Genomic DNA, 576,716 nt, shown 5'->3' with positions numbered 1-576,716 from the left:
TTTTAATGGTGATATTGAAATATGAAAAAGTGTTTTCACCGTTTCGAGAACGTATTGTGTGAGAATGAAAAACATGGAGGATGCTTCTGGAACACAGGAAGCAGATAAACGAGGATTAATGAATCATATCGGACCTTAAAGGAACATTAACACACCTCAAACCAGGCAACCCCCAAACGTTCAGGACTTACTCCATAAAGGGGCCTTGCAGACAGCGCAGCTTACTTACGCCCGCGTGCGGGGTGGCCAACCAGCCAATGGAAAGCGTAACCCCCCCTTTGTCCCCGCACCGTTCCAACCAACCAGTTGTAACTGCCCCTGGAGTCTGGTGAGAGCCACATGTCCCTCCCCTCTGGGCGCCCCACGTAATAAGGCGCCCCAAAAGATGAGTCAATTTAGCCTGTCCAACCTATGACCTTACCGCACAGGCCTGCATAGTAGACCGACTATCAGGCCCCCCCCAAACCCAAGATCATACTTACCAGTGAAATCCCTCTAGCCAGGCTAAAATGTTGCTCAGGAATAACTCATTACCCAAGCGTGACAGGTGCACCCCGTCTTGCACATAGCACATGTCCCCCCTAATGCACCCATGAGCAATTACTTGCAATCTGGGGGTCCTAAATAGCTTGTCTATCTTGTTATTGATCCTCTGGGCAGAGTGATTGAGAGCCTTCACCGATACCCCCCCCCGCCACTGAAGTCTTGGTATCATGTGTGACCACACGATAACCGTCTCAGGGCAGTGCTTGGCCAGCCATGCCGACTCTGACAGCACCGTTTCTAGCAGGACCCTCCTATTGAGATGTACCAAGTCGTTGCCCCCCAGATGCAAAATTATAGCGTCGGGAGCGGTATCCAAAGAAGTGAGCATGTGACCTACCCGTTCTCTGAACCTGTCAAAACGCAGGCCCCGATGGCCAAAATAGGAAACCCTGACACCTAACCGCTTTGCGCGCACTGTCCCATCGCCTGCCCTGAAAAAACTGCCTAACCGGGTGTTCTGCTCGATTTTCCTGGCCTTCTTGTGTTAACAAGTGATTGAATGTGACTTCAGTCTCTTACCATTCAAGCCTAAGGGTTAGAGTAGTGGATGGAGCCTATTTACTAGGCACTTCGACATGATTCTGTGCTCTTCCCCATAGATCAGGGCTTGCACATATAGCCTAGGGGATAGATTCGTTAGTATTAGGGATAACCTGTCCTGTAGTGAGGGTATTTCATGGAGCCGTGCTGAATGCAGGCCTGGAAGCCTCAAACGGGAGAGACTCCATCTTTCTTTCTGCTCCGGCAGCTTGGGATTCTTCTAGGTCAAACGTAATGTTTTAGTTATGAGGTGTTATTCGCTTGGAGAGAACCGGTTCAGGCCGGCCCTTATCGAAGGATTGTATTTTTCTTCATGCCGAAGACACTACATCAGGCCGGCCGGCTAGGAACGTGTCCTTGGTACGGGGAGGTACAAGAATTTGGTGGGCGGCAGGTTACGGGCCGGAATTTTCCATGAGGAAATGCACCTCTATATTAGTGAAAGTCTGAGGCAGTTACAAGAGCAGTCCGTAGGCGGCATCTAGCCGTTAGCAGTAAAGCTACTACTTATTCCAGGGAAGACAGACGCCATCTTGAGGGCGGAGAAGAACTGAGAGACAGATGCTTTCCTAACACTATAACCAGAGAGGAGAGAGTAGCCGATAAGGAAGAGGTCCCAGTGACTCGGAGAAGGGTGATTCCAGGCGAGCCGAGGCACAGACGAGAAGGGAGCCTAGATGACCACTGAGTGCAGGCTACATACTACTAAGGTGATGTCGACCCTTTCTTATTAGAGTGTACAACTTAATCTTTCACTTTTCTTTGCAGGTTATGTGTTATATCGTAATGTTATGTGATTGTATGTGCAATGAGTAATAAAGTATCCAGTTTGTAGTGAACCAACATATGCTGTGTGTTCTTGTATAAGAGGGTAGCCTATTCTTCTAGTCAGCTGCGGCTACATGAACAGATGTTAACCCTGATCAGGTAAGTGGTAACTGGATAGGGGAAAGAGGAGCCCCTCAAACCTGAGAACAGGCTATGCCCGAACTGGCAATCCTTGTGTGATCTGATGAATAGTGAGACTGATTCCCTTTTTGTATGTTATGGTGATCATAGGATGAACTGTCGTATGAGACTGCCGTCTAGGTAGAGAGGTCTGGATTCGTAGGGGATCGCGAGGCCGCCAACTGTGCTGAGACTGCCGTCTGGGTAGAGAGGTCTGGGTTCGTATGGGACCGCGAGGCCGCCACTTGTGATACTGTCGTATGGGCAGAGAGGTCTGGGTTCGTATGGGACCGCGAGGCCGCCACTTGTGATACTGTCATATGGGCAGAGAGGTCTGGATCCGTATGGGATCGCGAGGCCGCCGATTGTGCTGAGACTGCCGTCTGGGTAGAGAGGTCTGGGTTCGTATGGGACCGCGAGGCCGCCACTTGTGATACTGTCGTATGGGCAGAGAGGTCTGGGTTCGTATGGGACCGCGAGGCCGCCACTTGTGATACTGTCGTATGGGCAGAGAGGTCTGGGTTCGTATGGGACCGCGAGGCCGCCACTTGTGATACTGTCGTATGGGCTGAGACTGCCGTCTGGGTAGAGAGGTCTGGGTTCGTATGGGACCGCGAGGCCGCCACTTGTGATACTGTCGTATGGGCAGAGAGGTCTGGGTTCGTATGGGACCGCGAGGCCGCCACTTGTGATACTGTCGTATGGGCAGAGAGGTCTGGATCCGTATGGGATCGCGAGGCCGCCGATTGTGCTGAGACTGCCGTCTGGGTAGAGAGGTCTGGGTTCGTATGGGACCGCGAGGCCGCCACTTGTGATACTGTCATATGGGCAGAGAGGTCTGGGTTCGTATGGGACCGCGAGGCCACCACTTATGAGATCTTGGTATACATAGTAGGAATCCCCTGTCCTTAGGTGATAGATATATGTGGTTGTAGGATTGTAAATAGGTTCTAGGGAGGGGGTAACGTTCTGGCTGGGTTAGTGAGGCTCTGATGAGCGGGTTCTATCTGATCCGAAAACCCAAGCAGAACACCGGGACACATAAGAATGACCAAAAACACATGCATGACATTCCCGCTGTGCCTTCGGGGAAATCCTCGTTGTCTTGACTGTGCCACGCTCTTGGTGGGGTGTCGCCGTCTCTCTTCCTGCGTGACAGGCCGAGGGAACTGGTAGTAGAACAAGAAAAGCGTGCCATCAGTACCGTTAACATATGGAGTCACAACATATCAACACGCACGTAACGCCTGAAGCAATTGGAGGCCCACCGCCCAATCCTACGCACATCCTCCTCCCCAAGACCCCGCGTAACCGCCTCGGTGGCGGCACCAATCCTGAAGGAATGTGTCCCAAAATTACCGGGGTCCAGTCCCGCCCTGCCTATTGCCTTATCTAAAACCCGTTTAAATTGGAACTTTGTCAGTGGATCCCCCCCGTGTGCATTAGTAATGTCCCCCCCTACCACTCGGTCTGTATGGCAGGAAAGCCTCCACATGAAAAACCGGGCAGCAGGGATTGCCCGGTGCCCGTCTGAGAAACACTACCTGACCTCTTCCATGCTGATCTGTCTTTGAACGCCGGATTGTAACCTGCAATGCCCCGTTATGGAAGTGAATGTCACCCAGCTGTAAGCCACCCCCCAGGTCCCTTTTGTTCTTAGCCACCAATTCCCCTATTCGAAAGGCCCCATAGAAAGCCAAAGTAAAGGCTGCCCTGAATAACAAGCATTCCGAGACATTGTCGCACGTCTGGTCTAGCGCCGCCATGACTGATGTCAAGGTAGTCAAACCTATCGGGCGTCTAGTATCCGGTGCAGACCCCTGTAACCGCTGCCAACCCTTCAATGCCTTGCGCACTATAAATGACTGCGTAGGGTCCCGCCTGCCGCCCATCTGTGCAAAAAATGAAATGGCTGCTATGTGTCTCCTAGCCACCCCTACCGACTTCCCCTCGTCCCGCAGGGCTTGCAAGTAACAGCACACCCCGGCCGAATCAGCCCAATGTGTCCCACCCTGATCTGTCAAGAAATTACAATATGCCCCAAACGCCCCTTCATATGCCTTTCTTATTCCTGGCGCTAGGCTCGCTGCCACCAAGTCTGGTAAGTGTGGGCACCAATCTGCCAGAGCTGTTCGGGAAAAGGCGTTGGGCATGGCGCTGCTCCCGGGAGATGAGCTCTGAAAACCTGCATCTTGAAACGAGATAGAGCGTCAGCAGCATGGTTCAACCCCCCCGGGACATGTTTCGCCCTAAACTGCAGATTCAACTGGAGGCATCTCAATACTATCGCCTTAATCAAACGCAAGATCATTGTACATTTTGCTGCCTGGTTGTTTATACACTCCACCACTGACATGTTATCAGACCAGAACACCACTGCTTTGTTGCGTAGCTGCTCCGGCCTGACCCACAATGCCACCCAAATGGGGAATAGTTCCAAAAAACCAATGTTAGCGGTGAGTCCATTGTCCACCCACCATGCTTGCCAACGCTGTGCCACCCACTGAATGCCCAGAATGGCGCCAAACCCCTCACTGCCCGCGGAGTCTGTCATTAAACCCAACTCCGCGCAAGAAGTGACCGGGCCGGGCCACAGGACAGAGCCATTGAAGTCCCGCAGGAATGCCAACCAAATCCGCATGTCCTGCTTGACCTCACTGCTCAATCTGGTGTGGTGGTGTTTCTGTTTGAGGCCTGACATCGCCTGTGCAATGGACCTTGAAAAGGGGCGTGCCATTGGTACAATGCGTAATGCAAAATTTAACTGCCCCACCAGCTGTTGTAGCTGATGCAACGTCACCCTTTTAGCTTCCAGACATTGCCTCAGCGTCTCCCCAAACCTAGTCACCTTGTCAGCGGGAAGCCGTGAGCACCTCGCGACTGAGTCCAGTTCGATCCCTAAGAACTCTATAACCGGGGAAGGGCCCACGGTCTTTCCCTGCGCTAGGGGTACCCCAAAGCTCTCCATCAATGTACAGAACCGTTCCAGCGCCTGCCCGCACCCCGCGCCCCCCGGTGGCCCCAGGAAGAGAAAGTCATCTAGGTAATGCAGCACATGCCTATGCCCTGTCACTTGTCTGAAAACCCACTTTAAGAACGTACTAAACATTTCAAAGTAGGCGCACAACACCGAACACCCCATTGGCATGCACATGTCCATGAAAAACTTGCCCTCAAATTGGAAGCCCAGGAGGTGAAAATCGCTCGGGTGGACGGGTAGGAGCCTGAAGGCAGATTCTATGTCTGATTTTGCCATCATTGCCCCCGGCCCCAGACCCCTCACCATTTCAATAGCATGATCAATAGATGCATAACGCACAGAGCAGCAATCATCATCAATGGAGTCATTCACCGACTGCCCCCTTGGTGCCGATAAATTGTGAATCAGCCTAAACTCTCCTGGTTCCTTTTTTGGGACTACCTCCAGGGGGGAACAAACAAAGTTATGCACAGGTATTTTGGCAAAGGGCCCCGCCACTCTACCCAACCTACATTCTTTTCCAATCTTGGCTGCTGCCACCCCAGCATTCTGGGTGAGCGATACTTGATTCCTGCAGAACGAGGGACCCACAAAATTCTCCACGGGAATTCTAAACTCGTCTCTGAAACCCCCTATTAGGGTTTTTGCTGAGGTCGCGCACTTATATCTGTTTAACCAGGGCATCATGGCGTGGAGGAGGATGGGTGACCTAGCTCTGGTGGAAACCCCTTCCTTCTGGTTTCTTCCCCCACTATCCTTCTGTTTTTTAAGGCACTGGTATGAGCAATGACTTTGAAATATGAGCAGTACATGTGAATTATCTACATAGATATGTTCACACAGTCACCCTGAAATGTTGCAATTAAAAAAAGTTACATCCTAGAAACATCTATGTTAAGTCAATACCTTTTACATCACTGACAACGATGGCCACCAAAGCAATGTTTGTTTTTTGTTTATTATTTTACACGAAATCATCATCGTATGACATTGTTCAGCATTAAATTGCAAATCAGGGAAAAATTAATTATATTTCATGCAATGAATGACACTATAGCACATGGCATCTCCACGCAAAGCCCGTTTTGCACATGTGTAGTTTTAGGCGTTTGACAGAGATATTTTTCGGTGTAGGAGTGAGTTTTGCATTTATTAGTATTTTAAGACCTTTTCTTTTCTACAACTCTCTACCTATCTCCATTCCTATTTCTGTAACTCTTGGTACAAGTATTTTTTTTTCCTTGTTTTTGGAAACATTGCCTTTTTTGTTTTAAATTCTATTTTTTTTTTTACTTTTACGGACTCAGGGGTCATGTCTAGTGAGAGAGGTCATCTTGAGGGTCACCATCCATCATGCACCCTTCGCAGCATATTTGGTTATGATGAGTTGTGTATATGCTATGCTACATACTGTGTAGGTAGGAGCTTGTCTCAGTTGGTGGCTGCTGGAGGCTGTGTGGGGCAGGGCACCCCCTTCAGGAAATAAGGATTCTTGGGGGCTGGGTGACTGGGCAGATGTGCCAATTCCATGTCATTGAACCGATGGTTCGGCAGATCCTCCATGGTGGTGTCTGGGAGGTCGGCGGAAGTTTGTGTAAGTTTATGAGATACGTGAGTCAATGCCGCGTAAGGCTTAGTATGTGCGCATGAACAGTTTCAAGAACGCGTGTTCGTGGATTGGGAGCCAATGGAGCTGCTTGAGGTGCGTTTGATGGGAGTGCCGGAGGATGAATGTGAGCCTGGCTGCTGAGGTTTGTATGATATGGAGTCTTCTGGTTAATGTGAGCATTGATTCCGGCATGGAGTGTGGTGCCATTGTCCAGTTTGTTGGTGATAAGGGCTTCGGTGACAGTTCTGCGAGTATTGATGGGGAGCCATTTCAAGATCTTCTTGACCATCTTAAGTGTGCGCAAGCAGGAGATGGAGACGGTCACTTGACCGGTCATGATGAGTTGGTTATCAATTGCTAATGTGAGGTACTTTGCGTGGGTTGCTGGAAATGGCGTGGGTCCGAGCTCAGCAGGCTAGCAGGAGGAGTCTCAGAGTGAGGGGTCTTTGCTGAAGATTACCGGTCCCGTCTTCGTGGTGTTCCTCTTGAGGCAGTTGGTTTTAATCCATCTGGTGACTTCGGTTGTAGGAGAGTAGGATCTGCTTCAAATGGTTACCCCCACTTTTTGCTGATGTTTCACTGGTTTTCGACTTTAGTTATGTTATGTTATGTTATGTTAGTGCTATTTGTATTGCGCACGGCTGCTCCAGCGAAGGAGCGTCCCGGCGCACCGACAAGGTGGCGAACACAACACAGCTGGGGGACAGAAATAATTATTAAGAAATTGGGGAGTGAAGGATTTAACCAAGCTCAGAAAATAAATGAGTTTTAGCGGCCTTGCGAAAGGAGAGCAGGTCACCAAAGGTCCGGAGTTTCAAAGGGAGAGCGTTCCAGAGTGCGGCTGCCCGCACCTTAAAAGAGCGACCCCCCACCCGACTGAGTTTGAACCGAGGGGCTACCGCTAATTCTTGGTCTAGCGAGCGCAGAGTGCGGCCCGGGATGTAAGGGCGCAAGAGTTGGTGCAGTAAGGGAGGTGATAGGCCCTTCAGAATTTTGAAGGAAAGGCACAAAACTTTAAAGTGGATCCGCTGCCTAACGGGTAACCAATGCAAGGCTCGCAAAGATTGACCGGCCGAGCAAAACCTAGGAAGACCTATGATCGCTCTGGCCGCAGCGTTCTGCACTCTTTGAAGTCGGGTTAACTCAGCCTGGTTTAATCCTATAAAAAGGGAGCTGGCATAGTCCAACCGTGCCAAAACCGTTGCTTGCACCACCAATTGACGAGTTGCGGCATCGAAGTATTTAAGGGCAGGGCGCAGATTGCGCAGGATGCCGAAGCAGCAAGCCGCCGTCCTTTTGGTGTGGCCAACGAAGTTGAGGGAAGGGTCCAGCCAAACACCAAGGTTTTTGATCTCCGCAGCCGGAGTGGGGGTCGGCCCCAGCTCAGAGGGCCACCAAGTATCTCCCCATAGGTCCGTCCGCTTCCCAAAGATCATCACCTCCGTTTTTTTGGCGTTTAGTTGGAGACAGTTGGACGTCATCCAACCAGCCACCGCCCTGAGTCCTTCTCTGAATCTTGGGGCATCCACCCCAGAGTCCCCACTGATCGTGACCGCTAGCTGGGTGTCATCTGCGTACGACACCATGGTCATACCACAGAGCTTCACAACCTCAGCCAGCGGCCTCACGTAGATGTTAAACAACGTGGGGCTCAGTGAGGAACCCTGTGGGACCCCAAGAGACAGAGGATGACATTTGGACTGGTAGGGCGGGGACGCCACACAGAAGGAACGATCCCTGAGAAACGAACGGAACCACTGGTGTGCAGTGCCGATCACCCCTATCTCCTCAAGACGTTGCAGGAGAATGTCATGGGAGACCGTGTCAAAGGCGGCGCTTAGGTCTAACAAAACAAGCGCCGCCGTTTGACCTGCATCCAGAACTACCCGAAGGTGCTCGACCATAGATAACAATGCTGTCTCCGTACTGTGGCCAGCCCGAAAACCATTCTGGGTGTCGTCCAGAATGTTGGCACGCAACAGATGACCAGAGAGGGCGGTGTTGACATGCACCTCCGCGAGTTTGGCTGGCCACGGGAGAAGTGAAATCGGGCGGTAGTTCTCCGATTTTGTAGGGTCGAGAGATGGTTTTTTCAAAATGGGCATTACTACCGCATGCTTCCATTTCAAAGGCACTTGACCTGATGATAGCGACGTGTTGATTAAGTCGCAAACCGGGCGAGCAAAAACCTGGTCTCTGAACATAGGTGGCTTGAGCGGGTCGTCCGGCGACCCCGACTTAACTCGGAGAGCCAAGGCCGTGTAAGACTCCAAAGAGAGAGAGGGGAAAGAGTCTAGCGCCACCTGATCCAACCGGATGGGAGGCCCCATACTGGTTTGTGCAGTGGAGGGGGGGAAGGCCCTATATATGGTCTGGACCTTCTCCAGGAAGAAAGCCGCCAGCGCTTCACAATGAGTATTGGAGCTGATGGAGTTACCGGCCGGCTTCCTTACCACAAGGTCTTTAAGGGCCTTAAAGATGGTTTTAACAGGATTCCCACTATTGCGAAACTCCAGAGCGTAGTATTCAGCCCGGGTTCTACAAACCGCGCGGTGATAAGACTTGACCGCAGCCATATACAGGGTTTTTTTGCTGCTGTCATACCTCTTCCTCCAGTCTCTCTCTGCACGTCTGCAGACACTTTTCAGAGCCCTCAGATTGCCATCATACCAGGGACTGGGGGCGCGGGAGCCACACTTACTGGAAACCATCGGGATAAGGGAGTCGAGGGCCCTGGTTACCCATCCGCAGAAATGGTCATAACCAGACTCCACGTTCTCCACTGCACCCAGAGGGTCGTCAGTGAGAAGGCGGTGGAGATCTTCCGCCTTTAATTTGCTCCAGCGCCGTCTGGGCATGGCTCGCAGTGGCACCTTAAGTGGGGCTTCATCGAGACTACAGTGAATGGTCACGAGTGAGTGGTCTGACCAGGTCAGGGGGAGGGGGGGGGCCACTGTAACCCCTTCTAAGTTAGAAAAAAAGGGGTCCAGAGTGTGGCCACCACTATGAGTGGGGTCCGAGACCAGCTGGAACAATTGAAGGGCCTCAAGGTCCGCCACCATCCCTCCCACAGAAGAAAGACACAAAGTGTCAAAATGGAGATTCAAATCACCAATGATAGAGAAATTGGCAGACCCTACTGCTAGTGAACTAACCGCCTCAGGGAGAGCCTCTCGAAAAGCCACTGAGCTACCAGGTGGACGGTAAATCAGCAATCCTGACAAGGTAAAATGCGGAGTAACCGCAACCTTGAACAGGGCGCTTTCGCAGCCCGTGATGTTCTGCACACTCCAGGCGCAAGAATAGCACGATTTAACAGCAAGAGCGACGCCACCCCCTCTCGAAGAGCGGTTGAGCGTGTAGATGGAATACTCAACGGGGAACGCCAGATTCAATACCGTAGAATCGGTGTCTTGCAGCCATGTCTCTGTCAGACAAAAGATGTCAGGGGGGTCATTATCCACAAGATCAGCAATATCCTGATAATGCTTGACCACCGATCTGACGTTTAAATTCCAGATGGTGAGATGTCGCGAAGAGACCTTACTGCTTATGGCAGGCTGCACTATACAAGACCCCAAACAGGAAGGGGCTTCGAGTAGCCAGCCGCCACAAGCACAGCGATGGGGGCCACACAAAGGGTCAACGCGGACTTCGGCGCAGGGAGGCAGACAGGTATTAAATGCCAGGAGACTATCCCTGGTGTACATAAGCATGGTTAGAGATGCACCTGATGTAAATATCACCGCGAAGCCAGCGCAACCGAGCGCGGACGGACGCAGACGGGCAGGACTCTGGCACGACTCCGGCCACGCGAGGACGCGCCCGCTGCGCGATCCCGCTGCGCTAGGGGAGGAGCCTTAAATAGGTGTTCCCAGGCGTCACATGTGCATTCAAGCGCTGTCAGGTGGAAAAGCCTCACTCCACTCACCCCACTCCAAGATGTCCGCCAAAAACGAACCAGGCACCCACCCCAGGACCAGACCCGCCAAAACGGCGGTGAAGGGGCACAATTTATGGTGCAGGTAAGGGGCAATTTAAAAAAGGGTCAAAAAAGACCAAAACAAACAGAAGAATATATAACGTTTTTAAAACAGCAGTATTACTGCAAAAACGCGCAAGCGCTCTCGCAGCAGCAGCTGCCTAGTCTGGCTGGGAGCCTGCTATCCAGGACCCAGCCTAGCTCCTTCCTCTCTAAATTGATTACATGTACTTTAGGTACACCACAGAATGGATTCTGGGGTACCCTTATAAGTCCCTAGTATATGGTATACTATGTACCTAGGGCATAGGTACCCCAGAGGCCTCTCAAGGGCTGCAGTATGTATTATGCCACCCCTGAGAGACCATTTAAAATGATGCAACAGGTTTGCTACAGCAGCCTGTGTAAGGTGGGGTATGCACCCCTTACTTAGATATAGGTTCCCTATATCTATCCATATCACTGCAAATATAAACCTATCAGTCACCCCTATGGCAGGCCTTATCAATCCTGAAGGCAGGGTGCTGGGTTTCATGTGAGGGGGTGCCCATGCATGAGCAGAGCCCCTCTGCAGCCTTTGGAACCTTTATTCTGGGGTTGTTTGTGATGCAGCCAAACCATATACTCTTAAGTGCATTATAACCTCGCTGTAAATGCTAACTTTGGAATGGCTGCATGGAAGCATGTTGTGTTTGGTGTCAAACACCTTGGAATCATACCTCCACACCAGTAACTGGTGTGGGAGGTATGATTCGACCCTACTAGAGGGAGAAACGTGACTTCACCAGTACACCCGGTACCAGCTTCACAGACCCTAGCATCACAAAATGGATGCTGCCAGCCACAGACACGAGTCTGCCCTCCTGCTGCTGGAGGAAACTCCGGCAGGGGAGGCTGGACAATAGGTTTCCTGCCACAGGGAGGTGTAACCACCTCCCAGACAGGCTTTAGTGTACTGGGGCTGGGTGGGTGCACTCTGAGAGTGCTTTGATGTCTGCACTGGGGGACATTTGGTGTCCCTGTGCATAGCCCCTGCTCTGGTGCGAAACTGGACAAAGGACATGGGTGTAGCCACCCCTCTGTCCTGACCCTCCCATAGGTGGGTCCCCAGAGTTTGTCCCACCCCTTCCTTGGGTATAAAGTAGGAACCCCTGGCTACAGGACTTTAGATTTACCTGGACGAAACTCTGCTACAGAATCCCAGAACCTCTACTATCTACACGATGTTGGATGACCGAAGAATCTCCCTTGCAGTAAAGGAGTTTCTCCCCTGCAAGGCAGGCACCAAAGACGCATCTGTCCGGTTTGCAACTACGCAGCTCCTGAAGGACTCCGAAGACTTTGCAACACAGAAGGTGGGTTTCCAAACTTCCCCGAGGCCGATCCGTGTACTCAGCAATCGTGAGATCCAAAGCCCTCGTGGGGACCATGCAACCCGAACCCCTGGACACCGTGCACATTTGCAGCAGCATATGCTTCTTGGCAATCCCTGAGGCTGTGCTTTGAGCTACTTGCAGTCTAGACCCCGAGCAGTGATTCCAGTGAAGATTACTGGCCTGCACACCTCGAGTGTCCCGTGGGCTGGTATTTAGTGATTCCTCTTGAGGTCCCTTTGCGATCCCTTGTCTGTCGACTTGTGGGTCCCTGAGAAGGGTACTTTGACTTTCAATAGGCTTACCTGGTTGCTCCAGATGTGCCCTGACTCTCCATCGTTTGGGGAGTGCCCAGGACCTTGCTGGTTCACACTGAAGCCATTTAACTCTCACTGCTTGTTGGTCTCCAATCCGGACACCGACCCCCCCAGCACTCGACATCCTTTGTGGGACAGCTTGCCTGCAGACTGTGGTTGTCGTCGACGCCTCCTGGTCCCCGTGGCAGTGGAGTCAAGCTTCACTTCATCGCACCTGAAACCCCGACATCGGTGGGCATTCGTCTATCATGCCCCTGGTCACTGGCAAGTGACCCAGACTCTGTCCCCTCTGCTTTCAGGTTCTTCTGATCTTTGATCCAGGCTTGGATCACACTGGACACTTTTCCTTTCCACGGCAGCAGCACTTTGCAGCAACTCTCCAATGAAGACAGCGAAGATTCCCAACACCATTTGACACCTATGCACCCGGCTTCCCTGGATTAGGTAACACGAGTACTCCAGTGCTCACGTGGGTGCTGGCCTTAGAACCTTCTAAGTCTAAAAGGGTTTGCTCTAAGTCCTCTCCTAAGTGTCCTTAATCTTTAAAATTCCAACCGCGACTTTCCCATAGAATTGTACGGAGCTCGCGGCTGTGTTCTCACACTGCACGCGTCCCCCGTGGGTCCCCTGTGTCACTACCTTGGGTGGTTCCTTGGTGTCCCAGCGATTCTACGTGCTCTAGGCACTGTGTCTAGTCAAGTCATGGTTCTTATACCACTTTCTTAATATATGGTTTGGTCTCCCCCTGGGGACCATTGTATATTGTGCTATTTACTGTCGTTTTAAAACTGTAATATTATGTGCCTTGCTCTCTAATCTCATAAAGTGGTTAGTAGAGTGTGTTTAGTAATAAATGCATATATTTGTTATATATACTTTGTGTGGTTCTCCTTTCATTTAGTAATTCAAGAGGTTATAATCTGGTAAACCAAGCTGCTTTACATTCCTTCAAGACTTAGCCTGAAGGCTGCTCTCCATAGCTACCACTGTTGATTAAATGGACGTAGATGATGCTGGCGAGTGCAGTCATGTAGATGTTGAGCAGGGTGGGGTTGAGTGAGGATCCGTGTGGAACTTTACACGTGAGATAGATGTTGTCTAAAGTGAAAGCCGCGGCTGACTGGCTGAGTGCAGCCTCTCAGGAAGGAACAAATCCAGTGAAGTGCAGATCTTTGTGCAGTTGTTGGATAAGGATGAGGTACGGGACAGTATCAAAGGCAGCGGAAAGGTCCTTCAGGATGAGTGCTGCGGGGTCACCTCAGTCCATGATCATCCAGATGTCATCCATCATGGTGATGACGGTGGTATCTCTTTGGGTCTGATGTTGGATTGAGTGTTATGGAGAAGGTAGTTGTCTTCGAGGTGGCTGGCTAGGAATTTGTTTGTCATCTTTTCAATTACTTTTGTCAGGTAGGGTAGCAGGGAGATAGGCCAGAAGTTGGCTAATGTCTTCAAGTCTGCTGGGGGTTTCTTGAGAAGAAGTAGTAGTGTGGTGTATTTCCAAGTGTCCATGTAGGTGGCTGTAATGATTGAGTCCTTCAGGATCGTGTTGAGGGCAACGCAGATGGAAAGCAGTATTTTGATAAAGACATGGCCAGGTCAGGGATCCGAGGATGCTCCAGAATGTATCGACTGCATGAACGTTGCAGTTTCTTCAGTGGTGATGGTGGGCCAGGTGGTCAGGGTGGTCCTCTGGGTGTTGGATGAGCTGTGCAGGCGGGCTGGGAGGGTGGAAGGTTCCTGCTGGGACTTGAAGTTGTTGAAGATAGAAGTGATTGTGTTGCTGAAGAATAGGGACAGCTGGGTGCAGAGGTCGTTCGAGGCGGCTAGGCTGGTGGAGTTTGCTGCCAGAGAGGTGAAATGTTCCACTATGGCGAAGATTGACCTGGTGCTGTTGGTGTTGCTTTCAATGCAGTCAGTGAGCATGGAGCATTTGGCGGCTCTGATTTCTGAATGGTAGCATCTGAGTGCAAATTTGTGGGTTTTGTCGGTGTTGTTCAGATTTTGTATCCATCTGTGTTCAAGATTCTTGCAGGGCATTTGGTGAGCTTGGTCTCCCCTGTATCGCTGCTCGCTTGCAATCTGGTCCTCGAGGCTTTGTTAGGTTGGAGAGGAGCCAGAGTGGCTAATATCTTCTTGTAACTTCATGATTATATCATGCTTGTATCACTCTGTGCCCCTGGCACCCAGCTGACCCAATGCCACTCTTCATCCATAATTCTAAAGATGTGACCTTTAGCACAGCTGCCTCTAAGCTTAGAGACTAGTGTCATTAAACAATTAAATCAACAACCAGCACAGGTACAATAGTTACGGCAGACACCTTGCTTGCTTTTATATGAGATATTATGGTTCATGTGCAAGAGGTATTCCCAGGGGTGTGGCTTCAGGGGTGGGTGTATGAGGAGTGACACCCCCATACAAACGCATCCTCCATTTGGTGGTTGGGTTTGGCGGTTTGAGGTGGGCCAGCATGTCTGTTTTACTCCTGAGATGATAAAAGAGGCTTTTCCTATTGAAACGTGTGTTTGCATCCTCAGTTCAGTAAGAAGAGATAATAGGGTCATGGCACTGTTTTTCCTTTTCATGCAAGATAAACCGAACACAGTATTTTGCCTTAAAAGCAGCAACACCCTTCAAATGGAAAAGTGAAGACCGTGTGTTTCTTCACCTCTTATGATGTAAACACGGAAACAAGCCTGCAGTTGGTGCCATGCACGGGTTGTGCCTTGCACGGGTTGTGCCATGCACGGGTTGTGCCAACATCTTTTGCTCAACTCCCTCGTACTCAACAGGTGCCACGTCATTTGTTCTGTTCATTTTTTGAAGCGGCAACTTGCAGGTTTGTAGTGGGCAATTTACAAAGAAAATGTGACAACTGCACCCGTAGCGTGCTCCTACGAGCGGGTGAAGATTTACCACTCTTTAGAGTCCACAAACACTGGCAGCAGCACCAGGCTCGGAAAGCTGCACCCGTCGCATGTGTCCAGGCCCTCTCCTGGCACTGTCCGGTTCATTTTGCTGACGCAGTATTTTTGGACGTCACTAATTCCAAAATGCAGATGGAACACACAGCCCATCCCCTCACTGGGAAAGACCGCTTCAGACTTACAAGGGCATATTATCAAGCATGGCGTTACAATTTTCGCTGCTTTAGCGTCAGAAAACTGCAGCTAAAGCGGCGATAATGGGCTTGATAATATGCCGCAGAGAATTCCCATAGAAGCCCAGGTTCACTCTAGAACATGGACTTCTATTGGAATTCTCCAGGGCGTATTATCAAGCCCATTATCACCGCTTTAGCGGCCGTTTTCTACCGCTAAAGCGGCGATAATTGTAACGCCGTTTCTTGATAATATGCCCCTTAGTTTTCTCCATTGAGAAAACTTAGGGGCATATTAACAAGGGCTGGCGATGAATATTGCAAAGCGCGCTTAGCGCTTGCATATTTATCGCCGGCTACCTCTGGAATTTATCGCCCGGTTAGCGCGTTATCAACAACGCGCATCGCCGAGGCGATAAAAATTCCAGAGATAGTGTGGATATCGCCGTTTTCCACCAGGAAAACGGCGATATCCTAGATGATAGGGCCTGTGGTCTTAGCCACAGAATCCACCACCCATGTTAAGTATGCCTTAGTCAGGAATTTAACAGACGTTCAATTCCTGCGTTAAGGCATACTAAACGCGATTTTAAAAAATCGCTACCCTTCCTTGTTAATATCGCGAAGCTGTCTTTGCGATATTTTCTATGGTTGGTTTCACAGCCACGCCTACTTTGCATCTCATTAGCGATGCAAAGTCAGGCGTGCTGGAAACGGACACCAAGTCAGCAAAACGCGCGATAGCGTGTCTTTGCTGATAAGGTGATAAAATTATCGCCGCTTTTCAGCCGAGAACGGCCGCAAAAGCGGCGATAATTTTACAGCGCCGCCTTGTTCATATGCCCCGTACTCCTGCCCTGTCAGGAGTAAATCTGAGTCTGTTTTGAAGAAGTGAGACGTATTGTTAATCAGTCAGAAGTTTCTGAGCACTCCCTCACCAGCCCTTACAGGTGCCCTCCCCCACGAATGCCCTCACTCTCTCCTCTGTGTGTGATATTCCACCCCGGCCGTGTTCTCTGTGAATTGAGACTAAGGGGCATATTAACAAGCCAGGCGACAAAATTATCGCCGCTTAACTGCCGCTAAAACGGCGATAATGGGCTTGATAATATGCTCTATGGAATTCCAATTGAAGCCCATGTTAGACGTCCTTCACATCTAACCTGGGCTTCAATTGGAATTCCATAGAGCATATTATCAAGCCCATTATCGCCGTTTTAGCGGCAGTTTTCTGCCGCTAAAGCGGCGATAATTTTATCACCTGGCTTGTTAATATGCCCCCAAGATTCGTCGCCCCAAATGTTTATTTTTCCTCCTAAAATGAAGCTGGCATCGCTTCTTGTGCCAGGACAGGGCCTAGACTGCAGGAGGTGGGGGGAGGAAACGTGACCAGGGTTTACACTCACTTGTTGGAGAGGGTGCAGTGTGCGCCTTATAAACGTCACACCCCTTTACTCTCGGACCCATGGGACTGAGGTGGGTGTCCAGGCACCGGGGTGCGTCCACGGTACATCAGTGGAGGGGTGGGGCGGGGTCCCCGTCTCGGATACCCAGCTTCCAAGGGGTTAAAAGCACAGTTCACTTGATAGTCCATTACTACACAAAGCACCCCCGGGGGCGCTTTTAAACCATTAGGGAAGGAGAGGCACAAAGGCCGGGGTGTGTTGTGTGTGTTTAGGGCCCATTTGTGATGTTAATGAGGCGCTTTGTGTGACAAGGCGCACTGGGGGCGGACAATGGTTTCACACGGAGTGAAGAGTGGCGGGGTGGGACTGGCCCCGGCAGTGATGGACTGCCGGGGTCTGCAGCCCCCGGCGCAGGGAGGGGTGCCCGAGGTCCCGCCCTGGGTGACAGCTTGCAGCCGGACCGGGTCCCTGCGGGCGGCTGAAGGGCTCGGGCAGCGCCCGCCGCCCGCTTCCAAGCTGCTGTGGACGGCAGCAGCGAGGCAGGAGGTGGGGGAGAGGGCCGGAGCGGGAGGGAAAGGAAGAAGGGCAGAGAGATGGAGAGATCAAAGAATAGAGTGAGGAGGGATATAGAGAGGAGAGGAGGCGAGAGGGGGTAGGGAGAAAGAGGAACAGAGAGACGGAGAGAGAAAATAATAGTGAGGTGAGGGGATCCGGGTACAGAGAGGAGAGAGGTGGGACCTGTAGAGGCATGGTTGGGTCGAGGCAGATAGGGTGGGGAGGAAGAGGAGGCGGGTAGGGGAAGGGAGGAAGAAGGACAGAGAGATGGAGAGGTAAAATAATGGGGTGAGGTGAGGGGCATCGGGGTACAGAGAAGCGAGGGGGGAGACAGGCCTGGTTGGATGTAGGCAGGTAGAGTGAGGAGGGACAGGAGGCGGAAAGGGGTAGGGGGAAGAGGGACAGAGAGGAACAGAGAGATGGAGAGATACAATAATAGTCTTAGAAGGGGTATAGAGAGGAGAGCAGAAAAGAGAGAGGCTCGGCTCATTAGATCATGGTAGAAGGGGGGACGTAGTGAGGAGGGAGAGAAGGTGGGAGAGGGAAGGGAGAAAGAGGGACAGAGACATGGAGGGATCAAGTGTTAGAGTGAAGAGAGGGGCAGATAAAGTTGAGAAGGGGGAGACTCCTGCAGGCATAGGGTGGAGGGGGGACTCGGAATGAGGAGGGAGAGGAAAGAGATGAAAGAAAGAGTGAGAGATGGAGAGATAAAACAGAGGAAGGACAGAGGTAAAGGTTACAGAAGGAAGGGGACAGAGTAAGGAGAGCGGGGAGGGAGAGGATGAGGAGAAGAGATGGAGAAGTGGGGGTTAAGGGGTAGAGACGAGCGAGATAAAGGGTAGACAGGGGTAGAGAGATAAAGGATAGACAGGGGTAGGGAGTTAAAGGGTAGACAGGGGTAGGGAGTTAAAGGGATAAAGGGTAGACAGGGGTAGGGAGTTAAAGGATAGGCAAGAGTAGAGAGATAAAGAGTAGACAGGGGTAGAGAGTTAAATGGTAGACAGGGGTAGGGAGTTAAAGGGTAGACAGGGGTAGAGAGATAAAGGGTAGACAGAGGTAGGGAGTTAAAGGGTAGACAGGGGTAGAGAGATAAAGGGTAGACATGGGTAGGGAGTTAAAGGGTAGGCAGGGATAGAGAGATAAAGGGAAGACAGGGGTAGGGAGTTGAAGGGTAGACAGAGGGAAGGAGATAAAGGGTAGACATGGGTAGGGAGTTAAATGGTAGACAGGGGTAGAGAGATAAAGGGTAGACAGGGGTAGGGAGTTAAAGGGTAGGCAGGGATAGAGAGATAAAGGGAAGACAGGGGTAGGGAGTTGAAGGGTAGACAGGGGTAGAGAGATAAAGGGTAGACATGGGTAGGGAGTTAAATGGTAGACAGGGGTAGAGAGATAAAGGGTAGACAGGGGTAGGGAGTTAAAGGGTAGACAGGGGTAGAGAGATAAAGGGTAGACATGGGTAGGGAGTTAAAGGGTAGGCAGGGATAGAGAGATAAAGGGTAGACAGGGGTAGGGAGTTAAATGGTAGACAGGGGTAGAGAGATAAAGGGTAGACAGAGGTAGGGAGTTAAAGGGTAGACAGGGGTAGAGAGATAAAGGGTAGACATGGGTAGGGAGTTAAAGGGTAGGCAGGGATAGAGAGATAAAGGGAAGACAGGGGTAGGGAGTTGAAGGGTAGACAGAGGTAGGGCGATAAAGGGTAGACAGGGGTAGGGAGTTAAAGGATAGGCAAGGGTAGAGAGATAAAGTGTAGACAGGGGTAGGGAGTTAAATGGTAGACAGGGGTAGGGAGTTAAAGGGTAGACAGGGGTAGAGAGATAAAGGGTAGACGGGGTAGGGAGTTAAAGGGTAGACAGGGGTAGAGAGATAAAGGGTAGACATGGGTAGGGAGTTAAAGGGTAGACAGGGGTAGAGAGATAAAGGGTAGACATGGGTAGGGAGTTAAAGGGTAGGCAGGGATAGAGAGATAAAGGGAAGACAGGGGTAGGGAGTTGAAGGGTAGACAGAGGTAGGGAGATAAAGGATAGACAGGGGTAGGGAGTTAAAGGGTAGACAGGGGTAGGGAGTTAAAGGGTAGAGAGGGGTAGGGAGTTAAAGGGTAGACATGGGTAGGGAGTTAAAGGGTAGGCAGGGGTAGAGAGATAAAGGGAAGACAGGGGTAGGGAGTTGAAGGGTAGACAGAGGTAGGGAGATAAAGGATAGACAGGGGTAGGGAGTTAAAGGGAAGACAGGGGTAGGGAGTTGAAGGGTAGACAGAGGTAGGGAGTTAAAGGGTAGAGAGATATGTGAAAGAATAGGCAGAACGAGGGGTGCACAGACAGAATAACTGGAGAAGGAGGAGTGCAGGGAACAGGAGGGGCTGGGAGGTGGAGGTGCAGAGAAAAATGATAGAGGAGAGGAACAGAGAAAAGGGATTCGGGGAAAGGAGAGCGTTGGGGCCCAAAGAGCAAAGTAACACAGAATTATGGATTGTGTGTGCATTGGTGTAACGACATCTTCTCTGTGTGTGTGTGTGTATATAGCTATAAGATATTGGCTTATCCTTTTATGATTCTTAATGTTTGACCTATGGGGATTTCCTTTTCTTTCTGAAATTTACTTGTAAATGAAATTGTTAAAGTATTGAAAATTTAAATTTTTTTAAAAACTGTTATGTATTTATATCTTTGATGATCTAAATGATCGAGAATAAAGATTATTGAATTGATATATATATATATATATGATAGTAATACGTGCACAGCCAATTTATATGCTAAGTTCAAAATATTTTATTCAGTGCCGCCTGGGCGTCACTTTCCAAACACGAGTGACATCATGAAGAAACTGGCTGCATTCCCAAAGACTTTGGGATATGTCCCCAGGGCGCTGGTGAATGCCTCAGCAGAGGTTAATAAATGTTGAATGTAAATGATCAAATAATACTCCACAACAAAACGTTGTTCCAAATTCGCTATATTGTTGGCTTCACAACATAACTTGTGTAGTCGAAACAACTACATTTCCCAGCATGCATATTGTTCAGTCATTTCATTGTCCTGATGCATTTCAGCCTATGGTGGCCTTCGTCAAGGGAATATCTATGAATAATATGAACATACGCTGTCTCAGTAATCAGGCATGAGATAGAACTGTGTGTACAGGTGAGTATTTAAATTATTAATGTGCCATGCAACTTTTAAAATGGTGCCAGTGACAGTTTGTAATCACATATTTTGAGTGGTTAAAAAATCAAGAAAACGTAGGAAGCTACGCAAGTGCCTAACTGATATAGTGAAGTTCAAACTACCGAAGCGCGAGCTAGGTTAATAGCGTGCCGTACATACTAACATAGTACGGATGAACCGGGTGCCTCAAAAGAATGTCCGTGAACGCACTTGTGCTATATAAAAGTAACTATCAATACAGTTGTTGTGCATGGTGGCGCGAATCTAATAACGAGTGGAAACCTATTTAATAACCAAAGTAGAGAGATTAAACAAAACATATTGAAACTTACTAGTGCATGCAGCGTAAATCGTTTACGAAATGGCATGTAATCCGATAATCAAATATCGCGGTGCAGTTCAACGCTAATGCGTCTTCATTACCGCTACGTTGGTGACGTATAGTGATAAACAAAGAAAATGGATTAAAGCGTAAAGTCCGGGTGTTTGGAGCCGAATTCAAAAGATGAAACCTTTATTGCCCAGAACAGTGATGCGTGGTGGTTATATAAATCTATGCGAGGACATAGAAAGTGTTATGTAAATAAAACATATAGTTCAAAAATTAATTAAGCGTAAGACATGTTAACCATGATGGAATAAAAACATTACTAAAATAATCCTACACATGCAACATTAACCCCTTCGCCGCGGCACGAATTTTGCCGCGGTGCTGGGGGGGTTCGGGGTGAGCGCGGCGCCGCCATGCTCGTGACGGAACCACTCCGTCATGAGTCACGGGCGCGCTGTGCTCATGACGGAGTAGTTCCGTCACGACTCCGCCCACTTTCATTGTTCCCCTGCACAGGCGGGGAATCAGCGCCGCGTGGGCGGAGCGGCCGCAACGGCCGCAGCATGACGGAACCACTCCGTCATGAGCACACGGCGCCCGTGGCTCATGACGGAGTGGTTCCGTCATGAGCAGGCAAGGGGTTAAAGGAAATACAGGGCATTTAACGCAGAATATGTAACATCAGTCACTGTAACTGTGGCAATGTTCATTATAGGTAACATTGGAACTCCATCCGATCATTCATGCCGTCAGGTTTTAAAGAGTTTAAGAGACGGATCCAATAATTTTCTCTCTGTCTGATGTAGTTATGATTATTCCTTCCTTCTCTTCTCTCAATGTTTTCAAGGACACAAAACTTGAGTTGGCTGATCTTGTGGCCAGCCTCGATAAAATGGGTCGCAACTGTAGAGTTCAATTGTCTAGTTCTTATATTACTTTTGTGTTCATTAACTCTCACTTTCAATTTTATTTCCGTTTGACCCACATATGCTTTACCACACGGGCATTTAAGTAGATAAACAATGTTCGAAGAGTCACATGTGGCATTGACGTTGAGCTTGATCGTAAACCCTCTCATGGGGTAGGTGAAGCTTGCTCCAGTGAGTGCATTATGGCAGTTGTTACAGTTCCAGCAGGGACTGGTCCCTTTGTAGATCTTGGGGACATTAACTGTCCTTGTTTGTTTGATAATTTCACCAAGGTCTCGTCCACGGGTATATGCAAACATAGGTTCGTGGTCGAATATGTTATTAAAGTCTTGTTCTAATTTCAAAATTGACCAGTGTCGTTTAATGATGTTTTTGTATGCTTTGCTCATTGTAGAATATTTGGACACTACAGTTGTGCGATTTTGACTAGTTATTGGTGTTGGCTTCAGAATGTCTTGTCGTGTTGTCAATTGGCAACGTTGTTGAGCTTGTACCAATATTTCATCTGGGTAGTTCCGTGCCTTGAAACCGTGCATCATGTAATGTGTCTGTTCTTCTTTCTTTTCAGGATCTGATAAGATGCGTTTCACTCTCAAAAATTGTGAGTATGGTAAGTGGCGTTTTAGTGATGGGTGATGAAAGCTGCCAAATTAAATGTATTGTTTCTGTCGGTTGGTTTCCTGAAAAGGTCAGTTTGAAATCCGGTGGCTCCTTTCGTGACTTTCACATCCAGAAATGTTATAGATTGTTCTTGAATACCGTGGGTGAATTGTATTCTCCCATGAATTTGATTGAGTTTGGTAAGTTCATTTTCTAATTGCAGAGCTGTTCCGTTCCATAATACAAAGATGTCATCAATGAATCTTACAAACATTTTCAAATGCTTTTTCCACATGGTAGATGAAAGTATATACGTTTCTTCAAAGACACTCAAAGATATTTGTGTATGATGGAGCTGCACAATTGCCCATAGATGTTCCTGTCTTTTGCAGGTACCATTCACCATTCCATTTGAAATAGCTGTGCATTAAGGTGTATTGTAACAATTCCATCAAGAAGTTTTTCATATCTTCCTCATAGTTACTGAATAGTAATGCTTATTCAATTGCCTCAATTCCAAGTTGGTGGGGAATAGACGTATATAGAGATTGCACATCAAAGGTGCATAATAGTATCGTGTCCGTGTCATTTATATTTACTTGACTGAGTTTATTCAGAAAGTCAGAGGTATCTTTGATGAAGGCACTCATTTCCAGTACTATTGGTTGTAGGTGTCGATCTAAGTATTTTCCAACTCCTTCATGTAGGCTTCCTCTGTGGACACGATGGGCCGGAATGGTGGTCTGGTAGGATTTTAATGTATTTTTGGTGTCATGTATAGACTAGGACTTCTAGGAGTAGTCGGAATCAAATATTTCCTGACTTTATCTGTGATGGTTCCTTGTTCAAGTGCTTTTTGAACTATGGTCTTAAGGACCTCCAAGAATTGATCAGTTGGGTTTGTATCAAGTTTCATGAATGTTTGTAGGTCAGACAAGTGAATTTCCACTATTGAAATGAATACTCTGCAGAAAGGGACATCGTTTGTCCCTACAGGTCACACCAATCTATTGGAACTAGAAATTAGCACATTTAAACTAGTCAGAAAACTAAACTACGACATTTTTTTGAAAATGTGGTTACTGATCGAGAACAAACAACTAGAGATCCCCACATGGGACTAAAGTATAAAAGCACTTATATGACACCTACCAGCCATAAAAGCACAGACATGTTTGAAACTCTTGTTAAACAAGATTTAAGCAAACTCAACTTCAAAAGAAAACAGCAAGAAAGTAATCTCACTCAAAAAGAGTATGGTATACGCAAGTCTATTGCGCAAAACCCTTTGATTGTATGCCAAAAAGCAGATAAAGGAGGAGCCCTAGTGATATTGAACTCTAGTTATTACAATGAACAAGTAGAAATTCACTTGTCTGACCTACAAACATTCATGAAACTTGATACAAACCCAACTGATCAATTCTTGGAGGTCCTTAAGACCATAGTTCAAAAAGCACTCGAACAATGTGTTGAGTAATATTCTTTTCCAGATTTGTGATCCCGACTACACACTAGTCCTCTACTACTGCACACACACCACCGCTCTTAGTTAAGATGAAATCAACTGCATATCTTGTTTGCTCGGAGTATATTCGCATACTTTCCAAATGGGTGGTGATGTCACGCAAAGCCGCTACTGTAGAGTTAGACAGTATATGCAGATTACATCCAAAATATTCCCTAGCCCTTTCACCCCTGGCCATAGCGGTACCACCAAACGCAATAATGGAGAAAAGTATATACCCAAAGGTGATACCATTAATATATTTATTGACCTCCAGGTCTGTCACTCCGTCGCAAAATTCCTTTGTTAACGTCCTTTTAACCCACCTTATATTTTGTCTACAAGGCACCCCAAGAGGAAGCACCATTCCCAAAGCCACGTCCTCGGTACATTATGAACATTGGAATAAGTACCATTAGACAAGAAGTAAAATCCTGGGTGTGCATGAAGTGGACCTTGGTAATCTACAGGAGAATATCTGGTATTCATCCCCATTGTACTCGGATCATCTTTCCTCACTAAAGACATTGTATTCTTGAACAATATCAGTCCAAAACAATTTATGTATAAGAAAGCGTCAGTACTATTTACTATCAGACAGTATGCGGGATAGTAACCTGCTTCTCGAGTGACTGTCAAACCTTGATGATGCCAACCTGTTAAAGTGATGATCTGTTCCTCCATATACAGATTGTCCCACTACACATTAATGTTACAGCCTGGATATCCCTTTCCTCGTGGCTTCCCTTAGTACAAACAGGGAACGGGATATCCCATCCAGAACTCACCCTTTACCTCTACAAATTGTGGTGGGCGAACAAATGTAGAATTAACCAGTGACAATGGGTAAGCAGTCCACAAACACGTAACAGATTCAGTAGGATAACAATCTGTACCTTCACCAAAGAATTTCCTGTGTGTATCTAGAAATACATTGCTTGCTATTGTTCTTTTGGCACGAACTGGAGAAACAATCTTGTATATAACACATGATGGGGCATTACAATAGCACTCCAAAACCCAGGACCCCCCCCCCCCCAAAATCAACAAAGCAACAATACAAACACAGCACAGAGCACTTTTTTTTAGCAGACCAAGAAGACCAACCAGACCCATTCTGCCCGAAACGCGGGGTTGCAAAAGGCTGGTCTTCCTCCATAATAGGGCGACCAAATAGGTAAATTTTTTAATCAAAGGAAAGGACATGCAATGGAGCCAACGATGATAAGGCAAGGAAAGGGGCAAGGTTCCCAGTGTCCGTCAGAGTCACACTGGTAGACTCCTATTGTTCATCTACGGTGGTGCTGTTGCATACGTTCGGTGGAGGTGTGCAATCGTTCGGGGTAGTGTACTCCCCTTCTTTCCGGGGGAGCACATCGAATTTACCCTGTCCAATGTCTGAACAAAGCACCAATCTCCCTTTCCCCAAACTACCGTTGGTACCATAGGCAAGGTACACCCTATTCTTTATCCTCGCAGTCCATCCCTACTAATCTGACTTCTCCTTTGGTGCACTGTTCTTCTGTTGGGGGCGCAGATTGTACCTAATTACTCCTGGCACAGAGGGGTCAGCAAAAAGGGGCTCAGACTCAGAGGGACCAATGGGCAGGGACTCAAACACAGATAAGCCAGCAGTCTGGGGCTCAAGCACAGATGGGCTAACAAGCTGGGGTTCCTGGATGGCCTTAGTCACAGGTGGCACTGCCTCATTCAATACTGCATTGCTCTCCTCCTCGGTGGGTGCCCACGTCAGTCATGCATCCAAGAAGGGAACGAAGCGTGGCACCGGCTCCATCTCTGAGTCGCTGATGCCATCGAGCACCCAGCAGTTGTAGGGCACTGGAAGGGGCAACCTCTGGCAGGGGGTAGAGTGAATACAATTCTTCCGGCTGTCTACCTTCACTGCCATCCGGGTGGCAAGGAGGACCTGGAGAGGCCCCTTCCAGCGTGACTTCAAACTGCCTTTCCTCTGATAGTTCCTCACCAGGATGTAATCAACGGGCCTGATATTGTGGCCTGGTCCCTCGGGAGTTGGCGGCAAAGCTTCATGAATCTGTTGGTGAATAGAGTGCACGTTTTTAGTCAACTCATATAAATAATCCATAAGCAATTCTATCTCAGAGAAACAACAAGGTCGTGGGATGCCCCAGACTTTTGCCGGGCGGCCAAACACGACCTCGTACGGTGACAATCCTGTTCTAGAGTGAGATGTAGCTCTTGTACACAACAAAGCTAATGGTAAAGCATCTGGCCATTGCAATCCTGTGCTCTCTTTGATCTTTGCCAGCTTCAGTTTGAGAGTGCCATTGTACATCTCAACCAGACCTGCCAACTGGGGATGGTTTGCAGCATGAATTCTCTGCTTGATGTGCAGACCGTCGTACACCAGCTGGATAACCTTTGAGTTGAAGTGACTTCCGTTGTCACTCCAAATCAAACGGGGCAAACCAAAACGCGGGAAGAACACTTTTAAGAATGCCTTCGCCGTCACTATGGCTGTGTTCTCTTTAGTGGGGTAAGCCTCAATCCATTTACTGAATGCACAAACAACTACTAACACATATTTCAGATTGCTGACTCAATCCATTTCGATGAAATCCATCTGGAGAACCTCGAAAGGGAAGGAAGGCAGTGCAAAATTACCAGGAGGTGTAGGGGTGCCTTTTCCAGGATTATACATCATGCATACCATACAGTACTTCACTAGGTGAGCAAAAACGTTGGGAATGTTGTCATTCTGCCATACAGGGTCTAACAGCTTACATATCCCCTTCGCACTAATGTGAGCTGGCCCGTGCGCCATAGTAACCACAGGAAGGACATATGCATCTGGTAGCATCCATCTCTGCTTCTCTGACTTATCAGTCCAGCACCCATCCTCATCCAAACGTGCCATACTCTCCTGCCATACTGCTAACTCCTCAATCGTTGCCTTGCTCTGGATCTCTTTGACATTGTCCACAGTGTCTTCAAACATAGTGGCCTCGGGTACCCACCTGGTAGGACCCGCTGCAAACATCTTTTTCATCTTTGTTCGAGCTGTCTCCTTAGCTATCAGATCTGCAAATGCATTTCCCCTCCCCACATCATTGGTGATTGCCTTGTGGGCACTGCCCTTCACTATAGCCAATTTCCTAGGCAGTGTCAGGGCAGACAAAAACCTTTGTATAAGGGGCCCATTCTGAATACGTGTCCCATGGGATGTGAGAAACCCTCTCTCTGCCCAGAGCCGCCCAAAATTATGAGCGACCTGAAGGCATACTGGCTGTCAGTGTAAATATTGACAGCCAGTCCCTCGCTCAACTCACAGTCTCCAATAAGAGCAACTAACTGAGCTGCTTGGGCGAACTGATAAGGAACTCGTGATGTCTCAACTACCGCTTGCAATGTAGTGAGCGCATATGCTGCAGTGGTGGTGCAATCTGGTAATTTGAAACAAGAGCCATCGATAGTTCCCCTTGGGGGTCAGATAAGGGAACATCAGTTAGGTCTACCCGTCCCTTCGTCTCCTCCTCCGTCCAAAAACAGACATCATGTTTGTCTATTTCCTCACTCTTAGAAGGGAGGGGTAGTAACGTGGCAAGGTTCAGAGTGGCACATCTTTTTATCGTAATATGCGGGGTGAAAAGAGTCAGATCATAACCGGTCAGACGTTCACTGGTAAGGTGCTGTGTCTTGGTCTTATGTGTCCACCGCATGCGGTACCATGACTGTGAGGTTAGTATCAAGTACGAGCCCAGCCGATTGCCTTATAGAGATGGTCACAGCCGCGACCGCTCTTAGACAGCTCAGGGGGCTCTGGTGATGGGGTCAAGCAAAGTGGAGAAATGAGCACACGGCCGTTGCTTACCTCCAAAGGCCTGTGTTAAGACAGAAAGCGCACAACCGGCTGACTCGTGTACATACAAAACGAACGGTACACGGGCATACCAAGCACAGGAGCAGAGCAAAGCACAATTTTTAGTTGCTCAAAAGACTGCTGGCATTCATGCATCCACAGCAGGGGCTCATGCACATCTTTAGTGGTTAGTGCTAGCAAACACTTTATTATTAATGAATAATTAGGGATCCAATGTCAACAGTAGGAAGAGATGCCAATGAAGGCGCGTACATCCCTTTGAGTTTTAGGGATGGACATTTTTACAATGGTGCTAATGCGCTATGGGGTCAACCTCCTACCCTCCTTCGACAGTAGGTGACCTAAATAGGTGACCTCCTGTTGACAATATTGAAATTTAGAAAGGGACACTTCGGTGCCGATTCCGATCCGTTAAAAAAATTTACCGGCCAACTCGTATCCGTATTTTTTTACGTACGAATCGTACAAGTACTCTACAAACTGCGAAGTACGATTCGTACGTGAAAAATACATACGAATTGCGTCGGGAAAATGGTCCGAGAGGGAGCCATAAATTATTACGTCCGAATAGCGTCGGGAAAAGTGTCCGATAGGGAGACGGACATTTTTACGTGCAAATCGTAAAACAGAAGTCCGAGCGCGCAAGAACGATCCGTACCGCCCGGGTAAACTTGCGCCTGGATACGAGTCGTACAGCCCCCCCTCACCCCGCACATGTCAGCACCGCAACCCCGTATGTCAGCACCGTACCCCCCCTCCGCACCGTACCCCAACACCATAGCACAGCCCCGCACCTGTACGCGCCGCACCCCAGGCCCGTCTCCCAGCCCCGCACCTGTACGCCCCATACCCCCACCCCCCCGTGTAGGTACGCGCCGTCCCCCCACCCCGTGTAGGTATGCGCCGTCCCCCCACCCCGTGTAGGTACGTGCCATACCCCCACCCCCGTAGGTACGCGCCGTACCCCCACCGCATGTAGGTACGCGCCGTACCCCCACCCCGTAGGTACACGCTGTCCCCCCTCCCCGTGTAGGTACTCGCCGTCCCCCCACCCCCGTAGGTACATGCCATCTCCCCACCCCGTGGAGGTATGCGCCGTCCCCCCACCCCTGTAGGTACGCACCGTACCCCCAGCGTACCTATGGGTTGGGGGGACGGCGCGTACCTATGGGGGGGTACGGTGCATACCTACGGGAGTGGGGGGGCAGCGCGTACCGGGACCCCTTTTCCTCGTGCATCACGGCGTACTTAGCTTTTCGGGCAGTTTTTGGCTCCTGTAAAAATATAGCCGTGCGGAGTGCTGTGGGTACGAATCGTACTTGCTGGTCCGTAAAATGCTGCCTGACTTCGTGCGGACGTCGCGTACGCGATGTCCAGGATCGGAATCGTATGTATTTTTTAGCCGCACTGTGTTTTTTACGATTCGTACGGAAATGGTATTTCTGTACGAATCGTACTTGCTGGTTTGTACGGTGGATTTCCCGGGTACGAGTCGTACGGAGAAAACGCTTCGTACGACCATTTGTACCCGGGTTTTACAGGATCGGAATCTGCACCCTCATGTCCACGGTGAGCCAAATGTAGCAACAACTTAATCATACTGTCCCTGCACCCCTGTTCAGTGTTGGAAGCAATTAGTATGTCATCCACATACTGAAGCAATACATTACATGAGGGGAGCATGAGGGAGCCCAATTGGGCTTTTATGGCTTGGCTATATATACTAGGGCTCTCAGTATAGCCCTGAGGAGAGCGACAGAATCTAAAGCTTCTGCCAGCTAGTGTAAAACCGAATAGGTGACGGCTATCAGGATGAATTGGGATACTGAAGAACGCATTTTTCAAATCAATGACAGAGAAGAATTGGGCAGAGTAAGGAATCGTTGTCAGAAGGGCAGTAATGTCAGGGACCACTGGGAATTGAGGAACAACTATTTTGTAACAGCGCGCAAATCAATCACAAAACAATAAACTTCTGTGCTGTCATCAAGGGAGTCGGGGATGTCTTTTTTGAAATAAGAAGAATAGGGCTATTACACACATGTGATGCTGTCTCCTCAACTACCCCAGACTTGATTAGATCCTGTATAATGCACAATAAAGCTCGCTCCCCTGCTTGTGGTATTTTGTACTGGGGAATACGTGGCAAAATGGAATTGTCCTTAATCTTGATAGAAACTGGGGAAATTTGTAAGAGTCCCACATCCGTATCACCTGTCGCCCATAAAGTGGGTGGCACATCTTTAAACTCAGCAGGAAGGGCCGCATCTTTGGACAAACACTGCTTGGAACTCATTAAATTTTCTTCCACTGTCAATAAACAACGTCTGGCGAACAAAAAATTGTCACATGCAGATTCTTAAGTTTTCTCCACAATTGGATATCAATAGAAAGGGCGAATCCACAGTAAAGGGACCAATAATCATGGCAAGTCGCTTGGAAATGGGGCTCACAACCGGTATACCTGAAAAGCCTAACGAAACATTATTTTGGCCAGACAGAGCTGCCCCGGGGACCAGCGAACGAGAAACAGAGCTATTCATTGCACCTGTGTCGACTAGGAATTTCTTAACTGAGCCTTGCAAATCGGCGGTGACATAAGGACCGCACTGATCTACAGGTATCTGAACGGGTCCCTCACCCTGTCTCTGGCTGTCCTAGCTGTGGGACATCCCTGTCACCAAGTCCAGATCATAATCATCGTGATAATACTGTCTCCCATGATACTCATCAAAATAGTTCTGATCAGAGTGACCCTGCGATGTCCCATCCTCCCGAGCCTTGTCCCGATCACTTACTCCATAACCTCATCCACGAGAACCCTGTCCTTGAGGGGCCGCAACTTTCTGCAATAACAACGGACACTCTGTACACCAGTGCCCCTCCTCTTTGCAATACGCGCACTGGTTCAGCCCTACAGGCACAGCATTCCTGCTAGTACAGGGAAGCTGCCGGGCCGGGCCAGTATCACAACCCCTTCCATTTACCCTAGACTCCTGCTGTAGCAACACCTTAATTTTCAACTCCTTATACTTCTTCTCCACCTTCCCCTTCTCCTCATTCTCCTGGTGTTCACAAAGCTGTGCCATACTCAAAATTGTAGAAGGGGAGGATGTTGTCCAAGTGCTCTCCGAAGCCTGCAACCGAGTCGCAATCTCTGGGAGCAGATTCGTAACAAATCTATTGACAAACAATCGGACACCCCCTTCTACTGACAAATCCTGTCCGGTGAAATCCAAAAACACACCCTCAAACCACGTGAAAAAAATCAGACACACTCTCATCTTTCTTCTGACGACATTCCATTAACTTGTCCCAATCTACTCTTCTTGAAGGAATAAGGGAGTGCATATAGGTAATAATTCGGCTGGGTAAAGCTAGTATCTCGGCCTTTGGCTTCTCTCCAGGCTTCCTTTCCTTATCCCATGCTTTAACCTGATCCCATGTACCACCCAATTCTACAGCGTGATTCTGCGGGTGCACCTGCCTCCAAATGTCGATGGGCACCAGTAACCCAAAAAGCATTTAAATATCCGCAGGTGTCATTACTGTTGACGAAGCATCTTCTGTCAATTCCTTATAATATGCAGTAGGATTTTTCCTAGGGTCAGGTAACTGAGTCTTAAGGGATAACACCTAACTCCTTTTCCATGGGGTATAGACCCACTGTTCCTGGAAGCTGGTCTCTACCTTTGGTCTCATGACAGCATCATGCTGATCTCAAAGCTCTGGCAACTCAGGGTGATATATGGGGTGGACTTTCCTCATTGGAAACTGGGATACTGTGTTCGGGCTCTTCTCAAACAGCCTACCACGGTAAGCTACCAATGTTGCAACATTTTAGAAAACCTCCTCAGGTGCCATACCAGCTACATATACATTATCTCTAATATCATAAATACTCTGGGGCACTATAGCATTGAAGCACTGTTCCCACAATCCAATCAGTGTAGCAGACATGTGCTTAAGAGCATGCTGCTGCACAAACGGCTCATAATCTCTCATTACACTCCACGCATCTTCATTACTATAGGTGGGATGACGGGTCCACTGAGTGACCTGATTCGCTACCGCCTTCTTTTCTTCCTTCCCCACATCAGACCATATCAAAATTCATTCCAACCGTTCCCTAGCTGTCGCCCAGCTCCCGTCCCCCAGTCTGCAAACAGCCATTCCACTACCTAGTGCTGCCGGGAAGTGATGGAAGAGGGGAGGGTAGTAACCGAGTGGGTAGGCACCAATGTCATCAATGACTGTGTTGTGGGTGTAAGGGCCGGCCAGAGAAAGAGAAGACATGGACGCGATAGGCATAGCAGAGACACTAGAAGTTATCACAGGCACAGAAGGCGAAGCCACAGAAGGGACAGGAGGCGCAGCTGTTACAGCAATTGAATTAATAATAGAAAAAACAGAAACAGGGGTAGAAGAGACAGACGACTGGGGCTGTGGCACAGCAGGATATATTCTCTGTGGGGCGTATGGAGGTAGAGGTCGGGTGTCTAACATTTCCTCCACAAATGTATTGCCTTCCTCTCGGGCAACATAGGATTTGTCACATTGCAACCGAAACTTTCTATCAGCACACTCTATACCTTTTTCTACTTTCTCTCTATCATACGCTACTGCTTTCTGCATCACTGTCTGCATTCTCCCTTTGCGGGCCTCCTTTTCTGCCTTCGTCTGCCTCTGCTTAGCTTCCTTCTGCCATACCTGAAGATAATCAAACATCAACTGCCTACTCCGTTTTGCAAACAATTTATCCTGCAGGAAATTCAGATTTTGTTCATCAAAGGTACCTGTTAACGGCCACTGTAACTCGGAATTGTCCCTCGTATATTTGTGCCATAATGTACTAAACATAATGGGGCCAAGGCCATGCTTGACGTACATGTCAAAGTTTGGGGTTCCCTTTGAAGGCGCAGGCTGCCTTTCCTCCAATCGAGCATCAGTAGAACAACAGCGACAATTCACACAACACAGTTGACTAAAACAAGGCATCTTGAGACAAAAACGTGTTCACTAACGATGCCAAGCAGATTGTTTCAAATATCTTACCAAAATTGGCCCACAGACCTTACCAAAACCGGATCAAAGCAACACCATGTTCACAAAGAATTTAAACAAATTCAAGCGCTTGTCCAAAAACGATCCTCAGACCGTACCAAACTCAAACAAAACAGTGCCATGGCCCAAAACAAACTTACCTGGTGCGCAAAAGTCAAACTAAGTTATTCTCCACTGCCGACTCTTCGGACAATATGGTCAGATCCAAGGTTTTTGCCGTTCAGGGCCCCAGCCGGGATGACCGCTGGCAGAGGCACTGCCCGGTCAGAAAGACGGAGCAGCTGCGAGTTTGAGAATCTATCGTACAGGGATCCCTGATCTGCCCGTCCGACCCAACGTGGCCCCGTCCTCCTCACCCGTCCGCGGGCAATGATGGGTCACTCACCCAATGGGGTCCTTGTTTGGGTGCCAACTGTGGGAAGTGACCCGATTAGGGCCACCCGGGTCACTGGTAACCACATCTCAGCCTTCCGTACAAATGAAGAGTCGGTCAGACAGTAGAGAATACAAACCAAAGTTATTTTACTAGTATTCGCTCGAGCGGAGTCCACTCTGACCAGCCTCCTTATATAACTGACTGACCCTCACCAACATTACATCAGATAGTATACATTTCCAACACCCAACAGGACCAGCCCAGAATGGAAATTTCCAGTTGGAGCAGGTTAACAAAGGAGGCACAGAAGGATGAGCTGCCATCCTGAGACCAGGAACACACTATCTTAGCTTCAAGGTTACTCAGCCCGTGCCCATCTCTCTGAGAGTGGGAGCAGGGCTACATACGAGGAAAGGTATGCAAACACAGAACAAGCTATTCATTAGTGCAAAAAAGTTCAACCTTGAATAAAAAAAAGAACAATCGAGGCTGTTTTATGCAGAATCAGGCGGTGTGAGACAGAAGCTTAATTTTGATCATGGCACAAAATGGCGGCTGAATACAAAATGGTGCCGCAAATTCTAACTTAAGTCACACAATGCTAGAAGAAGTCAGCTAGACATATTTTTCAGTCCAACAATCCCTGTAATGTAATAGGCATGCCGCCACAAGCCAAGGTTGTGCCCACAGAGGTCTGGTGGACACTCTGTGCGCTCTTTCGAAGGCAAAAAAATTGGATGGACCCTCTGGCACCACCTCTTTCATCAGCCATGTTACAAGAAAGGCCACAATGTCTGCAGCATCCATCTTTTCAGGCACCCCACATTCTGAATATTGTTTCTATGACAGGGTTCCTCCGCATCTTCAGCACATCTATCAAGAATCTCGGCCTTACACATGAGGTCCGTTATCCGACCCTGCATACCATTTTATGTTTCTGTTTCTCGCACTGCAGTGCGAGAAAGCAGTGGGGCGACACTCCTCCGCCCTAATGGAGGAGCCGCCCCTGATGTTTTAAATGCTACAACTTCAACAGCTTTGCAGTGTTTTCTCTAGAGCTGGGTGACGGTTGCAAGAAAAACACTTTGAGGCCAGCACTCATTGGCTGTCTTGCCCCAGCCAGAGTTGGCATCATGGGGCAGGACTACCAAAAACCGGTGGATTGGGGGAGTTTGCACTGAGTACTCTGCTTTGTAGGGGGTGAGAGTCAGGGCAGCCACTCCTCAGGGCCTGTACATCCCTCCCCCCGCAGTGCCTGCACCATGTCCTGGTACCGGCATCTCAGCAATCGCTCGGGCACGGAGTGCTCTGCCCTGTAGTGGGGTTTTATGTCTAGAACCTGTTATGGGATTGAAGCTGTCCCCGATCACTGAAATGGTGAATGCGTGGTGAATGAGGCTCGGAGGCAGCGTGCTGGGCTAGCATACACTCTGTTCCGGCAGAGGCTCTCTCTCTCTAGGCCTTTCCCAGCGGAACACAACATTTATTCTCAAACCCCAAATGGTGAGAGGGTCTACCAGCAACACCTACATTAACAGGGGTGCATTCTGCAACCACCTGTGTTCATATGTTACACATCCGTGCGCTTCAGTTACGTCACTGGATCGACACTACATTCCTCCCCAAAATACAAACATAATGTATTCAATAGGTGATCAGAGATGTCAACATACAGTCTGCAGTCAAATGCCAGCAAGATTAATGTAGATACACAGCACACAAAGTCCGCAGTTCACACAAATACCCACTGAGATAGCAACAAGTAACATACCTGGTGACAGAGGTTATCTGAGACATGAAAGTATCAACACCATCACACCACGTGATCCTTCAGCCGAGCTGAGCCGATTGCCCCCTGAGTTCATACCTGGTGCGAGTAGTGTGACTATTCTGCGGGTCATACAAACTGGCACATGAACTGTCTGGAAGTTCCACAGCAGAGCGAGGAGAACCATGTCCATTGTCAGTAGATCCCAGCAATCTAGGATCAGGGTCACCCAGTTCAGAGCAACTGCCCTGTTCTGCCATCACTGGGACAATCTAGAGGACAACTGCTACTTGGACGAAACCTATTGAACACTGAAATGTTCTGGGTGAATGTTTCTTCCCCGACAAGCAGTAACCTTGGTGTCACGCAGAGAGACAATAGTCCACGGGTTGCACTCAAAAGGCAACCTGAATTGAGTGCCAGGATATCGATCTTGAATCAGTACCAAGTCACCAACATCCAGATCTGATACTTTAGCATGACAGCGATAGCGTACTCCGGCATTGGACTTCAATCTTCTTTCATAGAGTTGTTGGTCATTCACAGGGTCAGGGACCCACCGGGGATGGTGAGGGATCGAATCCAGGACTACATGACCCATGGAGAGATGCCCCGGTGCTCACCCAGTAGTCGAGTGAGTGGTTTGGCATAATCTCGGAGGAATGAATAGAGAGCCAGCACTGGAGCTTGCTGGCTCTCAGAGGCGATTCGAATGACCTTGTTCAAAGTTCTCATAAACCTTTCGACTTCTCAATTCACTTGGGGCCAGTGAGGAGTATTATTTCTGTGATTGATGCCAAGGGATGTTACATATGAAGCCATTTCTTGTCCTTGGAAGGGCGGGTCATTGTCTGTCCTTAATTCTTTGATAAAACCGTGGGTAGCCATAATCTTCTCCAGCTTGGGCACTACCTCACTAGCACTCAGAGAGGATAAAATGTCCACTTCAGGGTATTTTTAGTAGTCATCAGGCATGACCATGATATGCCGTCCGTCAGGGAGACTCGCAAAGTCAAACTGGCACAGACCCAAGGCAGACTGGCATCACCTGAAACCTGACACCATGGGCACGACCTGACCAAAGCATCAACCTTCTCATCCATCAAGGGGAACCATTCATTGGTTCTCAAATGGTTCTTGGTCTTGACCATGCCCTAATGTCCTGCATGGGCAAGCTGTACTACCTGTTCAGTGGATTTGGTGGAGATGACTAGACAATGTCCTCGCAGAAGACAGCCACCTAGGTCGGCACTCAGCTCCTAGCGAGCATGGTATAGACTTTCCTTGATGCTTCTAGCCTCTGGGGGTGAGCAGGGCCCATTTGCTCTTGAATGTTTGCCACTGACTGTTCTTTACTGCTTCCAACGTCTTTTAGAGACAATTATCTTGGAACGTGATAGGGAAGGATATGATGACACGACACTGAAGGAGGGAGACGAGCTGAGGGCTGAAGCCTTGCCTAGTGGGTGCGGGTAGACTGCTAAAGAGGGAGATCACTGTCCTGCTCGGGTTCAAATACCAGATGGGGAGAGGCATTGTTTTCATATTTGGAATTGGGATGGAGTAAGTATCCTGGGCAGAGTGGAGTGGAGTGCCCCTATGCCAGGGTGGTGGTGGACTTAGTAGGTACCCTGCTAGCGGCAGACTGGGGTTGAGCAGTTAACCACTCTTCATGACGATACCATGCAATGTAATAGGTTGGACTTTATGATGAAATTCATGTGGCTGCATCAAAAGTTTGTAATGGGGGCGGGGGGAGGGCAGTTCTACTCATCGGTGTTGGGGTGCGATGAGGGGGGGTTTGTGAGGGAATTGCTGAAATATCGGATGAGATATGATGTATGCACTGATGTACCATGCAATAACTCAATAAAGGTTTTTCTACAAAAAAAAAAAAAAAATGTGGGGTTAAGACATGCCAACAGCTGCCGTATTTGAGGAACAGTAGACGGGACTTAACAATAAGACAAATTGTCAAGCTGAAATAAAAAGTTAAGATAAAAGGTTTAACTAACGAGCTGAAATACTAAAATGACAGGTTAATATGGTATAGCGTTACATAGAGTATAAAAAGATCTCCCTCTAAAAAAATAAAAAAATATCTTGGATAGTGGCTTAACGTATGGCATCCATAGAGAGCGGAATGGGACGAGACCGGTCAGCCACGTACTGCACGTATTCTTCTGTCTCATCTGCCTCTTATTCCTCATCAGGCTTGACAGTACGAGGGTGCCTGTACAGGTAATCCACTGGGTTGTGTAATCACGGGCGGTATTCCACTTGGCAATTATATTCCTGTAATTGGATCATCCACTTTTCAATCCGCGGAGGCGGTTTTGAAGCGGTACCTCTGAAAAGCAGAATTAACAGCTTGTGGTCAGTAGTGACAGTGAAAGATTTCCATATACATATATATGGAAGTTGTGACATCCCCAATGCATAGCGATTTTCTCCTCAATCCGAGAATATCGCTGCTCAGTCATGGTATGGGATAGGCTCGCAAATGCAACAGGGGCCCATTCTTCTTTGGTATGTTGTTGCATTAACACTGCTCCCAGACCTTTTGGGCCTGCATCTACTAAAAACGTGGTGTCCTTCCGGGTGTCAAAGTAAACCAACATTGTGTCAGAAGAAAAAGCATCTTTAGTGGCTTGAAAGACCTTCCTGCTCAGGGCCCCACGACCACAGGACTGACAACTTGGTAAGCTCTCTGAGAGGTTGCATGGGTGTTGGGAGGTCCTCGATGAAATGGCCAAAATAATTGATCATTCCTAAGAAACTATGAACCTCTGTTACAGAGACTGGTGGAGGTGCGTCCTTAATGTCCCTGACCTTGTCAGGATCAGGAGCCACGCCCTTCTGCGAGAAGACATATCCAAATACTTGAAGCTTTTGCTCTAGGAACTCGCACTTGCTGTGATGTAGAGCGAGGCCAGAGTTCTGAATTCTCTGTAATACTTTCCTTAGCCTCTCATTGTGTTCTGGCACAGTTTTAGCATATATCAAAATGTCATTGTTGACACTGACAACCTCTGGTAGAGCAACAAAAAGCTCTTGTTTAGCATTTTGAAAACCTGCGATGGCACTCGAGATGCCGAAACTCAGTCTCTTGTAGCGACTCAAACCCACATGTGTTGAGAAAGTTGTACTATAGCAGGACTCCTCAGCTAGGACTAGTTGATGATATCCTGAACGCAAATCCAGCTGGCTCCACTGAGTTCACCAATCAGGTCATCTATTGTAGGTGTTAGGTGGTGTTTACTTTTTATTGCAGCATTGGGCAGGCGCTTATCGATGCTTATTCACACCTCACCAGCCTCCTTGGGCTTCCTTGCTACCACGATTGAAGGTAGGCCCTGTCACTTTTTCAATGATGCCTACAGATTAAAGTGTATCTAGTTCCTTTTCCACGAGGGGTCTCAAATGAAACACAATGTGTCAGTGCCAGAGGGCCACAGGCTGCACTGACTGGTCTATGTGGAGGTGAATCTCATTGCCTCTCAGGCATCCAATGCCCTCAAAAACTTTTGGAAATTCTTCAAGGATGTGAGTTACTGTTTCTTGGTACACTCCAAATGCGAAAGTCACAATACCAAGAGCTTCCGCTGCTCAGCATCCCAGGAAGCAAAAGACACAAAATTGATGGACGGAACGCAGAACAAATCAAAACATTCACCCCCAGTCAAGAGATCTGGGTTGAATCCACCATTCTTTTGCCCACCATGCCACTCTAGGTTAAGACCTGGTCATATGCAAATGAGTCTTGACCCTGTGCCTCATGGGAACAGTCCAGCCCGAACTGCCAAGCCAGGTCCTCCCTGGACCGGAAACAAGCATCCGAGGACCGGTTTCGTGGTTTCACCCCTCATCAGCCAGGAGAGCTTGATTCCAGTGGCACAGTGAGCCCGGGAGCATGACATGGCTTTCTTCAGCTATGTAAATCTGAGAGTCAACAGACTGAGATCCGTATGTTATAGTTGTCTTGAACGTCCCTCTCATAACAAGGGATTTGTCTTGGCAATTGGCAAACACTTTACTCACAGCCTTGTATAAAGTTTGGGGTGGCTGCATGTCACGATACACTTTAGAGGACATTATGTTGATGGTTGCCCCGGTGTACACCACTTTAGTGTTGGATAATCTCCAACTCGTATCTGACATTGTGGCAGGCGAAGTGTGGTTTGAGAGGCCATGCCGATGGTAAACACAGAGTGGATAGTGGGTTCTTCGCTCTCATCATCGTCCATGTCACTGCTTCTTTCTTCTACTTCAGGTTCGGCATTCACGGTGGTGCACGGGCCGCACCCTTTTCCTGATGGGCAAACATTCATGAAGTGATTGTGCTTACCACACCCAGTGCACTTCTTAACTCTTGCTGGACACTCCAACAGGCGGTAGGCAGGTCCTCCGCAATAGACACAGGCTCGGAAATTAATGCCGCCCCTCCAGAATGGTCTCGGGTTGGGAGTCGGTGCAACAGTGTTGACTGATTCAGTCTTTACTGGCTTGTGTAAAGTTGCTTCCATGTGAGCAGCATGAATTTTAGAGAGTTCCTTGGTCTGGCTAAGGATTTACCTGACTCCTCCGGAATTCGCTCACAAAGCTTTGCTGACGCACACCCTTGAACTGTTTGGCCCCTTATCTCCTCATTCTCATTGACGAAACCACAGGTGCTGACCAACTCCTTTAAGCGTGCGTAGAACTGGTCAATAGATTTTTCGGCCTGCTGCCTCGCCTGTCGGAATACAAACCTCTCATAGTCTGGTTCACCATTGGTTCAAAAATAGCATTGAGAGCCGTAATGATAGTAAGGTGCGTCTTGGGTGCAGCTTCGATGATCGGCTTGGAAATGTTATGAATATCCTTGCCCCCAAAGTGTAAAATCAATTATATGGGAACGCCTTTGTACCTCCCATGTAACGCCTCCTGTGCGCTAACTAACGCAAAGCTTCAAGATCCTTTGCATTGCTTGTAGCGTACTTTCCAATGCAAAATTGGTTTTGCACTGGAAAGTAAATTGGTAAAAAAACATCTTGTGCTGGGTCACATCACATTTGTGATACTAACCCAGCGCAAATCTTTTGAAAATCTACCCCAAAGACTTTCATACATTCTACATGGGTACATGGTTCTCAGGAGATGCACCAATAGGGAACAAGCATTTCACTACAGAATACATTTAAAACATTCTCTCCTAGCGCACTACATTGAATTTGCAGACGTTCTCTTAGTTATTTCGGAAATCCAATTGATATATTGTAACAAGATAGCCTGGGACAAGTGGAACGCCCTTCCTGGAGCCGCATTGCTGGGATAGGTGAATGTGAGGACAGACGTCATCACAAGGGCATGAGATGAGCTCTCTGTGGTGCTGAACTTCCACAGGATGGCATTGAACACAGGCATTAATGTTACACGGTACACTTAGCATCGCTTCACACTGTCTACCTAGGCAATATATTGACATCTCCCGGGGCTCTGTAGGGATGTTTTTCACAGAACGTGCTTCTACTTGCACTACAGCAGCCCCTTCTGTGAACTTGTGGTTTTGGCCAGTCACCATATGGCGGGCATTATTTGTGCATCCCAGATATTAACTCGTACACGTTGAGATCATTCATGATTTTCCATGCCTGGGTCTGCGCCTGCAAACAAATGATGGATTTAGGCCCTGATCTCTGACTGGGGGGTGAATGTTTGACATTGTTCAGCAATATGTCCATCAATTGTTTTTTTTGCATCTCTTCTGAGTATGCCCAGACGTGGGTCTCGTGCTCGCCATATCACTGAAGTCAAGAAAGCCTGGCTGATGAGGGGTGACACCCCAATACCGGTCCTAGGATGCTTGTCTCCAGTCCAGGGAGGACCTTGCCTGGCAATTGGGACTGGACTGTTCCCATGGGGAGCAGGGCCAAGGCTGATTTCTATATGGCTAATTTTAAACTAGAATGCCATGGGGAGCTAAAAAATTATGGGTTTACGCTTGGATCTCTGTACTGCGGGTGAATGTTTGACATTGTTTAGTATTCCATCCGTTCATTGTTCTATAGGCGTGGGTCTGTGACACATGCAGGGACAAGCTGCATCAAAGGCTCATCCTAAATCGGACGGACTTCCGATGCAGGGAGGTCAGCGGTCCGGTGGCGGACAGACCACCGGGTGGTGGTTTACAACTGCAAGGCCTGCTGAGTCTTTGTATCACAAACATTTTTTCTCCCCTTTCTAAATGTGGCGGGGGAACCATGATGTTGGGGAATGGAACATTCACGATTCTATTTTATTTTATTTTATTTAGAAGTGTCAGATGAGGGACATCTGTTGTAACCCAGTAACTGCCCGGCTCCACCCACCGTGCAGTTACTGACAAGCTGACGGACGTGCTGAGTTGATGTTGGTGACCCAGCTGGCTCCACTGTCAGAGGTTCCTTGGCTTCCATCTAGACAGCACCGAGAGCCACACTCATTTATAAATGGCTGCCTTGACAACCAAAATGCCAGGGTGGCCAAGGCCCTTCCTCCACCCTCGTGGCTTATACAATAATATTAATAATAACCTTGAATTTGTAAAGCACACAGCTACCTCCGCAGTGGTTTCCCGGCGCTGGGGGCCCTCGGGAAGATTAAGCAAGCTATTGCCCAGAGTCACATGGTGCTGGATGACCTGCTGCCAGTGCCGGGGATCGAACCGTGAACCCCGTGGTCCGGAGTCAGGCACCCTGGCCGCTGTGCCACACTTCTTCCACTGCCACACCATGTGCTGCATCCAGGCACCCTCACCACCTTGGTGTGGATCTGTTTAACGCAAGGACTCCCACTGGCAAGGCATGAGCACTTGGGTATTCATGTCATGCCTCTCACTATGTAATGCCAGCAGGCTGGCTGTGTTTTTGATTCTCAGACCCAAACTCCCAAAGTGCGACCTTTTCTGAAAATTTTTCAATCAAACAATGACCCAGACAGCCTGAGAGTTTCGACCCAGCGACAGGGGTCATTGTTTATTTTTTCTGATTGCGACTGTCTTGTTTACATTGTGGTCACAAACATGAAAAAAATGTGCGGAAAGATTCACCCCAAGGATGATGGGTCTTGCGATGTGTTGGGAAGTCAGAGCTGGCTAAGACTCTGCTGTTGAAAACTGTTCAGTTCCCCAAACCTCTAAACGTGACTGGGGAACCGGGAGATTGGGAGAGCCCAACATCCCCTGGGTTATAGCGGAACTCATATGCAACTTGACTCAACCTCCTCCTACCTCAACAGATCCACCACATCTGGACTCCCCCCTTGACTCCACCCCTCACAACGCACTCCATTGAATTTGCCTCCCATGTAACCTCCGTAGCTCCTCGACTTCACCAGTCGCCTTCAGCACACATTGCGTTGAGTGCATGTGCGCCTATTCGAGCAGGTGGTCATTGTCGCACAAGCACTGGTCATTCAGTGGTCATTCAGGTGACTGTCCGTGGTCCAGTGGATCTCTTCTTCACTGGATCTTCTTCAGGCCCAGATTCAAGCCCACAACCCGATCATAGCTGAGAGCCCACCCTCGGTTGTAGCAGTAATGGAGAGCCATTGGCCGGTGTCTTCTGGTGCCTCTATCCTTCCTTCACCACTCCAGGTCCTCAGCTGACACACCAGAGTGCAGTCACAAGGCTTGTAGCTCCTCGCACTTCTGGGAGCCTGGGTTCTATAGTGGGAAAGTGGCAAAGCACACAGTCCTCTCTGTTGTGCACCCCGCCATCAAAAGTACTCCAGCTCCAGGACACGCTGTGGGATATGCGCGGATCACAGACCTCACCCTCTGGCTGAGTGATGTGCGTGTCCCCCCTGCTGTGGCTTCACTTCCAGTCACCTCGGTTCCTTTGCGCCCCTCCTCGTGTAGGCAGCGTCTTCCCTGTGTAAGGGCACCTCCAAAGTCCACCCTAAGCGGTCAGTCAGCTCCTTCCTTCAAGGCAGCCCCCAAGGCAGGGTCTCCTGGCAGTCTTGCAGTACTCCCCAGGGTTTCTGGTCCTGAACCTGGCAAAAGGGAGTTGGCACTCAATACCCCAAACCTAAGGAACAGAGGAGCATCTGGGTCACCCCTGGTGCAGGACCCTGGATTCTGGTAGAGCAATCTTAGCATCCTGGCTGGAAGTGTCCGTCCCATCTTCATATTAGGATTATTGACAGAGTTTGTGTATTTCAGGAGTCTGGGCAGGTGCGACCTTCCACTAAATCCTCCCAGACTCGTCGAGCCTCAGTCTCTGTCTTCATGTGTCAGCAGGAAGATGGGGTGGAGTTGAGTCTCCTGTCAAGAGAGAACAAAGCCGAAGGCACAAAAGAGGGGGAGGCTACCCCACTTAACCACTGGTCAACCTGGGAGGGGTTTAATTCCCATTGTACAACAGAGCAAGAAAGAGCCGAGGAATAACCCTGCACTTCAGAAGGACCTTCTGTCTCCAACCCATCAGGCTCCAGAGTCTGGCCCACTACAGAGGACCTCAGGAATGCTTCAAAGAGTCAGCTCAGGAATGCTTAGAAGAGTCTTGAAAGGCACATGGCTGTCATGGCCTCTCTCCAACCTCCATCCAATGTACAACTCTAGTGCAAGAAATCAAAACATACACCTGGGTGGAGACAGTCAGGTGTGACCGTTCATTCCATGCAGTGCCTTCCGCACACACAGATGCTTCACACATCCATGGGGCATCAATGTCTCAAAGGGATGGTGCACAATGCCTAGGACTGGCTGAAGAGGTCAGCAGGCGCCTCTCCCTGGCAGTCGACAAGTACACTCAGCACCTCGGGCTCCAACGCCTAGCACACAACCGGAATCCCAACTGGAGCCCCCTCCCCGAGTTTCACGTGATTGTTTGTACCTCCCCAGGAAATACTGTGATTTAACTTTTAAAAAAACACTATATTCTGTAACCTGTAGCCTGTGATCTGTAATCGAGTTGACTTTAAAAAGGCTCTATTTTCTAACCTATTTTATACAACACTGCCTTTGACAATGTTTAACAATCAAATGTTTGTAAAGCACTCTGTTACCCTCGGGTCTTACTAGCGCTATATAAAACTCTTTAAATAAAAATTAAATATTAAATAAAAATCAAACATGGCCAGCCACAATAAGCTACTGTTGCCGCCAGTGTCGACCATGGCCTCTGGTAGCCACACTCAGCGAAATGAGGGCTAACATGGTGTGGCCCTTCAAACCAGAGAGTCTCACATTGGGTTGAATTCCATGTTACAGGAAGCACTGAGTGAACACGCATGATCCTAGGGAATAGAGTCGTAAGCCTGCAGGGCTTGCTATGGTGGCCTTCAGGCAGGGGCGCGTACTCTCAAGAGCAATGCAGGGGACATTTTCCAACCCAACAGTGACCCTTGCTTGGTTCCATTCATTACAACCCCATCATGTGCTCTCTGCGGTGGGACAAGGACTGGTACTATTCGGCTTCAGAGGGCTTAAGTAGGGGGCTGGTAGGCAACACCCCAAGTTACTGACAGGACGTATTCCATGTCAGTGCCACCACCAGCCTTGTAAGGGCTGTGCAGCCTGCTGGGTGAGGCTAGCTCACCAAAGACAGCAAGCCTGGGGGTGTTCTGCCTAGAGGAAGCCTGTGTCTTCTGGGGCTCCAGAAATCACTAAACAGTACTTAGGTGTTTCCTATTGTACCTGAAAAACACCTCATCCAATACAGTTATTATCCAGTACAGTAGTGAGTTCTTCTCTAGTCAGTTATAATCCAGTACAGTAGTGAATTCTACTCTAGTCAGTTATTATCCACTACAGTAGTGAATTCTATTCCAGTCAGTTATTATCCAGTACAGTAGTGAATTCTATTCCAGTCAGTTATTATCCAGTACAGTAGTGAATTCTACTCTAGTCAGTTATTGTCCAGTACAGTAGTGAGTTCTTCTCTAGTCAGTTATAATCCAGTACAGTAGTGAATTCTACTCTAGTCAGTTATTATCCTGTACAGTAGTGAATTCTACTCTAGTCAGTTACTGTCCAGTACAGTAGTGAATTCTACTCTACACAGTTATTATCCAGTACAGTAGTGAGTTCTTCTCTAGTCAGTTATAATCCAGTACAGTAGTGAATTCTACTCTAGTCAGTTATTATCTAGTACAGTAGTGAATTCTACTCTAGTCAGTTATTGTCCAGTACAGTAGTGAATTATACTCTAGTCAGTTATTATCCAGTACAGTAGTGAATTCTACTCTAGTCAGTTATTATCCACTACAGTAGTGAATACAGTAGTGAATTCTACTCTAGTCAGTTATTATCCACTACAGTAGTGAATTATATTCTACTCTAGTCAGTTACTATCCAGTCAGTTATTATCCAGTACAGTAGTGAATTCTACTCTAGTCAGTTTTTAACCAGTACAGTAGTGAATTCTACTCTAGTCAGTTGTTATCCACTACAGTAGTGAATTCTACTCTAGTCAGTTATTATCCACTACAGTAGTGAATTCTATTCCAGTCAGTTATTATCCGGTACAGTAGTGAATTCTACTCTAGTCAGTTATTATCCACTACAGTAGTGAATTCTATTCCAGTCAGTTATTATCCAGTACAGTAGTGAATTCTACTCTAGTCAGTTTTAACCAGTACAGTAGTGAATTCTAATCTAGTCCGTTATTATCCACTCCAGTAGTGAATTCTACACTAGTCAGTTATTATCCAGTACAGTAGTGATTTCTAAAGAGTACTCTAGTCAGTTACTATCCAGTCAGTTATTATCCAGTACAGTAGTGAATTCTACTCTAGTCAGTTTTTAACCAGTACAGTAGTGAATTCTACTCTAGTCAGTTATTATCCACTACAGTACTGAATTCTACTCTAGTCAGTTATTATCCACTACAGTAGTGAATTCTATTCCAGTCAGTTATTATCCAGTACAGTAGTGAATTCTACTCTAGTCAGTTACTATCCAGTCAGTTATTATGCAGTACGGTAGTGAATTCTACTCTAGTCAGTTATTATCCACTACAGTAGTGAATTCTATTCCAGTCAGTTATTATCCAGTACAGTAGTGAATTCTACTCTAGTCAGTTATTATCCACTACAGTAGTGAATTCTATTCCAGTCAGTTATTATCCAGAACAGTAGTGAATTCTACTCTAGTCAGTTTTTAACCAGTACAGTAGTGAATTCTACTCTAGTCAGTTATTATCCACTCCAGTAGTGAATTCTACACTAGTCAGTTATTATCCAGTACAGTAGTGATTTCTACTCTAGTCAGTAACCGTCCAGTACAGTAGTGAATTCTACTCTAGTCAGTTATTATCCAGTACAGTAGTGAATTCTACTCTAGTCAGTAACCGTCCAGTACAGTAGTGAATTCTACTCTAGTCAGTTATTATCCAGTACAGTAGTGAATTCTACTCTATACAGTTATTATCCAGTACAGTAGTGAGTTCTTCTCTAGTCAGTTATAATCCAGTACAGTAGTGAATTCTACTCTAGTCAGTTATTATCCTGTACAGTAGTGAATTCTATACTAGTCAGTTATTATCCAGTACAGTAGTGAATTCTACTCTAGTCAGTAACCGTCCAGTACAGTAGTGAATTCTACTCTAGTCAGCTATTATCCAGTACAGTAGTGAATTCTACTCTAGTCAGTTATTATCTTGTACAGTAATGAATTCTACTCTAGTCAGTTATTATCCAGTACAGTAGTGAATTCTACTCTAGTCAGTAGCTGTCCAGTACAGTATTGAATTATACTCTAGTCAGTAATCTACTCTAGTCAGTTATTATCCAGTACAGTAGTGAATTCTACTCTAGTCAGTTATTATCCAGTACAGTAGTAAATTCTACTCTAGTCAGTTATTATCCAGTACAGTAGTGAATTCTACTCTAGTCAATTACTGTCCAGTACAGTGCTGAATTCTACTCTAGTCAGTTATTATCTAGTACAGTAGTGAATTTTACTCTAGTCAGTTATTGTCCAGTACAGTAGTGAATTCTACTCTAGTCAGTTATTATCCAGTACAGTAGTGAATTCTACTCTAGTCAGTTATTATCCAGTACAGTAGTGAATTCTACTCTAGTAAGTTATTATCCAGTGTAGTAGTTAGTTCTTCTCTAGTAAGTTTCTATCCAGTCCATTAGTGAGTTCTACTCCAGTCAGTTACTATCCAGTACAGTAGTGAGTTCTACTCTAGTCAGTTATTATCCAGTACAGTAGTGAATTCTACTCTAGTCAGTTATTATCCACTACAGTAGTGAATTCTATTCCAGTCAGTTATTATCCAGTACAGTAGTGAATTCTACTCTAGTCAGTTTTAACCAGTACAGTAGTGAATTCTAATCTAGTCCGTTATTATCCACTCCAGTAGTGAATTCTACACTAGTCAGTTATTATCCAGTACAGTAGTGATTTCTAAAGAGTACTCTAGTCAGTTACTATCCAGTCAGTTATTATCCAGTACAGTAGTGAATTCTACTCTAGTCAGTTTTTAACCAGTACAGTAGTGAATTCTACTCTAGTCAGTTATTATCCACTACAGTACTGAATTCTACTCTAGTCAGTTATTATCCACTACAGTAGTGAATTCTATTCCAGTCAGTTATTATCCAGTACAGTAGTGAATTCTACTCTAGTCAGTTACTATCCAGTCAGTTATTATGCAGTACGGTAGTGAATTCTACTCTAGTCAGTTATTATCCACTACAGTAGTGAATTCTATTCCAGTCAGTTATTATCCAGTACAGTAGTGAATTCTACTCTAGTCAGTTATTATCCACTACAGTAGTGAATTCTATTCCAGTCAGTTATTATCCAGAACAGTAGTGAATTCTACTCTAGTCAGTTTTTAACCAGTACAGTAGTGATTTCTACTCTAGTCAGTAACCGTCCAGTACAGTAGTGAATTCTACTCTAGTCAGTTATTATCCAGTACAGTAGTGAATTCTACTCTAGTCAGTAACCGTCCAGTACAGTAGTGAATTCTACTCTAGTCAGTTATTATCCAGTACAGTAGTGAATTCTACTCTAGTCAGTAACCATCCAGTACAGTAGTGAATTCTACTCTAGTCAGTTATTATCCAGTACACTAGTGAGTTCTACTCTAGTCAGTAACCGTCCAGTACAGTAGTGAATTCTACTCTAGTCAGTTATTATCCAGTACAGTAGTGAATTCTACTCTATACAGTTATTATCCAGTACAGTAGTGAGTTCTTCTCTAGTCAGTTATAATCCAGTACAGTAGTGAATTCTACTCTAGTCAGTTATTATCCTGTACAGTAGTGAATTCTATACTAGTCAGTTATTATCCAGTACAGTAGTGAATTCTACTCTAGTCAGTAACCGTCCAGTACAGTAGTGAATTCTACTCTAGTCAGCTATTATCCAGTACAGTAGTGAATTCTACTCTAGTCAGTTATTATCTTGTACAGTAATGAATTCTACTCTAGTCAGTTATTATCCAGTACAGTAGTGAATTCTACTCTAGTCAGTAGCTGTCCAGTACAGTATTGAATTATACTCTAGTCAGTAATCTACTCTAGTCAGTTATTATCCAGTACAGTAGTGAATTCTACTCTAGTCAGTTATTATCCAGTACAGTAGTAAATTCTACTCTAGTCAGTTATTATCCAGTACAGTAGTGAATTCTACTCTAGTCAATTACTGTCCAGTACAGTGCTGAATTCTACTCTAGTCAGTTATTATCTAGTACAGTAGTGAATTTTACTCTAGTCAGTTATTGTCCAGTACAGTAGTGAATTCTACTCTAGTCAGTTATTATCCAGTACAGTAGTGAATTCTACTCTAGTCAGTTATTATCCAGTACAGTAGTGAATTCTACTCTAGTACGTTATTATCCAGTGTAGTAGTTAGTTCTTCTCTAGTAAGTTTCTATCCAGTCCATTAGTGAGTTCTACTCCAGTCAGTTACTATCCAGTACAGTAGTGAGTTCTACTCTAGTCAGTTATTGTCCAGTACAGTAGTGAATTCTACTAGTCAGTTATTGTCCAGTACAGTAGTGAATTCTACTCTAGTCAGTTATTATCCAGTACAGTAGTGAGTTCTACTCTAGTCAGTTATTGTCCAGTACAGTAGTGAATTCTACTCTAGTCAGTTATTGTCCAGTACAGTAGTGAATTCTACTCTAGTCAGTTATTGTCCAGTACAGTAGTGAATTCTACTCTAGTCAGTTATTATCCAGTGTAGTAGTTAGTTCTTCTCTAGTAAGTTTCTATCCAGTCCATTAGTGAGTTCTACTCTTACTATCCAGTACAGTAGTGAGTTCTACTCTAGTAAGCTTCTATCTAGTATAGTGGTGAGTTCTTCTCTAGTAAGTTTCTATCCAGTATAGTAGTTAGTTCTTCTCTAGTAAGTTTATATCCAGACCATTAGTGAGTTCTACTCCAGTCAGTTACTGTCCAGTATAGTGGTGAGTTCTACTCCAATCAGTTATTATCCAGTACAGTCGTGAATTCTACTCTAGTCTGTTACTATCCAGTACAGTAGTTAATTCTACTCAAGTCAGTTATTATCCAGTACAGTAGTGACTTCTACTTTAATCAGTTATTATCCAGTGCAGTAGTGCATTCTACTCTAGTCAGTTACTATCCAGTACAGTAATGAATTCTACTCTAGTCAGTTACTATCCAGTACAGTAATGAATTCTACTCTAGTCAGTTACTATCCAGTACAGTAGTGAATTCTACTCTAGTCAGTTACTATCCAGTACAGTAGTGAATTCTACTCTAGTAAAGTTCTATCCAGTATAGTAGTGAGTTTTTCTCTTGTACGTTTCTATCCTTTATAGTAGCGAGTTCTTCTTTAGTAAGTTTCTATTCAGTATAGCAGTGAATTCCTCTCTAGTCAGTTACTATAGAGTACAGTAGTGAGTTCTACTCCAGTCAGTTACAGTCCAGTATAGTGGTAAGTTTTACTCTAATCAGTTACGGTCTAGTACAGTAGATTAGAAATCTACTCTAATCAGTTACTGTCCACTATAGTTGTGAGTTCTACTCTAGTAAGTTTCTATCCAGTCCATTAGTCAGTTCTACTCCAGTCAGTTATTATTCAGTATAGGGGTGAGTTCTTCTCGAGTCAGTAACTGTTCAGTATAGTAGTGTGTTCAACTCTATCAGTTACGGTCCAGTACAGTAGTGAGTTTAATCCAGAAAGTTACTATCCAGTCCAGGACTGCACGACTCCGGCTCGGTCGGAAAACACTCCGGATCCGGTTCGGTTGGAGTGCTTTCCGACCCGGATCGGAAGCAGCCCCATTGTAGTGAAATCTTCTGTAGTCAGTTACTTTCCAGTATCACAGTGAGTTTTACTCTAGTCAGAAATTATCCAGTTTAATAGTGAGTTCTACTCTAGTCAGTCACTAGCGAGTACAGTGGTGAGTTCTACTCTACTCAGTTACTATCCAGTATAGTAGTGAGTTCTAATCTAGTCAGTTACTATCCAGTCCAGTAGTGAGTTCTACTTTAGTCAGTTACTATCCAGTACAGTTGTGAGTTCTACTCTTGTCAGTTACTGTCCAGTATATTAGTGAGTTGTACTCTAGTCCGTTACTATACAGTAAAGTACTGAGTTCTACTCTAGTCAGTTAGTATCCAGTCCAGTAGTGAGTTCTACTCTAATCAGCTCCCATCCAGTATAGTAGTGAATTCTACTCTAGTCAGTTACTATACAGCACGGTAGTGAGCTCTACTCTAGTCAGTTACTATCCAGTCCAGTAGTGAGTTCTACTCTAGTCAGTTACTATCCAGTGTACTAGTGAGTTCTACTCTAATCAGTTACTATCCAGTATAGTAGTGAGTTCTTCTCCAGTCAGTTACTATCCAGTGTACTAGTGAGATCTACTCTAATAAGTTACTATCCAGTATAGTAGTGAGTTCTACTCTAGTCAGTTACTATCCAGTACGGTAGTGAGTTCTACTCTAGTCAGTTACTATCCAGTATATAGTAAGTTATACTCTAGTCAGTTACTAATCAGTACAGTTGTAGGTATTTAGAAAAAATATCAGAAAAAATATCTACATACCAAAATATTTTCTCTAAAAAAATTTGATTTAGAAATATCATGTCCAAAAATTTCGTTGGCAGGAATATCGGTTTTTAGGTGAGTAGTATTGATTTCGAAAATATTGGAATCATTAATCTCATTTACAAAAGTAAAGTTGTTTATAATATCGTTTTTCTAATTATTGGTATGTATTTTAGTATATATTTTCAATGTATGTGTTATAAATGATTTGTATAATTAATGTTTATGTTTATCATATAGTTGTTACATTTCTAGTAGTTATTATATTCATTTTCATAAAGGTTTGTGATTTTTAGTACCTTAGCATGCTGTGGATTTTATAGGGGTGCAAGGTACGAAGTCAATTAATTATAATTAATTAATAATTTCGTTTTGAATTAATAGCAATATTTATTTGATAATTAATTATGTTCATTGTGTAAGAAATTGTTTTTTTAAAGTTAATTTTCACGTGCGGTTGTGGGTTTTGTTGGGGTATTGGGTAGGAAGTTTATAAATTTTAATTACTTCATTACGTAATTTATAGTTAATTATGCTAATTGTGTAAGTACATTTTTTAATGTTAAGATTTAGGTGCGTTTTGTGGGTTTTGTAGGGTTATAGGGTGGGATGTATATTAATTATAATTAATTAATAATTAATGTTTTGTTAATATTAGTACGTTTATTAATAATTAAATATGTAAATTGGGTGATATTTTAATATTTGGTTGCTTCTTTAAGGAGTATGTTGTTTTTTATGGCTGAAGGGTGAGTAGGAAATTAATTACAATTATTACAAATATTATATTAATTTTAAATAATTGTTTATATGAATAATATTTATGATAAATGTCTAATTAAGATATTGTTTTAAGATATATATTAGGTGTGATTTGTTGCATTTGTAGGGGTAAAGAGAGGGATGTTAAATACATATAATTAATGTATTATTAGTTAATTATTAATATTATTTTTTAAATTGATTAAAAAATATGTAAAATAGGTAATTAATACTTTTTAAATGTATATATTAAGTGTGGGATGTTTGTTTTGTATGGATAACGGGTGGAAAGTAAATTAAATATACGTTTTTATTAGTTAAATATTAATAACATTGCAATAGATGTTTAATTATGTGAAATGTCATCATCTCTTAGCCCTACCATGTTCAATATTTACATGAGCTCCTTAGCTGAATTGGTGTATCCTTGGGGGATCCAGATTGTCACCTATGCGGATGACACACAGTTAGTGGTGTCTCTAAGCCAGAAGGGTAAAACAGAACCGGGTCTTATATCCTGCTTGGGAAAGATTTCGGATTGGATGGGCAAGTCATTTCTGAAGCTAAATGGCGCAAAAACAGAACTTATGCTTCTTGGGCATAATGTTCCCATTAATATTAATGCTTCTTGGCCCAGCTGTCTGGGTACGCCACCTGTACCAAAAACCAAGATTAAGAGCTTAGGAATTTGGCTCGACTGCCAGCTTGATTTAAAAGAACAGGCGTGTAAGGTGGCAGTTAACTGCTATGGACAGTTGAAAAGGAAGATTCTCCCCCTTCTTCCTTTTGACGCTAGACGGTTGTTAGTCCAGGCGCTTATACTCTCGCGACTGGACTATGCAAATGCAGTGTACCTATGTGCTCCCTTGGGCACTACCAATAGGTTACAAATTGTCCAGAACTGTGCTGCCCGCCTACTTATGAACATTCCCAAACATAGTTCAGCTAAACCAGCATTGGCCGCCCTGCACTGGCTCCCGGTTCAGGCCAGGATAGGTTTTAAGGCCCTGTGTATTGCTCACAAGGCCATCGCTCGGAAAGGATCTCCTTTGATTCAGTCGCTGGTCCAACTCTATCCCCAATAGGATACTGCGATCCAAGCATAAACATTTGCTCAGAGTGCCTATGATCAAGCGAGCTCGCTCAGGAGGTCGTCTGTTTTCATGCAACGTAGCTATGCTATGGAATCGCCTGCCTGAGCACATTCGCTCGGATTCTAATTACTTTAGTTTTAGGAAACAGCTGAAGACCTTCCTTTTTCCCTGAGTTGTGCCTGCTGAATGAGGTTTCATGAGTAAGTGCTGGGATGCCTATGGGTAGCCATGCGCTATACAAATGCGTATTCATTCATTCATTCAAATGTGTAAATATTATAAATTTGTATCTAATTGTTTAATCTATGTTGTGTAGTTTGACAAGAGATAGGTTGGAAAGGTATTTAAGTAATAACAAATTTAAAATTTGTTAAAAAAATCTTTTTTTAAATATGTAAATTATTATTGTATGTGATAATGGTGTTCTGCAGTTTAAATGTAAATAAGATTGGATTCATTTTGTGTTATTACCAGCCGTGGCTCCTGCAGGTAAGAGCAGTGGGGCGTGGCAGAACGTGGGGGGAGTCGACGGACGACAGAATAGGATTTATTTATTTTATTTCCCTATTCCGTCATCTGTCGACTTTCCCCACTCTTGCACCCCTCCCGACCCTGCCCCCCGCCACCAACCTTACTTGCAGGAGTGGTGGCTGGTTATTACAGTGAGAATATAGTTTGGTATTTTTAGTAAAATAATAATTGAATTATTTTATGATATGTATTAAACATTGTAAAAAATATGTAATTTGTTTATTTTAAAAATAAATAGGTTAAAAAAATATTTTTAGGTTTGAATGTATTTTATTTTGTTGAGGTGAATACCTTTTCTTCTAATTTTGCACAGAGTGCAGTGGGAGTACTAAATTGTTTCCCTTTCCCATCCAATATTTTCTTTACTCTTGTATTGACTGGAGTGGGAATAGTAAAGTTTACCCCTCCGTAATCCAGCACTTTTCCTGGTGTTTCACTGACTGCAGTGGGAATAGTACATTTAACCCATCTGTAATTCAGCACTTTACCTACAGTGGCATACACTACAGTGGGAATAATAAATATTACTCTTCTGCAATCCAATACTTTCTCTACTGTTGCACTGACTGTAACGGCAATTGCATATTTTACCCCTTCACAATTCAACTCTTTCCCTATTGTTGCAGTGAGTGGAGTGGAAATAGTAAATTTTACCCCTCCGCAGCCCAACCCTTTCCCTACTGTTGCATAGACTGGAGTGGGAATAGAGTTTACCCCTTTACAATTCTACACTTTCCCTACTGTTGCACTCTGTGTATGGGGTGCAAATAGTTAAATATACCCCTTATGAGTCCAACAATTTCCTTACTCTTGCACTGACTGGAGTGGGAATAGAAAAGTTTACCCATTGGCTACCCAACACCTTACCTAATGTTGCACTGATTCTAATGGGAATAAAAGATTTTACTCCTCCGCAATTAAACATTTTCCATACTGTTGCAGTGCGTGGAGTGGCAGCAGTAAATTATACCCCTCGTGAAACCAATATTTTTCATACGGTTCTATAAATTGGCGAGGGATTTTTGGTAGAATTGTATAGTTATGTTTCTTTATTTCAAATTCAATGATTGTTTTTTGTGTAATATTTAAATATGTATGATTAATAATATTTTTTATATTCAATACATTATTTACTAAATAGATAGTTTTTCATGCTGTTTACTTTTTTATTTGCAATAAAACTGTTATTTTTTTAATTGTATTATGTTACTGGAGATATAAATAAATATATATATATATATATGTGTATATATATATATATATCCAAACAACATTTTTCCGATTCCGGAGCCCCCGACCCTTCAGGGTGGCCTCTTGCAATGAGCTCGGAACAGCCCATCAAAGCACCTCAAGTACAAAAACGAAAAGAGGCCCAATACTGCAAATGTGGCTTTATTTCGAAATCCAGCAGCCCAGAGTGCTTCCTTCTCCTAACGTTTCGGCCTCAGTAGCCTTGATCACAGGTGGAAGTCAACCTCATTATTCGCTCGTGCGTGCTTTATTAGTACTTAATCACGTGACTGAGAGTACAAAAAATACAAGTTCCACAGTGCATTGCAATGTCCTTCAACATATGAAATCTGGAAGTCCTCATATATTTCACCATCTTTTGATTTACTTATTTGGCAATGACACTGTTAAAAGTAAAATATTCATGAAAGCAAACAGTCAGGTGAGTATATATATATATATATATATATATATATATATATATATATATATCCAAACCAAAGTCCTGTCCCTCTTATTGCAGCTAGAGGGAAACACCACAGGTACGGTCCACCAAGGTATTCCAAAAAATCCAAAGGCACGGGGTCACAGTTCCATAATTTATTTGATATTCACCCAAGTGAAACAGACAAGTGTCCGCCCCAGATGCGTTTCGATCGCCACAGCGATCTTGATCACCTGACGCGCTGGTGACGAGTCACTACATTTAAACTCAGTGCAGCCAATCACAGCAAGGGATTGGTAAATTAGTGGAAAATAAAAATAGAAAACATACTATTTTACGGAGCATGCAATTGGAAAAAAGCCTTTTTCTCAATTTGGTATTGCCTATAGTTCGCATACTTCAATATCAACAATAACAATGCATTGCTAACTTGAACTCTAGGTTAACTTTCAATATAAATAACCATTATTCACAGGTTGAAGGACACTCAATTCTCTATGTGTTATTTGGCATGAATAATAGAATCCATTTGGAAAACGAAGTCTAAGCACCCAATGGCTGGCTTCATGGCTAGTGCCCGCAATTGATATACCGCCAAAATGGTATCTCTATCAACCTACTCGAATAAAAAAAAAGAAATTATATAAAAAAGACTCTTCAATGTTTAAAAGATCTTTTAGACTATACCAGAGTTATTAGATGGAATAAAACTCAACAATCTCATATTGTTATACATACGAAGTCATAAATAAGCATCAACTAGATAAAACACGCTCCATAAAAATATATAAAAAGGTGCTAGTAGTGCTGACATTTAAAACAAGCATTTGCAATGTAATAGGTCTCGCATTAGGAAAGTTAGAGCTTTTTGTATTGTAAATTGACTAATTTTTTATTTATGTGTTGTTATTGAAAATATTGAAATTACTAGCTTTCTCATGTACAATGTCAATAGTTTTAACTGTTGCAAATGTGACACCTATAGCATTTGTAATGCAATATGTGTTGTATTTACGTGACTTAGATGTATTGATATTACAAATAACAATGGCTTTTATTTTTTGCAAATAATTAATACTTAAATAAAAGTTAATGTAAATTATTATGGCAATCGTTTAAACTTTTGTTAATAACTCGTGTGAAGATTATGTTTAGTGTATTTAATTGCGCCTAAAATGCAAGAACAGAAGTTAAATATTATCATTTTTTTTGTGCCATTTGTAATAAAGCCTAAATATTGAGAGAACATATTAGAGCCAGTTGTTGTTGAATGGTTGTACAGATTGATACTGTGGTGGCGGTGAGTGATGTTGTGGTGGTGTCGAGTGATGTTGTGGTGGTGTCAAGTGATGTTGTGGTGGTGTCAAGTGATGTTGTGGTGGTGTCAAGTGATGTTGTGGTGGTGTCGAGTGATGCTGTGGTAGCGCATAGTGATGTAGTGGTGCCCTTGAGTGATGCTGTGGTGGTGCTAAGTGATGCTGTGGTGATGCGATAGATAGATAGATAGATAGAGTGCACTAGTCCGATAGATAGATAGAGTGCAATAGTCCGATAGATAGATAGATAGATAGATAGATAGATAGATAGATAGATAGATAGATAGATAGATAGATAGATAGATAGATAGATAGATAGATAGATAGATAGATAGATAGATAGATAGATAGATAGATAGATAGATAGATAGATAGATAGATAGATAGATAGGGCGATAGATAGATAGAGTGTAATTATGTAGAATATAATTATGTGGCACTGAGGGGTTTTGTGTGGAGTGTATGTTGATTTTAGTGGCGTGTAATTATGTGGCATTGAGTGTTATTTTGAGTGTATCTTGCATTGTTTGCATTGTAATTAATTGGCACTGAGTGCCATCGTTCACAAAAGCACCATCCGCATCTCGACTGACTCCATCGACACATTCAACGCCGCCGAATACCTGCACTTCCAGATTCACACCGACCCCAAGACTACCCTCAGAGGCACCCTCATCTACAGACCCCCTGGACCGCACACACAGTTCTGCGAGGACATCACGGACTTCATCAGCCCTCACGCCCTCCCCTCCGCCGACTACATCCTCCTCGGGGACCTCAACTTCCACCTAGAGAACAACAACGACCGCAACACCACCGCCCTGCTGGACAACCTCGCCAACCTCGGACTCCAGCAACTGGTCAACACCCCCACCCACTACGCCGGCCACACGCTCGACCCCCTCTTCTCATCCAGCAAGCACGTCACCTTCAGCCACTCCACCGGACTTCACTGGACTGACCACAGCTGCGTCCACTTCAGCTTCAAAAAGAACACGATCCACCACCACCCGAAGCAGGTTCCCCACAGAAACTGGAGCAAGATCACCGTCGACCAGCTCACCACCTCCCTCAGCCAGAACCCACCAGTCAGGACAACGGACCCTAACACAGCTGCCCTCGACCTCACGCAGTGGCTGACCTCCTGTGCCGATGACCTCGCCCCAATGAAGAACCCACTCACCAGACCCAGAAGCAAGAAGGCCCCCTGGTTCACCGACGAACTCAAGGACTCCAAGAAGGCCTGCCGCACCCTCGAGAAGGCCTGGCTCCTCGACAAAACCACCATCAACATGACCGCCCTCAAACTCGCCACCCGCAGACACCACCAGCTCATCCGCACCACCAAGAAGAAATCTCTGAAGGAACGACTGGACAAGAACGCCCATGACAGCAAGGAGCTCTTCAATATCGTCAAGGAGTTCTCCAACCCCAGCACCGGCAACAACTACATCACTCCCTCGCAGGACCTCTGCGACTCCCTCGCCTCTTACTTCCACCGCAAGATCGCCGACATCCACAACAGCTTCGGCGTTTCACCCCCACACCCATCGGTCGAACCTACACACCCTGCCGCCACCCTCCAGACATGGACCGAGGTGACCCCCGAAGACACGACACGCATGATGAACACCATCCACTCCGGATCTCCGACCGACCCGTGCCCCCACCATGTCTTCAACAAGGCCGCCTCCACCATCACACCCCACCTCCGAGACATCATCAACACCTCCTTCGACACAGCCACCTTCCCGGAGAGCTGGAAGCACGCCGAGCTCAGCGCACTGCTGAAGAAACCAACAGCGGACCCGACCGACCTCAAGAACTTCCGCCCCATCTCGCTCCTTCCCTTCCCTGCCAAGGTCATCGAGAAGATCGTCAACAAGCAACTGCCCGCCTTCCTCGAGACGAACGGATCCCTCGACCCATCGCAGTCCGGATTCAGAGCCAACCACAGCACTGAGACCGCCCTCATCGCAGCCACCGACAACATCCGAGCCCTGCTCGACAACGGCGAAACAGCGGCACTCATCCTCCTAGACCTCTCCGCAGCATTTGACACTGTCTGCCACCGCACCCTAGTCCAACGCCTCAACGACACCGGCATCCAAGGGAAGGCCCTGGAATGGATCATCTCCTACCTCTCCGGCAGAACACAGAGAGTACGCCTCCCTCCGTTCCGCTCTGAGGCCACCGAAGTCATCTGCGGCGTCCCGCAAGGATCATCGCTCAGCCCCACTCTCTTCAACATCTACATGAAACCCCTCGCTGCCATCGCACGCCTACACAACCTCAACATCATCTCCTACGCCGATGACACCCAGCTGATTCTCTCCCTCACCAGAGACCCCGACACCGCCAAAGCCAGCCTACACGAAGGGATGAAAGACGTCGCCGAATGGATGAACATCAGCCGCCTGAAGTTGAACACGGACAAGACAGAAGTCCTCATCCTGGGACCGTCGCCCTCCGCATGGGACGACTCCTGGTGGCCCCTGGCACTAGGCACCGCACCCAAACCAACGGACCACGCATGCAACTTGGGCGTCATCCTAGACTCCTCCCTATCGATGACCAGACAAGTCAACGCCGTCTCCTCAGCTTGCTTCCACAACCTTCGCATGCTCCGCAAGATCTTCCGATGGATCCCGACCGACACCAGGAAGCCGGTCACCCAGGCCCTCGTCACCAGCAGACTAGACTACGGAAACACCCTCTACGCCGGTACAACAGCCAAGCTCCAGAAAAGACTTCAACGTATCCAGAACGCCTCCGCCCGACTCATCCTGGACGTCCCCCGACGCAGCCACATCTCGAGCCGCCTAAGAGACCTGCACTGGCTCCCTGTCAACAAAAGGATCACGTTCAGACTCCTCACCCACGCACACAAATCCCTCCACGACCTGGGCCCAAGATACCTCAACGACCGACTGACCTTCTACACGCCCACCCGCCAGCTACGATCCGCGAACCTCGCCCTCGCCGTCGTCCCTCGCATCCAGAGAACCACCGCCGGAGGAAGATCCTTCTCCTACCTGGCGGCGAAGACATGGAACTCCCTGCCCGTCCACCTGCGACTGACCCGAGACCACCTCGCCTTCAGGAGACAGCTCAAGACCTGGCTGTTCGAGCAGTAGCAGCCCCCCTCCCCCAAGCGCCTTGAGACCCTTCCGGGTGAGTAGTGCGCAATATAAATTTCATGATTGATTGATTGATTTGGAGTGCATGTGGCATTGAGTGTAGAGTAATTATGTGGTGTGTAATTATGTGGCGCTGAGTGGTATTTGAAGTGTATGTGGCATTGAGCGCTGTGTAATTATGTGGTGTGTAACTATGTGGCACTGATTGGTTTTTGGAGTGTCTTGTATTGAGTGCATTGTAGTTATGTGGCATGTAATTATGTGGCTCTGAGTGGCATTCGGAGTGTATGTTGCCTTTCCTTGTATTTCTATGGTTCCTTAAATTCTTAGAGGTAATTCTTTTATTTTAACAAAAAGGATGGTAGTTAAATGGTGTTTACGGCAGGATGGTCGTTAAATGGTGGCTACGGAAAAGCTGTGTGCTGAAAGGCAAAGAGAACACGGGCATGAAAGTGAAAGCGAGGATGAAAATGGAATGAGTGTGGCAGGATGTTAGTTAAATGGTGGTTACGGGGAAGCTGAGTGCTGAAAGGCAAAGAGAACACGGGCCAAAGCTGGAAGAAAACATGAGATGCGAGAGGCATGTGTGTGTGGCAAACACTGGTGGGGCTCAGAGCATTCTGTTGCTGCCTTGATGCCTGTGTGTGTGAGCAGTGGGGCTGTGTGTGTGACGTGCGTAAAGTTGCAAGAAAACATATGATTATTTAAATCCTTAGACGCAGAATTAATGGAGCTAATGTTATCGACCTTAGAAGGATGAAAAGGGAATGAGCGCGGCATATGTTAACTTTGTAAGCGCAGAAAGCGTGCAGGGCAAACTTATTATTTTGGTTGTTTGAGACTCAGATCTGGGCAAAGCTGCAAGAAAACACGGAGGGGGGAGGGCGGGGGAGAGATATGCGAGAGGCATGTGTGTGTGGCAAACACTGGTGGGGCTCAGAGCGTTCTGTTGCTGCCTTGCCTTGTAATTCTATGGTTCCTTAAACCCTTAGAGGCAATTCTTTTATTTTAACTAAAAGGATGGTAGTTAAATGGTGTTTACGGCAGGATGGTCGTTAAATGGTGGTTACGGGGAAGCTGAGTGCTGAAAGGCAAAGAGAACACGGGCCAAAGCTGGAAGAAAACATGAGATGCGAGAGGCATGTGTGTGTGGCAAACACTGGTGGGGCTCAGAGCATTCTGATGCTGCCTTGATGCCTGTGTGTGTGAGCAGTGGGGCTGTGTGTGTGAAGTGCCTAAAGTTGCAAGAAAACATATGGTTATTAGACGCAGAACTAATGGAGCTAATGTTATCGACCTTAGAAGGATGAAAAGGGAATGAGCGCAGCATATGTTAACTTTGTAAGCGCAGAAAGCATTCAGGGCAAACTTATTATTTTGGTTGTTTGAGACTCAGATCTGGGCAAAGATGCAAGAAAACACGGAGGGGGAGGGCGGGCTGTGTGCTGAAAGGCAAAGAGAACACGGGCATGAAAGTGAAATCGATGGATGGCAATGCGTCCATGAGACTAGTCCTGTGGTGGGGGAGGGACAGTTGTGAGAGGCGCCATGAGGAAACAATCTCTCGGCATGCTGTGGCGAGGGCGGGGGAGCGCATTCCAGGCGGGGTAGCAGACCCTTTGAAGTATGATGCCGAGACTGTGGCTACACGTGCACGTGCCAGTGGGCAGAAGCGCTTCCCCAAACGGATTGCATGGCGGCACGATGCACGTGATTGTACGCATGCTCGCCATGCAATCCACTTTTGGGAGCACTTTGAAAGGCCCCTCTTACTAGAGACTCGCATAGCGATTGCGTAAACGCAAAAGCTAGGCGAGACCTAAAAATCCCCTTATAAACACTGGTAAACATAAAGTAGTGGAGCTTTGCAAAAAGGCGCAAACAGTACTATAAAAGACAAAACCCACAGGTTTGTAGCTAAAGTGCTAGTGCTTAATCAGTAAAGTGTTGGTGCGAGAATTATACAGTACACATGATATCAGTTATATATGTGCAAAAAAACGCAATGTAGATTTATAATTACAGTATTCAGATGGCAGAAAAACAGGTAAACACTGGTATATAAAAATTGGACAACATGAACTTGGGTGGAAGAGACAGTCAGTTCATAGCCCAAATGTTAATTAATTGGCCCAGCTATTCCCTATAGAGGACCCTGCTGCTGTTATTACTATAAATAGTTATGCAGGTCCTCGCTTGTATTCAAACCATTGGGCATTCTTGTGTCGAGGGTTAAAATAAAGGATGACTCTAACTGTCGCAGCCTCCTCTCTCTGTTTCCCCCTCGAATAGAAGGAGGAACTGGCCCAATCACAGAGTATTTAAGATCACTGACTTTATTATCATGGATGGCTTTAAAATGTCGGGCAACTGGATACTTGGAGTCTGAGTTAACGTTTGCACGCAAGTGCTGTAATATCCAATTGAACACTGGCAATTTAGTACTGCCGATATACTTAAGATGACAAGTGCATTCAAGTAGGTACACAGCATATTGAGTACGGCATCTGTAGTGATCTTTTATTGGGACTGGAATGTCACTAAAAGCTGTTCGGTACTCGGACATATTGACACCAAACTTGCGTGCCCGGCAAGAAGAACATTTAAAAAGTCCAGACTTAGAAAGCCAAGTGGTTTTAGGTGTTAGTTCAGGGCTCGATTTGACCAAGGCATCCCTTAGAGAGGGTGCCCTCCTGAACGTGATGGCAGGGAGGGTTGGTAACAAAAATGTCAATGTTAAATCTGTCAGGATAATAGACCAGTGTCAGCTGGTGTAGATTCAACCAATGTTTCTGCATTACGTTCTTTTTTGGTTTCAAGACAGTGCTCACGTGGTAGGGAATTGGCCTTATCCAAGGCCAATTGTAAATCATAGAATTTGTACCCCCGGGCCAAGAAACGGTCAAAAGCCTTTATTTGACATTGTCTTAAATCAGACTCAAGACTGCATATACGACGTAAGCGAAGAAATTCACCATAGGGTATGCTATGTATTAGATGTGGAGGCTGGGCGCTGGTAGCGTGTAGTGTAGAGTTACCCGCAGTGGTTTTTCTGTGAAGTTTTGTTTGAATCTGATTGTCACAGATATATAACTCTACATCTAAAAATTCTACCCTCTGTGTGCTGAAGGTGGCAGTGAACTGAAGATTCATTAGATTGTCATTGATGGATGTTACAAATTGAACAGCAGCTTGTTCCGTGCCCTCCCATATAATAAATACATCATCGATGTACCTACAATAGTATTTTATATGGGTATCCCAAATCTCCTTATGAGTCACTCTGAGGACGATCTCCTCCCACCATCCCACCAATAAACAGGCGTAGGTAGATTCACAAATGACGCTGCACTTCGCGGTACCCTGCCTCCAGCGTCGGTGCCAGCCAGCGGCAGCAGCAGCCGCTCGAAATACGTAGGAGTCCTCGTGTTTTGCCTCAAATAGCAAAAAAACAAGATGCGGCACACCAGAAGCCAGCACAATAGTTTATTGTGCACCAAGTCAATGACTGGTGCACAGTCCAGTACAGTAGTGAGTTCTACTCTAGTCAGTTACTATCCACTATAGAAGTGAGTTTTAATCTAGTCAGTTACTGTCCAGTAGAGTGGTGATTTCGACTCTAGTAAGTTACTATAAAGTACAGTACTGAATTCTACACTAGTCAGTTACTATCTAGGATAGCACTGGGTTCTACCCTATATCAGTTAATCGCCAGTACAGGAGTGAGTTCTACAATAGTAAGTTACTATCCAGTATAGTAGTGAGTTCTACTCTAGTCAATCACTGTACAGTAAAGTAGTGAGTGCTACACTAGTCAGTTACTATCCAGCACAGTACTGAGTTCCACTCTAGTCAGTTACTATCATGTACAGTACTTAGTTCTACTCTAGTCAATTACTATCCAGAAAAGTAGTGAGTTCTACTCGGGTCAATTAATATCCACTATAGTAGTGAGCTCTACTCTAGCCAGTTACTGGCCAGTACAGTAGTGGATTCTACTTTAGTCAGTTACTGTCCGGTATAATAGTGAGTGCAACTCTAAACAGTTACTGTCTGGTGAGTTCTACCCTAGTCAGTTACTAGTCTGTACAGTAGTCAGTTCTACTCTAGTCAGCAACTGCCCAGTATAGTAGTGAGTTCTACTCTAGTCATTTACTATCCTGTATAGTAGTGAGTTCCACTCTAGTCAGTTACTATCCAGTGTAATAGTGAGTTCTGCTCTAGTCAGTTACTATCCAGTATAGTTCCGAGTTCTACTCTAATCAGTTTCTAACCAGTACAGTAGTGAGTTCTACCCTAGTCCAATACTATCCAGTATAGTAGTGATTTCTACTTTAATCCGTTACTGTCCAGTGAGTTCAACTATAGTCAGTTACTATCCAGTATAATAATGACTTCCACTCTACTCAGTTAATATCCAGTATAGTGGAGAGTTCTACTCTAGTCAGTTACTATCCCGTATAGTAGTGAGTTCTACTCTAGTTAGTTACTATCCAGTACATTAGAGAGTTTACTCCAGTCAATTACTATCCATTACAGTAGTGAGTTTACTGCAGTCAATTACTATCCACTACAGTTGTGAGTTCTACTCTAGTCAGTTACTGTCCAGTACAGTAGTGAGTTCTACTCTAGTCAGTTACTGTCCAGTACAATAGTGAGTGCAACTCTAAACAGTTACTGTCTGGTGAGTTCTACCCTAGTCAGTTACTAGTCTGTACAGTAGTCAGTTCTACTCTAGTCAGCAACTGCCCAGTATAGTAGTGAGTTCTACTCTAGTCATTTACTATCCTGTATAGTAGTGAGTTCCACTCTAGTCAGTTACTATCCAGTGTAATAGTGAGTTCTGCTCTAGTCAGTTACTATCCAGTATAGTTCCGAGTTCTACTCTAATCAGTTTCTAACCAGTACAGTAGTGAGTTCTACCCTAGTCCAATACTATCCAGTATAGTAGTGATTTCTACTTTAATCCGTTACTGTCCAGTGAGTTCAACTATAGTCAGTTACTATCCAGTATAATAATGACTTCCACTCTACTCAGTTAATATCCAGTATAGTGGAGAGTTCTACTCTAGTCAGTTACTATCCCGTATAGTAGTGAGTTCTACTCTAGTTAGTTACTATCCAGTACATTAGAGAGTTTACTCCAGTCAATTACTATCCATTACAGTAGTGAGTTTACTGCAGTCAATTACTATCCACTACAGTTGTGAGTTCTACTCTAGTCAGTTACTGTCCAGTACAGTAGTGAGTTCTACTCTAGTCAGTTACTGTCCAGTACAATAGTGAGTTCCACTCTAGTCAGTTACTATCCAGTGTAATAGTGAGTTCTGCTCTAGTCAGTTACTATCCAGTATAGTTCCGAGTTCTACTCTAATCAGTTTCTAACCAGTACAGTAGTGAGTTCTACCCTAGTCCAATACTATCCAGTATAGTAGTGATTTCTACTTTAATCCGTTACTGTCCAGTGAGTTCAACTATAGTCAGTTACTATCCAGTATAGTAGTGACTTCCACTCTACTCAGTTAATATCCAGTATAGTGGAGAGTTCTACTCTAGTCAGTTACTATCCCGTATAGTAGTGAGTTCTACTCTAGTTAGTTACTATCCAATACATTAGAGAGTTTACTCCAGTCAATTACTATCCATTACAGTAGTGAGTTTACTGCAGTCAATTACTATCCACTACAGTTGTGAGTTCTACTCTAGTCAGTTACTGTCCAGTACAGTTGTGAGTTCTACTCTAGTCAGTTACTGTCCAGTACAGTAGTGAGTTCCACTCTAGTCAGTTACTATCCAGTGTAATAGTGAGTTCTGCTCTAGTCAGTTACTATCCAGTATAGTTCCGAGTTCTACTCTAATCAGTTTCTAACCAGTACAGTAGTGAGTTCTACCCTAGTCCAATACTATCCAGTATAGTAGTGATTTTTACTTTAATCAGTTACTGTCCAGTGAGTTCAACTATAGTCAGTTACTATCCAGTATAATAGTGACTTCCACTCTACTCAGTTAATATCCAGTATAGTGGAGAGTTCTACTCTAGTCAGTTACTATCCCGTATAGTAGTGAGTTCTACTCTAGTTAGTTACTATCCAGTACATTAGAGAGTTTACTCCAGTCAATTACTATCCATTACAGTAGTGAGTTTACTGCAGTCAATTACTATCCACTACAGTTGTGAGTTCTACTCTAGTCAGTTACTGTCCAGTACAGTAGGGAGTTCTACTCTAATCAGTTACTTTCCAATACGGTAGTGAGTTCTACTCTGGTCAGTTACTATCCAATACAGAACTGAGTTCTACTGTAGGCAGTTACTGTCCATTATAGTAATGAGTTCAACTCTATTCTACTATCCAGTACAGAATTTGATGCACCTGTGCCCAGCGAGTGGTACAGAGACCTGAGAAGACTTTGGGCAGCATTTCCAGCACACCCAAAAAGAATGTGTTGCTTTCTACAGAAGAAGGACAACTATCTTGAAACACATGTTTAGAAATACACCGCACTGGCTGCACCAACAAGGGTGGAAAACTAAAGCCTGTTACTGAAGTAAGTGTTATCATGCACTGCATTTACTATGATGCATCGGGGCAAACAGAGTGCTGGGATGTTAGGCATTGGGCACCCACCCTGCTCCAGTTCTAGTCAGTTACTATCCAGTACAGCAGTGAGTTCTACTCTAGTCAGTTACTATCCAGTACACCAGTGAGTTCTACTCTAGTTAGTCCAGTACAGTAGTGGGGTCTACTCTAGTTAGTTACTGTTGAGTACAGCAGTGAGTTCTACTCTAGCCAGTTAAAGTTCGGTACAGCAGTGAGTTCTACTCTAGTCAGTTAAGGTCCGGAACAGTAGTGGAGTCTCCTCTAGTTAGTGACTGTTGAGTACAGCAGTGAGTTCTACTCTAGTCAGTTAAAGTCCGGTACAGTAGTGATTTCTACTCTAGTCAGTTACTGTCCATTTCAGTACCGAGTTCTACTCTAGTCAGTTACTGTCCAGTGAGTTCTACTCTAGTCAGTTACTGTCCATTTCAGTACAGAGTTCTACTCTAGTCAGTTACTGTGCAGTGAGTTCTACTCTAGTCAGTTACTATCCACTACAGTAGTGAGTTCTAATCTAGTCAGTTACTGTGCAGTGAATCTACCCTAGTCAGATAATATCCAGCAAAATAGGGTGTTTACTCTAGTCCGTAACTGTGCAGTGAGTTCTACTCTAGTCAGTTACTGTGCAGTGAGTTCTGCACATTATATAAAGACCCCAGGGCGCGCTTTCTAAAACCAATTTTAAACGAAAACTGTTTCCGCTCCCATAAAGAGGGTTTTAATTATTTACACTCCTTAGTAAATGCTTCCATTTGTAGCTCTGTGCTTAGTTTTATAAAAATTGTTTTGATAATAAGGAAATGACATGCAATGTAAAAGTATGCAACTAGGTGTTTAATTGTCTCTGAAGATATTTTCTGTGCTCTTTTGTTCATATTGTCGTTTTTTACGATTGTTTGTTTTCTTTGTGAACTTTTATGATTCATCTGGAATCGAATAAAGGTTTTTTGACTGACTGAGCACTACTCTAGTCAGTTATTATCAAGTACAGTAGGTGAGTTCCACTCTAGTCAGTTACTGTCCAGTAAGTTACACTCTAGTCAGTTACAATCCAGTACAGTAGGGAGTTCTACTCTAGTTAGTTACTGTCCAGTACAGTAGTGAATTCTACACTAGTCAGTTATTATCCAGTACAGTATTGAGTTGTTCTACTCTAGTCAGTTAGTGAGATCTACTCTAGTCAGTAACTGTCCAGCACAGCAGTGAGTTTTACTCTAGTCAGTTATTGTCCAGTATGGTAGTGAGTTCTAACCTAGTCAGTCTCTATCCAGTATAGCAGTGTGTTTTACTCTAGCCAGTTACTTATAGTATAGTAGTGAGTTCAACTCTAATTAGTTAGTAGCCAGTACAGTAGTGATTTCTACTCTAGTTAGTTACTATCCTGAATAGTATTGAGTTCCATTACAGTCAGTTACTGCCCAGTGAGTTCCACTTTAGTCAGTTACTATCCAGTATAGTAATGAGTTCTACTCTAGTCAGTAACTATCCAGTATAGTAGTGAGTTCTACTCTAGTCAATTGCTGTCCATTAGAGTAGTGAGTTTACTCTAGACAGTTACTGCCCAGAAGGTTCTACTCTAGCCAGTTACTGTCCAGTACAGTAGTGAGTTTCACTCTACTCAGTTACTGTTCAGTGAGATCTACTCTAGTCTGTTACAATCCAGTACAGTGGTGAATTCTACCCTAGTCATTCACTATCCAGTACAGTAGTGAATTCTACCCTAGTCAGTTATTATCCAGTACAGTAGTGAGTTCTACTCTAGTCAGTTAGTGAGATCTACTCTAGTCAGTAACTGTCCAGTACAGCAGGGTGTTCTACTCTAGTCAGGTACGATCCAGTCCAGTGGTGAGTTCTACTCTAGTCAGTTATTATCCAGTATGGTAGTGAGTTCTACTCTAGTCAGTTACTATCCAGTATGGTAGTGAGTTCTAACCTAGTCAGTCACTATCCAGTATAGCAGTGTGTTTTACTCTAGCCATTTACTAATAGTATAGTAGTGAGCTCAACTCTAATTAGTTATTAGCCAGTACTGTAGTGATCTCTACTCTAGTCAGTTACTATCCTGTATAGTATTGAGTTCCATTACAGTCAGTTACTGCCCAGTGAGTTCCACTTTAGTCAGTTACTATCCAGTATAGTAGTGACTTCTACTCTAGTCAGTTACTATCCAGTATAGTAGTGAGTTATACTCTAGTCAGTTGCCACCCAGTATAGTAGTGAGTTATACTCTAGTCAGTTACTATCCAGTATAGTAGTGAGTTCTACTCTAGTCAGTTACTGTCTAGTACAGTATTGAATTCTACTCTAGTCAGCTACTATCCAGTACAGTGATTATTTCCGCTCTAGTCAGTTACTATCCAGTATAGTAGTGAGTTCTACTCTAGTCAGTTACTATCCTGTACAGTAATGAGTTATAATCTAGTCAATTACTGTCCAGTATATAGTAAGTTATACTCTAGTTAGTTACTAGCCAGTGCAGTAGTGAGTTTACTCTAGTCAATTACTATCTACTACAGTTGTGAGTTCTACTCTAATCACTGTCCAGTAGAATAGTGAGTTTACTCTAGTCAGTTACTGCCCAGTAAGTTCTACTCTAGTCAGTTACTATCCAGTACAGAAGTATGTTCTACTCCGATCAGTTACTATCCAGTACAGTAGTGAGTTCTACTCTAGTCAGTTATTATATAGTACAGTAGTAAGTTTTCCTCTAGTCAGTTACTGTAAGAATAGTAGTGAATTCTACTCTAGTCAGTTACTATCCAGTACAGTAGTGAGTTCTACTCTAGTCAGTTACTCTCCCGTACAGTAGTGAGTTATCCTCTAGTCAGTTACTTTCCAGTATCGTAGTCACTTCTACTCTAGTCTATTACTATCCAGTTAGTTAGTGATTTCTCCTCTACTCAGTTACTATACAATCCAGTAGTGAGTTCTACTCCAATCAGTTACTATCCAGTATGGTAGTGAGTTCTAAACTAATCAGTCTCTATCCAGTATAGCAGTGTGTTCTACTCTAGTCAGTTACTAATCAGTACAGTAGTGATCTCCACGCTGGTCAGTTACTATTCTGTATAGTATTGAGTTCCACTCTAGTCAGTTACTGTCCATTGAGTTCCACTTCAGTCAGTTACTATCCAGAATAGTAGTGACTTCTACTCTAGTCAGTTACTAGCCAGTACAGTAGTGGGTTCTACTCTAGTCAGTTACTATTAAGTATAGTAGTTAGTTCTACTCTCGTCAGTTACTGTCTCGTATAGTACCAAGTTCTATTCTAGTCAGTTACTAGCCAGTACAGTAGTGAGTTCTACTCTAGTCAGTTCAATCAATCAATTAATTTAATCGGGTACCATGCATAACCATAAAAGTAAACATATGTACAATAAATGACCCAATTAAAATACAGACATAAAACACAATTAGGCATAAGTGATAAATGTTTTGAGCTCCCTAAAAACAAGATAAACCAATTTCTTAAAAACCTGAACAAAGTCTGATATAGAGAAGCTAATAAAAAGAAATGTTATTAAAGTGTGCTATATGCAGAAGTAGCAGACACACAAAAACCTCAAGGGTCCGCCATGTGGGTGACAATCACTCCGATTGACTTCTCCATTGATGACTGGAGATGCTTGATAACAAAGAACATCTTAAGAATTGTGATCCCTTAAAAAGTGTCACAAATGTACAAAAGTCAAAACAGCATCAGGAAATGAGTCAGCACATGCCTGCATCACATAATTACGCAAATGAGAGTGGGACCAGGGCAGCATAGTGAGTGTGCAAGAGAAGCATAAAGTGTGTTATGTACAAGAAACACGAATCTGCTGCACTTGCAAGAGGTGCAATGCACCATCTACCATGGAATTCCCACTTAACAGATGGGAGCACAATACCCTCGATCCAAGCCCTAAAGTACCGTAGAAGCATAAAGTGCCAGTTCATAGGCAACAAATATAGAGGCTGGAGTATAGAAAATAATTCAAACACCTTTCAAACTTTGTAGCAAGAGAATACAGGCAGTTGTGTGATCTATAGTAACTGCAGTATCCATAAAGGCCTATACCTTGAGTACTTTTCTTTGTCCTTAATACCATATGGCCGTCAAGAAATACAAATGGAAAAACAACTGGTCGTCTTGTGTCTGTTGTGCATATTCTAAGTGCAATAGTGTTACTGTCCAGTGCAGTAGTGAGTTCTACTCTAGTCAGTTACTATCCAGCATTACAGTGAGTTCTGCTGTAGTCAGTTACTAACCAGTGAGTTCTACGCTAGTCAGCTACTATCCAGTACAGTAGTGAGTTCTGCTCTAGTCAGTTACTATCCACTATAGTAGTGAGTTCTACTAAAGTCAGTTTCTATCCAGTACATTATTGAGTTCTCCTCCAGTCACTCTCCAGTACAGTAGTATGTTCTATTCTAGTCAGTTACTATCCAGTACAATACTGAGTTTTACTTTAGTTGGTACTATCCAGTATAGTAGTGAGATCTACTCTAATCTATTACTGTCCAGCAAGTTCTACTCTAGTTAATTACTATCCAGTATAGTAGTGAACTGTCCAGTATAGTAGTGAGTTCTATTCTAGTCAGTAACTGTCCAGTATAGTAGTGAGTTCTGTTCTAGTCAGTAACTGTCCAGTATAGTAGTGAGTTCTATTCTAGTCAGTAACTGTCCAGTACAATAGTGAGTTCTACTTTAGTCAGTTACTATCCAGTATTTTTGTGAGTTCTGCTGTAGTCAGTTACTATCCAGTGAGTTCTACGCTAGTCAGCTACTATCCAGTACAATAGTGAGTTCTACTCTAGTCAGTTACTATCCAGTATCGTAATGAGTTCTACTCTAGTCAGTTACTATCCGGAATAGTAGTGTGTTCTACTCTAGTTAGTTACTATCCAGTACAGTAGTGAGTACTACCCTAGTCAGTTACTAGTCTGCACAGTAGTCAGTTCTACTCTAGTCAGTTACTATCCAGTACATTAGTGAGTTCTACTCTAGTCAGTTACTATCCAGTATCGTAATGAGTTCTACTCTAGTCAGTTACTATCCGGTATAGTAGTGAGTTCTACTCTAGTCAGTTACTATCCAGAATAGTAGTGAGTTCTACGCTAGCAGGCTACTGTCCAATAAGATTTGTTGCTACTGGCGCAGGGCACTATTCAACATGATTTATCACACAGTAGTGAGTTCTAGTGCATCTGGGCACTATCAGATATGATTTCTCACTAAACAAAAGAGTAGTGAGTCCCATGCTAGCCGGACAATATCCAAAATGATTTCTCACACAGTAGTGAGCTCTACCATTGTAGGCCACAGTCCAATATAATTTATCACAAAGTGGTGAGCGCTTTGGTAGCCGGGCACTATTCTATATGATTCATCACATGGTAGTGAGTTCTACCACAGCTGGTCACTATCCAATATGATTCCTCTCTAAACAATCCAGTAGTGAGTTCTAATGAAGCCGGACACTTCCAATATGGTTCACCACTAAACCATACAGTAGTAAGTTCTAGTGTAGACGTGCACTATCCAGTATGGTTCACCACTAAACAATACAGTGGTAAGTTCTAGTGTAGACGTGCACTATCCAATATGGTTCACGACTAAACCATACAGTAGTAAGTTCTAGGGTAGACGTGCACTATCCAATATGGTTCACCACTAAACAATACAGTAGTAAGTTCTAGTGTAGACGTGCACTATCCAATATGGTTCACCACTAAGAAATACAGTAGTGAGTTATTCCCCCCAACAGCCCTCGCCAAAGGCAATCCTGCAGTGGCGTAACGAAACTTGAGGGGGCCCCCCTGCAAAGTACATGGAGGGGGCCCCCCATTCTCCTCGCCAGTCAAGAGCGCTCAGGCCAGCGACCCGCCATACTGCAGGGGCTAACCCCAGCCATAAAAAAAGGATTCTGGTTCCTCTATTGGTCACATCCGCCCTCTCATCGAGCGATTTACATACATCAGTAAATGCTGCTGCGCCCTCCAGCAAAGTTACATAACACTGCCTCCAGCCGGCCCACCAAACACATCCTCCTACTTGATGAGCCACCTTCAAGCGAAGCCCTCTCAGTTAACCACCTCCAAACGCAGATCACTTCCGTCGTGCCTGCTACTAACTCATCCATTACACTCTACCCTCACCCCTATGAAACCCGCAATTATGCTTTTCTGCCCGCCTTTAAAACCACCCCTCGGATGTCACTGCAAACCTGTGACCGCCGCCTACTGCTCCCCTGTCCATCACCCACAGAAAGACTGATGACCGGTCACCATCTAACCACTGCCTACCAGTAAAGACAGAGCCTTTCAGCTGCTGGCCTCCCCAATGCCACTATGGAAGTTTTAAAAATGTTGAACAATCTCTGCAACTGACCACCTCAAAACATTTCTTCCTGCTAGCCTATACGGCATCAAAGCCGTTCCTGCTACTTTTCATCCTCTGCATGATGCACACAATAATATCAAAAGTACAAAGGGTCAGATTTTTGTTTCCTCACGCCAACATTAATTTACACTATGTACCCCACTAAACCATACCTGCTGTCAAAGGCAAACCAGATCCCATATGTAGCACCAGTCAACAAGTACCCCAAGGACAAACACCAGAGAGAATGAGCGATTCATGAATTAAACCTACAATGACAACGTAGCATTTCCCCACCAACTGTCAGCCCAGCGAAGTCTGCAACCGCACAGTAGCCATCAATACCAGCAACGTCTAAAGCGCATTTCCACTTCCTTTCTTTGGCAGCTCCTGATACATATACGTATGCCTTCTGGGCGCCATCTACCACAGACCACAGCATTCTTTTTGTCCCCAAGACTAACCGAATGCTGTCGGTGAACGCTTCTCTTCCCTCTTCCTTACTAATAACTAATGGAGGATAACGAAAAAAAAATATAGAATTTTCTTATGCAAATAGCGTATCAAGCACTTGCTGCCCGCAGTCCTCGCCAGATCCACCCAAATCAATATTCTGCTATCGCACCATCCTGTCACCCCTATTATTATCTGAAGATATTTTTTTATCCCTTCCTTGAACTGGGAAAAGCAATACTTTGCACAAAAACAAGTCCCTTTAAAACCTTTGCTACTTACAGGCTCGCAAAGCACTTCCTTGTTTTACTAACTGTTGTAAAGCAAACGGATAACTCATTCTAGGATTGGGATTATTGTTTAGAGGTGTGGAAGTTAATACTGAGACATAGGATGATTTTTTGCATACACTCGTTCTTCCCTGCATGCGCACACAAAGCAACATTACAATTTAGCTAAACAAATTGTTCAGAAATGTACCGGAAGGTAAAGAAACAGCCCAAATAATTTTTACAAAGAAAAATAGACAATCGTCAACTTTATACCCCATGACATAAAAGCCTTAGCGTGCATAGCTTGCTCAAATCCACGCTACCTAATTCTACCAAACTCAGCACATTTGAACATCTCATAATTCCATGCCACACAATTCAACTATAAATAATTTAACCCTACATTCCATACCACATAATTACAATCCTAAAAATGAAAAAACATATATTTCTACTTCACTCCATACCACATAAGTCCACATCACATAATAACATTCCACACAACTTAATAGCACTCCAAACCACATAATTACACTCCACACAACAAAATTTAAGTATACATAATTCCACTTCAACCTATATAATTATACGTCACACAACATATTTACACTCAACTTTAAAACACAGAATTACCCTCCACAAAATACAACTCTGCAACATGCTACATAATTCCACTCCGCACAATTATACACCACACCATGCCACATAATTCCACACGTCTCACAATTCCACAATTCATCCACACACAATTCATCACACATAATTACTCCACATAATACCACTCAGCACCACATAATTAACCTCCACATAATTATGCTCTCATCCATATTGCATAAATACACTCCACATAAATCTAGTCTATGCCACGTAGCAACATTCCACATACACTCGTTCTTTCCTGCATACGCACAAAAAGAAACATCACAATTTAGCTTAACAAATTGTTCAGAAATGTACCGGAAGGTAAAGAAACAGCCCAAATTATTTTTACAAAGAAAAATAGACAATCGTCAACTTTATACCCCATGACATAAAAGCCTTAGCGTGCACAGCTTGCTCAAATCCACGCTACCTAATTCTACCAAACTCAGCACATTTGAACCTCTCATAATTCCATGCCACACTATTCAACTATAAATAATTTAACCCTACATTCCATACCACATAATTACAATCCTAAATATGAAAAAACATATATTTCTACTTCACTCCATACCTCATAATTCCACATCACATAATAACATTCCACACAACTTAATAGCACTCCAAACCACATAATTACACTCCACACTACACAATTCAAGTACACATAATTCCACTTCAACCTATATAATTATACGTCACACAACATATTTACACGCAACTCCAAAACACAGAATTACCCTCCACAAAATACAACTCTGCAAAATGCTACATAATTCCACTCCGCACAATTATACACCACACCATGCCACATAATTCCACACGTCACAATTCCACAATTCATCCCCACACAATTCATCACACATAATTACTCCACATAATACCACTCAGCACCACATAATTAACCTCCACATAATTATGCTCTCATCCATATTGCATAAATACACTCCACATAAATCCAGTCTGTTACGTAGCAACATTCCACATAACTACACTTCACACCATGCCTCATAATACCACTCAACATAATTTTCACCCAGCAGCGAACACTTCCACGTCACACATTTCAACTCTACACATTTCCATTCCACACCACATAATTCAACAACAAACTACATAATTCAAACCAACAACAGAATTACATAACACACCACATACATCCAATCTACACCACAAAATTCCACATCATGCTATAATATTTAACAGCACACCACATAAGTAAACTCCACTACATACTACTCCACAACGCAAAATACCATTCCAGATAATCTCATTCCAAGACACACAATCCCACTCCATGACACACAATCCCACTCCACATAATTCCAGTACACTCAATACCACACAATTACTATCCACATAATTACATTATTTCGCTACACAGATCCAATCCACACAATACAATTCCACAACTAACAATTCCAATCCAAACCACATATGTCCACTTGACACCACACACATTCACTCCACTCCAAGCAGAAAACACATAGGTAAAATACACTGTCCTTTACAATGTCAATAGCTCTAACTCTCACAAATCCGAGACCAATTGCATTGCAAATGCTTGTTTACCTTCCAATGCGACCGAGCAGATCCTGTTCATTTTTTTAATTTTTATTTATTTTATGGAGTTTTATATAGCTCGAACTTGACCCGTATCGGGTATCATAGCGCTTTACATGAGCACCAGTTGCGTTACATGAGGACACATTCATATTTGTTAGGCACAGGTAGATTAAGTGATTTGCCCAGAATCACAGGATGTTCAGCGTCATTGTTAAAACTCGAACCCAGTTCCCCAGATTCGAGGTCGACCGCCCTAGCCGTTAGGCCAACTCCTCTCCCAAGTATGAGTAAGAATAGGCATAAGAAGGGCTAAGGAGAAGAGCTGAAGTATTTAGATGTAAAAGTAGTGGAAGGTAGGTTCAAGTAGGAGTATGCAGGAGTAAGAGTGCAAGTAGGAGTAGGTAGGACTAAGTTAATGGTAATAAGGGCATTGGTAAATACGGTAGCAAAAGTAAGAATAGCAGTTAGAAGACGTAATAGGAGTAAGAGGAGAAATGAGTAAGAGCAGGAGGAAATAGGCGTAATAAATTGTAAGTGGAAGCAAGAGTATGTTGGAATAATAAAACGTAAGAGTGGGAACAAATATGAGGTGTAAGAGAAAGGTAAAATTAAGAGGTTACGTAGCACAGTAAGAGGAAGTATGAAACCTATGAGTAGAAACAAAAATCAGCAGTAGGCATAAGTAGGAAAAGTTAGTAAATTAAGTGCAAGATTAATGAAAGTAAGATTGAAAGAGACCAAGATGAGAAAAGAAAGACGAAGACAGCAAATCCTTCCATAGTCTTCTACGACTCCAGTGCTAACAAAGCGTGACATGCTTTTCATTTTATGTACACATCAGATGAAGAGCAAGGACCTTCCATTAAGCGCTATTGTAACACGCTTCAGTTGGTAACTTGCGTGCAGCTGAAATAGGTACAATTTATGTGTTTTATAGCGCTCACAAACAGCATAAGCGTGTTTCTTGGCACTATTTCAACAAAAGTTAACACTATGCCACTGGCAGAGGTGCAATTTGTTTTATTAATGGGTTGCACACAGACCGGTCTCTGTGACGTGCTGTTCGACGAAAAAGTGCAAGAAAAGACTTCTTAATACCACGTGAGCAGCACTTCACAACTGTTTGGATAAAGCTTAGCCGATGCCCGGGAGCCGAATAGTGATTTTTGTGTGTCTCTGGCGCCCAGTAGCAGTGCGTTTACCCCGAGGGCCACATTTGGCATGTTCTGATTTGAACTCACTATTATAGAGAGAATGTAATACTAGGTCATTTATTGTCACATGCAACAAGGGTTGTCAATCCCGGCCCCCTTTCTCTGTAGTCCCCGGCACCTGTTTAGAGGTGGACAGGAAGGAGCCCTCTCTCCTTCCAGCACAGCAAGCAATACCACAGAACAGCGCCAAGGCCAACACAAACGGCTCCGGGTAGCACAGCTCATGTGCCCCGGTAGATGTGAGGCTGTGAGCTGATGAGTAAGAGGTTTAGGAGCAGGGTGAGGAGCTGGCAGCCTACACCAGGGTGGAGCAACAGCACCGAGGCGTCTACAGCAACAGGGGACGGGTCTCCTCAGCTCCGAAGTGTGAGGCCAGCACGTGGGAGCCATGCAGCGGCAGCCAATGCTTGTGAAGCAAGTAATCAAGCATTGGCAAAGGTAAAATAAAACCAAGCTAGTGCCAACTAACACGAAGGGTGGGACGGGGAATGGTAAAATTGGGGGCAGGAGGCAGGCCCGGCTCCAGGAATTTTTATTTGGGTGGGCCAAGGGTACATTCGGGTGGGCCACTGCTGGCCCAATTTATCGCTTATATATCTAGCCAGGCCTGCTTCTGGGCCCTCCTTTATCTCTCCTTACTCTTACAAGGCACAGTAAAACGCACTCTTTTCAAAGTCTCTTTCTAAATGTTATCACTCTCAAAAAGTGCTTTTCTTCCATGCAATGTCCCTTTGATGGGAAGAGGAAGTTTCTAAGGTGGGAGTATCAAGCAAGTGACACTACCCGGGCTTCCTCTGTGCGAGCCTTCAGGGAGAAACCCTCTTCATTACTACCTCCACCTGACCTCTGACTCTGCAGCGCACTCTCTTACAGGCTTGATTATCCACTTTTCTACCACCCTTCTCCATCACACCTTATCTCACACCGGACCTTGGGCCCTAGCCCCATATCAGCCACCATTCAGTTCCACTTTCACTATTCCCAGTAAAAAACAATAGTAAAATCACCTTCAAACTTGAAACATTGAATATAGCAGTAAAAATAATTAGCACGCATGATAAAGTATGCTCCACAGTTGTCCTAATCACCTGACTGTTAATTAAATAAATGAAAACAGAAAGGCCATGACAGGGCCGGCTTTATTGCTGGTGCAAACGTCTTTTGGACCTCTTTTTTGACCTCTTTCTCTGTAGATAGCTTAACTACCACCCTCCAACAGTACCCTTCATCTCGCCATAGCCACTCCCCCTCATGGCCTCCTCCTCAGACTCCCTAACTACCACCCTCCACCAGTGTCCCCCATCTTTCTGTAGCTCCCCCACACCCCATGACCTCCTCCTCAGATTCCCTCACTGCCACCCTCCACCAGCGCCCCTCATAGCTTCGTATTTCCCCCCACTCCATGACCTCCTCCTCGGATTCCCTGCCACCCTCCACCAGTGCCCCTCATCTCTCTGTAGTTCCCCCCCCCATGACCCCCTCATCAGATTCCTTCACTGCCACCCTCCACTAGTGCCCCTCATCTCTCTATAGTTCCCCCACCCCATGACCTCCTCCTTGGCTTCCCTCACTGCCATCCTTCACTAGTGCCTCTCATTTCTCTGTAGCCCCCCCACCCCATGACCTCCTCCTCAGATTCCCTCACTGCTCCCTCAACCAGCACCCCTCATCTCTCTGTAATTCCCCCGAGCCCCATGACCTCCTCCTCGGATTACCTCACTGCCACCCTCCACCAGTGCCCCTCATCTCTCTGTAGTTCCCCCCCACCCCTGACCTCCTTCTCAGATTCCCTCACTGCCACCCTCCACCAGTGCCCCTCATTTCTCCATAATTCCCCCCACCCCCATAACCTCCTCCTCAGATTCCTTCACTGCCACCCTCCACCAGCGCCCCTCATCTCTCCGTAGATCCCCCCACCCGTGACCTCTTTGGATTCCCTCACTGCCACTCCCCACTAGTGCCCCTCAGCTCTCTGTAGTTCCCCCACCTCATGACCTCCTCCTCCGCTTCCCTCACTGCCAACCTCCACTAGTGCCCCTCATTTCTACATAGCCCCCCACCCCATGACCTCCTCCTCAGATTCCCACACTGCTCCCTCCACCAGCGCTCATCTCTCTGTAGTTCCCCCCCACCCCATGACCTCCTCCTCAGATTTCTTCACTGCCGCCCTCCACCAGTACCCCTCATCTCTCTGTAGTTCCCCTCCACCCTGTGACCTCCTCCTCGGATTCCCTCACTGCCACCCTCCACTAGTGCCCCTCATCTCTCTGCTGCTCCCCCCACCCCGTGACGACTTCCTCTGACTCCCTCACTGCCACCCTCCACCAGTGCTCCTCATCTCACTGTAGCTCCCCACCCCATTACCTCTTCCTCGTTTTCCCTCAATGCCACCCTCCACTAGTTCCCCTCATCTTTCCGCAGCTCCACCCCCACTCCAGGACCTCCTCCTCGGCTTCCCTCACTGCCACTCTCCACTAGTGCCCCTCATCTCTCTGTAGTTCCACCCACCCCGTTGACCTCCTCCTCTGACTCCCTCACTGCCACCCTCCACCAGCGCCCCTCATCTCTCCATAGCTACCCACCCCATGACCTCTTCCTCGGATTCCCTCACTGCCACCCTCCACTTGTGCCCCTCATCTCTCCATTGCCCCTCTCTCATATCCATTCCATTTGTTGTACAGCGCTACTCATAGCGTCACAGTACTTTACATAACAGCACGCATTATACAGAGACAATAAATCAGTCTATGGAGAATGTCACATAAGCCAATGAGGATTATAAAGTGTAGAAATCACGTCATCCATACTGGTGGGCAATATATTTTACGGGGGTTTGGACTGGAGAAGCACAAACTCAGGATTTAAAGAGTACTCCAGTGGTTGGGGGTCAGCTTTACTGATTAAAATGTATAACTGCCCAAACAAACTCTTTTTGGCAACATTAGAATAATGAAGGAATGGAGAAGTTCTAACTATATCACAATACAAAAAAGCGAAGTGTGTATGCAGCTCTTTAAAGACAGTTCATAGGTCACTGTCCTATGTTAGGATAGTAACTTCTGAACTGCAAGTAACACAAGGATATCTGTGACAGAGGTAGTAACCCACTGAGCTATTCCCATAAAATTCAGTTTATCAGCACTTAAAAACTACCAACAGACAAATGGTTACTCTGCAGCAGGATCGTAAATCACCAGTTATCTGCACAGTTTTTATTGTAGTTGTACATCGGTGGCAGTTTCACTGGGAGGGCCATGGCTCATGTTTGGGTGGGCCAGGCTCATGTTTGGGTGGGCCTGGCCCACCCGGCCCACCCCACCCTCTAGAACCGGGCCTGGCAGGAGGTAACATATCCTGCACTTGTTAGTGGTGTGAGACAAAGAAAAGGGTCAGCGACAGGAGGATATTTACAGCTGGGACTAATTAAAGACCCAGATAACCTATCTGTAGAAATGTAAATGCTGCATTTTAAAACATATCAGGCATTTGTTATCAACCCACAACATAGCACGTTTTTTGAAGGAGCTCACAATGAAAACTCACAATTAAAACTGCTAGACTTACTGACAACGCTGCAGAATGTTATCTGTCCTGCTCTTTACAAGTCTAACCTCTCTCCCTGAAAGCCCCGGTGTTTTTCCGGCCCGGCTCTGACTGAAGAGAAACAATGTAACTTGTTACTTTGTTTCTCTTCAGTCCTGCCCTGGGTCAGCGCGAGGAGCGAGGAGCAGGCTGCAGACTGCACCTGCTTTCTAGAGCAAGCATTTCTCTCGAAGAGCTGAGGGGGCCCCCTTCACCTAACCGAAGACTGGGGGCCCCGCACCGTGGGGGCTGCGGGGGCGTTTGTTACGCCCCTGCAATCCTGTTGCCCCACCAAAACCCTGTGCCTCAGCCTCTGGGATAGACCATTTTCAATGTCAACCCATCACTCTCACCTCACTCTCCTCCCGTCGTCTGTGGGACACTCTCCTCCCGCCCTCAGTGGGACACCCCCCTCGTGTTCTCAGTGGGACACTCTCCTCTTGCCCTCAGTGGGACACCCTCCTCCCGTCCTCAGTGGGACACTCTCCTCCCGCCCTCCTCTCCTCCAGCCCTCAGTAGGACACTCTCCTCGCCCTCTCAGTGGGACACTCTCCTCGCCCCCTCAGTAGGACACTCTCCCCCCGCCCTCAGTGGGACATTCTCCTCCCTCCCTCAGTGGGAGACTCTCCCCCCACCCTCAGTGGGACACTCTCCCCCCGACCTCATTGGGTCACTCTCCGCCCGCCCTCTATGGAAAGCGCGAAGCTTGAAGAGTGCGCCATTAGGGCCCGGCCTCCCGGACCCACGCCACGCCCCCATATTTTGGCCGGGTTAGCCCAATTGGCGACCGGCCTCAGCGATTATGTCCGGGTTACCCGTGACGTGTTTCCGGCGGGGGGCCCGGCGCAGGTAGGGTGGAGCCAATGGCCTATTTAGGCCTCTGGGCTACCACGTTCGATCTCTTTTTCCTGCGCTGGGCCCCCAGGACGGATTCTCTTCACGTCAATAGTATGCCTTCAAAGGTGGTATGGGTGTTGGGGCACTCTGTCGTGCGGCACGCCACGGTCCGGTTGCGGCCGCAGCGAGTCTTGAAACCACCGGGTCTGAAAGGGGTGTCGTTCCTATAGCGAGGCATTGGAGGCTTGTGAATCCGGCAGCTGCGGCGTCTGGTAGAAGAGACAAGTGCACACAAGGGACAACAGTCCCCGGATCTAATCATCTTGCATTTGGGCCGCAACGACATGGTAGACCAGGGACGCCTGGCGGTCAGAGAAGCCATATTGACCGAGTTCGCATGGCTGGGGCGTGCCCTCCCCCGGGCATGGATAGCCTGGTCTTGTATGATACCGCGTCGGACATGGGGCACTGGGGTAAGATCACGAGCTTTGAATGTGTCAGTGAGGCGACTCAATGGGGAATTGGCCAAGCTGTACTCAGGACCGGGCCGCTTGTGCCATCCACCACATCGGATGATCACAGGGGATTTGATGTTTCACCATGATGGCGTACATTTATAAGACATTGGAACGGACTATGGATCAAAGGAATCTGGTCATTTGCGCAGAACTTGTTCTGTGGTGGGGAGGGTGAAGGACCTGTGGGCCCTGGTCACCCTAGTGGCGGAAAAGAGGCCACAGAACATTGACTCGCAGGGTTAACGGGAGTCCTCCTTTGCATACTCCCTAGGCCAGCGCTGAGGGGAGAGACGGTAATCTCTCCGCAGGGAGAATGGGGTCAGCGGCTGGGGAGGCAAGGGTGCCAGGTCACGAACTAGGGCATGGGGCAGTGGCCCCTGGTTATTCCCTACGAGCCTCCTTGATAGCCTGGTGGTAGAGGGGTGGGCCCCATAAATGACGGTCAAGGACCAGAGGGCTGGGGCCCACCGCTCAAGGACGCAGGTGGGTTGCGCCTTGCGTGGTTCTCAGGAGATGCGAGCCAGAGGGCCCCTTGGTGCTGGAGCAAGTTAATATTTCATAACCGGTGTTTATGATATTTCATTATGAGTGTTGATATTAAAAGTGTAAATATTAATGCAATAGATGTGAAATATGTAATTGAATGTTTGTCATGTTTAGGATTGTTGATGTGATTAAACATGGCCGTTTTTATACCCACATTCTTGAAGTGGCAAGTATTGTTTGTGGGACTGAGTTAATGAGGGCGGGGCGGGGAACATTCTGGGAGGTCCGGGCTCCGTGGTAAACTGCTGAGATCCTTTGAGCTTCGATTGGGACACTTAGTTAAGTTTTCAGAACACCCACCCCCCCTCCCCCCCTCGCGCTACACACATGCTTCTAGCAGCACAAATACAGAAAGGACCTCACCGCCGTTCTTTGAAGGTCAGACCAGGATGTGAAAGGCAGACACCATGCAGGGCAGGTGGGGAGAACTGCGCAATGCAGGCAAGTCGATGCACGTCACACCTCAAGTGTCTGCCTCCTAGCGGCCATGGGCTGTAACAGCAGCGCTGCTCACTTTTCTCTGCTCACTACAGGCAGAAAGTTGGTTCATTCTTAAATAGCTCGGTTCTTCTGCGCACGCGCTAAGTTCCACTTACGAATGGTGCTTCCGGGAGCAGAAGAAGGCACAACCCTAGTTCAGTTAGGCCTGAACGCATTTGTATCACACCAGCACAATCTGGCATACATCACAATTGTTAGGTTTTGTTGATCTCACATAATTTATTTTCTCACTTTTATACTCTTAGTTCATTTTCGTGCGCGGGAGACCGGTTTGCACAGAGAATGTCTGGCAGGAACTGTAAAACTAGAGCCCAGATTTTGGAAGCCTTTGTTTTGTGTTTACATCGTGCAAGGTGACACAAGGACAACACTAGGGCCTCAGTAATGTTTACAAAGTCCCGCAAGGGGTGGATTTCACCACCTTGCGTCATGGGCGTCGATTCACCACAATGGTAGAGGTAGCGGGAGTAACATCACATACCCTTAGAACTTACTGGCATCACAGGAAGTGCCATCAGATGACCCTGGACTCTGATTTTTCCAAGAAGGCATGTCACATAACCCTAACATCACAACTATTGACATCGCTGAAGTTCCACAATCACTGCATGATCAGAATAACAACATAACACGGACACACGTCTATTTTAGATACCACCAATATCACAGGGCCCACTTGATCTTTGAAAGTTCAGGGGCTTATTACTTGACCTGAATTGCAGTGAACGAGTAGAGCAATGAAGCCAGGCCTCTTCTAGCGGGTTTCTTCCCTCCTTCCCAGAAAAATGTTAAAGCGTAGGGTGAAATAGTGCATTTTAAGGCACAATTTTACATACATTTGCTAAAACGCTATAGGCCCTCATTAAATATTCAAACCCTTTCATGGTGTGCCAAGCCAATGAAACCTGACAGTCCCCTGTAGTTGGCTCCATATTGTATTCAAAATGTGGTATCGTATCCGCATATGTCAAAAATGACCACCATTGTACCAAGGCCATCATTTTGTCACGGATGCCCCCATATTCCATCGAGCCCCCATACGTGAAGATGACATAAACTATGCCACTGCCAGAACTTCCCAATTTATGCCGTCCAAATATCATAGGTAACTCTTATGTCAAACGCTACCTCAGTATGTCAGGGCCAGCGTGTAGTCATGGGTGCCGCCCTCTCATCTGCCAGGTTGTTCACCTTTATGCCAAGAATTACCTCTAGACTCAGGTTATTGCTAATTATACCCCAAATTCGACCGTTCCTGAAATTTGTAAAAGCGCTACATATTTAGGTGTAAAACTAACGGCCAAAATCCAGGAAATTAATAATATAAACTACAAAGCATTAATCAAATCCACTACCTTACTCTTAAAAAAATGGCACAGACTACCCCTGAATTTAATAGGAAGAATTAATCTTATTAAGATGACGATATTGCCTAAATTTTTATATCTTTTTCGATCTATACCACTTAATTTAAATAATAAATTCTTTAAAGAGCTGGACGGTATATTCAGCAGATTTATTTGGAGCTATAAAAAGGCGAGAAGGTCGATAAAATTTCTTACAAATAATACGAATTTGGGAGGGCTGAATTTCCCTGATTTTAAGTTGTATTTTTGGTCTGCTTTTGTTTTACGTATTCGATCACTGCTCATTAAAGAAGGAACACTCCCCTTTCATACTCTTATGCTAAAACAAGATTCAAACATGTTTCTGCTTCGTGCTAATGATCCAAACTATTTCAAAAGAGTCAAATTTAAGACCGCCAAAGACATAATAAAGATATGGGGTAACATCTCAAACTACTGTAAAATTACTTATTTCCATCAAATGATGCCGCTATGGGGTAACCCGGGTTTACCGGGTATCTTTAACGACAACTCTACTTATAGCTGGTCTAGGAAGGGTATCAATGCATTAGGGGATCTATATGGTACTCATGGGTTTATAGAATTTAATACTCTTAAACTATTATTTGATCTCCCTGAAACTATGAGATTCAAACACTTGCAACTGCACGACTATCTGATTAATAAAAAACAAATCTTAGCGGTTACAGACAACGAAATTTGGTCCTGTCTATACTCTGGGAAAACTAAATCAACTATAAGAGATACTTATCACGTTCTATCTTGTTATAAATCAAACGACTGTTTTAAGTTAGCAGATAAATGGGGCAGGTTATTAGGTTTAAAAATTACAGCTAGAGAAATAGGGAGCTCCATGTCAAACATTAATAAACTTGTTCGCTCTTCAAGCTTAAGGCTTCAACAGTTTAGAACGAGCTGTATGTTATACTATACCCCCGAAATAATATCTAAATGGTCTTCTAATAATTCTTTCAGTGATCGAACTAAATGCCCAAAATGTTCAACTGAGGCCGCCGATTTGATACACATGTTGTTTTCGTGTCCTACCCTAAAGGATTATTGGGGGGACATTCAGAAGGTTCTAAAAATCAAACATATCCAAACACCCATATTCACCGCTGCCTCAGTTCTGCTTGATATATATCCTAATCCAATTCCACAAGCCGCGTTGACCTCAATACTTATGTCATGTGCTAAACTAACCGTGGCAAGAGCCTGGATATGCACTGATCCACCCACGGTTTGGGACTGGTGGGCGTTGGTTACCGAGATCTACACCATGGAGTCAGCTTTAGCTCGGCTAAGAGGGAGCCGTTCCTTAAATAAACACTAAAAAAACTGGGGAACCTTTATAGGATGAGATGGTCTTTATTATCTTTCTAATTCTCCCCTTTTTTTTTTTTTTTTTCTTCTTTCCCTCTTATTCTTTTTGTCCCTTCCCGTGTTTATAGTTTAGTTTTGCTATTTAGCGCTGAGAATATATTATAATTTTCTATATTATAATTTTCTCGATTATAGACGTTAACTGATGTAAGTATTCATATGTGGTTTTTTTTCCTGTCAGCCTGTTCAATAAAAAATATAAAAAAAAAAAAAAAAAAAGAATTACCTCTAGTGTGCTAGTGTTTTTTGAAGGGTGCCCTATATGCCATGAATTATATCTAATGTGCCAGCGGCAGTATTTTGCCATTGGTGACCTTTATGCCGAGAATTACCCAAAGTGTGCCGGTGCCAGTTTTTTGTCACCGGTGTCTGTCATGCTAAAAACTGCTGTAAGTGTGGCTCACTGGCATTTTGCTATAAGTATCTCGCTAAGACAATAATTGCCTTCAGTATGCCAGGGTCAATGACATACTCGTAAGCCTCACATCATGTTCGCATTCACACTCACTCACATTAATTCTCTCACTTACACTCACTCATTCATTCTCACTCACTCTCTTACACCCCCTTACACTCATTCTTATTCATTTCCACTGACTCACTTACATTCATTCTTAATCTCTCTCATTCATAGTCACTCCTACTTGTTGACATTCAGTCCCAGTTTACTAATGCTTTGCACTGGATTTGTACCACCTTTGTGATGCGGACCCAGAGCAAAGTGTTTGGGTGGGATTTACTAACTCGCCCAAATAATCAGCATTGTATATTATCCCAAAGTAACGCAATGTTGTGCTATGCACAGCTTCGAATTACTTGGCATCAGGGGGTGTTCCATGGTGGTGCATGGGCATTGCCATGGAACCCCTCAAGGGTTTTGGCCAGTTCCCTATCTAAAAACATAGGTAGACAGGAATTCGAGTAAAATTTGGCTCCTCCTTGAGGCAGTTGTAGCAAAGAGAAATGTTTTCATTTCACCTCATTTTTCCAACTTTGCATGTGTGCTGCGTTGTACAGTACACAACCAATGTGGGGAAAGCCTTAAAACATATTTTATCTACTGGAAGGGACCCCTTCCAATACAAAACCTTTGTTTCAGAGAACGCACACACCTTTGTAATATGGCGCAAGCATCTGTGTGTTGGCGCATGGATGCAAAGAGTGCACCAGCATCCCCCCCATGGATTTTGGCGCATTTTCAGATTTACTAAAGCTAGTAAACCTGGGACTGTGTAAAAATGCTACGCCTTTCCCAGTGACGAGAAGAAAGAACTTTATTTCTCCTCGATATTTCCGCTTTCCACATGTGCTGCTTTCATCAACACACATAGAAAGAGGAAGACATCCCTAAGGATTGTTTATGTACAGTACATTATGCCATCTGCACAAAAACAATCCTGCCCGTAATGCAGGTGCACTTGCATTCTAGTGCAAGGGGGCCTGCGTTGGCGCTGGGCCGCACACAGTGCACCAATGAGAGGGCAGAAAATGCACCATATATTTGTAAATATGGAGCATTTCTGCAACGCAGCGCAGCCGCTTTCCTTGCTGCCCTGCGTTGCATGGCAGATTAGTAAATATTACCCTAGGTGTGGGCCATGACCATATGTTAAACTCCAGCAACCTTTACCACTTGCAGGGTTCGGACTGGAAATCAAAACCCCGGCAAAAATGTTCAAACCAGCCCAACACTGCAACAGGGGGATTTGAGCGGGGTCGTGGGAGGGGGATGGGGTGGGCATCCCTGGGTCATCACAGCCCATCAAGCTCTGAAAGCAGCCAGACTGCCAGAAAGGCCAGTCCGGACCTGACCCCGTGACCAATCAGTTGAGCCGGTGTCTTGCATGCCTTTTGACCTCATGGGCACACCTCACATACAGTTGTTATGCAGTAAACTGTCCAAGCGAAATGTGTGTAAGGTCCATTATTCTTGCAAGAAATACATGCTTAGAAATATTTGCAACTGTGCATGTCCCTCAACTGAAAACAAAATAAAAGGTGAATTTTGTCCTGAGACAGTAATGTGCCAATGCCTACCCGCCCTAGCCAGTGGCAAGTAGGGCATCTGTGTGCCTGAAGAACAGGAGCCAGGTATACTTAATTATTGGTGGGGCTCGGACCATGTACAGCTTCTTCAAGGTGAGATGCTTAGCATGTCCCATGGGATCCCTTACCCACGTGAGTGACAGTCCATGCTGGAGTCCTAGGAGTGACCAGGGATAAGCTGCATAGTTATTAATTTTCTATAACACTAACGAATCATAGCGCTAATTGTGGAAGAGGTGTGGCGCAGCGGCCAGGGTGCCTGACTCCAGACAACGAGGTTCACAGTTCGATCCCCGGTGCCGGCGGCAGGTTAGTGCAGCACCATGGGACTGTGGGCAATAGCTCGCTTAATCTTCCCAACGGCCCGCAGAGCCGGGACACTTCTCCGGAGGTAGCTGTGCACTTTACAAATGCTGGTATTTATTTAACCAACCAGTGCCGGACGGCCACGCTGCCCTTCTTTGAACCAAGAAAGCGAGGAAACCGCTCAAAATATAATAGATGAGCGTGAGAAGTTGTGACAATGTCACTTCATCTCAGAAAGGCCTTTCACCACATTTGCAATATATATTATATGTGCATGCAACGTATTATTTACAATGTATATTACACATGCATGTAGCATATTTGCAATGTAAAATGTATATTATATATGCATGCAACATATTGTTTACAATGTATATTATACGTGCATGTAGCATATTTGCAATGTAAAATGTATATTATATGTGCATGCAACATATTATTTACAATGTATATTATACATGCATGTAGCATATTTGCAATGTAAAATGTATATTATATATGCATGCAACATATTGTTTACAATGTATATTATACGTGCATGTAGCATATTTGCAATGTAAAATGTATATTATATATGCATGCAACATATTGTTTACAATGTAGATTACATGTACATGCAACATATTGTTTACTATGTACATTATACATGCATGCAACATATTGTTTACAGTGTATATTATATGTGCATGCAACAACATGAGACTGAGAGTGCGGATGAACCCTCAGAGTGGATGTCCCCTTACCTGCACCCTTTCTCCTAGGCTCTCCATGACCTGGCATTTGTGCCCCCAGCTGTGTTTGTGACCCCCCCCCCCCTCCATTATTGTTGCATCTCCATATTGGCTGCGCTTCTTTCGCAGGATGCTCTTTCGGAAGATCCTATTTCTATCCCTGTTGCCTGATCACTTAAGGATCTCCTTGGGGGGGGGGGGGGGGGAGGTGGAGGGAAGTGACGCGGTGGGGGGGGGGCTGAGTATGGGTGTTTGATTGATCACTTATTATTCGATTACCTTTATATGCCTTCTTTGTCATTATGTACATGGATTTGGTGGTGTCAGCCTGTTCGCTCACGTGCCTATGGCTGGGATTGCTTTATGATTGCATCTATAGTTTGCATTGTTGACGTGTATCATTCTCAGCGCTTCAAGGCCCCTTTGTTTGAACTGGATATTACATGAGAGCAGTGCTGTGTGTTGGGCAACTGAACGGGCGGCTTTACTTCAACTCAATACAATCTGTTTTTAAAAAGTATACATATGTCCAAGCAACATATTATTTGAAGGCATATTATGTGTGCATGCAACATTTATTTGAATGCATATTATGTGTACATGCAACATATTATTTGACTGCATATTATGTGTGCATGCAACATTTATTTCAGTGCAAAGTATGTGCACATGCAACATTTATTTGAATACTTATTATGTGTGCATGCAACATTTATTTCAGTGCAAAGTATAAGCACATGCAACATTTATTTGAATGCATATTATGTGTGCATGCAACATTTATTTCAATGCATATTATGTGAGCATGCAACATTTATTTGCCATGTGTATTATGCGTGCATGCAACATATTATTTGAATGCATATTATGTGAGCATGCAACATTTATTTGAATGCATATTATGTGAGCATGCAACATTTATTTGAATGCATATTATGTGTGCATGCAACATATTATTTGAATGCATATTATGTGTGCATGCAACATTTATTTCAATCCATATTATGTGTGCATGCAACATTTATTCCAATGCATATTATGTGAGCATGCAACATTTATTTGCAATGTGTATTGTGTGTGCATGAAACATTTATTTGAATGTCTACTATGTGTGCATGCAACATATTATTTAAATGCATATTATGTGCACATGCAACATTTATTTGAATGCATATTATGAGCGCCTGCAACATATTATTTGAATGCATATTATGTGCGCATGCAACATTTATTGAAATGCATATTATGTGCGCATGCAACATTTATTTGAATGCATATTATGTGTGCATGCAACGTTTATTTCAATGCATATTATGTGTGCATGCAACATTCATTTGAATGCACATTCTGTGTGCATGCAACATTTATTTGAATACTTATTATGTCTGCATGCAACATATCATTTGAATGCATATTATGTGTGCATGCAACATTTATTTGAATGCATATTATGTGTGCATGCAACATTCATTTGAATACACATGTGTGCATGCGACATGTATTTGAATGCATATTATGTGTGCATGCAACATATTATTTGCAATGTGTATAATGTGTGCATGCAACATTCATTTGAAGGCATATTATGTGTGCATGCAACATATTATTTGCAATGTGTATTATGTGTGCATGCAACATTCATTTGAATTCATAATATGTGTGCATACAACATTTATTTGAATGCATATTATGTGTGCATGCAACATTCATTTGAATTCATATTATGTGTGCATACAACATTTATTTGAATGCATATTATGTGTGCATACAACATTTATTTGAATGCATATTATGTGTGCATGCAACATATTATTTGAATGCATATTATGTGTTCATGCATCATTTATGTCAATGCATATTATGTGAGCATGCATCATTTATTTGCAATGTGTATTATGTGTGCATGCAACATGTTATTTGAATGCATATTATGTTTGCATGCAACATGTTATTTGAATGTGTATTATGTGTGCATGCAACATATTATTTGAATACATATTATGTGTGCATGCAACATATTATTTGAATACATATTATGTGTGCATTGAACATTTATTTGAATACATATGTGTGCATGGAACATTTATTTCAATGCATATTATGTGTGCATGCAACATGTTATTTGAATGCGTATTATGTGTGCATGCAACATATTATTTGAATACATATTATGTGTGCATGCAACATATTATTTGAATGCATATTATGTGTGCATTGAACATTTATTTGAATACATATTATGTGTGCATGGAACATTTATTTCAATGCATATTATGTGAGCATGCAACATATTATTTGCAATGTGTATTATGTGTGCATGCAACATATTATTTGAATGCATATTATGTGAGCATGCATCATTTATTTGAATGCATATTATGTGAGCATGCAACATGTATTTGCAATGTGTATTATGTGTGCATGCAACATATTATGTGAATACATAGTATGTGTGCATGCAGCATATTATTTGAATGGATATTATGTGTGCATGCAACATATTATTTGCAATGTGTATAATGTGTGCATGCAACATTCATTTGAATGCATATTATGTGTGCATGCAACATATTATTTGCAATGTGTATTATGTGTGCATGCAACATTCATTTGAATTCATAATATGTGTGCATACAACATTTATTTGAATGCATATTATGTGTGCATGCAACATATTATTTGAATGCATATTATGTGAGCATGCAACATGTATTTGCAATGTGTATTATGTGTGCATGCAACATATTATGTGAATACATAGTATGTGTGCATGCAGCATATTATTTGAATGGATATTATGTGTGCATGCAACATATTATTTGCAATGTGTATAATGTGTGCATGCAACATTCATTTGAATGCATATTATGTGTGCATGCAACATATTATTTGCAATGTGTATTATGTGTGCATGCAACATTCATTTGAATTCATAATATGTGTGCATACAACATTTATTTGAATGCATATTATGTGTGCATGCAACATATTATTTGAATGCATATTATGTGTGCATACAACATTTATTTGAATGCATATTATGTGTGCATGCAACATATTATTTGAATGCATATTATGTGTTCATGCATCATTTATGTCAATGCATATTATGTGAGCATGCATCATTTATTTGCAATGTGTATTATGTGTGCATGCAACATGTTATTTGAATGCATATTATGCGTGCATGCAACACATTATTTGAATGTGTATTATGTGTGCATGCAACATGTTATTTGAATGCATATTATGTGTGCATGCAACATATTATTTGAATACATATGTGTGCATGCAACATATTATTTGAATGCATATGTGTGCATTGAACATTTCTTTGAATACATATGTGTGCATGGAACATTTATTTCAATGCATATTGTGTGAGCATGCAACATATTATTTGCAATGTGTATTATGTGTGCATGCAACATATTATTTGCAATGTGTATTATGTGTGCATGCTACATATTATTTGAATGCATATTATGTGAGCATGCAACATTTATTTGAATGCATATTGTGTGAGCATGCAACATTTATTTGCAATGTGTATTATGTGTGTATGCAACATATTATGTGAATGCATAGTATGTGTGCATGCAGGATATTATTTGAATGCATATTATGTGTGCATGCAACATATTATTTGCAATGTGTATAATGTGTGCATGCAACATTCATTTGAATGCATATTATGTGTGCATGCAACATATTATTTGCAATGTGTATTATGTGTGCTTGCAACATTCATTTGAATTCATAATATGTGTGCATACATTTATTTGAATGCATATTATATGTGCATGCAACATTCATTTGAATTCATATTATGTGTGCATACAACATTTATTTGAATGCATATTATGTGTGCATGCAACATATTATTTGAATGCAAATTATGTTTGCATACAACATTTATTTGAATGCATATTATGTGTGCATGCAACATATTATTTGAATGCATATTATGTGTGCATGCATCATTTATGTCAATGCATATTATGTGAGCATGCATCATATATTTGCAATGTGTATCATGTGTGCATGCAACATGTTATTCGAATGCATATTATGCGTGCATGCAACACATTATTTGAATGTGTATTATGTGTGCGTGCAACATATTATGTGAATGCATAGTATGTGTGCATGCAGCATATTATTTGAATGCATATTATGTGTGCATGCAACATATTATTTGAATGCATATTATGTGTGCATGCAACATTTATTTCAATGCATATTATGTGTGCATGCAACATTTATTTCAATGCATATTATGTGAGCATGCAACATTTATTTGCGATGTGTATTATGTGTGCATGCAACATTTATTTGAATGCCTACTATGTGTGCATGCAACATATTATTTAAATGCATATTATGTGCACATGCAACATTTATTTTAATGCATATTATGTGAGCATGCAACATTTATTTGAATGCATATTATGTGCGCATGCAACATATTATTTGAATGCATATTATGTGCGCATGCAACATTTATTTAAATGCATATTATGTGTGCATGCAACATTTATTTGAATGCATATTATATGTGCATGCAACATTTATTTCAATGCATATTATGTGTGCATGCAACATTCATTTGAATGCACATTCTGTGTGCATGCAACATTTATATCAATACTTATTATGTGTGCATGCAACATATCATTTGAATGCATATTATGTGTGCATGCAACATTTATTTTAATGCATATTATGTGTGCATGCAACATTCATTTGAATGCACATGTGTGCATGCAACATGTATTTGAATGCATATTATGTGTGCATGCAACATATTATTTGCAATGTGTATAATGTGTGCATGCAACATTCATTTGAATGCATATTATGTGTGCATGCAACTTATTATTTGCAATGTGTATTATGTGTGCATGCAACATTCATTTGAATTCATAATATGTGTGCATACAACATTTATTTGAATGCATATTATGTGTGCATGCAACATTCATTTGAATTCATATTATGTGTGCATGCAACATATTATTTGAATGCATATTATGTGTGCATGCATCATTTATGTCAATGCATATTATGTGAGCATGCATCATTTATTTGCAATGTGTATTATGTGTGCATGCAACATGTTATTTGAATGCATATTATGCGTGCATGCAACACATTATTTGGATGTGTATTATGTGTGCATGCAACATGTTATTTGAATGCATATTATGTGTGCATGCAACATATTATTTGAATACATATTGTGTGTGCATGCAACATATTATTTGAATGCATATTATGTGTGCATTGAACATTTATTTGAATACATATTATGTGTGCATGGAACATTTATTTCAATGCATAATGTGTGAGCATGCAACATTTATTTGAATGCATATTATGTGAGCATGCAACATTTATTTTAATGCATATTATGTGAGCATGCAACATTTATTTGCAATGTGTATTATGTGTGCATGCAACATATTATGTGAATGCATAGTATGTGTGCATGCAGCATATTATTTAAATGCATATTATGTGAGCATGCAACATATTATTTGCAATGTGTATTATGCACGTATGCAACATATCATTTGAATGCATATTATGTGTGCATGCAACATTTATTTGAATGCATATTATGTGAGCATGCAACATTTATTTGCAATGTGTATTATGTGTGCATGCAACATATTATTTGAATGCATATTATGCGTGCATGCAACACATTATTTGAATGCATATTATGTGTGCATGCAACACATTTTTGAATGCATATTATGTGTGCATGCAACATATTATTAGCTATGCGTATTTCGATATATAAGGTACGTGTAGGGACCTGAGGTTCGCGATCTTCTTGTGTTTTTGTTAGTGCCCTGAGCACTTTACAAAACAGCAATAACCTAGATATTAGCACAAAGGGTGAGATGAAAGGACATGTAAAGTGTACTTCACCCCCTGTGAATCAGATACATATTTTCCAAGCAGTTAAAAGTAGTTGCCCATGTAAATGTTTTGCACTGGAAAGAAAGTTAGGAAAAAAGCCTTGAGTTCTGGCTAGCCACACTTTTGTGAGGCTAACCCAGCGAAAAACGTTTTTAAATCCACCCCTTTGTCTTTCTAGTAAACAATGTGAAAGGTCACAGCCTAAACCTGGAGCTCTTCAAATATTAGTGAGGTCTTGACCCGGATGCCCTTATAACCTGGAGCGTTCCCTCGACCGCCCTAAGCCGCCCCGCCCATAAATAAGGCCTGACCAGGAAAGAAGCAAAGCAGAGGTGGGGGCTGCTGTCTTCCGGGGAGGGGGCACGGGGTGGCACTGGCTGCACTGCAGCCCCCGCCGCTGGCCACGGAACTTCTCACTGATCTGAAGTCTCCGTCAGGTGATGCGGCGAGGGGCGGCCGGGGTCAGAGCCCCGCAGATGAAGGCCCAGCATGCGCTGCGGCTCTGGTTATTAATTGGCTGCGGGGGAGTTTGTTTTCTGTGATAAATTCCTTCTGTCAGGCACAGCGAGCCCTCCCGGCGCAAGCTGCTCCCCTCGCACCTGCGCCGGGCTTGGCACATCTCAACCCCTGGATACAGTTGTGAAGAGAGCTGGCACCGAGGCGCTCTCTCTGACACAGTGGATGGGGGTGAGGTTGGGCTGGGGTGAATGGTACTGAAGGGGCACCTAGGTGCTCCCTGTAACACGTGGGGGGGAGGGGTTGCTGGTGGACGAAGGAGCACCTAGGTGCCCCCTGTAATATGTGGAGCGGGGGCAGTAGGCTTAAGTGGGCGCCTAGGTGACCCCTGTAACATAGGGGTCTGGGGTACTAGGGGGCCGGGGGCACCGGGATGACGCCTGTAACACAGGGGGCTGGGGTACAAGGGGTACAGTGGCCCAGGGGGCATTGGGGTGACCCCTGTAACACAGGGGTCTGGGGTGGGGCAGCTGAAGGGGGGAGGCGCGCTCGGATGAAGAGTGTCCTGTAACTGCCCTTTGAGGGGTGGCTGAGTGGCCACAGAAGTGTTCCCTTTAAGACGGGGCTGGGTGGGTGGGCTGTAGGGGGCACCGGGTGCCCTCTGCAACACAGGGGCTGGGTGGGTGGGTTGAAGGGGGCACCGGGTGCCCTCTGCAACACAGGGGCTGGGTGGGTGGGCTGAAGGGGGCACCGGGTGCCCTCTGTAACATAGGGGCTGGGTGGGTGGGCTGAGGGGGCACAGGGTGCCCTCTGTGACACAGGGGCTGGGTGGGTGTTATGAAGGGGGCACAGGGTGCCCTCTGCAACACAGGGGCTGGGTGGGAGGGCTGAAGGGGGCACAGGGTGCCCTCTGTAACACAGGGGCCGGGTGGGTGGGCTGAAGGGGGCACCGGGTGCCCTCTGTAACACAGGGGCTGGGTGGGTGTTATGAAGGGGGCACCGGGTGCCCTCTGTAACACAGGGGCTGGGTGGGAGGGCTGAAGGAGGCACAGGGTGCCCTCTGTAACACAGGGGCTGGGTGGGTGGGCTGAAGGGGGCACCGGGTGCCCGCTGCAACACAGGGGCAGGGTGGGTGTTATGAAGGGGGCACAGGGTGCCCTCTGTAACACAGGGGCTGGGTGGGTGGGCTGAGGGGTCAGATACGAGCAATACTTCCAAAGCTGCGAGTGTGCACACTAAACCAATTTATTGGTTTCAATAATATATCTTTGAATTCGTTGTAAAATAAATATGAAACTAACATTGATTGTGCGGCCGATGGCCGGAGCGCACTTCAAGAATCCGGGCAGCTGAGAGCGATGCGACGGCGGATTGGTTTCCTTTCTTACGCAAACAAATCTGCATTCTTGAAATTCCGTGTATTTCTCTCCTAGTATATTGGGTCCGTGCAAACACGAGCGCGCCGCGCGTGCCTGAAAACCGGTTCATATCGCAGCGCGGGAGGTATTTTTGCTCGTGCCCTGTATCCGGGTCCAACCTACTTACTATAGAAAGAGCCCCCCCCCCCCCCCCCCCCCCACACACACACACACACCTTTCCGTAACTATCCTGGGGGGTGAAAGGGGCAGGTGTGATGTGATAGGGGCAGGAGTGGTGGGGTGAAATGGTTGTCCCTGGGTGGGGTGGGTGGGATTCGAAGTGCTCACTGTTAACACGGAGGGCTGGAGGGGGCGGTGTGGGTGGGCTGGGGAAGCTGGTGGGTTACAGGGGCAGGAGTGGGCTCACTGAAGAGGGTAGGTGTTACGGGCTGAAGGGCAGGTGTATGAGGGCTGGAGGGAATGTATGTGAGGGCTGGAGAGCATGTATGAGTTGGCTGATGAGGACAGGTGCAGTGGAAAGAGGGGTCGGTGTTCTTGTGTTAAGGGGTGCAGGTGGGCTGGGGGCGGTGTTCTTGTACTGAGGGGTGCAGGTGGGCTGGGGTCGGTGTTCTTGTGTTAAGGGGTGCAGGTGGGTTGGGGGCGGTGTTCTTGTACTGAGGGGTGCAGGTGGGCTGGGGGTCGGTGTTCTTGTGTTGGGGGGTGCGGGTGGGCTGGGGTCGGTGCTCTTGTGCTGAGGGGTGCAGGTAAGTAGATATGACAGACACATGTGAGTGGGTTACAGGCGCCCTAGAGTTGTCCTTGAGAAGGTTTTGCATGGGAGACACTGGGACGCCCTCGCGCACATAAACAAGTGCACATTGACACACAAGTACACACATGCGCCCACACCTAGACACACGCAAGCACGTGCACGGGCGCGCACATACACCGAAAAATAAGTGCGTGCAAAACTCGTGTAGGCATTCACACCCTGGAAGGCACAGGCGCAGATGCATGTACGGAAACACGAACACACACACGCGTTCCAGTCACTTTTTCATTTACACATTTTCTTCCCCTGCCTATTCTACCCCCCACCCCCCACCACAGTTCCCGTCCCTCTCTACTCTTCCCCATACCCCGCCCCCTCCAGTGGCCTCTCCTCTCCTCCTCTCTGTCGCCCCTTCCCTTTCTCCTGCTCTGTCCTGGTCTTTCTCTCTTCCTCTTGATTTACCTCCGTTGTTTTCTCATTTCTCTCTCTTTGCTGTCTCCCATGTTCTTCGGCTTCTACGTCTCTCTCTCCATTGCCTCTTCTAATATCGGATCCCACCTATCCACCCCCGCTGGCCTTCTCCGTCTTTTGTTCTCTCGCTCTCTAACACTCTCTCCCTCAACTCTCCCTCGGTACTTGTTCCTCTCTTTCTCCCCTGTTTTTCACTCCCCACTCTCATTGCCCCGCGTTGCCCCTCTCCCAACATATCCCCCCTTCTTTTTATTGCCGTCCTGCCCGCAGCTCTCACAGCCCTCTCCTCCTATGCACCCCACTTTCTCTCTTTATACATTTCATCTCGCCTGAGCTCCTCTAGCACTCCTCCTTTCATCGCTCCCCCTTTTCTCTTACTCCCCTTCCATGTTTTTTGTCAAGGGGTGTCCTTGCCCAGGAGTGTTAGAGGGAACGGAAGAGTCCACTTCAAATCGAAGTAAACAACCCCAGATACGGAAAGACGACCCCTCAGAAAGAAGATATAACCCAAGTCACACCCCCCCCCCCCCCCACTCACCCTTCAAAGAGCGGCTCGGGCCCAGCTTCCGCCACAGGAAGTCACAGGCACCCCCGCGTGCTCTTCTGAAACAAGTCTGGCGTGTAGCACCACTTATGGCTTTAAAGATGTTCAGGGCGCTATCTCTCCCGTGAGTGTCGAGAGGACTGTGCCTTTCCACGAGCAGCTTCAACAGAAGCCGATAAAAAGCTCCTCAGCACTAGGTCACACTGCGAAAGGACTCGAGACACAGTTTAAATCGCTTTCCTACTTTAAAAAAAAAACCATGTCGGCACTGCAGTTTATAGACTGCATTGTTTCAGTAATGTATTATATATTTACTCAAAATATAAAAAGTGAAAGAGAGACGCCGGAAGCTCCGTCAAAGCATCTGCCCACGCGGCGTGTCTGACTCACTTTTAAGACCACGCAAAATGAAAAATACAAATACATTGAGTGGTTGGAAACGGCACATTTCACCGCCATTGAAGAGCGGCGGCAGGAAGGGCAAGTTTACACACCGTGGCGTTTCTATCGGATGTATAATCCCTCAGGTGTGGCTTGTAACTTCTCCTAATATGTGTAAACACACACTCACGTTTGTGGCACATCTCAGTAAAAATAAAAGTTGTCAAAAAAGTTCACTTCAAAGACGTGTGGTAACAACAAACCCTTTCACACATTTATAACGAGTACAGAGGTCCCCTTCCGGTTCACGGTGGACTGAGACCTCCCTGAGAAAGCACGGCTTAACGCCTCTCCGGGCACCGGGTACACTTTCTTTCCAGAGGGAAACACTCGGACCAGCTTCATAGGGTTTTATCGACCTATCGATTTAACCCCATGTTATCCCCTTGTCAGAGGCAACTGTCAGTAAAGCCCATACATGAGAAGCGCCTGGCCTGACCCTCGCGTGCAGGTGCACGAGAGCATTGTAGCGAAGGAGGGGCGTCGCCAGGCCCCGCCCCTGTGAGCCATGCCCCACCCACTCAACAAGGGCAGTACATAAAATATTACACTCTGCGTATCTGAACACCACACACTGGGGGGGCCTGAGACATGGACCATTTTGAGATCTGCACCTTGTGTTATCATAATGTCGTGTGCGACGTCACGAGCAGTACTTTGGAAATACTTCTGTCTGCGTATCTCACCGGAAGGGGTGAATTTAAAGTGCTTTGATATTGAAGCTCAGAACCACAGCACTTCTTCAACTGAATTTCTAGGATCGTGTGGTGCCATGTACCTATTATTTTGGGGTGTAAAGAGAGGATCGTATTTACACCTTAACACATGGGTTTTTTCAATGAAGAGAAAGCGATGTGTCAGGCCATATTAATTTCACCAGTAGCAAGTGGAGGCTCTGAAATCCTTAGGGTGCGCCACGCGCTGATGTATATTTCCAGAAGGAACACAGCGCGCCAGCTTCACCCCTGTCCTTTGTTTGTTTAACACCCACCTCGCAGGGGAAAGAAAACTGGAATAAAGCATGGCCTGCGGAGCCGTGTAGACAGCAGCTGTATAAACACTCATTTCAAGACAGATGTGCTTCTAAAATACGCATTTTTTTCATTTAATACCAAGAAATATATACATATATATATATATATATATATATATATATATATAGAGAGAGAGAGAGAGAGAGAGAGAGAATCAGAATTGTGGCCCTTTAGTGCCACCCCTACGTTTTCAATATTTACAAAGCACTGAGCCGGGCCTTGAGTCATTATAGTTAAGTCACTAGTAGCCCTGGAGAGTGAGTCAGTCAGTCAGTCTATCTATCTATCTATCTATCTATCTATCTATCTATCTATCTATCTATCTATCTATGCGATCGAGAGATAGATGGATAGATCATCCATCTATCCATCTATCTATCTATCTATCTATCTATCTATCTATCTATCCATCTATCTATCTGTCTATCTGTCTATCTATCTGTCTATCTATCTGTCTATCTATCTGTCTATCTATCTGTCTATCTATCCAGCTATCTATCTAGCTATCTAGCTACCTATCTAGCTATGTATCTAGCTATCGATCGATCTATCTATCTATCAATCCATGTACAATTCACTATGGATTCCTTGTTTGTACTGTGTGCCGAACGTTGTATGTTGCCATGTGTGGGCCTGTGTGTTTTTTGTTCCCACACCTGTGTGTGCTGTGTGAGCCCTGCTGGTTACAGGCTGATGTAGACATATTGCACCTGTTCATGTGGGTGCATTTTAATATACACTTCTGTACAGGTTTGTGTCTGTTTTAATTGTGCCCGTGTATCTCTTCTTGTATGCATATGGTTATATATAAATGTATATCTATCTGCAGATATGCCGAGTGTAATATGTTATTTATTACCGCTGCTGCGTGTGGAGGGAGGCTGTAATTAACAAGAGTCAAAGCTTGGAGGAGAGCAGGTTAGCCCCCCCCTCCCTTAACATTATAAACAAATATCATATTATACTCTGCGTAGCTGCATAAATATTGCATACCAAAGCCATTTTAATATGTATTTGTTTTTTAAAGGTATTTAGTTAAAACAAGGATGCAAGGGGTTACATTTGAAATTTGAGCCGCCGGGAAAGAACATTGAACATTCTTTTTAACGTGTTCCTGTCGTTGTAATTTACAAAGTGTGAGCGAGGAAAGAGTTTTTCTCCTGTAAGTTTCGCGCTGTGGCAATGAAGCAGAATTTGACGTGTGCACTGTATCAATACATGTCTAATAGTACGTTAATTCGTTCAGATCCTGTAAATAAAGTATTATTGTGCCTTATTTATTGTAATGTGTGTGTGCCTGAACATACATACATGTAAAGAGACAGATTAATATACGTATGTGCACGCAGCACACACCTTTACCTCTCATAGACGCACGCGCTCCTACTACATAATTGGTGCTTGAGGCGGCCGTTCAGGCCGACTCTGTACCCGACAGGAGAGGGGCCAGGGCGGCCCCCACCGGGGACAGAGAGAGGAAGTAGGGTTCAAGCGCCTCACCTGGCCCCCGCGGTAATAACTCCGTTAAGGCTCCCTCTAACTGAGCGGAGGCACCAGGCTGGGGGCGGTAACGAGGGGGCGGGGCGCGGTAATTAATTCACTCTCTTTTAATCGCTCATACGGGTCCTCTTCCAGACAGTGACGACGGCAGGCAAGAGAAAGGAGCCCGGCAGCCAATCAGAGCGCCTGACGAGCAGGCACGTGTCCCGGCGTCTTAAAAAGCAGAGCTAAAGTGCCCGAAGTTCAGTGTACGTGAGAAGAAGAGAGGGCGGTGTCACCTCGAGGGTTGGGAGCTGCGGGGCCTTCTAGGCGCACGAGGAGTGGGGGTACGCGCTGTTCAGGGTGCTGCTGAGACACAGAGGGTGCTGATACAAAGGGGGTGTACCCTGACAGCTCTTCAAGGTGCTGAGACAACGGAAGAACACCCCAAGGTGGGGATTACAAAGGGTGCTGAGCCGCAAAAAAAACTCTCCGGGGTGCCGACCACAGAGGGAGCTGTCCAGGGTGCTGACCACAGAGGGTGCTGAACCGCAAAGGAACTCTCCAGGGTGCTGACCACAGCGGGAGCTGTCCAGGGTTCTGATCACAGAGGGTGCTGAACCGCAAAGGAACTCTCCAGGGCACTGAGCCACAGAAGGATCTCTCCAGGTTGCTGATCACTAAAGGAGTTCTCCAGTTTGTGGACCACAGAGGGAGCTCTCCAGGGTGCTGATCACAAAAGGCGCTGAGCTGCATAGGAGCTCTGCATAGTGCTGAGCAGCAGAAGGAGTTCTCTAGGGTGCAAAGCCACGGAAGGAGCTCTCTAGGGCGCTGACCAGAGAGGGTGCTCTACGGGTGCTGACCAGCGATGGTTCTAAGCCACAGAAGGAACTCTCCAGGGTGCTGAACCACAGATGGAACTCCCCAGTGAGCTGAGCCACAGAAGGAGCTCTCCTGGGTGCTGAGCCACAGAAGGAGCTTTCCGTGGTTCTCAGGAACTAAAGGAGCTCACTACGGTACTGAGCCACACGAGGCTCTGATATACGGTGCTGTCCAGGACTTGGCCCTCACGAGGTACGGAGCAGGGTGCTGTGCAACAGGAAGTGTTGAGCCACAAAGGGTGCTGAGCCGGAGCAGACGCGGAAACAAGCCAGAAACCCCAGCTCTCGTCTGACCACTAGTCCAGGCCGGTTCTAGCGCACTGGCCACTTCTGATCCACCGGGCAGGGGTCCACTTTCAACGCACACGCAGCCCTGAATTCCCTTCAGGAAGCTGGCACCGCACGCTGGCGCTAAACTCATCTGAAGTTTATATCAGTTAGACCACTGACCCGGTTCTGACCTACCTTTTACTGCTGTGACAAAGCCATCTAGGAAAGCCCGGTGCCCTCTGCAAGCGGTTCTGGGACTCGTCTGATCTCAGGCACAGCCTGGGTGCGCCTCTCGCCACCCGGCTCTGACCTCTGGGCCGGTTCTAGCCGGGCGGGAGTTGCACCTGGTCGGTCCAATCTACATCGGCTAGTTCTAACCCAGTTCGCGTGGTTCTCACTCCTGGACAAGTTATACCCCAGTTCGCGTGGCGCTCACTTCTGGAGAAGTTCTGGCCCCTGGACGTGTTCCAGCTCAGCTCGCTTCTTCCTCTCTGGAAAGGTTCTGCATCACCTCGTCCAAGTTGCCTCTCAGTGGTATCACCGGCTCCAGGGAGGCGCCCAGGCCTCGCCCCTGCCTCTGTTGCTCGGGACAGGGACAGGCCCCAGGGGTTGGCTGTACGCCCCCAGCCCAGAGTCCTGACAGCAAAGCCACCCAAAGGGCTGTAAGGACACCACCCCCCTGTACCCCGTGGACGCCCGCCGTCCCTCGGGCCCCAGCACAACGTCTTTCTTGGTCCTGGAGTGACTGGGCCTTCAGCTTCGAGTGTGACTCTGCGGGAAGGTCCGCCCTGTGCCATGAAGGACACTGGCACGGATTCTTAGCCCTGCCACACACACCCTACAAGGTTTCGTGGGCCAAATGACCCCCTGACACGGCAGCAGCATGGAAGGGGGCACCGGCTTCGGCATTGACTCTATTCTGTCCCACAGGCCCGGGAGCCCAGCTGGGGGCAAGGGGGACACACTGATGGGGGAGTGCAGGTCCCCCCTGGAGCTGAGCCCCGACTCAGAAGGAACTAGTGGGTGTTCGCCCTCCTCCTCACCGGGAAGGGAGTGCATGGAGGCGGGGGGTCCCCGGCACGGCAGCGCTCTTGGCATGGACTGTCCAATGGCCCCCGGAGGGGCCCCCCTGTCTGCCCCCTCTCAGTCCAGGACAATTACCACCTCGTCTTTCCTCATCAGGGACATTCTGGCGGACTGCAAGCCCCTAGCTGCCTGCGCCCCCTACTCCAGCAACGGGCAGCCTGCCCAGGAGCCGGGCCGGTGCCTGGTCAGCAGGGGGGTCGAGGACTTCAGAGAGAAGCTGGAGAGAGGGGGGAGCAACGCATCGTCCGACTCCGAGTACAGAGGTGAGGAGGGTAGAGCTGGTGGCTGGGGGGCGAGGGCTCCTCGTCCTACCCGGAGTGAAGGGGGTACAGAGGAAGGGAAGGTGGGACTCCTTGTCCTACTCGGAGTAGAGAGGTGGAGAGGTACAGAGGGGAAGAGGTTCGCCCCCCTCAGAGTACAGAGGTGAGAGGTACCTAGAATACGGTAGAGGGCAGCGCCTTGTCCTACATGGAGTACGTAAGTGAGGTAGGTACAGAAGTGTGGAGGAGACGGGGCGCGTCCTGAGTTCAGGGGTAAGGGGTTGGAGGATGGGTGGGTCCGAGGTCAAGGGGTGCGGAGCTGGACTCTTCGTCTCAATAACAGCTTCCAGGTGAGAGGTATTGGGGTGGGGGAATGGGCTCCTTAGGGGTACATAGGGGAGTGTGTATAGAAGTGGGGGGCCCGAAATCAGAGCTACTCGGGGTGCAGCGATGAGGCGAGAGAATTGTCCAAGTTGTAGCCCGGAGGGAATCGTTCTACACAGCTCCACATCCGGTGACAGGAGGAAACAATTAAGTAAAATAAAGACACCAGCACCGCCGTCTCGATTAGTAAAGATTCCACGTTTACCAATACTACTACTGCTGTAATTATTAACAGTAATCTAGCGCTCATCACAAACTGGACAGCCTCTTGGCGCCTGCATACCTGATTTCAGTATTACCCAAATCCCGCCGGGTTGATGCGGCTGCACTGGGGCCCTTAAATTCCCGGCTCCTCTCCCTTTAGAGAATAGCGCGTTGTGATCCTGGCACGGAGGTGCCAGTGACCTCGACAAATGAACGGCCTCCTCGGTGTAGTTTTTTTTCTTTTTTACATTACAACAGGGTCCCCTGGATGCCGTATGGTTTGCAAAGCGGAAAAGGGGTGCCAGCGGCTAGAGGCTCAGTTCTTTGCAAAAGCGCTTTAATAGAACGCAAAGCCCGGAATATAAACCACAATGCTGAAAAATGCACAAGCAACGGTACAAAAACAAATATCAAGTTGTTTGATCTTTAAAACAATCTGAGGCTTGGTTTCTGACGCTAGCAGGCCCTCACACAGAAGCAGAGGGGCAGTGGCGCAGTTGTTCGGCATCTCGGCGCTGTCCCTGTCTGTGATAGTTAGCTTCCTGTCAGAGGTGGCTGTAGAAGACGGTTTAAGTGAACACTTCCCGCCATCTCGTAAACTAAGAAAGGAATGCAGGAAAAGTCTGGTTAAGAAGAGCCCCTGCAGCCGCGGGCCAGGAGGTCGCGTGCTCTCTGGGGTGAGCACTACAGTGAAAAGGTGCCTCGTGTCTTCATGCACGTGCACAGGGTGTAAAGATACAGGTGCTTAACATTATAATGTAGCACGCGAGGCGAGATCTCAGGATCTGCAGCCGCAGTGGGATGCGTTTCATAATTTGAATTACTTCCAGCAGTTTCCTTCGCTCCTGAGGCGGCACGGTGATGTATAGTCGGGATTCTCAGACCTACATAAGACGTCTCAGGGCGAGCGCCTATTCCCTGAATGTAGTCAAAGGTGAGCTATTTATAAAACCGGAAGACGGCTCGGGATTGGTCGGCTAGAAGCAGCCCCGAGTTCTGCTTCCGAGTGCACCTTGCAGTAAATAATGGTATTTTTAACAATTAAAGCCTGCCCGGGAACCATAAAACCCGGACAATGCCCGGCGGATCGGGTGACGCTTCCAAGACTCTGTTTCATTGACGATCTTTTTTTCTGCCTAAGAACAAAGTAGGCGTCGGACAGAGACACCTCCTGCCCCCCCCCCCCAAACGCCTCAGGCCCCCTCCTGGACTTTTGTTTAGAGTCCATCCCCTCTCGGCCTCTTATTCCAACACTCAGGACATAAAGGAAGAGCGGAAAAGAATAATTAATGCCTTAATGAATTATCCAAGCGCTGCTCTTTCCGACAAGAGCGGACAAAGTGCTTTCAGGAGGCCCTTCTCTTCCAGGCGCTCGGGCGTCGATGTGACCATAAAATCTATCCCGTGTGTGGGTCCTCGAGTACCCTGCGCTCGAGACCCCCACGGGTGAATACACCCCAAGACCCAGACATGTTGCTCCACGGCTCCCACTCTCGATTTCCTCAGTGCGGCTTCTTTGTGCATGTTCTTAAATATTGAATACGGCGCATCCCTGGCGCATCCTGCGACGGACAGGGTTATGTTTATTGGTTTACACTGGCAGCTTCTCAAGGGTGAAGTCTGTGACCCGGTGAGGTTCATGCTACGGGAGGAGGAGAGGTCATTTAATACCGGTGCGTCGGTTCTTATAGACTTACACGTCTTGCACATTTACAATTACAGGCGCTGGGAGAGAGAAAGGCAGTTCGCAGAACTACGGGTTTGGTGTCCTTCGTCGAAACCGGGAATAAGAGCAGCTAGTCTGAAAGCTAGAAAGCTCCCCCCCCCCCCCCGTTGTGTATGTCCTCGGCTTTATCATCCCGCACCCCCATTCTGTCACATCAGCGCTGATGTTTCTGTGGTCGCTATATGTGAAATTATGCACAGTAAAGACTGCATCATCTTTGGGTGCAATTGAGATGTATTTATTTTTTAAACTGGGAATCCCCATAGCACCCGTTAAAAAAAAGTGTGTGTGTGTGTGTGTGTGTGTGTGGATGGATAGATATGCGCACAGACACAATGTACTTTCAAACTGAGCCTGCCGCATCAATTATGCAAAAAAAAGTAGAGAACTCTGGCTAGTTTCCATGCTTCAAGCGGAGGGCAGCTCTGTAAAATGGAGCGCCCTACACCATTACCAACACCTACACTATAGATGTGAGCAGCCCTCAACCGGAAACCCAGGAAGTACCCAGGGCTCCCCACTACTCTTCTGCATAATTTATGCCACACTCTAAACCTGAAAGGACATTATGTTTGTGTCTGTGCGCGTGTGTGTGCTTGTGTGTGTATATATATATATATATGTGTGTGTACACACACACATATACGTTGTTATATATGTGTGTGTGTATATATATATATATAACAACAACTTATATGTGTGTGTTTGTATGCATGTGTGTATATATATATATATATATATATATATATCCAATATCTTACCCACCCAGGAAAAGTAAATGACGAAAAGTTACGACCACACCGAACCTTTTATTAAACGAAGTTCGGCTCGGCGTATTCCTTTATCATAAATATTTGGGATTTACTTAAATTCGTGTTCGTAACACTGTTTGCCTTCTGTAAGCCGGAGGGCTCGGCCCCTCCCGTGCGGGTCACAGAAATCAAGGAATGACGTCTTTAACTTTTCCACATTTTTTCGCTGATATTAAAGCGTCTCCGGGTGAGGACGGGGGGGAAACGCGGGGCTACAATCAGAATTACCAAGGAGGAGTAAAGTAAAAGGTATTTCAATGAGAAATGAAACGGTACTACAGAGTGCGCGCACGCGCGGAAACATGCACAGGCCTCATGGCGCTATACATGAAGATGAAGACAGTCGCAAACATTAGTGCTATAAGCGGCTATAAGGGCTTCGCGAACACTCTCATGTCTTAATGATAACAGCCCCGATAACAGAGCGATGAACAGTCAGATTCACTTAAAAAGAAAAACGGAATAAAAAGTGTAGGAAAGCCTGTCCCAGCCACATTCACTTTAAATTTATTCCAATTATAATTCTGAAAATGATAAGCAATATTCACAACTCCACCACAATAATATTAATAATAATAAATAAATGAGTTGGAAAAAGGATTCTTTGCTGTACTCAAATGATCATTCCTAACCTGGACATGACTTCAGCCATGGAACTTGGAAAATCTGTTCCTGGACTGCAAAGTTTCGGATGAAAAAGTGTCAGCAGGAAAACATGAGACACAAGAAGAGCTTTACAATGAGCGGAGCACGTGGCACCGCGGGAGGCGCCGCGGGACATAGCTCCTTGAAGACGTTCGTAAGGCGCCTTCTATGTAATAATAACCCTTTCCGATGGAGGGGAGAGGGGGGGTCTGGCTGGCCTAGAGAAATGTTATCAGAAACAGATTAGTTTTCAAAGGAGAACAAAAAAAAGTCATGGATGACAATTATTAAGGGGCACGGGTATAAGGGGCTTTAAAAACATGCTGCGGCTGGGCACCCCGGGCCCGCTCTCTGGTATCCCCAAGGTGCCCTCGGGGTGACTCTCGGCGCCCTCTGCGCCTGCACATGCAAGCGTGTCCCAAGGGCGGGGTTACACGAAACATGCGCCGTCCTCCGAGAGAAGAGCTTTATAGGGCGCCTGGGGAGGGGTGCAGAGATGAGTTCCTAAAGGGCTGCTGGCTCGGGCTGTTTTGGGGTCGGATGGCAGAATTCTACAAACACGTCAGTCAATATAAACTTCTACAATCTCTATTAAAACCGGTTCCATGAAGCGCTGTAAAATCTTGGATTCGGGCATTACGTCCCTGCAACCGCCCGCCCCCCTTTGCAATAATCACCTCGTAAAACTTCACTCAAGTGTGCCCAATACGAAGATCGGGAATAATGCGCCTTAAAGGCGCTCTGCTCATCGAAGCGCTATAAGGAGCTTGTGTTTGGGGAAAAGAAAGTGCCCTACTCGAGCGCCTGGTGAAATCGTAAAATCAAAGCATACTGATTGGGCGGGGGGCGATGCGTAGGGGGTGATGAGATCTGAGTAGAGGGAGTGGGGGGGGTGCTGGGCGGGGGTTTGGTCTCTAACTGGGCCGTAATTTTCTGGGCTTGAAGCTGGAGTGAGTTCCCCGGTGGCTCAATTAAGGGGATTATTGTCCCCCAAAGAGAGAAAGCAGACTCCCCCTCCCCCCCAAAGACAGTCGCCCCCACCTTTCCCACACCAGAGTTTGCCTGGGCTCAGCTGAATCCGCCATAAACCGCTATAAACCCCTTCAGAGGCCGGGTCTGCGGCAGTTACCGCTTATAGTCACAGAGTGTGTGATACAACTGTGCACACACACACGGGCACACACACAGTGCCACACACACCGACACTATAAACAGGCGCAGACACAAAGTAACCCCTTTATATTCAGGAGTGCGGTGTACAAAGAGTGCGTGAGACAACTCTGCTCGACGCACCGAGACAGACACACAAACGCACCTCACACATTGTTATACACACCGACACATACACATAGACGCGCACACAAACACACACACATACACTGAAACAGATTAACCGCTTTATAATCAGGAGTGTGGTGTACAGAGAGTGAGAGATACAGCGGTGCACACAAAGAGACAGGCACCCACACCGACACTACACAGACACATATACACCCACACAAACGAACCGAACCGCTTTATAATCAGGAGTGTGCGTTACAAAGGTGTGTGATACAACTATGCACGCACAGAAGCAGCCACACACGGACACGTATAAACACGCGCGCACAGGCGCACAAACACACGCATTCATATACCACCAGAGACACATATACCTACATAATATACCTACATAGCAGGGGCACGCGCATACACACAGGAAGTCTAGTGCAAACACATAAACACACAGCACACCTGCACACACAGGCGAGCACACACATCGAAGACAGAGGCGAACGAACACACGGAGACATACATAGACGCGCGTGTGCACGCACAAACACACACACGAATAAAGACACATAGAGAGACGCGCACACACATGCACACATATACGGACACAGAGACACATGCACACACCACACACACGCTTACATACGGAAATTCAAGTACAGGCACACACAGCCACACTGTTGATACATACAGACACCTACACACAGACATTCAGACACACACAAAGGCGCGCACACACAGACACTCACATATGGACAAACATAGACAACTGCAGACATACAGACACACAAAATCAACACAGAGACACAGACTTACGCATACAGAAATAGGCACCCACCTACTACACGCAGTCACAAACAGGCACATATACACATACTCAGAGAGAGAGGTGTGATTCCGCCACATACACACACAACTATACACACCCCTCTCCAGCGCGATACACACATCTAGTTACCCCACGGTGCACATTAGTTTCAACTCGGGTTTCTTGTGCCACTGAGTGACCCCACTAGCCGGGGCCTGGCACTTCCGGGTCACCACAGCGCCGAGGCCAGTCGGGTTTATGGAACTCTGCGTTTATTAAAGATTACTAGCCGTAATTCACAGGCTGACAATATTCGTTTGAAATCAATTGTCTGTGTGGTGACACTCCACGCGTGTATAGGCCGTGACTCACGCGTCTCTGTGCGTGACACACACGCCCTGAAAGAGAGTCATGGGTAGACGTGTGCACCATCGGAAGATACTGGGGCGCAGGGGGGTTCTTTGGGGCTTCAGCTGTCACATAAAAGATGTCATCTGTGTACATGGGAGGCAGGACGTGTATACCGGACGTGTCGTGTCACACAAGGACTGCAGCGCTGCGACACCGGACGCATCACATAAAACAGCTAGGGTGACCGAGGAGGTATGTACTTTAGACAATGTGGCAGCGTGTGATGGCCAGATAGCCAGACAAGAAGACGGGAGACTCAGCGTCTTACAAACAAACTCATTTACGAACCCTCGCGCCTGGTGGCGCAAAAAGTATTTCCGGTAGTTTTACACTCAGTGAGTGAGGGACAGACCCGCATCTCGGATTCAGTGAGTTTCACCCAGGGACGCAATGGTTTAAAACGTTCCTTTTCCGGCGGTGAGACGCCGATGCCTTAGCCTCCTCCTTTGGGCTCGGCGCCAAGAGGCCACTTTGGTGCTGATCGAGGCACTACTGTTAAGAATGACACCTGGCCTATGCGGACTCGGAGTCGCGAGCCCCACTGCGGGTGAATTCTCACCGGCAGCCACGCGTGCACGAACACTCGGACGCACCGTTTGCTGTCACACGATTCACGTTTTTTGTTTTCGTACTTCGTTCGTTTCATTTCTCTGATTACAGATGTCACATGGGATTCCTTTCTTCCTTCTAGCCGTGTCAATCTTTTTTTTGTCTGTATTTGTCATCTTTTTTTGTTCACTTTAATTTTTTTACTGCTTTTCAATATTGATTCCTATCCGTCTACTCTTCCCTTTCCGTGATTTATAATTATTTCCGTCAGTCTTTTTATCTTTCTGTTCCACTGTCTCCCTTCTCTTGTTCTTCCCCAGTTTACTTTCACTTTTCGTTGTTTAATACGTATTTCTTTCAGATCGTATTTCCTCTCCACGTTTAAATTGTTTATAGTCCGCCTTTCTTTGTCGTTGTTTTTATAACTATTTCCTTTGTATTTTTCTCGCGAGTTTTTCCTCTTTGTGTTTTCTAAGTATTTCTCGGAGTCTTCTGGTGTCTGGTAGTGTTTGTTTTCTCGTTGTGCTTTCTCTTTCCCATTATGTTCTTTCTCTTTCATCCTCCCCTCTCCTTACATTTCCCCTTTCTCTGCTTTCGTTTTTCTTCTCTTCATGTTTTTTATTTTCTACTACCTTTTAATATCTCTCGGTGTTTGTTTCCACCTTTCTTTTCCTTACTCCTGTTCCGCTCTCTTTCACCGTCCGTGTTCTCGCTTTATCTCTTCCGCTCTCTATCTTGCTTCTACTTTTCGATTTTCTTCATCTATTTTCCGAGTTTCTAACAATTATTTTTTGTGCTTACTTTCTTCTAATTTTTTTTCTTCATCTATTTTTCCAGTTTCCCACAATTTTTTTCGTGTTTATGCTCTTGTATTTTCCTTCTCTTCCTTTCGGCCTTTTTACTCCTTTCATCTTTTTTACGCTGCGCTTTCGTTTCCCTTTTTACTTCATTCCCTGTTCCCTTTGGATTCTTCTACATTCTTTGTTTTTAAATGTATCCCCACTTTATTTATTTTTTAGATTGTCTTTCCCATTCGTTTGTTTTAATTTTCTTTGATCAGTTTACCTCTATCCCATCTCCCCTGCCCCTCGACACGCTCTGACTTGCCGCCCCTTGTCTTTGCAGTGAAGGAGGAGGGGGACCGCGAGATCTCCAGCTCCAGGGACAGCCCCCCGGTGCGGCTGAAGAAGCCACGTAAGGCCCGCACCGCTTTCACCGACCATCAGCTGGCCCAGCTGGAGAGGAGCTTCGAGAGGCAGAAGTACCTGAGCGTGCAGGACAGGATGGAGCTGGCGGCATCCCTCAACCTGACGGACACACAGGTCAAGACCTGGTACCAGAACCGCAGGTGAGACCTAGAACCGCTGCCTAGAACCACAGGGAGGGGGCAGGGCTGAAACAGGGTGGCTAGGAGCATCTGTCAGCTTCACGGACACACAGGTCAAGACCCGGTACCAGAACCGCAGGTGAGGCCTAGAACCGCAGCCTAGAACCACAGGGAGGGGGCAGGGGGGAGACAGGACAGGATGGAGCTGGCGGCATCCCTCAACCTGACGGACACACAGGTCAAGACCTGGTACCAGAACCGCAGGTGAGACCTAGAACCGCAGGTGAGGCCTAGAACCGAAGCCTAGAACCACAGGGAGGGGGCAGGGTGGAAACAGGGTGGCTAGGAGCATCGATAAACAACAGTAGAGGGACCCTGACTATTTCACATGTGTGAGGAAGGTACAGGGAGAAAACCTATAAACTACAACAGAACTTCCTACACCTATCTATTAAGAAATTAGGCAATATGTCCATATAATAATATAGAACCCACAGTCAACAGTGTATTAAGATCATATCAATTCATTTATTTGTTTGTTTTTTTCCTCTTTTTTTATAGAAAACCTATACAAATATTTTTTTATATATATATTGATACATATAGTGCATATTATTTTTCAATCATAAAAAACCATTTACAGCCTGTCTAGAACAGCCCACACCATACTTATATTGAACAGACTGCCAATATGGCACAATTGACTACACATTTACAATTAACAAAAATAAAATAAGAAAAAACAATGTACATAACAATAGAACAACAGTAATTACACAAGACCAGCGCCAACGCGCGTTTCGGAGATCCTATATATCCAATACAGGCTCCTTCTTCAGGGCGTGTTCGATAGGTCTTTCAAATAACAACACATACAAAACATCGTTTCATATCCGACATCATGTGGTGAGGGCGCTTTGCGTATATTCAAATATTGACAACTGTTGGTATAGGAACCAGCGTTTTTAGTCAAAAGCCTCGAATCTAAGCTTGACTTCAAAAAGAGTACGAATATCTTTGTAAATCACGAATGCAAGAAACGTCGGTAAAGCAAATTAGTATCTGAGCCAAGACTTTTTAGAATAGGCGAGCGATGTGTCTGTATGAAATTGATCGGACCCGTAAGAATGTTGCTTGCTATACCAACCCGGTATCAGGCTAACAGAGTTGCTAATGACGGCCCCTCTAGCTGGATATCCAAGGAATAAGGAACTTCCTGGAGTTTATTTTCTAAGAGGTAGTGTAGTCTGTGTAGTTAAAACGGGGACCTCATAATATCGGGTGATTTTTCGAGAAAGTCTTCCGTGGTCCGTCTCCTTCCGCTCTTGGCTAGGAGCATCGGTCAGCTTCACGGACACATGGATCAAGACACGGTACCAGAACCGCTGGTGAGACCTAGAACCGCAGGTGAGGCCTAGAACCGCAGTCTAGAACCACAGGTCGGGTGCAGGGGTGAAACAGGATGGCTATGATCATCTGTCAGCTTCACGGACACTCAGATCAAGACCCGGTACCAGAACCGCAGGTGAGACCTAGAACCGCAGCCTAGAACCACAGGGAGGGGGCAGGGCTGGAACAGGATGGCTAGGAGCACCTGTCAGCTTCACGGACACACAGGTCAAGACCTGGTACCAGAACCGCATGTGAGACCTAGAACCGCAGCCTAGAACCACAGGGAGGGTGCAGGGGGGAAACAGGACAGGATGGCCCTAGGAGCATCTCTAAGTAAACGGACACATAGATCAAGACCCGGTACCAGAACCGCAGGTGAGACATAGAACCACAGCCTAGAACCATGAGGGGGGACGGGCGACACGAGTGAAACGGGACAGGATTGAGAAAGTCGCATCCCTTGCGCACAGATCAAGAGCTGGTACCAGAACCGCAGGTGAGACCTAGAACCGCAGGTGAGACCTAGAACCGCAGCCTAGAACCACAGGGAGGGGGCAGGAGTGAAACAGGACAGGATGGCCCTGGAGCATCTCTCAGCCTCAATGACACACAGGTCAAGACCTGGTACCAGAACCACAGATTAGACCTAGAACCACAGCCAGGCTTAGCAGGAACATGACCAGGGAGCTGGTGGCATCTTTCGACCTCTCTTACACCAAGCGAAGCAGTACTAGTGCAGCCCTACTTGAGACCTAGAACAGTAAGAACAAACTCAAGTCAAGAGCTCAGAACGACAGCCCAGAGCAGGAACGGGGCTGAGGGCAAGAAGGTAAGTGGACACGGTGAGCTGGCGGAAGCCCAAAGGGCCGGTGCAGCGCCACGAGCTGGTGCCAGTGCTGCGGGAGAGACCAAGCGCTATGGTCCAGCGCCAGAGCCGAATCTACATCAAAGAGCGAACACAAGGAGAGCACGAGGGGGTGAGGCTGAGTCCAGAACCTCGAACCTGGCACGCCCTGCTCGTGAACTGGGCCCAGAACGAAAGCTGGACTTAAAGCTCAGAACCAGAGATACGCAGAGAGCGCCAGAGAGGAAACTGGACCGGATGGAACCGGTGCCACGGGTGAGCGCTAGAACCACAGCTGATAACAGAGCTGATCCCTCTGGGGGTCTTTCTGTCCTTAGACCTCGTCATTAATATCCTTCAATGCCTCTTGCATTTCAGGGGAAGACCGAATAATGCCTCTAAAGGGATATTCTACTCATATGGGGCGGAGCTGGGACCTAGAACCTGAGTCTAGAACAGTTAGTGTGCAACAACGCGTCCTACCAAGGCACACAACCCAAAACCCAAAACAAGAGGCTAGAACACAGTGACTCCATCCCAGAAACCAGACCAGAGTCTGGAACAAGAGCCTGGAACCAGAGTCTACAAGAGTCAGTACAACCCGTCCTACCAAGGCACACAACCCCAAACATAAAACAAGAGACTAGAACACAGTGACTCCATCCCAGAAACCAGAGTCTGGAACCAGAGTCTGGAACCAGAGTCTGGAACCAGAGTCTGGAACCAGAGTCTGGAACCAGAGTCTGTGTGCAACAACCCGTCCTACCACGACACACAACCTAAAACACAGAACAAGAGACTAGAACACAGTGACTCCATCCCAGAAACCAGAGTCTGGAACCAGAGTCTAAAAGAGTTAGTGTGCAACAACCCGTCCTACCAAGGCACACAACCCCAAACATAGAACAAGAGACTAGAACACAGTGACTCCATCCCAGAAACCAGACCAGAGTCTGGAACAAGAGCCTGGAACCAGAGTCTAGAAGAGTCAGTACAACCCGTCCTACCAAGGCACACAACCCCAAACATAGAACAAGAGACTAGAACACAGTGACTCCATCCCAGAAACCAGACCAGAGTCTGGAACAAGAGCCTGGAACCAGAGTCAAGAAGAGTCAGTGTGCAACAACCCGTCCTACCAAGGCACACAACCCCAAACATAGAACAAGAGACTAGAACACAGTGACTCCATCCCAGAAACCAGACCAGAGTCTGGAACAAGATCCTGGAACCAGAGTCTAGAAGAGTCAGTGTGCAACAATCTGTCCTACCAAGGCACACAACCCCAAACACAGAACAAGAGACTAGAACACAGTGACTCCATCCCAGAAACCAGACCAGAGTCTGGAACAAGATCCTGGAACCAGAGTCTAGAAGAGTCAGTGTGCAACAACCCGTCCTACCAAGGCACACAACCCCAAACATAGAACAAGAGACTAGAACACAGTGACTCCATCCCAGAAACCAGACCAGAGTCTGGAACAAGATCCTGGAACCAGAGTCTAGAAGAGTCAGTGTGCAACAACCCGTCCTACCAAGGCACACAACCCCAAACATAGAACAAGAGACTAGAACACAGTGACTCCATCCCAGAAACCAGACCAGAGTCTGGAACAAGAGTCTGGAACCAGAGTCTAGTAGAGTCAGTGTGCAACAATCTGTCCTACCAAGGCACACAACCCAAAACACAGAACAAGAGACTACAACACAGTGCCTCCATCCCAGAGTCTGGAACCAGAGTCTAGAAGAGTCAGTGTGCAACAACGCGTCCTACCAAGGCACACAACCCCAAACATAGAACAAGAGACTAGAACACAGTGACTCCATCCCAGAAACCAGGAGTCTGGAACAAGATCCTGGAACCAGAGTCTAGAAAAGTCAGTGTGCATCAACCCGTCCTACCAAGGCACACAACCCAAACATAGAACAAGAGACTAGAACAGAGTGACTCCATCCCAGAAACCAGACGAGAGTCTGGAACAAGAGTCTGGAACCAGAGTCTAGAAGAGTCAGTGTGCAACAATCTGTCCTACCAAGGCACACAACCCAAAACACAGAACAAGAGACTAGAACACAGTGACTCCATCCCAGAATCCAGAGTCTAAAAGAATCAGTGTGCAACAACCCGTCCTACCAAGGCACACAACCCAAAACACAAAGCAAGAGACTGGAATACAGTGACTCCATCCCAGAAACCAGAGTCTGGAACCAGAGTCTAAAAGAGTTATTGTGCAACAACGCGTCCTACCAAGGCACACAACCCAAAACACAAAACAAGAGACTAGAACACAGTGACTCCATCCCAGAAACCAGATCAGAGTTTGGAAAATGAGCCTGGAACGAGAGTCTAGAAGAGTCAGTGTGCAACAACCCGTCCTACCAAGGCACACAACCCCAAACATAGAACAAGAGACTAGAACACAGTGACTCCATCCCAGAAACCAGACCAGAGTCTGGAACAAGATCCTGGAACCAGAGTCTAGAAGAGTCAGTGTGCAACAACCCGTCCTACCAAGGCACACAACCCCAAACATAGAACAAGAGACTAGAACACAGTGACTCCATCCCAGAAACCAGACCAGAGTCTGGAACAAGAGTCTGGAACCAGAGTCTAGTAGAGTCAGTGTGCAACAATCTGTCCTACCAAGGCACACAACCCAAAACACAGAACAAGAGACTACAACACAGTGACTCCATCCCAGAATCCAGAGTCTGGAACCAGAGTCTAGAAGAGTCAGTGTGCAACAACGCGTCCTACCAAGGCACACAACCCCAAACATAGAACAAGAGACTAGAACACAGTGACTCCATCCCAGAAACCAGACCAGAGTCTGGAACAAGATCCTGGAACCAGAGTCTAGAAGAGTCAGTGTGCAACAATCTGTCCTACCAAGGCACACAACCCAAAACACAGAACAAGAGACTAGAACACAGTGACTCCATCCCAGAATCCAGAGTCTGGAACCAGAGTCTAAAAGAGTTATTGTGCAACAACGCGTCCTACCAAGGCACACAACCCAAAACATAGAACAAGAGACTAGAACACAGTGACTCCATCCCAGAATCCAGAGTCTGGAACCAGAGTCTAAAAGAATCAGTGTGCAACAACCCGTCCTACCAAGGCACACAACCCAAAACACAAAGCAAGAGACTGGAATACAGTGACTCCATCCCAGAAACCAGAGTCTGGAACCAGAGTCTAGAAGAGTTACTGTGCAACAACGCGTCCTACCAAGGCACACAACCCCAAACATAGAACAAGAGACTAGAACACAGTGACTCCATCCCAGAAACCAGACCAGAGTCTGGAACAAGGTCCTGGAACCAGAGTCTAGAAGAGTCAGTGTGCAACAACCCGTCCTACCAAGGCACACAACCCCAAACATAGAACAAGAGACTAGAACACAGTGACTCCATCCCAGAAACCAGAACAGAGTCTGGAACAAGAGTCTGGAACCACAGTCTAGAAGAGTCAGTGTGCAACAATCTGTCCTACCAAGGCACACAACCCAAAACACAGAACAAGAGACTAGAACACAATGACTCCATCCCAGAATCCAGAGTCTGGAACCAGAGTCTAGAAGAGTCAGTGTGCAACAACCCGTCCTACCAAGGCACACAACCCCAAACATAGAACAAGAGACTAGAACACAGTGACTCCATCCCAGAAACCAGACGAGAGTCTGGAACAAGAGTCTGGAACCAGAGTCTAGAAGAGTCAGTGTGCAACAATCTGTCCTACCAAGGCACACAACCCAAAACACAGAACAAGAGACTAGAACACAGTGACTCCATCCCAAAATCCAGAGTCTGGAACCAGAGTCTAAAAGAGTCAGTGTGCAACAACGCGTCCTACCAAGGCACACAACCCCAAACATAGAACAAGAGACTAGAACACAGTGACTCCATCCCAGAAACCAGAGTCTGGAACCAGAGTCTAAAAGAGTTATTGTGCAACAACGGGTCCTACCAAGGCGCACAACCCAAAACACAGAACAAGAGACTAGAACACAGTGACTCCATCCCAGAAACCAGATCAGAGTTTGGAAAAAGAGCCTGGAACCAGCGTCTAAAAGAGTCAGTGTGCAACAACCCGTCCTACCAAGGCACACAACCCAAAACACAGAACAAGAGACTAGAACACAGTGACTCCATCCCAGAATCCAGAGTCTGGAACCAGAGTCTAGAAGAGTCAGCGTGCCACAACCCGTCCTACCACGGCACACAACCCAAAACACAAAACAAGAGACTAGAACACAGTGACTCCATCCCAGAAAACAGATCAGAGTTTGGAAAAAGAGCCTGGAACCAGAGTCTAAAAGAGTTAGTGTGCAACAACGCGTCCTACCAAGGCACACAACCCGAAACAAGAGACTAGAACACCGTGACTCCATCCAAGAAACCAGACCAGAGTCTGGAACAAGAGCCTGGAACCAGAGTCTAGAAGAGTCAGTGTGCAACAACCCGTCCTACCAAGGCACACAACCCCAAACAAAGAACAAGAGACTAGAACACAGTGACTCCATCCCAGAATCCAGAGTCTGGAACCAGAGTCTAGAAGACTCAGTGTGCAACAACGCGTCCTACCAAGGCACACAACCCCAAACATAGAACAAGAGACTAGAACACAGTGACTCCATCCCAGAAACCAGGAGTCTGGAACAAGATCCTGGAACCAGAGTCTAGAAAAGTCAGTGTGCATCAACCCGTCCTACCAAGGCACACAACCCAAACATAGAACAAGAGACTAGAACAGAGTGACTCCATCCCAGAAACCAGACCAGAGTCTGGAACAAGAGCCTGGAACCAGAGTCTAGAAGAGTTAGTGTGCAACAACCCGTCCTACCAAGGCACACAACCCCAAACATAGAACAAGAGACTAGAACACAGGGACTCCATCCCAGAAACCAGAGTCTGGAACCAGAGTCTAAAAGAGTCAGTGTGCAGCAACCCGTCCTACCAAGGCACACAACCCAAAATATAGAACAAGAGACTAGAACACAGTGACTCCAACCCAGAAACCAGATCAGAGTTTGGAAAAAGAGCCTGGAACCAGAGTCTAGAAGAGTTAGTGTGCAATAACCCGTCCTACAAAGGCACACTACCCAAAACACAGAACAAGAGACTAGAACACAGTGAGTCCATCCCAGAAACCAGAGACTAGAAGAGGTGGTGCGCAACACCCCGCCCCACCACGGCACACAACCTAAAACACAGAGGCCAGAGCAAGAGACTAGAACACAGTGACTCCATCCCAGAAACCAGATTAAGTCTGGAACCAGAGTCTTGAACCAGAGTCTAGAAGAGTTACTGTGCAACAACCCGTCCTATGAGGGCCCACAACACAGAGACCAGAACAGGAGACTAGAACACAGTGACTCCATCCCAGAAACCAGACCAGAGTCTGGAACCAGAGTCTAGATGAGTTACTGTGCAATAACTCGTCCTATGAGGGCCCACAACACAGAGACCAGAACAGGAGACTAGAACACAGTGACTCCATCCCAGAAACCAGACCAGAGTCTGGATCCAGCGTCTAGAAGAGTTACTGTGCAATAACCCGTCCTACCGGGGCCCACAACACAGAGACCAGAACAGGAGACTAGAACACAGTGAGTCCATCCCAGAAACCAGAGTCTAGAAGAGCTGGTGTGCAACAACCCGTCCTACCATGGCACACAACCCAAGACACAGAGACCAGAGCAAGAGACTAGAACACTGTGATTCCATCCCAGAAACCAGACCAGAGTCTGCAACCAGAGTCTAGAAGAGTTACTGTGCAACAACCCGTCCTATGAGGGCCCAAAACACAGAGACCAGAACAGGAGACTAGAACACATTGACTCCATCCCAGAAACCAGACCAGAGTCTGCAACCAGAGTCTGGAACCAGAGTCTAGAAGAGTTACTGTGCAATAACCCGTCCTACCAGGGCCCACAGCACAGAGACTAGAACAGGAGACTAGAACACAGTGAGCCCATCCCAGAAACCAGAGTCTAGAAGAGCTGGTGTGCAACAACCCGTCCTACCACGACACACAACCCAAAACACAGAGACCAGAGCAAGAGACTAGAACACAGTGACTCCATCCCAGAAACCAGACCAGAGTCTGGATCCAGAGTCTAGAAGAGTTACTGTGCAATAACCCGTCCTACCAGGACTCACAACACAGAGACCAGAACAAGAGACTAGAACACAGTGAGTCCATCCCAGAAACCAGAGTCTAGAAGAGTTGATATGCAACAACCCGTCCTACCAAGGCACACAACCCAAAACACAGAACAAGAGACTAGAACACAGTGACTCCATCCCAGAATCCAGAGTCTGGAACCAGAGTCTAGAAGAGTTAGTGTGCAACAGCCCGCCCCACCACGGCACACAACCCAAAACACAGAACAAGAGACTAGAACACAGTGACTCCATCCCAGAATCCAGAGTCTGGAACCAGAGTCTAGAAGAGTTACTGTGCAATAACCCGTCCTACCAGGGCCCACAGCACAGAGACTAGAACAGGAGACTAGAACACAGTGAGCCCATCCCAGAAACCAGAGTCTAGAAGAGCTGGTGTGCAACAACCCGTCCTACCACGACACACAACCCAAAACACAGAGACCAGAGCAAGAGACTAGAACACAGTGAGTCCATCCCAGAATCCAGAGTCTGGAACCAGAGTCTAGAAGAGTTACTGTGCAACAACCCGCCCCACCACGGCACACAACCCAAAACACAGAGTCCAGAGCAAGAGACTAGAACACAGTGACTCCAACCCAGAAACCAGATCAGAGTTTGGAAAAAGAGCCTGGAACCAGAGTCTAGAAGAGTTAGTGTGCTATAACCCGTCCTACAAAGGCACACTACCCAAAACACAGAACAAGAGACTAGAACACAGCGAGTCCATCCCAGAAACCAGAGTCTAGAAGAGCTGGTGTGCAACAACCCGTCCTACCAAGGCACACAACCCAAAACAAGAGGCCAGAGCAAGAGACTAGAACACAGTGACTCCATCCCAGAAACCAGACCAGAGTCTGGATCCAGCGTCTAGATGAGTTACTGTGCAATAACCCATCCTACCAGGACTCACAACACAGAGACCAGAACACAGCGAGTCCATCCCAGAATCCAGAATCTGGAACCAGAGTCTAGAAGTGCAACAATCCGTCCTACCAAGGCACACAACCCAAAACACAGAACAAGAGACTAGAACACAGTGACTCCATCCCAGAATCCAGAGTCTGGAACCAGAGTCTAGAAGAGTCAGTGTGCAACAACCCGTCCTACAAAGGCACAGTACCCAAAACACAGAACAAGAGATAGAACACAGTGAGCCCATCCCAAAAACCAGAGTCTAGAAGAGCTGGTGTGCAACAACCCGTCCTACCACGACACACAACCCAAAACACAGAGACCAGAGCAAGAGACTAGAACACAGTGACTCCATCCCAGAAACCAGACCAGAGTCTGGATCCAGCGTCTAGAAGAGTTACTGTGCAATAACCCGTCCTACCAGGACTCACAACACAGAGACCAGAACAAGAGACTAGAACACAGTGAGTCCATCCCAGAAACCAGAGTCTAGAAGAGCTGGTGTGCAACAACCCGTCCTACCATGGCACACAACCCAAGACACAGAGACCAGAGCAAGAGACTAGAACACTGTGATTCCATCCCAGAAACCAGACCAGAGTCTGCAACCAGAGTCTAGAAGAGTTACTGTGCAACAACCCGTCCTATGAGGGCCCAAAACACAGAGACCAGAACAGGAGACTAGAACACAGTGACTCCATCCCAGAAACCAGACCAGAGTCTGGAACCAGAGTCTAGATGAGTTACTGTGCAACAACCCGCCCCACCACGGCACACAACCCAAAACACAGAGTCCAGAGCAAGAGACTAGAACACAGTGAGTCCATCCCAGAAATCAGACCAGAGTCTGGAACCAGAGTCTAGAAGAGTTACTGTGCAATAACCCATCCTACCAGGACTCACAACACAGAGACTAGAACAAGAGACTCCATCCCAGAATCCAGAGTCTGGAACCAGAGTCTAGAAGAGTTACTGTGCAACAACCCGCCCCACCACGGCACACAACCCAAAACACAGAGTCCAGAGTAAGAGACTAGAACACAGTGACTCCATCCCAGAAATCAGAACCAGAGGAGTCTGGAACCAGAGTCCAGAACAGAGTGACCCAATCTGGAGGCCGGAGCATACAAACAAAGGCCATGAGAGCAGAACTCAGTGGGCAGAGTCCAGGGAATAGAGCAGACTCCCTAACCACAAGCCGGGGCCGCAGACCGAGGGGTCCAGAGCCTAGAGCTCAGAACAAAGGACCAGGAGGCGAAGAGCACGAGCCAGAGCTCAGAAGCAGAGGTGACCAGAAACCTGCTCTGGCGCCCAAAACCAGAACTTCGAAGGCAGAACCAGAACCAGACCACAGAACACGGAGAACAGGCCTAGGCCACAGAGTGGAGCCAGGAACCCAGAGACGTGTGTCGGAGCCCAGAGATCTGCGTCCGGACCTAGAACCCACGGCACGGAAGACGGAGCCAAAGGTCGGAGCCAGAGTCTGTAACGCGATGTAATAGGTAGAAGATGCTGTAGGAAACAAAGAAGGTGAAAGGTGGCGTCCCTGGCTGAAATCAGGTACCGGACACGTGAGCGGGTGATCGTAGGCTAGAGAGGGCTGAGGCGGGACAATGAGGCGAGGGGGGGCGGTAGGAAATGGGGCGGGGAAGGGCAAAGGTTAGGCTCTAGCGAGAGAGAGCGGAGTCCAGTGACAGGGAGAAGAACACAAAGAGAGGGGGAAACATATGAAGGGGCAAGAGATACAAAGTCAGGGAGTGGGAAATAAAAGGGGGAAATAAGAAAGAGATGAAAAGAAAAGAATATAAAGAGGAAGTCAGGAAGAAGGGGAAAAGGAGAAAAAAAATAGACTGGGAGAGAAAGAGAAGAGCAAAAGAAAGAGAAAGGCAGAATGAGGAAGAGGGAGTCTGGGAGGGATAGAGAAAACCAGACAAAGAAAGCAAGATAAAGACAGAAAGAGAAAGAAGAGAAAGACGTAGACAAAGAAAAACGTGAGAAAGAGAGAACCTGTGAAGGAAAGAGAAGAGAAGGAGAAAGCCAGAAATAGAAAGAAAGAGCCTGGGAAAGCAGAAGAGAAGGAGAAAGAAATATAAAAAGAACGTAAGAGAAAAGGAGAATGAGAGAGCCTGGAAGAGAAAACAGAAAGAAACAAAAGAGAAAGAGAGAGTCTGGAAGAGATGGAGAAAGCCAGGAGGGGGAACGAAAGAGAAAAAGAGAAAGAGATGCCCTAAGATAGAAAGAGGAGAGAAAAAGAAAGAGAAAGCCAGAAAGAGAGCTAAAGAGAAAAAGAGAGAGCCTGTGAATGACAGAGAAGAGAAAGTCAGATAGAGAATAAGAAAAAGCCTAGGAAAGGAGGCGAAGAGAAGGAGAAAGAACAATACAGAAAGAACGTAATAGAAAGAGGAAGAAAAAAGGAGAAAGAGAGAGAGCTTGGGAAAGAAAGAAAATGAAAAAGAACAACAGATATACTGGGAGAGAAAGAGAAGGGGAAGAGAAAGCCATAACGAAGAAGAGAAAGCCAGAAATAGAACGAAAGAGAAAAAGAGAGAGCGCTTGTGAGTGAGAGAGACGAGAAAGTCAGAAAAAAACGAAAGAGAAAGCGAAAGAGACAGCCTGGGAGAGAAAGCCAGAAAGAGAACAAAAGAGAAAGCGAGAGCCTGGGAGAGAAAGAGAAAGCCAGAATAAGAAGAGAATAAGAGAGCAAGAAATATTATGGGAGAGAAAGAAAAGAGAAGGGGAAAAACAAAGAGACAACCAGAAAGAGAAAGCCAGAAAGAGAACACCAGAAAGAAAATTAAAGAGAAATACGAAGGGAAAAAGAGAAAAAGAGCGCCTAGGAATGATGGAGAATAGAAGTAGAAAATGAAAAGGGAAGAGAACGTAAGAATAGAGGAAGAGAAGACGAGAACGGGGAGTGGGAGGGGAAGGAGACAGTGCTGAGGGTTTAAGAGACCGGAGCTCGGAGCTGTGCGCACAGTAGGGTTGGACTGAGAAAATTAATTGGCCCCGGGCACCCAAATAAAAGGGGCGCCCAGCCAGAGAGCTACCAAAGGCCCCCCATTTCCACACCAGGCCAGCTGTCATGGTGTAAAGAGGGCTGTACGGGTATTTTCAAGGTATGGGAGACTGCAGGCATTGCTGCTTACAGAAGGGGGCGGGGCCAGCTGCCAGGGCTGTTACCGAGGGGTCACCCCCCAATAAACCCCTCCCCCGGACTCGTCTATTTACAAAGAGAAAAGGAAATAGAGATATCTCTGCTAATAACGCCCGACCTGAAGATGAAACACTCCAGGCGCAGCGGAACGGAGATCACTCACCAATGATTCACGACTGATCACGTGACCGAGTGTGGCCCTGGAATAAGTGACCCCACGATATGTTTTACACATCTCAGTAACGTGTCAGGTGGAAAGACTTTGTGATGCCGGCCCTGGGGAGTAGCTGCTTGAGGAATGGTTGCCCCGCCCCCTGTCTGCGCGTCTGAGTCACCTGACCTCTGACCCCGGCTGGCCCTAGGGTCCATCTCATCACTGCGGGCCCTCTTGTAGACTTTCTAACACATACAAACGGCGGCGGAGGCCGAAAATGGTAGTTTAAGTAAACACACCAGCACAACACATTGGCGCATTAATATTGCATGCCAATTACTGCGTTGGCCATGAATAATTAACGGCAGTTACAGTAATTACACAATTATTATAGTTATAAATAAATTACAGCTGGAAATGGGGCTGCACGCCGCTGCCAGGGCTGGGAGCCGGGCTGCCAGGCTGACACATGAAACAGATTTATGACCGAATACTGCCTGACGTCTCCGCGCGCGCGCACAGGTGAAACTTACCTTTAATTCCCACTTCCGGCCTCTCCTCCTCAATTACCGTCACTCTCTTTACTTTTGGAACAGTCCCCGCCGTTTTCATCCTTGGGCCGTTTTTGGGGCGGGGTTCTTATGTTTCACCGCACTGTTTCCCTCACCGTCTGCCTCACAGATTAATTATTAAATTGATATTTTTTGACAGCTGACATCACACACATTTCATCAAGTTTCAAGAGCATATTTTGGGAGCAATAAATAGTGTACTCGAACAAATGACACCACAAACAAAGGGGGCGAGTTAAGAAGAACTGTCACAACGCTTCTAAAAACAAACACAATTTAATAAGAATAAAAACTAGAAGATGCGTAAAACACATGGAGGCTGCAGAGAAACCAACCCTCAGCGAATCACTAAAAATGAAACGTTTCAAAAGCAGGCGAGTCCCTTCACCGCGCCTTGGCAGGAAGTAGAAATACAATCCCATTAACATCACGAACCTTAAACATATTGTCGCTTGGCTGCTTTCTACATTCGAGGGTTTATTATGTCCTCGACAATATACACGCCCCCCCCCCCCCCCAAAAAAAAATAAAAAATAAAACAGCTGCGCACCACCTTCTGCAGGGCAGTTTCCAGGGTTCGGTGGAATGATGAGAACTCTCCTAGAAGCGTCCCCAAAATCCACTTCCGTGTTCTTTATCAGCAACCAGGAAGAGTGAGTTAAACCCTCGCCGCTGACATCTGATGTGATTTCTGCAAGGCCATCTCAGCCTTACAACCTTCAGAGGCCGTTAAACCGTGAAACATAGAATCTGGTACATGTAACTCCTGTCATTTACACCTCCTAGCGATGGCAATAGTGTGGTTTAAAGCGCCATATAGGAAAAGATAGTACTGTTGTTTGGGGACTGTGTTGTATGATACAAGACATGTATGTTAACGCACACAGACAAAGCCACACACACAGATATATTTATTTTTGTAGGATTTACATCCCTACTGTGAATTGCATATTTCATCGCCTCAGTGCCCTTCAAAATGACCCCCCGGTCTGATGTCAGTGTATGCAGTATTCACAAATCTCTTTTTATCATTTTAAACGAAGCTAGCAGAGAGCAGCTGCTGGGACCTTCCCGTTTACCAACAAATGCCCTTTTAGACATAAATAAGAGAATAGAGTGGGGAGATGGGGATGCAGAGGAAGGAACGGGGGAAGTGAGTAAAGCAAGAGGTGTATTTGAAGGTTCCTGTACGGTCCACGCTCTCATGCAATGAACGGTTCTGAAAAACAAAACAAAGCCCAAAGTAAATTAAAATCAGAAAGAGAGGTACTTAGCACTGGTCCGGGCCTACAGTACAGAAAAAGTGCCGTGTTGCGGAAAAACGTGTTACATTATTGTCTGATTTTGCGCTTGTGTTATACAACAAACAGGATAAAATGTATTTGCACTTTACTTTCTCTGCATATATAAAAACTGTTCTGCTTTTACATTTGAAATATGCGCACGTGTTTGAGGCAACATCATTCTCTTTTATTCTTATATAAGAAGTAAAGACAGTGAAACACGAGTTAACTATGTTTTAATTCTTAGTCATGGGTGAGAATTCGATGTGTTTTTGTGTCTTCAGCTCGTTTAAATGACTTGTAAAGGGAATGTTACCCCACGTGGGGGCACATTTACAAGGGAACTGTGGCAGCACGGCCTTAAGCAAGAAGGCTCATGCCACGCTCGACAGTTTCCAAACACTGGGATGTGCCACATTCACAAGAATACAGCGCACCCCTGCCTTTTCCTTAGCCCTTCACAAGAATACAGCGCACCCCTGCCTTTTCCTCAGCCCTTCACAAGAATACAGCGCACCCCTGCCTTTTCCTTAGCCCTTCACAAGAATACAGCGCACCCCTGCCGTTTCCTTAGCCCTTCACAAAAATACGGCGCACCCCACAAGAATACAGCGCACCCCTGCCTTTTCCTCAGCCCTTCACAAGAATACAGCGCACCCCTGCCTTTTCCTTAGCCCTTCACAAGAATACAGCGCACCCCTGCCTTTTCCTTAGCCCTTCACAAGAATACAGCGCACCCCTGCCTTTTCTTTAGCCCTTCACAAGAATACAGCGCACCCCTGCCTTTTCTTTAGCCCTTCACAAGAATACAGCACACCCCTGCCTTTTCCTTAGCCCTGACGCTAAATGTAGCTGCCTAGCGCCATTGCAGGAACTCTTGCATCATTGCGCAAGGGTGCCTGCGTTGCAGGGAAAGATTGTTTATGTGCAGGAAGGTGTCCCTCCTGCACATGGTGTTTTGCTGTTTTTACTTTTGCTGTTTCCGAGCGGGCTGCACAACCCAGCACAGGTAGAAACAGAAGAAACAAGAGAAATAAAAATGTCCCGTTGCCCACCCCTTTCAGGCTAAGTGTAGCATGAAAGGAGACCTTATTCACAGGGCAGCGTTAAGCCACATTAAGTAGCTTGAAGCTGCTTTGTAAATAAGGTGAACCCGGGATCGCCACAGGAAAGTCATAAAAAGTGATGTTGGTGTGGCGTAGGGGCTTGTAAATCTGCCTGCGGTATCTTGATTGTGCTCCGTCCATGTGCGCCCTGGTGCAACCCTATCTCTGTGATACAACTGAAGCAACACGTGCTAGGCCAGTGGTTCTAATGCAAGCATACCCCTCGGCCCCGGCCCCACTGCACCACTGAAAACAACGCTCGTGTGCACCCAACTATGTCTTGCACCAGCAGCACAAGAGGTCCGCATGGATCCGCCACTTCTTTGCCCCGGGTGTCAATCTTTGCAACCCCTTGTCGGATTCATGGCCTGGTACAGTACCACCCTCCCCCCAACACAGCGGTCACGTGCTCCCCCCTAAGGACACGTCACTGCGCAGGGGACACGTGGCTTGCGACTCTGTCTCCTCTGAAATATGTAAAGGGTTAATTAAAAATGTAAAAGTGAGCAGGTGTCTGCGGCGCGCGCGGCCTCAGCTGGGGTTGGAGAGAGAGGGGCCGCCGGGCCAGCGTCAAGGTGCAGAAATGTCTGCACAGGTCACGTTATCGGACGCTCACGGCGTGCACACGCACGCACGCTTCAGTGCACAAGTGCGCATCACACGCGGGCACCATAATATGTTTTACACAGCAACGGGGCACACGCACACCCTAATGAATGTCACAAAACACCAGGATTGTGTGCGCGCGCACACACGCACACACAGGTGTGCACCACACATCCATAGGAGAGGCTCCGCGCACCACACACCAGTGTCTATACACCAAAGTGCATCACTACGCAAGATTGTAAGGCTACACACGGGGTGTGTCACACACCGACACCACTACTGCGCATGCGCACCGAGAGGAACGGGGACACTGCAGGGAGTAACAACAACATTCATGTGCAAACGCTATACTACATACCCTCATTGATACATGTATGTAACACGCATGAACGCGATATTTCAATAAAGGTTGTAATTTACAATACAACTATACGTGCATTACAAGGCTAAATATATTAGAGATCGGCATTGATTGGACAATGACGCTCAACTCTCTAGCACCGAGGTCCACTTCCGAGTTTTCCATGTTTACAGCGGAATAAATGCATTTTTAAACATAGGTCTCACAAGAGAATATCAATTTTAAAAGATGTCATAAATGTTTAGGTAAATCATTCCACTTGGTTGAACCGCAAACAAAATGAATGAGTTTGTTTATCAAGATCACATAAATAATAAATTATATATATTTTTTCTGGATCCTATGATTTTCTAGGGGGGTATATTTATCTTACGGAAGAGAAATCTATCGAAATTTGAAATAGTCGTTGTAAAGCTCTGGTCTATAAAATATATAAGTGTTGTGTTAGAGCATTTAATATTAATAACAATAGCGCCTACACGTGTAAAATTAATAATAATAGCGCCTACACGTGTCTATGACGCCGCCTGCCCCTCAGGCCTGTAATTCGATATATTTGACAGAATCCTGGACATGCCGATGGACTCCGGAAACATAACATAATGTATGCTATGCTATGTTACTTCTGACACCCCTCAGACTAGGGACAGAAAGGGGCGCGCAGACGATGAATACAAATGAAGACGCCGAACAGCGCCAAGAATCCAATACTGACTCAGTGATGCGTAGTCGGCGAATTCGTGCCCACAGGTGACCGGAGCCGGGGTGGGCACCTTCAAAGTACCCCCGTGGCACTGGAGATAACCCGCTCTCAAGTGAGATTTAAAAAAAACATCTATTTTACTATCAGTACAACTAGTGCGAAGTAGAAAAGGCGGGAGCTTAATACTGGGGGTGAATGCGCGAGTGTTTGAGGGGAATAAAAAAGGTTGAGGTTCTAATCAATGAAACCTCATGTATACAGCGCCTGCTGGCCGTCCTACTGCGCGTTGGCGCTGTAGGAGAACGACAAGTTAAGGACACTTATGTTGTCACGCGGAAACGATGAGTTACCGAGTCGGAGCCGTCGGTGTTTGGTTCCAGCAGATCTTTGCAGCACAAGAATATCACGCGTGCCTAAAAATACAAAATAAATGCGTCCTCGGGGGAGTCCAAATCTGCAGATAAACGCGAGAAAACGTGCGGGACATTGTTCGAATGTCTTCGGAGAACGGGGGATATCACGTTAGAGCAGCCCCAAAATAATGGAATAAAGAGATCAAACAGCACTTGTTGCATCTACTTCTAACATCCATAAATGTGCAAAAACAGGTTTATTAGAGACATGAACGATCTGCTACCCCCACGCACATCTCTCCTCAGCTGCAGGTTTAAAGGCCGCCGTTTCCCCTACGCACACACATCTCTCCTCGGCTACAGGTTTCCAGATTTTGGTCACCCCACTTCTCCTCAGTGCCTGGTTTCAGGGCCCCCGCCTACCCCACGCATCCCCCCACACATCTCTCCTCGGCTCCACGTTTCCAGATTATGGTCTCCCCACACGCACTTCTCCTCAGCTCCAGATTTCAAGGCCCCTGTCTTCCTCACGCACACATCTACCCTCAGCTCCACATTTCAAGGCGCCCGTCTCCCTCACGCTTCCCCCCACACACATCTACCCTCAGCTGTACGTAGAACAGGAAACAATATGATGTACTCAAAAGGCCACTTGGACGCGTGGGTGTGCATGTCTCCTCAAACCTCCTCAAAGATTTGCACTTCATGGTTTAACTCATAAGTGAGGGCTTCAAAGTGCGCCAGGTCGTACATGTTGTCCAACCAGGTGTGGACGGTGGGAGTCGGTGCACTCTTCCGGTGTGGCGGGATCGCCCGTTTGGCCCCCAGCTGAGGCTGTGGAGAGCCATCTAATAACATGTTGGGGCATGGAGGGGGGGGGGGGGCGGAAGTGGTGTGCAGGAGCACCAGCCGGGCTGTCAGAGGTCTATCCATCCATGGCGCCTTCTTCAGATGGTCCCATACCTGAAACCGAAAGTCCCTCCGCCATAAGAGGTGGACTATATCACAGTCCGCCCCTACCACAACCCCAGCAGCGAGAATCCGCGCTGAGGCCGGCACCATGCGACCTCACTGGGGATCAGTGCACGTGGTGAAGAGTTAAAAAACACAAGCCGTACTTGAGGGGTACTTGAGGGGTGCCTCCGGTAGTCCCTTTCTGTAACTAGTCAGGAGGGTACCCCAATCACCATCCAAGAATTGCGTATTGAGACGTGTTTCCCCCCCAAGCGCGCACTGTCGTCGATGTTGGGGGGGGGGGGGGGGGGGCGGGGGAGAAGTAAGGGCCCAGCAATGCAGCACACAATCACGTCATAGTCCCTCAGAAGTTTTTCCAAGGGGGGGTGTATTGAGCAGTGGGAGAGCTGGGTAGGTCCATATGCGTTGTCCCCAAAACATATTTGAAGACGTGAGATAATTGATTATATCTGTATAGCTGGGAGCGTGGAATCGCAAACTCACTCCTCAAGTAGGGAAAGGGTCGTACGGAACTATTAGAACCAGGATCATCGAAGCGGCGACCACCGTGGCTGATCCAGACGGACCTGTGACTTTTTTCCAAGATACTGGCTGGAGAGCCTTCCACGTGCTAGGGACGAGGACCTTCTCATCCACAGCGTCCCTCGCCTGCCAAACACTATGAGAGAGCGCGTATGTGATTGGCCGCGTTTGTGGTTGGCCGCGTTTGTGGTTGGCCGCGTATGTGGTTGGCCGCGTATGTGGTTGGCCGAGGGGCGTCCAGGGACGGAGCCCGCCTGCGAAGGATGTATGAGGGCCGTGATGGCTTTTCAAGCGCGTTGTCTAAACCTTTACCAATATCTTAACATCCACATTAATCAAAGAAATCGGTTAGTCATCATCATGAAAACTTTATTGCGGCTATTACAGCCATAAAAGCACATTGAAAGTTTACATCAATTTGGAATCCATACTAGGTAAAAAGTAGAAGATCATAAAATACATTAGAGTATAAACCTATATGGATAAAAATGCCATTACGGTAAATAAAAAACAGAAAATCGTCATTAAAAAAATTTCATAGGTTAAAACATACAATTCATAAAAATCTAAAAAAAAAGCCCGGGGTCGGCTTTCAGCCTGCTAGTGAAAACTTCTGCCACTCTCTTAGGTTTACCTCCAGTAACATCCTACTGGCCATAAAAATCACAGAAAACACAAGGTTAGTCAAAGTGGCGGGTGCAAAAAGGGAGAAAGCTCAGAATTACTTGTGGTCTGATCTAGTTTTAGCAAATTCCTACGTATGGACCACATAGAAAAAAGGAATTTCGAAATTGCAACCACATGAACCGGGTCGGTGTCAGATTTTAGGATCCTGAAAACTTCACAATAGTTCCTAATGCCCAGGTTTCTACAGAGTTGGAGAATCCATTTCAGCCTAATCTGTTTGTACGCCACGCAGAAAAGCATCACATGGACTATTGTTTCTTTCTCCAAGTGGCAACCAGGGCAAAGGCAACGGGACACTCCCGCCCACTTATTTGTTATCGCATATAGCGGTAGTGTCCCATACCTAAATTGCAGGAACAGCTTCTTAGCTAATAACGGTTGTATAGAATCCAGCACCCGCTCAAACGGTTAGTAGTTAAAGCATTCTAGGAGATCTTTCCCCGGTGTCGGGTTCACGGAGCTTCTAGCCCCGAGGAACTCTGGAGAGAGAGGCCCGTTATCTAGTCCCTCTTGGTAAACCGAGGCAAGTATTGGGGCGGTCTGGGCTTTGGTGGCTCTCTATGATTCAGTCAGGCGGCCGTCCTACCGGGAGCCTTCCAGTGGGCATGGCGTTGATCGCTGGGGCGATGTCCTCTGCCGGGCTCCCTGCAGCTGTGCGGAGTCAGTGGGAGTCCGTTTCAGCAGCTGGGGGTGTCTGAGAAAGGAAGGTTCAGCATTCGGGGCAAGGGGTGCCCCCGCTCTGTAAAGGCTTTTGCAGTATTTCTGAAATGCCGGCACTACTGCTGTTGGATGGGTAACTCGGCGGCCCTCCAGACCGCAAATGGCAGGGATTGACCTAGAAGAGTCCTGCTGGCAGAGTGCGTGAGCCAGGAGTCGGCCTGCCCTTTCACCCTGCTCATAGTGTCTCTGTTGTTTCCGGAAAAGGCCTGTCTCCAACCTCCGAAGCACAGAGTGTGTGCAGTTGATACTCAACCGACAGGCGCTCCCGGATGAGGGGGGAGGAGTAGGCAGAGGTCAGGGACCCAATCTGAGCGTCCAGTTGAGGTCTAGAGTCAGCTTCTGTTTGGCCAACTCCGCATCCCTCCTTAATATGCCACATAGGATGGATTGTATGGCCCCCACAGAATCTGCACGGACACTGCAGAGCCTCTATTATCCCCCAGGTATCTCTCTATGGTACACATACACCCAACAAAATACGAATCTGCCCCTTTGCGACAAATGCAAAAATCGCTAATTAAGGAATCACAACATTTGCGATTACTTTACTTGCGATTGCATTTGAGGAATCGCACATTTCTTTGAAAAATGCACCAAAGTGCATTTTTCAAAGTCCCATGTTACACACACACATGCCCTTGGGGCATGTGTATGCGCAACGTGGCTAAATTGTAATTTCAGGGGTGCAACAAGGTGTCCTTTTGGCACCCTTGCACCCTTTAAGTTGCATGCGCAATTAGAGAGTACCTATTGGGTACTCGCAAAGTGCACATGCAATTCCCATTCATTCCAAAGGGAAACAATTCCATAATTGGGACTCGCAATTTGCGAGTCACAATTAAGGAATTTGTAGGAATCGCTAATTTACTAGTGATTCCTACATGCATTGCCAATAGCGAATCCCTAATTGCGATTCCTTAAAAATCGCAATTAAGGATTCGCTATTGGCTATTTTGATGCATGTGCAGCTTTGTATTCTGCACAATGTCGTTTCACCTCTGGATCATTTTAGTGGGAGTCACCAAGTGCCTTTTGGAGGCTGACGCAATCCCAGGACTAAGCGGAAATGTATACGTCGTGATCTGAGACCCCACAGTGGGCTCAATGCACATTTGCTAACTGCTGGATCACTAAGGGTGCAGGGGAAGTAGGCAATGCGAGTCTGGATATTGTGGGGACAGGAGGTGAAAGTATAGTCTCTGGCTTGGGGGTGCAAGAGTGTCCAGGGGTCACGGAGAGTGTGGCCCTGCATCAGGTCTCGCAAGGCATCATGATGTATGTTTCGTCTCCCCAATCTGTCCAGGAGAAGGTCCAGTGTCACGTCTCCTTCAATGATGACTCTAGAGCAGGGTCGTTTCTAGGTGCCCCCTCCCTTTTTTTTCCTAATTTGCTAAATTTTTTCAGTGTTTGATTTCAAATAAAAAAAGAAATCCCCCTTTTGCCACCCTAGGCGGACACCTAGTCTTGCCTAATGGTAGGAACAGCCCTGCTCTAGAGGCACCAAAGAATGCCATTAGCCTACTCATTGAGGAGAAAACCCCAGTCTTGGATGTCTGCGGGGCATACACAGAGCCCACTATAACCTGTGTCCCCTGTACTTAGAGATTGTAAACACGCAGCTGCTGTCGGTGCCCGTCCACGGAGTCTGTAGGGGAGATGTTTATGGAGAACTATAGCGACTTCACATTTTCTGAGTGGGCCACCTATCTCAGCCTGACCTCGCAATGTTAGTGAGATACTGGCATGGAGGAGGCGGCCCTACAACAGTCCGACTGAAGTTCGCTTCTTTCTCTAGGGTAGAGGTGGGTTTCCTGGAGGAGGGCAATATCGGGTTAGTGTTGGCCCAAAAAGGTGAGGATTATCTGCAGTTCGATGAGTGTCAAGCAATGTGCATTGATGGAATGTACTTTCAAAGGTCTTTGTGGTGGGGGATGGGATGTATGTCATTACATCGCATACCAATACCACGCACGCCATTACAACGCGGGTATTACTACGCAATGTCAATGACAACGCATGCCATTACATCGTAAACTATTACCACGCCTATGCCTTTACCACGCATGCCATTACAACGCGGGTATTACTACGCGATGTCAATGACAACGCATGCCATTACATCGCAACCTATTACCACGACTATGCCTTTACCACGCATGCCATTACAACGCAAAGGCATGCCTGGGAAAGCTATACTCGTGGTGAAAGTTTGCAAGGTAAAGGACTACCCTACCCCAACACAGCCCCCTCCCCCGACCCCAGTCCTCTCCCTACAATAACACTACCCTACCCTGCACGACCCCACGACACTACACTAAAACACTACACTACACACTACAACACTACCCTAAACCCTAATGCACTACAATACTCAAACACTACAACACTACCCTAAACCCTAAAACACTACACTACACAAACTCAACAACAGTACCCTAAACCCTGAAACACTACAACACTACCCTAAACCCTAAAACACTAAACTACACAAACACTACTACACTACCCTAAACCCTAATACACTACACTAAACAAACACTACAAAACTACACTACACTACAAAAAAACACACTAAAACGTTATTAAAATAAAACACACAACACAAACATTACAACACTACTTTTGCACTACCCTAAACCCTACAAAAGTAACCCACACCCCAATTGCAAACCCCCTTACCTCTCTCCTCCCCAGCGTCGCTGTCTCTGCTCCCGGTTCCTGCTTCCTCCTTCCTGCTTGGTGCACGTCGTTGTGAGGAAACAGCCTCAGTTTCCTCACAACGACTTGGATAGCCGCCGCCATTACACATTACATCGCATGCACTTATGCATTGTAAAAGCGCATGCGATGTAATGGTATGCGTGGTTTTTACCATGCGTTGTAACATCGCATGCGTTGTAACGCATGTGATGTAATGGCACCACGTGGTAAAAACTGCGTTGTAATGGCTGTTCCCCCTGGGGAAGCCTCATAATGCTGAAAGCTGCTGTGGGGTAGAAATGGTTAATCTTGGGGGGAGGTCAACTAGCAGCCAGGGGGCTCCGAAAGTAGGGGGTATGATGGGTGCGTGGATCAGTGAGGAGGCACAGGGCGGGTGCAGCAGATCAGATGAGTGTGTGGTTTGGAAGAGGGTCGCTACCAAGGTCACCCAATAGGAGTTGGGAGGCCAGCATCTGGAGTAGGGATAGGTCCCGGTGCAGTGAGCGGGCTTCTGATAGACCCAAGGACTGTACAGGTAAACGGGCATGAGAGGACGCGCCGATACCGAAGGGAGCTGGGCTGCCGACCATAAAGGGTCCCTGTTTAGTCCACAGGTTGAAAAGCAAGATGCTGAAGGGAGAAATAGTAGGCTAGAGAGTCAGCCCAGGAGAGTTAGAGTGGAAATAGACTGCGGGAGGGGCGTGCCACACTAGGGCCCAGAGGGTCTGCAAGAAAATTTGCAACATCACGACTATTACCCCAATCCTCCTGCCCCAGAGCACAACAACAATGAACAAGGAACACTATACCAGGTGGATCTCAACCACACCCCACAGAGCCATATAATCAAGACATGGGGGCAAAGGGAGTGCACATTGATATAATGAGCTTGAGTATATTTTACGGAGCAAACACCGCCTGGTGGGGTTGGAAATGATGGCACCATCAGGTCTTAAGAGCTGATCTTGATTTATCTCTCGAATGGGAAGTCTTTCTGAAGCATGGTCAAGCAATTTGGGACCACTTCTGCTTGCCTGAGTCCCAGTGTTTAAGGTTCTCCAATGAAGTTCAGTCCACCTGGGTCATGCCCTGTTGAGTTATAGGAGGGGAGTCAGAAGGGGCCGTAGATGGAGCAGCATTCATGTTGATGTCGTCTAAGGCATCCAGAAATAAATCCAGGTCTTCTGGCTCATGGTATTTGGATGTTCTGCCTTGAAATGAGATGAGCATGGAGGTGGGTACCAGAAGGCTGTTTTTAATATCCTTCTTGAGTCGAGGGCAGAGAACCAGAAACTGCTTCCTTATGGCGCTAGTAAGTGCACAGAAGTCTGCTAAAAACTGACCAGCGCGAACCTCGGTGAGCACGCCCTTAGGGCCTGGCCCCCCAGGCCCCAAGCCACACCCCCCTTAGTCCGGTCCAGTAGCCCGATGGGCTGCTGGCCGGAGGAAGTACTTCCGGGTCAGGCCGTGACGTATGTCCGGCGGGTGCCTGGCCCGGAAGGGGTGGAGCTAAGGTGGGGGCTATTTAGGCCCTGGGCTCACCTTAGAGCCTTCTCTTTCACCTTTAACCCGGGATCACGGACGTCTTTTATCTGCAGCGACGTCGTAAATCTTTTCTACGGCCAGAATTCGTGGGCGGTCGGTGGTCGTTGGATCTTGTGGGCACGAGGGCAGCGGTTTCCATCGGCAGAGTATCGTGGTCGGTCAGGAGTCGGGTATCCGGATCCGGAGGTGAGGTGTCGGGGGCGTTGGGGAGTGCTTGGTGGTTGCCGGTAGCCAGGGGGGAGAGAAGTTGTGATTTGTAGAGACCTTTCTCCCCACTGGATGCCGGTGGTTGCCTGCAGTCTCCCCGTAATCGCGAGCACACCATCGGTGGGCTCTTTGTTTTTGACGCCTCCCTCGGGGATCCGGGCCCATAAGCGGGGTAGTAGAGTGTGCGCGAGTCCTAGCCGGGCTTCGGGCAGAGCGTAACAGCGCCATTAGCGAGGGTCGGCTCATCGGGCGCTTCCGGTGTTCGGCATAAGTGCGCGAAGCGTAGGGGGAGAGCGAGTGATTGCGGGGTTGGCCTCGTGTTATCCTGCAGCTAGGGAGTGGCACATATATAAACTTTTGCCCGGCCAGAAGAATTCACGGGGGTCTTGTTAAGCATGGTGTGTCCTCAGCTGGGTGGTGGCGCGTAATTTAAAGGCTCGTTCGGGCAGGAGTCCCTGTACAAACAGAATTAGAATGGTATCGTATCAGTAGGAGTCATGATTTTGTCTTCCTGAAGAATTTGTCTAGCATGCTGATGTCTCACACAACACGCCAAGATATGTTGCAGGCAACAGTCGTCAGGCTCTAGATTGGAGCAGACCCAACGGGCCCTGTAGAATTCAAGGGTGGGGGTAAAGCTGAGATTCATACGAGTGGGGATCAGTGCGCCCAGGAAGTGGAACATATCGTCTTTATCAGCGCGCTCTAGGAGACCAATAACCCTTATGTTGTCTCGGCAGCTGCTGTCTTCTAAGTCGATGACCCTCTGCTGGAGAGCAGATATCTCACCCCCTGTCTGGAAGTGCATCCAGTTATGATTCCTTGCCCGTCTGCCGTCCCTCGACTGTAGTTAGCCTGGTCTGAAAATGGTTGATGTCAGTTTGTAGGGATTGTACTTCAAAATTTGTCACGGTACCCGCAGAGGACATCTATGCAATAGAGCCTTTGATATCAGCCAGCTCGTTCAGGAGTGTTGTAAGGGCCAACTCAAGAAGAGCAGGCTGAGGGCAAATCAATGATCCGCTCCTTGAGCTAGGCTGTATTTGCCATCGCATCTGGGAATGCGAGTTGACAAGCAGGCTTGGGTTTCGGCGTGAAAGGATGCAGGTAGGCAGTCAAAGAAGCCTCAAAAAGTGATCCAGTGCAGTATAGTCGAGTCTGTCAGGATCGCACATGGGTCTTCAGCACTGGAAGCCGTGGGAATGGCAATCATCCGTGTCCCTTGGTGGGCAAACCATTAAGCAGGGCTCGAATCTGCCACTGCTAAGTTTTATAGCAGGCACCTAGAGAAGCACAGGTAAAGGGACCGTATAGAACGCGAGGTCACAGATAAGGCAGGGCAAGAGCAGCGCTCTCACAAAGGATGGGTGAGCCTCCCCATATAGGGAGCGCGAGGTTGATGGAGCCACTCTCGTAGGTATCCCAGATGCAGGGGGGTCACAGCCCTGGAGGATCCCACTCTGCACCACCGTGGGGAACCCGCAAGTGGGAGAGAGAAATTGCAGCAGTTAGTTTATTCAGGGTTGTGATCTGTACATCTAATAACTTCCCCTGGGCTTCAGCCGGCTGACGACATGGAAGAGTGTTCCAAGTAATTCAGGCCCCACCAAGGTGCACGTGTGCACAAGGAAAAGCGCGAGCCTGGGTGAGCGCGCCATTAGGGCCCGGCCCCCCAGGCCCCAAGCCACCCCCCCCCCCCATTTCTGTGTGAGTCAGGGATTGGCCAGTAGCCCGGTGGGCTGCTGGCCGAACTAAGTCCTTCCGGGTCAGGCCGTGACGTATTTCCGGTCGAAGGCCTGGCCCGGAAGGGGGGGAGTCAGGGTGGGGGCTATTTAGCCCCTGGTCCTACCTGGCTCGCCCTCTCTTCACCTGTAGCCGCCTCCTGGACGAGGACAGTGTCCAGCCTGGATGTAGAGGGGTGGGCCCCGGAAAGGACGGACAAGGATCGAGGGCTAGGGGCTCACCGCTCAAGGACGCAGGTGGGTTGCGCCTTGCGTGGTTCTCAGTAAGAGGGGCAAGCCTGAGGGCCCCTTGGTGCTGGAGGAAGTAGATAAATTCATAACCGGTGGTTATGATCAAAGGTAACGCCTGTAAATATGTAAAAATGTATTGTTGATTTGATGAAGTGATTTTAAAGAATATTTTGTCATGTTTATGAAGTAGTTTTATATGTTGGTTATTAAACATGGCCATTCTTCAACCACATTCATGGTCTGGCAAGTTTGATTGTGGGAGTGCTGAGGTTGGGGCTGGGGACTACTTGGGGGCTCTAGGGGCGCAGGGCTCACTTGTGAAAGCAGCACAGTGCGGGTGGTGTAGCGGAGCCCCTAGGCGACAGTGTCTCTTTGGAGTAAGGCGCAGCCCCGTTGGGCCTGCCTTATGCCTTGGCTTGTCTGGGGAAGATGAAGCGTCCAACAAGATGGCCGCCTTGGACGGGGCGAGCGTTCTTCCTCAGAGCCTGCTGCGATTCCTGTCCCGGTGGTGGGTCGTTCACCCGCCGCTGTCCGGCATGGATGGTGCGGCCTGGTTCAGAGCCAGCTGAGGGTTGGAGGGATGCGTCCCTCTCCATGCAACGGCCTCCTACAGCCTCCCACATCGGGGTGATACAAGCGTGCCCGTTATCCCCCGTGTGGGGAGGCACAGCAGATCCCCTTATACAGGCATCAGATCCGAGCCCAAGCAGTTCTCAAACTCTCCTGAGTGTTCAGTACACTCGTCTCATCGATGTGGTGCAGTTCGGACTCTGCACGCCATGGAAAACCAGCGAGCGCCCTCTCGCTCCCGGGAGAGCTAAGGGTGAGCCGGCATTTTTGTTGGGACCTGGCTCCCTCCCCCCCAAACAATAGTTTAAGGATGCAATATGCTGCAGGTGGACGTGGGTTTGGTGGCGTTACACAACGGATGCTTCATGGAAGCACTTTGCCTCAGTTCTTCTTGAGTGAGAAAGAACTTGGGGAGCAGTGGCGGATCACAAATATTGGTGGAACCACAAGGGTCTAAATCCTTGGTTTGAGGAAGGATTACTCTGCGGTGGGAGAGGCTGACCAAGGAATATGCTCCTGGTTTCACGGTGCCCAAGTCCTTTAAACACTAATGGTGAACCGGTGGGTGTAAGGGGCAGACCAAACAAAAGGATGCATTTTAGGAACTTCAGCATGTAAAGGCCTTGACACACGGGCGAGGAAACTGTGAGCCGGTGTACTAACAGGGCACTTGTGAGTATAAGAAGCTGAGCAGGCAATATGTGTGTTGAATCAGAGGGGATAAGTCCTTGATGTACTAACAGGGATGTGTGGGTACAAGAGGCTGGACAAACAATGTATTAGTGAAACCAGAGGGTCTAAGTACTTGATGTACTAACAGTGAACCTGTGGGTGCAATGGGCGGAACAAGAAGTGTCTTTACTGAATTACAGGATGTAAACTCTTGAGGTACTAACAGTGCACCTATGTGTACACAAGGCTGAGGAAGCAATGCGTGAAACTGTGGGCCCCCACAGGGTGTACGTCATTAATGTACCAGCAGTGAACCTGTGGGTACAGGAGGAAGAAAGACCAACACGTGCCTGTGTGGGGTCTTTAATGTAGCACTGAAACCCTGTGGCCACGAGATTCTGGTGAAACCGTGTGTTTGGACTCCGAATGGGGAAGCCTGCGCCATAGTGCAGGTGCACAAGGCGCTAGGAGGGAGTTTTGTTTTAACAGTTGTCGGTGGGATCCCATTGTCACTCCACTCCACATGTTTGGGGTGATCTGAGGAGCTCAGACTGGCAGGACACCCTAAGAATATGATTGGCTCTCTTGAGACACGCATGGATGTGCGCACTGACCATGTCTCTCTCTCTCTCTCTCTGTTTCCTCTCCATGTAGAACAAAATGGAAACGACAGACTGCCGTGGGCCTGGAGCTGCTGGCGGAGGCCGGGAATTACTCTGCCCTCCAGAGGATGTTCCCTTCCCCCTACTTTTACCCGCAGAGCTTAGTCTCCAACCTGGACCCCGGAGCGGCCCTGTATCTGTACCGGGGCCCCAGCGCGCCCCCGCCCGCCCTGCAGAGACCCCTGGTGCCCAGAATCCTCATCCACGGACTGCAAGGAGGCAGCGAGCCGCCCCCGGCTCTGCCCCCGCTGGGAGGGGTGCTCCCCAGGGCAGCTCAGCCTCGGTGAGGGCGGCCTCTCAGGACTTCCAGAAGTGTGACTGGTGCCCCGTGGGACCCTGAGGGCGGGGTGGAAGCGTTGACTTCAGGCTCAGAACTTCTTTAGAAAAAAACCTACGCCCTCAGCCATGAAGAAAAGACCCCCCCCCCCCCCTTTCAAAGGTGGAGAATGTGTGACTGATGTAAATTACACTTTTAAAACTATTTAAAGCTTGAAGAGCCAAGAACACAGAAGAGGGGATGTTGTCTCCAACAACGGAAAATATGGGGTGCTCTATTCAAGAACACAGAAGAGGGGGTGGCGCCTGCAGGATCACAGCAGAGGGTGCTGTCTCCAAGAACACAGCAGAGGGTGCTGTCTCCAAGATCACAGCAGAGGGTGCTGTCTCCAAGATCACAGCAGAGGGTGCTGTCTCCAAGATCACAGCAGAGGGTGCTGTCTCCAAGATCACAGCAGAGGGTGCTGTCTCCAAGATCACAGCAGAGGGTGCTGTCTCCAAGAACACAGCAGAGGGTGCTGTCTCCAAGATCACAGCAGAGGGTGCTGTCTCCAAGATCACAGCAGAGGGTGCTGTCTCCAAGATCACAGCAGAGGGTGCTGTCTCCAAGATCACAGCAGAGGGTGCTGTCTCCAAGATCACAGCAGAGGGTGCTGTCTCCAAGATCACAGCAGAGGGTGCTGTCTCCAAGATCACAGCAGAGGGTGCTGTCTCCAAGAACACAGCAGAGGGTGCTGTCTCCAAGATCACAGCAGAGGGTGCTGTCTCCAAGATCACAGCAGAGGGTGCTGTCTCCAAGATCACAGCAGAGGGTGCTGTCTCCAAGATCACAGCAGAGGGTGCTGTCTCCAAGATCACAGCAGAGGGTGCTGTCTCCAAGATCACAGCAGAGGGTGCTGTCTCCAAGATCACAGCAGAGGGTGCTGTCTCTAAGGAGACAGTCGGGGCGCACCCCATCCTATAAACTGCATAAAGATTCTGGGGGCTAGCACCAGCAGAGGACAGAGCAAAGCGTGTGTGTGAGTGGGGTGAGGGTCAGCAGGAGGGGGGGGGGTGACCGTTGAGGAGTTAGCCGTTCTCAATGACTCCACACCAAAGATATCCCACTGCAGGCATGTCTCTGAGGTGGGCTGCTGTGGGGCAGGAGTAAAGGGTTTGGTTGCTGAAGAGTTTGGGGTGGGGCGGGGGCATTGCCCGTTACCTTTAGAAACTGCAGGAGGCAGCAAACGCTCGGACAACCCCAGCCCTTGGTCGGCGAGCAGCCCTTGTGTGTCATAGAGTCACCTCAACCCCAGGGGAGCTACAGGTTACAAAATGATAAAACACACAGATGTGCACACGATCACACATCAGGGCGTCTGAGATCAGCGGAAGTTACAAAAACCTCCTCCTCCGCCCACGGGATCTGCAAGAAATCTTGGGGTGTCATTGATGGCCGGCTTCCTTTTAAAGGCCCGTGTCCACTTTAGTAAAAGTGTGTTTTGGGCTAATGAAGGCCTTGATGAAATTCCTGCCTCTCCTACCCTGGGACGCCCAGAGCAGTGTTGTACATGCATCCCTCTTACCCAGATTAGACTCCACAAAGGCCTTGTACTCAGACCTTCCTGCGCTCTTGATTCAGCGTCTGCAAGTCGTGCGCAACACGGCAGCGCGCCTCTTATTCAATCCTTCTAACGCCCCTCGACATCCTCATGTCTAAAACTGCTACACGCGCTACCAGTGAGCAAAAGAATCACCTTCAAAGCCCGACTTCTTGCTGACCGTGCCCTGCACAGAGTAGGCCCGAAACACCTAAAAAAAGAGAACCCGTCTGGGTTCTCCTCGCAGGACGCTCGGCTTAGGAAAAGCTCAACTGATTGCGGTCCCCCGTTTTAAAGGAATTAGGCAAAGGGGCCTCTAAGGTCATCACCTCCTCTGTAGGCACAGTAGTGTCGGGACACTCCTGAGTAGCCGTGCGCTGTATAAATCCCTTCACTCAACCCCAACTGCCCCAATGCCGAGGTCCTATTGAGAGGCCTAGAACGCTGACCACTCTTTACTAAGCCCCACCACCTTCCTTTCCACCACAACAATCCTATGTCCAACTCTGACCTACTTTGGGACGTTTGGACGGATAGTGGTGGGGGCCCTGTCGTAGATTTTTGGCTCCCGACGTCTCAAAGACTGCGGAGCCAACAAGCACTGATTGTATAAAGGCTGTGTTTGCTCTGCTGGGCACCATTTCTCAAAAAATGTGGTTCCCCTTTAACCTATGATTATATAAACACATACACACGCAAACACACACACACTCTGTCTCTCTCTCTATCCCCCACCCCCACCCCTTTAATGAAAATGTAATCTGGGTCGGCAGCACATGAGGTAGAACAAAGGAACTAAGCACCATGTGTTCATTTCATTTATTATTATATAAGGTATTATATTGCTGGTATGACACTCCTGTCAAATATGGATATCTTCCGCCTGACTGTCTTCCCTAGAGTTCCCTAGTATCTACGTATGACAGTGCATCCGTGTGATGACGCTCAAAGCCGCTCTCCAGACTCCAGCATCGCCTTGGTTTACTCAGCATCCTTGTCCCGAAGGGTGAACAGATCTGAGATACTAATTGCAGTCGGAGTTCATTTCTAGCTCCACCTGCGGACGGCAGCTTCAAAACCCCTCACTTCTGGAGAGGAAGCTTCATTAGTACAAGCGCGTTAATCTCTTCTTGTTACTACAGACAACGAACGAGTACAAGCCAGTATTTCACTTACGGTTTTAGGAAAAAAGCGCTCTATTCATGCTGCCCGCTCCAAAGTGAACACGGGGCCTTGTTTATGAGAGTCTTGTGTCACCTTTGAACCACGTAAACTGGTACATGCATGACGCAGGGTCTCATTTCGATTTATGAAACACGCAAAGCCGCCCTGCGTGGCTTTGAGCGGCCTCATAAATCATGAGTAAGTCAACGCAGTGCAAATAGCTGTGTCGCCTTACTCTGCACCCGGGAGGCGTTCCATGGGTGTAGCGGTGAGTTTTCCCTTGCACAACGTATGGAATTTGACGCTGCCCCATACTTACAAAGTGATGCAAGCGCAAATCAGTACGCCTCTCGAGGTGAGGAGTACCAAGGAGAAATATGTTTTTTCTCCTTGTGTTTTTTCCTCTTTCTGTGTGTGCTGCGTTCGTCAGCACACACAGAAAGAGGAAAACACATCTCAGGATTATTTGTGCGGGAAGGTGTCCCTCCCTGCACATAAACAGTCCTGCTGGCCAATGGTGCCTAAGCTGGCTCTGGGCTTCCGAGACGGCACCAGCGCAGGGAGAATGGACAGGATTGCACCAGTGTGCTTAAATACAGCGCATTCCTGCCCGTTCACTTTGGCGTAGGGCAGCGCATCAAGGTGCTTTGCTGCGCCGCCCTATGCCTAAATCCCATAGATAAGCCCTGCGTTGTAAAAATGTGGAGTAGGTAACGAACATTAGGGCTGAACCAAGCATCTCTGGGTTATGGAAATATTTGCAGACTCCTCCCCTTTGTGCATTGTGATTGTGTCACCACTGACATTACTGAACTCTAACACACAATTACACGTAATGTATTCAATACGAAGTACATACTCTGTGTTTTATTGCAAGACAGCAGGGGATTAAAAGTCCATGGTTCACAGGGATGATGTCATGCCCAGAAATATTTTGAATGTTCTGTGGTTATATAATTTAGGGAAATATAGGCTTGTGCAGTGAGCGACCGGATCTCAGTATGTTTTTCTTGTTACAAACGAATTAGCCTTCAGGGATGAGAGTGTATTTAAACAATGGCAGCCGCGAACCACACGTAAAAGCTTTAGTGTTGCCCTTTTTATCTCTTCCTGAAAAGTTCTTGAACCTGCTAATGCCTTCAGCGCCCACTGTCAGGCGCAACCTGCAGGCAGCGCTTTGAAATCCTTGATACCTTGAGAGGAAACATGTTTTCCCACAAAGTAAAGCTTTTTTTTTTTCATAAAACCCTAGGGGGCATATTTATTTACGAGATGCATGCACAATGGAGCGCGAGAGCAACACGACTCTTAGATTAGATTCAGCAATCCGCGCAAGGCCACCTTGCATGGCCTTGTATGGCTTGAGAAATCTTGAGTAGCGCAGCGCAAATTGCCCCAGGGAGGCGTTCCATGGATGAAGCGTTGGGTTTCCGACGCATCAACCCTTGGATTTTGGCGCATTCCCAGATTTACCATCACTGGTAGGGCTGGGAATGCGTCAAAATGATGAGGAAAATATCTGTATTTCTCCTTGTTACTTCCTCTTTCTATGTGTGATGCACTCTGCAGCACACCTGGAAAGAGGAAACGCCTCTCAGGATTCCTGCTTACAACGCAGGCACCCTGGCACCATGGCACGAGGGTGCCTGCGTTGGGGCTAGGCAGCATATTGTACATCAGTGCAACGAAAAGACAGGAATGGGCCGTATAATGTTAAGTATGGTGCATTCCTCCCATTTCCCTATCACTCAAAACCGCAAGGTGATTTGCTGCACTGTGTGTTTTCCCCCAAAAAAATATGCCCCTACATTCGTAACCACATATTTAAGCAATTTTCTTGTTTGGTTTACTACATAAAACCAAGCAGTGCATTCCAATATTTCATTTACTGTTCTCATAAACACGTCCCTGTTTGCAGAAAACGCATTTTTCATGCTTACCGTCCTAAGATAAACATGTAATTTAGCATTACACAATGGGACAGGTTGCGTTTGATCCTATAATGCAATCTTGGACGTCTCATTACGTTTGCAAATCACTGGGCTTTCACACTCGTTGTTCGTGGTCTCATAAGAACTTATTAACTGTAGTATAGCACCGCCATGTATATCAGGGCTCGAGTCGAGGGTAGATGCAGGTCGGCGCTGTCTACCCACTACTTTCAGAGGGTAGATGCTGTCTACCTGTTGCAAAGCTGGCCCCTTTCAGCGGAGAGCCACATATGCTGGACTGGTTCCGGTGTCATTTTCTGACACCGGGACACTTTCAGCTGCGCCTTTAGATTGAACCTGCAGGCAGGGATGGGGCTAATCAGAGTGCAGCTGGGCTCATAACAAAAGCCGGAGTTAAGGGGCCATTAGCCCTCTTTCAGTTGGAGTATCCTGGCTCGGAGCTATTGGGAGCTGCACACCTATAAGCCCTTATCACTGTGCAGGTACTTAAAAGAGAAATGCTTTCAACTGTGTTCAGTCCCTGCATGTAAGAGATATGCATACAGTGCAAGAATGTCGGATGTGCTAATTGCCCCAGAATAGACACAAAGAACTATTTAAATACCACTACTTTGTTTTATTTCTTATATAGCGCTTCAGCCCTAGAGTAGGGCTAAAGCGCTATAAAAAGAAACAAAACAATATAGTGGTATTTAAATTGCCACTACTCGCCCCAACGCAAGGCGTCTGAGCGCTTTACATCACGCGTACAGATTATACATTGACAATACATCATGTGTGTATACATCGACATAAAGATGCGTTACATAAGGCCGTGAGGGTTACAAGGTGTGGGGGTCACATGTCCTCCACAGCTCACTGTGCTATAGTAGAAGGATTACAGTTTATGAACTGCAGGTAGCAAAAGGATGGATCTGAGTCTTAAAAGCAGTAAACAACCCACCCATTTACATAAAATAAAAATCTGTCATCTGCGTGTTACGTGATGTACTTTGCAGGAAACATATTAACCCTCTATGGTACTTTGACTCAAATTCAGGACTCAGCCCAGCACAGATCTCTCCAGCACACGCCTCATCCTCCAGTCCAGAGGTGTCTCGCCATTGGTATTATTCCCTGAGCTTCAGCTCTTAACCTCATAAGATATTTTAAAACACAGACTTTGCAACCAATTAGGCAGAATAGGTTTAATGCCACGTTTCTCCGTGTTGCCAATTTCTTTGTGGCAGGGTTTAAAAAAAATAATCAGTTGAGGCCCAGGTTTTGCGTAAGAGTTGCGTCAATATTTTGACACAACGCTAATGCACAATCTAATATTGTAATGGGCTCAAATGACTCATGACAAACCTGCTAAACATACGTGGAGTTTTAAAATATGATGTCACTTCCTGTGAGGTCATGGGTTGTAAGGCCACATGCAATGTCGTGCTGTGATGCCACACCCAATCTGCCCCACTTCTTTACTTAGGACTTCTGCCCTGATGTATATGATGCCCCCGTGTGCTTGGCATTGGTGCTCTGTTAAACATGTACATTAAATGAGAAAGTGACCCCGCCCACCCCACCGGAGAGAGCTAGAGACCCACGCCCCCTCGGCCCCCAAGCCTGTAAGGTAAAACATGTAAATAAGTTGTGTAAAGTGTATTATACTGTGTATATTCTGTTATTTATTGTGCTGCCTCCTGTCCAGTTACGGTGCTGCGTGTCTTGTGAACGTCCTGACGCCTCCTGTCTCGGCAGGAGGAGGGGTGAAAGAGCAGGTTTTTTTTATTTTTATTTAAACAGATCAAAAATCTTTCTTTTCAGTTCGCATTTTTTAAATGTCAAAATAAAAGTTCTTACAAAGTTTATCTACCGTGTGTGTGGTTTGTCGGGGTTTCGTTTCTTTTGAAAACTCTGAAAACGGGGGGCTGTGTTCCCTTCACCCCGTTTCGGGTGGGAGGGGAGGGTGGGGTGGGGGGGGGGGGTGGTACTGGTAAAGTCTTGGTATGTTCCGCGCAGAGAGAATGACGTCGTACCCTCCTAAACTCCACCCCATTCGGTGTAATGGGGCGGGTCACGCAGTGCTGGTTGGGAGGGTTGCCAGGCCAGATAATAAAGCCATCGTGGGACGACAGGCGCCTCCAATCTTAGCGGGACCTCTAATTGTCCTAAGTGCCCTAAACGCCCCCCCCGCGGGAGGGGGCCATCCATGCCCCCCGCCGCCCGCGCGGAGGTGTCGCTGCCCTGTCTGAGACCAGCTGGTGTCCGAGAACAGCCTGGAAGCGGACCCAGGGCCCACGAGGTGACAGATGGGGGGCGAGGAAAGCTCCCCCCAACCGCAGGACCCGCGTCCAGGGACACCGCCCCCCCCCCCCCACACACACACCCGTGCAGACACTCACTCAGGCCTCAGTGATGAGGGGTTCAGAACGGCTAGTTACCACAGCCCCCCATCACCAGCTCTGATGGGGTGGGGGTCATTTCTAGATCATTGTTTCAATAAACGGTCGAGCAGCGTTAATGACCCCAACATAACACATACCAGAGTGGGGGTTCCGCCTAAACTACTAGCCATGATTACACCTCCATCTATCCATGAACACATGTTTTTGTTGTTGCAGATTTATATAGCGTGAACTCGACCCGGAGGTATCGGAGCGCTTTACATAAGCACCAGCTACCTTACACAAGGACACATTCATGTTTGTTAAGCACGGAAAGATTAAGTGATTTGCCCAGAATCTCAGGATGTTGAGCCCACGCCGATTCTCGAACCTGGTTCCCCAGCTCCAAAGTCGACAGCTCTGGACGTTAGGCCACATCCTCTCCCCACATTGCTCTGAGTTCGATGCTGTTCAATCTGCCCCCGCCAACCGTCCAGGAGGCTGCGTCCAATGCACCCGGACTCAGATCTGTGTTGCACATTTCCGCCCCCGCGCACCCCCTTCCCCTCCCCATCCATGACCCACCAGCTCCTCCTCACACCCTCTCACGCCCCAGCGCTGCCAACAGAAGTCACCTCAGCGCCCCCAAAATATTCTATTAGCACCCCCACCCTATCTCACAACTCCGCGTCGATCCCTCTTATACCAGATAATGAGAGACCCCCTCTAATACTGAGAGGCTCGGGACCCCACAGACCACCCTGAAGTAATGAACATGCCACCCCCATCCACGTCACAGGGCTCTGTGCGCATTATCCAATCAATAACCACCGCTCGACCACGAGCCCATGCTGATTGCCCCCCTCTGTTCATCTTTACCTTGTAATTGTGCGGCCATCGTGACCAAGCAGACCCCCGACGTTAGTAGGAGAGAAGAACCTAAGAATACGGTCCCACCCGACCCCTACCAAGGCCCAGCGCGCCCCAAGATCACCCCTATATATCAATGCATCCCTAGAATCAATTCAGCAGGCTTCATAAATTGCCCCCACCGCCAATACTCAATCCCCCTCTTCTTGGCCAGGAGTCTTCGCAAATAATCTCCTCTCCTGCCAATAATCAATACCCCTCCTTTCCCTTGGCTCGGGAGTGTTGCAGATAATATCCAATCAATAATCAATCACCCCTCCTTTCCTACGGCCCAGGAGTCTTCTGAAGATAATGTCCAATCAATAATCAATCACTCCTCCTTTCCTATGGCCCAGGAGTCTTCTGAAGATAATGTCCAATCAATAATCAATCCCCCTCCTTTCCTGTGGCCCTGGAGTCTTCTGAAAATAATGTCCAATCAATAATCAATCACCCCTCCATTACCACGGCTCAGGAGTCTTCTGAAGATAATGTCCAATCAATAATCAATCCCCCTCCTTTCCTACGGCTCAGGAGTCTTCAGAAGATAATGTCTAATCAATAATCAACCCCCCTCCTTTCCTACGGCTCAGGAGTCTTCAAAAGATAATGTCTAATCAATAATCAATCCCCCTCCTTTCCTACGGCTCAGGAGTCTTCAGAAGATAATGTCCAATCAATAACCAATCCCCCTCCTTTCCTACGGCCCAGGAGTCTTCTGAAGATAATATCCAATCAATAATCAATCACACCTCCTTTCCTATGGCCCAGGAGTCTTCTGAAGATAATATCCAATCAATAATCGATCACTCCTCCATTCCCACGGCCCAGGAGTCTTCTGAAGATAATGTCCAATCAATAATCAATCACACCTCCATTTCCCAGGCCCAGGAGTCTTCTGAAGATAATATCCAATCAATAATCAATCCCCTCCTTTCCTACGGCTCAGGAGTCTTCAGAAGATAATGTCCAATCAATAATCAATCACACCCCCTTTCCTACGGCTCAGGAGTCTTCAGAAGATAATGTCCAATCAATAATCAATCCCCCTCCTTTCCTACGGCTCAGGAGTCTTCAAAAGATAATGTCCAATCAATAATCAATCACCCTCCTTTCCTACGGCTCAGGAGTCTTCTGAAGATAATGTCCAATCAATAATCAATCACACCTCCTTTCCTATGGCCCAGGAGTCATCTGAAGATAATGTCCAATCAATAATCAATCCCCCTCCTTTCCTGCGGCTCAGGAGGCTTCAGAAGATAATGTCCAATCAATAATCAATCACCCTCCTTTCCTACGGCTCAGGAGTCTTCTGAAGATAATGTCCAATCAATAATCAATCCCCCTCCTTTCCTGCAGCCCAGGAGTCTTACCAGATAATCGTTTAATAACCAATCATCCCTCCATTTCCCCGACTCAGCAGTCTTTTCAGATAATCTCCACCCAAGAATCAATCACCCCTTTGTTCCCACGGCTCAGGAGTCTTCTGAAGATAATGTCCAATCAATAATCAATTCCCAGCCTTTCCTACGGCTCAGGAGTCTTCAGAAGATAATGTCCAATCAATAATCCATCCCCCTCCTTTCCTACAGCTCAGGAGTCTTCTGAAGATAATGTCCAATCAATAATCAATCCCCCGCCTTTCCTACGGCTCAGGAGTCTTCAGAAGATAATGTCCAATCAATAATCAATCCCCCTCCTTTCCTGCAGCCCAGGAGTCTTACCAGATAATCGTTTAATAACCAATCATCCCTCCATTTCCCCGACTCAGCAGTCTTTTCAGATAATCTCCACCCAAGAATCAATCACCCCTTTGTTCCCACGGCTCAGGAGTCTTCTGAAGATAATGTCCAATCAATAATCAATTCCCAGCCTTTCCTACGGCTCAGGAGTCTTCAGAAGATAATGTCCAATCAATAATCCATCCCCCTCCTTTCCTACAGCTCAGGAGTCTTCTGAAGATAATGTCCAATCAATAATCAATCCCCCGCCTTTCCTACGGCTCAGGAGTCTTCAGAAGATAATGTCCAATCAATAATCAATCCCCCTCCTTTCCTGCGGCCCAGGAGTCTTATCAGATAATCATTTAATAACCAATCATCCCTCCATTTCCCCGGCTCAGGAGTCTTTTCAGATAATCTTCACCCAAGAATCAATCACCCCTTTGTTTCCACGGCCCAGGAGTCTTCTGAAGATAATGTCCAATCAATAATCAATCACACCTCCATTCCCACGGCCCAGGAGTTTTAGCAGGATAATCTCCACCCAAGAATCAATCACACCTCCATTCCCACGGCCCAGGAGTCTTAGCAGGATAATCTCCACCCAAGAATCAATCACACCTTTGTTTCCATGGCCTATGAGTCTTTGCAGGTAATCTCCACTTAATAATCAATCACTTCTCTTTTCCCAGGGCTCAGGAGTCTTTGCAGATAAAATCCTTCCAATAATCAATCCCGCCCTCCTTTACCATGGCATACTGGTCTTTACACATAATCTCCATCTAATAATCAATCACCCTTCCTTTCCCATGGCACATGGGTGATTGCAGATAATCTTCATCTAATAATCAATCAACCCTCCTTTCCCACGACTCAGGAGTCTGCAGATATTCTCAGTCTAATAATCATTCACCCCTCCTTTCCTACGACCTTTTCAGATAATCATCTAATAATCAATCACCCTTCCTTTCCCATGGCACATGAGTGTTTGCAGATAATCTTCATCTAATAATCAATCAACCCTCCTTTCCCACGGCTCAGGAGTCTGCAGATATTCTCAGTCTAATAATCAATCACCCCTCCTTTCCTATGGCTCAGGAGGGTTTGCAGATCATATCCATCTAATAATCAATGAGTCGCAGCTCCTGCAGGTAAGCGCGGCGGGATCTCGACAGACGACGCTATATAGTACATTAAATAAATAAATAAATCCATCCTATTGTGTCATCTGTCGACATGAAACCGCCCGCCCCACCGCGCTTACCTGCAGGAGCCGCAACTGTAATCAATCACCCCATCTTTCCCACGGCTCACAGGGGTCTTTGCAGAGAATCATCTAATCAACCCCCCTCCTTTCCCAGGACTGAGGAGTGTTTGCTGATAATCTTCATCTAATAATCAATCACTCATCCTTTCCCACGGCTCAGGTGTCTTTGCAGATAGTCTCCATCTAATAATAAATTTATTTTATTTATCAAATTTTGTATAGCGCGAACTTGGCCCAAAGGTTTCAGAGCGCTTTACAGTGTTAGCACAGCAGCAATTACACGAGTTACAAATGGAGTAATTAAAAAATACATAGTCACAGTTTATAAAAGAAGAATACGTTCGACAGTAGGAAACGTGGGTGATATAGTTCTGAGGTTGTTAGTAGGGTTTTGCGGAGATGGGGAGCGTAGAAGCACAGTTTTTACCCCGAGGTAGTGAAGCAGTTGGAGAGGAATAGTTTGCAGTTTAGTGCAGTGAGGTTGTTGATTCAGATATCTACGGGAAAGGACTTTTGTTCACGGCTGGATGTAGAACAGTTCGGTTCTATTGGGGTTGAGGTGAAGGTAGTAGTTGGTCAGCCAGGATTCTACCATGGAGAGAGTGCTGTTTAGGTGCTGCATGTCTTTGACTGACAACATTTTAATGTAGAGTTGGGTGTCATCTGCATTGAGATGATGGGCAATTCTGGCTTGTTTCAGGATCACTGCACGGGGTCCCCTATAGAGGTTGAATAGGGCAAGAGACCGGATTGATCCCTTGGGAGACTCCTTGTTCGACACGGGCTGCTTATGAGGCGCAGTTGCTTAGTTTGATCAGCTGTGAGCGTTGGTTCCGGAAAAGAAACAAACCATTGAAGGACGGTTCCATTGATGCCTGCACGCTGTGAGAGGGTGTTTAGGATGATGACATTATCAAAGGCCACTGAGAGGTCAAAGAGGACTAGGAGGCAGGCCTGGCCATCAAATCATCCAGCGATCCGTGTAGGCCGTTGGTGGTGTGCTGTATTGCAGTCTCTGTGCTGCAGCTTTTCTTGAACCCAGATTGGAAAGTGTCGTCAGATTGTATTTTTCAATGTGGTTATTGAGTTGTGCGACCACACATTTTGCGATAGTTTTGCCAAGGAGAGGGAGGTTAGTTATAGGTCTGTAATTGTTATGTTCATTCTGGGTGGCGGCTGGCTTTTTGATGAGGGGGTGACTTGGCTGGGTTTGAGGGAGGTCGGCATGGAGCCATTCACTAAGGAGGAGTTAATGAATTTGGTCCATGTAGGAGAGATGTTGTTAATGAAATTTTTGACAAGCGCGGCAGGAAGGTGGTCGGGGAAGTGCGAAGTAAGCTTCATGCAAGCAAGTCATTTGAGGACTTCTTCTTCAGGGATATAGACAAATTCAGTCCAAGCTGCATCCGTTTTTCGTTACAAGGGGTTGAGGTTAGTGTTCTGGATTGCGGAGGGAGAGCTTGGTAGGACCTTGGGTAGACCTTTGCTAGAGGGGGCACCTTTGGTGCAGGGTGGGGAGGTGGAGGAGTCAAGTGAGATTTCGATGTTAGTTTTTTTTTTCAGAGAAGAATGTTGCGAACTCTTCACAGCACTTAGTAGAATCATTAATTGAATGTTGAGGAAAAGAGGAGATTTGCTCTTTGATGATGCTGAAGAGGTATTTAGGTCTGTTCCTAGGATGGTCAAGTTGGGCTTGGAAGAAGGAAGGTTTTTCTCTGATGATGTGTTTTTTCATTTTAGGCTTTCATCTCAGAGGAGCGAGAGATGAGTTAGCAGGGGTTGTTGCCTCCCGTTTCTTTCAGCCAATGGAAGTTGTCGCCTCGCTTTGTTACGATCTTTAGTAAACCCGGATCTGGAAGTAAAACTTCTTGATTTCTTGAGTTTCAGAGGGCAACTGTGTCAAGGAGTTCTGTTTTTGTGTTGTAGTGTGAGGTTAGGTTGTGTGGAGGTAGAATTTGGGAACTGACTAATGCTTTTAACTCCCCCTGGGGGATTTGATGTGTGTTCCTCGCCCAGTGCTTGGGAGGGATAGTATGGGGGTGGACCTTCGGTTGGATGACATTGAGATCGAAAAGAATTAGGTGGTGGTCAGTCCAGTAGGTGATAGGTTGGAGTGGAGGGATAAGGTGTTATGATTAGAGATGATTGCGTCATGGTAGAGCCCTTATTGTGGGTTTGTTTATTGCAGTGTTGGGTGAGCTCATTTGCTTCATGGAGGGTGGATGAGGCTTGTACTATTGCATCTTCCGCATTATTCAGGTGTAGATTTAAGTCCCCTAGTATGAGGTCTGTGCTACCTTTTAGGGAGTTGTGCATTATTAGGTCTCTTAAATTTTCAAAGAATTTAAGTTTTTCACCTTGAGGGTGATAGATAACATGAAAGATGATGGGGTTGGGGCCTTTGGAGGAGAGACGAAGACCTAAATATACAAAGGTAGGGTATTTGATAGTGTGAGAGAGAGTTAGGAAAAGATCGTTTTTCTGTATGATGGCTAATCCACCACCAATGCAATACGTTTTTGTGTATGATGGCTAATCCACCACCAATGCAATACTTGCGGCCGCAATAAATGATTGAGAAGCCCGGTGGGGTGAGGATATCGATGAAAGGGGATGAGTGTTCTTTCAGCCAGGTTTCGGTTAGAAAGCAGGTATCAATTTCATGTTGTAGGATGCTTTCTGCTGTTTCAGCGGCATGCCTGACTGCTGACCGACAGTTTCATAGCATGCAACATATAGGTAATGATCTCGAACCACGCTAACTGGGTTGGATGTTTTCTAGTTGGGCAGGCATCCTGGGAGAGCGAGTAGTGTCCAGGATCCTACAAGTGCCAAGAATGACAGGGATCCTGCGGTGGCAAGGTTGCTTAAAGCATAGTCGTATGTGTTGCTCAGCATTTCAGCTTCCCGCTGCAGCATTCCAGTTGTGGTGCATGTATGTTTGATGTGGTGATGAATGTAGGGGAAGTTTGCCTAGGGGTAAGGGATGGGGGATCATAGTGCATGTCTGTGGCAGGTTCAGTGTTCACCACAGAAGTGTCAGGGTGGGGCGGGATGTGGTGAATCTTTGAGTCATTAAGTAGTGACAAGATTGCACCCAGAATAGTGTTGATTTTGCGTTCCCGATGGGCTATTATAGGGATCCGTTGGGTCTGTGGTAGGGAGTGGAGTATGATGGAGCTCGCCGGAGGCTGGTTGTTGGTTGAGGTAGTATCAAGCCTGCTGTGGTGGAAGGACTGAGAGAATTTGGATGTGGCAGATGAACTGAACTGGGCCGTGTAGATGGGTCATGGAGAGGGGGAAAGTAGTTCTGGTGGCGAAACCGAAGCTTCAGGGCATCTGGGAATGGACGAGACTGTAGGGCGGTTGGAGGTGGACATAGTACAAGGGATTGGGAGTAGAAGGTATAACTAGTGGAGAAGGGAGTTTGTGGGGGACTTCACTGAGAAAGGGTGGATGGAACTCCTTTCCTATGGCTCAGGAGTCTTTGCAGCTGATCACCCAAAAATCTGTCATCCCTTCGTTCTCATGCCTCGCGAAGCTTTGCAGATAACCTTATTCCAATAATTAATCGTCTCTCCTATCCCACGGCTTTAGACAGTTTGCTGCTAATATCCATCTACTAATCAATTACTCCTCCTTACCCATGACTGAGGGGTCTTTGTAGATAATCTTCTAATGATCAGTCTGCATTCCTTTCTCGTGGCCCAGGAGTCTTCGAAAGATAAAATCTATCTAATAATCAATCCCCCCTCCTTGCCTACAGCTCAGGAGTCTTTGCAGATAATTATCTAATGATCATTCACTCCTCCTGTCCCAAGGTTTAGGGGTGTTTGCAAATAATAGTCATCTAATACTCAATTACCCCTCCTTTCTCATGGTCCAAGAATCTTATGGAAATAATCTCCAATCAATAATCAATCGGCTCTCCTTTCCCTTGCCTCAGGAGTCTGTGCAGATAATATCCCTCTAATAATCAATCATCCCTCCTTTCCCGCAGCTCAGGAGTCTCAGATAATCTTTTAATAATCTATCATCCCTTCTTTCAGGAGACTTTGCAGCGAATCATTCAAAAATCAATCAGCCCTTCGTTCCCATGGCTTGGGAGTCTTTGCAGGTAACCTCATTCCAGTAATCAATCATTCGTCCTTTCCCATGGTTTATGAAGGTTTGCAGGTAATATACATGTACTAGTCAACCATCCCACGGCTCAGGAATCTTTACATATAATCTCCATCCAATAGTCAATCACCCCGTCCTTCTCATGGCTAAGGAGTCTTTACAGATTAGCCCCTTCCATAACCCCACACATTCACAGAGCTCATGTGTAGGGTTTACAGATTACCTTTCTTCCAGTTATCAATCCACACTTTCCCATTCCAGTATTGTATTGTATTTCAGCATTTATATAGCATTTACTACCCCTATGTGGGATGCTGAAGTGCTTGCTTACATGAGTAGCACACTACAGTGTGCGGGGTGTGTGGTTGGAAGGGTGCTGTCTTTGATTTGATCCTATATGGGAAGTGTTTCCGTGTCATACATGATGACCACCGAGGTGCGGTTATCATGTTATGGGATGCGGCGGGTAGCAGTGTCTTGAAAGATGAAGAGCAAGAGACAGGCACGTATTTTATGGTTTTCAGTATGCTGTTAGTTTTGAGCAGCGCTGCAGGTCGTTTTATTGTATTTCATATGATATAGTCTGCTTAGCTGTTTACTGCTCTGGGTGAAGGACTTAGCCATAAAATAAATCAGCAATTGAAACACGTTGGATTTTGCATTGCACTTCATCACAGCTGCCATTTTCCCACATCCATGCGTGACTAGTTAAGCTAGTTATGTTTTTTCCCTAGATTTCGGTGACTTGCAGTCTTATTTACGCCAATATAAAAACAGGACCGCAAGTCCCAGAATTCCAAGAAGAAACAAAAACAGGATTGGACTAACTAGTCACATATGGACCTAGAAAATCTGGCAGATGTAGGGGTATATATTCACTAAGTCTCTTCCTATCCCATGGTATCCTGGGAGTGGTAGTGAAAAATATACCATAATTATGTAATTGTATAGTTTACAATAAATCATATTTGCAAAAAAGAAAGATCATGAAAACATTTTTTTTGTATGGATTCCAAATTGTAGGTGGCGCGTGTTGTCTTGATATTTCCCTCGAGTGGGGGTGCAGTTTTGTTCCTTTTCATATTTACGACACATTTACGAAGCAGAATTAGGTCCCTTAGTTTACAATGACTATGCCATATATTCTGAGATCTGCCATGTTTTGTGCATTCTGCAATAATTCCCTATTGTGGGGGATTTATTGTACTTTTCTCTAAGAATACGCATCATCCCTTCTCATTAGGACACACTCCTGTTGCCTTGTGCCGTATGTTCATGCCATGCATTATGAACATTTAAATGCTTTTTTGCAAATAGTTTTTAAAATACCTGTAATCCTATTCAACATTACATTTATTCTGAGAGATGTGACCGCCAGTGTATTCATAAAGCAAAGTTATCATACTTTGGTCTGTTGCTCAGGAGGTCTAGCCTTTCATTTGGACTCCTTTAATTCCTGATTTACTAAAAATTCGTCATCACTATTGAGACCGCTGGGTCTCATGGCTCCGAGAGTGATAATCTATTTTGACTTGAATTGACGCAGTGCCCTTCCTCTATCACACCCTTCAATGTTTCTAATCTGCATAATATCACATCAGTTTCCAATCATTGTTATGTTATAGTTCTATATGTTTTGTAGTTCTATAGCTCCTGTCTTTTTTAGTCACAGCACATATATATTCTAATATTCTCTTCTTCAATTCACACGTCCTACTGTCCAAATATTTCATGTAACGTCGGCAGCTGAGAACATAGATCACAAATGTACTTTTACGAGTGATTCGCCTACAGATTTTCTTCTTTCAACTTGTCCGTATTGTATTTTCTGTAGTGTTTTTTCTAATCTTACATGTCTTCAATGAATCGCACTTCCAGAAACCTATTTTTTTTACCATATTTCCTATGTATTCATAGTTTCTTTAATGTGACTATGCACAGGTCTATTTTTAATGCTCCTTGCTCTTCTGAATGTTACGGTCGCATTGCTGCCAACGCACTTATCAATGTTACTGGGCCCTCTTCCTTTTACTTTTAGAGGTTTGTATTTCCTCTATCCTTCGGGTCATGACAAACCATTTTGAGCTAATTTGAGACCTCTTTGAATCACTTTTTCAGGAAATGTTCTTGCCGAGATCTCCTGCTTCTTTCTTTCTTCCTTATTCCTTTAAAATTCTACTTCAGTGGAGCAATTGCATTTCAATCTCAAAAATTCCATGTAAGGAATACTCCATTTTAGATTGTGTTGGTGGCACCGTCTGCGTATAAGATACTATTAGTCGCCCTTGGTTTTCTCTGAAGAGAAGCTCAAGTTGTTTCATTGCTAAAACCTCCATCTCTAAGAAAATGATCAACGACGCACTTAAATCATTTGTATATATGAGATTCTGTTTGTTGTTCAATATCGGGTAATATTTCACATATTCCCTTGTTGTTTTATCCCAGATTAAACAAGCACAGGCCAAGCCGATAGACTCGGCAATCCGAGAGCTATAGGCATTGTCAATGTTAACACATTGGTATACGGCGCTGGGTTGGCTTTATTGACATACGGTTCTCAGCAGAACAACAGTCCCGTAGCTAGTATTGGCCATAATGTCACCTATGAGCACTGGGGGAGCGAAGTTTTGCGCATTAGAATTGAGCTCCTGTACCTCCTTCCTCAACCGGGTAAGTTCATACCTGCCAACTTGAATAAAAATCTCGCCATGTGAGGAGGGGGCGGCCTTCATACCAAGAAGCACCCACAAGGCCCGTTTGCTCCCACCCTGCCCCCAAGCTCCCTCCTCTAAAAACAAAACAATCTTGCTGAGGGTGGTGCGGATGTCCTGGGGTGTTTTCGCACCACTTAATGGACGTTGGCAGTTGAAAGTATCCGAAAAAGAACTGGAAATCCGCTATTTACAGTGGTTTTCAGCTTGTTCTCCCTGCCACCGTGTGATATCGGCTCCTCACCAGTTGACCCCGTGATGAGAGCCGATATCATGTTACACGCAGGGGCACCGGGTGAGTTGGCAGGTCTGAAAGTTATTAATAATTGGCCACTTGCGTGTAGTTCCTTGGGTGAAATATGTAATAATAGTAAAGAGTAAATATCAACGTAACAGCAACTCTGTGCCTGTCATGATATATCTTGGGGTAATCAACCAAGAGGATATCGAATGTGAGACTTACTTCTTACCATGTTATTAAATATCCGATCGATCGCTTCTGCTTCTCTTCAGACTTTTAGATAACTTTAACTTGAGAAGGCGTGGGGTCGTAACCAAGAAGTTGGGTTGAAACTGATTGGCAACCTAAGCAACGGAATTAGGAAGAGCTCAACTGGATCCCTTTGCAATCGGGTAAACAAAAAAACATGTCCCTCCCTGAAAAACACACCCCTATCTATCCACATATCCCATCCCACTGTTTTTCATCAGCACCTACTTCTACAACTAGTTGCAACAAACCGATTGTAAATAAACATCCATTGTACTGGAGCATAAGAAAGTGGCGGCTTGAAATGCAGCTTTTGAAGGAGGCAATGGCGTCAGTGTTGTTCGTATAAAGGTCAGCACTCTAGTTCTTTTCACAGGTCTACCTTGAAGTCTTTCTTCCATGTGCATGGCCTGGCTATTTCACTACACAGTTCCGGTCTTTGGTAAACGTATTGTTTTAACGTGTTCACCCTTTCAGATTAATCTTGGAGATTTAATATTGAATGACCATTTGTGCTACAAGTCGTCATTGTATTTATGATATGATGTTCTCATGTGGGATTTTTCCATGGAAATATATCCTTCTTTACCTCTAGAAAAGTTCTGGAAAGGTTTCTATGGTGTTTATATCCATGGTAGACATGGAGAGGTTCACTCTTGCATTGCAGGAATAGCTCTACTGCACCTGCTGCTCTCGTGCACCCACTGCAGGTCATCCCTAGCACCGGAAGAGTTTGTCCCAAGGTCCAGAAGTAGATGCGTGGTTGGCAGCAGCGAAGAGTAAAATATGTTTGCCGAAGTGTATTGCTTCAGGGACTCTCACCACGCAGCAGGTAAGAGTGTAGTAATTACTCCTTTCATAAGCCTCAGGTAAAGAGTAATAAAACCGCTCCTTCATTCCAGGGTCATAAAACAATAAGCAGCGCTAGCTCTTTTGAAAAACAAAGAAAAATGCAGGAGACGCTCGAGTCAGAGTCGGTCTCTGAACTACTTTATAGCCATCAGGTTTTCAAATGGCTTATATGTGTAATTTCTGCAAGAGTGCTCATGCACAAAGCAAGCAGTGATGAGAGAGGGGTTGGGGGTATGGGTCAAGCAGTGATGAGGGAGAGGTTTGGGCGACGGGTAAGCAACTCTAGCACGCACAGCAAACGTGATGAGATAACAACAGGATTTACAGGCCTGTTCACAGAAATGGTCAGAGCAAATGAAAACACGTACGCTCATGTGAAGAGCTCTTCAAGGAAGAAGACAAGAGTTCCAGAAGCATTTCCTAAAATGACTGCAGTGGATGGATAGTAGTAATTGGTCCATGCTCTCGGGGAGGACTAAACACAGGAAGAGGCATGACGTATGCATGCTCTGGGCAAATGGGGAGAAAGAATAGGATAGCAATAATGGACCCAGCCTATGGGCAGGCTGAAGCCCACAAACTATATACAACATGTCTCTTCGAGTCAGCTCTGCTGACTAGAGCTGAGACCTAAAAATAGGTCATCTATGAAGTGTAGCCACATAGTATGTTTTTTCTAAAAGGATAGCTTTCTCCTTTCCCCATGCTATTTCCTATTCCCGCCATCCCATTGTGAGGCTGGCGTAGTTTAATGAGAAGGAAATTCCTATGGTAGTTCCAAATGTGTTATCGAAGATTTAACCAATAAACAAAAGGAGGTTATGTGTCAGGCATCGTTCGACCATTTCAAAACTCTTTTTATTATGATCAGGATAGTTGACTTCTCACTTATTGAGAAAATATTGGCAAGTCTGTAATCCTGTTGTATGTTCAACTGTGGTGTATCCATCCATGGTTATACATTTGTAAGAGTAACTACAAGGTATACTCTGTAAATATGTTAGCAAATCACTTATATCACATGGGATTGAGGATAAGTCCTTTACAATCTGTGTCATAAAATAGTCGCTATATGAAGATGTGCTCTGTAGGAGGAATCCTTTTGATAATATTATGGTGAATTTTACTAATATTTTGGATTTAGGTAATGACGTATATTGACAGAGAAACTGGATTTTTTGTATCCAGATATTTGCATTCATCAGTGTCAATAAGACCCGTCAACTCCTACATTGCTAGTTTTTCTTCACACATTGATTGCAGTTGTTTCATAAGATTTGTTGTCATTGAGTTGTCTACGGGATTCCAAAATACAGTCCTTTTTGTTCAGCAGTATGATGTTTCTGCCGAATATATGTTGTTACTACGCATTCCGTTGCAACGCATGCCTTTACCACGCATGCGTTACAACGGAATGAATTTTCTACGCATATCCTTTACCTCGATTATTCCTTTACCACACATTTTTTTTGGGGGGGGGGGGGGGGGAGACCCCCTCCCCCCCCCCCAAGCCCCCTTTTTTCTTTTTTTTGCCTTTTTCTCACATCTTCGCCGACACTAAAAAAGGACTGAATCGGATGAGGAAGAAGACGTTCTGTGAAGACGTTGTTTGCGTGGTAAAGACAGTCGTGGAAGCAATACGCGTTGTAAGTGTACCGTTGTAAACGTAACGCGTAGAAAAGCCTTCGTGGTAAAGGCTGTTTCCCGTTTCTGCCCTTGACAGCTGGTGTAATTTCTACTGTGGGGTTCCTTTGTAGTGCTTCAAGGGCCTCTTTCCTCCTTTGTAATACTGTCCTTCACATACATTTTTTTTCTTCAAATTCAGATCAGAAACTACCAATTTATGAAAGAGGACAGTTTTATTTCCTGGGGGAGCACAGGGCAAAGTCGTGATTTTGCTCTAAGGCTGCTGTAACCCACTCCTCTTTGAAAGATGTTAAGATTTCCCCAATGTATATCACGAAAGGGGAGTGATAAGCGGGACAACAAAGATGCTCTCAGCTTCCCAAACAATACAAATCCTATCAAAATGAGAGGGTTATCCAGTCTTTTTTGTCCCTTGAAAACAAAAGCAGTTGGTGGACAGTGGGATCCCGGCGTCTCTTTGATTATTTAAAAAGGATCCTCACGCACAGGTACCTGTGCACCAGCGGGGTCGCCGGATGGGAAATCAGAAGATGAGAAGCCAGGCATTCTCTTGCTGTGCACCTAGGATCTGTAGCGCTATCACAGTCCAGAACGGTCAGGGGCCATCCCTTCACCCGTTCCACAAGGAGCAGGCACCCATCTCTTCAAGGAACATCTTGCAAAGTAACTGAACCAACCCTTAAGAGTTTCCACTCCCTCCTTAACCGCTCTCCAGTACACAGTACTACCACTCCTCTCTCTGCCCAAACCTGCCTGCTAGCCTCCGCCAGGCACACTTCCTGCTCCCTCTCTCACTTCTGCTGCAGTATCCACTGTGAATCCCCATTATGAACACCTCCTCTTTGATTTGTAGTTACATCTGTACTTTAAGTCACATAAATATATGCGGATAGGCATGCATAAATAATGATATCCTGTGACTGTGCTAGTGAGAACACTTACTACACCAACGGTGTGTAAATGCTTAACAGGAAGGTTTTATTTGCACAGATCCATGAGCCATAGGCTGCTGGTTGCAAGGGGTTACTTTAACCTATGGGGCATTACATATGTTGACCCCCACACCCCCAAAAAAGGAGTGCTGGAAAATTTGAGGGCAATAAGGCATAATTGTTGCTAGACATTTAGATGACACACACAATTCAATCGATTTACGTACATTTTTTGGCATCAACAGGATCCCGCAATGAAGACGTAGACGGCACAAACTGAATAAATTGAGGAAGTTGGAATCAAGGATGATTATTGAACTGGGAACCAAATACCGTAATGGTTTGAACATTGATGAGGAACTAGCGGTTCTTCTAGACTGGCTATTTACTGGGGAGCCAGAACAGTGTGGACACAGAAAAGGTGGGCAGTATATCTTGTAGGAAGCGGTCCTTGCGATGGGATGGACAGGTGACACATATGAAGAGGGTAATGTTGCACCTTTCTACAGGGATGCCTTAGATATTTATTGAACAATACTGTTATTGATTTGAAATAATTTCTGAGATACTGGTACTTGTTAGGAATAGATTGCCCATGGGGACAGCTATACCATTGTTCACTAACAATGGCTAATTATGGGCCCACTGGGGCGACATACCTAGGGGTTATGGATGCGGATATCTCAGATAGTGTTTATTGAATTCATTTTGGTAAATGCTGTAAAGCACCAGAGAGAATGACGTGCACATATATTGTATTAATACCAATTTCACAGCATGCTGGGGGACACTTGTACATAGGTGGGGCAAACCTTGGGCCATGGGGGTTGGAAGACATTGACCAGATATAGATTTGACAATACATGCTACCCACATGGAGGTCTTATAAAATCCTGTCATACATGACATGCATTCCCTCTTACGATCTCTCAAACTGTACATGTCTGGCTATCCAGTGCACCTCACCTTTATGGTTCAAGGAACACAAACATCATTCATGACCATATTTCAAGGAGGACCAATGGGATACATTAAAATAATCATTAAACTATGGAACGCATCATACCGTAAGAAATGATTAAGGCAAGACTACAGGAAATACCTATAAAAGGAGAAATTAGACTCTGTTTCTTTCTTCTATATCTATTAGACAATATCATACTTATTTTGAAATGAATACAAGTATATTAATTTATATTATTAGTATTATAATGAGGTGGTAATCTGACCTGACTAGGGCGGTATTGGAAGAATATCGGCATGTGAAGTATATCCATCATTTCCTTTCTTGCCCAATATTTGAGTTTGGAGCACTATTGCACAGTGCAGGGTTTGACAAAGGCACTGTATGCCGAAACGCATCACCAGTAAAGGACAGTAAGCACCAAGACACTGGAGGGTGGGCTTCAGTCTTCCTGGAAGTTTGTTTTGGAGATATATATCAAAGTGGTAGTCACCACTGTGTAGTTATAGTTAGGTCAGAGTTTCCACAGAAAGAGCAATTTTTGTTTTGCTAGTAACTTTGGTGTCACTAGTAGAATCTCCCAAAAAGTTCATCCACCTCTGCTCCTTCATGGAAATGTTCTGACTAATCTTTCAAGTGGGAGCCAAAAAAAGGGGAAGCAAAGGGTGGCCTGAAAGTGTGATTTCCCATGTTAATTCCCAAGGGAAACTTTGTTCTCCAATACAGAAAAATGGTTGAATGGAATAACACAAAATTTGACAAAAGGATAGGACTTTACTTAGAAAGTGTGCGGTTTGTAATCTGGTGTCAATCCGGTTGACCATTTTGAAGAAATTAGCATTTAGAGAGGCCCTCAGTGGGTATAAAGGGATTAAATTGCTAGGTATGTCTGGATTGTTGGTGTCCACACATGCTGAATGATTTCCAGAAAATGAACTAAAAACAAATATAAGGGGGCAGTGGCATGTCAGGGTGCCCCACCAATTAATATTTTGCGGAGAGGGTTCTTTTGGTCTTACAAATGCTTACACACCGTTTGACAGGGTTACCAAAGGCAGAAACATGTTGACCAAGTTTATGGGTTGAATTATACTCTACCTGCCTTTTAGTTCCTATCCACTGGGGACAATAATACATTATTTGGAATCCACCAGGCGGTGGTTTTAACTTTCTACTCCCTCTGCACCTTTCTACATACAACGCCCACACCGAATACCTTTTAGGATCCCCATTTGTGATCGACCTCAAGAGCTTCCTTCAGCCGAGGGCCGTAGCCCACACCGCTAACCCTGATGATAACGGTGTTAGGAGGGCCCTTATGAGGAAGCATACCACCCTAGGGTGGGTGAGGGCTTTGGTTCTTGACAGTATGAGAATGGCAATTGGAACACAGTTAATGCTAGGCCTGTGTTTTTCCCTTCTCCCCGAGTTCGAGGGATCCCTGACAATCAGCCCCTGATGAGATTTACTCCAGTCAAGGGCAGGAGAAAGTACAAAACTGTCCATACTGTGAGTATCCTCCAGGGCTTCCTGGGGCTGAGGTATTCTCCCCGGATTCCTTCCACAACTGAAAGATAATTATTTTCATAACCGGCGCAACCACCCCCATGTACGCAATGCAAAGTATAATGGACGAAAAAACATAATCAGCCCCTAGAGGCCAATCAGATTCAGAGCTTGATGTATATTCCGAACTCTGCAAACTGCTGCAGGACTTCTCTGCCCAGATATTCTTAAAATTGTAATCTTCATTTCCAGGGAAAGTCACAAAAACCGTACAATGGAATTGCATCAAACCACAAAAAAACACAAATAAGGCAGTTGCCTCGGTCTCCGTAGCACCTTTAGTATTGTCCGTCCGGCACTCAATTCAGGAGCCCTGGCTAACACGCGCAGTGGGCATCTGACCTGTACAAGTAATGGCCTGTATCAAGCAAAATGCCTGCTCTCCAATCTAGAGGTGATTACTGTAAGTAAGCACAAAGAAGGTAAGTGGAAAATAAGTATTTATTCCAAATGTCAGCGGGACAGGAGAACCCAACAATGACCTTCCATGAACTGGTCTTCCAGCCAACTTATGTGGCCAGGCAGGCACGTGGCAGGATTGTTCCTTCCCCCAGTACCATCCTGGTGCCCAAGGAATACCCGTCACCCACACGGACCATCATGTGATCCGATTCTGCCTTTCCACTTCATTGGCACTGAAAACTAGTAGCCAGACAGACCACCTAAGATGTATGAGAGAAGCTTGACGAGCCCTCCCTTACCTCGTCTAGCTACTTCATTTGCACCAGCACAACAACACTTGAACTGTTCTACCTCGGATGGAGAACTGCCCTCGACAACAGTGCCACTCTCAAGACCCTTCCAATCACTAAGCCGTTCAGCAAAGACAACAGGGTGAATCACTCAAATCAAACAAAAGGAGCCTGGAAAGACTCTGGAAGAAACCTCTCAACTATAATCAACTTGCACTCATCGCCAATCCAGAATCTACAAAGCCAAAAGGCCAGAAGATTGCCTGAGCCACTTGCCCATCCAGGGCATTGCACAAAATTATTAATAAATTCCTGGCCCCTCAAATGCATCGATTCAAAAGTGACTTCCCAGGAACTGCGTGTTTTTTTGGTTATCAATTTATTGAAGAAGCCAAAGAGCTGGGAAATATCTTGAGGAGAAATGGAGGATGAACTTCATGGGGAGAGCACCCCAAACTGCGCGGCACAGCCTGGTCCTTGGGTCTGAGCCCAGACTCAGACGCTTTAGAAGGGCAAAGTGGGCGCTGGCCCAGGGCCCCAGCCTCTGAGGGGCCCCCTGATAGAGCCAGCTATGGTCTGCAAAGAGTCTTGTCCTGATGACCTTAAATAATTTCTCAACAAATTCTTTTAAATACTGTTTTACTTAAATTGATTTTCAACATGGGTGATTTGTGGGGGACCATTGCAAACAAATGGCAGAGAAATGTTGTGTTTAGGCTTCCAGCAACATCCACAAAAAAGGTTCTTGTAGAGCAAAATAGGAAGGTCACAGATCAGGCGCGCAACACCCATTGGACTCAAAGGGCTTCACCCCCCCCTCCCCCTCCCCCCGTCCTGTGTGGCAGCCCGGGATGAGACACCTTCCCGGGCAAAAAAGCAGCCGCACCCGAGCACTTCACAGGTCTTTAAAAGACCATTTGTATGTTAATGAGGCCTCGCTGTTGTTTCACCCCTTGTAAGAGTGCAGCTCCACTCTGCCTATTGCTTAAAGTTCAGCCCCCCCCCCCCCCCGAAATTTTTGCTCAGCCCCCCCCCGAAATTTGGCTCTAGTTGCGCCTCTGTCACAGATTACCTGCAGTAATATCGGAGAGCTGCTGCTGCGTTACAGGATTGAAAACACACCTCACTGTCCCTGAATGTTAGATGTAAACACATTTAGATTTCGGAGCAGTGTGTGTCCGTGCAGTGTCCGTGCAGTGTCCGTGCAGTGTCAGTGACCTGGACAAGGAGGGCAAGAAAGGGCTGAAACTAGATCATAAATTCAAAGCTAGTCCGAACAGGGGTCCCCAAAACATGTTGGGCCCTGGGCCCCCGAAATCCTTATGCTGTCCCTGCCCAGACTCATGTCCTCTGGGAGGTGCAGTGTGCAACTTGGGGGAGGCTGTATTTGTTCCACAATTCCGGCAAAGAATGTGCCCTCCTTGCTTCGATACCAGAATGGCAGCAGGGTGTCGAGTTTCCCATGAAAGGGCCGTGGCCCTCCTGGTTACCGGGGTTATGGGCAGCGCTGGCATACGTCTGCGAAATGCACAGCGGCTCATTAAGGCGAGCAGGCTGCGCCGGGGAGAGGGGCTGGCGAGTTTGCATGTGAAAGGGAGCCGTGTAAATCCGCAGCTTTTGAGGGGATCGGCCGCAGCTCAGGGTTAATGAAGTGAAAAAGAGCTCTCTCTCAGCAGTCTGCAAACAACAAAAAAAATCCCTATGCAACAACCCCAAGCAAAACCCTACATGCGTTGACTTAAACCCCAGGGATAAGTGTTCGGGGTTAATCCCATGAAGGAAGAAAGAGACCAAACAAAAGCCTTTAAAATCATATTAAAAATCTATCAAAGGACAAGTTGCAGGCGAGGGGAGCGGCGGCTGGGAGGCGGCAAACTTTGCTCACATTTACAAAGCCAGAAATCTGAACGCAAGACATTCTCCAATATTTAATTTTCCTTGTTCGTCTCAGCAGGTTTTACTCGTGACATTCAGGGAACACGGCCCCCTCTGCGAGTTCATAATTGCTGCTGGGAACCCCTGGCTTCTCGCTGTGCGAAGGACGGAGCCGGCTTCAAGAGTTGTAGGTGAAACCCAGAGCTTTAAATTCACACCATAACGCGCTGCTGAGGAGCGGCAGCTCCCATGGAATTGTGGGTACAGTCCGTTCTCCAATGAAAGAGCCTCTCTTACCTGTGGTTTCATCCTGTGGAGATGTATAGAGTAGGGTCAAACACCGCAGAGGGCCCTAAAACAACGGGATCCACGCGAAATCCCAGTGTTAAACCCCTACACAGTGCACTTCGAATACATCTCACTGTACAACATTTTGTTAAGCAGTGTTTTGGGTACGAAAAACGGCATCAATTCATGCCAACTGACGCACATCTACAAGGCGCTCCACGACCAAGGACCAGAATACATGAACCACCGCCTGAACTTCCACCAGCCATCAGAGACCTTCGCTCTGCCTCCCTCGCCCTGGCACCGCGCATCCACCGAACCCACAGCAGAGGCTGTTCCTTCTCCTACCTCGCGGTCAAGTCCTGGCACAGCCTTCCCCTCCACCTCCGGACATCACCCTCGCTGGCGGACTTCAGGAAGAGACTCAAAACCTGGCTTGTCGACTGACCCGAGCAACCCAGCGCCTAGATACCCTCACAAGTGATTAGCAGTGCTCTGCAAATACTGATTGACGAATCAATCAACATGCAAGTTTGTGGCCATTCCTAAACTTCGCACTTACCTCATTCCTCCCTGGAAATGGTCAGAGATTTACCACAGCCTGAGGGCTCGAGCGACTCTTTGCACGTGTTGGAAAAGCGCATGAACATCCCCACATTCGGACAAGTGCAGGGGAAGAGCTTTGTTCACTGCGAAAAAGGTTTTCCCCAGCAAAAAAGTGTGTTTGCACAGGAGGCTTCACTCCTTTGCTGAACTCATCACCAGGAGAGTGTAACAGATACATCATTTGTGTCAGGTTTCAATAAAGAGCAGTTTATCAGGTAGGGTTTCTTCTTCAGCCCCCCGAATGTTGCATGAAAGCCCAGGCTCGACACACAAAGGCTCCATTTAGAGCGATGGGTGAAAAGCAGGCTGCTGCACTCAGCCAGTATTTGAGGCAGGGGCCAGATTTAGCAATCTTGCACGCAATGCAGCAAAACAACTTGCTGCACAAAAGGGAGAGGGCTGGAATGCGCCATATTTACCAATATATGGCGCAATCCTGATCTCGGACTACGCTGGTGCACAATTGCTGCCTATCGACAATGGAGGCACCCTTGCACCATGGTTGAAGGGTGCCTTCGTTGCAGGCAGGGTTGTTTCTGTGCCGGAAGGGATAACTTCCTTCACAAAAACAATCCTCTGAGGCTTTTACCTCTTCCTAAGTGTGCTGCAACACTTAGAAAGATTAAACAAGGAGGAGAAATCAATATATTTTTCCTCATTTTGCCTCCCCTGTGAAGACGAAGCATTTTGACGCATCGTCTATCATCCACAGACCGACGGATTGGTCAAAAGATACAATGGGACCCTTAAGGTGACCTTAAAGAAGATGCTCTCAGGTGAAGGGAGGAACTGGGACCGTCTTCTCCCCCTCGCTCTCTTTGTCATTCGCACGCAGGTCCAGATCAGCCTGGGTTGTTCCTCCTTTACACTGCTCTATGGCCGGCAACCAAGGACCTTGCTAGAGATGATGAGAGAAGCGTGGGAGAAGGAGAATAGCAACACCAGCGACCTCCTTGAGTACGCCCAACACCTTCGGTCCAGAATAGGGAAACTGCGTGATCTGGCCTATACAAATCTAGAAAAAAGCCAAAAGACCCAGAAACACTTCTATGACAGAGGGAAGAAGTGGAGAACCCTTCAAGTGAACGACTGGGTCCTTGTCCTTCAGCGTACTTCCCTTCCCAAAATCAAAACCGAGTGGAAAGGTCCCCTTAAGGTGGTGGCTACCATCGGTAAAACCACCTACCGAGCACAACTCTCTCCTACCAAATATCATTCCTACCATGTTAACATGCTAAACAAGCAATGGCATAGCCAATAGGTCTCGCCTTCGGGACCTTATAAGTGTTTAGCCATGCAACAGTTGATGTTGTAGAACCAAGGATATTGTGCTGCATAACTAAATATTCATAAGGGCCCAAAAGCGAGACCTATTGGCTATGTTTTTCAATAGTGAAGGCAGTAATCCTTGTTATTGGCAGGGTGAATGTGCACACTGAGCAGCATTTGCTGCTGCTTTTGGGCCAGTCCAGACCTGGTTGCATCTTTTTGTTATTATGGTGGGGAGAAGGGTTTACATTACTTATCAGGTGACATTTGTGTCAGAGGGTGGCGCTCTGTGTCACATGACACCAAGTACTATAAAGTGACCTATCCGTAGCTGCTTCCTGTTGTGCGCTTCATGCGAACTGTAACACCGTGGATCCTGACTTGTTAATCCTAAATACTTGAGCTGCTGTCGCCCTTCATTTCTTTCAACTTTCCCTATAGATTTATTTATTTCTGAATGGTGAAAATTTCTATGACGTACAGATAAGCCAGAAAGAACCACCACGGAGGCCGCAGTTACTAGCAGTACATGATAGCGATAGTTGGAAACAAAATCTATAGGGGCAGAAAAACGTATTTGGATATAATGACCCGCCACCCATGTATACTGTTTATTCTCGCTTCAGATTGGGGGTTCTGCCAATGGACCAGCACTCCAGGCTGTGACAAGGTGTTGTTGCCACATCTGGTCAGTGCCAGATTGACACCAGAACAATAGAAATATCTGCCCATGGGGTATTTCTAACATCAGCTAATTAAACACTATAAAGCACCATAGCACGGCCACTAGAATTAAGTGGCAGTGAAGAATAGGGTTGACATAATTATGCAGCAAGGAAAGTCGAATATGTAACACAATGTGGTACAATATGTAGCAGTAATATTTCAGTTTTTTGACAGTTTATCAACTACTAATAGTGTATGAGCAAAGCCGCACCTCATTCGTACCAGTTTAACACCTGAATGCAGCAATCGTCAACTGAAAGCTGACCAGTTAACCCTTGCAGAGGGTTTGCCACTTCGCCGAACCACATATGACCCCTTTTGTTTAGAAAGTGTCTACACTTGTGTATGAATACCCTTGTCTACACTGTGTGCTACAAAGTGTGAAGGGTACAATGGGAACGGTACACAACACAGAAGGCGCACCTAATAAAGGTAAGAGCCGTGGGTTAGAGGGAGCCAAATCTTGCAAACCTTTAATGCAGTTTTGAGCTAAGCAACAGTTTCTGAAAGGAAGATTCTAGAGTCCTCACTGTGAGTAATGCCGAGCGCGGACTTCGGAGACACGATCAGTGTTTATTTATTCAACGGTAGCTGCCTTTCATTCAAAAGACGGATTGTGCATAGTTTGTACATTACAGTACGTGTCAAGTGTGTGCGTGGTGTGCACACTACAGAATGTGGCAACAGTGCGCCTATGACTACCGATGTTGTTGACACGTTGTAGTTGTGGAACAGCTGCAGGCTTGCATTTAAAATAGAACTATTGTATTTTTTGGTGGTCGGTTCCCCTCCTCACATGCCTGACATACTCAGATTGCTACCGATCACAGCTGTGAGGAAATGAGGCGCCCTCCCTTGTTCATCTCACAGCACTGCGCCTGCTCCTGTAGCATACGACATAGCGCCAAGAGGAGTAAAGAGGAGCTAGACATCCAGGGGAGTTTCAGTACGCTGAGAAAGCGTGTGGCCGGGGACAGGAGAGGTACACATAGGAATAGGTGTGTGGCTCTGGAGGTGTACAGAGTCGGAGGATGCAAGTGAGTGTTACAAAGCTCGGAGGGTGCGCGTCGAAGCACTGCCCTCTGTGGGGTCTGCATGTGTAACAGCTGGGAGACACGATCAGTGTTTATTTATTCAACGGTAGCTGCCTTTCATTCAGAAGACTGAGCATGACGGATTGTGCGTAGTTTGTACATTACAGTACGTGTGAGGTGTGCCTCTCGGGTTTAAACAAGCATCGGCATACAAATAGAACATGATGACCAGTACGGGGTTGTTTGCTCTCCCCCACGCCCCAGTGACACACTCAGGAGTGACACCCTCAGTAATGACACCCAGTAGTGAGACATCCAGGAGTGATAACCTCAGGAGAGACATACAGGACTGACAAACTTAAGAGTGACAAGCCCAGGAGTGACACACTCTGGAGTGTAAGTACAGGGGCCCCTGCAGGCTGGACTCATATTAAGATGTGGCCTAACGGTTAGAGCATATGACCTCGAAGCTGGGTAACCAGGTTCGAGTCTCATGTGGCTCAAAGTCTTGTGATTCTGGGCAAATCACTTCATCTCCCGCGACTAACAAAACATGGATGTGCCCGTCTGCAACAGCTGGTGCTCGTGTAAAGCGCCCTGATCCCTCTGGGTTGAGTTCGAGCTATATAAAACTGCAAGACAAAAAAAACGGCTCTGCGGATCTTACATGCCCTCACACGTGCACTCACTGTCACGTGCCTCAGAGGTACTCTCGTGCTCGTGGGGGATGCACTCTCTCCCCTCCATAAGTGCCTCTCTCTCCCAGAAGATTCACGCACTTCCTGCTGGTTGGCGAAGAGTGAGACACAAGCTCTCACGAGACAAAGTCGGGGTATAGCGCCCACCAAGCGCATCTCGGGTTTAAACAAGCATCAGCATACAAATAGAACACGGTGACCAGTACGGGGTTGTTTGCTCTCCCCCACGCCCCAGTGACACACTCTGGAGTGAGACCCTCAGTAATGACACACCCAGTAGTGATACATTCAGGAGTGATAACCTCAGGAGAGACACACAGGACTGACAAACTTAAGAGTGACACGCTCTGGAGTGTAAGTACAGGGGCCCCTGTCCCTGCATGCTGGACTCATTAAGATGTGGCCTAACGGTTAGAACATATGACCTCGAAGCCGGGTAACCAGGTTCGAGTCTCTGCCGCTCAACCGCTTGTGATTCTGGGCAAATCACTTCATCTCCCCGCGCCTAACAAAACATGGATGTGCCCGTCTGGAACAGCTGGTGCTCCTGTAAAGCGCCCTGATACCTCCAGGTTGAATTCGAGCTATATAAATCTGCGAGACAAAAAACACGGCTCTGTGGATCTTACACGCCCAGAAATTGCTTGTACTGTCTCCACGCAAGGAAGCTAGAGATGTTGAGGAACGACTGCTGTGGCACAAAATGCCATGAAGGTGCTTGTGTGTGGCATAGAAGGACTCCCTGCAGATAAATCACGGATTACAGTGACATAGCGCGTGACAGTAAGAAAATAACAAGCGCTCGCCATGACGTTTCCGTCGCCTTTTTCTGCCGTCCCACTTGGACGGCCTCGCCTGCTAAAAGGTTTCTTGTCTTTATGGGGCCATGTGTTTGGCCCCATAAAGAAGATAAGAAACCTTTTACGCCACCAGGAAGTCAGACAAGCCAGTCCAACTGGGACGGCTCTAAAAGAAAAAAGTGTACATCACTGGAAGCTCTTTTCCAATGGCTGGCCACCGTTTAGCATAAACGGTGATGCCAGCCAATGTAAAAGAGGGGCGGGGCTTAAACCCCGCTAGTGAAAGCTACCCAAATACATAAAATCTCGCCAGCGAGACTGCGCATGTCTGCGCAGCCTACGCTAGCCGAGACCTAAAAAGTGGTTAGGACCCCTTCCCCAGAATAACCACCTGGCCTTATCACCCAAAACAGATCCCGGTACGCTAGAATACCTAGTAGTCAATGACTAGTTAACCAAAGACCAGCGGACCGGTCTGTTAGATCTACTGGAGTCTTACTCTCCTCTCTTTTCGGACCTTCCAGGGAGGACCTCCTTGGTAGAACACCGAATAGAGACAGTTCCTGGGAAGGTGGTCAAACAACGTCCCTATAGAATACCAGCTGCTCGTCGAGAGGCTGTTTCTGAGGAAGTCAAGATGTTGCAGATGGGCGTGATCAGTCCCTCAAGGAGCGAATGGACATCTCCCACTGTAATGGTCCCAAAACCGGACGGATCTGTCCGATTTTGTATAGACTACTGCCAAGTTAATGCCATCTCCAAACTCGATGCTTACCCATTGCCCGTGCTGACGAGCTCATTGAAAGGTTGGGGGATGCCCAATTCATCCCACATTAGACCTTACGAAAGGCTATTGACAGGTGCCTTTGTGCAGAGCCAATCAGAAAAAAAACGCTTTTTCTACCCCCGACAGTCGGTTTGAATTCACCGTACTCCCTTTCGGCCTTCATGGGGCTCCCACAACCTTTAAGAGGTTGATGAATACTGTCTTGCACTCGCATCAAGCGTACTTCGGCATATCTGGACGACATTGTTGTCTTTAGTCCAACATGGGAAAAACATCTCGAACATTGTCGTCAGATACTCCAGGAGCTACAAAATGCAGGCTTACACATCAACGCAAAGAAGTCCTGTGTGGGATTCCGAAAAGTTAAATATTTGGGATATCTGCTGGGAAGCGGGTGCATAGAACCCCAGGAGGAAAAAAGAAAGGCCATCACAAAAACGCCTCTCCCCACAACAAAAAAGGAAGTAAGACCCTTCTTAGGCCTCCTAGGCTATTATAGGAGGTTCATTCCCAGGTACTACGAGATTGCCGCCCCCATTGCAGACTTGCTAAAAAAAAAGAGTACCACCAAAAATGAACTCCCGAGTCCTCCAAGGTCCGTCCTTGAAGCATTTCAGCAACTGAAGAACGCAGTCCTAATCTCCCCTGACTACACCTGTCCTTTTATCCTGCAAACTGATGCCTCCAAGATCGGTATAGGGGCAGTGCTCTCCCAGATATCAAGGGACGGATCAGAACAGCCCATCTTGTTTATTAGCCGGAAGCTCTTTCCTCGTGAACACCATTACCCTGTTGTCGAAAAGGAATGTTTGGCCGTCAAGTGGGCCATCGAGAAACTCAGGTACTACTTGGAGGGGAACAGTTTCCTGTTCTACACGGACCATGCTCCTCTGGTTTGGATGAGTAGGAACAAGGGCAACAACCCCAGTGTGATGCGCTGGTTCCTGTCTCTCCAGCCCTTTGCCTTCGAGATACGACACCATGGGGTGTCCACAGTGCCAACTTAGATTTTCTCTCCCGTATTCCTTTCATCCCCGATCGGGAAGACTCTAGGGGTGGGGTGGGGCATCTACGACCAGAAGGAGGAAGAACGCAGAGACCAACGTGAGGAGATCGAGAGGAGGAACCTGCAACCAGCGATCCGAAAGCCGTGGACGAGTGCCTTGGGGAAGGGCCAGGAGGCCACCGACTTCACGCTGCGCCCTGCCACGTTCCCGGAGGAACGTGGCTTGCTCAGGTGTGAGCAAGGTTCCTGGGAGTGGGAAGGAGGGGGGAAATCACGTCCCCGGGAGGCTTGGGAGGCTTCACACAGGGTCCCCCGTAGAGAAGCTGTGAGCGTTGCTGCTCTGCACATATTTCCCTGTTCCCTCAGCTGACAGCCCCTACCCTTCACCTTCTGTTTTGCTCGACCGGGTGCTGTTTCCTTCACTCCCTTCCCACTGGCTTGGCCAGAAGTTGCACTAATAATGGTACATATCTTTCTGTTTTGGGTATCCCTGATCCGGCCGGACTCCGTTGATGCATCGCCCACCCAGCAACGCCAAGGAGAAGATGTGATTCCCCTGACAAAGACATCGAATCTCACACCTTAAGACTGTGCAGTTGTTTCTTTGGGTTTCTATTTAATAAAGGAACTGTTTACGTGCAACCGGTTGTCAAGTGCTCCCTGCCCAGCGTGACACTCTTGTAACAAAAGTGTATAACCCTACTCTCTAGGCTGTTTCAGCCCAACGCCAGCTGATGTTGGGCTGAATATTCGGAGTCTTTGACAATTCGGGGCCTGATTTGCTTGACCCGTATTATGGGGTGATTTCCCAACTGTGATTATTAAGGATTAAATTATAGAACATTCTACTAGACTGTTTTGAGCCCTGATGAAGTTCCTTTGTCGAAGGAACGAAACGCGTTGGCTGATGGCCACTTTTACTCTCGTCACTAATAAAGCTAACTAATGGACTAAAGTATATGATTCTGACTACATTTCTGGTGCACCTTCCATTTCTACAAAGACTTTGCTTTCTCTGGATTCCAGCGGCACCTAACGGCGACAAGTGCCGGAAGCAGATGCACAGAACTCTAAATTTGTACAGATAGGGATTGATGTGCTGAACGCTGGGTCAGCCGTTGTAAGGAGTGTTTTTTGTTGTTTATAATGAACAAGAGAAGACCAGGACAAAGAAGATCCACTGCACAAGAACTGAAGCTCTACTGCAGAAGAAAATGGCGTCAAACCCTGCTTGCTGCTCTCAGGACTCCATAATCGCTGCTGCTGTGTCGTCCTGAAACCTAAGAGGACTTCAAGAACCCCGCAGTACTTACAGGTTTCAAGAAATTGCAGAGAAGCTCCCTTGGAGTGAAGGTATCACTCTCCTACACACCGCAGGCACTGATCCCGTGAAGGCCGGTTTGTTGACTTGCTGCTCTCCGGTGACCTTGATGCAGCACCGAAACAAGTAAAGGTACAACAGCTCCGGAGGGTCAGATCTGTCTCCCCACCAAGTATGAAGACACCAGGACCTACCAGAGCCGCAGCATGCCAATACCCGGGGTACCTGACCCCAACGGCAAACACAGAGAAGAAGAGTGCCCCCAGAGACTCCCAAAAACACCAGAAGCAAGCACCAGGCAAGGGATGTTGAGACATCTGAGACCCACTTCCTGGGTGGGCCAGTTGTCCTGAGATCACCTCTCCAAGTTGCCTGCTCCTGACCGCGTGGACTTCAAGAATCACAATGCCCAGCTGACCTGTTCACTCTGCACCCAGCCCCAGGACCAACAAACCAGCTCTGTTCCCATGGGCCACAGGCCCTTGCAACCTCCTCCCTCTCAGGAAACCCACCGGACTTACCTGTAAGGCCCTCTGTGCAGTGCACTTTCACGTGGCCACCTTTGTCTTTGCATAACAGATTTTAAGAGCTCAGAACTCAGCTCGAGGCCGATCCAGGATGCTCCTGAACTTCTCCTGCTGGAACTTTGGACCTGGTCCCAACATCGAACTAAAACGAGAAAGTGAACTTTGTGAAAGCATTGCCCGAATTTCCATGCATTTTTCTGCTTTTCCCCCATTGTTTCCTATGGTACATAATTGTACATGGAATTGATATTCATCGAACTTTGCAAAATTGTATCTCCAAAAGTACTTACCGTAGAACTGTGTTCTTGGTCTTAAAGTTATATAAAAATCGATATTTTTACAAATTGGTCTCAAATTTATTCTTGAGTGTGTGTCTCATTTATTGCCTCTGTGGGTACAACAAATGCTTACCACTCCCCTCTGATAAGTATAACTGCTCACCCACACTACTACAAAAAGAGAGTTAGTATTATCTACGTATACCTCTGCATACCCATTGGGGATTCCCCGGACTCTCTACATAGTATAGTTCATTTTAGTACACTGTACAGAGAGCCAGGTTCCTACAAGCGTCCTCTGCTTCTGGTCTTCTTGATGCGTGGGAGGGGTGCTCTTGCCTGGATCACAGATCGAACGTGTCTGGTGGGGTGTTAGAAGTTGAGGCGGTGGTTGAGGTAAGCTGGACAGGGGGTGTGGAGAGCTTTTTAGGCATTTGTGAATAGTTTGTACTTACATCTTTCCTGGACTGGGAGCCAGTGGAGATTGTTAGGTGTGGAGAGATGTGCTTATTTCTAGGGATGTTCAGGGGGAGTCAGGCGGCAACGTTCTGGGTGGTTTGGAGTTGGCATAGGACATGGACTGTGATTCAGACATAGAGAGCATTTCCTTTATCAAGTCTACTTGTGATAAGAGCCTAGGTGACGCTGGTGTGGGGCCCGAAATGGGTCCAATGTTCAAGCTGGTGCCAAGAGAGACCCACCAGTGGAGTCCCAGATGAAGGACCTAGTAGTGTCTTGGGGCCCAAAGGCAGGCCAGACGAACCTGGCACCACGCTGAAGAGATGCAGCATAGCTTTGCAGCACTTGCAGATTTGCTGTTGGGTCGCTGAAGGACCTGGGAACTGGGGTTGCCCCAGGACTAGAATCAGAATTGGATCAGAAGGACATCAAGTTTGGGAGCGAGACTGAGAGGCACGTTTATGTCCTTGTTCCTTCTCAGGAGTTTGAGAGTGGCAGGAAAGGGCAGAGTCACGGTTAGGCTTTTTGTTCTTATTTTATGGTTAACCAAGAAATATCCCTTGACTACACAAATAATAACATTAAGTCCACTGCATCAAGACACATCAATCCTATATCTAAGACACACTACAGTCTAATTATACGCTTTCACATTGAGATCATATCATGCTCAGTTTATTTACATTAAAACCATACATTGTACAAGATTAAAAGTGTGACACCTCATAATCTCTCATAAGAGTCACTTCATTAAAAACAAACGTTTCTATAACATACAAATGATAACAGCCGTTATGAACCAGCATAACGGAGAAAACAACATAAAAAGACAATGAACTCTGTCATATGTTGCCTCTTCGCAGGACCATAAATTTGATAACAATGCTTGTGATATGTTTCGCAACACTTATATCTACAAGTCTTTGTTGATCCTCAAGATTGTGCTGGCAACTGCGTCGACGTGTTTCGATGGGTTGTAATTATATTACCATCTTTCTCAAGACAAAAATACTAATTGTTTTCTCAGATGCACTTTCTGATTTCACTATCCTGTTTAAAATAAAATATATATATATAATCAAGACACTATTTTTGTCAATTAATAAACTTTGTTTTTACATCCATGGCAATATTTACAAACTATATATATAAACCTGGACGGTATGACAAATATACATGAGATACCTTCAATGAATAGAGTCTGTTTTCCCTTAATGTCTCTCTTTAAAGTTTATATAATACTAACAAGGGAAACATAATTTCGTAATTGTCCATTTTGGCCCAAACTCCTCAGTTCATCAATATTAACAGCCTTAGTGATGCCTCTATTCCACATCCATGACAGTACTTCAAAACGTTATCACAGGGTTTTATACCAAATGTAAATAAGATACCTTGAATCGATGCAATATATTTTCCTTTCTATCTCTCTTTTGAATTTAATCAATATTAGCAGCCTGAGTAATGCCTCTTATTACACATCCACGACTGTACTTATAAACATTATCACAGGTTATTATGATAAATGTAAATGGGATACCTTTAGATCGATACAGTATATTTTCCTTCGTCTCTCTCTTTTGGATTTATAATACAGTAACAAAAGGAACATAATCTCATATGGCCAGGTACTACCTACACCCCTCCTCCCCATTCAAGACCCGTGACAGGAGAGAAGTTTTAGATGCGGGGGGGCGTGACACCCCCCGGCCGTATTTATTATATACAATTAATACACATTAATCATAATTACAATATTTACAAAAATGTAGCAGAAAATATACTTTACACTGATTACAATTCATAAGTACAGATATCCGATGGCTAACCTTAACATAACTCTAATATAAAGGTTTCCTATCCATATCTAAACATATCTTTATTAATTTTTACAAAACTATATTTTCTGCGTAACTAATAGAGCCTACGGCAAGGTCACTAACTGGCGTCAGATCCTAATCAATTTCTAACCACGCCCTCCAGCCGGAGTGCGCATGCGCAGAGGAACATAATCTCATTTGCTCAGTTGCCCCTCCTCGCAACTTTTCATTAGTCAATGTTCACAACCTGTTTCGTATCTCCAATCCTTATATTAATTGTTTAAATTCTACCACGCCCGAGTTAATCCTACTCGGAACAAATAGAAAGACCACCATATTACAGATCATTAGTGCATTAGAATAGTGGTGGAACCTTTCCTCTGTACACAACATTTAACTCTTTTTCGACTGTTCCTCACCTTTTGTGTATGGGACGTATTCGCTAAATTCCGCTGTTTTCCGTGGCCTCTATATTAACCGGCACGCTGTCTATCCTTTTGCCGGTATTTGGGCTCTCTACGGACTCTTCTAGTCTGTGATAAATAATACTTTTGTTATAATTTAAAGCTTTGACAGAGTTTTGTCCCCGCCCTACTCAACTCGTATGTATTGCTCACAAATGCCTACCTGAAGGCTGTGTTCTAGAGACCCCCGTTTTTCCCAATTGGATATTTTCTCAATATGGAAGATTTCTAAAGTCCACGTTGATCCTCAGTCTGACATGCACGCCTAATAAAAAAACTAATTTTTGATGTTAAGTATATAAGCTATTAATATATTTCATCCCTGCTTTTATCCAATTCGATAAATTATCCGGATAGGCATATCCCACAAGAGTTAAATTTAGGGAGTATCCCTCCGCCTTACCTATGAGCGCGTTCCGATGTGGCATGAGTCTGCGTATCCTTCTGAAACGTCCCTAGTATGTACTTCTACTACCTGCTCCTATTTAACCCAAGTTATCTTGTCTACGATTGGTTCCTAATTCACGTGGTTTCCACCCTCGTCTGGTTTAGTTTCTTGACTTATTCCGCTGATTCCACACGATTGGATATTGTAAAAAAACTCCTGATTTTTTAATTCGTGTGTTGATGGCCATCTATCAAGATCTCCACCAATGTGGTTCTACCATCATTCCCTCCGAAGTATCTATTCCTTATCGCGTGTCTATCTTCGGCGGGATCTATTGTTGAATGCCTAATTTGCATCTGTATGTGACATTGTGCTGACTCTACCCCTCTCCTGCTTCTATCTTATTGATGCTGCGGTCCTGATTCAAAAGGTCAAAACTTTATTATACCTTGTGGGGAGTGAGGAGGCAGAGTCAGTACATGCTAGATTTAGGGAACGGCAACCACAACAGACTGAGCTGGGGGCATATACGTAAGAATGCTATGTGAGTCCGAGGCTATACACTTGGGACTTTCATTGTAATTAGAGAATACTCTGTGGGATTGTGACAGCAATATCATGTTTATGGTCACTCCCCACAAGGTATAATAAAGTTTTGACCTTTTCAATCAGGACCGCAGCATCAATAAGATAGAAGCAGGAGAGGGGTAGAGTCAGCACAGGTCACATACAGATGCAAATTAGGCATCCAACAATAGATCCCACCGAAGATGGACACGCGATAAGGAATAGATACTTCGGAGGGAATGATGGTAGAACCACATTGGTGGAGATCTTGATAGATGGCCATCAACACACAAATTAAAAAATCAGGAGGTTTTTTTACAATATCCAATCGTGTGGAATCAGCGGAATAAGTCAAGAAACTAAACAATACGAGGTTGTAAACCACGTGAATTAGGAACCAATTGTAGACAAGATAACTTTGGTTAAATAGGAGCAGGTAGTAGAAGTACATACTAGGGATGTTTCAGAAGGATACGCAGACTCACGCCACATCGGAACGCGCTCATAGGTAAGGCAGAGGGATACTCCCTAAATTTAACTCTCGTGGGATACGCCTATCCGGATAATTTATCGAATTGGATAAAAGCAGGGATGAAATATATTAATGGCTTATATACTTTCCATAAAAAAAACGTTTTTTTATTAGGCTGTGCATGTCAGACTGAGGATCAACGTGGACCTCAGAAACCTTCCGTATTGAGAAAATATCCAATTGGGAAAATCGGGGGTCCTTAGAACACAGCCTTCAGGTAGGTATTTGTGAGCAATACATACGAGTTGAGTAGGGCAGGGACAAAACTCTGTCAAAGCTTTAAATTATAACAAAAGTATTATTTATCACAGACTAGAAGAGTCCGTAGAGAGCCCAAATACCGGTAAAAGGATAGACAGCATAAAGACAGCGTGCCGGTTAATATAGAGGCCACGGAAAACGGCGAAATTTAGCGAATATGTCCCATACACAAAAGGTGAGGAACAGTCGAAAAAGAGTTAAATGTTGTGTACAGAGGAAAGGTTCCACCACTATTCTAATGCACTAATGATCTATAATATGGTGGTCTTTCTATTCGCTCCGAGTAGGATTAACTCAGGTGTGGTAGAATTTAAACAATTAATATAAGGAGATACGAAACAGGTTGTGAACATTGACTATCGAAAAGTTGCGAGGAGGAGCAACTGGGCAAATGAGATTATGTTCCTTTTGTTACTGTATTATAAATCCAAAAGAGAGAGACTAATGAAAATATACTGTATCAATCTAAAGGTATCCCATTTACATTTGTCATAATAACCTGTGATAATGTTTATAAGTACAGTCGTGGATGTGTAATAAGAGGCATTACTGAGGCTGTTAATATTGATTAAATTCAAAAGAGAGATATAAAGGAAAATATATCGCATCGATTCAAGGTATCTTATTTACATTTGGTATAAAACCCTGTGATAACGTTTTGAAGTACTGTCATGGATGTGGAATAGAGGCATCACTAAGGCTGTTAATATTGATGAACTGAGGAGTTTTGGCCAAAATGGACAATTACGAAATTATGTTTCCCTTGTTAGTATTATATAAACTTTAAAGAGAGACATTAAGGGAAAACAGACTCTATTCATTGAAGGTATCTCATGTATATTTGTCATACCGTCCAGGTTTATATATATAGTTTGTAAATATTGCCATGGATGTAAAAACAAAGTTTATTAATTGACAAAAATATTGTCCTGATTATATACATTTTATTTTAAACAGGATAGTGAAATCAGAAAGTGCATCTGAGAAAACAATTAGTATTTTTGTCTTGAGAAAGATGGTAATAAAATTACAACCCATCGAAACGTGTCGACGCAGTTGCCAGCACAATCTTGAGGATCAACAAAGACTTGTAGATATAAGTGTTACGAAACATATCACAAGCATTGTTATCAAATTTACGGTCCTGCGGAGGGGCAACATATGACAGAGTTCATTGTCTTTTTATGTTGTTTTCTCCGTTATGCTGGCTCATAACGGCTGTTATAATTTGTATGTTATAGAAACGTTTGTTTTTGATGAAGTGACTCTTATGAGAGATTATGAGGTGTCACATTTTTAATCTTGTACAATGTATGGTTTTAATGTAAATAAACTGAGCATGATATGATCTCGATGTGAAAGCGTATAATTGGACTGTAGTGTGTCTTAGATATAGGATTGATGTGTCTTGATGCAGTGGACTTAATGTTATTATTTGTGTAGTCAAGGGATATTTCTTGGTTTACTTGGTAAGAGTACCCCAATTCCCTTGGTCAGCTCAAGGGGTCTCTCTCTGTCATACTTATTTTATGGTTACCCAAAGACATCAACCACAACAAAGATCTGCCTTGGGAACAGCACCTTCCCTTCAACTTTGATTGGTCATGGTATGGAGTCTTCCAACTTTTGGTGACATACAAATTCGCCACATGGTCCTGGATGGCATTTGGATTGAAGTTGCTTGGAGTCACTGTCCGACCCCAAGAAACGAAGACAAATCTGGTGAGGATCTGTTACAGACATTTGCCTGTGACAGTCCCTCCAAGGCTTGAACCCTGGGGCTTCAAAGAGGTGACATTTTCACTTGCACAATGGTATTTAGCATGGCTACATTTTTGGAAGCGTAGTCTTGTAAAGAGACAAGGAGTAGCTCTGGATCCGCGTCTTGTGGCATGTAAAGAAAGGAACTGATGTCACTGTGCACGTGTGGCACCAATATGCAGCTCTGCATGTCACTTTCACAGTGGAATGACCTTAGCACGGAGCCACAAAATGCCACCTACCAGCACGCAGGGGTACTGCTAAAGATTTTGCAGATTCAGTCTGATGCCTGGGGAATATTTAAAAGGTGAGAAATCTGCGATTAGAAGTATATATTAGAAATATTCTTTGCTGTATCCTGGTCACCCAGCCCTGTCTGAGCAAAGGAATTTTGAAATTGTTCATGCAATGCAGATAAAACGTCACATGCCATTTCTAAGAGTGCTAGAGTGGAAACTCAGGCGATAGATAGCATTCAAGGAGGAAAGGGGCGGGTGGGCGGATGAAAAGACCTTGCCCATAACATCTATCCCTTTTGATTCCATGGAAGGTGTGGCAGTAGGAAAGGAGTTTGGGTTCAGTGTACCTGTGGAAGCCTGAACTAAAAAGGCTCTCAGCAGTAGGGTGCAATGTCAGGAACACTAGCTCAGCGTCATCTCGCCACATGGCGACTCGCAGGTGGGATTGAGCAAAGCTGAGACCAGGTCGCCGTGACGGACTCAGTCATGGCTTCCTTAAAGAGCGCCAATAGTTTTGATATCAACAACCCCAACTACAATATTTCCGTTAGCAAGGTAGCTTTAGTCTCCACCGTGATGAGATGCAAATCCAGTGCCTCTGAGGTGCTACGACCACCATCACAAAAGAAGCAACCTTTTCAGTTGGGAGCCTAAAGGCAAAATCCCAAAACATCTATGGCAAAGTGTACCAGCAAGTGGCATCTTGAAAATCAAGATAGAACCACCCCTCTTTTGAATGAGGGGAGCAGTAAGCGATCAGCTTCCTCATCGTAGTCTTTGTTTTGACAGAATATGCTGAAGGCCTTATACGGTGTCACAAGCTGAGCCAAAGAGAACCTCTATTCTCTGGTAATATTGCTGCTGAGGCAAGGAAACTGGACGAGAGCCATCCCCAACCTAAGGTTGGGCAATGATGATGGTGTAACAGAATAGAGAGCTCCAGATTCATCACCAGGATCTGAGACTGATCTGCTGGAGCCAGGGGCAGCATCAGTGGAAAACAAAGAACCAGCAGGCCCTCTGGTGCTGGAGTGGAGTCAGTGCCCGACAGCGAAGGCATAGTGGGCTGATTGCGTACGAAGTCACTCGGCACCATGGTGAAGGCCTGCAGAAGGAAGCCCAACTGGAGGTACTGGCTCAAAGGCATGTCGGAGGGATGTGGAACCATCTTAAACAGTTGCAGGATTCCCTCTCCAAGACCACAATGTGCTGTGCAGTCAACTGTAGTCCAAGGAACTTAGGGCGCTTTGGCTCCAGAATCTGCATTATATTATAGTTGAGTTTGAAACCAGAGCCGGGTTTCTCGAATGCCAACAGTGTCCTCCATTACTGTTGTGGAAACGCGCGGATGTCCCACAGATTACTTTTCTTGCGGTTTTGCTCAACTTGTCCCTTGCCTTCAATGTGCACCTACCTTAAGACAGTGAATGGGACGATGATTGGTTCTCCCAGCTACAGTGGTGCCAAACTTGTGTTTTGTGCTCAGCGACGCAGAGTTTGGCTTCCTGGTCCCTCGTGGCCTATGAATGCATCAGGCAGCACTTCTTGCAGGACTCAAGACTCCTGCTTGGCGCTGAGGCACTAAAGACAGATGTTGTACGGGACCGTGACTGACATCTGCTTGTGACACATATGGCACAAGTTGAAGCCTGCCATATTCGGTCCGACACCCTTTAATACTGCCAAAAGCGTTGTAAAGTGTGTTGGTTAAAAAAGAATAATACATTGGTAGGAACAGAGCTCTAGATCTGCAGGTGCGGAAAAAGAGTAACTGATGTTAGCGTGTAGGGGTGCTCCATGTCATTATGTCTGAAGGTGGGACAGTCATGATGACAGAGTTCGAGGGCACCACCTGCTGGCACTCAGGAGCTATTGCAAGAGTTTCTGGATCCAGTCATGCACCTGGGGAGATTCACAAGATAAAAAAACAGAAATCTGCAGTTAGGAGTATCCATCTCAATTACTTGTTTTGTAATGCAATCTCTCACTAAGTAGATGTTTATAGCTTACTTTTTCGACTGCCGATATGTATTATCAATACCGAGATGAAGTACACTGAAGCGGTTGACTCTCCTCCCACCTATACTCAAAGGATCTGCGGCTAGAACTCTTCATATTCAGGCTCTGCTCTGTGAAACTCTTTCAGCCTCCGTTTGAGACGTGTGAATAACTTCCTCAAATCCCGAAGAGAGTTTCTGACACATTGCCTCAACTTGGCCCGCCGTACGGGCGCTTCAGTTTGGGGGTGAAACAATGACATCTTATTCGCAGGCTAGTTGCAGCCTCCATCATGACCCGTTGAGTTATCGAGCCCAAGAGTGGCATCTACATCTTGGGCTCCCCCAGAATGGCTTCTCCATGGGTCATGGTTCCGCAAGATTTGAATTCACGGATCTAACGCTATCGGAGGTTGAATACGGTCATCCGTCCATGCAAGATTCTTAGGTTGTGTACCGTTCCCTTGCGTATTCTTATTTTACCACTCCCAAACATGATTCTGGCAAAGTAAAGTGGGAATTAATAAAAAATATATATGTATCTATAGACCAGTCAGTGAGGGTGTAAGAGGATGCATTTTATTCAAGGGTTTGCACCATCAACCCTAAAACTTAATGAGCATTTAGCTCTGTCCCTCTGTCACACTGTGTGCAATAACATGACAAAAGCAATGCACAAGGCGGTGAAGAGTGACATGGCCTCAAAATATACATGGTTCAATTCATCAAAGTCGACGCAGATTCAGTAAGATTGGAACGCTCATCTGGGGTACATTAATTAGAACAATTACTCAAAATGCCTTATATTTTGGTTGGGAAAAGTTTAAACTCAAAAACAGGGGGAGCTGTGGAAGAGGACAGATCTTCAAGCAAGACATTAGTTTGAGACGATGATGGCTGATTTTAGACACTTAAGATTCGGAAACTAAAGGCTACCCAGGTCTCTAGGTTTGGGGACCATCAGGAGACCGCATTCGACCCTGCCTTCATTGCCCGAGATCTTACAGTTAGGTTAGCTGGTGTCCACAATGAGTGAATATCAGACCGTGGTTAGGGCCGGCCTGAAGAATCAGGTAGAGGTGTCCCAGACAACCAGTGATTGAAAACAGAAAGGCTGGATGGATCAACATGTCCTTGTCGAGTCCAGCAGCGTCGGGAGATATATGTACCCCTGCATCTAGCACCGTCTCCCATGCATGCGGAAGACCAGCATGCTTGTGTAGCCTGGCAAAAGAAATTAAACAAGACTTGAAACAGGCAGAGTGCATCCGAGGTAAACTTGAGCTGTTTTACTTACTGATGTGTCCAGGGATTAAACAATGTCTGGAGGGTCGATCAATTCGATCTTGTATCAGGACAGGGGAGTCAATATCGAATGGCTCTGCAACCGCATCTGGAAAAATGTAACTTTACTGAACGCAGTTAGACAAGGACGCGGCCGTGAGGACTTTGAGCATTAAGGCCCTGATTACAAGTTCAGGGTTACATTTGCATCCAGGCCTGTAATGGGATAACTATCAGAACCTGATAGATTCTGGCAGGCCAAACCGGATGACATTTATTGAAGGTAAAAGGTTGGGGAAAAAAAGCCAAAATATGCAGGATTCGGGGTGTTAAATTCAGATTCTGCAGGTTATGACTCATTTCCAAGCTGAAAACTCTAAATAAAAGGTATTTATCAGACCCGTGAAAACACTCTAAACCTGTGACTTGGAGGAAAGCTCTGAGGAAGGTCTGGCTGCAGAGGCGCTGTGTGTACTCAGGGTTCTGATCTGCTATCTCTTAGCTGACCCTCTATACCGGTGACCCGAGGGCAGATCTGAGGAGGGTCTGACTGCAGAGGCGCTGTGTGCGCTCAGGGTTCTGTTCTGCTATCAGTGACCTGACCCTCTAAACCTGTGACCCGAGGGCAGCTCTGAGGAGGGTCTGACTGCAGAGGCGCTGTGTGCGCTCAGGGTTCTGTTCTGCTATCAGTGACCTGGCCCTCTATACCTGTGACCCGAGGGCAGATCTGAGGAGGGCCTGGCTGCAGAGGCGCTGTGTGTACTCAGGGTTCTGATCTGCTATCTCTTAGCTGACCCTCTAAACCTGTGACCCGAGGGCAGATCTGAGGAGGGCCTGGCTGCAGAGGGTCTGTGTGTACTCAGGGCTTTGATCTGCTATCTGTGACCTGACCCTCTATACCTGTGACCCGAGGGCAGATCTGAGGAGGGTCTGACTGCAGAGGGTCTGTGTGTACTCAGGGCTCTGATCTCCTATCAGTGACCTGACCCTCTAAACCTGTGACCCGAGGGCAGATCTGAGGAGGGTCTGGCTGTAGAGGCGCTGTGCGTACTCAGGGTTCTGATCTGCTATCCGTGACCTGACCCTCTATACCTGTGACCCGAGGGCAGATCTGAAGAGGGTCTGGCTGCAGAGGGTCTGTGTGAACTCAGGGCTCTGATCTGCTATCTCTTAGCTGACCCTCTATACCTGTGACCCAAGGGCAGATCTGAGGAGGGCCTCACTGCAGAGGGTGTGTGTGTACTAAGGGCTCTGATCTGCTATCCGTGACCTGACCCTCTATACCTGTGACCCGAGGGCAGATCTGAGGAGGGCCTGGCTGCAGGGGGTCTGTGTGTACTCAGGGCTTTGATCTGCTATCTGTGACCTGACCCTCTAAACCTGTGACCCGAGGGCAGATCTGAGGAGGGCCTGGCTACAGAGGGTCTGTGTGTACTCAGGGTTCTGATCTGATATCTGTGACCTGACCCTCTAAACCTGTGACCCGAGGGCAGATCTGAGGAGGGTCTGGCTGTAGAGGCGCTGTGCGTACTCCGGGTTCTGATCTGCTATCCGTGACCTGACCCTCTATACCTGTGACCCGAGGGCAGATCTGAGGAGGGTCTGGCTGCAGAGGGTCTGTGTGCGCTCAGGCTTCTGATCTGCTATCCGTGACCTGACCCTCTATACCTGTGACCCGAGGGCAGATCTGAGGAGGGTCTGACTGCAGAGGCGCTGTGTGTACTCAGGGTTCTGATCTACTATCTGTGACCTGACTCTCTAAACCTGTGACCCGAGGGCAGATCTGAGGAGGGTTTGACTGCAGAGGCGCTGTGTGTACTCAGGGCTTTGATCTGCTATCTGTGACCTGACCCTCTAAACCTGTGACCCGAGGGCAGATCTGAGGAGGGTCTGGCTGCAGGGGGTCTGTGTGTACTCAGGGCTCTGATCTCCTATCAGAGACCTGACCCTCTATACCTGTGACCCGAGGGACAGCTCTTAGGAGGGTCTGGCTGCAGAGGGTCTGTGTGTACTCAGGGTTCTGATCTGCTATCTCTTAGCTGACCCTCTATACCTGTGACCCGAGGGCAGATCTGAGGAGGGCCTGGCTGCAGAGGGTCTGTGTGTACTCAGGGCTTTGATCTCCTATCTGTGACCTGACCCTCTATACCTGTGACCCGAGGGCAGATCTGAGGAGGGCCTGGCTGCAGAGGGTCTGTGTGTACTCAGGGCTTTGATCTGTTATCTGTGACCTGACCCTCTAAACCTGTGACCCGAGGGACATCTCGGCATAAGGCCAGACTCTGTGATCTCGGTTTATCACGAGTGTGTGCTCACATTTCCGAGACATAACGCTGTAAAGCGTTGGGCAAGGACTGACGCACACCCTGTGTAACATCTACAGACTTAAGTGAAGACAGTAAATGTACGCTACCGGTCATAGCTCTGATGTGTGAGCTCCAAGCCTTGTATTCTGTGTCTGAAGTGTGTATTTAATTCTCACAGGACTAAGACATGCATACTTCAAAAATGGATAAAATGCATGATATGCAATTGGATAAAGAAATTAACTGAACATACAATCCACCGCTCATTGTATTGAAAAGGTATAATTAAAATACGAATTATGAAAACATAGCTTTCCTCTAGCAGCACACAAAGCAGCCAATACCTGGCCATAGACAACACATCTTCAAAAGTCCCAAGTAGTAAAGTAATCGAAGATTCAGACACACAGGCCCTATAGAGGTCTCAGGGGCCCCTGTTCACAGTGTGGCCCTCTTTCAGCTCTATATGGGATTATCGGACACTCAGAGACAACTGTAAAGCCACAACAGGAGTGTGTCTACTTGGTGGAACACTGCTCAGAAGAACCATCCGTCCTTGTCGCGTCCGGTGGAAGATCAGAGATCCAGGTCAGCAGAGATGGTCCATGCGTCCTGGCTTTACAACTAGTCCATGTCAATGTTTTAAGAACTCGCTCCTCTGACCATCAGAAGTCCATGTGTATTGGACCTGGGACACGTTAAGCGAGAAGTTGTAATAATTTAAGGACTGGCAGGAACAGGTCCACCTCCTCCTCTCGTCTTGGTTCCGGTGACTGGCCAGCACTTTGGCATGGCTGGTACCAAGCCCAAGATTAAGTCCCTTTCTGGCTTTGTGACTTCTTGGGCCTTTTTGGCTTCTTCGGACCCCCAGGGCTGATGCCACTGGCATATTCTGAGCGCATGATAGCCGCTAAGCGCTGTTTGTTGGTCTGTTTTTTGGGTAGGTCTGGCCTGTAAGACAAAAACAAAAAAACATGGTCACGCTTTTTGAAATTAGTATCATAATGAGACACTTTGGGGAGCAGGGGTGGAAGAAAATAGGACAAATTCTCATTAGAAGCGGCAGAGTTCCGTGGAAGGATGCGCCTTCCGCCACACAGCCCGCGCCACATTCAACGGCATCCTGACAACTCTTACAGAAGGTGGCAGCGGATCAAAGCGACGCTTTGTTCTGTACAGAGGCGCTCTGTGTGCTTGGAAGTAAATGACAGGGCGCTTTGTGTACCAGGACGGAGAGGGGTGCCATCACTGTGCTGCCAACAATTATAACCAGGTTTAGTGGAATGATGCATACGGCTTTTTATAGTGTCTGGGAGAGGGATGCGAGCAGCTGCTGAATATTTTACACCCTTCCTCTCCCATCCGCTCCAGGACTCTGCGCTACGCACCTCTGCACTGCTGTGTGCGGGCTCCCTCCTGGCTCTAATGATCCTAGAAGCATTATAATACACACAAGCTCTGTGTGCGTGGGCCAGCAGAGGAATGTACCAAAAATACTCATGCGCTCTGATGACATCAAGCATTGCTAAAGTTCAGTTCATGATCTCTCCAGCGTGACGTAGGCGGTGCAGCATAAGATTAATGCAGCAGGAGCTGAAAGAGGGACAAGTTGCATCAAATATGGCCTTTCGAATGGCCCTCCGCTTTGGGAGAGCTTCAGCGGCTCCTGGGTTGGTCGTCTTCCATCGGCAATGACCGAGATGAGCCTTGGCTTTCAGTGTTCTCATTTGAGAGCGGTCTCCAGACGCTGCTCGCATAGTACTCTGAGGAGGCCACCCTCATGGCTTCGTTGACGGGATATCTTTACTACCCATTACTCTCAACGCAGATCGAAACACGTGTCGGAGAGTTAGAACAGATACAGCGCGGATGGCTGTACGAGAGAAGTCAAAGTCTGGAAGTAGGCTGAAAGCACGTGCCCCAGAGGGGGGATGGACCGCACTCGCATAGGTACAAAGGCGGCACGCGGGGGCTTATGGGACAAAGGTTGGAGGAGGAGGCTCAGACTCTTCGCGTGATGACTAGGAGTCTCCCGGGGCTCCAGAGCAGCAGTGGGGCGCACCGAGGAGACAAGAGGATGCTTAGGGGGGGTCGTTCTGGAGTAAGGATGCTGTAAAAGGTGGTTGTGGAGAGAATCGAGCAGCCTGGGTTGAGAGGGGGAACTGGAGGCCAAGGACAGCCTCCCGGGCCCTCTTAATGTTTCATCAAACGTCATTGTATGTATGCATAGCTCCTGCTACAGACCAAGGTGCTGGGGAGGGGGGCAAACACAAGGTCACCTTCAGAATCTTGGTGGCCACAGGAGAGGGCGAACGATTCGCTGCTCAGGAAGACGATCTGCATGGTGATGCACACTCACCTTCAGGAAAAGAATTTGTATCTCGAGAGCAAAAGGCATGAGCAGTCAGAGTTCAGAGGTTTCACACAAACCCTGAACAAGGGTCCAATGGAGTTAACGAGGTAGGCCGAGGGAATGACCTGGCCAGATGTAAACACCTGGAGTACAAAGAAGCGCATAATGTGCTACAGAAAAGGATCACGTTCACGCCTTCCCACTGGCACAGGGCAGAGAGTGTGGCACTGCATCAAAAGGGCAGCTTCCACATGCTTCTGGAGCGCCAGGACCCAGAAGGTGCCAGTGACTGAAGACTTGGAATCAGAGAAGATGTGCAGGGAGCAGAGACCACGAGCACACCAGCCTGTATTCCAAAGCACACAGTGATCAGAGGGAACCACAATCCTTTGTGCAGCCGGACAGCACACCACCCGAGTTCCTTACAGCCTCAGGGACTTTGAGGGCCCCATTACAGTATCCCCGTGGTTCCAGATGGGGTCGACCAGAAGATAATCTCCACATGGAGATGACAAGATGTGGTGTTTGACTCACTGATTACAACTGCTGTAACCAGCCCTAACCTCCGAGCGAAACACTCAGGACAACATGCGGGAATCAGCCCGGAAACACAGGTTCCCTCATGTGACCCCAAAGACGTGTAATCTCTGTTATTTACCTACCCACGAATCACTGGCACCCCAGGATACGGTAAATACCGGTGGAGAAATAAGAGGGACACCCATAAAGACACCCTCATTTTCAAAAACCAAAACCTTTATGAAGAAGTGGGATGGAAAAATGTACTTTGTGGAGTGAAATAAGCGCCTCATGCACATCCTGGGGTTTATGTGGCTGCATGTATTGGGGCCCAAGGATACTGTAAGGCAACAAAGTTGTATTATAATGCATGTCAGGGTAGGGGGTGAAGGGATGTGCTTGTTGGCGATAAGATTATGGAACAGTATTAGAAAGAACAGCTCACGTGCTGGCGGTGGTAAGCCTGCAATTACTTTTTTTGATTTATTTTTTTCACAAACATATGGAATAGGCGCTTAGAGTAAACGTAATGTACCAGTTACTTCGGTAATGGTGTATCTGGTAGAGACGATTCTAGCCGCAGATTCCTAAACGTAGAATTATCCCCAGGCGTGAGACTGGATCCGGAAAACCTTTTTTTCTTGCCACAGCAACCCTGCCCGCCGGGGGCGGCACCACGGAACTCCGCCCTGACGTCGTCCGCGAACGTGACGTCAGCGAGGTCACATAAGCCCCACCCCGGCGCGCTGACATCAGTTTGCGTCGGAGAACTTTTCCGCGCTACCACACGGAGCCAGTGCGAGTATGAGAACAGTGTGCAATAAAGTAGTAAAAAAAGAAAAACAAAGCAAGAAATCCACGGTGTCCAAACAGCACCACGAAGGCAGTGCCCGCACTGCAGAGCAGAGCGCCATGATCGAGAAGACCAAATCTGCGTTCCGAAAAGGACAGCCCTACAGGAGAGGGAGACACCCACCCAGGGGACAGATAAACCCAAAGACCTACAAGAAGGGCAAGCAGACAAAGGAAGACCGCAGCCATATCCGGGAACAATAAAGGGGAAGAAGCCCAAAACGGACAAGGGACCACAAGACCCTAGACAATCCCTTCAAGGCACACCGAGACCCCGTAAGGGCCAGGGACAGAGCCACTGCCCCGAAAACTCCAATCCATAAGACTGCGACGGAGGAGAAAGCCCCAGAAGCAGGGGACACAGAAGGATACAAGAATCCACCCCAAAGACCAACCAGAGCGCACCTCCACCAGGAAGAAAGCGTACAGGGTACCCGAGAAGGTAAAGGCACCCTAGAGAGGCGAAAGCAAGCCCAACCCAAGGGGGAGGGGCACCAGTAGCGACTAAGCCACCCAAAAGGGGGCAAGTGTTGAAGGCCCAGCAGAAAGAAACCTCGCAAAACGGGGAGGAAGGGCGGGTTGTGAAGGAATCTGCGGCTAGAATTGTCTCTACCAGATACACCATTACCAAAGGTAAGTAACTGGTACATCTGATAGAGACTACTAGCCGCAGATTCCTTAACGTAGAATAGATACCCTAGCCATACCCAGAGGGGAGGAGGGACTGCGAGAAGAACCCACCAGCCCAACAGAACACAGAGCCCCAACAGGGGATGCATCATGAGGCAAGAAGGAACGGACCAGCCCCACCAGGCAAAAAGGGTCGCAGGCACAGGAAGGAGCGAAGAACCCCCCTGCCGAAAGCCAAGAGGCAGAGGGAAAAGAGGGGCAGAGTCCCCCAAAGGAGAGCGCCACCCCCATCGAAAGGACGTCGGAGCAGAGAGGCGCCGCACAGCAGAAGACAAGACAGGAACGGCACAAAGCCAAGAGGCGCGGACGTGCGAAGGAGGCACAGACGCGCAAGACCCCAGCAGAAAAGAAGAAAAGTCATCGGAGACACCACGGCCCCCTGAGAAGGAACACAACCCTCAGTAACGCACAACCGGCCCTAGCCGCAAAGACACACAGAACAACGAAGCACAAGGCGAAGCCGAAGGAAGATAGCTTGATGAGAGGCCCCAGAAAGAGTCGCCCCGGCGGCAGAACCCCGGTGGAACAGGGGCAGCAGCCCAAGAGGAACGACCAGGAATCGAGCCCCAGAAGGGGGGGCCAGCTGCGCCAACGCAAGCCGAGAACAACCCGACACACCAAGAACCAAGGCGGAACCACAGGCACGACTCCACCAAAGGAAGGCCGCCCAAGAGCCTGAAACCGAGAAAGAAAAAGAAGAAAGGCCGCCCCAGGCGGCATACAGGGTCACCAGGGAACGCAAGGAACCCAAGAAGGCAGCCACAGCCGCCGGACTAAAAAGAGGACTACACAATAGTCAACCAGTACCCCACCTGGGGTATGACACATTCCCAATAAAACCAGGGGAGACACCTCTTAGGGGCAAAACTCCGCAGCCGAGGAAGAACGAAAAGGGGGGCCCATAGACATAACCACAGGCAGCTTACCAAGCAGCCAAAAGAAGACGTACCAAGAAGGTGAAGGGCTGAACCAGCAGCCAAAGGCACAACGAGGGCAACAGCAAGACCTCGAAGGCGCACTCCAACCTAAACCCATACACACCAGCGACCCTGAGGAGCCACAAGAACCTCAGGAGGCAGAAAACCACAAGGCTGAAGGGCTGTACCAGCAACCAAAGTGCAGAAGGAGTAGTTTCTTACCTGTAACTCCAGTTCTGTAGTAGGGGTATCTCTGTTATAGTCATAATCTATGAATAGTCCCGCCCATGTGCGGGGACCCCGGAGCAATCAAAATATCTCTTAAGCTGTCCTGCATTTGCAAACCTGCAAAGACACTTAAGAGACAGACAAAAATAATACAGCCTCATAACAACACGGCTGCACTGGCCAGCACTTCCTCTGAAGTGAACACAAAAGCCAAAATAAAGTTTAAATGTCATTTTTATTCACATCTGACATGTTCCTTTATTGTATCACACTCCCTTCACCAAAATCCCTTTAAACAATAGAGAGGAAGGGGTGGACAGACAAGCCCTATAGGCTGTCATTATGTGTCTGCTAAAGGGATACCGTGCCTTTAAGAAACTCTCCAGAGACCCCCGGTATCCCAGGTGTCACGACCCGGAACGCCCGCGCGGCGCGAGTGAGGCGCGCGCAGGGAGTAAGACTACACCTCCCAGCATGCCGAACGGGAGGCGCGATCACGGGACCTATATAGGCCCCGCCTTCCTTCGCTCTGGCGCTTGTCAACCGCAGTTTGAATCCGAACGAGCCCGGAACGCTGCTCGCGTTCCTCTTCAACCAGCGAACCACCAGCTACCTCGTTACGAACTGGGAACCTCCCGCTTTATCGCCTTCTCCATCGGCCGAGCACCGCCAGGGGGAAAAGTGTGCTCCTACGACCTACCAATTCCCGCCACGCCAACGGACGCTCCGTGGCGCTCCCGAAGCCCGGAGGCTTTGTTACCTTACCACCACACCCCTACCTGCACAGGCTAGAACGCAGGGACGCCTTCTCCGGACGCCGCGTTAGCCTGCAGGAGGTGGGGAGCGACTCCCATCACCCCTTTCTTTATCTTCCTGTGTACATCCCAGCTGAGCAGCCCGCTTGTTTTCCGGCTGCTCTTTCACGGTGCGCCTGACTTGAGGAATCCTCCTCCTTCCCGCTTGGAGCCGCATGAAAGGCTCAGAGAGCGTCCCGGACAGCCATCCCTATGCGCTTGGAGCTGCTTGAAAGGCTCGGAGAGCGGCATAGACCATAGAACCCGCCCTGTGCTACCGCGCTGAACCCGCGAGTACTGCTCCTCGACCTAGGGCTCTGGGTTATCCATCTTTGTGTTGGGGAGGGGACTCCTCTACTGGACCCCGGTTTTCTCACTCTGCTGTCTCTTTACAGGGTCGCTAAGGAGGCGCTGTTGGAGCGAGGTTACCCTCAGACGTGCCACCCCCCCTCGAGAGTTCTTCCCTTACCCCTATCCGGGGATCCCTTCCGTTCCCTCTCCCCCTTTGGGTGGTGTTCCCCGCTCGACGTCCTACTAAGGGGTTGACGGCAACACCACATAGGAGGAGAGGGTTCTTAGCATCGCTCCCGCTGTATCCGGCTTCTGAGGTGAGTGGCCCTCGACCTCCTATCTCACAGAACCTGACAGGCCTGACAGGTTGACAAGCCCACGGATACCTACAGCCTGAGCGATGGATGCGGATACCACCCTTTCCGCAATATTAGAGACTTTAACTCCCTTGTGCGGGGAGGTAGATGCCTTCCGGGCAGAAAACGCCGCGCTTAAGCAAGAGATGGGCACCATGAGAAGAGAAGTGGCAGGCCTCTCCCGCCAAAAGGGAACTGGGGCTGTAGGAAGCTCATACATCAGGGGCTGGACTCTGCCACCCCCTTTCACTCCGCAAATGCCCACTACAGATGGGGGAGCGACTGCTTCCGTAGGGGGACAGGGCACAGGGGTCTTCCCGCATACCTCCTTCTCTTCCGTGCCGCAAACGGGATCGTCACCTATACATGTCATACAACCCATGCACCTGCCCCTCGCCCCTCCAGAAAGATTCTTTGGGGACCCAAAGAAATTCGGGGTATTCATGGGACAGTGTAGACTGCATTTTCTGTGTAAACCCGCTGTCTTTCCGACGGATCAAGCAAAAACTGCCTTTGTGCTGTCCTACCTCGGAGGCAATGCAGCGAACTGGTCTTTTCCCCTGATAGAACACGACGACCCATTGTTATACAACTTCCCGAACTTCTGTGTGGAGATGCGACGGCTATTCGACCGGAAAGGTCATCAGTTGTCCCTGGATAAAGAGCTCCTTTCCCTTAAGCAAGGTACGCAGGACTTGCTTACTTACATCACCACCTTCAATCGGCTGATCGTGGAAACGGAGTGGCCCGAGGAAAAGAGGACGTCGCTGTTTTATCAGGGACTGAGAGGGGAGTTGAAGGATGTCCTGGCCCAAGTGGTTCAGCTACCCGCCACGTGTGATGAACTAATTGACCCGACCGTTCAGTTAGACCACCGTCTTCAGGAGCGGAAGGGAGACAAGCTGAGAGCGGAACCGAGGTTCGTCCCTTCGAGGCTCCGTGTAGTTCCCGAGGAACGAAGCACCCCAAGTGACGGGTCGGAGCCCATGCAGATCGGGGGAATCAGAGGCCCCCTCAGTCCAGCCGAAAGAGAGAAAAGGAGAAGCCAGAAGTTGTGCTTATACTGCGGGAAACCAGGGCACTTCATTAAAGAATGTAAGAGCCGGATGAAAACAGTTAGCCCAGGGAGAACCGGGGACAAGACCCTGCCGGTGGTGAACACAGCAGCAGAGTATCCGGAAAACTGACGTCCTCACACAGGGCGGAGACCCCCTGTTTGAGGACTACTGTCACCAAGGCCTCACCCGCAGTAGCCAACACCTTGCAGTCATCAGTAGCCCACATGAACATCTGTGCTGTGCTGGACTTGCCCTCGGAGATATCAGTGGTTTTCCATGCCTTATTGGACTCGGGGGCTACTGGCAATTTTATAGATCAAAAGTACGCCAAAGAACTTCGCCTGCCTTGTGATCAAAAGGAGGCGCCTGAGAGGGTGAAGGCCGTGGACGGCTCGGCACTGACGTCTGGTCCTGTGCGGTTTCACACACATCCGGTCCGGATGCAGATCGGAGAAAACCATGTGGAATGCATAAGCTTCGATCTGATCGACGCTCCCCAGTTTAAACTGATCTTAGGAATGCCGTGGTTAACGCTACACGACCCTCTGGTGAGATGGGCAGCTCGCACGGTGACTCTGAACTCTCCTTTTTGTCGGGACCACTGTACCAGGAAGGCAGAGAGTTGCACCCTACCTACAGCGAGTCCAGCCGCAATGCTTGCAAGCGCAGGCTCGGATTCAGCGGTGTGCTGTCTATCAACACTAAATGAAGTATATGACGAATACAAGGCTGTGTTCGACAAAAAAGAAGCAAGCCAGCTGCCTCCCCACCGGGAGTACGATTGTGTCATCGAACTAGAAGCGGGGGCCAGCATTCCCTGCAGCCGGGTCTATGCCCTCACAGAAGCCGAAACAACTTACCTGCAGCAATACCTAGCAGACATGTTGGCCTCCGGATTTATACGCACCTCTTCCTCTCCCGCGTCCTCGCCTATCTTCTTTATACCGAAGAAGGAAGGGGGATTGAGGGCGTGTATTGACTACCATGCCATCAACAGAGTGACAGTGAAGAATCGGTACCCCCTACCTCTGATTCCAGTACTGTTGGACCAGTTGAAGACAGCCAAGGTCTTTACTAAGCTCGACCTCAGGGGTGCGTATCATCTGGTGAGGGTGAGGCGGGGGGACGAGTGGAAAACGGCGTTCAGAACAAAGTTCGGGTTGTACGAATACCGAGTCATGCCTTTCGGTCTCTGTAACGCCCCCGCCGCCTTTCAGTTCTTTATGGACGAAGTGCTGAGAGGGCTTTTGGACGTCTCATGTATCGTCTATATAGACGACATCCTGGTCTATTCTGCCTCAATGGAGGAGCACGTGCATCATGTCTCAGCGGTACTGGAATGCCTGAAACAATACTCCCTCTACGCTAAATTGGAAAAATGCCTGTTTCACGTTCCGGAGGTAGAATTCCTGGGATATGTCATCGGCCCTGGTGGAGTGTGCATGGATGACAAAAAGACGCGAGCCATCATCGAGTGGAAAACACCCACCACAGTGAAGACCTTGCAAAGTTTCCTCGGCTTCGCAAATTTCTACCGGCGATTCATCCAAGGCTTCTCTCATGTGATCCAGCCTCTTACCAAGTTACTGCGAAAAGGAGCGGTGTTTGAGTGGTCGGAAGCCGCGGAACGAGCGTTCCAGGCCCTGAAGCGTTGTTTCACCACGGCACCTGTGTTACGACATCCAGACGCGGCGCAGCCCTTTGTACTAGAGACGGATGCATCGCAGTTTGCAGTGGGAGGGATCCTATCTCAACGCCATCCGGACACGGGCCAACTACACCCCATCGCCTTCTTTTCCCAAAAACTTTCCACTTGTGAAACTAATTACAGCATTACGGATAAAGAGCTGCTGGCGATCAAGAAAGGATGTGAGGAGTGGCGGCACCACTTACTGGGAGCTCGACATACGGTGGAGATTTACACGGACCACTGAAATCTCCTGTTCTTAAAGACAGCCAGGGCTCTTACTCCCAGACAACTCCGCTGGTCGTTATTTTTTTCCGACTACGATTTTGTGATTCGATACCGGCCAGGGCCGCAGAATGGAAAGGCAGATGCCTTATCAAGACTTCAGCACCCTCCTGAATCCGGTGACCAGTCCCCCGAGGAAACCCCCGTCATTCTGCAAAAGGCCTCCTTTCCAGAGGAACTCCTAGCCGTGACCAGCGTCGACGACTTCTTAGAGGACGTGCGCAAGCAGACAGACAAGGTGGACTCACCTGCATTGGTGGCAGAACACCCCACCCGTCGCTCCACCTCCCAACGTCTCTTGTACCATGAGAACAAATTGTTTCTGCCTTCGGAAGACTTAAGGCGGCACGCCTTACACTGGGTACATGATACACCCTTAGGGGGCATTTGGGAGCCCTCAAGACCACTCGAGCTCTGCAGCGTTACTTCTGGTGGGCAACCTTGAGATCAGATACGACAAGTTACGTGTCAGGGTGTGCTGTGTGCGTGCAAGGAAAAGCGCTGCATCAGAAGCCCTGCGGGACGCTGCATTCTATCCCTATTCCTCCATCTCCCTGGCACACGGTGTCCATGGACTTCATCGTGGACATGCCCCCTAGCCTGGGCCTGAATACCATCTTGGTGGTAGTGGACCACCTTACCAAAATGGGTCATTTTCTAGCCCTCGACAAACTGCCTTCGTCCGCCTCTCTCGCCCTCATCTTCCTACAACAGATAGTGCGCTTACACGGCATACCGGCTGTTCTCATCACAGACCGAGGGACGCAATTTACCTCTCGCTTCTGGAAGGCGTTGTGTGAGGTTATGAAAATTGATGCCCGCCTTTCCACGAGCTACCACCCACAGACAGACGGGAAGACGGAGAGGTTGAATCAAACCTTGGAACAGTACCTCCGCTGCTTCACCTTGTCTCATGAGGAGGAGTGGAGCCGGCTGTTGTGGCTAGCCGAGTTCACCTATAACAACGCCGACCATTCCTCTCTGGGGTGCTCGCCTTTCTATTGTCTATTAGGTCACCACCCAAACATGCTACCCTTCGAATGGCCAGTACAAACACAACATCCCACCATACAGGAACATCACTCACACCTCCGTTCCATACTCCAGGCAGCCAAGGTGCAGTTGGCTGCACGTACGCAGATAAACGAAGGGCACCTGAACCCACGTACGAGGTATCGGACAAGGTTTGGCTTAACACTCGACATCTTAAGTTCAAAGGCAACACCCGTCTGCAGCCCCGATATGTAGGGCCCTATGCCACAGAGAGGGTGATAAATCCGGTAGCAATGAAGCTAGGCCTCCCCGCTTCTTGGCGCATCCACCCAGTGTTCCATGTATCGTTGTTAAAACCATGCCTCCCACATACCAGGATCCTCTCAAAACCCCAGCCTGTGCTGGTGGATGACGGAGAGGAATACAAGGTCAAGACAATTCTCGATGTAAAACGTGTGAGGGGTAGACTCCTTTACTTAATCGACTGGAAAGGGTACGGACCAGAGGAGAGATCATGGGAACCCTTGGCTAACTTACACTGTCCTGCTTTGCTAAGACGCTTTCACGCAACCCATCCTTCCAAACCTGGGGGCCCGTCGAGACGCCGGGCGCAGGGAGGGGGGTTCTGTCACGACCCGGAACGCCCGCGCGGCGCGAGTGAGGCGCGCGCAGGGAGTAAGACACACACCTCCCAGCATGCCGAACGGGAGGCGCGATCACGGGACCTATATAGGCCCCGCCTTCCTTCGCTCCGGCGCTTGTCAACCGCAGTTTGAATCCGAACGAGCCCGGAACGCTGCTCGCGTTCCTCTTCAACCAGCGAACCACCAGCTACCTCGTTACGAACTGGGAACCTCCCGCTTTATCGCCTTCTCCATCGGCCGAGCACCGCCAGGGGGAAAAGTGTGCTCCTACGACCTACCGATTCCCGCCACGCCAACGGACGCTCCGTGGCGCTCCCGAAGCCCGGAGGCTTTGTTACCTTACCACCACACCCCTACCTGCACAGGCTAGAACGCAGGGACGCCTTCTCCGGACGCCGCGTTAGCCTGCAGGAGGTGGGGAGCGACTCCCATCACCCCTTTCTTTATCTTCCTGTGTACATCCCAGCTGAGCAGCCCGCTTGTTTTCCGGCTGCTCTTTCACGGTGCGCCTGACTTGAGGAATCCTCCTCCTTCCCGCTTGGAGCCGCATGAAAGGCTCGGAGAGCATCCCGGGCAGCCATCCCTATGCGCTTGGAGCTGCTTGAAAGGCTCGGAGAGCGGCATAGACCATAGAACCCGCCCTGTGCTACCGCGCTGAACCCGTGAGTACTGCTCCTCGACCTAGGGCTCTGGGTTATCCATCTTTGTGTTGGGGGAGGGGACTCCTCTACTGGACCCCGGTTTTCTCACTCTGCTGTCTCTTTACAGGGTCGCTAAGGAGGCGCTGTTGGAGCGAGGTTACCCTCAGACGTGCCACCCCCCCTCGAGAGTTCTTCCCTTACCCCTATCCGGGGATCCCTTCCGTTCCCTCTCCCCCTTTGGGTGGTGTTCCCCGCTCGACGTCCTACTAAGGGGTTGACGGCAACACCACATAGGAGGAGAGGGTTCTTAGCATCGCTCCCGCTGTATCCGGCTTCTGAGGTGAGTGGCCCTCGACCTCCTATCTCACAGAACCTGACAGGCCTGAAACCAGGATGCACAGCCCAAGCAAGTTACTTTCAGTTCTTTTTGAAGGTGTATAACAACAGGCCTGATACTGTCAGAATTACTCCACCGGGGAGGAGGGAGGGTCGCTTATGACTATAACAGAGATACCCCTACTACAGAACTGGAGTTACGGGTAAGAAACTACTCCTTCTGTAGTAGGGGATCTCTGTGTATAGTCATAATCTATTAATAGAATGGCAAGCCCATCCCAACCAACAAACAGCGGTGGAGTAAGAACCAAACACCAACAAATCACTGTGCAAACAAATTCCTCAGCGAAGCCTGTCCAACCTGCGCATCTGCCCTAGCATCAGAGTCCAGGCAGTAATGCTTTGTAAACGTATGGACCGACTTCCAGGTGGCAGCCTTACAAATGTCAGCAATAGGAACATTCCTAAGCAAAGCTGTAGTAGCTGCTTTGCCCCTAGTCGAATGCGCTGTAGGCTTACCCCCTAACGTCTTATTAGCTTTCTGATGACAAAGCTGAATAAAGGACACAATCCATCTAGAGATGGACTGTTTTGAGGTAGCTAGACCAGTTCTTACTGAACCATAATTTACAAACAGTTGATCCGACCTGCGGATGTCTTTTGTCTTATCTAGATAGAATTTCAACACCCTACGCACATCTAGTGAATGCAGAGACCTCTCCGCCGGAGAGGAGGGATGCTGAAAAAATGTAGGCAAAGTTATCATTTGATTTACATGGAAATCAGATATCACCTTAGGCAAAAATTTAGGATGAGTACGCATCACTACTTTAGACGCATGGAATACAGTATACGGCTCTTGACAACACAGAGCCTGAATCTCACTTACCCTCCTGGCCGATGTAATGGCCACAAGGAAGGCAGCCTTCCAGGACAAATGCTGCAAAGAAGCCTTATGAATAGGCTCAAAAGGCTCCCTCATCAATCTGGACAACACCACGTTCAATTCCCATGGTGGAGAAGGTCGTCTAACAGGGGGAAACACCTTACGCAAACCCTCCAAAAAATCTTTAATCACAGGGATTTGAAAAAATGAGGTTTGGGAAGGGCCCTTTCTGTACGCAGTCAAAGCTGCGAGATGAACTTTAATAGACTGAAAATTAAGCCCAGATTGAGCTAACTGCAGCAGATAAGGCAAAATAACATCTTCTTTACAGGATGTGGGGTCAATGTCCATTGCCTTGCACCATAAGCAGAATCTCTTCCACTTATAGGCGTAAGAAGTCCTCGTAGACGGCCTCTTCGCCTCTTTCAAGATCTCCATACAGTCCTGAGGTAGGTTCAAGTGTCCATACTGTACTAGCTCAGGAGCCATGCTGCCAAACTCAAGGATGAGAGATTGGGGTGGACCATCTGTCCTCCGAACTTCGTGAGAAGGTCCGGCCGACACGGCAGGCGCCGGTGTGGCAGAACAGACCGGTGAAGAAGGTCGGTGAACCACCATTGCCTCGGCCACTCCGGAGCAATCAGGATCATCCTGGCTCTGGATTGCGACAGATTGATCAGCACCGCCGGAATCAGGGGAATGGGTGGAAAGGCGTAGAGAAAGCTGTTGGACCAGCTGATCCATAGGGCATTCCCCAGTGTCCCTGGTTGGTAGTACCTGGACGCGAAGTCGCGGCATTTGCTGTTTTCTGCCGTAGCGAACAGATCGATGTCCGGAGTGCCCCACTCTGCGAAGACGTCTCCGAGCACGTCGTCGTTTAGCACCCACTCGTGATTTTCTTGGGAGAGTCTGCTGAGCGCATCGGCTTGGGCATTCTGCACTCCCGGCAGATGGGTTGCCGTGATAGTCAGGTTCCTGGCCACCAGCCAATTCCAGATCGTCTGTGCCTCCCGAGACAGCGTGCGTGAACGGGAGCCCCCCTGCTTGTTGAGGTAGTACATGGTAGTAGTATTGTCCATCTGAACAAGCAGGGAGTTCGTCGTGAAGGAGGGATGGAACGCCTTCAGGGCCAAGTGTACTGCTCTGAGTTCCAAAAAGTTGATGTGGTAAGTCATCTCCGTCTGCGACCATATCCCCTGAATCTGAAGAGGGCCCGAATGCGCTCCCCAGCCCTGGAGAGACGCATCGGTCACTATGGTCTGGACCGGAATATCCTTGTGGAAAGGAGTCCCCTTGCAAACATTCTCTGAGGAGCACCACCATTTCAGAGATTGGAGAGCGCGTTGGGACAGATGAATCTTGTCCTCCCAACGCCCCCGCCTCTGATCCCATTGATCCTCCAGACATTCCTGCAGAGGCCTCATATGCAGACGTGCATTGGGGGTGAGAAAGATGCATGAAGCCATCGACCCCAGCAAGGAAGACACCGTCCTCACTGTAGGAGAGTGGGCTGAGAGGAGGTGCAGGGCCTTCCCACGGATCGATAAGCGTCTCTCCTCCGAAGGACACACGCTTGCGTTCAAGGTATTGACTGAGGCCCCCAAGTACTGGAGACACTGCACAGGGATCGGCACTGACTTCGACAGGTTGATGTGCAGTCCCAGGCGATGCAGCAAGGCAGCTGTCCTGTTGAAGTGAGACTGGGCTTCCCGGTACGTGGAGGCTTTGATCAGCCAGTCGTCCAGGTATGGATACACAAACACCTTGCTCTTCCGCAAGTGTGCCGCCACCACTGCCATGCACTTGGAGAACGTCCGTGGGGCAGACTTCAGACCAAACGGGAGTACTGTATACTGGTAATGGTTGTTGCCTACCAGAAACCTCAGGAACTTGCGATGCTTTAGAGCGATCGGCACATGAAAGTAAGCGTCCTGCAGATCTATGGCGCACAGCCAGTCTCCTCGATGCAACTGAGGGTAAATCTGATGCAGGGACAACATACGGAACTTTTCTCTGCGGATCCACTTGTTTGCTTGACGCAGATCCAGAATAGGCCTGAACTCGTTTTTGTCCTTTTTTCTGACGAGAAAGAACCTGGAGTAAAGAACTTTTCCTTTTTGCCTCAAAGGAACAGCTTCTATGGCCTTCTTTTCCAACAGAACGTCCGCCTCCCGCTGGAGCTCCCGCACCATGTAGGGAGAGCGCACTGGTGGAATCTGTGGAGGCGGACTGGTGAAACGAAGACAGTAACCATTGCAAACAATATTGAGCACCCACTTGTCCTGAGTTATTGTCCTCCACTCTGCCAGGTAGTGTTGAATACTTCCCCCCCACCGGAGCGGGTAACGGATGATGGGGAAGTAACTTTTCAGGGCTTCGACCCGGCCGGGCCTTTGTTCCCCGACGAGGACTGATGCTGCCCTCTGCCCCTCTGGCGCTTCTGAAAGGACTGCCTCGGGAACTGTTGTTGCTGTTGCTGGGGCTGTAGTTGGTGACCCGACTGACGCCCTTGACCCCTTTGCTTGGAATAGCGCCTGCCAGAGGAGCGGAAGGACCTCCTCTGCTCCCTGGGCCTCTCCAGCCCCACTGCCTTCAGGGTTTCCGCCTCGGCCTTCATGCGGGCCATCTCGTCATCCGCATGAGACCCGAACAGCGTCGTGCCGGAGAACGGCAAATTGGCGATCTTCTGCTGCGCTTCAGGCTTGAGCGGTGTCAGCCGCAGCCAGGAATGCCTCCTCATGTGTATGCCCTGGCAGTACCCATGGGCGGCCAGCAACGATATATCCCCCGCCGCACTGATGATCTGGTTAGAGACCATCATGCCCTCGTTCAGCACCTCCTGAAAGTCCTCCCTCTTCTCTCTAGGCAGGGAGGCAGCGAACTGTTGCAGGGAGTCCCAAAGAGACCTGTCATAGCGACCCAACAGAGCGGAGGCGCTAGCGGCCTTCATCGTAGTGGCCGACGTGGAGCACATCCTCCTCCCCAAGGAGTCCATCTTGCGACTCTCCTTATCCGGAGGAGCCGTGGACGAAGGCGTCGTAGAGTGTTGTTTACGAGCCGCCGACACAATGACAGAGTCCGGGGGAGGATCCACCCTGAGGAACGCCGGGTCCGAGTCCGGGGCCCTGTACTTTTTCAGCAGTCTCGAGGGCGCCGGTTTCACCACGGCCGGCGTCAAGAACACCTCCATTGCAGGTTCCTCCAACCCCGGAACCAATGGGAGGAGGGGGCGCGAGAGATGAGCCTTATGCAAAGTCTCAAAGATCACAGAGGTGGTGGGAATAGGGGTTGTTACTGATATTCCCAACTTCGCCGCCCCCCTCATCAGCACCTCCTGGAAAGTGGCAATGTCATCCACTGGCGAGACGCGGGTAGGAGGCGTCTCCGACAGTGAGGGAGAAAACCGTCCAGCCCCAGAAAAGTCCGTGCCCCTCGAGCCTCTGGAACGAGACCGATATCTCCGTCGTCCATGTCCAGAGCGAGTGGACGATCTGCGCCTACTCCGTGATCGCCTGCGAGGACGAGAGCGAGATCTCTGCCTGTGGGGAGCCCTCGGGGGCAGAGGCAGTGGCTGCGGTGGAGATGCAGGCCGCTGAGGCGCAGGCAGAGGCAGCGGAGGAGGGGGAGGAGGAGGAGGAGGAAGAACAGGCGCCGGTAGAGGAGCCGGCGGAAGAGCAGGCGCAGGAGGCAGCGGCGGCTGCTGAGGACGCAGCGGGGACAGATGTTCCGAAGCCCCATCACTCCTTGCAGGAGAGCCCGCACCAGCACTGTCCGGGCTCTCGGCCACTCTTCTCTCCTTGGCGGGCCTGTCCCGTGTTGAAGCAAATGACGGGGAACGTCCTCGTCTCCCCGATCCCCGACTGGAGATCGTAATCACTGAGGGCGTGTTCCCCGATGTCCTTGACGTCGAACTGTACGTCGACCTCGTCCGGCGTCTCTTTGCCGGTCGTCGCCCCCTCGACGTCGAACGCCGTCTCGTAGTCGAGCGCCCTCTCGACGTCGAACCATGCCTCCTCGACGTCGAGCGATGCCTCGACCTCCGTCGCGGCGTCGACCTTTGCCTCGACGGCGACCTCTGGTGCCTCGACGGCGACCTCTGGTGCCTCGACGTCGACCTCTGGTGCCTCGACGTCGACCTCTGGTGCCTCGACGTCGACCTCTGGTGCCTCGACGTCGACCTCTGGTGCCTCGACGTCGACCTCCGGTGCCTCGACGTCGACTTCCGGTGCCTCGACGTCGACTTCCGGTGCCTCGACGTCGACTTCCGGTGCCTCGACGGCGACCTGTGCCTCGACGGCGACCTGTGCCTCGACGGCGATCTTCTCCGCCTGGACCGTGGGCGCCGGGGTCTCGGCGTCGACTCCGTCAGCGTCGAGCCATGGGTCGACGGCGAAGGCGGCGAGTGAAGTCTGCCATGGGGCTCGGTACGACGTCGATGGGGTGTCGACGTCGAACGCGACACCTGCGACGGCGACCCGGTCCCGGGTCTCGCCGGCCCCTCTCTCGACGTCAAACGCCGAGGCTGCCGCGACCCAGAGCCCTGGATCGACGGCGAACATACCGGTGCCTTCTCCCTCGCCGTCGACGTCGTCGCCTTCGACGCCGAACGCGACCTACCAGCCGGTAGGCGCCGTTTCTGCTCCCTGCTCTGCCCGGAGGTCCCTCCAGAGGCTGAAGCATGGTCGGAGGAGGGGGAATGAGACCCTCCATGCCCCGAAGTCCCACCGGTCCTCTGCTGCTCCTGTCCCTGAAGGCGAATCTTCTCCCTGTCCCTCAGGGTCCTTTTTGAAAAGGTTTTACAGATGGCACATGTAGCTGGGACATGTGAGGATGACAAGCAGAGGATACAAACATCATGTGGGTCCGTCTTGGCCTTTTTCCTCCCACACTCAGGGCATTTATCGAACAAAGCCATGCTAAGAGTGGGCCAAAACTGCTCCAGATTGCAGGCAGTAGTAGACAAAGGCTCTAGACGTCGAATGAAAACACTATTTATCCAAAAAATCCAATTTTAATCAAATAAACCACCCAAAAGGGTAGAGCTCAAGCTCCAGGGTCCTGCTAGCAGGAGCCGGAAAAAAGAACTGAAAGTAACTTGCTTGGGCTGTGCATCCTGGGATACCGGGGGTCTCTGGAGTGTTTCTTAAAGGCACGGTATCCCTTTAGCAGACACATAATGACAGCCTATAGGGCTTGTTTGTCCACCCCTTCCTCTCTATTGTTTAAAGGGATTTTGGTGAAGGGAGTGTGATACAATAAAGGAACATGTCAGATGTGAATAAAAATGACATTTAAACTTTATTTTGGCTTTTGTGTTCACTTCAGAGGAAGTGCTGGCCAGTGCAGCCGTGTTGTTATTAGGCTGTATTATTTTTGTCTGTCTCTTAAGTGTCTTTGCAGGTTTGCAAATGCAGGACAGCTTAAGAGATATTTTGATTGCTCCGGGGTCCCCGCACATGGGCGGGACTATTCATAGATTATGACTATACACAGAGATCCCCTACTACAGAAGGGCTAATAAAAGGCCACCAAGGCAGACTTCAACCAAAACCAGACGCAACGAAAGACAGAGGTCCAACGGAGCAACAGGATAAACGCCTCCCAAAGAACACACAAGAACCGACCACCAAGGCTCATGGAGGAGGAGGAGGAGGACGGAGTCCCGCAAGGAGCCGCTGAATCACAGAATCCGCGTGAGTGTTAAACAGAAGGACTCCATCAAAGGGCAAATCAACCAAGCGCTCCCGGATATTTTCCGGGAAGACACCGCAAAATCCCAGTGGCTGTTGCGATAGCCCAGACAAAGGCGACGCTCACGTCCGAAGGACCGCGCAAGGGCAACAGCAAGTCTTCTTTGGGCAAAGGCTGCAAGCTGAGCCACCCGTCCCCACGCCTCGCCTGAGGAGGGAAAGGCCCGCACAGAAAGGGCAGGAACCCCACCGACGAGTGAGAAACCTTAGGGGCCTCTGAGAAGACAGGGAAACCGCAGGAGCAGCCTCGCGCAAGGGGCGGAACAGTGGTCCCGGGACTCGCGGCCGCGGGGACAGGGTGGAGCTAGCCCCAGAATGCGCCGGAGAGAAGGCCACAATGCCGCGTCCGGTCTCCGGCGAGGAACAGACAAGAAGACAGCAATCCTCCGAAGATGAAGGAGCGTCCGGGGGAAGAGTCGATGCGCCGACGCCGAGCCGGCGCTGGAGTGTCCGCGACAGGGGCCGGAGAATCCGCCACCGGTGCCGTCGCGTCCACCCAAAGGGTCGAATCCACCTCCAGTACCACCTGTCGCGCAGGCGGAAAGGGCAGGGTCGGCGAAGCAGTCAAGGAGCGGCACCGAAAAGGCGCCGGCACGACCCCGGAGCTGCCCACCCCTGGTGGAGAGGGACGTGGGGAGGTGATCTCAGACCCGGCCTCAACCCGCGGCGCCATCCGGCCCCGGAAAGAAAGCCGCTGGCTCCGAACTGGCGTCAGTTGTGCCTCCAGGAAGGCACCCGCTTGCCCAGAGGAGCGAGGGGAACCCGGGGGCGAGCCCCGAATCCTGGCAACCCCCTGCAACGCCACAGGGAACGCCGTGGGGCTTTGCGGCGAGGCGGGAATGCCGTGGGTTGAAGAGGGGAACCCCGAAGGGCCGCACCCCAGTGACACCACATCACCTGCTCCTGAAGCCGTATCTGGTGGCGCCGGGGACAAATCCACCGGCGACTCCGCAGCCAGCCCCGCGCAAGGCGAGGGGACCGCGGAAGTCTCAGGGGAGGGGTGGGGCGCAAGGAGGCCTGCAGAGCCGCAGCGTAGGCTTCCATCTGAGCCCAGGATGCCCCCGCGCTGGGGAACGGAGGATAGGACTAGGGTACAAAAGGCACCATGGCCTTGGACGGCTTCTAGGCTCTAGACGGGGCCTTCCAACCCCACAGATGTTGTTTGGCCCGCTCACTTCCATCAGCTTGCTATAGGATGTGCACTCTGTGTTGAGGGACCTCTCTGACTCAGGACTGCTGACCCCTTCTAAACTTTAGGCCACTTCATGCGGAAATGATTAAAGAACAAGGCAGCACTTTGCAAATGGTGTTGGTTTCGGTATCTCAGCATTACCTAACTTTAGAGGCAAAGAAATGAACATTTTAAGATGAAGTGTGAGACACTAGGAGCATCTCACATCTGGGGGTAGCACACAACTTGAGCCTGGTTATCAGCCATCACGGATTCTTCACAAAGAGCGGCTCGTGTATTTTCAGACCAGTGCGAATCTGAAGTCCATCCTCACAGCCCACCCCGGCTGATAAAACACTAGGTCCGTCCTCACAGCCCACCCACCCCTGCTGTGAAGACTAGGTCCGTCCTCACAGCCCAACCCTGCTGTGAACACTAGGTCCGTCCTCACAGCCCAACCCTGCTGTGAACACTAGGTCCGTCCTCACAGACCACACCCTGCTATGATTACTAGGTCCGTCCTTGCAGCCCACCCACCCCTGCAGATAAAACACTAGGGCAGTCCTCGCAGCCCACCCCCAGCAGATAAAAGACCAGGTCCGTAAAAGACTAGGTCCGTCCTCGCAGCCCAACCCTGCTGTGAATACTAGGTCCATCCTCACAGCCCAACCACCCCCTGCTGATAAAACATTAGGTTCGTCCTCACAGCCCACCCCCTGCTATGAACACTAGGTCCGTCCTCACAGCCCTCCCCTGCTATGAACACTAGGTCCGTCCTCGCAGCCCACCCCTGCTGTGAATTCTAGCTTCATCCTCACAGTCCACCCCTGCTGATAAAAGACTAGGTCCGTCCTCGCAGCCCACCCTTGCTGTGAATAGTAGGTCCATCCTCACAGCCCACCCCATGCCGACGAGACACTAAGTCTGTCCTCACAGCCCACCCCGGCTGATAAAACACTAGGTCTGTCCTCACAGCCCATCCACCCCCTGCTGATGAAACTCTAGGTCCGTCCTCACAGCCCACCCTGGCTGTTGAACACTAGGTCTATCCTCAAAGGCCATCTTGCAAATAATGACCCATCTCCTCAGTATATCCTTGGCTCTTAATCACTGCTAGGCGATCCTCGAAGCAGCTCTCCGGCAGGTACTGCCAGGAGCATCCTCTCGGCGCATTCTGTCCAGACAAGGACTCCTGCCCTATTCTTTTGGCCCACTCCCTGCAGATGATGACAGCCGACCCATCAAACTCTGCCCCAACCCTGCAGATGACAGCCGACCCATCACCTCTGCCTAAACCCTGCAGATGACAGCCGACCCATCAACTCTGCTCACTCCCTGCAGATGATGACAGCCGACCCATCACCTCTGCCTAAACCCTGCAGATGACAGCCGACCCATCACCTCTGCTCACTCCCTGCAGATGATGACAGCCAACCCTTCACCTCTGCCTAAACCCTGCAGATGACAGCCGACCCATCACCTCTGCTCACTCCCTGCAGATGACAGCCAACCCATCACCTCTGCCTAAACCCTGCAGATGACAGCCGACCCATCACCACTGCTTACCCCCAGCAGATAACGACAGCTGACCCATCACCTCTGTGCCTCTCCAGCAGATAACTACAGCCGACACATCACCTCTGCTCATCCCCAGCAGATAACGACAGCTGACCCATCACCTCTGCTCACCCCCAGCAGATAACGACAGCTGACCCATCACCTCTGCTCACCCCCAGCAGATAACGGCAGCTGACCCATCACCTCTGCTCACCCCCTCCTGATAACGGCAGCCGACCCATCACCTCTGCGCACCCCCAGCAGATAACGACAGCCGACCCATCACCTCTGCTCACCCCAGCAGATAACGACAGCTGACCCATCACCTCTGCTCACCCCCAGCAGATAACGGCAGCCGACCCATCACCTCTGCTCACCCCCAGCAGATAACGACAGCTGACCCATCACCTCTGCTCACCCCCAGCAGACAACGGCAGCCGACCCATCCCCTCTGCTCACCCCCTCCTGATAACGGCAGCCGACCCATCACCTCTGCGCACCCCCAGCAGATAACGACAGCCGACCCATCACCTCTGCTCACCCCCAGCAGATAACGACAGCTGACCCATCACCTCTGCTCACCCCCAGCAGATAACGGCAGCCGACCCATCCCCTCTGCTCACCCCCTCCTGATAACGGCTGCCGACCCATCACCTCTGCGCACCCCCAGCAGATAACGACAGCCGACCCATCACCTCTGCTCACCCCCAGCAGATAACGGCAGCTGACCCATCCCCTCTGCTCACCCCCAGCAGATAACGACAGCTGACCCATCACCTCACCTCAAGGAAAGCAAACACAAGGAGATGGACGGAGCGCTGAAACTTTTCAAACTCTCACCCTCAGTCACAGATCTGGGTTGAATCCATCATCATTATTTAGCTCCACCCTCTCGACTATCATCTGCAGGTAACAGCTGCCGGGTCCCCCCCCCCCTCTCTGCCCGTCCTCTGCGGGTAATAGCTGCCAGGCCCCCCCTTTCTGCCCGTTGTCTGCGGGTAATAGCTGCCAGGCCCCCCCATTTCTGCCCGTCGTCTGCGGGTAATAGCTGCCAGGTCCCCCCTTTCTGCCCGTCTTCTGCGGGTAATAGCTGCCAGGCCCCCCTTTCTGCCCGTCCTCTGCAGGTAACAGCTGCCAGATCCACCCTCTCTGCAGGTAACAGTGGTCAGCCCCCCCCCTCTCTGCCATCCTCTGCAGGTAACAACTGCCGGGTCCCCCCCCCTCTCTGCCCGTCCTCTGCGGGTAATAGCTGCCAGGCCCCCCCTTTCTGCCCGTCGTCTGCGGGTAATAGCTGCCAGGCCCCCCTTTCTGCCCGTCGTCTGCGGGTAATAGCTGCCAGGCCCCCCCTTTCTGCCCGTCGTCTGTGGGTAATAGCTGCCAGGTCCCCCCCTTTCTGCCCGTCGTCTGCGGGTAATAGCTGCCAGCCCCCCCCCCTTTCTGCCCGTCGTCTGCGGGTAATAGCTGCCAGGTCCCCCCTTTCTGCCCGTCGTCTGCGGGTAACAGCTGCCAGATCCACCCTCTCTGCAGGTAACAGTGGTCAGCCCCCCCCCCCCCCTCTCTGCCATCCTCTGCAGGTAACAGCTGCCAGGTCCCCCCTCTCTGCCGTCCTCAGCAGGTAACAGCTGCCGGGTCTACCCTCTCTGCCCGTCCTCTGCAGGCAACAGCTGCCAGGCCTCCTCTCTGCCGTCCTCTGCAGGCAACAGCTGCCAGGTCCCCCCTCTCTGCCATCCTCTGCAGGTAACAGCTGCCAGGTCCCCCCTCTCTGCCGTCCTCAGCAGGTAACAGGTAACAGGTAACAGCCGCCAGCCCCCTCCCCCCCCCCTCTGCCCTCCTCTGCAGGTAACAGCTGCCAGGTCCCCCCTCTCACCACCCGCTCGCTGTAGGTAACAGCTGCCGGGTCCACCCTCTCTGCCGTCCTCTGCAGGTAACAGCTGGCAGCCCCCCCTCTCTGCCCGTCCTCTGCAGGTAACAGCTGCCAGGCCCCCTATCTGCCCGTCCTCTGCAGGTAACAGCTGCCAGCCCCCCCCCCTCTCTGCCCGTCCTCTGCAGGTAACAGCTGCCAGGTCCCCCTCTCACTACCTGCTGCAGGTAACAGCTGCCAGGCCCCCCTCTCTGCCCGTCCTCTGCAGGTAACAGCTGCTAGCCCCCCCCCCCCCTTCACTATCCGCTGCAGGTTGCTACCCCTATCCCGAGCGTGCAGCACCGGTGCCCCTCTCGGCCCCTCGGTTTCATGATGGTATTTGCATGTGAACAGCTCACAATCTGCCGCGGGTGCCACAGAAGCCCAGTTCTGTGGGGGGTGGAGTGGTGCGGCCATCAAGCCACACATCACAGCTTGTGTAAGGTCTCCCCAGAGGGGTGGCAGCTTCTTGGGGTTCGGTCACGCTGCCCTTGTAACCAGATTTCGTTAGGCTTGTCGAGAATAACACGATTTAAACGGCGGGATGATGAGTGCGCCTCGACACGCCTCAAACCCTCTTTAGGCGCCTCGGGGGAGGCCGGAGGGCCCGGTTCCAAAAACTGGGTGTCCAGATAGCGCTTCGAATGAGGTCATCCGCCGTGCAGCACTAGTTGCGTCCTTTAGATGTCGGCGCTGCTGGCAAATCTCTCGCAGACGGCGTCGTTTTACGTGTCTGGACAGCACCCCTTGTGAGGGGAGCGGTAACGGCGCCTATTTGGGTTTCCCGCTCACTGGGTGTTGGGCGGTAACAACGCAGCCAGTGCATACCTATGTAGTCTCCTACCCTGCTCTCCCCGTCTCCTACCCTGTTCACCCATCTTCTCATTAGCTTCTCCCCTGCTCACCTCATCTCCTCCCCTGCTCACCCATGTCCTCCCCTGCTCACCCCATCTCCTCCCATGCTTGTCTCATCCCATGCTCATCTCGTCTCCTCTTCTGCTCACGCTGTCCCTCCCCTGCTCACCCCGTCTCCTCCACTGCCCCCCTTCTCTTCCCCTTACCCCCCTTCTCTTCCCCTGCCCATCCCTTCTCCTCTTCTGCTCACCCCGTCTCCTCCCCTGCTCTCCCAGTCTCCTCTCCTGCTCACCCCATTTCGTCCCCTGCTCACCCCATCTCCTCCCATGCATGCTTGTCTCCTCCCATGCTTGTCTACTCGCGTGCTCGTTTCTTCCCATGCTTGTTTCTTCCAATGCGTGTCTCCTCCCCGCTCACCCCATCTCCGCCCCTGCTCACCCCGTCTCCTCCCCTGCTCACCCCATCTCCTCCCCTGCTCTCCCAGTCTCCTCTCCTGCTCACCCAATCTCCGCCCCTGCTCACCCCATCTCCGCCCCTGCTCACCCCATCTCCGCCCCTGCTCACCCCATCTGTTCGTTAGCTTCACCACTGCTCACCCTGTTTCCTCCCCTGCTCACCCTGTTTCCTCCCCTGCTTACACCGTATCCTCCCATTCTTGTCTACTAACCGTCTGCTTCCTCTGCTCACCCTTCTCCTTCCTCTGCTCACCCGTCTCTGCTCACCCCGTCTCCTCCCTCTGCTCACCCCGTCTCCTCCCCATCCCTTGGTCCCCTTACCCAAAGCTGAGAGCCACATTTATGCTGTATTTTGTGTTTTTATGTTTGCTCCTGCAGCCTCTGATATTCGGATCACCTGTTGTGATGAGATTTTGAAAGGTTTACAACATTTATTTCCAGGAAAGCCCTTTGTGATGCTGCTTCGGGACTTGAACTTAGTCGCGCCTCTTGATGCTCACCCCTCTTGAGCAGCTGCACAGTTGTCCCTCGAGACTTCGGACCTCAGAGACATCTTTCTCACCGGCTCGACGCGCGAGCGAGCATCGGGGTCTGTCAATCCGCCTGACATCTCTCTTCCTGGTGCGGTGGTTGTGAGGGCCCAGGCCTCTTTTCTACCCAAAGTAGTCCTTCCCTTTCCTGTTGGTCAGACGGCTGTCACCTTCTGGAACTCTTTGCGCCGTCCCACTCGCGGAAGGAGACAGGGACTCGATCCTTGGGATCCTAAGAGAGCTTGAGGTTCTGTTGTACTGAGGAACATCAAGGGGGCGAGCAGCTCCGTAAGGGTTTCAGGAGCAAAGATGGGAAAAGTAGCGCCAACACCAACCATCTCCCATGGAATGTTCTCCGTGTTAAAATCTGCCGCGCGCTGGCCAACAAGCAGCCCCGGGACAGCTCTGGGCTCTTCCCAGCAGGGCCAAAGCTGGTATCCCTGCGTTAGCAGGTGGAGGACCTGCCCTGGCATCGGCTGATGGCCACACGGGCGTTGGAACGGGCATTCAAGACGCACGACTGTCTCAACCATTGGGTCTGTCCAGAGGCATTCTGCCCGGTGCTCGGTTCTGCAGGTCCTTTTGGTATGAGCCCGTTCAGACCTGCCACGTTGGGAGGAGGTGCTGTGGTGTTTATTCACAAGGTGCGGAATCTGCGGTTAGAAGGGTCATCAGAAGAACATGTTTCTGGTGGAAACTCCTTCTAACTGCAGATTCCGCACTGATTCTCCCACCGCCCTGCTCTGTGATCTGGAATGCGCTTCCATCTGAAGAGGTCACCATCGATAGATCTGTACACGGGACATACCAGTCTGCCGATGGAGGCTGCGTCTAAGGGCATGGACAGCCTAGAAAGCAACTTCCGCGTGTCTGGGTGGATCTTATGTGCGGCTCCACTGCCACTTCTGGACCAGCACACTGATTTACGGCGCCTCCTATTGGCACACAGTAGAACTGCTCTAGCAGTTTTCAGATCCAGTCTGATGCCTGGACAGTATTCAAGTCTCTACCAGAAAGGCTGTTGCCAAAGGTAAGTCCTTTCTTTCACCCTCCTTTCAGACCAGCGGTTCTGATGACTTCTGCCTGGTTCCATGATCCCCAACCACACATACCAGAACCAAACTCCGGTGGAACTGAGCCTTTCACCTGAGCCCAGCAGAGTGAGGCGTGACGTCACCTTTCCATTTACTGCAGCTCCCTCGGAGACGCTGCACAAATGCACTCAGCAGGTCGCTGCATTCATTGCAGAGGCGGGCACCTATAAAGGTAACATATCAACGCACACCCGGCATACCAGTTACTACGAGGACCGGCCACTGACTGGAATGAAGTCTGTATTTACTATTCTAACCCCACACACGCTTTGATGGAGGGCAGGTTATAAAGCGGACCGAGGCAAAGAGATTTGATACACTCGCCTGAAAGTAACTAAACACGCTATGAGTGACTGAGAGGAAATACACACACAGGAAGGGCTTTAGGTGGGCCGGGTCTCACCGGGTCCGAGCACCAGCAGTTTTTTTTTTTAAGGGGGCCTCTATGGGGCTCTGTTTTGTGCCCTGGCACAGGCGGTCCGACTGCAGTGACGGCAGGCACATCGATGTGCATTGCTCACACTGCTCACTTCTCACTAGTGGAGAAGTTACGGGATGACGTCATGCCAGGTGAGCGTTGTAGGAGAAGGGAAATCCTTTAAAGAGACTCCTTATCTCTCTGGATTTCCCTTCTCCTTTTGAAACTCAGGAGCAGCAACATTGTCTGGTGTCACCAGGGCTTTAAGTGGAAGTGTTTTCAATATTATATACAACAAGCCATAGTTGCTGCTTATTTATCTTATGCAACTAGCAACCATTGACAAAGCCAATAGCCCTGACTTGTAGGTATAATGTTACTTGTTGTATCATATATCTGGATGCAATGACAGAAAACAGCAAAATACAAGTCTGGCTGCACACTATGCTAAGCACAGATTTTTAACCTATGCGTTTGTAAAGCCGCGCCCTTAATTACATAGGCCACACCCCTTTGAGAGACCCCCCAGTTTTTTCATCCCACTTAAAGCCCTGCATGAATGCCCCACGCTCCAGCTAGGACACCAGAGGACACTGTTGACATGGGACTCGATCCACCCAGTCTGGATCTGTTTACGGGTGGATCTGTTCTCATGTGAACAGTACTTTGGATAGTAGGACCCTCTTGTATTGTGTGCTTACCCCCCCCCCCCCCACACACACACACCAAAAAAGCCCATTTTGATAATTTAATAAGCAGAGGGGGGTCCCTTCTGTGTATTTTGATCACCAAGAGCGGAGGCACACAGGCAGACCCATCCAGGGACGCACAATACACACATGGTCTCATCGGTCATGCTCAGAAGTGTGCACATATACGCGTGACACACAGCACATGTTCACAGCCAGACACCTAGACATGTTCACACTCCCGAACACACAAAGACACGGGAGGCTGCAGACAGAGATGACAACCTACAGGACACTAACTCAGACCTTCACCCAGAATGCACAGCGTGCACACATATGTGTGACACACAGCGCATGTACACAGCCAGATACCTAGACATGTTCACACCCCGAACACGCAGAGAGAGACACTGGAGGCTGCAGACAGAGGTGACCACCTACAGGACACTCACTCAGGCCTTCACCCAGAATGCACAGAGCGCCCACATACGTGTGACACACAGCGCATGTACACAGCCAGACACCTAGACATGTTCACACCCCAAACACACACAGACACGGGAGGCTGGAGACAGGGGAGACCATCTACAGGACACTCACTGAGGCCTTCACCTAGAATGCACAACGCGCACACATGTATGTATGTATGTATGAAATTTATAAAGCGCAGGAATCACCCCCATAGGGGTATCTCTGCGCTAGCATAGAAAACAGAACAGACTGACATAGCTTTACATAGCTCAGATCTTAAATAATTCCGTCTTCAGGAGTTTTCTGAAGCGCATCAAGCTAGAGCATTTCCGAAGGTCCTCTGGCAGGGAGTTCCAGTGTTTAGAGGCCAGGAAGGCGACTGTTTTGCCTCCAGTTCGATTTTTCTTAAAACGTGGAACCACCAGCAATCCTCTATTTTCTGACCTAAGATTCCGGTACGGGTGATACAACTTAAACTTATCTGCCATATAACTAGGGCATTTGCCAAAGACGGCGCTATGCGCAAAGCAACAGAGCTTAAACTTTATTCTCTGCCGAATAGGAAGCCAATGAAGCGACCCGGAGGTGGAGCGAGGTGGTTTACTAAGGACTAAGCGTGCGGCCACATTTTGAACAACCTGTAATCTGTTAAGAGCCTCATTTGCAGATGCCAATTAGGCATTACTGCAATCAAGGCGACCGATTATCAGAGCCTGAACTAAGGTTTTACGTACTGTCAGAGGCAACCAGATGAACACTCTGCGCAGCAGGCTCCGGGTGCGATAACAGGACCCGCCGGTGGTCATAACTTGATCTTTCATTGATAACCGTATATCCAAATGAACTCCTAAATTTTTTGCCACCAAAGTAGGAGAGGGGGCGGGGCCCAACACCACCGGCCACCATCCAGGCGCCCAGGAGCTAAGTGCAGGACCAAATAACAAGATTTCAGTTTTGGCCGCATTCAGCTACATACGTGTCACACAGCGCATGTACACAGCCAGACACCTAGACGTGTTCACACCCCCGAACACACAGAGAGACACAGGAGGCTGTAGACAGGGGAGACCATCTACAGGACACCCACTCAGGCCTTCACCCAGAATGCACAGCGCGCACACATATGTGTCACACAGCGCATGTACGCAGCCAGACACCTAGACGTGTTCACACCCCCGAACACACAGAGAGACACGGGAGGCTGTAGACGGGGGGAGACCATCTACAGGACACCCGCTCAGGCCTTCACCCAGAATGCACAGCGCGCGCCCAGACCGCTGGAGTTCACACACCTACTCCCTCTCAGCTCCTCGGAGTGCCGCGCCTCACCTGCCCTCACCCCCTCTCATCTGCACTCTTCCTTCTCAACCCCCCCCCCCCCCCCCCCCCCGCCCGGTGGCCCCCTCTTCCCCAGGGCTCCAGCGCATCCACAGGGGTGAACGCCTTTATTAATTAGGGACGCGGGGCGGGGGCAGCCAAGCGTCCCTAACAGGTGATCTCCTTCCGCCCTTGAACTTCCTCCCCCCACGGGCCCCACCAGGCGCTTCTATCAATTAGCGCCGGTGACCTTTGGACCTGGCTCGGAGCTCCGCGGCTCCGGCCTGGCCCGGCGCCTGTGCTCGGGCCTCTGGGGTGGGAGATGGGGCTCTTTTGAGGGAACCTGGGTCCTCTCGTGCCCCCGCCCCGATGGTGCGCACAGGTGAGTCAGTGGTCGGTGCACGGCGCTCCCTCTTTCTCTCATCTGCTTTACCTTGCTGCTATTGTTCGGCTTATTGACCCTCCTTCACCCCTCCCATCTGTCCCTCTTGATGTATTTCTTTTTGTTTTCTCCTCCTCGCTTTTGGACTTTTCCCTGGTTCTGAACCCGATTGGCCCCGGTTTGGTACATTCGTCCAGGGCCAGTCTCCTCACAGATACATTCGGTCAATTTCCATTACTCAAAGTATGAATCAAAGTCTTCTGGGCGGAGTACCGATCCTCTTCCCCGAAGAACCCTCGTGCACACGTGCACAGACCTGGCACGTGCTTTGAACACTGCCGCGCTCACTATCAGGTCTCCGGTCTCCAGGTGGAACACAGCCACCAGCAGTGGTCGCTTCTCGTCTCCTCTGCAGCTGTAGAAGCGCAGCCCCAAGCCCTGGTCACCGGTATCAAGTGCCAGTGAAGGCTGCCGACCCTGCTCACCGACTGTAGACCCACAGCTCCAGTGAAGGTGTTTTATCACAAGCATCATTCCAGCCAACCCTGGTCGCCGGCTGTGGAGCCAGAGCTCTGGTTAGATGTTTTATGTGTTTTACACCGGTCACACAAGCATCATTCCAGCCAACCCTGGTCACTGGCCGTGGAGCCGGAGCTCTGGTTAGATGTTTTATGCGTTTTACACTGGTCACACAAGCATCATTCCAGCCAACCCTAGTCACTGGCTGTGGAGCCAGAGCTCTGGTTAGATGTTTTGTGTGTTTTACACCGGTCACACCAGCATCATTCCAGCCAACCCTGGTCACTGGCTGTGGAGCCGGAGCTCTGGTTAGATGTTTTATGTGTTTTACACTGGTCACACAAGCATCATTCCAGTTGACCCTGGTCACTGGCTGTGGAGCCGGAGCTCTTGGTCACACCAGCATCATTCCAGCCAACCATGGTCACTGGCTGTGGAGCCGGAGCTCTGGTTAGATGTTTTATGTGTTTTACACCGGTCACACAAGCATCATTCCAGCCAACCCTGGTCACTGGCTGTGGAGCCGGAGCTCTGGTTAGATGTTTTATGTGTTTTACACTGGTCACACAAGCATCATTCCAGTCAACCCTGGTCACTGGGTGTGGAGCCGGAGCTCTGGTTAGATGTTTTATGTGTTTTACACCGGTCACACAAGCATCATTCCAGCCAACCCTGGTCACTGGCTGTGGAGCCAGAGCTCTGGTTAGATGTTTTATGTGTTTTACACCGGTCACACAAGCATCATTCCAGCCAACCCTGGTCACTGGCTGTGGAGCCAGAGCTCTGGTTAGATGTTTTATGTGTTTTACACTAGTCACACAAGCATCATTCCAGCCGACCCTGGTCACTGGCTGTGGAGCCGGAGCTCTAGTGAGATGTTTTATGTGTTTTACACCGGTCGCACAAGCATCATTCCAGCCAACCCTGGTCACTGGCTGTGGAGCCGGAGCTCTGGTTAGATGTTCTATGTGTTTTACACCAGTCACACAAGCATCATTCCAGCCAACCCTGGTCACTGGCTGTGGAGCCGGAGCTCTGGTTAGATGTTTTATGTGTTTTACACCGGTCACACAAGCATCATTCCAGCCAACCCTGGTCACTGGCTGTGGAGCCGGAGCTCTGGTTAGAGGATTTATGCGTTTTACACTGGTCACACAAGCATCATTCCAGCCAACCCTGGTCACTGCCTGTGGAGCAGGAGCTCTGGTTAGATGTTTTATGTGTTTTACACTGGTCACACAAGCATCATTCCAGTCAACCCTGGTCACTGGGTGTGGAGCCGGAGCTCTGGTTAGATGTTTTATGTGTTTTACACCGGTCACACAAGCATCATTCCAGCCAACCCTGGTCACTGGCTGTGGAGCCGGAGCTCTGGTTAGATGTTCTATGTGTTTTACACCGGTCACACAAACATCATTCCAGCCAACCCTGGTCACTGGCTGTGGAGCCGGAGCTCTGGTTAGATGTTCTACGTGTTTTACACCGGTCACACAAGCATCATTCCAGCCAACCCTGGTCACTGGCTGTGGAGCCAGAGCTCTGGTTAGATGTTTTATGCGTTTTACACCGGTCACACAAGCATCATTCCAGCCAACCCTGGTCACTGGCCGTGGAGCCGGAGCTCTGGTTAGATGTTTTATGTGTTTTACACCGGTCACACAAGCATCAATCCAGCCAACCCTGGTCACCGGCTGGGGAGCCGGAGCTCTGGTTAGATGTTTTATGTGTTTTACACCGTTACACAAGCATCATTCCAGCCAACCCTGGTCACCGGCTGTGGAGCCGGAGCTCTGGTTAGATGTTCTATGTGTTTTACACCGGTCACACAAGCATCATTCCAGCCAACCCTGGTCACTGGCTGTGGAGCCGGAGCTCTGGTTAGATGTTCTATGTGTTTTACACCGGTCACACAAGCATCATTCCAGCCAACCCTGGTCACTGGCTGTGGAGCCAGAGCTCTGGTTAGATGTTTTATGTGTTTTACACCGGTCACACAAGCATCATTCCAGCCAACCCTGGTCACTGGCTGTGGAGCCGGAGCTCTGGTTAGATGTTTTATGTGTTTTACACCGGTCACACAAGCATCATTACAGCCAACCCTGGTCACTGGCTGTGGAGCCGGAGCTCTGGTTAGATGTTTTATGTGTTTTACACCGGTCACACAAGCATCATTCCAGCCAACCCTGGTCACTGGCTGTGGAGCCGGAGCTCTGGTTAGATGTTTTATGTGTTTTACACCGTTACACAAGCATCATTCCAGCCAAACCTGGTCACCGGCTGTGGAGCCGGAGGTCTGGTTAGATGTTCTATGTGTTTTACACCAGTCACACAAGCATCATTCCAGCCAACCCTGGTCACTGCCTGTGGAGCCGGAGCTCTGGTTAGATGTTTTATGTGTTTTACACCAGTCACACAAGCATCATTCCAGCCAACCCTGGTCACTGCCTGTGGAGCCGGAGCTCTGGTTAGATGTTTTATGTGTTTTACACCGGTCACACAAGCATCATTCCAGCCAACCCTGGTCACTGGCTGTGGAGCCGGAGCTCTTGGTCACACAAGCATCATTCCAGCCAACCCTGGTCACTGGCTGTGGAGCCGGAGCTCTGGTTAGATGTTTTATGTGTTTTACACCGGTCACACAAGCATCATTCCAGCCAACCCTGGTCACTGGCTGTGGAGCCAGAGCTCTGGTTAGGTGTTTTATGTGTTTTACACCGGTCACACAAGCATCATTACAGCCAACCCTGGTCACTGGCTGTGGACCCGGAGCTCTGGTTAGATGTTTTATTTGTTTTACACCGGTCACACAAGCATCATTCCAGCCAACCCTGGTCACTGGCTGTGGAGCCGGAGCTCTGGTTAGATGTTTTATGTGTTTTACACCGGTCACACAAGCATCATTCCAGCCAACCCTGGTCACTGGCTGTGGAGCCAGAGCTCTGGTTAGATGTTTTATGTGTTTTACACCGGTCACACAAGCATCATTCCAGCCAACCCTGGTCACTGGCTGTGGAGCCAGAGCTCTGGTTAGATGTTTTATGTGTTTTACACCGGTCACACAAGCATCATTCCAGCCAACCCTGGTCACCGGCTGTGGAGCCAGAGCTCTGGTTAGATGTTTTATGTGTTTTACACCGGTCACACAAGCATCATTCCAGCCAACCCTGGTCACTGGCTGTGGAGCCGGAGCTCTAGTTAGATGTTCTATGTGTTTTACACCGGTCACACAAGCATCATTCCAGCCAACCCTGGTCACTGGCTGTGGAGCCGGAGCTCTAGTTAGATGTTCTATGTGTTTTACACCGGTCACACAAGCATCATTCCAGCCAACCCTGGTCACCGGCTGCGGGGCCAGAGCTCCTGTAAGACGTTTTATGTGTTTTACACCAGTCACACAAGCATCATTCCAGCCAACCCTGGTCACTGGCCGTGGAGCCGGAGCTCTGGTTAGATGTTTTATGTGTTTTACACCAGTCACACAAGCATCATTCCAGCCAACCCTGGTCACTGGCTGTGGAGCCAGAGCTCTGGTTAGATGTTTTATGTGTTTTACACCAGTCACACAAGCATCATTCCAGCCAACCCTGGTCACTGGCTGTGGAGCCAGAGCTCTGGTTAGATGTTCTATGTGTTTTACACCGGTCACACAAGCATCATTCCAGCCAACCCTGGTCGCCGGCTGTGGAGCCGGAGCTCTGGTTAGATGTTTTGTGTGCTTTACACCGGTCACACAAGCATCATTCCAGCCAACCCTGGTCACCGGCTGCGGGGCCAGAGATCCTGTAAGACGTTTTATGTGTTTTACACCGGTCACACAAGCATCATTCCAGCGATGCTCCACTTACAGTCTGGCTAACTGTCTCAAGAGGTCAACCTCTGAAGCCAAATGATCAATACACGATTTGTATTTCTCTGCGCTGCCAAACTCGCTTTCTCGAGTCCTTCTCCGTGGGAAGCATTTTTGCAGGGGGAGGCGGGAGGCACAGACATTTGCGGGGGGTGGGGGGGACATCTCGGGGCAGGAGGTGGCCATTGTTCGGGTACAAGTAATCGCGTTACATGGCGGGGACGGCTCTACGCCCCCCAGGGTTCACATTTTCACGATAGCGCCGAACACGCGCTTTGGCGCTAATCGCCCCATTCACGGGGAAAGAAAGCAGATAAACCCCGAACTAAACCCTCATCTGTTCCTAGGAAGGGTGGGGCGCCTCGAGGCCTGGCGCACACCTCGAAGGCGCGTTCTTCCCTCTTTTGTATCTGCGTTTTACTGTCTATCTATCATTTTGACTCGTTTCTTGTTAGTACTTTCCTTCGTCCAGTCCATGGTTTTCCTTCCTCGCCCCCTCCCACCACCCATGCTTTTCCTCCTTCCTTCGTTTTAATCCCTCCTTATTTTTGTCTGTTGGTCCTTTCTCGCTGCCTTTATTCTTATTTTCAAATCCCGCACCACTTCTCTCTTGTCCTTTAACTCTTTCTAAATATTCCCTCCTTCCATCACAGTTGATCGCTTATTTTCGTTTTAAATTCCCTATCATGTGTTCTTTTTACCCGTTACATTGTCACCTCTGATTTTCACTTTCTTCTGTTATCGACTTTTTTTGCTGACTTTCCTTCTCTACTGATCTTGTCTTTTCACTTTCTTATCCCACTTTCTGACTCTCCCTTTTCGTTTCCAGGTCTCCCTCTTCTCGCCTCGGTATCCGGTGTCTTGTCCTCTCTTCTCTGTGCTGTGGTTTCCACATGGAACCGCTCCACTTCCTAACCTCGTCCCATCTCTTACCCCAGTTGCTGTCCCCCCGCCCTCCCCCTATGGTCGTTGGCACCTTTTCGTTCCTCTCTCGTATAATCCTGCCCACTCTCTTCCACCGTCCGCTGTCTCATCATATGATATCCCCGCTCTTTTCCAGCTCTCTCATCCGTTCACACTTGTCTCTCCCCTTCCGTTTGTCCCTTTCCTTCCATCTCTCCCTCTGCCCTCTCACCGCTGTGCGCCTCCTCTTCTCTCACCCCATTGATCTCTCTGTCCCTGCATGACCATATCACTCATTTCACTTTCCCTGCCTGTGGCACAGTTGGGGCATTTCCCAGTATCGCACACATATCACTCCTGCTGTCTGGACAGAGCATAACGTGGCATCTCACTCACATTTCTGGGTTAGAGCTCAGAGCATCCTCGCATACCACTTACATCTCACACCCAGTGTCTGGGACACAGCTACCTCACATACCACTTACATCTCACACCCAGTGTCTGGGACACAGCATCCTCGCATACCACTTACATCTCACACCCAGTGTCTGGGACACAGCTACCTCACATACCACTTACATCTCACACCCAGTGTCTGGGACACAGCATCCTCACACACCACTTGCATCTCACACCCAATGTCTGGGACACAGCTACCTCACATACCACTTACATCTCACACCCAGTGTCTGGGACACAGCATCCTCACACACCACTTACATCTCACACCCAGTGTCTGGTACAGAGCTCAGAGCATCCTCACATACCACTTACATCTCACACCCAGTGTCTGGGACACAGCTACCTCACATACCACTTACATCTCACACCCAGTGTCTGGGACACAGCATCCTCACATACCACTTACATCTCACACCCAGTGTCTGGGACACAGCTACCTCACATACCACTTACATCTCACACCCAGTGTCTGGGACACAGCATCCTCACACACCACTTACATCTCACACCCAGTGTCTGGTACAGAGCTCAGAGCATCCTCACATACCACTTACATCTCACACCCAGTGTCTGGGACACAGCATCCTCACATACCACTTACATCTCACACCCAGTGTCTGGGACACAGCTACCTCACATACCACTTACATCTCACACCCAGTGTCTGGGACAGACCATTCTTACACACCACTTACATCTCACACCCAGTGTCTGGGACACAGCATCCTCACACACCACTTACATCTCACACCCAATGTCTGGGACACAGCATCCTCACACACCACTTACATCTCACATCCAGTGTCTGGTACAGAGCTCAGAGCATACTCACATACCACTTACATCTCACACCCAGTGTCTGGGACACAGCATCCTCACACACCACTTACATCTCACATCCAGTGTCTGGTACAGAGCTCAGAGCATCCTCACATACCACTTACATCTCACACCCAGTGTCTGGGACACAGCATCCTCACACACCACTTACATCTCACACCCAGTGTCTGGGACAGAGCTCAGAGCATCCTCACATACCACTTACATCTCACACCCAGTGTCTGGGACAGAGCTCAGAGCATCCTCGCATACCACTTACATCTCACACCCAATGTCTGGGACAGACCATTCTTACACACCACTTACATCTCACAACCAGTGTCTGGGACAGAGCTCAGAGCATCCTCGCATACCACTTACATCTCACACCCAATGTCTGGGACAGAGCTCAGAGCATCCTCGCATACCACTTACATCTCACACCCAATGTCTGGGACAGACCATCCTCACACACCACTTACATCTCACACCCAGTGTCTGGGACAGAGCTCACAGCTACCTCACATACCACTAACATCTCACACCCAGTGTCTGGGACAGAGCTCACAGATACCTCGCATACCACTAACATCTCACACCCAGTGTCTGGGACAGAGCCCAGAGCATGTCCACATACCACTTATATCTCACACCAAGTGTCTGGCACAGAGCTCAGAGCATGTCCGCACACCACTTATATATCTCACACCCAATGTCTGGGACAGAGCTCACTGTTACTTCACATACCACTTACATCTCACACCTAATGTCTGGGACAAAGATCAGAGCATCCCACATACCACTTCTATCTTAAACCTCGTGTCTGGGACAGAGCTCAAAGCATGCCCACATACCACTTACATCTCATACCCAATGTCTGGGACAGAGCTCAGAGCATGTTCACAGACCACTTATATCTTACACCTAGTGTCTGGGACAGAGCTCACAGATACCTCACATACCACTTATATATCACACCCAGTGTCTGGGACAGAGTTCAGAGCATCCTCACCTACCACTTACATCTCACACGCAGTGCCTGGGACAGAGCTCAGAGCATGTCCACATACCACTTATATCCTGCACCCAATAGCTGGGACAGAGCTCATAACATCTATACCTACCATTTATATCTCCCACCCAGCGTCTGGAACAGAGCTCACAGCTACTTCACACAGCAATTTTATCTCTCACCCTGTGTCTGGGACAGAGCACACAGATACCTCACATAGCACTTGTATCTCACACCCAGTGTCTGGGACACAGCATCCTCGCATACCACTTACATCTCACACCCAGTGTCTGGGACACAGCTACCTCACATACCACTTACATCTCACACCCAGTGTCTGGGACACAGCATCCTCACACACCACTTGCATCTCACACCCAATGTCTGGGACACAGCTACCTCACATACCACTTACATCTCACACCCAGTGTCTGGGACACAGCATCCTCACACACCACTTACATCTCACACCCAGTGTCTGGTACAGAGCTCAGAGCATCCTCACATACCACTTACATCTCACACCCAGTGTCTGGGACACAGCTACCTCACATACCACTTACATCTCACACCCAGTGTCTGGGACACAGCATCCTCACATACCACTTACATCTCACACCCAGTGTCTGGGACACAGCTACCTCACATACCACTTACATCTCACACCCAGTGTCTGGGACACAGCATCCTCACACACCACTTACATCTCACACCCAGTGTCTGGTACAGAGCTCAGAGCATCCTCACATACCACTTACATCTCACACCCAGTGTCTGGGACACAGCATCCTCACATACCACTTACATCTCACACCCAGTGTCTGGGACACAGCTACCTCACATACCACTTACATCTCACACCCAGTGTCTGGGACAGACCATTCTTACACACCACTTACATCTCACACCCAGTGTCTGGGACACAGCATCCTCACACACCACTTACATCTCACACCCAATGTCTGGGACACAGCATCCTCACACACCACTTACATCTCACATCCAGTGTCTGGTACAGAGCTCAGAGCATACTCACATACCACTTACATCTCACACCCAGTGTCTGGGACACAGCATCCTCACACACCACTTACATCTCACATCCAGTGTCTGGTACAGAGCTCAGAGCATCCTCACATACCACTTACATCTCACACCCAGTGTCTGGGACACAGCATCCTCACACACCACTTACATCTCACACCCAGTGTCTGGGACAGAGCTCAGAGCATCCTCACATACCACTTACATCTCACACCCAGTGTCTGGGACAGAGCTCAGAGCATCCTCGCATACCACTTACATCTCACACCCAATGTCTGGGACAGACCATTCTTACACACCACTTACATCTCACAACCAGTGTCTGGGACAGAGCTCAGAGCATCCTCGCATACCACTTACATCTCACACCCAATGTCTGGGACAGAGCTCAGAGCATCCTCGCATACCACTTACATCTCACACCCAATGTCTGGGACAGACCATCCTCACACACCACTTACATCTCACACCCAGTGTCTGGGACAGAGCTCACAGCTACCTCACATACCACTAACATCTCACACCCAGTGTCTGGGACAGAGCTCACAGATACCTCGCATACCACTAACATCTCACACCCAGTGTCTGGGACAGAGCCCAGAGCATGTCCACATACCACTTATATCTCACACCAAGTGTCTGGCACAGAGCTCAGAGCATGTCCGCACACCACTTATATATCTCACACCCAATGTCTGGGACAGAGCTCACTGTTACTTCACATACCACTTACATCTCACACCTAATGTCTGGGACAAAGATCAGAGCATCCCACATACCACTTCTATCTTAAACCTCGTGTCTGGGACAGAGCTCAAAGCATGCCCACATACCACTTACATCTCATACCCAATGTCTGGGACAGAGCTCAGAGCATGTTCACAGACCACTTATATCTTACACCTAGTGTCTGGGACAGAGCTCACAGATACCTCACATACCACTTATATATCACACCCAGTGTCTGGGACAGAGTTCAGAGCATCCTCACCTACCACTTACATCTCACACGCAGTGCCTGGGACAGAGCTCAGAGCATGTCCACATACCACTTATATCCTGCACCCAATAGCTGGGACAGAGCTCATAACATCTATACCTACCATTTATATCTCCCACCCAGCGTCTGGAACAGAGCTCACAGCTACTTCACACAGCAATTTTATCTCTCACCCTGTGTCTGGGACAGAGCACACAGATACCTCACATAGCACTTGTATCTCACACCTAGTGTCTGATACAGAGCTCCGAACACCCTCACGTACCACTAATCTCACCCCTCGTGTCTGGGACAGAGCTTGGGAGGATCTCGGTGGTCCTCACACACCTCGCTCCCAATGTATGGGACAGTGATCAGGGCATCACCATGTATCACTCAAAACTTAGATCCAAAGACTAGGGCAGAGCTCGGAGGATCTCCTGATCTCTCACTCATTTTACCTTCCGTGCGCGTCACCTAGCTCAATACCTCCGGACATCTCTGCCTCTCTGGCGTAAACAAAGTCCAGGTATCTTACTCCTCATCTCCCCATGTCATAGGCAGATATTTCAGGGTCTCCAGGTATCTCATTAGCATTACTAACCCAATGAGCATACTCTTACCAAATGCTTCCTCTTTTCTGGTTTGAACAAACCTAACATAATCGCGGGGGATCTCACTTCCCCTGTAAAACAGGGCTCACATGATCTGCAAGTATCTCACTCACCACATCTTTCCTGTCTATGACCAAGCTCTCAATACCTCCAGATATCTCACCTTCCCCGTCCGTGACCAAGCTCTCAAGACCTGCAGGTAGTTCACCTTTCCAGTCTGTGACCAAGCTCTCAATACCCCCAGGTATCTCACCTTCCTTGTCTGTGACCAAGCTCTCAATACCTGCACGTAGCTCGCCTTCCCAGTCTGTGACCAAGCTCTAAATACCCCCAGGTATCTCACCTTTCCAGTCTGTGACCAAGCTCTCAATACCTGCAGGTATCTCACCTTCCCAGTCTGTGACCAAGCTCTCAATACCCTAGGTACCTCATCTTCACCGTCTACGACCAAGCTCTCAATACCTGCAGGTATTTCACCTTCCCAGTTTGTGACCAAGCACTCAATACCTCAAGGTATCTCACCACCCCCCTCTGTGACCAAGCTCTCAATACCTCCAGGTATCTCACCTTCTCTGCCTGTGACCAAGCTCTCAATACCTTCAGGTATCTCACCTTCACTGTCTACGACCAAGTTCTCAATACCTGCAGGTAACTCACCTTCGATGCCTGTGACCAAGCTCTCAATACCTGCAGGTAGCTCACCTTCTATGCCTGTGACCAAGCTCTCAATACCGCCAGGTATTTTACCTTCCCCGTCTGTGACCAAGCTCTCAATACCTCCAGGTATCTCACCTGCCCTGTCTATGATTAAGCTCTCAATACCTCCAGGTATCTCGCCTTCCCTGCCTGTCTATGATAAAGCTCTCAATACCTACAGGTATCACACCTTCCCTGTCTATATTCAAGCTCTCAATACCTCCAGATATCTCACCTTCTCTGCCTGTGACCAAGCTCTCAATTGCTCCAGGTACCTCACCTTCTCTGCCTGTGACCAAGCTCTCAATACCGAAAAGTTTCTTACCTGTCGGTGTAGTTTTGCAGCTTGAAGATCTTTCTGGATTCACTATGCTGTGCATTATTCCGCGATCTTGTGGTTGGGTCCGGATTCGTAGTCTTTTCTTTGTTTTTTTTTTTTTTTTTTTGTAGCCCAGGTGGGCGTCGACGTCCACCATTTGGTGCACCTCCCGTGACGTCGTCGTGCTTCCTGCGGAAGTCCCACCTTTGGGGCGCCATCTTCGGGTTCTTTTTTCCCTTTTTTTTTTTTTTTTTTTTAACCCTAGGCGATTGATTAATCCTTTTGTCCATATTTCTGTACGTTTCCACTTCTTTGATCCTATCCATTTCACCCCCTCTTCCTCCAGCCTCATCTTCCTGGCGGAGGTGGGTGGGTTCGCTAGTGAATCCAGAAAGATCTTCAAGCTGCAAAACTACACCGACAGGTAAGAAACTTTTCGTTTTGCAGCGTGAATCTTTCTGGATTCACTATGCTGTGCATAGATTTTGTAGCGGTTTTCCTATTTTTGTGGTGGCTGGGTGGAAGATGATCGCTGGTCGTTGAAAATGTGTTGTAGCACCTTCTGTCCGACCTGTGCTTCCTTATTCATTTGAATGTCCACGCAGTAGTGCTTTGTGAACGTGTGCACAGATGCCCAAGTTGCTGCGAGACAAATGTCTTGGATGGGCGTGTTTGCCAGGAAGGCAACTGTGGCCCCCTTCTTCCTTGTGGAGTGAGCTTGGGGCCCCTCCGTTAGCTCCTGTCCAGCCTGTTTGTGACAGAATTGAATAGTGAGGGCAATCCACCTAGCGATGGTGCCCTTGGTCACTGGTCTACCCATGAAGCTAGTAGCAAAGGACACAAACAGCTGCTTCGACTTCCTGAGTTCCTTGGTTCTTTCAATGTAGTGCATCACCGCTCTTCTGGCATCGAGGGTGTGCAGGGCCTTTTCTGCGTTTGTAGTCGGGTTTTGGAAGAAACTCGGTATCTGGATACTCTGATTCATGTGGAACGCCGACACTACCTTGGGCATGAAGTGTGGGTCCGTCCTCAGGACAACCCTGTCTTTGTGAATTTGAATGTAGGGCTCCTGTAGCGTTAGTGCTTGAAGCTCGCTCACCCTGCGTAGTGAGGTTATGGCCACTAGAAAGGCAGTTTTCATCGTCAACCTTTGTAGAGTGGCCTTGTGAATGGGTTCAAACGGCGCCTTCATGAGCTCCGTCAGAACCACGTTTAAGTTCCATGCCGGCGGCGGCAACCTTTTCGGGGGTGCCATTCTTTTGGCTCCCTCCATGAATCTCTTCACCACCTGCGAGGTGAAGAAGCTTCCACCCTTCTCACCTCTGGTGTAGGCAACGATCGCTGCTAGGTGTACCCTTAGGGAGCTCGAGCAGAGGTTACTCTTTAGAAGGTGTGTGAGGTACCTCAGCACAGTTGAGTCTCTTGTCATTCTGTTTTGCAGGCCCTTTTTCCTGCACCACACCGTGAATTTCTTCCACTTTGCGCTGTAGCACTTTCTTGTAGTAGGTTTCCTTGCCTCCCGCAGCACTCGCATAGTGCTCTGAGGTAACCTTAGGTGTGCGAACTCTAGGCCTTCAGGAGCCATGCTGCTAGGTTGAGTGTCTCTGGCTCTGGGTGCAGGACCTCCCCGTTTTGCATTGAGAGCAGGTCTTTTCTCCTCTCGAACCTGTACGGATTGCCTTGCGCCATTTCCTGAATCTGTGAGAACCATGTTTGCCTCGCCCACTGTGGAGCCACCAGGATCAGAGTCATGTTGCTGGTTCTGCACTTGTCGAGCACTCTGTGCAACAGGGGTATCGGTGGAAAGGCGTAGGCAAATGTCCTCCACCAGCTTATCCATAGGGCATTTCCCTTGGATTGCTGATCTGGTTGCCTGGATGCGAAGCTTTGGCATTTCGCATTGTGGCGTGTTGCAAATAGGTCTATTGTGGGAGTCCCCCATCTCTGGAAGATTTTCTCCGTTTCCTGGCCATTGAGCTCCCACTCGTGTGATGCCGAGGTCTGTCTGCTCAGCCAGTCTGCCTCCACATTGTCCTTCCCTGGTAGGTGAATTGCCAGTAGATCTATTTTGAGAGGTATGGCCCATCTCCAAATCTCCTGAGCTAGGGATGAGAGGGGAAACGACTGTGTCCCCCCTTGTTTGTTGATGTAGAACATCGCCGTGGTGTTGTCTGTCTGTACCAACACCCTCTGGCCGAACAGGTGTCTCTGGAATGCCTTCAGGGCTAACAGTATCGTTTTCAACTCGAGGTAGTTGATGTGGCGGACCGCGTCTGCTGGAGCCCATAGACCCCTCACTCTGAGGTTGTCCATGTGCGCTCCCCATCCCTTCTGCGATGCGTCCGTGGTAATGGTCATTGTTGGGCTTGGTGGTGTCAGGCTTCTCCCCGTTGTTATGTTGTCTCTGTTCCACCAAGTTATCTCCTCCTGCACTGCGTGCGTAACAACCACTAGATCCTCCCAACTTCCGTTTGCTTGTGACCATTGCTGTTGCAGCCATTCTTGGAATGGTCTCATGTGCAGGCGTACATTCGGCACCAGCTGGATACAGGACGCCATCATCCCCATCATCTTGCTCACCGCCCTCACTGTCAGAGCTCGCCCCTTCTGGTAGAGCTGCGTCTCCTTGAGTAGAGCATCTGTCCTCCTGTCGCTGGGCACTACTGTACCGTTGAGGGAGTTGATCTTTGCCCCCAGGAAAATCTTTACCTGTTCCGGTTCCAGCGATGATTTTCCCCAGTGGATGGAAAATCCCAGATTTGTGAGGGTGTCTGTTACGCGTTTTGCGTGCCTCTCGCACTTCTCGCGTGAGTTTGCCTTGACCAGCCAGTCGTCCAAGTAGGGGTATACGTGTATTCCCTGCTTTCGTAGGTGTGCTGCTACCGCCGACAGGCATTTTGTAAAGACCCTTGGCGCTGATTTTAATCCGAAGGCCAGGGTTGTGAACTGGTAGTGTTCCTGTTCGATGTTGAATCTTAGAAGGCCCTTGTGCCTTCTGTTTATTGGGATGTGAAGATAGGCATCCTTGAGGTCCACGGTGACCATGAAGTCCCCTTCTCTTATCTGTGGCAGTACCTCCTGCAGTGAAGTCATTTTGAACCTTTGCGTTCTGATGAACTTGTTTAGGTAACGGAGGTCCAGTATGGGTCTGAGGTCTCCGTCTACCTTCGGAACCACGAAGTAGTTTGAGTAGACCCCTTTGTTGCGTTCCCTGAACGGCACTGTCTCTATGGCTCCCTTTTGTAGGAGTTTCCGCGTTTCTTCTCTGAGTATTGCCAGTTCTTGGGCCGATCTCTGTCTTCCCTTCGGCTTCCTGTTTGGAGGTCTTTTCTCCAAGTCTACGCAGTATCCGTACTGCACGATGTTCCGTATCCACTTGTCTGTGGTTATACGCCGCCACTCCTGAAGGTAGAACCTCAGCCTTCCGCCTACTGGTGACGTATGCTCGTAGGCTCTTGAATCTTCTCTTTCCCCTGATGACACTTTTTTGCGCCTCCCCCTTGGGGACCTTACGAGGGTAGGCGTCTTCTTGCGTGCTGAGTCACTTCGAGGAGGGCTGATCGCCCCCTCTCCTCCTTTGGCCACGTCCGTTCCCTCTCCCGCGAAAGGACTGGCCCCGAGGTTGATATTGCCAGCTTTGCTTCTGCTGACTTTGTCCGTGACCTTCGCCCTGCTGACCCTGTTGGAACGCCTGGTGCGACGTCCCCTGTTGGCTTCCACCCCTACCGTAGGGTCTCCTCGAGGGATTTCCTCGTCTCATTCCCCTCAGCTGTAGGGCCCCCATGGACCTCGCTGTCTCGTTTTCCTTCTTGAGCTGGGTGAGCTTTTCGTCCACCGTTGCTCCGAACAGTGTCTCTCCGTTGAAGGGGGTGCCAAGGATGTTGTTCTGTACTTCCGGTTTGAATCCCGAGATTCTTAGCCATGCATGCCTCCTCTCTGTGACCCCTATGGCCATGAGTCTTGCTGAAGTCTCTGCCCCATCCAACGCCGTCTTTATACAGGAGTTGGCGATGTTCTTGCCTTCATCCACCAGGTGAGAGGCTCTCTGGCGGTATTCTTCGGGGAGGTGCTTTACTAGCTCCCCCATCTCATCCCAGTGTTGGTATTGGTGCCTATTGAGGAGTGCATTCGAATTCGCCATGCGCCAGTGCATTGCGGCGTTCCTCTCGACCTTTCTGCCTGTGAGGTCGATCCTCCTGCTCTCTTTATCCGGAGGTGGGCCCGAAGTTGCTGGAACGTTGGCCCTTCTCCTGGCCGTGGAGGCTATGATGGAGTCTGCGGTGACGCTACCCTTGATGTAAGGTGGGTCCAGGGAGGAGTGCTTATATTTCTTCTCTGTCCTGGGCGTGATCGACCGGCAGGTGGCAGGCTCCTTGAAGGCTTCTCTCCCCTGGTTCATCACGCTTTGTAGCATGGGGAGGAACTGACTCCTGGTCTGGATGGGGAGCAGTGTTTCGACGAGAAAATCGGCTTTCGGCCTCTCCTCGTCGAGTTTGACGCCGAAGGCCATTGCTGCGCTCCTCACCACCATATTGTACACCCTGATGTCGTCGGGTGGCGAAGGCCTCGAGGGGTACGTGTCCACGGCCTCCTCCGGGTTTTCGGTGTCGAGATCGTGCCATTCGACGTCGTTGCTGGTAGATGCCGCCGAGTCGTAGAACGACTGTTGGTCTCCTTCCTCGGCTTCTTCCTCATAATAGGGCTCCTCTTCTTCCTCGAGATCCCTTGTCAGCCCTTCGGCGTCGAACTCGTCTTCGACCTCGACGACGTCCGCCGATGAAACCGTTGGAATCTTGAATTCCTTCATCCTGGCGTCGAACTCCTTCTTCCTTTGAAGGATGTTCTCCATTTCGGCCTCGAGCCGCCTCTTCTTTTTCTCCATTTCGGAGATGCTTTCGGCGTCGACCGCGGGTCTTTTCGATGAAACTTGCGTCGACGTCGAACGTTCTTTCTGCGTCGATCGGCCAGTTTCATGGGATGGTTTCGACGACCCTTGCCTTTCGGCGTCTTTCTGCACCAGGGAGTCCTTTTGTAAGGATCCGCTGGGCCTTTTGTCCGAAGTTCCCCCTTTGGACGTCGATGTTTTCGGCGCCGGGGCTCCCTTCGTGGGCCTTGACTCAGTTTTTCTCGAGTCACCCTCGTGTTTTCGAGGTGTTTTTTGATTTGCGCTCGACGATTCTCTTACCTCGTCTTCTTTTTTCTTGTCGGTCTCTACGACCGTGAAGTTTTCGGCTGTCTCGGCGACGTTGTCCTCGTCGTCCGTGTCGAGGCCCAGCTCGTAGAGTGTCGGGGGTTTCCCTTTGCCATCCATGTTGGCGTTGGCTCTTCTCTGCCTCTCTCTCACCCTGAGTGTCTTCGGCGCGAAGGCTGAGCAGGCGTTGCAGTCGATACTCTGGTGATCCACCGGTAGGCAGAGGTTGCAGACCGGATGCTGGTCTTTCTGCGCGAACTTGTGGTGGCAGTTTGGGCAGAACTTGAATGGCGTCTTGTCCATTTCGCTCAGGGTCTCTGAGCGTGCATTCTCCAAGGTTGTCGAAGAAAAAAGGTTCGCTGGTCCTCTTTCTTCGCGCTCCTGATGAAATCTGTTCTATTCCTGATGTCTTCTCTCGATTCTATCGATGAAACTCGCTTTTCTTCCTTCTTCCTCCGAGTGAATTTCTGGAGCTTCCCGATGACGATCCAGACCCAACGGCGGAAAAAAGAATCTGAAGATGGCGCCCCGAAGGTGGGACTTCCGCAGGAAGCACGACGACGTCACGGGAGGTGCACCAAATGGTGGACGTCGACGCCCACCTGGGCTACAAAAAAAAAACAAAGAAAAGACTACGAATCCGGACCCAACCACAAGATCGCGGAATAATGCACAGCATAGTGAATCCAGAAAGATTCACGCTGCAAAACTCCAGGTATCTCGCCTTCCCAACCTGTCTATGATAAAGCTCTCAATACCTACAGGTATCACACCTTCCCTGTCTATATTCAAGCTCTCAATACCTCCAGATATCTCACCTTCTCTGCCTGTGACCAAGCTCTCAATTGCTCCAGGTATCTCACCTTCTCTGCCTGTGACCAAGCTCTCAATACCTACAGGTATCTCACCTTGTCTGCCTGTGACCAAGTTCTCATTAACTACAGGTATCTCTCCTTCCCCATCGATGATTAAGCTCTTAATACCTCCAGGTATCTCACCTTACCCGTCGATGATTAAGCTCTCAATACCCTCAGGTATCTCACCTTCATGGTCTACGACCTAGCTCTCAATACCTCCAGGTATCTCACCTTTCCTGTCTATATCCAAGCTCTCAATACCTCCAGGTATCTCACCTTCTCTGTCTATGATTACGCTCTCAATACCTCCAGGTATCTCAACTTCCCTGTCTATATCCAAGCTCTCAATACCACCATGTATCTCACCTTCTCTGCCTGTGACCAAGCTCTCAATACCTTCAGGTATCTCACCTTTGCTCTGTAAGGCCAAGCTCTCAATACCTGCAGATATCACACTCACATCCGCTGTCTAAGACCAAGCTCTCAATACCTCCAGTTATCTCACCTTCCCTGTCTAAACCCAAGCACTCAACACCTCCAGGTACCCCATGTTCTCCAGCTGCAACAAACCTCACATTATCTTGGGATATCTCACTTTCCCTGTCTGAGACAGGGCTCACAGTTCCTACAGGTGCCTCCTTCCCTGTCGAGGACACAGTTTAAAGAATCTTCAGGAATTTCACTCATCTGCCCTGTCCGAGGCAGAAGTTTCAAGATCCCCACGTATCTCGCCAGCCTTACAAACCCCTGTCTGGGACTGAGCTTACATGCCCAGGAACTTCAGTCTTCTTGTCAATGACTGAGTTCCCATTTCCACGTAGCTCACCTATGAGTAGGGCAGAGTTCTCAGCACTACCAGGTATCTCAACTATTTTTTACCTTCCCTGTCTGTGATAGAGCTTACATCTCCATATATCTCACCTCTTCTGTCTAGGAAAACCAAACTATCAAGGTAGCTCACCACCCTCTATGCAGGACACAGTTCATACCTCCAGGTATCACACGTCTCCTGTCTAGGACACAGCAGACACCTCCACATGTGTTAATTCCCTTGTCTAGGGGCACAGCTCACATTTTCAACTAGCTCCCCCCACTGTCTAACAGGGACCTCACATGTTCAGGTATCAATTTCCCTTCTCTAGGATAGAACTCACATCTCTCGCTAGCTGCACCCCCTCCCCACCTCACAGTCTAGGACAGAGCGCACATCTTCGGGTAGTTCACCTCCTCTATCCAGGGCAGAGCTCACATGTCCAGGTATCTTAATTTCTTTATCTAGGACAGAACGCACATCTACGGGTAGGCCACTATTTAGGACAGAGCACACACCTTCAGGTAGCTCACCTTCTCTATCTAGGGCAGAGCTCAGATCTCCAAGTATCTCAATGCCCTTGCCTAGGACAGACCCACTTCTCTGGGTACCCACTCGTGCCTCACTGTCTAGGACTAAACACACACCTTCGTGCAGCTCACCTCTGTCTAGGGCAGAGCTCACATCTCCAGGTATCTTGACTGCATTGCATTGTCTAGGACAGAACTCATATCTCTGGGTAGCTCACTCTTTTGCCCATCCTCCCTCCCTCACTGTCTAGGACAGAGCTCACATCTCCAGAAAGCCCACCCCTCCTGCCCTGGACAGAAATCTCAGCGCTGCCAGGTATGTCAGCACCCTTACCTTTCCTGTCTGTGACCCCTTTTCTTGGCTCCGGGACGAGGTCTCACCAGGTTCTGGGGGGCGTCTCTCAGCCCAAAGCTCTTTGCCACATGGCCCAGGTGGAGGAGGCGCACGTGGAAGATGTGCTTCAGGCTCTTGTGGTAGGTGGCGTAAGACCGGATGAAGGACTGCAGGGCTAAAAAAAAAAAAAAAAACACCACGTCAAACACGAGCTCCCACTGTGGCACCTCGATTTTCAACCATGTGCAGGAGTTCAAAAACGAGTTCAGTTTGTATTAATACTCAGTGGTGTTACATGTCGGAATACAGAGTGGGTGCAACACTGCTGTGCAACAGTGAACTCGTGGCACAACTGTGATACCTGCAGAATTCAAAAGGACACATCTCACACCGCACACCGTGAATGGGCGCACTGTTTGTGCACTGTGCACCAGAGGCACTATCCTACGGCCTGTCACTCACCACAGTTCACAATAAAGATATGTCAATGGATGTGTAGGGGAAAGTAACAGAGATAGTGTACTGTGATTTACTGTGTTAGTAGAAGATGATGTATACATATCATGCCAGGACCATGGCTAATCTACTATTACACAAGCGCATGGCTTCACAAGGAGTCTGGTCTATGAGGAAATTAAAATAAAGAATTAAATAAATGCATATTTTTCGAATTCTTTTTTTTAAAGGAAGTTCACGGCAAAGTTGGACTTCTGAAAATGAGGCGTGATCAGACCCAGTAAGGCCGACACTACTGATCCATCCGGTATGTAGTTGTCTCAGACACTGAGACGCTGCTCTACATGAGACAGAGCTGCTGTGAGGTGTATCCTTTCCTTACTGTGCTGCTGGCGCACCCTTGGGCGAGCAAGTGCAACATGGTGTTCGAAAGGACAACCGGCTGCGTCCTGGCCACAGGATCTGGTGTGGTCTGTAGGACAGACTCGATCGAAACACCATGAAAAGGGCTTACACAGGTGACCACTACACATCCAACAGTGATCCTGTCCTTATGAAGCGCTCATCTGAAGGTGAAGAATCCAAGCACGTCAAAATTTGGGCAGTGATGCCTATGATGCATCTAGTCACCTGGAAACTGAATACGATCATATAGCTACCCACTTTGGGGCCAATGGCAGTCATACACCCAGCCCACTAGGGGCCAATGTCAATAATACACCTAGGCACTTGGGAACAGATAGCAACCATACACCCACCCACTTAAAGACCGACAGCAATCATGCACCCACCCACTTAGGAAGCAATGGTAAACATGCACCCAACCACTTGGGAACCAATGGCAATCATGCACCCAACCACTTGGGAACCGATGGCAATCATGCAACCAACCACCTGGGAACCACTAGTAATCATGCACCTAACCACCTGGGAACCATTAGTAATCTTGCACCCAACCACTTGGCACTGAAGGCAATCATGCACCCAACCACGTGGGAAGCAATGGTAATCATGCACCCAACCTCCTGGCACTGAAGGCAATCATGCACCCAACCACTTGGGAACCAATGGTAATCATGCACCCAACCACTAGCAGACCGATGGCAATCAAACATCCAACCATCAGGAGAACCAGTATCAATAATACACCTAGTGTAACGCCCTGAACGTCTCAGGATCGTTTAACAGACACGATAATGAGGACGCAACCACTTGTGAAGGGTTAGTTATTTTAATGAAGGCAAAAACAATACAACGAATAAACAAAAGTTATAGTCACTGGAATCCTCCAGGCTAAGTACGTTACCAGCCCACAGCACGGATGGTCCTAACCGTCCTCTGCATATACGCCGATCCCGGCGTATGCCAACAGAGGGCAGAAATGAAATGGCCGACAATGCCAATCGGTAGGCTGTGAGGGGCACGACGAGTGTTGGGGAGAATCGAGGAGTCAGGGAAACACCCAGCCGGGGTCTCTACCTGAAGGGAGCAGCCGCTCAACCTCTTCCTCAGACTGCACCGGGACGCGGAGTCACCTCCTGGTGATGCGTCACCGATACCCCAATCAAAAGCAAGAAGACTGAACCGAGAGCAGCCGCTCGATCGATCCTGTGGACTTCCGAGTCTGTAACGCGGCAAACACCTCCTGGTGTGCGTTACAGCTGGCAGTCCCTGTATCTCTGGTCGGGCTGGGAGTTACGACTCCAACCAGCAAAAGCGCCACTGCGCTTTGACTCAGCCGAGTCAAAAAGCGAAGCTCAATGGTTGACCGGTAGAGCTTCCGGGTCCTTCACAGGTGACGATGGGGCAAGACACGGCCCAGGGAGTAACGACTCGACCTACCTCCGTTCTTGCCTTACTGGAGCACCACTCCGGAACACTGCTCTTCACGAAGCAGGTACGTCGGTGTAATGAATATGCTACTTACCAGTATGCATCTGTTCTTGGCATGTAGGGCTGCTGACATTCATATCTGTGCATAGATCGCCGCCTAGTGTTGGGTCCGGATGTTTGCACGTTGTTGTCCTGGAAGAGTCTTCGAAGTATCCTTGGATAGGTGACTCCTCCCCTGGACTACAGTGCGCATGGGCATCCTCTCCATCCTCAGATTGTTTTTCGCCATTGTGGCAGTGATGGAGTAGATACAGAAAGTGATGACCATGCTTGCAATAATTCTGAGAGCTGCAGCTGCGACAGGCGCCGGGGAGGAGGGAGGGCGATATGAATGTCAGCAGCCCTACATGCCAAGAACAGATGCATACTGGTAAGTAGCATATTCAGTTCGAGGCATGTGGGCTGCTGAATTCATATCTGTGCATAGAATACATAGCAGTGCCCTCTATTGGCGGCGGCTACCCGTGCCAGCTGCAGCGGTCTGAAAAAGTGTTTTGAGAACAGCCTGTCCTACAGCTGCCTGCTGTTTTGACTGCACATCTACGCAATAGTGTTTTGTAAATGTGTGTGTAGTGGACCATGTGGCTGCTCTGCATATATCATGCAGGGGAATGTTTCCTAGGAAGGCCATGGAAGCCCCCAACTTGCGTGTTGAGTGGGCTCGTGGTGGAATAGTTAATGTGCGTTTTGCCTTTTGATAACAGATTTGAATACACTTAACTATCCATCTGGCTATCCCTGCTTTGGAGATGGCGTTACCTTTGTGGTGTGGGGCAAAGGCAACGAACAGTTGTTTTGTCTTCCTGAAGGGTTTAGTCCTGTCGATGTAGTACATGAGGGCCCTCCGTACATCTAGTGTATGTAATGCCCTCTCTGCAACAGTTTGTGGGTTTTGGAAGAAAACGGGCAGTTCAATAGTCTGGTTCATGTGGAACTGCGATATTACCTTGGGCATGAATTTGGGGTTGGTACGTAGTACGACCCTGTTGGCGTGAACCTGAATAAATGGCTCTTGAACGGTTAGTGCCTGGAGTTCACTAACTCTTCTTAGGGAAGTGATCGCTACCAGGAAGGCTACTTTCCAGGTAAGGAATTGAATCTCGCATGAGTGTAGAGGTTCAAAGGGTGGACCCATCAGGCGTGTGAGGACCAAGTTGAGGTTCCACATTGGAGCCGGTGGGTGACTAGGTGGAATGACTCGTTTGAGTCCTTCCAAGAATGCTTTGATGGCAGGCACTCTGAAGAGAGAGAGGTGCTGCCTGGTTTGCAGATAGGCTGATATTGCGGTCAAATGGACCCGTATAGAGGTGTACGCCAGATTGCATCGGTATAGGTGTAAGAGGTAACATATGATGTTGTGGATGGATGCGTCCAGCGGGTTAATGTCATTATTACCGCAATAAATGACGAACCGTTTCCATTTGGCTGCATAGCAAGCTCTTGTAGTGGGTCTCCTGGCCTCCTTGATGATGTCCATACAGTCAGGTGGCAGATTGAGATAGCCAAACTCTAGGACTTCAGGAGCCAGATCGCCAGGTTCAGCTGTTGCGGATCTGGGTGCTGAACCTCTCCATGGTTCTGCGTCAAATGCGCGGGTTTGATCCGCAGCCTTTGATGCGGTACCACGGAAAGTTCGAGGAAGGTGGTGTACCACGGCTGGCGTGCCCACGTGGGAGCAACTAGGACGAGTGTCAGGGAGTGTTGTCGGAGTTTGCGAGCCACCAGCGGTATCAACGGTGCTGGAGGAAAAGCGTACGCAAATTTGCCGGACCAGTTCATCCATATCGCATTGCCCTGCGACTGCGGGTGTGGGAATCTGGCGGCGAAGCTTTGGCATTTTGCGTTTTCGCTTGTCGCGAATAGGTCTATTTCTGGGTGACCCCACTGCTGGAAGTACGGTTGGAGTACCGATGGGTGTAACTCCCACTCGTGCATCTGGTGGCTGTGTCTGCTGAGCAGATCCGCCATCTGGTTGTCCTTGCCGGGGAGGTGTTCCGCCATGAGGAACATGTTCCTCTGAATGGCCCACTTCCACATGCTCTGAGCCAGATGAGACAACTGTGGAGAGTGTGTCCCTCCCTGCTTCTGTATGTAGTACATTGCGGTCATGTTGTCCGTCCGGATCAACACGACCTTGTTGCACAGATGTACTTTGAAAGCCTTCATGGCCAGGAAGATTGCCATCAGTTCCAGAAGGTTGATGTGCATCTTCTTCTGTTGTGTCGTCCATAGTCCCTGCACTGTGTAGTGGAGTACATGAGCTCCCCATCCCTGGAGAGACGCGTCCGCTGTCAGTACTATTTGTGGAACAGGCTCTTGGAACGGTCGGCCCTTGCAAAGGTTTTGTGGATTCCACCAATGCAGAGAGTTGTATGCCCGACCGCTCACCAACACTAGGTCTTTCAACTGTCCTTGAGCCTGATTCCACTGACGTGCTAGGCACTCCTGAAGTGGGCGCATATGTAATCTCGCGTGCGGGACTATGAAGATGCAGGAGGCCATCATGCCTATCAACTGCATAAACACTCGCGCTGGAAGCGAGTGGTTGGGTCTGAACTTGGAGATCAGCGCTTGTATGCCGTTGATCCTCACTAAATTTGGCTGAGCTGTGGCCGCCAGAGTGTCTATAGTCGCACCTAGGTACTGTTGTACGTGTGCGGGCTGGAGATGAGACTTTGGGTAATTTAGTGAGAATCCCAGACTGTGAAGAAGGTGAATGGTACGGGACACGTGGCTTGCACATTGCTGGGCCGATCTCGCTTGAACGAGCCAGTCGTCTAGGTAGGGGTAGACGTGTATGTGCTGTCTCCGTAAATGTGCCGCCACCGTAGCTAGGCACTTTGTGAAAACCCTGGGCGCTGTTGTCACGCCGAAGGGAAGGACTTTGAACTGATAGTGCTGCCCCTGAACAGTGAACCTGAGGTATTTTTTGTGTGAGGGGTGGATGGGTATGTGAAAATACGCATCCTTGAGGTCCAGTGATGCTAGGAAGTCTCCCTGCTGGAGAAGCGGAAGGACTTGCTGTAGAGTGAGCATGTGAAAGTGCTCCGAAAGAATGTACTGGTTCAGGGGTCTCAGGTCTAATATAGGCCTGAGCGACCCGTCCTTTTTTGGAATTAAGAAGTAGAGGGAGTAAACCCCCGTGCCCCGCTCGTGGACGGGTACGACCTCGATAGCGCCTTTTAGAAGCATACTTTCTACCTCTTGCTGTAAGAGCGTCAAGTGCTCTGAAGACATAGGACGGTTTCTTGGTGGTATTGTGGGTGGAGTGGAAGTTAACTCCAGACAGTAACCGTATTTTATAATATCTTTGACCCACCTGTCCGTGGTGATGGAGTTCCACGTGGACAGGAACCGTTGTAGCCTTCCCCCGACAGGTGTTATGTGGTCGGGAGGAAGGGAGAGGGCGTCACTGCTTGTTCTTGGGGGAGGACCTGGTGTTGCCGTAGCCACGTCCTCTGCCCTTGGTACTGGAGCCACGATAGCCACCTCGGGTGTTCTTATCGTAGGTGGTCTGCGTATTACCCTTGTTATATGTTTGTTGTGACCCCTGTCCTCTGCCTGCTCCCTTGTTTCCGGGGCGACGAAAGGAGCCGCTCCGAAAGGACTGAGTTTGTAGGGCGCCCATGGACTTTGCAGTGTCCGTGTCCTTTTTTATCTTCTCGAGGGTGGCGTCAACCTCAGGCCCGAACAAAAAGTCGGGGTTGACAGGCTGATTAAGGATATTGTTTTGTACCTCAGGCTTGAATCCTGAGATACGTAGCCAGGCGTGACGTCGTAGGATGACGCTAGTGTTGATGGCCCTGGCAGCCGTGTCAGCAGCGTCTAGTGCACATTTGATGGCAGCATTTGTGAGTAGCTGTCCCTCTCTGATAAGGATTTCTGCACCTTCTTTGTAGGGGTCAGGGAGGTGTTGAAGGAGTTGCTCCATTGTGTCATAGTGCGCCCTATCGTAGCGAGCGAGGAGCGCTTGAGTGTTAGCTATGCGCCATATGCTTGCAGCTTGTGCGGCAACTCGCTTGCCGGAGGTCTCCAGCACCTTGGACTCCTTGTCCGGGGGAGGAGCGTCACCCGTTGTCTGCGAGTGTGCCCTCTTGCGGGCATTCGCCACAACGATGGAGTCGAGTGGTAATTGTCCTCTGATGTAAGTAGGATCCCCAGGTGCTGATCTGTATTTCTTATCGATCCTGGGGTTTATCACTCGTGCCCTGGTGGGTTCCCTGAAAATGTCAGTGGCTGGCTTAAGGACCCCCTTCAACATTGGCAGAGTCTTTACATGTCTTTCTGAGGATGCAAAGGTGTCCATTAGAAAGTCATCTTCGATGATATCAGAGTGAAGCTGTACATCATGGTTGTTCGCCGCCCGTTCAATCAGAGCGTTGAACGCCGCAGTATCCTCTGTGGGTGACGTTTTTGCCCCATATAGTTGTGGGTCCTGTGCATCAAGAGGTGCACTGGGGTCTGCAGGGTCGCCCCAAGTTTGGTCAGGGTCCTGCTGGTCATCAGGGTCCGTGTCCACATGGTAGGGGACTTGTTCACCCATGTAGTCCTCCAATGCATCCGTGTCGGAGCGTGTGGGGGAGGCCCGGTGTGGATCCTGGTAGGGTGAATGAAAGGGTTCATACAGGAGAGGTTCTGTGTCCACAGGCAGCTTCCTCTTTAGCGGGATCCTGAAAGGTTCCAATGGCGGTTCCGAAGTTATCCTTCGGTCGTGGAGAATCATCCTGCCAGTGTCGGCGTCGATGACGCGTGACGGTGACGGCTCGACAGGCGTAACCGCAGTTTTGGTGGCCTGTGTCCTGAGTTGAAACGCCTTCGGGATTGTGGATGGAGGCAAGCCGAAGGTAATGCTGGTCGGCACCGACGAAACCGCTGGATCGATCGAACCCGACTGGTCCTGGAGGGCAGCCTTGGTTTTGCAGCCTGGCATTGCGCCAGGCCGTACTCGGGGCGCCTTAGAGGTCGTGGCCCCCGCCAGGGTCGTCGAGGCGGCTGCAGATATCTTCTGCGCCCGTGGTGCATCGAGCCGAGGTGCGGAGATCACCGTCGACGTCTTCGACACGTGAGGTTTCGGTGTCGTCGAGGGGGTGCTGCGAGGCGTAGCAGGCGGGACGGCCCTCGGTGTCGGTGGCGTCGACGCCGGTAACCGAGCAGGTTTTTCGGCGCCGATGGCCTTCTTCCGTTTGTCGACTCCCATGTCGCCCGTCTCGAGTTCGGCACCGAAGTCCCCCTTGGTGCGGTCGGTGCCGACACGGTGCGCCGGCGTCGAAGGTGTTGAAGGCCTCGATCCGACTAGCGCCACTTTCAGTTTCGGTTTCGTAGGAACCTGAGCAGCTTTCGGTTTCGGTTTCGTGGAAGGGAAACCAGCTGGCTTAAGCGGTAATGGCTGCCGCTGAACGTCCGAGGCCGGGCCCGAGGGCGGGGCCGAAGGACTGCGTGATAGGTCTCGGGTAAGGCCCGAAGGCGATCCCTCGACCGGAGCCATAGTCTGTGGCACTGGTGAATTCTCGGTTTGAACAGGTAGGCCTTGTTCATCATCGGAGCTACTCTCTTCGGCCCCTAAGGCCTCCTCGTCGTCTCCTACCTCGGTGTCGTCTTCACCTCTGTGGAAGAGTGACTCGTCGGCCTCGTCCGATCCGGGTTCTTGGTCGGAAACGGGACTGGAGGGTAAGACTTCTACTTCTTCGACGTCGTCCGCGTCGTCGAAGATGTCAGCTGGGGCCGGTGCCGCGTGCTGCGCTTCGAGCCTCGCCGCTCGACGATTCCGCAGAGTCTTCTTTGAACGGAACCGGGCACAGGCCATACATGTCGACTCGTCGTGGTCCGGCGAAAGGCATTTGTTGCACACCGGATGGACGTCGATGTGTGGGTACTTCGCATTACATACCGGACACCTTTTGAATGGCGTCCTCGATTCCATCGTCGAAGTAGTTGATGGACAGGTAAATGCGAACAAAGTCGGTGCTGGAAGTTAGTAAACTAACAGAGAGTATCGAAAACCGATCGATAAACAGTACCGACGCGAACTAAAGGCCTCGACAAAATTTTTTCCTAACTTGAGCTAAGATAGCACATCCGAACCCAATGGCGGAAAAAAACAATCTGAGGATGGAGAGGATGCCCATGCGCACTGTAGTCCAGGGGAGGAGTCACCTATCCAAGGATACTTCGAAGACTCTTCCAGGACAACAACGTGCAAACATCCGGACCCAACACTAGGCGGCGATCTATGCACAGATATGAATTCAGCAGCCCACATGCCTCGAACACACAATATCCGACAGCCTTGTACCTCCCGGTTCCTCCCTTTATAGGGCGTGTTTTCCTTGAGTTATGTAACAGCTCTCCTGTTTACATAAGGGCGTGTTTTCCCTTGAGTTATGTAACAGCTCTCCTGTTTACATAAGGGCGTGTTTTCCTTGAGTTATGTAACAGCTCTCCTGTTTACATAACCTCTCAACCGCTAAGCATCCTGGGAGATGTAGTCCGTTTACGCTGGTTACCGTTTTCCTCCCCTCGCATGACAGGAATTCTTGACACCTAGCCACTTGGAGACTGAAGGCAATCATACACCTAGCCCCTTTGGTACCAAAGGCAATCATAGACCCAAGCCAAAACAAGTAGATGGACGGTGCGCTGAAACTTTTCAGACACTCACTCCCAGTCACTATTAGATCTGGGTTGAATCCATCATCGTTCTTTAGCTTACATCGCCACCCCAGTTCAGATCCAGCCATATGTATATCAGTCTTGACCTTGAGCCTCATGGGCACAGCCTGCCCGAACTGCCAAGCCAGGTCTTCTCTGGACCAGAAACAAGCATCCTAGGAGCGGTTTTGGGGTAACACCCCATATCAGCCAGGATAGCTTGAATCCAGTGACAAAACCAGCAAGGGACCCACATCTGGCCATACCCCGCCAACTTAGGGCAAACAAAGCAAAGACAAGGAGATTGACGGAGCGATGAAACTTTTCAGACACTCACCCCCAGTCACTATTAGATCTTGGTTGAATCCATCATCGTTCTTTAGCTCACTTCGCCACCCCAGTTCAGATTTAGTCATATGCAAATCAGTCCTCATGGGAACAGCCTGTCGGAACTGCCAAGTCAGCCTGCCGGAACTGCCAATCCAGGTGTTCCCAGGGCTGAAAACAAGCATCCTGGGACCAGTTTTGGGGTAACACCCCTCATCAGCCAGTCTAGCTTGAATTCAGTGGCAGAGCGAGCAAGGGACCCACGTCTGGGCATACCCTGCCAACTTAGGGCTAACAAAGCAAACACATGGAGATGATGCACGGAGCGCTGAAACAGATCTGTGACTGGGGGTGAGTGGTTGAAAAGTTTCAGCACACCGTCCATCATCTTGTTGTGTTTGCTATGTTCACCCTAAGTGGCCAAGGGTATTCCCAGACGTGGGTCCCTTGCTCGCTGTGCCACTGGATTCAAGCTAGCCAGGCTGATGAGGGGTAACATACCAAAACCAGTCCCAGGATGCTCATTTCCGGTCCAGGGAGGACCTGGCCTGGTCGTTCGGGCTGGACTGTTCCCATGAGGAACAGGGTCCAGACTGTTTTGCATATGGCTGAGTCCAAACTGGGGTGGCATAGTGAGCAAAAAGAACAATGGATTAAACCTAGATCCGTGACTGGGGTGAGTGGTTGAAAAGTTCAGCACTCCTACCTTCATCTTGTTATGTTTGCTAAACATACACCCAGCCCACTAGGGGCCGATGTCATTAATACACCTAGCACTTGGGAAAAAATGGCAATCGTACACCTAGCCACTTGGGAATGTAAGTCAATAAGACACCTAGCCACTTGGGGACAGATAGCAACCATATACCTAACCACTAGCGGACTAATGACAATCAATCCATCTTTATGCGGTTGCAATCACAACCATAAAAGATAAAATCACAGAACAAATACATTAAATACAGTGTCAGAGATAAATAGAAATAAAAATAGAATAAAATCACCTTTAAAACAATGTACAGTAAAAGTATATAACCACATATCAGTCGGGTATCGACTGTCTTGACCTCAAAGCTGCCCGAAGAAAGGAGAATACTGCAAAAAGGGTGGATTCATTTAACAAGAGCTGCAAATGCATGAGCACCACACAGGCTAGCGTAAAGTTCAGGGCTTTCAGGAGAGGCCGCAGGAACTGCTAGGCCGGCTAAAATATTAACAAAGGACCACAAGATGCAGGGTATCCGGGGAGACCTTCTGTCGCAGCCACAGGGCCCTGCATATGTGACTGAAACCAGCCAGATGGGGTGGCCAGTAGATGGTGTAACTGGTTAAACCTGAAACGAGCCACAAGAAACCTGTCCCTTTCACTAGTAGGAAGAAAAAAAGTAAGCCTCCATTCCCTGCACAGTTTCCAACAACAAATGCCCCCCGCACGGCAGGCTTCAAAAGCTCTACGCATTCACGATGAGAAAGGGCATGCTTAAAGAACGAGTTCCTCACATGCCTAAGCTCTTGAGAACTCAGGGAATCATGAGTGTAAAAAATATCCGCCCTGCCTAAGCTGGTGAAAGACGCCTTTACGTAAATGATCCAGGGAAATGCATGCGCTTTGTCAAGTGCCAAACAGTCAGGCAGGACCAAACAGTTTAACTGGGCGCCCTCCATGGACCATGTCTTCATCCAGCACGGCAGAGGCTTTAAAGCCACCAAGTCAGTGATATCCTTGACGCCAAGCTCTTCATGGACAGAAAAGGACGGAGTACTTTGGGGAACACTCAGGATACGCCGTAAAAACTTGTTGTGTGCAAGCTGAATATTATGCAGAGAGGTGAACCCCCACACTTCACTGCCATATAAGAAGTTGGACATGCATTTGAAGTAATAAAGGTTTATTAAAACACTTGCCGACCAAGAACCCAATCTCTGGGCACAGCTAGCTTTGGCCCCCATTGACTTGTTTATATCACACACCTTTCCCTCTTCCAAAGGTTTCTGACTCAAGTTGGCATCTAGAAGCCTCCCCGGATAAGAGAAAAACGGGACATTAGCCAGGGCATGGGTCCCCGCATTAAATGTTTCGGACATAATTGACCAAGGGCCAGCTACCAAAATGTACGATTTTGTGAAGTTGACCGTCAGATCCACACTGTCCATAAACGAGACAAACCTTCCTATTACAGCCTGCAAACCCACTACTGTAAGTGCCATAAGCACCACACTGTCAGAGTACAGTAAATCAGGCAGTGATTTGGCACCTACCCTAGGGCAGTCGGCCTGTACTGATAGCAGAGCCTGTTCTAAGCCGCTGATGTACAGGGTGAACAAGAAGTGCACAAGTATGCACCCTTGACAAACGCCCCATACACATTTAAAACTGTTCTATGAGTTCCACCCCCTGTGAGTATCTAACCACCGCTGTGGTGCGAGCATGGAGGTTCATTAGAAGGGTTACAATATCAGGGTCAGCTCCCTCTGAAAGGGGCAGGTCCCATAACTTCTCAAGGTTATCCCTATCAAAAGCAGGCGTTTTGAGTACTATGGTACACATGGAACATACAGGGCTTTGCAGGTCCATAAATGCCAGGCAGAGCCACAGTATATTTATTAAAAATTAGATAAGAGGTTTAGACACTGATCAATTGTTGATTTACCCACCTGGAAACCATACTAAACCTCTGTTAATATCTCGTTAGTGTCTACCCATAACAACAGTCTATCTCATAGGACCCTACTAAGGACCTTAACGACTGCACCAATGAGAGAAAGGGGATGATAACACCGAGGGTTATCCATGTCACTTTCCTTGAAAACTGCAACTGTAATGGGGGAAGACCAAGATAACGGAACACCTTCGCTTACTGCTGCGTTTAGAACCAGGGTCAAAACTGCGCCCCAAACCACAATGTTGTCTCGAAAAAGGTCCGGGGGAATATCACGCACCTGACCACTTGGGAACCAATGATCATCATGCACCCAACCACTTGAGACTGATGGCAATCATGCACGCAACCACTTGGGAACAGATGGCAATCATGCACCCAACCACTTGAGACTGATGGCAATCATGCACCCAACCACTTGAGACTGATGGCAATCATGCACGCAACCACTTGGGAACCAATGATCATCATGCACCCAACCACTTGAGACTGATGGCAATCATGCACCCAACCACTTGAGACTGATGGCAATCATGCACCCAACCACTTGAGACTGATGGCAATCATGCACCCAACCACTTGAGACTGATGGCAATCATGCACCCAACCACTTGAGACTGATGGCAATCATGCACCCAACCACTTGAGACTGATGGCAATTATGCACCCAACCACTTGAGACTGATGGCAATCATGCACCGAGCCACTGTGGAACCAATGAAATCTTACACCCTCTACGTGGGAACTGATAGAAATCATACACCTAGCCACTTGAGGACCAATACCTATCCAAATACATGGAAACCATGGGACCGAGGGCAATCATACACTCTGCCACTTAGAGGCCAATGACAATCCAAACGTATGGAAACGTGAGGACTGTTGGCAATCTTACATGAAACCACTTTGGGAGTGATAGAACTCATATGCCTAGCCACTTCGGGACCTATGGAAATCATCATACTCAGACCCACTGGGGGTCAATTAGCAATCATACACCCAGCCACTTTGAGGCTTACGGCAAACCAAGCAGATGGAATCTTGCGGACCGATGACAATCTTACACGTAGCCTGTACACATGGCTGACTGATGGCAATCCAAACACATGGAAACCTGGGGACTGATGACAATCATACACTCTGCCACTTAGGGACTGTTGGAACCTGCACTTTCTAGTTGGTTGCAGTGATGTCCCAAGCCACGCAGAACCTCACGCTTCCGTCAAGGCCGGGTGATTACCCTCACTGTATAACCTGTGCTCACCCTTGGGTAGCTTGGCACGGAGCATTCAGGCCTAATTCAGAGGCATTGCGTAGAGCAAAGGCAGGGCAGTCAATAGTGGTAAATGCACCAAGCGTTCGCTCTCTGGTGCTCCACTTCCGGCAAAGTGCCTGCGGTCACCCTCACCAGTCAACTGCATAGAGCCTTCGCCGAAGCGAGCGTTTACCACTGCTGTATCCGGCTACCTCTGCATCTTCGGTGGCGAGGGGGGTTCTGGTAGCCTGCTTTTTATGCACCCTCCTCACTAGCTTTCCTTGCAGGGATGCAGCATCCTGGTTCTGCAGTGCTCCCACGTTGACTGTGCAGGGTTCAAGGGGTATCCCATGGGCAGAGTCTACGATTGAAGCAAGCGTTTACCACTGCTGTATCCGGCTACCTCTGCATCTTCGGTGGCGAGGGGGGTTCTGGTAGCCTGCTTTTTATGCACCCTCCTCACTAGCTTTCCTTGCAGGGATGCAGCATCCTGGTTCTGCAGTGCTCCCACGTTGACTGTGCAGGGTTCAAGGGGTATCCCTAGGGCAGAGTCTACGATTGAAGCAAGCGTTTACCACTGCTGTATCCGGCTACCTCTGCATCTTCGGTGGCGATGGGAGTTCTGGTAGCCTGCTTTTTTTGCACCCTCCTCACTAGCTTTCCTTGCAGGGATGCAGCATCCTGGTTCTGCAGTGCTCCCACGTTGACTGTGCAGGGTTCAAGGGGTATCCCTAGGGCAGAGTCTACGATTGAAGCAAGCGTTTACCACTGCTGTATCCGGCTACCTCTGCATCTTCGGTGGCGATGGGAGTTCTGGTAGCCTGCATTTATTTGCACCCTCCTCACTAGCTTTCCTTGCAGGGATGCAGCATCCTGGTTCTGCAGTGCTCCCACGTTGACTGTGCAGGGTTCAAGGGGTATCCCATGGGCAGAGTCTACGATTGAAGCCTTAGGGTGGAGCCACCAGCAGAGGTCCAAGAACAGAAACCATCCTGTGGAAGGGAGCATGCCATCAGCGTTGTATTTATTCAGTAAAGGGTCACTCTGTGGACATGGCACGCCTCTCCCCTACCGAAACTACGATGCTGTAAGGATTTATGTTGCAGTTGTTTGTGGTTGGGCTGGAATAGACTCCCTTTTCCCCTTAGCCATCTGCCTCCGATTTCCCAAGGAAAGTATTTTTTTAAATGTACCTTTTCGTAAGGGGGTGGCTGCCTAAAACCCAAACAAGTTAATTTCTGATTTGGAGCCAGATCCTTGCCCAGCTCACCCGAACGGAAGCCAGTACTTCTATGATTAACTTCATTACAAGTGTCTTCCTGGGTGTGGATGTGTGTGCTGCTCATTCATCTGTCCAGCTGGGACCAAACTGGACAGAGGCCTTCTGGACCAGGAGCTTAAAAGTCCAGATGTAGTCTGTCTTTCTGGAAGCACTGCAAGAGAAATGATGCCGTGGGCACATCCACCAGCCAGCAAACCATAAACCATGAGTGGGGACTCATACTTGTGGGCATATCAAACTTCCACCAATGACTCTGCACCTCTCTGATGGTCGTAAACTAAATTTACTTCGACATACAACCAACCCCATCGCCTGCACCCCGCACTCCCCCCAACCTATGCTACTGTTTTTTGGGACACACTTGGAATCCACTTCTTTCACCTCCCCTCTGCAGGGCGGCACTGTGGTCCAACAACTGGTAGCTTTTACACCAGGTCTAGCAATTCTGAACTGGGCTATCAATTTTAACATCCGGGTGTCCTGGCCACCTTGTCTAAGCTGAGAGGCCAGAGATGCAAAAAGGGCACTTTGAACCAAGACAAACCTGACAAAGTGAGAAGAGCAGAGATGCAGCCACAACACTTCCAATCAAGACTCTAGGGGCCAAGCTCTAGGGCGCTGAGGGTACTGGGAAAACTACTGTAAACATAATGGCTGCCAGCAGTGACAGTGGATTTATTCCAATAATAAATACACTCTGTTTGTGAAAGGTCTTCTTTAGGACAATGTCATGGTGGTAATAGTACCTGGGAGGCACCAGCATGCATTGCCTAGCCTCTAAACCTCCAAGTCTGATAGCAGACACCTTGAGGTGGGATGGAGAACCTTCCTCCATGCTGGCACCAAAGATCTTCCAATTAGGGAATCTGATTGGTGGATAACAGTGGAAGGCCTGCAGATCCACATACCACATGCATCTACAGCAGTCCTGAGCAACAAGTAACAACCTGGCCCAATGAGACTTCATGTGCTGCAATAATCAGGGATGCCACAAAAGGGACATTTCAGGTTCTGCCATGGAAATTACAGAAAAGGGACAGAACAGCTGGGACTCCCATGGAAGAGTGAATGCACCCCATAAAGTTGTCCTGAGAGGGATGGGTCTCCCTAGAAGAAAATCTCTGAACCTTGAAGCCAACACTGTTCGCAATTAAGTCAGCTTGGGGAGTATATCAACAAGAGAAGTCTGTGTGTGACTTTGGCTTGTGGCTGGATTTCTCTTGCTGACTCCGAGTGTATCAGCAGAATATCCATCCTTGCCAGGTGAGCTGCCAATATGGATATCCCTGTGGTGTACCACCCACAACCAGGGTTCCATTTCTTCCATTCAAAGGTGTTTGGAGCTTACGCCGCCTGTTCTGTTGCCGGTAGTGCATGGTGGTGATGCGGTTTGCTTTAACCTGTAATTGTCTCCCAGCAAGTGCGAGGAAGCATGCCAAAGTGCTCACCTAGATGGCTTGGCAGGTTGGTGTGCTCCTGCTGCTCTCTCCAAAACCATGCATTACTGACCACAACTGTGCAGATGGGCATTCAGAACCCCAAAAAACAGAGGTGCTTGTGACTACCTTCTCCAGCCACACAGTTCTGCCTTGGCAGCTGCCATTCTGGGCCACCACGGAGGATCTTGTGGCAGGATCTGAGCGATCCAAACAAGATCCACCAACTGCTCCATCATTTTTCTCCATCGCTCATAGAGCCATGTGCATTGGTTTTGTGCAACAGCTCGCCCTTCGCACCAGAGGAGTTCTACAAGTGAGAGTCCCAGGAGTTTGAAACGAGAATGGGTGGAAATCGGACTTTGCTTAGAATGTCCTCGGCCCTGCACATCAGCACAGCCTTTGATCATGTCCATGGCAGATCCTACGGATTAGAGCATCTGTGGCTGAATGGAGTTGGGCACTCAGTTAATGTAGCAACTATTGGTTTTCCGCCACCACCTATAGGGGACCTAACCTTCCCGAATCCAGCCCAAGCCTCCAGATGTTCTGCTACGACAGACGTCTTCTGGAAAAATGCTTGGGGTAGAGATGAGAGGGAAGCGGATGCTGCAAACCTGTTTTCCCATCCAGAATGAAGCAAAGGTACCTGCCAGGGCACTTCATGATAACGATGAAAAGGCAGGCTCCCCGTGGGCCCAGAGAGACCAGCCAGGTTCCTCTTGAAATGGACATGCTCCTTTTTGTGGAAACTGTGGAGTATTCTCAAATACAAAATGGGGCGTATGCTGGGTTGCTTCATGGGACCATTCCACAAAATGGGAAGATGGGAAAGCAGCGAGGAGATTACGGTTAGAGTACCCACCTGAAAGAGCGTTACCAAAGGTAACTAACTTGTTTCTCTGCTAAATACTTCTAATCACAGATTCCTCAATTTTAGAATAGATACTAAAGCGGTACCGTACAAAGGGGGAGGGCATGTGGAGTGGGCTTAGACCAAAGACTCCTGTAATACTGAATGGACAGAATGCCTTTGCTGTTGGACCCGGCTGTCGGGCAGTGGTACTTCATGAACGTGTGCACTGATATCCATGTCGCGGTCTGACACAAGTCAAGAATAGGCACTCTGCGTGTCAACGCAGTGGTAACAGCCGTGGCCCTGTGGGAATGGGCCCTCAGTTCTTCTGGAGGCTGCTTTTTGACCAATGCATAGCAGATCTTTATGCATAAGACTATCCACCTCGACAGAGTCCTCTTCTGCAGCGCCTTTCCTTTCTTAGCCCCAGAGAACCCCACAAAAAGCTGATCGTCCACCTGATGGTCTTTAGTGGGATCGATATAAAAGCTCTTGGGGTCCAGTCAATAGAGTTTCGCCTCTGCTTTCGAGGAGTGTTGTGGGGAAAAGAGCATTGCAAGGGTGATAGATGTTGTCAAACATGAAAAGGAGGCCGCCTTGTCCTCATCACCAGTTTGTTGGGGTTAAAAGTTTTTGAAGAATGGCTGCACAGAGAGAGACTGGAGCGGACTCATGCAACAAGATGAAGTGATCACAATGAGGAACTAAATTAACCCTTTCGATGCGCATGACGGAGCGGTTCCGTCATGCGCATCGGTCGCACTGTGCGCATGACGGAACCGCTTCGTCACGGCCCCGCCCGCGCAACGAACCTTCAGCACGGCGCGGTAATCCGCGCCGCGCTGAAGGGGTTAAGGTCTCACTGTAGCATCACAAATGGTTTAGGAGGGAATATATCACATCAAGACAGGAAATTTAAGCTGGTCCGAGAAACGTAAAAAGGCTGAAAGGGGCAACAACCTTTAATAGTGCCCATTGCAGGACCTTGCCATACCAAAGACAAATTAAAAAATAAACATCCGACAGTTGGACTTGCAAGTAGTCTGTGTTGTGGACTCCACACAGTGTCACAAATCTGTCCAGCGTCTGGCATAAACAGACTTTAGATGAATCCATCAATCAGGAGTTTGTATAGCACGGCTACTCACTCGTGAGGGTCTCAAGGCATTTTGGGGCGGGGGGGCTGCTGATCCGTATGGGTGTGGAGGTTCAGTCGAAGATCCAGGTCTTGATGTACTTTCAGAATTGGGCCAACAACGTGGATTGCCTGAAGTGGAGGGGCAGGGTGTTCCTGGTCTTGGCGGCGAGGTAGGAGAAGGATCTTCCTTTGGTTCTGGTCTTGTGGATCCATGGGATGGAGGCCAGGGTGAGTTGGGGGAGCAGAGATGTATGGCGGGTGTGTGGAATGCGAGGCGGTGGTTCAGATATTCTGGTCCTGCGTCGCAGAGAACTTTGTAAGATTGGGTGAGGAGCTTGAAGGTGATTCTCTTGTTGATTGGGAGCCAGTGGAGTTGTCAGAGGTGTTGTGTTATGTGGCTCCGGCAGGGGATGTCGAGGATCAGTCTGGCTGCAGCGTTTTGGACGTTCTGTTTGAGCGGTTTCTGGGTGATGCAGGCATAGAGTGCGCTGCTGTAGTCAAGTCTGCTGGTGATGAGTGTGTGGGTCTTTCTGGATTATGTAGGGATCCATCTGAATGTCTTTCGGAGCAGGCGGAGCAGGATGAGGATACTGCATTGATTTGGTGGTTCACTGTGAGCAAGGAGTCCAGTATGAAGCAGGGGTTGCGTGCGTGGTCCGTAGGTGTGGGAGGGGTTCCTAGTGCTGTGGGCCACCAGGAGCCATACCAGGCTGAGAGGGTGGGTCCCAGGAGGAGTACTTCGGTCTTGTCCAAGTTGAGCTTGAGGCAGCTGTCTCAACCAGGTAGCAACGGCCTTCATTCCGCTGTCAAAGTTGATTCTAGGGGCTATGGATTCTTTGGTGAGGGAGATTATCAGCTGGGTGTCATCAGCATAGGAGACTATGTTGAGTCTGTGGCTTCGGACGATGGCGATGAGGGGGGCCAAGTAGACGTTAAAGAGGGTGGGTCTCAGGGAGGAGCCCTGGTGCACTCCGCAGCTGATCTCTGGAGGTGAAGGTTCTGAAAGGAACGAAGGGTAGTCTGACTCTGTGTTCGGCCGGTAAGGAAGGACTGGATCCAGTCCAGTGGCATGTTGCAGATGCCGGCGTCGTGGAGTCTCGTGGAGTCTCGTGGAGTCTCGTGATTAGGGAGACTGTGTCGAAGGCAGCCGAGAGACCCAGTAGGATGTGGGCTGCAGTTTAACCCTGGTCACGGAGGGAGTGGATGTTGCTTTTTGAAGCCAGATTAGGAGATGTCCAGGACGTGGTTCTCTTCGATGTACTTGGAGAGTTGGGCGTTGATGGCCTTCTCGATGACCTTGGATGGGAAGGGGCGGAGGGAGATGGGTATGAAGTTTTTAAAGTCTGTTGGGTCGGTTAACGGCTTCTTCAGCAGGGGGTTGATCTCGGTGTGTTTCCAGTGATCGGGGAAGGTGGAGGTTTCGATGGAGCAGTTGATGGTGCTGAGAAGCTGGGGGCGATAGAGGCAGCTGCTCTATGGAAGATGTGGTACCGGCAAAGATCCGATGGGGCTCCTGAGTGGATGCTCTTCATGATCTTGAGTGTGTAGTCTGTGGTGCACGATCTGTTGGTGTGTGGTGTGGTTGCGTGCATTGGTGGTGGGCATAGCAGAAGGGTCTTTGGTGTCAAAGATCTGCCTGATCTTGTGGTGGAAGAAGGTGCCAAGTTTGTTGTAGGGGTCTTGGGAGGGTGCAACTCTGTGGTCTCGCTGATGAGCCTGGTGAACTCCTTGACAATGGCGAAGAGTTCTTTGATGTTGTGTGCCTTGGCATTGATTCTGTCTTGGTTTTGAGGAGGAGGAGGTGGGCGTTGACGGCGGATTCGAAGGTTGTGTGGGTTTCTGGGGTTTTGTTGTTCCTTCATCTCTTCTCGAGTTGTCTGCAGGTGGGTCTGGATTCGCCGAGGGCGGGAGTGACCCAGCTGACTTTCTTGGGAGTGTTGCTTGTCTTGTGTCTTCTTGACGGGGTGCCAGAGTGTTGGCGCAGTTGGAGATCCATCGGTGAACGTTACATGCTGCGCTGTTGTGCTGAGGAAGTGAACAAGAACCTTCTTCCAGCTGTGACTGGTGGGGCGGTGAGGCGAAGGCGAGATGCTCGCAGTGGTGGTCGGTCCAAAGGACTTCCGTGATGGGGTTGTAGGTGATGTTCCCGTTGGCGGAGAAAACAGCATTGAACGTGTGTCCGGCTGCGTGGGTTGGTACAGTGACTTGCTGAATCCGATGTTGGCGAGGTTCTCCAGTAGGGAGGCGATGTTCTGGTCATTGGTGTTGTTCAGGTGAAGTTGAGGTAGACGTGTAGAATGCAATCGGTGGATGCGAGAGTCTGGCGTGCAGTGAGGTCTACCTTGGTGACGGAGAAGGGTTGGCGGGGGCCGGTGGCCTGCAGACAAGGGTGTTCACGGAGAGTGTTGTTGGGGTTGGTCTGGATCTGGAAGTGGAGGTGTTCCATGGTTGTCACTGGGCAGTTTGAGTGCGTGGTCAGTCAGAGGGTGTTCTTGTGGACCATGGCAATGCCTCCTCCTGCTTGGTCAACTTGGTCCTTGCTGGTGATTTTGTAGCATTCAGGGATGCCGTTGCTTGGTCCAGAGCAGGGGGTTGGTCCAGGTTTCTGCGAAGAAGACAATGTTGGGAGCGCCGTCGTCGTGGTGGAGGTCTCAGATTTCTGCGGCGTGTTTGTGGAGGGATCGCATGTTAAAGAGGAAGCAGTTGAGCCGCTAGGGTGCCATGTTGGTCGGCTGGGTGGTGAGAGGATCTGGCGTGTTGGAGTGGGTGAAGGTGTGGCTGCAATTCCGGCAGGCGAAGGGTCCATAGGTCTCCTTCGGCGATGCAAGGTGGCAGGCGACATGGCGTCCGGAGTTTAGGGCAAGGAGGGTTCTGGCATCGTAGCAGTGGAAGATCCGAGAACTAGGGTACCTGGTGCTGGGCACAGTTCAGGCGCAGACGGGCTTGACTTTGGCGGGCCCGCTGCACGGCCACCATTAAATAGTGCTGCGGGGACTGGACGGCTGGGAGAGGGATGCCTAACCACGAAGACTTCCACAACCTCAGGTGGTGAACTGAATGCAGTCCACTGCCGCTGCTCAGTCTTCATGCATGAAGGTTCAGGTTGCGTAGGTTCAGGTGCAGAAACCTGCCCTGTCGCTGTAACAGAAGATCCTCCCCAAGTAGTAGCCTATTCGGAGGAAAGATGTTCATGACCAGAAGTTCTGGGTACCACACTTTCCTAGCCCAATCCAGAGCCACTAGAATGACTTGGGCCAGGTTGATCCTGATCTTCTGAACTTTGGGGAGAGAGAGGCCGTGGTGGAAAGAAATACAGGAGTCTTGTGATGCATTCTAGCAGGAATGCATCTCCTAGAGTGCGCTTTCTGTGGAACACCATTGTGCAAGTGCCTCCTAGCACAGGACTCTCTCTGCCCTACTTTTTGCAGTACCACGTGGAGGAGTTGGTGTCTGTGAGAACCTGCCCTGATGGACGGCAAGAAGGCCTTTAACACCAGGCAAATGGCCTGCAATTCCATCAGATTCATGTGAAGATGAGCTTTTGCCAGGTATCAGAGTGCTCTGATCTCCACCACCTCAGATGACCGGAGATCCAGGGCCAAGGCTGAAACATCGGGATCATAGCCCGAATGTCCTGGTCTCATTGCTACAGAGGAAAAGTTCTGAAACATCACCATGTTAAGAAAAGCTTCTATAAAAGGAATCCTTTGCAAAGGAGGCAGGTGAGACTTTGATTTGCTGACCAAGAGCCCCAACGATATCAAGAGGTTTGGTGTCATCTAGAGGTAATCTAAGACTGACTGTGTCGAACCTGCATTCAACATCCAGTCATCGAGGTAAGGGAAAACAAATAGTTTCTTACCTGTCGGTGTAGTTTTGCAGCTTGAAGATCTTTCTGGATTCACTATGCTGTGCATTATTCCGCGATCTGGTGGTTGGGTCCGGACTCGTAGTCTTTCTTTTCTTTTTTTTTTTTTGTAGCCCAGGTGGGCGTCGACGTCCCACCATTTGGTGTACCTCTCGTGACATCGGCGTGCTTCCTGCGGAAGTCCCACCTTTGGGGCACCATCTTCGGGCTCTTTTTTCCCTTTCGTTTCTCTTTTTTTTTTTTTTTAAACCCTAGGCGTTCAGTATCTTCTTTATATCTCCTCTCAGTTGTATCCTGGTATTTCAGTCTTGTCCTTCCACCCTTTTTTACTCCTGCCTCATCTTCCTGGCGGAGGTGGGTGGGTTCGCTAGTGAATCCAGAAAGATCTTCAAGCTGCAAAACTATACCGACAGGTAAGAAACTATTCGTTTTGCAGCGTGAATCTTTCTGGATTCACTATGCTGTGCATAGATTTTGTAGCGGTTTGTTATCTCTGTGGCGGCTGGGTGGAAGATGAGCGTTGTTCGTTGAATATATGTTGAAGCACCTTCTGTCCTACTTGTGCTTCCTTGTTCATCTGTATATCCACGCAGTAGTGCTTGGTGAACGTGTGCACCGAGGCCCATGTCGCCGCCAGGCATATGTCCTGAATGGGTGTACTTGCCAGAAAGATAATTGTTGCTCCCTTCTTCCTTGTGGAGTGGCCCTGCGGCCCCTTGGATAGTTCTTGCCCCACCTGTTTGTGGCAGAATTGTATTGTTAGCGCAATCCATCGTGCGATGGTGCTTTTTGTCACTGATCTACCCAGGAAGCTCGTCGCGAAGGACACAAACAACTGTTTGGTTTTCCTGTGTTCTTTTGTCCTCTCAATGTAGTGCATCACCGCCCTTCTAGCGTCTAGAGTGTGCAGTGCCCTTTCTGCGCTTGTTGCTGGGTCCTGAAAGAAACCTGGTATTTGAATTGTTTGATTTAAATGGAATGCTGACACCACCTTTGGCATGAAGTGTGGGTCCGTTCTCATTACGACCCTGTCCTTGTGTATCTGGATGTAGGGCTCTTGCAGCGTTAGCGCTTGCAACTCGCTTACTCTGCGCAGTGAGGTTATTGCCACTAAAAAGGCAGTCTTCATTGTCAGCATTTGTAGCAAGGCCTTGTGGATGGGCTCAAAGGGTGCTTTCATAAGTTCCGTCAGGACTATGTTGAGGTTCCATGCCGGAGGCGGCATCCTCTTTGGTGGCGCTATTCTATTCGCCCCTTCCAGGAACCTCTTTACTACCCGTGACGTAAAGAAGCTTCCTCCTGTCTCACCTCGTGTATAAGCTACGATCGCCGCTAGGCCGCTAGGTGTACCCTCAGTGACGATGAGCAAAGTTTCGCCTTTAGAAGGTGTGTGAGGTATCTAAGCACCGTTGATTCCTTTGTCATTTTTCCTTGCAGTTTATTTTTGCTGCACCACATTGTGAACCTTTTCCACTTTTCTCCATTACATTTCCGTGTTGTTGGTCTCCTTGCCTCCCGCAGCACCCGCACAGTGCTTGGAGGTAGTTTAAGGTGTGCGAACTCTAGGTCTTCAGGAGCCAAGCTGCCAGTCCGAGGCTCTCTAGCTCTGGGTGTAGAACCTCTCCATTCTGCATGGAGAGCAAGTCCTTTCTTTTTGCGAATTTGTGTGGAGGTCCCTGTGCCATTTCCACTATTTGTGAGTACCATGTCTGTCTCGCCCACTGTGGTGCCACCAGGATCATTGTCATGTTGCTGGTCTTGCACTTGTTGAGTAACCTGTGTATCAGTGGTATTGGTGGAAAAGCGTATGCAAATGTCCTTGACCAACTTATCCATAGGGCATTCCCCTGGGATTGTTTTTCTGGTTGTCTGGATGCGAAGTTTCGGCATTTTGCATTCAGGCGTGTTGCAAACAGGTCTATTGTCGGTGTACCCCACCTTTTGAATAGCCTGTCCATTGAGCTCCCACTCGTGGGATGCCGAGGTCTGCCTGCTGAGCCAATCGGCTTCCACATAGTCTTTCCCTGGTAGGTGTATCGCCAGCAGGTCTATTTTGAGTGGGATGGCCCATCTCCAAATCTCTTGTGCCAGAGTTGAAAGGGGGAATGATTGTGTTCTTCCCTGCTTGTTGATATAGAACATTGTGGTAGTATTGTCCGTCTGTATCAACACCTTTTGCTTATATAGCTGCCTCTGGAAGGCCTTCAGGGCTAGCAGTACGGTCTTCAATTCCAGGTAGTTGATGTGTGTGACCGCATCTGCTGGAGTCCACAGACCCCTCACTCTGAGCTTGTTCATGTGCGCCCCCCATCCTATCTGGGATGCGTCTGTGGTAATGGTCACAGTTGGGCTTGGTGGTGTCAAGGGCTTTCCTATAGTTATGTTCTCCCTGTTCCACCATGCTATCTCCTCTTGCACTGCGTGCGTTACAACCACTAGATCCTCCCAACTTCCATTCGCTTGTGACCATTGTTGTTGCAATCATTCCTGGAACGGTCTCATGTGAAGCCTACATTGGGGACTAGGTGAATGCATGACGCCATCATGCCCATGACCACTGTCAGAGCTCGCCCCTTCTGGTAGAGACGCGTCTCCTTCAGCAGGGCTATCGTTCTCCTGTCGCTGGGCATGACTGTTTTGTCTAAGGTGTTGATCTGCGCTCCCAGGAAGATCTTCACCTGTTCTGGTTCCATTGATGACTTTCCCCAGTGTATCTAGAACCCCAGTCTTGTTAGTGTTCTTGTCACCCGCTCTGCGTTTTCCTCGCACTTGTCGCGAGTACTTGCTTTGATCAGCCAGTCGTCTAGGTAAGGATACACATGAATCCCTTCCCTCCTTAGGTACGCTGCTACCGCTGCAAGGCATTTTGTGAAAACCCTTGGTGCGGACTTTAGACCGAATGCCAGGGTTGTGAATTGGTAATGGTCCTGGTTGATGTTGAACCTTAACAGGTTTTTGTGGCGCCTGTTCATCGGGATGTGCAGGTAGGCATCTTTGAGATCCACGGTGGACATGTAGTCTCCGCTTTGTATTTGAGGCAGCACTTGTAGCGATGTCATTTTTAATTTGTGTGTCTTTATGAATTTGTTTAGGAATCGTAGATCCAGGATGGGTCTTAGTGTTTCGTCCACCTTTGGGACCAGGAAGTAGTTTGAGTACACTCCCTTGTTCCTTTCTCTGCGTGGCACTGGTTCTATGGCCTCCTTTTGGAGTAGTTGTTGTGCCTCTTCCTTGAGAGTTCAGCCAGCTCTTGACCAGAGCATTGTCTTCTCTTTGGTTTCCTGTTTGGAGGCCTTTTCTCCAACTCTATGCAGTATCCGTGCTGTATGACGTTGAGTATCCATTTGTCTGTGGTTATTTCTTGCCATTGTTGAAGGTAAAGTCCCAGTGTTCCGCCTACCGGTGTCGTATGCTCGTAGGCGATTGTTTCGTGTACCCCCCTCACTGTGTTCGTTTTGCGCTTCACCCCTCGGGGTATACTGGGAGTGAGCGTCTCCTTGCGTGCAAAGTCACTTAGAAGAGGGTTGGTCTCCCCCTCTTCTTCTTTGGCCACGTCCGTTTCCCCTCCCGCGAAAGGACTGGCCTCGAGGTTGGTACTGCCAGTTCTGCTTCTGCTGTCCTTCCTGGCTGTGACTGACCCTGCTGTCCTAGCTGGAATGCTTGGTGTGACGTTCCCTGTTGGTTACCTCCCCTTCCGTAGGGTCTCCGAGCTGGGGTGCCTCTTCTCATCCCTCTGAACTGCAGGGTCCCCATGGACCTTGCCGTCTCATTTTCCTTCTTCAGTTGGGAGAGCTTCTCGTCCAGCGGTGCCCCGAACAGCGTTTCACCGTTGAACGGGGTGTTCAGTATGTTGTTCTGGACCTCTTGTTTGAATCCAGAAATTCTCAGCCAGAACTGCCTCCTTTCAGTGATCCCAATGGCCATTAGTGTGCTCGAAGTCTCAGCCCCGTACAATGCAGTCTTAATGCATTTGTTGGCGATATTCTTCCCCTCCTCCACTAGATGGGAAGCCCTTTGTCGGTACTCTTCTGGGAGATGCTTGACTAGTTCCCCCATCTCATCCCAATGCTGGTACTGGTGCCTGTTCAGTAACGCATTAGAGTTTGCCATGCGCCAGTGCATTGCGGCGTTTCTTCCAACCTTCCTTCCAGTGAGATCCATCCTTCTGCTCTCCTTATCAGGAGGTGGTCCCGAGGTCGCCGGCACATTGGCTCTTCTCCTGGCCGTGGCAGCAATGATGGAGTCGGCAGTGACTGATCCCTTGATGTAAGGAGGATCCTGCGAGGAGTGCTTGTCCTTCTTGTCTGTTCTGGGCGTGATGGACCGGTATGTTGCTGGGTCCTTAAACGCCTCCTTCCCTTGGTTCATCACGCTTTGGAGCATGGGGAGGAACTGGCTCCTCGTCTGGATGGGGAGCAGAGTCTCGAGTAGGAAATCAGCTTTCGGCTTTTCCTCGTCTAATTTCACTCCCTAAGCCGTTGCAGCGCTCTTGACGACCATGTTGTATGCTCCGATGTCGTCTGGCGGCGAAGGCCTCGAAGGGTAAGTCTCCACAGCTCTTCGGGATTTTCGGTGTCTATGTCCTGCCATTCCAGCTCCTGAGTCGTCGACGGCGCCGAGCCGTAGAACGACTGCTGATCCTCTTCTTCATCTTCTCCCTCATAGTAGGGGCCTTCTTTCTCCTCTTCCGGATCCTTCGACAGCTCTTCGGCGTCGAATTCTTCCTGTTCCTCGATCTCGACGACCTCCGCCAGTGGGATCGTTGGGATCTTGAATTTCTTCATTTTTTCGTCGAACTCCTTCTTCCTCTGAAGGATGCTCTCCATCTGCGCCTCGAGCCTTCTCTTTTTATTCTCCATTTCGGAGACTTGGTCGGCATCGACCGCAGGTCTCTTCGACGGAGCATGCGTCAACGCGGCCTTGTCTTTCGTCACCGAGCGCCCCACCTCGTGGGCCTGCTTCGACGAACTCTGTCTTTCGGCGGCTTTCGGCGGCCTTCGGCACCTGGGAGTCCTTGTCGAAGGATCCGCTGGGCCTTCTGTCCTTGGATCAACTCGCGGTCGCCGAGCTTTTCGGCGCCGGTGTTCCTTTCGAGGACTTTTACTCTTTTTTTCGAGAGTCACTTTCAGATTTTCGGGGGTTTCGCACTCGACATGTCTCTTACTTCGTCAGGCGTTTCTTATCGGTCTCTGAGACCGTGAAGACATCAGGTCCCTCGGCGATGTTGTCCTCATCGTCGGTGGAGAGGCCCAGATCGTACAGCGACGGGGCCTTACCCTTGCCTTCCATGTTGAAATCGGCTCTCCTCTGTCTATCTCTCACCCGGAGAGTCTTCGGCGTGAATGCGGAACAGGCGTTGCAGTCCTTGCTCTCATGGTCGATCGGCAGGCAAAGGTTGCACACCGGATGTTGGTCCTTCTGCGCGTACTTGTGGTGGCAGTTAGGGCAGAATTTAAATGGTGTCTTGTCCATTGCGCTCAGAGTCCCTGAATGCGCATTTTATTATGGGCGTCGAAGAATTTCGAGGATCTCCTCCTTCTTCGTCATCCCGCTGTAATTCCTTCCTCTCTGTAGTCTTCTGTAAATTCTCCTTCGATGAAACTCGCGTATTTTCCTTCTTCCTTCGTTTAAAACTCTGGAGCTTCTCGATGACGATCCAGACCCAACGGCGGAAAAAAGAATCTGAAGATGGCGCCCCAAAGGTGGGACTTCAGCAGGAAGCACGCCGACGTCACAAGAGGTACACCAAATGGTGGGACGTCGACGCCCACCTGGGCTACAAAAAAAACACAAAAAAAAAGAAAGACTACGAATCCGGACCCAACCACCAGATCGCGGAATAATGCACAGCATAGTGAATCCAGAAAGATTCACGCTGCAAAACTGGTATCTCCCACTTTTGAAGATGGGCAGTGACCCGCACCATAATTTTTGTAAACACACGAAGGGCGCTGGTAAGGCTGAAGGGGAGCCCAGGAAACTGAAAATAATCATGGCTGACCCTGAATCGCAGGTAATTTCTATGGGACTGCAGGATGAGCACATAAAAGTAAGTATCCTGCAGGTCCAAGACAACCAATCATCTGGAACTACGGGAGACAGAACTTAGGCCAGTGTGAGCATTTTGAATGCTCAAACACAACAGGCATCGGAAAATATTCAAAGTGTTTTTAGGGGAGACCGTGTGTTCATAATTTTTCAGAACGTGTCTCAAAGATAACCTCTCGAATATCCAAAGATATTGGAGTAGAAGCCGTACTTACTTACCGTGACATGCTTCATCATCAGCGCCCATCCACACCCTGGCAGGATGATACCACCAGGGCAGACTCAAATAAAGATTCAAATGGGAGTTCCTGAATTAAATCTAACTGGATATGCAGGGATCCAGATGAAACTTTTGGTGTTAAAAGTACCTACAGGTATACCCAAAGGTTTCCTTTATTTGTCGGGTACCTGTAGATAAAACCTTTTTCTGAGGTTTTATATTGAATGTAATTGTTCAATTAAACCTCTTGTACTTGTGCCAAGATAGATAGGTGCTCCTCTGAATCCTGCTCTTCAGTGGGAGGAAGCTGTGGTCGGATAAAAAGAAAGAGGAAGGCATAACCCAGCTGGACGATTGGGAGGTCCCATCTGTCAGATGTGATGGAACGCTACCCTGAGAGAAAATGCCCGACCCTTCCTCCCACAGGGTGGTCGTGTGCCGCTTAGAACAATCTAAAGCGGCTTGGAGGGTGATGCCGCAGGGGCAAGGGACTGGGCAACGGTGACCTGCACGATGTTTGCCTGATTCCTTTTCCCAGCCACGAAAGGACTGAGGTTTTAGTGGCGAGCCTCAAGTCGTCTACAGCAACCCTCTGTAGGACCCTCAGAAGTACTGAAACTGATGTGAAAACTCTAGGGGGTGGGGAGACCCAAGGAAAAGGCTGTGGCTCTGCTTACCTTCAAGGACAGAATCAGCCATCTCACTAAATAGGTGGGACCCATCCAAAGTCACATCCATAGGGATTCATGCACGTCCTCTAAAAATCCCATGGATTGAATTCATGCATGACGACAAAGTGCCACACTAGTGCAGAACGCTCGCCCTCAGCAACAGTGGTGTCCAGGGCAACTCCAATTACATATTTGTACTTTAAGGAAACAAGAGCACCTCAAATGTCCGTGTGAACACGGCATCAAGTGTAAACTTGGAACAAGCGTTCACATGGAACTCATTTACAGAACAATATAATACAACAGGAGGATCCGGAAATGAATCAATCGGGGTTGGAGAGTGCTCAGTGAGACAGAAGCATTCTGCCGCAAATTAATCTCAACAAAAATAAATCTCAAAGTCAACCAGTATTTATCATATTCAATTCGCCCAAATTGAATTTTATTTTGAAAAATCATATATCTATGCACAAAACAGATGGAGATAACACAATCGGGTGAGAGAGTTACACAACAGGACCCTAAGTGAGAAAAACCATAAACAGAGTAAGAGAAGAGACAAATGTGTGAATATGAGCGGTATACTGGTATGAAGCTAAAAACAGGCAATGCGCCTGAATACAGTGATCACACCAGGGGTGGCACCCGGTGTATGGGCAGATCTGAGGACGGTCATAGATGGTGTCACCAGCATTTCAACCCTGTGTGGGATAAGAGGGTCTTCATCAGGACTGAGAATACCCTAGGGAGTGATGGAGAATGCATGGATGGCCCGAGTGCTCGATGGCCCTCAAGGCCGTTGTTGAGGCTGCGTAAGATACGACCACAGAAGACCAAGGGGATTATAGGTAGTACGTGTAAACTGCACGACTCTGTATTCCTAAGGATAAGTGATAATGATCATGGCGATGTGGCAGGAACACCAGAGTGTGAGAACAGATAAGAGTATACTCATGGGGTGAAACCCGGGGTATTGTGGTATGGGCTGCCAGCACAGGTATGGGCTGCCAGCACAGGTCGCCTAAATAGGCAATCTCACAGTCAGTGAAATGCCAATCTCTATTCAGGCGAGTGCTTTGATAGTGTGCACAATGTGCTACATTCAAGAGGCGGGCACGCGCCTGTGGACACCCACCAGGGGTGGCCAGGGTGGGCTCCTGAAAGGGCACGCACTTGCACACACTCACGCTTACACTCAGCAAGACTGGCCAGGGCAGGCTCTGGGATGGGAACGGACCTGTGGACACTCACCAGGGCAGGCTCCTGGGTGGGCACACACCTATACAAACTCACACCTGCATCCACCAAGGCTGGCTAGGGTGGGCTCTGGGTGGGCACGCACCTGCGGAAACCCACCAGGGTTGGTCAGGTTGAGCTCTTTGGTGGGCACGCACCTGTACACACTCACGGTTGCATCCACCAAAGCTGGCCAGGGCGGGCATGCACCTGATGAAATCCACCAGGGCTGGCCAGGGCATGCTCTTGGATGGGAATGCACCTGTACACACTCATGCCTGTGCCCACCAAGGATGACTAGGACAGGCATGCACCTGTGGACGCCCACTATGGAGGGCAAGGGCAGGGTCTGGTGTGGGCACCCATGCTGGCCAGTGCAGGCTCTGGGGTGGACACACAGGCTGGCTAGGGCAGGCACGCACCCATGCACACCCATCAAGGCTTGCCAGGGTGGGCACACACCTGTGGACAGCCACCAGGGAGGACTCTTGGGTGGGCATGCACCTGCACACACTCACGCTTGCACCCTTCAAGAATGGCCAGGGTGGTCTCGCAGGTTCGCCAGGGTTGACACACACCCATGCACATCCACCAAGGCTAGCCAGGGCAGGCACCGGGGTGGGCACACACCTGTGGACACCAACGAGGGCGGACACGCACATGTATACACTCATGCCTGCACCCATCAAGGTGGGCCAGGATACGCTCTTGGGTGGGCACCCAGGCTGGACAGTGCAGGCTCGTTGTGGACACACATGCTGGCTATGGGGACGTGCACCTGTGCACATGCATCAAGGCTGCTTTTATGTGGGCATGCACCTGCACACACTCACGCCTGCACCCACCAAGGCTGGCCAGGGTGGGCATGCACCTGTGGATGCTGAGAAAGGCTGGCCAGGGTGGGCTCCGGGGGGGGGTTGGTCATGCAGGCTGGCCCAGACGGCCACGCACCTGTGCACACCCACCAAGGCTAGCCAGGGTGGGCATTGGGGTGGGCACACACCTGTGCACACCCACCAGGGCTGACCAGGCCGGGCACTTGGGTGGACATGCACATTTATTTTATTCATTTTTGCATGTAAAGTTTTATATAGCGTGAACATGATCCCGAAGGATATCAGAGTGCTTTACAATTGGGAAGGAAGGTAATAAATGTAATATCGGCATCAAATAAGTATACACTCGTGCCTGCCCCCACCAAGGCTGGGCAGGGTGGGCTTCGGGGTGGGCACGCACATGTACACACTCACACCTGCACCCGCCAAGGCTGGCCAGGGTGGGCATGTACCTGTGAAGGCCCACCTAGGTTGGCCAAGGCCGGCTCCAGGTTGGGGACCCTGGTTGGCCAGGGCAGGCTCCAGGGTGGGCACACAGGCTGGCCAGGGAAGGCTCAGGGGAGGGCACACAGGCTGGCCAGGGCGGGCATGTACCTGTGAAGGCCCACCTAGGTTGGCCAGGGCAGGCTCCAGGGTGGACACATAAGCTGGCCAGGGCGGGTTCAGGGGTGGGCACACAGGCTGGCCAGGGAGGGCTCAAGGATGGGCACACAGGTTGGCCAGGGCAGGCTCCGGGTGGGCCCACAGGCTGGCCAGGGAGGGCTCAGGGGTGGGCACACAGGCTGGCCAGGGCAGGCACGCACCTGAGGAGGCCCACCAAGGTTGGCCATGGCGGGCTCCAGGGTGGGCACATAGGCTGGCCAGAGGGGGGGGGGGCACAAAGGCTGGCCAGGGCGGCCCCTCACCTGTCTTCGCCTGCAGGAGGGTCTCCTCGCTCGAGTGCACATAGTCCTCAAACTTGCTCTGTAAGACGGTGGCTCGCTGCCGCAGCTCCTGCTCGCCGGCTCCCGGTGACTTCTGGACGGGCAGCGAGGGGGGCGGGGGGAGGGGGATTAAAGAAAAAGGCAGGCTTTGAGGTGCGAATAATAAAGTAGTTTAGAATAGATTTAATAACAGTAAAATCACACAGTAACCACCAAGGGCCACGAGGGTAATCCTTTCAATATTACCAGTAAAAAACATCATAACATTAATATTAAGATACTAAAGCCAAGCAAAGAGGGGGGGGCAAGGGAGGGGGCCGGGGGCACAGGAGTCAAGGGGAGCAAAAGAGACAGAGAGGCTGGAGAGAAGGGGGGGGGGCAGAGAGGGAGGGAGATGCACGCGGAGGAAAAGAGACGAGAGAGGGAAAGGAGAAAAGGGGGGGGCGACAGAAAGGGGAGATGGAGAGACAGAAAAGGAGACAGGAGAAAAGGGGGGGCTGAATTTAAGAGCGGCCATGGAGAGGCAGAGAGAGGGAGGGACAACGAGAGGCAGGAAGATGGAGAGGAGCAGAGGAAAGGAGGCAGAGAGGGACAGGGGGAGGGGCAGGAACAGAGGCAGAGAGGGAGGGACAGAGGCAGGTAGATGGGGGCAGAAGAAAGAGACAGAGAGGGACAGAGGAAAGGACGCAGGGGGAGGGAGGGACAGAGGCAGGTAGATGGGGCAGAAGAAAGAGACAGAGAGGGAGAGGGAGGGACAGAGGAAATGACGCAGAGAGAGGGGAGGGAGGTACAGAGGCAGAGAGGGAGGGACAGAGGCAGTTAGATGGAGGGGCAGAGGAAAGAGACAGAGAGAGGGAAGGACACAGGAAATGAGGTAGAGAATGACAGAGGAAATGAGGCAGAGAGGGACAGAGGCAGAGAGAAGGAGAGGTGCAGAGGAAAGGAGGCAGAGAGAGGGAGGGACAGAGAGGGAGGGACAGCGGCAGAGAGAGGGAGGGACAAGCAGAGAGAGGGAAGGAAAGAGGTAGCGAAGGAGGGAAAGAGGCAGAGAGGGAGGGACAGAGGCAGAGAGATGGAGGGAGGGACAGAGGCAGGATGATGGAGAGGAGCAGAGGAAAGGAAGCAGAGAGATGGAGGGAGGGACAGCGGAAGAGATTGGGAGGGACAGAGGCAGAGAGGGAGAGGGACAGAGGCAGATAGATGGAGGGAGGGACAGAGGCAGATGGAGGGAGGGACAGAGGCAGGAAGATGGAGAGGAGCAGAGGAAAGGAGGCAGAGAGATGGAGGGAGGGACAGAGGCAAAGAGGGGGAGGGACAGAGGAAGAGAGGGGGAGGGACAGGGGCAGATAGATGGAGAGGTTTAGAGAAAAGGAGGCAGGGGGAGGGAGGGACAGAGGCAGGTAGATGGCAAGGAACAGAGAAAAGGAGGCAGAGAGAGGGAGGGACAGAGGCAGAGGGAAGAAGACACCAGTGAGGGCGGTGAGAAACAGACGATGGAGGTGCTTGAGGGCAGAGTGGGAAGTAGGGAGCTGCAGAGACTGTAACAACGTGAGAAAGAAGGAGCATAGGTGCTTAAACTAAATAGTAGAGAAACAAGACATTTTTAAAAAAGAAATTAGAGACAGTAATCCGTGGAGTAGAGAGTGGCTGACAGAAAAAGAGTGCTAAGTTGCAGAAATACAAAGTTGAACTCTTAAAGTTACTAAACTAACATTATCTAAATCCCCTGGAATGTATGGCACTTGGCGGTTAGACAACACAGGACAATGTGTAAAGTATTTATGCAGTAACAAAACAGAGTTAAAATTAAAAACAATAAAAATATGAAAACAAATTAGAAAAAGAGTAAAATGTAATAAACAAAACCACACCACAATGACAAAAATCTAACAGGGGGAACCAGAGATATGATTTTTTTAAAGCTTAAAGCAGGGATTGCGCCAAAAAGCACCCAGAGCCAATGATATTCAATGGACACGGTAGAGCAGAACCTCTGCACAATTTGACCCTGGCAGCAATGGTGCTTGGGTCAGCGACATGAAACGGGAACATCCTTGTCAAAGACTTTAGTTCTTTAGGTCCCAATTCTCCACAGGAGTGCATTTCTAAAGCCCCCCGGGACCTCAGGGGTGGGAGTTCGGCACTCTCAGGGTGTCAAGCAGAGCCCAGTCTAGGTCCTGTTGACACTGATCAGCTGGGCATTGAAAGGCAAGGCCTCTTGTAGGCTGCTGTATCAGGTCAGCCTCATGGCCCCTTCTTTGTCCTGGTTTCAATAGGGAGAGCAGCTCCACTACTCTTCTCAGGTTCTCCGATTTTCCACAGCTCTAGAAGTGCTGTGAAGTGGGTGCATGGAGATGTCACATAAGTGCCTGGCATGAGCTAGTGGGAGGGAGTGACCCCTGGGGACACCCTAACCAATGGGATAACGTGTCCCAGGGCTAACCCTACACACGTTGGACATTTTCAAGATGGCCAAAGTGTTTGCCACACTAAACTCGGGATCCGAGGGCTGGGAGTATGTGTGTGGAGTGTACTGTGGCAATCTTAGTTCCTCCCACATCAAAAACCAAAATACAGTTTGTGGCAGTCCCTGTATCCACAACTATCTCAGACAGACGTCTGGAAAAACAAGGATGAGTTTTCAACAACCAGGCATGGGATACACAAGAATTGTTGCAGCATCCAGTCATCGCCCTTTGAAGTGCACCCTGATTATTGGATGTAAACCTAGCAGACCTCTGAAACAGGCTATGACACTGCAATGTGCAAGAGAGGCCCACTGGCACTGGGGCCCAAAGAAGGGCCCTGTCCATACTGGATGTAAACCCAGCAGACCTCTGAAACAGGCCATGACACTGCAATGTGCAAGAGAGGCCCACTGGGGCCCAAAGAAGGGCCCTGTCCATATTGGATGTAAACCCAGCAGACCTCTGAAACAGGCTATGACACTGCAATGTGCAAGAGAGGCCCACTGGGGCCCAAAGAAGGGCCCTGTCCATATTGGATGTAAACCCAGCAGACCTCTGAAACGGGCTATGACACTGCAATGTGCAAGAGAGGCCCACTGGGGCCCAAAGAAGGGCCCTGTCCATATTGGATGTAAACCCAGCAGACCTCTGAAACAGGCTATGACACTGCAATGTGCAAGAGAGGCCCACTGGGGCCCAAAGAAGGGCCCTGTCCATATTGGATGTAAACACAGCAGACCTCTGAAACAGGCTATGACACTGCAATGTGCAAGAGAGGCCCACTGGGGCCCAAAGAAGGGCCCTGTCCATATTGGATGTAAACCCAGCAGACCTCTGAAACAGGCTACGACACTGCAATGTGCAAGAGAGGCCCACTGGGGCCCAAAGAAGGGCCCTGTCCATATTGGATGTAAACCCAGCAGACCTCTGAAACAGGCTACGACACTGCAATGTGCAAGAGAGGCCCACTGGGGCCCAAAGAAGGGCCCTGTCCATATTGGATGTAAACCCAGCAGACCTCTGAAACAGGCTACGACACTGCAATGTGCAAGAGAGGCCCACTGGGGCCCAAAGAAGGGCCCTGTCCATATTGGATGTAAACCCAGCAGACCTCTGAAACAGGCTACGACACTGCAATGTGCAAGCGAGGCCCACTGGGGCCCAAAGAAGGGCCCTGTCCATATTGGATGTAAACCCAGCAGACCTCTGAAACAGGCTATGACACTGCAATGTGCAAGAAGGGCCCTGTCCATATTGGATGTAAACCCAGCAGACCTCTGAAACAGGCTATGACACTGCAATGTGCAAGAGAGGCCCACTGGGGCCCAAAGAAGGGCCCTGTCCATATTGGATGTAAACCCAGCAGACCTCTGAAACAGGCTATGACACTGCAATGTGCAAGAGAGGCCCACTGGCACCGGGGCCCAAAGAAGGGCCCTGTCCATATTGGATGTAAACCCAGCAGACCTCTGAAACAGGCTATGACACTGCAATGTGCAAGAGAGGCCCACTGGGGCCCAAAGAAGGGCCCTGTCCATATTGGATGTAAACCCAGCAGACCTCTGAAACAGGCTATGACACTGCAATGTGCAAGAGAGGCCCACTGGCACCAGGGCCCAAAGAAGGGCCCTGTCCATATTGGATGTAAACCCAGCAGACCTCTGAAACAGGCTATGACACTGCAATGTGCAAGAGAGGCCCACTGGCACTGGGGCCCAAAGAAGGGCCCTGTCCATATTGGATGTAAACCCAGCAGACCTCTGAAACAGGCTACGACACTGCAATGTGCAAGAGTGGCCCACTGGGGCACAAAGAAGGGCCCTGTCCATATTGGATGTAAACCCAGCAGACCTCTGAAACAGGCTATGACACTGCAATGTGCAAGAGAGGCCCACTGGCACCCGGGCCCAAAGAAGGGCCCTGTCCATATTGGATGTAAACCCAGCAGACCTCTGAAACAGGCTATGACACTGCAATGTGCAAGAGAAGCCCACTGGCACTGGGGCCCAAAGAAGGGCCCTGTCCATATTGGATGTAAACCCAGCAGACCTCTGAAACAGGCTATGTCACTGCAATGTGCAAGAGAGGCCCACTGGCACTGGGGCCCAAAGAAGGGCCCTGTCTATATTGGATGTAAACCCAGCAGACGTCTGAAACAGGCTCTGACACTGCAATGTGCAGGAGAGACCCACTGGGGCCCAAAGAAGGGCCCTGTCCATATTGGATGTAAACCCAGCAGACCTCTGAAACAGGCTACGACACTGCAATGTGCAAGAGTGGCCCACTGGGACAGGGGCCCAAAGAAGGGCCCTGTCCATATTGGATGTAAACCCAGCAGACCTCTGAAAGAGGCTATGACACTGCAATGTGCAAGAGAGGCCCACTGGCACTGGGGCCCAAAGAAGGGCCCTGTCCATATTGGATGTAAACCCAGCAGACCTCTGAAACAGGCTATGACACTGCAATGTGCAAGAGAGGCCCACTGGGACAGGGGCCCAAAGAAGGGCCCTGTCCATATTGGATGTAAACCCAGCAGACCTCTGAAACAGGCAATGGCACTGCAATGTGCAAGAGAGGCCCACTGGCACTGGGGCCCAAAGAAGGGCCCTGTCCATATTGGATGTAAACCCAGCAGACCTCTGAAAGAGGCTATGACACTGCAATGTGCAAGAGAGGCCCACTGGCACTGGGGCCCAAAGAAGGGCCCTGTCCATATTGGATGTAAACCCAGCAGACCTCTGAAACAGGCTATGACACTGCAATGTGCAAGAGAGGCCCACTGGGACAGGGGCCCAAAGAAGGGCCCTGTCCATATTGGATGTAAACCCAGCAGACCTCTGAAACAGGCTATGGCACTGCAATGTGCAAGAGAGGCCCACTGGCACTGGGGCCCAAAGAAGGGCCCTGTCCATATTGGATGTAAACCCAGCAGACCTCTGAAACAGGCTACAACACTGCAATGTGCAAGAGAGGCCCACTGGCACTGGGGCCCAAAGAAGGGCCCTGTCCATATTGGATGTAAACCCAGCAGACCTCTGAAACAGGCCATGGCACTGCAATGTGCAAGAGAGGCCCACTGGCACTGAGGCCCAAAGAAGGGCCCTGTCCGTATTGGATGTAAACCCAGCAGACCTCTGAAACAGGCAATGACACTGCAATGTGCAAGAGAGGCCCACTGGCACTGGGGCCCAAAGAAGGGCCCTGTCCGTATTGGATGTAAACCCAGCAGACCTCTGAAACAGGCTATGGCACTGTAATGTGCAAGAGAGGCCCACTGGGGCCCAAAGAAGGGCCCTGTCCATATTGGATGCAAACCCAGCAGACCTCTGAAACAGGCTATTGACACTGCAATGTGCAAGAGAGGCCCACTGGGGCCCAAAGAAGGGCCCTGTCCATATTGGATGTAAACCCAGCAGACCTTTGAAACAGGCTATGACACTGCAATGTGCAAGAGTGGCCCACTGGCACTGGGGCCCAAAGAAGGGCCCTGTCCATATTGGATGTAAACCCAGCAGACCTCTGAAACAGGCTATGACACTGCAATGTGCAAGAGGCCCACTGGCACTGGGGCCCAAAGAAGGGCCCTGTCTATATTGGATGTAAACCCAGCAGACCTCTGAAACAGGCTATGGCACTGCAATGTGCAAGATTGGCCCACTGGGGCCCAAAGAAGGGCCCTGTCCATATTGGGTGTAAACCCAGCAGACCTCTGAAACAGGCTACGACACTGCAATGTGCAAGAGAGGCCCACTGGCACTGGGGCCCAAAGAAGGGCCCTGTCCATATTGGATGTAAACCCAGCAGACCTCTGAAACAGGCTATGACACTGCAATGTGCAAGAGAGGCCCACTGGCACCCGGGCCCAAAGAAGGGCCCTGTCCATATTGGATGTAAACCCAGCAGACCTCTGAAACAGGCTATGACACTGCAATGTGCAAGATTGGCCCACTGGGGCCCAAAGAAGGGCCCTGTCCATATTGGATGCAAACCCAGCAGACCTCTGAAACAGGCTCTGACACTGCAATGTGCAAGCGAGGCCCACTGGGGCCCAAAGAAGGGCCCTGTCCATATTGGATGCAAACCCAGCAGACCTCTGAAACAGGCTCTGACACTGCAATGTGCAGGAGAGACCCACTGGGGCCCAAAGAAGGGCCCTGTCCATATTGGATGTAAACCCAGCAGACCTCTGAAACAGGCTATGTCACTGCAATGTGCAAGAGAGGCCCACTGGCACTGGGGCCCAAAGAAGGGCCCTGTCCATATTGGATGTAAACCCAGCAGACCTCTGAAACAGGCTATGACACTGCAATGTGCAAGAGAGGCCCACTGGCACTGGGGCCCAAAGAAGGGCCCTGTCCAAGTGTCAGCTGACACAACAGGGGAGGCCTCTTCAAAGTTCACCATGTTCTTGGTTTGGGCCCAGCCCACAAGCCGTCCTGTTGAGAGCACAACACCACCTCCCCATAACCAAGGCCCTTTGTCCTTGTCCTGTTAACCAGTTCCCACCTTATCCGCGCCAATTCAAATGCTAAATACTAGCTGGCAGGAGATGGAGTGCAAAATAGAACTTCAGCTTCCAGGGGCTTCAAGGAAACTTTTCTAAACACTTTTCTTCCAAAGCATTCATTACATAACTGGCTTCACCAGTGAATTCGGATTGTGATAATGGCTTCAAAAAGAATAAAGTTCAGCTGCTTCCTAGCCAGAGAGAACATTTATAAAACTTTAAATTGTATCCCAGTGCTTTCCTATGGAACAGCGAACCATGCCGCAGTGAAATCAACTTTAAGGGCATTTTCACAGTGAGGAGATGTTCATCGTTAAACTTTACATGTTCTACTTTTAAATACCAAGCACCCTGTTTTATGGACCGCATGGTCTAGTGGGGGGGGGGGGGGGGGGTAGGGGTATTAATAGCTAAACAGATGCTTTAGGCTGGTCAAAAAGGGGTTATTTTGACAGGTGGAATCGGCAGTTTAAAACCGCACTGCCAGGCTACACTGGTAGACCTGGAGGCATGCTTTGCAGTGCCACTGCAGAGGATGGCACAGTGAGTGCTGCAGTGCACTGGTTGCATTTAATGTACAGGCCCAGAGTACACTTGGTGCCATATGTTAGGGACTTCTAGGCAAATTAAACAAACCAATCAGGCGCATACCACTTTTACCACGTTGAAAGGAGGAGCACAGGCACATTACCACTGGTTACCAGGGGTAAGGTGCAAAGAGTTCTATAGCAGAAATAAAGGGTTCGGCAAAAGGGCGAAAAGTTCTGGGGTGACCCTGAAGAAAGGGGAAACATTTCCCAACATGGACTTTCCTCTGTACACCAAGAGTGGCAAGACTGTGCTGACGTACGGGTAGCACAGGAAACAGTGGGGATGAACCAGAACACAAAGTCAGAAACACAATGATATAATGACAGACTGTGGTCTGTGATTAAACTCGGGAGCCATGGGCTCCAGATAAGAGCCCCCCTCCCCCACCTGCTGTCACTGCCATCATCCTATGTGACAATAATCAAAGTTCATTATGTGCAGTCTGACTTTGGGCAGAAGCACATACCTACCAGCCCAAGCCACTTTAATACAGATAGCCCAAGAACGGAACATGCAAAAAAGGCCCCAACTTTGAATAACCAAAGCTTAAAATTTCAAACAGGGTTCCTTGTGGGTTGGGATTTGGACCCCTGGCCAGTTCCCTTGCCTCTGCAGACAGTACCTTGAAGAGCCGCACCCCAAAGGTGCACGAGCCCTGGGAACTGGTGCTGCCTAATGACATCTTCTCCACCCTCACTACTCAGAAGTTTTGACTGGATTGTGACTTCAACAGTCCGTTACTGAACTTTCATGAAGCCTGCAGCAGACAGCGGCTACTGGGTTCAGACCCTGACAATCAAATCCTTTCTGCTACTGGTGTACTGGAGCTTTACATTACTACTGAGCTCCAGGTACACCCCTTTAGCACTCGCCCCTCATGGTAGAGAGTCAAGGCGTTAAAGATTTAAGCAGGGAGGTGGTGTGGGGTTAGAGAGTCTTAAGGACCTGGAAATCCTTTTTTACCTTTCGCAAGTTGCTGAAAACAAGCCTATCCTGAACCTGCATGGTTGGGACAGTTATCTGCGACCGCCTTGCGCCGGTAAACCCCTTGGGGTAGCTGTGCGCATTACAAGTTGCTAAATAAATAAACTCAAAAGAACATCAAATACCAATCAATAAATTAATGTCCTGTCAGTGTTTTTTCTTAAAAATGAGGCTCTCAATTTTCACTGATTTTTACAGATACAGACAGACACCATCTATGTTTCTGTCTATATTATGTTTTAACTATGGATAAAAATGGAAATTAGGGGCCAGATGTATGACCCGTTTTTGCATGTGCAAATGGGTTTGCGAACCCGTTTGCACATGCAAAAACATATTGGGCCATGTACATAGCCTATTTAGCGAGTCCTAATTTTTTTGCGACTCGCTAAATAGGTTTTGCGACTTGCTATCTGGAAGGGTAGTTGCCTTCCAAATAGCGAGTCTCAAAACAATGTACTAATGTTTTGTGACCGCCATTGCGGTCGCAAAACATTCGCAATTACCGCCTACTTCATGTAGGTGGTAATGCATTTGCAAAGCCTGCCCTTAAAAAAGGAAACAAAAACGTTTCATTTTTATTTTTTTTTAAATGCATCCCGTTTTACTTTAAGAAAAACGGGCTGCATTTAAAAATAAAAGCTGCTTTATTAAAAGCAGTCCCAGACAGGGTGGTCTGCTGAGCCTAGCAGGCCACCATCCTTGGGAGGGCTGGCCTTCACAATGGGCTCGCAAATTGCGAGAGGCTCATTAATATTAATGAGCCTCGCAATGTGCGACCCCATTGGGACTTGCAAAACAGTGTAAACACACTGTTGTACATTTCATGTAGCGCCTCAGAATTTGCGACTAGCAATGTGTTGCAAATTGCGAGGCGCTAAATGAAAGGGTTATACATCAGGCCCTATGTGTTTTTTTTAAGGTGCTCTACATGCCGTCAGTCATGCCTGCTGGGCCAATAGCTGTGCAGAGTGACAGGGGCGTCAGTTAAAACAAATGAGAGAACGTTTCTTTCTAAGGTTGCAAGAAGTATTCCAAGAGTCCAGCTCTGGGACCCGTCTTGATGGTTCCGGACACAGATTTTCAACAGCCGATGCCAAATATGATCATTTCTCAATAAAATGAAGTGAATTGTTTTGTATAATCCATGTTTCCTCCCTCCAAACAAGAAAAACTTATAAATCTTGTATGATATTTTTACATACAATATTGTGTACAAATAGGCATGGTGTGACTGGATATTCACCGTAGGAATCATGGCTTTAGAAAGAAGCAGAATGAATGTATGCATATCAGTACTGTATATATTGTGATATTGTCTAGAGAAGATTAATGTTCATTTTTATTCCTCTTCTTTTATTCACAACAAAGATGAAATTGTTTATATAAATTCAAATATCTTTTGATACCTAACACCCGGGTGTGTATACAATGTTGGCGAAAAAGAAATTGGTCCACATTGTTGAATACATTTGCTAATTGTTTTTCACATTTGATGTCTATACCCTGATTAGGACATACGTCCAGGGGTACATAGTTCCTGACTTTTGTTCATTTCTCCCAGACATGTCCAAGCAGAGTCTCCGTCTTTCAGTGTCCACGGGGAGCTGTGACCCTGCTGTCCGGGAGATCCCAAAGAGGAGGGGGCTGAACCCCTTAATTACCCGTTAACCTGTGGGGCAGAGGGTGGTATCCCTTCCAGGGAACAGTGGACTAGGAAGGGCAGGAGCAAGTGCCTGTTCCTCAACGGGTCCTTCTGTCTTCAACCCTCCACACCCCAGAGTGTAATCCACTCCAAAGCTCCCCAGGCATGCCCTGGAGGCGCCCCTGTAATTCACACAGCTGTCTTGGGTTCTCTCTTGCCTCCATTTTAGGTACCACTTGGGTTTCTGGAAATCAAAATGGATCCCTGTGGAGCCAAAGCCACATGTAGCAGACACTTCACACAGATGTTGCACATGCATCACCCATGACCCACATGGATGGAGCAAAGAATGTGTATGCAAGAGAGGCAGGTCTATTTAAAATGCAGCAGAGGTCAGTGGGAGACTGCCCGTGGCATGGGACCGGTTAAAAACCCTCTGCTGCCTCCAGAATCTGCTGCTGCCACCATGGTCAGTCCTCAGCAGCCCAGTGAGCGTACAGTCACTCTCAGAAAAGGAGGGTGCACACCATGTGCACCCTTCTTTTCTGAGAGTGACTGTCTAGGCCACAAAGCGCCACTCTGGGTCGCATTTCGCGTTATGGGGGGCCCTCCGCAGTCATGTGTGCCGAGGCATGAAAGTAAAAAACCTACAGCACTTGCTGCTGAACTCGAGCAGCACGCAGTTTTCACAGTCATCTAGGGGGGAGGATGGGGGGGGGGCCTTCGGGGTGTCCTTTTGGTGCCAACCGTCTGAAGGGCTTTTCTACAGATTAAAAGTGTCCTCCAGCAAAAAAAAGATCTTAACTATCACCAAGGGAAAGCCTCCAGAATTGACAGAGCTACCCCAAAACTGAGGCAGCCATGCCACGATGGAGACCCACCAGGCCCTGACCAGTCCCAGTCCGCCGCCTGGAATATGGACCCATATGTAGAACCAAGCTACCCTGGACCCTCGGCCAACACTATCCAGATGGGGCCCTGCGACAACTGGGACTGTCCTATGAAAGACACAACAATGGACAGTCCAAGCTGAGATACTGGCCTTTCGTCTCCTCGCTGGCGCCCTCACCCAAGAGATGCCCGATACTGGCCTTTCGTCTCCTCGCTGGCGCCCTCACCCAAGAGATGCCCGATACTGGCCTTTCGTCTCCTCGCTGGCGCCCTCACCCAAGAGATGCCCGATACTGGCCTTTCGTCTGCTCGCTGGCGCCCTCACCCAGGAGACGCCCGATACTGGCCTTTCGTCTCCTCGCTGGCGCCCTCACCCAAGAGATGCCCGATACTGGCCTTTCGTCTCCTCGCTGGCGCCCTCACCCAAGAGATGCCCGATACTGGCCTTTCGTCTCCTCGCTGGCGCCCTCACCCAAGAGATGCCCGATACTGGCCTTTCGTCTCCTCGCTGGCGCCCTCACCCAAGAGATGCCCGATACTGGCCTTTCGTCTCCTCGCTGGCGCCCTCGCCCAAGAGATGCCCTGGACACAGAGTGCTACTGGAGTTTCACACCACTCAGCGGCGCTCCTCGAACCCCGACAGTCTCACCTCTGATACTGCAAAGAGGGCCTCGAAGAAACCCAAGACAAAGATGAGAGAAGGCCAAACAAGTTAGGAGACAAAGGAGAAGGGAGGGGAGGACAGGATAGTCCTGTGACATGGGGAAAAGGAGAGAGAAAGAGAGTAAAGGTAGGAGAGCGATCGAGGACAAAGGAGAAAAGACATACGTGAAAGGGCTAGACTGCAGTGAATGGATAGGGTGAAAGAACAAACTAGAGGGTTCGAGATGGGGAGGACACAGTCATCTTAAAAGAGAAAACGAAGTGGAGAGAAGGGGCCACTGAAAGAGGGTACAAGGAAAGCAAAGAAGAAAAGAGGAAGAGACATCAAAAGTTAAGGAGGGGGAATATGAGAGAAAAGGCAGCGAGGCATGAACAAGAGAGACTGAAGGGCGAGAGAGGCAATGAGCGCGAGGTGGAAACGGGGAGTACCGAGAAGGCAGTGAGCGGGAGTGAGCACAGACTGGGGTGAAAGGACTAAAAACACAGACAGCTAGAGACAAGGGAGAAGCGAAGGCAGAGGAAGGTAAAGAAAGAAAACAGAGCGGAGAAAACAGAAGAGGGCACAGGAGGGGCGGGAGGGAGGTGTGTATAACCTGATCTACGCAAAACTCCCCACTGGTTTGCAGCTCAGTTTATTACTCTTTCCGGTCCATGAAAACTTTAGAACCCGGGAGAGGAAAGAAAAGGTACACACCATTACAGACTTTTAAAGCAAATCATTTATTTGTCAATCAATCAGGATGTATAAAGTGCGGCAAATCACCCGTGGGGGTCTCAAGGAGCTGGAGCTGCTAGCCGCTTCACGGCGAGAAAGGGGAAAGTACTCAAGAGAAATAGGGGGAAAGGAAGGAGAAAGCAGTAAAAACAAGCAGTGGCAAAGCAAATAGGTCTCGCTTTTGGGAGAGTTAGAGCTATTGGTGTTGTAAATGGCAATGTCTTTGACCCATGTGTTAGGAGCGGAGTGGATGTTTGTGGTGCGATGTGGAATTATGTAGGCTGCATTGGAATTGTTAGTTGTGGAATTATGTGGTGTGGAGTAGATTTGTGTAGTCGAAATATGTGCCATGGTGTGCAGTAGAATCATGTGGAACGTAATTATGTGGTATTGAGTGAAGTGGATTTATGTGGAGTGGGATTGTGTGTTATGGAGTGTAATTATGTGGAACAGTTTTTTGTGTTGTGGTGTTGTATGTAGTGGAATTTAATTTATGTGATGTGCTATTGACTCTTGTGGCATGATGTCGAATTCTGTGGTGTGTATTGGATGTATGTGGAGTGTTTTGTAATTGCGTTGTTGAGTTCAATTTTGTGGTTTGGTGTTGAATTATGAGGTGTATAATGGAAATGTGTGGAGTTGAATTGTGTGGCGTAGAACTGTGTAGTGTTGAGTGAAATTATGTGGGATAGTGTGGAGTGTGCTTATATGGTTCGCTGCTATGTGACAGAGTGGTTTTATGTGGGGTGTACTTATGTGGTATTGAGTATAGTGCAATTATGTGGAGTTGAAACATGTTGTGTTGAGTGGTATTATGTGAAGTGCAATTATGTTGGGTGGTCTTGAATTGTGTGCAGTGAATGGTGTGGTGTGGAACTGTGTGTCACACTAAACATTCAGGTATGCCACACAGAATGAAAACTTTGAAGGTGTTCTTGTGTACCGTAGAGGTGGGCGAGCCATTGAAAGCGCGAACGCCCTTGAAAAGCTCGAGCCAGACACACCCACCGCTTCTCTTTAATGTCAATCCCAAATCAAGCTGAGCTCTCGTAGAGCAAAGAGTTCAAATCAATGCATTAGCATTTGGGATAAATTGGAGAGACGCATAGCTACCCATTTAGTGAATGGCTTGTGCAAAGGGAAAACAGGGATTAATCCAAACCTCCCATTTAATTAAATTGTGTGATCTTAGGCATTTTTTTTATGTCGTCAGTCTCCCTTTTGCTTCATTATCACATCCGAACGTCCCTTCATATGTATGACTTCAGAATAGGAGCGATACAAAAACATATTGCGCTTGCTTTAATAGACTATCATGTTGAGCCTATAAGTATCTGGGTGCACACAGAGCGCACATGAAAACGGACTTCCCTCTTAGGTCCCTAATGGCACTGTCCCCGGGGCGCAGGCGGGACAAGAATGGCTCTAAATGTAGGTTTAAGAAAGATCCCTTTGAATAGGTGCCTCTCAGGGCAGTGGCTGGGAATGCCCATCCCACGAGGCTCGTGCCCGGTTCAGTAGGGCTGGCCCGGTTGTTGTCACTCATTATCCATCAGTCTGCACAAGAGAATCACCGACTAAAGGCCTCTTCTAAGCATGACGTCAAAATTGGCGCCACTAAAGAGGCATATGCAAGAAAAGAAAAGAGACACACCCACCCCAAATGGGTATAAAAAAAAGGCACACTTGCACAGTACGTGGGCCCATCATAGCCTCCGCACCCCGGTGCCAATACACCTGCTGAACCTATGAGAGTGATGCCCTTAGACACTGACCGCATGCAGGATAGCTCACCACGATTTAAGCAGCAAGGACAAAGGTTACTTACCCCCCCGGCTCTCGTTAATGAACCTTGATGGCTTCCCGGCCCCTTCAGCTGCAAACATGCACAGTATGTGCACAAGACAAACACCAGCGGCCATGAAAGATTTGTTGTGCAAAGTAAAGGGCCTCTGATCCAGGACTAGTATTCAGAACGGATGTCTGGGCTTTGGTCCGCTCTCATCCCATGAAGAGAACGGCGCGGCCGCAGAGCTGCATCTTCCCAGTGGCCCGGCCAGTACCACGCCTCTCGCGGAAACTTACCTGAGTCTCAGGTAACCCTGGACGGACAACTACGCTACGCTCGCGAAGTTTGTGCTATTTTGCGCTACGCGAATTGCACGTAGCACAGTGCAAAAATCACGTAGCGTAGTTGGCATTTTTTGCTAGCTCGCGGTCCTCATCGTCAAGTTGGCGACCACAAGCGAGCAAAATGACATCCTGGCGAGACTTTTTCCTCGTCCGCGATCAGCAACATCAAGCTGCCGATCGCGAGCGTGGAAAATAAACCTTCCAGCGAGATTCTCAACGCGGGGAGGTCAGGTTTCTCATTGCAAGCGGTCGCGACCGCTCGCGATGAGAAACTACCAGTCCGCGTTGAGAAAGCTGCCGCTCAAGTATCTCGCGTAGTGCGAAGTGCACTTCGCGTAGCTACGTGTAGCGCTACTACGCAAACTACGCCCAGGGTTAGTCTCAGGACAATCATGAAATCCCCCATGGTCACTCGGTCGAGCAGCGCAAAATATGCCTTCACCGCCACAAGGCTCAAAGATCAAAAGAAATGCTGGCAAAACGGAAAGAGCCGAGGACGCCGGTGCCTGCAGAGGCGAGCGCAGCTGCAGTCTGAGTTTGTGGGGCTGGGGCAGGGTCAGGGACGGAGCCTTTCGGAAACAGCAGTGAGCCAGAGACCGGCTTCCGGAGCAGAGGGAGGGTGAAGCCCTGTCTCTGTAACCATAGGGTGCGTGTTCTCTTCGGGGGTGTCACTGTGTGGAGAAGGAGAAGTGTGCTAGGCTGGTGCATTGTGCTGGTGAGTAGGCATTAAAACAGTCAATGACTGTAGAGGGCCGCGGTGACCAGACACAGGGCAACGGCGCAGAACTGGACATGACCACAGGCCTTACGGTGACACCAGGGCACAAGTCCTAAAAAAGAAGTGGGGGGACGCTGATGTCACGACAGGAAGTGACGTCACGAAAGGTGGCTTGCACCATCAGACTCATTGCCTCCCTTCGCTCACCCCTTAGATGCGATTGCATCAGAGAAGCCAGCGCATGAGCAGCATTCTGAATGAGCTCCGATCTCGCCCCAGAGAGGCCAAAGAATGAATGTGTGGCTCCATTTGCTCCAGTTATCGAGCTCCTGGTAAAATAAGTGGGGGGACGCTGTCCACCCGCGTGGTACCCCGACTCGAGCCCTGAGTGACACGACACAGGGCAACAACGCAGACCTGGACATGACCGCAGGCCTTACGGTGACCCGACGAAGGGCAACAACGAAGACATGGACATGACCGCAGGCATTACGGTGTCCCGACACAGGGCAACGTCGCAGACCTGGACATGACTGCAGGCCTTACGGTGACCCGACACAGGGCAACGGAGCAGAAGTGGACATGACCCCATGCCTTACGGTGACCTGACACAGGGCAACGGAGCAGAACTGGACATGACCGCAGGCCTTAGGGTGACCGGGACAAAGGGCAACAGTGCAGAACGGGACATGACCGCAGGCCTTACAGTGACCGGGACACAGGGCAATGGCCAGAACAGGACATGATCACAGGCCTTACAGTGACCAGACACAAGGCAATGGCCAGACCTGGACATGACCATGGACCGTACGGTGACCAGACACTGGGCAACGGCGCAGACCTGGACATGACCGCAGGCCTTACGGTGACCAGACACACGGCAACGGTGCCGAACTGGACATGACCACAGGCCTTACGGTGACCCGACACAGGGCAACGTCGCAGACCTGGACATGACTGCAGGCCTTACGGTGACCCGACACAGGGCAACGGAGCAGAAGTGGACATGACCCCATGCCTTACGGTGACCTGACACAGGGCAACGGAGCAGAACTGGACATGACCGCAGGCCTTAGGGTGACCGGGACACAGGGCAACAGTGCAGAACGGGACATGACCGCAGGCCTTACAGTGACCGGGACACAGGGCAATGGCCAGAACAGGACATGATCACAGGCCTTACAGTGACCAGACACAAGGCAACGGCCAGACCTGGACATGACCATGGACCGTACGGTGACCAGACACTGGGCAACGGCGCAGACCTGGACATGACCGCAGGTCTTACGGTGACCAGACACAGGGCAACGGCGCAGACCTGGACATGACCGCAGGCCTTACGATGACCCGACACACAGGAACGGCGCAGAACTGGACAAGACCCCAGGCCTTATGGTGACCCGACACAGGGCAATGGAGCAGAACTGGATATGACCACAGGCCTTACGGTGACTGGGACACAGGGCAACGGGACATGACCGCAGGCCTTACGGCGACAGGGACACAGGGCAACGGCGCAGAACGGGACATGACCGCAGGCCTTACGGTGACCCGACACAGGGCAAGGGCGCAGAACTGGACAAGACCCCAGGCCTTACGGTGACCCGACACAGGGCAATGGAGCAGAACTGGACATGACCACAAGCCTTACGGTGACCTGACACAGGGCAACAGCGCAGAACGTGACATGACCGCAGGCCATACGGTGACCCGACATAGGGCAACGGCGCAGAACGGGACATGACCACAGGCCTTACGGTGACCCGACACAGGGCAACGGCGCAGAACGGGACATGACCGCAGGCTTCGCGGTGACCCGAGACAGGGCAACGGCGCAGAACGGGACTTGACCGAAGGCCTTACGGTGACTTGACACAGGGCAACGGTGCAGACCTGGACATGACCGCAGGCCTTACAGTGACCAGACACAGGCAACGGCGCAGACCTGGACATGACCGCAGACCTTACGGTGACCGGACACTGGGCAACGGCGCAGACCTGGACATGACCGCAGCTCTTACGGTGACCCGACACAGGGCAACGGTGCAGAACAGGAAATGACCGCAGGCTTTACGGTGACCCGACACAGGGCAACGGGCGCAGAACGAGATATGACCTCAGGCCTTACAGTGACCTGACACAGGGCAATGGCGCAGAATGGGACATGTCCATAGGCCTTACGGTGACCAGACACAGGGCAACGGCGCAGAACGGGACATGTCCATAGGCCTTACGGTGACCAGACACAGGGCGATGGCGCAGATCTAGACATGATCGCAGGCCTTACGGTGACCAGACAATGGGCAACGGGGCAGACCTGGACATGACCGCAGGTCTTATGGTGACGAGACACAGGGCAACGGCGCAGACCTGGACATGACCGCAGGCCGTAGAGTGACCAGACAGAGGGCAACGGCGCAGACCTGGACATGATCGCAGGCCTTATGGTGACCCGACACAGGGCAACGGCGCAGAACGGGAAAAGACCTCAGGCCTTACAGTGACCTGACACAGGGCAACGGCGCAGAATGGGAGAATACCGTAGGCCTTACGGTGACCCGACACAGGGCAACAACGCAAACGGGACATGACCACAGGCCTTCCCAAAATGTTTCGGCCTCTGGAAACCCACATTGGCTGACGTAGTCAATCCAATGTCAAACAAAAGACACGGACTGGGAGCAGTGTGAATTCTCTACAATGGACAGCAGCGTGATGAAGTCTACATGTGTAAACATTCCCCATTGCTGGTAAGTAAGGAAATTCGCCCTCCTAACATGGCGACTACTCGGGCGAGCTGTCCTAACGCAGTGGCAGGCTCGCTCGCGTGAGCCCATTGATGCCACTCCCCTGCACTGAACATTCTACACACTCCTCAGGCTCGCTCGCGTGAGCCCATTGTTGCCATGCCCCTGCACTGAACATTCTACGCACTCCTCAGGCTCGGTCACGTGAGCCCATTGTTGCCACGACCCTGCACTGAACAATCTACGCACTCCTCAGGCTCGGTCACGTGAGCCCATTGTTGCCACGACCCTGCACTGAACAATCTACGCACTCCCCAGCCTCGCTCGCCTGAGCCCATTGTTGCCACGCCCCTGCACTGAACATTCTACGCCCTCCTCAGGCTCGCTCACTTGAGCCCATTGTTGCCACGCCCCTGCACTGAACATTCTACGCCCTCCTCAGGCTCGCTCACTTGAGCCCATTGTTGCCATGCCCCTGTACTGAACATTCTATGCCCTCCTCAGGCTCGCTCATGTGAGTCCATTGTTGCCATGCCCCTGCACTGAACATTCTACGCCCTCCTCAGGCTCGCTCACTTGAGCCCATTGTTGCCACGCCCCTGCACTGAACATTCTACGCCCTCCTCAGGCTCGCTCACTTGAGCCCATTGTTGCCACGCCCCTGCACTGAACATTCTACGCCCTCCTCAGGCTCGCTCACTTGAGCCCATTGTTGCCACGCCCCTGCACTGAACATTCTACGCCCTCCTCAGGCTCGCTCACTTGAGCCCACTGTTGCCACGCCCCTGCACTGAACATTCTACGCCCTCCTCAGGCTCGCTCACTTGAGCCCATTGTTGCCATGCCCCTGTACTGAACATTCTATGCCCTCCTCAGGCTCGCTCATGTGAGTCCATTGTTGCCATGCCCCTGCACTAAACAATCTATGCACTCCTCGCTGCGGCCCTGCTAACATGGCCGGGGCATTCAACAGCCCGTTTGACCTAATCTGACCCTGACCTAGCAGACTATGTAAAGAGGCTTTGATGCGAAAGGCAGCATGTCCCCCATATGGGGGCGGGAGCTTAACAAATCTGTACGCGAATGAGTGTGTTTCGAGTTGCTGGGAACGGAATGGAGGTTGGGGGGGAGGTGATTGTTCGACTACAACGGGAGTGTTTCTGCAACACTGATTTTAAGTTTTTAAACTAAAAAAGACAACTTCTGCTCACTAATGCAGGTTTGGAAACTAAAATACTGTCATCTGATCGCATTTTTTGGGGAAAAGAAACATTCTCAAAACACGAGTCAAGGGAATAGAAACAAATAGAGCACCCCAAACCACTGAAATACAGAGGAGACTGTGACATGTATAAGGGCCAGTCTCCATGGGAGGGAAAAAACCACCACAAGGAGGGACAAATAAAACAGATTTACCTATGAAAAGCATCAATTTCTGAACGCCACGAAAAGGAATCAATGACAAGTGATGGGCATGCTCAAAGCTCATAGAGCAGATTCGGCATGTCAAGAGACCGCACATGCGCTACCTGTGTTCGACCCAAAAATGAGGCAAAAGTGGAAGAAAGTACTCAGAAAAACAGGGAGGAAGCAGAGTGGTGCAGCAGCACAAGAGAGTTGGGCACGAGTCCTGTATTTCTACACACTGTGGTGGATGAAAGGCCAATAGCTCTAAACTCATCTAAAACCAAACTGATGTCAATCCAGATGAAGACAGGCGCAAGACAATCTACCTCTTGCTAGGATTCGTCCCAATGAGTGGACTGTAAAATCCGGACTCAGAAAGAGGCCCCCACTGGGAGTAACTTTTTATCCACCATGGAGCTTCTCTCAGAACTACAGTCCCTATCTGATGGTGTCAGGAACTCACAGGAGCACCGGGCGAGGCCGGCCGGGGCTGGATGACTGCTCTTCTTAAACAGCACTGGTGCAGCACCCTTACCTTTCCATCGAGGTCCCCTTGGCAGTGGTCCTGCACAGCCTTCATCATGTTTACGGTGATGCTGTTGTGTGTGCACAAGTTGCTGCTGCCCCTGGGATGTTTACATGCAGGACTGAACCCCATGAAATGAAGGACGGGTTTGTCCTGTGCCTGAAATGGGCGTCTACCAGGCTCACACCCCAATAAACGTGTGTTGCTGCCAGGCCCCCAGAGACTCTGCAGTGCCCTTCTTTCCTTCCCTTTGCAGTCCATTCAAGGTGGGTTCATATGGCTGTTTCCCAAAGAATGACATATTGAGTAGACGTCAGTGCACTTCAGTCCCAAGCCCCACCACTCCTACCTGTGCATGCCTTTTTAGAACAAACCTTGTGTTACCTCGCCCTCAGGGTCTGACCTCTGGATTTAAGACACACCGAATACATGCATCTGAAATAATGTTTCACTCAGTGACTGTTTCCTGAGCCCTTTTCAGGTCTCGCCTATAAACCGCTTTAGCGGTCTGCGTTCGGAACACCCATTGTATACATTATTGAACTCTTCTAGTGTCCTATAGGTGAGCCTGATCCCTGCAGGGCTTTGTTATTTCCCTTCTTCTAATTCAACAGCTTCTCTTACGCTTCTTGTGTTTGTCCCTCCCTTGGAGGACAGCTGTTTAACAGTGTTTGACTGGATCAGTCTTATCATTTCACTACTCAGGGAGCTACTTTTTTTCTTTCCTTTAGGACCTGGTGGCAATGCATGCGTTTTTACTTTTCGCCTATCCGCTCTTCCGTTACTTTTGACCCCCTCCACCAGTTCCTCCGTTGCTCTCATACCTCACGCCACCCCCCACCCCCAACACTGCAGCAGCTTCTCGCTCGTCCCTTTCAGGAACAGCACATTGCGACCGAGCTGCTGGCTTCTATATTTTACACCACTGAGTTTACTTTTGTGTACTTTAATTTATCATACAAAAATGGAAGTCTGCATCTTGGAACAGTAAAATAAACTTTTAAGAAAAAAAGGCAGAAAAGGTTGCTGGCGTATTAAGAAGTGCACGCATGCATTGTGTTATCACAACACGTGCATGCCCTGGTGCCCATCTTCAAATGCTCTTCGTAAAACTATTTCAAAATGGCCATCAAAAGGGGCACATGCTGGATGACGAACAGGCAGCCATCAAGGCATGAATTTTTCTCATGATGGAAAAACATTTTGAGATTCCATATGTAATGCAATGCTGGCCTTTTTGTACTTTACCTTTTTAATATTTTTTACTATGCTTTAAAAACAGGTATTGACACAGGCAATAGAGTGACGCTGCCTTTGAGCACTCAAACACATAAGTATTGTTCAATAGTCAGTTACTATGAATCAGGCTCTTCTTTATTCGGTTTCCAACAAAACCACCAATGTTCTAGCCAACATGTTTCGTCGTCTCATTCTATCACCACTGACTTCTTCAGGGCTATTATTAGTAACATATGCTTGTCAAATCATGTACTATAAGTATAGATCTATAGCCCCGAACTCCACAGTAGTAGTTCTAAAAATAAGAAAATTAAGAGTCTTGGTATAGTAGCTGTTGTTACATTTATTACGGAGTGCCATGAGAACGCCAGACACACTACACACACCAAGGCTACCTCGAGTCCCAGCACTTCCCGGCACCAAGGCACCCTTTAGCAGTGCCCTGAGACCACCTCTGGTCCGAGGTGTGCAACGCGCACTAAGGTCACCTCTGATCTCAACACTTCCCGGCACCAAGGCATCCTCTAGCAGTGCCCTACTGAGACCACCTCCGATCTCAACACTTCCCAGCACCAAGGCATCCTCTAGTAGTGCCCTGCTGAGACCACCTCTGATCCCAACACTTCCCGGCACCAAGGCATCCTCTAGCAGTGCCCTGCTGAGACCACCACTGATCCTAACACTTCCCGGCACCAAGACACCCTCTAGCAGTGCCCTACTGAGACCACCTCTGATTCCAATACTTCCAGGCACCAAGGCATCCTCTAGCAGTACCCTTCTGAGACCACCTCCGATCTCAACACTTCCCAGCACCAAGGCATCCTCTAGCAGTGCCCTACTGAGACCACCTCTGATCCCAACACTTCCCAGCACCAAGGCATCCTCTAGCAGTACCCTACTATGACCACCTCAGATCCCAACACTTCCCGGCACCAAGACACCCTCTAGCAGTGCCCTACTGAGACCACCTCTGATTCCAATACTTCCCGGCACCAAGGCATCCTCTAGCAGTACCCTTCTGAGACCACCTCGGATCCCAACACTTCCCGGTACCAAGGCATCCTCTAGCAGTGCCCTGCTGAGACCACCTCTGATCCCAACACTTCCCAGCACCAAGGCATCCTCTAGCAGTGCCCTACTGAGACCACCTCTGATCCCAACACTTCCCGGCACCAAGGCATCCTCTAGCAGTGCCCTACTGAGACCACCTCTGTTCCCAACACTCCCCGGCACCAAGGCATCCTCTAGCAGTGCCCTACTGAGACAACCTCTGATCCCAACACTTCCCGGCACCAAGGCATCCTCTAGCAGTGCCCTGCTGAGACCACCTCTGATCCTAACACTTCCCGGCACTAAGGCATCCTCTAGCAGTGCCCTACTGAGACAACCTCTGATCCCAACACTTCACGGCACCAAGGCATCCTCTAGCAGTACCCTACTGAGACCACCTCTGATCCCAACACTTCCCAGCACCAAGGCATCCTCTAGCAGTGCCCTACTGAGACCACCTCTGATCCCAACACTTCCCGGCACCAAGGCATCCTCTAGCAGTGTCCTGCTGAGACCACCTCTGATCCCAACACTTCCCGGCACCAAGGCATCCTCTAGCAGTGCCCTGCTGAGACCACCACTGATCCTAACACTTCCCGGCACCAAGGCATCCTCTAGCAGTGCCCCACTGAGACCACCTCTGATCCCAACACTTCCCGGCACCAAGGCATCCTCTAGCAGTGCCCTGCTGAGACCACCTCTGATCCCAACACTTCCCGGCACCAAGGCATCCTCTAGCAGTGCCCTACTGAGACCACCTCTGATCCCAACACTTCCCGGCACCAAGGCATCCTCTAGCAGTGCCCTGCTGAGACCACCTCTGATCCCAACACTTCCCGGCGCCAAGGCATCCTCTAGCAGTGCCCTACTGAGACCACCTCTGATCCCAACACTTCCCGGCACCAAGGCATCCTCTAGCAGTGCCCTGCTGAGACCACCTCTGATCCCAACACTTCCCAGCACCAAGGCATCCTCTAGCAGTGCCCTACTGAGACCACCTCTGATCCCAACAGTTCCCGCACCAAGGCATCCTCTAGCAGTGCCCTGCTGAGACCACCTCTGATCCCAACAGTTCCCGGCACCAAGGCATCCTCTAGCAGTGCCCTGCTGAGACCACCTCTGATCCCAACAGTTCCCGGCACCAAGGCATCCTCTAGCAGTGCCCTACTGAGACCACCTCTGATCCCAACACTTCCCAGCACCAAGGCATCCTCTAGCAGAGCCCTGCTGAGACCACCTCTGCTCCCAACACTTCCCGGCACCAAGGCATCCTCTAGCAGTGCCCTGCTGAGACCACCTCTGATCCCAACACTTCCCAGCACCAAGGCATCCTCTAGCAGTGCCCTGCTGAGACCACCTCTGATCCCAACACTTCCCGGCACCAAGGCATCCTCTAGTAGTGCCCTGCTGAGACCACCTCTGATCCCAACACTTCCCGGCACCAAGGCATCCTCTAGCAGTGCCCTGCTGAGACCACCACTGATCCTAACACTTCCCGGCACCAAGGCATCCTCTAGCAGTGCCCTGCTGAGACCACCTCTGATCCCAACACTTCCCAGCACCAAGGCATCCTCTAGCAGTGCCCTGCTGAGACCACCTCTGATCCCAACAGTTCCCGGCACCAAGGCATCCTCTAGCAGTGCCCTGCTGAGACCACCTCTGATCCCAACAGTTCCCGGCACCAAGGCATCCTCTAGCAGTGCCCTACTGAGACCACCTCTGATCCCAACACTTCCCAGCACCAAGGCATCCTCTAGCAGAGCCCTGCTGAGACCACCTCTGCTCCCAACACTTCCCGGCACCAAGGCATCCTCTAGCAGTGCCCTGCTGAGACCACCTCTGATCCCAACACTTCCCAGCACCAAGGCATCCTCTAGCAGTGCCCTGCTGAGACCACCTCTGATCCCAACACTTCCCGGCACCAAGGCATCCTCTAGTAGTGCCCTGCTGAGACCACCTCTGATCCCAACACTTCCCGGCACCAAGGCATCCTCTAGCAGTGCCCTGCTGAGACCACCACTGATCCTAACACTTCCCGGCACCAAGGCATCCTCTAGCAGTGCCCTGCTGAGACCACCTCTGATCCCAACACTTCCCAGCACCAAGGCATCCTCTAGCAGTGCCCTGCTGAGACCACCTCTGATCCCAACACTTCCTGGCACCAAGGCATCCTCTAGCAGTGCCCTACTGAGACTGAAAAAGAAAGAAAGGAAGGTGAGGATAGGCTACGCAGTGTAAAATGTCACAAATCAAGTCCACTAAAAGAACAAGTTACCTGGAGAGGATATGGGAGAAAGTTCTAAAGTGATCACCTATGTGAAAGAGCCAACCCATGGCAATATGTATGTCGAGGATGTTTTTCAAAAACTTAAGATGAATTCTCACACACCTGTCCGTGTCATGCTTCAATAAAGGGTCGTCTCATCTGCGCAAGAGTTTGTTAGGGGATGGATGCGCTCATCAAGTGGCTTTGAGGACACTTTAGAAGTCATGGGGGAGCTCACTCTTTAGGATTTTAGGGATCTGAGTGAAAAATTAGAAAGACAAGACATACATAAAATAAAGCAAAATGGCAGGAAGCTGTTGTGGTTCCCAGAGAGCAACGTCAAATGGCTGATCTCAGAGAAACAATGTGTCAGAAGGAAGTGGCACAGCATTTCCATGCAAGCACTTGTGATTGTGAGAAACACTCACAAAGACACAAGGGTGTGTCGAACAATGCAGAGGAAAAGATTAGCTCACTCATTGTAGGTGCGCCATCTCAATCTCTCATGAACACGTCTTTCCTACTTCTGGACTCGTACCCAATGCTGGATGGATATTGTCTCATGGATGGGAAGGCCTGGTGTGCCCTGTAGTCGCACAGTGTGTGCTAGTAAATATCAACAACATGTGGGTGGTGAGCAGAATAAGGCATGACCAGCCTGGGATCAAGAAGTCTGTAGTCTGAATCTCAAGAGTCCTCACTTCATCAAGGACACCGGGAATTACTTAACTGTGTGACCGCCCGGTTGAGATGTTGCACATGCAATGGGTGTGACAACTTCTGGTGATTTTCTACATATTATATGTATGTCTTGTCTTTTTATCTTACAGGTACTACACCTTTGACAGACACATCCACAGGTAGTACTAGGCTTACAATAATCATCAGACTGTCTGAACATGTATGGTTACGGAGGAGAAATGCAGCACTCTAGGAATCTCAGCTCTGAGGAAGGCCATAGATCAGCTGGAGGGGCCATAAGGACAGCCGAAACATGTCGACCTGGGGGACAAAGGAGCCATGACAACCCCTATGCTCCTGTAGTTTTTGTTTAATACCCCGGAATAAATGTTAGAGGATGGGTTTAACTGTAAGAGATGTATACCTTTTCACATTGCTCCCCAAACTTATCAACGGTGAGCTCACCATGACTTCCAAAGTGCTCTTGACATTCGATGCTCGCATCCACCGCCTGACAAATTGTTGAGCGGATGAGATGACCGTATGATGAAACATGACACCTGGGCAGGACTGGGAGGATTCATCTTCATTTTTAAAAAAAATATTCTCAACATACATATCAACACGGCTAGGCTATTTCACATTGGTAATCCCTTTTGAACCTTCACCCATTTCAGCCCCAGGTAACTTATTTTTATGGATTAAAAGTATCTTACTAACACCACCTCTGGCCCGATCAGTGCCACTCGCACCGAGGCCACCTCTAGCCGTGAGACCAGCTCTGGTCCCATCGGTGCCATGCACACTGAGGCCACCTCTAGAGCAGTGGAGTACCCTACTGACACCAGCTCTGGTCCCATCGATGCCACGCGCACTGACGCCACTTCTAGGAGAGGAGTACCCTACTGACGTTGGCTCTGGTTCGATCGGTGCCACACGCACCAATGCCACTTCTAGAGCAGTGGAGTACCCTACTGACGCCAGCCCTGGTCCCATCAGTGCCACACGCACTGAAGCCAGCTCTAGCAGTGGAGTACCCTACTGACGCCAGCCCTGGTCCCATCAGTGCCACGCGCACTGAAGCCAGCTCTAGCAGTGGAGTACCCTACTGACGCCTGCTCTGGTTCGATCGGAGCCAAGCTCACTTCGGTGCCAAGCTCACTAATGCCACTGCTAGGAATGAAGTACCCTACTGACATCAGCTCTGGTCCCATCGATGCCACGCGCATTGACGCCACTTCTAGGGGTGGAGTACCCTACTGACGTTGGCTCTGGTTCGATCGGTGCCACGCGCACTGACGCCACTTCTAGGAGTGGAGTACCCTACTGACGTTGGCTCTGGTTCGATCGCTGCCACACGCACCGACGCCACTTCTAGAGCAGTGGAGTACCCTACTGACGCCAGCCCTGGTCCCATCGGTGCCACGCGCACTGAGGCCAGCTCTAGCAGTGGAGTACCCTACTAACGCCAGCCCTGGTCCCATCGGTGCCACGCGCACTGAGGCCAGCTCTAGCAGTGGAGTACCCTACTGACGCCAGCTCTGGTCCCATCGGTGCCACGCGCACTTAGACCACTTCTAGGAGTGGAGTACCCTACTGACGCCAGTCCTAGTTCGATCGGTGCCACGCGCACTGAAGCCAGCTTTAGCAGTGGAGTACCCTACTGATGCCAGCCCTGGTCCCCATCGGTGCCATGTGCACTGAGGCTACTTCTAGAGCAGTGGAGTACCACACTGACGGCAGCTCTGGTCCCATCGGTGCCACGCACACTGAGGCCACCTCTAGAGCAGTGGAGTACCCTACTGATGCCAGCTCTGGTCCCATCAGTGCCACGCGCACTGACGCCACTTCTAGGAGTGGAGTACCCTACTGACATTGGCTCGGGGTCGATCGGTACCACGCGCACCGTCGCCACTTCTAGGAGTGGAGTACCCTACTGACGCCAGCCCTGGTCGATCGGTGCCACGCGCACTGAAGCCAGCAATAGCAGTGGAGTACCCTACTGACGCCAGCTCTGGTCCCATCGGTGCCACGTGCACTGATGCCACTTCTAGGAGTAGAGTACCCTACTGACGCAAGGTCTGTTTTGAATGGTGCCACGCGCACTGAGGCCACTTCTAGGAATGAAGTACCCTACTGACGCCAGCTCTGGTCCCATCGGTGCCACGCGCACTGAGGCCACTTCTAGGAGTGGAGTACCCTACTGACGCCAGCCCTGGTCGATCGGTGCCACGCGCACTGATGCCACTTCTAGGAATGAAATACCCTACTAACGCCAGCTCTGGTCCAATCGGTGCCACGTGCACTGAGGCCACTCCTACAGCAGTGCAGTACCCTACTGACGCCAGCCCTGGTTCAATCGGTGCCACGCGCACTGAAGCCAGCTCTAGCAGTGGAGTACCCTACTGATGCCAGCCCTGGTTCGATCGGTGCCACGTGCACCGTAGCCAGCTCTAGCAGTGGAGTACCCTACTGACGCCAGCCCTGGTCCCATCGGTGCCATACACACTGAGGCCACTTCTAGGAGTGAAGTACCTACTGACGCCAGCTCTGGTCCCATTGGAGCCATGCGCACAGAGGCCAGCTCTAGCAGTGCAGTACCCTACTGACGCCAGCTCTGGTCCCATCGGTGCCACCTGCACTGAGGCCATTTCTAGGAGTGGAGTACCCTACTGACGCCAGCTCTGGTCCCATCGGTGCCACGTGCACTGATGCCACTTCTAGGAGTGGAGTACCCTACTGACGCAAGGTCTGTTTTGAATGGTGCCACGCGCACTGAGGCCACTTCTAGGAATGAAGTACCCTACTGACGCCAGCTCTGGTCCCATTGGAGCCATGCGCACAGAGGCCAGCTCTAGCAGTGCAGTACCCTACTGACGCCAGCTCTGGTCCCATCGGTGCCACCTGCACTGAGGCCATTTCTAGGAGTGGAGTACCCTACTGACGCCAGCTCTGGTCCCATCGGTGCCACGTGCACTGATGCCACTTCTAGGAGTGGAGTACCCTACTGACGCAAGGTCTGTTTTGAATGGTGCCACGCGCACTGAGGCCACTTCTAGGAATGAAGTACCCTACTGACGCCAGCTCTGGTCCCATCGGTGCCACGCGCGCTGAGGCCACTTCTAGGAGTGGAGTACCCTACTGACGCCAGCCCTGGTCGATCGGTGCCACGCGCACTGTAGCCAGCAATAGCAGTGGAGTACCCTACTGACGCCAGCTCTGGTTCGATCGGTGCCACGCGCACGGATGCCACTTCTAGGAATGAAGTACCCTACTGACGCCAGCTCTGGTCCCATCGGGGCCACGCGCACTGAGGCCACTTCTAGGAGTGGAGTACCCTACTGACGCCAGCCCAGGTTCGAATGGTGCCACGCGCACTGATGCCACTTCTAGGAATGAAGTACCCTACTGACGCCAGCTCTGGTCCCATCGGTGCCACGCGCAATGAGGCCACTTCTATGAGTGGAGTACCCTACTGACGCCAGCTCTGGTCCCATCGGTGCCACGCGCACTGAGGCCACTTCTAGGAGTGGAGTACCCTACTGACGCCAGCCCTAGTTCGATCGGTGCCAACGACACTGAGGCCACTCCTACAGCAGTGGAGTACCCTACTGACGCCAGCTCTGGTCCCATCGGTGTCACGCGCACTGAGGCCAGCTCTAGCAGTGGAGTACCCTACTGACGCCAGCCCTGGTTCGATCGGTGCCACGCGCACTGAGGCCACTCCTACAGCAGTGGAGTACCCTACTGTCGCCAGCTCTGGTCCCATCGGTGCCACGTGCACTGATGCCACTTCTAGGAGTGGAGTACCCTAGTGACGCCAGCTCTAGGCCCATCGGTGCCACGTGCACTGATGCCACTTCTAGGAATGAAGTACCCTACTGACGCCAGCTCTGGTCCCATCATTGCCACGCGCACTGAGGCCACTTCTAGGAGTGGAGTACCCTACTGACGCCAGCTCTGGTCCCATCGGTGCCACGCGCACTGAGGCCAGCTCTAGCAGTGGAGTACCCTACTGACGCCAGCCCTGGTTCGATCGGTGCCACTGGCACTGAGGCCACTCCTACAGCAGTGGAGTACCCTACTGTCGCCAGCTCTGGTCCCATCGGTGCCACGCGCACTGAGGCATTTGGAAAAATAGAGCGCCCTCCCTCCCTCCCTCACCCGCCATCCCACTCTTGCAGAGAAAAATCTAAAAGAGTAACTTATCGGCGGCTGAGGTGGGGGAGGGGGGTCTAAAAGGGCAAAATACACTCGCTCCCCAGGGCACCCTTTGCTGTAACATATTAAAGCCAAAATTAGCCAGCCTGCCCTTTTCCCTGGCGGACAGAAACCAACTTATTAAAAAAATCCAAGGCAGGCGATAATGAAAAGTTTGGCGGGCGTTTCCGAACCTTCCGCACTCCCCGGTCCGTGCATGGATTTTAACTATTTAAAATGAAAGAGGGGGCGGCAGCGGGGGCATCATTTGTCGCGGATAATAAGGGCGGGCGGCAGCCGCACGCCGTGTGCCACCCTCCAGAGTGCCAAGAAGCCCCCCCTCACTGTGTACAAGCGGTAACAGTGTGCTGAGAATAACCGAGACACTGCAATAAAGCCGCAAATTAAAGGCAGCCGGCTGCCGGCTCCGGGAGAAAATTAAAGAGATCCGCGGAAGTGACACCGCTGTCAGGGGATTTACTCACAATGTGGCAGGATATTGCAAGGGGGGGCTTCTGGGCGCCCCACCCTGCCTGCAGTCTCCCGGCACCTGCTGCACGCGCAGATGGTGGGCTCGAATGTATGGCTGGCGCGCGTCTCCGTCTCTTTCCCTATATGTGCTTTATTTAATACTGTTGTGTGCGCGCGCCCGTGTGTGTGTGGTGCCAATGTGCTTGTACCTTCGATTTTGCTTCCAAGTACCTCTCGTGCTATAATTGACATGCACATCCCTACGCTACCTGTGTGTTTGTGTTAGCATGTTGTGTTTGTGCTAGAATGTCGTGTTTGTGTTAAAATGTCGGCACACTTGTTTGTTTTTGCTTGTTCATGTAAGTTTCATCCAGGCATTTCTTTGAGAGTTTTTGAGCATGTTAGTGACTAATTTTAACGTCATGTACTTTATTCCCTGAGCTTGCCAGGGCGCATCAGCCTCTTTATGTGTTTGTGTCTGTGATTGTGTGTTTTTTGTACGCGCATCTGCAGCTGTGCGTGCACCGATTTGTGTATTTTTATCCTCTCTGTGCGTGTCCCTGTGTTGTGTGCGCGCGTTTGGTCGTGTTTGCTTTTGTGTTTTTGTTTCAATCCCATCGGAGTTTCTGTGTGTGTGTTTGCACCGGGTTGTACCATGTGCTCCTGCCCTTCGACCTAGCTCCATGTCTGGTTGCGTTCATATTTAGGTTTTCCAAGCTGCATTTATTTGTCTACCTGTTTTTTTGTTTCTGAACATTTTTCTTTGTGTGTGAGTTGTTGGGTGTGTTTGTCTACCTGCGAGGGGTTCTGCGTTTGTTTTGTGTTTTTCACAGCTGTGTGCGAGTTTTAAGCCGGTTTCCTTGTGTTTGAAACATCTAGCAGGGCCGGCATGGTTTCAGTTACTTGAGTGTGTACTGTCAAAGTGCAGGCGCTTCCGGTTTTGTTTTGGGGTGCTCCCCGAGAGTTTGTCTCGTTTCAGCACTGTGTTTGTTAGTCAATTGCCCTTTGTGTCTAGGAGAGCGCACGCTTTTATTTATGCGCGTGTCTGTGCATTTGTGTTCACCATGCCGTCACTTACATGCGTGTCTGTGTGAGCGCGCGAGTCTGGGAATGTCACATATTTATATGCATGTGATTATATGTTTGATTGTGAATATGTGTCTGTCATCCTTTGTGTGTTTGTATATTTATGCATGTTTGTAGCAGAGTATGAGGGGGAAAGTATAAGACATTTCCATACCCCATGACTGTAAGCAGATTATGAGGGGAAGGTATGAGAGAGATTTTACATACCCCAGCACTGTAAGCAGAGTGTGGGGAGGGAGGTATGAGACACAAATTGACATACCCTAGGACAGTAGAGAGAGTATGAGGGGAACGTATGAGAGATATTTTACATACCCCAGCACTGGAAGCAGAGTATGAAGGGAGAGGTATGAGAGACATTTAACAAACCCCAGGACAGTAGGGAGAGTACAAGGGGGGAGGTATGAGAGACATTTTACGTACCCAGCATAATAAGCAGAGTATGAGGGTGGAGGTATGAGAGACATTTATATTCCCCCAGGACTGTAAGCAGAGTATGAGGGGGAGGTATAGACACATTTACATACCCCAGCACTGTCAGCAGAGTCTGAGGGTGGAGGTATGAGAGACACATTTACATACCCCAGGACTGTAGGAATAGTATGAGGGGGAGGTATGCGAGACATATTTACATTCCCCAGGCACAGTTTGTTTTCTGGTACCAGTACCCTCTGGGCCCTCACTCTGCCGATTCCTTACGTTTGAAGGCAAGGCGGACTTCGGATGCAGAGTCATTGTGCGCATCAGTTATTACAAGGAAATGGCAAATGCGAATCTTGGAAATCCACCGCTCTCCTTATTTAATACTGACGTCGGATAAGGTATATTTATTCACAGGGGCGGCGGAGGTGTCCGAATTCTATGTGGGTGCCGACTGCTGGGGTATTTGTTTTTAAAATGAACCTCACGTTAGTGGAGCCTGGGGCATGCTTTCTATGTATTACTCCTGCCTCAACAGCGTAGCTGGCTATCACCTTTGTGTGCCTCTCCTACCCTAAAACCTCTTTCATAGGGTAGGACAGAAACTAGATACAGGGGTCTGATGTACACTATGCACCATATGTCTCAGGAACGGATCAATGCATGTGCGTATATTTTAGGAGCCCCTTATGGGCTACTCAAGGTGTGAAGACAAGTGCTTCAACGCCTCGGCAGTAAGAGCTATATAAATGCAATTATAACACTACAGTACAATTTAAATAATTCTAAAGCTGCTAGATTCATTACAGCTGTCGAAAAGTGCACCGAGTCTCCAACTGTGGCGGACAAACAAATCTTTGCTGCCCTCTCGCAGGAGTCCAAGGGGGCAGAGCCCTGCACCATCAACCCTTGCATGACACCTGGACTAGGTCGGGGGAACAACTGGAGGCAGCTTGAGAGTCAGCATATTAGTTTCTCCATAGAGGTCAACGTTAAATAAAAACACAGAAACTGACCATGCTTATTTTTTTAGCTTCAGTGACTACCCAAATGCCTAAAGCAAAGAGGGACACGAGGTTCACACACACATGTACAGATGTGCATGTGTGAGGGCTCAAAGACACAGACACCTGTGTCTTCGAGCCCTCACATATCTGTGCTGAAAAGGCCATTCCTTCCCCCCTCCAAAAGGGACCTGCCTTTTGTGATAACTCCAGACACGTTTGCTGTTTCTAAAACAAGCATTAGCAAAGCCAATAGGTCTCAGCAATCAGTGGTAATGCATGTGTGTATATCAATAAAAACAGCCCCTGATACACAAATGCACTTACATGGCCATCACCTATAGCCATCTGAGTGCCGAGACCTATTGACTTTGCCAATGTTTGTTCTGATATCTTATCTAGGGCAATGATGTGGCGCAACAGTCAGAGCTAATGACTGTGGAGCTGGGGAACCAGGTTCAATTCTTGGTGTCTGCTCAACATCCTGTGATTCTGGGAAAATCACTTTATCGCCCCGTGCTTACGAAAAATGAATGTGTGCTTGTGTAATGTAAATGATGCACCAATACCTTTGGGTCATGTTCGCGCTATATAAAACTGCAAAAAATATATTACAAAATGTGGTGAGCGCTCCAGTTTCCAGGTACTGCTCAAGACTGGAAGTAAAGCTCTTTATTTAATATTGCTTGCCCTTACGACCTGGGCTCTGCAGGAGGGAAGGGCCATCAATGATGCAGAGTACCAGCTTCCAGAACTTGGTGGTGGGGGGCTGGACGTGTAAAAAGGTATAGATGGGGGGGCTCAGCCGACAAAAGTTTGAAGACCTCTGCTCTATGAGGATGATGCACTGCAGCTTCTGCAGGATGGAAGGACGCGTCCCGCATGTACTACGGAGGCAGTAGAGCAGTCTCGAGAAGTGTTGGGCCCGAGAGTGAACTGGGGCAAGTCTCACACTCTCAGTAAAACAACCACGAGACAGTAAAAATATCCAGGTAGGGAAAAAGCATCTCAAATGGGAACTCACCACAATAACAGGAACAGAGCGAGGGGTAAAGATCTGCACGACAGAGGTCCCCAATGCAATGTGGGAGATGGCAAAGGTAATATGACCTCCACGAAGGACACAGCTCCAGATGTGTGTTATGTAAACTGCGTAAAATGGAACAGAGTTAACCATCAGGATATTCAGGTCTTAAGACAGATCTGCACCACTAAAGGCAGACATAAGGCAGTGACTCATCGAGGTGGGCGGGCCGCTAAAAGCTCGAGCAGGGCTCGAGTCTGGAGCCTGGCCCTGGCCCAGCTCAAGGTCCCATTGGAACCTCCTGCTCATAACAAGCCGAGCTTTCACGTGACTTCTTCCTACCGCCATTCGTCTACCCTTACGAACAAAGAGGTGAAGAAAACAAAGCATTAACATTTGAGGTAAAAAAGGAGGCACAATTAGATACCCAATTAGTGGATGATTTGTACAAAGTGAAACCAGAAAATCTGGATTAAATCACAGCTTCTCCGTGTAACCAAATTGTGTGACTTTACGCAAATATTTTATTTCACAAATCCTCCTTTTTCTTCACTATCACACATGAAAGCACATTCAAACTACATCAGTTCAGTATACCAGCTGTACAAAAACCTACTGTGTTTGATTCAATAGACTATATTGTTGTCCTAGCTATGAGAATATGGGCCATACACAGAGTTCACATGACAACTGTCTTGCCTCTTTATTCACTAACAGCACTGTTGCCAGGGTGGGGATGGGGACAGGAATGGTTCCAAGTTAATGCTTAAAAACTATTCATGCCAAAGCTTCCACGTGTTAAAGAAATGCACATACATTTTTTTAAAATCATCTTATACTAGATGTCCCAGAGAGCATTGTGAGAGCATTTTAGGAAGCCTCAAATTGTTAAACTTTGCGAACTTGAGTACATATTTTTATATTAGAGCTGTCAGTAGCGAAAGCGGAGCTCACAGCTTCTCCTTAGAGCACCCATCCTATTAATAAAGGTTTAGCATTAATGAAACATAAATGGAGGTTTAAACAGCTTGATCCTATACAGTATAAATCTTAACTGCAGACAATGCCCTTTCATAGATCCATACTGTGGTACTGTGAACCGGCAGGGAAAGTGCTGCAGGGGATTGAAGGACAGCGCAACCATGAAACTCTATGTCCTTGACCCCAAACAATATGTCCTGGGTTTCTTACCTCCTTTAAGAAACACCGAGTTAGATTGGCTTGGGCCCTATAGTTATGCCCAGAGTTCTTATTCACTATGAAGGCCTGCAAGCCAGAGTCCGCGTCAACGGAGACTCGACTGCCACATTTGAGGTGCGGAGGGGGGGCGAGGGAGAGCTTCCCCTGCTCCCTTCGGCTCTTTGTGTTATACACAGAACTCCTACCTGTAACTGTGAGGTCTAATGACGGTGTCAAGGGGGTGCAAATTGGCCAAACCACACGCAAGATTCACATGTATGCCGATGACACCCTAATGACAATTTCTGGTTGCACAAACCTTTGGATGGACTTCGGCTTTTTGATGAACCCACAGGAGTCGCGGATACTCAACCTTCCTATGCCGGCATCACATGAAGAGTTTGTGCGAAAGCGGCTTTTTGTCCAGTGGGACAGAGACGGCATATCAAACCTATGGGTAAAGTTGGCACCAGCTCTGTCAAAGATGACAAGGCAGAATCGCGATAATCTGGTGGGATTGGGCTACCATTTTCTAGTTCATTGCACAGACTTGGCCTCCACAGCCTCCTAAGGGTGGCTTAAAGAAAATCAAATGACAATTAAGAAACCTGGATGAACAGAGGAGGCGGTCTTCGGTTGTCAAACACAACGAATGACTACTCTGCGGCCAGGCTTCGCTCTGCAGTGGAGTGGCACTGAAGGGAAAGTGAACAGCACCTGTATTTTATCGACTAGCCGGTCCATCGCTGGGTGACTATGTGGAAGGCTCCATGGTTGCCTAGGAAGCCCAGGGCCTGTAGTCCTCTTTGGTAAGAAGAGCCAGACCAGTGGCATGGACGCTGCTGTGATCAAGAGGGAACTCGCCGCCATCCCATCGCCTATCACACCTGTACTGGGTAACCCAGACAATACCCCAGCATTAAAGTAAGCCAAGCAGAATGTAAGAGGGTCGGCGATCTTTGTGACCATGAGGGAATGAAGACCTTTGACCAAGTTAAGACCAACACTGGCGCGCCACCGATATTTTCAAATCGGACAGTGAGAAACTCACCTCACAGTCAGGCAAGCTGCCAATAGGCCGCTGGCACCAGTCAAAAAGTGACTGAAAACATCAATCACAAATCAACAAATGGCTCAATCGCTGAGAAGACCCCATGCAGAAGATGTCTGAAGCAGGATGGAGGGATCACAGACACCTAAAAAATTTAACTTGGTCTTTCAGAGGAAGAAGGTAACCGCCTCTGGTACAGCCCTAAATGAAACACTGAAGAAAACTGCTACATACTGGTACTATACCCCCGAGAGGATGTACCTGGGACAATCCATGGGTAGAGGGTATTGGAGGAACTCTCGCCATCTGCTGTGGCACTGCGCTGAACTCACGAAATACTGGGGGTAGGTTTGGATGATACAGACTCCACGTTCAAGGATGGTATCCAGAGACCCCAACACACACAATCCTTGGGCTGCGGACAGGCTCGCCTAGCCCCTTCGATCCCCAAGGGGGAAGATGATCTCAGCGGCGTGATGCGCAGCGATGCAGGGGATACTGGCGGCCTGGGGAGCAGAGAGGACACCTGATCACAGATCTCGGCTGCACAAGCTCTGGGAGATGAATGGGATGCGCAAGATCTCTGTGACCCCAGGAGCAAGAAGGGAAAGACTTTGAGTCCAGCTGGCAGCCATGTTTATTTTTAGCAATGGAATCCAAGAGATCACCTGTCCTAAGTACCTCAGAGTGCTGTGGATATGGACCCGATCACTGGGGTAATTTGAGAGAGCTTAGAGGGGACAGGTAGACAGGGTATGAAGATCCCCTCCAGCAACGCAGGGACCGCGCTGTCTCATCATGAGATGCAGTGTCCAGAAGATGTACATTAATAACGGAGGACGGCGAGTGGCGGGGCGGGGGCGGGTGGACATGGTGTGGGTTGTTGGGTTGGGGTGGTGGGGATGGGTTGGGAGATTGTTGTCTTATTGCTTTCCATTTCACCTTTCTCCCTGTCCAGTCCACGTTGTCAGCAGAAGTGCATGTGTTTGAATCATTTTCAATATAAAGAAGTGTTTCATAAAACGATAAAATGTTTAAAAAAGATGATTCTTCCATATCTTTCACCCAAATGTCATAGATTAGCTGTAATGGGTTTGAAAGACACCGTCTTGAATTATAAAAAGTCCATTTAACTCAACCTCCCAGACACACTCATAAAGAGTAATCAACTAAACACAGCAGCATCTCTGGTAAAGCCTTGTCCCCGAGGGTGCCAATGCAACGACAGCTACAGCGGTCACCCGTCGATATCTTCGTAGTATTTATCGACGAAACTCGCTTTTCTTTCTTCTTCCTTCGATTGTAATTCTGGAGCTTCCCGATGACGATCCAGACCCAACGGCGGAAAAAAGAATCTGAAGATGGCGCCCCAAAGGTGGGACTTCCGCAGGAAGCACGACGACGTCACGGGAGGTGCACCAAATGGTGGGTCGTCGCCGCCCACCTGGGCTACAAAAAAAGAAAAGACTACGAATCCGGACCCAAACACAAGATCGCGGAATAATGCACAGCACAGTGGATCCAGAAAGATTCACGCTGCAAAACCAACATACAGACGATTGCAGTGGCCTGTGCTCCTGAACACGCAAGAAGTAGTAGTCCGGACGTGAAGCTCTTGGAGCAAAAACGAAAGAGCACTGATGAACATGTGTTAGGTGTGAAAATAGGATGAAGACGTGGAGTTACTCTGAACATTGAAAGTTAGATCCCAGCTAGCAGCACACCAAGGGACCCTACCCTGCCAGAGGCAGGATGAACGCCAATGTGAAGGGAGAATCCCATCAAAGTCCTCTGGCCTCGCCCCAGCAGCACCAGCTTCATCTGTCTGCCATGAAGCGAAAGAAGATGCTGGTAGATTTAATGCTGAAGACGCAGTGGGTGAGATCACTCAACGAGCCTGGCAAGCCTCAGACCACAATGCAAATCATCTATTTACCACAGCTCAGAGCAGCCAGAGGATCTTAAGAGTTGAGCTAACAAGTGACATAAATGTGGAATAATAAATGTAATCATGACAAGCCCTGAAGGACTCCATCTCACTGCAAGGCTCTGGGGGTCAGCAAGGATAAGAGAACTAGCAGCACTTTACTCTCACAAGCCGAGATCTGAGGATGGAAGGGACTACGCTTTCAGATTTGGCGGACAGACCCAATGAACTGGTACCTGTTGCACCCCCCTTACATATGAGGCTCCTCATTTCATCCAAAGCCAGAGGTGAGGCAGAGCTGGTACATTGGGGCTGGGGCATAAGTCCAACCACCACAAGTCTAAGCTCTGGGGCCTGATTCTCAAAGGTAAACTTACACTTCTGTGTACATTTACGTTTGTTTTGAAATTCACAAAACTGCATTTTAATAGTAGGTTTGAGAGGGCAGAAACTCCGCAGTCAGGCGGAGAACTCCGCAGCTAAAAATATACAACATATATACAGCTCCCAAAAGGTTCGGAAAGAAACCCGTTGGTGGGTTGTGACTGCACTGTACTTAATGTTGGGACGAAGTTAGCGTTGTTTTTTGTTTTTGTTTATTATTGATTATACAATGCAAGCTTTTGTAGGAAAAAAGTGATGCACAGATGGATACATATCTGACATTGTAATGCGATTATCACCAAAAAAAATGTGTAGAAATAAATGTAATAAAAAAATTGCATAAAAAATCAAATAAATGATAAAACATGCTTATCTTTTATGTGCGGAGTTCTCCACCCGAATGCGGAGCCTCCGCATTAATAAACGTACTATTAGAATGCAGTTTTGTGAATTCCAAAACAAATGTAAATTTACACAGAAGTGTACGTTTACCTTTGTTTATCAGGCCTAGAGTCGTCAAGATAAGTGGGCTCTATTTAGCAACAATGATCTGAAGCAGGTTGCTTCCAGTTGGTTGGACGGTGATCGGCCAGCCGTTCTCAGTGAGCACACTGTCAACGTTGGATGTTTTTGGTAGCGGAGTGACATCTCCTGTCTACCGTGGGGCTGCTGGAGCACCAGCGGATAAAGAGATTGAAGCTGCAACAGCAGCACAATGGCCAGACCAAATGATTGAATAACTGGCACAGGGCAAATGTCTTGAGAGCCAGACTTAATACAAGTTAGGAAGTTGCAGAACTCCTTTCCCGATTGATGGCCCGCCTGTGCGAGCAGGTGACCGAGAAACTGCAGCAGGCGACGATGCCACTGACATTCGAGAGCTTTGAATACCATCTGAGATGCTCTCAATGTTACAGTCACAGAAATCCCTTAATACAACATAGCGCTTGCACGAAGGATTTAATAACCACGAACAGTAGGTGTGAGGAGCACTTCACTAATGGAATCAGAGACGGCCAGTCACTGGACTGTGTGAGAGAAGGGGCTTTCTAACACCAAGCATCCTCCTCCAAGAAACCCTGGACTAGGCTGCAGGTCGCAAATCACACAATACTCATTGTAGAACAAAGGTTGAGACTTAACAGTAGTAAGATAAATTGAAAGCTAACAGTCCTACATTACAGAGCGCACATTGTGCCATTGGCAGAACCTAAGTCAACAGTCCCCCGTCTGTGTCAAGGCATGTGCAGATTATCCATGAATGTCCTCTCTTCGCGATCCTCAATTCGGATGGAAGGCCAAGCGAACTCACGCCCTGCAGTTTGAGGCATGAGAGAAGGTTGGTGAGGGAATCGAGCTTTGCTTCTAGCTCATGGGAAGTAAAGAGATCCCAAGGTCACTTGCCTACTGGGATCTCCTTGTGGGAGACAGAGGTTCAGCATGTGAGGGATTTGTTCATCAAGACCACTTTGGCCTCCTCCTTGAATGTGATATCAGATGGGTTAGGGAGTGTCGCAGGTGGGGCAGAGTTCCAGATCATGGGACTTGTGCAGGAGAAGGTGAGAGTGTAGGTCCTTCCTTTTATCCAATCTCGGCGGTTTCAGTCGGAGGGAGTTGGAGCTGCGGAGTGAATAGCTACCTCTGGAAATGGCGAGACAGCGTACCAGGTATTTAAGGACACCGGAGTGTAAGTGCTCATGAGTCAGACATGGCATCTTGAGAATGCTTCTGACTTCGATAGGAAACCACATGTGTTATAACAGAGAGGGCTCTGTGTGATCAGTGCATCTAGTCTGAGTTACCAGCCTAGATGCGCGTTGAGGGTTGCTTGGAGAGGAGTGAGGTGAAATTTCAGTGCTTCAATTAGAGCAATTCCCTCTCTAGTGTGGAGATGACCACAGCTTGCAACACATTCTTGAAATCCGGTACGGTAGATGGATGAATGATTTGACCTTAGGGAGGCTGAGCTGGAATAGAGCACGGCGTGTGGATGTGATGGAGCAAGGACTCGTAGAAAAGAGACTTGCTCAGAAGCAATCCGCTCCTTTAACTTACTAACAAGTTACTAAAATAGTTTAGTGTAAAACTAATTCGCACCACGTGAATACGCGGGCTAGTGAAGCTTGCTTATATGTTTACTAACGCGAATAACATAAACGAAGGACTAAAACCGCTTTAAACTGCAAATCTTTACTGCGCATGCGTCAACTGCATCTACGCAGTATGACGAGCTATCACTTGGAGGGAAATTCTTGCACATAAGCAGAAGACACCAAAATGGAGTCTTGAAGACTCACGTGCATGGCATCTGCTTAGCTGAAACAAAACTATTTTACTAATGCTATTGCGGGGAAAGTATTAATATATCAAGCGGAATAGAGTAGATTTGGGTGGTGTACAGTGAAACAATTTTTTTGGGTGAAATTAATATTTGTCTTTCTGACTTTATCACTAGTGTGCATTTGGGCCTCTCTTGTATAAGTGAAGTAAGCTGAGTAAAGGGAAGACTGCGCATGTCCACTGAAAGTTAACCCGGAATGATGACTTGGATGTTGAATGGGAGCCAAGGTCGCAAAGTATTGTACCCTGGGAACGGATGGTGAAAAGTTCAACGATGTGGACGCACATTCAAACTGTTATAATTATGTTGCAAATAAAATATGAATGCGTGGTTGAACTGAAAATTATGAATACAAATTAAGGGGATGGGTTTGTGAACAATGGTCAAACTTACTAAGATGACATGTAAGCATGGTGTGATGATCATCCTCCCCTGGCCTGACCAATTAGATCTCGTATTTTTATGATACTGAAACTTTAGTGGGTTGTACATGAAGGACGAAAGGTATAATTAAGATAGCTTTAGTCAGTTAGTTAGCAGAGCTCGGGATGCTGTCGGTGTAGCGGGAGATGCTGATGCTGGGAGAGACGCTGTGAGATGCTGATGAAGAAGGAGAATGCAGAACCTTCTATCCTAATTTAATTAGGTTAGATCAGAAGATCGCGGAAGAATCTCGAGGAGGAAGAGAGTGTCAGAGAGGGGTGTGGCGAAACCATTGGTATTCTAGAGAGTTCAACTATCCTGTCCTGAAGTCTTTGTCTCCTGACCTTTCCCGGGGGACCCTTACCAGCCCTTTGGCCATGGGTTTGGTCTTCACACCATTCTTGGTAATTATAATTTCACGTTATTAGCAGATGTTCTTTTCTCTCTGTCCTCTCCCATTCTGAGCATTGATCATTGTATGAGTCCGTAGTATGCGTTTGATGATTAATCAATTGAAGTTTCTCTCCTATGAATGATGGGGACTGTACTGTATTTTTGAAGTGGTTCACATGCATTTAATTTAGATAAAGATTTAAAATGTTCCTGAGTCTGTGGTTATTTACTTTAAGGGATAGCAAGTGAGAATTATGTTAAATATCACCATCAACTAGTTCAACTAATGGTCCATCGACCAGAGGGAAGAATGTTTGATCAGTGAAAGGTTAGTTAGGAATAAGAAATAACTAATCCTAAAATATGTGAAATTTACAAACTTGACTCCAGCGGTTTACTCAATTTGTGTGTTTATGGGCCCAGGTGAGTATATGGTAGTGTACGCCGCTGGATCAGCTGCGCAGATGTATACTTGCACGCAATATTTTTATTCAAGGTTATCCCTACCGATTAAATGATGACCAGTTTACCCTTGATGGTGTCTAAGAGGTTGAGCCACTCCTGTACAAGGGGAACTGTGAGGGGAAGAGATGAGGGGGAATTCAATCTTCAAGGATGTCAGTTTGAGGCTGTTCTGGGCGAGCCAGGCTGGGGCCGTTGCCAGGGCTTTGTTGAGAAGGACAATGTCATCTCGGGAGGCTATTGTTCGGTATAATTGAGTGTCATCCATGAACATGAGATACACTAAATTTGAGAGATGAAGAAAATCAATCTGCTGCTCATGTAGAGGTTGAAGAGTATAGGAAAGAGGGTACTGCCTTTTGGGGGCGGAGGGACTGGGGATGGGCTAGTTAAGAGAACTACCATTTGAGCCCATTTCCAGAAAATCCCATTCTGTGCTCAAGCGTCCCTTACAGGGTGATGTGGTTGCCAGTGTCGAATGAGGAGGATAAATCAAGGAGGATGAGAAGACAAGCGTAGTTGTGATCCAGGATATTGAGAGCATTGTTCAGGATGTGTAAGATGGCCGCATCTGTACTGTAGCCTGATCTAAAACTGGATTGGCAATCGTTGAGCAGGTCAAATTTCTCAATGCGTTAACAGATAGGCGAGGGCACATTTTTCTAGCACTTTCCCCGGGAAAGGGAGGTTAGTTAGTAGACTAGTCACTTGTGTGCATTATCAAGCCACTTCAGACAGTCATTGTGGTAGCAATCACAGGCATATCGGGCAGTTATCATCACAGTATTTAGAAACCTTTCACGGCTATTGTGCCAGTTACCATGTCCTACAAGATATATATGGTGCTAGTAACCACACCCAATCAAACTATTGTATAGGCACTGTTATCATATCAAACTGTTTTGGTGGGTGTAATCGTGTCCAAGTGAAAACTGACTATTGCATCAAGCATGCCCGAATCCCCAATCAGTTTAGTGCCAGTAATGGAATCAAACAGGATTTATGAGACTAAGCATGTCCACGTCTTTGACTGCCAGCACCCTGTCGCCCATCAGTTAGCGTGCCACTACTAACACGCTCTGGTACTATTATTTTAGAACCAATGAGTGCAACGATTGACTCTGAGGGAACACAGCCATCTCAGCCATGTACAAGATGCTCCTGGGCAGGATCTTTAGCTGGCTGGATTGGAAGGGAAGGACCGGCCACAGGTATCTTCGTACACGAGTCATAATTCAGGTGATAATAAAAATCCAAATACTGGAGACTCCATCCAGCTCGGACTCTTCTATCCGGGAACATCCTGTGACGGACGCAGTTTGAGAAGCACGCTAAGTTTAGTAGAGCAAGAATTACATCCGTACACCTTTGTGTTTATTTGTATCTGAAACTTCTTTCTATACTCATTTGATAAATGAAAATACAATTCAATATATGCAACACCCAAGCTGAGCAATACTGGAGGTCTTAACCTGGCAGAGGACTCCATTTCATATCAGACTCAAACACCAAGATTAGTCCTTGAGAAAATTCAACAGCCTTCATTGACAGAGTGAAAAAAGTATGCCGACTTAGGGATTAAAAATTTCACTGTATTTTCAATTTGAGCAAGCTTCGGAATTGAAATAGAGTAGGCGGCTTATTAAGAGTCCAAAAACACACAAAAGTGTATGGATCCTATTAATACCACTCATAAACTACGGTGCAACTCACACGTTTCAAAACTCTCTTTGTCGACAAGATTAAAACCCTGCAGACAAAGAAGTTTTTGCCCAGAGGAATTCTGTGCAATTCACGATTTGTACTGATTATTCGCTAAAAGGGTTCAGATCCACTGCAGAGAGATCTGAAGCCGTACGTTTCCAAAACAAAGGAACCCTCTCATTAGGAGAAATAAGTGGCATGCATTTTTTGACCGGGTTTACAGGAATATTTTATAAGTTTACAAAACAATTCGCACTTTGGGACTAAAATCAACTGCCATGCCTTTTTTTTTTAAACAATGCACACTTTGCAACTCGTATATTAAGGAAAAAGTCACACATCCTGTCAGACTCCCGTCCAATCCCCGTGCTGCTCTCATGCTAGAAGAGCAGCATGGCGATTGGCCTGAGCGGGCTGAACAGATGCCCCGTTCTGGCCAGGGAGACTGTGGGGTTTCTCCAGCCCGGCTGTTCAATGCAGCCGGGCTGGAGAAACCTAAGTGCGCAAGTGTGGCCGGCCTGAGTCGGCCGGCCAAACACATATGCGCACTTAAGGAGTGCACATAGCACCCCTCCTCCCATGCCCACCCCTCCTTGCACAAGCTGGCTCAGACATGGCAAATGAAAGATAAAACCATGCTAGAACATCGTTTTATTTTCCATTTGCTGGCTCTGAGCCAGGCAGTGGGGCGACGCTCCTCCGCCATTGCTGAGGAGCCGCCACCGTCTACCTGCCAGTGCTCAGCGTCAAAACATCCGCTGCTCTATAGGAGCAGAACCCAAAAACTGGTTGCATGCCGACACACTTCCGCGAGTATCAACAGCAAGGGCAGACAACCCCGCCTGGCTAACTTTTGTCGGTAAAAAGATCAGTATTGAAGGAGGCTTTGATCTTGTAATATCTCATTTTACATCAAAGGATGACTATACAAATGTCATCTTCTGTATGTGTAAGGATAAATCCCTAACAACTGGTAACAAAAATTATTTATTTTGTAGTAAAACTTTGCAGCCACACCTGCATAAAATAAGTGTCCATGAAAACTAATAGCAGTCAAATAAAATTATTTTCTAGAGAAAAATCAGTATAGCATAAAAACGTATGAGTACACTTTCAGGAATATGACCGCTCAAACATGGCCCTTTCCTGTCTTACATTTACAGCGCTTCGACACTGTGTTTTCGTGTGTTCATCATATTGCTCCGTCGGCAAGTGTTATTATTTTATTGCATAATTTCCAGTTACAGATTGTGACCGTTGATGTTGAACGTCCGCATACTGCTTCTGGATGGGGTGGCGTTTGTGTGACACACCAATCACATTGAGCCTAAGGAACCGAAGCATGCAAGGATGGTAGGGGTCACTAATGCTGCACAGGTAAGTCTTACTCTCAGTCTATCTGTCTGGGGTTGAGATGTGGCGGGTGGGGTGTTGGAGAGGCAACAGAAAACACAAGCACTTGTTTGGAGTGCTCAAACAAAGAAATGAGAAGGGGCGCGGAGGGCAACAGAAAATATGAGCACTCGTGGAGTGCTCAAAGAAAAATGTAGCTCCTAAAACGGGAGCAGTGGATGGACATAGTACTTAGTCCATGCTCTGAGGAGAGCTAAACACAAGAAGAGGCATGGCGCATGCATGCTATGGACCAACGGGAATGAGGGATACGAGAGCCATGATGGAGTGCACAAATGGTAAGCCTGTAGGCGGGCTGAAGCCCACTGAATTATAAACATGTCTCTTCAAGAGTGCGCATGCGCTGTCTAGCCGAGACCTAAAACCAGATCTTGTCCGATGGTCAAATTTGACGGCAACAGCCTGTCTCAACACCAGAAATACTGCTTTATAAACAGTTTCTCCAGTATTCCACGAGTCTGAATAATAACAACAACTATTCATTCAAAGATTGGCGTGCACCATAGCGCTCCAGCTATCCTCACAAGGCTGAATTATAGCAACAGTTTCAATACCATGCTCATATTCTACGGTACCCAACCACTGAGAGGCAGGGAGCAAGGACGTGGGCATCAGTGAAAGACATGCACTGTGTGACTCTTGGGAGAATTAACATTGTGGGTTTTTATACCGTGCCCAATGCCCCCAGCCCTCTATGTGCCACTCTACCCGATGTCCTCACCTTACTCCCACCTCTCTTCACCCGGAAGCGATCATCCTTCATCAGGCAGTCCAGCAGCTCTTCCATCTTCAGCTCAGTGACACTGCATGAAAAGAAGCATGGGTCAGTGCAATGTGCACAGTGGTACAGAGGACCCAACAATGTCTGTGTTCATCAAAAAAGCACCTACCTGTGTGCACCGTCCTGTTAAGGACACCAAAACAATGCCTTAAACTGGAGGTACAACATCGTTATCAGAGGCCTACAAATTCCAGCAATAAACTACAGGACACATTTTAGTGTAGGGTGAAAACTACAACTCCCAGGGATTCTCTGCAGAAGAACTACCGGGCAACATCCTCGCCAGCCATTAGCCACTTATGCAGATCGAACCCACCCACTTTTGCAAACTGTTCAATAGTTTCACTGCACAAGTGCAGTGAGTCTGTGACACATTCCATCAGAAAGTAACAGAGTTCTATTCCTCAGCAACTTGGGTAGTCTAGCAAAAACACCTTTAAAATAACAGACTTTGCAAAGCTATGAGAGACACAGCACATAAATTCGCCCAAGGCAAACACGTGCAACACAGAAGACACAAAGTGTGGGAACTACAGGATCTTGGTAACATACACATAGGAAGCACTGCTCCCAAACCCTAACAAACACTGGCAATGCCAACAGGTCTAGCTTTCTTGTACTGCACCCTCTCTCAAAGGCACATCGTTCATCATGCACTCACATCAGCAGAGTCGTTTATCTCATGGGTATTGGGTATCGGGGAAAAGGAGCCTGCCTCTCTGATGTGACGGAATTTGCACAACTAAGAGTGCCTGAGAAGAGGAATAAACTATGTGAAAAGGCAAGTAGGGCTCAATCCGAGAGCTGAGCTCCTTCAGACAAGTGTCAGCAAATGCCTCCAGCACCATGCAAACAGTCCTAAATAAGCATTTGCAATGCAATAGGTCTCGCATTTATGCGAGTTTGGTGCTATTGACATTGCAAATGATAATGCCTTTTATTTTTGTTTTCGTTTTTAAAAACATAAATAAAAGGCATAGTCATTACAATGCCAATAGCTTAAAGTCGCGTAAATGCAAGACCTATTGCATTGCAAATGCGCGTTTTATTTTGAGGGATAGTATGGGTACTTTTCAAGAAAAACGTACTACTTTTAACTGGACAGTACCGACACTTCTCAAAAAGCAGGTACTCTGGTACAGAGTGCATGTACTTCTATTTTTCCATTTCATGTAGATTACTATTTCTTATCCCTCGATACACTTTGTGCTTTGACTCCCATCGGTGCAAATGGTATTTATTGTTTGTTCAATTTTAGTGTGCAGGCGATTAAAAGCTTTCCAAATGATCAACTCATGTCGCATACTCAAACACAGTTTGAAACAGGACGTGGGCCGCTGTTTTTAAAAAAAAAAAAAAATTATTTTTGCGGTTGAATAATGTGCGTTATTATCCTTAAAAAGACACATGCGTTGCCGAGCATAACTTTTGTAATCCTGCTGCGCCTCTGGGGATCAGTCGCTGCTTTGTGACGTCACGTAATTGCCATGCATGTGCTAGCGGCCGGCCCTGGTGGTTGTAGGCCCACGTTTGTACTGTTGGCTTTCTGCACAATAAAGTTTTTTTTTTTAAAAAGACATGCTTCTTCTGATGCACATTTCTTCTACAACAACTTTCTGCCTTGTAGAACCAGCGTGCGAGGCGATATTGACAAAAAAAACACACCTGTCAAGCTAAATAGACACAGGAAGGTGACACCGTGTAAATGGAACAGAAAAGCCGCTCTGCTGTAACTGGTTGGTTGTTTTTACAAAAATGTGAAATGTGTGAGTAGACTGGAAAACAAGAATGTGCTCTGAATGTTTTTTGCTAAGATTATGTTTTTCAAAATATTCAACAAAGGATGTTTTGGTCCTGCGTCTCCCATTACGCTTGTTCACATTTGGTACCTTGAACAAGTTTCTCTCTTATTCGTTCTCCATCTGAGCATAAACAGTAGAAAGTGGGGGTCAATTCCATGCTGCTTAAACGATCGTAATTTTTTTTACAGGCAGTTAAAATAAAAAACGGCATTCTTTTATTTTCACTAATGCGCTTTTTTCTGGGTTGTGCACATAATATATGTTCTAATATTTTGACTTCTCTTTCTCGTAATGTAGGGGGGCATGGGATCGCTGTGTTCTAGGGTTTACCGCCTAATGTTCCATCGGTTTGTTAAAACTGCAGATAATTGTTTTTAAAGAATACAAGTCTAGGATTCCAAATGTGAGTAGGAGTTGCGAGCAGTCTCCTCAGAAACCAAAATGAATTAAACTATTAAACACATAGAGGGTGCAGTCTATCTGTCTATCTGTTCTAAGCAGTGCGAATGGTAGGTTACTGTTCTTAAACAAGTGGTGCGCGCGCGCACCACACCGAGACATCTGTTTCCTATTATCGCGCACGCCTCTTTGCACGATAATTGCAAACAGATGTTGGGCCTGCGGGTAACCGACACCAATAGGCCATTGGCGGAGCAATGCGCCCGCCTTTGGCCAATTGCGTGCTGTCTTTCTTAAAGCACATGCACAAGCGTGTGCGATTCTTAGGTTAGTTTTAGAAAGCCCCTACATTAAGTCTTCGCCAGAACAGCGCATGCGTGCTGTTACAGGCTTGACCTAAAAAGGACCAGCTTTTTCGCTGGTAACATTTGGCAAACTGGGACAGCATCACACGTAGGTAAATTACGTAACACACATGGGAGCTGCATTTGTACAATCTGAAGGGGACAGGTGAGATATTTAGGTAAGCCCAGAAAAACTGCATTCCTACAATCCGAACAGGGTGAGATAGCTACTGGATCACCAACCTTCTTCCGAAAAATAAGAGGCAGGGAACAATTTTCTTGTAGGCTCTCCCAAAGGAATATTAATTTCAGTAAAGATCTTTCTGATGGATGCAATAACTGTAAGAGCCTCACCTTTGTAATATTTCCCAGGCACCAGACAGGATCTGGAATCTTTTCATGGCAGATATCCTGCATGCTTCTAGGTGGCACAGAAGCGCCTCTGGCGCGGACATCAGATACATGCCAATACACCCAATTCAGGTGGGAGCCTCCCGTATTTTGAAGCCAAAATAGCTTTTTTTTTGGCCTTCTTCCGCCTCAAATTGCATCCGCTTCAACAGAAGTCAGGGGGGGGGGGGGGGGGGGGGGGTGAAGAGTACATTATCCCAATTATGCTTTTAAAAATCTTTCCACATTCCTCTTCTAAATTGTTGGGATTATATTGGGTTCGTACTTGACACTTTATACACCTGCAGACACAGAGCACAAAGCTGTCTGTACCGGCGTACAGACGTCTAACTTGGGACATTTTTAGATGCATAAAAGGCCACTGGACAGAACGGGGAGGTTGGAGAGCAGTGAGGAATAGGAGGTTAGATACAGTACCCACCAGAAGAGAGTTACCCAAAGTAAGTAACTTCCTCCTCTGATGGATACTTCGAACCACTGGTTCATCATGGTTAGAATATATGTAAAAGGAATGCCTCCCAAGGGTGGAGGATCTGTAGAGTGAAGTAAGATCAAAAAGTCTTGCAGGACTGAACAGGCAAAAAGCCCTTCCAGTTAGACCACCAGGTGGTAAAGGAAGTAGTGCTTCGAAAAAGTATTTACGGACAGATGTTAAGGACAGGCAACCAGCATGCCAACACAGTGGTATCAGCCTTAGTCCTGGTGGAATGGTTTCTCGGACCTTCCTGAGGCTGCTTCTTGGCCAGTGCATAGCAGATCTTATTGTGGGGGACAATCCACCTTACAAAGATAAGAAAACTAGTGGTTTTGAATAAAGAGGGTGACCTATAGTGAGTTTTCAACTCAATTTTAATATTGCTCGGAACACTTGTTCTCTGCAATACACTGGGTTTTTCTTTCTCTCTTTCTGTTTATGGGGACAGCAAAGTTTCTGTTCGAATTCTTTTTCTTTGTCTGCCCACTCTTCCTTCACTGGACACTAGTTTTCTTATCTTTGTGAGTTGGCAACCAATGATGATAAAACGTGGGCATACCAGAGAGAAACAGCTGGCAGCCTTCCTGGTGTTGGTGGTGAGGTGCCTTCTCACTATTCACTTTTCACTTCTCACATCTAGTTCTCTGATTACTTTTGTGAGTTGTGGTGATCTACTTTGTGTAAAAAATATTGTTAGGTAATGAAGGGCTTTGTTGCAGGTCGATTTAACTGAAATTTAAGAGGCCCAGGACCTCACTAATTTGGACGTGTTGTCAGAGGTTGGGAAATAGTTATTCCCACTAGTAGTGGAGGTCCTTGAATTTAAAAGTGATTCCTCTTGATGCCAAGCCATTATTGGTGTTGAAAGTTACAAGTAGTACCTTTACCTTGGCACTCAGGGTGGAACCGCCTCACTCGGGGCGGAACCCGCCACACTCGGGGCGGAACCCGCCACACTCGGAGCGGAACCCGCCACACTCGGGGTGGAACCCGCCACACTCGGAGCGGAACCCGCCACATTCTGGGAAGAACCCCCACACTCGGGGCAGAACCCCCACACTCGGGGCGGAACCCCCACACTCGGGGCAGAAACTCTGCATTAGGAAGAAGGGGGAGGAATTTCCTGAGAGCCTTGAGGATACACACACAGTTTCTAACAACTGAGTGGATCTGGGTCTTAACAGATAGGTAGTTATCTTTGTATCAGGCACCATCCCAACCCAGATTAGGGTTAGGCCCTAACAATATGATCTCTGTTTTATCTGGGTTGCATTGTGGTTGGCTTTCTTTGAGCCAACCTAAGACTGCTCTCATGCAATTTGTGAAGGCAACTTTGCAGGATTCCGAGTTGCCCTCTTAGGAAAAGACCAGCTGGGTATCGTCGGCATATGAAACTATTGTAATGCTGATTGTCTCAACCACGGTGGCCAATGGAGACATGTACACATTAAACAATGTTGGGCTAAGTGGGGTACCCTACATTTCAGAAGTTTGGCTTGAAGAGGTGAGGTTTCGTCCAGATTGCATATTCTTGCTCAGAGAAGAACAAGATCAGCCAATCAAGTGCCGCTTCCCCGACACCGCAGTCAGATAGGCATTGTAAAAGGATGTCATGGGGGACAGTGTCGAACGCTGCCAAGAGGTCCAACAAAATGAGTGCGGCATTGTGTCCATGGTCTAGGGACATTTTTTAAGGCTCAGACTTCCAGCAGCGCTGTTTCGATACTGTGTCGTGTTCGAAAACCTGACTATGAGGGGTGCAGGAGGTGATTAGATTCTAAAAACTCAGAGTTGTTTATTTACTTGAGATAAACGAGTTACTTACCTTCGGTAACGATGTATCTGGAACAGACACAGTCTAGCCGCAGATGCCTTAACTTAGAATATCCCTAGGCGTCAGACTGGATCCGGAGAATCTTCAGCAGTACCTCTGGGCGCCGGGGAACGGCGTCCCATGGCTCTGTCCTATCATCCACGGATATGACGTCAATGGAGCCATAAAAGTCTCTCCCGGCGCTGACGTCAGTTTTCTACTGTGAAGCTTTTCCACGCCACAATGCGGAGCCACTGCCAAAACCGTGAGTGTGTGGCAACTGTGTGCTAAAAAAAGAGCAAAAAATCTTTGAAACAGCAATGAAAGGAAATCATTGAACGATGAGAAACATCACCAGGTATATCAATGAAAAAGTACTTTACACTGTAAGGAACTGAAGGGGGAGCGCAGAGCACTCACCCCTAGAAACAGTGTCGCAGAAGCGAAGAGCCATGCCCTCCTATGAGGCAAAACAGCATGGGAGAGGAGTGGCATGGCAAACGATAGGCAGTCTGCAAGCACAGAATGTAACTGGAACGGGCAACAGAACACGGGCAACAGAACTCGAACATGACTCATGGTAATTGACCACATTTCTGCAACAGAGAATGTACAATCATACACCCCATAAATGACCTATTGACTGTAGCACAGTCAAATAGACCCCAAAGTAATTGACCACAACATAGTCAAGAACACCCCAAGTAATGGTAAAAAAAAAGAAAAAAAAAAAAAGAAGAGGGTGGAAGGTAGGGTATAAGAACATGGAAGGTAGGGTATAAGAACATGATCAAGTCCCACACTGGATGAACCAGGGTGGAGGAGCGTGGAAGGACATTGAGCCCACAACCCAATTATGAGAATGGGTAGAGAAGCAACAGATAAAACAGCATGAGACATCCTACCCCGGAAGGAGGTGAAGCAGACCATCCCACAGGAAGACAAAGTCCACCTGTAAGGAGGCAAGTGGGTAGAACCCACCCTGAAAAGGCCCTTGCAGAGCAGGGAGGATGGGTGGGCGTTAAGGAATCTGCGGCTAGACTGTGTCTCTACCAGATACATCGTTACTGAAGATAAGTAACTCGTTCATCTGATAGAGACATCTAGCCGCAGATTCCTTAACTTAGAATAGATACCAAAGCTATACCCCATTGGAGGAGTGTCCAAAAACCACCAAGTTCCAAAGAGAACTCATCCGTCAATAACATTGACCAAAACACGGTGGGAACAGCAATGTCAGCGTGGCTGATACCAGACCCATTAAGCTCTGTAAGGGAGCATTAACAAGGGGAGCCAAAGACACCACAATCTGTCAGAGGAAAGTCTCAGAAAGGAACAAAACAGTAGGACAGAGTCAGAGCATACAAACGGAGCATGCACAACAGTGGATGTCAAAAATGATGTGGAGGGACAGATGTCACCATGCAGAGAGATACAGAACCATGACTACCAGGAGGTACATGTATGTGGATGACAGGGAAACACATAAGCAGACAGTGTGGACCGCGAGAACTACACTACTCATATGCAAAATCCCAATGAAATGTAGCATCAGTAGTATGTATGCGTCAGCAGAAAGAGACACGCATCACCAGGTAGTCAACCGGCCAACCGTACCCAGAGGTTCAATGGTTAATGCATACTGGCCAGGTCGGCACACACATAAGGCTCACTCGGGAAGGGGAGGGAGAGAGAGGGAGGGGAGAGAGAGGGGGAGGGGGAAGAGAGAGAAAGAGAGGGAGAGGGAGGAGGGAAGAGCAAAGAGAGGGAGGGGGAAGATAGGGGGAGTGGGGAAGAGAGGGGGTGGGGAAGAGAGGGAGTGGGGAAGAGAGGGAGTGGGGAAGAGAGGAGAGTGGGGAAGAGAGGAGAGGGGTGAAGGGAGAGGGAGAGGGGGGAAGGGAGAGGGAGAGGGGGGAAGGGAGAGGGGGAAGAGAGAGGGGGGAAGAGAGAGAGGGGGGAAGAGAGAGAGGGAGAGGGGGAGAGAGAGGGGGAGAGAGAGAGGGGGAGAGAGAGAGAGGGAGAGAGGGAGAGAGAGGGAGAGAGAGGGAGAGAGGGGGAGAGAGGGAGAGAGGGGGAGAGAGGGAGGGAGGGAGAGAGGGAGAAAGGGAGAAGAATAATAAGATCTGGGGAAAAAAACAGATACCACAGCAAGGAAAAACCTAGAATACCTACCTTCTCGCTGTGTGCATGTCCCATGACATATAGACATGCACATATATATGAACATATATTTATTGAAAGACAAGGGAAACTCGAAGAGCATGTCCTACATAATATAGGAGGTCACACAACTGGTACCAACAGCATCGATGTGAACCAGAACAGGATATAACACATGTCAAGACACTTAAAAGGCAACATCATCAGCCCCGTCGGGGAGGGAACCCTGGTCTCCCGCGTGAAAGGCAGAGATATTGACCACCGCACTAACTATGAAATGAGTTAGTAATACACATACATAGAAGTCAGAAAAATGTGTGTGTATATATATATTCACTTAAAAAACCATAGGTTTCCCACATGTTATAGTTAGCTGTACATTTCACTCGTAAAAAACCAATGAAATTCCACGTTATAGTTAGTTCAGATAACTATAACTCGCACGCCCGCAATCCACTGCTGATGACGTCACATATTACATCACTCATGTCATGTCAGTGGCATCACTCATGACATCATCCTTATGATAGAGTGGCGGTCGCGCGAGTTATAGTTATCTGAACTAACTATAACGGTGGAATTTCAATGGTTTTTTACGAGTGAAATGTCCAGCTAACTATAACATGTGTGAAACCTATGGTTTTTTAAATGAATTTGCAAGGTTTTTTAAATGCCAATTCCTAACTATAACGTGTGTGAAACCTATGGTTTTTTAAGTGAATTTGTAAGGTTTTTTAAATGCTAAGTTATGTATGTTTTATTATATTTTTTATATATTTATTTTACACTCGTTTAAAATGTTTTTGTTTTTTTTAAGGTTTTTCACCATGCGCGCACTGTGCGCGCACTACGCGATTTTTTGAAGAAAAAAAAAAATTTATTTTCACCCTTCGGGGTCCTTCAGGGACCCCCTGACAAAGGTTAGGGGGTCAGGAACTCTCTACCCTGCCCCCTTTTCACGTTCTCCACCTTTCTTTTTCACTGTCACACACCAAACACACAAAATGGCGGCCGACACTTCCTGATTTCGACCGATTCGAACGTTGACTGACATGTAACCACCAATCAGAACTACGCTTGCGCACGTTAAGGTGCGCGCTTATTGATATTTATGTGCTTTTAACTGCAATTTTCTCAGGAACTACTGAACAGATTGACACCATATATGCAAAAGGCACATGCCTGACCTGAGGACTACCTCTTTGCCAAATTTCAAGTAATTCTGTTCAGCCGTTCGGGCTGTACCTTCGACTAAAGGTCCTATGGGAAAATGCATGGGAAAAACGTGTTTTGGGACCCCCCCTTTTTTCTCAGCCCCAGCTTGACGAATCACCCCGAGACTTTCAGGGTAGGAGCTGAGCGGAGCGCCCCATTAGTTTTGAAAATTTCGCGAGGATTCGTCAACCGGCGCCAAAGTTATTCAAAATAGAATTTTCAGATTTCCTATGGAAACACTGTCCTATGTATAACTATCTAGTGGCGACCGCCAGTAGATAATATATTATATATATATATATATATATATATATATATATATTCACTTAAAAAACCATAGGTTTCACACATGTTATAGTTAGCTGGGCATTTCACTCGTGAAAAACCATTGAAATTTCCACGTTATAGTTAGTGCAGGCAACTATAACTCACGCGACCGCAATCCTCTGCTGATGACGTCAGATATTACATCACTGATGACATATGTGTTTTTCTGAAAAAAAAAATATTTGTAATATATGTATAGCTAAAAATTAAAGGAAGAAGACATGGGTAAATAAGTGTCTAAATACAGTATTAGCATCAACAGAGGATTGCGGTCACGTGAGTTATAGTTGCCTGCACTAACTATAACGTGGAAATTTCAATGGTTTTTCACGAGTGAAATGCCCAGCTAACTATAACATGTGTGAAACCTATGGTTTTTAAGTGAATTTGCAAGGTTTTTTAAATGCTAATTCCTAACTATAACGTGTGTGAAACCTATGGTTTTTTCAGTGAATTTGTAAGTTTTTTTAAATGCTAAGTTATGTATTTATTTATTTTTTTGAAGTTTTTTCACAGTGCGCGTACCGTGCGCGCACGGTGCGCTTCGCCCACCGTGCGCGCGCTGTGGGCCCACGTTACGTAGTTCGAGGAATTTTTCCGTTTCTACCGTGCGCATACGCTACGCGCACTCCGCGATTTTTCGTAAAAAAATTAAAATACATTTTTGCCCTTGGGGGTCCTTCTGGGACCCCCTGACCAAGGCTAGGGGGTCAGGAACTGTCCAGCCTGCCCCCTTTTCACGTTATCCACCTTTGTTTTTCACCCCCTCAGACTGCGAGAGACAAAATGGCGGCCGACACTTCCTGGTTTCGACCGATTCGAATGTTTACTAAGATCTAACAACCAATCAGAATCGCGCTCGCGCACGGCAGCGTGCGCATACGGTAAAGCTTACGGTACGCGCTCGGAGCGCGCCTATAGATATATATATTGATTTAAATGCTATTGTCGCAGGAAATACTGAACAGATTTACACCAGACCTACAAAAGGCACATCCCTGACCTGAGGACTACCTCTCTGCCAAATTTCAAGTAATTCTGTTCAGCCGTTCGGGCTGCAGCTTGGACTAAAGGTCCTATGGAAAAATGCATGGGGAAAACGCGTTTTGGGACCCCCCCTTTTTCTCAGTCCCCGCTTGACGAATTCCCCCCGTGACTTTCAGGGAAGGAGCGGAGCGGAGCGCCCCACCTATTATGAAAGTTTCGCGAGGATTCGTCAATCGGCGCCAAAATTATTCAAAATAGAAAGTTGCGTATTTCCTATGGAAACACGGTCCTAACTATAACTATCTATAATAGCCAGTAGATAATATATATATATATATATATATACACACATACATATATATATACATACATATATATATACACACACACAGATACTGTAGAAATGGCAATGAGTATCCTGAAGAAAAATAGTTCCCCCGCGCGGCAAGGAGCAGAGGGACTAGAGCCCCTGCCTGGGAAGTGCATAGGGAAAGAGGGCACAAGGAAACATGCAGCAGTGACGTGTCTGGCATAGTCTCTACTGCCCATAAGCAAAACACAGACAGGGTCTGAGCCGTGAGAGAAGACCTAAGCATGTCCCAACACCAGAGAATGAAGAGTAGACAGTTACACAAAAATAGAACGCAGCCACGACAGTGGCGTAAGGCGTACCGCAGGCACCCCGTGGCTGTGAACATACCCCGTGCATACGCACATATCGTGTCCACATAGAACGCAGAAAGAAACTTCTCCAGAGCGGAACAGGACAACGTGCCCACAAGTGACACTTGCTTACGTCTAAGACAGCCAACGTAGGCAAAAAGAGCACAGCAAAAAGCTGAAGAACACACTGGGGTGAGCCAGGTGTGGCAGAAACCCAACAATACTCTGGAGCAGTCTGCCTCCATAGAGGTACCAACCGTAGACACAACTCATAAGCCACGCCAATCTTGTGGGTCTAACCAGAGGGGACGGCCTACAACAGTAGGAAGAGCGACAAAGGGAGAAGCCTACAGTATGAACTATAGGACAATCCCCCAGAGGGACAGAAGATAACCATCCTAAGAAGACTCCCCGGGAGCCTTTGAAGCTTCCTGTGCAAGGAAGAGCAGCTATACAATTGCCAACGAATACCCCACATAGGGTATGTCTTATCCCCATAAAAAGCCAGGGACACCTCTTGAGACTAGCTCGTAAACAGAGGACTCAAAAAGAAATGCAGAAACAGCTGGCTAGCTGTACCAAATAAGGACAAAAACGGCTGATTAGCCGTACAGTCCATCTGGGCAATAACGTCTTGAACACATAGACTGATACCAGAAAAAACAGTAACAATACTACAACCAAAATAAAACTCCGCAACAAGGCCTAAAATCCACAGGATTTATGGAAACCCAAACATAAGTCATTGGACCGCTGAGTCAGCATGACTGTCAAAAATGGAGACCACATCAAAGGGTAAATCCCTAAGACGCTCCTGAACATTCACAGGAAAACTGCCATCGCACAAGCCAGGCATGGCGGTGCAGAGCAACTGACCTGGCCATAGTCCGACCCACAGAGTCAGTGGTGTCCATGGCCGACCGAATGGAAAACTGTGCCAGTTCCCGGCCATCATGAAGCAGCCAATCCAGGTCAGCCCGGGGGCCCTACGGAAGAGATGGAAGGAGACGCTTGACCGAGTCCCAAAGGGTAAAAGTAGACCGAGTAACACACAAAGACATTTGCAAGAACCGAAGGGCCGAGCTGATGGTTGTAAAGACATGGCGGACACACGACTCCAACCAGCAAGACTCCCTAATGGGAGGAAGTCATGGAGGAGGGGAGGAAGGTAGCGAGACAGAGGCTGTCTGGACTACCAGCCCTTGAGCCTTAGGATTGAGGGACAAACAGGGTAATCTGGAGCCGGGTGAGGACGATGTGCAATAGCACGACCCACAGGGTCTCCTGATGAGGGTCTCACCAAAGTACCAAGAAGAATGTCTTATAATGACCCTCCAAAAGGCAGCAAGTACTCCACCTCCACGTCACCCTGGTAGAGACGATCCAACAAGGGATCAGAAGGCAGAGAGACTGAGGGAGGCTGCATCTGTAAGATATCCGCAGCTTTGCGAACTGCTCTTGCAAACGTTGCCCTAGCCTCCGTGGCCATTCTAGGGGGTGACAATAAGCCATCTGTAGGGGACGGTTGTAGGCTAACCCGTCCACCAAAAGGCAGAAGCTCTGCAGCCCGAGGTCGACCAAAAGCCTGCCAGTGCCCCATGAGCCCCTGCTCTGAGGAGCCTCGAAACATCCCTGGGGGTGGTGAGCCCTCAGGGGCCTCATCCTCCTCCACCAACAGAGAAACAGCAGGGAGATGCACCGGCATCGACCGACGTCGTGACGGCGTTGCATCGACGTCGGTGACCACCGAAGAGGAGTCGCCTGCCCGGCGTTGACTCGACCTCCACCAAGATGGGAAACTGCAGTGAGGAACGGTGTCGACTCCGAGTCGAGCTCCGAGCTGCAGCCGCATCCGGCACCAGCGCATGGAGCCCCACAGGGCTGTGCGGTGACTCCACAAGAGGGCCTGACGTCTGACTGCTCCTCGGGGCTGTGTCCCGATGTCGCAGCGACACTGGAACCGGAGTCAGGGTACCCGATCGGCACAGAGGGCAAACCCGCCGGTGCATTCCCATTCTGAGCCCCTACTCCCTCTGTGGGACCCAAAGGCGCGCCAGGGGGAGGAGGTGACCCGGAGATGGCCTGTAAAGCCTGAGAATAGGCTTCCATCTGGTATCTAGTCGCCCCAACACCAGGATATGGTGGGTAGGTTGGGGTCGACTCCTGGGGGCCGTTGTCTGGTGAACAACAGGAGCAGCGGGCCCCGGCGTCACGTTTATGGGAGGTCGACTACCTCAGTGACTTCTTCCTGTGCTTACCTGCGTCAGGCGAGCGACGCCATGACCTGTCCCGACCAGAAGCCCCAGCGAGATGGAGACCGGCGGCACGAGGACTACGAACGGGACATCTGGGCGGAGAGCAACTTCATCCGACGTTCCTGCAGTGACTTCAACTTCAGCTGCCGGCAGGTGTCGCACTCCTCCCAAGCACCACATGCAGATCTCGTGAGGATATGTTGCCAACATCTGCCGCGTACAGGTCTCACACAACTTGAAGCCCTGTTCCCGGATGCTAAAAGGCGTCGATAAGGCTGGAAAACAAAAACAGGCCAGAGGAACCGCTTCTCCTGGATCCGCGTTGGGACGCGGAAAAGAAGGAAACTGACATCAGCGAGCCTAGAGGGACTTGTATGGCTCCACTGACGTCATATCTGTGGACGACGTTATGACGGAGCCATGCAACACATTCCCCCGGCGCACAGAGGTAACGCTGAAGATTCTCCGGATCCAGTCTGACGCCTGGGGATACTAAGTTAAGGAATCTGCGGCTAGATGTCTCTATCAGATTCTAGAATTTTGGTGGCTGCTGGGAGAAGCGATATGGGTATAAAATTAGATAAAATCTTACTATCGGCTGAAGGATTCTTCAGCAGTGTGATGATACTAGCTTGTATCCGTAACAGAGGAACTGAGCCAGTTTGGAGGGAGGTATTAAACACCTTTGCGTAAACAGAGCTGATAACTTCGTTTATTTTTTTTATAACACAGAGTGGCAAGGGTCAAGTGGTGATCCAGATTCACATGATAGAAGAAGTCTTTTTAGTTCTTGTTCATTAGGAGGTATGAAAGACGTTAGTAAATTAAATAGGTAGGTTCAGGGAGCACCAAAGGAAGAGCATGGGAGGGCGATACTGTGCAAACACCAAGGATAGTTTGTATTCGAATAATTTTATTGTAAAAAAATTTTTTTCAAAACACACAACTCCTGCCCGATCTTTGTGTTGAGTACTACCGAGGGGGCGTGTTCTTTGGCATCCATGAAGCGCAAGACAATGTTGAAGCTTATTTTGGGCTTCTTTTTGGCTTTTGCTATTTTATCTGAGTAGAAATAAGATCGGGCTTTTTTTAAGTTACAGTGACAGTTTCTAAGGGCTGTTTTGCAGGATAATATGTCTGTGTCCTGGCAGTCTCTTCTAATTCTCTCAAGTTTAAAAAAAAAAAATCTTTCTTCTCCTAATTCTAAAGTGAACTAAAGGTGCTGAGGGGGTAAACTTCTGCTTCTTGAGGGAGTAGGTTTGCTTAGGGGGGAAATACGATCAGCAGCCTTCAAGAGACATTGATTAAGGATGTATCCCCATTGGCGTTGCCCGATAGGATAGGTATCAAGCGGTTTAGGGTTCTCTTTAACTCAGAAATGTCTGCTTTTTTCCATGGCTTCGTAGAAGAGCCAGAGGGATTTGCGTGCATGTCAGCCTTAGTTCTGGGAGAATCCCTGGAAAACATCAATAAGAAATGGTCAGACCAGGTTTCTCCTGTTTATGTCTCTAGGGCAATTGATGACATTGACAATATAAAATCAATAGAATGCTCAGTTCTGTGTGAGATCAGTGGGGAACAGAGCAAGGTTGAGGGCTTCACTGGAGTCTAAAAATGCTCTAGTCATTTGATCTTCTATATCATCAATGTGGAGATTAAGGTCTCCTAGAATAGTAAAGCTAGAATTCTTTATGACTAAAGGGGCTAAGGCGAAGTCTACAGAAACGATAAATGTGCCAACTTTAGCCTGAAGTGCGATACAAGAGGACACCAGAGAAAGAGGATTGTGCATGGAGGGATAGGCAGAAGCTTCGAGCGTCAGCACCTTTAATGTCACCTATGGGGAATGTGGAGCAGTGGAGTTTGTTTTTAAAAGCAATAGCAACCCCGCCTCCTGCTTTCCCTATCTTGAACAGCAATACATATGGGAAAAAGACCCCAGCCGCATGCAGAACAGAAGACACAAGAACCGCAACATACATGGAAACAGAACCAAGCTGCATGCAGAAGAGACGTAAAACACAACAACGTATACAGGAAAGACCAGAGCTGCATGCAGAACAGACATAAAACACAACAGCAACAAATATATACAGAAAACAACCAATGACAGAGGAATGCTGCAAAGCCCCTTTTTGTTGGTATACTCCAGGTTGTACAGTAGGTCATATAGTGTTTGCTTTGCCTTCTGGTGACATCAAGGGCTTGCCTTACAGCTAAAGCAGTCTGCAGCCAGATCTTAACAAGCATTGGCATAGCCAATAGGTCTCGCCCTTGGGACCTTATAAGTGTTTAGCCATGCCGCACGGAATACTGTCTTACTCTTAGGTCTTGTAGTCCTCGTGCATCACAGGGAGCCCGTGGTAACTGAGAGCTCCAGATTTAAGCATGCGTCCCTAGTGAGGCGCATGGTGATTGCCCTTTCCCATGCCATCCTCAGCTGTTTGTGGGATGTACACGCCCCAACTGACGTCAAAAATAGCCAGTACAGTGAATTGGTCTCTTTGACCTTACAAGCTGTGAAAGTTGCGTGAGCCCCACTATGGTGTCACAAACAATGTAATGCAACATTTTGTCTGGGTAATACCCAACTGCCGGTACAATACACCATGCGCCTCCTATGACATCTCCAACAGCAATGGAGGGCATCGTTCTAAGCTTAAGACATCACAAACAGGCGTGGTAATTAAGCAGTCTAAGCTTGTGACATCACAAGCACCAGTTGGAATGGAGCATGTTAAGATCGTGAGATCACAAACAAGCATTACAATGAAGCGTGCGAAGCTAATGACATCACAAACAGCCGGTGATATGCACCGTTCTAAGCTCATGACATCACAAACAGCTGTTGGAGTGACGCAGTCTAACCTCATGATATCACAAATAACCTTTACATTTAAGTGTTCTAATATGAAGACATCACAAGCCGCCGATGGAATGATTCATTCTACGCTCATCAAATCACAAACAACAGTTGGAAGGGAGCGCTCTAAGCCTATGACATCACAGCCAGTGGGCAGTACCCTGCAAGTCTGACATCACTAAGCCAGTGTAATGCAGGGTTGTGAGCTATGACACTACGTCATTGGAATGTAGCGTTCTAAGCCTACGACATCAGTCATTAGAATGTAGCGTGAGGAATGCCAGGAATGAGGAGTGAGGCGGGAGGGAGCGAGAGAAAGGGAAAGAGTGAGAAAGAGAGAGGGGGAGAGAGAGCGCGAGAGAGGGGGAGAGAGAGCGAGAGAGAGGGGGAGAGAGAGAGCGAGAGAGAGAAAGATCAGGAGAAAGAGAGAGAGAGAAAGTGAGAGGAGAGAGAGAGCGAGAGAGGAGTGCTACGTGCGTGCGCAGTCTGCTCATTTTCAAGCACTCTACTCGTGCTTGTGGTGCGCCGCTGCGCGCTCCCGCAAGGTGGATGCCGCCTCAAGCACGAGTGTGTGCTTGAAAATGACCAGAGCGACGGCTAAAGGTCCTCCTATGCAGCGCATGCGCGCTGCGTAGGAGAGACCTAAAAAGGGTTGCTTTTTGAATACAAGCATGGGTGGAATACAGAATTAAATGTGTGATGACAGATTGCACTTTTCTCAAGTAAAATACTCCCTTGTGCATTCCAATGGAGGCAGCAGGATCCCCTCAGAAAGCCAACAGAAAGAAGATTTAAAACTAATGGCTGGAGGTTCTGGAGTTAAAGAAGCCGATAACGATATGATATTCAATTGGCTTTGCGCATAAATGTCTCTTCATAACCAGCTGGTTGATCTCTGCCACATAGCACATCAGAATACAGTTTATTTTACACTGGATTTACACAATACGCTGTTATTCAGGACCTGTTTACATCCACCTTCAGCATTAGCACTGTGGATGACATATAGCATTAATATGCGTAGTAGCGAGGTATCTCGGTTTGCTGCATTTTCATTCGATTCTCTGCCACCGATATGTAGATTTTGAATTATGCTTTCTTTGTCCCCACAACCTTTACACAGGCTGGCATTGCGCTGAGACTTCACAGGTGCCGGCGTCCATTTTGCACTGCGCCTGTGGCACACGTGGCATGCACAAGCAGTTTCCTGGACCACAGCAAACTCTTTGGGAGAGAGCTGTCGATCTGCAGGTTACTTATCCCCTAGTCGTCGCCAGTTGTAGCGTTCTGCCCAGCCCGGGTACTTGCCAAGAACTACACCACATACGGGAAGTAGTTATACATATGTTTATACGTCAGCTTGTAAGCAAGAACTCAACGTTCTAAACCTGCATTCACTTCATTACCCTCCAATGCTCACATCACAGGTCTACGGAGTCCATCAGGAACCACAAGTGTTCTGGCATTCTTTAGTTACATCACACTACATGATGGATGGACGAACAGGTGGATAGACAGAACAACGCAACAGAAAGCTGAATAAATATGTTCATCATGAACAGTGCCCAAGCAATTAGATGTCACACCTAAAAAAGACAACACAAATATATGAAGGAAATGTGCAGAGCAATGGTAAAACACAAGAACAGCAACAAAGAAACACACAAGGGAAACATGCAGAAGAATAAGGAACAGAAAAACAAACAGACAAGGGACATATGTAAGACAGAGAGACAGAAAAACAGTTGAGGGGCACATAAGAACAGGAAAAAACGAACAGGGGGGACAAATGCACAACAGACATTACAAAAATAGCAACACAGAACAGAGAGAAAAACAGAAACAAAGAAACAGATTACATGAAGAATGGAAAGACAAAATACAGAAATAGATGAGGGACACATGCAAATGAAAGAACCAAGAGCAACACAACACAAGAAGGTACAAATGCAGCACAAAGGGAAAATAGTCATAGAGAAACAGAGAAGGGACAGACATAAAACAAAGAACAGAAAACCATATCGACAGGGCTAGTAACAAAAAAAAGAGAATAAACAGAAGGACAGCAACACAGACTAATAGTAGATGAGTGCCACATGCATAAAAAAGAACAGCAGCACAGACAATGAGGAGGGACACATACCTAACAGACAGAACATGACATAATAAAGAGACAAGAACAAACAAATATACAGACTGGCAGCTGATGACTGTCACATTTACAACAGAGAGAAACAGAACAGCAACACTCAAAAAGACCGGCAGCGGATGGCGGACCCCATGCTGAGCAGGAAAAAAGCAGAACATACACACAGAAACAGACTGACAACAGAAAGGACCACATGAAAAACAAAGATAAACAGAATGACAGCAGCATAGATTGATGACAGGAGATGGGGGTGGGGGGACTGACGCAGAACAAAAAAGAGAGCAGAAAAACAGCCATACAGAAACAGACTGAAAAATAGAAAAGGTCAGAAAGAACAAAGTTAAATAGAAGAACAGCAACAGAAAAGGTAGAGGAGGATCACATACAAAAAAGAGATTAACAGAAGAGCAACACAGAAACTAGTGACTGCTGGATAGGACCCATGAAGAATAGAGAAAGACAGACTGCCACCACCCAGCTGTCATGTGCAGTTGGGTCCAGCAGCCTGGGCTTCTAAGCAGGGATGGGTGACCGCACGCCACATGACATGAGGCCACTGGGCAGCTACTCAGCACAGAACCATCCTGTGATAGAAGTTCATTGTGCCATGCAGACCAGAAATCAACCAGGAGAACAGCCACAAATGAACTGACCCAGCACACAAGGGTCCCACGCAGACCAGAAAGAAACAGAACAGCAATCCAGAAACAGTGGAGCCCACGATTTGCAATTGCTCCCTAAGGGAAAGAGTGATAGAAATTAAACTTTTTTTTTTTTTAACCTGAAAATGAAAAAAAAAAATTAACGTAAACTATTAATCTAAACTAAGGTAAACTATTTTAAAGAACTAATAGGATAAAATGTTGCAGCACATTAATTTAAATGTGCATCAAATGATGAATTAAAATATATTTAAATAGATAGTATGCTTTTTGAATAATTTTATAAAGTCCACCTACTGTAAAAAAAATTATTAATGTGTATTAAAATGTACTAAACCTTGTTTAAAATTTTTACTTAAATTGATGATTCTTAAGTTAAAAATAAGTGATTTCATTTTATATCAATCGACTATATTATACACACTTTTATACAGATTAAACAAAATACATATATAGAGATTTGAAATTAGAAATATTTGATTTAGTTAACAGCATTTCCTGTGGGGTGTTATTTTAAGTCCCTGCTCCATTAATTTCTTCGGAAGTGTGATGCAGAACCTGTGAGTGGCACTTACACCAAGACTGAGCTGGAGTACATTTAATACTGTTCCAGTTCCTTTCTGGCTGTAGTAATTTTTGAAGTGTAGTTGTGAATTGTAATGGCTTACTCTTTTGTGGGTGGGCGTTTGTAGTTGTATACCACTCAACAGCATTCTAATTTAGGTATAAGTATTTACCATTCCCAGACGCTCCTCCAAGTCCCTCCCACATTTTCTACTAAAATGTAAACCGGCGTGTGCGGAAATCTCCTCACCCTTGGCAGAGACACGCGCACAGAAACGACAAATGTGGCGGGGGCTCCATCCATAGGTTAGTGAATAGCATTTTGTAGTACGAGAACAGTGTTACTGTAGTACTACTATACATACTAGAAACTGTGGTTGTGACTAGATCACAATATCTCCAGGAAGTTTTCCAAATTTTTTGACATGTTCTTTCTTTCCAAAGGAAGTAGCCAAATGTCCAAATACATCAGATAAGTAGCCATGTCCTATGCGCACACGTAAGAATAAGTATACGAAGTGAGTCTGAATGCGTCTCCACACACGTGCAATGCGAGGAACTCTGAATGCACACTGTTCGTGTAAGACGCCTGCAGATTGTACAAGGTTGATGTATGTGACATGCACTTTACACCTAGATGCACTTATCAATGAGACTTTGACTTAAATCACTAAAACAACTTAGTGGGTACACGCCTTGTTCGAGACCTTCAGGTCAGGTGCTCGAATCGTCTGAGGAGCACAAACGGCATGCCAAGCGACTCTGGTACCAACACCCAGTATTCAAGCCTTCTGACAACTTCCAGAGCGTGCAGCGCATTGTGTATTTATTTTCATTCATATTACTGTTCTCTATTAACAAGCTTCCACACTCTAAATTGTCACACGGACACTACAATGTGCATGTTACATTGGTAATCATGCAGAACCTAGCACTACTACAACTTGTTGTAAATCTTGTACCACAGCTTCTCAAACATCATACACAGTGACAACAGAGCTCGTTTGTTACAAAACCCCTGGCATGTGTCCCAATGATGGACAAGGGCCTTCGTCTCTGGGGAGTCCGATGAACTGCACTCATAGGAAAGATACTGCCAACCCCAGAGTCCTGAGCTGCACTAAAAACTATAATGCTAACCTTCTGCACATAACCACTGGACTGGGGGAAAACCTACCATGAACAGATGTTTCAGCCAAACCTGGCCTGATGTCTGCCAGAAGTGGACAGTGCCACCAATGCGCCTACCTCTCAGATCTCTGGCGTTCCCATTCGCTCAAAGCAGGAGCGGCCATTGTAGGTTCTTGTGCAATGAGCCACAAGTCTCCAGCACTGACGTCTGGGATACCCCATGGCAGAGAGAAAAGCCGAGCAGACTCCACATGAAAACGCTTTGCTGTGGAGGACACTGCCCGTGAAGCTAGAGAGGGCAATGAATGTGAAACGCTGAAGTAACTTAAGAAACGAATAGTCATCAGAGGAACTTTCTTCATGTAGGCAAGCTGTAAAAGACATGTCCCGCCAGATGCATGAGAAATGCAAACCCTGCCAGCTGGTCCAATGGTCGTCAAGACACTCTTCGCCTCCTCAACGTTGAGGTTCAAACAGGTCATCTTAACAGGACTTAGATGCCAGTGGAGTAGAACTTCCATTCACAAACTCCCCCTTCTTAATCAAAAACCTCTTCTGTCAATCTGCTTAGTGAAGAAGCCCACCTATGGCAGGCAATGGTATGAATGAGGCCTCCTCTGTCTGTGGATTGTATGTCCTTGAAGTAAGTCGAGGTCTTATGGGAGAATAGTTCATTGGCACAGCTCTGATGCACTTCAAGACTCCTACTGCATACTCCCAGCTTCAGTAATCCAAACACATGCCCTTCCGCAACACATGAACAAAGTATGGTAAGGACCACAGATTTGAGCTTGGTAAAAGGAAACGCGGTTCAGCATAGGTCACAGGCTTCACAGCACGATGACAAAGTGGTCTTGAAATGGATTCCAATGGATCCATTTCCATTGGAAGAGCACAACAGGCAGCCATCAACAGTGGAAGCCGGGGCAGATCCACTTGAGACCAAATGAGACTTAGCTTTGGAATTGGCCTCACGTTTTCTCAAATTTGGGGCTTCCAATGACAGTATGCTTCTTCTGCGCACATTAGTGACTTTTTCACAGATTCCTCCTCCAATATGTGCACAACACATAAGCTGATCAACGGTACTGGCCCCGAGATTCTCAGAAAAATAATTACCCCCTATACAACAACCAGATCTCTACGATCTCAGAATGAGAACCTGGCCAGCATACCTAGATTTAAAAAGACTCGCACAGGAGGACGACAATTCTCCGTACAGGCGGCTGCTGGATGGAACGCCCTTCCACGGACCCTCAGACTTGAACCTAACTACCTGGCTTTCCGCAAGAAACTTAAAACACACCTATTCCCTAAATAGTGTTCCCATACGAGTACCTCTCCCCCCCCCCCCCCCTTCCCCTCAACAGGATTGCAAATTCACAGCGCGGGGATGCCCTTTGGTCACCAGGCGCTTTAGAAATCGCTATTAAATTAAATTAAATTAAAATATTTGGGATTACGGCGCCAATCCAGACACCAGTACGGAACCCGAAGCAGGTTCAAGAGGTCCAGACAAATCTGCCGGTTAAAAGCCAGCTGAGAGTCCTTGCGGATCCTTGGGACCCAAAGGCCCGAGTGAGCTGGGAGTTTGCCAAATGCGACGGCCTGGCCTCTCAAACGCCCTCGACCTGTTCCCATGTTGCGGATGGACCAAGGAACTCTGGATGAAACCGTCTCGTTCCTTGGTGGGATGAGAGCGAGACCTGGAGGCACGGGGACACCCTGGCACTTTCACAGGTGAATATTAGTGCCAGAAAGGGGCCGAGTCCCACTTGGAGTTTTTATGATGTTTCTTCAACTCATCCGAGGACTTGCGAGGTAGATCTGCCTCTGGAACGACCTTGGGAACGGGTCCTCTCTTTCCATTTCTACCAGGACTGGGACTCGCCCCAGGCTTTCCAGTGTTTCCATCTTATTCTCTAGGGTGACGCTAGGATTCATCTGACTGGCCACGGTCATTTCAGGCCATGGAGTTGTGTGACAAACTCAAGCACCAGAGGCAAACCTCATGGGGATCTGTCACAGACATCTGCTCTGACAGTCTCGACAAGGATTCGACCCTAAAACAATAGGGTTTAACATCCCTTGCACACTGGAACATGTTGTGGAATAAAATCTCTTCACGGAGTGAAGGAAGGAGTGGAGCTCCGGATCCGCGTCTTAAGGCATGGAAAGTAGTGGAACTGATACCAGCGTGCACAGGTGGAACTTATGCAGGTCTGTTCATCACTTCGGCGCCACCAGCATTGATGCAGAGTCGCACAGTGCGCCACCTACCAGCATGCAGGAGCACCGCTTTGAGTTTACACATGGTGAGGAATCTGAGGTTAGAAGTATCCATCAGAACAGCTTTGATGCTCACATTCTGTCCATAACACCGCAGCACCTTCTGCACGGGCCGCTGAACAGAACAGGAGTGTGGAAGTACGCTGCCAGAAATAGCGAGGTGCTGCAGGTGTTGTGGAAACTATATTTCTGTTGTCAAAGAGCACAACATATTGCGTGCGCAACAAACACTCACAATCAGCAGCCCAAGACCCACATATTGGGTTTATCCTCCTATTTTTTGTTTATCCTCCTTGTTTACCCCTACTATTTTTTTATTAAGAACAACTGTTAAATTCAAAGGACATTTTCTTGCTTCTCTTTGCACGGTCCTTGGTAATGGCGAATGCTTGCCTGATCTCTCCGGTGCTGCTGCACCGCTTTTCTTCCTCCCTGGTTTTCTGAGTGCTTTCTCGTGCTTTTGCCTAGTTTTTTACTGCTTTCTCCTTCCTTTCCCCCTGTTTTCCTGAGTGCTTTTTAGGTCGAGGACGTCCGGTCTGCCGAAAGGCAGAACCGGAAGTCGGAGATTTAATGACTTGGAGAAGAGGGGCTTGAACTCGCCCCTCTTCTCCCCTGTTCTCCATTGGCTGGCCTCTTGAATGCTGGCCAGCCATTGGAGAAGAGGTCAGTCATTCCGATCAGGCCCGTCCTTTTCGGATCGGGGGGCGTGTTTTTTGCAAGAAGTCTCATTCTCTCCTCCAGCCAATGGCTGGAGGAGAGAAAAGACAAACACGCCCCCGAATCCGAAAATGCCACTGCGTTTCTCCGAGGCATTTCTGCTGTGCCTCGGAGAAAGGCGGTGGTGTCCAGCATCAGGTTCGTGCAGCTCGCAGCTTCCTCCTTGTTTACTGTGCAAGGACTTCCGACTCGGAGACTCCAGTTTCGCTTTAGGTTGTATTGAATAAAACATGCTACTGCTGCTGCTATCGCCTCCCGGGCCGAGCTGCGCCGTTCCCAGTTCTATATCTCCTCGTTTATCGGCGGACTGCCTATTTGAGAACTTGTTTAACCAGTCACACGGCTCCATGACCTCAATCCGGCACAGCCTATCCCCCACACAAAAATCCCCCGTTACACGTGCGCTTTACAGTGGCTTCAGCTCGTAGTAACTTTGTTTACTCACCACACCGTTGACCAGGAATTCGAATAGTTTGCTTTTGGTGGCCTTGCGGGCCCCTCCGGTGGCCTCCTCTGCGGCCATACTTTCCTCCCTAGTCTTCTTGGCTCGGTGGCTCTCCGTTCTCCATGTACTCCCCCTTCTCTCCCTACTTTCAGCCCGGCAGGGTCTCTCACGCTTGTGTGCGAAGAAGGGGGGCGGCGGGGGTCCCTCAGGGTGATTCAGACAGCCCACTCCGCTGGACTCATCGCCACATTCCTCTTCCTCCACTGATTACAAGGACGGCTGCCAAGCGAGAGAGCTCAGGGGAGGGGTAGTGTTAAAAGTGGCTATGCTGAGCAGGGCAGCTTAGGACACCGTGAGGGGGTATATACAAACGGAGGGGAAATAGTACATATTTACATAGCATGGTCTTGATGTGAAAAGCGATACAGTCATGGTGCGGCCTTAGAGTGGACAGAGGGAGCTTCGTGAATGGGCTGCGAGGGACAGGAGGGCAGGGCAGAGAGATGGCTGTCGGATGCCAAGAGCAGCTGAGACGGCAGCAGCTGGAGGAATGGGGAACCGAGAGGCCAAGGCAGCGAGCCACTCACCCCTCTCGGCGTGCCTTCGGCCGTCATCTTGAGAGCTTCAAGTACTGATGGGACTGAGCATGGCAGGAATCAGGACATACTCGACTTGCCTAAGGCCACTAACGAAACATTGGAGGCTAACTGGTTGGTACCAAAGGGCACTTTATTTCCATCTCAATGTATAGTTTTGTAAAGGGCTAGGGCGGTTAGAAAATTGCTTCGCAGCAAGCGCAGACTCGAGAACCAAGTGGTGGCATAGCCTACTAACAGCAAATCAACTGGATGTGGCTTAAAGGCTAGAGTGGCTGACTTTTGACTTTGAAGCTGGGGAACCAGGTTTGAGTCTGGTGGGAGTTTCACACATCCTGTGATTCTGGGCAAATCACTTAATCTGCTTGTGCCTAGAAATGAATGTGTCCGTCTGTAATGCTGCTGGTGCTCCTGTACAGTGCTCGGATACCTTAGAGTCGAGTTTGCACTATATAAAACTGCAAAAAAATAAAAATAAAAAATGCTGTTGGCAGCCAAATCTAGTGTTGAATAAAATGGCAGGGAGGTGGGGCATGCTACAGGGGGCTAGGATAGGTAACTTTAAGCACTCTGGCTTGGGCTCCTGTGATGTACATCTGACACAGGGGAGTAGTTTAGTCAATATTAATACCAGGGTGCAAATCTGAAATTTCTGTACCCAAGTAAAAAAAAACAAGCATTTACAATGCAATGGTCTCGGCATTGGTAAAGTTAGAGCTATTGGCATTGCTCATGACATTATTTTTGTTTATGTTTTTTGTTTTTAAAACATTTAAAGAAACGGCATTGTCATGAGCAATGCCAATAGCTCTAACTTTAACAATGCCGAGACCGTTGCATTGTAAATGCTTGTTACTGCTTCTCCCTGTTTTTCCTCATTTCAGAGGGACTCAAGACATGGTTGTTTTCGAATGAACAGAGGTCCACAAAGCAGCTAGCAACTCCAGCGCCTTGAGACCCTCATGGGTGACTTGCAGCACTTTATACATCTGGCAGGTAGTTATTGTGCAAATGTATACATAAAGCAGCAGCTTACTAAGTGTAAGCATTCACCCATTAGTTGAACCCCCAGGGCCTGGTCAGGCACTCACCAGATCTTCTAAGCACACAGTGAATAAACATACACATAAGGTAGATTTCAGAACATGTGCCTACTTCATGAATGCCGCCAAGCACTCACATGGACTTCTGAGCAGCCATTGAGTGGGCACACAAATAAAGGCAGCTTCCTGAGCATTCACCCACTCCAGGAACCCCTACAGCTTTGCCAGGCACTCACCTGATTTTGTGAGCTGCCAGTGACTGGACATATTCCGTCTCGGAGGGGGTGAGCAGCAGCAAGCTGCTGCCGGGACATCCGATCCGTGCCGTGCGCCCGATGCGGTGTATATACTCTGCTGGCGAAGTGGGAGCGCTGTACTGTGCAGAGAGGAAACAAAAGCGTTTACAATCAGGGGCAAACCAGACACAGCGCTGAACTAACAAAACAAGCATTTACAATGTAACGGTCTCGGCATTGTTAAAGTTAGAGCTATTGGCATTGCTCAGGACATTTTTTTTGTTTATGTTTTTGTTTTTAAAACATTTAAAGAAACGGCATTGTTATTTACAATGTCAATAGCTTAATCACTCTCAAAAGCGAGATTTATTATGCGAGCATTATTTGGGAAGTTTGGCAAATCCATAATTATGAGGAAAACGCTGCAGCATCGCAAAATGCCAGTGGCCCAGACTAATATGCATGATTAGTATTTGGATTCCATGCCCATTCCTTCTTTGTCCTCTCTGCTGAAACTGCTGTCTGAAGTGTCACATTTTATTAATACTAAACAAAAATCGCACTACCGTGCCAGGGCCAGACTTGGCGTTGATAATGATTGTTTGAAAAGGGAACTTTGAAAGGACACGAACTTGACCAATTCTGGTTTCAAAATATAAGAGAACACTGTAGAGGCATGCGTCTACCGACTGTTATATATAATTTGGGATATATTTCTTAATCTGTCGAGTTCAGCCACTGCATGATTATATTGTTGTCTCTTTTTGAAACTCAGGAGCAGTAACATTGTCGTGGTGTCACTAGGGCTTCAAGTGGATGCTTTTTCAATATTATATACAAGCCACAGTTACTGCTAATTTATCTTATGCAACTAACAACGATTGACAAAGCCAATAGTCCTAACTTGTTGTAGGTATCATGTTACTTGTTGTATCATTATGCCTGGATGCAATGACAAAAGAGACAGCAAAATACAAGTTGTATAGACCCCACGCAACACCGCCCCCCACCCCACCCATTTTTTTTTATCCCACTTAAAGCCCTGGGTAGGATACTCAACAACAGGGCCGAACTGGAACCCCAAAGTAGGCCTGGCAATTATGTCGGACCAGCTGGAGGGTCATGGGGGAGGTTAACTGTGAAGCACTTTTGCTACAGGAAACGCCCGATGCCCGGGCAAGCCAGCCCGGCCCTGCTCAACAACCCCGTTCTCTCCCGCATTTACCTGTGATCAGGCGCGCAACACCCATTGAACTCAAAGGGCTTCAGCCCCCCCCGTCGTGTGTGGCAGCCCAGGATGAGACCGCTTCCCGGGCAGACACAAAGCCGCGCCCGAGCACTTCACAGGTCTTTAAAAAGACCATTTGCATGTTAATGAGGCCTCGCTGTTGGTTCACCCCTTCTAAGAACCCCCGCAGCTCCACTCTGCCTAGATTCAGCCCCCCCACCCCCGAAATCAGCGCCACTCTGCCTACTGTTTAAAGATTCAGCCCCCCCCGAAATTTTTGCTTAGCCCCCCCCCCCCCCCCAACATTAACTAGCAAGTGATTTCGCTGGTCGCTTTTTCGCAAGCTCTGAACTTTGGCAGTGATGTTTCCCCTTGATAGAGAAGTTTCAGTTTCTGTTTGAGATACACGCTTACGCTTTCTATTTGCAAGAATCGCAGGCTCCAATGAAAAATACCACTGGGAGGTAGGTCGAAGGGAAAGTCCGTTCAGGGCGGAGGAAGCATGCTGCATGTTGACAAAGGTTAGCAAATAAGGAGAGCAGCAGTACAATGGAAAGACAGCCACAAATATCGTAACATACAGTAACACCCAACCAACTAGGCCACCCGGCCACAGAACATAAGTGGGTGTTCGCAAACTCGAACAGAAACGGCCTCGTGGAGGCGAGGAGCGCTGCCAGAACCATTGCAGAAATCTAAGAATAACCGAAAACTCCACACCCAAGAACACCTCGGCTAAGTAAAATAAAGGGCACAGAAATCTCTGCAGAGCTGCGGAACGAGCCCTGCCCGCCCCGCTGGCCCTGCTATTGTCTACTCGGAAGCAGAACAGGTGAGGCAGGAGAGAGCCGGAAAAGCAGGTCCGGATCCAGGTGGACCCGCCCTTGACGGTCCTGGCGCTCCAAAACACAGCCGTGCTCTGGCCACTCACCAGAGATTTAATGCGCTTCCACAAGGCCGCCGTCATCGGGAGCTGCTCGAAGGGGGTCGCCTCCCTTCACATGGCTGCTGTCCGTGTTGTTTCCACACTCACCGATCGCTCACCGAACAAAGTTACTTTCCTTTCCTCGGGTTAGAAGGCGGGCCAGCCCCTCCCTATGACAGGGAGGTAGGCAGGGAGGGCTCGTGTTTCAAAGCTTCCTGTGGTTAACATTTTTCTTAGCTAAAATTACGTTTTGGGGAGACCCAGACAGCCTTATGAGGCGTTTTAAATCATGTTTGTCAGCTATATTTCTAGATTTGAAAATCCTTTCAAACCTTATGGTCAGAGCTGCTGACGCCGGGACACCACCGCCTTTCTCCGAGGCAGAGCAGAAATGCCTCGGAGAAACGCAGTGTCCTTTTCTGATTCGGGGGCGTGTTTTGCTGTTATCTCCTCTTGCCATTGGCTGGAGGAGATAATTAGACTTTCTGCAAAAAACACGCCCCCCGATCTGAAAAGGACGGAGCCTAATCGGAGTGACTGACCTCTTCTCCAATGGCTGGCCAGCATTCAAGAGGCCAGCCAATGGAGAACAGGGGAGAAGAGGGGCGGGTTCAAGCCCCTCTTCTCCAAGTCATTAAATCTCGCGAGCGAGACTGCGCAAGCGCAGCCTTCGCTAGCCGAGACCTAAAAACTGGACACTACAATAGATTTCCCAAAACACGAGCACCGAAACAAGTGCTTAGAGGAGATTCGGCTGAGAGTTTATGCAAGATGGCAAGTGCACTTTTTTGCTTCCAGTGTGTACAGTGAAGACAGACAACCTATATCAGTGCTATAAAAAAAACTCACACTGAAACCAATTAGTAAATGAATAGCTTTTGTTAGGTGAGAGAGGAAAACTATTTATTGTATTGGGTTCCTGTGTTGTAGAGATTGTACAGAGTTCTATTACCCGTTGACAGGGCCCCAAAGCATTTTTTAGACTCCTGAGTAAGTAGCTACTCTATTCGCTGTGTAAGATCAGAAGAGAGTTGGGTGAGGTGTAACCTGTGACTAGTATATTTCGATACCATGCATAAAGCTTGGAGGTATGTTCCAAACGTGCACTCCTTAGCTGGTGCCCATGAAAATACAGAACAATATGGCAGTTGCGAATCTTTTAGAGTCGGTTTGGCTTTGTAGAACATGGCGACCACACATGGACGGGTCCCCAAGTGCCTATCGCAGCAGTCACCGAGGACAGATATGTTCCAAGGTGATGTCACCAGGGTTTATCATAGGTTTCTTTAGGAGTGGGAGGACATGGCCTGTCTTCAGACCTTCTGGGAAGAGGTCCAGAGTGAGGCAGGAATTGACTGTGGTGAAAGATCTTCGCCGAAGAGAGCTTTGATGAGAGACACGGTGAGACATCTTCATAGAACTTGTATTTGAGGGAGTTGAGTATGTCAGCGAGATCTGCAAGAGACAGGGCTACAAGGGTCGACCACGATGGGATTCTACAAGGGTGACAAGAATGTCAATTAAATACCTAGCGTCAGGCCCTGAGCTGGAGACCCTCACTCAAGGAACAAGCACATCCGCCCAATCCAACATGTGAAAATGGGATTTCGCCACTCGTAGCGCATCTCTCGGGAATCAAAATCGCTCACTACATGCTAGTGGGACACGCTCTTGCGAGAATGAGCTCTCTTATTCTCACACGGGCAGCAGAACACAGCTTTGTGTTCTAAGCATTTCATTTCAAATTTGTTTTTACACTTTATATTAGATGTCAATCACTATTAAATCCTTTAAATCCATGATTTGTTAAAAATACCACAAGAAATATCCAGCCGTGCCAGACCCATGGTTTACTGAATGTTTCCATATAATCTGAGGAACTGCGTTTGTTCTTGGTTTCCTTGAATTTTCATTTCATTTCACTGCTTGCAGGATCACGCGGAGGCTTCCTTTTCAATGTAAACTTGTGGGTTCCCTTGCTCTTGATAAACAACGAATCCTGGTCCATTGTTAACTGCGGATTTCAGGGTTGGCATCGGATCCTATTTCTGTATTTCGATCCCATGACGCTGCTCCTTGTGAGTTGCTTCATTAATGACGCTCAAGTGCATCGCCCATCAGGTGAGCCCTCGCCCTACAGAAACAGGCCTCCCCAAGCCCAGCCAAAGTCCTACTGTTCCCCCACAGACTGAATAAACAAAAAGTTAAGCCTAAAAGGCAAGGCAGCTAAAAGGTTATAACAGCAAAGTCAGCCAGTGCAGTGGTTTCGGCGTGTGTGAAGCCATTCTCATTCGTGTGAATTATTGTCCGTGACTGGGAGGAGTTACGCCAATGGGGTGCTTAGAAGCAGAGCGCCAGACGATGAGCATTACAAAGAGCAGCTCCTGCCCCCACCCCACCTCACCCCCACCCCCAATCAGTCTGCAGACAATCCAGGCTTCTAAACACCTGCAGACGCACACAGAACACCTTTTTTCAATTGTTTGCACTACATAAAAACCAACTCCAACAAGACTTCGTTCAACTCACGGCGCGCGAAAGACCTGCTTCTCCTCAACAGAACACCTACATTCTATGCCCAATAATCAATGCTTCCATGGCACAGCGGAGGGCACAGATGTGTCAATCGTGCCGTTTTGGGTCTAGAGGCTTCTATAGGCAACTCTCGCTTCTGCCTCATGGTTCATTGGACCACCAAAAGCTCTGCGTGGCATGACTGCCCCGCGCCAGGCAGTTACCCGTTTAATGAAAGGGGTGGGAGCGGGAGTGCAGAGCGTCGCTACACAGGACATGTTGTGGAGCTTTCATTGCACAAAATACAGTGGTATGTGGGGTAACAAAAAATATGGAACATATTTCATGCGTGCCCGTGAAATACGCATTTCATCATTCTAAGGATGGCAGCAAAGCCAGACTGTGGCAGGGATTCTGCTCCGGCACAGAGCTACGCGTGGAACTATAGAACATCAGTAGATACGGACTGAGTCCCCAAACCACCTCAGTACCAAGGGCCCGAGTCAGACTATAGCGTCTCACTTGCCCTCCTACTCATATCCAGAGAGACAAGAGAAAGGACACCCCAGAACGTAGATACGGACTGAGTCCCCAAACCACCTCAGTACCGAGGGCCCGAGTCAGACTATAGCGTCTCACTTGCCCTCCTACTCATATCTAGAGAGACAAGAGAAAGGACACCCCAGAACGTAGATACGGACTGAGTCCCCAAACCACCTCAGTACCGAGGGCCAGAGTCAGACTATAGCGTCTCACTTGCCCTCCTACTCGTATCCAGAGAGACAAGAGAAATGACACCCCAGAACGCAACATACTGGCCCTCTCAGGGATCGTGCTAACAAGGCACCCCTACCGCTCACACGTACTCATCCACAAAAAGATATAACAGAGACATGAAGGAATGTTCAAATGTTTATTTAAACTATTGTGCTCTAGAATGCAGTATACGCGCCACAATCCAAAAACAACTGCCTGGTAAAAATACCCTCAGCATTGTCAATAAACCATATATAGTATGAAAAGCCCTGTCATATTATAAGACTGTATAGCCTAACTACCCTCCCCTCCTACAGAAGCGAAATGATTATTCGGCAAAGATCTCTGGGTTTAGAAGCGGACCCCGTACCTTAGCATACACCGCTGGACGTTCTACATCTCAGATGCAGCCGTGATCTTCTCTCACAAAAAATCTCTCTCTCTGTTACATTACTGTGCATACCTATATGGCAAGGTTCACATGTTCATAAACAGCTGCATTTCTGTCGTGTGTCTAGGTGCGAGTGATGGACCAGAACAAAACAACAAGGGACACTGTTGTTTGACCTCGTCTGTTGTTCAGACTAAAGTCAAGGAAAGAACAGAACGAGAAAAAAACTGCAGGTTCTGTGTGAAAATATAATGTGGCACAGAAGCAAATGTGTTTATAAAGCAACGTGTCCAAAGCTAATGCGGCCTGTGTCATGCACAGTTAGGCTAACATAGGGAAACCGCAATAGGCCCTGTATAGAACACGTGACAAAACTACTCTGCAGAGCTCTAACATGGTCAGTGGAGGGCATGAAGCACCAATTTATACGCTAAATTTATCTAAATAATGCAGCAAAAAAATGCAAATTGTGCTGCATATTTTATGGCAGTGTTATATTGTTTATCAATTTCGCTTTGAAAGAGAAGTTTTGGTGAAATCTACCAAGTCAGCAAATTATGTGGCAAATTTGGAAAATCCATAATAATGCGGTAAACACTGTAGCCATAGACTTGTGACCTCACGATTGCCCATTGCTTTAACAATGCAGTGAAGAGATGCTTATAAAAATTAAACACTTTAATTCCAATTACTGCCTACTGTTCGTTCACTTTGAGGAAAACTGTTTTTCAAAGCTATTTAGGCCACAAATAAACATGTAACATTAAAAACATACATTATCGGTACGTGTGTAATATGGTATTATATTGCTGTCGGGGAGCAGACAACATTTAAAAATCACTAAGTCTTCAGACTCCGTTTATGGTGTCACTAGAACCCCTCGATGGAAATACTGGACTATATTCAGGGCCATTGGAATTATGGGATTGTGCAGTTGCGGTGATTTTTGCATAATTGCAGATTTGCTGCATTTGCCACAAAATCTATCATCAGCCACATAATCTGCAGATGTTAATAACGAAAAATGTGTTTCTAGCTCAAACGGTTAAAACGTTAGTAATAACACAGCGACACGTGTTGCCGCTCAGTGCAAGGCCCTTTGCTAAGGTTGACTGGTCACCTTTCTGTAGCTTATTGCTATATTTGGGCGTTAAACCGGTACTAATGAGGTACAACTAATGTCCAGACCGTGTTAACAAGCTTAAAAATGACAAAATAAAAAGTAATACTATCACAAAATGTGCCACATAATTTACTGAACCCCAGCCACATAATTTCCCCCCCCCTGCTGCATAATTCCAATGGCCCTGACTATATCACACAGTTAGAAGTTCCGAGAGAGAGAGAGAAGTGTGCTGGGGACCCCCCACCCCCCAAGACTCCTCCGGTTAGAAAGCGCAGGCTCCTGACACCCGATGGCGCAGGAGACAGGCCGAGGAGGCGCTAATAGGCCCTTCTACCGACCGCAGCCCCTGCCTCTCTCTGCTCCCAGAACCCTCCCTCCCTGGCACCCTCATTAATCCGTGCGCGTCTATTTCGGGGGGCGCCCGGCGGTATGTCAGCGGAGGACGCGTGTGATGGGCGGACCCCCACAGCCAGGCGCACCTGTGAGCAGGAGCAGGCGCAGGTAATGAGCCCTAATGAGGCGGGATGAAGGCAGGGAGGGGGGCAGGCGGAGCGCCTGTGATGGGAGCTGGAGACAGGCAGGACGGCCCTTTTCATCTGCTCGACTGACTTCTAACGCGGCCGTCAGGAGAGACTGACTGCCTGCCAGCAGCCTAAAGAAACCATCTGAGGCGACACGCTCCCTGTGTGTGTAGAGGCACTCGGAGAACAACACTCCGTGGCAGTGACACAGGCAGGTGCACACAGAAGCAATCCGACTGAGTGACACAGGCGTCAGTCACTCAGTCAGAGAGGGGACAGGAAGATGGACAGACCGACACCAATAATTCGAGTCAGAGGCACAGACACTGGCCACACAATAACAATCTGACTCGCTGGCACAAGCAGGCAGGGTCACAGTGTCAGAAGAGGCAAGAAGACAGAAAGGCAGACACACAGTCAGGCAGGCAGAAGCAGTCATGGGACACACTGACCACACATCAACAATGTGACTCAGTGGCGCAGGCAGGGTCACGGTGTCAGAAGAGGCAGAAAGGCAGACACACAACAGTCAAGCAGGCAGAAGCAGTCATGGGACACACTGCCACACATCAACAATGTGACTCAGCGGAGCAGGCAGGGTCACAGTGTCAGAAGAGGCAGGAAGGCAGACACACAACAGTCAGGCAGGTAGAAGCAGTCATGGGACACACCGACCACACATCAACAATCTGACTCGTTGACACAAGCAGGCAAGGTCACAGTGTTACAGAAGCGGCAGGGAGACAGCAAGGGAGACACACAACAACAATCTGCGTCAGTGGCAGACAGGCACGCAGTCATAAAAGAGACGAAAAGATTGAACTTAAGACACACTACAACAGTCAGAGGCAGGCAACATCAGGAAGTCATGTGACACGCTGTCGACACAACAACAATCTGACTCAGTGACAGGCAGAGACAGGGTCACAGTCAGAGAAGTGACAGGAAGATGGAAAGGCAGACACACAACAATCTGACTCAGTGACAGGCAGAGACAGGGTCACAGTCAGAGAAGAGACAGGAAGATAGAAAGGCAGACACACAACAACAATCAGACTCAGTGACAGGCAGAGACAGGGTCACAATCCGAGAAGAGACAGGAAGATGGAAAGGCTGACTCAGTGACAGGCAGAGACAGGGTCACAATCCGAGAAGAGACAGGAAGATGGAAAGGCTGACTCAGTGACAGGCAGAGACAGGGTCACAATCAGAGAAGGGACAGGAAGATAGAAAGGCAGACACACAACAACAATCTGACTCAGTGACAGGCAGAGACAGGGTCACAGTCAGAGAAGAGACAGGAAGACAGAAAGGCAGACACACAACAACAATCTGACTCAGTGACATGCAGAGACAGGGTCACAGGCAGAGAAGAGACAGGAAGATGGAAAGGCAGACACACAACAACAATCTGACTCAGTGACAGACAGAGACAGGGTCAGAGTCAGAGAAGAGACAGGAAGGTGGAAAGGCAGACACACAACAAAAGTCTGAAAAAGGCAGCATCAGGCTGTCATGGACACACTGACCACACAAGAATAGTGACTCAGTGACACAGGCGGGCAGGGTCACAATGTCATAGCAGAGCAGAAGATAGAAAGGCAGACAAACAACAACAATCTGACTCAGTGATAACAGGTATTGACAAACAGGGGCACACAGTAAGAGAAGAGACAGGGAGAAAGACACAGCAACAATAAGGACAGTCTTCCACTGAGTCACTGGAGCACAAACCCTTGGGCTCCCGGTGAACAGTACCACAGGACGGGTCTGTGAAAGAGGACAGTGTCGCTGCGCCACTGCAGCACAAACCCTTGGCTGCCAGCAAACAGTACCACAGGACGGGTCTGTGAGAGGACAGTGTCACTGAGCCACTGCGGCACAAACCCTTGGCAGCCAGTGAACAGTAAGTACCACAGGACGGGTCTGTGAGAGGACAGTGTCACTGAGCCACTGCGGCACAAACCCTTGGGCTGCCAGTGAACAGTACCACGGGACTGGTCTGTGAAAGAGGACACTGGCTGAGCCACTGCAGCACAAACCCTTGGCTGCCAGTGAACAGTACCACAGCGCGGGTCTGTGAAAGAGTACAGTGTCGCTGAGCCACTGCAGCACAAACCCTTGGCTGCCAGTGAACAGTACCACAGCGCGGGTCTGTGAAAGAGTACAGTGTCGCTGAGCCACTGCGGCACAAACCCTTGGCTGCCAGTGAACAGAACCACAGCGCAGGTCTGTGAAAGAGTACAGTGTCGCTGAGCCACTGCGGCACAAACCCTTGGCTGCCAGTGAACAGTACCTCAGGACAGGTCTGTGAAAGAGGACAGTGTCACTGCTGCACAAACCCTTGGGCTGCCAGTGAACAGTACCACAGCGCGGGTCTGTGAAAGAGGACAGTGTCACGGAGCCACTGATGCACAAACCCTTGGGCTGCCAGTGAACAGTACCACAGCGCGGGTCTGTGAAAGAGTACAGTGTCGCTGAGCCACTGCGGCACAAACCCTTGGCTGCCAGTGAACAGTACCACAGCGCGGGTCTGTGAAAGAGTACAGTGTCGCTGAGCCACTGCTGCACAAACCCTTGGCTGCCAGTGAACAGTACCACAGGAAAGGGTCTGTGAAACAGTATAGTCTGTCACGGAGGCACTGCCATACAAACTCTTGGGCTCCCAGTGAACAGTACTACAGAATGGGTCTGTGTAAGAGGACAGTGCCACTGACCCACTGTGTCACAAACCCTTGTCTGCCAGTGAACAGTACCACAGGAAAGGATCTGTGAAAGAGGACAGCGTCGCTGAGCCACTGCAGCACAAACCCTTGGGCTGCCAGTGAACAGTACCACAGGACGGGTCTGTGAAAGCGGATAGTCTGTCACTGACCCACTGCGGCACAAACCCTTGGCTTTCAGTGAACTGCTCTCACCCTGTTCCTCACCAAAAGCCCTACACCATATGCACCAGCAATTCCGCCTCTGGGGATGCCCAGAGGCAGATTTAGATGCCTGGCACTCGGCAGGTATACACACGTTAGGCGACCTCTACCAAGACCCGGGTCTGGTGGCTCAGTGGACTAATGCATCCAACTGCAGGGGCCTGTGTTCGACCTCATGGTCACAGGTTCAAACCCCGGCGGGTCCACTCAGTAACAATATACATCTGTTATTCAGCGCCGTGATGCCCCGTTGCTGGGGTGAACGTGCGCTTTACAAATACACGTTATGTTATGGCGCACTAATCCTATATAGCGTTTTTGACACAGGAGGAGAGCATACCTACAGGACACTTTCTTACACATGCTTCCTGGATTAGTCTGCTGCGTGGTACATGGAGCGACATCGCAAGAACTCCAGACACATCTAGTGCTTCCATATCTACATGTTATGGGAGGCAGCCGTCATCTCATCGCTGGTTGGCGGATGCACGGTGTCTTCATACAGCAGATCTTCCGCTGGTTGGCGGATGCACGGTGTCTTCATACAGCAGATCTTCCGCTGGTTGGCGGATGCACGGTGTCTTCATACAGCAGTAGATCTTCCGCTGGTTGGCGGATGCACGGTGTCCTCATACAGCAGTAGATCTTCCGCTGGTTGGCGGATACACGGTGTCTTCATACAGCAGTAGATCTTCCGCTGGTTGGCGGATGCACGGTGTCCTCATACAGCAGTAGATCTTCCGCTGGTTGGCGGATGCACGGTGTCCTCATACAGCAGTAGATCTTCCACTGGTTGGCGGATGCACGGTGTCCTCATACAGCAGTAGATCTTCCGCTGGTTGGCGGATGCACGGTGTCTTCATACAGCAGGTGCCCTCATACAGCAGTAGATCTTCCGCTGGTTGGCGGATGCACGGTGTCCTCATACAGCAGAAGATCTTCCGCTGGTTGGCGGATGCACGGTGTCCTCATACAGCAGTAGATCTTCCGCTGGTTGGCGGATGCACGGTGTCTTCATACAGCAGTAGATCTTCCGCTGGTTGGCGGATGCACGGTGTCTCATACAGCAGTAGATCTTCCGCTGGGTGGCGGATGCACGGTGTTCTCATACTGCAGTAGATCTTCCGCTGGTTGGCGGATGCACGGTGTCCTCATACAGCAGTAGATCTTCCGCTGGTTGGCGAATGCACGGTGTCCTCATACAGCAGTAGATCTTCCGCTGGTTGGCAGATGCACGGTGTCTCATTCAGCGGTAGATCTTCCGCTGGTTGGCGGATGCACGAAGTCTTCATACAGCAGTAGATCTTCCGCTGGTTGGCGGATGCACGGTGTCTCATACAGCAGTAGATCTTCCGCTGGTTGGCGGATGCAAGGTGTCCTCATACAGCAGTAGATCTTCTGCTGGTTGGCAGATGCACGGTGTCTTCATACAGCAGCAGATCTTCCGCTGGTTGGCGGATGCACTGTGTCTTCATACAGCAGTAGATCTGACTCCTCTGCGCACGAAATGAGATACGGCTCTTGGTCGTCCATGCAATACGAGGGAATGGAACACTATATTAGCGAGTCCTGTGCATGTCCCCCGCAACGTCAGATTCAGACTGATACAATTATGCACTGTTCACAGAGCATACATAACCCCAGAGAAAATGAACCGCTACTTTCACAGACACGACATGAGTTGTCCTCGGTGTTCTCTGCATGACGCTGGCATTATACACATGTTGTGGTCATGTCCGGAACTGCGACATTAGTGGGAGGGGGTAATGCAACAGCTCTCCGACTGCACAGACAGATCCATAACAAACGCGTATCTTGAGGATGTACACGCGAGACAAAAAACACAGGGCCAGAAATAGACTCTCTGCGCTAGAGCCCTAGTTCAGATAGGTTTGAAACATGTTGAAACCTCTCCTTGGGTCACCATTTCAGTGATTTTGGACACTTAAAAGTGGCACAATCAAAAGTGGTCTGGGGGCTCTTGCTGCCAGTCTACCAAGAGGAGAACAGACCCTTCAAGTGCCGCTCCTGCCCCCCCTGTGGCACCAACAAAGCAAGAAGCACACTTTCGATGAAGCCCCGTTGGCTTATGGGAAGATCTTTACCACCGGCGCGAGCCCTTTAGAGTCGTAGCCAGGGGCGGGGACATGTTCCCTTTCCATCATCTTATTTCGCTTTATGGATGGGAGCCCACGAGCGCCTGGTGGCATTTTACCCATTCCTTTTCTTCCATGGAGCATCGAGGTCCTCTGCTCGGTGTGAGGAGGGCCCTTGTGGCACAAAGGGGGCTGTGTAGGACCCCTAGCCAGCACCGCCAGGCTGTCTCCTCGCTGGCACGACCTACAGCTTCCTATCTGTGCGCACCCCACACAACAATACCCTCCACAGAGGGGAATTGGAAAAGCGCGAGCCTGGGTGAGCGCGCCATTAGGGCCCGGCCCCCCAGGCCCCAAGCCACACCCCCTCATGTTTGTTTCTATGATCCTGGCATTGGCCAGCAGAGCGAAGTCCTTCCGGGTTAGGCTGGGACGTATTTCCGGTTGTAGGCCTGGCCCGGAAGGGGGGGGGGGCGGGGGGGGGGGGGGGGTCAGGGTGGGGGCTATTTAGCCCCGGGTCTTACCTGGCTCACCCTCTCTTCACCTGTAGCCGCCCCCTGGACGAGGACAGTTTCATGGATTGGGAGGTTTTCCCCTAACTCCCGGATTGCATGGTCCTGCATGATGCCGTGCTGGACTTGGGCCGCCGGAGTCCGATCCCGCGCCCTGAATGTGTCGGTGAGGCGTCTCAATGGGGAGTTGGCCAGGTTGTGCCCAGGATCGGGCCGCCTGTGTCAGATTCCGCATCGTCTGATCACAGGGGACATAATGTTTCATCCGGACGGCGTACATTTGTCCGATTTTGGAACGGACACATGGATCAAAGGGATTTGGTCCTTCGTCGAGAGTTTGTTTGCAGGTGGTGAGGGTGAAGGACCTGTGGGCCCTGGTCACCCTAGTGGCGGAAAAGAGACCACAAAACATTGATTTCCGGGGTAACGGGAGGCATACTTACATACTCCCGAGGCCAGCACTGAAGGGGAGAGACGGTAAGCTCCTCGCAGAGAGAATGGGGACACCGGCTGGGGAGGCAAGGGTGCCAGTTCACGAACGCCTCCCTCGCAGCCTGGTGGTAGAGGGGTGGGCCCCGGAAAGGACGGACAAGGATCGAGGGCTAGGGGCTCTAGGAAAAGCGCAAGCCTGGGTGAGCGCGCCATTAGGGCCCGGCCACCCAGGCCCCAAGCCACACCACCTCATGTTTGTTTCTATGATCCTGGCATTGGCCAAGCGAAGTCCTTCCGGGTCAGGCCGGGACGTATTTCCGGTCGTAGGCCTGGCCCGGAAAGGGGGGGGGGGGGGGGAGAGTCAGGGTGGGGCTATTTAGCCCCGGGTCTTACCTGGCTCGCCCTCTCTTCACCTGTAGCCTCCCCCCTGGACAAGGACAGTTGCAAGCTCAAACCCACCCGTCCCTCGGTTTTAGAGGCTTGGGGTAGGTAATGGCGGAAAAGAGACCACAAAACATTGATTTCCAGGGTAACGGGAGGCATACTTACATACTCCAGAGGCCAGCACTGAGGGGAGAGACGGTAAGCTCCTCGCAGAGAGAATGGGGACACCGGCTGGGGAGGCAAGGGCGCCAGGTCACGAACACCGGACTAGAATCGGAAACCTTTCTAGCAATTCCCTTGCACTTCATTAGATGGCATTGTGTGGCTCCATGTTAGGTGGCATTGTGTGGCTCCAGGTTAGGTGGCATTGTGTGGCTCTATGTTAGGTGGCATTGTGTGGCTCTATGTTAGGTGGCATTGTGTGGCTCTATGTTAGGTGGCATTGTGTGGCTCCATGTCAGGTGGCATTGTGTGGCTCCATGTCAGGTGGCATTGTGTGGCTTCATGTTAGGTGGCATTGTGTGGCTCCATGTTAGGTGGCATTGTGTTGCTCCATGTTAGGTGGCATTGTGTGGCTTCATGTTAGGTGGCATTGTGTGGCTCCATGTTAGGTGGCATTGTGTGGCTCCATGTTAGGTGGCATTGTGTGGCTCCATGTTAGGTGGCATTGTGTGGCTCCATGTTAGGTGGCATTGTGTGGCTCTGCGTATGATCCATTCCGCCCGAATAGACCGTCAGGGCTTCCATATGTACACCCTGTCCACAAGCCGACGTCCGGTAGTTTCTGATCTCCGTCTGTATAGTCGGAAGTGGAGCTATGGAAGTCTGATAGCGCAGTCTGTAGACCAGTAGATTTGGCCTCTTATTCATGGACTGTGACACCATTCCACAGAACTAGGAGGAGGGGGTGGGTGAAGAAAATGCGGTCCGGTAAAGTCTTTACCTGAAAAGGTTTTATAGAAGGTAAGTAACTTGTTCTTCTGCTAGAGGCTTTTAATCACAGATTCCTCAACTTGTGAATAGATACCAAAGCAGTGCACCTCCTTCGGTGCTGGGTGGATGAAATGGCTCAGACCAGGGAATCCTGCAGGACAGATCAGGGACGTGCTCGTCCTGCCTGACCTGGCTATCCAGGCAGGAATGCTTTGTAAATCTGTGTTGCAGCTTGGCAAATATCCAACACTGGCAGGCCTTGTGCCAGCACAGTGGTAGCAGCCTTTGCTCTGTTCGGGCGGAGTGAGCACATCTTCTGGGGGGCTGTTCCTTGATCAGTCCATACCAAATCTTGATGCAAAACACAGTCTGGAGATGGTCCTCTTTTGCACCACTTCATCTTTCTTAGCTTAAGAGAAAGCAAGGAAAAGTTGGCCGTCTTGTTGGTAGTCTTTGGTTAGGTCTACAAAGAAGCTGAACTCCCTCTTAGGGTCAAGGCGGGGGAGCATTCTTGCTCCTTGAACCGATGAGGCAGTGCAGAGAAGGATGGCATGGTAATGGATTGCCCTGTGGGGACGAGCAGGACTACCTTGGACAGGGATGACACTTTCGTCAGGGAAGAAAAATGCAAATGAAGGAGCTACTGATAAAGTCTGGAGTTAACTCACACTTCCGGCCAATGTTATGACAATGAGAAAAGCTGTCTTAATAGTTGAAGGACAAATGTGCACAGGTTCAAAAGGAGTGCACATCAGGCAAGTGAGTACCAAATTAAGGTCCCACTGCTGCATCACAAATGGTGTTGGTGGGAGCATGTGGATCAGCCCTTTCAAAAAAACGCCCTCACAACAGGTGACTTGAAAAGGGACGGCTGATGAGGTAAATGCAGGAAGGCTGAAAGGTAGCATTTAACTGTTGCCAAAGCAAGACCTTCCTGACCCAAGGACAAAACAGAAGAACATCCAATAATTTTGCATTGAGGTTTTGGAAGGAACACCAAGCAATAAACTTCACCCCGCATCTTGCATGGAATATGCTACTTACCAGTATGCATCTGTTCTTGGCATGTAGAGCTGCAGATCTATACACTGTGCATAGATCGCCATCTGGTGTTGGGCCCGGATGTTTGCAGTTTGTTTTTCCTCTTGGAAAGTCTTTGGAAGTCACGAGGTCGGTGACTCCTCCTTTGGTTCGTATTGCGCATGGGCTTCGGCTCCATCCTCAGATTGTTTTTCGCCAGCAGGGAAAGATGGAGCGTAGTAATAACAGTAAAGAAACCCATGTGTGTTGTATCTAAATAAGATAAGACTGGAACGATACAGGTAGCCGGGGAGGCGGGTGGGCGTGTATAGATCTGCATCTCTACATGCCAAGAACAGATGCATACTGGTAAGTAGCATATTCCGTTCGAGGCATATGAGCTGCAGATTATACACTGTGCATAGACTATATAGCAGTACCCAACCCTAGCGGCGACCACCGGCATCCGTTGCAGTTGTTTGGAACAGTGTTTTTAGTACAGCCTGGCCCACACTAGCTTGTTGCTTGGTTTGCACATCTACACAGTAATGTTTTGTGAAAGTGTGCGGTGTTGACCATGTCGCTGCTTTGCAGAAGTCATCTAGTGGTATGTCCCCTAGGAAAGACATAGAAGCCCCTATCTTCCTTGTGGAGTGGGCTTTAGGGGGAACAGATAGCGTTCGTTTTGCTTTGTGGTAGCAAATCTGTATGCATTTTACAATCCACCTAGCTATCTCTGATTTAGAAATAGGGTTGCCTTTATGTGGTGGAGAGAAAGAGACAAATAGCTGTTTGGTTTTTCTGAAAGGTTGTGTTCTTTGGATGTAGTAAAGTAAGGCCCTTTTAACATCCAGTGTGTGTAAAGCCCTTTCCGCAACTGTTTGAGGTTGTGAGAAAAAGACTGGTAATTCTACCCACTGGTTTAGATGGAAGGGAGAAATGACTTTGGGTAGGAATTTTGGGTTGGTGCGGAGTACAACCTTGTTCTGATGCATTTGGAGAAAAGGTTCCTGTATAGTGAGTGCTTGTATTTCACTAACCATTCTAAGGGAAGTGATGGCCACTAGAAAAGCTGTTTTCCATGTGAGAAATTGCAGCTCACATTTATGTAATGGTTCAAAAGGCGGTCCCATTAGCCTTGCGAGAACTATATTCAAGTTCCAGACAGGTGAGGATGGTACTCTGGGTGGAATTACTCTTTTGAGGCCTTCCATAAAAGCTTTGATGGCAGGCACCCTGAAAAGTGATAGGTGCTGCCTGTTCTGTAAGTAAGCAGCAATTGCTGCGAGGTGTAACCGAATGGATGTATATGCTAGGTTACACCTTTGTAGATGGAGCAAGTAACATATGATGTGCTGTATGGACACATTTAGAGGGTTGATTGTGTTGTTATGGCAGTAAACAACAAATCTTTTCCACTTTGCAGCATAGCATGCCCTAGTAGTAGGGCGTCTAGCTTCTCTGATAATATTCATGCAATCAGGGGGAAGGTTAAGGTATCCGAATTCTAGAACCTCAGGAGCCAGATCGCAAGGTTGAGCTGCACTGGGTCCGGGTGCCTGATCTCTCCATGGTTCTGGGTTAGGAGGCATGGTGAGAGGTGTAGCTTTTGGTGTGGTACTACCGAGAGTTCCAGCAGCGTGGTGTACCACGGTTGTCTGGCCTAAGTTGGAGCTACTAGGATCAGTGTGAGGGAATGCTGTTGTAGCTTTCGCACCACTAATGGAATTAGTGGGAGAGGTGGAAAAGCGTATGCAAATTTGTCTGACCAGTTCATCCATATCGCATTGCCTTTGGACAATGGGTGTGGATATCTGGCGGCGAAGCTTGGGCATTTTTTGTTTTCGTGGGTGGCGAAGAGGTCTATCTCAGGATGCCCCCACTTCTGAAAGAACGGGTAAAGAACCTGTGGGTGAAGTTCCCATTCGTGGATCTGTTGCGTTTGTCTGCTGAGCAGATCTGCCACGGTGTTTTGGACTCCTGGGACGTGTTGTGCCAGGAGAAAAAATTTCTGCGGAATTGCCCATCTCCATATGCTCTGTGCTAATTGAGAGAGCTGTGGAGAGTGTGTGCCCCCCTGTTTTTGAATGTAGTACATGGCAGTCATGTTGTCTGTGCGAATGAGGACTGCCTTGCCTGAAATCTGTGTCTGGAAGGATTTTAGGGCTAGAAAGATTGCCAGTAACTCCAAATGGTTGATGTGGAGTAACTTCTGTTGCGGCGTCCATGTGCCCTGCACTGTGAGATGTAACAGATGAGCTCCCCAGCCGGAGAGCGATGCGTCTGTTAGGATTATTTGTGGAACCGGGTCCAGGAACGGTCGACCTTTGGAAAGGTTTGTGGTGTTCCACCACTGCAGAGAGCGATGGGTGCGACCGTCCACCAACACCAGATCTGTCAGTTGCCCCTGGGCCTGGATCCACTGGCGCGCTAAGCAATCTTGGAGTGGACGCATCTGGAGTCTTGCATGAGGCACTATGAAGATGCAAGAGGCCATCATCCCTATCAGTTGCATAAACACTCTTTGCTGGGAGAGAGTGTTGAAGTATGAATTTTTGACGCAGAGCCAGTATGTTTGCAATCCTGGCAGGATTGGGATAGGCTATGGCTTTTGAGGTGTCTATGGTGGCACCGAGGTATTGTTGTGTGTGTGATGTTATCAATTGGGACTTTTGGTGGTTCACCGTGAAACCTAGCTGGTGAAGTAGTTGGATTGTAGCGGCGGTGTGGTGCACACATTGGTCGTAGGACGTGGCTTTTATTAGCCAGTCGTCCAAATATGGGAAGACGTGAATGTGCTGTCTTCTGAGGTGTGCTGCCACTACTGCTAGGCACTTGGTGAATACCCTTGGTGCTGTTGTGACCCCGAACGGGAGCACCTTGAACTGGTAGTGTTGCCCGTCCACCACAAATCTGAGGTACTTTCTGTGAGCATGGTGTACTGGGATGTGAAAGTATGCGTCTTTCAAGTCCAGTGTGGTGAGAAAGTCGTTCTGGGAGAGGAGTGGAAGAACCTGTTGAAGGGTTACCATGTGAAAATGGTCTGCATGTATGTAAGTGTTTAGAGGTCTGAGATCTAGAATAGGTCGTAGAGTCTCGTCTCTTTTTGGAATCAGAAAGTACAGGGAGTAGACCCCTAAATTTTGCTGATTGATGGGGATTTGCTCTATGGCTTGTTTTTGCAGGAGGGAGATTACCTCCTGTTTTAGTAACGTGGCATGTTCTTGAGACATTGGGCGTTGCCTGGGTGGAATGTTTGGGGGGGTAGATGTTAATTCTAGGCAGTACCCTGAATGAATAATTTGCGTCACCCATCTGTCTGAGGTGATGGTCTCCCAGACATGAAGGAAATTTTGTATTCTGCCCCCGACCGGAGTGGGATGGTCTGGCGGGAGCGGGGGAAAGTCATTGGGTAGGCGGTGTGGCAGAGCGGGCGGTATTTGTTTTGCCTCTGCCTTTATTATTATTGCCTCTGTAGACGCCTCTTTGATAACCCCTTGTGAAGGTGGACTGAGGAGGGGATTTGTAGGACGTGGATGCGCTATCTGAGGAGTAGCCTCTACCCGTGCCCCGAAAGGAAGAGTGGCGAAAGGAGCGCCTAGGAGTGTGTGACTGTAGGGCTCCCATGGATTTTGCCGTATCAGTGTCTTTCTTCATCCTCGAGGGCTTCATCAACTTTTGGACCAAATAAATGTTGTTGATCAAATGGGTGGTTCAATATGGAGGCTTGCACCTCAGGTTTAAAGCCTGAAACTCTAAGCCAGGCGTGGCGACGGAGGAGGACACTGGTGTTTATGGCCCTGGAGGCTGTATCTGCTGCATCTAGGGCACAGCGTATAGAGGTATTAGTTATAGTTTTTCCATCTTGGATCAATTCATTAGCCCTATTTCTGTATTTTTCAGGGAGATGGTGCATGATGGTTTCTAGCTCATCATAATGCGCTCTGTCGTATCTGGCCAATAGCGCTTGAGTGTTGGCGATACGCCATATATTGGCGGCTTGTGACGCAGTGCGCTTCCCTGACGCGTCTAGGAGCTTGGATTCTTTGTCAGGTGGTGGTGCTTCGCCTGCCGCCTGAGAATTTGATCTCTTCCTAGCTGTAGATACCACTAAGGAATCCAGTGGTGCAGGGCCTTTAATGTATGCAGGATCTGTGGGGGCGGCTTTATATTTTTTCTCTATACGTGGGTTTAGGACCCTAGCCCTGACTGGGTCTTTAAAAACCTCTGGTGCATGTTTGATTACTCCTATCAGCATAGGTAGTATAGCAGTAGACCTATGTGCAGTATCGAAGGTGTCTAGGAGAAAATCTTCCTCCACAGGGTCAGTATGTAGCTCTACCCCGTGGTAATGTGCCTCCCTCTGTAGTAGGTGGTGAAAACCTAACGAGTCTTCTGGTGGGGATGGCCTGGATGGATAAATGTCATCCTGTGGGACATCTGGGATGTCCGGATTGTTATAATCATCCCATGGATCTGGGGATCCAGTAGGGGTGGGGTCTTGTGGCACATTTGCTGGATCGTAGTAAGGGTCCCCTTGATCATCATGGTCTGGAGACAGGGTCAGAGAGCGATGAGGCAGGGGTGGAAGTGGGGAGGGTGGAGGGGGTGGAGGAGGTGGGGAAGGCACTCTGAAAGGGGAGGTAGCAGTGTCCTTCTTCTTTGGAGGTGGAGGTGGAGCTGGTTTGTCCAAATGTCTCTTTTTTGAAGACAGTGTCAAATGTCCAGTTTTTGGATCCTTGGTAAGTGTCTTTTGCAGAGGAGCCGGTGTGAATAGTTCTTGCGACACTGGTTGTTCGGTCGGCGCTGAGGTTTTCGGGGCAGACGGCTTTTTAGGCTTGTCTGTGCCGTGCTTTTTTGGGACCTCCGATTTTTTGTCGAGAGAGGCTTTGGCACGGGAGTGTCGGCGCTGAGGGCCTTATGATGTTTGGTCGGCACCGAGAGGGCGGGTTTCGACACCGAGGGCTTTGGTGTTGAGCTCGGTGTGGAGGCCGATTTTTTCTTCGGTGCCGAAGGGTGTTTTTCGGCACCGCTGGTAGGCTGGCTCGAGCCCGAGCTGCCGGAAGGCTTAATAGGCTTCTTTACCGGGCCCGAAGGTGGGGTGTTAGAAGCAGTGTCCTTGGTCTTGCCTAGGCTCGAAGGCGTGACCGAAGCCTTTTTGGGTATCAGCCTGGGTGTGGGAGGGGGGTATAGTACTCACGACCCTCTGCGCCGGGGTGATGTCCTCCACATCTGAGTCGTCGGCCTCGGAAGCACTGACGAGGTCGTCGTCTTCTTCTTCGATGTGCTGCTGTCCCGGAGCTTCGATGTCGTCCCCGAAGATGTCGACTGGAGCGGAGGTCGAGGAGTGCGCCATGTTGCGTCTGGCCCTTCGATCTCGAATGGTCTTTTTCGATCTAAAAGACTTGCAGGCGGGACAGTCTCGAGCCTCGTGTTCAGGGGAGAGGCAGAGGTTGCACACCTCATGAAGATCGGTGTGGGGGAATTTGGACCCACATCGAGGGCACTTCTTGAAGGGAGTTCTTTCCATCAGCCGAGACCGGACCCGGGATAGGCCCGAAGGCCGCCGTCGATGACCGGAATCGAAGAAGTGTCGAAGAGAAGGTGATTAAGATGATTGATTTATTATCTGAAGAATCTCGATGAGCGAGGATTAGCGTCGATTGTTGAACTGGAAAAGTTCGGAACCGGAGCGCGAAGTACTACATCCGAGCCCGATGGCGGAAAAAAACAATCTGAGGATGGAGCTGAAGCCCATGCGCAATACGGACCAAAGGAGGAGTCACCGACCTCGTGACTTCCAAAGACTTTCCAAGAGGAAAAACAAACTGCAAACATCCCGGCCCAACACCAGATGGCGATCTATGCACAGTGTACAATCTGCAGCTCATATGCCTCGAACAGATTTTGTGGATGGACGCTTGGCGGACTTGATGACACCAACTGCTTCAGGAGGAAGATTGAAAGCCATTAGCTGCCTGGGCTCAACCTACACACATGGAGGTGTAAGTTGTGTGGGCTTGAGTGCAAGACTCGGCCCTGCTGCTGTGAAAAGAGGTCGTCCTCCCAAAGGGGCAGCCGGGCCTGAGAACAAATGCCCATCACCGGAAGTTCTGGCTACCACCTTCTCCTCGCCCAGTCTGAGATCAATAGGATGACTAGGGCCTGTCCTCGCTTGATCTTTTTCAAACTCCTAGGCAGTGGATGGGTGAGCAGAAAGGCATAAAGGAGTCCCGAACCCCAATGCTGTTAGAAGGAGTCTCTGAGAGAGAACTTCTTTAAGAACTCCAATGAGCAAACGTTTGGACACTGCACCTTCTCTTGTGGAAATTTAGCTTGCAAACTGAACATTATCTGCGCCATCTTGCCCCTCCCCAGCACCACGCACAGCGAACGCACGGCTGCCATTTTAGGCACCCCACTCATTGTCAATCGCCAGCGCGGTCCTCTTGGCGCTGCAAGCATCCCCCGCGCGCTGGCCACCCCCGCTCTCTCATACAGGCCATAAACCCTCTCCTTCTGCGCGACCCTGCTACGGAACCACATCCGACCGACATCCCATACATGGTCATGCCTCTCCTTTGACAACCCCCTTCCTCTGCACCCCATTGTCCGAACTGGTCCCAGGCCATCACCTAGCCCTGCGGATGCAGTTTATTGCCCCTACTGTAAGGGAAACACCCCGCATCAAAGGGATTACAGTAGATCAAAGCCCCTACCCCCTGAGACCCGGCCGGTTGCACACACCCCCGGGAATTAGCGGAATTCCCTGCTGCGCGATAGCCATCTCCCACTGCGGGTAGGGTGGGAACCTCTACTGTAACCATGTGTGGGATCGGATCTGAGCCGGGGCTTCAGGGGATGTTCTTTCAGGCATCAAGGGAATCTCAAGAATATACTATGTGTAATAAAGCAATAAACCAGTGTATAAGAGACCAGGTCTCAGAGATGCAGTTAGAGCACCTCGTGACGATACCTTGCTGTCAGATCTGATGTGTTCTGCTCCGACGGAATAAAACTTTGTTTCCTGCCTTCCAGTCTCCGGCCCCTGCCTCTTTTATTGGTAAATTATCGAGTGGTATGAGAGGCGATTACCGCCGGGCAAATACTTGAAAGGTTATCGACTGAAACTGCCGCTACCATTTAACAATTGGCGTCCCAAACGTGGGGCCCATCAGCGAAACGTGGATCCAGTGGGAGAGGTCCCGACGACAGAGTGAACGACTGCAACGATCGGGAGAGCTCCTGCCCAATAGACCCTCGTCTGGCAGCCGATCATCCGAACTTCACTGGTTCCGAGCAGACCTCTCTCGAGTGATCTACGGTCCTGACTGGGAACCATCAGGAGTGCCGCGGCAAATACGGAGAGTAGAGGACGATCGGGCGCTGGAGGCGGAAGACGAGAAACTGTCCACGCGGTCCGGGTAAGGTCGTGAAATACGACAAAAGTGCGAAATAATTGATTGATTGTTTGAATACTAGTATTGCTCATTGATTGTTCTCTTTGAGATATTCGCTGTCTACAAACGGGGAGGAGTAGAAATACTCTCTCTCTCTCCCTTTGCAGATAGTGAAGGGTAGGTAACGCAGACTTTTGTCCCCGTTGAAACCCGTCGTGCCTATCTTTATCTCCCCATTGATTGATTGATTGATTGTCCGAACACTAGTTGTTCGATATTGGTTCTTTGGAGGTATTCTCTGCTTACAAATAACGAAGAATAGAGATATTCTGTCTAGTCTTTGCAAGCAGTGAAAAGATAGGTAGTGCTGACTTTTGTCCCCGTTGAAACCCGTCATGCCTATCTTCTCCCCACTGATTGGTAGTTGGTTCTGCCCGGACCGCTTATTAGAGGTGAACCACCCGGCTCCACTGGAAGGCACCCCTAATAAGGACATGTTCACTAAATATGGACTAGTCGCCGTAGCTTATAGCAAGCTGTGGCATAAATATACCAAGAAGGACCCCGAAAGTCAGTGGCCACTGATGGGATCCTTCGACGACCGCAAGATAGAAGCGCTAGAAGTAGCTCTGCGTAGCAATAAGACGACGCCTACTATGCTTGACAGTATTGGCATGTGGCGCAAAGAAGCGACGCAACGGAAAAAGAGGGAAGAAGTAAAAGCAGAAAAGGAATTACGAAAGGCAGCTCACCTTGCCGCTAGAAAGTTAGAAGAAGACATAAAGGAGAGAAGGGAAACTAAACTAAGACAGGAGCCCGAAACCTCAGGCCAGTACGCTGTTAGGACCCCTTCTTTGCTCTACCCTGAGTTGTCCTCCAAGCAGCGAACGAATGACGAATTACTGTTAGGTCCCCCGATCATTTACATGCCCCCTCCGTATGCACCCTCCCAATCAGTAGTGCAACACCCACAACCCCCGAACACGAGCAAAAGCAGTACAGGGGCCTCGGCCCTCACGGCCTCCGCGCCGGCTGAGCCTCTTGTGCCGAACCCAACGTCGACTACAACGCTAGACGACCATGAGATAGGAAAGAAAGAGTCCACCAGAATGAATCGATTAACTAAGGATGAACGAACAGGAATCGACAAGATAGTAAAGGCACTGGTAGGATCCTTTTTGACCTTACAAAAACTAAAATAACGCTAGGAGTTAGCCCTTTGTGGGACATATGAAACCAAGGGAAGGAGTCAAGCTCACGGTCGAGACGACCGCGAGGTAGCCCGACTCCATTACTCTCGCTACCTAAACATGTCTGCCCTACTGCCCACCCCGCCCAATAAGCATGACAAAATCCCGCACAAACGGAAGCCTGCTGACACCCACCATCGACGTCACCAAACTAGGGCTAGATCGCGCACAATTGGGCTATGTTATTTTTCCGATTGCACAGTAACCTCCTTGTGCTCGTCATCAGACTACAAATATGTACAAACACTCCAACGAAGTAATGTAGTTATAACATTTTAATAACTTATAGGATATAACAAACACACCAACAAGGTAAACAGGTTAAAACACGTTTTAAAACAACTATTTACATGAAAGTCTGCTGCAACCTCCATCCCAAAGCCTTAACGTCCACGTGACACCGTCCTCGCCTCTCCTTCCTCGAAATTGCAACATTGGCCTGTTTTGGGCGGTCCCTCTTAGTTGACTTTGGGCTATAAAAGCCATGCAAAAATCCATTGACATCAGTGGCGAGCGATTGTGCGAATAGGCCGGAGGCTATACGAAGCGCCGAAGTTCTGGCAACACCAAGGCGGAGCCCGCCACGCTGTGCGGGCCTTTCCGCTTTCTCTTCTTCTTTCCTTAATGAGGGCTGGTGCCCTGGCGGGGGGAAGCGACGCGGACGGGCCTCCCCCACCACCCCAGGTGGAGGCTCGCCGGGCACCCCAACCGTCTTTGACTCACCGGCCAGCTAAGCTGCACCCAACCGTCTTTAATTCGCCGACCAGCTAAGCTGCACCCAACCGTCTTTCACTCGCCGGCCAGCTAAGCTGCACCCAGCCATCTTTTTCATCGGCCTGCTGAATTTCACCCTGGCACGCTGTGCGGGTCTTCCCAGTCACTTCTTCCTTCAATAACGGAGGGTGCCCTGGCGGGGGGAGGCGACGCGGACGGGCCTCCCCCACCTCCCCAGGTGGAGGCTCGCCAGCAGATGAGGGCACCCCAACCGCATCTTTCACACGTCAGCCAGCTGAGTTGCGCCCTGCCACTTCATTCGCCGTTCGGCTGAGCCGGCACCCCTGCACGCGACCGCCAGGCAACCACCCAGACACAGGGTTCACCAAGACTGCCGCTAGCACCCGACGCGGGGAGTGGGCCCCCGCAGCCAAGTAAGTAGGGGCCCACTCCGATGGTGATACCATCCGAACTGCTGTTGTCGCTGCTACTGGAACCACTCCGGTGGCAATACCATCTGAACTGCCGCTGTAGCTGCTGTTGGCCCCTCTCCGATAGCCGTACCGAAGAGCTGCTGCTACTGCTGCCATTGAACTCCGGCGGTTGACCCCTCCGGTTCCAGGCCTGGCCCACCGTGAGACAATTCTGGACTCGAAAGCTTGTTTGCTAGGGCATGGGCCCCACCCTTGACAGAACGCTCCCCTTAGCCTTGCAGAATTGGTTGGAGTCATTTGACATTCGACTCCTGCGGACTTCCGGTAAGGACAAAACCACCGCCATTGCTCTTTTGCCCCCGGGCGGCAGCCGCCTTGCCTCCGCTTGGTGCAGTGAGAAAGTAGAGCGTCGGCGGAAGAACCCGCCTGCTGCCCCGCCCTAAGAACGAACCATGGCATTGCTACAAGGTTGCAGTGACGCCATGCTGACGCAAAGTTGACGCTAACGAAAGTTCTCGAACTACCGAAAGGAATCCTGGTTCAACAGCTAATTCATGGAAAGACTTAGACTGTGCACTGACCCGACCCCGCCCCAAGATGGCGCTGATGTAGGAGTGGCCTACAACTCCTTGTGGCGTTCCAGTCACGTGACATTTGTGTTAAAAAAGAGAGATATATATATATATATGCGATGCTTACACACATGATGGTGGGGAAAAGGGGGGGAACCGATTTTTATGTTAATCCAGTGTTGCTCATGTTGCTCGACGCCTCTCACACCGTGGCCGGTCTATGGCGGCTGTAGGCCCGTACTTCCATACTGACATTGTTTTAAATAAAGGGCTTCTTAAAAAGGAATTACGAAATCAGTGTCGTGACTAATCATCTGGGTTGTTGAAAGTTTTTTCTTTTAAATAAATGATTGTTACTCCTAAGCGAAAGCATACAGATAATACAGACACAATTTGCCTAAAAATCTTTTTGTTTAACGGAATTTGTACCCATCACGCCAGCCCTTTTTCCAAGAATTGTCAAATCAATAATGAACTATAACTTAAGGTATATGTCGCATGCAAGGTATGGTATCCTGCACCATAATACACGACCAATTGAGAAATACATGCACGACCAGGGAACGCGAATTTAGGAGATGAATGAACTAGAGCATCTTTGCCTCGAACTAAAGAATAATGGGTCCGTGGTATTAACCACCCCTGCGGCTAGCCTGGTACATGGTAGGTAGAACCTTTCGTGTCTGCGCGCGCTGGGGTATTTTGAATACTGCACCTCCCCTCCCCTCTTATTTCCCCTCTATAGGTCACGACGAAGTTCCGACTGAAGAGTGGAGTGGACATGGACCGCACCAAGTTCAATATCAGGGAAAACATAGACAAACGTTGTGAGATAGTGCGTAAAATTACAGACCACCATTGGGAACATGAAAAACTGTATGATATGATTGTGCGTGTGTACTACGATTATACGATATGAATGTGTATGCATTTCATGTTCGGATCACTTGAAGAGAGCGTCATTGTATGATTGAAGTGCGCGTCCACCGATCAAAGGGAGGAGAATAAAGGGTCAGACAACCCATAAGATGAACTACAAAATACTGAAGGTACGCAGCATGCATAGGAATAGAGGACAGGAAAGGAGAGGTCCCCGTGCTCGACGCAGCCCTGAGTCTCCGTCTTGATGCATGTACTGTCACACCCTATCCGGCATTTGTGTGTACGTGATCACCGAATTTATGTCTTTTCCCCGCTTGTGTTTTCTTACATGGAACAGACCCATGCTACTCCATGTTGTGTGTGCACCAAGTGGCCTATTATCTTACCCATCTCTCTCTCTCTCTCGTTTTGTGTCGTATGTATGCCAAAATAGCCTACTTGATGCACGCGTCTCTCTCTCTCTCTCTCTCTCTCTCTCTCTCTCTCTCTCTCTCTCTCTCTCTCTCTCTCTCTCTCTCTCTCTCTCTCTCTCTCTCCCTCTCTCCCTCTCTCCCTCTCTCCCTCTCTCCCTCTCTCCCTCTCTCCCTCTCTCCCTCTCTCCCTCTCTCCCTCTCTCCCTCTCTCCCTCCCTCCCTCCCTCCCTCCCTCCCTCCCTCCCTCCCTCGCAAAAGGCTCTCTCTTGCCCTCTTTTCTTCTTGAATAAATTAACGACATACACCCCTTTGGTAAGTGTATAATTGGCCTGAACACAGTGGTGTTCGAACAAATTGACAGAAACAAAAACGACCATACTTTACCACGTTACTACCTCTCCTTTTTACAAACATTAAGCCTAATCGGCTGAGAAGGAAAGGACAGGTAAGACGACTGATGTCTCCCAATCTGACCCTCAACACAGGGACTATATGTCAGTGGTTTTTGTTCTTAAAGGACACCATCTCCACCACCCAGAATTACCCCTGACCAATTAGCCCGAAATAGAATGTCTAAAGCACCCTGTTCTCCCAGAGATAACTCCAGCCCTATACTAGCCGTCTCAGAGTATCCCGAACGAAACAGCTGATGGCCCTGTTTTAAACTGATAAAGGGTCACCTACTGTATGAAAAGGATACTCATGAACGCATGACAGTAGCACCTCGCACTTACGGGTATTACCAAACCTTGTATTATAAGGCGCAGAAACCGACACCTAGAAGGCCAGACGATGGACAGGGACACCCACAGAACCCTGCACCACAGCAGTAATTAATAGATTAGTAACACGCACATTAACATCAGAGTTAATAGGCACCAATCATGTAGTAACAGATAAGAGCATTTCCGCAACTACTCAGTGGTTGGGAGAGAGAATGAAGTATGTAAATGTCTTCCCTGCCAAGATCTCTAAGACTTTCGTTTCTTATAACCTATTCAAGGATAACCTGCAGCCATCGGAAGAGAGGGGTCGGACGTGACGCACAGTCTGGCTGCGGATCATAAAGCATCTATGACATCGACCAAGGGGGAAGCGACGAAGCAACAAGGGTGTGAGACGAGACACCATTATCAGAACGATGAGCGCGAAGGGCTACTTCGAGGCCCCTGCTCACTGACCAGCGTGCCTGAAGTCTCAACCCGTCGGGCCCGATTGATGGGCCCAGTGCTGAAAAGATTCTGCCCCCCTTTGGTCCGCATTTTTGATCCGATCCCATGCCACCCCATTCTCTCTTCCTCTTTCATTTGGACTATGACTTTGACCTACTACCGAGGAACAAAAGGCCGGCACCCTGTCTCAAAAGTACCTGTGGTGAACTGTGTTAAGGAACAGGACTGTGATCAAAGAACAGTGAGTGGTCACACCCTGCCACGTGAAGAAATCGGATTTGAGCTGGACCTTAGTTCCACCGCCGGTGCTCAACAGTGCCAACGAAAGAAGAACAACAATGAGAGCTTACCAGTGATAGCTCTTTATAAAACAAGGACACTGGAAAGAAGAACCCATGTCAAAGTTGAAAATCCTCTCCCAACCACCTTATTATATTAACTATCTTCTTATCAAGTTTTCATGATGTTGCATCAATCACTTCCGACTATACACTGAGAAGTTAAGAAAATTTAACTTTGTATAGTAACATTCATACAACACCAGCCATGTACACGACTATACTGCAACTTTGAATGTACTTCCTCCTCGCCTACTTTATCAAACTGTATGAGACAATGTACAAATGTGTCAGATTACTCCAGCCTACCCTAACGACTCTGTATCTTTAAAATGTGTGACGAACATTGACGATACTGTAACTGAAAGGCTAACAAAGGTGAATATTGGCCGGACAAGCTGGCGAGATATGTTAAAAGGGAGGACTGTGGAAATTTAGCTTGCAAACTGAACATTATCTGCGCCATCTTGCCCCTCCCCAGCACCACGCACAGCGAACGCACGGCTGCCATTTTAGGCACCCCACTCATTGTCAATCGCCAGCGCGGTCCCCTTGGCGCTGCAAGCATCCCCCGCGCGCTGGCCACCCCCGCTCTCTCATACAGGCCATAAACCCTCTCCTTCTGCGCGACCCTGCTACGGAACCACATCCGACCAACATCCCATACATGGTCATGCCTCTCCTTTGACAACCCCCTTCCTCTGCACCCCATTGTCCGAACTGGTCCCAGGCCATCACCTAGCCCTGCGGATGCAGTTTATTGCCCCTACTGTAAGGGAAACACCCCGCATCAAAGGGATTACAGTAGATCAAAGCCCCTACCCCCTGAGACCCGGCCGGTTGCACACACCCCCGGGAATTAGCGGAATTCCCTGCTGCGCGATAGCCATCTCCCACTGCGGGTAGGGTGGGAACCTCTACTGTAACCATGTGTGGGATCGGATCTGAGCCGGGGCTTCAGGGGATGTTCTTTCAGGCATCAAGGGAATCTCAAGAATATACTATGTGTAATAAAGCAATAAACCAGTGTATAAGAGACCAGGTCTCAGAGATGCAGTTAGAGCACCTCGTGACGATACCTTGCTGTCAGATCTGATGTGTTCTGCTCCGACGGAATAAAACTTTGTTTCCTGCCTTCCAGTCTCCGGCGCCTGCCTCTTTTATTGGTAAATTATCGAGTGGTATGAGAGGCGATTACCGCCGGGCAAATACTTGAAAGGTTATCGACTGAAACTGCCGCTACCATTTAACACTCTGTGGTGGCGAATAGGTCAAGCCAGGGCTCTCACCAATGCTGGAAGATGCCGTGTGCCACCTCAGAGTCTAACTGCCATTCGTGGTCCGCTAGGCAACGTGAGCGGAGTTCATCCGCCCTGGCATTTAAAGATCCTGTAACATGTTGACATCACTTAGAGACACCGGGCCTCCAGGCACTGGACCCACAACACCACACTGCCCTGTTTCTTGCAAAAACACAGGGCGGTTGTGATGTCTGTATCTGCTGCTGTTCTCCCTTGGTCAGGAGATGCGTCTTCAGTGTCAAGCGAATCACTCATAACTCTGACAAGTTGCTGTGGAAGCGAGTTTTCACCAGAGACCAGAGTCCTCTGATCTCCACCTCTCGCATATGGCCGGTCCAATCGCAGTCAAGCACCCACCAATGCACATCTTTCACAGTCTCCTTGGACCCCGGGATGGAATCTGCTAGGTTGCTCTGGTGCTGAACACACTGATGTCCCACCTCGCAGGGTGCAACGGGGGTGGGAGTTTGGGTAGTATGTTGCCCCTGCGAGTCTGAACACACTCAAACTGTTCCTCGGCCTCGTCCTCGAAAGGAGTGTACGTATTTTTGCAGCTGAGGCACATACAGTTGCTGCCCCGGTTTGCTAGTCCCTATAGAAACCTCGAAAGGGCATGCAATGCCCTTGCTCTCATTAAACCTGTCCAAAGCCAAATGAGCCTTCGCTCCAAAAAGCCTAGAACCATAAAAGGACATGTCCATTAGGGACTGCTGTACGTCAGACAAAAACCCCGTGAAGCGAATCCATGTGTGGCGCCAAAGCACCATGCTGGTTCCGACTGCCATACCCGGCAGTTAGTATTGTCCGAACAGGTGTGTATTGTGTACCTCACTGCGCATTGCCATCACAAATAAGATGCTGCAAGCTCCGTTTGATGTCTTCTAGGGACAGTCTTCTAGGACAGCTGGCAAGATGTCAGACACTCTGTTCCACAACGTGTGGGCGACCTACCCAGAATGCATGAGATGTTGATAGACCCAAGCGCATGACCGGCACAGAAGAACATTCTCTTTGCAAATGTTTCCAGTAATTTTCTCGTTCAGGTGGAGTCATGGGGAAGGCCTTTGAATTCTGGCAGCCGGTGGACACCTGTACTACCACGCTCGCCATGGAGGGGTGCTAGAGAAGAGAATCCTGGTCCCCAGGAGCAGGCGTGTGTCGCCTTGACACTTGCCTGTTCACTGAGGGGTAGAATCCTGGTTTTGCCCAAGTGCCCTCCAGGATGTCAATGAGGGCCTTGTTGAAAGGCAGTAAAGGCTCTTGGATGGCCTGAGCTGGGTTGAGGACCTCAGTGAGGACATTTGTTTTCACTTCTTGCATGAGAAGACTGAGGTCCAGGACCTTCGCCGCCCTCCTGGGCACAGTGGCGAAGGAGGCGGAGTCTTGAGTAGCCATTGCTTGATTTGGACTATTATCCAGTATCTGGTGATGTGTTCAGACCACTGTCATATGTCCCCGCATACATAAAAATCCCCTCCATTGTTACCATCGTCCTCATCATAGTGGCTGTATGTTTCTGTGTTGGAATGGGCAGAATGTAGATGGCCAATGAGTAGAGGTTGAGCTATCGTAAGCATGCCTGGTGTCAGTGATGCTCAGGCCGGTGACACTGGTTACCTGTAGTCTACCTGCCTCCCCTTGTCCCTATGAAGAAGGCATGACCAGGCCGGTCTGTGAGGTGACAGTTAATCATCCCATGTAGATTTCTACCCCAACCTCTCTCTCTACTAGACAAAGGCTTAATCACCTCCAAGTAGGCCTAGTGTTTGTGGGAGTCATTTGTTTTACTTGTTGGCCTGCAGGTAATTAACTTGGTCAAGCAGGGTAGTTCAAAGCCCAAGACTGATTAAGGGCTGACGCAAGAAAACACTACTAAAGCCAACGTACACGAAGTAGTGGAAATACAGAGAATTAATACTATATATTTGCTATTGAGACCTTTTTAACATAAGGAAGGAGACTTTGAGCTTTTCTCTATGTTGAGCCAATGCAAAGTAGTTATTTTAATGCAGTTTTTAGGTCTCGCCTAGCATGCACTGCTCTGTAAAACGTATTGTGAGGGCTTCAAAAAGCTCACCACACACACGCTTGTGCGTGTGTGGTCTATTGCTAGCGGTTACCCGCACAGCACCATATGTTTTGAATTATCGTGCCCAGACATGGGCGCGATAATTCAAAACATATGGCCTGGTGCTCACTCTCGCGTGCACCACTCGCGGGATGCTGCATTCCGTGTGTTGCTGGTTACAAATCACCCGTAGCTAGCCTTCTTGATCAGCCCGAGTGAAGTGTGACTGGTTTTATTTCACATTATGAAGGAGGCTTGTTGGTGATTGCGGTGGTGGGCGCACATGCACTACTGAAAATCACTCGGATTTGCTTCCCGCCGTCTGTTCCTTTCACGAGGAGGAAAGAATTGCAGAAATTAGAGCAATTGGGGGGGGGGGGGGGGCCTCGACTCCTTCCTGCCCTGGTGTGTGCTGCCTTCCTCCCTGCCCCCTTCACAACCTCCTCCCTCCCCCATGTGCCTCCCTCCATGGCGCAGCGTGTACAGCAGGCCCCATTCTTGGAAATCTGCGACTCTACATGCAGTGTGAGGCCGTCGCGAGGAGAGTGTGGAGAGGAAAGGGAGGAAGTGACTGCAGCTCTAGTGGAGGACACCTTCCTGCAAGTCACTTGACTTACAAGGCTCGCATAAATCAAGGTTTTGTTTTTCTCTGGCTTGGATTCGGAATTAAAGGGACCACTCCCCTATTTCCCGGGGATCCTTTACATAGAAGAATACTAAGCCTTCCCACCGTTTTCATTACAAAAATGCTCGTTACATTTTCTACCCCCAGCCCCTGCTGTTTCTTTCTCTTCCCTAATGCATTGCTCTCTCTAATCCTGTAACCTCACCCCCCCCCCCCCAGTTTCTTTCCTTCTCTCCGCATCTTTCCTTGAGTTTCGTTTCTCCAGCTTTCTACATTCAGCGGGATAGGCACTGTTTATTTCTGGTCTAAGAAATTACTTCCTGTTACCCGCCTTCAGGCCCCGCCCCCATCCAGCACTCATCACAGCTCTACAGCGAGCCCCAGGGTTACAGCGCACGGACTCGGAGCTCTCTCACCCCCATTAACCCTTTAATTCCACTTAAAACGTTCCCTTTCCGACTGCAGGAATATTGCAGTTTAACATTTACCAGCGTCTTCTGACCAAGAAGAGGTCGAATTTTTCAGTTTTCGAAACCACAAGTGAGAATAACGATGACATACCTGGAAATCATTTCAGATGAACTTGGCCAATGATGTCATCATATAACAAGCATTGGCATAGCCAAACATTTATAAGGTCCAAAAGGCGAGACCTATTGGCTATGCCAATGCTTGTTACCTAAAGGGTCAATACATGGTCAACACAATACATCACAAAACAGATGTAAGCACAATACATTGTCAACACGCGACATCACAAAACAGTTTGCAAGTTTGTTGTGCAACAAGATAGTCCATTACAATTGGGCAATGCACTGAGAAGGAAATGTCACTGTGTTAAGGGTCAAGCAGAGGGCAGACGGGACGTCTTCTCTACTCTGTTAACAGACAGATGGTTAAATACTGGTAGAGTGAAGGGATACAGGTAGTGTATGAAGACACCATTCTTAAGAGGGTGGGTTCACCTTTTTTTTTTGCCAAAAGAGTTCTTTACGTTGCTCATCGTGTGCATGGGTTAGGATGTGTAACTAGGGCACTCAAGAAAGCATAGAAATCCCAACAAGTTTATCATAGGTGAGCCTGTGGTGGGGGATGCATCAAAGCGTTGTTAAGTCGAATGTAACCCATACCGGATGTAAGAAGTTGTTCAAGTCTCGGAGAAGGCTAGAAGAGATGGTACGGAGCAGGCTGGGAGTTAGTCTGCTTCTGTGAGGCCAGTTGCAATCTTCTAGGTCTGATGTCTACTTCAAAGTGAAGATAAGTACTGCATTTATGTGTGTCAGTTACACTGATCCTACAACACCAGTTGTGATGTTAATAAATTGTGAACATTTGTAGGGCCAGCCCGGGTGAGATGTCATGGAAGACAGTACTTTTCTCAGGTTGGAGGATACATACAGTATAGAGTGGGTGCCGGAAGTTAATAATATTCAACGGTTACTAGGAGGACAGCTCCTCCAAATAAATCCAGATACGATTTACAGGGAGCGCAGATATTTTATTGGTTAATGTGATGCCATCCAAAAGGAATGCAGAGACATATACAATCCCTAATTTCTGTAGGGGACAGAAAACCCACAAGAGTATGCTAATTATGGTTGAGCTAATCAAACCACAGCCTATCTATCTGCAACGTCTTCTATATCAGGTTGGTAGGCAATATGCACATTAGCTCTGAACTGAAGATAAAAGCGCTCCAAACCTGGCCCAGTGGCCACAGAGTCCAGCAAGCAGGAATCGGAAGATCTTAGACCGTGATTCTTAGCCACCTGGAAGGTACAGTTGTGGGTGCCCTTGCCCAGATGACAGCCTCAAAAATGAAACTTAAACAAGCATTGGCATAGCCAATAGGTCTCGCCTTTGGGACCTTATAAGTGTTTTGCCATGCAACACTTGATGTTGTTGCACCAAGGATATTGTGCTGGATAACTAAACACTTATTAGGTCCCAAAGGCGAGACCTATTGGCTATGCCAATGCTTTGTTTTGTCTGGTATTACCTCCTTAGTGAGCCTCGAACGCTGCCATTCTAGGCTTATGTTGGAAACACAGCTTGTACAGCTGTTCATAGTGCGCATATGATGTGTCTAATAATGTTGCACTGCTGTAACTTGTGAATCACCACAATACATGTGTGAAGGGAACGCTGCATTACTTACTTGTGTCCATGGCATGTGTGTGATATGTGCGTGAGCCCAGCGTGTACTGCTGTAACATGCGATGTACCATTTGTGTGGTCCGTGTATGGGAGGCTGCAATACTTGTGTCGGTGGTGTGTGCGTGACTCGTTTTCACTGGCAACTAGTGATGTTTTAGACTGTGTGAGAAAAGCTGAATTGCTACTCTCCGTGTGGTATGTAGGATGTCTGTAGGCGTGAAGTGTGCACTTCTGTAACACGTGGAGTTGCTATATATGCTGTGTGTGAAGGGAGCTCGTATTGGTAATATGAGCGAGAGAGAGGGCGAAGCCTGCAACTGACAGGAAAGCCATCCATTCATGAGCAAAAGTTGACTCTGTGTGGTATTGTATACAATGCAGTCTTCAACGGACAGCTGGATATTCTTGTAGAGAGATCCCAAAAAGGAGTAGTCCAGCATCCCAGTGCAAAACAGTCAGTGGATGAAGTGGGCTGGTCCATTGCCGTATCGTGAGGTGGGTAGAAGCAAAATGTGAATGATTCTTGAACAGACTAATGGATGATAGATTTGCTGCTGTTTGAGATGCTAAAGGTACAATACAGCCTCTGCCTGATAATAAAGTGTGCTGTTTATCATGTAGGCTTTAAATAAAAGGTGGTACTTTAGGACTGCACAGGGCAGTAGAAGGAGACGGTGTTAGTGTGGATTGGTTCTTTATGTAGGTCTTCTGTTCTGGGACACTTTGCCTTAATGTTTGCTAGAGCGTGGTGATATAGATTGTGATATGTACGTAAATAAAAATCTATGTCTTATTAAGGTCCTGGGCCCTAGCGCAAGGACTGATATAGGCCCCCTGACCGCTCATTGAACTGTGAAATACAGCAATAATCAAGGTTAGTGAGCCCCTCAGTGTTTGGTCCTGGTGTCACTGCACCTGCTTCACCAATGGAAGCCACGCCACTGTGTGTTGTCTTCCGATTTCTTTGCTTCCTGCATAGACTCTACTTTGTCTCAAGCTCTCTATTATCAGTTACCTTTCTATCATTAGATTTATAGTAAACTGCACCTTATCGCAACTGTTAACAAAGTAGTAACCTGGTGGAAAAGTAGCAAGCACAGTACCCAGCACAACATGCATTGGCAAAGCCAATAGATTTGGTCTATACGAGATCTATTGGCTTTGTCAATGCTTGTATTACTATTGTTTAAATATTTAGTGAACAGTGCATTGAAATAAACTGCATTTTGAGATTTATTAATAATATAATTCATAATGCGCATGGCTACTCCAGAATGTAGTGTTCCAGCACTAGGGAGCGGACACAATAAGCACGAGATAACCCACTTTAAGGGGGGTTGTACTCTAAATAAAATAACCAGGTTTAAAAGATTTTTTAGGGAGATGAGTGAATTAACAGCGAGCAGGAAAGGAGGTGGTGGTTTAAAATTGGGAGATCAGGTTGTTAAAAACAATGGTGGTGGTTTAACACAACTAATGCATGTCGAAGGCAGAGCTGCCGACCTTGGAACTGGGGGACGGGTTGGAGTCTTGGTGCCGGCTCAACATCCAGTGATCCTGGACAAATCACTTAATTCCCCCTCCACCGTGTGCAATAGGGATAACATAAAATGAAAGTGCCTGTGCTCATGTAAAGCACTCAAATATCCAATACGATCGGGAACATGAGTGAGGAGATTCACTTACAAGAGACTTCTTCCCCATTCACTGAAGTGTTGACAATAAACATTTAATGGAGGCAGCTCCTCGCTTGTCTCCAGACAGAGCCAGGAAGCTTTACACAGACCCTGAGCTCAAGCTCCCCTTCAATGACCTCTCCTTGCACCGCCCCATTATAACAAAAAGATCAAAAACAACAAAAAACGACTTTTTTCCCTTTTCTGTAAAACATGCACATGTTCTCAGCTCAAGCACCAGCGCCCAGGTCTCTCCAGTCAGTACTGGAAGCCTCCCCGTTTCCGATCACCGTTGCTTAAGAAAATGTTAAATACAGTTAATCCAATATTAATCGCCTTTGGTGATATAAAATGCGATATTTGCAGGCGGCTATCTAGCTTTTGTAGACAGTGAGCCAGTGCAAACAGCCACAGCCCGTTAGTGAGGAGGACGAGCACGGTATTTTCAACTTTTGAGTGGATTTTGGGGAGCTGAGGCCGGTGCAGTCAGGGTAAGACTTTATTCCCTCAGCAGTCCAGCGCCGGCCAGTAGGTGGGCCTGAGAACCTGTCCAGGGCTAGTTAAGTGAGAACCCCAGGGCTAATAGTGATTTATGGGGAGGGGGCACACTGGCAGAGAAGGGCACGCTCTGGGCAGGAGGTGGAGGGACGACTTTAGAAAAGAAGTTCGATGCATATCCTTCCCGAACTTTTGAGACAATGGGAACAGCAGTCGTTTGGTTACTTTTCTGACTCGTTCTAGTTGCCCTGAATGGAAATTATTCGACAGCAATTTGTGGGAGCCGGTGGCCCCAAGTCGTCCCATATAAGTAGAATCAGGGAATATTTCGAGTTGATGGCGAGGGAGGAAAGAAGACGGCCTGCTAGTGTCCTCGTATGGAGTGCTCCATAGCAAATTTTGAAAAAAATGTCGGCCGCGCAGCTGCAAAAGTGACGCGGCTGGATGAGAAGGGTGGGTGGAGAAAGGAGGGGGGAGTGAGGGGGTAGTGGAAGCAGAGCAAGGCTTAATGAGATAAGCATGGCAGACGGCGGCTGCGCGCGTTCACGCGCACATGCACGTAAGCGTTAGGCCAGGAAACGCTTGTGAGTAGGACTTTGAAAAACCCCTTACTAAAAGTCGAGCAACAGTGCATGCACTGCTGTAGGCTCGACCTAAAAAGGGCAAAATACAGCGAGTTCAACAACCATCTCAGAAAACTAAAATGTATTAAGGAGACATTGGATGTTATCATCCAACGGCTCCCAGAAGTGTAGGCCCCTACTACCATTTAACCACAGTAGGGCAAACATGACCCACAGCCAAGCTCTCACTGCAGCGGTCCACCAAATATACCTCCTGCTGCCAGCCTGCACTCGCCGTGTGCCCTAAAACAAAACTATGTTAGTCTAATATCCCTTTTCTGAGCAAAGACTGAGGGGCACTGAGCCAACACCAACAGATAAAGGCTTTTCTCAGAGCTCAGGCCATTGGCTCTACCATAGCAAACCCTGACAGTTCACCCCCATGACAGCTTTTACCAAAGGGCCCACGGTCATCTGGTTCTGTGTCGACTTGTGTTAAATGTGAGAAGTACGTTTGAGGTCTGATCTCAGCCCCAGAAGGTGCCAGCACAAATTGGCCATCTTTGTTTATTTTTGTTTTAACTGAGGAACCTGAGTTAGATGTAAGTAATCGGTCATTCTTCAGAGAAGTCATAGCACCGGCTGAACAATGGATTACTGACATCCTACAGTATGCCTTTCAGACCACTAACACCACAGTTCTCCAATGGAGGGTAGCAGGGGGCAGGAGGCAGTAACCTGGGACAGTATTCAGACAGGATATCTCCCAGTAACTGTCCAAGCTCACAAGAATAGGCCTCACACACATCTATTCACACTCCCAGAGGGTAATGAGAGTCAACTCCATCAGTTCATGGGACCAGAAGTGAGTGAGGCAGTGAAGCTCCCGTTGGAAACACTCTAAAGAGAGGGGGGGGGACTACTTAAATCTTTCCAACAGAAGAGGCCCATCCTCCACAAGCTGGATGAAGGATGGAAGGATGAGAATGAAAACCGGACAAGTCCACACCACAGAGGGCTCCTGGTGAGGTTTGGGGCAGCTGCTCAGACAGTCTAAGATCCAGATTATGACAGGGTGTGAATAAGCACAGATGATTAATATTAAAGATATTCAGACAATTTTCTTTAGAAAAAACGCCATCCTTACCTAGCAGAACTCATCGGTTTTTGCACCGAGTATCCCATCTGTTCATGCAGTTTATGTGATACGATTAACCCAATAAACAGCTATTAATCTATAGGAGTGTAGAAACCCAAGCAGTGGAAGCGAGCCTAGGTTTTGCGTCACAAGGAGTAACTGTTAGAGTTCAAGTGAAGAGTTTGTGGGTGCATGTAAATACACATAAGTGACCCAAACACAGTAACGAGGACTCCCTGCAAACACTGTGCTAAACACACAAATACTACAATAAAGGCAGTTTTTGCCCAAAGATCTGATTTGCTTAAGGCGATTCAGGGTGCAGAGGAGCAGGAAACATATTTTTGATTTATTCACAAATTCACCCATGATGATAGTGCTGCAAATCAACTTCACATAGTCATGTGTGGGTTCTCTGTCAACGCATGACCACACCAGGAAGCAACATACCTGTACAATCCATGTCACCTGAGGCAGGTCCAGGCCACGCGCTGCGACATCCTGCAATAGAAACATGAAGCACAGTGAGCTCAGAACCTGGGGGCCTGTACCCCAGTCCCCGCCTTGCATGGGGCCATGTGCCCATCCACTTGGGGGCAGGGCTTGTGTTGTATGCAACTTAACTAGGGGCGTCTAGGGCTGGAAACCAGTGACAGAGCCCACATATGACAGAATGAAAATGGCAGCTGGTGTGCTAGCACTGTCTGTCTCTGGAGGTGTAGTGTAATCAATATTTATTAAGTCTGGCTACAAACAACTCTAGCTAATTGAAGACCTGTGTCATCAATCCTTCAAATAAAAAGTACAAAAATGAGTAGTACAGAAAGAAGGAGAGCTTTGGGTCCCTCTGGGTCTGTCAAGACCACGGCATTTAGCAAATGAATAAGTTGTCCCAATTGTGATCCCACTTGGTTTTAGGAATAGGGCATTGTTGTATCTGGTACTTTCTGATTGGCTGAGGTCGTGCCCAAGCCAGATAGAACCTACCAATCCCGTCAGTGATTACACTCACTGTATGCCCGCGCTCTCCCTTGGCACTGAGCAGTCAGGATTATCACAGAGCCAAAGTGCAAAGCATTGGCGCAGCACTCTCACACTCACTGTATGCCCACGCTCTCCCTCGGCCCTGAGCGGTCAGGATTATCACAGAGCCAAAGTGCAAAGCATTGGCGCAGCACTCTCACACTCACTGTATGCCCGCGCTCTCCCTCGGCCCTGAGCGGTCAGGATTATCACAGAGCCAAAGTGCAAAGCATTGGCGCAGCACTCTCACACTCACTGTATGCCCACGCTCTCCCTCGGCCCTGAGCGGTCAGGATTATCACAGAGCCAAAGTGCAAAGCATTGGCACAGCACTCTCACACTCACTGTATGCCCACGCTCTCCCTCGGCCCTGAGCGGTCAGGATTATCACAGAGCCAAAGTGCAAAGCATTGGCGCAGCACTCTCACACTCACTGTATGCCCGCGCTCTCCCTCGGCCCTGAGCGGTCAGGATTATCACAGAGCCAAAGTGCAAAGCATTGGCGCAGCACTCTCACACTCACTGTATGCCCACGCTCTCCCTCGGCCCTGAGCGGTCAGGATTATCACAGAGCCAAAGTGCAAAGCATTGGCACAGCACTCTCACACTCACTGTATGCCCACGCTCTCCCTCGGCACTGAGCAGTCAGGATTATCACAGAGCCAAAGTGCAAATCATTGGCACAGCACTCTCACACTCACTGTATGCCCACGCTCTCCCTCGGCACTGAGCAGTCAGGATTATCACAGAGCCAAAGTGTAAAGCATTGGCGCAGCACTCTCACACTCACTGTATGCCCACGCTCTCCCTCGGCCCTGAGCGGTCAGGATTATCACTGAGCCAAAGTGCAAAGCATTGGCGCAGCACTCTCACACTCACTGTATGCCCACGCTCTCCCTCGGCCCTGAGCGGTCAGGATTATCACAGAGCCAAAGTGCAAAGCATTGGCGCAGCACTCTCACACTCACTGTATGCCCGCGCTCTCCCTCGGCCCTGAGCGGTCAGGATTATCACAGAGCCAAAGTGCAAAGCATTGGCGCAGCACTCTCACACTCACTGTATGCCCACGCTCTCCCTCGGCCCTGAGCGGTCAGGATTATCACAGAGCCAAAGTGCAAAGCATTGGCACAGCACTCTCACACTCACTGTATGCCCACGCTCTCCCTCGGCCCTGAGCGGTCAGGATTATCACAGAGCCAAAGTGCAAAGCATTGGCGCAGCACTCTCACACTCACTGTATGCCCGCGCTCTCCCTCGGCCCTGAGCGGTCAGGATTATCACAGAGCCAAAGTGCAAAGCATTGGCACAGCACTCTCACACTCACTGTATGCCCACGCTCTCCCTCGGCACTGAGCAGTCAGGATTATCACAGAGCCAAAGTGCAAAGCATTGGCGCAGCACTCTCACACTCACTGTATGCCCGCGCTCTCCATCGGCCCTGAGCGGTCAGGATTATCACAGAGCCAAAGTGCAAAGCATTGGCGCAGCACTCTCACACTCACTGTATGCCCACGCTCTCCCTCGGCCCTGAGCGGTCAGGATTATCACAGAGCCAAAGTGCAAAGCATTGGCGCAGCACTCTCACACTCACTGTATGCCCACGCTCTCCCTCGGCCCTGAGCGGTCAGGATTATCACAGAGCCAAAGTGCAAAGCATTGGCGCAGCACTCTCACACTCACTGTATGCCCACGCTCTCCCTCGGCCCTGAGCGGTCAGGATTATCACAGAGCCAAAGTGCAAAGCATTGGCGCAGCACTCTCACACTCACTGTATGCCCACGCTCTCCCTCGGCCCTGAGCGGTCAGGATTATCACAGAGCCAAAGTGCAAAGCATTGGCGCAGCACTCTCACACTCACTGTATGCCCGCGCTCTCCTTCGGCCCTGAGCGGTCAGGATTATCACAGAGCCAAAGTGCAAAGCATTGGCACAGCACTCTCACACTCACTGTATGCCCACGCTCTCCCTCGGCACTGAGCAGTCAGGATTATCACAGAGCCAAAGTGTAAAGCATTGGCACAGCACTCTCACACTCACTGTATGCTCACGCTCTCCCTTGGCACTGAGCAGTCAGGATTATCACAGAGCCAAAGTGTAAAGCATTGGCACAGCACTCTCACACTCACTGTATGCCCGCGCTCTCCCTCGGCACTGAGCAGTCAGGATTATCACAGAGCCAAAGTGTAAAGCATTGGCGCAGCACTCTCACACTCACTGTATGCCCACGCTCTCCCTCGGCCCTGAGCAGTCAGGATTATCACAGAGCCAAAGTGCAAAGCATTGGCGCAGCACTCTCACACAATACATACACCGAGTGTCGCACAAGAGACGTGCTGTATATTAATTAAGAGTGCATTCAACACACACATTAACACAACATAAACATCATGTATTTCTGGGCTTGAATCACACTTGGGCTTCGTACGGATTGTAATATTTCGGACAGTGTTAAAATTACATCAGTAATATGCACAATTGGGAAAAATGCTATTTTACCCCAGAACCCTTACGCGGTGCGATACGTTATCAGAACTGGGCCCACATGATTCAAATTCATACATTTTAGTTGTGCACTCAGGTCACAACGATATCAGGAATGTGTACACACAGGAATTTAGAACACTCTTCAGCAAAACCGTGGGCCAAAGCCGCATAGATAAAACTAATGTCGAAACAGAGTATTTGTTAGGTAAAGAAACAAACCAGTAAAATACTGCTGCATGGTGCAGCTATTAGCAGGCTGTTCTAATGCAGCACGCTCTCCTACACTCACACATCACCGTAACACAGTGCAAAGGATATCGGGAAGTCCTTATGAAGCACACTCGTGCAAACACACGCACTTTAACAAGGTGCAAATGATATCCGGCAAGTCAGTTGATAATATGAATGCGGACTCCGTGGCACACCGGTTACAGTAAAAAAACACCACCCCTTACTATTACACTGATACAAGCTGCAGCAGACAATCTGGTTACAATCAACCCGCTGTCTGGTTCGCCGTATCTCCCTGGAATGAGGCACAACGTTTGGTGCGCGATGATAAAAGTCACACCAGACAATCTGGTACCACACTCATAGTCACAGAATCAGTAGTACCGCACGATGTATAATGAGGCACTACCGCAGATGCTCTCTCCATCAGAGGGTCGCAACCTGTGAACCGGATACCGCACGCAATGAGCATGCAGTTGGTGTGTCGACGGAGCGAGATGTGACATACGATGAAGTGGGCCGAGCTGAGTCCCGCAACTGGTGAATCCGCTCACCACCAATGAGACACTTGTAAGAGCTGCACAATATTTAGCATCACGGCACAATATTTAGTATCACGCTCACACAACCCTGCAGTAAGGATCCAGCAGACCCACACAGTGCAGGATGTCTGGTCCCACGTCCCCACAAGTGTACCTCTGTCCTGCTGAAGTATGGCACCAGGAGTTATTGTGAAGTGTGCCTTTGAAGTTGGGGATGGTTCAGAGGGTTCCCCTTTGAACAGACTTCTCCCCTAAATTTCAGTGCGGTCAGCCAATGAGGCCCTGGAATGCAGATCCTAATCTTTAGTGGGGACACGAAATGGCTTCAGGGGCCAAGTATCAAAACCTCTCCCCCCACAATCTATCTAGCCAGTCCTTAAACAGCAGAGTCTGTCGCTCTGCTTGCATGCCCAATATTTATGGCCGTCTCGGGGGAAGGCACAAATGTGCTCCCCCAAGTGCAGAGAAATGCCCACTTTCTAGGAGTAACATTTCAACGTTATTAATGACAAATCCACCGTTACCACAAGGGAGGATTTGTCACTGTGAATCCAATGATAGTAAACACCATGAGGCTGCTTCACAGTCAGCCACCACTGCAGCTTAAAGTAATCTTAGCCATTACCCTATCTTAACCTATGGGGGAAGTAGACCTCTTATGTAGTGAAAACACACATGGGGTTCTTCACAGTCAGCCACCACTGCAGCTTAAAGTAATCTCAGCCATTACCCTATCTCAACCTACGGGGAAGGCAGACCTCTTATGTAGTGAAAACACACATGGGGTTCTTCACTACCGGGGCAGGGAACACACGTGTACCTGCCATGCCTTTCACCTATCACTTGCTCCACCACCCCAGCGCTCACCCTAGGGGTGCTCTAGTGTTAGTGAAAGGGATACTCAGCATTGGCTAATGGTTTAGAAATACCAACCTGAGCATAAGTGCAACTGCGCACACACAGGCCTGCAATGGCTTCCTCGAGACATGTCTGGAAGGCTATTCTTGTGGGTGGCACAATCAGTGCTGTGTCCCACTAGTAGCCAGTGCAGCACCTACCCTGGGTATGTGGTATACCTCTTTACAGGGTGCTCACAGGTACACCACCTAAATCAATCTGATAAGCACCACTTCCTACCATGTGTAGGAAGGGCACGCGTGCGCTTTCACACTACATATCAGTGGGAAAGTGCCCAGAGTCCTAAGGCCACGAAAAAAAGTATCAGCATAAAACCAGGAAGAAAAAAACCAAAAGGTTTTAGGGAAATCCCCTAAGAAGGGCCAAGTCCAAAAGGCATCAAGTGGCCCTTATTAGTATTTTTGGATGCATTTACCTTGCTGACACAACTACATTTTAATTTCTGTTTCATGCCTTTTTATGGAGAGCCTGCGAGCGCAGGTGTCTCGCTTGCGAGGCACTCTTGTATCCAAAAACGTCTTGTTATTTACCATTGGTCTTCTTCTGCGTCACTCTTCTTCGCAGGCATGTTCATTGGCCAGTGCAGCTGAAAAGTCACTTCTGATGCTTGACGTGGAGCATGGACCAAGTACAGACTGATCCAAGTTAATCCGTGCCCATCTGTTGCCTATAAAAGGGGCATGCATATAAAACCCAGCCCAGGAAAGTTACTGAATTATGAAGTAATGATAAACAAGGCATTTGACGTATGTGGGAGGGATGGCAGAGTGGGATAATGTTCTTGGCGCAGTGTCCCTACAGGTCACGCATTCGAATCTTGACCTGGCAGGCTCAGCCTGTTGTCATTTTGCTGTTTTACAATACTTTGAAATTCTGCATTCCTGAGCGCTTTGATAGACAGAATGCATGTTTTCCAAGTGTGCAGGAAAGCGGTGAATGGAGGCATTTGGTGGCACATAATGGCAATAGTTCCAGGGTTTACATTTTCCATGATAAATGGTGGGTAGAGGGGAGGTTTGGGGGATTCTCATGATAGCAGTGAAGATTATTTTGGGAGGAGTTTTGAAAATTCGATTTGAGGTGCTATCTCTTCACAGAAAAACAAAATATTAAATTTAAACTCGATAGCCATAGATTAAGGGTCAGTCTGGTGTCTTGATGCCTTTCTCAGACCCCCCACGTGTTCTGCCACCTGGCCCATGTTTTTTTGCTAAGGTGCGAGTGAAGGCAGAAGGTTAGCAGCTTCTCGTTCGTAAATATTGTGGCCATATCTGCCTATTCTAACTTGTTTAAAAAGGTACCACAGACAGGAGACTGGCCAGACAGCTAATAAACAGGACCAAAGGATTCCACAGCCTCTCAATTCGTACTGAAGTCTACACCTCAACTTGTCTTTGAACAGCATTAAAAACCACTGGTGCAGCTTCAGTGCACTACACGTTTCGTGGGTAGCAGTAGGTCATAGCAGCCAAGACCGATAAACGCCCATCCTTTAAGCCAGAGACCTCGATTAGAATATCGTTCCTTAGGGCACTCTTGGGAGGAGAGGCTTGAATATTTCCGGGTCTAGGCGCTTTAAAAAAAGTGGGACCCTCACTGTGTTGAGAGATTGGCACTGGTGGGGTGAGATCATCGTAGAGCGGGGTCTTTAAAGATGGAGGGTGTGACTGGGACAAATAGAGTGAGCAAAGGTAGATATGGTCCACGGTGTATGAGGTACAAAAATATAACAAGCATTGGCGAAGCCAATAGGTCTCGCCTGTGAGAGCTATTGGCTTCGGCAATGTGTTGTTGCTAATCTGTACAGCACCACAATTGTTTTGCAGTCTGGCTAAAACTAATGTAAAGCATTTGCAAAGCCAATAGGTCTCGCCTACAGCATCTATAGGTTTTGGCAATTATTTTTTTGCTATGCTGTACAACAGCGCAAATGTTTTGCAGTGTGGCTAAAAGTAAATTTAAACAAGCATTGGCAAAATCAATAGGTCTCGCCGATTCGAGCTACTATTTTTGCCACTGTTTTGTAGCCATGCTCTACAGCAGTGCTAAAGCTTTGCAGTGTGGCTAAAACAAATTTAACAGGAATTGGCAAAGCCAATAGGTCTCAGCCATCCGAAAGCTATACGCATTGTCAATGTCCACAGGCGCTGAGCCATGGAGTTTCTGTCATCAGTGTGAGAAGTTGGTCTGGTATATGCTGTCCACTAATTAAAGTGGGCACCTTGTACCACCTCCCATAGGTGGGTCCCCAGAGTTTGTCCCACCCCTTCCTTGGGTATAAAGTAGGAACCCCTGACTACAGGACTTTAGATTTACCTGGACGAAACTCTGCTACAGAATCCCAGAACTTCTACTATCTGCACGACGTTGGATGACCTAAGAATCTCCCTTGGAGTAAAGGAGTTACTCCCCTGCAAGGCAGGCACCAAACACGCATCTCTCCGGTTTGCATCGACACTGCTCACCGACAATTTTGCAACACAGGAGGTGGGTTTCCAAGCTTCCCCGAGGCCGATCCGTGCTCTCAGCACTGAAAGCAGTGACCTCTGCTTTCAGGTTCTTCACATCTTTGATCCAGGCTTGGCTGACACCGGACACTTCTCCTTTCCACAGCAGCAGCACTTTGCAGCACATCGCCACTGAAATCAATGACGATTCCCGACACCATTTGATACCTATGCACCCGGCTTTCCTGGGTGAGGTAACACAAGTACTCCGGTGCTCCAGTGGGTGCTGGCCCTAGAACTCTCTAAGTCTAAAGGGGTTTGCTCAAAGTCCTCTCCTAAGTGTCCTTATTCTTCCAACTGCGACTTTCCTATTGAATTGTACAGGGCTCGCGGCTGTGTTCTCACACTGCACACGTCACCCGTGGGTCTCCTGTGTCACTACCTTGGGTGGTTCCTTGGGGACCCAGCGATTCTACGTGCTTTAGGCACTGTGTCTAGTCAAGTCATGGTTCTTATACCACTTTCTTAATATATGGTTTGGTCTCCCCCTGGGAACCATTGTATATTGTGCTATTTAATGTCGTTTTAGAACTGTAATATTATGTGTCTTGCTCTCTAATCTCATAAAGAGGTTAGTAGAGTGTGTTTAGTGATAAATACATATATTTTTATATATACTTTGTGTGGTTCTCCTTTCATTTGGTCATTCAAGAGTTATAATCTGGTCAAAAAGCTGCTTTACATTCCTTCGAGACTTAGCTTGAAGGCTGCTCTCCATAGCTTCTACTAGGAGAGCTTTCAATAAAGGTTGTCTTAAACCTAATCATCAATAAGGGTTGTTTGGACTGGTGCACGATGCCCACTATAACTAGTGGACAGCATATGCCAGGCCCACGTCTCACACAGCCCATCTACAACTTCTCCGCCAGTCCAGAAATGCCTACAATAGGAAAATCCTCAACTCAAAAAAAGAATTCTTCATAACAGAACTGGAGAACGCCAAGAACATACCTCGCAAGCTATTCTAGTTTGTCAAACACCAATCTAACAAACTGGCTAAAACCTCCAAACAAACCCCTAAAACGCTAATATCATGTGAGGAATCTTCCTCCTTCTGTGATAAAATCTCTGCCCTAGGAAACTAACTTAAATCCGCAACGCACTCCCAAACCACGCTGGCTCTACCTCTTCTCTCCGCGCTGCCCTCCCAGACTTCACCTAAAAATCTAGCGCAATCGTTCAACTTCAAAGTCTACAACGAACACTCGGTCTCGAAAATTCTATCCTCCTTAAACCCAAACAATCATTACAACGATCCTCTCCCCTCAAACTGCCTAGCTGCCACCTCTCGAACTATCATGCCTTCCTGGACTGCAATAATCAACGCATCCCTCCTACAGGGAACGATACCGGACTCTTAAAGACTGCCAAGTCGTCCCCATCTTTAAAAAACCTACACTGGATCCTGCATCCCCTGACAACTATAGACCTATATCCAACATCCCACTCCTAGCGAAAGTTCTGGGGAAATGTGTGCAAGAGCAGCTGAGCCAACACATCACCAACTTCCACCTACTAGATGACTTCCAATCCGGTTTCAGGCCTGGACACAGCACTGAAACCACCCTCCTCCACATCATGGATGACGCCCTCCAAGCCCTTGACCAAGGCAAAATCTGTCTCCTAAATCGGTCTCCTAATCCTCCTAGACCGATCCTCGGCTTTCGATACGGTCAACCACGAAACACTCCTTGAACGCCTCAAACTCAGGATAGGATTGGATGGCACCGTTCTCGAATGGTTTAGGTCCTTCCTCCAGAATCGCTCACAGAGAATCCTAATCAACTGTAACGCTTCCACTCTGATCACGGTTGGAGTCCCCCAAGGATCAACCCTGTCCCCAACCCTCTTCAATCTTTACCTTGAACCGCTCACAGAGGTGCTACGCACCGCCAATATCGCCTACCACATGTATGCCAACGACACACAGATCTACCTTAAAATCTCTTCCCCTGAGGACATTCTCTCCCTGAATGAGGCCTTGAAGCTGATTGTGCACTGGCTCACCTCTAACCAGCTCAAGCTTAACGCAAAAAAAAACGGAGTTTCTTCTAATCTCCCCAACCAATATTACGGCATTACCCATGGTCTTTCCGGATGATACCGCTGGCATTACATTCACCTCAGAGACTTTCTTCAGCCCACTATTACGGCATTACCCGTGGTCTTTCCGGATGATATCGCTGGCATTACATTCACCTCAGTGACTTTCTTCAGCCCACTATTACGGCATTACCCATGGTCTTTCCGGATGATATCGCTGGCATTACATTCACCTCAGTGACTTTCTTCAGCCCACTATTACGGCATTACCCATGGTCTTTCCGGATGATATCGCTGGCATTACATTCACCTCAGTGACTTTCTTCAGCCCACTATTACGGCATTACCCATGGTCTTTCCGGATGATATCGCTGGCATTACATTCACCTCAGTGACTTTCTTCAGCCCACTATTACGGCATTACCCATGGTCTTTCCGGATGATACCGCTGGCATTACATTCACCTCAGAGACTTTCTTCAGCCCACTATTACGGCATTACCCATGGTCTTTCCGGATGATACCGCTGGCATTACATTCACCTCAGTGACTTTGTTCAGTCCACTATTACGGCATTACCCATGGTCTTTCCGGATGATACCTACCCAGCACTTTGAGACTGCTCCCTCTTTTTTTTGTATAATGTATCTCCCTGTTTTTATCCCAATTGTATCCACCCCTCCTAAGTCTTTTGTATACCACCTGTCAATCCTGTAAAGCGCTCTGATACCCTCAAGGCTCTGGTTCGCGGTCTATAAAACTCTAAATAAATTCAGAGTAGTGCTCAAACGGGCTGTGCGCGCCTCTGAGAGGAGCCCAAGGTAACAAAGTCAACACCACGTTTCTTCATGCAGCACTTTCAACCTACGTATTGCGGCTTCTTAGCGCTGCGAGTGACCGACAATGGCGCACAGAAACAAGATTTATTTGTAAAGCACATGATCACGCATGGGGTTCCCTGGCGCCGAATGACCGAGGTTTGTTACCCAAGTGATCGGAGGATAAGAGATCAGACAACAGTCGAGCCTGAGACCACAGGTCAAACCCATGCACCTTCAGTTTGTGTGATACCCGGCTGCCTCCTGCTGTCGGCCTCACAAGGATGAAGGACGTATGTCCTGCCGGGATGGGCAGCTGCGCCCTGCAGAGCTCACCCAGACTTCTGGAGCAGGTGCACTGCCCCACCGAGCCGTCTTATCTATTTTTAATATGTTTTAGTCTGAAATCCAATATAAACTTCAGTTACAAGATTATTACAACTGCATTTTCTTTAAAGGTCACTAGCCGTCGTTCGTGCATCCGCCCGACGGGGTCGCTGGATCTTTGCGGGGCACCCTTCATGCACGGGGCCCCGGATGCTACTTGGGTCTCGCGCGGGAAGGACACACAGGCTCTGGCAGGGCGCGCCTGGCACTGTGCCCCCTCTTTGAGTGAAGGACCGACAGGCCAGGCTGGAAGCGGGCAGGGGGCACAGCACAAAAAAGGTCGTTTGCACGATGCTTTGCTGCTCATTCAACCAGGGTAACTCGTGTTGCCAGCTCCTGGCAGCCCGAGCCCGCAGCCCTGGAGCTGGGCAGTGCCCACCCGCTCCGGTGGCGCTTCTGATGCTGGGTGCAAGCTGTCGCCATCCGCCGGCCCCGCCCCGCTGGCGCATCCCGAACGCACAGGTAATGAGGCCTGGCAGGGCAGCGGGCCGCTCCTTCCTGGGTTTGGAGGGCCGTTAAGGACCCCCTCCCCCATGCCCGCGTCACGGGCTCCGAGAGGTGCTTCTCGGGCAAATAAATGAGTCATTTCAATCCGACTGGCAGGCTGGCACCGGAGCGCGCCACCGGCCATCTGTCCCAAGCGCTGCCGTCAGGCGCTCATCGGACGGACTAGGCAACCACCCAAGCCACCAGGGGCGCGGCTATCAGAAGTGCAGCAGGTGTAGTGGCACCGGGAACCAAGGCTGTGAGGACTCCACTGCGCCCCGCGTACGGTCGTCAGTTAGTACTCAAATGGACAGCCCAGGGACAGTTTCCGCGCTTGCGGGGGGCTCATGGCCCACAGGCACGCCACTGCGGGCCCCCCCGAGAGGGGAACACAGGGTAAGAGCGGTTTTTTTCAAACGGGGGCGTGGTGAAAGGGGGGGGGGGGTGCACGGTCTACGAGTGCCAGCCTAGGGCAAGCACCATCCCGGGACTCCAAGAGCAACGAGGCCTGCTCAGGGAGGCGTGGTGAGCCCAGTGTACCCCAGGGCGTCAGGGAGCAGCCACGGCCCATACAGGCTCCAAGGGCCGACCAGTGCCAGTCTGGGCAGGCACAGTCCTTCCAGGAGGTGGGATACAGTCAGACCCCCCCCCCCCTCCCCCCACACCGGGGTGCGGCGGATCGCCAGTGCCGTCCAAGGCGAAAGAAGCCCGTCACTGTCCAACTAGGAGGAAAAGGGGCAGCGCCCATTAAGAGGGACAGGAAGCAGCCAATGCCAGTCTAGGGAGGACTGGACAAGCCAGTGCCAGTTTAGGGAGGATGGGAGCAACCAATGCCAGTCCAGGGGGTAAGGGAGCAACCAATGCCAGTCCAGGGGGTAAGGGAGCAGCCAGTATCCGTCCAGGGAGGACGTGAGCAGCCAGTGCCACTCCAGAGAGCAGACAATGTCTGTCCAGGGAGGACGTGAGCAGCCAGTGCCACTCCAGGGAGCAGACAATGTCTGTCCAGGGAGGACTGTACAAGCCAGTGCCAGTCCAGGGAGTACGTGAGCAGCCAGTATCCGTCCAGGGAGGACGTGAGCAGCAAGTGTCCATCCAGGGAGGAGAGGAGCAGCCAATGCCAGTCTAGGGAGGCCTGGTCAAGCCAGTTCCAGTCTAGGGAGGACAGGACACGCCAATGCCAGTCCAGGGAGGACAGGACACGCCAGTCCAGGGAGGACGGGAGCAGCCAATGCCAGTCAAGGACGGGACCACCAATGCCAGTCCAGGGGGTAAGGAAGCAGCCAGTATCCGTCCAGGGAGGACGTGAGCAGCCAGTGCCACTCCAGAGAGCAGACCATGCCAGTCCAGGGAGGACGGGCCAAGCCAGTGCCAGCCCAGGGAGGACAGGACATGCCAATGCCAGTGTAGGGAGGCCAGGACACGCCAGTGCCAGTCCAGGGAGGACGGGCCACGCCAGTGCCAGTCCAGGGAGGACGTGAGCAGCAAGTGTCCGTCCAGGGAGGACGGCAGCAGCCAATGCCACTCCAGGGAGCAGACAGTGCCTGTCCACGGAGCAGCCAGTGGGCATCACTGGAAGCACGGATAACCTGTGCACATTTAAGAGATAAGATGAGGGAGTGGCCCTTGCCAGGTGTCCTTCAAGGGAGCCAAAACTCAAAACAAGTGTTGTGGTGGCTTGGCTTAAAAGTGGCACACGTTTTAGTTTATTATTCTCCACAATTTCGCGCAGCAGCGCGTTCAAATATCACACCAGGCCCCTGCATTTCAAATAAACAAATCAAGCTGGCGCTGTCTTTCCAGGTCAAGAGGCTCTCGAAGATCGCTAGGCTCTTAGGCGTAAAGTGTCTTTAGGCGCGAAGTTCATCTTGAGCAACTGGGAACAAGGTGTCCTGTGAAAGGATCCCTTCTCTTGGGCAACAGGGAACAAGGTGTCCTGTGAAAGGATCCCTTCTCTTGGGCACCTAGGCACAGGGTGTCCTGTGAAAGGATCCCTTCTCTTGGGGAACTAGGGACAAGGTGTCCTGTGAAAGGATCCCTTCTCTTGGGCACCTAGGCACAGGGTGTCCTGTGAAAGGATCCCTTCTCTTGGGGAACTAGGGACAAGGTGTCCTGTGAAAGGATCCCTTCTCTTGGGCACCTAGGCACAGGGTGTCCTGTGAAAGGATACCTTTTCCTGGGCACCTAGGCACAGGGTGCCCTGTGAAAAGATCCCTTCACTTGGAGAACTAGGCACAAGGTGTCCTGTGAAAGGATCCCTTCTCTTGGGCATCTAGGCACAAGGTCCCCTGTAAAAGGATCCCTTCTCTTGGGCACCTAGGCACAGGGTGTCCTGTGAAAGGATCCCTTCTCTTGGGGAACTAGGGACAAGGTGTCCTGTGAAAGGATCCCTTCTCTTGGGCACCTAGGCACAGGGTGTCCTGTGAAAGGATCCCTTCTCTTGGGTACCTAGGGACAAGGTGTCCCGTGAAAGGATCCCTTCTCTTGGGGAACTAGGCACAAGGTGTCCCGTGAAAGGATCCCTTCTCTTGGGCACCTAGGCACAAGGTGTCCTGTGAAAGGATCCCTTCTCTTGGGGAACTAGGGACAAGGTGTCCCGTGAAAGGATCCCTTCTCTTGGGCACCTAGGCACAGGGTGTCCTGTGAAATGATCCCTTCTCTTGGGCACCTAGGCACAGGGTGTCCTGTGAAATGATCCCTTCTCTTGGGCACCTAGGCACAAGGTGTCCTGTGAAAGGATCCCTTCTCTTGGGGAACTAGGCGCAAGGTGTCCCGTGAAAGGATCCCTTCTCTTGGGGAACTAGGCACAAGGTGTCCCGTGAAAGGATCCCTTCTCTTGGGGAACTAGGCACAAGGTGTCCCGTGAAAGGATCCCTTCTCTTGGGGAACTAGGGACAAGGTGTCCCGTGAAAGGATCCCTTCTCTTGGGCACCTAGGCACAAGGTGTCCTGTGAAAGGATCCCTTCTCTTGGGGAACTAGGGACAAGGTGTCCCGTGAAAGGATCCCTTCTCTTGGGCACCTAGGCACAGGGTGTCCTGTGAAATGATCCCTTCTCTTGGGCACCTAGGCACAAGGTGTCCTGTGAAAGGATCCCTTCTCTTGGGGAACTAGGGACAAGGTGTCCCGTGAAAGGATCCCTTCTCTTGGGGAACTAGGGACAAGGTGTCCGGTGAAAGGATCCCTTCTCTTGGGCACCTAGGCACAGGGTGTCCTGTGAAATGATCCCTTCTCTTGGGCACCTAGGCACAAGGTGTCCTGTGAAAGGATCCCTTCTCTTGGGGAACTAGGCGCAAGGTGTCCCGTGAAAGGATCCCTTCTCTTGGGGAACTAGGCACAAGGTGTCCCGTGAAAGGATCCCTTCTCTTGGGGAACTAGGCACAAGGTGTCCCGTGAAAGGATCCCTTCTCTTGGGGAACTAGGGACAAGGTGTCCTGTGAAAGGATCCCTTCTCTTGGGCACCTAGGCACAGGGTGTCCTGTGAAATGATCCCTTCTCTTGGGCACCTAGGCACAAGGTGTCCTGTGAAAGGATCCCTTCTCTTGGGGAACTAGGCACAAGGTGTCCTGTGAAAGGATACCTTCTCTTGGAGAACTAGGCACAAGGTGTCCTGTGAAAGGATATCTTCTCTTGGGCACCTAGGCACAGGGTGTCCTGTGAAATGATCCCTTCTCTTGGGCACCTAGGCACAAGGTGTCCTGTGAAAGGATCCCTTCTCTTGGGGAACTAGGGACAAGGTGTCCTGTGAAAGGATCCCTTCTCTTGGGGAACTAGGGACAAGGTGTCCCGTGAAAGGATCCCTTCTCTTAGGGAACTAGTCACAAGGTGTCCTGTGAAAGGATCCCTTCTCTTGGGGAACTAGGGACAAGGTGTCCTGTGAAAGGATCCCTTCTCTTGGGCACCTAGGCACAGGGTGTCCTGTGAAAGGATCCCTTTTCCTGGGCACCTAGGCACAGGGTGTCCTGTGAAATGATCCCTTCTCTTGGGCACCTAGGCACAAGGTGTCCTGTGAAAGGATCCCTTCTCTTGGGGAACTAGGAACAAGGTGTCCTGTGAAAGGATCCCTTCTCTTGGGGAACTAGGGACAAGGTGTCCTGTGAAAGGATCCCTTCTCTTGGGGAACTAGGGACAAGGTGTCCCGTGAAAGGATCCCTTCTCTTGGGGAACTAGGGACAAGGTGTCCTGTGAAAGGATCCCTTCTCTGGGGCACCTAGACACAGGGTGTCCTGTGAAAGGATCCCTTCTCTTGGGCACCTAGGCACAGGGTGTCCTGTGAAATGATCCCTTCTCTTGGGCACCTAGGCACAGGGTGTCCTGTGAAATGATCCCTTCTCTTGGGCACCTAGGCACAAGGTGTCCTGTGAAAGGATCCCTTCTCTTGGGGAACTAGGCACAAGGTGTCCTGTGAAAGGATACCTTCTCTTGGAGAACTAGGCACAAGGTGTCCTGTGAAAGGATCCCTTCTCTTGGGCACCTAGGCACAAGGTGTCCTGTGAAAGGATCCCTTCTCTTGGGGAACTAGGGACAAGGTGTCCTGTGAAAGGATCCCTTCTCTTGGGGAACTAGGGACAAGGTGTCCCGTGAAAGGATCCCTTCTCTTAGGGAACTAGTCACAAGGTGTCCCGTGAAAGGATCCCTTCTCTTGGGGAACTAGGGACAAGGTGTCCTGTGAAAGGATCCCTTCTCTTGGGCACCTAGGCACAAGGTGTCCCGTGAAAGGATCCCTTCTCTTGGGGAACTAGGCACAAGGTGTCCTGTGAAAGGATCTCGTCTCTTGGGCACCTAGGCACAAGGTGTCCTGTGAAAGGATCCCTTCTCTTGGGCATCTAGGCACAAGGTCCCATGTAAAAGGATCTCTTCTCTTGGGCATCTAGGCACCAAGTCCCCTGTAAAGGGATTCCTTCTCTTGGACACATAGTAACAAGGTGTCCTTAAACATGATCGCTTGCTTTGGACACTTAGGCACAAGAGGTCTACTTCATGAGCACTTTTCTTTGGCACCTAGGCACAAAGTGTCCTGTAACGGGATTCCTCGCCTTTGGCATCCAAGTACAAGGTGTCCCCGGGCACTAGATGTCCTGTAACAGGACACCTCGCCTTTGGAATCTACGTACAAGGTGTCCCAGGGTACTAGATGTCCTGTAATGGGATCTCCCGCCTTTGACACCCAAGTACAATGTGTCGCTGGGTACTACGTGCCCTGTAACAAGATTCTTCATCTTGGACACCCAAGTACAAGGTGTCCCAGGTACTAGGTGTCCTGTAAAGGGACCCCTCGCATTTCACACCCAAGTACAAGGTGCCCCTGGGTACCAGGTGTCCTGTAACGGGACACCTCGCCTTTAGCCACCGAAGCACGAGTTGCCCCCGGGTACCAGGTGTCCTGTAACGGGACACCTCGCCTTTGGACACCCAAGCACAAGGTGGTACCAGGTGTCCTGTAACGGGGCACCTCGCCTTTGTACACCCAAGCACAAGGTGCCCCCGGGTACCAGGTGTCCTGCAACGGGACACCTCGCCTTTGGACACCCAAGCACAAGGTGTCCCCGAGTACCAGGTGTCCTGTAACGGGACGCCTTGCCTTTGGACACCCAAGCACAAGGTGTCCCTGAGTACTAGGTGCTAGGACACCCAAGTACAAGGTATCCCAGGTACTAGATGCCCTGCAACAGAACCCCTTTGCCTTTGGTACCCAGTACAAGGTGTCCCCAGGTACTAGGTGTACCGTAACGGGACACCTCGCCTTTGGCATCCAAGTACAAGGAGTCCCCGGGTACTAGTTGTCCTGTAACGGGATCCCCCACCTTTGACACGCAAGTACAAGGTGTCGCTGGGTACAAGGTGCCCTGTAACAAGATTCTTCAACTTGGACACCCAAGTACAAGGTATCCCAGGTGTCCTATAAAGGTACCCCTCGTATTTCACACCCAAGTACAAGGTGCCCCTGGGTACCAGGTGTCCTGTAACGGGACACCTCGCCTTTGGACACCCAAGCACAAGGTGCCCCCGGGTACCAGGTGTCCTGTAACGGGACACCTCGTCTTTGGACACCCAAGCACAAGGTGTCCCTGAGTACTAGGTGTTAGGATACCCAAGTACAAGGTGCCCCTGGGTACCAGGTGTCCTGTAACGGGACACCTCGCCTTTGGACACCCAAGCACAAGGTGCCCCCGGGTACCAGGTGTCCTGTAACTGGACACTTCGCCTTTAGCCACCCAAGCACGAGTTGCCCCCGGGTACCAGGTGTCCTGTAACGGGACACCTCGCCTTTGGACACCCAAGCACAAGGTGGTACCAGGTGTCCTGTAACGGGGCACCTCGCCTTTGTACACCCAAGCACACGGTGCTCCCGGGTACCAGGTGTCCTGCAACGGGACACCTCGCCTTTGGACACCCAAGCACAAGGTGTCCCCGAGTACCAGGTGTCCTGTAACGGGACGCCTCGCCTTTGGACACCCAAGCACAAGGTGTCCCCAAGTACTAGGTGTCCTATAACGGGATCCCTCACCTTTGGTACAGAGTACAAGGTATCCCAGGTACTAGATGCCCTGCAACAGAACCCCTTCGCCTTTGGTACCCAGTACAAGGTGTCCCCAGGTACTAGGTGTACCGTAACGGGACACCTCGCCTTTGGCATCCAAGTACAAGGAGTCCCCGGGTACTAGTTGTCCTGTAACGGGATCCCCCACCTTTGACACGCAAGTACAAGGTGTCGCTGGGTACAAGGTGCCCTGAAACAAGATTCTTCAACTTGGACACCCAAGTACAAGGTGTCCCAGGTGTCCTATAAAGGTACCCCTCGTATTTCACACCCAAGTACAAGGTGCCCCTGGGTACCAGGTGTCCTGTAACGGGACACCTCGCCTTTGGACACCCAAGCACAAGGTGCCCCCGGGTACCAGGTGTCCTGTAACGGGACACCTCGTCTTTGGACACCCAAGCACAAGGTGTCCCTGAGTACTAGGTGTTAGGACACCCAAGTACAAGGTGCCCCTGGGTACCAGGTGTCCTGTAACGGGACACCTCGCCTTTGGACACCCAAGCACAAGGTGCCCCCGGGTACCAGGTGTCCTGTAACTGGACACTTCGCCTTTAGCCACCCAAGCACGAGTTGCCCCCGGGTACCAGGTGTCCTGTAACGGGACACCTCGCCTTTGGACACCCAAGCACAAGGTGGTACCAGGTGTCCTGTAACGGGGCACCTCGCCTTTGTACACCCAAGCACACGGTGCTCCCGGGTACCAGGTGTCCTGCAACGGGACACCTCGCCTTTGGACACCCAAGCACAAGGTGTCCCCGAGTACCAGGTGTCCTGTAACGGGACGCCTTGCCTTTGGACACCCAAGCACAAGGTGTCCCTGAGTACTAGGTGCTAGGACACCCAAGTACAAGGTGCCCCTGGGTACCAGGTGTCCTGTAACGGGACACCTCGCCTTTGGTACCCAGTACAAGGTATCCCAGGTACTAGATGCCCTGTAACAGGATCGCATCGCCCTTGGTACCCATTACAAGGTGTCCCCAGGTACTAGGTGTAAAGTATAAAGAGGTACCACCTGAAGTTAATTTGTAGGTCTGGGATCAAGGGGGAACAAACCACAAAAAATATGAGAAGGGCTCCCTATATGCCGTCTCTGACCTGGGGAAGGAGGGGAGTTACATGCTCCCTGGCACTGACCTGGGGGTGGACTGCATTTGTATCCACTGGCGCCGACCTGCTTGGAATGGCTCAGTGACAGCTGGCACCGAACTAGGGGGAGGGGTGTATGAGCAGCACACCCCTTGGCACTGAACTGCAGGAGAAGGGGAGTGGGCTGCATGTACCTGAACTCTGGGGTGAATTGCATGCCCCCTGACTCTGAACGGGGGGCAAGAAGTGTGCCAGGAACACAAAGTGGGGGGTCAGGGGTGTTGCGTGCCCCAGCGCTGGTCGTGGTCGGGTCGCAGACGGGCTTGCCTTAGGCGCACCTTCGGCACGCCAGCTGCGCTCGACCGCCATTAAGTAGGGGCGGGACTACAGGTAGGGAGGCGGGAAACGGGGGTTGTTACGGGGGCGGGCCGCAGGTATAGCAGCGGCGGGAGAAACGCTGAACCTAAGACGGGAAAAAAGAAACACAATGTACACATTTTGAACTAAGACGGGAAAAAAAGAAACAATGCACACAAAGTATCAGAGACACAAGGAATTAATCACGCTCAGGAGACCAAGCGGGGCACTCGATAGAAAATATATACCACAGGGAGAGAGCGGAGAGCTGCAGGCGCAAACACTGGTCGGAAGGAGGGCTCTGGCTCGGTGCTAACACGCGAAGCTGCTGAAGAGAGTGCTGGCCTGGACCGGAGGTCTAGGTAGTCACAGCTCGACCCCGATCCGCTTTGACTCCTTGACAGGTGGAGTGCCACTGACCACACACCATCATTTGTGCATTGTGAATGACTAATTATTGTGGTCAGCCTGGCCAGGTATATTTGTAGGGTGGTGAAGTGCAGGTCTAAAAACTTAATCTGAACTCTTGGTGACTTCACTTTTGCCTTTAATGGCTCCTTGGAGTTATCCATGGCTGACCTCAACATTTCCTTTAACAACGGGGGGTAGTGGACGGTCCTCTCCACAAGAAGTCAGCCTCATCTTGCACAATGTGCATTTTAACCTGATGGTGCTGGGCAGCCCACCGAATCGCCACATGACAGGCAGTGCTATCATGAGGTGGAGAGGCTTTGGCAGGGTAAGGTTCAAAGTCAAGGTCCTCTGAGGGATTGGACCACATAATCTTCCCATGGGCCTTCACTCTCTCGGTACATGAAGCGCTCATCATTTGGGACTTGTGAGGTTAAGGACTCCCGGGGTCTTAGTCTGTTTTGTGTGGGTCGCAGGTGGTGGTGGTGAAGTAGGTGTTGCTAAGAAAGGTGGAAAGGAGGGCTGTTGGCTGAGTCTCTTCATCCTCAACAGCCAGTCTGTATTTCTTTGGGATCTGAATAAGTCCTGGAGCTATGGACTAAGCGAGGATCTTGTCAGTGGCCAGATGTACAAAAAACCTTTTTTTTAGTTTGCCATTGAGGACCACAGAAAGTGTTTCAAAGATAGACTTTTCCATGGTGTCTAATCACGGCATTGAGGGGGCCTTTGACAGCAATTTTGATTTGGTTCTGGGAGGACTTTTGTTGTCCTCGAGGTGGAAGCACTACGCGCCACAGCACCTTTCTGTAGGGCTTTGGTAGGTGTTGACCCAGTTCTCAAATCCAGGGAGTGCCAATCAGAGGAGCCAAACACAAAGGTTTATGCTGCTTTTGGATCAACTCATGAATCTAGGCCCTTGCTTCCGGGGTAGTGACGCTTTGCCTCTGCTAAAGGGCGTTTTGGGGTTCAAGAATGACCTTGTGGTGCCTGAGAGCTGATGAGGCATAGGGAGTCAATGTGGTCTTCAGACTTGGCGTGCGGACTGGCGCCTGTATCAAGGTGAGCTCCTGCACTTGCCCCTTCTCTACTTTGAAGGCCTCTGAGTAGACGGCCACTGGACTCTTGCCTCCTTGGGCCGGTGGGATGGCAGAGGCTCTGGTGGCTTCCTCTTCAGCCCCAAAGATGTTGGGCATCTCAGGTGAGGCTTTCCCTGCAATGTATGGTGAGCATACCACAGTTCTTCTTGAGGTTGTTTTGCAGTGGGAGGCAAGGCAGGTATCACTGGAGGTCTATTCGTGGCTTGGCGAAAGGTACATCACCTTTTTGTTGTTTGGCATATCACAGAAGACAGAGATCTCCAAAATATAACACGAGGGATAGTGTGCACATCTTCCAAGAACCGAAGACTGAGTGAAGATTTTATTCTGACCTGCTTCTCACCGGGGGTAGTGATGAAAAAGTCATGGCAGACCAAGCTTTATTTTCTTTTTAATGTGCCCTTCATCTTCTGCTCAATTTTTGTGAGCTGAAGAGTGGGACACTGTGAAGCGAAGTGCTTGAGTAAAATGTACATCTATTGCCCCACCGTCCTGTGTTAAAGTAACCCTGATCATGGCCCGTAATAACCCTACTACTGCGGTAAAGGTATCCATGCACAGTTCTGCCGAAACTACTCAATCCAGACCTTACACCCACTGCTATTTCGAGGACAGCTGTCCACACAGCTCTGTCAAAGCATATCACTCCTGAGTCATAGATACCCTGCTATTCCAGCCATTTTACTGAGTCACAACTCTGCCTAAGCGCCACAATACTGAGCTGCAGCAACCTTTGTTCTCACAACAGCAGGACTTGAAAAATCCACTCGCATTGTCAGACGAGCTATTTTTAGGGACTACTCACTCTTTCTGGCAAGTTGAAAATCCTCTTAACTTCAGTCACAAAATAAAAAGTAAATGTAGAAAGAGGAACTGACTTTTGACCTCTGTCTCTGAAAGCAGAGCAAATGGAACAAGATAAGATTTAAAGGCATCTTTATTGCTCACAAAGTGAAAGAGCAATAAAAATGCCTTTAAATCTTGTTATCTTGTCACATTTGCAGTCTTTCAGAGACAGGTCAAAAGTTTGTCTTCCTACAGTTAGGTTTCTTTCTGTGACTAAAGTTGGAGGATTTTGTAAAGTGAACTGTGTGACAACTGAACTGTGCAAAGCATGTTAAATGAAAGGATGCAAGATGTCAGGCTTTTTTTCTAACACAAGACTGAAATAGCCAAGTGAACTGGTCAAATATTTCAAATGTATTTCACTAGTTACGAAGACCCAATTTTGTAATTCTGTGGTGAAAAAAATATTTTATAGGATCAAAACAAATAAGAACACTTTAGTTGGTGATGTGCACATTTTAAATATTTTTGCTGAAACCCAATTTCCAAACATTGTTTATGCACTATTATCATAAAACGACATGTTAGTGGGAAAAGTTTGTGGACATTTCAATGGAAAATATGCTATATGTAAATGACGGTGCACTACCACATCATGCTTTAGTAATATATTTATGAAAAGGGAGTTTTTAAACATGAACTGGGAATTATTACTGCTCCTGCCCAGATGACAATGCTATTACTGAACTAAGAGGCAAGCCAGGGATCATGTGTACCCTATATATGGGCTCGATTCTTGTTATACATGGAGCAAACATTTAATCTAGTAAATAAAAAGAGTTTTTGTACTGCAGAAATAGTGAACTTGCATATTTGACTGTGCTCTCTTACGTGATAATAAAGAAAAAAGCAGCTCCATAAGACAAAATACTTGCCTTGGATCAGACAATTTGAGACCAGTTCACGGGTCACGTACATTAAAGTTGGGTAGAGTACATTATTAAAGTTACTAGACCTGCAGGTCTAGTAAACCTTTTATGATTTTTCAAGCCCTGAACAGTGAGATCCAACAAGAAGAAAGATACAGGTGTTCTAGCCCACTGCCCTTTAATTATGGCAGCAGGGAATAGCCCAGCTAGCAGCATGTCTTGAGAGGTTTGATTTTGCCACCCATGCAGCAGCAGCTCAGGTCTCAAGAGCCCTGTATTATGTTGATGCTGTGCTGTACCAACAGTATTTTCACCAAAGGAGAGTTTAAAACACAAGCTTCCCTTTAGAGGTGCGCAGAGTGCATCTGAACACTTTTGTTGCTTCATCTGCAGCCCTACTTGCCAGTATTAACTTGAGGAAGGAGTGGACGATGTCAATGGGGGGAGGCGTACAGGGTAGAGTATTCGTTCACTTACAGTACAAAGCAATATGCCATTTCTGCATTGGGAAAACTCCAGAAAAACATCCGTACGCTCCTAAAAACAAGAAAGGGAGAAATAGTTAGTATAATCAAAGAGCTTCAATGTATTGAGCATACACATTCGCAACGCTGATGGCAGCCCTTCTTTCCTCATACCACCCAGTCGGAGGGTGCCAGGGTAAAGTGACATAACTGTGTCAAGGGTGCACGTCATGCATACACTTCTTTCCCAAACCCCAAACAATTGCCCTTGTGAAGAGGTGGGGGGTATAAATCAGTGCTTTAGCCAGAATGCGACGAGTAGAGTCCTCCAAGGAAGGAAGAAAGGTAAGCTGTGGTTGCAATATTAATCGTTTACACTAGTGCAGCACACAATCTGCCATTAATATGGAGTTGCAGCATTTTGAGACGGCAGGTGTGACATGTGTCAACGTTTCCACTTCACAAGAGTCTGATTCGGTTTTGAAGAGGTAAAGGGTGAGTACGATGAGCAGATCTCTTAAATGAGTAATGTGTTTTGGGCGAGTAAGTCAACTGATGTGACAACTTATGTACTATCAGATGTGTGTGCCCTAGTCAGGAAACGGATAAATATATGGCGAAACTATACAGTACTAGATGTATGAATAAGAGTTTTATACTGTGTACAGCAAAGAGACCAGTACAAAGGTCTGCTCACCTGAAAGAGTAGCCAGGAACTCAGTTACAATAAGAGCTTGGTGTTACTAGACAAGTTCCTGTTCTTCACTGGAGTGCTGGGTAGGTAAGCCCCACCATAGGTGGTGGAGTGAATCCATTGCTTAAGTTGGGTACTAGTGATTACCACCTAACTGGGTAATGTGCCATCACTAGTCATTTGAGCTTAAGTTTTAAGTGGTCATAGGACCACCTAGGCAGTAATGAACAAGTTACTTACCTTCAATAATGCTCTTTCTGGTGGATACCCTCTCTAGCTGCAGAGTCCTCACCTTTTAATATTCTCCAGATGTCAGACTGGACCCGGAAGATATTTAGCAGTACCCTTGCGTGCCATTAGGTGGCGTCATGTGGCTCAGCACCAATATTGTTCCGGTCTGGAAGTGACATTAAGAGCCGCATACAGGCACCACCCATGTGCGGTGACATCAGTTGCTTCCTAGGCTGACTGCACCCCAAAAGCAGAGCCCAACAGCAGATCGGTCATGCCAGTGTGCAAATCTCTAGATTTGCAACCTTTTTAATTGGAAAGGAGTACAGTTCAAAGAACGGGAAGGTGGGAGGATCAGCGAGGAATCTGCGGTATCCAGTAGAAAGAGAGTGTTACCAAAGGTAACTAACTTGTTCTTCTGATGGATACTCCTAACCACAGACTCCTCACCTTTTACATAGATACCATAGTAGTACCTCCCAGGTAGTGGGTCTGTGAACGGGCTCAACCAGAAATCCCTGCAAAGTGCAGCAGGCACATGGCTGTCCAGACAGTGGTGCATCATGAACGTGTGACGCGACACCCGCATAGCCTGCCAAATGTTCAGAACAGGCACCCTGCTTACCATCGCAGGGGAGGCAGCTTTGGCTCTGGTGGAATGAACCCACAAGCCTTCTGGAAGCCGATTCCTAGCCAATGTTACCAGATTCTGAAGCAGAAACCAATGCAATGATATATGGTCCTTTGCTGCACTGTTCTACTCTTCTATTCAACAAAGAGATTATCTTCCACACTTTGTCCCCTCGTAAGATCAATGCAAAAGCTTCAAGAACCTAAGGAGGTTGGGATCTCGTCCAAACTGAAGCTTGTACAATTAAAAATTCTACACCGCACGTACTACACCCGCACACTCTTATATAGTCTTAGACGAACCGACTCACCGCTCTGTCTCAGGCAGTGTGGCATGGACGGCAGTCTTTTCCATACCCTTTGGGAATGCCCCGTAGTTGCCCAATACTGGAAGGCGGTCATGCGCACACTCTCCCAGGTGACAAAAGTTCCAACGCTTCCGGAACCGAGGAGATGCCTCCTCAATGTTTGGGAGCCTACAGATCTTAGCCGCATAGCGCAACTCTGGGTGACACTGGGACTCCTGCTGGCAAAGCGCAATATAGCCCAAAAATGGGGGTCTAGGCAGGCCCCTACCCTCGCCCAATGGTGCAGAGACATGGACACCACAATGGTTGTCGAAAAAACAGTATACATTCATAGAGGCTGCCCCAAAAAGTGGTCCCAGATATGGGGGGGGGGGGTGGAACGCTTACAGAGGGAATCTATGTGAACCCCCGCGTGAGACCTCAGAATCTGAACTGAGTGACTGAGTTCCTATGGTCTAATCATACACCAAATGTGACCTGCTAAGCTACTACATGAAGCAGTAGAAGTCCAAGGTGCTACTATACACCACTAATGTACCAATGTCTAGCAAAGGTATTCTTTGAATCTATGTACGCTAACAGACGAATGTGATGCCGATGTATACAATGCCAATGTACGTTGTTTTGTGTTTGAATTTCTTAATAAAAATATTTACAAAAAAAAAAAGCTTCAAGCACTTTTTGGGACTGACCGGAAGAACCTCTCCTCCTCTTTTGAGTAGTGAGTCGGATCAAAGAATTCTGGTAGAGTGAAGGATTGCCGAACATGAGAGTGAGTCACGACTTTAGGTAAAAAGGCCACCAGAGTCCTCAGCCTCAAGTTGTCTGCAATGCAGCGGGTCGAAGGGTGAACAGATGAGGACTGTTCATTAGCTTGTGGTCCCACTGTCGCATCAATAATGGCTTTGGAGGAAACGTGTGTCAAACCTTTAATAAATCTCATCACAACAGGCGATTTGAACAAGGATGGTTGGTCAAGCAAACGAAGAAAGGCCAAATGGGCAGACATAACTTTTTACAGGGCCCACTACAAGGCTTTGCTGGTTTAAAGCTAAAATAAATAAAGGGATATCCAACAGCTTTGCCTATAAGGCACTGCATTGGGTTGCACATTTGCCCCAGCACTTGGCAAAATTAGATTTTGCAGAAGGGCATTTAGCTGCAACAATGACATACACCACATTAGTGAGCAAATCGAACAGTCAATTGCCACTGCTCAATTTCAAAGCATCCATCATTTAAGATTCCCTATCAGGAGGAGGTGGTCAGAAATAAATTAGATTTCACTTTACTGGTTGAGGTCAACAATAAAACTCTATGGAGTTCCGAACCACAACCACAAATTAGGCACTAGCCTCCACTAGTGAGCTGGACGCGAATCAAGTTCCGTCTAAGGAGTAGTGACAAGCCCACTGGTGTTTAATGAATCAAAGTATAAGTCATCTTCAGAGTATTGAGAGAAGGTCATTCCACTCAACATCATCAACATCTGCAGGTACACCCTGAACTGGCAAAGGGTCAGAGTTAGAATGAAGCGTAGTGAGAATGTACTTTTTTTGCTTGAGTTTGGTATTAGACTTACCTGAGGACTTCGAGCAGGAAGTGGAATGAGTGCAGGAACAGTCCCATGACCGGGACGGAGTCAGGGCCTGTGACTTACTTCTTGTGTTCTGCGACAGAGCTTTGCCTCCCGGTCTCAAATAGCTTTTGGGTGCACCGATCACATGACTTAAAGTGGGGTCCTCAGCCCAGAAACCAAAGACACAATTCATGCACATCTATGACATCTGCTTCATGTAAACATGGTACACCTTGAAACCTATTGTTTTCAGTGTGGATGACATTCCCTAGCACAATGTTAAAGTTTGGACATAATTTGAAGACCCGACAATTTCAGGAGCTGAGCTCCGGACCACATCAGAATTCGTGGAAAGAAAGGAACTGACGTCATCGCGCAGCGGTGGCATTTATACATGGCTCTGCTATTTCACTTCCAGGGTGGTATGGAGCTAATGGAGAGAAGCAAGACGCCACCGTGCCGGAGTACTGCTATGAAAAATCTCCAGATATACTCTAGCATCTGGGAAATTTGCAAACCCTTTCAGACTTCGAATGGAGTATGCACAGATTTTCTTTGACACAGAGATACTAGAATGGGAACTATAATTTCAGTCTGTTTTACAGGCAGGCTTCCTATCAGGGGTCATCAAACCAGTTTGGGTGAGACCAGTTTTGTTTTCCATGGATGGAAATAAACGTAAATGGCCTTCGAGAGCCTTCCCCTTTTTTTACCATTACTTATAGAACTGACCACTCACTCCGAGCTTGCACGGCAAGTCAGAGGCAAGTAAACTGGGGGTGAAGAATCAGAGTAACAAACAAGCTTCTGCTGCCGGTCACCTGCAAAGGAGGGGGGGCGGGGGGGGGACACCGAACCCCTCAACCAGAAGGAAGGGTTCGGAGGTTGTGTGTGAAGAGCCTGTTCACCAAAGGAGTCCAACCTCCTAATGCTGCCAGGAGACAGAACACGGCTGGAAGTCCGAATACATAGGAAAGGAGGACAGCCCCACGGATACATAGTGCAGGACTTGAAAGAAGGTGACACTGCTGAACTATAGGTGGGAATGTGACCACCGCAACCACAGGACATATGTTTTATCAACACAAGGAGCAATGAGGGCTGATAACGGGGCATCCAAAGGAAGCTTATGAAGGATATAGCTAGTCTGGCACTGGGACTGGAAAGTGTAGGAGAGTAGGATCTGCTTCACATGGGTACCCCCACTTTTTGCTGGTGTTTCACTGTTTTTCGACCTTAGTCTGGCTGTGGCCCTGCTGATCAGGACCACAGCCTAGCTGCTTCCTCTCTAAAATGGTTTCCATGTACATTAGGTACATAACTAATTGGATTCTGGAGTGCATTATAAGCCCCTAGTATATGGTATACTATGTACCTAGGGCATAGGTACCTCAGAGGCCTACCAGGGCTGAAGCATGTATTATGCCACCCCTGGGAAGCACTCCAAAATGGCACCACAGGTCTGCTACTGCAGCCTGGATATGGGTGTGCTTGCACCCCTTACAGTGGTATAGGCTACCTATATCCACATCTATATACAGACACATATAAACCTATAAGCCACTCCTATGGCAGGCCTTGACAATCCTGAAGGCAGAGTGCTTGGTTTTATGTGAGAGGGTGCCCAAGCAGGAGCTGAGCCCCTCTGCAGCTTTCAGAAATACTTCCTCATGGCTGTTCTGTGATACAGCCATACCATATACTCTTAAGTGCATTATAACCTCTCTGTAAATGCTAACTTTGGGGTGGCTGCATCAAAACATGTCGTGTTTGGTGTCAAACGCTTTGGAATACTACCCCCCGCCAGTTCTGGCGGCAGAGGTAGCATTCCACCCTTCTAGAAGGAGAGACATGTTCACACTGGCTAAACCAGATAGGACTTTCCTGAGCCCTGGCATCACAAAATGGATGCCTCTGCCACAGACACGGGTCTGGCCTCCTGCTGCTGACCGAAACTCCGGCAGGGGAGGCCTGGACAATAGGTTTCCTGTCGAAGGGACCACCTCCCCAGACAGGCAGATGTGTATTGGGGCTGGGCGGGAGCACTCTCTGGTGCTTTGAAGTCCTGCACCGGGGGCACGTTTGCTGTCCCTGTGCATAGCCCAGTTCAAACCGGTTGCAGGGGCTACCTGCCCCTGCTCTGGTGTGAAACTGGACAAAGGAAATGGGTGTAACCACCCCTCTTTCCAGGCCCACCCATAGGTGGGGCCTTAGAGTTAGTCCATCCCCTAAACTTACTATAAGTATAGGAATCCAGTCCCTAGGACTTTAGATTACCCTGGACGAAACTCTGCAACGTACATCCTGGACCTTCGATGTTCTATCCAGACTAGAAGACTGAAGAGATCTCCCTTGGAGTCAAGGAGTGACTCCCCTGCTTGGCAGGCACCAAAGAAACAACTGACCGGTCTGCAATTCTGAAGCTTCCGCCGGACGCCGAAGTCTCTGCATCCCCAGAGGTGGATTTCCAGACTTTCCCGAGGCTACCCTGAGTCCACAGCAAATCTGAGGCCCTTGGCTATCGCGGGTGACGTGGAACCGTGACCCCTGGATACCGTGAACTTTTGCAGCAACACTATCTTCCTGGTCCTCCTCGAAGTTGTGCTTTGGGCTCCGAGTAGCCCCAGCCTTGAGCACCTCCTGCACCGAAGATTGTTGGCCTCCACTCCACGAGTGACCCATGGGCCAGCTTCAAGTGCGACTGCTCGAGGCTCCTTCGCGATCACTAGCCCATTGGCTAGCAGGTCCCCACGAAGGCAACTCCTTTTCTGATTGGGCTTCCCTGGTTGCTCCAGACGTGCCCGCTTACCCTCGCTGGGTGAGTCCCCCAGACCTTGCTGGTCTGCACCGCGGTCCTTTCTCTGAAATCCAGTGACTTGCCGTTGCCAAGGCTTGTTGGGTCCATTCTGGTTGCTGACACCGCAGCACTCAACAGACTTTGTGGGACAGCTCGAATCCGGCTCGTGGACTTAGTCGACGCCTCCTGGACCTCGTGGCTGAAGAGTCAAGACACCCATCAACTCACCCGAAGCACCCGACATCTGTGGGCATTGGTCCATCCTGCCCGTGGTCACTGGCTAGTGACCCAGACTCTGTCCCCTCTGCTTTCAGGTTCCTTCCATCCTAGATCCATGCTTGGATCACTTCGGACACTTCTGCTCTTCAAGGCAGCAGCAGTTCTTTGCAGGCTCCCATTGAAATAGACGACGCGACCCGACACCAAAAGACACCTATGCACCCGGCTTCCCTGGGTGAGGTAACTAGAGTACTCCGGTGCTCTCGTGGGTGCTAGCCCTAGAACTTCTCAGGTCCAAAAGGGTTTGGTCCTGACTCGATTAGAAGTGTCCCTAATCTTTAAATTTCCAACCGCGACTTTGCCCATTGAAGATAACGGGAACCCGCGGTTGTGTTTACACACTGCATACAGTCTCCGTGGGTCCCCTGTGTCACTAGCTTGGGTGGTTCCTTGGGGTAAGTCTTATCAATGGTGGACGGACCCAATGTAGTGTGGTACGATCACTGTGAGACAGTGTTTGGGAACCCACTAGGTAGGTTAAAAGACCCCTCACACACCAACCTGGTTGGTGTCATGCTTCATCATCGGGGTCCCAACCGGGTGGCCGAATGCCCCCCGGTTGTGCTGCGACGCCTGGCTACAGCGGAGCTGGTGTGGTGCAAGAGTGTGATGAAGTGATAGTTAAAATTATAAAGGTTGTCTTTAACCATTCACCATAAGGAGTTGTTTGAACTGATACAAGGTGCCCACTAGAACTAGTGGACAGCATACATCAGGCCACCTTCTCACAGAAAGCCTTTTTGTTGGAACTGGGAAGTGATTGGCAAAGCCCACTTATGCTCACTATAAGCGGGTAACCGGGAAGAAGAGTCTCCAGAGGAAGGCAAAGACTCCAATGAGAACATCAAGGACCGATCTGGTAACTGAGAAGGAGACAGCACCAACAGCTAGCCTAGGATCAGAACAGATTACTGGGGTGATGCAAGGCAGACACCCCATAGGAACTCTGAACGTTGGAAGGTGTGCACTGTCCTATCATAGACAAGGTAACTGACTGTAACCCAGACCCTCCAGCCTGACTGAAGGCAAGCGGCAGTCTGGGGCTGGGAGTCATGCTGTGTCACTGGAGAGGGAAGATACCCCGAGTGTCCACTTGTGAGTATTGCGTACAGGAACTTTCACTGACAGTCCAAGCATTAAGGAGAAACCGTGTGGCTTCAAACTCCCACTTTAAAACTAAAACACTATAACGTTCCAGGGAGTGATCCAATTGTTGTTGGTTTGGTTTTGTTTTAATCATAAAAGACGTAATAATTTTACTAAATTGGTCTGAGAGCTTTACGAAGTGTATTATTGATCCAAGGTTTGTGCGGGTACTGTAAACCCCTTGCATATTCTGAAGTCGCCTTCCGTGTCAGTTCTGTGCTACTAAAGGGTGTATGAGGCTGTCTTAGGGGTAGTTTTGCATGTTGGTGTGAAGATTTGCTCCACCAAGAAATCCAGGTTCCTACACCCACTCAGTGTACCCAGCTGTACTGAAAAATAAAGGTACTGTGATGTACTGGTAGAGCAACCCAGGTAATGGACAACAGAAAGCATGCTGTAGTGGAGACAGGATGAGTTTCCAAAGCAGTTTGTCACAACAGCATTTTAGCTATGCCTCACATTGAAATATGAATCCAGACCCTACTTCCAATCCCTCGGGTACACGACGAGTGACCACAAGGATTGCTTTTTTATTTTCAGCAGTAGTACAACACAGAACCATGAAGCGCTGGCATTACCCTCCCCCCCATCTAGCTCTTCAGAAGGAACGGCTCACCTTCTGATCCATGTTGCCGTGCAGTCGCAGAAGGTTTAGTCTTCGAGCTGCCACCGGGGACGATCCAGGGCTTTCTGCTTCTGGGCCCATGTTCAAAACATTCTTAAAAAGCATGTGGTGAAACTCCACCAGCTCACAGCTGGGAAAGAAAACTATCATCTTCAGCTTCTTTTCACACTAGAGGAAAGAGGAAAAGAAGAACAATGTGTGAAAAAGAACAAATAACACTTTCACAAGTCTTTGTTGGGGGGTCATTTTATGAAATGCTTCCAAGGAGTCCTCCACTTCACCAGGATCCTACTACACCTCTGAAGTGCAGACCTGGATACAAGTCAATGAAGGGACCTCCAAGAGGTACACGGACTGCATACAAGCAGTATTGGTACTAATCATTTGCAACTTCAAAACAACCAGGTTCCACTCCTTTTTATTTGCCCTCACACACTTCAATTTCCAAAACTCTCAAAAGAAAAGGTCTGTGACATGCTTGTGCTGCTAGACAGCATACTCAACTTTGGTTTCTGCACTAAAGGGGTCTCCAAATCAATTTTTCACAATGTATGTCTCCTAAGAGAGGTTCTGTCATTCCTTCATCTCTTTCAGAAAGCTCACCTAGACCTCGCCGAGTAACGTTATGCTTGAACCACTAGAACAACCTTTAGACAGGCCTCACAAACAAAACACGTAGCACAACTCCTGTTTTACTTGAAATGACATGACCACATCACAGTGGCACCTACGCCCCTCCAGTTGCACCTAGTGAAAGAAAGATTGAATGAAAACCACCTGTCATGACCATACAGCACTACTGGCTGAACTACTGTCCTGCTGTTGGTCCCTTACTTTGCAACCAGAGGTCTAGGATCTGCCAAGAGAAACTTACTACCTACAAGGACAACACAATACAAGAAATTCAACAGAAGATGCCTTGGCGGACAGAGCTCATCTTTGTGGAACCCTCTACCACAGCTACTTGACTAGAAACTGACTCTCTCAAATTCAGCTGAGTCTTGAAAAAAAAACACCTCTCAAGTAAGATGTATGGTTGGCCCGCTCTTATGTGCTGGCTATTATTCATCCACCTGTTATCTGATCATGCCCCATGCTTGTAAGATGCTGAAGACCAGCTACTGTATGCTTTATTTCAGACTTTGAGACACTTTCGGGGCCTTATCACCATATATCAGCACTCATAGAGGAGGGTTTGCAACAGCTGACTGACTGGTACATGTGGTCTATGATTATTAGCCACTCGTCTTCCAATATATATTGATATCACAAAGTGCTCTGAAGAATAATTAATATATAGTTAATCTTATTATTCAACCCGGTTGCTGATTTTAGTAACCTTAGAAGAATGAAGAAGTGAGAAACTAATGAGCTACAGTTTGCACATTGTTTTCTGTAGCTGATGCATTAACCCACTCAGCTGTACCTATGCATTATTAACACAAAATGTCTGTTCACTTTAAGCTGTTATGTAATGGAAACAAAATAGATGACTGCATCAGTGCACTGTACACAAGGAGTAATAAAGACAAGAACAAAAAACAGATTCATTTCATGCAAGAAAAGTCAGGTACAGTACATCACGTAGACCTAAAAAGCTAAAAAACAAAAAAAAGAAACCACACTTTAGACAGAACCAAACCTAAAGGATGACAACCGGGCAACGTTTTAGAGGTCTCTAATAAGAGATAATGCTGGTTTCTTTCGTTGCAGCATTTTGTAGAACGAATTCCCTTAGGGGAGGTCATGTGGCGTAACGGCTAGGACGGTCGACCCTGGAGCTGGGGAACCGGGTTCGAGTCTCGGCAGGAACGCTCAACATTCTGTGATTCTGGGCAAATCAATGAATCTCCCTGAGCCTAACAAAAAGATGAATGTGTCCATCTGTAACGCACCTGGAGCTCATGTAAAGCGCTCCAACACCTCCGGGTCTAGTTTGCGGTATATAAAACTCGCAAAAAATTTGTGTTTATTTAAAACAGAACCTTCGATTCTCCTGTCATTGGAATGTTGACGCTAGCATGTGTTGTGTTTTTAAAGCTGCCGTACCTCCGGGTTGTCGGCTGAATAGCTGTGTCACTGATCTTACAGAATAAAGGTTTTTACAAAAAAAACAAAAAACTCGCAAAAACAAAAAACAAAAAAACCTTTTATTTCTCAAAATAATAAAGTTGCCCGCCTTTGGCCTTCCTAGATGAAAACATACATTTAGTACCTAGAAACACCACTGTGTATTTCTCTTTATGTTATGATAAAAGAGCTGACAGGAAAAAGACATTCAAAGAAACTCACCAGTGTCTTGCCATGCACAAATGTAGCCAGCAGGACAAGACGCAGCTTACTGGGCACCACCACCACATGCTGCTGCAGGTTCTCTGGGATGGCATAGCTATCCGGTCCGGGGGTTTCAGTGGGCCTTTGGTCTCCTTGCTGTCTAGGGGACACCACTGGGACTTCCTCTGTGACAGACACATTAACTGGATCCTTCAGACTGATGTCTGCCAAACGGACAACAGCTACAAGCAGGAGACAAAAAGATGAAAATATATAGTAAGTTAGTAATCCTGAGTTGGTGTCAGGGGTGACAGACTCAGCTGCTGTCCTGCTACAGTTACACCAGGAAGCCTTTCGAGAGCTTATGTCAATTAGCACGGTCGGCTGTTATACACACATTCGGTTTGGAGTGCTTGATGGGGAACATCTCTGAAAATACTTACTTTGCACAAAACAGCCCTCCCTTTATTCCTTTAGAATGATTCCTCCAAATACCCATTGCCCCCATCACTCTGTATTAAAGACTGTGACACAAGAATGGAATGGCTGAAGCCTTTTGGCTTTGTCAATGCTTGTTTTATCCTGTGTTTTGCAACACTCAGTTGTTCAGGGAAGCTGCCGACCCTTGTCAACCTAAACATAAAATGGCTAAAAAAGTAAATATTTTTTGGTCTCAAAAAGCCCACATTGGCATAGCAGTCCCAGGCAGTGAAGAGAACTACTTTGTGTGTGGATGACTCCTTGTGAAAGGGGAATGCGTCACTCACAGTGAAGCTAGCCAACGGCTGAAGTGGCCTACTGACTCATGCTGTGTGCTGTAGTGGGGGGAAGAAAAATGTGACTGACAGAACAGACCAATGGGTGAAGGTGCTGGCTGAAAGCCCCCCCCAAATTTAAGTATAGCATACAAATAATTTAAGTGAAATGAAAAGGTCTTGGCTAAGGCTAGACCAAAAAAAAAAAGGGGGCAGCGCTTAGGAACAAAAGGAATTGTATTTTTTTTCTAGCTTAAATCCTAGTAAAACTGCTGGTCCCTTGATAATTGGGAGTGTCTGTGAGAGATCAGGGCCTTCACGTATCTATTGGCGACTTGAGTGGCGGGCTGGATGTCCCGTGTCTGTATGGTTCTAACAGGGGAGGAGGGGCTTCTTTGAATCCGAAGAAAAGGGTGTCCATTCAATAAAACAAAAAAAGCTTGTAAAAGCAAAGACAGTGCTGTAAGTGCCAATATTGCCCAAGGTCCCAGCTCTGTGTTTTGCGCATTTCGCACCAAATGACAAATCCATATAGTTGACCCACCTTGCGAGAGTGTGGCTGAGAGCAGCACGTTCTGCCGGACATCGCACTCTGCGTTCAACGCGTTCAGTATGGCGGTGATGTCTTTTTCAAAACCCAAGTCAAGAATTCTGCAAATAGCACATGATATTGTTAAACACCGAGCAATCACAGCGGACACGTCTCCAACAGCTGGCAACCAGTGTGATAGTACGACAGGAAGACACAGGGGGCGCCTCCCCTTTGGGGGTCCTTCCATCCACTGATGAGTTTCGACACTTTAAAGTGTTATTGGCAACTACTGGCAACACAATCAGACGTTTTCTTTTTGACACAAAATGCTCTTAAATAAGACACTTCTACATCTCAGAAGGTTTCCCACCATGCCTCTCACCACGTTTCTCTATATCCCATGCAAGTTAAAAGTCTTGATAATTTTGGTTTCGTTATTCGTACACTGTGACACAAGAAACAAAAACTAATGTTGCAGGCAGTCTGCTGGAGAGCATGAGCCATAAGAAACAAGAAGTCTTACATTAGAACTGACAATTCTTAGCCTTCTAAACTGCAGAGGCAGCTGGACTATATATATATTTTAAAAAACCACTTCCAACATCGTTCCGGGTTATAGGAGGAGTGCGAAGGATCTCAGATCACAATGGTGTGGCTGAAATGTTCTGACACAGGTGGCACAGTGAGCCCAGAGCTCTTGTAAATGTACCTTAATGTATGTACTAGACAGACACTTCAAGGGAGCCCTTTGCTCAACTGCTTGTAAGTGCAGAACCCTCCATGCCATATCAAATTTACAAGGATCCTGCATAGTGCCCACTGCAAAGTCCTACCCCAGCTGCAGAGTGGCCAAAAAAAGGCGAGGAGACCAAGGTATAAACCTTTGCAATAGCGCAGCCTTGAGAAAATGTATGAGACGAGTATGGAGGGAAGGCTCTTTCAAAGGATGCGGAGATGATGGAAGCAAGAGCTGGAAACTGCATTCATCTGAACTTTAAAAGAGGCCTCCAGGACAACGCCCAGAGATTGTACTTTGGTGGCTGGTACGGGAGGATCCCCCAGAGAGAAGCCCCGAGCCTTGCCTCAGTGGCCTGGGGTGCTCCCATCAATAAAACAGCCCATTCTTGGATGGCGACCGAACAATCTGCCAGCCAGATCACCAATGAAAGAGCTCTCCTGTCAAATCATATAATGAGCCGAGTATCGTCCGCGTAGTATAAAGTCTGCCAACTCAAACACCGGATCAGATGTGGAAGAGGACGTATAAACATATTACATAAAGGGAGGGTGCATAGAGAAATACAAGTGGGGGTGACAATGTACACAGATGGAGAAATGTATATACTGGTAGAACATGTACATGTGTGTGTTCAAGTATACATTATGCAATAATGGGCATGTATAGGGGCCAGGTGGAGAGAAGGGGGGATCCGTGGGGAGGTAGGGTGCATCAAGGGGGAGGATGGGAGGCAGAGAATTAATGCAGAGGAGAAAAGGAGGAATAACCCCTGCTGTAAGGAACCACAGTTCTACAGTGAATCTTATTTTTTTACACCTCCCCTATTCCAGCCTGGCACTCTGATTCTAGAGGCGCCTGTGATACCAGTTCCAGGATGTGCCCAATAGGCCTTTGTTCTGCTGGCTCGCCTGGCTTTGAAGAGACTGCTTGGCTGGCAGTCTATTAAACATTGTTTGGGTACCAAGGGAGTGATGTCTACTGCTCAACCCACCGATGTAAAAAGAGTTTCAACGAGGACCTTTGGCAGGACCACCAACCAGTACTTCAGGAAATTCTAGGAGACTCAAAAGAAATGATGTGCAACCTAGGAAATGAATAGATGGAGGCCTGGAAGGAAGGGAGGATAGTACTCAGGAGTCATTAAACATGTTATTTCAGCAGCATACCACACAAGCAAGTCTTGTAGCAACGTCAGCGTTTGGCGGATTATAAATACGTCCTCATATCTCTACCTTTGGCAGAAAGCTGAGGCAGTAACGGTGCCCCAGGAGCCCTCATGGGACTTCACACAAATAGGAGGCCCCCAATTCGCAGTAACTTGGAAATCCTTATAGACTCCTCAGAATTCCAGAGGCGCAAGTGGGATGACGTCACACCAGTTCCTGGAAATGCATTGAAAGTCTGACAGGCGGCTCCGTCAACATGACAGAGCCCTACATCAAACTTTCAATTTTTTTTTTATTTTCAAAAACAAAAGCGTGATTTTGTTTCTGGAAATAAAAAAAGAAATGACCCCCCTCACCATGGGAGTGAAAGAAAAACCGGTCCATGTGATCGCCCACTCTAAATAGGGCGGGTGGACACATGACCAAACCATGGACAGCCTTACTCCGTCCGTCCGGACACTGGAGGTGTACGCAGGCAGCAGAGACGGAGTAGTCTCGCCCACCTACATGCTGAAGCTCCGCCCGACTCTAAATGATGCGGGCGGGACTTTGCTTTGGCGGAGACGGTCTAAATCATAACTAAGTCTCCATACACACTCACAAAATATGTCAACTGGAAAAAGGTGTCCCAGTGACGAAGACATTTGTTGACCTGAGTACAGGATGGAGCTTTGGGTAACTGCTTCTTGTGAATGAATCTAGTGAGCTGTTAGGCACCCTAGGCAGGGCACTCTGGATAGGAAACCCCACAACAGAGGCTCTACTACAGGACCAAGCCACTGTGCTCGGGGAACTTGGCATCGGAGCATCAGCTGCAGCACCCAGAGTGGTCCTGCTGCAGAAACAGATGCCCACAGGAGTTGTTACAGCTGCCCACCCTATGTTTTAGGTCTTGCCTAACAGGCAGCTTTTAGCTGTCCATTTATGAAAGACCTCTTGTGCACCATATTGGATTAGTGCTCGCCCACTGCTTACTACTGGTTTGCTTTGTCACTCGTGTCTCCTTGCTTCTTATTTGTTGGCTTGCCTGTCTCCTCTTGTGTTTGCTCTTCCTTGGAGGATACCCTCTTTACCATTCTTTTGATTGGTACACTTGTATGGCTCGACTGCTCACATTTAGAGAACTATTTTTTTTCTTTTTCATCAAGCTCTCCATAAGAGTGCATGTGTTTCCTTGCTGTCTGGTATGCTGAAACCCCGCCCTCCCCAATATGCTTCACCGTTGCTTCCCCCCAACTTGAGTTCAAATGTTTTAAAGTTGTAATTTTCTGGGAGGACCCAGAAGCTGTCAAAAGTGCATAAAGCACTTTCGAGGTCCTCCTTTGGTCAATCAACCCCACCCCCCAATCAGTTCTCCAACTCACTCCCCCACCCCTCACGGTCATTTCATTTTTTTTTTTTTTTTTAACTTTTATTATTGGAAGGCCCGACAACTGCCATTTGCTGTCAGGTTCCATCGTTCTATTAAAAGCTATTTTGCTGAAATACCATTTCTGTTTTTTTAAATGATTTACCAAACTAAGTGGTATCCACCATCTTTGATTGGAAAAATAAAAAACAAAAGAAAATTGCCGCTGCGTCATTCTGTAGGCGCACACACAGAATGCCATGGTCAGCAGTAGCCACCTTATTGTTTTCCCATAGTATCAGCACAAAGCACTGGCAAAGCAAATACATCAACACGAGAAGACCTACTGGATTTGCCAATATTCAAGGCCCTAAAACAGCCTTGTAATCGAGTGCGAGTTGAGAGGGATTTGGTGGAGGAGGTAAAACATTTTGACAGCAGCAACTGGGGTGAACTGAATTAAGTTTGAAATCAAATTTTGCAATTTCGGTTCATTTCATACAATACTTTTGAATAAAGCCTGCGACCCATGGAGTGTAATTAGGAGGTGTAAGAGGCCAGTAAACAAGGGACTCCGACTGTGCCAAACACATCACCCAGGCAGCGAGTTCCTGCACACCCAGAACATCGCCTTCGAGTCGCATGAAGTGTTTAGTATGGAACACCGGTACATTTCTGGAGCTACGCGTGGTGTTAAACACAATGTTAGCATCTTTGTAGTCCACAAGGTTAAGAGACCTTCTTTCCACAAAATGAACTTGAACCAGCTGGAGGAAGACTGCCCTGGTTATAAGATGTCCAGAGGGTGGAGACGAGGGAGGAAGGCCCTGAGATGGGGATGTGCAAAGAGGTCACGAGGAACGCAAATGACCATGGGGGCAGAAAGGGGACATCTAGAGGTAGAAATGGGGAGAAAGAAAGAGGAGGAAGAGCGAAAACAGAGTGCAAACAACATTTATGTTGCAGTCTGCAATACATCATTAGGTACGCCCTTCTCACAGTCGCTCCAACTATAAGAAGCGCAGGGGGTTACCTATCAGCTTCATCTAAGATCAGCCACTGAACGCGTCCAAAGTGAATATTCTTTGTCGTCTTGATGTGATCCACCAGCCGACCCGGAGTTGAAATGAGAATGTTTATTCCTTTACGAATTCTGTATTGAAACATATCCAACAACAAATGGTCGTTAACAGGTAACATTTCTCATTATACATATGAACGTTACTTTAAACCATCCACACAAGACTCAAACTAAAGACTAAAAACAATTATTGAACTTTTTTTTTTTAAAACGAAAATGGTGACAAATCACTCAGTAACTCAAGGTTTAGTACAAGAGAGGGAGGGAAAAGAGTGGGGAGAAAGTGTGGGGAATGGGAAAGTAGTAAGAGGGAGTGAAATGAGAAAAAAAGATTAGGAGGAGGGAACAGGGAGGAGAAGGAGACTGACAAACGTGCCAGGGAGAAGCTGTTCGGGGAGAGGAGACAAGGTTGAAAGAAAGGCAGGGTAAGGGAGGGAGACAGGGAGGGAGGCAAGGAGGGAGGGAGAGATACAGGAAGTGGAAGAAGAGCTTGTGTAAGACCAGCAGAAAGCGCCGGGATGATGTGTGGGGGAAGCAGTAAGAAGTAAAAGTAGTAACAGCGGAGCATGGTTTAGTGATCAGGCTGACCACTGTGGGCCCAGGGAAGTGACGTTCTAGTGCCTGCATCTGGATATCAAGAGCCTGCTTGTTAAGCAGACACTCAATCAATCAGGGTTGCGAAAGTGCAGCTACTCACCTGCGAGGGTCTCATGATGCTGGAGAGGGGTGGCGGGGGGGCTCCATTGAGTGCTGGGGTCATCCGAAGAGCCAGGTCTTGAGGTCCTTCCTGAACTGAAGCAGTGTAGGAACTTGCCGTAGGTGGAGGAGGTTATTCCAGGCCTTGGCTGTGAGGTAGGAGAAGGACTTTCCTCAAGTTCTGGTCTTGTAGATGCACGGGATGGTGGCTACAGAGAGGTCAGCTGATCAGAGATGTCTATTGGGTGCGTGGAAGGAGAGGCGATTGTTTAGGTATGCAGTTCCGATGTTGTGGAGGGCCTTGTAAGCGTGAGTAAGGAGCTTGAAGGTTATTCTTCTTTCGATGGGAAGCCAGTGGAGGTCGCGGAGGGGTTTGGTGATGTGGCTGTGACGGCAGATGTCTAGGATCAGTCTGGCTGAGGCGTTCTGGAGTTTGCGAAGTAGTTTCTTGCTGATTCCAGCATAGAGGGCATTGCCGTAGTCAAGTCTGCTACGGATGAGGGCGTGCATGACCGTTTTTCTGCATTCGGATGGGACACACTGAGGAACCCCATCTGCTTACATTGGGCCCCTAGATTATTGTTTACTCTAGTTTTTAGCTTCTTTTGGGACTCCGGTTTGTAAATTCACCCCATAAGCTCTGCAGAGAACGGCCAACCTTTGCTTCCACCAGCAGAACGCTGCTGTAGCATACATGTCATCAACACCATTATCATGGTAACCGCTGTCCCCAGTGTCACCGACACAGCTCCCACCAATACTACCACCGCTGTTCCCAGCCCTGCTACCATTAATGCTGCTGCTCCCAGCACCACCCCTACTGCTGTTGAGACTCACACCCTCACCACTGCAGAACCCACTGCTACCACTACCGCCATTTCTTTCACATGCAAACCATGCACAGCAAAATGAGTTATGCAAAGAAGGTTGAAAATAATTTAAGCGGAGTGAGTACAAACCTATCAGTATAGAAATGCAAGAGTAGTCATGTGATTTATGTGAAATGTTTCTTCTCCAGAGAAGACTCTCAGTTAGATGTGTCGAAAATTACAAAGGTGCGTACATTGATAACAACAATATTGCATTGATGTTTGGTAACAATTTAAAATAGTTATCAATGTGGTCCTGGGTATCGGAGGAAACTAATATTAAATAAATCAAGGCAGACGGTCAACACTAGCCACACTGCGATAAAACCCTTTATTTTAAAGGCAAATGAGGACGTTTCAAAGCGAGTGATCTGCAGTTGGGGCTCATGCTCCTGGTGTCTTCCATTGTACAGGGCTCATGCTCCTGGTATCTTCCATTGTACAGGGCTCATGCTCCTGGTGTCTTCCATTGTACAGGGCTCATGCTCCTGGTGTCTTCCATTGTACAGGGCTCATGCTCCTGGTGCCTTCCATTGTACAGGGCTCATGCTCCTGGTGTCTTCCATTGTACAGGGCTCATGCTCCTGGTGTCTTCCATTGTACAGGGCTCATGCTCCTGGTGCCTTCCATTGTGCAGGGCTCATGCTCCTGGTGTCTTCCATTGTGCAGGGCTCATGCTCCTGGTGTCTTCCATTGTACAGGGCTCATGCTCCTGGTGCCTTCCATTGTACAGGGCTCATGCTCCTGGTGCCTTCCATTGTACAGGGCTCATGCTCCTGGTGCCTTCCATTGTACAGGGCTCATGCTCCTGGTGTCTTCCATTGTACAGGGCTCATGCTCCTGGTGTCTTCCATTGTACAGGGCTCATGCTCCTGGTGTCTTCCATTGTACAGGGCTCATGCTCCTGGTGTCTTCCATTGTACAGGGCTCATGCTCCTGGTGTCTTCCATTGTACAGGGCTCATGCTCCTGGCGCCTTCCATTGTGCAGGGCTCATGCTCCTGGCGTCTTCCATTGTGCAGGGCTCATGCTCCTGGCGTCTTCCATTGTACAGGGCTCATGCTCCTGGTGTCTTCCATTGTACAGGGCTCATGCTCCTGGTGTCTTCCATTGTACAGGGCTCATGCTCCTGGTGTCTTCCATTGTACAGGGCTCATGCTCCTGGTGCCTTCCATTGTACAGGGCTCATGCTCCTGGTGCCTTCCATTGTACAGGGCTCATGCTCCTGGTGTCTTCCATTGTACAGGGCTCATGCTCCTGGTGCCTTCCATTGTACAGGGCTCATGCTCCTGGTGTCTTCCATTGTGCAGGGCTCATGCTCCTGGTGTCTTCCATTGTACAGGGCTCATGCTCCTGGTGCCTTCCATTGTACAGGGCTCATGCTCCTGGTGCCTTCCATTGTACAGGGCTCATGCTCCTGGTGCCTTCCATTGTACAGGGCTCATGCTCCTGGCGCCTTCCATTGTACAGGGCTCATGCTCCTGGTGCCTTCCATTGTACAGGGCTCATGCTCCTGGTGTCGTCCATTGTACAGGGCTCATGCTCCTGGTGCCTTCCATTGTACAGGGCTCATGCTCCTGGTGTCGTCCATTGTACAGGGCTCATGCTCCTGGTGCCTTCCATTGTACAGGGCTCATGCTCCTGGTGTCTTCCATTGTACAGGGCTCATGCTCCTGGTGTCTTCCATTGTACAGGGCTCATGCTCCTGGTGTCTTCCATTGTACAGGGCTCATGCTCCTGGTGTCTTCCATTTGTACAGGGCTCCTGCTCCTGGTGTCTTCCATTGTACAGGGCTCATGCTCCTGGTGTCTTCCATTGTACAGGGCTCATGCTCCTGGTGTCTTCCATTGTACAGGGCTCATGCTCCTGGTGCCTTCCATTGTACAGGGCTCATGCTCCTGGTGCCTTCCATTGTACAGGGCTCCTGCTCCTGGTGTCTTCCATTGTACAGGGCTCCTGCTCCTGGTGTCTTCCATTGTACAGGGCTCCTGCTCCTGGTGTCTTCCATTGTACAGGGCTCCTGCTCCTGGTGTCTTCCATTGTACAGGGCTCATGCTCCTGGTGCCTTCCATTGTACAGGGCTCATGCTCCTGGTGTCTTCCATTGTACAGGGCTCATGCTCCTGGTGTCTTCCATTGTACAGGGCTCATGCTCCTGGTGTCTTCCATTGTACAGGGCTCCTGCTCCTGGTGTCGTCCATTGTACAGGGCTCATGCTCCTGGTGCCTTCCATTGTACAGGGCTCATGCTCCTGGTGTCTTCCATTGTACAGGGCTCATGCTCCTGGTGTCTTCCATTGTACAGGGCTCATGCTCCTGGTGTCTTCCATTGTACAGGGCTCATGCTCCTGGTGTCTTCCATTGTACAGGGCTCATGCTCCTGGTGTCTTCCATTGTACAGGGCTCATGCTCCTGGTGTCTTCCATTATACAGGGCTCGTTAACAAAAACTTCAGAACTGCATTAATTGTGTTGTAGGACTGGAGTTGGAATGCCGTGTGGGGTAGCAGCTTCTGAATTTACTCAGCTGTAATGTGAAACTGTTGTTATTGTGGCATGAAGGGGGGGGGGGGTGCAAAGACTTGATTTAAGTCAGTTGAGCAGTGTTGGGTTGAAAAGTTGGCAAAGACTCATGACCTATCCCAATTGAGCAGAAGATGCGATGGATAGGAGCGGGAGTCTCATCCTGTATTGCCACTCGCGTGGAAGTATGGGGTGGAGGATGCATTTTGGAGGAATAGGAAGGATAATTGCTTTTTGATTCATACCAATGGAGAGCACATCTGAAAGTGTGAGGGCTCAAAGTTACCCCAAAGCAGGAGTTGGACTGAAGAACGAGGGGAGAGGGATTTCTGAACTATCCTCGTTGAGGTGCAAGACTAACCAGGGAGGTGGGGGCAAAGGCTCTGTTGGGGGTAACAGGATTGTTCTGGGTTGGGGTGCGAACTATCTGATTAAGCGGTAGGATTGGTGGACTGTAAGAGGGGGCAAGGCCGAGTCTACTCATTTGTTGGGTTGGGCCAAGTAATCCGTTACGCCAACGGAATTGGGCGAAATTTCGCGACTTCATACTCTGACGAATCCGCGTTACTCTTGTAACGCTGAGTTCCAGGCAAATTGCGACAGGGTGGAATTTTTTCTCGTGCGCGGCTCCAGAGCGGTAAGTTGGCGAGACAGATTTGGCATTCCCTATTTCCGGTCGCATTAGGGGTAGCGATTTTCTGGTCGAGTAAGGGGCAGAGATTTTTCTAACGTGGGTGGCCGCGACTGTTTGTCGTCACAAGGCTGCCACTCGAGTTGCAGCGAAATCGCTGATTTTCCAGCCCGTAATGAGCTACTGGCGCTAACTCACAGCACGACATGCCTATTGCTGGGCATTGGCACAAATCCACAAATTCTCATTGAGTTTTTATGTAACTCCGCAGACTCAAATTCAAAGCGTTCCGCCCACCCCTACTCATTTCTCACCATTGGGGAGGATGAGTGTTGGTGTACATAGGCTGCAGATCTATCCACAAGTGAAAGGCGGGATTTGAACAAGGAGGAAGAGGGCGAGAGGCAGACTTTCTGGATTCATTCCTGTTTGGACGGAAGACTAGAGGACTCCGAGCCATCGCTATTTGTGCAAAAGACTGTTGGGGATCAGCTTCTCCAACTACCCTAGATGAGCAGTAGAAATGGTGGAATGGGTGTAGGACGCAGAGTCTACTGATTTATTGTTGTTGAGCTAGAAGACTACTGGGGTCAGAGTCTCTAGGTATTTACCCAATGAGCTGTAACACCGGAGAAAGTTGGGGAGGGGACTAGAGAGGCAGACTGTTTAGACTTATCCCTGTTTGGGGTGGAAGAATGCACAGAAGATGAGAACAACTTCCAATTTATCACCAAGTGGCATAAAACTGGGGGGGGGGGGGGGGTGGGTTGGGATTAGATCATCTCATCGTCTATTCTCCATCAAAGGTAAGGCTGGGCTGTGGTCATATTCCCAAGGATGTTAGAAAGAGAAAGCATGCACTAGTACCTAGCTTTCTCAGACTTCTTCTTCTCGCCCCCCATCAGCACCCCTGGCACAATCCACATGAACGGCTGAAAAGAGAGATAAACAGGTTAAAGATTTGAGGGACTTACCCAAAGTTCTCCTCCTTCTATCCATCTAACTCCCATAAGGCCATGGATACATCTGTCATCATCCCATCTTGAATGGACTATTACTATTGTCTTTATACAGTGTTCCCCGCTTCAGCAGATACACAGCGTGGCAGCAAGACACAAACACTCAGAAGTGAAAGCAAACATGGCCCATCTCTTACAAACTATGGTAACTCCTCACTATGAAAACGGGTCAGTTTCAAGTCACTCTGTGTAGCCCACAAGACATCCTACACATTTGGGCCAATCTTCTAATTCCACTGACTGTGCTACATGGCGGTGAAGGGCAGCTCTGCTGCTAGTCATCTGCAACAGACTGCCTCGTAACGTTCTCACTGATGGATGGATGGATGGATGGATGGATGGCCGACCATGCTGCTGCGACTGCATTTCACGCTCTATTTGAATGCTCACTTGTTTTGAACATTATCCGGTTCCAGCACATGGAGACTTATAGTTTATGAAGTCTAAGTGCACGAAGGGAATTGTTGTCTCTCATATTCATTTAATCCAAGGGTTGTCCTTATCTTGACGATGGCCAGAGGATTTACAGGATGGGGTCAAAATATCAACTTTTGTACCAAAAATACAGAAACTCGGGGTATTTTTGCTTTACCAAAATATAATTTTTCTTTGGCTTTTCTAATCCAAAGAAATCAGCTTGGCATTGTTTTTGCTCTTTAGCACTGCAAAATCTTCAAGTTCAGCTTTGACTGTGCAGAGCGCTTGGATCCCGGCACAGTCTGCATCTAACAATAGTTGTTTATCAGAAGCACCCATTAGTTTGGGCTTTAATAAACCGGACACTTCAGCCCAAAAATATGTTAAATAAAATCTTTACAAAAGGTACAAACTATGTTTTGCCCACATAGGTCTTCTTTGAAATATTTGATTCTCTTGTGAGTACCGCATGACATGTTGTACTATAAACCAATGCAACCCTTTTAGGAATTCACTAACCGGATCTTCGATACAGTCTGCCAGAATCTTTAGAACTGTAGGGAACAATAATTTCAATGAAACAATTGTTTGTTTTTCTATACTTTCTACAACAGAACTTAAGAATAATGTGAGATATGAAATGAAAACTTGAGGTCTCTGCCAAGGGACACTGGGCAGCGTCATCGAGCCGTCATTAAAACCCAGAAGGACCTCCCAAAAACCTCCAAGCTGTTTGCAATTGCTTTGGTCTTCTTCCAAAACTGGAGGTTTGACTTTTCCCTCTTTAAAAGTCTCTCTGCTGTGGGTAAGTGGGAGTTCTACAGCCGTATCTAGGTAAACATACCAACCTGCATGTACATAGGGACTAAAACATTGACTCTGAATATTTTCTAATCTAAGTTAATAGAAAATCTATATATCACCAATATTTCAGGAGTTGATGTTATGGTCCTGATATCTGTAGATCAATATTTAGGGACTAATAATGTCACATACAACCCTGGATAAACGAGCAAATTAAACATAATGCAACCACGAGCACAAAACAGAGTGCATGATGCCCCCACCTTCAATAACTTCTGTATGGTCTCAAAGCTTTGCAGGGCAAGCTGGGAAGGAAAACAGAGAGAGCAATGTTAGGGCACAACAATGATCACATTGTCAGGTATTACACGGATTTGCTTTGTCACCTAAATATAAGCGATTATTTTCCCGCAGACTGATTCTCAGTTTACTGACCTACGATGATAACGCGTAGTTTCGACTCCCCCCTCCCTCAAGTATTCGAAATAAAGACTTGTAGAAAACCTCTCGATTACAACCGTAGAACACACCAAGCTATTTCAACAGTTAAGGATGGTTTAATAGGACAGCCTGCACGAATACCACAAACATCTGCAGGGAGAATGGGGCTCCGGTGGGGTGCACATTACAATGATAGAAGCAGGCTTCCTACAAGACGGCAAGGGGTTCTTCGTTCTGTGGGGTGCACATTACAATGATAGAAGCAGGCTTCCTACAAGACGGCAAGGGGTTCTTCGTTCTGTGGGGTGCACATTACAATGATAGAAGCAGGCTTCCTACAAGACGGCAAGGGGTTCTTCGTTCTGTGGGGTGCACATTACAATGATAGAAGCAGGCTTCCAACAAGACGGCAAGGGGTTCTTCGTTCTGTGGGGTGCACATTACAATGATAGAAGCAGGCTTCCAACAAGACGGTAAGGGGTTCTTCGTTCTGTGGGGTGCACATTACAATGATAGAAGCAGGCTTCCAACAAGACGGCAAGGGGTTCTTCGTTCTGTGGGGTGCATATTACAATGATAGAAGCAGGCTTCCAACAAGACGGTAAGGGGTTCTTCGTTCTGTGGGGTGCACATTACAATGATAGAAGCAGCCTTCCAACAAGACGGCAAGGGGTTCTTCGTTCTGTGGGGTGCACATTACAATGATAGAAGCAGGCTTCCAACAAGACGGTAAGGGGTTCAAAATTCAGGAAATTATTTTTAGACTTCAAGATACCATTCAACGCTCACCACAGGCAACATTAACAATCCTACAACACATGGTAAGAGAGGCCTTGTCACATCTACTATTACGGAGGCACTTACCTCTCTGGTGGGCACCAGTATCAGTGCGTAAGGGCCATTGCTGCGCTGTAAAAACATGGAGAAACACGATTAAATAGGTTCATGGAAGGTAGATGCAAAAACCATTAGCATCACCCGAGATCCTTCACCACCCATAACCAGAGCCCCAAACAAAGGCTTAATTTAGAAAATTGGAAAACAAATTCAACTTAGGAACTAACTATTACTGACAGGGCAGGGTAAAATGCAAATGGGTGCAGTAAGGCACATTAGATGTTGCAACAAGAGGACATGGCGGAAGTGCCGACGAGAGGACAAGGCGGAAGTGAGCCCGACGAGAGGACAAGGCGGAAGTGAGTCCCGACGAGAGGACAAGGCGGAAGTCCCGACGAGAGGACAAGGCGGAAGTCCCGACGAGAGGACAAGGCGGAAGTCACGACGAGAGGATGCAGTAGATGTTGCAGTAGCAGTAAGCAGCGCATGCTGCAGCAGGGCGGCACAGTGAATGCCATATCATGCACAGCACAGATGTCGAGAAATCGAGGGTGTTGCAGTTGTCAAGATAAGACAAAAGTGTAGTGATGTCAGGAGGAGGGTAAACCAGATACCAGAAAAGAACTGCATCCAACATGTTGACACAGTAGGGCTCTGCAGATGTCTGCCCACAGAAGCAAAATGTCACATTAGGACAGGCTGAGAGCAACATAACAAACGGAAGAGAATGTCACCCTGGAAGTTAGGACAGCATGAGAACAACATAAACTGAAGAGAAGGGAACCCTGGAAGTTAGGGCAGGCTGAGAACAACATAAACAGAAGAGAAGGGCACCCTGGAATTTAGGACAGGCTGAGAACAACATAACGAATGGAAGAGAAGGTCACCCTGGAAGTTAGGACAGGCTGAGAACAACATAACGAATGGAAGAGAAGGTCACCCTGGAAGTTAGGACATGCTGAGAACAACATAAACTGAAGAGAAGGGCACCCTGGAAGTTAGGACATGCTGAGAACAACATAAACTGAAGAGAAGGGCACCCTGGAAGTTAGGACAGGCTGAGAACAACAAACTGAAGAGAAGGGCACCCTGGAAGTCAGGACAGGCTGAGAACAACATAAACTGAAGAGAAGGGCACCCTGGAAGTTAGAAGAGGGGATTCAAGAGCTTCAGTGACAGGCAGTATATGCTTGAGTCATTCATACAAGGCTCAAAATCTAAATTGGGTTGTTTACATTTGTTGGATACCTAAAAACTGTTTTCACATTTATTTTAATTTTGCATGGTGGTAGCTTATTCAAGGCTTCTTTGAACTAATTAGAGGGTTAACTGTCCACATTTAATTATAGAGCCCAAAACGTGGACTCTGCTCAGGTTTATTCTACTGGACTTTATGGACTCAATAGTTGTTTAGATAAACAAAGAGAAATATGTATGTAAATTCTTTACAAAAGTGATGATCTTGGGAATAAAATAGAATTATAAAGTAATATGTTAAAAATTAAAAATCATCATTTCAGACTTGGAAATCTACTGAAATACCATCTAAGGATGAATGAGTTCCTTCATGCCTTACGTATCAAAGTATTCCTCTGTAAACGTACCTGCTTTTAATTATGATATTCACTGAATATTGTTTTTGTCAGGGATTAGACTTATGATTTTCCATACAAGAAATTGATGAACTGTAAGACTAAAACAAATACAGAAACCATACAGAATGGAACCGCACTCTAAAACGAAATGCATAGTGTTTGTTGAAAACATACAATTGAATTATGACAGGTTGCAAAATATACTTTATTACACGTTTTATTTTGGATTAAAGTGCCTGTTCTTTTCTGAATAGAGCAACTGTAGTTGAAATCTGATTCGTTATTTTTTCTGTTTGACGTAAACAGCCTTGAAAAAGTCCTGGAAATCTTGTAGGACTAAACGTGTTGGCGAGATGAAGTGTAATTTATTGATTATTTCTGCACCTCATACTTGGAAAACATTTGGATATAACAATATGTATTTGTAATCCGGACATTTGTAATTTTGACATAAATCCACTGTGTGCCAGCTAATGCCTAGTTTGTGGAATAATAAATGAAGGGAGCCAAGGTTTTGCCCAGAAGCCTACAGTAGGCACTATCGAAGGTTGGGGTCCTTCATACCAAGGCAGCATACTCTTGACTCCACCCGATGCCTCTTTAATCTCCAACCAGACACTCTACGCCCCTTTAGCTCACCCATGCAAGTCCCTGCTTTCTCTTTTTTTACTATTTTGTTTCCTCATTCTTCTTCTTCCCCCTTTGTATGTTTTTTGCTCTGTTGGTCTGGGTAAAAGTTTGATAAGGAAAAATAAATGCTGGTCCCCAAAAATGGTTGCGGTGGCCACCATTGGCTCAAATTAAGCACTGGTGCCAGCATGTATCAAGAGGACTAAGCCAAGGATGGGTTCTTGCGTGCCTACATATAGCATGGTGACAAGTCCCAGACAGGTTCAGCGTGTGCCTATGTTGTACCTACAGGGCCAATCTCAGTTTGAATCAAGGGTGCCTGCATACACCCAGGCACCAGTCCCAGAGGGAGGCACTGTATATCCGCGCACATCCTGATGACCAGGCCTAGAGGGCATCATTTCATGTGAGCTGGCATGATCTACTTTAGAGATGGCATCTGCTGAATCTAAAAACCCTTTGCAACCCTCTGCACAGACATACTCCACCGGCTGAATACCTGGATTTTAGGGGACAAGCCCTGGAGAGACTGGACAAGCGGAACTCCATAGGACAGAGTTTTACCTGCAAAGAAAAATAGAATAGAGCATTCACTGGATGGTACCGACATGGGGCAGGTAGATAAGCTACAGTCCAGTCTCAGTCCCAAAACTACAGACAATTACAATTTAAACCATTTGATTTCAAATATTAGGGTTGAAACTGGTGCTCACCTGAGCCAGTCTGGGACTGCACCAGTGCGTCCCTGCCGGACAAGAGTGTAGGGATGGTCACCTTCTGAACCCTGAGGATACATAAAACAACTTAAGTGGATCAGATTGAAAAGGGCACTCCTTGATTAGAGAGCAACACATAATAGGTAAGGGTCAAAGAGCTTCTCCTCCCCTGGCTGCAAAACAATGACCCACAGCCCTGCACAGCAAGGTCATTTTTATCTTCCAAGGCCTATGGGGGTATGGAGGGCAATGGTGATATTCACTTTCTGGGTACCACCAGATGCCCCCCTAAGTCAGAATCACAGAGGTCTTGCATTTTAGGGACAGCAGCAGGGGGCCATCAGGGCCCTGGACAACAATGAAAGGCTCTCTCTGCCTGCTGCTCTCCCCGGATTCAGACCTTCCAGGAGCCTGGTCTCATCCTCCATGTGCACTTTTTACACTTTCTTCACTTGAGGTCATGGCAGGTGTGTTCTATGAAAATGTGTTAATTATGTTATTGCATGTTAGTGTGGGATGTCAATAGAGTTGTGACAATATATATATATATATATATATATATATATATATATATATATATATATTTAATCACAGGAAAATTGTAGACTCTTTTTTCCTGGGTTATTTGATAGACTGTTGGGTGTGGAGGGTGGTGCCATTTGAGGGAAGGGTCTGGTCTGCCGCGCTGGTTCCCTTGGCATTGGCCATTGGTCCATATGGCAGGAAGTATGGGTCTGGGATGTGTGGCAGGACATTTAGGGGTCCCAGGTGCATTCCTCAGTGGCTCAAGAGGGCATCCAAGAGGAAGCATTCCACCACAAATGTTTTGTCTTTATGATCTCATAAATGCTTGGTAAGCAAAAGTAATTAACTTCAGTGTACATGGATGTGCTATGTCTTGTACACTGCACATGACACGCCACTTGTCAAATATATGTAATAAATGATTTAACTTTTTTTTTTTTAAACACTGAACGATTCCTGTGGCTGTGTGGGAGGGGGATAAAAGGCAGAGTCATCCATCAGTCTCTCTGGACTTCCAGGATCAGTCAGGAGCACTGTGGTGTCCCCATCTCTGATGCCGCATTACTACCCAAGAAACTACATCCGAAAATGCAGATTTCATACATGTGATTTCCATCAAAACAATTCTTAACCTCAGGCCTTTTGAATGTCATACCGTAGTCCAAACCTGGTCCATCACTGATCACACTCCTCCACTGATGATCATAATCTGGGATTTGCTGTTTCCCGGAGAAGTTTGCTTTTCAATCCAAGTGTTTTTCACGCATGGCTACACAGCCCTTTAAACTTTGTGCTACTCTTACCTAATGTGGGATGGCATTCCTGACCATGGCAGCACCCAATCTCGTAAGTTAGTGGCACTCGCAAGGCTTATACATTGGAGCAACAGATGAGGACACAAAAAGAGGAAAACAAACTCCCATGTTCTCTTCAGCAAACAGGTCTGTTGTCTAAGCCAGACCTAGCCTCATTCCACCCAACTGGATTCAAAGACGCGGAGGTCGGGCCCCAACTTCTCCCACCCCTGCTACCACTAAGGCTTTATCTCAGCATAGCAAGTCTGGTATACTGAGGGTGGACACACCCAATTCTGCGCACACAATGGTTTTTGTATCTAAACAACCTTCTGGTTCCCTTTCCCGACAAAGTAGGCTTAAGTCGCTTTTCAGTGGAATGTAGGGTTTACAAAACCCTCAAAAACATGTTAAAATGGGATTGGAAGTGGAGGCCTGAAGAAAGTGCAATAACCCACTGAGATGTCACTTTAGCGCTGAATAACTCCAGGGAGACCCCCCCCCCTTACCTCGTCATGCTGCTGATTTGAAAAACACTGCTGAGAGTTGAAACCTGCCGAAATCAAGATACAGAGAAGAAATTGGATTTTCTCTCCAAATTCATAAACTTTTCTTTACATGATTTCACAAATATTTTTTTAAATTTCAGATGAGAATTGAAGTAAAGGAAGTGTTTTGTATGGTTAGGTGGAGAGACAGATGTACTAACCAGATGTGGATGCAAATCCAGCGCCTCGAAGGAGTCAGAAGTGAAGACTTTCTCCTGTAACTGCTTGACGCTGGATCTGACAAAAAAAAGAAAAAACTGATTTGGATTGTATTTGAAACTTTTCTACAGCGCTGATGTAATCAAGCCAGGTACTGAACGAGGCAACACAAAAATCACAAAAAGAAGACTTCCCGGCCAGCTCAGGACCATCCAGTAACTGCCTGCATCTCTCACACACACATTCACACACACACATACTCGAGGTCTGCAGCTTTACACTTTCTTGGTTTTCATTTCCGGGCCCCTCCAAGATCTTTCTCAATGTACAAGTCTTGTTGCTACAAAAAAATATTCTATGATGTTACTCCTATTTTTCCGCCTCTGATCTCCTGAAATGTCTTCACCCTTGAACTTCCAGCCTCATACTTGACTGTGTAACTCCAAAGACTCTGACTTCTCTGCTAATCTGTAGACCTCTGACTCCTAAATCCTTTTAAATGTTACAGAATGGCCACATTTGCTGTATGCTCCTTGCAACAAGCCTCATATAACAAGCTCCCATCTATGCAACGCCAACTGTGTTGTATTTTGTCCTTTTATTCCACACTCCTCACCAGCTCATGTTATACCATCTAATTCATTGTACAACTAAGACAGCAAAGTCAACGGCGCCGAGGATTTATTTTGCCCATCAAACTGCCTCATCACCGTGTGTGAACCCAGTGAAGGCTTCGCGCTCAGGCATGGGGAAATGCCAGAATATCGATATTTGAGTCGCAGAGGGTACCAGACATCAGAGGAGAGGGAACAGAGCTGGACTACATTGAAAATTCGTTATTTTTGTGAGGGATAGCCCGTGGAAAACATTCCAAGGCTGTTGTATGTCCACAAGCACACACAAGTGGACAGCTTGGAACTGGTTTTGCTACATTTTATTAAAAGCCAGTCATTGATGGCTGTCATGCGTGTAGATGCATCTGCAGGCACAAGTGGTCATCACAGATATTTTTTTATTAAGTACTATTAAAACCATTCACAGCTGGCTGCCGATGGATGCCCACAAGTGGCTGGTCAACTGTGAATGGCTTTAAAGCCCATTTAAAGCAGACAGACGTCCTCAGTCCCCACGCAGTATGGAGCACACTGCAAGCATCAGGGAGGGCTATTAGCAGTGTTGGGGAGGGGGGGCTGTGAGGCCCTCACAAAAACAAAACATTGACCTTTGAAAAGGGTATACACTGAAAGGGTCTGTATGGACAAAGACATTGTACTTGGGCATAATGCAGTCACTCACATGAAAGCAAACCAATAGCGGAAGTACGCGGACTCATTGCCCCATGCTGCAAGCTGTGGTGAATGGAAGCAAAATGCGATAGACACTACAATCGACCAATGGATGAAGATGCCTGGCTGAAGGTTTCTGTATGCACATTTATGTATTTTAAGGATTTTTGGGGGAAAACATAAGGTGTCCGGCTAACGACAGACCTAACAATAATGCACCTGCTGGTCATATAGACCTGCTATCCAAAACTCTGCCCCTCATAATGCAATATTGTTTCTCAACCACTTAGATCCTCTCAAATGACTTATTCCCCAGTGGGAGAAGTGTGGCTCAATGATTAGAGCGGCAGACCCTGATGCAGAGGTCTAGCCCGGGACCAGGGTTCAATTCCCCGCCTCGGCGGGTCTTGGGCTCAAAAAAATTCCACGGACCTGATAATTCTCGCCTCGGTGCCATTCCAATCATGGAGTCCCACTCTGCAACTCTGGGCAATAGCTTGCTTAATCTCCACAACGGCCCCCACAACGCTAAGGATGCCTGGCCTCCACCTTGGGGGTGCCCAGGAGTGGACGCCTCACAGGGAAAGCCAGGATGGGTTCCACAGCGGTATTCGTACAAGTATCAATTTACAATTACTGCATCATAACTATACAGGTAAAGTAACCTGTTTTAAGGTAAAATCGCTGGTGACGTTTCAAAAACCATTAGTGCTGGAGGAGAGCGCATTCCAATAGCATAACACATGTTTTGAAGTGCAACAGCCGACTATGGTTCTTGTTACGACCTCTTGACTAGGAGTCAAAGCATACTACTTGGTCGGCAGACCATTATCTCATAATGATCTGAAAAGCACTTAGCGATGCAATGTTAAAGTCCTTACAAGTAAAGAGTACTTTTGTGTTCTTTCGTGGGCCGACAGTTAGTAGTGATGATCAAACATGGCCAAATGTAATTTAAAATTCAGATTATCGGAGGCCTACTAGACAGCACGTAAACAATGGAGCTCTCTTCATAAGAATCTACATAGAACGTTCAACTTGTAAAGCAAAAGTCAATACTTTGCAGAATTTAAAAAGTGGAAAATGTAAATCTTTCACAAAAAATAACAGGTTACACAAACAGAAAAAGCTAGTTGGTTGCACAAGGTAAATTTTGTTATTTGATTTGTGTAGTGCTGAATGGTGCTGTTGGAAGGTGCTTCAGAGAGAAACAGTCAGCACGACTAATTAAAAGACCATAAACAAGACAAAGGAAAGGATGACAGCAGAGGACCGTCAACAAGCTATAAAAATAGACCAAAGAGAGAAATTCTACAAAATGTCTTCCTAAAAAGGATATTAGTCATTTGAGATGAATCAGTGAATTTCTAAAATTCAAAAAACTTCCACATGTTCATTTGTAAGGCAAATGCAATTATAATTGGAAGAAATATCTTCCATAATTTGCAACGAAATTATTGCACAGAATATCAAATGTAATATACGGCTGAAGAGTTTTACAGAATATTCGATGTAACATTTAGGGGTGTCATGCTAAGTGACGACACTGCAGATCAGATGCGCGGCGCAGAGAAGAGTCTCTACAGAAGATCTCCTGTAGCTGCAGAGGAAGAGCTGCAAGGAATATCTGCTCCGCTGCAGAGAGAAGGCATAATAACGAAGAGCTGCAAGGAATATCTGCTCCGCTGCAGAGAGAAGGCATAATAACGAAGAGCTGCAAGGAGTATCTTCTCCGCTGCAGAGAGAAGGTATAATAACGAAGAGCTGCAAGGAAGATCTGCTCCGCTACAGAGAGAAGGTATAATAACGAAGAGCTGCAAGGAATATCTGCTCCACTGCAGAGAGAAGGCATAATAACGAAGAGCTGCAAGGAGTATCTTCTCCGCTGCAGAGAGAAGGTATAATAACGAAGAGCTGCAAGGAAGATCTGCTCCGCTACAGAGAGAAGGTATAATAACGAAGAGCTGCAAGGAATATCTGCTCCGCTGCAGAGAGAAGGCATAATAACGAAGAGCTGCAAGGAATATCTGCTCCGCTGCAGAGAGAAGGCATAATAACGAAGAGCTGCAAGGAATATCTGCTCCGCTGCAGAGAGAAGGCATAATAACGAAGAGCTGCAAGGAATATCTGCTCCGCTGCAGAGAGAAGGCATAATAACGAAGAGCTGCAGGGAATATCTGCTCCGCTGCAGAGAGAAGGCATAATAACGAAGAGCTGCAAGGAATATCTGCTCCGCTGCAGAGAGAAGGCATAATAACGAAGAGCTGCAAGGAATATCTGCTCCGCTGCAGAGAGAAGGCATAATAACGAAGAGCTGCAAGGAATATCTGCTCCGCTGCAGAGAGAAGGCATAATAACGAAGAGCTGCAAGGAATATCTGCTCTGCTACAGAGAGAAGGCATAATAACGAAGAGCTGCAAGGAATATCTGCTCCGCTGCAGAGAGAAGGCATAATAACGAAGAGCTGCAAGGAATATCTGCTCCGCTGCAGAGAGAAGGCATAATAACGAAGAGCTGCAAGGAATATCTGCTCCGCTGCAGAGAGAAGGCATAATAACGAAGAGCTGCAAGGAATATCTGCTCCGCTGCAGAGAGAAGGCATAATAACGAAGAGCTGCAAGGAATATCTGCTCCGCTGCAGAGAGAAGGCATAATAACGAAGAGCTGCAAGGAATATCTGCTCCGCTGCAGAGAGGAGGCATAATAACGAAGAGCTGCAAGGAATATCTGCTCCGCTGCAGAGAGAAGGCATAATAACGAAGAGCTGCAAGGAATATCTGCTCCGCTGCAGAGAGGAGGCATAATAACGAAGAGCTGCAAGGAATATCTGCTCCGCTGCAGAGAGAAGGCATAATAACGAAGAGCTGCAAGGAATATCTGCTCCGCTGCAGAGAGAAGGCATAATAACGAAGAGCTGCAAGGAATATCTGCTCCGCTGCAGAGAGAAAGCATAATAACGAACCAGTGCAATATGCAGGGGAGATGTGCAGCATGTGCAGCATGTGCAGCGGAGCCACACCAATTATCTGCTGTGCTCGAGAGTGATGTGCAGCACCTCTTGTGCAATGTGCACTAGAGAGGTTTTATAATGTATCTGATTCTACGCGCAGTACAGGGGTGGATTCTATACCTGCCGTAAAAGCACACTAGAAGAGCAGCAGCGGCGGCTGTAACATGCAACCGAGGTGGTGTACAAAATATCTACACAAATGTGGAGAGGCCGTGCTGTGCAGAATATCTATTGAGATGCACAGAATGAGCACTACTCACATGATCTACTGAATGTGCTGAGCAGGAGTGCAGATCAGCTCCTGCAATGAGGTGTTGTAAACAAGGACTACTACTGCTATGAGCAGAAAGGGCATTATTTGGGGATACTTTCTGCAATGTGCAGGAAAAGCCTTCAGAATAGATCTGCTACAACATGCAGGGAGGTGGTGTACAGTACATCTGATGTCATGTGCCGTGAAGGCACTGTACACAATATCAGCTTATGGTGCAGTGGCGGTGCACTACGAAATATCTATTACAAGGCGCAGCTGAGCTATTATACAGATGAACTGCTGCAGCTTGCAGGGATGGTGTTCAGACTATCTGAACACCTTTGCTGCACAGAGGAGCGGAGGCGGCGTACACTTATCACATGAAGTGTGCTGTGAAGGAGTTATGAATAGTATCTGCAACAAAGACGTACCCTGCATCTGATATAATGTACAGTCAAGGCGCTGCAATATCTGCAATAACGCGCAGACTGGTGTAATGTGCAGTCAAGGCGCTGCTATATCTGCTATTACGCGCAGGCTGATGTCATGTGCAGCCAAGGCGCTGCTATTACGCGCAGGCTGATGTCATGTGCAGCCAAGGCGTTGCTATATCTGCTATTCGCGCAGGCTGGTGTTATGTGCAGCCAAGGCGTTGCTATATCTTATCTCATATTATGCGCAGGCTGATGTAATATGCAGTCAAGGCGTTGCTATATCTGCTATTACGCACAGGCTGATGTCATGTGCAGTCAAGGCGCTGCAATATCTGCAATTACGCGCAGACTGGTGTAATGTGCAGTCAAGGCGCTGCTATATCTGCTATTACGCGCAGGCTGATGTCATGTGCAGCCAAGGCGCTGCTATTACGCGCAGGCTGATGTCATGTGCAGCCAAGGCGTTGCTATATCTGCTATTCGCGCAGGCTGATGTTATGTGCAGCCAAGGCGTTGCTATATCTGCTGTTACACGCAAGCTGATGTCATGTGCAGCCAAGGCGTTGCTATATCTTGTATTACGCGCAGGCTGATGTCATGTGCAGCCAAGGCGTTGCTATATCTGCTATTCGCGCAGGCTGATGTTATGTGCAGCCAAGGCGTTGCTATATCTTATCTCATATTATGCGCAGGCTGATGTAATATGCAGTCAAGGCGTTGCTATATCTGCTATTACGCGCAGGCTGATGTCATGTGCAGCCAAGTCGCTGCTATATCTGCTATTACGCGCAGGCTGATGTCATGTGCAGCAAAGGCGTTGCTATATCTGCTGTTACACGCAGGCTGATGTCATGTGCAGCCAAGGCGTTGCTATATCTTGTATTACGCGCAGGCTGATGTCATGTGCAGCCAAGGCGTTGCTATATCTGCTATTCGCGCAGGCTGATGTAATGTGCAGCCAAGGCGTTGCTACATCTGCCATTACGCGCAGGCTGATGTCATGTGCAGCCAAGGCGTTGCTATATCTGCTATTACGCGCAGGCTGATGTCATGTGCAGCCAAGTCGCTGCTATATCTGCTATTACGCGCAGGCTGATGTCATGTGCAGCAAAGGCGTTGCTATATCTGCTGTTACACGCAGGCTGATGTCATGTGCAGCCAAGGCGTTGCTATATCTTGTATTACGCGCAGGCTGATGTCATGTGCAGCCAAGGCGTTGCTATATCTGCTATTCGCGCAGGCTGATGTAATGTGCAGCCAAGGCGTTGCTACATCTGCCATTACGCGCAGGCTGATGTCATGTGCAGCCAAGGCGTTGCTATATCTGCTATTACGCGCAGGCTGATGTCATGTGCAGCCAAGGCGTTGCTATATCTGCTATTACGCGCAGGCTGATGTCATGTGCAGCCAAGGCGTTGCTACATCTGCTATTACGCGCAGGCTGATGTCATGTGCAGCCAAGGCGTTGCTATATCTGCTATTACGCGCAGGCTGATGTCATGTGCAGCCAAGGCGTTGCTACATCTGCTATTACGCGCAGGATGATGTCATGTGCAGCCAAGGCGTTGCTATATCTTATCTCATATTATGCGCAGGCTGATGTAATATGCAGTCAAGGCGTTGCTATATCTGCTATTACGCGCAGGCTGATGTCATGTGCAGTAAAGGCATTGCTATATCTGCTATTACGCGCAGGCTGATGTCATGTGCAGCCAAGGCGTTGCTATATCTGCTATTACGCGCAGGCTGATGTCATGTGCAGCCAAGGCGTTGCTATATCTGCTATTACGCGCAGGCTGATGTCATGTGCAGCCAAGGCGTTGCTATATCTGCTATTACGCGCAGGCTGATGTCATGTGCAGCCAAGGCGTTGCTACATCTGCTATTACGCGCAGGATGATGTCATGTGCAGCCAAGGCGTTGCTATATCTGCTATTACGCGCAGGCTGATGTCATGTGCAGCCAAGGCGTTGCTATATCTGCTATTACGCGCAGGCTGATGTCATGTGCAGCCAAGGCGTTGCTATATCTGCTATTACGTGCAGGCTGATGTCATGTGCAGCCAAGGCGTTGCTATATCTGCTATTACGCGCAGGCTGATGTCATGTGCAACCAAGGCGTTGCTATATCTGCTATTACGCGCAGGCTGATGTGATGTGCAGCCAAGGCGTTGCTATATCTGCTATTACGCGCAGGCTGATGTCATGTGCAGCCAAGGCGTTGCTATATCTGCTATTACGCGCAGGCTGATGTCATGTGCAGCCAAGGCGTTGCTAGATCTGCTATTACGCGCAGGCTGATGTCATGTGCAGCCAAGGCGTTGCTAGATCTGCTATTACGCGCAGGCTGATGTCATGTGCAGCCAAGGCGTTACACTCACCTGTGTATTTCAGGAATCTCTGGGTTGTTCTTGAACAGTGAGGACGTCTTGATAAGGGGTCGCCCCTCACGGCTGGCATTGGAAGGTGGCTTTGCTGATGAATCAGTGTCTGCTCCTCGCTTCCAGGGTCCATACCTCTCCTTTGAGGTTTTTCTTTCCAGTGAAGACAGCGGTTGAATATTGAGCTTCAGCGGCGGTCCTTCCTTGGACTGCTGCAGTTTCCTTTTTGCCGCCTTATGTTCCTTTAAAGGAGGATTAAAAGGAGAATTCATCAGGCACTTTGGATTATCCAGGCAAAGATACAAGGAGGGCCTGGATTACTCGCAGCGCAAGGGCTCCTGCACAGCAGGGGGTCTATCATTTCCTCCCTATAATCATAAGCATTTTGTGCTAAATAACTGTATACTGTGGTTCCGCCTACAAGGTTAATAGTTGCATCAAGTACCAATAATACACACTTGAAATCTACTGCATTACACCTTCCCAAGCTATACACATCCCAGGAACACTTTTGCACATGGACTGTGACGAGACCTAAGCACTGTACACCAATGGTACTGAACGCATGTGTAATCCTGCTGACTGGCCGCACTTGCTCCGACTATGTGATGCTCAAGTTTTGCGTCGGAAAACTCAAACACATTTAATAAAAAATAAAAAAATAAAACACACACACACACACTTACTTTTCATGCTTTACGAGATCAAATGCTTCTACAGACTTAGAACCCCAGTGCTCAGTGATCGAGGCTGTACACACATGTAGACTGCGAAAATGGTCCTTTCAGGTGCACGCTCTCCCACCCACTACTTTATGTTGGCAGGCTCCTACAGACTCTTGCCCTGGGAAGCATCTATGCCTCTTCAAGCTGAACTGAAGTAGCCCACAGGAAGCGGAGCTCTTCCCAGCAGGCTGCATGTACTTCGGCATACGGGAGTCCCTGGCCTTCTAGCTTTTATACATTCTAGTTTTTTGTCACCGTTTGATACAAAGGCCATAGGAGCTTTGTCCATACAAAGCGTGGTTTCTGTCCTTTGTCTGTTCAGTGCCAATGTCAATCTAGTTACCACTCCTGAAGAGAGCTCCGATTTCACACGATTACCTATTGATTTGTGAATATGATCTGGCTCTTATACCAGTGTGTAGTTCTCTCATATTTCAACATGCAGATGCACAGGGAAAACAGATAAGCTGAGTTTGCACTGTGTGTCCCTTTGTATTCATAGTATATTACTGTTGAGATCCACATTGCAGAAATGGTTTGGGGGTACCCGGCTATCAGTTGCTACCCAGTGGGGTCCGCAGAAGTGAAAAGCTTATGAACCACTGATCTAGAAGACATTTTGAAACATCATTCCACTGTCAAGTGCACCTATCCTGGACAACTTAGTAGTATCATTACTGAATGGCAGCTACTATACAATACTATCCACTTATTTAGTGAACTCCATAAGTCGAACAGTCACCCTGCACTGAAGCAACACATCTTCCCATTATACTGTCTACAGAACACACGTCATTGTACTTGGAAGAAGGCAAAGCTGCGTTGGCCGCGTTGCCTGTGGATGTGGCGGAGGTCTCTCGCTGCTTTACTTTCCATTTGTCCATCATTTCCTGGAGGAGCAGCCCACAATGAGCTGCAATGCTCCCATCTCGATTGGGATCCGCACTCCAATCTAACCAAATAAACTCTTATGGCAAATAATATTGCATGCATCTTTGATAACCATGACTTCTATCAAACCGAGATTGTCGAACACTGCAAAACTCTTCTACTTTCTTTGTATCGGACTCAATGCTGATGAAATGCTTAAAAAAGGCACTATTTTAATATGATTACCTTCAACAGAGTAGTAAAGTAACCAATTACAGGGAGACAACGTGTGCATACAAAAAAATCAGTTTGTCATGTATTGTAATCGTATTGTAATTGCATTTGTATAGTGCTTACTAACCCTGACGAGGCGTCGAAGCGCTTTTTCGGCGAGTAGCACGCTACTCCGGGACCCATAGAGGATTAGTGTTGAATTAGTATGGTGAAATATGAAAGTAATTTGAGTGGTGGATATTAGTCAGTTATTTGGAGTGAGAAGGATAGCGGAGGGACAAAAGGGAAGAAAAGTTTGCATTCATGTAGCACCTGTTACCCCTGATGGGTTTTGAAGCGCTTTTCTGGCGAGTAGGACGCTACTCTGAAACCCATAAAGGATTAGTGTTGAAAAAATTAGTATAGTGAAGTATAAAGTAATTTGAGTGGTGGATATGTTATTCAGATATCTGGATAGAGAAGGGTAGATTGCGGGATAGAAGAGGGAAAGAGGTTTGTATTTATACAGCGCTTGCTACCCCTTGATGGGGTTTTGAGGTGCTTCATTGGAGAGTAGCATGCTACTCTGGAACCCATAAAGGATTAGTGATGAATTAGTATAGTGGAATATGGAAATTGAGAAGTGAACATGTTAATCTGTTACTTTGACTGAAAAGGATAGTGGAGGGACAGAAGAGTGAGATTTCGTAGCAGTAGGAGGAGGCTTTTGGATATGTAAAAGGGGTTTTTGAGGGGACGAGTCAGAGGGAAGAGTTTATAAAGGTTTGTTTTGGGGGATCGGTATAGTAAAAAGAGGTGTCAGATGATGCAAGGAGGGGTAGAGTAGGAGAGAGTCTAGAAAGGGTTATTTTGGGGATCATAGAAGTGGTATGGGGTTTGGGATAAATGAGACAGTGGATGTAGAGGATATATTCATATATGTATAGGGTGAGAGATAGGGTAGTGCTTTGCAAATAGTAGTACAAACAAGTTTGACATGAGTCAGATGGTTGGGCCAGAGGATATATTGAGTAAAGTATAGGCTGAGAAATAGGGTAGTGCATTTGAAATGCTAAATTAGAAGAAAGGGATAAATATATAGATCCATAGGTACATTGAAAGTATATAGATGCGTAGAGGAGGTAAGTGTATATAGATTAAAGATATTGATAGAGGTACAGGATGAGAAATAGGGTAGTGCATTGGATATGCTTTTTCAGGACAAAGGTAACAGACACACAGATCCAAGTACATGGAAGGTACATAGATGCACAATGGAAGTAAGTACATGTACAGGCCTCGACAAATCCACTCGTCCGCTCGCATTCGCGAGGGTGAATTGATGAGGACGAGCTATTTTTAGGTCCTACTCGCCCTTTCTGGCGAGTAGGAAGACAAACTAACTTTTGTCCTCTGTCTTTGAAAACGGAGCAAAAGTGACAAGATAACAAGATTTAAAGGCATTTTTATTGCTCACAAAGGGAATGAGTAATAAAGATGCCTTTAAATCTTGTTATCATGTCACTTTTGCTCCGTTTTCAGAGACGGAGGTCAAGTAGGTTGCAGTGAGGTCGAGGGGATTTTCCAAGGGACTAGACCTGCAGGACTAGTAGAATTTCTCGGATTTTTCGAGCCCTGAATGTAGACCAAATGTTTTTTTTAAACTTTTTTTTATTTATGTATTTATTTACAACAACATAATTATTCTATATGTTTATACAAAGTAATACACAAAGACAGGTACATATTTATAGTGAAAATAAATGTTTATATACAGAGGAATGTAAATTTCTGTTTGTTTATGGTGCTTATGTGGGGAAGAGCCAATTTTTAAGTAGTTTTCTGAAGATAAGGTGGTTGTCGGTGGATCTTATGTTGGGGGGTAAAGAGTTCCAAAGTTCCATATATGGTAAAATATAAAAAGGAAGGAACCCACAGTAATATTCTACGGTAATTAAAAACTACGACTAAGTACATGGTGAAGGAACATGCTAAATGAAAACACGAAAATGCCGCCCATCTGATAGAGAACTCTATGGCAATATATAAAGCTTGAACTAAATATAGTGAGCCATGACAAAGGACAAGGAATGAGGGTGAAAGGGTAAGCATCCATTCCTAACTCTTGCTACCAACTGGGCAGTCAAGATAGAGATTCCCTGCAGGAGTACGATAGAAGGCATTGGCTCCCAGGTAGGATAATGTTCATACTGTAGGCAAAGATGTGGTTTTAGGGACCATGCACTAACGTGCATTTTGTCTTTAGGATTCTAAGCAGATAAAGGTCAAGGATTAGAATACAGGGCCCAAGGGAGATAGAATTCACCCCCGATATCAAGGTTTACTCACAGAGGCAAACAAAAGAGGGCCCACTCCCATTCTAGTATTCAACCAACTACCTTGCATCCACTAACTGAGAGACACTCAATGAAAACAAAAAAGCAGAAGAAAAGCATTCCACAGAAGATCTCTCGAGACCGGTAATTCTTCAACATGATCTGGCTATCACTACAGTACCAAATAAATAAAGATCGTAGCACATGAGTCACTGCACAAAGGAAAAGAGGTGATTAACAGACAACATGGACCACACTTGGGATTACAGGAGGAGTAAATGGAAGTTTTATATAATCTGTAAAAGTTAAGATTTATGCTGCATCTTCTCGCTGACAGCTCAGACTTCCATCAACTATCTTTGAAACAGAACAGTTGAGCCCTTTCCAAAACTGCAATTCACTCTCTTGATGGTCTACACTGAATTCCATCTGGGGTCACCATTCACTTACATTAAATTACCCTAAACTTTTCCATTACATTTTTGTACAGTTGGTACTTAGAACACATCAACGCTCCTTAAGTTGTTTCAAGTCACTAACAAGTAATTATTACAAGAAGCAAAAAGATTGAACTTCATGCCAGAACCATTCAATGACATGACAATCATTATATACAAGAACCATACAATTATTTTCATTGATACCCATAGCATATTTGTTAACTGTCAAGAGTGTATCATAATCAAATGCATGACTTCCACCTCAAGAATATGTTGTAGGTTTTGACAAAGAGATTTTGTGACACATAATGAAAATACTTTTGATTATAATTTGATTAATTGTCTTGGTCATTAAAGTTTTTGATTAGCAACATCATTGAGAATAGACGAGGTAAATTTCAAGCTTTTTTTTTTTATATATGTAGCATTGCAACCTCCCGTGACTTAAGGGCCCACCCCCTCCCTGGAAGAAATGTTGCTCCTTGGGCAGTCACCACCACTGCTTGGGCCAGCAAATGGAGAGATCCTTTAGACAGTCTTTGCAAAACATGGGCACCCCAAGGGCACACAAGGAAAATTCAAATTAACCTTAGAACTAAGTGCAATTTACAAGTTATGAGCTTGAAGCCAAAAGAAGACAAAGATGTCAAATTGAAAGGGGGCAACAACAAAAAAGGTTGTGTTCCAATTTTAGATTGAAAGAGATTGGTCTCTGATAGGTAGAAAAACAAGCATTTACAATGCAATGGTCTCGGCATTGTTAAAGTTAGAGCTATTGGCATTGCTCATGACATTATTTTTGTTTATGTTTTTGTTTTTAAAACATTTAAAGAAACTGCATTATTTACAATGTCAATAGCTTAATCACTCTCAAATGCGAGACCTATTGCATTTGCACCCACACACAGAGCCACACACACACAAAGCCACCCACACAGAGCAACCCACACACAAATAGAGCCACCCACAGAGCCACCTACACACACACACACACACACAGTTACCCACACACACACAGTTACCCACACACACACAGTTACCCACACACACACAGCCACACACACACACACACAGCCACACACACACACACACAGCCACACACACACAGACCTAAAAAGGAGGGGTGACTTCAAGGGCCAAGTCAGATGTGAGGAGCGGAGCAAAGTCAGGCTGGAGCGGGGCATGTAGGGCCAAAGAATAGGGAAGGGCTGGAAGCCAAGGCGAGAACTTGGGACAAGAGACGAGGGTAGGTTGGCGAAGGACAGAAAGGCAGGGAGATATTAGGAGAAAGGGAGAAGAGCGGAAATCAGCCTATGATTGGCGCATGGCCCAAAGGCAGCAGTCCAGGGCTCAAAGAGAGGAAAGCGTGCGGATGTAATACGAAGAGAAGAGGCGCGGGCGAAAAAGGGGAGAGGGCAGCATTGCGTTAATGTTTACCGTGGCATTTTAACACCCCCCACTACAATGGCTACAACCCCATCGCAAAATAAAGTATGTTTTGGCAATTGTGAATGGTTGCTGGAATGACTGCTCTCCCTGTTTGCCCGAGGTCAGAACGATGTTTGTTTTCAGTAAGTCGGGGCTTCTTAAGTGACAACAACATTGGGCCGTCTGGGCTTCAAACCGAAAATTGGGGGAGGGGGGGCAGTAGTGTGTTTAGAAAAATGTCTATTCAAAACCAAAAACACGCCCCCAGGCAGCAGCAGGGAGCTAAGCAAGCATCTATGGAAAGAAAACACAGAGCGCAGCCTCAGCAGTTACGGGCAGACCCGGCACTTGCGTCCAATAACACTTGTTACCAGGGCGCCTGGACGTGAAATGGAAACAGTGGAAGGTAACCTGGAAAGGGAGATGTTGTTTTTCAACAGCGTCAGCTCCCATATGTAACCAAACAACGCCCTTCTGCGCGCAACACTTCCAGATACGAAAGGACGTTTTGAGACTATAGATTTTGCCTGGAGAGTCCTGTATTTCACGTCTCGGCGAGAGAGCTGCTGCACAAAACCTACATTAGTGTCTGAAAGAGGCCACACAACCTAGAAAAAACTGTTAAATGTGCCTCAATTCCCACCACAGCAGAGTACCTTTTGTGCTTGACGCGAGGATGTGAACAAACCACACTAGCGTGTGTCAAACACTGCCCGGGAAAATTCACCAAAACAGTTGAAATGAGCGAGTTCACCGCATTGCTCGCATAACGCGGTTCAGGCAGCCAGCAAAGCTTGCTTGTTCGGTTGTTTATTTTGGAAACAAATAAATTAAAGGAGCGTTTTGGGAGATTTTACGCCGTGGATCAATTAAAGGAGGTGTGGCATTTAAATCGGATTTTAATCACACTGAGCGGCTGGCGCTCGGGAGCTCGTGCGAGCCGTATGTGCGCGTGTGAACGTCAGAGTGAGTGTGGGTACGCGAGCGAGCGCGCGCTAAAAGGCCGGCTTCGCACAGCCATGGCTCTGCCTCCCCCAGACGTCACCGCTTCCCCAGCAGCTCCGTGAGAGAGGGTTGGGTGAGTGACAGACCAGCCTACTTTTTAATAGCTTTGTCATGTGCCTGGGAACAGTAGTAAGACAGGTGCCTTCCGCTCGGCCTCAGTGAGGGGCTGCTTTCCTGCATGAGTGTATGCCGGGCACCTGGTGGATCCGTGCACTGGAGTTTGAACGCCGTGCAGCCATCATTCGGGGACTGGATGGCGTGGGACATGTGCAACCAGGACTCTGTATGGATTGACTTAGAGGTGAGCAGTGCAGTCCGTGCAACACGCAATCATTCATTTTGAGCCCAAATGCACGTTTTATCTGTCGTGGTGTTATTCTGCATAAAAGGGAAGCTGCACCAGTGACTTGGCCGGCGAGGAAGCACACGCCTGGTCTTATCTGCGCTCCTCCAAGTGGCTAACAATGACTAAGGCAAACATCATCAAGCGCCGAGCACTAAACAAAAGTGAACATGAAGCTCTGGAGCTTGGCGGCCTGTCCCGGAATCTCGCAGCAAAGTCAGGCATCCACCGCTGTGGACCTTAGCAGGAAGGAGCCTCATTAGATTATGTTTTGAGTTAGGGTGATGTTCATGACGCCATGAACACCACCGCCTTTCTCCGAGGTCAAGCAGAAATTCCTCGGAGAAACGCAGCGGCATTTTAGGATTCTGGGCGTGTTTTTCTTTCTCTCCTCTTGCCATTGGCTGGAATGTTTACATTCCAGAGGAGAGAAAGAAAGTAAAAAACACGCCCCCGAATCCGAAAAAGACGGGGCTTAAATGGACAGACGCCCCTCTCCTCCAATGGCTGGCCTCCGTTTAGGAAGCCAGCCAATGGAGAAGAGGGGTGGGTTCAAGCCCATACCTAAAAACGTTAAATCTCGCGAGCGAGACTGCGCAAGCGCAGCCTTCGCTAGCCGAGACCTAAAAATAGTATAGGAGGCCATGCTTGCTCTACGAAATCCATGGTGATTGCACTTCAAAGGACAGCAGCATAAAATGTCTGAACTGGAAAATGTATTTCAGTTCAGTTTTGTGCTTACAACAAGCAGAGCAACCTTCAAATTTCAGGAGAATTTATTTCAAATGTTAATCTTAAATTTTATTAATTTCTAAGTAGCACTCAGAGTCCATTAACAGTTACACTTACTTACAAAAAGCTCTTTTGAGAGTGTGCCAACACAAATTTCACAACTTCATAAATTACAACTCAAAAAATAAATCTTAGTGTTTTTCCACCTAGTTTTTAGGAGTGATTAAAACTGGTTTGAAGTTTTGCAATACAATATGAGGGGTCGGAGACTTAATATTAGAGAAGTGTACTATGCCAACTACCGTGAAACCAAGCCAATTTACATTTGAGAAATAATAAATGAATCATTCTAAAACTCGAAGGTGCTTCGTTTGTCATGCTATTAAAATTAAGGCACCACCAGTATCGGCGCAGTGCGAAAGGAGCTCATGTGTGCAGATATTCTTATTTAAATGCCTTTGTAATTTTGCTAACCAGTGCAGTGCATGGTTGTGCAATCTCCAAACATATTTATTGAATCTGTACTCAAAAATCTGAACCGGTTCGGTGGCTAGTATGCAATCTCTAAATCATTTTATAACATCTAAACTCAAACATCTGAACTGGTACGATACACGGTCATGCATTCTACAAAATGACTGCATAACATCTGTAATCAAAAATATTAGCAAAACAGTAATGCATTGCAGCTTGGCTCTGTAATACATAACGATTTTAAACCAAATAAAGTACATAAATCCTTGCACTGTCGCACCGAAGCCTCTCTCTCGGAGGTACTCCAAACCTAACAAGCATTGGCATAGCCAATAGGTCTAGCTTTTGGGACCTTTTAAGTATTTAGTTATGCAGCACTATATACTTAGTGCAACAACATCAACTGTTGCATGGCTAAACATTTATAAGGTCCCACAGGCGAGACCTATTGGCTATGCCAATGCTTGCTTTATTATAGTGCTGGCTCCAATAGCTCTTCCGCAGTAGTACAAATAATAACGTGACTGAAGCACCACATGTAACCGTATTCGAGACCCCTTAAGCAAATAGCACAACACGAGCATTCAAATGATTATGCTCAACCAAACCGCATTAATGTCAGCATAGACATAGCCAGAGTTTGAGGGAAAATATATACAAGCATGAGTTGCGATGGTCCCTCTCTTCAGTGTCAGACTTTCTCAGCCTGCCTCCAAGGAAGCAGCGGCTTGGACAAGCAGTAAGTGTACAGCAAAGGTGACCTAAATATTTCAGGTAAGCATGTAGACCATCATACCCATTGCATATGCACCATTCCATCAAATACTGCCTCTGGGGCTAAGAGGGGCGGGTGCATACACAGCAGGTTTACGCTAAAAGAAGTCTTAGCCGGTATTCAACAGTCACTGCTACTTCAACACCACAGATCTAAGACTAGGCAACCATACTTAAACAGTAGGCTACTACATTTTAGCAAACCAAACAGATTTTACAAACCAAGACTATGGCTTTTCAGGCCTTTGCTGCCTCACCTTTGAGATCCAATCACAAATTGTGTTCCACGAACCTATGCTCATCTGCAGCTGTTGCAGAATGGCCAAGTACGTAGCTCAGCTGAGTTGATCGCGATAGAAGACTTTGGGCCAGTTAAATTGGACTCATTCAGCTTGAGAGCCCACCTCTGGCATAAATTGGACTCTCTGGGGCAGGGACGCTATGTATTTGGGCCTTGCTGAACTCTCAAGCAATAATCACCTCACTCAATAAGCAACTATCTTGCAGGCCTGCCATGCACCGTCAGTCACTGGGTCTATATGACACCAAAATAAAGCACAGCTAATGAGCCCAGCCAGCGCCTTAGGAAGGCTGCTGCTCAGGCAGTCAGACACCTGGTGTGAGTCCACGCTGCAATGAAGTCTTTATAAATGTTTGAGACGGCCTGCTTTCTTTCACACCAGTCCCTGAATATGGCATGTGGATAAACTACTTCAGGGCCACAAGGAGTCAAGCGAAGAAATGTTTAGACAAAAGACAAGATGCTGGGTAGCAAAATACCGAATGAGGAGAGAATCTGGGTGAAAGGAGAAGAGGAAAGACCTAGCTGCAGTGGAAAGGCAGAGAGAACCCATGATGGACCAAGGGGGCCTGGGGAAGTCCCGATCAGAGGTGAAGCAATTTGAAGCTTTCCTTAACAAGCATTGGCATAGCCAATAGGTCTCGCCTTTGGGACCTTATAAGTGTTTAGCCATGCAACAGTTGCATAACTAAATACTTATAAGATCCCAAAAGTGAGACCTATTGGCTATGCCAAGCGGCCATGCGATCGCGATCAAACATCAAAGCGGCCCTGAAAGTGAAAGTAATCGCGATCAAGCGCGGCGCGCGCGCCCGCGCACATGCACTGTAGCTCTAGGCTGGCCTGGTAGCACTTTTTGGAGCCCTCTCAAAAAGTCTCGCCAGACCAGCGCATGCGCTGGGTCAGGCGAGACCTAAAAAGGACAGTGCTGAACTGCAGATTAGTATAGGTGCATAAATGTTGATGCACCAAAAGGCCAGGGATAGCAGACGTGACCATGAATGGCCTTTACCTCAAGTTCATCACATAAAATTAAATTTTATGCACTTGGACCTTGTAGCTCTCCAGAAAATTGTCACATGACCTTTGACCCTGAAGACAAATTGACAATTAACTCATAAAAAGTGAATTTGTATAACAGTTAATGACAGAAAATAGGTCTATTTTTAGATACCATCTGTAGTTTAACTCGGGTGCTACCACCATATGTCAGGGGACCATTAAATGTTATACTTTGTTAAAAAAAAATGAGTTCACAGACGTGGATGTACTTTAACACAAGAACAATGACTGGAAATATTCTTATCACAAATATCCATGATTGCAGTTGTATGGGCCTCATGGAAGTTGTAATGATAAACAGGGAGATGAACAGAAAAACTAACATGCAGTAATGCCTCCCTGCAATCTACATAGATCACGACGGCAACGAACTAGGATAGTGGCTTACAAACGTTTGTCATCGTTAATATTGTTAGATGACTTCCGAAGGTCAATCAATTGTTTGAGGCACAAGGAAGATTTTGCTCAAACATGTCAGGATTCACAATACCAAAACATCACCAAGTTGTTAAACAACGCGCAAGCTTTTCGCTTTGAAAAATACAGAAAGACAATATAAATACTTTATGTATATGTTAAAAACCAGTGTATTGTATTATCTTTCTATTAAATACTGAAAACACGTCATTTATTTTTTGAAAACGTAGTTTATTGGTTTTTTGTACAAACATATACAAATCCTTACTTGATATTTATCAACATACTCACTAAGGATCAATCAAAAGCCCCCCACCAGTTATACAGTACATGGTATGAGGATATGTAAGCCCTTCACGAGCTGTGCATCAGATAAAACGGAAACCTTCGTAACTTAGGCCCTACACTTAAATACTATGAAAACTAAGTTCCCTCCCCCTCCCTCATTCCCCACCAACGACGCAGGTAGCCGTCTCTGTCATCTTTTACCATACATTCCTAGGAGTAGCTATGTGTTGAGTTATGCGATGTACCCGTCTTGTTCCAGGGCTATCCCCCCATCCGTGACCTGCCCCTCTTCATCGTCGTATGACTCATAGTCTCGCAATGCCTGTACTAGCGCCTCCCATGCAGCCGCCGCCTCTAGCGCCTTATCGTCGTTTCGCCTGCGCGCCAACTGAAAACGCAGCGCGCATTCACTGGTGGCCCATTTGAGAAATTCGCCCTTCCATCTTTTACTGGTGGGACCCACTGTTGCTTTCCAACGTTTCGTAATTTCTCGTTTTGCTAATAGAAGTCCCATATCTATGAACTTACTCGTAATCTTATTCTTGGACGTGTGGGGGAACCAGTGTAGTATACTAATGGCCATATCGAACTCCAGTCGCCTCTCTGTCACCTCATTCAGGGTATCCCCCACCTCCTTCCAGTAAAGTCCCATCGCTGGGCAAGGCCACAGCATATGTTCCAATTCCACCCCCGCTCTCGTACATCTGGGACATGCTGCCTCTTTTACCTTAAAATATTTCTGGATTTTCCCAGGTGTCAAATATGCTCTGTGGAGGATATAGAAGTGCACCAGTTGAAACCTTGCGTTCCTCATGCTCTTCCAGGCTCGTCGCACTATCTGCGCCCAAGCTGTCTCAGGGATATCTTTACCTAGATCAGTTTCCCACTTTCCCTTCAATACAGCCAGGGGCGGCAGGTTTTCATGAAGCATTCTAGAATATAGGCACGTGACCGCCTTGAAGGTCCCTGCCGCCATCATGGTGTACTGGCAGGCCATCGACGTCTTAGGCTCCAGCAGCCCCTCCCTCCAGTGCGCCTGAATCGCTCTAGTAAGCACTGCGTGTAGCAAGAAACCTCCCCTTGGGAGATCAAATCTCTCTTGGAGAGTTTGGTAGGGTAGCAGAGCCCCGTCTTCATATAGATCGCCTACCACTTGCAGTCCTGCTTCTTCCAAGAGATGTAATTGCGACCAATCTCCGCCGTACGGTAATGCCGTCAGCATCCCAAGCGGTATCTCGGGCGCATACGGATGTAGCACTCCCGCCCTGCGTTGGGAACGATTCCAACAGAGTCTGATCGTTGTCTCCTCTGTGAGAAGGTCCCTGGGGTCTAGTTTCTGCTGCAAAGCAATATATGAAAGGACGTGGCGCGGCGTTCCCCCTCTCCTCCTGTGTTCCGGTCCTCGGAATACCCTCGCTACTTGTTGTGTGAAGATCTGCAATTGAGCTGCTAAATAGTATAGTTCAAAGTGTGGGACCGCTAGTCCTCCTTCGGCCTTGGGTCGCATAAGCGTCGCCTGCGCAACTCTACGCCTGCCCGCACCCCAGAGAAAAGATACCACCATCGATTTCAGTAATCTGAAAGTGGAGCTGGGTATCCACACCGGCAGCGTCCTAAAATAGTATAACAAACGAGGGAGTGCCACCATTTTCAAGAGGGATATGCGGCCTGTCACCGACAACGGAAGGGTGGCCCAAAAGGCCTTACTACCTCTCAGCGCTCTCACACTGTGGCCCACATTCCCCTCCAGCGTATCTGCCGTCGTGTGATAGATGTGTACACCTAGGTATTTCAGGCAGGTGGGTTCCCAGCGCACTGCTCGATTCATGTCCGGTCTAGTCTCTCCTTGTCTTACCGGGAACAGGCATGTCTTGGACCAATTAACTCTCATGCCCGAGTCGTCCCCAAAGTCCGAGAGTAAGCTCTCCGCGCCTGCCATTGCCCTATAGGCGTCTTCAAGGAATAGTAGTAAGTCGTCTGCGTAAAGCGATATATGCTGTTGTCCGTCTCTGCTATCCAGGCCCCCGTAGTGTTGACCTGTCCGAATCTTAACCACGAGGGGCTTCACCGCCAAGGCGAACAGTAACGGGGATAGCGGGCATCCCTGCCTCGTCCTACCGGGTATTTCGGTGATATCAACGATCCCATTCTCACTCTGGCCACTGCCGAAGTATATAGTACTCTGAAAACACGTCATTTATGACTTGTGATTTGAACTAAACTGCAGCTTTTTATTGAGAATTGGCAGTGGAGCTGGTTACACGCTTGCAACATTTTTTTTTTTTTTTAAAGTGTTTAAAAGTCCCTGCTGAATGCATTTCAGCAAACTGAAAGCCTATTGTTCTGTTTCCCATAGGCAGTTGGTCCTCATTAGCTCTGGTTTATAACCTGTGTTCTTGGCTTGGCTCTTGTGACCCGAGGCCCAGGGTCGCAAGGGATAACTGCCCCCCCCCCCCCCCACGGCGCCACCTACATGATGTCAATGAATGGCCTACTATACTTTGTAGGTTTATTTTTTAGTTCATTTTGATACTTGGAGCAGTAAAGCCCCACAAGTCACATAATGCAACTACGATTGGTTAAAAAATCTAGTTCACTGAAATTAGGATATTATGCGCTATGGAAACGAAACTGGATGAACTTATGTTGGACTCGGCCATGAAGGGTAGATGGCTCCAGGAGTGCACTCGCAAGGGGACCTTCCGAGAGCCCCTCCTGAGGCTCGGCAAGACCTGGGAGCCTCAGGGTGGCAGGCTCTGCTGCGGCTCACTGGAGTTGGAAATACTATGGGAATTAAGATGGAGGGCCCAATCAAACCCCACCAATGGAGGACAAGTCTCAGTAAAGCAAGCGGGTCTGCCACAAGCCATTACTGTGGAGAGAGCATTGCTGCACACAGACCTCGCGGCCTCGATTCCACTGCCGTGCATGATGTATTTTACTACACTTCAGCTATAGCTGGTTTCATTTTAAGTAGTCTCAACAGCTGAAAAGAGGGAGAATAGTTTACGTTAGGAATGAGGTTTACATTTAACCATGTGAGCGGGGCCTAGCGCCTCTGCTTCCCTCTACAGTAAGTCATAAAGCTGACTTCACCAAACACCAGGAATCGTTTTAAAAGCTGCATATATGGACTGAATACAGGATGGGGAATGGTCCAGGAGGGCCGGTCTCCTATGACGTACTTCAGTACAAGTACAAATAAAATCACCTTGAGCCACCATGCAGCATGGAGTGATGTTTGAGTGAGTTGTATAGAACGTTGGAACGGCAAGCTCCTCGGGTAGCGGACATTCCCTCTCGTTTCAGCGAAGGTTGGAATCTCGGACAACATTTTTCCTTAAAGACCGTGAGAAATGGTTGAGGCAGTAAGATACCCATTCTTGTGACCTGGCGGTACTTAGAAAATATTCAGAAGACAAAACTTCCTACACTAGTCTATTTAAACTCAAAAAGACAACAATATATTGACAATTAAAATCATAGGTTGTAGAGTTTGAACATAGGACCAACGTCTTTTTGAGTTTTCAGGTTCATTGTCTTTAATGGTTTGTAATATATGTTGCATATATGTTTCTCATTTATGTTATGGTTATACAGTGTTTATGATAAGTTACAATTGTGTTTCAATATTTCGATGCCAACTGTATTTCATGCATCATCATACAGTCTGAAAAATATATATGTGTATGCTTTTTGAAAGAAAAATGACAAAAAATGAAAAAATGAGCCAATAAATGAAATAACTTAGTTTTATACACCGTTGACTGTGGGTTCTACTTTATCTTATGGACATATTGCCTTTCACTTAAATAGACTAGTGTAGGAAGTTTTGTCTTCTGAATAGTTGCTTTCCCTGATTCCTTCCTCACTCATTGATATATTTAGGGTCCCTCTGCTGTAGTCTATTGGTACTTAGAAAATATACACTAACACCATTTGTTGCGAGTTTGTGGCTGACTTGCCAATGCCAGTTGTCATTCTCGGGTCAAAGGTTAGGTTATTCCCCATCAATATGCGAAATCTCATTTTTTAAACTTGAAATACTCGCACTTCTTTATAACCACAAGTATGCCAAATCGATTCCCGAATGCACCAAAAGCAAACGTAGCGCAAAACACCTGCAATGTAGGGTTTATTTTTAATGAGTCCCCACTGCAGGCTCCGAGTGTGCCGCCTGGAAGGGCTTGCCAACAGAGCTGAGTGTAAGGGGACAGCAGCACTGGGCAATGTTACTTCATATTTATTTTTCTTTGAATATCAATGACTTGTGCTTATCCTCTCGATTTAGTGTACAGCTTAATGACACGAACACACGTGACAGTTATTGACACTGCTTTCCAGGCACGAGGGGTCAGACCGACCCAATGAGGCTTTTATCCCCGCAGATGCTGGGGCGACCATTTAATCAAACCTGGCTAGAAACACCCGGAAGCAGAAAGATGACTGGAGGCAGACAAGGACAAGTAGAGATACAGCTACAAACAGGCATTGATATACAATTTGAGGGCAGACAGACCAACCGAGACCGCAAATGACAAAACAAGCACGCGTGCCTTGTGCGCGCGGGGGGGGGCAGAGAGGAGGGCGCCTGCGCGGTTCACTTGCGGGAGCGAGCAGCAAGGCGCGATAATTGCTAACGCATGGCGCCAGCTGCTCGCTCCCGCAAGGGAATCACCAAACGTGCATGCGTTGCCATTGAAAGCAATGCAACGAGTGCACGTTTTTGGCCTCAAAACCGACTCGATGGCTAAAGGTCTTTTTCCTATGCAGCGCATGTGCGCTACGTAGGCGAGACCTAAAAACTGTCCATAGTTTACGATGACTTCCCTCAACTACCTCTCATTAGTTCGACCATACAGAAACAGCTGCCGGATGATCATTATGTCCTTGGAGCCCGCCGCCGCAGCGCTTATGATCTCGAGAACATTTCATGATACCATTTCGATGAAGGGGTCGAGCCTTTACCTTCATGTATAAAGAGCAGTCCATTTACCAGAAGCCACAACGCCACCCTCGAATGTAACACATGTTGAATAAGGATGCCTTTGCGAAATAAGTGGCAAAAAACATTAGAAGTAAAAACCACAAAGACACAAACCCCCTTCCGTGTGCAAGTCGTTTTGGATGGACGAGTTATCATCAGACTTACTTCATGCTTATAAAGACCTGTTTACAATATCAGAATACACTGGGTATTTAGGGTTAGAATTGCTGGGTTGCAGTAAATGGGCAGAGGTCTTATATTTAGGCTTGGAAGAACTGAAGGCAATGGAAAGTGAAGAATAACCAGAGTTACTACTGCAAGACGTGCAAGCAACAGGCACTGACTAGGAGAACCAACATGCTCAGAGTGCAAACAGGAAGACCTGTGATCTGACACAACTGGGCATAACATCAGAATTATTTTGGTTCAGCTACGAACAAGGAAACATCCGATAAAAATGCAGGTCTGAGAAGCCATGACCGACTAAATTGCCATGATTATTTGAAAACATGTAATGGTCTCTAGGATCAATCACCACTTTGCAGATAAGGAAGCATGTTCTGAGAGCCCTTTGCACAAAAACTATAACAAACAAACATACCGAAAAGCCCAACGCCATGGCTCCCGTACTGCTATCACCCTGGAAGCTTCAATCCTCCAAGCAACGATTCTGAAAGTCACTACTACCAGACTGCACCCTAAAACTACAGGCAACTATGAAAACCACATGTATCCCATTGAACTGTAAACTTTAGCACTTCCGGGTCGCACAACAACCAATCCCGAGGCAGAACATATTATAGTAGTCTTCTGGCAGTAGCGATACTACGTGAGATAATCTAGGATTGGTTCAACCCAGCCAATCCTAGTGCGCCATACAGAATTACGACCTGCTGATTGGTTGTGATCTGCTGATTGGCCCAAAGTGCCTTTACCCATCCGCTTGCTCTTTAATCGGCGCCGCGCTGTGGGATGGTGCGGGCTCATCAGGAGTTGATGTTGTCAACAAGTCAAGTTTTTTGCCCGAATCATAGGATGTTGAGCCAACGCCTAGATTCGAACCTTGTTCTTCAGCTCCACAGTCGGGAGCTCTTCTTCATAGGTTTCAACATGTTGATCAGGTCAAAGCTGCAGCTCGCGGCTGTCTCTGCGTCATCCTTTCCAGCCTTCTTTAATGGTATAGAAATGCCTTGGCCACCAACAGCGGACGCCGGGCTCTGTCAGTCTGTTAATGCCAGATATCGTTGAAGGCATTATAGCTTTTGTTTCTGGAGCTCAGGTGGGGCATAAGAGCTCTACGTGGCACCGCGGCCCTGTTGGATACATGGTGATCTGTTGGTGGTGGAGGTACATGACCCTGGATAGTTTTTTTTTTTTAGTTTTATTAAATAAAGTATGTTCTACTCTCTGGACATTTCATTTTTATGATGCAGAGTAAGTACCTTCCACAAAGGCACAAGCTTCTCCAGTGACAGTCTTTGTTAGTTGGAGGAGACTCATGCCTGCTGATGGCCAATTGTCTTAAGCCAAGTCACAATCTGTTTTCACCCCACGGTCCACCATTAATTCTCTTTCTGTTCAGGACTGCTGCTCGACACTTGGCTGGGTTAAGCTTTCTACCTACAAACTTGGACACTGTTCTGGAAGTCAAATTCCTCCAGCGGTGCAAGGCAGAAGGTGGTTAACATCATCAGATGCTCGCCAGGACTTCTGAAATGGATTTGCTGCTACAGAGAAGAAAGTAGTGGGAGCTATGGCAAAGTCAGACTTATCGGTGATACACCCTCAGTGGATCTGCATGGCAGGTTGGTCCTGGTCTTCTGTCAGTTCTCCAGGCAAAAATTCTTGAAATAGTTTCTGAGTCCCAGGTTTTAGGGTTAGGCAGGAGAAGTAGACACTAACTCCAGCCAAGGGCTCTAAGACCTTAGAAACAGCACTTGGGAGTCAGCACTTACTTCAACAGATGCCACCAGCAGGCTTTAGGGTAGCTCCAGTAGAAACTGTTCAGCCGGGCTCTTCCAGGCAAGTCGGCTTCTTACAGCTTTTGTGGCCCTGTAGCTTAATATAAATGCACCAGCTGACCAGTAGAGTTTATTTCTTTGTCCTGGGTAGAATTGGGAGCAGCTCCTTCCCTTAGGGTTCTCCTCACAGGTCTCAACAGCAGGCACAGTCCTCCTCCTGTCTTCCACATGTCTAATAGTGTTCTGAGGGGGCAGCCCATGAGTGCCACATTTATCACTAGCCTGTGGGTGGGGGTGACACCTGCCCCCTCCCTAACCAAAAGAGAAAAGTTTGTAGGGGGTAACCCTATTCACTTTTGCAGTAGTTTGTCCGTGCCCAACTGCAAATAATCCCACTGTGCCTTCTCTACCTAAATCCAAGATTGAAGAACATTTCTAACCCTGTACAGAGCTCCTGTGCCCACCCTAGAGGTGTAGCCAGGGAAATGGCCAATTTCTTCTCTGTGGTCACTCAAAAACAGATCTGGGGCAGCTCCTCTCCTAGGATTGGAGCATGGCTGACTGGAGGGACAAAAGAGGGGACAGGCCCATTTGGTAGCTAGATCTGCCAGTGACAGAGTAGTCCTCTTTCGAGCTAAATTCATGGGCACTTCCCAGATGGTCATCCTGTCAGAGTAACAGAACATGTCCACACACACAAAGCCTTTGTCTCAGCTCTGTGTGCAAGTTCACCTCATAAAAATGCTATTCAGCTCCTGGTTAACAGTTAGAAGCTCATGTAGTGTGACTCTAAAGGTTTTATACAGGTCAAAGGTACTTTTTTTTAAAGTATCCTTTTCAAAATATTTATTACAGAGCTAATTTTGTCAATAATTGGGCTTGTAATAAATATTTTTACAAATCCAAGGTTTACATTTTTAGCTCTGTCCTAAGCAGAGGTAACACGGTTATATTTTAATTACTTCTCAATGCTTTCCTATGGAACAGATAACGTTTACATGTCCTATTTTCAAACCCCACACACCCTGCCTTATGGGTATTTAAAGCCTACCCCAGGATGACTTGTTATTATTTAAAAATATGGTGTAAGCCTTCCAAAATGGGTTATTTTGGCAGGTCGCGTTTTCAGTTTAAAACTGCACAGACAGGCTACCGTGGTAAACCTGCAGTCATGTTTTGTACTTTCACTCTAGTGGTGAAACAATTCATTACATTTATTTATTTATTTAATGCGTTCTCATAAAGTGTAAACTTTACCCAAAGGTGTCGGAGCGTTTTACAGAAGGACCAGTTACATTACATAAGGACTTCAGAGTACATGAGTTACATAAAAGATACAAACACAAAAAGTCTAAATTCACATAAGAATAGTAACAAGTAGAAAAGTTTACTACAGATACTAGTGGTTAAAATGACATATAAACAAGTTGCAAATTAACTCAAGGAAAAGATACAAGCAGATTAACTCAATTCGCATAAGAATGGTAGTAAGTACATAAGACTACTACAGATACTAGTTGTACAGGTTGCAAATTCACTCAAGATTACATTTTAATGAAAGTTGAAGCGGTTAGCGTTGGACAAATATTAAATCAATATTTGCACAGCATGATCTCATCATTGTTTGGGTTCTTGCTTTCAGTCAGGCCTTCAGGGCGTTGTTACATTCACGGGCGGTGATCTTGGGCCTGGAGGGATCCCCAAGGTGGTGATGCCCAGAGCACTCTACATGCTGCAGGTGAGGTCCATAGCAGGGCTCCTTTTTTCCATGTTGTTCACAGGGAAAGGTAGTCCCCCACGCTGCGGGGCACCAATTACGCCCGTACAGCACTTACCAGCAGTAGGTGAAGTCAGCAGCAAGGCTCCTCCCCACCTCGGCGTCCACTGGTACAGGCAGTCCCTAGCCAGTGTGTGCGGCATCCACTGATGACATTTAACTTGCAAGCCCGGGGTACACTTTGTATCATATACTGGGCACTTATAGGTAGGTTAAATATACCAATTAAAAGTGTAGTCAATATTGATATGTTTTTATAAATTGGAGCATATGCACTAGGGCCTGGTTAGGCGAGTCCCAGTGCACAGAGACAAGAAATCAGCAGCATCAGTCCAGAAAATGGGGATGATGTTGCACGGAGGCATTTTGCTACAGTGACTATGAAGAAAACACCTAATTGCAGTTTGTTCTGGTAACTGGGTACCGGAAATATAGCCCACATACTTCTTCTATTCCTATGGCGTGATCTCCTAACCAATTTTTTGTTCCATGGGTTCGAGCATTTCATACATAATAACTTGGATGCTTTTTCCTTTCAATTGTGACTTTTGTAGGGTAAAACAAATGTGCCATTTAATTCTAGTACAAGGGACACTATTAGTTTAAAGCTTCTTGTGTCAAGAACGGGTCTTTATGGCGGCTAATGCAGAGTCTTCTTGGTGCACAGGAATGGCCTACTACATCCTGAAACAAAAGAATGCCTGAATTAAACTAGGTATATAGAACTGCCCCATAAAATTATCAGATTGAAGGTAAGAACTGGAGATTAAAAGAAACTTCCAACTGTTCAGGCCAAGCAGCAGGGTGAAGAGCAAGGAAAGAGTCAAGGCAACAACTGCAGAAGGTGGAGATTTCACTAATCCATGAGCAAGCAATGAAACAAGCACCACTATGATGCAACTAGACTCCTCTTTTATAGTACCAAACAGGGTGTGATATTTTGTTAGACTAGCTTCAGCCATCTTGGAATGGAAACAAAAGGGATAATAAAACAACGATCAATAGTTATATAATATACTTATGCTCAGGAACAAATATGGTAATATGAAGGGATCTCCAGGAAGGAGGGTGGTGTTAACAAAAGGTTGTGGGGCTAACAACTGTCCTGGATGCTACAGTCCAGGGATGCCTGCATGCAGGGTGTGATCACCTCCTAATGCCCTTTGCACGTTCGATTGAGATGAAGAAAAAATAGATGACTGCCTAGGATGGTGTGACATCCTGGAACTCGAGGAGGCCGGGGAGTGAATAGGAGCCCACAGAGGAGACACCTTCGCACCCCTGCCTGGCTTTACACTCCCAAATAAAAATAAATTCAGCACTCCTTAGCAAAGGCATTCAGCAAAGCAGGAAAACCCCTGGAAAGGGGCTCTACCCTCACCAAATGAGGCACATCAAGAGCCAGTTTTCAGAATAAAGCATGGGTTTTTATTAGTGCAACACTCTAACAGAAAGGCTTTCCCAGATGTCAAATCAAAACAACATGCGAATGTAAATATACTCATATATATGAGCAAGCAATCAATAATGAACCACACAAAATAATAAAATAATGCATGGAATAAAACACAAGCAGATAATTATGGTAAAACACATGCAGATAATAAACACTTACAAGTCGAGCCCTCCTGGCCAACCGTAGCGTTGATGTCTCTCACATTCGAAACAGATGGTCGACAGATCTACCGACTCCCCCCACAGATAGTGAATGGAAAAGAGTGTTTGCGCAGGTATGGGAGGTGGCCAGCAATGCCCGCTTCAAACTTATACAATTTCATTATTTGCATCGCACTTACATGCTCCCTCTCTGATTAGCATGTATTAATGCGACTGGCTCTGTAGAGTTTCCCCGCTGTGGCATTGGGAAAGCCACGTTCGCTCATATGACGTCGGATTTTATGGCAAGGCACGGAGGCCAATATTATGCATATATCTTTAATTGCAAACTCACAGCAGCAACATTAAACAATGTAAAGAATTTAGAACATTAGTCTAACATTCCAAAGTCCACAAAATCCTGTGAGAGGCAGCCATATTCTTTCTTTTGTTGCTGCTCACAGCTGAGATAAGTTCACTCTTAATTGACTTAACTTAAGTACTATCTTGTGATGATTTTGTAACAAAAAATGTAGATGAAATGAATTGTTTTATTTAGCAATTATATTTTGAAACTGATTTATTAAATTTATGGACATATAGAATATTTAGTTGTAATGTTAAGCGTTTTTTGAAATGTTGTGTTAAGTATTAATATTTAAAGAAAAACATCATCATCGTTTCATGTCTTTTTCCCCCTTTTGGTTTTTGGTTTGCGTGTGATTGTTAACAAATCATAAATCATTTTTACGCCATGAGCGCGGCGCTTCGTTGCCGCTAGCGCATGTTTTAAATGGTACGAAGATGAAGTTTATATCGGAATTATGTGGGGATTGGGCATGAACAAAAAGTTAAGTTGGCGCTCACGCATTTTTTTTTTTGAAGTGCAGTTAACTCTTCGTTTACGAAGTTGAAATAGTTGCAACGATAAACGCCCGTGTTGGTTGCACCGATAAACGCCCCCTGTTGTTTATTCTTAACAATTTATGAAGGACTTAGCTTTGTCAGTTTGTGTTGGTGCATGTTTAAAATAAATTCATTCCCTTATTCTATTTTTAAAGGATCGGTTGCGCGGAGGGGCGCGCGACTAACGGTCGCGTCTCTGTCTGCCGGTAACGTGAACATTAAATGAAATCTGAATAAGTAGCGCGCGAGATTAAATAAAAGCGTTGCTCACAATCTTTTTAATTTGTCTGGATTAAATTAGTACATCGAGCAATAAGATGTAAATTCTGTGATTCAATCTTCTTTATGCTGTGAGGTCCAGTAACTTTGATTATTGTACCTTAGAGGCCACCGTTTTTGGGTCACATGACACGGCGGCCATTTTAGGTTGGGAATTTTACCTTTTAGTCTATGATAATCTGTCAGCCATCTTTTGGACACGCAAAAGAGCCAGAAAGTAGTTGGTTTTCTGTCAGAATTATATAATTAGTATTACAACGACCATTGAGAGTTCACCTGGCAGTTTTTTCTTGAGGTAAGTGTTTACTGTTATACTCTGGAGTTAGGTAGTGATTTTTGTTAGGTGTTCTGTTTTGTGAATAAGATATTTGACTTTGAGGAAATTTTTTGGGCAATTGTTGTGAGGAACAGTCATTATGGAAAATAATAATGAAGGTAGTGATATTTTGGAAGGGAAAGTTAAGGAATGCGTTTATAAAGCTATGTCCGTATTGGCTTCCCAGATTGGGAAGAAAATGGATGATTGTATGAATAAAATAGAGAAAAAGTTCACTAAAGCATTCCTTCGGAGGAACAGTTTTGGTCTGTGGAGGAGGTTTTGGATGATCCAAAGCCTATTGTTTCGGGCAAAAAAGTCACAAGAAAAAGGAAACATTTGACCTCAGAGAAATATGGCCAAAATAAAGGGGCCTTTTTAATGAAAGGCATAAGGGAGAAAACTCAAAATGAGTCAATGAAACAGGCTATAAAGGCAAATAAAGGGGATCGTAGAACCTTTGTCTGCGATGAGTCCTCAAGCAGTGGGGACATTGTCATTTCATGCACGTCAGATTTTGGTTCCTCAGATGAGGAAGATGTCCCTAAAAAGAAGGTTAAGAAAGAATTGGATGTTGTTTCTTTGGATCAGGTTACAGATCCATTTGGCAAGCAAATGTTTGATCCTAATACCATTCAGTACCCACTTTCACCACAATGGGTGCCAGCTAAGCATGTTGCTCAATATGTTGAATTTTGGATAAGGAAAGAGATGCCTAAAGAAGTGAGAACACACCTGAGGTCAGAGTGTCCAAGACCTTCCCTTACAAACAAGGTTGCGTATACTCCAGAATTGGATGCTAAAATGATTACCTTCCTAAATAAGATGGGAAGGGACCCTAGAAGAGTGCTTGAAAAAGAGCTCAAGGGGTGCCAGGATCGGCTCCTTGACGTGTTTGGCCCGTTGACCAAGATTTTTTATCTTTGTGAGGAGGCATACGCAACTGAAAGCGTTGTAAATACAGTAGAATTGCGTCAATGGGTCCAAAGGGCCATTTGTTTGTTGGTTAATGCCAATGCTTCCCTCTGTACCGAGAGGAGAAAAAGTCTTTTGTTTAAAATTGATCCTAAATTGGCGGATCTTGCTAGTAGGGAGTCAGGCCATTCGGCCAATGGTTTACTGTTTGGAGAAGAGATGGCCAAGTATGCTGGGGCATTTAATTCAATTCAAAAGGCACAAAAGGACATTAGGCGAGTTTTTGGCACGGCCGGGAGATTACGGGGCCGATTTCCCGGACAAGGAATTGGTATTTCTAGAGGCTCCTTCTCGAGAGGTGGTTTCCGATCTGGAGTTTACAAGTCAGGTTCCTACACCCCTGGATTCTACCCACAGAGACAGAGGGGAGGAAGAGGCCGTTATAGAGGTGAAAGGAGAAGCAGATTTCAAGGTATGTTTGCAAAAAGACCCTTTATCTACTCAAGTAAAGGTGGGTGGCAGGCTTGCTCTCTTTTTAGACAGATGGAAGGAAATCACTTCAGATCCTTGGGTCCTTCAGACAGTGGTTGGCTATCAAATAGATTTTGTAAAGAGTCCAATTCAGGTAAGGAAGCCCCCTCTTCTAAAATTTGCAAAGGAATAAGAGGAATTAGTGAATCAGGAAGTGTTGGAGTTAGAAACCAAAGGTGCCATAGAGAAGGCAGGGAGTTCATCAAGTGGTTTTATAAGCAATCTTTTCTTGGTAGAGAAAAAAGACAATGAGGCCAGTCATAAATCTGAAGGAGTTGAACGAGTGGGTACAATACAACCATTTCAAAATGGAGGGTATTCAAATGTTGAGGGATGTGTTGAGGAAAGGAGATTGGTTGACCCGCCTAGATCCAAAAGATGCTTACTTAACCATTCCTGTTTGTGTAAATCAAAGAGATCTATTGAAGTTCAGTTGGAAAGGGAGAACGTGGAGGTTCAAGAGCCTCCCCTTCGGTTTGACTTCTGCCCCTTGGTGCTTCACGAAGGTGATGCGTCCAATAGCGGCCTGGCTCCGATCAAGGGGAATAAGATTAATCATTTATTTGGACGACATTCTCATAATGTCGGAGAACAAGGAGCAAGCTCAGGAGCACACGTCCTTAGCAGTCAGGGTTATAGAGGATTTGGGGTTTATAGTAAACAGGAAGAAATCTTGTTTGGTCCCCAGTCAGGAGAGTGTATTTCTGGGTTTTCACATCTCGACCTTGGATTGTGTCTTGAGGTTACCGATGGAGAAAGTCAGGAAGATTCGCTGGGAGGTCCGCAAATTGTTAACAAGCAATTTGATTCCATTAAGACAAATAGCGAGAGTTATAGGGCTCTCACAGCCTCTGTTCAAGCAGTATTTCCAGCTCCCCTTCACTATCGAGCTTTGAAGAGGATGAGGACTTTGTATCCGAAGAAAGGAGTGAGCTATTCTCAAGAGGTACTGTTAGATTCAGAAGCCAAACTGGAACTAAATGGTGGTTAGAGAATCTGGTGGCTTGGAACGGGAAAGCAATCTTTGGCCCTACCCCAGATATGATTATAGAATCAGACGCCAGCCTTCAGGGTTGGGGTGCGAGTTGTGGCTCAATGACTATGGGGGGAAAATGGACCGGAGAGGAGAGCAATATGCATATCAACTATTTAGAGTTATTGGCAGGTTCGTTTGCAGTGAAGAGCTTCACGAAGGACCAAGTCAAATGTTGCGTCCTTTTAAAGATGGACAATATTTCTGCGGTAAGATATGTGAACAAGCTTGGAGGTCCTCGTTCAAAGGCATTGGCGGATTTGGCAAGGGAATTTTGGCATTTTTGCCTGAGCAGAAACATCATGCTTATTGCTCAATACTTGCCGGGGGTGAGCAATTCGATTGCGGATTGGAACTCTCGGCAACTGATGGATTACAGCGATTGGAAGTTAAAAGAAAAATATTTTTATTTTTAAGCAAGATGTGGGGTACTTTTGCGTTAGACCTATTTGCAAATCGCGTAAATGCTCAGGTTTGCAGGAGACCGGATCCAGCTGCAGAGGCGGTAGATGCCTTGATGCAAGTTTGGACGAGTCTCGTTGCTACGCATTTCCCCCGATTCTAAGGGTTCTTTTGAAGGTGAGGAAAGACAGGGCGGAGATAGTTCTCCTAACCCCATTCTGGATGTCTCAGGTATGGTATCCAGATGTTATGGAGAGGTTGATTGCCGACCCGGTACTTCTTCCGCTTGTGCCGGATTTGTTAACCAAGGCTTCAGGAGGTTTACACGAGATGGTTCTTCAGGGTCATTTAAAGCTCATAGCTTGGTTGATTTCGGGAGAGCCTGGAAAATGCAAGGCTTTTCTTCACAAGCTTCAAAACTCATTAAGGAGTCCTGGGCACCAGGGACCACAAAGGCATACAGGTTGGCTTGGGGAAGATGGGTTCGTTGGTGTTCTTCGAGGGGTCTGGATCCGGTATCGGCTCCTTTAGTTGTAAGTGGTAAACTACTTATCAGAGGTTTTCCATGACGGTAAGTCTTATAGTACTGTTAATATTGCAAGGTCAGCTATTTCTTCAGGGCATGATTTAGTGGATAGCATCACTATTGGTCAACATGATGTAGTCAGGAGGCTTTTGAGAAGTGTTAGAATTAAGGCTCCACCTGGGGCAAAATATTCTTCGCTATGGGATGTGGATCTTGTCCTGAGTGTTTTAATGAATTGGAATGAAAACAAATTTCTTAATCTCAAAGACCTTTCTTTAAAACTAGTAATGTTACTTTGCCTTATATCCTTCAGGAGAGTATCAGATGGTAGAGCTTTAGAGATAATTGGGCGTCGCTTTGTACCTGAAGGTGTTTGTTTTTCTATCTCAAAAAGAACAAAAACAATGTCTAGAACAATTTTCTACCCAAGTCTTGATGAGTGTAGAAAGCTTTGTGTGGTGAGATGTATACGTGTGTACGAAAGGAGAACTGAATTAATAAGAAACAATCAGACTCAATTGGTTATTTCCTTCAAACCTCCACATAAAGCATTCTCTGCACCTACCTTGGCTCTTTGGGTCAAGGAGCAAATGTTTAAAGCAGGGATTGATTTAACCTCTTCTGTGCCCATGACGAGATAGTCTCGTCATGGAGCACGGTTGCGCTGTGCCCATGACGAGACTATCTCGTCATGAACCCCGCCCGCTAATGTAACGCCCGGCACAGGAGGGGGAAATGGCGTGGCACTGAAGGGGTTAAATAAGTTCGGTGCACACTCTGCTAGAGGAGCAATGGCTTCTGAGGCCTTTCTTTTGGGTGGTGGTTTAACAGCTATCTTAGCTGCAGCTGATTGGTCTTCTGATTCCGTCTTTAAGAAGTTTTATGTTAAGCCTGTGGATTGTCCAGTAGAGAATATTATGGCAAGGCTTTGAACATGCATAATATTGGCCTCCGTGCCTTGCCATAAAATTCAGATTTTCCACAGCCTGGGTGGGTAGAAAATCATGATTTTATTAAAGACACGGAGGCTGATATTATCCCTCCCTGTATTCCCACCCGTTAATGCTTTGTTCTTGACTCTTTCAGGTGGAGACATCAAGAAGTGATACTTTCTGGAGAAGTGTATTTGGGTGTATGGAGTTTATCATTGGTTTTACAGTTCTTTGATACGGATCGAATTTATGGACTTGTTCGCAGCATAAAAGAAGGAATATGGCTGCCTCTCACAGGATTTTGTGGACTTTGGAATGTTAGACTAATGTTCTAAATTCTTTACATTGTTTGGTGTTGCTGCTGTGTGTTTGCAATTAAAGATATATGCATAATATCAGCCTCCGTGTCTTTAATAAAATCATGATTTTCTACCCACCCAGGCTGTGGAAAATCTGAATTGCCCTCGACTCCAGCACTATTGGTCGGGGGTATTGGAGACGCTTCGAGATGCAACCGGGCTTCTGATTGAGGAAACCAACAAACATTGCCTTTTAGGGGTTTTGCCGCCCCCAAAGATGAGTAATAGAATGCTACATAAGTTTGTGAACTTAGGACTGGTACTCGCCAGACGCCGCATAGCGATACACTGGACCCCCAAATTGCCCAGATGGGTGGCAGAGGAGAGAAGTCTGCATATAGTCCGTGCAGATGAAAATGCCGAATGGGATTTGGAGACGTGGGGATTATTACTGAGTAACGTACAGCCCCCTGGACAGGTGGCAGCGAGATCCAATACCCAATTAAAGACTGGAACCCTAGTCACTTAGATGAGAAGTGGCCGAGGTACCCCATATAGTCCAGGTAACACCACTTAACACAGAAGTCTGTGGACCCTACAGGTGGTGAGGGAGACGGGCCGCTCACTGTTTGTAGAATCCCAGAGTCTTGGTTTTGTGAGGGACTGGCTGGTCCCTTACAGACCGAAACATCATCATACCAAGTTTTAGGGGGGTACACAAGAGATGAGGGCTTGACTTTTCATTTCAATACATAGTACATCATATGCTCATTGTGAGGAGGATGGGCATGAAACCAACTGTGCACACCACATCTGTCCCCGACGGCAGGAGATATGCAGGAATGCTGCTTGTTAATTGTTATGTTATATAAATTTATTATGCGCGCGGCTACTTGTTGTAGATAAAAGGTGGTCCACAAAGGCTTTCTTCTCAGGTTGCTTTTATTAAGTTAGACAGGAAACACAAGAGCGGACTCTCCACAGCAGAAGCCAAACGCAACTGCCAAAGGAGAGAACACAGAACCATGAAGCAACCTAGAACATAGTAAAAGGAACATTCCACAAGCTCAGAGAATGCTCAACAAGCAGAACATGTACTACACATCTTCTTTCTTTCTAATGAAAAGAAAAGAGAAAAAGAAAAACACCTCAACACACAAAATCTTGCAAATATGCTGGAGCTCTTCTGAACCTTTGAACCCTACCCCGTGGCAAAGGCAAAGGAAGAGGAATAGAATCTGGAGCAGAATGAACAGCAGAAGCACTCGAATCTCCCCACCCACCAACCACATAAGATGCAGGAGGCACCGAGGTAGCATCGTGTGGCAAGGGTGCCAAAAGATAACCACTTTTACCTTCTGCTGAAGAAGACTCACACCCGCTGGCCAGAGACCCACCCTTTTCATAAAGAGCCACTCGTCTAAAGTTCCAACACTCCCCATTGTTTAGGATAACACAATTATCCAAGACCTTCTTCACAGTAAAAGGCCCCTTGAACTTAGACAACCCTCTTGCAATTCTACCACTCTTGACCTTAACTAAGTCACCCACCCGAAAAGAACACCGAGTGGACGAAGAAACAACCGCAGAGGGGTTCTTTTGCAAAGCCACCACCCGCTTCATCCAAGCAGGAACAAGTTTGGAACCAGGAGTGCGCCCTCTCATTACCTGAAAAGGTGACTGTTGACCGTCTACCAAGGATGTGGTGCGATAGGCCCATAACATCTCATTAACCATTTTCCTTACAATGAGACCCTCAGAAGAAGCCATTTGAATGATGCCTTTCACCACTCTATTAGCCCTTTCACAAATGCCATTTCCTTGAGGGTTGTACAAGGAGGTACGATGATGAGTAACACCACAACCCTTAAGGAAAGACTGCATTTCCAAAGAAGTGAGTTGTGTACCATTGTCCGTGATGAGCACGGACGGAAGACCCTCATCTCTAAACAAATCGCCCAAAAATCCAATTGTCCTTTCAGTAGTAATGTTGTTAGTGAACTCCACCACCAACCACTTTGAGTAAACATCAACAACCACAATGGCATACCTGTCCTTCTCATGAAGTTCACCCATTGGGCCAATAAAGTCCAAACAAATGCTGTGCCACGGTGAACCAGGGTTTTGTATGTGAGTTTGGGAGTTGCTGGGACCAACCTTAAGTCTCTTTTCGCCCTCCTTGCAAGTAGGACAATTCACCACCCAGTCCACCACCTGTGCATCCATACCCGGCCACCAGAAATTATCTCTCAACCGACGTTGTGTGAGGGTTTGGCCTAAATGGCCCTCATGGGCCAGAGCCAACAATTTCCTTCTCAAACCACCAGGAGGTACAAACCTTTCACCTTTGACAAACAAATTATCCGTAACAAGAGAAAGATCCTCCAAAACTTTTAGAAAAGGACGTACCGAAACTGAAACTGTACTCTCTCTCCTAGAACCTAGCCTGATAAGCTTAATGACCTCTTGTAACGTAAGATCGGCAGACATCTCACGCTCCCAATCAACAGCCTGAAAAGCACCTTCCCCGACAAACACAGCATCTTCAATAGAAGCAACCGCAATATCATCCTCAGATGAGAACGGAGCTCCCACAGTCTTCCAATCTAGCGACAACCTTGAAAGACAATCAGCCTGTGTGTTCCTCCATCCCTGAATATATTGGACAGAGTATTGGAACTCCTGAAGCTTGGAAGCAAGCCTAGCTAATCTAGCCGAGCCTTTACCCGTCCCTCCCGGAGAGAGAATCTTAACAAGAGGCTTGTGATCGGTTTTGAGCACGAACTTCAAGCCCCACAGGTAGGTACGAAAGTGTTCCACTGCCCATGAAGCTGCCAGAGCCTCCCTTTCGATAACTGAGTAATTCCTCTCAGCCTCTGTTAAAGTTCGTGACGCAAAAGCAACAGTACGCTCATCCTGACCAGAGATTTGTGAAAGCATAGCCCCTAGACCGGTAGCACTGGCATCCACCGTCACCACAGAACTTTTCTTAATGTCAAACGGGGTAAGAACTTTTGCCTTGCAAATCTCTCTTTTAATAGCTTCAAAAGATTCTTGTACCTCTGTAGACCACACAAAGCCAACCCCTCTCTTCAACAGTGACCTCAAGCAAGAAGTCTTGTCAGAAATATTCTTGACAAACTTACCATAATATTCGATAAGCCCCATGAAGGACCGTAACTGGTCCTTGTCCTGAGGTTGAGGAGCAGAGCGAATCGCCCTACACAGATCCTCTTTCGGGCTCACCCCACTTGCACTAATGGTGTACCCTAAGTAGTCTACACGCTCTGACAAGAATTTGCATTTGTCCTTGCGCAATGTCAAACCAGCCACCAAAAGCCTGTCCAACACTATCTTAAGAGTGACATTATGTTGCTCCACTGAATGCCCATAGATCAAAATGTCATCTTGAAAGTAGACCGTATTACCCACTCCCTCAAGAAGATTGGAGACCATCCTTTGAAATACGCTGGCAGCTGAATTAAGCCCAAAAGGCAAGCGAGTAAACTGAAACGTGCCAAAAGGTGTAATGAAGGCAGTTAAATGCTTAGAGTCCTTATGCAAGTTAATCTGGTGATAAGCACTTCTAAGATCCAACTTAGAAAATACTTTAGCACCATGTAACGTAGTGACCAACTCGGATATATTGGGAAGAGGAAAGGTGTCCGCAACCACACAATCATTCAAGGACCTTAAGTCAACACAGAAACGGAGCTTGCCATCCGATTTCTTTGTGACGACTATGGGAGAAACCCAGGGTGACGCCTCGACTGGTTCAATTACTCCAGAGGCCAACATCTCATCGATCATGTTCTTAACCTCTTGTCTAACAACGATTGGGACTCGCCTGACCTTGTGCTGCACAGGAATGGAGTGGTCCCTCAACACAATTCGATGAGAATACCCTCTGAGTTGACCCAAGCTTTCCCTAAATACAGCGCTAGCATCACCCAAAATCTTCTCCAACTCATTATCCTCGATTATCATCACCTGTGGTGAAGCACGAGGGTTGACAATGATTGCCAAGTCATACTGGTGAACCCAACCCAGAATTGCCGGGCCTGACCTAGAAACATAAACTTTCCCTTGTATGTTCCTATAAGAAAAGACAATGTGCGCATTGAAGTACCCCAAAATGTCAATGGTATGCCCTGATAACCACCCGGGGAAATGTCTTTAGGTAAAAGATGCCTAGTACCCCAATTGAGCAAGAAAAGATCATGTGGGATAATAGTGTACCTTGAACCTGTATCCACCATTAAGTGAATTTCCTTGCCATCTATGATGAAAAGTGCCTTAGGCCTGACTTTGAGTCTGTCACTCAACACCAAAGATGAATCACCATCAACCACCAGAATTTTGTGGCCATCTTCATCAACAAATGCACTATCGTCCACAGAAGCCACAGAAGAACGAGGTTTGCTACGACAAACTCTCGCATAATGACCCACCCTACCACACTTCAAACATTCTTGTTTGGCTGCAAAGCAAAACTTGGAGTCTGAGGAATGAACAGTGCTGCCGCACCTGTTGCACATGCGAGTTACAGGGGATTTCTGTGTAGTGGGATTTTTGATGAAAGGAACTTTTTTGACGAGCTTCTTGTTCTTCACTGCTGCAATGTCAGCTTGTTCTCCGGAAGAGTGAGTTTGTTCTGAGCATTCCTGACAGGAAATTTCATTAACGTCACCAGAATTCTTCTTTTCAAGTTCCTTCATATACCCTTGAGACTCCTCAACAATTTTAGCAAGGTCTATGGCTGTCTGTAGATTAGGATTTTTCGCCGCCCAAAGACGCTCTTGGATCTTCTTGTTATTGCACTGTACAATAAGTTGATCCCTAATAAGTTCATCCGTCATTCCACCGAACTTGCATTTCACTGACATCTCTCTCAACCTGGCAACAAAGTCATCGATAGATTCGCCTGTTCTCTGGCTTTTTGTGTAGAACCTGTATCTATTCATGACTAAGTTCTCCTCCTTCGCATATCTTACCTCAAGCCTACCAATGGCCTCCTTATATTCGTCAGGAACAGGTTGCCCATTAGCTTGTAGTGCTTGGGGTAGATAGCGAAAAATGCGTTGACCTTCTTTGCCCAAAGAACCTAGTAAGAGTGCTTTCTTACGTTTTGCGGAGTATTCTTGAGCATCTAGAGCATCCAAATAGTTGTCAAACATCGGGAACCAATCATGCCAAGAAATGCTAGGTTGTCCAGGAAGGGCCAAAAAACTAGGAGGAAGAACTACAGAGGGATTCTCGTTTGTCATGGCTGACCGCGCTGAGCCCTCTACAAAACAGAGAATTGGGCTAAACAAACTGAGGAGTGATGAGAGAGAAAACAATGCAAGGCAGTAAAACAGTACCTGAAAGAGAGTAAATCCACAGCAGGTCGGATGAGACACACGACACGTATGTCACCTCTGAGAACGAAACGCCAGCCAAATGCGCTCAAAAATGTACTACACTACTCATGAGCGTCCCGCCGTGAAGCCTAACGGAGTAAAACAGACTCTTCACGGAAATAGATGTGTTTTCAGCTTCCTCTTAAACACGGCTAGGTCCTGGATGGTACACAGGGCCAGAGGAAGAGCATTCCAAGCAACAGCTGCTTTCACTACAAATGAGCTTCCCCCTACCCTCTGAAGCTTGAAACAGGGAACCCGAGCATAGCATAATTTCTGCCCAGTTTTTGATTCTTCTTTGCAATAGTTCTGTGTTTACTGATGGTTGCCTTGCTGTTAATCCGAAAAAAAGGAAATAGGGATGTGCACCTTTCCTTATAGCATGCCTGTGTTACATGTTTCTGACATAACACTGCCACGTGTACAGTCGAAAATAGAGAAACACAATTGTACATTGTATCTATAAGATATATGCTTATGCTGTTGCCACGTGTATCCCGAAATAAAACCGAATACAAAAAAAATGCTTACAAGTCAGTTAATAATGGAACATTATCAAGTGAAATGCAAGGAAGTAAAACCTAAGCAAATAATAATATTGGCCGTCCAATGCAAGAAACAAGAACTCTCAAATGCAAGTATTCAAATAAAAGAAATAAACACTATGACATGAAAGACTCAAATATAAAGAGCATGTATACACAGAATGGAAGCATATGAAATATATACACAGAATAAATCAGATAATGCCAATGAACAAGAACCAATGAATAAAAATACTTCACAGGCTGGTCACTCAGCACACAGACAAAAACACATGTAGAAATAACTCTATATCTCTCCATATATCTCAATACCGATTATAAGAAAAAAAGACCTCACCGGCTGCAATACCTTCATCTTAGCCCACACAAGCCAGGGGATCTCAAATTACACTCCTCAAGCCGGGAAATGCAGCACTGAGCAGATGCGGCCATCCCACAGGAGAGAACACAGTTTTCGAGCTAAGAAACCACACTTTTAAAATATTCTCAATGCACGAGAAGACACCCTCTACAGCAAGGACAATTACTGGTGCTGGCCAAGTTCCTGCAAGCATTTCAAGGCAAATTATTTCTCACACATTCTCCTCAACATGTTCAGCCCCTTATCTTAGTGAAGTCTGCAAAGGTAGAAAACATCTCCATAAGTACAGAAAACACCCTCAAAGAGGAAAACAATCTTGAACGCAAATAACCAAAATAATTGTGAGTAACCTGGGGGCCTACTTGTGTGTGTGTGTGCGCAGAACTCAAGCCAGACAGTCAGAATTCAAGATGGAGTTAGGGCACATTAAAGCCCATGGGTAAAACTCAATTTCACAATGTACAGCATAATGCACATTTGCGCAGCAGTGCCTACAGCACCATACTCCGAGACAGAGAAGTACATTCCACACATTTCTCTCTCATGGTTTCAGACGCACATCCCACACGTTCTGCCACAGGCAAGGCTGCCTTAAAACACTCCTACTCTGAAGCGATAGGATATACAAAATGAAATCACAAGTTAAAATGCAAGTGCACAGAAAATTCTATTGTACGCTCAAGATAGAGTGAATTAAAACACATGGAGTCAATTAAAATAATGGTAGTCAAAGGTCATCCCGTGGCCCCAATTCATATGAGTGCATATAGCACTGCATTCCACCCCGTGACCTTTGACTATCATAACATACATATCTAAAATCAACTTTTTAAGTGAATGCATGGATATACACTAAAGCACACAATAAAACGGTGACATTATAAAATCCTGACACAAATTACTTTACCTAAAATACCTCATGCATATCTGATAATAACTCAGCTACAGAAATACATGTGTTGTGAATACACAAACAGAATCAAACATGTTAACTCAATGCTGCTAGTGTTATAAATGGCTAATCCTGGAACTTCTACTATTGAAGCTGCTAGAGTTATATACTTTGCCTAAAACAATAAATGAATCTTAAGATCATCTTCATCAAGCTGAACAGTTTCTCTTGTAACACTCTGGGTATGCAATGTATCAGTCTTAGCCATGTAAATGTACACTGTTCTTTAATATCCTTTCACATTTGTCATTCAAAAGTATGCTTGGAATCTTCATTCTACATTAGGTTGGACTCATGTTACATTTTCATAGTCAGTCTCATTTGAGCACATTTAAAGGTGCTGTGCTACATCCTGTCATTGGTTTCAGCGAAGGAGGCATCAGCCAAGGTGTCAATCTACGCTGTCAGGTGGTCACTTTGGAGTTGGAGGCCTCCGCACCCTCATGGCCCCACCCAGACATAGGCACCCACACACTGGGGATGGGCAGCCAAGGCACCAACACTTCGCAGAATGATCTAGGGAAAAAAAAGTATCATTCTTCTTGAAAGCAAAATTATTTAGAAAGCACACGGTCTTGTTTTTCTGCTTTGGATCGAATGTCAAAGTTTTGTCTTTTCCATCTGCAATGCTCTTTGCTGGTTCTGGTGAGTGATTTGGGGATTCTAGCCACACTTTAGCCTCTGGGTTCTTGGTAGTTGAGTCAAACCCTCCTTCCTCTTGCACAGTAAGAAGGGCTGGGGCAGACCCTTTCCTGACTATCTCTCCATACACTTCTGACTCAGTACACCCTCGACTATTTGGCATGAACCCAAAGTCTGGTAATTTTCCTCTCTCCAATTGGCCCCTCACCAACTGTGGGACTGGTCTTCGCTGTGCATTCTGGCAAATAGAAATCACAGTTTTACTCAGGTCTAGGGGAATATGCATTCCTTTATTCTCTGCCCACCTGTTAGTGGCTTTCTCTCCCAGGTGTCCACATTTTTGGTGTACCCACTTGGCCATTTCCACCAAATTTGAATCTTGCATCACCACCTCTGTCCCCAAGATTTTGGCTTTTTTGTCTGCTAGGAAATTAAACCAGCATTCTAGTGAAGTGGTAGGACAGTAAGCTTCTTACATCATACACAGTGACTGCGCTTTGCGCTAACCTTTCCCAAATGTCTTGCCACAACTCCTTACTCCACAACATAGGGGACTCCTGTATTTCAGACACATTTTGTAACACTTCTATATTTTCTACTGGAAGCTGCACCACCTGCTCATGCAACATTACAGTTTCTGCCTATATGTACTAGTTGATCACATTTGCTTCTTGTGCATTACCTGTTCTGTATGATTCAGGGGAATTTATCATCCGTTGCATTAGAGAAATTTCAAGTCTCAAAATCACATTGTGTCTTATTTTCATCTGCCCAGTGTCTGTCAGCATGCAAAAACAAAAGCAACATATCTGCCCTGTGTCTATCAAAGAACAAAAACCACTGTATCTGCCCAGTGTCTGTCAAAGTGTAGTGAAACACCGGCAACTGTTTTTCTAAGGGAGTAAACCACTCTCCAGCATCTGGCAATATTTTAGTCCAAAATCCCAGGAGCACCCTCTTTTTTCCTTATTTTTCCACATACTCCAAGTATTATACTGCTGCTCAACTGTCACATGTAACATAATGTCTTCTTTCTGTATTGACCACACGTCTAAATCATGTTGTACAGTCTCTTTTGGCAACGCAAAAGCAAATTGTGCCTGCTCTCCCCACTCAGAATCATGTTTAAAAATATATTTCTTTATTTCTTCTGCCTTACGTTTCTGCATAGCATCTCTCAATGTAAACCAAGGTTTCACATTCTGTGACCAGTCTGACATATGACTGCACCCAGCAACTGCTACGTGTAACATGCTGATTCGTTTATCTTCTCTGTAATTTCTAAAGTGTCCCTGCACATTGCAGTCAACGCTAAGTGCACAAACATGGGCTACATTTTCTCGGCTCAACATCACTTCAGAGGCTCCTAAATCAAACAAACGCACAATCCACGTTTCTAAAGTCTCTCCTGGTGTCTGCTAGAATCTGTCCAAAATGCTTTTAATCTCATGTGAAGTAAAGTCCTCCAGAGAACTAATTAAAACCGCCTGTGAATTAACCTGCAGCTCTCATTGAACCACATTCTTTTCCTTTGACTCGCTCTCGCTATCCAGAAAGTCTAGTCATTTATACTGCGCCACACACAGTATCTCGCTCTTGCACTGCCTGATATATCTGCAACTCTTTTTTTTAAAGATATATTTTCATACATTAATATATCAGAATTCAACTGCTGTTGTATTTCATTGCGTTCTTTTTCTGACTGCGCACATTTTTCATACATGCTACGACAAGCACTGAAAAGAATCCAACTTTTTCTCCCTGAACTGCTAAGCTCTTTTTCCTCTTCAAAGGAAACTTTTTTGCAAATATTCAAATATCTGTGCTTGCCCCTCGTCTGTTAAACATGCATAAGAGGCATCTTTCCACCCCAATAGCTCAGTTGGCATCTGGGTATCTGCAACTGAAAACATTGTCTTTTTACAAAACATTTTTCCCCTTTCCCTTTTAAAATTGTACCCCATTCCTGGTACCAAAATGATTGCTTGCTATACACTCCCAACTAAAAGAAATTCAGCACTCCCTAGCAGAGGCATTCGGCAAAGCAAGAAAACACCTTGAAAAGGGCTCTACCCCCAGCAAATAAGGCACATCAAGAACGAGTTTTCAGAATTAAGCGTGGGGTTTTATTAATGCGACACTCTCTAACAGAAAGGCTTTCCCAGATGTCAAATGAAAACAACATGCAAATGTAAATACACTTATATATATGAGCAAGCAATCTGTAATAAAACACTCAATATAATCAAATAATGAATGGGATAAAACACAAGCAGATAATTATGGTAAAACACATGCAAATAATAAACACTTACAAGAAAGATAACAATGAAACATTCACAAGTGAAATGCAAGGAAGTAAAACCTAAGCAAATAATAATAATGGACGTCCAATGCAAGAAACAAGCGCTATCAAATGCAAGAAGACAAATAAACGAATTAAACACTATTAAATGAAAGACTTAAATATAAAGAGCATGTACACACAGAATGCATCAGATAAAGCCAATAAACAAGAACCAATGCATAAAAATACTTCACAGGCTGGCCACTCAGCACACGGATAAAAACACATGTACAAATAACTCTGTCTCTACATATATATTTCATCACCAATGATCAGAGGAAATACCTCACCGGCAGTAATTTCTTCATCTCACAGAAGACTGGGGGATCCCAAATGACAGTCCTGGGGTCAAGAGACTCCTCAAGCTGGGAAATTCAGCACTGAGCAGAGTTGTCCGTCTCTCAGGAGAGAACCCAGTTTTAAAGCCAAGAAACCCCAGTTTTATAATATTCTCAAAGCACGCGAATACACTGTCTACAGCAAGGAAACTTATTGGTTCTGGCCAAGCTCCTGCAAGCATTCTTAGACAAAGCATTTCTCGCGCATTCTCCTCGACATGTTCCAGTTCCTTATCTTAGTGAAGCTTGCTAAAGTAGAAAACATCTTCAAAGAGGAAAACAATTTTGAGCGCGAATAACCTAAATACCCGTGAATAACCTGGAGGCCTGCTTGTGTGTGTGACAGAGTCAGAAACTCAAGATGGAGTTAGGGCACGGTAAAGCCCATAGGTAAAACACCACTTCACAATGTACAACATAATGCACATTTGCGCACCACTGCCTATAGCACTATACTCTGAGACAGAGAAGTACATTCCACACATTTCTCTCTCATGCTTTCAGACGCACATCCCACACATTCTGCCTCAGGCATGGCTGCCTTAAAACACTCTTACTCTGAAGCTATGAAACAAAATGAAATTACAAGTTAAAATGCAAGTGCACATAAAATGATGTCATACATTCAAGACAGAGTAAATTAAAACACTTGGAGTCAATTAAAACAATGGTAGTCAAAGGTCTTCACGTGGTCTCAATACATATGAGTGCATATAGCACTACAGCTCCCGGGATAAACAGCTAATGGAAAAACCCTTTAAACTCTGCCTTTTCTTAGGAGCTCTCGGATTATCGGGACATTTTTCATAGAGTTGTTTAACCAAAAAAGGAGCATGAACTTGTTCTGTGCTGATGGTTCCCATGAGTGATCACAAGGATTTACCCGTTCCAATCATTAAGATATTTAAGTTTAACTTTGAAATTCCGGGAATCACAAATCTCCTAAACCTCATACTCAGGTTGTCCATCAACAAGAATGGGAGCTGGTCTTTTTTAGGTCTCGCTGGCGTTGCAGCGCGAAGCGCTGCCACCAACGAGACTTATTGTTGCCGTGTTTGCTCCCAAGGGAGACAGACCAGGGCATGCACAGCGATCGGGGTCTGTGAACGCGCTTGCGCAGACGCACACGCGCGCGCACCCACTCCGCCGCTGCTGACCCCCCTCACCGCATCCCCAGCTGCCTAATGCGCGCGCGCACACACCTCGCGCCGGCGCCCGCAGCCCTCCTCCTCCCTGCCCGCAGCACCTTCACTGCCAGGTCAGGAATGCGCCTGCAGGCTGTTTAGGTTCGTAGGAGGGCAGGTACCTAATTCACGGTGTGTAGGAGGAAAGGGACTCGGGACAGACAATGGGAGTGGCAGGTGGGGACAGTATCACACTTCCATGCGCCCCTCTGTTTTACACGTAAAAGTTTGGAGCCTTCCAAGTCGTAAATACCGGTGTACTGGCGCAGCCATCCATAGCCGCACTTTCAACTCGCCGGTTCTAATCTAGTGACTCGTGGGATTATTTAGTGCGTGCAACCGCTCAAAAATTATAACTACACGCTGTGCTGTGAGACACTGCGTTTAAGTGTTCACTTGTTTTTCTTTAGTTTTCGTAATCGTTCTATATGTTTTAATCGGGCTGAGAGATGCCTTGATCGGAAGCTTTTTTGTAGCAGACCAGTATGCTTTGTTGCAGTTGAGTACAGGGGTATATTTTTGTTCAGATATGTATTTGGTGTTACTGTTCATGCCAGGAGAGGCTGTATCATGAACATTCTTGTGCATTTGATCGAGAGCTTTAGCTGTGGTCTTTGAATCAAAGACTTTAAATACATGATTGTAGTAGCTCCAAATATAAAGTATTAGCGTCGTCTGTTCCTGATATAGGTTGGGTTATTTTTGCTCTGTCACTGTCTTTTATGTAGGACTGAGATTTTTATATCTGTTGAGTAGTGGGAGCAACTGTCAGCGGCAGGTTGGATCTATGTGTAATTCCATGCACCGTAATATCTCGTTGACTCTCGGAAAGACACTTTGCTTTGAAGAAGGGCGGCTGCGTTGTCACGTTAGTGGAGCTGGCGAGTTTTCATCACATGGTTTGAGCCTACCAGAAGAAGCCCATTGGATTCGATAGTGTGCCACTCAGTGCTCATTCAACCTCGAGCTAGAGGAACTGTTGGTTGTAAACACGCATGGCTGAATATGAAACTGTTGCCCAAGTTGTAACTGGTCTGGAATTATTGCGATCAATTATCAATTTTTTGGGGAGTTTTATATAGCACAAACTCGACCCAAAGGTATCAGAGCGCTTTATATGAGCGTCAGTTGTGTTACAGACAGACACATTCATTTTGTTAGGCACGGGAGATTAAGTGATTTGCCCAGAATCACAGGATGTTGAGAGCCCCTGAAGAGACTCAAACCCCGTTCCCCAGCTTCAAGGTCAGCCTCCAAATCTTTGGGTATTGGGACAACTGACTGTAAGTGATCAATGTTATGTTGATTTTAGGGGTTGACTAATCCTAGTCTGCCGTAGTCTGTCCAAAAAATCCTACTCCAACTTGATAGGGTAAGACCCTTACGGGGGCTGTATGATTTTCAGGTCTAGCAGTAGTGTCACCTTTTTTGTTGAGGTACATTGAAGATCAGACTCAACATGAATAGCATTTGTTTTTTAAGATCAAAGTTGTGTTGGCGGGTATAACATTTGCCATGCTAGAGTGATTTTGGCAAATTTGCCTGATGTAGTTCTGAGTCGGATGGCACCACTCACCTGTAGGCAGTGGGAACTTGCAGAGAAGGAGGCAGTACTCAATTTTGTAACAATTTACAGTGCTTGGTTTCGACTTATTTTTATTAATTTATCATGGCACTGAAAATGATTTAATTAATGGCTCCTTTGTTTTTGTGTAAGTCATTAAACGCAATAATATATAGACACCAAAACAATAACTTAAAACAGATAGTTAATAAGTGTGATGTAGACAAAAGTGAGCCACATTTTAGTAACTGCAAGAAAGTAAAAATTTGGCAAGATTGCAAACATCTTGCCTCAGCTCTCATGACTGCATAGACTTCAAGGTGCTCTGGTGCTTATAATCCTGTAACGTAACTAGTATAGTAATTGCAAACTGCTTTCCTTTTAACATTTCACATGAAAGTAATGAAATATACCAGCATTTGTAAAGCGCACAGCTACCTCCGGAGAGGTGTCCCGGCGCTGGGGGCAATTGGTAAGATTAAACGAGCTATTGCCCAGAGTCACAAGGTACTGGACTAAACTACCGCCGGCGCGGGGGATGGAACCGTGAGCAGCCCCCGTGTTCCGGAGTCAGCCACCCTGGCTGCTGCATCACACCTCTTAAGTAAGATAAGTTGTTTGTTTTAGAGTAAGAGTTGCATCGTGCAAATGGCCCAAATTTTCATGATTTGTTAAGTACAACTTTTGAAATTCATTTGAAGCCAGCTTTGAAAATGGAAAGTAGACAATAAATGCCACAGTAGGAGTGACCTTGCCCAGTCCAGTAGTACCTCCAGGAATGTTTTCCAGTTATTTTGTGTGAAGTGAGAACAGCCTGATTTATTTGGCCCTTTATATACTATCCAGAAAGTGGATATACGCAAGTCATTGCCTTGCATAATAGCCAGGGCCTTAGCTCGGCCAGTAAAATGGGGGGGGGGGGGGGGGGGGGGGGGGTAAGCTTCAGATTTCCCCATCAATCATGCTGGCATATCTTGTCAAAATCCATTATGGGAAGCAGGACTCGAGGGGGTCTTAAGAGGCAGTGGAAAGAAAGAGGAGTGTGGATTGTTAGGGGTACTTAAGACACAATAGTTTTCAAAAGTACCAAGTTTTAGGGCAGAGGCAAGAGTGCGAGAGAGTGTGTATGTTGTCTGTGTGCATGTACAAATCAAGGGTGAAATTCGACAGACATCGCAACGGACCCGACTGAAAACACCTGTACCCAACTATTTACCACAGAATACATCTTCTGGGGGGGAAGTGTAACACCGCAAACACCCCTCCCCAAGCTACCCCCTGATAATGGCAATCCTTCTACCATACTCAGCCCACACAGCATCCTCTTTCAATAGAATAGACAGAAATTTGTCTTGTCTGCCACCTGTAACCTGGATTGCAGTGAGTGGTGTCCCAGAAGATGACTACAATTGAACTAACCCAGATTTTGGTTTGTCATGATCATTTTAGCTGTTGGCAATGTTCTCGGGTCAATCTGTCTTTTTGATTGTAAAACACAAGTAATTGGACTTACTTACTATTATAATACTTTTGCCCTTAAACATCTAATTACAATTTTTGTTGCATCCGCAAAAACACATGATTTTACTTTTATGGTGTGCACTGTAAGATTATTCCTGCTACATTACCATTGTAGGTGGTTCAGTAGTCATCGTAGTCCCATGGGGCAAGTCTGGGCAAAAATATTTCGCCTTCTATGAAGAGGCAGTGGATGTAAATTGCTTCAGTTTGAGCAGTGTACTCCATTCACTTCTAAAAGCATTATGAAGGTTATAAATTAATTCATTTTAAATAGGTGGTCCCAAAAGGCTTTATTTTTTGGCACCTTATATGTCCAAATGCTTTTTATCAGACACTCATCATTACCACATGGGCATTCTGTCTGTAAGGAGCAATGCACAATTACTCTCCACCCATTTTTGAAGATTGATAAAGCAGTGCTATAGCAACAACCATTGACAGCGTCAGTAGCTTTCACCTTTGAGACCTAATGGCTTTTCTAATGCTTGTTGCGATTTTTAACAACATTGGTAAAAAAAACAATGCCTTTTGCTAACCCTGTTAAGTATTTGCAAAACAAAAAGGCTAATTGAAGCGCTCGCTGTTGGAGGTGACCTCATTTTCTTGTATCTTTTAATGACTGATCTAAGATGGTGGATGACACGTTTGTATAGGGCAAGCAGCAACTTGCTGCCTGGTCCTTCCAAAAATATGTATGTTAAAAAAAAATAATAGCAGAGCAGGCACGAGGGAGAGAACAATATGTAGGGCAGGAGAAGCATATAGGAAAAAGCATTAAAAATGCAATAGGTCTTGCCTTTTATTAAGTTAAAGCCATTTGCTTTGCTATTCAATACCATTAGCAAACCAAATGGCTTTAACTTAATCAAAGGCGAGACCTATTGCATTTTCAATGCTTGTTAATCTAAAGGCCTTTACTAAAAAGATAGGGTTTTATATGCAAAACATGAAATGAAGGGCAAACCGTCCTGGAAAGGGGAAGCATGAGTCGTACAGTGAGAGGATTAATGATCTTGGACATTTGATAAGTTCCAAAGAATTGAGTAGAAAACTTACACTTAGACCTACAGTTAAAATGAGGCCTGTAATCTTTGTTTCAGCTTATATGTCTGTAAATTTTGGATTACCTTTTCTCTGACCCTGTTTAACTTCTCTAATGAATCTTGAACCGCATGTACTGAATCATCAGCTTACAAGGTGTTCAAATGTAAATGTGTTCATTGGCTACTGTATTACTGTATGTAAGTTAGCATTCACTGCACCATCTTGTATTCAGCCGCCATTTTGAGCCATGATCGAAGCTAACTTGTCTCAACTTGTCTGCCTCAGCAGAAAGCAGCTGCAATGTTTTTTTGTGTGTATTCCTCCAAGGTTGAGCTTTGCTGTGCTAATGAATAGACTGTTTTATTATTCCGTACCTTTCTCACTAGATAGGCCTGCTCCCACTCTTATAGTGGTGGGTACGGGGAGAGTAACCTTGACGCTGAGATAGCATGTACCCGGTCCCAGGATGGTAGCTCGTCCTTCTGTAGCTCTTTTGTTCATTAGCTACCAACTGGAAAATTCCAGTCTGGGCATGTCTTTAGTGATCCTGAAAATGTACATTATACGTTGCCCTGTTGGTAGAGGTCATCCCCTCTGCAGCAATCAAAGGAGGCTGGTCAGACCGGACTCCACTCGAGTGTATCTCAAATAAATACCTTTGGTTTGTATTCTCTACTGTCTGACTGACTCTTCATTTGTAAGGAAGGCTGAGAGGTGGTCGCAAGTGACCTGGGTGGCCCTAATCATCCCACTTCCTTCAAAGGGGTCTACAAAGCTTTGAGGATTGAATCCTGTAAGAGCAGAGAGAAGCCAGTGGAAGTATGGATGGAATTGTTGTATACAAACTCAGCTGCAGGTAAGAGTTTTCCAATTGTCTTGGGCAGCAGAATTGTAACATCTTATGAATTCTTTAAAAGTTTAATTTAGCCTTTCAGTCTGGCCATTCCCTTAAAGGTGAAACATAGAAGTTAGAGCTCTCTGGATGCCAAGTTTTTAGCAGAAGGATTTCCAAAATTTAGAGACATATTGAGGGCCTCTGTGACAGATCACTTTCAAGGGTAATCTGTGGACTCTAAATATGTCAGAGTTGAACATCTCAACCATTTCTGATGCACTTGGGATTTTGGGAAGAGCAGAAAAGTGAGCCATTTTAGAATATGAAATCACTGTGACTGTTAAAGTGGTACACTTCTCTGATGGAGGCAAATCTAAAAAGTTAGTAGAAATTATTTCTCAAAGGTTTGAGAGAATTTCAGCTGTCAATAATAATCCCGCTTTCCTTTTTCAGATTTTCTTTTGGCGCCAACCTTGTAAGATCATAGTTCAAGAATGGTCACCAGAATTTACTTTTAAACTAAATCTTCAGTGACTCTTCTACATCTATGTCTGGAGATCCATGAGTTATTGTAGGAAGCTGGCTCTGTATAACTATACCAAAGTGAGGTATAGTGTGCACAGAGTCCAGTTGATCCCCAGAGGTAGGCAGAGGTAAAGTTAGATAGCACCTCACTCTCTATTTGTGGTAGTGTCGTCGAGCAGTAAGGCAGTATCAGAGGACAATATTAAGCATTTGTTGTACACACCCAGTCAGCAAATTAATCCACACACTCAAAGACTGAACTTCAGACCAATTGTTTTTGTATAAAACTATCCTTTTAGTTATTTAAGTTTCTAGAACCAAGCAAGCCTGGCACAGGTAAGTGATAAGTACTTTGCAGTAAATATACAGTTGTAATACAGTTTGGATTTGTAATAGTATATGTACTTTTTTTGGGCTAACAGTATGGTTTCAGAGAAATGCAATACTTTGTAAATACCGTACATAGACTTGAATGGGCTTTTCAGTAAAATTACAGGTAAGTGACTTTTGAGATTACTTTTCTTACTCAGAGTAGTATACCTGGATACTACTCTGGGACATTTCCTGCGAACAGGTAAGTAAAATCGTTTTTGTTAGTTAGTGACATTTTAAAGAATTTCTTTAGGTTTTCAAACTCCACACCTAGAAATTTTTCACAGAAAAACAGTCAATGTTATCATATGGAAGAAAATATTGTTATCGGTTTTAAGGTAAGTATTTGGTAGTGGGAGTTGAGGTTCTGGAGGTAGACTCAGGGGTCCCCCAGGGTCAAGGATGCACTCTTGTTACACCCTCAGTGGCACTAGGGCGGCCGGGTGCAGAGCGCTGAGGCACAGTGTTATGCAATGGGGGATACGGGGCCTCCGGTTGGTGGCTGCTGGCGAGCAGGCCACTTGGCTGTGGTAGCAAAACTCCTGGGCTTTAGCTCAGGGCAAATGGGAAAACAAAGTAGCACCAAAGGTGCACCCTCAGCGGCACTTGGGCAGCCGGGTGCAGGGTGCTGTTTCAACGTCGGGCGCCCTGTTGTTTTCAATGGGGAACCTCCGGTTTGCAAAGGCACTGCAGGCTTGGGTACGAAGGTCTTCTGGGTGCAACCACCACTTCGAGAGGTACGTTGGGAAGTATGGGGTAGGCTAGGCACTGTCCGTTTGGCCAACAAGGGCGTGGGGCATCAGGTGCAGGGGTGCCTTTTGGGGTTGGATCTTCTTACCAGCTCCTGTTCGCGGTTAGGGGGACCTTCTGGATTTAGGCTGCAGGCATCGGCTTGAGGCAGGCCAGGGGTCGCTGGATCTCGGGTCAGGATCGCCGGGGTGACCTCCTCGTGGTGTTTGCCCACTCGAGTTCAGGTGCAGGGTGTGACAGATTTGCGGTGTCCGGCCGGAGCCAGAGGTTGCAGATGAACAAATCCAGTGTTCACTGGAGACGAAGTCTTTGGGGTTGAAGGCAGGCATGTCCTCCGGAATTTTCGAGGTTGCTGGCTACAGTACACACCGGGATTTTGGAGGAGGAGGTTTGAGGTGGAGACAGGCCCGTAGGGCTGGGGCCAAGTCAGTGGGCATCTTCCTCTTGTTACCTGCTGCACGGCTGTTCGGTCCTTCTTCGAGGTGGAGACAGGCCGGTAGGGCTTCTTCGAGGTGGACAATGACCGGTAAGGCTTGGGCCAAGTCAGTGGGCATCTTCCTCTTGTTAGCTGCTGCACGGCTGTTCCGTCCTTCTTCTTCTTCTTCTTCCAGTTTCTTCTTGTCTGAGGAAACCAGGTTCAGGGGTGCCCCTAAATACTAGATTTAGGGGCGTTACAGGTAGGTAAAAGGCAGAGACCAATAGGTCTCTTCCCTGTGGTGGGTACACCCCCTATTATACCACCCTCCAGTGGCAGGGGGGCATGAGCCTGTCCCTGGTTGGCTGAGTCCCCCCATCTTCAAGATGGTGTGGACTGAGAGTTGTGCTTCACCTCGCCTCCCCCACCTGAGGGGTGGAGTTGGCAGAGGTGGGCACACTTCTCTTCCTCACTTGTTTTTCCTGCCGGCTCTCCTGCCCACAGTGGGTGTCAGAAACAGTTGGGACCAGTTGCTGAGAGCAGCAAATGGCCTGGGTAAGCTCACAAAGGCGGCAAGCATTTGAAGCTTCCCCTTTATGAACTCTGCCCATCCTGAGGGAGAAGGCTTGGCACCTCGTCCCAGGATGCGCATTGTTTCAGGCCCCAGAGAGCGGCAGGCTCTCGACCCAGGGGTCCAGAAACATGTCTGGTGGTGGCAGCTGAAAGCAGCCACTCAGTCTGGACACTAGTAGTAGGTTAGTTTTGAGGGGGCATCTCTAAGACGCCCTCTGTGTGCATTTTTCATTAAATCCCACACTGGCATCAGTGTGGGTTTAATGTGCTGAGAAGTTTGATACCAAACTTCTCAGTTTTCAGTGTAGCCATTATGGTGCTGTGGAGTTAGTAATGACAAACTCCCAGCACCATTTCTTTTTTTTACAGAGTTTTATATAGTGCGAACTTGACCCGAATCGGGTATCAGAGTGCTTTACATAGCACCAGTTGCATGCATTACATGAGGACACGTTCATTTTTGTTAGGCGCAGGGAGATTAAGTGATTTGCCCAGAATCACAGGATGTTCCGCATCATTGCCGACACTCGAACCCAGTTCCCCAGATTCGAGGTCGACCGCCCTAGCTGTTAGGCCAACTCCTCTCCCCTCCACCATATACTCTTAATGGCAGCACTGCACTTTCAATGTCTAAGAATGGACTTAGACACTGTAGGGGTACAGGGCTCATGCACCTGTACGCTCACCACTGGTATAGTGCACCCAGCTGGAGGGCTGACTGACCTTTGCCAGGGCAGTGGGTTGCAGGCATGGCACACAGAGATGTGTGCCATGTCACCCCTTCACTTTGTTCTTCACCAAAACACGCAGCCTGCAAAGGCAGTGTGTGAGTGTAACGATCATAATGAAGAGGGTTTGCAGATAATGGGACTTCATAATTTTTTGTCACAGTTGGAGTGGTATAACTCTTTCTTTTTCCCTTCTTTCCAGTAGCTGATATTACGTTTTGACTGCTGTATGCATCTGTGACAGTCAGTTTTGCATTTCCATTTTCTGTCTAACTAGCTAATCATATTTATTTTTAAACCAGCTATCTGCTAAAGGAAATACATATGGCCATGTGCATTATCTAGTACAGAGTAGATTTTTGTCATGTCCTCAGGATTCTGCTTTGTCCCTGTTAAGTTCAGTCTGTAGCCACGCTCTATTATGTCTCCTTTTCACCAGCACAGTACTAGGTTTAATTTATTTGCAGAGATTACTCAGTTTATCTTTGCTCTTCCCTGTTTCGATGGACAGCATCCATCTGGAGAGTGTAACTCCCTTTTTGCAACTGGTTGAGGCCAAGGTAATTATCGGACTTGAATACAACTCTGCCCATCTCATGGCTTCCAGAAAAAAAGATGTGCCCTCCCTATGAGCTATCCTTCATGCCGCTGCCAGATTTCTGACCAATACTAAAAAATGGGATCATATTGCACCCGATCTTGTCTACCTCAAATGGTTTCTGATGAGGCATATTGCTCCATGAGAACTGCATGTCTTGAGTACATATATTTGAACCTCTAAACTATCAGATATCCCTCCCAGAGCCCATCTGTATCTAGAGGATCTTATGTCATTTGTCTCTATCCACTCCCCTTTTAAAGTAGAAGACCTCACTTTGTAGATCCTTCTCTGGAAATGAATGCTCTCAGGATGTGGAATGCTCTCCCCTTCATTTTAAGGTTACTCCTTATTTCCATTTTTTTCAATTACTCTTACAGAATCTGCTTCTTGTGAAACATTATCATTTGGATTCTTAGTCACACAAAATCTGTATACCTTGTCAGTGAGGCTTCTTGCTCTCTAATCTCCTATTCCTGGGTGGACAAAATCTCCTGATACTCTCCTCTCCCTCTATAAACTAGTATCTCAAGCTCGTCACATTTGTCACTGTCTGGAAGGATGCAATGTCTTTCTCCTATAAAACCACATTTTAAGCCACACACCATTCCTCCCTCTTATGCTTTCCACTGCCTAGCATTTATGCCTTGCTCACATTTATGCAACTATTCCTTCCTCAGTCACTCTGTTTTCAGCCTATCTAGGCTCTCCCCACTCCCTTTTAGTTTAACTGTTTTATTTTATTCATTTCATTTTTAGTGTTTCATATTGTGCGAACAAGACCCAGTCGGATGTCAGAGCGCTTTACAAGAATAATGAGAGGTATTTGTAGTGCACACGAAAAACAATATAGAAAAAGGTATTGGTAAGGCCCAGTCAGGTGACAGAGCGCTTTACAGGAACATGAAAGGTGGTTTTAGTACAAACGATAAACAATAGAGGTCAACAAGGATTGGTCAAATAAGCAACATTACAAAATCAAGTAATAGGAGGGAAGATGTGGCAAATAGTCACTTGTAAGTAATGGAGTGAGCAAACTCCAATGTATGTCATGATGATCTTCGATAAGCAGGAAATAACGTCATGCTTCAGGAGAGGGAGGTAAAGTTTCAAAGTGAGAGGAATATGTTTGATAGTAGAAGTTTTACTTATTTTTTGAAGAAAGAAGTGGAAGGGTTGGACCTGAACCCTGGAGTAAGAGAGTTCCAGATTGTTGGGGCGATTCCGGAAAATGATTGATTGTACATTTTGTTTTTGTTGAATTTTTGAGGCTTAAGTAGAAAGTAGAAAGGAGCTTGTACTTCGAGAAGATCTGTTTCTACCCGATAGTTTGTTTCTGGGCCAAGTAAGTGGGAGTTTTGTGGTGAAGAACTTTATGTGTCATGCGGGCAATTTTGAGATGGATCCTAGCTTCAAATGGGAGCTTATACAATGATAGGAGGTCATGGGTGATATGATCCCTTTTTTTGAACCAATGATGAGCCTTTCTTCCGTATTCAGGGTGGTCTTCAGTGGAGCAAGTTTAATTTTCAGAATCCCACAAGGGTGGCACTGCCATAGTCTAGCTTGGATATCACAAGGACTTGAACTGCTGTTTTGAGATCAGACGTTGGAATGAAAGGTTTTAAATTCCTTAGTGCTTGAAGTTAATAGTTAGCTCCTCTGGGTCAGGCACTAATGTGAACTTTCATGGAAAGGTTATTGTCAAGGATTATTCATATAGATTTAGCTGAGTCAATAATATGTGGGATGCAGTTCAAGTCAGGAAGATGTGGTAGCCAGTCTTTGATCCAAGGGGCGATGAGATCTGTAAGAATTCGATTTTTTGTGCATTGAGTTTGAGGTGATTACGAGTCAACCACTTTTGAATTTTTGTCAGTGTGCTATTAAGGATGTTGATGCCTTCAGGAGAGGTAATTGCATTGTCCGCTTACATGTGGTAGGAGATGTGTGACAGTTTGAGGATTCCGGTTAGGGCAGAGGTCTTCAAACTTTTGGATATCGAGACCCCCTTGTCAACATTTTGAGGTGTAAGGACCCCCTCCTGACAAAAATGTCTAAACCTATAGGCAGGGCTACTGGAATTATGAGGCAGATGAGGACCAAATTACGCGACAGGCTTGACTAAATTGTGTGGGAAGAAAATGTAAATGATGGTATGTGATGCAGCGTATTTTGGGATAGCATTGCTTCATTATTATGAAATTATTTTTTTGCACACAGTAACACAGAGGAAAGATTCCACCCCATCAGTACCTGTTTATAACCAAAATACAGCAATTAACATCAGAAAGATTTCTAGTCAACCTTTGTGAAGGGGCTTCCACACCGCAGGAATACGTGCTGCCACATTAGAAGCTCACCTGGCCCGGGCCGGGAGAAGCAGGGGTCCCTTAAAACCCTGGCGGTTTTGTGCAGAGTTAGGCAGTTTATCCATGCAGCTTTCCTCTCACTCACTCACTCCCTCCCTTCCATCCCTCTCTCCTCTCCCAAACCCAGATCCCTCTCTTACTTTGCAGGCCATTTTCTTTCACCCCTTTTTACAACTTCTGAACTCTCCCCATTCAACCTCTCACTTCACCTTTAATCGCCTCTTGCCATTCTGTCTTTTCACTGCCCTCACCTCGAACAGTCTCTCGCATTTATCTCATGGCCTCTCTGGCCCCGTCACCTCCCGTGCCCCTCAGCACTTCTCATTCACCTCGTCTCTCCATTCAAATTTTTGTCTATTTGTATCTTACACCTCTCCAGTCCCCCCATTCATCTTTCACATCTACCCTTTGTTCTAACAGAAGCATTCACCTTTGGCTCACACTCACTTTTTGCGTGTCCACACTTCTCTTCGGCACTTCACATTTCTCCTCATCCCTGACCTCTTCAATCTAACTCTCTCACTCCCTTGCTGTCCTCTCTCATCGCTCCTCACCAAGCATACGAGTCGGGCCCGTATGCTCCTCTCGGTCTGTGCCAATCTGCTTTTTGTTCCCTAATTCAAGAATGCATGAGTTGTCTGTCGCGCTGTTTTGGTGCAGGCTGCGCTGTTATGGAACTTGCACCCTCCTTTGCTTCGCTCCACCAAGAATCTATTATTCTTTAGGAAGATATAAAAACCTGGCTCTATGCTCTGTAGGTCACCCCATTTGGCTGGTTCTCCTTCTCCTTCTGTGTGTTTCTCATTGTCCTTCCGGCAGCAGATGGTTATTAGCCGCAGGACATCTTTTGGTAACAGTAGCGCACTACAAATGTAAATAATAATAATAGGGAGAAGCAGAGGAGCGACTAGACCAGAACTTGGGGGTGGGGGCTAACACTCCTAGCCACGGCTGGCCCTAACACTGGTTACACACTGTGCAACAGTCTTTTTTGGTGCCCCACCCCCGTTTCCTTCTTCTCCATGAATTCCCTCACTACCACTCACCAACAATGCACTTCATCTCCCTATAGCAGCTTTCTGACAAACATTTCATTTTTTTATAGCGCTACTCATACTTTAGTCACACTCATTTCTGTGATCGGCATGGTACATATTCTTTGTAGCAGGCACATTAACCCTCTGCACTGTGTGGGTGACAAGAGTGCCCATGTGAGTGCACGGTGAGAGATGCAACAGTGTGAGAGTAGAGTGAAAGTAGTGACTGCAGGGTGAGTGAGGTGGCCGTACGAATTTGAGTGTGGATGCAAGTTCAGAATGGGACGAATGAATGTATGATTACTGATGGGCTTGTTTGAGTGACTTGCATATTGAGCAGTGAGGCGGACAGGTGAGTGAAGTGTCACATGAGTGCAGGATGAGTAGTGTGCTTGTGTGACTGCAGGGTGAGGTATAGGGTAAACAGCACAAGTGCATTGTGAGTGCAGGGTGAGCAGGTGAATGGTATGAGTGCATGGTAATCAGTGTGAGTGCATTGTGAATGCTGTGAGTGCAGGGTAAGCGTGAAAGAGAAAATCGAGAATGATGAGTGAGTTGTCTGAATGCAGGGTTTATTCTCAGGCACTTGAAGTAACTCAGCATGTTATTGGAGGCAGCGTAGGGTTTAAGATCTAAGTTAAACTATTGCTATTATGGCATCAATCTGGGATCGAGGGTGGAGGAAATAAATAATGTGCTGATCCTTCCAGTCCTATGATTAGGGTATCCAGCAGATTATTTTGATGGCCCAGTTGGTACAAAAAATAAGCGATCACCTAAAACAGTATTTTAAGCACTTATCTGTGCATACTTTGAACAGCAAATATAAATAGAAAGCACTTTTAATTGTGTTCTAGCGCTGTCGCAATGATCCATGACTGATAATTAAAGAGAACGAAGACAGAAAAGTCACATAACGAATGAATACACACTTTTTCATTTATAAGTCTATTTGGTGTCAAGAGAAGGTCTTTGTAGGCTCTTTAAATAACACATGGCTCGCATTTTTCTTTTGGCAACCCTACTTTATATTCCTTTTTATTAAATGTATTCTCATACTACAGCAGTAAATCTAAAATACAAATGTAAGGAATAGGCAGAGTGAGGACCCAGGGGGTACTGGAAGGGGGGGGGGGGGGACACTAAGCCTTTGTAACCGGTTCACAAAGGTTTGCAAATATGCAAATGGTCTTTAAAGACCTGTGAAAAACTCGGACGGGCGTGCTGGAGATAAGACTCCAGACACTGCCCAGCTGAGCCTCCAGCAGCTCGAGTTGCACTGCAGCAGCCCGGGCTGAGACACAGGATGGAGGAAGAGGGGGGCTGAATCCCTTGGGCCTCGGCAGAAGTGTGCTTGGGAATGCGCGACCCCCTTTGCATCGCTCCACGCCCCCCCTGGGGGTCACGCCACACAGTTTGAAGACCCCTGGGTTAGGGGATCAATGTGTGGGATAGTGTAGAACCTTGGTGGATGCCCAGAGTGACCGGGGATTGATCGGATAAGCGTGGTTGATTAGAATGCGCTGAGATCTGTTGTGTAGGAATGAAGAAAACCATTTAATACTGTACCAGAGAGACCTATCCTGCGTTCTAATAGGTTAAGAAGATTGTCATGATTGACAGTGTCAAATGCAGATAACAGATCAAGTAGGATAAGTAAGCACAACTCGTCCTGTTCGAATGATCTTAAAGCATCATCCACAATGTGCACTAGGGCAGTTTCAGTACTGTGGCCCAGTCTGAAACCAGATTGCTATTGGTAGAGGACTCGGAAATGCTCGATATGATTTTGAAGCTGTAGGTGCACACATTTTTCCAGGAGTTCCGTCAAGGTTGGGAGGTTTGAGATAGGGCAGTAGTTGTTGGGGTCAAACTGGTCAGAGTTGTCTTTTTTTTGTATGGGAGTGACCTGGCCACTTTTTAGGCAATCTGGTTTAGAGCCGTGGGTTAGGCATTCTTTCTGAGCTAGAAGGGTGGGGTTTGGGGAATGAGTTCAAACAGTAATAGTTGCATAGAGTTCTGTAGATCAGTGGTGATTATCTTGGTTTTCTCAGCAAAGAAGGAGGCAAAGGTTTCGCTATTAGGTAGGGTAATGTTTTCTGAGGAAGGGACATTGTTTTTCTTGATAGTTTGGTTTTTGAGAATTTCAAAAAGTTTTTGCGTCAGTTTGTTGCTGTGTCTAGCTGATTATGAAAAAATGCAGCTTTGTCGTGTCTAATATGCCTATTGTAGGTGCTCCATATAAGTCAATGGTGTTTAAGGTCTGTTATAGAGGGGGTAAGTCTCCATGCTTTTTCAGCAGCTTTGAGGCATCCGCGTTCTTGATTAAGGTTGCAGTTAAACCAGGGGTTCAATGTTTTTCCATCGGACTCACTTTAGTTGTTTAGGGGCAATAGGTCCAAGATTTTAGACATGGAATTCATGTAATGATCCATGAAGTCATGAGCGTCATACAAGTTGGCGGGGGGGGGCAAACTACCAATACTCATCTCTGACAGTATGATTGGGTCAATGTTACCCGTATCTCTGACCTAATGTTTAGCTTTCACAGGTTGACCTTTGGAGAAGACTGTCCTACCAGCTATGTGGAGGTGATGCAGTGGTGGTTGGCCAATTGCATGAAAGGATGTATTCAATTTGAATAGTGTCCTATTTTGCTATGATTAAATCTAAGGTAGCCCCTTTGTTATGGGTAGGTCTGTTGTAGGCTTGGATATGGTGATAGTCCTGGAGGAAGGATTTGACACCGTTTATCAGGGGGTCATTGTGGTTATTCCAATGGATGTTGAAGTCACGAAGAAAAATTTGCTTATTGTGCTCTTCAATATTGGAGGAGATGATTTCCATGATCTATTCTAAGAATGAATGGTTATCGCTAGGAGGGTAGTAGATCGTGTGGAGAGGGCATGTAGAATTGTCATTAGTAGTGATGTTGATCCAAAGGTATTCGCAAGAGGGTAGTGAAGGAGAGTGTGTTTGATTGATGAATAGCGTGAACCTGTGGATACAGGCTAGGGCGTATCCAAGGCAGAGTGATGATGTTGTAACTAGGCAGGCTCAGTAAGTCAAGGCTTGAGGATGAGGAGTCATTGAGCTTCGTTTCCGTAAGTATAATGATGTCAAGGTCAAAGTTAAGTATATGATCATGTAAGTCTGCAGCATGTTTCATTGCTGAGCGACAATGGAGTAGCGAGCATTTTAGTAGTGTATTGGTGGTAATCTTAGCAGTGCTTGAAAAGCGTATTTGTTTGAGGTTCATAGTATTAATGTGTCTAGAACTAAGTTGGTGTGCCCTGATAGAGTGTTAGAAATTGGCTTTTTGGTCAGCTAGGGCATGTGCCAAAGTCGGGCAGAAGTCACCCCTCTAGTCAGGATAAGGGAGTTACACTCCTAAAATAACCCCTGCTCAGCCCTTTGGTAATTTGGCACGAGCAGTTAGGCTTATCTTAGAGGCAGTGTGTAAAACATTTGCACATAACCAACAGTAATACAGTGTAAGCACTACAAAAGGACACCACACCAGTTTAGAAAAATATCCAATATTTTTATATACTTAAGACAAGACCAAAAACAATACAAATCCACAATACAGTACTTAAAAATCTTCGGTTATCAAAATATGCTTGAAAAATAGTTCCTTGATGTCGAAAGCTTCGTCCGGGGCTATCACGGCGTCATGAGCAAACTAATCCAAACAGTTCTGGCTGACCGCGGCGTCGCGAGCCAGCTACGGTGTTGGGAAGACCTGCAAACAGTACCTTTTAGAAATTCAGGGTGTCGGTGATCTCTCGTTGAGATTCCGAAAGCACGGTGTCTGCAGGTGTCGGTTCCGGAGGTAGGTGCAAGTCGTCGGGGCCCTCGAAGTCACACGCGTTGCAGATCTATCTCCTCTCTGTTGAAGTCAGGAGCGCTGGCGTTGGCAGGCATAGGGTGCTGCAGTGCGAAGTGCAGCGTGCGGTGCCCTCAGGTCGTGGTGCGAGCAGCGGCTCGGTGGTGGCGTCAGATAGCGTCGTCGGTGAGACCAGGGTCATGGTGCGAAGTGAATGCGGTGCTCGTGGTGGTGCTGGCAGGTCGCAGTGCAAGCAGCGTCGTCGTTGCTGAAGCGCTGTCGTCGGCTGACGAACTGGAGTCGATGGCGCCGGCGCTGGTAGGCCAAAGCTGCGGTGCGGGATAAGGGCGGTGCGTCGTCTAACTTTACGAGCGGTGCCCTCGAACCATGGTACAAGCAGCAGCGTAGATTTCGGTGTGGAGCGGCGGCATCGGGGATGTCAACGCGTCGTCGTGAAGCGAGGCGGTGCGGAGTGCAGTAACCACAGATCAGAGTGCGAGCAGTGGTTCGATGGCGGCGTCAGCAGGTGTTGTCGGTGAGACCAGGGTCGCGGTGCGGGGTTGTAGCGCTGCCCTTTGCGGTTCCTCCAGGACAGAGAGTAGGCAGCGGCATCGTAGACGTCGTCGGGTTGCTTTCCTTCTGTTGCAGCACAAAACACACAGTCCCCAGTGCTTAGGGCAGAAGAGCTTGAAGTCTTTGCTGTTCCTGAGACTTCATGAACAGGGGGCAGGCTCTACCTCAAGCACTTGGAGAATCTCACAAAGTAGATTGCAGAAAGTTCAGTCCAGTCCTTTCACTGCCCAAGACAGAAGCAGCCACTGCAGGCCAACACAGCAAAGCACACAGCAAAGTGGTAGTTCCGTCTCTTCTTCTTGGCAGTCTTCTTGGTCCAAAAGAGTTCTAAAGTTCAGGGGTCTGGGCCCCAATATTTATATCCCAAAATACTTTGATCTCTTAGGCAGAGAGTGTCTGTGCCCAGCCAGAACCAGTTCTGCCTTCTCTGGTGTGACTTCCTGGCAGGAGTTGGAGACTGCATGGCATCCAAAACCCAGACAGGCAATCCACATTCCAGCAGATGCACACGGGATGACTGAGCAAGAAAATACCTACTTTCTAAAAGTGGTATTTTCAAACACAGAATGTAAAAATCTCCTTGACGAAAAGATGCATCTTTAGATTCTGAGTTCAGGCATACTAAACTTTATTTTCCTACCTAATTCCCCGGGCCAGTTATGTTTATAAGATGTTATAAACAAACTCCCCATTCTGTCCTACGGGGAACAGGTAACCTTGCAATGGCGAAAAACGAAATTGGCCGTAATTCGCTATCAGGATGTGCCACACACACCAGGGCATGTCCTATTTTTCACATACACTGCACCCGGCCCACAGGGGTACCTTGGGCCTACCTTAGGGGTGGCTCACATGTAAGAAACGGGAAGGTGAGGGACTGGCAAGTGGGTGCACAGGCCAAGTCGACATGGCAGTTACAAACTACGCGCAGACTCCGCAATGGCGGGTCTGAGTTACCTTTTCAGGGCTACACACGTGGGTGGCACAATCCTTGCTGCAGGCCCTCTAGTAGCATTTGATTCACAAGCCCTGGCACGCTCAGTGCACTTTACTACGGACTAACAAGTAAATCAAATATCCAATCATGGAAACACCAATCTATAACACAATTTACCACAGGAGCACTTGCACTTTACCACTGATCAGCACTGAGGAAATTGCGCAGACACACTACGCCAGCAAAAACAGAGTCAAAGCCGGGAGGTCAGAAAGCAAAAACTCAGGGGAAACACGCCAAAAGATGCCAAGTCTAACACATGTCCCCTCCAGCTGAAAGTAGGGAGAACTACCCACCCTCCTGGGAGTTCTCTTCACTAAAGCGGAAGAACCTGGACAGATCATCTGCATTGGCGTGTTCTGTGCCAGGACGGTGTTCCACCGTAAAGTCCATTCCCTGTAGGGAGATGGACCACCTCAGCAGTTTTGGATTCTCACCCCTCATTTGCATCAACCATCTGAGGGGCCTGTGGTCTGTCTGAACCCGGAAGTGAGTCCCAAACAGGTATGGTCTCAGCTTCTTCAGTGCCCAGACCACAGCGAAAGCTTCCCTTTCTATGGCACTCAACCCCTGCTCCCTGGGGAGTAGTCTCGGGCTAAGGAACACTACAGGCTGGTCTAGGCCCTCTTTGTTCAGTTGAGAGATCACCGCTCCCACTCCATGCTCTGAAGCGTCAGTCTGCACGACAAATTCCTTGCCGTGCACATGGCAGCCTTCAGGGCATCAAAAGCCTTCTGGCAGGACTCAGTCCAGATCACCTTCTTGGGCTGCTTCTTGGAAGTCAGCTCTGTTAAGGGGGCAACAATGGTGCCATACCCTTTAACAAACCTCATGTAGTACCCGGTGAGTCCTAAGTAGGTCCTCGTCTCTGTCTGGGTCTCGGGGGGCTCCCAAGCCAGAATGGTGTCAATCTAGGGTTGTAGGGGCACCACCTGGCCGCTTCCTACCTGGTGTCCCAAGTACACCACGAACCCTGCCCGATCTGGCACTTACTGGCCTTGATCCTGAGGTCTGCCCTCTGCAGCGCCTTCAACACTTCACCGAGGTGCTGCAAGTGTTCTTCCCAGCTAAAACTGAACACTGCAATGTCATCCAGGTAGGCAGCACTGAAATCCTCCAGCCCAGCCAACACCAGGTGGCAGGGGCATTCTTCAACCCAAACGGCATCATCCGGAACTGGTAATGTCCTTCTGGGGTCGAAAATGCTGACCTTTCCTTGGCCCCTGTCGGTTAAGGTAATCTGCCAGTACCCAGACGTTAAATCAAACATGCTGAAGCACGTGGCGGCTCCCAACCGATCAATGAGCTCATCAGCTCTGGGGATGGGGTGTGCATCAGTCCTGGTTACGGCATTGAGCCCACGGTAGTCCACACAAAACCGCAGTTCTGGAGTGGCATCAGGTGCAGCAGCTTTTGGGACCAAGACCACAGGCTGGCCCAAGGACTGTTGGAAAGCTCGATCACCCCTAACGCCAACATCTTCGAGACCTCCTCTTTAATGCTGGCCTTGATCCGGTCAGTCAACCTGTGACTCTTGTGCTTCACAGGAGGGCTGTCACCGGTGTCCACGTCATGGGTACACCAGTAAGTAACACCTGGGGTCAGAGAGAACAGTGGGGCAAACCGTCCCAACATCTGGTGACAATCACTCCGCTGTTCTGGGCTCAGTGTGGGGAGAGGATCACACCTTCCACTGACCCATCGTGCTCCTTGGTAGACAGAAGGTCATGGAGAGGTTCACTCTCCTCTCCCGTCCCATCATCTGTCGCCAAGAGCATGCTCACTTTGGACCTCTCGAAGTGGGGTTTGAGGCGGTTCACGTGGAGGACCCTTAGAGGGTTCCTGGGAGCCCGCAAATCCACCAGGTAGGTGACATCACTTTTGCGCTCCACCACTTCAAACGGCCCAGTCCACTTGTCCTGCAAGGCACAAGGTTCCACTGGGGCCATGACCCACACTTTTTGCCTAGGTTGAAATTTGACCAGAGTGGCATTCTGGTCATACCACTTCTTCATTTCTTTTTGGCTTGCTTCCAGGTTTGCCTGAGCGAGTTTCCTGAAGTGGGCAGTTTGGTTTCTGAAGGCCAGCATGTAACTAAAACACAGTTTTCCTGGGAGCTGCCTCCCAGCCTTCCTTCACCAAACTCAGAGGTCCTCTCACAGGGTGACCATACAGAAGCTCAAAGGGACTGAACACAAGAGACTTATGTGGTACCTCCCTGTACGTAAAGAAAAGGCACGGCAAGAGGACGTCTCACTTACACCTCATGGGTTCCGTTAGACCCTTAATCATGCCCTTCAATGTCTGGTTGAATCTCTCCACCAGACCGTTACCTTGTGGGTGGTAAGGGGTGGTGAACTTGTAGGTTACACCACACTCCTTCTACAGGGATGTCATATACTTGGATATGAAATTGGTCCCCCTGTCAGAAACCACCTCTCTGGGGAACCCCACTCGGAAAAAGATCCCCATTAACGCCCGGCCCACCACTGGCGCCGTCGTTGTCCTGAGAGGGATGGCATCCGGGTTCCGGGTGGCATGCTCCACCAAGACCAAGATGTACATGTTGCCCATGGCTGTCTTGGGACCCAGTGGCCCTACAATGTCCATCCCTACCCTTGCAAAGGGTGTCCCAACCACTGAAAAAGGTTGGAGAGGAGCTTTGATCTTCCTTCCACTTTTACCGCTTGCCTGGCAAGTTGGGCGAGACCTGCAATGTCCATTTGACTGCCTTCGCATTTGGAGCAAAAAGAAGTAGGTGACAAGCCTGTCAAAGGTCTTGTCCAGCCCCAAATGTCCTGCCAAAGGCACGTCATGAGCCAGACCCAGTAGGAAGGTCTTGAAGTGCTGGGGTACCACCAGCACACGGACTGACCCAGGCGCAGCGACCTCAGGCTCACTGTACAGGAGATCATTCTCCCAGTAGATCCAATGTGATCCGGACTGATCACCAGCTGCCTGGGCTGCAGCCTGCTGCTGCAGACCCTCCAGAGAAGGGCACTCCTGCTCCTTGTAGAATCCTTCCCTGGTGGGACCCCCTTCATGCTGCCAATGGGTCAGCTCAGAGATGTCCCCCAGTTCAGCTACCTGCTACCCTGTAGGCACCGGGGCATCCCCCTCAAGGTCCGCCTCCTCCCGGTCTGTGGGAACTTCAGGGTCTGGTTTCCCCTGCCCCTTGCCCTTTCTCTTGGCAGGGACTTGGGCCACTGTTTCAAGCTCCAAGTCCTCTTGGTCACCCTCTCTGGCCACCATTGACCGAGCTCAACATCCTTCCATAAGAACTGCTCCAGGTCGTTACCTAGCAGACCATCTACAGGCATGGAAGGGCTCACAACCACCCACAAGGGACCTGAGGACCCCCCCCCCCCACTCAAAGGGAGCCTGCACCACCAGACACTGGTTTTCAATTATCCACCGCAATTACTTGGTTGAATGCCCCTGGGACTAACTGCTTCTCAGAGGCCAGGTGACACCAGACTGAGGTCACACTGGCTCCAGTATCTCTGAGAGCCACAACCCTTTTCCCATTGATGGTCACCCAGGTGCTGTATTTTTTTGAGTTAGGGGGCACCGGTTTTCCTGGGACCTTCTCACTGTCCCCTAGTGAGACGAGGGTCATTTCTGCGGGGTCCCCACCCTTCTGTGGGTACTCCTCCTCCCCAAGCGCTACACTAGCCAACACCTTGGACTGCCCACCGGTGGGTGGCTGTGCCCCTTTAGGGCACTCTGGGTCCCCCTTCATGTGAAAACATTTGAGGGGGCCGGTCTTAGCAGGCTTTCCTGATGAGACCCCTTGTTTCTTATCTCTGGGGGGATAGGAACCTTTACCCTGGGTGTTAGTTTGGGGCCCTTTAGAGAACTCCCGTGCTTTACCCTTGTCCCCCCCCCAGTTTTCTGCTGGGGACCCTGCCCACCTTTGGCTGAGTCTCCCCCAAATGCTTTCTTGTGGACTCAGCCAGCGGTCCGCCTCCATAGCAAGCTTCCTGGGGTCAGTCAGCTTACTATCAACCAGGTGCTGGCGCAGATCTGCAAAACATAGACAAGTGCTCCCATGCAATCAGATTGTAGAGCCCCTGAAAATCTGTCAAATTACTGCCCTTCACCCAGCCATCCAGTGACCGGCAAAACACAACCACACATTCCAATCAAGTGTTGGCATCAGACTTCTTACTGGACCTGAACTGATCCCTCTACTTTTCAGGGGTAAGACCATACTTAGTGAGAAGGGCGTCCTTCATGTCGGTATGGGTGAGGTGATACCCCTTACCCAAAGCTATTACAGTATCCCGGGCTTCTTCCGGAAAGAGAGGGCACAATCCTGCTCCCCAATTCTCCTCAGGGACCCCATTCATGTGTATCGCTGCCTCGTAACCCTGAAACCACCTTTGAATGTTGTCCCCCTTCTTGAATTCCTTGCCTACATTCTTAGGGATGTGTACAATTCTGTCTGCCTGTCTTGACGAGTTGCTACCACCATCTGAGCTGGCTCTATTCCTTAGCTCCAGCTCCTTCAGACTTCACTCATGGTCTAAGATCATCTTCCTTTCCTCCATGGCTATTGTTTTTTCTTTCCTTTCACTTTCTATCATGAGTTTCTCCAACTCGAGCTTCCTTGCTTCCCGCCTCTCCTCCAGCTCCTCTGGGGACAGGCTACTGCTGCCTGGCCTCAAGGGTTCCCCACCTCCCAAAAGCACATCCACCCTAGGAATAGGCTCCTCCGCCTCTCTACTGAGATCACCAGACTGCTCGCTGGCATGTCTGGCTGCTACCCAGGCCCTCGGCGCCTTTTGTAGCTCCTCCTTCCTCATGAGGCCTCTGACTTGGACTTTTAGGTTTTTGCAAATTGAATTCAATTCCCTAACATTGTAGGATTCCAACCTATCCTGCTCAAAGGCAATTTCCAGGGATGCAACAGATGATGCTCTTGATTCGGGCATGATGAAGTAGCAAGTTCAAACTGGCAAGATCAAAAATAGGCCAAAAAGATAAAGAACCAGTATGTGGCACGTAATGGTCTGCGATATGGTAGTAGTGCACACCAATCACTGTCAGTAAAGTGCAATTGCAAGTCCTATCCTCCACGCTGACAACCAATGTTGGAAATTGGATTTTTGGTTGGCTAGGGCATGTGCCAAAGTCGGGGAGAAACCACCACTCTAGTCAGGATAAGGGAGTTAAACTCCTAAAATAACCCCTGCTCACCCCCTTCGTAGCTTGGCACCAGCAGTCAGGCTTATCTTAGAGGCAGTGTGTAAAACATTTGCACATAACCAACAGTAATACAGTGTAAGCACTACGAAAGGATACCACACCAGTTTAGAGAAATATCCAATATTTTTATATACTTAAGACAAGACCAAAAACGATAAACATCCACAATACAGTACTTGAAAATCTTCGGTTATCAAAATATGCTTGAAAAATAGTCCCTTGATGTCGATAGCTCCGTCACAGCGTCGTGAGCACACAAATCCAAACAGTTCTGGCTGACCGCGGCGTCGCGGTCCAGCTATGGTGTTGGGAAGACCCGCAAACAGTACCTTTTAGAAATGCAGGGCGTCGGCGACCTCTCGTTGAGCTACCACAGTGTCCGCAGGCGTTGGTTCCGGAGGTCGGTGCAGGAGTTGTTGGGGCCCTCGAAGTCACATGCGTTGCAGATCGATCTCCCCTCTGTTGAAGTCAGGAGCACTGGCGTCGGCAGGCGTCGGGTGCTGCGGTGCGAAGTGCAGCGGTGCAGCGTGCGGTGCCTTCAGGTCGCGGTGCGAGCAGCGGCTCGGTGGCGGCGTCAGATGGCGTCATCGGTGAGACCAGGGTCGTAGTGCAAAGTGAATGTGGTGCTCGTCGCGGTGCTGGCAGGAAACGGTGCAAGTAGCGGAGGTGTCGTTGCTGAAGCGCTGTCGTCGGTCGGCGAACTAGAGTCGATGCTTCCGGCGTCGGTAGGCCAAGGCTGCGGTGCAGGATGAGGGCGGTGCTTTGTGTAACTTTACGAGCGGTGCCCTTGAACCACGGTGCAAGCAGCTGCATAGATTTTGGCGTGGAGCGGCGGGGTCGAGTATACCAAGGTGCCATCGTGAAGCGAGGCGGTGCGGAGTGCGGTGCCCACAGGTCACTGTGCGAGCAGCAGCTCAGTGGCGGCATCAGCAGGCATCGTCGGTGAGACCAGGGTCGCGGTGCCCTCTGCGGTGCCTTTAGGACACGGAGTTGGCAGCGGCGTCGTAGACATCGTCGGGTTGCTTTTCTTCTGTTGCAGCACAAAACACACAGTCCCCAGTGCTGAGGGCAGAAGAGCTTGAAGTCTTCACTGTTTCTGAGACTTCTTGAAGCCCTTTAGAGAAACTCACAAAGTAGATTGCAGGAAGTTCAGTCCAGTTCTTTCACTGCCCAAGACAGAAGCAGCCACTGCAGGCCAACACAGCAAAGCACACAGCAAAGTGGTAGTTCCTCCTCACAGCTTCTCCGGCTCTTCTTCTTGGCAGTCTTCTTGATCCAAAAGAGTTCTAAAGTTCAGGGGTCTGTGCCCCAATATTTATATCCCAAAATCCTTTGATCTCTTGGGCAGAGAGTGTCTGTGCCCAGCCAGAACCAGTTCTGCCTTCTCTGGTGTGACTTCCTGGCAGGAGGTGGAGACGGCATGGTTAGAGGCAGACCAGGCCCTTTGAGGTGCAAGGAAATCTCCTCCCCCTTCCCCAATTGCTGCCCAGGCCTATTCAGCCCTTTCCTGACCCACCTAGACTATCTGGAGCCACTCCTGCTCCCCAGCCTTCTGTCATGCAAAACCCATAGAGGCAATCCACATTTCAGCAGAGGCACACAGGATGACTGAGCAAGAAAATACCTACTTTCTAAAAGTGGTATTTTCAAACACAGAAAGTAAAAATCTCCTTGACGAAAAGATGCATCTTTAGATTCTGAGTTCACGCATACTAAACTTTATTTTCCAACCTAATTCCCCGGGCCAGTTATGTTTATAAGATGTTATAAACAAACTCCCCATTCTGTCCTATGGGGAACAGATAACCTTGCAATGGCAAAAAACGAAATTGGCCGTAATTCGCTATCAGGACGTGCCACACACACCAGGGCATGTCCTACCTTTCACATACAGTGCACCCAGCCCACAGGGGTACCTTGGGCCTACCTTAGGGGTGGCTGACATGTAAGAAAAGGGAAGGTGAGGAACTGGCAAGTGTGTGCACTAGCCAAGTCGACATGGCAGTTACAAACTGCGCGCAGACTCCGCAATGGAGGGTCTGAGTTACCTTTTTAGGGCTACTCACGTGGGTGGCACAATCAGTGCTGCAGGCCCACTAGTAGCATTTGATTCACAGGCCCTGGCACACTCAGTGCACTTTACTAGGGCCTAACAAGTAAATCAAATATCCAATTATGGAAACACCAATCCATAACACAATTTCACACAGGAGCACTTGCACTTTACCACTGATCAGCAGTGAGAAAAGTGTGCAGACACACTACGCCAGCAAAAACCGGGAGGTCAGAAGGAAAAAACTCAGGGGAAACACTCCAAAAGATGCCAAGTCTAACATAGGATGAGTGATAAATGTCAGACTTTTGCCCATAGATATAAAGGGGTCAGTCAGAGCAAGATTGAATCTGGCGAGGAGGGAAAGAATGTCATTGTTCATTAACTGTATAACTAGCCTAATGGGTCGGGAGGAGCGGTCTGAATTCGGTTTGCAACTCCAGTTGATTTGGTTGGTCCTGGCATTGAGAAGGCCAGCAGCAGAAGGGCGTTTGGGAATTGGGAAGATAAGATCCCGTGGGTGTGTCATGTGTAGTGACCATTTATGTTCCAGATTGGTGGTGATGTGCACTAGTTTAAGGATGTCAGCCCTAATGAGTTGTAGTTCCAATTTTATGGTTGTGAGTCGTGTAGTTGAGGCAGCATCTACAGAGCTGAGGATTTTTTTTGTAGTGGTGATGATGAGAAGAGAGGATAACACTGTCCTCCATTGAGGACGTTGAGTGGTGAAGAAAATAAGATCCTTTAATAAAGTTTCCTTATTATGGCAGAAGTAGGGGTCTGTGATGAGAGTTTCTTTATATAGTTTTAGGATTTTATGTTTGAGATTTTTTTAGGTGTTTTTGGTTAGGTTAGGGAGTAGTTAATTCTGAATGAGTTGTTTTCTGCGGGGGATAGAGAGAATTCAGCTTGTCAGCAAGAGGTGACTCCATTACTGGGAAACAATATGCAAGGTGGGAACATGAGGGAATGATGGATGTTGCTTATCCAAGATGTCTGCCCCTTTAGAGGCAGTAGTGAAGGTTAAATCGTGGAGAGGCTGGAGAGTCCCCTTTCCATTACATGATGGAGTTGCAGCTGCAGTCCTACATAATAAAGAAGCTCACTGCTTGCTGGCATTTTCCAACCACCCGCCAGCCTGCCCCACCTCCCAGGACCTACTCAGTGGAGGCCAGAGCGAGGTTGTGCCACCGGCGCGCCAAAAGCAAGCCAGTCTGCGTCCATCCATGCATGAACTGCGCCCAGCACAAGGAACCCTGGCCTGCCAGGTACCCATAGGTACTGCACAGAGGATCTCTGAGCCCTGAACCCCAGACGCTGCAACAACTGCTGGCTCTCATCGCCCCGCTCGACAGCAGGACCGATCACCGGCCACCACTGTCTCTGCACCTGCAACGTTGGACCTATCGCCTGCATAGAAACCCACATACTCCCACTCCACCGACGAAACCAACCCTGAACCACTCGGATGCCTCCTGATCAATGCCCGATCTCTCTGAGAACACACCTCAGAAGTGTGGGACACCATCTCCACCCTCGCCCCAGACGTGACCTTTGCCACAGAGGCCTGGCTCTACCTCTCCTCTGCCCCGACATCGCTACCGCAATGCCCAGTGACTAAAAGGGGACACACTGCAATCACACCAACAAACACAGAGGAGACATTGGCATCATCCATAAAGAAACAATCCTCTGCAAAACCACCAAAGACAACATCACACAGATTATGGAACGTCTCAGCTTCCAACCCCACACAGACGATAAAGCAACCATTGAAGGCACCCTAGCCAGCAATGTATGAAGGGTTTGCCTGCGCCAATGGCTGAAGGAAAGTGTCCAAATATTTAACATCAGCTCATGACTAGATCCACAGCCCGAGGCAATGAATCAGAATGGTGGGTCTTGTAAAAGTTTATGAATCGTGTGTAACATGTATAATGTAGGTCACAAGGAACAGCAACTTGAATGAACTCCTGTCCCTGTCAAAAGATGAAAAAACAGCACAAACACACAAGGGCATGGGAAAATGCAATAATTGCATTCACTGCAACAGTGTCATAGTGGGCAAGACAATATCACATCCATTGACGGGCAAACAGATAAAGTTGAAGCACAAGGCTAATTGCAACACACAACAGGTGATATATGCCATTAAATGCCTGTGTGGCCTGTACTATGTTGGCAAGACAGAGAGAAAGGTGAGGATTCGTATCACAGAGCACAAGAGTCTGAGAAGACTTAAGAATCTGAATTCTCCATTAGCCACACATTGGAACAGCAGGAACCACACTATAGCACAGTTACGTTTTACTGTACTAGAAAAAGCCACCAACAAACCAGAAATCAACAAGACTAAATTACTTTCACAGCAAGAAACACACTGGATTAGACATCTGGCTACTCTTACACCGAAAGGTCTTAATGACAAACTGGAATTCTCTTGCTTTCTCTAAAGCATTCAGCAAATCCTCACACACGATTACATATTCTTGCAATAATCAATCAACAAATGGGTCGTTCAACTACCATAGGGCACAAATTGAGACACAACAAAGCTCACACACATAGGTTTATTCCTAGAGACACGACATAAGTATTTATAGTAATCACACAGTAGTCGTATCACACACATCACAATCAGTTGTATGGGGTTATATTACTATTGCCAGAGCTACTGAGTATTTTTACTTCACGAAAACAAGACTACATTCCTTTGAGCATTCATCTTGAATATCAAGACTAGGTAGCAACATGAACTAGCACTATTCTGTCATTTACAAGGGTATTACCATGTACTAGTACAGGTTCATCAGTGACTAGCCAGCAGTCTCAAATGGCAACGCATTTTCACAAAGACCAAGCATCATAAATATAGGATCCTGCGAAGTTTCATGTCAATGGTCATAGTAATGAAATGTTTTTGTGAACTGTAATATTTGATTGTCAAGCACAAGCTATCTGTTTATATCATTTAGTACACTATGAAAAGGATTATGGTAATTTTATTTTTGTATATATGAAGCACTCTGGACACATTTACAACATATATCAATACCGCAATGACAGTTTTTCTTGTTTATATCAGGGAATTCATACCAACAGACAAGCATGGATTTCCCCGATTAACATAGTTAGCTTAGTATCTACTTCTTGTGTAGTCATTTTTCAGCTTTTTTCGATGTTCTGGAGCATGTATACTAGCACGTCACGTCAGCACGTATTGACTAACAAGCATCAGTGTTCCAGGTGCCATTCAAATTCACCCACAGGCTTTCCCGACTGGATTCCCCCGCGTGGCGAAGAACTTTTAGAACACAAGCATATTTTGACCTGTAAATGGAACGTCACATTAGATGAGTCTGTTGTACAAACAGCATTGTGTAGGATTCTAACTTAACCTCTTCCCCATTATGTTATGTTATGTTATGTTATTTGTTTTTATATAGTGCACGGATGCCGCAGCCAAGAGGCGTCCCGGCGCTTTTGGAGACAAAGAGACATAACACCGCTGAAACAAGCCGAGAAGAGAGAGACTAAGCTGTAGAAAATAAGAAGGTTTTTATTGATTTCCTAAAAGGGAGCAAATCTGGGATAGAGCGAAGGGTGGCAGGCAAAGAGTTCCAAAGGGTCATCCCCTCTGCAGCGATCAAAGGAGGCTGGTCAGACCGGACTCCACTCGAGTGTATCTCAAATAAATACCTTTGGTTTGTATTCTCTACTGTCTGACTGACTCTTCATTTGTAAGGAAGGCTGAGAGGTGGTCGCAAGTGACCTGGGTGGCCCTAATCATCCCACTTCCTTCAAAGGGGTCTACAAAGCTTTGAGGATTGAATCCTGTAAGAGCAGAGAGAAGCCAGTGGAAGTATGGATGGAATTGTTGTATACAAACTCAGCTGCAGGTAAGAGTTTTCCAATTGTCTTGGGCAGCAGAATTGTAACATCTTATGAATTCTTTAAAAGTTTAATTTAGCCTTTCAGTCTGGCCATTCCCTTAAAGGTGAAACATAGAAGTTAGAGCTCTCTGGATGCCAAGTTTTTAGCAGAAGGATTTCCAAAATTTAGAGACATATTGAGGGCCTCTGTGACAGATCACTTTCAAGGGTAATCTGTGGACTCTAAATATGTCAGAGTAGAACATCTCAACCATTTCTGATGCACTTGGGATTTTGGGAAGAGCAGAAAAGTGAGCCATTTTAGAATATGAAATCACTGTGACTGTTAAAGTGGTACACTTCTCTGATGGAGGCAAATCTAAAAAGTTAGTAGAAATTATTTCTCAAAGGTTTGAGAGAATATCAGCTGCCAATAATAATCGTGCTTTCCTTTTTCAGATTTTCTTTTGGCGCCAACCTTGTAAGATCATAGTTCAAGAATGGTCACCAGAATTTACTTTTAAACTAAATCTTCAGTGACTCTTCTACATCTATGTCTGGAGATCCATGAGTTATTGTAGGAAGCTGGCTCTGTATAACTATACCAAAGTGAGGTATAGTGTGCACAGAGTCCAGTTGATCCCCAGAGGTAGGCAGAGGTAAAGTTAGATAGCACCTCACTCTCTATTTGTGGTAGTGTCGTCGAGCAGTAAGGCAGTATCAGAGGACAATATTAAGCATTTGTTGTACACACCCAGTCAGCAAATTAATCCACACACTCAAAGACTGAACTTCAGACCAATTGTTTTTGTATAAAACTATCCTTTTAGTTATTTAAGTTTCTAGAACCAAGCAAGCCTGGCACAGGTAAGTGATAAGTACTTTGCAGTAAATATACAGTTGTAATACAGTTTGGATTTGTAATAGTATATGTACTTTTTTTGGGCTAACAGTATGGTTTCAGAGAAATGCAATACTTTGTAAATACCGTACATAGACTTGAATGGGCTTTTCAGTAAAATTACAGGTAAGTGACTTTTGAGATTACTTTTCTTACTCAGAGTAGTATACCTGGATACTACTCTGGGACATTTCCTGCGAACAGGTAAGTAAAATCGTTTTTGTTAGTTAGTGACATTTTAAAGAATTTCTTTAGGTTTTCAAACTCCACACCTAGAAATTTTTCACAGAAAAACAGTCAATGTTATCATATGGAAGAAAATATTGTTATCGGTTTTAAGGTAAGTATTTGGTAGTGGGAGTTGAGGTTCTGGAGGTAGACTCAGGGGTCCCCCAGGGTCAAGGATGCACTCTTGTTACACCCTCAGTGGCACTAGGGCGGCCGGGTGCAGAGCGCTGAGGCACAGTGTTATGCAATGGGGGATACGGGGCCTCCTGTTGGTGGCTGCTGGCGAGCAGGCCACTTGGCTGTGGTAGCAAAACTCCTGGGCTTTAGCTCAGGGCAAATGGGAAAACAAAGTAGCACCAAAGGTGCACCCTCAGCGGTACTTGGGCAGCCGGGTGCAGGGTGCTGTTTCAACGTCGGGCGCCCTGTTGTTTTCAATGGGGAACCTCCGGTTTGCAAAGGCACTGCAGGCTTGGGTACGAAGGTCTTCTGGGTGCAACCACCACTTCGAGAGGTACGTTGGGATGTATGGGGTAGGCTAGGCACTGTCCGTTTGGCCAACAAGGGCGTGGGGCATCGGGTGCAGGGGTGCCTTTTGGGGTTGGATCTTCTTACCAGCTCCTGTTCGCGGTTAGGGGGACCTTCTGGATTTAGGCTGCAGGCATCGGCTTGAGGCAGGCCAGGGGTCGACGGATCTCCGGTCAGTATCGCCGGGGTGACCTCCTCGTGGTGTTTGCCCACTCGAGTTCAGGTGCAGGGTGTGACAGATTTGCGGTGTCCGGCCGGAGCCAGAGGTTGCAGATGAACAAATCCAGTGTTCACTGGAGACGAAGTCTTTGGGGTTGAAGGCAGGCATGTCCTCCGGAGTTTTCGAGGTTGCTGGCTACAGTACACACCGGGATTTTGGAGGAGGAGGTTTGAGGTGGAGACAGGCCCGTAGGGCTGGGGCCAAGTCAGTGGGCATCTTCCTCTTGTTACCTGCTGCACGGCTGTTCGGTCCTTCTTCGAGGTGGAGACAGGCTGGTAGGGCTTCTTCGAGGTGGACAATGACCGGTAGGGCTGGGGCCAAGTCAGTTGGCATCTTCCTCTTGTTAGCTGCTGCACGGCTGTTCCGTCCTTCTTCTTCTTCTTCTTCCAGTTTCTTCTTGTCTGAGGAAACCAGGTTCAGGGGTGCCCCTAAATACTAGATTTAGGGGCGTTACAGGTAGGTAAAAGGCAGAGACCAATAGGTCTCTTCCCTGTGGTGGGTACACCCCCTATTATGCCACCCTCCAGTGGGAGGGGGGCATGAGCCTGTCCCTGGTTGGCTGAGTCCCCCCATCTTCAAGATGGTGTGGACTGAGAGTTGTGCTTCACCTCGCCTCCCCCACCTGAGGGGTGGAGTTGGCAGAGGTGAGCACACTTCGCTTCCTCACTTGTTTTTCCCGCCGGCTCTCCTGCCCACAGTGGGTGTCAGAAACAGTGGGGACCAGTTGCTGAGAGCAGCAAATGGCCTGGGTAAGCTCACAAAGGCGGCAAGCATTTGAAGCTTCCCCTTTATGAACTCTGCCCATCCTGAAGGAGAAGGCTTGGCACCTCGTCCCAGGATGCGCATTGTTTCAGGCCCCAGAGAGCGGCAGGCTCTCGACCCAGGGGTCCAGAAACATGTCTGGTGGTGGCAGCTGAAAGCAGCCACTCAGCCTGGACACTAGTAGTAGGTTAGTTTTCAGGGGGCATCTCTAAGACGCCCTCTGTGTGCATTTTTCATTAAATCCCACACTGGCATCAGTGTGGGTTTAATGTGCTGAGAAGTTTGATACCAAACTTCTCAGTTTTCAGTGTAGCCATTATGGTGCTGTGGAGTTAGTAATGACAAACTCCCAGCACCATTTCTTTTTTTTACAGAGTTTTATATAGTGCGAACTTGACCCGAATCGGGTATCAGAGTGCTTTACATAGCACCAGTTGCATGTATTACATGAGGACACGTTCATTTTTGTTAGGCGCAGGGAGATTAAGGGATTTGCCCAGAATCACAGGATGTTCCGCATCATTGCCGAGACTCGAACCCAGTTCCCCAGATTCGAGGTCGACCGCCCTAGCTGTTAGGCCAACTCCTCTCCCCTCCACCATATACTCTTAATGGCAGCACTGCACTTTCAATGTCTAAGAATGGACTTAGACACTGTAGGGGTACAGGGCTCATGCACCTGTACGCTCACCACTGGTATAGTGCACCCAGCTGGAGGGCTGACTGACCTTTGCCAGGGCAGTGGGTTGCAGGCATGGCACACAGAGATGTGTGCCATGTCACCCCTTCACTTTGTTCTTCACCAAAACACGCAGCCTGCAAAGGCAGTGTGTGAGTGTAACGATCATAATGAAGAGGGTTTGCAGATAATGGGACTTCATAATTTTTTGTCACAGTTGGAGTGGTATAACTCTTTCTTTTTCCCTTCTTTCCAGTAGCTGATATTACGTTTTGACTGCTGTATGCATCTGTGACAGTCAGTTTTGCATTTCCATTTTCTGTCTAACTAGCTAATCATATTTATTTTTAAACCAGCTATCTGCTAAAGGAAATACATATGGCCATGTGCATTATCTAGTACAGAGTAGATTTTTGTCATGTCCTCAGGATTCTGCTTTGTCCCTGTTAAGTTTAGTCTGTAGCCACGCTCTATTATGTCTCCTTTTCACCAGCACAGTACTAGGTTTAATTTATTTGCAGAGATTACTCAGTTTATCTTTGCTCTTCCCTGTTTCGATGGACAGCATCCATCTGGAGAGTGTAACTCCCTTTTTGCAACTGGTTGAGGCCAAGGTAATTATCGGACTTGAATACAACTCTGCCCATCTCATGGCTTCCAGAAAAAAAGATGTGCCCTCTGTAGGAGAGTAGGGTCTGCTATCCTATGGTCACCCCAAATTTTTGCTTTTTGCTTCACTGGTTTTTGACATATTGAGGCTGTGGGCCTGCCAATCAGACCCCCAGCCTGCTGTTCTCTCTACTAAATTAAAACTATGCACCCTAGGTGCATAACCAATTGGAAGTGGATCACCCTGTCAGCCCCTGTACCAGTGTACACTAGGTACCCAGGGCATTGGTGTACCCAAGGCCTGCCAAGGGCTGAAGCATGTATTATGCCACCCCAGGCTTGGCCTAACAATTTGACACAACTGGCTGATCACTCAGCTGGGGTAAGTTGGTGTAATCACCTCTTACTTAGGTGTAGTATACCTATACCTAACCTTAAATGGGACACCTGGTAACCTATAAGTCACTCCTATGGCAGGCCTTAACAATCCTGAAGGCAGAGTGCTTGGTTCCATGTGAGATGGTGCTCTGGCATGAGCTGAGCCTGTCTGCAGTGGTCGGAACAACTTCCTTCTACTGTTTCCAGATATCGTCATACCATATACTCTTAAGTGCATTATGAACCTCGCGGTTAAATGCTATCTTTGGTTTGGCTTTATCAAAACATGTCGAGTAAGGTGTCATACGAATTGGAATACTAACCCCTCACCAATTCTGGCGACGGGGTTAGCATTCCACCCTTCTAGAGGGACACGACATGTACAGTACCTGAAACCCGGGTAAAATCAGACATAGCCTCAGCTCCACAAAATGGATGCTGCCACCACAGACACAAGTCTGCCCTCCTGCTGCTGGGAGTCCTTCCAGCTTGGGAGGTGTGGACAAAGGGTTTCCTGCCAGGGGAGGTGCATGCACCACCCCAGACAGGATTTTGTGTATTGGTCAGGTAGGGCTTGAAAGAAACCAGACATGCCTGTGGCTCACAAGGAGCCTCGGTGCATATGCCAGTTCAAACCGGTCCTGGGGCACACCAGTCCCGGGCCTGGGGCGAGCTGGACAAAGGATTGGGGGTGTAACCACCCCCCTTCCTGGTCCCACCCATAGGGAGGGACCTAGCAGGTAGTCCGGCCCCTAGAATCCGCTTAAAGGTAGGAGCTGTGTCCTAAGACTTCAGACATCCTGGAATCAACTTGAAACTAAGAAGAAGACGGGAACTTCGACATTCTGCTGCACAGAAGACTGAAGGAAATCTCCCCTGTGGTCAGGGAGTGACCACCTTGCTAACGCAAGCACCATCCAGCGAATCAACGTCTGCTTTGCCGCCGCCTCCCGCCGGAGCCCGAGCCCAGAGACTGACAAGACCTGGACCTCCAGACCTCTCACCGCCCGATCCACAGTCCCTGAAAAGAGGAGACCCGTGGAGGCACCGAGACACGTGGAGCCAGCCATCTTGGAACTACGACGACAAGCTGCAAGCGCAACAACCGAGGCTCCCTCCAAGTTGTGCTTTGGGATCTGAGAAGCCCAACCCTCGAGCAGCATCTGCACCAAAGGTGAGCCCTCCAGCATCTCCACGATCTGCGTGGGGCCCTTCTGCATTTTGCCACTCGACGCGCCTAACCGGTTGCTGGCCCGCTGGCTAGTAGCCATCTTGGCGACGAACTTCAAGAAATACACCGCTGGTCTGGTTGCTCCAGACTGGCCCTTGCTCCCCTCCAAAGGAGCAGTCCCTCTGACCTTGCTGGTCAGAACAATCAGCTTATCTTGTTCTCCACAACAATTGCTTTTGCCAAGGCTTGTTTGCTTCGATCAAGTCGCCGACACCGCCGACAGCGGGAGCCTGCGTGGGACAGCTCGTGAACCGACTCCTGGACGTCGTCGACCTCCAGGGACCACGTGGCTGCAGAGACAAGCTACACCTTTCTTCCTGTTTGCACCCGACATTGCCTGGTACCCACCTGGTGCCACGCTGGTCACTGGCTAGTGACTGTGAACACTGTCCCCTCTGCTTACAGGTCTTCTACAACTCCGATCCACCCTTGGATCCACCGCATCTCTCCCGGACCGACCGCCTGCAGCATCTTTGTCCACAGGCTCCAGTGACCCGATAGAAGAAACCCGACGCACTTCGACACCTATGCACCCGCTTCCTGTGGGTGAGGTAAAGCTGGCACTCCGGTGCCCAAGTGTAGAGTAACATCTCTAGTGTCTGTGTTTCCAATCTTAAGGTCATAGTCCATCCGGAAGATCCTTTTTGCAGTAACTTTGTACTTTTTACGCACCCATTGAAACCTATGGGAGCACGCGTGTGACTATTTGCTCTGCACACGCCACCCGTGGACCTCCTGGTCACTAACTGAAGTTAGCTCCTTGTAGGCCCAGCGATTCTAGAGGCCCTAGGCCTTTTCCCTTTTCTGTTCGTGGTACTTATACCACTATTTTAGTATATGGTTCGAGCGGCCACCAGGGCCTATCCATATAAAGTGCAACTTCTGTGTATTCTACTGTAATCTTGTTTGACGATTTGTGCTCCTGTGCTCATAAAGAGACTAGGGGTTACTTTGAGAAATAAATACATATATATTTTGAATATATATCTGTGTGGTGTCCTTTCATTGGTATAAAAGGGTGTTGCATTTGGTAAAACAGCTGGCTTAACACGCTTCACGAGTTTAGCCTCAAAGACTGCTTAGCCTACGCTACCGCTAGGGCAGCTAGTCCGAAAAGGTTGACTTACAACCACACCATAAGGGTTGCTTGGCATGGTACAAGGTGATCACTTTAACTAGTGAGCATCATATACCAGGCCAACTTCTCACATTGGTGAGCAGCGGTTGGATTTGAGCTTGCTGTGTTTTACCATTGTAATCTCTTGGTTACCAATTGAAAGATCACATAGGTACCTGTAGGTACATATAAAACAAGATTAGATATACATAAGTTCTACTGAACTTAGTTGTTGTAGAGCAAAGGGAGTAGCACACCCTGACTACAACTACTAGATAGGTTTAGTAGGTAAACCCAAGTGTAGGTAGATTGCAACACATCCACCCACACTTAAGAGCAATGGCTGGGGCAGAGGGGTCCAATGTACCTATCTCTGTTGAGAGTGACCCCCAGAGGGCACCATCCATCTTTGCTACCCTTAACCAGAATGAGCTCAGGCATTTGGCAACTCTTAGAGGCCTTAAACAGCCCAAGAACCCTACCTCTGCTGAGCTCAGAGAACTCTTGCAAAATGATGAAAATCAGAGAGAGCTCAAGAAAGCTTCCCAGTTAGGCCCCTTAGGGTCAGGAACAGGAGGCCCCCCTTCTGAAGTTGCTACAGAAGTACCCCTTTCCAATAGCCATCCCTTAGATGAGAATCATACTACAGAGGAGGAAAGTGGTGAGGATACAGAAAGTAGTGAGGATGAAGGGAGAACTAGCCCAGTGCCAAGTGTTATACTTGGCCCAGCTAAACTAAGGCTATTGGGGACTGACAATGGGATCATCCCATTGGATCTCCCCAGTGGACTTAACCAGGGGCTTGGGAGGCAAAGGAATCGCTCAGGTGACTCTAATGCTTCTCATGCCTCTAGAGGCTCTCAAGGTCACTCCAGGAGAAGGATGACCACCCCTCAGAGGAGGGAACATGAGGCCAGAATGCAGGAAGCCCAGCTGAGGATCAGGAAGCAGGAGCTAGAGGTAGCCCTGATGGAAGAGAAACTGAACAAGGCTAGGCAACCTAGAGAGAGTGGGTCTATACCCACTGGTGGCAGCATTGTCCCTAAGGACAAAGATAGGGTCTTTGACAATAGGAACCTGTCTAAGGTTGTGCCCCCCTACAAAAGTGGGGATGACATCCACAAATAGATGACTGCTCTTGAGAGAGCCTGCAAAGTGCAGCAGGTTCCTGAAGACCAGTGGGCAGCAATCCTCTGGCTCTCCTTTGAAGGAAGAGGCAGAGACAGACTCCTCACTGTTAGGGAAGAGGATGTCAGAAATTACAGAGCCCTGAAGAGTGTCCTAGTTGATGGGTTAGGCTTAACCACTGAACAGTACAGGTTAATGTTCAGAGACACCCAGAAGACACAGACTCAGGACTAGTCTGAATACATTGAATGTGCCACTAAGGCTTTGGAGGGTTGGTTGCTGGGAAGTAAGGTATCTGATTATACAGGATTGTACAATTTGATGATGAGAGAACAGATTTTAAATAACTGTCAAAACCAGCAACTGCATCAACACTTGTAAGACTCTGATCTGACCTCTCCCCAAGAATTGGGAAAGAAGGCAGACAAATGGGTCAGAACCAGGATTAAGCAAAAGAACCAGAACCAGGGCCAAGGGGGTGATCAGAAGAAAACAGACCAAAAGGGTGGAGATCAGAAATCTAAAGACCAGAAGTCTTCAACAGGGCCCCAAACTACTGCTAAAGAGGGTGGGTCCCAACAACAAACTAAGGGAAAGAAGAAAGAAGGTCAAAAGAAACCCTGGTGCAATCATTGCAAGAATACAACTCACTGGACTAGTGATTGTAAGAAGGGTGGAGCCCCCAACACTGTTGCCCCTAAGGCACCTGCTCCCAGTACTACTGTTAGCAGTGTTGGTCCCCAGACAAAGGGTGTAGTGGGAATCACTATGGGAACTGAAGGAGATTCTGACTTAGACAGAACCCTCACACAGGCAGTCTTGATCTGTGATGGGGACATTGATTTGTCCCTGACTGTGAGCCCCAGTAACCTGGGCAAGTACAGACAGACTCCTTTAATTAACGAAAAAGTGGCTCAAGCCTACAGGGACACATGTGCCAGTGTCACTATGGTGACACCAGGCTTTGTGGACCCTGGACAGTACATACCAGGTGAGAATTACCTGGTGACCAATGCCAGCAATGCCACTACTTCACATAGTGTGGCAGTTGTTAACTTCTCATGGGGAGGGGTAACTGGCCTCAAAAGGGTTGTGGTTAGTGCAGACCTCCCAGTAGAATGTTTGTTGGGCAATGACCTAGAGAGTTCTCTATGGTCAGAAGTGGAGTACAGGACTCATGCAGAGATGTTAGGTATATCATCACATGTCCTTGCTGTGACCAGGTCACAGGCCAAAAAGTGCCTCACTGAACCTCAGGTCTTGGATCCTGGAACAATGGACCAAGCACCTACCAAGAAGAAGAACAGGAGGGTCAAGGCTGTGCTTTCCCCCCTGCCTCAGAGTGATGATCAACCTTCCCAGGAAGCTGATCTAGAGGACCCTGAAGGAACTGTCCCTGAAGAACTTGAGCCTGATCAGGTTGAGTTTCTGGGGACAGGGGGACCTTCAAGGGCTGACTTGAGGCAGGCTCAGTTATCCTGTCCCTCTCTTGAACCCCTCAGACAGCTGGCTGCTGCTGAGGCTGCTGGGAATGCTCAAGGTACCCATAAAGTGTATTGGGATGAAGGGCTCCTTTATTCAGAGGCTAGAGACCCCAAGCCTGGTGCTACCAGGAGGTTGGTTATACCTCTGCAATTTAGGGGCTTCCTTCTTACCTTGGCCCATGATATTCCTTTAGCAGGACACTTAGGCCAGAACAAGACTTGGGACAGGCTTGTCCCTCACTTTCACTGGCCTCACATGAATGAAGATACAAAGGAGTTTTGTCGCTCCTGTGTGACCTGCCAAGCCAGTGGCAAATCAGGTGGCACAACAAAGGCCCCCCTCATACCACTACCTGTGGTGGGGGTCCCCTTTGAAAGAGTGGGAATAGACATAGTGGGTCCCATGGATCCTCCCACTGCATCTGGGCACAGATTTATACTGGTGGTAGTGGATCATGCCACCAGGTATCCAGAGGCAATTCCCCTTAGGACCACTACAGCACCTGTTGTGGCCAGGGCCCTGCTGGGAGTATTCTCCAGAGTGGGGTTTCCTAAGGAGGTAGTTTCTGACAGAGGTACCAACTTTATGTCAGGATACTTGACAGCTATGTGGAAGGAGTGTGGTGTCAACTACAAGTTCACCACCCCTTATCACCCACAATGCAATGGGCTTGTTGAGAGATTCAACAAGACCCTAAAGGGTATGATCAAAGGATTACCTGAAAAGCTCAGGCGAAGATGGGACATCCTTCTACCCTGCCTTCTGTTTGCTTACAGAGAGGTCCCACAAAAAGGAGTTGGTTACAGCCCCTTTTAATTGTTGTTTGGGCACCCTGTAAGAGGCCCACTGTGTTTAGTGAAGGAAGGATGGGAGTTACCTCTCAAAAAGCCTAAACAAGACATAGTGGACTATGTACTTGGTCTCCGCTCCAGGATGGCTGAGTACATGGAGAAGGCATCCAAAAACCTTGAGGCAAGCCAGGCCTTACAGAAAGCTTGGCATGACCAAAAGGCTGTCTTGGTTGAGTTTCAGCCAGGACAGAAGGTATGGGTGTTGGAGCCAGCGGCCCCAGCAGCACTCCAAGACAAATGGTCTGGACCCCATACAATCCTGGAAAAGAAGGGAGAGGTCACCTACTTGGTGGACCTAGGAACTCCCAGGAGTCCCCACAGGGTACTCCATGTTAACAGGTTAAAAGCATATGTTGACAGGGCAGACATGGGCTTGCTCATGGCTACAGATGAGGGACAGGAGGAAGAGAGTGACCCTCTCCCAGACCTGTTGTCTCAGAACCCTGAAGATGGCTCAGTTGAAGGAGTGACCCTTGGAGGCAACCTCACTGCCCATCAGCAGACTGAATGTAGACAAGTTCTACAATCATTTCTACATCTGTTTTCCCTAATACCTAGCCAAACTGACTGGTGTACCCATGTGGTGGACACTGGTGACAGTCTGCCTGTAAAGAACAAGCTCTACAGACAACCTGACCACGTCAGGGACTGTATAAAGGCTGAGGTACATAAAATGCTGGAATTAGGTGTCATTGAACCCTCAGAGAGCCCCTGGGCTAGCCCAGTGGTTCTGGTCCCCAAACCTCACACCAAAGATGGCAAGAGAGAGATGAGGTTCTGTGTGGATTACAGAGGACTCAATGCTGTCACCAGGACAGATGCACACCCTATTCCAAGGGCAGATGAGCTCATAGACAAACTAGCTTCTGCAAAGTTTTTGAGCAAATTTGACTTGACAGCTGGCTATTGGCAAATCAGATTAGCTGAGGAGTCTAAGGCCAAAACAGCATTCTCAACCCCAGGTGGGCACTACCAGTTTGTGGTGATGCCCTTTGGTCTGAAGAATGCACCTGCCACCTTCCAAAGGTTGGTGAATCAAGTCCTTACTGGGTTGGATGACTTTTGTGCAGCATATCTCGATGACATTGCTGTCTTTAGCTCCACCTGGGAGGATCACCTGATCCACCTGAAGAAGGCTCTTGAGGCCCTGCAAAGGGCAGGCCTCACTATCAAGGCTACTAAGTGCCAGATAGGGCAGAGTAAGGTTGTATATTTGGGCCACCTTGTAGGTGGAGGCCAAGTTCAACCACTGGAGAGTAAGATACAATCCATCAAGGACTGGTCCCCTCCAACCACCCAGACTCAAGTTCGAGCTTTCTTGGGCTTGACTGGGTACTACAGGAAGTTTGTTAAGAACTATGGGTCCATTGTGACTCCTCTTAATGATCTGACATCCAAGAAGATGCCCAAAAAGGTTCAGTGGACAGTAAGCTGTCAAAAGGCATTTGATGACCTGAAGGAGGCCATGTGCTCTGCACCTATCCTGAAAAGTCCTGACTACTCCAAAGAGTTTATTGTCCAAACAGATGCTTCTGAGTTGGGTGTGGGAGCTGTGCTGTCACAACTTAATGTAGATGGTCAAGACCAACCCATTGCTTTTATTAGCAGAAGGTTGACCCCCAGAGAGAAGAATTGGTCAGCTATTGAGAGGGAGGCCTTTGCTGTGGTGTGGGCCCTGAAGAAGCTGAGGCCATACTTGTTTGGCACTCACTTCAAGATTCAGACCGACCATAAGCCCCTCTTGTGGCTAAATCAGATGAAGGGTGAAAACCCCAAACTGCTTAGGTGGTCCATTTCCCTACAGGGGATGGACTTTACAGTGGAGCACCGGCCAGGTACTGACCATGCCAATGCAGATGGTCTCTCCAGGTACTTCCACTTAGGACATGAAGACGAGACTGGTCAAGGCTAGTTTAATGTCCCTGCGTTTGGGGGGGGGGGGGGGGTTGTGTAGGAGAGTAGGGTCTGCTATCCTATGGTCACCCCAAATTTTTGCTTTTTGCTTCACTGGTTTTTGACATATTGAGGCTGTGGGCCTGCCAATCAGACCCCCAGCCTGCTGTTCTCTCTACTAAATTAAAACTATGCACCCTAGGTGCATAACCAATTGGAAGTGGATCACCCTGTCAGCCCCTGTACCAGTGTACACTAGGTACCCAGGGCATTGGTGTACCCAAGGCCTGCCAAGGGCTGAAGCATGTATTATGCCACCCCAGGCTTGGCCTAACAATTTGACACAACTGGCTGATCACTCAGCTGGGGTAAGTTGGTGTAATCACCTCTTACTTAGGTGTAGTATACCTATACCTAACCTTAAATGGGACACCTGGTAACCTATAAGTCACTCCTATGGCAGGCCTTAACAATCCTGAAGGCAGAGTGCTTGGTTCCATGTGAGATGGTGCTCTGGCATGAGCTGAGCCTGTCTGCAGTGGTCGGAACAACTTCCTTCTACTGTTTCCAGATATCGTCATACCATATACTCTTAAGTGCATTATGAACCTCGCGGTTAAATGCTATCTTTGGTTTGGCTTTATCAAAACATGTCGAATAAGGTGTCATACGAATTGGAATACTAACCCCATGCCAATTCTGGCGACGGGGTTAGCATTCCACCCTTCTAGAGGGACACGACATGTACAGTACCTGAAACCCGGGTAAAATCAGACATAGCCTCAGCTCCACAAAATGGATGCTGCCACCACAGACACAAGTCTGCCCTCCTGCTGCTGGGAGTCCTTCCAGCTTGGGAGGTGTGGACAAAGGGTTTCCTGCCAGGGGAGGTGCATGCACCACCCCAGACAGGATTTTGTGTATTGGTCAGGTAGGGCTTGAAAGAAACCAGACATGCCTGTGGCTCACAAGGAGCCTCGGTGCATATGCCAGTTCAAACCGGTCCTGGGGCACACCAGTCCCGGGCCTGGGGCGAGCTGGACAAAGGATTGGGGGTGTAACCACCCCCCTTCCTGGTCCCACCCATAGGGAGGGACCTAGCAGGTAGTCCGGCCCCTAGAATCCGCTTAAAGGTAGGAGCTGTGTCCTAAGACTTCAGACATCCTGGAATCAACTTGAAACTAAGAAGAAGACGGGAACTTCGACATTCTGCTGCACAGAAGACTGAAGGAAATCTCCCCTGTGGTCAGGGAGTGACCACCTTGCTAACGCAAGCACCATCCAGCGAATCAACGTCTGCTTTGCCGCCGCCTCCCGCCGGAGCCCGAGCCCAGAGACTGACAAGACCTGGACCTCCAGACCTCTCACCGCCCGATCCACAGTCCCTGAAAAGAGGAGACCCGTGGAGGCACCGAGACACGTGGAGCCAGCCATCTTGGAACTACGACGACAAGCTGCAAGCGCAACAACCGAGGCTCCCTCCAAGTTGTGCTTTGGGATCTGAGAAGCCCAACCCTCGAGCAGCATCTGCACCAAAGGTGAGCCCTCCAGCATCTCCACGATCTGCGTGGGGCCCTTCTGCATTTTGCCACTCGACGCGCCTAACCGGTTGCTGGCCCGCTGGCTAGTAGCCATCTTGGCGACGAACTTCAAGAAATACACCGCTGGTCTGGTTGCTCCAGACTGGCCCTTGCTCCCCTCCAAAGGAGCAGTCCCTCTGACCTTGCTGGTCAGAACAATCAGCTTATCTTGTTCTCCACAACAATTGCTTTTGCCAAGGCTTGTTTGCTTCGATCAAGTCGCCGACACCGCCGACAGCGGGAGCCTGCGTGGGACAGCTCGTGAACCGACTCCTGGACGTCGCTGCAGAGACAAGCTACACCTTTCTTCCTGTTTGCACCCGACATTGCCTGGTACCCACCTGGTGCCACGCTGGTCACTGGCTAGTGACTGTGAACACTGTCCCCTCTGCTTACAGGTCTTCTACAACTCCGATCCACCCTTGGATCCACCGCATCTCTCCCGGACCGACCGCCTGCAGCATCTTTGTCCACAGGCTCCAGTGACCCGATAGAAGAAACCCGACGCACTTCGACACCTATGCACCCGCTTCCTGTGGGTGAGGTAAAGCTGGCACTCCGGTGCCCAAGTGTAGAGTAACATCTCTAGTGTCTGTGTTTCCAATCTTAAGGTCATAGTCCATCCGGAAGATCCTTTTTGCAGTAACTTTGTACTTTTTACGCACCCATTGAAACCTATGGGAGCACGCGTGTGACTATTTGCTCTGCACACGCCACCCGTGGACCTCCTGGTCACTAACTGAAGTTAGCTCCTTGTAGGCCCAGCGATTCTAGAGGCCCTAGGCCTTTTCCCTTTTCTGTTCGTGGTACTTATACCACTATTTTAGTATATGGTTCGAGCGGCCACCAGGGCCTATCCATATAAAGTGCAACTTCTGTGTATTCTACTGTAATCTTGTTTGACGATTTGTGCTCCTGTGCTCATAAAGAGACTAGGGGTTACTTTGAGAAATAAATACATATATATTTTGAATATATATCTGTGTGGTGTCCTTTCATTGGTATAAAAGGGTGTTGCATTTGGTAAAACAGCTGGCTTAACACGCTTCACGAGTTTAGCCTCAAAGACTGCTTAGCCTACGCTACCGCTAGGGCAGCTAGTCCGAAAAGGTTGACTTACAACCACACCATAAGGGTTGCTTGGCATGGTACAAGGTGATCACTTTAACTAGTGAGCATCATATACCAGGCCAACTTCTCACATTGGTGAGCAGCGGTTGGATTTGAGCTTGCTGTGTTTTACCATTGTAATCTCTTGGTTACCAATTGAAAGATCACATAGGTACCTGTAGGTACATATAAAACAAGATTAGATATACATAAGTTCTACTGAACTTAGTTGTTGTAGAGCAAAGGGAGTAGCACACCCTGACTACAACTACTAGATAGGTTTAGTAGGTAAACCCAAGTGTAGGTAGATTGCAACACATCCACCCACACTTAAGAGCAATGGCTGGGGCAGAGGGGTCCAATGTACCTATCTCTGTTGAGAGTGACCCCCAGAGGGCACCATCCATCTTTGCTACCCTTAACCAGAATGAGCTCAGGCATTTGGCAACTCTTAGAGGCCTTAAACAGCCCAAGAACCCTACCTCTGCTGAGCTCAGAGAACTCTTGCAAAATGATGAAAATCAGAGAGAGCTCAAGAAAGCTTCCCAGTTAGGCCCCTTAGGGTCAGGAACAGGAGGCCCCCCTTCTGAAGTTGCTACAGAAGTACCCCTTTCCAATAGCCATCCCTTAGATGAGAATCATACTACAGAGGAGGAAAGTGGTGAGGATACAGAAAGTAGTGAGGATGAAGGGAGAACTAGCCCAGTGCCAAGTGTTATACTTGGCCCAGCTAAACTAAGGCTATTGGGGACTGACAATGGGATCATCCCATTGGATCTCCCCAGTGGACTTAACCAGGGGCTTGGGAGGCAAAGGAATCGCTCAGGTGACTCTAATGCTTCTCATGCCTCTAGAGGCTCTCAAGGTCACTCCAGGAGAAGGATGACCACCCCTCAGAGGAGGGAACATGAGGCCAGAATGCAGGAAGCCCAGCTGAGGATCAGGAAGCAGGAGCTAGAGGTAGCCCTGATGGAAGAGAAACTGAACAAGGCTAGGCAACCTAGAGAGAGTGGGTCTATACCCACTGGTGGCAGCATTGTCCCTAAGGACAAAGATAGGGTCTTTGACAATAGGAACCTGTCTAAGGTTGTGCCCCCCTACAAAAGTGGGGATGACATCCACAAATAGATGACTGCTCTTGAGAGAGCCTGCAAAGTGCAGCAGGTTCCTGAAGACCAGTGGGCAGCAATCCTCTGGCTCTCCTTTGAAGGAAGAGGCAGAGACAGACTCCTCACTGTTAGGGAGGAGGATGTCAGAAATTACAGAGCCCTGAAGAGTGTCCTAGTTGATGGGTTAGGCTTAACCACTGAACAGTACAGGTTAATGTTCAGAGACACCCAGAAGACACAGACTCAGGACTAGTCTGAATACATTGAATGTGCCACTAAGGCTTTGGAGGGTTGGTTGCTGGGAAGTAAGGTATCTGATTATACAGGATTGTACAATTTGATGATGAGAGAACAGATTTTAAATAACTGTCAAAACCAGCAACTGCATCAACACTTGTAAGACTCTGATCTGACCTCTCCCCAAGAATTGGGAAAGAAGGCAGACAAATGGGTCAGAACCAGGGTTAAGCAAAAGAACCAGAACCAGGGCCAAGGGGGTGATCAGAAGAAAACAGACCAAAAGGGTGGAGATCAGAAATCTAAAGACCAGAAGTCTTCAACAGGGCCCCAAACTACTGCTAAAGAGGGTGGGTCCCAACAACAAACTAAGGGAAAGAAGAAAGAAGGTCAAAAGAAACCCTGGTGCAATCATTGCAAGAATACAACTCACTGGACTAGTGATTGTAAGAAGGGTGGAGCCCCCAACACTGTTGCCCCTAAGGCACCTGCTCCCAGTACTACTGTTAGCAGTGTTGGTCCCCAGACAAAGGGTGTAGTGGGAATCACTATGGGAACTGAAGGAGATTCTGACTTAGACAGAACCCTGACACAGGCAGTCTTGATCTGTGATGGGGACATTGATTTGTCCCTGACTGTGAGCCCCAGTAACCTGGGCAAGTACAGACAGACTCCTTTAATTAACGAAAAAGTGGCTCAAGCCTACAGGGACACATGTGCCAGTGTCACTATGGTGACACCAGGCTTTGTGGACCCTGGACAGTACTTACCAGGTGAGAATTACCTGGTGACCAATGCCAGCAATGCCACTACTTCACATAGTGTGGCAGTTGTTAACTTCTCATGGGGAGGGGTAACTGGCCTCAAAAGGGTTGTGGTTAGTGCAGACCTCCCAGTAGAATGTTTGTTGGGCAATGACCTAGAGAGTTCTCTATGGTCAGAAGTGGAGTACAGGACTCATGCAGAGATGTTAGGTATATCATCACATGTCCTTGCTGTGACCAGGTCACAGGCCAAAAAGTGCCTCACTGAACCTCAGGTCTTGGATCCTGGAACAATGGACCAAGCACCTACCAAGAAGAAGAACAGGAGGGTCAAGGCTGTGCCTTCCCCCCTGCCTCAGAGTGATGATCAACCTTCCCAGGAAGCTGATCTAGAGGACCCTGAAGGAACTGTCCCTGAAGAACTTGAGCCTGATCAGGTTGAGTTTCTGGGGACAGGGGGACCTTCAAGGGCTGACTTGAGGCAGGCTCAGTTATCCTGTCCCTCTCTTGAACCCCTCAGACAGCTGGCTGCTGCTGAGGCTGCTGGGAATGCTCAAGGTACCCATAAAGTGTATTGGGATGAAGGGCTCCTTTATTCAGAGGCTAGAGACCCCAAGCCTGGTGCTACCAGGAGGTTGGTTATACCTCTGCAATTTAGGGGCTTCCTTCTTACCTTGGCCCATGATATTCCTTTAGCAGGACACTTAGGCCAGAACAAGACTTGGGACAGGCTTGTCCCTCACTTTCACTGGCCTCACATGAATGAAGATACAAAGGAGTTTTGTCGCTCCTGTGTGACCTGCCAAGCCAGTGGCAAATCAGGTGGCACAACAAAGGCCCCCCTCATACCACTACCTGTGGTGGGGGTCCCCTTTGAAAGAGTGGGAATAGACATAGTGGGTCCCATGGATCCTCCCACTGCATCTGGGCACAGATTTATACTGGTGGTAGTGGATCATGCCACCAGGTATCCAGAGGCAATTCCCCTTAGGACCACTACAGCACCTGTTGTGGCCAGGGCCCTGCTGGGAGTATTCGCCAGAGTGGGGTTTCCTAAGGAGGTAGTTTCTGACAGAGGTACCAACTTTATGTCAGGATACTTGACAGCTATGTGGAAGGAGTGTGGTGTCAACTACAAGTTCACCACCCCTTATCACCCACAATGCAATGGGCTTGTTGAGAGATTCAACAAGACCCTAAAGGGTATGATCAAAGGATTACCTGAAAAGCTCAGGCGAAGATGGGACATCCTTCTACCCTGCCTTCTGTTTGCTTACAGAGAGGTCCCACAAAAAGGAGTTGGTTACAGCCCCTTTGAATTGTTGTTTGGGCACCCTGTAAGAGGCCCACTGTGTTTAGTGAAGGAAGGATGGGAGTTACCTCTCAAAAAGCCTAAACAAGACATAGTGGACTATGTACTTGGTCTCCGCTCCAGGATGGCTGAGTACATGGAGAAGGCATCCAAAAACCTTGAGGCAAGCCAGGCCTTACAGAAAGCTTGGCATGACCAAAAGGCTGTCTTGGTTGAGTTTCAGCCAGGACAGAAGGTATGGGTGTTGGAGCCAGTGGCCCCAGCAGCACTCCAAGACAAATGGTCTGGACCCCATACAATCCTGGAAAAGAAGGGAGAGGTCACCTACTTGGTGGACCTAGGAACTCCCAGGAGTCCCCACAGGGTACTCCATGTTTACAGGTTAAAAGCATATGTTGACAGGGCAGACATGGGCTTGCTCATGGCTACAGATGAGGGACAGGAGGAAGAGAGTGACCCTCTCCCAGACCTGTTGTCTCAGAACCCTGAAGATGGCTCAGTTGAAGGAGTGACCCTTGGAGGCAACCTCACTGCCCATCAGCAGACTGAATGTAGACAAGTTCTACAATCATTTCTACATCTGTTTTCCCTAATACCTAGCCAAACTGACTGGTGTACCCATGTGGTGGACACTGGTGACAGTCTGCCTGTAAAGAACAAGCTCTACAGACAACCTGACCACGTCAGGGACTGTATAAAGGCTGAGGTACATAAAATGCTGGAATTAGGTGTCATTGAACCCTCAGAGAGCCCCTGGGCTAGCCCAGTGGTTCTGGTCCCCAAACCTCACACCAAAGATGGCAAGAGAGAGATGAGGTTCTGTGTGGATTACAGAGGACTCAATGCTGTCACCAGGACAGATGCACACCCTATTCCAAGGGCAGATGAGCTCATAGACAAACTAGCTTCTGCAAAGTTTTTGAGCAAATTTGACTTGACAGCTGGCTATTGGCAAATCAGATTAGCTGAGGAGTCTAAGGCCAAAACAGCATTCTCAACCCCAGGTGGGCACTACCAGTTTGTGGTGATGCCCTTTGGTCTGAAGAATGCACCTGCCACCTTCCAAAGGTTGGTGAATCAAGTCCTTACTGGGTTGGATGACTTTTGTGCAGCATATCTCGATGACATTGCTGTCTTTAGCTCCACCTGGGAGGATCACCTGATCCACCTGAAGAAAGAAGGCTCTTGAGGCCCTGCAAAGGGCAGGCCTCACTATCAAGGCTACTAAGTGCCAGATAGGGCAGAGTAAGGTTGTATATTTGGGCCACCTTGTAGGTGGAGGCCAAGTTCAACCACTGGAGAGTAAGATACAATCCATCAAGGACTGGTCCCCTCCAACCACCCAGACTCAAGTTCGAGCTTTCTTGGGCTTGACTGGGTACTACAGGAAGTTTGTTAAGAACTATGGGTCCATTGTGACTCCTCTTAATGATCTGACATCCAAGAAGATGCCCAAAAAGGTTCAGTGGACAGTAAGCTGTCAAAAGGCATTTGATGACCTGAAGGAGGCCATGTGCTCTGCACCTATCCTGAAAAGTCCTGACTACTCCAAAGAGTTTATTGTCCAAACAGATGCTTCTGAGTTGGGTGTGGGAGCTGTGCTGTCACAACTTAATGTAGATGGTCAAGACCAACCCATTGCTTTTATTAGCAGAAGGTTGACCCCCAGAGAGAAGAATTGGTCAGCTATTGAGAGGGAGGCCTTTGCTGTGGTGTGGGCCCTGAAGAAGCTGAGGCCATACTTGTTTGGCACTCACTTCAAGATTCAGACCGACCATAAGCCCCTCTTGTGGCTAAATCAGATGAAGGGTGAAAACCCCAAACTGCTTAGGTGGTCCATTTCCCTACAGGGGATGGACTTTACAGTGGAGCACCGGCCAGGTACTGACCATGCCAATGCAGATGGTCTCTCCAGGTACTTCCACTTAGGACATGAAGACGAGACTGGTCAAGGCTAGTTTAATGTCCCTGCGTTTGGGGGGGGGGGGGTTGTGTAGGAGAGTAGGGTCTGCTATCCTATGGTCACCCCAAATTTTTGCTTTTTGCTTCACTGGTTTTTGACATATTGAGGCTGTGGGCCTGCCAATCAGACCCCCAGCCTGCTGTTCTCTCTACTAAATTAAAACTATGCACCCTAGGTGCATAACCAATTGGAAGTGGATCACCCTGTCAGCCCCTGTACCAGTGTACACTAGGTACCCAGGGCATTGGTGTACCCAAGGCCTGCCAAGGGCTGAAGCATGTATTATGCCACCCCAGGCTTGGCCTAACAATTTGACACAACTGGCTGATCACTCAGCTGGGGTAAGTTGGTGTAATCACCTCTTACTTAGGTGTAGTATACCTATACCTAACCTTAAATGGGACACCTGGTAACCTATAAGTCACTCCTATGGCAGGCCTTAACAATCCTGAAGGCAGAGTGCTTGGTTCCATGTGAGATGGTGCTCTGGCATGAGCTGAGCCTGTCTGCAGTGGTCGGAACAACTTCCTTCTACTGTTTCCAGATATCGTCATACCATATACTCTTAAGTGCATTATGAACCTCGCGGTTAAATGCTATCTTTGGTTTGGCTTTATCAAAACATGTCGAATAAGGTGTCATACGAATTGGAATACTAACCCCTCGCCAATTCTGGCGACGGGGTTAGCATTCCACCCTTCTAGAGGGACACGACATATACAGTACCTGAAACCCGGGTAAAATCAGACATAGCCTCAGCTCCACAAAATGGATGCTGCCACCACAGACACAAGTCTGCCCTCCTGCTGCTGGGAGTCCTTCCAGCTTGGGAGGTGTGGACAAAGGGTTTCCTGCCAGGGGAGGTGCATGCACCACCCCAGACAGGATTTTGTGTATTGGTCAGGTAGGGCTTGAAAGAAACCAGACATGCCTGTGGCTCACAAGGAGCCTCGGTGCATATGCCAGTTCAAACCGGTCCTGGGGCACACCAGTCCCGGGCCTGGGGCGAGCTGGACAAAGGATTGGGGGTGTAACCACCCCCCTTCCTGGTCCCACCCATAGGGAGGGACCTAGCAGGTAGTCCGGCCCCTAGAATCCGCTTAAAGGTAGGAGCTGTGTCCTAAGACTTCAGACATCCTGGAATCAACTTGAAACTAAGAAGAAGACGGGAACTTCGACATTCTGCTGCACAGAAGACTGAAGGAAATCTCCCCTGTGGTCAGGGAGTGACCACCTTGCTAACGCAAGCACCATCCAGCGAATCAACGTCTGCTTTGCCGCCGCCTCCCGCCGGAGCCCGAGCCCAGAGACTGACAAGACCTGGACCTCCAGACCTCTCACCGCCCGATCCACAGTCCCTGAAAAGAGGAGACCCGTGGAGGCACCGAGACACGTGGAGCCAGCCATCTTGGAACTACGACGACAAGCTGCAAGCGCAACAACCGAGGCTCCCTCCAAGTTGTGCTTTGGGATCTGAGAAGCCCAACCCTCGAGCAGCATCTGCACCAAAGGTGAGCCCTCCAGCATCTCCACGATCTGCGTGGGGCCCTTCTGCATTTTGCCACTCGACGCGCCTAACCGGTTGCTGGCCCGCTGGCTAGTAGCCATCTTGGCGACGAACTTCAAGAAATACACCGCTGGTCTGGTTGCTCCAGACTGGCCCTTGCTCCCCTCCAAAGGCGCAGTCCCTCTGACCTTGCTGGTCAGAACAATCAGCTTATCTTGTTCTCCACAACAATTGCTTTTGCCAAGGCTTGTTTGCTTCGATCAAGTCGCCGACACCGCCGACAGCGGGAGCCTGCGTGGGACAGCTCGTGAACCGACTCCTGGACGTCGCTGCAGAGACAAGCTACACCTTTCTTCCTGTTTGCACCCGACATTGCCTGGTACCCACCTGGTGCCACGCTGGTCACTGGCTAGTGACTGTGAACACTGTCCCCTCTGCTTACAGGTCTTCTACAACTCCGATCCACCCTTGGATCCACCGCATCTCTCCCGGACCGACCGCCTGCAGCATCTTTGTCCACAGGCTCCAGTGACCCGATAGAAGAAACCCGACGCACTTCGACACCTATGCACCCGCTTCCTGTGGGTGAGGTAAAGCTGGCACTCCGGTGCCCAAGTGTAGAGTAACATCTCTAGTGTCTGTGTTTCCAATCTTAAGGTCATAGTCCATCCGGAAGATCCTTTTTGCAGTAACTTTGTACTTTTTACGCACCCATTGAAACCTATGGGAGCACGCGTGTGACTATTTGCTCTGCACACGCCACCCGTGGACCTCCTGGTCACTAACTGAAGTTAGCTCCTTGTAGGCCCAGCGATTCTAGAGGCCCTAGGCCTTTTCCCTTTTCTGTTCGTGGTACTTATACCACTATTTTAGTATATGGTTCGAGCGGCCACCAGGGCCTATCCATATAAAGTGCAACTTCTGTGTATTCTACTGTAATCTTGTTTGACGATTTGTGCTCCTGTGCTCATAAAGAGACTAGGGGTTACTTTGAGAAATAAATACATATATATTTTGAATATATATCTGTGTGGTGTCCTTTCATTGGTATAAAAGGGTGTTGCATTTGGTAAAACAGCTGGCTTAACACGCTTCACGAGTTTAGCCTCAAAGACTGCTTAGCCTACGCTACCGCTAGGGCAGCTAGTCCGAAAAGGTTGACTTACAACCACACCATAAGGGTTGCTTGGCATGGTACAAGGTGATCACTTTAACTAGTGAGCATCATATACCAGGCCAACTTCTCACATTGGTGAGCAGCGGTTGGATTTGAGCTTGCTGTGTTTTACCATTGTAATCTCTTGGTTACCAATTGAAAGATCACATAGGTACCTGTAGGTACATATAAAACAAGATTAGATATACATAAGTTCTACTGAACTTAGTTGTTGTAGAGCAAAGGGAGTAGCACACCCTGACTACAACTACTAGATAGGTTTAGTAGGTAAACCCAAGTGTAGGTAGATTGCAACACATCCACCCACACTTAAGAGCAATGGCTGGGGCAGAGGGGTCCAATGTACCTATCTCTGTTGAGAGTGACCCCCAGAGGGCACCATCCATCTTTGCTACCCTTAACCAGAATGAGCTCAGGCATTTGGCAACTCTTAGAGGCCTTAAACAGCCCAAGAACCCTACCTCTGCTGAGCTCAGAGAACTCTTGCAAAATGATGAAAATCAGAGAGAGCTCAAGAAAGCTTCCCAGTTAGGCCCCTTAGGGTCAGGAACAGGAGGCCCCCCTTCTGAAGTTGCTACAGAAGTACCCCTTTCCAATAGCCATCCCTTAGATGAGAATCATACTACAGAGGAGGAAAGTGGTGAGGATACAGAAAGTAGTGAGGATGAAGGGAGAACTAGCCCAGTGCCAAGTGTTATACTTGGCCCAGCTAAACTAAGGCTATTGGGGACTGACAATGGGATCATCCCATTGGATCTCCCCAGTGGACTTAACCAGGGGCTTGGGAGGCAAAGGAATCGCTCAGGTGACTCTAATGCTTCTCATGCCTCTAGAGGCTCTCAAGGTCACTCCAGGAGAAGGATGACCACCCCTCAGAGGAGGGAACATGAGGCCAGAATGCAGGAAGCCCAGCTGAGGATCAGGAAGCAGGAGCTAGAGGTAGCCCTGATGGAAGAGAAACTGAACAAGGCTAGGCAACCTAGAGAGAGTGGGTCTATACCCACTGGTGGCAGCATTGTCCCTAAGGACAAAGATAGGGTCTTTGACAATAGGAACCTGTCTAAGGTTGTGCCCCCCTACAAAAGTGGGGATGACATCCACAAATAGATGACTGCTCTTGAGAGAGCCTGCAAAGTGCAGCAGGTTCCTGAAGACCAGTGGGCAGCAATCCTCTGGCTCTCCTTTGAAGGAAGAGGCAGAGACAGACTCCTCACTGTTAGGGAGGAGGATGTCAGAAATTACAGAGCCCTGAAGAGTGTCCTAGTTGATGGGTTAGGCTTAACCACTGAACAGTACAGGTTAATGTTCAGAGACACCCAGAAGACACAGACTCAGGACTAGTCTGAATACATTGAATGTGCCACTAAGGCTTTGGAGGGTTGGTTGCTGGGAAGTAAGGTATCTGATTATACAGGATTGTACAATTTGATGATGAGAGAACAGATTTTAAATAACTGTCAAAACCAGCAACTGCATCAACACTTGTAAGACTCTGATCTGACCTCTCCCCAAGAATTGGGAAAGAAGGCAGACAAATGGGTCAGAACCAGGGTTAAGCAAAAGAACCAGAACCAGGGCCAAGGGGGTGATCAGAAGAAAACAGACCAAAAGGGTGGAGATCAGAAATCTAAAGACCAGAAGTCTTCAACAGGGCCCCAAACTACTGCTAAAGAGGGTGGGTCCCAACAACAAACTAAGGGAAAGAAGAAAGAAGGTCAAAAGAAACCCTGGTGCAATCATTGCAAGAATACAACTCACTGGACTAGTGATTGTAAGAAGGGTGGAGCCCCCAACACTGTTGCCCCTAAGGCACCTGCTCCCAGTACTACTGTTAGCAGTGTTGGTCCCCAGACAAAGGGTGTAGTGGGAATCACTATGGGAACTGAAGGAGATTCTGACTTAGACAGAACCCTGACACAGGCAGTCTTGATCTGTGATGGGGACATTGATTTGTCCCTGACTGTGAGCCCCAGTAACCTGGGCAAGTACAGACAGACTCCTTTAATTAACGAAAAAGTGGCTCAAGCCTACAGGGACACATGTGCCAGTGTCACTATGGTGACACCAGGCTTTGTGGACCCTGGACAGTACATACCAGGTGAGAATTACCTGGTGACCAATGCCAGCAATGCCACTACTTCACATAGTGTGGCAGTTGTTAACTTCTCATGGGGAGGGGTAACTGGCCTCAAAAGGGTTGTGGTTAGTGCAGACCTCCCAGTAGAATGTTTGTTGGGCAATGACCTAGAGAGTTCTCTATGGTCAGAAGTGGAGTACAGGACTCATGCAGAGATGTTAGGTATATCATCACATGTCCTTGCTGTGACCAGGTCACAGGCCAAAAAGTGCCTCACTGAACCTCAGGTCTTGGATCCTGGAACAATGGACCAAGCACCTACCAAGAAGAAGAACAGGAGGGTCAAGGCTGTGCCTTCCCCCCTGCCTCAGAGTGATGATCAACCTTCCCAGGAAGCTGATCTAGAGGACCCTGAAGGAACTGTCCCTGAAGAACTTGAGCCTGATCAGGTTGAGTTTCTGGGGACAGGGGGACCTTCAAGGGCTGACTTGAGGCAGGCTCAGTTATCCTGTCCCTCTCTTGAACCCCTCAGACAGCTGGCTGCTGCTGAGGCTGCTGGGAATGCTCAAGGTACCCATAAAGTGTATTGGGATGAAGGGCTCCTTTATTCAGAGGCTAGAGACCCCAAGCCTGGTGCTACCAGGAGGTTGGTTATACCTCTGCAATTTAGGGGCTTCCTTCTTACCTTGGCCCATGATATTCCTTTAGCAGGACACTTAGGCCAGAACAAGACTTGGGACAGGCTTGTCCCTCACTTTCACTGGCCTCACATGAATGAAGATACAAAGGAGTTTTGTCGCTCCTGTGTGACCTGCCAAGCCAGTGGCAAATCAGGTGGCACAACAAAGGCCCCCCTCATACCACTACCTGTGGTGGGGGTCCCCTTTGAAAGAGTGGGAATAGACATAGTGGGTCCCATGGATCCTCCCACTGCATCTGGGCACAGATTTATACTGGTGGTAGTGGATCATGCCACCAGGTATCCAGAGGCAATTCCCCTTAGGACCACTACAGCACCTGTTGTGGCCAGGGCCCTGCTGGGAGTATTCGCCAGAGTGGGGTTTCCTAAGGAGGTAGTTTCTGACAGAGGTACCAACTTTATGTCAGGATACTTGACAGCTATGTGGAAGGAGTGTGGTGTCAACTACAAGTTCACCACCCCTTATCACCCACAATGCAATGGGCTTGTTGAGAGATTCAACAAGACCCTAAAGGGTATGATCAAAGGATTACCTGAAAAGCTCAGGCGAAGATGGGACATCCTTCTACCCTGCCTTCTGTTTGCTTACAGAGAGGTCCCACAAAAAGGAGTTGGTTACAGCCCCTTTGAATTGTTGTTTGGGCACCCTGTAAGAGGCCCACTGTGTTTAGTGAAGGAAGGATGGGAGTTACCTCTCAAAAAGCCTAAACAAGACATAGTGGACTATGTACTTGGTCTCCGCTCCAGGATGGCTGAGTACATGGAGAAGGCATCCAAAAACCTTGAGGCAAGCCAGGCCTTACAGAAAGCTTGGCATGACCAAAAGGCTGTCTTGGTTGAGTTTCAGCCAGGACAGAAGGTATGGGTGTTGGAGCCAGTGGCCCCAGCAGCACTCCAAGACAAATGGTCTGGACCCCATACAATCCTGGAAAAGAAGGGAGAGGTCACCTACTTGGTGGACCTAGGAACTCCCAGGAGTCCCCACAGGGTACTCCATGTTAACAGGTTAAAAGCATATGTTGACAGGGCAGACATGGGCTTGCTCATGGCTACAGATGAGGGACAGGAGGAAGAGAGTGACCCTCTCCCAGACCTGTTGTCTCAGAACCCTGAAGATGGCTCAGTTGAAGGAGTGACCCTTGGAGGCAACCTCACTGCCCATCAGCAGACTGAATGTAGACAAGTTCTACAATCATTTCTACATCTGTTTTCCCTAATACCTAGCCAAACTGACTGGTGTACCCATGTGGTGGACACTGGTGACAGTCTGCCTGTAAAGAACAAGCTCTACAGACAACCTGACCACGTCAGGGACTGTATAAAGGCTGAGGTACATAAAATGCTGGAATTAGGTGTCATTGAACCCTCAGAGAGCCCCTGGGCTAGCCCAGTGGTTCTGGTCCCCAAACCTCACACCAAAGATGGCAAGAGAGAGATGAGGTTCTGTGTGGATTACAGAGGACTCAATGCTGTCACCAGGACAGATGCACACCCTATTCCAAGGGCAGATGAGCTCATAGACAAACTAGCTTCTGCAAAGTTTTTGAGCAAATTTGACTTGACAGCTGGCTATTGGCAAATCAGATTAGCTGAGGAGTCTAAGGCCAAAACAGCATTCTCAACCCCAGGTGGGCACTACCAGTTTGTGGTGATGCCCTTTGGTCTGAAGAATGCACCTGCCACCTTCCAAAGGTTGGTGAATCAAGTCCTTACTGGGTTGGATGACTTTTGTGCAGCATATCTCGATGACATTGCTGTCTTTAGCTCCACCTGGGAGGATCACCTGATCCACCTGAAGAAGGCTCTTGAGGCCCTGCAAAGGGCAGGCCTCACTATCAAGGCTACTAAGTGCCAGATAGGGCAGAGTAAGGTTGTATATTTGGGCCACCTTGTAGGTGGAGGCCAAGTTCAACCACTGGAGAGTAAGATACAATCCATCAAGGACTGGTCCCCTCCAACCACCCAGACTCAAGTTCGAGCTTTCTTGGGCTTGACTGGGTACTACAGGAAGTTTGTTAAGAACTATGGGTCCATTGTGACTCCTCTTAATGATCTGACATCCAAGAAGATGCCCAAAAAGGTTCAGTGGACAGTAAGCTGTCAAAAGGCATTTGATGACCTGAAGGAGGCCATGTGCTCTGCACCTATCCTGAAAAGTCCTGACTACTCCAAAGAGTTTATTGTCCAAACAGATGCTTCTGAGTTGGGTGTGGGAGCTTCGCTGTCACAACTTAATGTAGATGGTCAAGACCAACCCATTGCTTTTATTAGCAGAAGGTTGACCCCCAGAGAGAAGAATTGGTCAGCTATTGAGAGGGAGGCCTTTGCTGTGGTGTGGGCCCTGAAGAAGCTGAGGCCATACTTGTTTGGCACTCACTTCAAGATTCAGACCGACCATAAGCCCCTCTTGTGGCTAAATCAGATGAAGGGTGAAAACCCCAAACTGCTTAGGTGGTCCATTTCCCTACAGGGGATGGACTTTACAGTGGAGCACCGGCCAGGTGCTGACCATGCCAATGCAGATGGTCTCTCCAGGTACTTCCACTTAGGACATGAAGACGAGACTGTTCAAGGCTAGTTTAATGTCCCTGCGTTTGGGGGGGGGGGGTTGTGTAGGAGAGTAGGGTCTGCTATCCTATGGTCACCCCAAATTTTTGCTTTTTGCTTCACTGGTTTTTGACATATTGAGGCTGTGGGCCTGCCAATCAGACCCCCAGCCTGCTGTTCTCTCTACTAAATTAAAACTATGCACCCTAGGTGCATAACCAATTGGAAGTGGATCACCCTGTCAGCCCCTGTACCAGTGTACACTAGGTACCCAGGGCATTGGTGTACCCAAGGCCTGCCAAGGGCTGAAGCATGTATTATGCCACCCCAGGCTTGGCCTAACAATTTGACACAACTGGCTGATCACTCAGCTGGGGTAAGTTGGTGTAATCACCTCTTACTTAGGTGTAGTATATCTATACCTAACCTTAAATGGGACACCTGGTAACCTATAAGTCACTCCTATGGCAGGCCTTAACAATCCTGAAGGCAGAGTGCTTGGTTCCATGTGAGATGGTGCTCTGGCATGAGCTGAGCCTGTCTGCAGTGGTCGGAACAACTTCCTTCTACTGTTTCCAGATATCGTCATACCATATACTCTTAAGTGCATTATGAACCTCGCGGTTAAATGCTATCTTTGGTTTGGCTTTATCAAAACATGTCGAATAAGGTGTCATACGAATTGGAATACTAACCCCTCGCCAATTCTGGCGACGGGGTTAGCATTCCACCCTTCTAGAGGGACACGACATGTACAGTACCTGAAACCCGGGTAAAATCAGACATAGCCTCAGCTCCACAAAATGGATGCTGCCACCACAGACACAAGTCTGCCCTCCTGCTGCTGGGAGTCCTTCCAGCTTGGGAGGTGTGGACAAAGGGTTTCCTGCCAGGGGAGGTGCATGCACCACCCCAGACAGGATTTTGTGTATTGGTCAGGTAGGGCTTGAAAGAAACCAGACATGCCTGTGGCTCACAAGGAGCCTCGGTGCATATGCCAGTTCAAACCGGTCCTGGGGCACACCAGTCCCGGGCCTGGGGCGAGCTGGACAAAGGATTGGGGTTGTAACCACCCCCTTCCTGGTCCCACCCATAGGGAGGGACCTAGCAGGTAGTCCGGCCCCTAGAATCCGCTTAAAGGTAGGAGGTGTGTCCTAAGACTTCAGACATCCTGGAATCAACTTGAAACTAAGAAGAAGACGGGAACTTCGACATTCTGCTGCACAGAAGACTGAAGGAAATCTCCCCTGTGGTCAGGGAGTGACCACCTTGCTAACGCAAGCACCATCCAGCGAATCAACGTCTGCTTTGCCGCCGCCTCCCGCCGGAGCCCGAGCCCAGAGACTGACAAGACCTGGACCTCCAGACCTCTCACCGCCCGATCCACAGTCCCTGAAAAGAGGAGACCCGTGGAGGCACCGAGACACGTGGAGCCAGCCATCTTGGAACGACGACGACAAGCTGCAAGCGCAACAACCGAGGCTCCCTCCAAGTTGTGCTTTGGGATCTGAGAAGCCCAACCCTCGAGCAGCATCTGCACCAAAGGTGAGCCCTCCAGCATCTCCACGATCTGCGTGGGGCCCTTCTGCATTTTGCCACTCGACGCGCCTAACCGGTTGCTGGCCCGCTGGCTAGTAGCCATCTTGGCGACGAACTTCAAGAAATACACCGCTGGTCTGGTTGCTCCAGACTGGCCCTTGCTCCCCTCCAAAGGAGCAGTCCCTCTGACCTTGCTGGTCAGAACAATCAGCTTATCTTGTTCTCCACAACAATTGCTTTTGCCAAGGCTTGTTTGCTTCGATCAAGTCGCCGACACCGCCGACAGCGGGAGCCTGCGTGGGACAGCTCGTGAACTGACTCCTGGACGTCGTCGACCTCCAGGGACCACGTGGCTGCAGAGACAAGCTACACCTTTCTTCCTGTTTGCACCCGACATTGCCTGGTACCCACCTGGTGCCACGCTGGTCACTGGCTAGTGACTGTGAACACTGTCCCCTCTGCTTACAGGTCTTCTACAACTCCGATCCACCCTTGGATCCACCGCATCTCTCCCGGACCGACCACCTGCAGCATCTTTGTCCACAGGCTCCAGTGACCCGATAGAAGAAACCCGACGCACTTCGACACCTATGCACCCGCTTCCTGTGGGTGAGGTAAAGCTGGCACTCCGGTGCCCAAGTGTAGAGTAACATCTCTAGTGTCTGTGTTTCCAATCTTAAGGTCATAGTCCATCCGGAAGATCCTTTTTGCAGTAACTTTGTACTTTTTACGCACCCATTGAAACCTATGGGAGCACGCGTGTGACTATTTGCTCTGCACACGCCACCCGTGGACCTCCTGGTCACTAACTGAAGTTAGCTCCTTGTAGGCCCAGCGATTCTAGAGGCCCTAGGCCTTTTCCCTTTTCTGTTCGTGGTACTTATACCACTATTTTAGTATATGGTTCGAGCGGCCACCAGGGCCTATCCATATAAAGTGCAACTTCTGTGTATTCTACTGTAATCTTGTTTGACGATTTGTGCTCCTGTGCTCATAAAGAGACTAGGGGTTACTTTGAGAAATAAATACATATATATTTTGAATATATATCTGTGTGGTGTCCTTTCATTGGTATAAAAGGGTGTTGCATTTGGTAAAACAGCTGGCTTAACACGCTTCACGAGTTTAGCCTCAAAGACTGCTTAGCCTACGCTACCACTAGGGCAGCTAGTCCGAAAAGGTTGACTTACAACCACACCATAAGGGTTGCTTGGCATGGTACAAGGTGATCACTTTAACTAGTGAGCATCATATACCAGGCCAATTTCTCACACCCTCCCTATGAGCTATCCTTCATGCCGCTGCCAGATTTCTGACCAATACTAAAAAATGGGATCATATTGCACCCGATCTTGTCTACCTCAAAAGGTTTCTGATTGAGGCATATTGCTCCATGAGAACTGCATGTCTTGAGTACATATATTTGAACCTCTAAACTATCAGATATCCCTCCCAGAGCCCATCTGTATCTAGAGGATCTTATGTCATTTGTCTCTATCCACTCCCCTTTTAAAGTAGAAGACCTCACTTTGTAGATCCTTCTCTGGAAATGAATGCTCTCAGGATGTGGAATGCTCTCCCCTTCATTTTAAGGTTACTCCTTATTTCCATTTTTTTCAATTACTCTTACAGAATCTGCTTCTTGTGAAACATTATCATTTGGATTCTTAGTCACACAAAATCTGTATACCTTGTCAGTGAGGCTTCTTGCTCTCTAATCTCCTATTCCTGGGTGGACAAAATCTCCTGATACTCTCCTCTCCCTCTATAAACTAGTATCTCAAGCTCGTCACATTTGTCACTGTCTGGAAGGATGCAATGTCTTTCTCCTATAAAACCACATTTTAAGCCACACACCATTCCTCCCTCTTATGCTTTCCACTGCCTAGCATTTATGCCTTGCTCACATTTATGCAACTATTCCTTCCTCAGTCACTCTGTTTTCAGCCTATCTAGGCTCTCCCCACTCCCTTTTAGTTTAACTGTTTTATTTTATTCATTTCATTTTTAGTGTTTCATATTGTGCGAACAAGACCCAGTCGGATGTCAGAGCGCTTTACAAGAATAATGAGAGGTATTTGTAGTGCACACGAAAAACAATATAGAAAAAGGTATTGGTAAGGCCCAGTCAGGTGACAGAGAGCTTTACAGGAACATGAAAGGTGGTTTTAGTACAAACGATAAACAATAGAGGTCAACAAGGATTGGTCAAATAAGCAACATTACAAAATCAAGTAATAGGAGGGAAGATGTGGCAAATAGTCACTTGTAAGTAATGGAGTGAGCAAACTCCAATGTATGTCATGATGATCTTCGATAAGCAGGAAATAACGTCATGCTTCAGGAGAGGGAGGTAAAGTTTCAAAGTGAGAGGAATATGTTTGATAGTAGAAGTTTTACTTATTTTTTGAAGAAAGAAGTGGAAGGGTTGGACCTGAACCCTGGAGTAAGAGAGTTCCAGATTGTTGGGGCGATTCCGGAAAATGATTGATTGTACATTTTGTTTTTGTTGAATTTTTGAGGCTTAAGTAGAAAGTAGAAAGGAGCTTGTACTTCGAGAAGATCTGTTTCTACCCGATAGTTTGTTTCTGGGCCAAGTAAGTGGGAGTTTTGTGGTGAAGAACTTTATGTGTCATGCGGGCAATTTTGAGATGGATCCTAGCTTCAAATGGGAGCTTATACAATGATAGGAGGTCATGGGTGATATGATCCCTTTTTTTGAACCAATGATGAGCCTTTCTTCCGTATTCAGGGTGGTCTTCAGTGGAGCAAGTTTAATTTTCAGAATCCCACAAGGGTGGCACTGCCATAGTCTAGCTTGGATATCACAAGGACTTGAACTGCTGTTTTGAGATCAGACGTTGGAATGAAAGGTTTTAAATTCCTTAGTGCTTGAAGTTAATAGTTAACTCCTCTGGGTCAGGCACTAATGTGATTTTTCATGGAAAGGTTATTGTCAAGGATTATTCATATAGATTTAGCTGAGTCAATAATATGTGGGATGCAGTTCAAGTCAGGAAGATGTGGTAGCCAGTCTTTGATCCAAGGGGCGATGAGATCTGTAAGAATTCGATTTTTTGTGCATTGAGTTTGAGGTGATTACGAGTCAACCACTTTTGAATTTTTGTCAGTGTGCTATTAAGGATTTGATGCCTTCAGGAGAGGTAATTGCATTGTCCGCTTACATGTGGTAGGAGATGTGTGACAGTTTGAGGATTCCGGTTAGGGCAGAGGTCTTCAAACTTTTGGATATCGAGACCCCCTTGTCAACATTTTGAGGTGTAAGGACCCCCTCCTGACAAAAATGTCTAAACCTATAGGCAGGGCTACTGGAATTATGAGGCAGATGAGGACCAAATTACGCGACAGGCTTGACTAAATTGTGTGGGAAGAAAATGTAAATGATGGTATGTGATGCAGCGTATTTTGGGATAGCATTGCTTCATTATTATGAAATTATTTTTTTGCACACAGTAACACAGAGGAAAGATTCCACCCCATCAGTACCTGTTTATAACCAAAATACAGCAATTAACATCAGAAAGATTTCTAGTCAACCTTTGTGAAGGGGCTTCCACACCGCAGGAATACGTGCTGCCACATTAGAAGCTCACCTGGCCCGGGCCGGGAGAAGCAGGGGTCCCTTAGAACCCTGGCGGTTTTGTGCAGAGTTAGGCAGTTTATCCATGCAGCTTTCCTCTCACTCACTCACTCCCTCCCTTCCATCCCTCTCACCTCTCCCAAACCCGGATCCCTCTCTCACTTTGCAGGCCATTTTCTTTCACCCCTTTTTACAACTTCTGAACTCTCCCCATTCAACCTCTCACTTCACCTTTAATCGCCTCTTGCCATTCTGTCTTTTCACTGCCCTCACCTCGAACAGTCTCTCGCATTTATCTCATGGCCTCTCTGGCCCCGTCACCTCCCGTGCCCCTCAGCACTTCTCATTCACCTCGTCTCTCCATTCAAATTTTTGTCTATTTGTATCTTACACCTCTCCAGTCCCCCCATTCATCTTTCACATCTACCCTTTGTTCTAACAGAAGCATTCACCTTTGGCTCACACTCACTTTTTGCGTGTCCACACTTCTCTTCGGCACTTCACATTTCTCCTCATCCCTGACCTCTTCAATCTAACTCTCTCACTCCCTTGCTGTCCTCTCTCATCGCTCCTCACCAAGCATACGAGTCGGGCCCGTATGCTCCTCTCGGTCTGTGCCAATCTGCTTTTTGTTCCCTAATTCAAGAATGCATGAGTTGTCTGTCGCGCTGTTTTGGTGCAGGCCGCGCTGTTATGGAACTTGCACCCTCCTTTGCTTCGCTCCACCAAGAATCTATTATTCTTTAGGAAGATATAAAAACCTGGCTCTATGCTCTGTAGGTCACCCCATTTGGCTGGTTCTCCTTCTCCTTCTGTGTGTTTCTCATTGTCCTTCCGGCAGCAGATGGTTATTAGCCGCAGGACATCTTTTGGTAACAGTAGCGCACTACAAATGTAAAGAATAATAATAATAGGGAGAAGCAGAGGAGCGACTAGACCAGAACTTGGGGGTGGGGGCTAACACTCCTAGCCACGGCTGGCCCTAACACTGGTTACACACTGTGCAACAGTCTTTTTTGGTGCCCCACCCCCGTTTCCTTCTTCTCCATGAATTCCCTCACTACCACTCACCAACAATGCACTTCATCTCCCTATAGCAGCTTTCTGACAAACATTTCATTTTTTTATAGCGCTACTCATACTTTAGTCACACTCATTTCTGTGATCGGCATGGTACATATTCTTTGTAGCAGGCACATTAACCCTCTGCACTGTGTGGGTGACAAGAGTACCCATGTGAGTGCACGGTGAGAGATGCAACAGTGTGAGAGTAGAGTGAAAGTAGTGACTGCAGGGTGAGTGAGGTGGCCGTACGAATTTGAGTGTGGATGCAAGTTCAGAATGGGACGAATGAATGTATGATTACTGATGGGCTTGTTTGAGTGACTTGCATATTGAGCAGTGAGGGGGACAGGTGAGTGAAGTGTCACATGAGTGCAGAATGAGTGGTGTGCTTGTGTGACTGCAGGGTGAGGTATAGGGTAAACAGCACAAGTGCATTGTGAGTGCAGGGTGAGCAGGTGAATGGTATGAGTGCATGGTAATCAGTGTGAGTGCATTGTGAATGCTGTGAGTGCAGGGTAAGCGTGAAAGAGAAAATCGAGAATGATGAGTGAGTTGTCTGAATGCAGGGTTTATTCTCAGGCACTTGAAGTAACTCAGCATGTTATTGGAGGCAGCGTAGGGTTTAAGATCTAAGTTAAACTATTGCTATTATGGCATCAATCTGGGATCGAGGGTGGAGGAAATAAATAATGTGCTGATCCTTCCAGTCCTATGATTAGGGTATCCAGCAGATTATTTTGATGGCCCAGTTGGTACAAAAAATAAGCGATCACCTAAAACAGTATTTTAAGCACTTATCTGTGCATACTTTGAACAGCAAATATAAATAGAAAGCACTTTTAATTGTGTTCTAGCGCTGTCGCAATGATCCATGACTGATAATTAAAGAGAACGAAGACAGAAAAGTCACATAACGAATGAATACATACTTTTTTATTTATAAGTCTATTTGGTGTCAAGAGAAGGTCTTTGTAGGCTCTTTAAATAACACAGGGCTCGCATTTTTCTTTTGGCAACCCTACTTTATATTCCTTTTTATTAAATGTATTCTCACACTACAGCAGTAAATCTAAAATACAAATGTAAGGAATAGGCAGAGTGAGGACCCAGGGGGTACTGGAAGGGGGGGGGGGACACTAAGCCTTTGTAACCGGTTCACAAAGGTTTGCAAATATGCAAATGGTCTTTAAAGACCTGTGAAAAACTCGGACGGGCGTGCCGGAGATAAGACTCCAGACACTGCCCAGCTGAGCCTCCAGCAGCTCGAGTTGCACTGCAGCAGCCCGGGCTGAGACACAGGATGGAGGAAGAGGGGGGCTGAATCCCTTGGGCCTCGGCAGAAGTGTGCTTGGGAATGCGCGACCCCCTTTGCATCGCTCCACGCCCCCCCTGGGGGTCACGCCACACAGTTTGAAGACCCCTGGGTTAGGGGATCAATGTGTGGGATAGTGTAGAACCTTGGTGGATGCCCAGAGTGACCGGGGATTGATCGGATAAGCGTGGTTGATTAGAATGCGCTGAGATCTGTTGTGTAGGAATGAAGAAAACCATTTAATACTGTACCAGAGAGACCTATCCTGCGTTCTAATAGGTTAAGAAGATTGTCATGATTGACAGTGTCAAATGTAGATAACGGATCAAGTAGGATAAGTAAGCACAACTCGTCCTGTTCGAATGATCTTAAAGCATCATCCACAATGTGCACTAGGGCAGTTTCAGTACTGTGGCCCAGTCTGAAACCAGATTGCTATTGGTAGAGGACTCGGAAATGCTCGATATGATTTTGAAGCTGTAGGTGCACACATTTTTCCAGGAGTTCCGTCAAGGTTGGGAGGTTTGAGATAGGGCAGTAGTTGTTGGGGTCAAACTGGTCAGAGTTGTCTTTTTTTTTATGGGAGTGACCTGGCCACTTTTTAGGCAATCTGGTATGGAGCCGTGGGTTAGGCATTCTTTCTGAGCTAGAAGGGTGGGGTTTGGGGAATGAGTTCAAACAGTAATAGTTGCATAGAGTTCTGTAGATCAGTGGTGATTATCTTGGTTTTCTCAGCAAAGAAGGAGGCAAAGGTTTCGCTATTAGGTAGGGTAATGTTTTCTGAGGAAGGGACATTGTTTTTCTTGATAGTTTGGTTTTTGAGAATTTCAAAAAGTTTTTGCGTCAGTTTGTTGCTGTGTCTAGCTGATTATGAAAAAATGCAGCTTTGTAGTGTCTAATATGCCTATTGTAGGTGCTCCATATAAGTCAATGGTGTTTAAGGTCTGTTATAGAGGGGGTAAGTCTCCATGCTTTTTCAGCAGCTTTGAGGCATCCGCGTTCTTGATTAAGGTTGCAGTTAAACCAGGGGTTCAATGTTTTTCCATCGGACTCACTTTAGTTGTTTAGGGGCAATAGGTCCAAGATTTTAGACATGGAATTCATGTAATGATCCATGAAGTCATGAGCGTCATACAAGTTGGCGGGGGGGGGGCAAACTACCAATACTCATCTCTGACAGTATGATTGGGTCAATGTTACCCGTATCTCTGACCTAATGTTTAGCTTTCACAGGTTGACCTTTGGAGAAGACTGTCCTACCAGCTATGTGGAGGTGATGCAGTGGTGGTTGGCCAATTGCATGAAAGGATGTATTCAATTTGAATAGTGTCCTATTTTGCTATGATTAAATCTAAGGTAGCCCCTTTGTTATGGGTAGGTCTGTTGTAGGCTTGGATATGGTGATAGTCCTGGAGGAAGGATTTGACACCGTTTATCAGGGGGTCATTGTGGTTATTCCAATTGATGTTGAAGTCACGAAGAAAAATTTGCTTATTGTGCTCTTCAATATTGGAGGAGATGATTTCCATGATCTATTCTAAGAATGAATGGTTATCGCTAGGAGGGTAGTAGATCGTGTGGAGAGAGCATGTAGAATTGTCATTAGTAGTGATGTTGATCCAAAGGTATTCGCAAGAGGGTAGTGAAGGAGAGTGTGTTTGATTGATGAATAGCGTGAACCTGTGGATACAGGCTAGGGCGTATCCAAGGCAGTGTGATGATGTTGTAACTAGGCAGGCTCAGTAAGTCAAGGCTTGAGGATGAGGAGTCATTGAGCTTCGTTTCCGTAAGTATAATGATGTCAAGGTCAAAGTTAAGTATATGATCATGTAAGTCTGCAGCATGTTTCATTGCTGAGCGACAATGGAGTAGCGAGCATTTTAGTAGTGTATTGGTGGCAATCTTAGCAGTGCGTGAAAAGCGTATTTGTTTGAGGTTCATAGTATTAATGTGTCTAGAACTAAGGTGGTGTGCCCTGATAGAGTGTTAGAAATTGGCTTTTTGGTCAGCTAGGGCATGTGCCAAAGTCGGGCAGAAGTCACCCCTCTAGTCAGGATAAGGGAGTTACACTCCTAAAATAACCCCTGCTCAGCCCTTTGGTAATTTGGCACGAGCAGTTAGGCTTATCTTAGAGGCAGTGTGTAAAACATTTGCACATAACCAACAGTAATACAGTGTAAGCACTACAAAAGGACACCACACCAGTTTAGAAAAATATCCAATATTTTTATATACTTAAGACAAGACCAAAAACAATACAAATCCACAATACAGTACTTAAAAATCTTCGGTTATCAAAATATGCTTGAAAAATAGTTCCTTGATGTCGAAAGCTTCGTCCGGGGCTATCACGGCGTCGTGAGCAAACTAATCCAAACAGTTCTGGCTGACCGCGGCGTCGCGAGCCAGCTACGGTGTTGGGAAGACCTGCAAACAGTACCTTTTAGAAATTCAGGGTGTCGGTGATCTCTCGTTGAGATTCCAAAAGCACGGTGTCTGCAGGTGTCGGTTCCGGAGGTAGGTGCAAGTCGTCGGGGCCCTCGAAGTCACACGCGTTGCAGATCGATCTCCTCTCTGTTGAAGTCAGGAGCGCTGGCGTCGGCAGGCATAGGGTGCTGCAGTGCGAAGTGCAGCGTGCGGTGCCCTCAGGTCGTGGTGCGAGCAGCGGCTCGGTGGTGGCGTCAGATAGCGTCGTCGGTGAGACCAGGGTCATGGTGCGAAGTGAATGCGGTGCTCGTCGTGGTGCTGGCAGGTCGCAGTGCAAGCAGCGTCGTCGTTGCTGAAGCGCTGTCGTCGGCTGACGAACTGGAGTCGATGGCGCCGGCGTTGGTAGGCCAAAGCTGCGGTGCGGGATAAGGGCGGTGCGTTGTCTAACTTTACGAGCGGTGCCCTCGAACCATGGTACAAGCAGCAGCGTAGATTTCGGTGTGGAGCGGCGGCATCGGGGATGTCAACGCGTCGTCGTGAAGCGAGGCGGTGCGGAGTGCAGTAACCACAGATCAGAGTGCGAGCAGTGGTTCGATGGCGGCGTCAGCAGGTGTTGTCGGTGAGACCAGGGTCGCGGTGCGGGGTTGTAGCGCTGCCCTTTGCGGTTCCTCCAGGACAGAGAGTAGGCAGCGGCATCGTAGACGTCGTCGGGTTGCTTTCCTTCTGTTGCAGCACAAAACACACAGTCCCCAGTGCTTAGGGCAGAAGAGCTTGAAGTCTTTGCTGTTCCTGAGACTTCATGAACAGGGGGCAGGCTCTACCTCAAGCACTTGGAGAATCTCACAAAGTAGATTGCAGAAAGTTCAGTCCAGTCCTTTCACTGCCCAAGACAGAAGCAGCCACTGCAGGCCAACACAGCAAAGCACACAGCAAAGTGGTAGTTCCGTCTCTTCTTCTTGGCAGTCTTCTTGGTCCAAAAGAGTTCTAAAGTTCAGGGGTCTGGGCCCCAATATTTATATCCCAAAATACTTTGATCTCTTAGGCAGAGAGTGTCTGTGCCCAGCCAGAACCAGTTCTGCCTTCTCTGGTGTGACTTCCTGGCAGGAGTTGGAGACTGCATGGCATCCAAAACCCAGACAGGCAATCCACATTCCAGCAGATGCACACGGGATGACTGAGCAAGAAAATACCTACTTTCTAAAAGTGGTATTTTCAAACACAGAATGTAAAAATCTCCTTGACGAAAAGATGCATCTTTAGATTCTGAGTTCAGGCATACTAAACTTTATTTTCCTACCTAATTCCCAGGGCCAGTTATGTTTATAAGATGTTATAAACAAACTCCCCATTCTGTCCTACGGGGAACAGGTAACCTTGCAATGGCGAAAAACGAAATTGGCCGTAATTCGCTATCAGGACGTGCCACACACACCAGGGCATGTCCTATTTTTCACATACACTGCACCCGGCCCACAGGGGTACCTTGGGCCTACCTTAGGGGTGGCTCACATGTAAGAAACGGGAAGGTGAGGGACTGGCAAGTGGGTGCACAGGCCAAGTCGACATGGCAGTTACAAACTACGCGCAGACTCCGCAATGGCGGGTCTGAGTTACCTTTTCAGGGCTACACACGTGGGTGGCACAATCCTTGCTGCAGGCCCTCTAGTAGCATTTGATTCACAAGCCCTGGCACGCTCAGTGCACTTTACTACGGACTAACAAGTAAATCAAATATCCAATCATGGAAACACCAATCTATAACACAATTTACCACAGGAGCACTTGCACTTTACCACTGATCAGCACTGAGGAAATTGCGCAGACACACTACGCCAGCAAAAACAGAGTCAAAGCCGGGAGGTCAGAAAGCAAAAACTCAGGGGAAACACGCCAAAAGATGCCAAGTCTAACACATGTCCCCTCCAGCTGAAAGTAGGGAGAACTACCCACCCTCCTGGGAGTTCTCTTCACTAAGGCGGAAGAACCTGGACAGATCATCTGCATTGGCGTGTTCTGTGCCAGGACGGTGTTCCACCGTAAAGTCCATTCCCTGTAGGGAGATGGACCACCTCAGCAGTTTTGGATTCTCACCCCTCATTTGCATCAACCATCTGAGGGGCCTGTGGTCTGTCTGAACCCGGACGTGAGTCCCAAACAGGTATGGTCTCAGCTTCTTCAGTGCCCAGACCACAGCGAAAGCTTCCCTTTCTATGGCACTCAACCCCTGCTCCCTGGGGAGTAGTCTCGGGCTAAGGAAGACTACAGGCTGGTCTAGGCCCTCTTTGTTCAGTTGAGAGATCACCGCTCCCACTCCATGCTCTGAAGCGTCAGTCTGCACGACAAATTCCTTGCCGTGCACATGGCAGCCTTCAGGGCATCAAAAGCCTTCTGGCAGGACTCAGTCCAGATCACCTTCTTGGGCTGCTTCTTGGAAGTCAGCTCTGTTAAGGGGGCAACAATGGTGCCATACCCTTTAACAAACCTCATGTAGTACCCAGTGAGTCCTAAGTAGGTCCTCGTCTCTGTCTGGGTCTCGGGGGGCTCCCAAGCCAGAATGGTGTCAATCTAGGGTTGTAGGGGCACCACCTGGCCGCTTCCTACCTGGTGTCCCAAGTACACCACGAACCCTGCCCGATCTGGCACTTACTGGCCTTGATCCTGAGGTCTGCCCTCTGCAGCGCCTTCAACACTTCACCGAGGTGCTGCAAGTGTTCTTCCCAGCTAAAACTGAACACTGCAATGTCATCCAGGTAGGCAGCACTGAAATCCTCCAGCCCAGCCAACACCAGGTTGGCCAACCTCTGAAAGGTGGCAGGGGCATTCTTCAACCCAAACGGCATCATCCGGAACTGGTAATGTCCTTCTGGGATCGAAAATGCTGACCTTTCCTTGGCCCCTGTCGGTTAAGGTAATCTGCCAGTACCCAGACGTTAAATCAAACATGCTGAGGAACGTGGCGGCTCCCAACCGATCAATGAGCTCATCAGCTCTGGGGATGGGGTGTGCATCAGTCCTGGTTACGGCATTGAGCCCACGGTAGTCCACACAAAACCGCAGTTCTGGAGTGGCATCGGGTGCAGCAGCTTTTGGGACCAAGACCACAGGCTGGCCTAAGGACTGTTGGAAAGCTCGGTCAACCTGTGACTCTTGTGCTTCACAGGAGGGCTGTCACCGGTGTCCACGTCATGGGTACACCAGTAAGTAACACCTGGGGTCAGAGAGAACAGTGGGGCAAACCGTCCCAACATCTGGTGACAATCACTCCGCTGTTCTGGGCTCAGTGTGGGGAGAGGATCACACCTTCCACTGACCCATCGTGCTCCTTGGTAGACAGAAGGTCATGGAGAGGTTCACTCTCCTCTCCCGTCCCATCATCTGTCGCCAAGAGCATGCTCACTTTGGACCTCTCGAAGTGGGGTTTGAGGCGGTTCACGTGGAGGACCCTTAGACGGCTCCTGGGAGCCCGCAAATCCACCAGGTAGGTGACATCACTTTTGCGCTCCACCACTTCAAACGGCCCAGTCCACTTGTCCTGCAAGGCACAAGGTTCCACTGGGGCCATGACCCACACTTTTTGCCTAGGTTGAAATTTGACCAGAGTGGCATTCTGGTCATACCACTTCTTCATTTCTTCTTGGCTTGCTTCCAGGTTCGCCTGAGCGAGTTTCCTGAAGTGGGCAGTTTGGTTTCTGAAGGCCAGCATGTAACTAAAACACAGTTTTCCTGGGAGCTGCCTCACAGCCTTCCTTCACCAAACTCAGAGGTCCTCTCACAGGGTGACCATACAGAAGCTCAAAGGGACTGAACACAAGAGACTTATGTGGTACCTCCCTGTACGCAAAGAAAAGGCACGGCAAGAGGACGTCTCACTTACACCTCATGGGTTCCGTTAGACCCTTAATCATGCCCTTCAATGTCTGGTTGAATCTCTCCACCAGACCGTTACCTTGTGGGTGGTAAGGGGTGGTGAACTTGTAGGTTACACCACACTCCTTCTACAGGGATGTCATATACTTGGATATGAAATTGGTCCCCCTGTCAGAAACCACCTCTCTGGGGAACCCCACTCGGAAAAAGATCCCCATTAACGCCCGGCCCACCACTGGCGCCGTCGTTGTCCTGAGAGGGATGGCATCCGGGTTCCGGGTGGCATGCTCCACCAAGACCAAGATGTACATGTTGCCCATGGCTGTCTTGGGACCCAGTGGCCCTACAATGTCCATCCCTACCCTTGCAAAGGGTGTCCCAACCACTGAAAAAGGTTGGAGAGGAGCTTTGATCTCCCTTCCACTTTTACCGCTTGCCTGGCAAGTTGGGCGAGACCTGCAATGTCCATTTGACTGCCTTCGCATTTGGAGCAAAAAGAAGTAGGTGACAAGCCTGTCAAAGGTCTTGTCCAGCCCCAAATGTCCTGCCAAAGGCACGTCATGAGCCAGACCCAGTAGGAAGGTCTTGAAGTGCTGGGGTACCACCAGCACACGGGCTGACCCAGGCGCAGCGACCTCAGGCTCACTGTACAGGAGATCATTCTCCCAGTAGATCCAATGTGATCCGGACTGATCACCAGCTGCCTGGGCTGCAGCCTGCTGCTGCAGACCCTCCAGAGAAGGGCACTCCTTCCCCTTGTAGAATCCTTCCCTGGTGGGACCCCCTTCATGCTGCCAATGGGTCAGCTCAGAGATGTCCCCCAGTTCAGCTACCTGCTACCCTGTAGGCACCGGGGCGTCCCCCTCAAGGTCCGCCTCCTCCCGGTCTGTGGGAACTTCAGGGTCTGGTTTCCCCTGCCCCTTGCCCTTTCTCTTGGCAGGGACTTGGGCCACTGTTTCAAGCTCCAAGTCCTCTTGGTCACCCTCTCTGGCCACCATTGACCGAGCTCAACATCCTTCCATAAGAACTGCTCCAGGTCGTTACCTAGCAGACCATCTACAGGCATGGAAGGGCTCACAACCACCCTCAAGGGACCTGAGGACCCCCCCCCCACTCAAAGGGAGCCTGCACCACCAGACACTGGTTTTCAATTATCCACCGCAATTACTTGGTTGAATGCCCCTGGGACTAACTGCTTCTCAGAGGCCAGGTGACACCAGACTGAGGTCACACTGGCCCCAGTATCTCTGAGAGCCACAACCCTTTTCCCATTGATGGTCACCCAGGTGCTGTATTTGTTTGAGTTAGGGGGCACCGGTTTTCCTGGGACCTTCTCACTGTCCCCTAGTGAGACGAGGGTCATTTCTGCGGGGTCCCCACCCTCCTGTGGGTACTCCTCCTCCCCAAGCGCTACACTAGCCAACACCTTGGACTGCCCACCGGTGGGTGGCTGTGCCCCTTTAGGGCACTCTGGGTCCCCCTTCATGTGAAAACATTTGAGGGGGCCGGTCTCAGCAGGCTTTCCTGATGAGACCCCTTGTTTCTTATCTCTGGGGGGATAGAAACCTTTACCCTGGGTGTTAGTTTGGGGCCCTTTAGAGAACTCCCGTGCTTTACCCTTGTCCCCCCCCAGTTTTCTGCTGGGGACCCTGCCCACCTTTGGCTGAGTCTCCCCCAAATGCTTTCTTGTGGACTCAGCCAGCGGTCCGCCTCCATAGCAAGCTTCCTGGGGTCAGTCAGCTTACTATCAACCAGGTGCTGGCGCAGATCTGCAAAACATAGACAAGTGCTCCCATGCAATCAGATTGTAGAGCCCCTGGAAATCTGTCAAATTACTGCCCTTCACCCAGCCATCCAGTGACCGGCAAAACACAACCACACATTCCAATCAAGTGTTGGCATCAGACTTCTTACTGGACCTGAACTTATCCCTCTACTTTTCAGGGGTAAGACCATACTTAGTGAGAAGGGCGTCCTTCATGTCGGTATGGGTGAGGTGATACCCCTTACCCAAAGCTATTACAGTATCCCGGGCTTCTTCCGGAAAGAGAGGGCACAATCCTGCTCCCCAATTCTCCTCAGGGACCCCATTCATGTGTATCGCTGCCTCGTAACCCTGAAACCACCTTTGAATGTTGTCCCCCTTCTTGAATTCCTTGCCTACATTCTTAGGGATGTGTACAATTCTGTCTGCCTGTCTTGACGAGTTGCTACCACCATCTGAGCTGGCTCTATTCCTTAGCTCCAGCTCCTTAAGACTTCACTCATGGTCTAAGATCATCTTCCTTTCCTCCATGGCTATTGTTTTTTCTTTCCTTTCACTTTCTATCATGAGTTTCTCCAACTCGAGCTTCCTTGCTTCCCGCCTGTCCTCCAGCTCCTCTGGGGACAGGCTACTGCTGCCTGGCCTCAAGGGTTCCCCACCTCCCAAAAGCACATCCACCCTAGGAATAGGCTCCTCCGCCTCTCCACTGAGATCGGCATGTCTGGCTGCTACCCAGGCCCTCGGCGCCTTTTGTAGCTCCTCCTTCCTCATGAGGCCTCTGACTTGGACTTTTAGGTTTTTGCAAATTGAATTCAATTCCCTAACATTGTAGGATTCCAACCTATCCTGCTCAAAGGCAATTTCCAGGGATGCAACAGATGATGATCTTGATTCGGGCATGATGAAGTAGCAAGTTCAAACTGGCAAGATCAAAAATAGGCCAAAAAGAAAAAGAACCAGTATGTGGCACGTAATGGTCTGCGATATGGTAGTAGTGCACACCAATCACTGTCAGTAAAGTGCAATTGCAAGTCCTATCCTCCACGCTGACAACCAATGTTGGAAATTGGATTTTTGGTTGGCTAGGGCATGTGCCAAAGTCAGGGAGAAACCACCACTCTAGTCAGGATAAGGGAGTTAAACTCCTAAAATAACCCCTGCTCACCCCCTTCGTAGCTTGGCACCAGCAGTCAGGCTTATCTTAGAGGCGGTGTGTAAAACATTTGCGCATAACCAACAGTAATACAGTGTAAGCACTACGAAAGGATACCACACCAGTTTAGAGAAATATCCAATATTTTTATATACTTAAGACAAGACCAAAAACGATAAACATCCACAATACAGTACTTGAAAATCTTCGGTTATCAAAATATGCTTGAAAAATAGTCCCTTGATGTCGATAGCTCCGTCACAGCGTCGTGAGCAAACAAATCCAAACAGTTCCGGCTGACCGCGGCGTCGCGGTCCAGCTATGGTGTTGGGAAGACCCGCAAACAGTACCTTTTAGAAATGCAGGGCGTCGGCGACCTCTCGTTGAGCTACCACAGTGTCCGCAGGCGTTGGTTCCGGAGGTCGGTGCAGGAGTTGTTGGGGCCCTCGAAGTCACATGCGTTGCAGATCGATCTCCTCTCTGTTGAAGTCAGGAGCACTGGCGTCGGGTGCTGCGGTGCGAAGTGCAGCGGTGCAGCGTGCGGTGCCCTCAGGTCGCGGTGCGAGCAGCGGCTCGGTGGCGGCGTCAGATGGCGTCATCGGTGAGACCAGGGTCGTAGTGCAAAGTGAATGTGGTGCTCGTCGCGGTGCTGGCAGGAAACGGTGCAAGTAGCGGAGGTGTCGTTGCTGAAGCGCTGTCGTCGGTCGGCGAACTAGAGTCGATGCTTCCGGCGTCGGTAGGCCAAGGCTGCGGTGCAGGATGAGGGCGGTGCTTTGTGTAACTTTACGAGCGGTGCCCTTGAACCACGGTGCAAGCAGCTGCATAGATTTTGGCGTGGAGCGGCGGGGTCGAGTATACCAAGGTGTCATCGTGAAGCGAGGCGGTGCGGAGTGCGGTGCCCACAGGTCGCTGTGCGAGCAGCAGCTCAGTGGCGGCATCAGCAGGCATCGTCGGTGAGACCAGGGTCGCGGTGCCCTCTGCGGTGCCTTTAGGACACGGAGTTGGCAGCGGCGTCGTAGACATCATCGGGTTGCTTTTCTTCTGTTGCAGCACAAAACACACAGTCCCCAGTGCTGAGGGCAGAAGAGCTTGAAGTCTTCACTGTTTCTGAGACTTCTTGAAGCCCTTTAGAGAAACTCACAAAGTAGATTGCAGGAAGTTCAGTCCAGTTCTTTCACTGCCCAAGACAGAAGCAGCCACTGCAGGCCAACACAGCAAAGCACACAGCAAAGTGGTAGTCCCTCCTCACAGCTTCTCTGGCTCTTCTTCTTGGCAGTCTTCTTGATCCAAAAGAGTTCTAAAGTTCAGGGGTCTGTGCCCCAATATTTATATCCCAAAATCCTTTGATCTCTTGGGCAGAGAGTGTCTGTGCCCAGCCAGAACCAGTTCTGCCTTCTCTGGTGTGACTTCCTGGCAGGAGGTGGAGACGGCATGGTTAGAGGCAGACCAGGCCCTTTGAGGTGCAAGGAAATCTCCTCCCCCTTCCCCAATTGCTGCCCAGGCCTATTCAGCCCTTTCCTGACCCACCTAGACTATCTGGAGCCACTCCTGCTCCCCAGCCTTCTGTCATGCAAAACCCATACAGGCAATCCACATTTCAGCAGAGGCACACAGGATGACTGAGCAAGAAAATACCTACTTTCTAAAAGTGGTATTTTCAAACACAGAAAGTAAAAATCTCCTTGACGAAAAGATGCATCTTTAGATTCTGAGTTCACGCATACTAAACTTTATTTTCCAACCTAATTCCCCGGGCCAGTTATGTTTATAAGATGTTATAAACAAACTCCCCATTCTGTCCTATGGGGAACAGATAACCTTGCAATGGCAAAAAACGAAATTGGCCGTAATTCGCTATCAGGACGTGCCACACACACCAGGGCATGTCCTACCTTTCACATACAGTGCACCCAGCCCACAGGGGTACCTTGGGCCTACCTTAGGGGTGGCTGACATGTAAGAAAAGGGAAGGTGAGGAACTGGCAAGTGTGTGCACTAGCCAAGTCGACATGGCAGTTACAAACTGCGCGCAGACTCCGCAATGGAGGGTCTGAGTTACCTTTTTAGGGCTACTCACGTGGGTGGCACAATCAGTGCTGCAGGCCCACTAGTAGCATTTGATTCACAGGCCCTGGCACACTCAGTGCACTTTACTAGGGCCTAACAAGTAAATCAAATATCCAATTATGGAAACACCAATCCATAACACAATTTCACACAGGAGCACTTGCACTTTACCACTGATCAGCAGTGAGAAAAGTGTGCAGACACACTACGCCAGCAAAAACCGGGAGGTCAGAAAGAAAAAACTCAGGGGAAACACTCCAAAAGATGCCAAGTCTAACATAGGATGAGTGATAAATGTCAGACTTTTGCCCATAGATATAAAGGGGTCAGTCAGAGCAAGATTGAATCTGGCGAGGAGGGAAAGAATGTCATTGTTCATTAACTGTATAACTAGCCTAATGGGTCGGGAGGAGCGGTCTGAATTCGGTTTGCAACTCCAGTTGATTTGGTTGGTCCTGGCATTGAGAAGGCCAGCAGCAGAAGGGCGTTTGGGAATTGGGAAGATAAGATCCCGTGGGTGTGTCATGTGTAGTGACCATTTATGTTCCAGATTGGTGGTGATGTGCACTAGTTTAAGGATGTCAGCCCTAATGAGTTGTAGTTCCAATTTTATGGTTGTGAGTCGTGTAGTTGAGGCAGCATCTACAGAGCTGAGGATTTTTTTTGTAGTGGTGATGATGAGAAGAGAGGATAACACTGTCCTCCATTGAGGACGTTGAGTGGTGAAGAAAATAAGATCCTTTAATAAAGTTTCCTTATTATGGCAGAAGTAGGGGTCTGTGATGAGAGTTTCTTTATATAGTTTTAGGATTTTATGTTTGAGATTTTTTTAGGTGTTTTTGGTTAGGTTAGGGAGTAGTTAATTCTGAATGAGTTGTTTTCTGCGGGGGATAGAGAGAATTCAGCTTGTCAGCAAGAGGTGACTCCATTACTGGGAAACAATATGCAAGGTGGGAACATGAGGGAATGATGAATGTTGCTTATCCAAGATGTCTGCCCCTTTAGAGGCAGTAGTGAAGGTTAAATTGTGGAGAGGCTGGAGAGTCCCCTTTCCATTACATGATGGAGTTGCAGCTGCAGTCCTACATAATAAAGAAGCTCACTGCTTACTGGCATTTTCCAACCACCCGCCAGCCTGCCCCACCTCCCAGGACCTACTCAGTGGACGCCAGAGCGAGGTTGTGCCACCGGCGCGCCAAAAGCAAGCCAGTCTGCGTCCATCCATGCATGAACTGCGCCCAGCACAAGGAACCCTGGCCTGCCAGGTACCCATAGGTACTGCACAGAGGATCTCTGAGCCCTGAACCCCAGACGCTGCAACAACTGCTGGCTCTCATCGCCCCGCTCGACAGCAGGACCGATCACCGGCCACCACTGTCTCTGCACCTGCAACGTTGGACCTATCGCCTGCATAGAAACCCACATACTCCCACTCCACCGACGAGACCAACCCTGAACCACTCGGATGCCTCCTGATCAATGCCCGATCTCTCTGAGAACACACCTCAGAAGTGTGGGACACCATCTCCACCCTCGCCCCAGACGTGACCTTTGCCACAGAGGCCTGGCTCTACCTCTCCTCTGCCCCGACATCGCTACCGCAATGCCCAGTGACTAAAAGGGGACACACTGCAATCACACCAACAAACACAGAGGAGACATTGGCATCATCCATAAACAAACAATCCTCTGCAAAACCACCAAAGACAACATCACACAGATTATGGAACGTCTCAGCTTCCAACCCCACACAGACGATAAAGCAACCATTGAAGGCACCCTAGCCAGCAATGTATGAAGGGTTTGCCTGCGCCAATGGCTGAAGGAAAGTGTCCAAATATTTAACATCAGCTCATGACTAGATCCACAGCCCGAGGCAATGAATCAGAATGGTGGGTCTTGTAAAAGTTTATGAATCGTGTGTAACATGTATAATGTAGGTCACAAGGAACAGCAACTTGAATGAACTCCTGTCCCTGTCAAAAGATGAAAAAACAGCACAAACACACAAGGGCATGGGAAAATGCAATAATTGCATTCACTGCAACAGTGTCATAGTGGGCAAGACAATATCACATCCATTGACGGGCAAACAGATAAAGTTGAAGCACAAGGCTAATTGCAACACACAACAGGTGATATATGCCATTAAATGCCTGTGTGGCCTGTACTATGTTGGCAAGACAGAGAGAAAGGTGAGGATTCGTATCACAGAGCACAAGAGTCTGAGAAGACTTAAGAATCTGAATTCTCCATTAGCCACACATTGGAACAGCAGGAACCACACTATAGCACAGTTACGTTTTACTGTACTAGAAAAAGCCACCAACAAACCAGAAATCAACAAGACTAAATTACTTTCACAGCAAGAAACACACTGGATTAGACATCTGGCTACTTTTACACCGAAAGGTCTTAATGACAAACTGGAATTCTCTTGCTTTCTCTAAAGCATTCAGCAAATCCTCACACACGATTACATATTCTTGCAATAATCAATCAACAAATGGGTCGTTCAACTACCATAGAGCACAAATTGAGACACAACAAAGCTCACACACATAGGTTTATTCCTAGAGTCACGACATAAGTATTTATAGTAATCACACAGTAGTCGTATCACACACATCACAATCAGTTGTATGGGGTTATATTACTATTGCCAGAGCTACTGAGTATTTTTACTTCACGAAAACAAGACTACATTCCTTTGAGCATTCATCTTGAATATCAAGACTAGGTAGCAACATGAACTAGCACTATTCTGTCATTTACAAGGGTATTACCATGTACTAGTACAGGTTCATCAGTGACTAGCCAGCAGTCTCAAATGGCAATGCATTTTCACAAAGACCAAGCATCATAAATATAGGATCCTGCGAAGTTTCATGTCAATGGTCATAGTAATTAAATGTTTTTGTGAACTGTAATATTTGATTGTCAAGCACAAGCTATCTGTTTATATCATTTAGTACACTATGAAAAGGATTATGGTAATTTTATTTTTGTATATATGAAGCACTCTGGACACATTTACAACATATATCAATACCGCAATGACAGTTTTTCTTGTTTATATCAGGGAATTCATACCAACAGACAAGCATGGATTTCCCCGATTAACATAGTTAGCTTAGTATCTACTTCTTGTGTAGTCATTTTTCAGCTTTTTTCGATGTTCTGGAGCATGTATACTAGCACGTCACGTCAGCACGTATTGACTAACAAGCATCAGTGTTCCAGGTGCCATTCAAATTCACCCACAGGCTTTCCCGACTGGATTCCCCCGCGTGACGAAGAACTTTTAGAACACAAGCATATTTTGACCTGTAAATGGAACGTCACATTAGATGAGTCTGTTGTACAAACAGCATTGTGTAGGATTCTAACTTAACCTCTTCCCCATTATGTTATGTTATGTTATGTTATTTGTTTTTATATAGCGCACGGATGCCGCAGCCAAGAGGCGTCCCGGCGCTTTTGGAGACAAAGAGACATAACACCGCTGAAACAAGCCGAGAAGAGAGAGACTAAGCTGTAGAAAATAAGAAGGTTTTTATTGATTTCCTAAAAGTGAGCAAATCTGGGATAGAGCGAAGGGTGGCAGGCAAAGAGTTCCAAAGGGTGGCTGCCAACACCGAAAAGGAACGTCCACCTATTCTCGCTTTTTTAAAGCGCGGAACAATGGCTAAATTAGACCCTACAGATCGGAGGGTTCTGGAAGGAACATAGTGCCGGATAATCTGAGTAAGGATAGGAGGGGAGGCCAACTTAAGAATTTTAACAGTTAAGCAGAGAGCTTTAAACTTAATTCTCTGACCTACTGGTAGCCAATGAAGATCTTGGATGGTACGACGAACCGAGACAAACTTAGGAAGGCCGACCAGCATCCTAGCCGCTGCATTTTGAACCCGCTGAAGGAGAGCTAGTTCTGCCTGATTCACGCCCAAAAGTAGAGAGCTGGCATAGTCCAATCTAGTGAGGACCAGAGCTTTAACTATGATCTGTCTGGTGTCCGCATCAAAAAATTTAAAAATGGGCCGAAGGCACTGCAGGGCACCAAAACAGATACCAGCTACGCGTTTGGTATGGGGAGTGAAAGAAAGTTTGTCGTCGAGCCACACGCCAAGGTTTCTGACTTCAGCTACAGGAATGGGAACCGGACCTAACTCCGATGGCCACCAATGATCTCCCCATAGCCCAGTTTCCCTGCCAAAGATGATAACTTCGGTTTTGGTGGCGTTAAGTTGAAGTCTGTTTTTCGCCATCCAGCCAGCCACTGCCTTAAGAGCTAACTGAAAGGTAGAGGCATCCATATTGGATTCACCATTAAGTGCCACCGCCAGCTGCGTGTCATCGGCGTATGACACCATGGTGAGACCAAAACTGTGGGCTACCTCCGCTAGTGGCTGAACATACAAATTAAATAGGGTAGGGCTGAGAGCTGATCCCTGCGGAACACCCTGAAGAATGGGGCGAGGAGCAGAGACATATGGCGGTGAGGATTACCGGTTTCCATGTAGTTTAGCGGCACTGACATACCACGTAGGACTATACAGCATTGGCCAGCACTGGACACACCGGTTTAACATTGGGCTTAAGTAGCCTATCCAGAGGTCAGAATTTATTTAGAAATATAGCCTTAGCATCTATCAAGCATCATCATTGGGCACAATTATCACATGACACTACTTTTCCATCGTTCACTTTTGACACAACCTTTTATCAATGGCAAACATTGCATGTTGGGATGGGCAGATTACTTATCCACGTAACAATTGTTTCATTAACGGAATAACTCAGCATAACGGGACTGGCAATATTTAATAGCGATTCTACCATTTTTTTCTATTTTCATTTTTTAATTCTCAATTTAGCCGCAGCATATAAGACACTTTTAACATATGATTTGTCTTTGCTAATGTCTCTATAGCAGATAAACTTCACTTTTCCAATCTCATATTTCACTCATTTTCCGTTTGAGTCCATCATTAGGGTAGACCTTAAAGGTGAAGCAAATAACTCACTTCTCATGAGTAAAACTTTTCTGTTTTCAGTTTGTAGTGACCCCTGACGAAGGGTCTTTCAGACCCGAAATGCACTGGGTTTGCTAGTATGGACACTAACAAGCGAAAAATGTTATTTTCTTGTTGGACTAAAACAAATGTCAAGGCAACATTTGTGTGATGATTCAGCCATCAATAACTAGAAAGGGATTAAAGAACCGACCTGATTTTTCCTACGAGTTCTATTGTTTCTTTTTTTATGGACTGATATATAATTGGTAATTCAGAAGTTTACACGGAAGCCTTAGGGCACAGTAGGGCACACAGTGTCTAGGACAATAGTTCAAGGTTTTTCTCATATGCACCAGCAGAAACACCACAGACCAAGCCACCTTCAAGTCAGCCCTCAGCAAATACCACTGACGATTCAAAGATACGAAAAAGAACGCCTTTGCAGACCGCATTGAGGCAAGCGCCAACCACACCATGGAACTCTTCACCAACCTCAGAGAGTTCTCCTGCCCAACAGCCACAAAGAACACTATTCTCCGGGCACAAGAACTCTGAAACGCTCTAGCAAACCACTTCACAACAACAGATCCACTGTCTACAGGAACTTCGAGCCTGAACCAACCGACCATGTCAGCCACCTCACTCTGATGGAAGCCGCCCAGGCCAGTATCTCACCCCTTGGAAACAGCTCACTACACCGAACACCACAACTATCATGAACTCCATCCTCTCAGGAACATCCACAGACCCCTGTCCCCACCACCTCTTCAACCTAAGAAGCAACAAAATCAGCCCGGAACTCACTACCATCATCAACGCTACCATCGATTCTGGGCAAATCACTTAATCTCCCTGTGCCTAACAATAAACAATGTGTCTTTCTGTAACAAAACTAGTGTTCATGTAAAGTGCTATGATACCCGATTTCTTGGGTCCAGTTCGCACTATATAAAACTCTAAAAAATATTCAAAAATGCATCCATCATCACAGCCACCTTTACTGACGCATGGAAACACACAGAAGTCATACCCGTCCTGAAAAAACACTCGACCGACCGAGCGAACTCCAGAACTACCGCCCCCATCTTGCTTCTCCCCTCTCCCCACCAAAGTCCTGGAGAAAGCCATCAACCAGCAGCTCACCGAACACCTGGAGAAAAACAACCTGTTAGATGCCTTCCAGTCTGGTTTCTACACAAACCACAGCACCAAGACCACCCAGGCCACAGATGACATACGCACCCTACTTGACAGAGGAGAACTGTCGGCCCTGACCCTTGTCGAACTTTCCACAGCCTTCAACACTGTTTCCCACCACACACACATCAAGAGATTGCACCAGATCAAAATCAAGGGAGACACACTCAGATGGATTGCATCATTTCTTACGGACCAAACACAGAGAATCCGCCTACCCCCCCTTCACCTCGGAACCCACAAACCCCAACTGCGGCATCCCTCAAGGCTCATACCCCAGCCCACTCTTTTCAACACCTACATTAGGCCTCTAGCCGACATCATCAGAGTCCATGATCTCAGCATCAAGTCATACGCAGACGATGGACAGCCCACCCTTTCGCTCTCAGCAGACCCCACCACCACCAAGACCAACTTCCACAACTGCATGAAAAATGTTGTAGACTGGATGAAGAGCAACTGTTTGAAACAAATACTGACAAGACCGAACTGCCGATCTTTGGCAACCATGCCTCTCACTGGAACAAAAACTAGTGGCCCGCCGAATTCGGACCCACTCCCACACCGAAAGACCACGCCTGCAACCATGGCATCATCCTGGAGAGTAAACTCACCATGAAATGTCAGATCAACACAATTTCAGGTGGAGTTCATGCTGTGATTTTTGAATAAACAGGTGCTGCAAATTGATGCTTTTGACCACTCTGTTGACCCGAAGAATGAACAAGAGGTCAGAGTAAAAAACAAACTACCATGTTGTTCACTTTTATAGAAATGGAAGGCAGTATTCCATGGTTTGATGGGAAGTCAAATACAGTAAAGCAGAAATGACAGCTTCCATCAGCTTTTTGTCTGTATATTCTCTGTTTATAGACTACTATAAACAACAATTGGTTCTGTCGGTAAGACAACAATTTCTTTGTAATTTTTTATATTTAAAATGGTGATTGAAATGCATATGACAGATGAAAACACACAAAGAAAAACTAAGAGTGTATATTATTATCAAACAGAGCGATATTTTACTATATGTTATTATAATTATTCATACAACGGGTCAGCAATTACCACGACGACCAGAGGGGTCATCCATCTGGACGCCAAGAATGGAATAAGTCTGGTATCTGAATGTCGAAACGGATCCAAACATTCAGAACGTAAGTAGCTAATTTAAGCAGTTGGATGACAGTCAGTGCAGTGATGACGCCTCAAACTTGTAGTCTGTATGAGTCTGAAAGGATCACTGAAGTGCGTAGCAATAAATGTCAAACGCAGCGTCTGTTAGATTTCAAGGCATCATTCAGTCTCTGTGGACATCTGGCCGGCGGCATGATTAAATGATCTGGATGACCCCTCTGGTGCCCCTCATCTTTAGGCCCCTTCGACCTACCACCTCGGAGTCCTTCAATTTTCGAAGACTGTCCAACACACCATCTTGTCCTGATGAAGACCCGCTTTTGACTTCATCAACTAATGCTGTTGGTCAGGGTCGAAACGTCAACGGTTATTTTGTCCATCTATGTCCGAACATGCCCTTCTAGCACAAAAAACAATATAATTCAATTATTAATCTGAGGGCGATTGTTTTTTAATTTAAAATTGGACCTTGTTCGCTATGACTTCCCTGTAAATATATGTACAGTATTATGTCACCTTTGTGTTTAAATACACAAATCTTATCACTTTGTCACTATACTCACTATGTCACTATAATCACGCTCAAATGCGCCGTTTTTATCGATTGAATTACCAGACAGCTACTTTTAACTAGGTTTCATCGTGGTAATTGCTGACCCGTTGTATGAATAATTATAATAACATATAGTAGAATATCGCTCTGTTTGAGAATAATATACACTCTCAGTTTTTCTTTGTGTGTGTTCATCTGTCATTTGCATTTCAATCACCATTTTAAATATAAAAATTACAAAGAAATTGTTGTCTACCCGACAGAACCAATTGTTGTTTATAGTGCATATGCCCAGGTTCTGAGGGATACTGGGTTACCCCATTGCTTTGCATACTGTTTATAGACCAGGCGTGAGTTATTTAGGGAAAAAAATAAAATGAATTCCAGGCACAGGTAGCCAGCACTTCTCTTTTATAATCCACGGCCACCTCCAACTCTAGATGCCCTTTTCAAAAGACAACTCCTTTACATTTTAGAGCACTCCAGCAGTGGAACTGTATTCAGTGTTCACTACTGCAGCCAGGACTCTGATCCCACAATATCCTCTTTGATTATGGGAAGGAGTAGTTTCAGGAGGATGGGCAAGGTTTCATAGGCATCGTATTTAGTTTTAGGAGCCGGAAATTATGCTTCCACAGTGCCCTGTCGTTTAATTGCGTAACATGCAGATTTCCAGCAAAGGGGTACGGGTAATGGTTTGAGTGACAGGAGATGCACTTGCATATTTTCATTATCACATCATTATTTATGACATCTGATTAGACGGCTCCTAGTAGATGTTTAAGATCTCCTTTGCTTGATTGAGGCCCTCATTGTTACACCTTGCAAGATAGGCTCTCTCTGTAGCTTAATGATAATTCCATGTATGTCTCCTGCGGAAGGGCTTGTCCACATTACCAAATGGGTGGAAGGTTTGAATTATTCTCAGCCATTATGGTGCTGCATTTCAGTCCGTTATTTTTTTTCCCACTGTGCCATTGTAGATAGAGACCAACGATATGCAAATCAGATTTTGTGCTGCTCCAATGGGAGCAGTCATTCCAAACTTTTGTGCCCTCGTGCTGCCAGCCTTGTACTGTGGGCCTATGTTCCATGTGCTACTGCTGTGGTCTCAATCATAAACCTTCAGTTGTATGAAATTCCATGTAATTTCACAACAAAGCAGGAGCTTACCAGATCACAACACTTCTGTCAAGTATAAGGCTCTATTAAGATTATTTGGGCACTTCGGAATGTGCAAGAGCGAGCACCTGTCATTTAGGTGCTGGGGCTTGGCATGCATTACAGCTGCAGTAGGAAGTAACGGTAGAACCTTTGTGGAAAGAGTTCTAAAAATCTATTCCACCATTGTCATAGTTCAAGCAATTCTGACTGGTTGAAAGGCGTGTTACAAGAGAGGGTATATATAAGCTGCATAAAGCACAAAGATGAGGCATGTGCCAGGTGTACTTGCAAATGTTTGGAACGGCTGTGAAAGCCTTCAGAGTGGGCACCTATTTCTGAACTTTGCCTGGAATTGGTTCAGTTGGCTGGAGGAGTTGTTAAATGGTAGCGGCAGTTTCAGTCGATAACCTTTCAAGTATTTGCCCGGCGGTAATCGCCTCTCATACCACTCGATAATTTACCAATGAAAGAGGCAGACGCCGGAGACTGGAAGGCAGGAAACAAAGTTTTATTCCGTCGGAGCAGAACACATCAGATCAGACAGCAAGGTATCGTCACGAGGTGCTCTAACTGCATCTCTGAGACCTGGTCTCTTATACACAGGTTTATTGCTTTATTACATATGGTACATTCTTGTTGAGGCTTTGATGTTCGGAAAGACATTCCTTGGAACCCCCACTTCAAGCTCGTTCCCACACATATCTACAGTAGAAGTCCCCACCCCACCCACAGTAGGAGATGGCTATCACGCAGCTGGATATTCCGCCAATTCCCGGGGGTGTGTGCAACCGGCCGGGTCTCAGGGGGTAGGGGCTTTTGATCCACCGTAATCCCTTTGATGTGGGGTGTTTCCCTTACAGTAGGAGCAATAAACAGCATCCGCAGGGCTAGGTGATGGCCTGGGATCGGTTCGGACAATGGGGCGCAGAGGAAGGGGGTTTATCAAAGAGGGGCATGACCATGTATGGGATGTCGGTCGGATGTGGTTCCGTAGCAGGGTCGCGCAGAAGGAGAGGGTTTACGACCTGTATGAGAGAGCGGGGGGTGGCCGGCGCGCGGGGGATGCTCGCAGCGCCAGGGGAAAGCGCTGGCGATCGAGAATGAGCGGGGAGAGAGTGGGGTGCCTAAAATGGCGGCCGTGCATTCGCTGTGCGTGGCGCTGGGGAAAGGCAAGATGGCGCAGATAATGTTCAGTTTGCAAGCTAAATTTCCACAGAGTTGTTAGTTGTCTATTGTTGGACGAAGGGCTCAAGTTGTCCGATTGAGATAGTGTAGTTGACTGATTCACTGAAGTTGAACACTGATGCATCCAAGTTGGGAGATTGTTCATCACATGAGGCAGAAGCTGTGAGTTTGCTTTCTGATGATTTCATCTGAGAACAGACATAAGGCATAGCCTGTTGTCAGGAAATTCAGTATTTGTGAGGTTACTTGGGGGTTCCACACCTACTATGTAAAAGAGGGACCCCTAGGCCCTACTTTTCAAAAAGACGTAGGCCATCTTCTATATAATAGAAAAGTGAATGACCTGCAGATTCCAAAATACCTCCACGTTTCACATTTCTCTTGAGTGAAGATTGACAATCACATCAGGTAAGCAAGCCTTTGGGGAGGTTGTACAGGTCTTGGCTTCCGCAGGGCTTGTGGATCATTGAGAAACAGTTTGATGTTAAATATAATTTGATTATAGTTTGCTGATTTTGTATTATCTGGAAGATTATTAGTGTAATCATTACTTGAACACAAAAAGCTTATACAGCACACCCTTATGTAAAATGATCTGTCCAACCCTAGTATGGGAAGAATTCAAAACTCAAAATTCATATATTGGTCCAGTTGATATTGGAAAACTGAATTAATCAATGTTGTTCAAAACCAACAGACAGTCCAAACCAAGTCAAACAATTTTCAGATCCTTGTCTTTATTGGTTCTTTTTTTAAAAGATTCCCAGCACACGATCTAGCCGACACGTGTTTCGTCTGTACTCAGACTTGTTAACCCGTGATTCTTCAAGTCACTAGTTGTATACTACTTTATTGCATGCGGATTTACGGGTTGACTGCCGGAAATACGTAGGACACTTCTTATGCAGTCGGATGCTCTCTGTGCTTACACGTTATTTGAATCAACTGTCACCTTATTCCCATGCCGCCTTGAAAAAGTCGTGAGTACAGATGAAACACATGTCGGCTAGATCGTGTGCTGGGAATCGTTTTAAAAAAGAACCAATAAAGACAAGGATCTGAAAATTGTTTGACTTGGTTTGGACTGTCTGTTGGTTTTGAACTCTATATGGAAAAAGAGAGGGTGGGGGACCAGGAGCTTGTTATGGTCCAGTGTCTGTGCTCCGTGTATCATCTATGTCAATCAAAAAAGGAGACACTGTTCCAAAGGAGTAGAGAAGAGAGGAAACAAAAACGTATGTAAAGATGGTCCTAGGCTATATGAGGGAAAGCAGAGCTTTTCTCTTGTTGCCCTCACACACCCCGAGAGGTGTCATGCTTCATCATTGGGCGTTTTGCTCCTCGTCGGGTCGGCGCTGCAATGCCCTACGGGTCCCCCGAAGAGTCACTTTAGCGGAGATCTTTTTAGAGAAAACGCCGTCTGGTGCATGCGGGTGTGTGGTATGGGTCCTAAAACTAATAGTGGTGCAGTTGTGTGTGTGACGTGATGTATTAAAAATGTCTAAGGGTTGTTTAATAGAAAAGAAGGGTTGGCACCCTTGACAGGCTAAAAAACCCGTAGGTTGGGTGTTACCTTAGTGGGCTTAATGTCCCAACAGGTAACTACAATATGGTCAATGTGGTCGACATGTTTCGCGCCCCTGCGGTCAAACCGGATCCGTGGCGCTTCCTCAGGACCAACTAAAAAGTGAAGTGTGCGTGAATGTGATCTGGGGGATAATACCCACAGTGCATATCCGGGCATGCAAGGTCAAGATGGCCCTGCTCTCTGTTTTGTCAGATTTAAGATCGCTCCTGGATATTGCCTAGGTAAACATAAAAACAAAAGGAAAGGAAAAAAGGACAATATGTCAAGGTTTTTTGGGTGCAGGGGAAAGTAACCTTGCCCCAAATCTGTCCTTAAACTCAACATAAATAGATAAAAAAAAGATAAAAACTGGGTACAAAACAGCGGTGTGCAGGAAACACAAATTCCCCTCAAGAGTGAATGGGATGTAGGGTTTCAACGATAACCAAACAGGATGACCATCCACAGGGTAGATGCATCTTAGTGTGGATGGCTTCCCGCCACCACTCGGAGTCACCCACTAATCCCAAGGTTCTCCCGTACAGGTATAGTGTGTAATATTACCCAGAGCACTCAACATTATAACACTGGTAAGTAGAAAATAGCGACTTAGTAGGGGTGATGGCAACTCACCCCCCATTCGTATCGCAATGCCCAACTGTGGTAAACCACACATGTACACATCACAACACTTACCTAAAGTTAAGGAGTAAGTTGCTCCATAGACTAGGGGACGAGTGTTTACACCTTCTTGGGCTGAATGAGGAGTAATGAATAAATGGAAGCCTCAGTAAATATGAGCATATTACTAGGTTTTAGACCGTGTGGTCTAAATATTAGTAAAGTCAAAAACTGGTGCCCTAAATTCAGCCTCGGGTGCAGCGCTACTTACAGTTTTGCTCTGGTGTGGCCTCTTACGAACCTACCCCAACCGTCCTCCTGTCTGGATGGAACTGCGTCTTGGTACAGGCTCCATTTGTAGTCCCGGTGTGTCTCGTTTAGGCGGTACCTGTTTCCGGTACAAATCTGGAGCAGGTGTGTGCGCGGGTGTCTCTCGATAGTGCGTATGCGCGATGCCCAGACAAATGGTCTTCACGCATGCGTGTTCCCTCATCTACCTCCTTAGTAAAGTATAGTTATACTGTCAAATCAGAATGCAACAAAGAAATGGGGTTTCAAGGAGGGGGAGAAAAAAGGTGTGGATCTCGAGCAGATGTGAAGTGTAATGTGAATCTAGTTTGAAACGTAGTGTCTGATCGTATAGAGTGCTCTCAATTATGCGCATGTGTGATGCCCAGACATTTGGTTCTTAGCGCATGCGTGGCAAGCGTATGCGTGCATGTTCCCTCGTTTGCCTCCTTCTTGAAATAAAGTTACATATTCCGATCAAAATGCCACAGAGAAATGGAGTTTGTGGAGGAGGGCAATTGGAGGGGGAAAGAAAGGTGTAGGTCTGGGGCAAATATGTGGTATTGTTTGAATCTCATTTGAGACGCAATATCTGGTCGTATACAATGCCCCCGGTCATATGATGCTGGTAGATGTTGATGACCTTAGTCCAAGAGCGGGGCACGGTTATGTTGACAATCGCCTAAGGTAGATGATTATAAGAGTAGTAATCATGATGAGGTGGATCATTATAACCCCGTTTCATGGAGTACTCAGATATAGTACTAAGCTTGTGTGTAGGATCAAATGGCGTTTTGTGGTGTTCTGTTACCCCCAATCAGCAATTTACACAGGAAATGAATCATTATCGGTTAGCTCCTAAAAAATGTACACTAAAACTCCTCGGGCCCGATTCACAGAACTAACTTAAGACAAAATCCTAAACTTACTACCATTTTGGTATTCACAGAAGACACTTACTCATTTTGGTATTCACAGAAGGCACTTACTCATTTCGGTATTCACAGAAGTTAGGAGTCCTAACTTTAGGACTCCTAAATGCCTTCTGTGAATACCGAAAGTCTTAAAATTAGGATTTTTCGCAGTTTAGTAGTAGTATAGTTAGGACTCCTAACTTTAGGACTCCTAAATGCCTTCTGTGAATACCGAAAGTCTTACAATTAGGATTTTTCTCCATTTAGTAGTCCTAAGTTTAGACTTAGGACTACTAAATTGAGAAAAATCCTAATTTTAAGAATTTCGGTATTCACAGAAGGCATTTAGGAGTCCTAAAGTTAGGAGTCCTAACTATACTACTACTAAACTGAGAAAAATCCTATTTTTAAGGCTTTCGGTAGTCACAGAAGGCATTTAGGAGTCCTAAAGTTAGGAGTCCTAAACTTAGGACTACTAAATTGAGAAAAATCCTAATTTTAAGAATTTCGGTATTCACAGAAGGCATTTAGGAGTCCTAAAGTTAGGAGTCCTAACTATACTACTACTAAACTGAGAAAAATCCTAATTTTAAGACTTTCGGTATTCACAGAAGGCATTTAGGAGTCCTAAAGTTAGGACTCCTAACTTCTGTGAATACCGAAATGAGTAAGTGCCTTCTGTGAATACCAAAATGAGTAAGTGCCTTCTGTGAATACCAAAATGGTAGTAAGTTTAGGATTTTGTCTTAAGTTAGTTCTGTGAATCGGGCCCCTCGTGTAGAGTATGCAACTCTAGATACTAGCATACAGGGGTGTACCCAATGAGAAGTGATAGGAGGCCTTTCGTGTTACTCAGGGGTCGGGAGGTGTGGCTCGTATGGGATATTCGTGGCCAGTGGTGTATATAACTGGCATATGGGCTGAATAATATCTTGAGTGTGTATTTGGTTTACAGTTCAGTCCATTGTATCTCATCATTGAGACCTTGTTCATTCGTTCGCAGGCGGTGTACCCATCGTTGTTCTCGGCGAAGTAAAGAAGTATTGTTCCACAGCTGGTTGCTCTCCAATATTGTCCATCTGATGTCATCATACGAATGTCCCTTCTCGATGTAATGATTGGTTAGTCTCGTGGCCGTTCTGCCCCGTCTGATCGTACTCCTGTGTTGACTGATCCTCATTTTGACCTGTCGTGTAGTCATTCCAACATAGCGGAGTGAACACGGACAGGTAATAAGGTAAACACAATTTTTGGTGTTACAGTTCGTGTGTTTACGTTGATCCCATGTGAATTCGTCAAGGTTAAGGGTTGTTGTGTGTTGGGTGAAGGGACATGCGCTACACATCCCGCAGGGGTAGTGACCCTTTAAAGCAGGGAGGTCCCAAAGAGTAGGTTCCTGACGGTTAGTCTTAGGTCGTGGCCTGATGTTAATCAATTGGTCACGTAAGTTTGTGGTTCTCTTGAAAGCAAATCTAGGTCGTTCTATCATCAGAGCGCCCGTGTTCAGAATCTTCCAATTGCGATTCACAATGTTCTTGATTTTGTTAGATAGTGGTGTGAAAGTTGTCACACATGTGATGATATTGCCGGGTTCTTTCACCCTATCCTCCATCAGTGCTTGGCGATTATTTTCCTGGCTCGTTTAACCCCTTCAGCGCTGGGCGAATTCCGCCGCGGTGCTGAAGGGTTCGAGCGCGGGCGGGCTCATGACGGAACGGTTCCGTCATGAGCACAGCTCAACCGTGGCTCATGACGGAACCGTTCCGTCATGAGCATGGAAGGGGTTAAGTGCATGCTTCACAATAGTATCTGGGTAGTTCCTCTGCTGGAGGTTCTTCATCAGAGTATTGGCCTGGGTGTCATATTCACGAATATTGCTACAATTTCGGCGGATTCTGAGAAATTGTCCATAGGGTAAGTTTTCCCTCAGGGCTTTGGGATGGTGGCTATGGAAACTCAACAGGCTATTGCGGTCAGTAGCCTTTCTGTAGGTGGTGGTATGGAGCTGTCCTTCCTTCAAAGAGATGAGGAGATCCAGGAAAGGGATTTCTTTCTCACTCTCTGTTTTGCTGAAGCGTAAGTGGGGTTCAGGTTGTTTATCCACTCGTAGAATTCTTGGCAGGTGTCAACATCCCCTTTCCACAGGATAAGCACATCATCGATGTACTGTTTCCAGGTAACAAATTTTTCTTTGTAGTGATTGTTGTCCGTGAAGAAGTTATTAGCCTCAAAGTGTGACATGTACAGTTGGTTTTGAACAACATTGATTTAATTCAGTATTCCAATATCAACTGGACCAATATATGAATTTTGCTTGTGTTTTGAAGTCTTCCCATACAAGGGTTGGACAGATCATTTTACATAAGGGTGTGCTGTATAAGCTTTTTTGTGTTCATGTATATGCATGTTATGTTGTAATGTGCTGACAGCATCTCTAGGTAGTAGGTGCAACAACCTGCCTGAGCACCCCGTTCCAACTTTTGGCAATATAAGAATACATGCTTACAACTATGAGATAAATATACAGGATTACTATTGGATGTGCAGTGTCTCCCTTTGGGGAACACTACTACCTAATCTCTTTGGTCAGTGTAATCACTACTGTTAGGCGTTGAGGAGAGCTGTGGAAAAATGCTCACACCAACAGCATTCACATGCATGTGGAAACTTAAGACATGGCAGCGATTTCCACTTGAAGTCATTTTTAAAATAAATGTTATTGTTTGCTTGTGGTATTTTAGGTAGTTCATTCTAGTATAGTTCACTTGCAGAGCTCTCAAATATCTTTAATCCACGAGTAAGTAGCTCATCTACTTCAATTTGATTCTCTGCGTTCTGCCATGAACAGAAGGCAGGTGCAACACATGAATAAATATTTCTTCAAATAAAAAGATATGTACAATTGTGCACAGATTATCCAACTGCACTGAGGCCCATAGCAAATATATATCTTTTTATATATAAAGATTGCTTCAGTATTCCAAAGCCTAAAGGTCAGTTTGCAATCTAAGTGTACATGAAATATGTTTCGTAGCCACTTATTAGCATGTGTAAATTGGCACCGCTGAAAATTGTCAGGTTCTCACTCTGCGGAATCCAGACGCAGCAATAAGCTCCACCTCCGGACCTTCCAAACACCCTGAAGTATAGGTTGACACAGGGTGTTCGAACGATACGGCGAGGGAAAAAACCGCTAAAAGGGGAAAAAACCTTAGGAGGGGAAAAGAAGGGTCAGCTGGGAAAGGAAGCTGGAAAACAAGACACACGGGTTAGTACATGGACTACATACTACTCTCAGTAAAGTCTCGCTAAAACAAATGATGATTCACCTGCATTGTCTCTGCTTAATAGCTTCACTTCGATGGAACACTCCTGGTATCTCCTCTCCCTACAGGACACAAAAACCCCGTTAGTTGGCAATGTGGTATCGCCCTCCACTCAACAGTACGAAATACTACAATACGTAACCTACCCTCACCAGCGTACTACTAGGACCCCACTGGATTCAATCTGGTAAGTTTACTCGTTGCATAGAGTTCATTCCTGGTTGAAAACCCAAGCTTTTATGAAGAAAATGAAAGAAAACCAGTCTCAGCGTATATTACTCCATATACTCCGGTTGCGTACTGAAACTCCCTCCGGACCTGGACCCCTCCAAACACGGTAGGGCGTAGTGATCAACTACAGCTGTCCACGTTGGCACTTGTAATCCGTAAGGAGAGCTTACTTTGTGACGGTAATGCAGAGGATGCCTTCCCCTTGCACTCTGCCACTTGCATTCACCCCATGATGCCTCCAGAAAATAACAAACAACAGTCAGCTCCCATGAGCAACAATCCACTGTCAGGACTCTCACCTAGTCCCGCGGACGGTAACCTGACTCCGGGACACTTCCTGGAGCGCCAGCTCGTAAGCTGCTTCAAGCGCGTCAATTAGTACAGACAAAAGACGATACCTGTCTGTAGCGAAGTGGACACAGCAGCCACTCGGAAACTCTGGAAACAAGAGCAGCCGCTCCCGCTAGCCCCACAAAATCACGAACGTCTTCTCCGCTGTCTTGCCTCTCTATATCCGGTCCTGCAGCAAGGGCTGCTGGGATCGGTAGTTCGAAACCCAGTGAACCTGGGAAATGTAGTTTTTTAGGCAGGCGCGAGGGCTAAACCCTGACAGTACGCCCCCCTCCCAAGCGCCTCCTAGGACCAGGTTTGGACGGAAACCTCCGGTGAAAAGATGCAATGGCTCTCGGGGCGTGCACGTTGCTCCAGGGCTCCCAGGAGTCATCCTCCACCGAATAGCCCTTCCAGGAGACCAAGTACCACAGCACCCCCCTACGCAGCTTCGAATCACGTATGGACCGTACTTCATATTCGAGCCCTCCATCACCGTACACCGGTGGGGGACACCTCCTCTGGGCCGTAAATGCCTTCTTCAGTAAGTGTACATGAAACACGGGATGGATCCGTAGTGAGCACGGCAGTCGCAGTTTGTAGGCCACAGGATTGACTTGCTTCACTATAGGATATGGCCCAATAAAGCGTGGATGAAATACGCTTCGTAGCTTAAAACGGATGTATCTGGTGGACAACCACACCTTGTCTCCCACTTGGAACTGAGGGCCGGGGTTCCTGTGCTTATCCTCCCAATGCTTGTACACCTCCTTTGCCTTCACCACATGAGTGTGCACCGCCTTATGCACCTTCCTCAACATACGTAAGTGAGCCATCACAGCGGGCTGGTTTCGGACTGCCGAAGGGATGTCGATGGGCAAGGTGTTGGCTTCGTACCCGTAATTGGCTCTAAACGGTGACATGCCTGTAGAACTATGCCATGCATTGTTATAGGCCAATTCGGCCAACCATAACAGGTCCACCCATGATTCGTGTGCTTCCTTGGAATAGCACCGCAAGTATTTCTTCAGGGTCTGATTTAGCCTTTCGGTCTGCCCGTCAGTCTGCGGGTGAAAGCTCGTTGAAAGTGCTGCTTCAATTCCTAGTGCCTGACACCAGGTTTTCCAAAAGCGGGCAACGAACTGCGGCCCCCTGTCAGACACTATCACCTGGGTAAGGCCGTGTAGCCGGATGACCTGAGAAGCCAGTAACCGTGCAGTCTGACTAGCCGTGGGAAGATTCGTACTTGGAAGAAAATGACCCATCTTGGTTAGGTTATCTACTACCACCAAGATAGCTGAACACCCTTTGTCCACAGGCAACCCCGTTATGAAATCTAAGCTTATGTTCTGCCACGGACGAGCCGGCGTGGGCATGGGCATTAGTTGGCCTTTCATTCTGGTGTTCTCCCCCTTAGCTCTGGCACACACATCACACTCCCTCACCCACAGTTTGGCGTCTTTCACCAATGAGTCCCACCAAAAGTATCTCCGAAGCAGGTGCACTGTCTTGGTAACTCCTGGGTGACCTGCCATGGGCGTTACGTGACACCAAACGAAGGCTCTTTTCTGCATATCCACCGTGGGCAGGTACAGACACTCTCCTTGAAAAGGCAGCCCTTGTCTCACCACCCTTCCTGGTTTACTCGCCGCCCACCGTTCCCATGCTACCAACGATCTGGAACTCCTAACCGTGTCCAGGAACTTCTCAGCACGGACCACACATACCACCTTTGTGGCTGGAATAATGGCCTGAGGAGCTGTTTCTTGTTGCTCCCCGGGCACCACCTGTCGAGACAACGCGTCTGCTTTCCAGTTGTCGATGCCAGGTCTATAGGTTACCACAAAGTTGTACTCTGCGAAGAAAAGCATCCAACGCATTTGTCGTTGCGTTAGATGCCTAGCTGAGGTCATGTACTGAAGGTTTCTGTGGTCAGTATAGACTGTTACTGCCTGACAAGCCCCCCACAGATAGTGCCGCCACTCCTGAAAGGCCCGCTTGATAGCCAGAAGTTCTTTTTCGGCTATAGTGTAGTTAACCTCTGCAGGGCTCAGTTTTTTTTACAGGAATGCTACAGGATGGAGGTAGCCAGTGTGTGCATCACGCTGAGACAAGACAGCCCCTATCGCTTCCTCCGAAGCGTCGGCTTCCACCACAAATGGATGTTCTATTACAGGATGCGCCAAAACCGGAGCCGTAGTGAACGCCCTCTTTAAGGTCGTGAATGCCTCATCGGCCTCTCTGGACCATACGAACGGTACCCCTTTTCTCAACAACCTAGTTATAGGAACCGCTGTTTGGGAAAACTGCACGATGAACCGGCGGTAGTAGTTGGCGAACCCCAAAAAACTCTGCACTTCACGCACGTTCTTTGGGGCCGGCCAATCCTGCACCGCCCGGACCTTCCGATCCGACATCTGTAACCCCTTAGGACTGAGGTTCACCCCCAAGAACTCAACCTCATGTACACCAAACTCACACTTGCTTAATTTGACATATAAACGGTGTTCCCTCAACCTCTCCAACACCCGGCCCACATGCTCTACATGACAAGATTCGTCCTGGGAGTATATCAGTATGTCATCTATGTACATGACAACAAAACGGTCCACATAGTCCTTCAGCACGTCGTTAATAAAGAATTGGAAAGCCGCCGGGGCATTACAAAGCCCAAACGGCATCACCATATACTCGTAGAGGCCGTATCGCGTCTTGAACGCCGTCTTCCACTCGTCCCCCTCGCGTACTCTGACCAGGTGATAAGCCCCCCGCAAATCCAAACGGGTATAGATCTTTGCTTCCCTCACCTGGTCGAGCAACACCGAGATGAGGGGGAGAGGATAACGGTTGCGTACGGTGTTTTTATTCAAGACGCGATAGTCCACACACGCCCTTAGATCCCCATTGGCTTTTGCAATAAAGAAGATGGGAGAGGCTGCCGGGGATCGAGAAGGCCTAATAAAGCCCAAGCGAAGGTAATGGTCTATGTACTCCTTTAGATGGACAGTTTCCGGTACCGACAATGCATACACTCTGCAAGTTGGGATGGTAGCCCCCTCCACCAAATCAATTCGGCAATCGTACTCCCGGTGTGGGGGTAACGTTTCCACTCTGACTTCGCTGAACACATCGCTGTAACCACTGTATTCAACAGGGAGTTGAACGTTGGTTTCCACTGCCGTGGCGGCCAAGTATGGGGTAGCTAACACTGCGATGTGTACCGAAGGACTGGGTGACATGTGATCCTGACAAAACTCGGGCACAAAACGGAGCGCCTTAGTTCTCCAATTAACAACGGGGTTGTGCTTTCGCAACCAGGGCATGCCTAAGATAACCTCGTATTGAGGGGCTGCGATGATTTTTAAGGTCAAAATCTCAGAATGCGTCTTCCCTTGCGCCATAACAGAGAGCCCTACCTCGCTGGTCCTTTCAGTTATCTGACCGGATTTCAACGGCTGTCCATCCACCGCTAAGACTTCCTCAGGATTCTCTCTGGGAACACGGGGTAAGGCCAGACGGGACACCAAGCCTTCGTCTATAAAATTGCCCGTCGCACCTGAGTCTACCATTACCGAAACCTGATGGATCTCGTGTTCGCATTCAAGCGCCATGCTAATGACAAGATGCGACTCAGTTTCCCCTACCCCGATGGTGTATAATGAGGTGAGTTTCCATTCGTGACCTCCCTCCTCCCCCGGTCTTTGGTTCTCAGACTGTACCTTATCTGCCGCTAGGGAAGAGACCGCTACGCGCTTAAATCTGTTGGCACCAGAGGTCTTGGGTTTTGAGGGGCATTCTCTAACGTAGTGCCCCTTCTTACCGCAGTACATGCAGAGACCCTGCGTTCTCCTGACCTCTCTCTCTTCTTTGGACAACTGGGCTCGAAGTGCTCCTATTTCCATAGGTTCAGGACTGTCTTCAGACCCTCCCAATGGCTTACGAATGGACCGCTCTGAAATGCCTGACCCCCTGTCCCATCATCTCCGGCTACCCCCTCTCTCTGTCATACGACTATCCAATCGTAACACCAGATTAATCTTGTCCACACACGTTGTTGGCTGAGGGTCCACTTGGGCCACTACATCTTTCAACTCCTCTTTTAATCCTTGGTAAAAAAGAGACATCCGTTTTTCCTCTGGCCAGTCCGCCTCAGCCACCAATCGGTTAAACGTAGTCAAATACGTAATCAACTCATTCCTTCCCTGCCGTAACTCCAAAAGTTCTTTGTCAGCACTAAAGGTTGTGGCTCT

General features: G+C 48.1%; 2 protein-coding genes across 3 annotated transcripts; one reads left to right on the top strand and one right to left on the bottom strand.

The window, feature by feature from the left end:
• The first annotated feature begins 101,184 nt into the window (after positions 1–101,184).
• Positions 101,185–141,019, top strand: BARHL1 (BarH like homeobox 1). The gene is made up of 3 exons (XM_085616348.1): positions 101,185–103,390; positions 111,324–111,546; positions 140,365–141,019. Exons 1-3 carry the CDS (start codon positions 102,925–102,927, stop codon positions 140,657–140,659), a joined length of 984 nt encoding a protein of 327 aa, XP_085472474.1. The 5' UTR covers positions 101,185–102,924; the 3' UTR covers positions 140,660–141,019.
• Positions 141,020–189,126: 48,107 nt separating this feature from the next.
• On the bottom strand, positions 189,127–456,703 carry DDX31 (DEAD-box helicase 31). Of its 2 annotated transcripts, XM_085613914.1 has the most exons (20): positions 456,538–456,703; positions 439,542–439,783; positions 432,181–432,256; positions 431,981–432,024; positions 430,150–430,220; positions 429,936–430,000; positions 427,239–427,283; positions 426,197–426,238; positions 424,561–424,625; positions 418,931–419,050; positions 414,657–414,763; positions 413,376–413,599; positions 411,075–411,251; positions 402,808–402,867; positions 380,142–380,192; positions 340,726–340,865; positions 315,120–315,201; positions 269,668–269,779; positions 237,933–238,107; positions 189,127–189,827 (listed from the first exon to the last, which is right to left on the bottom strand). In XM_085613914.1, exons 1-20 carry the CDS (start codon positions 456,553–456,555, stop codon positions 189,689–189,691), a joined length of 2,055 nt encoding a protein of 684 aa, XP_085470040.1. In that variant the 5' UTR covers positions 456,556–456,703; the 3' UTR covers positions 189,127–189,688. The 2 variants fall into 2 exon arrangements, with proteins under 2 accessions (XP_085470040.1, XP_085470041.1); XM_085613915.1 differs by lacking the exon at positions 418,931–419,050.
• Between the last annotated feature and the right edge of the window lie 120,013 nt (positions 456,704–576,716).

This window comes from Triturus cristatus, chromosome 1_2, assembly GCF_964204655.1.
Source record: "Triturus cristatus chromosome 1_2, aTriCri1.1, whole genome shotgun sequence".
NCBI classification, from domain to species: Eukaryota; Metazoa; Chordata; class Amphibia; order Caudata; family Salamandridae; genus Triturus; species Triturus cristatus.
This window is presented reverse-complemented; position numbering and strand designations above follow the sequence as displayed.

Excerpts from the sequence above, each read along its gene's own strand:
- BARHL1 (XM_085616348.1), top strand. The coding sequence starts at position 102,925 with ATGGAAGGGGGCACCGGCTTCGGCATTGACTCTATTCTGTCCCACAGG. Across the intron at positions 103,391-111,323 it reads GTCCGACTCCGAGTACAGAG|TGAAGGAGGAGGGGGACCGC; the intron begins GTGAGGAGGGTA and ends TTGTCTTTGCAG. Across the intron at positions 111,547-140,364 it reads ACCTGGTACCAGAACCGCAG|AACAAAATGGAAACGACAGA; the intron begins GTGAGACCTAGA and ends CTCTCCATGTAG.
- DDX31 (XM_085613914.1), bottom strand. Across the intron at positions 430,221-431,980 it reads CAAATCAGCAGCATGACGAG|GGTTCAGAAGGTGACCATCC; the intron begins GTAAGGGGGGGG and ends ATGTATCCTCAG. Across the intron at positions 413,600-414,656 it reads CTCAGCCACACTCTCGCAAG|CTGTTGTCCGTTTGGCAGAC; the intron begins GTGGGTCAACTA and ends TCCTGCTTGTAG.